General features: G+C 37.8%; 1 protein-coding gene across 6 annotated transcripts; it reads right to left on the bottom strand.

Moving 5' to 3' along the window:
• Positions 1 to 340,095: 340,095 nt before the first annotated feature.
• Positions 340,096 to 568,357, bottom strand: ANGPT1 (angiopoietin 1). 6 transcript variants are annotated; one of them, XM_040979411.1, is made up of 9 exons: positions 567,533 to 568,357; positions 429,132 to 429,287; positions 421,908 to 422,029; positions 408,168 to 408,400; positions 392,641 to 392,768; positions 384,819 to 384,920; positions 373,558 to 373,724; positions 353,703 to 353,833; positions 340,096 to 342,551 (listed from the first exon to the last, which is right to left on the bottom strand). In XM_040979411.1, the coding sequence occupies exons 1-9, from the start codon at positions 567,827 to 567,829 to the stop codon at positions 342,391 to 342,393; spliced, it is 1,497 nt and encodes a 498-aa protein (XP_040835345.1). In that variant the 5' UTR covers positions 567,830 to 568,357; the 3' UTR covers positions 340,096 to 342,390. The 6 variants fall into 6 exon arrangements, with proteins under 6 accessions (XP_040835345.1, XP_040835347.1, XP_040835348.1 ...); XM_040979413.1 differs by having other exon boundaries at positions 392,641 to 392,757; positions 408,145 to 408,400; positions 567,533 to 568,187; XM_040979414.1 differs by having other exon boundaries at positions 392,641 to 392,753; positions 567,533 to 568,187.
• Between the last annotated feature and the right edge of the window lie 8,359 nt (positions 568,358 to 576,716).

Genomic DNA, 576,716 nt, shown 5'->3' with positions numbered 1-576,716 from the left:
GCCAGATAAAGATGAAAACTCCGAAGTGTCAGGGAGGCCATGTGTTGCTGAGCAGAGAAACAGTGTCAGGAGATTCTGGGAGAGCTGTTTGCAACATCCGTTTGAGACTGAAGCACAGTCTTTCCTGTATGATGCGTTTTGTCAAGGTATTTTTTTGTTTGTTTGTTTTTGTTCTTGGACTTTTCTCTCATGGAGGGGATGCTTTGTTCTGAGTACCATCAGGTTCTTTCCCTTAGAGCAGTGCCAGCAAGGACTGTCCCTGCTGGGTGACATTTTGGGATCCCACAATCCAAGGGCTGTTTTGTGGTTGCCCAATAACTAAAAGACCCTCCTTAGTGATCAATGAGTGAAAGTCTCCTGTCATTAAGAATTGTAGTATGTGCTGTTGACTTTCAGATACCTACCAGACATGTGTATGAATCAACCTGAAGTAGAATTAGAATATTAGTATATTTTGAACCCAAAGTTTTCGAAGATCAGTGTCTATCTGAGTTCACAGAAAATGTGAATTGTGCATTCCGTGGTTGAATTTTAAAAATGAAGCAGAAGAAACACCATTTTTTCAACAACTGCCTGCAGTACACTAGGTCAGTGTACCTACACAGATAGAGGGGAAGGATTGGGGACAGAGAGAGAAAATAACATTCTGTGGTTCGCTCCTGAGCCAGGAGTCTCCTCACGTCTCCAATGTGGGTATCAGGTGCCCGAGGCCTTGGGCCATCCTGTGATACATTCTTAGGGTCATTAGCAATGGGCTTGGTGGGAAGTGGAGCAGTTGGGATTTGAACTTACATCTACATGGGTGTTGTAGGTGTCACAGGCAGTATAGTCTTTTTTAAAACAAAGATTGTTCTTAAGCAACAAAGAGGGAGGAAAGGAAGGTAGGAGGGAAGGAGAGAGACAGAGAGAGAGAGAGAGGGAGAGAAAAAGAGATAGATATAGAGAGAATACTTTTCATTTGCTGATTCATTCCCCAAATGCCCACAGCAGCTGGAATTGCGAACTCCAGCAGCCTATAGACATAGATCATGCACATCTCTCAAATAGGTGACAGGGATCCAAGAGCTTGAGCCAACATTTTTTACCTTCCTAGGTGCCAAGTGCATTAGCAGGAAGCTGGAATAGAAGTGGAAGAAGCAGGATTTGAACCTGGAATTCTGATATGGGTTGTGGGAGGCTGCAGCAGCAGCATAACCCACTGCACAACACTTACCTCATAAACTTTCAATATCATTTGTCCACCAACTTTGTGAAGCAGTCTGCAATATGCACAAAACCTAATTATAATTATCTTTAGGAAGTATCTTTATATATAAGCTTGTGATATTTTATGCAGTTCTGATGTCAACCAAATTTTCTATAACCTTTGTATGCACAGCAAAATACTTTTATTTAGTTTTATTTGGAAATTTATCATGAGTTTTCCCTAATCATGATAAAGCTAACCACTGATTACAATGCAGTATATAATAGTTGAATTAAAAAAAAAATGTGACATTTCTGTCTCAGTTTGGATTTTTGTCTGCCTAGGTGATTTTTTTTCTAGTATATTGTTTTTTATTGAGTATGCATTGTTTTACATTGCCTTCTTTTTGCTTCTTCTTTATATTAACAATTAGATATTTCATTTAAGGTTCTCAACATATTATATTTTTTATATATTTTTATTTCAGAATTGTGAAAAAGAGTAATGGACCATTTACCTTAAAAGGTGAAAAACGTTATGAGTCCAAAAAAAAAAACAAACAAACCCAAACAACTCACTGATCTTTGTATAAGAAAGTAATAGTTCAAGAGTGAGGGCGGGGAATCAATCTATTATGTCTATCGCATGTCTGTCACTTGTTTCAAAAACTCTAGAAGCCATTGTGTCCGTTGGAAGCAGTTTTCTCACATGAGAAACAGTTATTTCACAAAATTATGACGACCATTTATGCTCACAGCGGAGGTGCTTGGATCTAGGCTCTCATGCACGGAGCGGAGTTGTTCAATATTGGGCACAATCATTTTAGCCATCACCAATTTTATCATTCATTTCCCATCTAAAAGCATCTGTTTTGCTTTTTTCTCTTCTGTTAATTATTAGACATTCCAAAGTACTTTCATCTTTGAGTAAGAAATGTATAACTTGAAGTTTAAAGTGCAGAAGGAATCATATAAACTACTTTTGAAACACATATGTGGTGGAAGACGTTCATCATGATGACAGGACATTATCTTAATACAGAGTTGCAGATTGAAATTTGCAGGTTTATGTGGATGATAAATGAAAATTTGTGTCCTTTATTTTGGAATGCTGTTAAATGTGTAGATTAATTGGTGGAGAAAAGACAAGTATGCAAAGTATGATGGTGAGAAGACTTTGATTAATCGCGGAATTGATCTAAGTACCCTTTGTTGAAGTAGAAGACGTCCTATCGTTGTCCCCAGACCCTTCTTGGGTTCATGTTGAACATGGAGCTTTGCTGAAAGCGGCCATCAAGTTTACAAATGGCCAGTGGCTCCAGTAAAGGTTTCAAGGCAGAGGAGGTCAGGCAGAGCTGGCTGAGCAGGGGAGCGTGGAGGAGACCTGCACAGAGGGGGGACTAGCACAGCGGCCAGAGACAGAGAGAAAGCAGAGAGGAAGTCTGAATCTCCAAGGAGGATTACCAGCTACTCTAACAGCCAAGATCCGCATTTGTTTGGCTTAGGTTCTGTTAAAAGTTTCAGAAAGTTTAATTAGCATATTTGACAGATTCCAGACAAAAATTTTAAATCCTAGGATTTTGTTGGCACATTAAAACAGGCATAAGTGACCATTATATTCATTAGTGGGAAAAAAGGTTAAAATTATTTTAAGATATTGACAGGTAAAGCATTTTACCTTCAAAATACAATACCACACACAGAGAAAATGACAAGGTGTACATATATTTTCAATGACTTTGTACATCTGAAAATATTAAACTGATAAAGTATGCAATTGCAAATAGGAGATGTAGCATAGCCCAGGAATGCAAATTGCCTCATTCTGTGAAAGGCCACTGGTGTTCACTGACATATTTTACTGACAGTGAAACAAATCAGTAGCATTTATCTCAATGAAAAGTTCAAGTGAATTAAATTTTTTAAGATTTGATCCTACCAGAGAAACGAAAGTTAGACTTAAAGAAAGCTTCAGTTGGCGCTTTTGCATTCACAGGAAAGGAAGGTACAATTGCACCTTCTACTAAAACAGGGGAAGCCAGGCAGGCATGTGGCACAGTCAGATATCCGAGATTGCTCGGGATGTCCATATTTACTCTCACCTTAAAACAACTGCTGTTTACGCTCAAACACTTGGGTACCACTTAATGTAATATATATATATATAAACATATAATATACATATTATATATGTGTGTATCTATATAGCTTATGTAAAGCACAGAAAGACAAGAGAGAGGTATCCTATTAGAAGTTCACTCCCCAACTACCTGAAGTTGGGTCAGGCTCAAGTCTGGAGCTTAAAACTCAATCCAGGTCTCCGGTGAGGGTAGCAGGGACTCAAGTACCTGAGCCATCACCCAGTGATGAGCATTTTCAAGGGCAGTATTAGCAAGAATTCCAAATCAGAAGAGCCTGGACTCAAAGCCAAGCCCTCTGACATGGGATATAGATGACATAAACAGCTGCTGCTACTTTTTATTTTAAAGATGTATTTATTTTTATTTGAGAGGCAGACAGATCAGATTTATGGCAGCTGGATGGGAAGTAGAGCATCGAAGATGTGAACAGGGGCACATATGGGATTCTGGCATTTGCAAGGTGAGAATTTAGCCATTGAGTCATTAAGCTGGGCCCCATAAACAATTCTTAACCATGGCACTGAAGGCCTGTTTCTATACCTTTTACTTTGTAACCTGTTTTATCACATGAACCACGAAAAGATTCCTGTGGAATTTGTAAAAGACTTTGCCTGCATTTAATGTCTATAGCACTCATAGCACTGAATTTTAGTGGTCCTTTGTGGGGCATATCCAGCCTGAGGGCTCCGTGTTCATGGACAATTTTGATCCCCAGCACTCTGAGCTCAGGCTCCATGTGTTACGTTTTCCATGCCCTTAAGCCCATAGGCATGACTGTGGATGTTCATGTACCATATGCCAAGAAAGCTGTAGTTCCCAGCTGATGGGAGAACATGTGGCAAACATTTGATTTTACTTGTCAGCGCTTTATGAACTCCAAAAGAGATTGGTCCTTAATTGGGTTCATGTTTTTTTTTTTATGACAAAATTGTGTTACAAGATGTGTTATACAAATTCCTCCATCAATAGTTATTTTTCTTCAATGAAGAAAAAAAAATCATCTCATTTTGAATTAAGGGACTTAAAAAAATAAGCCTTTCCTGAAAACTAATTGAGCACACAGAGAAATGAGAAAACAGGCTGAGAGGCTCTTAGGAACTGAGCTGTCCCTCATGGTAGGGGTAAGTTCTGTGACTTACAGAAACACAGTGCTTATCATTGCACAGTAGGTATCATTGCACAGTAGGTATTCTTGGGGAGTAGACTGAGGCTCAGTTTTATTGACCAAGACCACACACCCAACAGCTCATGGTGGAATCTGGAATTAATTTGGGTTCAGACAAAACCAAAGCACGTGCTGTGTTCCCTCACCTAAGCAGGAGGCAAAGGCAAAAGAGGCCAAGCCATGTCAAGTGGCCGAAGCAGAGATTCCTGTTAGCTGTAGAATGGACTTTCTCCAGGAGGCTGAAGACCAGGTGGTATTTACAATTATTCAGATAATCACAATCATTGTTGAAAAAGGCATTGGTTCTCTGCTCCCTACCGGCCACACAACCATGGAATCGGAGAGGAATCCAGACAGAGAGTAGTGGAGATTGAGACATTTATACTTGAGACTTTGTTCCACAAGATGCAACCAGAAGCTGTCAAATATCTTCATAGATGAGGTGGATTTCTCTCGACTGTCAGTTGTTCTGGGCTCCCTGTTCAGCCTGACTCAGAACACACATTAAAATTGTCATCCCAAGGACTTGCAAATTTGGTGCAAATTTATTTACTCTCTTGCCTGTTTCAGTTTTCTATTGAGTAAGGGTTAGTTGAATCCTTAATATATCTGTAATATGATGTAATAATTGATACTGTATAACCAGGCAAGAACTGATCTCCCCCTATGGTAGACACAGCTGCCTATTCCTTCACTTTCCTTCCTGGTCACTCAGGAATCTTTGCCACCCGGCCAGTTCAGCTACGTGTGGCCTGTGACAACTTTGTCCTGATGAAATGATAAAAAGTGACCTGACGGCTTCCTTGCTGATGTGTCACTTCCCTTGACACCCTGTCACCTTCAGCTTTGTCATAATTTGCCATCACCTCTCCAATCTTTCTCTCATGATGAATGCCTTGCTCTGTCTCCATCATCCTGAAGCTGCCTGAAACCATGGACTGTTTGTCTCTGCTGGATCTTCATTCACAGTGAGTAATTAAAGCATATCCCTGTGTTCCTCCAGTACTCCACATACACCTAACTATAATACTTACCATGTTTTTCTGAGATTTTTTCCCCACCAAGCAGGTGAAAATCAGGATAGAATGCCTTTATAAAATTATATTAGTAGTGACTATTTTGAAATGCTCAAAATGCAACTAAGACAATATGTGTTAAAAATATCCTTTTGAAGTAAATGTGGGAAATTAGTAAAAGTATACCAGAAATTAAAAACATAAAAGAATAAGGAAATTGAGCAAAGTAAATAAAAAGAACATAGGGTTACAAAAAAAAAAAACCCAGAAAGTATGCTAAATATGGTAGAAAGGCAAGCGCAAAGGAGATACCAAATACGCACGATTTATGTTTGTTAATAATAGAATGGCAAAAATAGAACAAAACATATTGAAACATATGAAACTACAGTTTGCGGCAGTGCCAGGGACAGACACCGTGTGATATTGTTCCCCTCTGAAAATAACTTAGAATGTGGGGTAAAATACAGCAAATCTTTTAAAAAAAGTATAGAGTTATAGGTATATATTTTTAAGTAGGAAAGGAGAGAGAGACAACGGTGGGGGGGGTGGGAAGAGTCAACTGCACAGGTGGCAAGGTCCAACTGCTAATGTAACACCACTGTCTTTCATTAACAGGATGTTTGAGTCAAGTATCAGAGGTCAGGATTGATCCAAGGTCCTTTGCTATGGAAGTGGTCATCTTAACTGCTAGACTAAACTCCCACCCCATAAGTATCTCTTTAGTGTTGAACTAACGAGCAAATGCATCCATACAGGCCCAAAGCAATGTGAAAGTCAGAATTCTGCGAAGTATGGAATACCCTGAAAATATCCTAAATGACTTCAGATTTCTTTTTATAATTTAAAAATTTCATTTTGACATAGTTTAGAACTACATAAAGTAAAATAACACAAACAACACCCATGTATCTTTCCACACTATTTTTGAGTTGACAATATTTTTTCAGGTTTTTATTCACTTGTTTTCATTCTATTTGTTTAAGCTAGAGAAAGAGTGTGACAGTGCTTGTGTGTGTGTGTGTGTGTGTGTGTGTGTGTGTGTGTGTGTGTGTGTGTGGAGAGAGCGAGCAAGCAAGTGCACTTCACCTACTAGGTTATTCTTCAAATGCTTATAACAATCAGTGCTGAGTAAAACCAAAACCAGAAGCCAGGGACTTATTCCACTTCTCTCACACGTGTGACAGGGACCAAAGCACTGCCTTTCGGTATTTGCATCAGTGGGAAGCAGGTGTTAGGAGTTGGGGCAGGGAAACGAATGTAGATACTCTGATATGTGACGGCAGCATTGCAATGGCAACTTAACTCCTACTTGACACTTCCCAGATACGATCCTTACAGCAAAGCATCCGGCCCTAGATTGTGTATTCCCTCAGCTGCACGTCCGTTGGTGCCTTTCAGGCTAGAACAGTACCTGAAACCTTGGCTTCATGACATTGATGGTTTGTCACACTAGGATAATCGTTTTGTAGAAAGTTCCTCAATTTCATTCTACTATCTCTGATTATTTCTAGGTTATGTATTTTTTTATTTGAGTATCATTTAACCCTGTTGGTTGGCACATGATGTTTATTTATCCAGTTATTGGTTTTGCTAAATTATATTACTTTATTAATGTTATGCCTATAGTTTCCTACAGTGCAAAATCACTCCCAAATACTCCTCCATTTCCAATATCCATTTTGTAAGGAGATGCTTAGAGACAATGTCCATCCAGATCCTTAGTTCATTTCTTAACTGGATTGGTTGTTATTCTGTTACTGAGATTTCTAAATTTCTTAAATACTCTCAATATTGCTCTCATTAGGTGAGTAATTTGTAAATATTTTCTCTCATTCTGTTGCTTTTATCCTCTGTTGGTTGTTTCATTTGCTATGCAGAGCATCTTAACTTGGTATAATCCCTTCTTCATATTGTGGGGGTAATCTGAAAAGTTTTTGCCTGTATCAATTTCTTGAAGTGTTTTCCCTAAGTTTTCTTCTAACAGTTTCATCACTATAGGTCTTGCATTCAGTTTGAGTTGAAGGTTTCTAATTTTAGTTTTTCTCTATCTATCTATCTATCTATCTATCTATCTATCTATCTATCTAATATTTATTGCAAAGATGAGGGGATTACAGATCCGTGTGGCCTCCAATTGGGATTATGGGAGGAGAGTTGAAGGTGGGTGCGATAGATGTTTTCTGTTTTCCTTCCTGTGACTAGAGAGGGGAAAATGTCACACTCCTTGCTGACACACTGTCAGTGCCTGGGAAGGAGATGGCCATTTCAGGCCCTGATGGGGGAGGTGAGAAGAAGACTTTTTTATATATGTCAAACAAGTCCTTAGTAACCCCCATTTGAGCTTATCCCCAGCCCCCCATCCCATAGCCATGCATGCCCCCTGCAGGGTGCTCCTTGCAGCAGCAATGGCAATGGGTCCTGTGGCTGGTGAGTGCTTATGGTGGCATGGTGAACAGTTTAGATAAAATCTGATGTTTCTTTGGTGAACTTTTGGATGATCTGTCCCATGTTGAAAGTGGAGTACTTAAGTCCCTTAATATTATCTATCCCTTTAAATATTAAAATGTTTATTTTATAAGGCTGAATGCTTTAACATTTGGTGTGTATAACCTTACACTAGTCATATTTTCTATTTCAATTGATTCCTGTATTATTACATAGTTACTAACACCATTTTTGTTTTTTTCCCATTTTTTTTTGCTACTCCTGCTTTCAATTCTTTCAATCTGTGCATCTATGCTAGGTAAATAAATTTCCTATAAGCTATGTAACCTTGCATGTTTTTTATCCTTTCAACAATCTGTATCTTTTAAAATCATTTATTTGTTTGAAAGGCAGAGACATGGAGAGAGGGGGAGAAATGAGGAGAGAGCTTGGAGGGGTAGGGAAAGAGAGAAACCTTTCATGTTCTGATTCAATCACCATGGTTACAATGATTGGAGCTGGGGATGTGCTAAGTTTTAATACAAGGATACAGGAGTTTAATCTGGCTCCCAGGTGGGTGGTAGTTGACCAAGAACTTTGGCTTTCTTCTGGGCCCAGTCTATTAGCAGGGAGATGGACTGTAAATGGAGCAGCTGGGTCTTAAACTGGTTTTCATATGGCGTTCCCATGTCACAGGTAGCAGCTTTGTCCACTGTGCTACCACACAGGCTCTCTCAGTCTGCATTTTTTAATTTTTTAAGGGTTCTTGGGTCATTTATACTCAAGGTTGTAAATGAAAAGTAAAGACTTAGTTGTAATTTTTTTCTTTAACACTTTCCTTCCTATCTATCTATCTATCTATCTATCTATCTATCTATCTATCTATTCATTGGCATAGTTTAATAGGCACTGGTGTATCCCGCCCCCTTATGTTTCTCCCCTCCAGTCTTAGAGTAGGCGTCTCTTGTGTTCCCTCAGATGTCCATCATACTGCCATTGAGGTGTGTTCCAACAAAGTAGGAGATTATCTGCCATTTCTCTGTGAGTCCATCCTTGTACTACATGCATGGGGACATACTTCTCTCTGTTTCTACCTATGAGCATGCTTATTTCTGCTGTGTTTCCATTGTACAGCCCCTTAGCTTCAGTCTTCCATGGGTTGAAAGAACAAAGAAAAAAATATTTAATCTTCATCTCCATCTTGTTATTGAGCTTGTAACAAAAGTATCAATATAACACTTGGGTTGTGCAAAACAGTGGTCTTTTTCACTGTATTTTGTACTTCCCCATGTTTCATTGATGGTACTTGTCTTTCTTTGTTTCTGTATGTAGGCTATACTGAAGTATCTCTTATAAAGCTAAGCTGGAAGTGATAAATTCCTTTAGTTTTTGTTTGTCTTGCGATGTCTTTATTTTTCCTTCATTGTAAAACATAACTTCACTAAGTGTTCTTCTCTCTGGAAGCTATATCATTTAATTTCCTTCTTGCATGTAAGGTTTCTGATTTTAAAAAATCTGTGAATTTAATGAGGGTTTGCTTAAAACAAACCACACACTGTTCTCTTGCAAATTTTAGCAAAATACAATTGGACTGTGTTGTGTCATGGTAATGATCGTTTCTGGTCATATTTACTGGAGTGCTACAGACTTTCTATACTTTGATTTCCACATCTTTCTTCAGATTGTAGAAGCTTCTAATTTCTATCATTTCATGAAAAAAATTCTTTTGGCTTAGTTCTTCTCACTTGCCAATACTGGAATGTCATACTGCCTTGCTTTTTCCTAATGGTTCAATCTCTATATTGTTTTCTGAATAGTTATTAAATTAATTTTTTATCCAGTGGACTATAATGTGAGGAAGCAGATGGGCTAATAGGAAGATAGGAAAGGGGAAGTTCCTTCAGAGTGGACAAGATGCTTGTTGCTCCCTAGAAGTTGCCTTCAGCAAGACAAAATGCCAGTCCTACACCTAAGAGTTTCTATCTAGTTTTCTCCTGAGAATACAAATACCTAGGTGTTCTTTTTTTTTTTTTTCATCCTGAGCAGGCTAGACAGGATTATAGTTCTGACCTTCTGGTGGCTTTGCCCCTGTCCACTGGTTGATATTTAGCTGTTATTCAGTTTCCCACCTAAATTGTACTTAAAAGTGCTTTTCTTGGAATCCCCCTCTGTTGTCATGGTAGGAGGTTTCTTACATAAACAAATCCTGCCTTGTTCACTGCGCTCTTTGTGTGGCAATTCTTCCATATGAATCAGGAACTGATGTGGGCTTCATCATCATTTCCCTGTAAAGATATCATTCTTTGTTTTGCTGCTTTGATTTTCCCAGATTCAGCCAAGCTTTTCCTGGATTTTCCTCAATTCAGACAATGGGAGCATCTTCAAGTTTTCTTTTGTGTTGTTTTTGCATGTACTTTTATCTGTGTACAAAGTTCCCTGTGATAAATCTTTTTTTTTAATTGTTATTAACATTGTATTATGTGATATAGTTTTATAGGCACTGGGATTCCCCCCACCCCTCCCCGAACCCTCCCCCCATGGTGGATTCCTCCCCCTTGCTGCATAACCACAGTTCAAGTCCCTGTGATAAATCTTGTTCCTGAACACTAATCCTTCATTCAACCATTTATCTAGGGAAGAGTCCATCTAGGGATCAGTAGTATTCCGAAATCATGGTGATTTGGATGAGAGCTATGCCTGGTGTTATTGGGGAATCACTTCTCCCTTTCATTGAATAGATTGGGAAATGATCATAGCTGTTTGTACACACACACACACATTCACAAAAGCATACATTAATACTTATCTAACTGGTTGTGTTTAAATCTGTCAGTTCACCTGTTTTCCTAGTTACCCAACAGGCTCATTAAAGCTATCTCTTTTCAATAACCTCTTCTTTGAACGAGTGAGCAGAATTTCCTTGTCTTTGTCTCCATCTCTGAGGTGGCATCATCTCACTCTGTTGGTCCAAGTTAGCAGTGTGTGTCTCTTAGGAATTGTGCACAGATTTTTGATGAAAGAAAAAAGTAAATACACATTTTTTAGATGAGACACAGAATGGTAGGGGGATTTTCAGGGTTCTACAGAGCTTAATGTGTAGAGATAAAGCCTAGGAGTCTTACAGTGTGAAAAATCTAATAGAAGTCTCCTGCCAAGGCAGGAGGCACAAAGCCCTACGCCTCGTTGTAATGGGAAATGAGAAATTACTGCCATGCTGAAGAGAGAATAACTTTGGCACAAGTTGAAAAGGGGGGAATATTTCCCTTAATTATTTGTCCTGCAAGTTAATCCTCGTGCAGGTTTTCAACCTGATCTGTTCCAAAACTATGCCAAGCATTGCCGCTTTAATCCTGTGAGAGTCTGTAAGTGTATAATTGAATATTTTTTTTTGGATTTCACAAAGAGACAGAAAATGTAAAAAGAGTTAAGAGAGAAGAGGGTAGTGAAAAGGAAGTAGCTAATATATTTCTAATTAGAATTATAGAAAAAAGAAATCAGAGAGACAGGGGAAGAAACAGCATTTAAAGGATAAATGCTACTAATTCTCTAGAATGTTGCAGAGATGTCAATACTCTGAATAAAAACAAGCATTAAGTACAAAATTGAGCAGGATAAGCTGAAAAAAAAAATCCTAATTTAGAATGGTCAAAAGGAACTGTAGAATACTGAGGGCAAAAAGCACATGTTAAAAGCCTGTACAGAAATACTGATAATTATAAATTTTAGAAGTAACACCTTGATGGATGATTGAGTTAATAGTGGTATCCAAAAGATAAGAAAGTATTTTCAAAGTGTTGAAGAAACTAATTATCAATCTTGAACTATTTAGTGAAAGCAGTTTTCAAGAATATTGGTAGAATACTTATTTTCAGACAGAGCATTCATCATCGATAAATATACACTAGAGAATATTCCAAATACACTTAAAGCAGAAAAAAATTACCTTATTTGTTAGCTCTAAGAGGTAAGAAAACTCACATGAAGGAAGATATTAGAAACTGTGTGATAAAAGACACACAAAAAAAGTGTGCGAAAAAATCCCTATGGGTATAATTTTTGAAACACATAGAGGAAAAGGGTAGAATGGTATACATCTGAGAGGTTAAGAGAAAAATGGAATTTATGACATAGAGCTTAACATACTGTATGGATTGTATTTGCTGAATGGAAGGAGGTGGAGTTAAGATGATGGAAAAGAGGCTATCAGGATTGAATGCTAAATTTTCTTTATTTTGGGGGACAGAAGTAAGGATCTTCATTAATATTAGAATTATTCTATGCTTTTCAAAAATATTTGTTTATTTTTATTTGAAAGGCAGATTTTACAGAGAGAAGGAGAGACAGAGAAAAGTCTTCCGTCCACTGGTTGACTCCTCAATTGGCTGTAACATCCAGAACTGAACTGATCTGAAGCAAGGAGCCAAGATCTTTCTGGATCTTCCATGTGTGTTCAGGGGCTCAAGAACTTGGGCCAGCCTCTGCTGTTTTTCCAGTCCATTAGCAGGGAGCTAGATCAGAAGTGAACAGACAGGAGTCAAACTGGCACCCATGTGGGATACCAGCATGGCAGGCAGAGGATTAGCCTGATATGCCACTGTGTTGGCCTCTGGTTCTATACTTTTTAAAATGGTTTATTTATTTGAAAGGCAATGTGGCAGAAACATAAGGAGAGAGAGAGAGTGAGAGAGATCTGCCATTCACTCATTCGGTTACATACTCCCCACGTGCCTGCAACAACTAGGACAATATGAGAAGGTAATCAACAGCCAAAAACTTCATCTAGATGTTCTACATGGGTGTCAAGAACCCAAGTGTCTGACCCATCAGCTGCTGCAGCGCACGGCTCACTCTGGCAGGAAGCTGGATCTGAAGTGGCAGCAGTATTTGATCTCTGGCACTTTAACATGTAATGTGGGCATCCCCCAAGTGGCAGCCACTGTGCCAAAACACTTGCTTCAACTAGCTCTATACTGGATTAGAAATGGAACCACTTAAAGGAGAGCACAATGTGAAAACTACTAGAATAAATTAGTTCAAATGAAGGAAACAAGAAAATCGTAAGCGAAGATAGCAGAGAAATAGGAAAATTTGAGATGAAAAGGAAATGTGATGTGGTAAAGTTATATAAATTATAAGTAATGCAAATAATAAAATGGAATACACTTAGTTAAAATACAATAAATTTAAGATCATATTTACGATGTTTAAAGGCAGTTGGACAGAATAACAGGGTATTAAAATTTTTAAGGAAAATATTATATATTAACAAAAAGTATAAGTAATTTAATTAATATCTGGCAGACTAGAATGTATGGTAAAAATAATTTTCTAGTTGAATTTAGTAAAGGTTAAATACTATTCTTAGGTGTAACCCCAAAAGGAGAAAAATATCTGATTTGAGTGGAGAACAATTCTAAAACAAATTCATGGCCTCAAAATTAAAAATGAAAAAACTGGCTTGACAACAAAGAGAAATTGAAAAGTGTGTCATCATCTAAGGTGAATTTGTCATATTTATTTCAGGATCTAGGATAAAAAAACAATAAAAGGAAAATAGCCAACAACATGGCACAATAAAACATGCAACATAGTAGATTTGGGTAGTTTAAGAGAATAGACCTAATGACCAATACACTAACTGTTATACTGAACAATTGGAGGACACACCTAGTGTACCTCTAGGCAAAAGATCTGAATGCTAGCCAATAGGGATGCTGCTATTAGTTCCTGGGGAGAAAGGGTCAAAATCCAAACATTCTTAAGATCCCAGTTCAAACCCTAGTTGAAAGGTTATTTCTTGGTCTTCATTTTTTTTTTTTAATCTTTCTTTTCCTCCTAGCCTTTCAATCTTTATAGGAAATGAAGCTGGCTCTACCTGAATGAAGCACCTGCTGGGAGGGACAATTTCTGTTTTCATCAATGTGCGTAATAATAGGATTTCCATTCTTTATGGGCAACCTTTCCATTCTTTAAGAGCAACCAAGTTGAAAAAAGTTTGTTTGCAAACAGTGAAAATTTTCCATCCAATTTTTAACAAACAGTTATTAGCAGGAGGGTCTATGGTTTTATTTGGGGGCAGAGCAAATGTTGCTATTTAAACTGTGTGTGTGTGTGTGTGTATAATCTCCACTAACATGCAGTTATTTTTTTGAATGCAGGCACTTTTTATATCTGTAATATTTTGCCCTTTCCTGTTCTCTCACCAGGACCTGTGAGAGTGTTACATGAACATTTTCTGTAGATATTCTAGTACAAAATTGTAACTTTACCATTTGATACATATTCATTTCTCATTCATGAAGATCAACCAGGGTGGTGTGAGTGTCCTCTTACTCAGAGCAATGATGAATGATAACAATGCAGCAAGTTTTCATTTTGCATATTAAGTCTCAAGAAAAACAGTTTCTGTCAGACCCAGACAACTTCTGTTCTACTGTCAAGAATTGTTTTGCCTACTAGACTATAGTTGCACCACTGTGGTTCATTGCTGGAAAATGATGCTCAGAAAAGCTCCTGAGAACCAAAGAAATGGGATACAACCAAGAATTACAAATGCTAGCTTCCTATTCTCTGTAGCAATTCCGAATCCTATCATTCCTTTTTTTTTTTTCCTGAAAGGGTTCTTGTTTTCTAAAGCTGATAAAATTCAGCTCTGCTTCCTGGTCTCATTCTCCAGTTAACATGGGAAAGGATTCCAAGCTCTTGTATATTTACAGGGGGTACAAGGGCTGAGGTTTTCCTCTCAGATTTGAATGTACACTGCTCTCTCCAGTGAGGTGTCTTTGGCACTGGAGCAGGTGCCTGAAAGCTTGTTCACAGCATGAATTCCTTTTGATACACTGACTAGTGAGGTAACCAAATTCTCACTCTCAGGTTGCCAGGTTGTGGTGCCTGTTGGCCGATAACAGCACTTCGCAGTTGCTCAGTGCTTCTGTGTGCGTGTCAAGTTCTGGGTCCATTTAGCTGTTTTGTTTGACTCTATCGGAGGACTAGATGTTAAAAGCACTCTACACTGGCTTCTTTAGAAATCACATCAAGGCTGATGTACAGAGGAGTTTCAAAACTTGAATTGTGTAGAGATCGCCTAGGGCTCTTGTTAGACACAGATTGTGATTCAGCGCGTTGGGGAAAGTCTGTTGCTGACTTTTAAACAGACTCCCACAGGATGCTGGTGCTTTTTGTCTCAGAGCCACATTATAAGTACCGGGCACCTGGAGCTTTATTTACACGCAGTATTCGATAGCGCCATGGATTATGCATGAACCCTTTCATTACAGATAAAGAAGCAGGGGCTAAGAAATTACCTGCTAACACGATGAAGGTTTGAGTCTTCTGATTAAGCATTTGGCTGAGCTTCATAGTCCTCTTATAAATAAGCTCCTTACTTAACTCTTGAGTTATTGTCATTTAAAAATTTTTTTTAAATGTTTGGCTTTCATGTTGTAGCAAATTCTTCTGTTATGAATGTGAAGCTTTTCTTACATATTCTTTTCAAAATGGAGCCATTCATGTAAACCACGGTAGGAATCTGTCCATCTGTTTTTGGTTTAGGCTTAAGAGTACAGGGTTCAGAAGTGTACCAGGTAAGTACGTGCATTTAGCTTGGTAACTAGGACACTGGTTGACACCCTTGTTCTACGTAGGAGTCCCTCCATTTGATACTCTCCTCTGGCTCCTGACTCCAGATCTCTGCAAATGAGAATGTGGGAAGCAGCCAGAATCAGGTGCCTACTATCCATAGATGCCCTAGACTGAGTGCCTGGCTCCAGCTTCAGGTCCGTCCTTCACAGGTGTTTGAGGGTTGAACAGGAACATGAAGAACATCCCTCCAACCCCATGTATTTTTCTTTGTCTCTCACATAAAGAAGTAAAAAAGAAAAACAAAGAAAAAGACTGTTGTAAGGTTAACAGATGATTCTCATATGAAATGGCGGTAGAGATTTACTGTTGCTAAGTAGTGATATCAACATGCCTACCTACCTAAAAACTTAGTCATAGTTTCTGGATTGGTGCAAATATACATTTAAAAAATTTCATGGTTTATGGTTAGAACATTGCTTAGATTTATCTTTGCCAAAAACAAAACAAAACAAACAAAACAACCAAAACCCCAAAATATACACCCCCCCCAAAAAAAAAAACAAAACCAAAAATGAAAAAAATCTAGCAGGCTGCAATTCACAATACAATCAAGAGTATCAACATTTGTGTATGGAAAGTTACCTTAAACATTAAGTGCCTGTCCACTAGATTCATCAACAGAGGCACTGAGTTGAGATTTCTTTCTTCATGTTATATTTATGGGGAAACTTACTTCTTGCCCCGAGTAAAAGTACATTCAACACTTGGGATGGGTTTTCTGAAAGTTTTTTTTTTCCTTATAAATAGTTAATAGCCATTAATCTACATGACATTGGAATGTAATAGCAGGTATACTCTATTGTTACATATTGTTATAATGGTTAGCTGGTTGATTATCAATAAGCGTGAAGTAGGTATTTATAAGACAGAATGTTCAATTTCTGGTCCTTTATAAAGAGCCTCTATTTTAGCAATATATTTAAATTTTTATATGCTCTCAGAATTGACACGAAGAGAAGGAGGCAAAGTTCTTGCAGGTAATTTGTTTTGTCTAAATTTAGATCTCATGGTGATAATGACTCATAACAAACAGATATTAACAAAAATAAGTAAAGAAGTATTTAAAAATGCGGTGATGGGTTGGATGTTTGGTTCAATGGTTAAGACACTACTTGGAATATGTGCACCCCTTATTGAAGTATTTGGGTCCAAGTCCTATTTCCTATTCTTTCTTACTGCTAAAGTGCATGTTAGAAGGATCAAGATACAGATAGAATCCCAGACTCCTGGCTTTGTCATGGCCCAACCCCAGCTGTTGTAGCCTAATTTCATTTTCTGCATGTGGCATGTAAATATCCTCTTTCCCCACCATTATTTATTGAAATAACTCTTCTGTAAACATTGTGTTCTTTGCTACTTTGGCAAACATTAATTTTGTGGCCAATGCATGGATTTGTTTTTGAGCTATCCTGTTCTATTTTCCTAACGTATCGACTTTCTTACCTTGTTAGATTAATCTTGATGCTTGGTGGAATTCTTCATATTCACTTGCTTAGATTAGACTTATCTCCTTACTGCTTGCTGGAGTTCTTAATCTTTTTTCATTTGCATATCTTCTTTATTGGATAAAGTTCTTCAATTTTATTCACATTCCTTCATTTCTTTGGTATTTTATTTTCATATAATCCCAGACAAAACAGAAGTGAAGCAAATTATAAAATTACAGTGTTTGAACATTGGTAATTTTGGACTACTGGTCCTCTTTTTGAAAACATATATCTGAGAGAAGAGAGATAGAGATAGACAACCCTTGTACTTCCTAATTTGCCACCCAAGTGCTCATGATGCGTGCCACCAGGCTAGGGCTGAGGCCAGGAGCTGCTACCTGGGTGAGTTGAGTCGTTGGTTGAGTCATTACTGTTTCCTCCCAGGATCTGTATCAGCAAGAGCCCAGAGTCAGAAGTGAAAGGCAGCAGTTGAACCGGTGCAATCTGACCTGGGATGCAGGCATCTTACCTCATGTCATAACAGCTCGGCCTAATGCTTCTTCTGTTGATTGTATCCTGTCCTTCCTTCTTCTTTCCTTTCTCTCTCCCTTTCTCTCACAATATCTCTCATAATATTTTATGAAATCTTAAAGAACAGGCTTTCATCATTTCCTATCCAGAAGCCTGAAACTCCTATCTTTGCTCATATGTTCTGGATCTCAAAACACAATATCTTAAACAAACAACTTTTCTATTTAGGCTGGCAAGAATTAAAATGATCTCAACTGCTAACAGAAGGTTTAAACTTTTTTATTTTCCCTCCATCCAGTTTTTATTTTACATGTTAGCATGTGACACTTGTTATACCTATCTTGCAAATAACCATTTCTCTGTTAGTTTACCTTAAGTGGCAAACAACATTTAAGCTTATGACCCTGGTAAACATAAGCTTAAAAGAGGAGCCTGGGAAGGGGGTGGCATGCTGGCATTTCAGTCCAGTCCTCTGCCTGTGGCCCCACCATCCCATATGGTTGCTGATTTGTGTTCTGGCTGCTCCACTTCCAATCCAGCTCTTAGCGATAAGCCTGGGAAAGCAGCAGAGGAAGGATCAAGCACCTTGGACCCTGAGCCTATAGGGAGACCCTTAAGAAGCTCCTGGCTCTTTATTTCAGATTAACTGAGCTCTAGCCCATGTCATCATTTATGGAATGAACCAGCAGATGGAAGATCTCGTTCTCTCTTTGATTCTCCTTCAGTTTCTATAAACTCTGCTTTTTAAACCATACTTTTTAAAAGCGAGAGTGGGAGAATTTAACTTTGGAAAAGTGGAGGATCTGCTGAAACTTGGGAATCTCTTTAGTATTGACATTTTGATAACTTAGGTTTGAAAAGTTAGTTACTTATGCCAAATTATCCTTGTAAAAAATTAGAACTGTGGCAAGTTTCTTCAAAACTCACCAATTTTACGTACTTTCAGTATGCCCTTCATTTTGTAGATGAGACAACTAACCCAGAAAGATTACATCACTTCATTATCACAAATAGAATAAAGTTTACTTGACACTTAAGTAAATAAACCCCTTTAAATGACCCTAAGAGTAAATTAACTTCGAAAGCATTCCTAAGGGTAAATGTAATTAAAGTGAGTATTTGCTGGGACAACTTGTGTCAGTTCTTTTGTCGCATCACGGAATATATGCCACCATGATCTTTATATGATGTAAAAAATTGCACTTCTCAGTTCTCCTGTATCTACAGTAATACCACTTATATGTGTGTCAGCTGTTGCCTGCAGTCAAGCAGTAAGAATAGGTTTGTGAAAAACTGCTTTGATACGATGATGAAGGAAAACATGACTTTGCCACAGATGTCTGAGTACACTGAATCTAGTGACTTGGTTACAACTAGATTACTGTGCAAACACTGGTTCTTTGGAATTTCTTTCATTTATCCAATAAAGGCTCAATCACTTATTTGCTGTGTTTATGGCACATGAAAGTTCTAATGCAGTGAATAAAACATGAAAACAAAATATTTTTCTTCCTTTGGAAAAATTGCATTCTACATTGAGAAAGAATCATGTAGCATACTTGCTGGTATTGAGTGCTAGGAAAAATAACCCAAGTCAGGGGAGTAATTGGAAGAGGGCTGAAGTTTTAAATACAGCATTTGGGGAAGTCCTTATTGGGGGGAAAAACATCTGAGAAGTGGCTCACAGGAATACAAAATGTGTCAAGTGGTTACAGGGGGAAGCACGTTATATTGTTTTTATTTTCAACTCTTTAAAGTCAAATTTGTGGCATTATAACCTAATATAAAATGCAACTATTATAATAACAAAGTGATAAGTTTTGACCAAATGTATATTTCATGTTATTATCATCATAACTAAACTGGACACATGTCCAGAATCTCCAAGCTTTATGTCCCACACCAATCAATCTCCATCCTTCACTGTCAGTTCCAGATAACTATTAATCTGCTTCCTATACATGTTAGTTGGAATATTTTCTTTCTAGAATTGTATACCAATTAAATTATACAGGTTTTAGTCATTTGTGCTTTTGTACTTTTGTTTCTCAGCAGCTCATTCTTTTTATACTGCTATGTTTTCCATTGTGTATCATATTTTATATTTTATTCACTTATAAGGGATAGTTGGGTGGCTTTGAATTGTTCACAATTATGTATAAAGTTACTATCCTCACTATAAGGTGAAATCTTCTGTTTATGTATATTTTCCTTTCACATAGAAATATGTGTTGTTCACTTTATAAACTCTCAAACTGTTCCCAAAGTGATAGCATCATTTACACCGTCTTTGTGTAGTAGTTCTATATTTTGCAAGAGTTGATACTTTAAGAATTTTAGCCACTCTTGTTACCCTTTGTGGTGATGGCATCCCATATGGGTGATGGTTCTATTCTACCTTACCTCCAGCTCCCTGCTACCTGGGAAAGCAGTGGAGGATGGGGAATGAATCAGTAGATGGAAGATCTCTTTCCCTTTTCCTCTCTTCTGTCTGTAATTGATTTTCATATAAAATAAATAAATCTTTAAAACATACGGTATTCTTTTTAAAAATAATTATTTTAAAACTTATTTGAAGGGCAGAGTTCCATGGAGAGAAGAAGAGACAGAAAAGGGGGAGAAAGAGAAGTGAGGGCGGAATATAGAGAAAGCTTCTATTCAGTGGCTCAGTCACTAAATGACTGCAGGGTCAGACTGAGTTCAGCCAGGAACCTGGAACCTCTTCCAGGTTTTCTTCGTGTGGTGTGGGGACCCAAGTGCCCAGGACAGCTCTTGCTGGTTCTCTGTTGCACTAAGTAGGTGTGCGATTTGAAACGGTGCAGACAGGTCTTGAACTGGAATCAGTTTAATCTGCTAAGCCACAATGTCAGCCCCCAATTTTAGTCATTCTAGTAGATGTGTATTGGCATCTTAATGTAGTTTTAATTTGCATTTTCTTGATCACTCATAAAGCTGATCAATTTTGAATCTTCTTTATGAAGTAAAAGTGCATATTTTATTCAAATATTTTTTGTTAAAATTTTGTTATAATTTTAATATCATTATGTCATAGGAAACCTTTATGAAATGTGTAAAGCAATTCCTTTGACAGATTTTTAATGTATTTTCTTCAGTCTGTGACTTGGTTTTTCTTTTATTTATCCTGTGAAAAAGTTCCCAAGTTTCAGGAAGGCATAAGATAAGTTGAATAAAGCAAGAAATGCAAAATATATATGTGAAATAAGCCAATTTTGTATGCCAGTGATAACTGGTGTCAACACAAGGCTATTTCTAATTTTATAATAACTCTTGCTCTTACCATCTAGCACTCAATTGCATTTTAAAGACAGATTTTTTTTTTTATTGGAAAGGCAGATATACAGAGAAGGAGAAACAGTGAGGAAGATCTTCCATGCTTTTTTGCTACCCAGTGGCTGCAAAGGCCAGACCTGAGCCAATCCGAAGCTGGGAATCAGGAGCTTTCTTTACTAGGTTGTAAATATTGTAATTTTCTTCTGTGTGCCTCGGAATAGTACTGGCTTTCTAGAAATGTAAATAAGTGTATTTATTTAATTGGAGTTGAGATCCAAAATTTACATTTTGTATCTCTTTATTGGTTTTAAAATCATTTTCTCTTGACTACATTAATTGCAATTCTCCAGAAAAACTGAAACAATAGACAGGAAGTAAATGAGATTGTCTTTCCGTTTAATGGGTCCCAAGATCTGTGGTCAGCAGTCTGGAGAGCCAATGAACACCGCTTGGCCATTACAGAGCAAAAGCCTGTAAGTTTCAACATGTAGAACCTAAGCTTGAGGTTGAATTCAAACGCAGGGAAAGCTGATGTCCCCTCTTAAAAGACGGCTGTCAGGAGAGATCTCTTTGTTTGCAGAAGGGCCAGCCTTTTTATATTAAAGACTTCCACTTGGAAGGAGGCTACCTATTTTAGACAGAACAACTGCTTTATTCGATCTACTGATTAAGATGTTACTATCAAACAAAAACACCCCCATAGACTCATAGAAAATAAAATTTGATCAGCCATATTGGTACCTCTTTCTAAGTTGACAGATAAAATAGAAGGTAGAAGGAAGCCAATTAAAAGTCCTTCTCAATTTGTACTGGAGTATGGCAAACCTCATTAGGCAGGTTTCTATCTGAGAAGAGATGCAGTTATTTAAAAGTACGATCCTTGGTACCTGATACATAGACGTATCTTGACCACTTGGTGTGAATATCTGCTTGTATTATACACATTCTCTGATCTTGTTATTTCTTTAGGGTGTATTTTAGAACTATACCTGAAAAGTATGCTTTTTTAAATAGCTGGAAGTATTCAGATGTCTGTTCATATACATGTGAAACTCAGAGGAATGTATTTTTCATGAAGTCACTGCGTTCCTACTCTCCCTAGTTTTTCAAGACTTAAGAAGAGACAATAGTTTCCATAAGCTATCCCAGGCTGAGTTATAAAACCTTATTTTATATCAATGTTCTAAAGAACAAAAACATTATTCTAATTGAGAAAAACGTTAGCTGAGGATACATAAAGTAAAAACCCATCTTCTTGAACAAAAATCTGTGTGGACCTGCGATTGTGTCAGAAGCATTCTTTACCATGCTTTACTTTCTAGGGACACAAGATACTAATCTAGGTTCAAACAGAAGGAAGGAGAGGAGAAGAGAGCGGTGGAGAGCAGAAGCAAGGTGAGTAGGGGCGAGGAAGAGGAGGGGAGGGGAGGGCTCAGGCCCATGTCAGACCTACCACTAAACTTACCATCCTTACCAATGGCATTGATTTGGCACTGGGAGAGAAGTGTATGGAATATTCAGGAGCTAGTAACTTTGTAGGACATTTGCAAACAATCTTGCCAATTTTCCTGTTGACAGAATAGCATGTATTTTGGAATATCTTCATCTGGCCAAATAAGGAATGGTTAGGTATAACCAAGGACTGGAAGTCTGGGCAGGATATGGGTTTGTCCTATAAAAATTCCAGTTTCTTGGCACTGGCTTCAGTGCTGGGGAGGAATCCATTTAGTGCATCATGTCACAATTTTCTTTTAACTTGACAGAGCGTCTATTGTACTAGGAAAATAAAACCCAAGGGGGATTTATTTGGATTTACGTTTTGGGGTGGGAACTGGGCTAAATTGTATTCCCAGCTCATGTTCTACATATCACATTCTTAAGTCAAATGAAAAACACCCATCCCTTCAAGGTTAACGTACAACTGGGTTTACTGCACTCGGTGAGATTGGATTTTAGAACAAGGAACATGTCCCTGGGGGTCAATTATGCTTGAATATTGATTCACTTCAAGTTGAAGGAGAAATTTCTGTGGTGTGAGAATGTTCAATGAGACCATCAGCACTTTTATCAGAAATGAAGTTCTTTTTTATTTTAACTTTTGTTTGTTTAGTAGGATGGGTTCCTTAGGAAATTTCTCCTTGGAGAGTGTATGAGAGTTGAACGATTTTACTATCTCAATAAAATACTTTCAGCAAGAAGATTTTTATTAGTCAAGCCAGGTAAATTCTAATGATATTTATCTGGCCCTCAGTGGCATCAGAGTTTCACATTAATTCAATATACTTTAAGCTCTGGCAACTTTCTAAATAAAAGGAATTTATTCTGTAGTGATTTTTCTTTGTTAAGGAGCTCTTTCACTTAGCATACATTTTATTGATGTGATTTTTAATTTATAACATACTAAATATTTTCTCTCATTCATAATTGCTTTCAATGTGTTATGCTAATAAATGATCTCCCTAGGGGTTTAAAATTTGGGATGGTTTCTTTTTTTTGAAAGGCTTCATGTCACTAAGTTCCACATTATTAACATAGGTTGTAATTCATTTTTGTAGGTTCAGTTAACATAATATTAAAACAATGCATTCATGTGATTATAACATATCATTTTATCATCATGAGAACATAGTTAGTATTGCCATTCTAATATCTACACTTTCTTACTGTATTATGGGTAGGCATAGGAAATATAGTAAACATTTTTCCATTTAAAGTATATATACTGGGTAGCTGCTAATGGTACTTCAGGAATTTTCACAGCATGATTTCTTTCTGGGAATTATGAATTTGCTGTTGAGATTTAGACAAATTACTAAGAATTCCGGGAATCTGGATTCTAAAAGTAGTTGTACCAGATCAGAGGTTGAGTTGTTTGGGTAGTGAAAGGGCAGCGTTGGGACAAACAGCCATTCGTCATGCTGCCATGGAAGCACTTGTTTCTCTCATAAGATGGTTACTTTCCCACAATGTGGTCTTATTCTCCCACCCGTCAGCAAACAGGCGCTGTAGAGGCCTATTTGGCACAAAATTTCTAATTCTTGGTAACATGGGGTCATAATCATCTCTCGATTGCCAGAAAGAATGGCCATGTTTATCTGGAGCTCATTTCACTTTCTTCTCCCCTTCCCTGCCGTTTGAACCTAGTGGATGATGCTGCCTTGTTAGCTTTATCAGTTGCCCACCTTGTCTTCAGCCATTCTCAAGTTGAATGTATGGTCATCATAACATTTATCAAGGTGGGACACATTGAAGAATAGAGGAAGTTAAAGCAATCATTATTCTGGGAGGCAGGTATAACCCAGAACAATCCAAGCCAAACTAAAATCGAAGCTCATCCCGGCAGTAACGATGTAGCTGTGACTTCTTCCAGGGGATCTCCAGTGAGTTTGACAGGGTTAGATTTGTCTGAATGTGAAGTGAGTCAGTGCTATGCACGGCCCATATGAATCACAGACTGCCAGGACCAACACCAGAGATACGTCAGTGATGTCTGATCACTCCTTTGTGCTGGTTTTACATGCACTGCGGTGTGCTCAATTTGATGTTGCAAATCTTTTTGTTGTTGCAAGGTTTACTTTTATTTGAAAAGCAGAGTTACGCAGGGAGAAGCAGACACAGAAAAAAAGGCCTTCCATCTGCTGGTTCGCTCCCCAGATGGTCACAACAGCTTGTGCTGACCTGATCTGAAGCCAGGAGTTTCTTCTGGGTCTCCCACGTGGGTTCAGGGGCCCATGGACTTGAGCAATTGTCTGAACTTTTCCAGGCCGTGAGCAGGGACCTGAATTGGAAGTGGAGCAGCTGCGACTAAAACTGGCACCCATATAGGTTGAAGGAGCCGCTGGTGGAGGCTTAGCCTACTATACCACAAGGCCAGACCCCCCCACCCTGCCCCCAACTCATTCGTCATACATGGAAAATCCAACAGAAATGCTCTCCATGAGCATGGACACACATTCTGGTGAATCAGCCTGATTGTATAGCCACCTATGAAAGTAGGGATCCCAAACTTAAAAATACTGCCATAGACTAGACAATGGATTTTTATTTTTTTCTTTCAAGAGTGTTACAATGTGCTTGACAAGATACAATTTGTAGAATGTACTTAAAGAGACATAAAATGAGGTCATATATAGAGCATGTGTGAGCTGAACTGGGAAGTGGCTACATTAAGCTGACTCTGAATGTGTAGCATCTGCTGTGGCCTGTCAGGGGAACACGCGAGAACTCATTCAAACAGAGGTTGTCAATTCCCTGATTCTAAGAAATTCACGCCACCAAAACGTTTGTCTATGGGAACCACAACTGGGTAACAGTCTATAGTGAGAGTTATTGTGAGATGTAAATGTATAAAAATAATTATGTATTGAAAAACCAAAGAGAGAAAGAGAGAGAAAGAGAGAGAGAGAATATCTGCTGAGTTCTGAGTTAAATCTCCGAATAGCTGCAGTGGCTGGGCCTGGAATTCCATCAGGTGTCGTGCATGGGTGAAGAGATCCGACGCTGAGCTAGCTCCTGCTGCCTCTCCGAGCATGTTAGCAAGTGTCTGGATCCGTAGTGGAGCAGCCAGGGCTTGAACTGGAGCTCTGATTAAGAAGGGCTGTATTGCATATGAAAGCCTAACCTGCCGCAATGTAATGGTGACCCCCAAGTGAGAGAGATTTTACAAGGAACAAAAAACAAATAGAAAGTAATGCACAAGTGTACTTTAAAATGTGGAGAAATGGGGGCCCTGCGCGGTGGCGCAAGTGGTTAAGGTCCTCGCCTTGCACGCCCGGGATCCCATATGGGCGCCGGTTCTATCCCGGCAGCCCCGCTTCCCTTCCAGCTCCCTGCCTGTGGCCCGGGAAGGCAGTCGAGGATGGCCCAAAACTTTGGAACCCTGCACCCACGTGGGAGACCCGGCTTCAGATCAGCGTAGTATCGGCCGTTTCTCTCACTTGGGGAGTGAATCAGACGGAAGATCTTCCTCTCTGTCTCTCCTCTCTGTATATCCGCCTTTCCAATAAAAAATAAATTTAAAAAAATGTGGAGAAATGGAATTAAATGTGCAAAAAGATAAAAATTAGTTTTTTCAGGATGTGCATTTTAAAAAACGATTTATATTTATTTGTATTGGAAAGGCAGATACACAGAGAGGAGGAGAGGCAGAGAGGTAGATCTTCCATCTGATGATTCACTCCCCAAGTGAGCGCAATGGCTGGAGCTGAGCCAATCTGAAACCAGGAGCCAGGAGCTTCTTCCAGGTCTCCCATGCGGGTTCAGGGTCCCAAAGCTTTGGGCTGTCCTTGACTTTATTCCCAGGCCACAAGCAGGGAGTTGGATGGGAAGCAGGCCCGCCGGGATTGGAACCAGCACCCATATGGGATCCCGGCACGTTCAAGGCAAGGACTTTAACTGCTATGCTATCGCGCCTGACCCTAGGACGTGCATTTTACATGAGCTTTTTGAAGAACTTTCATAGTGTACAGCAGGCAGAGGCACAATGACTTCATATCTTGATTTTCCTCAATGTGATTCTGAAAGAATTATGTTATTTTAAGTAATACTCATTTTTGTTTTATAGATGAGGAAACAAACTCTGAGAGACAAAGTAATTCCCCTGGACAGCATGATGTCACTCCAGGTGGCCAGGTGTGTGGGTGCTGTGGTTATTCCCACTAACAATAGACCACCACGGTGGAAGCGAGCTCAAGATGGGAGCACAGAGCAGGAGGAAGAAAGAGCTTGCCTGTGGCAGGACAGTGCTTCTCTCAGATGGCACATGGAGCTCCCTAAGAAGAAAAAGAGTAGAATGCGTTCACAGAATGGCAGCTTGGTCGTGATGAAGGAAAAACAAACAACTGCCACGGAAGAATTGGCAGAAATGTTGGTGAGAGCGTGGTCTTTTGGCTGGGCTTGAGACTTGGGTAAATGCTTTGATTTTAGCTCCTCCTCGCAGCGTTTCTTACACGTTCAAACCTCTTCTCCCGCAGGGCGGCCTGTTGGTAGGATGCCCGAGTCTTACATCAGAGCTTCAACATCGGACTTGGCCTTCCGTTCCAGACAGGACTCGGCTAACACACACCCCGAGGGGCAGCAGTGATGGCTCAACTCATTGGGTCCCTGCCACCCAGGTGGCAGAGCTGCCTTGGGCTCCCTGCTCCCAGCCCTGGCTGATGTAGGCATTTAGCGAGTGACCCAGCAGATGGGAGCTCACACACCTATGTAGTAAAAAATTAAGAAACCCACATGAATCAAAACACCTCATGGGGTCGTGATACTCTGGCGTAGCAGAGGTGATGGCGGCGAGGTACTCTGCAGTATCTGCAGCTGAGGTTTTTGAGGGCGAGTCTTGGATAGGAGTGGCAGGGAACTCTCAGCAGCTGGGGAAACAGGTGCTCTCCTCCCAGGGCAGGGATGTGCCTGAGCCTTCTACAATCCGCTCCAATGCTGCTTCTCAGCTTGAGTGCACATTGCAATCAGCTGTGGACCTTTGCAACTCCCTACCCTGCCCGGCCGACCAATGAAATCACAGCACGGGGGTGGGGCCCACAGGTCAGGCTTTAAAAACCCCCCAAGTGCTTTCCGTGAGCCGCAAGCCGTCGTCCGTCCTGCTTACGGAAGAGGAGACTGGATTTCTTACGGTATGATTTTATATTGCCCTTTGTGAAGTGCTAACGGTTTCATGCTGCCTGTATTTGTTGCTCTATGCACTCTCTTTTCCTGTTTGTTGCATATGTAGAAAGATGACTTTTTTAAATTCCACTTTTTCTTTTACGCTTGTTGAGCCTTTTGTTTTCTGTTTTGCTTTGATATCTCAGACCTCAGGAAAATGTCAGTTAAAAGTGTTATGCCAACCTCCAGTGTCGGGATAAACGTAAATGTTGAATGATGGACTTCTGACTCTTTCTGAAGGACTGTGCATTGACATAGAAGAGGGAAAATCAGGCAGAAGGTGTGGGGGTGATGTGAAATCCCATGGCCTGTGAAACTATCATCAAATTTTGAAACAATGATATGACAGGCAGTAGCCATTTCTGAATTTTTAAATTTATGTTTTATTGGGAAGGCATATTTACAGAGAGAAGGAGAGATGGAGAGAAAGAGCTTCCATCCGTGGATTCATTCCCCCGGTGGCTGCAAAGGCCAGAGCTGAGTTGATCCTAAGCCAGAATCTCCTTCCAGTTCTCCCATGTGGGTGCAGGTCCCAAGGCCTTTGATCATCATCTACTGCTTTCCCAGGCCACAGCAGGGAGCTGGATGGGAAGTGGAGCGGATGGGGCACACGTTGGTGCCCGTATGAAATCCCGGTGGCTGCAAGGCAAGGATTTGGCCACTAGGCCACAGCGAGGGACCCTGCCGTTTCTGAATTTAAAGGGACTGCTTTCAATGATTTGCCTGTGAATATGGTACTTGTTGAAATATTTGTTGTTGATGAGGTAAATGAAATTCTCATCTGTTTATTTTTATAAAAAGTGGTCAGTATTAATTGGTATGGAGTTTTGCACAAATATATTGTCCTCTGCAATTTTACGTGCTTTTAAATCTGCTAATGCAGGTGAATAACATTTACTATGGGCTGTTTCTTCCATCGAGTGAACCCGACATATTTAACTCGTTTGTTCAATTGTGTGTCTAAGTGGGTTTCGACTCACAGCATCTTTTCATTAAGTAATCATGGTACTAAGGTCATAGTGTTGTAAAATAATGCTCCCTGTGTTTTTTCTTTCCTTTTGTGACCTCTCTGTTCCTTCGCTATTTGTTTGGTGTAATTCATCGGCAACATATTCTGAGATGCTTTGAATTACTTGTAGTGTTTCAGCCACTAATGATTTCTTTTATTATTATTATTATTATTAATTGCATTGCACTATGTGACACAGTGGTATAGACACTCACTAATGATTTCTTGAGTGCCTTAAATACTACTTATAATTCCTATTTCTTCCAGAGGGACTTAAACCAAGTACATATTTGCAGGGAGCTATTTTATTCAGGACATTAAACATTGGCATAATATTAATAATACATGTTCGTACTATTGCATGTTTTGTTCTGAGCTTTAGAAAGTCTTTTCCAGGAAAATGCATTAGTCTGGAATAATCATGTTCTCATGCTTAATCTGAAAGAGGTGTTTGAATTTAAGTAGTGTTCCTTTACAAACAAGCTCAAGTGATTCTAATGAATGATGTATTAGGCATATTCGAGAGAGCTGTGGTTAGGAATAATTGGGACAGGATAGAAACCCCTCGTTTTGTTTATGAAAAAGATGACTTTGCGGTGCAGACTGGCCAAGGTTGTTTTGCTGTTAGTAATCAATGAAAAATTTAAAACTATGAGCAGAAGGAAGTTCAAAATTTATTAACAACTGGAATACCGGTTAACTTTATGCATTCATTTATCGAGCAAATATTTACTAAACACATCAGACGTGCTGGTGTGGTCTTAGGCAATATCTTATTACTGGACTAATGTGCAGGCTTTCCTTATAAACTTAAGAAGTACTTTATAGAAATCCTAAGGAAAATAACAGAATGTTTGGAAGGGCCGAGATCAGCGTTGAACTGTTGATAGAAAGTAAAACATTGGGTTTCCTGTCTTCTCTTCAAGCTAAGTCCTTGTGACAGGAACGTATTTAGGTATAATTCTCTCCTGGTGCTATTGTGGATGTCAGATTGATGTCACCCAGTGAGGGCATCTTTGTTTCATGCCATTTAAATTGCTAGTAGCGTGTGAGTGGCATGCATATTTCTTTAACCATGTTATTTTTTTATTTGATCACTGTCATTTTCAATATATCCTGAGACATTTGGTTCCACAGCTATGCCCGCTCCTATAAGACAAAACATGCCTTCTAATTTTGGAGAATTGATAGCCTACCGTGTATTGCCAAAATCTGAATCAACACAACTGAATGAGAACTATACTGCCTTTTCCAATTTTGACAAGTTGTATATTTTTCTAGGAGACATTATCTTATATTCTTTCTTTGATAGAATATGTTTATTTCCATTATCATAAGTACAATATGTGTATATGTTTTGAAGACCACTTCAGGTTCTGTGCTCATTTTAACTTACTACTGATTTCGTAGGATTTTGAAAGATTTCAAGCATATTATTTTTCAATGTAATTTTCATTGCGGTACAACTGGATAATCTTGTATGGCACCTTCAGATAGTAAGACATCCAACCAATAATTTGTTTTGTGGGGGGAGGGAGCTTTGTGAAATTTATCAAAACTCCAAGGCAGTTTATTCATGGTCACTACCATAAGTATTTTTTGAGTGTTTGTTATTTATGTGTACTTAGTACTTGTTTCTGGCTGATCTGAGCAAAAATCATTTGTTGTAGAGATGAATGTTAGTGCCTTCCAATCCTTTTGTGTGTTTTTCAGGAAGGAGGTTTGCCTAACCCCGATCTTGCTGGGTTAAAAATGGGGTGTTGAAAAGGCTGTGCTCCTTTCTGAGGTTCTGTGTTTGAGAACCGGTCACCTTGCTCGCTCTGGTTTCCGGTCAGGTCCGTTCCCTGTGCTTGTGGGAATGAGCCACATCTCTTGATGGCCTGTCAGTGGAGGACCGTTCTCAGCTCCCACGCGTGGCAGGTTTGCTTTCTGGGTCTTTTGCCTGAAATGGGCGGTTCTTTTTCTTTTTTTTTCTGTCTTCTCTGTTCTGTTTCTGTATGAAACAGCATATCTCTCTGACATAGCTGGGTAAAGCTCTGTGGTTTCTTTCTTATGATTTTAAAATAAGTTTAATGAATTGTAAAGATTTTTAGAACAGCATTTTGAGGTATAATTCCCATGCCATGCACTTCACCTGTCTCATGTCTACAATTTAATGACTTTTAGTATATTCTGAATATCTGAGTTTTGCACCTATCTCCACAATTGATTTGCATGTTCCCATCACCCATAAAACCTTCACATTCTTTAATCATCACGCTCTAATTTGCTCTTCTCGCTCTTCAGCTGTCGGCAACCACTAATCAACTTCGCTTTCATAGATTTGCCTATCTAAATATTTTTAGTTAATTATTCATATAAAGTAGAAAGCTTGATATAGATAGCAATATTTAGGAGCTTCCAGATCCTTCCCTCCCTATCTCTCACATCCTCCCTGCAGTCACTATCTATCCTCCTGATCAACCCCCACCCCCTTTTTTTAAAACGTACTTTCATTTCTCAATCACAGGTTTAATTCTTCCTCAGCTAAAGATAGCAACATGTGGGGAGCAGAAAATACTAACAAAGAACAAAACCGAACCAAAACACTTATTGATGTGGATTGACAAAGGCTGTACATGATAAGCAAATTCCAGAGTGTCACTCTTAACACAAATTATTTTTTGTACTCTGTGTATTAGTCATAGCAGATTAGTCAAAACACCTTTGCCTTTTTGGGACTGGCTTATGGCTGAGCAGTATTCCATGGTACACATACTTTTTTTTTTTAATTTTTAAAGATTATTTACGGTGATTCATATTCTCATTGTAAACACACATAAATACATGTTCCTAATGGTTATCTTTTAACCGAAATTTTATATTTTTTAAGCATAAAATAATTTGCCTCTTCCATGAACATTTCAAAGATGCAAATGATTATTAATGTAAATTATCAGGAAAATATTGCTCAAACACTTTTGAATACCATTTATTGGAACAACAATAACGGTTATCATTAGAGTGCCCGGAATTTACTCATCCTCTATGCTTGCACATTGCATCTGAACGTCTGGGGGAAAAAATCTTGTGATTTACTGTCTTTAAATTCAATCAGAAACTAGCTCCTGATAAACATGTTTTTTTTAAAAAAGATTTATTTATTTTTATTGGAAAAGTCCGACATATAGAGAGGAGGAAAGACAGAGAAGTATCTTCCATTCAATGATTGACTGCCCAAGTGACCACAATGGCTGGTTCTGCGCAGATCCGAAGTCAAGAGCCAGGAGCTCTTCTGGGTTTCCCATGCGGGTGCAGGATCTCGGGGCTTTGGGCTGTCCTCGACTGCTTTCCCAGGCCACAAACAGGGGGCTGGATGGGAAGTGGTGCTGCTGGGATTAGAACCATATAGATTCCGGCGTGATGAACATCTTTTTATGTTTATCAGCCAGGTTCACCTAAGTAACTATTGGACACTAGTTGCAAGTGAGGAGTTTCTCACAATGGAGGGGCATGCTAACATCTCTTCATATGGTTTTCCCAAGAGATTCCTACTGGTGCTGCACTTCAAGAGACAAAAGCAGGAGGAGAACTGACAGTGATTAAAAACAATGCCAGATTAAGCCTCTGCAGGTGCACACAGTGGAAGGCGAGTTTTAGATGCAGTAAAATAAACACAAAAGCATAAAAAAAAAGGAAAAAAGACCCTTGTGCTTACAGAGATATCAGGCTATTGTTCAACTTTGGAAGATAGACAATAAGGTTTCTTTTAAAAGCATCACCAAACATCTGCTTTTAATAAACTTTGTATATAAATGTTCTGAAAAATCACATAAATTGAAAACCTACAATGGAAATTTATTCAGTTTGCCATAAATCATTTTAAATATATATGGGCTTGTATAGGAAGAGACTTAGACTGAGTTGGAATGAGAATGAACCATATGCAATAGCTGCAGGTTAAGAGTGGTCAAATATTAGGAATTCCAACAGAATCCAACTAAGTAGGCCAACCGCCCATATGCGTGCCAGTTCAAATCCTGGATACTCCACTTCCTGTCGAGTTTCCTGCTTAAGATCTGGGAAGGCAACAGAAAGTTGATTTGTGTGTGTGTGTGTGCGCGCACGGAATCTTCTCTGATGTAATTTCATGTATTTGTGCGTTTGGGGTGTTTTTTTTTTTTGTTTTGTTTAGGTTTTTAAAATATATATATATATATGTATTTTTTTATTATATTTTGACAATCTTTACCTAGTCAACCGGGGCAAAAAGGTTCAAGGGCTACAGGGAAGTGGGCAACACCATTGTTTCCACATTGTTTCCCTCCTGTATCCGAGGTAAAGGGGGACATTGAGGGAGAAGCCCCACCTGGTTTCCCACCCACCCCAAGGCCCGGATGTGGGGCATGCTCTGAGATACTCGCTCAAGTGGTTTTGATAGTTCACCCTTCATGAATCACTACCAGTCTCGCCATTCCAAGCATGATGAGGTCGTCGAAGGATCCACTGATTGACACAGTCCCTCATAGTCTCCTTTTGCCCAGTATTTCGCTGCTGACAAATAGCTGAGGTTGTTGACTGACTTGCGGCGGGGGCTTTGGCTCGAGTCCCCAGTGGGTTCCGTCTGGCAGGGGCGCCCCCCTCCCACAAGTGCTGGGGTGCTTTTCAAGAAGTCTTTACCAACACCTATGTCTTGCAGAATGTCTCCAATATTTTCCTCTAGTGATTTGATGGTGTCAGCTTGTAGCTCTAGATCATTGATTCACTTAGGTTTTCTTGTGTAAAGATAGAAGTGTTTTGTTTAATACTTCTATACATGTAGATCCAATTTTCCAGACACCGATTATTGAAGAGACTATCCTTTTCCCCTGGATTGATTTTGGTTTGCTTGTCAAAATTTAGTTGACAGTAGATGTGTGGTTTCATTGATCTGTTTTGTGCCGGTTCTAGGCTATTCTGATTACAACTGCCCTTCATTATGTCTTTGATATTGTAAGACCTTCAGATTTGTTTTTGTTGCTAAAGATTGCTTTAGCTATTTGTGTTCTTGCATTTCCATGTGAATTACTATCTACTAGATTTGCAAATATCAGATTTCTTGATTGGATCACATACTGATAAGGAAAAGATGGAGATATTTCTGCTAAGATCTGGCACCCGATAAGGATGCCCACTGTGGTACCGGAAGTACTTGCCAGAGCTATTGGGCCAAAAACCCAAAGGGAATCCAATTGGAAAGGAGGAAGTTGATCTCTCTCTCTGCTTGCAATAACATGATCCTCTAAGGAAACCAAATGTCTACTAAAGAGACTACTGATTTTCATAATAGCTTGATAAATATTTTGATCCTATTAATTCTGCCCATTACAATTCTCCTGGGAGTATGAATATTATGTTTGCTGCAAATGCTTTCCAGTTTAATTGTATGTATATGTGGATGCGTACATACACACACACACACACACACACACATCCGATAGAATAAACTCTTACTGTCATTTTATGCTACCTACACCAAAGAAAAGTTGGTAGTTGTTAATTCAAGTAGTTGGTCAATACTATTCTTTCTTTTGTTTAGTATCAGAATGGCCAAAATGGCTTAAGATCTGATTTGCCATGGGAGGAAATGCTGTACAAATAAGGTAGTTCTGGGGCAAGATAAAACATTTTGAAAATCACCTGCTCCCATTTCTACTTTATTTTTGAGTAGGAGGAGATAGTAATTAAAGGGTAAAAGGGTAGTTTTTTAAAAAAAATTATTGCTGGAGTCCAGCTCCAGCTGAGTTCGGAACTCGCGAAGGGTGCATGGATGAGGCGCAAAGAAAGAAAGAGACGGACCACTACAACTTCATCATAATGGATCATGCACAAAAGCTGTCTGCTTTATTTATACAAAATCAGTCAAACTCTGGCTCAGACTTTTTACATCATGGTCAAGTGGGTGTTTCTACAGATAACTCTGCCATTTGTTTCACCTAAGGCTAGGATGTTATCCACCTGGTGCCTGGCTAGGAAAAAGTTCTCAATAGATGGTGCATATCAATCACTAACACATTTCTACCACAATTACTCTACAGCTTGGTCTTGAGACAGTCAAGGAAGGAAGGGCTTCACAGGAGGGACCTAAAAGATCCAAGAAAGAGGGAAAGAATAGATTCCCACTACACCTGAAGACAGAATACCCTTGATTAGCATAGGATCAAAAGGGGAGTTAGCACCCTTAATTAGCATATTGCCACAGGATGCAGCCGTAACAACAATAACAGCTTTTTGGCTAAAAAATGGCAACAGCAACATCAGCTTCTAAGCTCCCATTGATATTTAACAGTAACTCCGCAGAGGCAAACAATGCCTAAATGGATTACAGAAATCTCAATGGGGTTGTTTGGTGTCCATGCAAACGGAGGCAGAGCTGCATTCAGGTGTTGTAGAGACATCCTCCGGGCCTTGCCACACAGCAGGAAGTTCCTTGCGGCCTTGCCTGCAATAGAACGATACTCTTCACACCTTCCTGTCTTCCACACCCATCACATGGACCCCAGCAAATTATTTTTATTGGAAAGTCAGATATACAGAGAGGAGGAGAAATAGAAAGATCTTCCATCTGCTGTTTCATTCCCCAAGTGGCCACAAAGACCAGAGCTGAGTCAATCCAAAGCCAGGAGCTTCTTCCAGGTCTCCTATGCGGGTACAGAGTCCCAAGGCTTTGAGCCACCTAATGCTTTCCAAGGCCACAAGCAGGGAGCTGGATGGGAAGTGGAGCCACCATGATATGAACCGGTGCCCATATGGGATCCTATCACAGGCAAGGCAATGACTTTAATCCCTAGGCTACTGTGTTGGGCCCAAATGGTAGTATTTAAAATAAAATACAGGCTACTTAAAAATTTTCTGAAAGATAACGTTAAGCATCTGAACTTACTTTGATGCAGAAACAGTTCATTTTAAAATTTGTCCATAATTTTAAGGAACTAGTTTTCTATGTATTACAAACATTTTTGAATCCAAGGATCAGCTCATATTTTTAGTTGCATTTTTCTACCAACTTTTTGAAGTTCCCTTTTGCATGTTTCAGATTCTATTTTTGTTTCTATAAACCTATCCAACTCATCTAAACCAGGAGTTATAATCTTGTCTGTAACTCTGCTTATCCTCACAATCTATCACTTGGGTGCACACTCAGGTATAAATGGTCATGTGTTGTCTGCTTGAATTAAAGGCACAGATGTGTACCAGGGCATTTGGAAAAGTCTGTGAAAAATAGTTAAAAGACTAGCTCATTTCTGGATCCCCCAAATTTTCAAATTCCACAAACTTTTTGAAGACCATTTGTGTAATTGATGCATTTTTAGTTTTTTTTTCTTTATAGCTTTGCAAAAAGTACATTTGGACATCCTCATTTGGAGCATATTTTCCTCTCAGTATCTTTTGTTCATTTTACTGCTATGTTGCATATACTTCTGTTAATAAAATACAACTTATTCTTTCTAGTAATGACAACTGATTGCTATTATAGAGACTGAGGACAATGAAGTCATAGAAGCTAAGGAAATAACAGGTGTGTACACATTGCCTACTGCCTCCCAGTGTGTTCTTTAGCATAAATGTGATTGGAAGTAGAATGTCTGATACTTTGCCCAGGCATGCGAATGTGAGTTGTAGGTATATAAGAGTCTTCTTAACCTCAGAGCCAAGTATCTTTTTAAAAAAGTGAGTTAATGGGGCCAACCTGTTGTGTTGTGGATAAGGCACTGGTTTCAATCCTGGATGCTTCATTTCTGTTCCAACACCATGCTAATGCGTTTGGGAAAGCAGTGAAAGATGACCTGAATATTTGGCCTCTGCACCAAGGTAGAAGATCCACATGGGGTTCCAGTCTCTTGGCTTCATCCTGGCCAGGCCAAGCCAGTCCCTGCCTGTTGTGGTCATCTGGGGAGTGAATCAGTGGATGGAAGTTCATTCATCCATTCATTGTCTCCCTTCTTCTCTGTCCCTCCATCCTTCCCATTTTCTTCTCACTCTTACTTTAAAATATGCTATTTTTGCAACATTGGGAATTAAGACAAACATCTTTTGGTTAATATGGTATATTGCTTACATTTTTGATGTACAGTGAAATATTCAACATTTATGCAGTATAAACTCGTAGTTAATTAACTTTGTTTCATCATATTTTCTTTGCTTAGGTTTCTTTTTAGGCTCTTATCTAGTATATAATACAATAATGTTTACTATAGTTATCCTACTGTGTTATGGAATGCTAGACCTCATATCTTGTGTTTAAGTATATTTTGGTATCCATGGTCCATATCCTCTCTCCTCACTATCCTCTACCTTTCCCAGCTTCCAGCAATCACTGGTCTATGATGAAATACACTGTGTGAATACAACCTCCACACATCAGAGAGGAATTTGATGTTTGCCATGTTGTGCTTGCCTTATTTCATTTAGGTTAATGACGCCTTGTTTAATCCATGTTTCTGGAAATGTGAAAATTCCTGTTATGGTATGGTGCTCCATTTTGTATATGTATATATTGCTTATATTTTCAGATACCTCAGTTCATTTCATATCTGGGGCCGTTTTACCTTTCATTATAGTGAGGAATGATACAGTGGATGACATGGGAGTGGAGCTGTCTCATTGATGTAATTATTTCCCTAGGACATCTATCTCTGCAGAAGGAGGATAGTTTGGTCCGATGGCACATTTTTGAAATCTTAAGATATTTCATACTCTTCTCCATAATGTTTTATTAAGTTACATTCCCACTAAGGGTGTAGAAAAGTTCACTTTTATTCAAAACCTTGCAGGCAGTTATTTTAAAAAAATCTTCCCATAATAGCTATTCCAACTTGAGGAAGATGATGTGGCAGTGTGGTGCTGATTTATCTTTCTCTGGACTGTGATTAATGTCACTGAGCATTTTTTTCATGTATTTGGGCATTTCTTTGAGAAATGCCTGTTCAGATTGTATGCCTATTAACTATTTCAGTTGTTTTGAGAATTTCCAATCTGTTTAAATATTCAGTGTAATAGATTAATACATTTGTGCATTATTCTGTTTCTTTGATTGTTCCTTTTGCTGTGAAAAAAATTGTTAATTTTTTAACTTTAATAATATTTGATTTCAAAATAGGCTGCAATGATATATGTATGACCAGGAAAAGGCAGTACTGTTTTCTGAAGCGATATTTAGACATTAGTAACTTAAATGTAATAAAGACTTGTTCTCAGAAGCACCATGAAAATTGAATCTTTTTTTCTGTAAAATAAGTGTTATCAGATGCAGTGATTACGTAACTTTAAAAAGCTGACTTGTGATTCCAAAAAGAGCCTATTTTATGTTGATTCCAAATAGGGCTGTAGGTCAACCTCTCATCTGGCTATATAATCTATTTTTTAAATTCACTGTTTTCATGTGGTTGATGGCTCGGAGTCTTTTATATATACCCAGTAACTGTGATGAGGACTAGCATAACAGGGAGGGGTGTGCAAAGGGAAAACTTTTCCTTTATGCAGTCCAAATTGCTGTTTTTTTCTGTGCTTTGGGGATACTGTGCTTATGACAATGTCTTGAAGTATTTTCTCCTGTATTGTCTTTTAGAAGTTTAGATTTTGGTGTGTGTGTGTTTTTGGTAGGATAAGAGGCAGGGAGCAGTTTAGACTGGTACATGAATATCTAGTTTGCCCAGTACCATTTATTAAAGAGACTGTCTTTTCACCAGTGTGTATTTTTGGCACATTTGTTGAGATCTTTGTAGACACATCTATTTCTGGAATCTGTTCTGTTTCAGTGGTTTACAAGTCAGCTTTTATGGCAGTATCATCTTTGTTATAGAAGCTCTGTTTTTATTTTTTATATTTTCATGGTTCAGTTTTGATTGTGTGTGTCCAGAGGTTTATACTTTCTTGTAGGCTTTCACTTCGTGGGCACACAGTTGTTCTCTTACTCTCTGATCCTTTGTTTTTCTGTGTTATCAGCTGGGTTTGTTAATTTCAGACTATTTCCCTTCTCCACTCGTCTCTCAGTGACGATTAATTTTTTTTACAGCTTGTGGTGGCAAGCATGGTGCTGCAGAGGATTAAAATGCCACACGGGATGCCTGATGCTTGTGTCCCCTCTTCTCCTGCCTGGGATCAAGTCCTGCCTCCACTGCTAGTGTAGCTTCTAGCTAACGTGCCTCGGAGAGAGCAGGTGATGATCCACGAACTTGGGTTTCTGCCGCCCATGTGGGGACCTGGCTGGAGTTCCTGGATTCTGCTTTAGGCTTGGCCCACTCATTGCTGTCAGGACAGCCATGACTGTCCTGGAGAATGAACCACTGGTAGAAATCTCTCTTGTTCTGTCTGTCCCTGATTTTCTGGAAAAAACAAACAAACAAACAAAAAACCTAGCTGTTCATCTCATTGATCTCTTGTATATCTCTGCTTGTTAAATTTATTTTTGCAAATATTTTCACCTACTTGAAAGAGAAAGGCAGAGATTTCCCATTTATCGTTTTAGTTCCAAAATGCCCGCAACCTTCAGGGCTGTATTGGGCCACATTCAGAAGCCTGGAACTCCATCCGGGTCTCCAATGCAAACTCAGCAGGGACCTAAGCATTTTCTGTCACCTGCTGCTTTCCAGGATGTATTAGTAGGAATCCGATGGTAGGTGGAGTGCTTGGGACTCAGAGCCGCACTCCTGGTGAGCAAATAACAAGTGCCTCAAGCGGCTGCCTGAGAACATGACAATGCAGCCCTGAACTATGTTTATATTCTGATTTTTAGTTCATTCTTTTTACTAAATTTGGGTTATTCTTGTTAAAAACATCAGTAGGTTTATCTTATAACATATTTTTGGAATGTAAGAACTTTAAAGATTTTGCCGTGCCCCGTTTTATTTTTATTTTAAATTCAAGGAATTTCCTAATTCTTATTGATTTTTCTCAGTGACTTATTCCCTCAGAAATGTTACTCAACGTTCATGTTGAGCACCTCCTAGTTTCTTTTGCTACTAATTTTAAGAAAGCATTTTCATTATATATATGTATATAGGTATATGTATATATATATTTGCTAAGATTTCCCTATGGTCTAATAGATGGTCTATTCTAAAGAATTTACACATATTGATCAAATGACTATATATGTTTGTGGCTGTTGGAACAAGTATTCCGTGAATGTCTGTTTGCCTCTTCAGTCTAGAGTGATGCTTTCTTGTATTTTCTTAGGGTGATGGTTTGGATTTTCACATTGATAAAGGTAGAATATTGAAGTTTTATACTGTGATTGTTTCAGAGTCCATCTCTCCTTTAATATCCAGAAATACTTATGAAATTGGTATTCTAATATTTGATATCTGTGTTTTCATTCATGATTTTTTTTATTAGTGACTTTTCTTGTCTCATTTTAGGGTTTTATATCTTAAAATTTGTTTATCTAATATAGGTGTGACCATTCCTGTTTTGTTTTTTTACTTGGATGGAATATACGTATTCTTCATCCAGTGACTCACAGTTCTCAGTTTGTCTTTTTCTTGACTAGTGAAATTTTTGTAGGTAGCATATTGTTGAGTCTTGTTACTTGTTTTTTTGAAGATCTATGTTTTTTTTTTTTTCAATTGGAAAGGCAAATTTACAGCGAGAAGGAGAGACAGAGAGAGATCTGTCTGTTGGTTCACTCCCTAAGTGGCCACAATGGCTGGAGCTGAGCTGATCTGGAGCCAGGACCTTCTTCTGGTCTCCCACATGTGTAAGGCTTTGGTCCATCGACGATTGCTTTCCTAGACCACAAGCAGGGAAGAGGATGGGAAGTGGAGTAGCCGGGGCATGAACTTGGGATCCCAGTATGTGCAAGGTGAGATGTCAGCCACTGGAATTTTTTTCTATGTCTTTCAGCAGCCCTGGGACTTGTATTATCCTCTGCTGCTTTTCCAGGTTATATGCAGAGAGCTGGATTCAAAGTGGAGCAGCCGAGACACAAACTAGTGCCCATAGGGATGATGCCAGTGCCACAGGCTGAGGATCAGGAAATTTCCTCTCCATATCAAAATGCATGAGGTTGAAGGAGGAATGAAATGAACAGCCCTGTGGCAACCAGTGGCACTGAATTCGATTTTTCCTGAAGTGCACAACTCACCAAGAAGGGTCAAGGCTGAGTTAACGTGGGCTGATAGCTCCTGAGGTCGGCTTTTCATTAAGGGAGTGTAAGCAGACATGGCAGAAGCTGATTGGGATGTAAGTTGAATCCACTGGGATCATGGGTCCCTTCTTGGTATACAGGCAGGTCCAGAGCCTCCATCTGTAGGCACTGGCTTGGTGAGGACTATTAAGATCCAGTGTTACTTTTACCAGCTTGGCACTAAATTCCAAGATGAATGCCAAAATGTGAATCTTCTACCAGGTTTTAATGTCTCTTCTATAGCAAACGCAGTTCTAGAGGTTCTATCTGTGCATGCTGACCTGAGGACAAAGCCTTTATCTGCTACTTTATTGTCAACAATCCAGGCTTAGGTGAGGAAAGCTTTTAAGGGCAAACATTTAATGGTGGACAAGGGTTTCGAACTGAAACAGTCCTAAAATTCATTTTATTTAAGCATTTAGTAAGAAGCACTATTCTGAAGAAATGTTACCAATAAGAAATATTAAAAAAAAATTGATTGTAATGTCAGTGTCCGTTGAAAACAGGTTTTACAAGAAGAAAAACATGTCACTTCACTTCTTCCTAATGAGGCAGAATTTGGAATTCATATGAAAATTATATATGTTTATGTGCCCATTTGTATCTTTTTAAACTATTGGGTAGCTGATGATGATATATGGGAAGAATAAGAATTATTTCCACGGCTGAAGGTTACCACTTAATATTCAGATTGTTCCCATTTAATCCTTTATTTTTCACACTAGCCTTTTTTTAAATTGTACCTCCTTACAGGAGTCATTTATTGGTTCACATAATTTTTAGTGGACTCCTTAGGGTTTTCTGTATTAAATGTATTAGGTTTAAGCACAAACATAGGCCAGTGCCTCCTAGATCAAATAAACCCCTAACAATATGAGGCACACATCTAGACACTGGGTTCTAAACCAAAATATTTCTCACATCCTTCTAAAAGAAATGAGCAGCTGAACAGAGATTATAGACTTAAATGAAGATTTTGTTTTGTTTTCATTCATTATGAGGCTTTTGAAGACCACTTCACATTTAAGTCTGATTCTCAGATGTTCACATCTACCCGTGACTTTCCTGATCTTCATCCCAGTTTTCTTGATTGCACTTGTTGATAGACTTCAGCTAGCTTTTTTTTTTTTCTTGTGATCTATCATCGACATTTATGTAGGAAGACAAGCAAGGCCAGAAGATTCCAAAGAAAGCAAGACACCCTATAGAGAAGTGCCAATGTCAACATTACTGCCTATTCTCCGTAACAGCACACAGGACATGTCTGAAATGACTTACAGTATTGCCTGGGAACACAGTGTCTTGTGTCAGTGCCATGTGATTGTCACTTGAGTGAGGGGAGGGAAATGGTAAAGCAGAATGACTTCAGAAACTTTACGTCAGAAGTATGAAATTGCAGATGACAATTGAAAGAAGTGTTGATGGTGGGAGATGTGGAGGTTGTCATATGGAATTGAAGAATGTGATTGTGTGTATTAAAGATTCTTTTTTCAGATAAATCAGTTTTTCTAATATGTGGACTTGAGGAAATTGTGGTTCATAGGCCATGGAGTATCCATAATAGGCAATGTTTCAATCTCCATTTTTGTATGTTGTTCAGAAATTCCACATGGAGTATTTTGCTGATACATAAGAAAACTCTAAATGACTCATTAAACTTAATATAATAAAACAACTGAGATGTTTCAAGTTATGGGATGAAATGCAATTCTTGATAGAATGTAGCATTGGAAATGTGTGCTTTTGCTATTTGTAAGAAAATTTATGGTGACATTGCCATTGATGTGGAGATACTGATAAATTCATTGCTAAGCATGATATCTCACATTTTTCTTCTGTTAACCTACAGAAGAAATGTCTATCAGATTTCCATGGCATGAAAAGCTGACTTTTTCTTGAGTATTTTATTCTTGAGCATTTTTAAAGTTTTGGACATTATGTATTTATTAAGTACGTTGCTATCTTCATTGGACATTAGGAATCTCAAAGCTAAATCTGAAATTCATCTTATTAAACAAATAATTTTCCATTGCATTCAGTTTTAGGTACAAAATTCACCAAATAGGCCTGATTTTGTTTTCCTTTGAATTAATCCCCAAGTTTATTTTTAGCCATGATATGCTATTAGTATTTCTCTGTGCAACAGAAAATAATTTTGAAAGCATGGAAGATAAAATTACTTGAACAGATGTTCTATTTTTCTTATCATAAATTAAAGTATTATAAATAATGATAAGCCATGAATTACTAACTATGCCAAAACTACATACCAGAAAGTCACATACCATTATTTTCTCAGTATGGACTCCAAAGTATAAAGGACGATATATAACATTAACATTTTTCTGTTTATAGTCCACTAATGGAATGCAAGACAATGGTTCAGTTATTAAATGCATAGTACTGTCAGAGCTGCAAAAGTTCATTAAGAATGCAACTAAAAGGTATGCTTATTTGGGTGCAAGTTTTTGAAGTTTTACATAGATTTTTTAAAAAAATAATGTGATCCTCCCCGAAACTTTTGAGAACCCTTCATGGATATGATATTGGATGCGATTAGACCATCCAAGTCTGAGTTTTAAGTTGAGGGAAAAAAAATGGTAGCGTGTTGGAAAATGTTTTACACATGCTTGTGAAATGTTGGCCTTTGTGGTCTATTTTGCATTATAGATTTTTTCGCTTGTTCTTTTCTGATAGTTCTTGAGAACATTTAAAGAAACAAATCTGCTTTGCATTGACTGGCAGGTCAAAGGTCATATTTTGGAAGTAAATTTCAGTAGCATATAAATAATAATAGTAGAAATCTGATTTGCAATAAGGCCATTAAACCATCATTTTCACTTCTTTTATCCAATTTGTTTTCATTGGGATGCACAAAGTGAGGATGCAGTAAAAAAAAAAAAAATGACCATTGAAACTCAGCGGCCTTAACCTGTAAAGATACTTGTCATTTATGGTCATTGCAGGCTCAGTGGGGGCTTTCCCAGTTGTTTCCTCCATCCTTGAGTTGACCTTGTGGAGAAATTTCTTTTGGGGGTAGGGGGAGTAGAAACCTGTTGATTTGTGTACTCATTCTGAAGACTGCTTCTGAGGAGTGGTACGCATCCCCTTGTTCTCTTAATTTTCCAAAGCAAGTCTTGTGGCAACACCTGAGATTAAAAGATGAATAACTTAAAAGATAAAAAGATGAATAACTTTCTCAGATGACCAGGGAGTATTTTGGTTAGCCTCTTGTATATGACATTATTGCAAATAGTATTTTATGTGGTTGTTTTGGCGTGATTTTGAGTGCTTAGGCTTTCACTAATATCAAGAGATGGCATTTCTCTCTGTCTTCTAGAATACCTAGACTTTTAGTTGAGAAATATGACACAAAAACATGTTAGTGTGAAACACTTTCTTGCTCTCTAAACTTCCTTAGAAAGAAACATAAGGCTATATTATGCACATACATTACATACATGTACACAGAAAGTATATATAAATACATTAATACACCATTGAAAATCAGCAAAGGGTTATATATGCTCAACTTGTAACACTATTTTAAGGATTAAATGAAATTGTTAGAAGCATCTGCCAACGCAGGTGCATGATAGGTTCTCAAGCATTATTTGTTCCTGATAATAATTCTTTTCTATCTTCATAGCTCCCCCACAAGAAGGATTCTACAAATTATTTACGGGGAGTTTGGGCATTTTGTGTAGCCATTAGGATGCTACTTGTGATAAGATCACATCTCATGTTGCAGTGTGTGGGGTTGAGTCCTGCTTTAATGTCGGTTTTCTGCTAATGCGCACCTTTCAAGCAGCAGATAGAATCCCTGACTCCCATGTGGGAGATCTGGGTTGAGTCTCCAGCTCCAGTCTTGGGCTAGGCCAAGCTCCAACTGTGAGCTAGCATGTGGGAAGTGAACCAGCAGCAGGCAGGGCTAGATCTGTCTCTATTCTTCTGTATCTCTGACTTTTGAATAAAAGAAACACTTTTTAAGTGTTGTGATGAAATAGAATTAAAAGATAAATTAACTTTTGGTGTATAGTAGTTTATAATAATACCTTTGCGATAAACTTTGATCCATCATATGAGTGGACTTCAAAAACTTTCGCATCAAAATAAACATTGAGTTCCATTTTCAATGAACTTTTTAAAGTAACCTCACTCTTAAAAATTCAATTTGAAGAAATGGCATACTGAAAACAGCTTATGGAAAGCACTTTATATTTTGGTAAAATTATGGTGTGTTTGTGAGCACACACACATAACTGAATTCTATGTGACATCATTTAGTCTGCTAAGAGGGAAGCACAGGTCTGCCAAATTATTTGAAGAGTTTTCTTTCCAAAAATCATCTCCTAATCTACTCTGACTTTCCAGTATTTCTTGCTTAGTGGTGCATACATAAATTGTTTCTACTGAATCAAACAATAGCTATAAATTTAGCCTCTCATTAATTGTAAATCATCCAATGAAATATTCTGATAATGAAAAGTTATAGTTAATATTAATAATTTCACACAAACTTCTCTGAATTAGAATTTCACTAGCACATATAGTTGCTAAATGACAAAATGTTTCATAGCACTCTTTGGTTCATTAAAATCAAAGTATTTTAACAATAATCTGAACATTTAAACCACTGTGTGACAAAGATTGCTCTGCTCTGGTAACCAGAAATCCATTGTATACCAGTTTTATCAAATCATAAAGAATTATATTAAGATATGGCTGCTATTTCAACTCAGTTCTGGAAATTATGAACAAAATATTTTAGGAAGAGAAATTCGTATCCTGTGGCATCACACAGAAAGTAAATTTAACTTTTTTCCAAAGCCATTTAGTTCATCACCTTAGTTCATGATCTTACTACTCTAAATTTTCTTGGTCCTCTCCTCTGACATATTTATCTTAGGGTAGAAGTTAAACTACTACTTTGAAGTTGACAATTCTTGATGGCATGAACCCCCCAAAACAGCAGCTAAGATGTAAATCAGAATTGAGAAAAAAGTTCTCAGGAGGCAGGAGGATTCTATGGGAGCTTTTTCTTTATCTTTAGGTGACTTGGAGTAGGTTTATGTGCTCGAGTAGATTTGTCACTAGAAATGGGCATTACCACTGCACTATGTGAATTAATGTTGATAAAAGATGACATAGTTCCCTGTTGCAGATCTGAAGTTCCAGACATATTTGATTATTTTTGGCTAATTTTGAATCATGTAGCCATATTTTCCTACTTTGACTAATCTGTGCACATTTAGTGATTGGCAGGTAGTCTTGATACAGCAATTAGGATGCACATTCTTTAAAAGTAAAATATGTTAATCCAGTGCTGATAGTAACCCTCATCTGATTTTATTTTAAAGTGGCTTTTCAATATTTTACCAAAATTTTAAGCTTCTTGGCAATGAATATACAATAAACATATGATACAGGATATACCTGTACAGTCAGCAAAGCAAATATGCAACCAACAGAATGAGGGAAAACCTTTGCACACTGCACAACAGAGAGAGGGCTAATATCCAGGATATACAAAGAGCTCCAGAAGCACAACACTAGCAAAACAAACTATGTAAAAAATGGGTGAAGGAAATGAGCAGGCATTTTTTCAACGGAGCAAATGCAAATGGCTAACAGATCCAAAAAATTCTCAGGCTCCATAGTGATGAGAAAAATACAAATAAAAACCATATTAATAGTCCATTTAACTCCAGGGAGAACTGCTTGCATATAGAAATCTTCTAATAACACCTGCTGGCAAGGATGTGGGGAAAAGGTGTCCTATTTTCCTGTTGGTGGGAGTATAGGCTAATACAGCCACTATGGAAGTCAGTAAGGAGAGTTCTCAGACAACTGAAAATTCGTCTATATGATCCAGCAATCCTGCTCATGGGAATATATCCAAAAGAGGTGACACCCATATATGATAAAGCAACTTACATCCCAAATTGGTAGCAGCATAATCCGCCATAGCAAAGGTGTGGGACCAACCTAGATGCCCATAAAAAGAGGACTGAATAAAGAAAGGGTGGTACAATTACTTCATGGAGTACTACTCAGCTACTAAAAAGAGTGAACTTCTACTATTTGCAACCGAGTGGTCCTAACTGGAGAACATTATGCTCTGTGAAGTTAGCTAATCCCCAAAGGACAAATATGTGCTCTCTGATGTAAGGCGGGTTTCATTGAAAATATAAGATGAAAAGATATATAGGTAAATGAGTATACACTTGTAATCTCATTTTTTAAAAAATGGCATAACGGAGCCCAGAGTACTGGGGACAAGGAAGAACTGTGGTAAGCATCTCTATTCCAAAATAAAAGCAATCCCAAATAAAACTGTTACATATACATTGAGATGGTAGACTCTCTAGCATTGCTTTTGTCTCCAGTATCATGACACACATAAAGGGCAATAAGTTGGGGTAGAGAGTATGGCTGCATGACTGTATTATTGTGAAATACAGGGGAGAATGGGGAGAGGAGGAAGGGTGGGGGGGAATACCTACAAAGCTGTAATGAAAAATAATAAGGAATCTGCCTATAATGTGAACTGTCTAATTTCTCTCCACTGGAGGTGTAAACCAACTACAAATTTCAGGAACTTTAGAAGAGACGAATAGTTCTCAGGGGTTATGACTGGGCTGGGTCTGAGAAATTCTGGCAAAATAGCAGTGCCGTTGATAAGTCTGGCATACGTGCTTACCACACTCACACTTGTCTTGTGTAAGGAAGGGCTTTGACCTCTTTCTGCCCTGGTTCCCATGGTGACTTGGCACTTTATTCTTTGGTATTAGAGTGGCATAGCAGGCTATCATGTTAAATTAGAGCCAGGGATCCAGTCACGGATGCTTTTCCTTCCTGATTTATAAGAGTGCATGATCGAGAGAAAAGAATTTGTAAGTAGCAATTAGAGGAGCAGAGGTAAAGACGTGCACTGAGATTTTTTTCAGTGAAATGCAGTTAATGGTGCATGTTGATGGGAAGGATTTTCCATTCTTTGGCTAGCTGGTATCCACTGATTTAATCAAATGAGACCAAAGTGTGCCTTTTACTTTCTGTACAGCCTGACAAAGCTAATTTAGGATGGAGCTTTTAGATGAGTGTCGGTAACTGCTGCCAGGTTTTATGTCTTTATAAAGGAAATACAATTGCAGATGTCTTCTGAGGCTGATGGATAGGCAATGAGAAAGTGAAATAAGAGCTCAATCTCCAAGAAACAAGAAAAAGTTGTGTTTGTTAAATGGACCAGAAAGATATCTGCTATCCTCTTGTGATTTTTGTGTCTAACTTGGTGCCTATGCAAACCTGTGTTGCGGCACATGAAACCAGATACATATTACTAATGTAACATGCTTCGTTTGAGACATAACATTTTCACTGAACTGCACATCCCATAATGTTCACTCCAGAGCCAACCTGAAAAATTTGATTGATTAGAATTATCCACATTTATAAGTCACTGATGCTGGAACTGGAAAGGAGAGGGATATTCCCAGGCCAGGGGCCATAGTCCATATAATGAATAATTGAGGCATTTAGATTCCAATCCTTGTGTTCATGAGTAGGTAATTGCTTTTCTCCATTGTAAGAAAGTCTATGAATATTGAAGATGAGTACTGTAAGGGAGGTGGTAAAGATGATTAATTATGCCATACGTTCCTTGTTTTCCTCCTCCTAATCTTCAAACTAAAAATGATACCCAACAAGGACCTTGCCACCCACTGTGGAGACGTATAGGACTAAATAATCGTGATTCAGTGTGGAGCATTTTCTATAACAGAGGATAAAGTCTATGTAAGAGGTTTGGAAGTGAAATCAGTAACTTCAGCATTGAGATCGGGTCAGTGAATATTTCTCATAAGAATGGAAGAAGAGAAAATACCCGGTATAAGGAATAAATGGTGAGCAAAGACATGAAAAAGTAAGGTAATTTCAGTTGCTTAGCTCCAGTCAAATCTCCAAGGAAGATTTAATTAGTATAATGACATTAGCCATTGTGTATTACAAAGTTAATTTACCATATTGACCTGATACTGTGTAAGTGAAGAGTAATGAACAAACTACACTGGTAGGAACGAAGGTTCAACAGTTTTTCCTTGTAAAAACTCTCAGACACATAGTGACAGTAATATGCTAGGCAAAGGGCAAATTGAAAACAAAAATTTAAATATTGGGTACATATTGCAAGTAATTGCCACATTTTGGAGAAAGCATTAACAAGTAAAAGATGATTATTAATCAATGTTTGTGTGTTGCTTCCTGATGTCTATATACTTGTTGCACAAGTCAAAGTATTAATGAGCCAAGATAATCTTTAAGATTTATTTATTTTTATTAGAAAGGTAAATATAGAGAGGGAAGGATAGACAGATCTTCCATCCACTGGTTTACTCCCCAGTGACTGCAATGGCTAGAGATGAGCTTACCTGAAGCCAGGAGCTTTTTCTGGGTCTCCCACATAGTTGGAGGATCTCGAGGCTGTGGGCCATCCTCAACTACTTTCCTAGGCCACAGGCAGGGAGCTGGATTGGGAAGTGAAGCAGCGGGGACACAAACCAGAGCCCATATGGAATCCCTGTGTGTTTGCGCAAGGCCGAGACTTTAGACTCCAGGCTACTGTGCTTTTCCCCCAAGATAATAATCTTGCAGAACTTGTGTATACAAATTTAGTTTTTTAGCAAAAAATTGATACTGCAAATACTAACTCGATGCCTATAATATGGTTGTTCCTAGAGCAGTGGGTTAGATTGTCCAAAATTGCTGTATACACAGTTGAGAGAAATGATTGTTATTTGTTTATAATCACTCTTGATAATAGTATGGATTCATGTTTGCATATCAATATATCTGTAATATTGCTGATGAATTTCCTAGAATGTTGGCCCAATTCCAGGGGTGTACTGTGGTTTCAGAACCACAGAGTAGTACCATTCCATTGGCATAATGGCAGGCTCATTTAAATCAAGTCTAAGACAATCAGGACATGGCATTCTCTGGTTGAGAATCAATTTGTATTAGAAAGGGGCAATGCTTGATTAATTTAATGGTATGTAATGGGGAATTTAGGATTTTTTTGGAGGGGGGTAAAATATTCTAAAAGATGATCTATTTTTTGAATGATAGAGAAGGTTAATGGAAAATTTCAAACAGGGTGAAGTTGCCACCATAGATGTAGAATAGGATGTAGTGCTTAATCAAACTCTAAAATATGTCTAAGAATTTTAGTTAACGTATATTGTTACTTTTAGGCCAACTGTACTGTAGCTTCCTATTGTTTTAAGTGGAAAGCAGCCTAATGATATAGATAAAGGTGTATAGTATGAGGATTATAGTTGATAGCATGGTGTTACATTTTGCAAGTTTTCGAAGTCAGATATTTAGGTGTTACAACAATAGGCATGGTTACTTGACTGCAATGATTATTTTTCTGTGTGCATGGCAAAATACAGAGCACTTGTTAATAAACAGGTATTAAGGTGTTGAATGGCACAGGGTGCTGAAGTGGGTCATGGAGACAATGGCAGTTTCTTCCTGGTCTTGGCTAAATCAGCTTCAGATGAATTCGAGTATGAAAAGAGATTCAGTGGGTGGACTAAAGAATAACAAAATTCAGATAGAGGTTCAGTAAAGGCAAGAGTTTTCTTTATTTTGTTTCAACCTCGGCACTTGGAAATGTATAAAAGACACCATATACACTTAACACATACTGGAGAGAATGAGTATGCAAACATTAATTCCATTGTTTCTCAATTAGCTATGAGAAGAGAACAAAGTTTTGGTACCATCCTGAAAAGAGTAAAGTTAAAAAAAATTGGAGAAGCTTTAGTTTGGCATGATTCTAAATAGAAGAAATTCAGTAAAATGCAAAAGAACTGAAAATGTTAGGAAATGAGACCATTAGAGAATTTCTGAGAAGGTATAAGATGCAAAGAGAAAATATTAGAAGCCCTTGGATTACAAAAGTCAGTCTATTTAGGGGATCGACACTCTTGTAACCTTTCACTTTGGTGCCGCCATCCTATATCTACACTTGTTTGAGTTGCGACTGCTCCTCTAATCCAGTTCCCTGTTAATGGCATGGGAAGACATCTCAGAAGATGGCCCCAAGTCCTTGGTTCCTTGCATTCTACCTTGTTTTTTGTTGTTTTATTTTTTTTGCAAAAAATACTGTAGAGAGTTAGCATATTTAAAGATTCAATTATGAAAACAGGTGCTTGATTCCAAAAAGATTGGCTTGGGGCAGGCATCTTACACAGCACTTAAGATACTGACTGGGATGTGGACATCTCATATTGGAATGCCTGGTTGGAATCCTAGCTCATCTGCTTCTGATCTAGCTGCCTACTAATATTCTTTCTTGGAGGAAGCATGTGATGGCTCAGATATCTGGATCTCTGCCAGCTGAGAGAGAGAACTGGATTGAATTGTGGTCTCCTGCTTCAGCCTGGCCTATCCCTTGCTATAGCAGGCATTTGAAGAGCGAAAAGGGTGCAAAAAGGGTAATTCATTCATTCATCTTCCCTCTCTCTGCCTGCCCCTCTCTCGTGTGTGTGTGTGTGTGTGTGTGTGTGTCTTTCAAATAAAATGAAAATAATGATCTTAAAAATTCAAAACCATTTTTCTGTGGTAAGTTAGAAGGTTTCAAAATGTGTTTGATGGATATAGAAGTCAAAAGTAGTCAAAAGTGACATCGCAGTAATTTCCTGGGTCCTCATAAAACATTGCCGAAGTGCGTTCCAAGGTTCATTGTGTAAGAGAATAGCAGTGGATTGTTTTGCGTCTTTACTCTGTTCTTTCTGCCACATTTTCTAATGGCAGATAAATTTTGAAGAATCATACAAGAACACCAAGAGTTTCTTATTGTTCCTTGACCCCAGTAATTAAGTACTCTGCAAATGTCTGGAGTTGCTTTTCTTTGGATGATCATAATTAAGACAATTTAGCATGTAGAATTTCTAAAATTTAGAAGTTTTCTGTATTTCAAGGTCCAATAAGTGTGACCATTACACATGAATATCAATGAGCAGATGAGGTCTCCAACCAAAACATAAGAAAATGACCTTGGAGAACAAAGCAAACTAATTTTGTTCAATGTTTCAATGCATTTTTCAGGAGTGAGGTGACTTTTTCCTGTATCTAAGGGAGGAGAGCAGCTAGGATGCCACTGCTTACCAGAGAATCCACGAGGGTGAAGGTATTTAGAGAAGACAGGGTCTATTATCAAATTGATGTTGGGGAGCTCATTTATGACTTAAGTAATACACTAAACTTACAGCTAAGTGCATGTTTAAGTGAATGATTGTAACTTCCTTTTCCAAACATTTTACAAGGTTTGTGGTTATCAAATGCTTTAGGGTTCGCAGATACATTCCTTTGTGATTAAACCAAAAGGTTAGTTAAGCAGTTAGATATTAAAGAGGGAAGCTTTGATCAGGCTAATGAGAAACAGTTTGCAAAGACTTCAGCTTGAATATGCAGTTGCTCTTTCTTGATAATATCCATGCCACAGGCTCCTTTACTTTCCACAATCCTTGTTAGCTTCTACCAGGAGAGGCAGAGAAAGGATATTGAAGGTTGGGGAGGCAGGTGAGTTGGGGGCATTTTTCCTCCCACTCCATTGGCACAGATTAGTTGTGTTTTGCTGTGGAAGTCATGTATTCTGGCCAGCAGCCACCTTGTACAACTCTGCATGTGCGTAGAATCCCCGTCTCCTGCTCTTTCCTATGCCCCTTGAGCCATAGGCTGCTGTGAGCTGTTCATAGGAATCTGTTATTCATCTCTTCTCAATCTATACTTGACTGGCAAATGTCTTTCACTAGATCCCTTGTAATTTCAAAACAGGAGTCTTCCACTTAGCACAGCAATTGCCAAATTGATCTTCATGAGGTACAGTTTTCTTAGAGAGGGTGTAGGGGTTGGAGTGGAGAAGTATTTTCGTCTCCACCTGGTTCATTCCATTGCGAGAGCCTGGGTTAGGCCAGGACAATGCCAGGGGCTGGAATCCAATCAGGCCTCTTGTGTGGGTACAGAAACCTAAGTTCTTCATATATCACCTGCTGCTTCCTCAGATACATGTTAGTTGGAAGGTGAGTCTGAAATGGAGACAGGACTTGAACCCAGCCACTTTGACATGATATGAAATGATGGTATTCCAAGTGGCAGCTTATGAGCTGTGCCAGAATGTGTCCCTTCGTGTGAAAAAAAAAAAAAAGCTTTCAAGGTTAGGTCAGGTCCCCCAAATTAAAGTTTAATACTACTAATTTCCAGTTACTCTATTTTGGAATTAAGGATTATGCATTTATGATGTGAATATTAATGATCTAAAAGGATAATTCAAAAAATTTATGAAGAGATAGTTTACTTTTTTTCCCAAACATTTGAAATTCTGGCAGTTTTAAAATGTCTTTTCATAAATGTTTTGAATACCTCTCTTATGTTTCCCAGGTGACTCCTTTGTCTCTAGGTTAGAGAAGTGACACATGATGTTTTCTGACAATATTATGTCTTTAGAGAATGCGGGGAGGCCCATGGAACGATGCATTATGTGTCCTTGTTTGTGAGGCTGCATCTCGGAGTTAGAGGGTGTGTCTTTGTCTCAGTAAAGGATAGGAATGTGATGCTGTGTGTAGTGGGTGGCAGAGTGACTGTCCCTTCCTTTGTTCAGTTAGGAATGCGGGATTGAGTATGCACAGATACAAAACCTCATACTCTCCATGCTCCAGATGCTCAATCTGGCTGATCTTAAACAGCAGTCCTGAAGAACTTAGTGGATGATAACGTATGGGGAGCAGCAAGGCTGCCTGAAATGCCCGTTGTTAGTGTTTGTGAATCTTGCACACTTGGCATGTGCTAAGGAAGATTACTGTCAAAACAACACACTAACTGGCCTGAGTAAGAGACGCCATTTCTATCTGACGTGAAGCAGATGTTAGATGTTTCTGTATTTGAGTTTTAGCCACCTGAGTAGTGTTGTAGTCTTGAGCAGGTTTTCCCAGTGACCCTGCACAGAGATGGGAGAAATATAAGAGGAAATGAATGAATCCCGTTAAGACTCCTGGCTCCACGCAAAGGCAGTCTTTAGGGTAATGGTATAATGTACATGAGAAATTTACAATCCTATGACAATTTATTCTGGATAAAAAAGGAATGAGTACTGTTTTGGAAGATAGTTTGGTAGTCTTTTTTTTTTTTAACATGTTGTCTTAACTATTTAGCACATCAGTTACACTCCTGCTGTTTATCCAAAGAAATTGAAAAATTTTGTATATGCAAAACCCTGCATTTTGTTTACAGCAGATGTATTCATAAATACCCAAATGTGGAAGCATCCAAGGCAGTCTTCAGTGAGTCAGTGGATGAACTGTAGTGCCTGTAGATAATTGACAGTTATGAAATGAGCTTTCAGGCCACGAAAATAAACGGAGAGAATGAACTGCATATTGATGTGAAAGGCCATTGTGAAAGGATAGGTACTATGCAACTCCATCTATGAGACATTTGGGGGAGGATGAGTCGGAAGATCAGTTATTGCAAAGGTTTAGCAAGGATGAATAATCAGATTCACAGACTCTTATGGAAGGAAGCAATTCTGTAAGATATTACAGTCAGTGATGAATGTAATTATGGCTTCATCTGTTTCCACTGAACATGCAAGTCCAAGGGCGAATCTCGTCATAGATGACAGATCTCAGGTGACAGCAACAAACTGAAGTAGCTTCAACTCTAAAAGATCTGTTATCTTGCTGTGTATTGCTGAGCAAGAAGAAACCTGGTGCAGGTGTAATTCGACTGTCCTTCTGCTCAATTTTCTTGTGAATCTAAAGCTTCTCTAGCTATTCATATAGGAAGGAAAATAGATAAAACTATTTTTATCTGGAATAGTTGAGAAAATGTGTCTCTTCGATCCTCTGTTCGCACAAAGAATGTCTCAGCAGCCTCTGTCTAAGCCATACACCCACCCGCATCAAGTTATGTCATGCTCACAGAGCAGGGGTGTGAAGTGTAGCAGAGAAAATGCCTAGAGAAATTTACTGCATCTAATTTGTTGGTACAAATATTCTGAGCTTATGGCCCTAAAGCTTACTGATGGTCAGAAGTTTAATAAACATCCTTAATCTATTTGTAAGTTTCTCTCCTATCAGTACTGTTACACTTTAGAAATTATTTCTGGTCACAATCCTGAAACTGTTATTGGAGTCCTCAGATACTTTCTGTTTCTAAGTATAAGGAACTCATCATATGCAGGAGCGTTTTCTAGGTGAGCAGAGAATAAGATTTATATTAATGCTCAAATGAAATATTCCAGACTGTGACTGCACATCTTTGGAATCTGAAGCTTTGGAGCTATGTCTTAATATTTCAGTAGCTGCCAATTGGCCAAGAAAGAAAATAGCTGAAGGTTATAATTCCATATTGTTCATAACACTTGTATATATTCTCCTGAGTAATCAATAATTCTTTGGGCGATAGTGGATAAAACCATCACATCCTTGCAGAGGAGAAAGCGAGCTTTCTGATTTCACAGATGGAATAATTGTGATCCAAAAAGGAGAGATCGGACAGTTGATGGGCCTCAAAGGAACAACCAGAGGCTTTGCTTCATGGTCAAGTTGAGCAGATTCAGCTACTAGATATTCACACTGCTTTTACAGCCTCTAAGTGCTAGCTTGTTTGTCATGATGTATCACCTGGGAAATGGATGTAATTTATAAAGAAACATGTTTGGGGCAAAAGTGTTATAACATTTCTCATGCTGTACATTCATTCACCTCTGCTGGCAATTCATCATATCCCTTTATCTAATTAGAGCTTAGAGAAAAAAAAAATCTGTGTTACTTTCCGATTTACATGATGTATCACTGCATCAAGGAGTGGTGGTCATGAATTCTTCCCCTTTTAGGCTGTGAGTTTGAGTCCCTGACACATGAGAACCACTATGCCGTCAGTTCAGCTCTCTTTGTATCTGCTATTTATGCACAGGTCTCTAGTTTAAAGAAGTAAATAATCAAGCATCCTCTGTCTCAAAAAGGAGATGACTACAAAATCCATTTCTGATTTTAGTGTTTTTGTGTATATTTTTCTAAATTTCATTATATTAGTTTCAGATTTAAAAATGCAAAACACATACTTATATAATACATATATACATGTGCACAATAACATAAAAATGCATCTAGCTGGTTTGACCCTCGGGGAATTTTATTCCAGTGTTCTATAGGCTACATATAGAAAGGTCAGCATCCTAGCTGGAGAGAAACGTTTGAGTCATTTCTTCATGTAGAGAAATACTACGAGCTGACCCAGAGAAAGAATTGGATAGATTCTTAATGTATCTCCCAACATAGTCTAATGGATTTATCCCCCTCACCACATTTTGGAAAAATTGTTGAGCTGAACCCTCAGCTGAAATGTTTCTGGCTGTAGCATCCCAAGGATTAAACTGTGTACCACTGTACTCCCTAACGCATGGTGTAGCTCTCTGCAACTTCAGTCGTCTGGGGTCAACCACCGGCCAAAAATATCGGATGACACATTCCAGAAATAATGTTTATAAGTTTTAATTTAGTTATCTTAGAAGTATTTATCGGAACCTTGTTAGATAAAAGAGAGAGAGATAGGGAGACCAATCTTCCATTGGCTGGTTCATTCTCCAACTGGCTGAAATGGCCAGCGCTAGACTAGACCAGAGCCAGGAGCCTCTTTTGAGTCTCAAAGGTGAGGTTGCCTGAGGACCTGGGCCATCCTCTACTGCTCTTTATTTAATAAGAAAGAACAACGTTATGTCAGAGTTGCTCATATCTGTGGTAAAAAGTTTCTATCCATGAAATTGTGGAAGATATAAAAGAAATTCAATCATGAAGTTGTGGAAGAATAGAGAGGAAAAAAGGACAGAAAAGATAGGTTTGCTATCAAACCACAGACAGAAAAGCTTATCGTCATAGAGTATGCTAAGTGCTTAATCAAGATGAAAAAGGCATTAACTATGTGTATATATGTTTAAGAGAACATAATATATTTTTAAAGTTCATAGAATATGGAATTCTATTTTTTTCTTAATGGAAAGTACATATTATGGGAAAACTGCATGAAATTCATACATTTTCACCAGCATCAACTTACATTTTAATTCTGTTTATCCACAGACTTTTTGAAATGCCCTCATATAGAAGGTGTGGTCCTGTCTTCAGCCTGAAGCTTTCACTGGGGGTCTCCTAATTTATTCTCCCCTTGATAAGAGGGTCTATTTTATGGGGAACTAGAAGCCAGAGCTAGAGTCTGTGCGTAGTAGAATAGAGTAGGGGTGGAGCAACTTTGGAGTTTAGATGTTCCTGATCTGAATCTCAACTTTGGCCATTGGTTTTTTGCATAATCCAAAGCAGCTTTAAATTTTCATCTATGAATGGTTTTCAGTGATGAATACATGTAGACAAAATTTAGCATAGTCTGCTGAACTATAAACAACTTTTACATATAGTATGTTGATAATACTACAGCTTTTAAAATATGATTTGCCTATTTGCATGACAGAGCACAAGGAAAAGAGAGGATGACCAAGACAGTGAAGGAGAAATTTTCTATCAGCTGGTTTATTCCTCAGATGACCACAATGGCCAAGTCTGGGCCTGACTAAAGCTAGGAGCCAGGAGTTCCAAAGTGGTCTTCCCCTGGGTTGTTGGTGCCCAGGTATTTGGACCCTTTTTTTTTGTTTTTGTTTTTGTTTTACTGCTCAGGGAATTACCAAGTTTTTGGTGAAATTTTTGAAAGTGTAGTTTGTGATCTAAAGTCCAATGACAATGACCCCGGGTAAATTTCTACTACGTATTCGCAGCAGAACAATTAAAAATGCCCTAGAGCAAAATAAACAGACGTGAAAGAATAGCGGAGAGATTATAAATCAGGAAAAATCATCTTGAGCATGCCAAATGTTCTTATTAGTGAAAAAGCTAGATTCTTGGGCTTTTTAGGGCAAGTCTTAAGTGCTGGAGTAGGTCAAGCCACAGATTATGGCACTGGCATCTCACATGGGTGTGGGTTGAAGTCTTGGCTGCTCTGCCTCTAGTACAGCTCTGTGCTAATTTTGCCTGACAAGGCAGCAGAAGATGACCCAAATGTTTGGGTCCCTGTACTCATGAAGGAAATTCAGCAAAACATCCTGGCTCCTGGCTTTTTACTGACTAGGTTGGGCTATTGCTGCTATTTTTGGAGTGAACTAACAAATGAAAGATTCTCTTTTAAATCTTATGCATTTTTTGTCCCAAGGAATCTTTAGTCAAGGACATCAACAGATGTGGCAATCTGGGAAAAATGGAACCAAAGACCATGAGGAAGTAGCTAACACCACAAATATCTCTCACTGAATTTCCCTACCCATTATTTGCAAAGTGCATTGCTGGTGAGTCCACTGCCAGCCATCATCTTACCAAAACTTACTAAATGTTGATAATAAACTACATGTTTTACATGGAATATTTCTTTATTCTTCCCTATAGTTTTATGTGTAGATTTTGCATAATCTCCAGAGAAGCAGAAGAATAATTTTCAGAGAAATTAACATGTTTATCTTTGTCATCATGTTAACCTCTTGTTTAAAACACGAAGAACATCAGTTCTTTGGGAAAATGTGGATTTGAGAGATCTGTGCTAGGGGCTTTCAAAAGATTCATGGAAAAATTGTTATAAAATCTGACTTACAAAAATATTTTTGCATTAAAATAAACATACTTTAAAAATCTGTTATGCATTGTGGCCAGGGCGTGATAGCCTAGTGGCTAAAGTCCTTGCCTTGTACACGCCAGGATTCCATAACAGCACCAGTGCATATTCTGGTGGCCCCACTTCCCATCCAACTCCCTGCTTTTGTGGTCTAGGCAAGCAGTTGGGAATGGCTCAAAGACTTGGGACCCTGCACCTGTGTGGGAGACCCAGAAGAATCTCCTGATTTTAGATCTGTTCAGCTCTGGCTGTTGTGGCCACTAGCGGATGGATCTTCCTCTGCGTCTCTCCTCTCGTATGTCTGACTTTCCAATAAATAAATAAATCTTTAAGATAAAATGATTTTTTATTTTTATTGAAAAGTCAGATATACAGAGAGGAGGAAAGACAGAGAGGAAGATCTTCCAACTGATGATTCACTCCCCAAGTGAGCGCAATGGCTGATGTTATGCCAATCCAAAGCCAGGAGCCAGGAACTTCTTCCGGGTCTCCCACATGGGTGCAGGGTCCCAAAGCTTTTGGGCCATCCTCGACTGCTTTCCCAGGTCACAAGCAGGGAGCTGGATGGGAAGTGGAGCTGCCGGGATTAGAACTGGCACCTATATGGGATCCCGGTGCGTTCAAGGTGAGGACTTTAGCCACTAGGCCACGGTGCCGAGCCCAAAATAAAAAATCTTTTTAAAAAATCTTTTAAGTACAAACTTTTTAATAACACCTTTTTATGTGTGCCTATCTTGAAACAAAAAGTGGATTGCCATTAATGGTGCTGAAGTCTTTTGAAAGTTATTGTATGAGGCAGATCTCCATGAAAACTCCAGTGTTCTGTCAATTGTGTGGCTGTTATGAGAATTCTGGAGAAGCTGAGCACCATCTGAATGATTACCCTTTCCACATTAGGGCCCAGTGAGGTTTTAAAGTGATCAAGTCTCTTCCTTGTACTCCCTGTAAGATTTAAATTTAAACGTGTGCTTTGGGTTTGGTATAAGTTTGAAACTTTTCCTATATTTTGAGAAATAATTTCTTATACCCAATTTCCTCTCATTTTCTTAGCACAAATCATTCTCTTAAAGCTCACTGCTTTTTGTAAACTATTCCTACCACTTAATACACAGTTTTGAAAATGGACAATTTGTGCCAGCATTGTACAGCAACTGGGTAAGCTGCTATGCTGTCAGCATCCTGTCTGGAACTGTTGATCCAAGTCCTGGCTGCTCTGCTTCAGATCCAGCTCCCTGCTGCTGTGCCTAGGAAAGTAGCAGGAGCAAGGCAAGTGATTGTCTTTCATCCCCGCGGGAGACCTGAATGGAGTTTCTAATTCTTGGTTTTAGCGTGACCCTGCATGTGGAAAGAACCAACAGGTTGAAAATCGCTTCTTGTCTCTGTCTCTCCCGTGTCTGGGTGACTCTGCTTTGCCAACAAATGAGAAAGAACAGAAGGAAGGAGGGAAGGAAAGGAAGACAGAATCTGGTCTGTTGTGGAACAAGACAGGTTATAGATAAACAAGTGTGTATAGACTTCTTCATTATAAAGGAAGTTACCAGTGGTTAAGTGCTTACCATGGGTCAGTTGTTTCACACATTCTTTAGTCTTTACAAACATCCTTTGATCTTTTGGATCATCACCTCCATTTTCAGTAGTTGCATCCAGGAACAGGACTCTAACCATGTCTGTATGACTCCAAACCTCTCCCACAAAGCCAGGCAGACATCGCTGAAGGGCTAGCACGCCTTTCCCCCGCGTCCTTCCTGTGGCAGCGCGCTCGATGGCTGCCAGTCAGCTCTGCTAGACTCACAACAATCTCAGCTGCTGCAGCTCCATGAACTCAATGCTTCCTTTTCATATCTAACGACTTTATCTTCTCAGTTATCTTATGTTTTCGACATCCTCTCTGTCCTTCAAACAAAATAAAAATAAATACACTAGTGGACTGTTGACCAACGTTTATATTTTGGGAAGAAACAAGTATATGTGTGTATATAGATACATACACATACATATACATATATGCACACAGACAGATATACACCTATACACATATATACACACATACATATAAAACAAGTATAAACATATATTCTCACAGATGAACTGTATAACGGAGAGCAGCATACTGGGAAATGAAACTATGTCACAGTGGGTGTCTACTCCTGAATAAAAGGAGGACTCCCAATGAAACTGACAGTTTGACACTAGATTTTCAACCTTTGTCTATACAATGTCATGATTCACTTAAATGGCAGAATGTTAAACTTGTAACTCTCAGTAAAGGACTAAACTACTATAATATGAGGGAAACTTGGAGAGGAGGAGTCTCTATAGCTACAAAATTGTCTCATGGAAAATAATAGCAAAGAATTAAAAAAAAAAACCTTTGTGACTTTGAATAGTTTGAGTAGTATCAGGGCTTAGTTTAAATGTGTAAAATTTGCCTTACATTTACGTCTAGAATTCTGGATTGATAGTGGTATTTTACTTGATATTCAGTTCCTCTGCCAAAATGAAACTATAGTCTCCTTGATTTACAATCAATCTGTACAAATCACTGAGCCATGCAAAATTTCTACCTTTCATTAAGTAAACTGATGACATAAAATGAGAGAGCAAAGATGGGATGGTATATACTTCATTTGATCTCTTGGCCGATGAAGGCAGAGAACCAATGTTATATGATTCATATTTACATTTTCCTTTCAACCTAACATTTTGAAGTCCAGAGAGTTTTCACTCAAAATCAAATTTTCCACATGGATAGCTGTGGGAATGGTCTGTTCAGACCATTCTGTAACAGGCTGTCAGAACTGGAAGCCTGGGACAGGCATGGCTTCTCTGAGCTGCATGCGGTTGGTAAGATTTATCTTTGGACCTGACCCAGAAGGAACTCAATTTATTCTCATTAGGACATCAGTATTGGATCACTGTGGTGCCGACTTCATTTGTTTCATGTTGAATGCATTCTCCTTTTGACACAGAAATGCAGGTACAGATTTTTTTTTTTTTTTTTTGTCGTGATACAGTTCCATAGGCTCAGGAATCTCTCCTTCCACTCTCCCCACTGCCCCTCCTTTGCATTATTACAATATTATAGCCCTTCAAAACCAGAAGTCCATCCTTCTGCTGTTAAGCATATCATGGTAACGTAGGTAGAGACATTGGTGCTTATGTACGTCTGGAGGGACTGTATGATGGGGACTAACATACCAGGAAGTGGACATTCACTGTAGTATGCATCTCTTCTGAATCAAAGAGGAACTTGCAGTGAAACTCTTATCCTGACAGTAAGATGCTGAACTTTCTGCCGCTGTGTGTTAGTGCAGATTTAAAGCTCTTGCCAAACAGCTCAAGTTTGTATAACAAGTTCTATTTCCTATCTTTTGGAAATGAATACCTGTGTAAGATGGGTACTGCAGAATGCTAAGGAGTATCTTAGAATCTGATAGAGCAGTTTTAACTGTTCTCCTGGAACTTAACTCTAACTAAGGAGGGAGATAATATATTGATAAATATCGTGACTGGTCTGTGAGTGCCAATCAGAAAAAAACAGGAAGGAGCTGAAGGAACTATTATGGCAGGGGAAGAAATTGAAATTTTATAGCCTGTGGTCACAGAAAGCTTCTCTGAGGTGGCATTGAGTAGGGTCATGCTGGGAAAGGATTAAATCATGTTAAGGATGGAAGGATGTTCAAAGGTCCTGGGGTGAAAAGCTTTCTGATTGACAGTGGCATGGAAGGCTCAGAGATCAGTATAGTCAAAGTAGAGTAAGTCAGGGGAAGATCAAGATTAGGAAGAGTGGTGACAGCTGGGGACAGGAGGCAAATACTGCAGAGCTTTATGCATCATAGCAAGGAGTACCTGTTACTCTCAGGATTTGCCAACTTGAGCATCGTTGATATTTCAAACTTGTGCGATGTTTACTAGTATCTCTGGCCTATAGGAATTAAATTACAGGTATACTCCCCTAGTGTAATGAACAAAAATATGTCCAGACATTGCCACACATAAACGCCTGGGAAAAATTTTCCCAAATGGTGGGCTACTGTTTTAAGTGATAGGAGAAGCTACTAGGAAGTTTTGACTTAAAATTTAGTAATATCCCTCTGGCTACTGCTTTAAATATAAAGAGGAGGAAGTAAATGAGGTTGTATAATATTCAGTGTATCCTGAATTTCAAAACTAGGTATTGCCAGAGAGAATTTTATTGTTAACTATAAACATTCCTTCTCAATTTATACTTAATGTCTGCTTTGTTCAATGGCTGAAACAATTTCAAGTACTCATAGGGAATAGAATGTTTCTAATACCCATTACAAAAGAGGAAGCTAAAAATTTTCCTAATTTGTTAGAAAAGATGATTCTTTCCGTAACTATTTTATTAATAAGTGGATGTCAGAGGCTGTGAATTTCATATATAAACTTTTAAAATTTCTCTGTTTTCAAACGATAAGTTATAGGAAAAATAAGGCAGTTGGCAATCATTCTGTATGTCTTTGTGATTTAAAATATTTGTATTTTGTGTTTTCATACTTACATTTTGTTTATTAGAAGTATATGTATTTGGATGCATTTATAAGATATGTAATCTACAAAGGATTATTATTAGTTTCTTCAGAGTTTAAGCAAAGACTTCAGTAGGAAAAAGGACATTCAATAGGAAGAAAAAAGGGCTGGCATCATAGGCCTGTGTTGCTGGCATCTCATATTGGAGCTCTGATTTGAGTCCTGGCTGTGCCACTTCCAATGTAGCTCTCTGCAGATGCGGGCTGGAGCATAGCTCAAACCCCACAACAGCTTGTCATGTGTACCTACAGCAGGCGATGAGTCAGCCAGTGGCACGAGAACAAAGCTTCTCCAGACCATCCTGCTTTTGGTGGTGCCAACTGTGTTGTTCTCCCACAGAAAGTGGTGGTAACACTTTCAAAACTGGCATCTCTGTTGAGACTGTTGATGTTCTACATACACCAAAAGGACAATAAAAGTTTGTCTTTGTATTTTTTTTTTTTTTTGGTTTGTCATTTGAAAGTATTTGAGAGGCACAAATGCAAACAGAGAAACCTCTTATCGGCTAGGTTACTCTCCAAATGCACGTAACAGTCAGAAGTAGAATGGATTCAGTTTCAGAGCTAAGGATTCATTCAGGTCTCCTATATGGCTGGCAAAGAATTAATTGAGTCATGACTTCTGACTTCCATGGCACACATTGGTAGGAAGCTAGAATTGGAAGAGAAACTGGGACTTGAACCTGGATTCTTCCGCATCAAATGTGGGGACCCACAGATGAAATGGCCACTCTAAAGAAAAGGGTTCATAAATACTGTGATCGTTTAGAATGGATTGAACAAAGCAGAAGAAAAAAAGCATTTTTTTTTCCTGTGCTTCAGAATTGATACAAGGGTGAGGTCTCCAGTGGGACCCATGCCAGACTAAGCAATGTTTGGACTTCTCTAGGGGCTTGACTGGGGTGGGGGTGGGGGAAGAGGTGGGATTTAAAAGCTGTTAGTGGGCAAAGATCAAATATGGTATCAGATTTCCTTCTACTGTGAGGGTATCTTAATTCTATTATTTATACTGATGAAGAATCAAAATGAACCTAAATGCCAAGGTAAGCAAATTTTTAGCTCCATGCAATGTCATATTAACAGTCCAGAAATAATATTATCTGGGAATGCTGTTATGCAAAGTGGCTGGAGTTTGCTCTTTTTTTGTCAGAAAATGTGCACACACACACACATGCATCCTCATATAGCTACATGCAGTTTGTATGTACAATGGTGTTCACTGTGATTTTGCTTATTTGTATTTCCCTTCAATGTGAATTATGTGTGTATTATTTTTAAATGTGATTTTGAAAAAAATCATTTCTTGAACCTTTGGTTTTGTGTTGTATCTAGCAATAGGGTTACCTAAAGCGTTGGAAGTTGGGAACGCTGTTGCATGGTACTTTGATTCTTGCCTGTACGTGTTGTCATTTTCCCCTACCTTAAAGGTGATCTAGATGGCCCAAAGTGTTACACTGAACACAGCGCTTTGTTGCATGAGCTGTTAAACTCTGATTTGCCATGGTTTAAAACATCTTGAATTACTTTTGCATTCATTTTATAATTTTTGCAGGCCCCCAAATTTCAGAGGTAGAGACAGAAAATGATTCAGATTTACTACGGTAAATTACCTTCCCTGCAATTTTTTTAAGGACCTTGTATAGAAGCTAACATGATTTTTAATATACTTACGAATTCTCAGAATTTAATAGAATATTTGGTCTATCACCAGCATTCCTTCATTAGCAAGAAGATATGGTAGAAGATTTGTACCTTTTAAAACACAAATGAAGGATAATTAATAAGGCATTCAAAAACTACTTTGCGTGTTTGAAGGCAACCTTACTTTCTGTTGAAAACATAATTGCTCTTATATAAATGATGATTTTAAAGGTTTTTGTACTTTTGTAAAATTTGAAAACAATGTATTGCTTTTTAAACATTTTTATTTGAAAGGCAAATTTACAGAGAGAAACAGAAGGTAGAGTGATCTTTAGCTGCTGGTTCACTCCTCAAATAGCTGCAATGGTTGGAGCTGAGCTGATTGGAAGCCAGGAGCTTCTTCCAGGTCTCCCATGTGGGTGCAGAGGCTTGGGTCATCCTTCAGTGCATTCCAAATTTGCAGGGCTGTTTGGAATTGGAGCTACCAGGACACAAATGCACTGGTGCCCACACGGGATGACAGTGCTGCAGGTGAAAGTGAGGCTCCAATGCCACTATACCAGCCTCAGAGTTTGCAGATGATTTAGTTTAGTCCGAATGGCAGAGGTAAGAAGCTGTGCCGTGTGGCAGTGACAGAACAGCCTTTGTGGGCAGTGCTTCTGGGCAGAAGCTATCTCACATAACCTAGGAAACAGATTTTTGCGTTTGGGAGCTTTCATTGGTTTTTTTTTTTTTAATGTTCCTCTTATCAAAATGAAATTTTCGGTTCATTCTGAAAAATGGCCAGTAGGTTCATTTTCCTTTGCTACTTGGCACGGTGGTTTATATTCGGCTTGAACCCTTTCTCATTGCATCTTCTCTTCTGTGAATGCCTGTGCTGGTTACTGTGAGGCATCTCTGCTTTGTTATAGAGCTTGTAGTAGCCGTAACCTTCACCCTCTGATATTCTGCTTCCTTTGCAAGTTAGTCAATCGACTCAACTGAGCCAACAACTGTTTTCTGAAAGTGGCCAGTTCTGACTGCCAAGTCCTTACACTCCTCTTGAGCTCTGTGGTCTGCTGGGTAACTTCTGGATTCAACAGTTGCACTTATTCAGCTCGTGAATACCCAGCTTTGCTTCCCCCAGGATATTGTCGGACATAGCTACAACTCGGGCTGATGTTGACAGGCAGCTCCTGTCTCTGGTGGGCAGCAGTCAGTTGATTTTAGTACTAATTTCCCAGTTACTCTCATCAAGGACAGTATATTTTAATGGTTGTTATAGGAGGCAATTTGAAACTAAGAAGTCCATGTTGTGATTTTCCTTTTGAATATTATAATGAGCGATATAATAAGTAATGACTGGTGTGTAATACTTCAGAGCTTTTTAAGTATTTAAAAAGGGATGTATTTTAAATTTGTAGCATGAACTGATTTCACTCTATTTTTAAATTGATAACTTATAGAATGCATAGTTGCCATTTGAGCATGTTAGCCAATAAATCCGTCTTTTCTCATTGCCAGTTACAATTTGTAGAATATAATATCTAGAGAAGTGACTGGCATACAGATCAGGCACAGAAAGAACTTTCCTTTTTGATCTATCAAGTACTCACAGATAAGAATTTCACCATGTTGTTTATCTTTTCTTTGCCTTTTTTTTAAAAGAATCCTCATTCTGGAGGTGAGTGTTCTGGCACTGCAGTTTAGCTGCTACTTGGGATGCTCACATTGCAGTATGAACTGCCTAGTCCTTATCCTGGCTACTCTGCTCCCAGTGCACAGTGCTGCTGATGAATCCTGGCAGGTAACAGGTGATGTTTCAGGTGCTTGGGAAGCTGCCATCCACATGGGATGCCCAAATGGGGAACTAGGTTCCTGGCTTCAGCTTGACCTGGCCCTAACTACTGCATGCCTTGGAGGACTGCTTGTTTATGTGTCTCTCTTTTGTCACCTCTGCCATTCAAATAAATGTTAAATTCATTATGCTAATAATTCTTGGAGCTTAGTCTGTATGCCAACCTTAAATTAGAGGGCAAGGTCTCTGCTGGAGTTTTTACCTGCCTGTAGGATTTGACATTTACCACAAAGTTCCTAGAGAAGTGCCTATAGTTGACTGAGGGACACAGGTTGCTTTCCATTTATTTTTGTCAGCTTCCCTCATGACTAGGGGATGGTGACATTGACCCAAATCTTTTAGTGTCCCGGTAAAGCAAAGCCAATCTAGTGATTAATGAAAGTATGGAGATACAAGCTGATGACAAGCTGTAGTGTTTGCTAGTGGAAGATACCGTGGGGTTGGTCAGCCAGTAGACTGGCTCTCTAGTCTTCCCCAAGTCATCTGAGACTCATTGTCCCCTGAATCAGAGCTTTCCAGTCCTCCTCCTCCTCCTTCTATATATACATATATATGTTAAAAATCACGTCCACATCATCTGTTGCTTGTATCTAAAAACTGTCATTTACTATTAATCTTCTTTCACCAAGGGAACAAAATCAGAAGTTTAATTAGGATCTATTTGTCTTCAATAGTCAGAAGGCTTTCAATGTGTCATGCTGCCAAGGTGATTTTTTTTTTGCCAGCCACGCTGCCTCTGGGCTTGGCTTTCCAATGAGCTAGAAAGTCTCTCTGAGCTCATTACAAGCTGTATCCCCTTCAGCAGAGCACCAGATGGGAGCAGGAGTAGATTTTCTCACCCCAGTTCAACTCAAGCTTTGTTGATTGTGCTGGAATAATCTTCAGTTCATTCAGCTTAGTAAGAACCTGCAAAAACTGGCTGTGAAAATAAGGGTTTGTATCACAGAAATGGCTTGTTTACTTACCACATATTTTAGTTTTCAGGTCATTGTTATTCCATCAAGAATGAAACAAAACTTGAAAATAAAACCTGGTCATCTTCTGTCACAAATGGCAAGGCAATGTGAAGTGTTACAGAGCTGGAGCTGAGGTGACTATGGCTTATTCTCTCCAGCTTAAGCTGTTCTATAGAACATGTTCTCAAGATTTATGTTTGTTTTGAAGTCAATCAGCCCAATGTAAACCTTATGTGCTTTTGATTAATTAGTTCCACACTGGTCAACTCTGATATGCAGTTATGATTTAATGCTGACACAGAACTGGGGTGATGTGACTCAAAGCAGGAGGTCATGGCTGGGAGGTCTGTTACATGACATTCTATTCTCTCCACTCTCCATTTTACCATGACAAAACTCCAAGTCCCATTGTCCACTGTTACCCCGAAGAAAACGTGTTTTAAACACATTGTGGTTTTATGACTTACCATATCTGGTCTTTTTAGCTGACCAAAACAGCATGTGGTTTCTTCTTTATTTGTTCCCCTCTAGGTGTATTTTGTGACATTTTGATGTGGTTATATCTCCTTAGCCTTGTTCTTTTCTCCCCAGTTTTACTTCTTGGTTTTGGAACAGTTGCTGGTGGGCAGAAGGGGTGGTGGCAGCCCCTGTTGATGTGCAGCAGGGAGACTTGTTGACGAGGTCACTGGCACCCTCACTGCTCATGCCTATGGCATGTCTGGAAGATCTCCTGCCTCTGCAGTTGTCCAAAAGTGTTTGCGATGAGACAACAGGCAACTGCTGCTGCTCCTCTCCAACTTCCTTTCCTTCCCTCCTCTCTGTCCTGCTATCTCTCCACAGTCTGCTCCTCCCCATGCTGCGTCTTTGTGGAACCCGCAAAGATCTTGGATCCCTTGGCAGGACACTTATGAATCCCGGGGCTCTGTTTCATGTAAGAGCAGTTGACAAAAGTTCTAGAAAGATAAGCTCAGGTTCTTCTTCCCTATGACTATTTTCTGCTTTTGTGTTTGCTACATGTTCTCAAGTGAATGTGTTCTCACAGGGCAACGTAGGAATCTGGGCAAAGACTTCCTATTACTATTAGCTTTCCACTCGACTTATCAAATATACTCCTTGTGCCCCTAAGGGTTTTTTTGGCCCCTAAGGGTTTTTTTGGCCAACCAGTCTTTACTGCTAAATCTTTTTTCATAATCTGTGGTTGGGAGGGTCGTCTCTTCACCTCAGGACAGCGTCTGTTCTGCTTCCTCTGGTTCATAAGTGGTGATCAAGCTGCAACCAAAGGAATGAATTTACCATAACAGAAGTTCCAGACCTTGTGTCCTCTGTGTGTTCATGCATTAGTAATCAAACATGTACAAATATTGGGTACATTTTAGTTTGATATTTAATAAATTTTATGACATGGGAAATGTGCACAAATAAAAACGTAAAAAATTAGAGACCGCCATCTCCAAAGGAAGCCATGGTTACCTGCCTTTCTGTTGCATTCCCCATCTGCCTCTGCCTGTAACTTCTTGGTCAGAGAGTCACTTTTATCTTATACAACTTTTGCTTGTATTGTTTTTCTGTTAACTATCTGTGTATCAGTACAGAGAGTATATACAGCATTGTTGTGAAGATTAAACCCGTCAGACTTCTAGGAACATTTCCAGTACACCTGAAACCGAATGCAAGGTGGTTATAGAGTGAGGCACTGGAGGCACCTTCTATACAGTATCTATGCAGACCCCTTTCACATTGAGAACTTGTTACACCAAATGCACGGGTAAGCTGACATTTATGATATATTATACATACTGAATTATTTGCAGATGTCTTAAGATGTGAAAAATCATAGCATTTATAATAAATATTACTTAATACTAGGTATGTGTAACTGCTAAATGTAATGCATGACACAGAATGTTTGTCTGCCAACATCCCTTTCAGTAAGAATACTTCAGTCAATCTCTTCTTACTGGGTACCCGTAATTTTTGAATTTACACTTATCTGCGGAAACACATGATTTCTTGCCTTCAGCTGAAGCAACACACTGCCCTGGAGTTGACTTATTTTACAAAACAGTCATTTTAAAATTAGAGTATCTGATCCAAGCTATTAGCACATGTTTTTATTGAAAGCAACTTCTCAGCTTCTCCCAGCCAAGGTCTTGGGTGTTATCATTACCTCCGTGCTTTCTTACTCTTTCCTCCGGTGGCTGTTCTCTGCCCTAGCGTGGTTGAGTCACAGGGAAGTAGGAGGGGTAAGGTGATACTAATGTTGTTTCCTAGCTGGTTGAAATATGTTCAGGGCTTAACAGTTTCAAAGCTCCTACTTCCCTTGTGTTTCCATGAATAGGCTCTTATGTATCTGTGAAAGAAGGAACCTCTTACTTCTTCCCTTACCTGGGGTAATCACTGTGTGTCCATTTGTACTAATCCTGTGGGTACCCAAGAAGCTGTATGCATTTAGCAACTTGGAGCCAAGTTTCTTTGCTCCTTAAGGAACATCTGAGGTGATCCTTAGGTAACTATCTTCTAATGGCACAGGAGGAGCAGTCATGAGTTTTATTTGCTTCAAAAAGCACTGGGAATGTCCTCAACCATAGTGACACGATTTCTATGATGGCAACCCAAGCATTTGAGTTAGGTGAGCTTACGTCTCATGGTATTCTCTGTAAAGGACACGCTGTAGGCCAGTGCTTCGCATTCCTATGCCTTTATCTCCTCTAGTCATCCTAGTTCAGTGCGCCTTCACTTTATGGGTCACCCACTAAGCTCTCAGTGGAGTGTGGGATCTGTTTCCACAATATCCACCTCAGGGAATATTTCTTTCTGGAGTCTGTCGAGCTCTCTAAAAAGTTACGTTAATGGTGATGGGAGAACCTTGGCCTAGGTGTTGCCTGTTATTTTTTACGTGCAGCATTTTCATCAGACTTTTCACCTTTGTAAAGTTCTATTTTTTCATCTTTGTAATTTATTAAATTGAAACATAACACATATTTCCAACTGGGTCACTGATCCTTCTGATCCTTTCTTATACAGTGAGTTGATGTCTTTCATTTGCTTGTAGCTTTCTGATACAAGTCTCCATCCGTCTATTTTCCCGTTTCCTTTTGTCTGTAATATGTGAAACTTTTTGCATTATAGCTAAAAGAAACCACCTGCAACATTGGCTTATGTAACTCTCCATGAATGAGAACTTTTTCATGGAAGTGAAAAACAGGAATGCAGCCTGGCCTGAGGGTGGATTGAAGCCAGGAGCTGGAAGGTAGTAAGGAACCTAGGGAATAGTCTCTCTCCAGTTCCCACTTACACAAACATGTCTATAAATATTTTCTTTGTCCTTCTTTTTCTGCAGAGCTCTGGTTTTCTCCTTTCTTGGCAGACAGGTTTTCTTTGTTATCAGTGTCCTACTGGGATGAAAATATTCACCGATGGCATTCAAGTCCCTGTGTTAATGCTGATTGAAAAGAGAATTTGTTTCTAGAAAACAGAGCCTGATTGGTCCATCTTTGGATGTTTTATTTCTTGAGAAATTAAGAGGAACTTCCATAAAATAATATAAATGCACAGTGCTGTGGGGAACCTGACCTTGCAGAAGTGGGCAGAGAGACACAATTCACTGAAACTGACTGTTTAAATTTTTGTGCTTGATTATTTTTGCTAAACTGCTAAGTATTGTATAGTTATTGGCTACCTTTTCAGTATCAGATTCTAATTCTGTATGGTATAATCGTATACCTGGTGGCTGAAATCACTAATTTATGGGATGTAGAGTTCTATAGGCCAGAGTATAAACACGAAGAATAGCAAGGTCGTGTTCCTTCTAGAGGCTTGAGCGGGGCAGGGGAGGGAAAGACTCCATCTCTTTGACATTTCCAAGTTTTAGAACTTCATGGCTCCTTTCCATGTTTAAAGTCGTAAATAGGTGTTTGAATTCCTTTAAGTACGCATCACTCTGACACTCGCTGTCTTGCCTCCCTCTTTCTCCCATGAGGATTCTTGTGAACACCTGAGTCTTTGGATGTTGTCCATTTCACAATTGTTATTCACATCCTCAATGTCTTTCTTGGCATGTAAAACAGTAGATTCAGAGTCTACAGAATGATATGTTACTCTGCTCACCAGAGCTTGCATTTGTTAACACGTTCTCCCTGACTTCTCTTACCATTTTGTAAGTGACCCAGTTCTGAAGTTTCTTTCTCCTTGATTTTTTTTTCCCATGGCTACTTACCTGAAGCTTATGGAAAGATAGAAATGGCATTCTAGAAGGTTCTTGTTGACACTTTGTTGAAGCTAGAAGAACTTATTAAATGTGGATTAGATGCACATGTAAGTAAACGATTACATAAGACATAGATCTTAAAAACATAATTTACCTGCAAATTGGTGATACTTCCAAAGTGGGAGAAAAACAAGTCAGATACAAGTAGGAGGAGAAAAAGGACCATACTTATTATCAAAGGATGGAGATCCACTTAGGTTGTAGGAAAACAAGGAGAAGTAGTGACAGAAAAATGATACTGTAGTGCCAGGCAATTTTTGTCAACCCTCCTAAGGCTTTCCCAAAGGAACTAACAAATGTATTAATACTTCAGCTGTGAATAAAATTTAAAATGAAGCAAATATTAATGTATACTTACATGATTACAAAGCCTAGATGTGGTCACTTACTGGCAATTTAGTATGTAAAAGATAATGTGCTAAGCGTCAAAGATAGCACTACTCTCAATTTAGGTATATCTTTATTCCTAATTTAAAACTAGGAGGCTGAGAACTAACTAGATTATACAAGTTTGCTTAAATTTTAGCACTAGTACATAGAGGAGGCTATATTGAAACTAATGTGACTCAATTTTATTTTGGAGCCTTCCTTTTGTATCTTATATTTCAATATTTCCAACCCCCATTTCATCCTTCCTAGAACTAATGAAGACATAAATGGCAAGATGAGATTGAGAAACTTAATCAAGGCTACCAGTTTTACAATTAAGACTTAAGTTGCCTAGTTCCTCTGATCTCAGGTCAAAGATGACAGGTCCTGGGCATAAGCTGAATAAAGAAAAATAAAGGAGAATTCAAAGGTAAAAAAAAATTTAAGAAACCGGAGAAATTTATAGATTTCATTCAACTTTTATTTCAAATTTAAAAGTATTTATAAGGAGTAGTGCTGTGTGTTCTCTGTTTACCAGTATGAGTATTTGCATACTTTCAGTAGTCAAATTTCTGATTACCTATGATACATTATTATGCATTGTCACTCATTGAGAGAGTTGCTCATTCCCAGGATCTCACAAACCAGAAATGAAAATAGTAAAGATATTTCTATTAATTCAAGTATACAAAGGAACATAGTTGTGAAAAAAGAGTTTTAAGATATCTCCCAAAGTTCTCATCCCAGGGCATGCAAAGTTTATAAAACCCCTGGCTACTGTGAACATGAAAGAAATCCATATTATGATTAAATTATGTTGGATGGCACAGTTGGGTTCCAGATAGGCCCCAGGGAATCATGTCAGCCCTTTAACACTGAGTCTCCACACAGGAGAGTTACACATTTGAAGCACAGGAAGGTGGCCTGAAGTTGGGAACAGCCCAAAGGCTAGGAATGTGAGCTGTGTGTTAGAGCAGCGAAGAAGGTGTTTGAATGAAATCCAGCAAAACAGGAACCTTGAAATTTAAAACCAAAAGGAACTGAAATTCTGCCATAATTAAGATTTAAGTTGGAAGTAGATGTTTCCACAGAGTTCCCCAAAAAAGGTCAGCATAAATTTCACTTCTATTGAGCCATATTAGGCTCTGGCAGAGTACTAAGTCATGCCACACTGGATGTTTGACCTGCAGAACAGTAGGTTAATGAGTGGATTCTGTTCTGAGTCACTGTGTTTGTGTTATTTGTTACATAGCAGAGTTAAACTAACCCACTGGTTCCACTCTTATTTATTTCAGTTTGTGATTCAAGTCTTATTTGATGTGGTGACAAACTCACAGTCAATTCAGAGCATTCCTGGTTTCCCAGGGTTGCTTCCAGGATACACATAATATATAACAATCCTGCAAGAGATTAAAGGATGCTGTTTTGAGTTTCTCTCTATGCATAATGGCAACCATTGAGTCATTTTCTTAGCTCTGTTTGTGCTCCACTTAAGCTCATTTGCTCTTGCATCTCACCAGATCTGTGAAAATTTCTGCCTAGCATTCTGAGACCTTTGGGTTACCACATGCAAAGAATTGCTTTAGGGTTGTTGAAGGAGGAGTTGGATATCCATGAGAAAGACAAAATCTGAATCAACTTTTAAAAATATTAAGGCACTAGACTAGCAAAATACACATCTCAAAGAAACTTAATTGATCTGGATGAGAACCTTCTGTCAGCAGAGTGGCAATGAACCTGACCCCTTCATGATTGGGGATCAGGCTTCAGGGAGAAGGCAGATGGCAACCTGGTGGTGGTTGGAAAGTGAATGATGCCAACATCTCATAGAATACTAGGATTTAATACCAAGCAAAGCTGCTCAACTTGAGCTCCCTACCAATACATGACCTGGAAGATAGTGAGGAAGACCCAGTAAATGGATACTTGTTATCAATATGGGGAGCATGAGAAAACATCCAGATCCCAGCTTTTGCACAGTCCATTATGTGCCATTGTGGAGTTTTGGAGATTGAACAGGTCAGTGGAAATCTCTCTACCTCCCTCTCCCTCTCAAAAACTTAACAGGTGCTTCAGTTACACTGACCCAAGCATGCCTCTCCCTGGGGTGTCAAACTATATCTTTAACCCTGTATCTCCTGTTACCCCTGAAGATAAGCTTCTTTGAGCTTGCACATATATTTGATGTTTTCCCTTGGTACTTGCATACCAGAAGATACCGGACGCAAGAAAACCTTATTAGTACTGATCATGTGGTCTTTTCCAAGTGTCAAAAGCACTGTATTACCTTTAAACCAGGAAGATTCCCTCTCTCTAGGTTACAGAGGACCTTGTTGCTGAGGCAGAATGGCCGACAATGGGTTGGTTATGGATTTTTGTTGTATATTGCTGTTGCCCTGCATAACATGTCTACTATGAAGAGTAAATAGGATTATGAAATTCTTCATAGTTGACATGGAAACACTTGGAATCAGACATGGAAACACTTGGAATCAGTCTATATCAGGGCAGTACAGTCCTGATGTACTTTTAGGTGACATTCATTAAGAAAATTAAGAAAGACAAGCGAATGTTTATGATTAAACTAGCAAGAAAAAAAACAGTTGAATGGTGGGACAAACTTCCTTATGAGGTTTCTTCTCACAGAAAAATGATTAAATTTTTTATGCGAAAGGGTAGATAAAGAGGTTATTAATAGCTTTTCAAATTTTGATATATATATTGAAGCCTGTATGGAAATCAAAGGTGTCTCAGGATAGTGCAAGGAAAAGACTAGCTGGGAAATAAAGAAAAATTAGTTGATAAACTAAAGCACACTCTCAAAAATAGTTGGAAAGTTAGAATGAGGTGACTTTTTTAGTTCAGTCATGCTGGTTCTTAGCCATATAAGAATGTCAAATCCTTGAATCGCTGAACAGAGTTCCAAAAATAAGACTAAACCACTCCCATGTATTTTGATGGTGTTGTTGGAAACTCTTATTGGTTTTAGCTGGGCATTTTGACCTGATCTGATTGCTCTGTGGGAGCCCTTTCATGCTGTTTGGCTGTAGCTGGGACCTTGTCTTGTCTCTTCTGGGAGGAATCACCGAAGTTATAGTTATTCTACATTCAGAGTAAGGAGTCCAGGAAACTTCCATTCATGGATCTGAGGATTTGAGTAAATTTCCCCCCTTGTTTTGGTTTGAGAGTTTGGTTAACAGCTCAAAGGTCCAGGATATGATCATTTTGGTGAATTCTTAAGATTTGAATGAAATGTTATAACTATTCTTTTGTCAGTTTCTACACTTGGCGAAGAGATTTTAAATTGTATGAGACTAGAATGAGGGGCCTGACATACTATTGCTGAGTACAAAACATGGATCTTCCTACACTCTCAAAACTTTCTAAGGTCATGTAAAGTGAGTATTTGCAGGTATCTCTAACTTTACTCAAGGTTGGCCTGAGTCTTTGGTAATAACACTGTATTGGCCTCTGTAAAAACCTGTAGTGCTGACAACTGCTTCAACAGAGTTGATGTAAGAGATTACCTCACTAAAACATTGACTATCTATTTTGACTTTCTAATCTTAAGTCTCATAATCAAGACCAAAAATGCTCTGCTGAAAATACGAATGCTGTATCTAGCCAAAGAATAAGACTGCTTCTCTAAGATACAATCAACTCCGTTGTTGGGTAATTACTATTAGGAAAAATAGTAATTGGGTAGTAGTTGGGTAATTCTATTAGGAAAAATACATATTTTCTTGAATTGCTAGCTCTGGTACAGCTTTGTCATTAAGACTTTACAAGAAAATCTGGTTCCAAGATGGGATAGTTTCCAGCTTTGGTGATAGCCAGGGAGCTACTACAGCTATCAGCCTTAATTAATGATACAAAATTCTGATAGCAGCTAGCTGGTCCTTCCCCCCTGAAGTGAAATATGAGCTGTGTTCTTATGAGGCACTGTTACTGATTGAGCTGCTAGGTCTGTCAGTTTGTCATTTAATACCAGGGTATATTCATTGAGACCATCCCTTATGGAAACAGATTGGCATTACATAGACACTGATGACAGGCAATGAGCTAGATATAAACTGGATGCTGTTTTCCTAAGAATGGGAGCTAATTTTCTCACTGATGGCATGGGAATTGTGTTTTTTCTTCTCCAGTTTGATATGATTTTCCTCTTCACGGAGTCACTTTTGCTGTTACATGGTGACTTCTGAACTCTTCAAAGTTCATACTTTAGGGAAAAGAATCATGTGGTTCATCCCCCGTGGTAAGGAAGGAGCCTTCATTTGTGGAGTGCAGTGTGTCCTGTAACTTAGGTTTGAGGGCTTTGTTTTTCCTTTATTTGATTCTGGTTGTCTGGTGATCTAGTGAGATAAATAGACTTTGTTTCTAATCACACAAACCCAGTCTTTTTAAAGATTTATATATATATTTATTTTATTGGAAAGTCAGATATACAAAGAGGGGAGAGACAGAGAGGAAGATCTTCTGTTTGATTCACTCCCGAAGTGGCTGCAACTACCGGAACTGAGCCAATCCGAAGCCAGGATCCTGGAGCTTCTTCCAGGTCTCTCAAGAGGGTGCAGGATCCCAAACAAGCTCAGTCTTAATTGTTAACTCTTTCTTCCTGAAGTCCAAGTACTATCTTTCAATGATCTGGCTAGAGTGGCAGATAAGGTGGTGTGAGAAGGGACATATCTTTCCTAATGATATGTTTTCCAACCAATGCCTGAAGTTTTCAAGAGGAAACATGATAGCTAAAACTGACCTTTTGTTGTCAGCATGTGATGTTCAACATTAACTGAAATTTATTGTCACTAATCATGAGAACATGTCATGTGTCAATCTGGTTATATGCTTATGGAGTTTTTCTTTTTTTAATATTGAAAATATTGAAAAAAATTGCCAATTATTGACTGATATTAAGTCATTATAATAGTCTGATCATTCCTTATGGCACTGAGTGTCAGCAACCATGTGCCAGCATGCTAGGCTTAAAGTGTGACAATGAATACTTCACGGTATAATTTCAATGAACAGTTGTTTTTTTTACTTCGATTTGCAGTACAAATGTACTGCAAATAATTGGTTGGATATTGTGATGGGCTGACTTGCATAAAGTTAAATCTAGATGCATGTATTTGCATAGGGTGATAATTATTTACAATAAGTAGCATACATTTAAAGCTCTATTTTGCTACATTGGAATTCAGTAGTTATCATTTAAAAGACACTGTATCTGTTTCTGACAGGACAGTGAAGGGAAGTGAGGGATTGCTGAGCTCTTTCCTATATGTAGGTGTGAATTTTCAGTTATCTGCTTTAGGCTTTATTCCAATTATGCTCCTAATAGTGAGGCCATTACTGACCACCTTTTAAAATTATGAGCTTCATAGTTTTTGCTTGGCTTTATATTTTAAAATCACTTATCACCATTTGAACAATTATGTTTTAAGGAAAATAGTCCCTCTCAAGTATAATTTCTAAAATGCTAAAAGTTTACATTTGTTTGTTTTTATTGAGAACGATGTCTATAATTAAGCATTTAATCAGTATATTATGAATCAATATTTGTTCAATGAGAAGTATTTTTGATGAACAGTTGGTGACTCATTTTAACTGAGAATTTAGCAAATATTTTCTACAGAGACTTTCCTGAAATTTGAGTTGCAAATTGTATAATTTAATCACTCATCACAGAACTAAATTTTGTCAGCAATTTACTTAATTATTTTTCCTAGTACTTTACATTTTTAAAACTAACGTGAAAGTTATCTCAAAGGTGCTTATGGAAGGTTTTTCTATTCTGGCCATATTTTCAGAGAAAGAATTATTCGAGAAGGTCATGCATATTCCTTTTGTAGTCAGAAAAACAACATTCTTGAAAATGTTTTGGAATTTTTCATATCTGAACAATGATGAACAACCAATGTAGTATAGGTTGTCAGTAATTGAGAGTTTTGCAATCTTTCTCATTTGTTTCATGGTTCTTTGTTATGTATCTATCATGGCCAATGAGCAAAACTGCCAAATTCGGAAAGCATCCTCACCCCTAAAAGATTATCCTGTATGTATCCTAAAAGATTATCATAAGAAAAGTAATCTAGTTGAATGACAAAGGAAATAGCACATATAAATTTTCGTTAGTTTCTTAATGCAGAATTTCGTTTGTATTAACTTATTTTTGGTATGCTCTGATTTTTATCTGTGCCTGTTTCTGAAAATAATACTGAAAATCCCAATTTTAGTACTTTCCTTTTTACTATTGATCTTATTGAAGTAGGAGGACAGTTAAGGTAACCTACATAATTATGAGTTCTTGGAGTAGAACACTAAAGATGCCTTAGCAGTTATGATATCAATGTGGAGTTAATCATCTTTTTTTAAAGATTCATTTATCTATCTGAAAAGCATAGTAATGAATGCATGGAGGAGATCAATTGACCAATCTTTCTGTTTATCGTACTAAAAATTACTTTGCATCTGCCTGTTTGCACCCAAAATGAGTAAAGTCAGGGACGGTGTCAGGAATCAGGAACCCCAGCTAGGTCTCCCACATAGATGGCAGGAACCCAAGTACGTGGGCCATCATTCACTGCATTCTGAGGCATGTTAATAGGAATACGGATTAGAAGTGCCATTGGTCAAATTTATTCCAAGGTATTTAAAAATTTTTTTTGCAGCTAGTTTGAATGAGACTGATTTTACAAATTATTTTCCAGCCTTGAAATTGATATGTACAAAGGTTATTTTTGTGTGTTGGTTTTATATTATTTTACCAAATTCTTATGAGTTCTAATAGTCTCCTAATAGTTTTAGTAGAGTCTTTTGTTTCCTCAATATATGAAATGATAGCATCTGCAAAGGGATAACTTGATTTCTCAGTTCCAATTCATTTCCCTTTAATTCCTTTAACTTGTTTGGTGGCTCTGGCTAAAACTTTCAGGATTACATTTAATAGTAGTGGTAAGAGTGGTTATTCTTGACTGGTTCCAGAACTTACTGGAATTTTTCCAACTTTTCCCCCATTCAATATAATGTTGACTGTGAGCTTGTCATATATTGCCTTGATGGTGTTGAGGAATGTTCTTTTTATACCAAATTTAAGGTTTTTGTCATGAAAGTATATTATATTGAGTCCAATCCTTTCTCTGCCATCGAATAGGAGAACTGTACAGTTTTCAGTCTTCAATTTGTTAATGTGATATGTCCCATTTATTGACTCACATGTTGAACCATTCATTTGTGCATAGCAAAAATAAATCCAACCTGTGCGGGGTGAATGCTCTTTCTGATAATATTGTTAGATTCTATGACCTATCAAAAAATTTTTTTTGCATCTCTGTTTATCAGGCATGATGTTCTATAGTTCTCTTCCTTTGCTGTATCTTTTCTGGTTTGGGCAATAAGGTAATTCTGATCTCATCAATGGAGTTTGGGAGGATTTCTCCCCTTTCAGTTGTTTTGAACAGTATAATAAGCATTGGAATTAATTTTTCTTGAAAAGCTTAGTAGAATTCAGTAGTGAAGCCACCTGGTCCTGGATTTTTGGCCTGTTTTTGGAGTAGTCTTTATTACTGATTTAATTTTTACTATTTGTTGTATTCAGGTTTTCTATATTGTTATTACTCAATTTTGCTAGGCTGTATATGCCTAGAAAGCTATCCATTACTTCTAGGTTTTCTGAATTGTTGGCTATAGCTGTTGGCAATATGATTCTTTGCATATCTGTGGTGCCATTGTTACATCCTTTTCATCTTATTTTATTAAATTGGATCTTCACCCGCCACCTTAGTCCATTGGATCAATGATGTTTCAAAATTATTTATCATTTCAACAGATCAATTCACTGATCTTTGGTTTCCTTTTAATTCAATTTTGTTTCTTTAATTTTGGGTTTGGTCTGTTTTTCTAGATCCATCAGATTCGTTGAAGATTATTTTCTTGATGGCTTTCTAATTTCTTGATGTGGGAGCTGAATACTATGAACCTTTCTCTTAATACTGCTCCTGCTGTATCACATATACTTGGTATTTCGTGTGATTATCTTAATTTGTTTGCAAGAATTCACTTCAATTTCTTCTGTGATCCCCTGTCTATACAATAGCATGCTGATTCTGCGTTTGGATATTTTCTAGAGTTTGAGTTGTTGATTTCCAGCTATATTTTACTGTAGTCAGAATAGAGAGACGGTATTATTTCATTTTTTTTTAAAAGGAGGCATTCTTTATAGCCTAGAATGTTGCATTCTATGGTTTTTTTTTACACTTGATGAAAAGAATTCGTATTCTGCAACTGAAGGTTGAAATACTCTGTAAATACCAATTAAGTCTATTTGGTCCACACAGTAAATTAGCTCTGTTGTTTTGTTGCTGATTTTCTATCTATTTGACCTGTACATTGATGAAAGTGGGGTATTGGATTTCTTCATTATTGATGTTCTCTAATCCTTTTATCCCTTTGGATTCATTAACAGTTATTGTAAATAGCCAGGTGTCCTGATATTGCATTCATATGCACTTACTATAAAGACATTCTCTTGTTAAATTCATAGCTTGTTATGTACTACTTTTCTTCATCTCATTAAACAGTTATTGTGTTAATTGTCATATATTAGAATGCCACTCCTGTTCATTTTTCCTTTTTGTTTATATGGAATATCTTTTTCCATCTTTCTAATTTTTTTTTATCTTCTTAGATTTTTATGTTCCATGATACAGTTTTATAGGTATAGGGATTCCTCCCTTCTCCTCGTTTCCTTTCCATTTTCCCCTCCAACCATCCCCTCCCCATTTTATTACAGTAATATAAGCCTTTAGGAACAATTACAAGTTTTATATTCTGCTACTTAAGTGTGTCTTGGCATTATAGCTATAGGCAAAGGTAGAAAATCTAGTATACTGTTAAGCTATATATATATATACACACACACACATATATATATATAAATACACATATATATATGGTTTAATTGGGAGTACTTTAATTTGGGTGTAGATATTTGTATCCTTTCATTAAAGTCTGTTTGCATCTTTGTTGATGAGATGTGTTTCATGTAAGCAGCAAATTGATAGGTCCTGTTTTTTAATGCATTCAGTCAGTTTATCTTTCAATTGCAGAATTAAGACCATTTACATTCAAGGTTACTATTAAAATGTAACAACTGGATCCTACCATTTTCCCATAAATATTTGATTTGGATTTTCTTTGTAATTTTACTAAAAGATTTTCTAACTTCATGCTTTCATTATGATATTCATCATTTTCTATTTCTAAATATACCACATCCTTAGTCGTCATTTACAATGCTGGACTGGTGGGGGCAAATCCCTTCAAACATTCTTCCATGTTTGTATATTGGTAGAATTAATATCTTCAAAAATATCCATACTGCCCATAAGAAATTTACGGATTCAATGTGTGATCAAAATACTTAGAATATTCTCTGATTTAGAAAACTTGCTGCTAAAAATTGTATGGAAACACAAAGTGACCTGAATAACTAAAATAATTTTAAGTAACAAAAAGAAATGTGGATGCATCACAATACCAGAATTCTAAGATGTGCCACAGGGCAATTGTAATTAAAACAATCTGGTATTGGCACAAAACTAGACTTGCAGATTGATGGAACAGGACAAGAATCTCAGAAATTAGCCCACATGTGTACAGAAAACTGTGTGGACTGAAATCAATGCAGAGAAAGGACAATCTCTTTAACAAATGGTGCTTGGTAAAATCAGACCTACTTGTGCAGAAGTGTGCAACAGACTCCTACCTTACACCTTATACAAAAATCAACTTCCGCACTGCAGAAGAAACTGTCAACAGAGTTAAGAGGCAAACATAGAGTAGAAGAAAACATTTGCAAATTATGCAACTTCTAGAAGATCAATATCCAAAATGCATAAGGAAAATATGCACATTATAGATTGTTCTGCCTAAGTTATAAAAATTATATTCTACTTCGTGAATAGAGAGCTTTAGTAACCCAAGGCTTTGTATCTAATTTATGGCCAGTATAGCTTCTAGTCCTGCAGTACTGGGCACTTCTTCCCAGGATGGCCTGTAGGCAGCACTAGCAAGTGTTTTACAGCTCCCGTGGGACCCAAGAAAAAGAAAAGAATAAGTTAGAATTTATGAGATACAAAAGACAACAAGAATGGATAATGGGGAGGATTATTAATGTGGGACCTAGAGATTCCTTGCTGACTTGTGTAAAAATTAAATGAACCCTAAATATGAAGAATAATTTTTAAGTTTTCATTAATATAAAAGGAACATATTTCATGTGTTTCATTGGGACAGTTCTAAGAATGTAATGATTCTTCATTCCCTTCTATTCTCCCTTAATTCCTCTCCTTTTATTTTCCTCTTATTTTTGCAAATACATAATTTCAATCCAGTGCATACCAGGATTTAATGTATCATGAACTATATAGTCAGCAAATAAAGAGAAAGACCAGTTCCACAGGACACAGGACTAAGAAAATTACTATACTTTTGGTATGCAATATTAATTATTAAATTTAAGATAAAACATAGGATATTTGTCCTGTTTGAAACTGTCTTATTTCACTAATTTATATCCATTTTGTTGCCAAAGATTTTCATTCTTAATTGCCAAATAGCATTTCTTAGTGTGTATATAACACATTTTCTTTTGTTATCAGTGGATAGAGATTTGAGTTGTAGGGAATATACAGCTGCGTATTCGTGATTCAAGTTTAACTACATGTGTTCCATATAAAAAATTCCATGTTGCACATGATTTATTTGTTGTGGCATGGCTGCTGTACATCAATTAATTGCTTTACTTTTATTTGGTGCCCGCTCCAAAAGGACAAACAAAAAGCAAAAGAAAATGTGATTTCACTATGTGTTAGAGGCACAATGCATCAGAACACAGAGTACTTTAAAGATAACTATGAGGATATTGGAGGTAATTTTGAGAATGTGTACTTTTCTTAGGTGCTTTATTTTAGAAAGTAACTTCTATCAGGATGATTTTGTTGTGCTTTGGTATAAATATGTTTCAAGATTTGGCTTGGTTCTTGAATAATCTTTTATTGACTCTTTAAATTCTGCATAGAACTTTAACATACTGATCTGGGAGATTTTATGGAAACATATTGGGGAACCCCATTTTTTCTGGCTTGTTTAGATTTATGTTGCTTGAACCTTAAAAAAGCTCAAAACACATCCGTGGAAATGCTTTGAAAGCCTTGGAAGAAATGTGCCATCAAAATGCAAGCATGTTTTTCTTTTAAAAGGAAAAAAAAAAATCTTGGTGGAAACTGGTATTCATAGGATTTGGAGTTAACGTTCCAGTTTTTCAGCTGATTGAAACCATTGGCTATTTTATTTACTAGTGTTTTTGGACTCCGTACCATCTGCTGCTCATTCTTGGGGCATGCAGAATTCCTGGGATTGTGTGTCCCCCAGAAGATTATTTTGTTATGCTCCAGTTTTTTGGTGTGTGCTGCGGGTTTGACATTTGGGGATGGGTAGTAATGGAGCTCTTTTTGTCTAATTCTGTGTTTTGATAGATAGTTCTAACATAACCAGAACTACAAATTCCTGATTTCCAGAAGAAATAGCAAAGCATATCGTGAATTGTTTTACTTAAATTATTCTGATCTTATTTTAATTTTTGCTATTGTAATTAAGTTATTTTTCTTTATTGTCCTTTAGTCCTCAAATTAAAAGAACATAACTTGATATTGGGATGTGTTAAGAAGTATCTGACTCTGCTATTTGATATAATAGAGCTCTCCCTGATTTGCTTAATGTAAGAGGCTGCACCGGGTCCTTCTACCCTCTTGAAGACACAGGCTGCACTCTCCTGGTCCCGAGGACTCGGGCGTGTGACCCTAGTTGGAAACACGATCCTTGGGAAAGATTAAGTTAAAATGAGTCATTATCATGGGTCCTAAACCAATATGACTAGTATCTTTATACAAAAGGAGACATGAGTAACAATGAAAAAAAGAAAAGGGAAGTAAGCTAATGTTCTAAGAATTGCACCTGTGAAATACATAAAATTTGTTATCTTTTATTAATAATAAAAACATTTAAAATGACACAGAACACCATGAGAAAATTGCAGATACCAAAGTCCAAGGGTCTAGCTGCAACTAGGAGAGAGTCCTTCCTTTTGGCTATGGAAGGAAGCAAGCCCATAGCCAAATAAAATTTTGCTCGTAACTTTGTTTGACTTCATTTCTAGAACTGAGACAATAGGTAGACTTGCTATTGAGTAAAGAACGTGTATGCTTTTAAAAATTCATAAAATTTCCTTTTTCTTTTAAATATTTATTTATTTTTATTGGAATGTCAGACTTATAGGGAGAAGGAGATACAGAGAGAAAGATCTTCCCAAGTGGCTGAAGCTGAGCAGATACAAAGCCAGGAGCATCTTCTGGGTCTCTCACATGGGCACCGGGTGCCAAGGCTTTGGGCAGTCCTTGAGCTTTCTCAGACCACAAGCAGGGAGCTGAACAGCATCTATATGGGATCCTGGCATAAGCAAGTTGAGGATTTATAGATCTATTTATAGATAGATTTATACTATCATATTATCTATACTGCCAGTTCCTTTATCTAGTATCAGTATGCTGGAGCCACTTCAAAGAAAACCATTTTCCTGTTAAGCTGTTATCCCTCAATTTTCCTTTCTGCAGTAATGCCCGGCAACTTCCAAGATGCTTTCTATCAGTGAATATTCTAGATAATTTCTAACTTGGAATCTGTATGTGATTGGCTTCTCTGAATTATGATGTTTTCAAGTTCACCAAAGGAGTAGTTAGTATTATAGTTTCATTCTTTTTTACAGCTGCATAGTATTTCATTGTATGCAATGCTTCCTGTGCTTACTTAGCAATGAATAGTTGGTACTTGTTGCATACTCTGAGTACTTGCTGCTTTGAATATTTGAATACAAAGATTTTGTGTGGACACAATGCTATTTTGTCATGAAATTGCAGAATCCTAAGAACTCTAGGCAGAACTTTTGGACAAACTGACAAACTGCTTTTAAAAGAAGCTACAGATTTTTATTTTTATTTGTACCAGCAATAAAAGTTTTCTGGCTTTTTTTTTCCTTTTTTAAAAAATTCTAACAACCTGAAAGAAAGTGTACTTAACTTTGGTATTAATCTACATTTTCCTAATGACTAATGCTATTGATCATCTTTGGATAAATATGTAATTCATTTGCTCATATGTAACTCAGGTCATTTGCCTTTTTAGTGTTGCATGTAAGGGTGTTTTTGAAGCTGAATGCCTTTTTAAAATTTTAATTTTTTTCATGATACAGTTCCATAGGTCAGGGATTTCAAGGAGAAATCCCGGCATGCCTTTTATATATTCTTACTTATTTGATCTGTATTTTCCAGTACAATGGAGAATACAACTGGTAACAGCAAATGTCATTTTCTGATTATTAACATTAAGGAGAAAGATCTGTCTTCTACCCTTAACTAAGATGTTAACTATGATAGTTTGTTTTTTTAATATTTATTTATTTATTATTGGAAAGGTGGATATAAAGAGAGGAGGAGAGACAGAGAGGAAGATCTTCCGGCCAATGGTTCATTCCCCAAGTGAGCGCAATGGCTGGAGCTGAGCCAATCTGAAGCCAGGAGCCAGGAGCCTCTTCTGGGTCTCCCACTTAAGTGCAGGGTCCTAAGGCTTTGGGCTGTCGTTGATTGCTTTCCCAGGCCACAGGCAGGGAGCTGGATGGGAAGCAGGACCGCTGGGATTAGAACCGGCGCCCATATGGGATCCCAGCACGTGCAAGGCGAGGACTTTAACCACTAAGCTATTGCGCTAGGCCCAACTATGATATTTTCATAGATACCATTTCTCAGGTTGAAAAGTTCCTTTCTATTCCTAGTTTTTTGAGTACTTTTAAAACAACGGGTGCCACTTTTTTTTTTCTGCCAATGTCTTTCTATGTCCATTGAGATGGTCATGTGATATTGTTTCTTATTCTAGTTAATAATATTTTACATTGGTGAACTTTTATATATTGAGTGAACCCTGTGTCTGTGAAATAACTTCTAGTTGGTGTTGGTGTCAATTTCATATACTGCTGAAACATTTTTAGATCCACATTCATAAAGGATATTGATCTATACTGTTTTACTTTTCTCGCTCTGGGAATCATAGTAACATAAGCCACAGAGAATGTCTTGGAAAGTATTCTTTTAGTTTTTGGCAGAGGTTGAGAAACATTGATGTTGATTGTTTGTTGCTCTGGAGGGCATGTTTAGGCTCCTCAGGTATTTTTCAACTTGAAACTTTGCTGCTCCCTGATACAGGCAGTGCCTCTTTCTTACTTGTGACCTGCTCCCTTCACACAAAGCTGCTGCCTCTAGGGATAAGTCTCCTCTTTTTACTGGTGGCTTGCTGTTGGCGCCTGGGAAGACTAGAGTCAAGCTCCATGATGCTTTGTTTTCTATATGTGTGTGTGCAGCCCTCTGTCGATTTAGCTAGCTAGCTACTCACACACCCCAGGCTGAAAGTGGGAGCCAGGAATGCCATAATTGCATTAGGGTCTTTGAACATGGTTGTCAAGAACCCAAGAGCTTTAACAATCCCTGCAAGCTTTCAGGTGCTTTGGCAAGAATCTGAATTTAAGACTGATGCAGTCAGGATTAAACCAACAGTCCAAAATGAAATGTGGGCACTCCAAGCAGTGTGCTAACCCTCTGTGCCGCATTGCTCTCTCCTTAAAGCTCTTCGCAAGTCCTAGGATCTGTGTTTCTCCCCAAAGGGGAAGGGAAAGAAACTACTACAATACTTGGTGGTGCAATGAAAATATCCTCTCACTCCTCATGTAGTTGTCCTTAATGTGATTGTCAGACTGAGTGTCACAAGCTTCCTTAGCAGTTGTTTGAAAGACATCTAGCTCATAACTTTGAAACAGTTCTACAATATGCAGACTCAAATCTGCCACATCACAGATCAATTTCAGTATTACAGATTTAATATAAATATTTCACATTTTTAGTGATAAGAGTTAAAAATTAAGAAAACAAGCATAAATTTTTAAAAAAAATTCAGAGGATTCTATGGGAAGGATTGTTACATATTTATCATAAAGAAATCATTTAAAAATGGGATCAGAACAATAGAATGCAGAGCTATGGAACTGGGTCACACATGTGTAACAACACAGAGTAAGGAAGAAGCAGCAGCAATTGACACTAAATTGAAATGTGTAAGTGCTTTTGAATACAGATGACCTAAATGGATAATGCAATAATTCTGGTATCATCGCATATAAACACGCAAATCCAGGTGGATTAGAGAATAATTTGTGAAAGAACAAAACCTTTAAAATGTGTAGGTCACATTTATAACTATAACTTGGAAATATCTCTAATCATGAAACTAACAGCCCATTCCATAGATGATATTGTTCAATATTTTAAATGATGTGACAAAATTACCATTGCAATTTTGGAGGTGAATGAGTTACAAGTGAAACAAAGACTGTAGAAATTAACTCTGAAGAGAAAACCCAAATGATTAACACACAAACACACACACACACTTAAACAAATAAAACTTTGAACCATTGACATAAGGAAATAAAAATAAGAGTAAGAATCTGCTGTATGCCACTTAGACTGGGGCTGGTAAGTATTTAAAAGTCAGACCATTCTGTTTTGTGCTTTGAACATTAGAGATCATTTTTTTTTTTCACAGTTTGCTGACATCTGTTTCAAGAATGCTAACTTTATTTCTTGTCTGAAGGTTGTGGGAATAGATTGATCCATACTTCCTCCTTGTTTCTGTCATTTGATGGCCATCTTTAATGTTTCTAGAGATCTGTTACATTATCCTATTTTGAAAAAAGTAATGACTATTGAAATGAGGGTGCATAACTATAACTCAGAAATTTTGCTCCTAGAAGTCTGGCTGAGAGCGGCTATCACAAATGGATGACAGAGTGTATAAAATGCTTACCTGGGCCCGCCATGATAGCTTAGTGGTTAATTTCTCACCTTTCTGTTTTTCTTTTTCTTTTCTTTTATTGCAAAGTCAGATATACAGAGAGGAGAGACAGAGAGGAAGATCTTCCATTCGACGATTCACTCCCCAAGTGACCACAATGGCCTGTGCTGCGCATATCCAAAGCCAGGAGCCATGAACCTCTTCCAGGTCTCCCACACAGGTGCAGGATCCCAAAGCTTTGGGTCATCCTCGACTGCTTTTCCAGGTCACAAGCAGGGAGCTGGATGGGAAGTGGGGCTGCTGGGATTAGAACTGGTGGCCATATGGGATCCTGGCATGTGCAAGGCAAGGACTTTAGCTGCTAGACCACCACACCTGGCCCAAATGCTCAACTTTCATACATTGGGACTCCATATGGGTGCCAGTTCGTGTCCCAGTTGGTCCACTTCTCACCCAGCTCCCTGCTTGTGGCCTGGGAGAGCAGTCGAGAATGGACTAAAGCCTGGGGATCCTGCACTCACCTGGTAGACCTGGAAGAAGCTCGAGGCTCCTGACTTCAGATTGGCTCAACTTTGGCTGTGGCAGCCACTTGGGGAAGTGAGCCCACAGGTGAAAGATCTTTTTCTCTGTATCTCCTCTCTGTATATCTGCCTTTCTAATAAAAACAAAGAAATCTTTAAGATGCTCCCGTGGACAGTGTTTGAAACAAAGAAAACAGTAAACTAGATAAACACAGAAGTAAACATGAAAGAATGGCTGCTTCATGTTTCAAAATGTGTGTTTTAAAGAATAAATCAACAACACATACGTAGTTCACAATGATTCCTACACTCTAACAGGTATTTAAAGTTGCTTTATAGACACTGCTTTCATATTAAATATTTGACATGCTTGTACAAATATGGGACAAAGAGTACAGCCACTTCTGTGGTTTTCCAGAGGAGAGAAAGGGAGGATGGTGGAATTTCAGTTATCAATGGGACTACAACTATATTTGATGCTTGATTTTTTTTTTTGAGGGAAAAGAAACAATATATAGTATGTTTGTTTATTAAATCTGATTTGAACTCCTGACTTTTCATTATGTTAGTCTAATTTTCCAGATGTTTGAAATAGTTCATAAGAAAAAGATATTTTCAGTAATCCCAACAGAATCGTGTGCTGACATTTATAAAATGTAACAATGAATGATAAAAAAATCTGAATCAAACAGAAATCCACTGATTAGATGCATACACAGTATGAGACATTTGGGTCCAAAGAAGAATTGGTTTAAACCTTTAGGTTTTATTTGATAAGAATTTAATGTGTTAATTCTAGTAAGTCTTACAATGTATCATAAAGCTGCACCATGTAAAGTAAACATCTGACACAAAACTATAGTAGTAGAAGTTGAAAGTCACATTACTCAATTTTATAGGATCTGGATTCTTTTTAGAGCACAAAGGGCAGGAAGTGAGTAGAATTTCCAGTTGTCATATCTGGCACTAAAGGGGGTTCAACCTAAAGAAGACAGGGTTAACTAAAGACCTGGTAACCATCAGGCTTATTGCTGTCCTACGTGAATAGAATTTGGATTGCTTACTGTTGCCTGTACAATGGAGCAAGAACCAAGGATTGGAAGTTGCAAGATACTTAAGCATGTCATGTTATACTTCATTACAAAAACCGTTCCAATAGGATTAGTAATACAGCATGGCCAGCTTCAGAAAAAGGATTCCTTACTGCTGGAATAGCTTAAGTAAAATCCCTGACCAGTTGGCTATAGGTTACTGATTGTGGACTAGACTACAGCAGTGGTTCCAGAAATGCAGGTTTTATTTTTCAAATTAGTAGAGAACCAACAGCTTACAGCTTTGGTAAAAAAGACTGTTATGTAATAAAGTCATGAAAAACCCTTAAACACTACCTATTTCCACCATTTCTTAATTAAATAATGGTGGCTACCAATATTTTGAAGCACATTATTCCAGAACAATTTTTCAATTGGTGGGGGGAATGTAAAATTTATTTATTTGAAAAGTCAGATTTACAGAGAGAAAGAGACATAGAAAGATCTCCCATCTACTGGTTCACTGCCCAAGTGCCTGCAGTGGGCAGAGCTGAGCTGTTCTGAAACCAGGAACATGCTTCAGTTCTCCCACGTGGATGCAGGTTCCCAAGGCTTTGAGCCATCCTCCACTGCTTTCCCAGACCACAGGAAGAGAGCTGGATTAAAAGTTGTGCCAGACAGAAACTAGCACCCATATGGAATCTTGGCGCTTGTGAAGCAAAGCATTAGCCAGTTGAACCATCACGCCAGGCCTGTAAATATTTTCAAGAAAAGTATTTTGCCATATTACATTGGTATTTAATATGTTTAAATATTTTAACTAAAGTAAATAATTAACAAAGCTTAATTTTTTATGTGATACGTGGCCATTTTTTGGGTCAAATATACTAATTTTAGTCTCAAGTGTTTACTTATCACAGGTTGCCTCTTATGATAATCATATTTAACTTTTAAAGAATCTTTTAAATATAAAAAGAACAGATTTTATGCATTTCAGTGGTACAGTTCCAAGAAGAAAACCCAGTGCCCCCTAATCTCCAAACCCCTTAGTCCTTCCTCTTATTATATCACATTTTGTTAAGATATAATTGTAATCCACCCTGTATTTACAGACTTAATTGGTTACAAAACATAGCTTTGAACAAGTGAGAGGTAGAGATTTCCTGTTGCATTGGAGTATAAATGAGGACTGAACATGACAATTATATCCCAATGTGACCATTTTATTCCTATACATACTTTGAATTCTGGCTTAACTGCCATGTATTAGAGAAAATTTGTGATGTTTGGGTTTTGGAGGCAGACTCGTTTCACTAAGCATAATGGTTTGCAGTCTCATTCCTGCTGTTGCAAAAGACAGGTTTTGATCTTCTATATTATTCTGTAGTGTCGTTCTACTGCATTCTCTTATCCAGTCATGAGGTGATGGGCAGTTAGTTGAGTTGATATTACGGGCATTGTGAATTGAGCTGCAATAATCATGGGTTTACAACTTGTTCCTTCACAAACTGGTTTCATGTCATTGAGTCAATTCTCCAGGGTGGAATGACTGGGTCATATGGTAACTCTGTTTTTGGATGTCAGAGGAAGTTTCCTCCATAATGGTTGTATGAGTTTACATTCTCACCAACTCTACAGCAGTGTCTGTTACTCCATATCCTCATCTGCACTGTTTTTCTAATTTTTGCCTAATGGATATTCTAACTGGGGTGAAAAAGAAACCTCATTGTGCTTTTCATTTGCATTTCCATGGTAGCTAGCGTTCCTGAACTTTTTTTTTCATTGTGTCTTTCCCGTTTGTATTTTGTCCTTTGAAAATTGCCTGCTCATGCATGTAGTTTGCTGGTTTTTTACATTGCTTTGTTATTGTTGCATCTGAGCACTTTATAGACCTTGAATATTAGTCCTTTATCAGTTGCAATTTGCAAATATTTCTCCCATTCTTTTGGACACCTCAAAATCTATGAGCTATAGTTTCCGCTGCTGTTTGTACCTGAAATGAGTCTCCTGTAGGCAACAAATAGATGGGTTTTGTTTTTAAATACATTCTACTAATCTATGTTTGATCAATGAGTTTAAGCCATTTACATTCAGGGTTAATATGAATGGGTGGTAATTTGGCCCTGTCATTTTAGCAATGGGTTTTTCATTGATTTAGTCTTCTGTTGTTATTTCACTGGGCTGTTCTTCGCATTTGCCTTTGGTTTTGCTGGGCACTAGTCCTTTTCTCTGTCAAGAGAACATCTTTTTATTTTAAAGATTCATTTAGTTTTATTACAAAGTCAGATATACAGAGAGGAGGAGAGACAGAGAGGAAGAGCTTCCATCCGATGATTCACCCGCTCAAGTGACCACAGTGGCCGGAGCTGTGCTGATCCAAAGCCAGGAGCCCAGAGCCTCTTCCAGGTCTCCCACACGGGTTGCAGGGTCCCAAGGCTTTGGGCCGTCCTCGACTGCTTTCCCAGGTCACAAGCAGGGAGCTGGATGGGAAGTGGCACACCAATATGGGATCCCGGTGAAGGCAAGGACTTTAGTTGCTAGACCACCACACCGAGCCCAAGAGAACATTTTTAAGTGTCATCTATAAGGCAACTTTTCTTTAGTGTAGAAGAAGTTTATTTCATTTTCAAAGACAAAGGAAAGTTTTGCTGGGCACATTATCCTGGGCTGACAATTTTTTCCTTTTAGAATCTGGAATAAGTCGCTCCATTCTCTTCTGGCCTTTAGAGTTTCCTGTGAGAGGTCTCCTTTTTAACACCACTTTTGCTATAATCGATACATTTTGAGAGGTTGTACAATTAGCCTCATTTGTTTCCAGAAATATTTTGACTCCCATTCTGATCTATCACACGCTGTTCATTCTGAACCATGTTGTCTAGTTTCCAAGGTTTGTTTATCTACATTTTTATTTTGTTGATTTCTAGCTGCGTTCCATATGACCAGAAAAGAAATTATGATTTCAATTTATTGAATTTACTGAAATTTGTTTTATTGACTACCATATGGCTTATCCTAGGGAAAATTCCAGAAACTGTTGAAAGGAAAGTGTTCTTTAATTGTGAAGTAAAATGTTTTGTAAATCAGTTGTATCAATTTATTTCATAGTGCAAATTATTTCAGTTGTTTCTTTGCTAATGTGATCATGTTTTGATTTCCTGAGCAGTTGACCTGCCCTTTGGCAAAAGCACTGTGTTGAAGTCTCCCATTATTGGAAGGCAGCTATGCCCACCACTATACCACCAACGCTGTTAGAAGTCTCCCATTATTGGAATCTACCCTTGCCTTTGGATCTGGTGACATTTGTTTTGAATAGCCAAATGCCCCACCGTTGGACTCATATATGCTTACTATAGTTACATCTTTCTGTTGAATTGATCCCCTAATCATTACATCTCTCATCTCTTTTAAGGCTTGTTTTGTTAAAGTCTTTTCTGATATTAGAATGCCTTCCCATGCTCATTTTTCCATCAGTCTGTATTTTGTGATTGGAGATTTTAGGTCATTTACATTCAAGGTTATTATGGATAAGTGCTACCATCAGTAGTACTATTTTTTCATAAACACTATTTTTTTGGATTTCCTTTGTATGTTGACTAGGACATTTTCTGTCTTCACATCTTTTATTTATGATGGTTATCATTTCTGCTTCTCTGTGTAGCACATCTTTATGCATCATTTTTTAGATAAGAGGTGCTGCATTCTTCCATTTTTTGTTTGGGGAACTCTTCATTTCACTTTCATGTACAAATTAGAGTTTTGCTGCATGCAATGTTTTGGGTTTACAGTTTCTTTCAGATCTGGATTGTGTCTCTTGATTCTCTCCTAGCTTGTAGTGATTCTAATGAGCTACCCACTGTTAGTCCAATTGGAAACCCTCTGAAGATGATCTGCTCTTTATCTTGTGAATATTTTTGAATCTTTAAAATTTTCAACAGTAAAAATAATGTGTCAGGCCAAAAATTTCTCTGATTAAACATATTAGTTATGTGTGCTTCCTGTACTTGCATTTCCCTTTCTTACTCTACAGTGGGAAGTTTTTTTTGCTATTATCTCACTGAATTAGCCCTTATTATCCATTGTCTTTCTCTGCCTTCAGGATCTCATATCTATTTTACCCATAAATAAAAAAAATACATTAATTCATTTTTAGAAAAAAATTTTCAGGCATTTCATCAAATTCTTCTTCCAATTGTGCTCTTTTGGTGGCGTCATATTGTTTTCCTTCTAGATTCTTGATTTTCTACATTTATTGTTAGGCATGTGTGCCTTTCTGCTCTGATGGCTTTTACCTTCAAACTATGCTTCTAAGACTTGAGGAATGACTGGTTCTTCAGTGGATATTAAGGAATGCATTGTGAGTGGAGGCAGAAAGCTCTGTGCTTAATGGTGGGTGGGAGTCTAGGGTGTCACTTAGCTAGGGCTTGGTAGTTCTCCATTGTCAGCAGGAGTGAATGTACTAATCAGAACTTTATATGCTCTCTTCCAAGGTGACCAACTCGGGGGTTCTCACACAGGGCTACATCTGCCACCCATGCCAGCACATGAAACACACAAATGATCTGTACAGTGCTCAGTGAACACAGAACCTTGCAGTGAACCAGGCTATGTGGGATCTCTGACACTCTGATGTCAGACACAGTGACTGCCCAGCTGTATGCATCATCCTATCCGCAATCATAGAATTCCCAGCAATACCAAAAAAAGACTCACTTAGTCATGGGATGCTGGGTATTCACTCTATCTATTCTGTGAGTATTTGCTATCAAAACAGAACACAGGTATTTCCAAAGCTGGTGGCCTATGAGTGCTACATCTTGAAAGTTTGATTCCTGGTACCTTTAATGGAATGGATATTGCGTATGTGGTGCCTCACAATCCTAAAACCCTGCTCATCTCAATATCAGAGGGGAACTAGGATTTTTTTCCCTTTGATAAAATCCCTGGTTGCATTCATGGAAATCTACCACAAACTATTTTGGCATTAAGACGGTGCTATCTCCACGCTAGTTGCTGAGTGCTGTTTCTCCATGATGTATGTGGGTTCTGTACTTCTATCCCCACTGTCATTCCAGGCTGGGCCTGAAGTTACTGTGGGCCTCAAGTGTCCACCTGATATAATATTGTAAGTGACAATGAGTAAAGCAACCTGGTCTCACCTCTTTCCCAAAAGCCAGCATCTACTCTAGTCAAAGGTGCAGGGGTTGCTGATGGTGTCTCAGTTTGACACTATGTGGTTACATTGACCAAACTGCGTGGTGTCTGCCCCCTGTAGAGTTTCTACTGCAAATGTCTCTTCAACTCTTCTCTGGGGTTGCACTTCCTGCATTTTCCTTCCACTAGCTTCTGGTCAGAATTAGCATGTTTTTTCTCTATCCAACAATTTTGGAATCCCAGTGAACACATTTTACATGAGAATGCCTGGTATATGTTTTAGTTACTTTGCTTCTTATGCATCTTTCTGCTAATATGATACGTACATTTTGGGAGGCAGCAGGTGATGGTTCAAGCACTTGGGCCATGTCGCACATGTGAAAGACCTTGCTTGAGTTCTGGGCTTTCAGGTTCAGCCTGGACCGACCCTGACTCAGGTGTGTCTTTGTGAAATAAATCAGTGCATGGGAAGTTGTTGTCTTTCTTTCATGAAAATAAAATAGAAAAAGAGTTAATATAAGCTTATAGGATTCAAATATCAGTTATTTTTTATTTTGGAGTCAGAAAAATATATTGTATGGCCTAAGGGTGAACACAAATTCCCAATGTCATTTGGCTTAATTTAAATACTTCAGGTGGGCTGAGAAAAGCCAAAAATCACAGCTGGAACAGCCTGAACCTTCCTCCTTTGTCTTCATGTTTAGACCACAGCAGATCAGAATCTGGCCAGCTCTGCTAGAAGAGAGGAGCGAGACTAATAGTTTCAAATAGTTGCTTATAAGGAGGACCTCCTGACTTAGAAATGAAACCACATCAATTACATGTACACACTGTAGGAGGTAATAGCTGCTAGGTCAGAAATCAATCCATTAAGAGAATCAGCTTTCTCACACTGGGTTAATTCAGGGACTTGGACTCGCTCTAGTGCAGCATTCCTGTCTTACAGATTTGCGGTTACGCCAGAGTGCCTTATTGTCAGGGGCAGTCCTGTGGGTTGTAAGATGTTTTGCAGCATTACTGGCCTCTACAGCTAATAGATACCACTGCTATCTCTCCCTTCCTCCAACTGTGACCCTAAAAGTGTCTCTGGACTAACAATTCATGTTATAGAGTGAAATTATCCCAGTTAAGAGCCATTTGTTTGGAGAATGTTTAGTCCCTTCTAACCTGGAGATGTTGGGATCGACTTTCTTAAAGTGCACTGAACTGCATTTAGAAAAAATCACTCACATCTTTACATACACAAAATGCTCAGGAATGGATGTGGGTGGGCAGCATTTCCGGCTCTGTCCTATGCAGTCATTGATCTTTCTTGTTTGGGACATGGATAAAAATATCTGGGAACAAGTTTCAGCTGTACTTGAGTGCAGGGAGACTGGTGAACCTTGGCATCCCAGGGCTGCCCTCTTGGTATTAATCAGTCTTCATGAAGGCTTTGAATCTTTTATCCTGCTATTTCTTCATCTTCAACTATTACCTGAAGGAATTTGGGAAATATTTTTAAAGTTTTGTAGTCTGGTCATTTTATCTCCATCACCCACTAAAAGCCATCAACAAAGTTAATTATTTTGGGAAAATCCCTGCTTATATAGTCCCTTTTTCTCAAAAACAAACATATGAGTTCTTTTATTTTAGGTTTGGCTCTCTGCCTGGATTGAAAGTAACAACTGATTTCTATTTTCCTTTGAGAAAAGGATTAGTGACCCCTTTGTTTTTCAGTGCTATTGTACAAAAAAAAAAAAAACAAAAAAACCCAAAACAAAAAACCTACAACCACACACAGACCAGATATAAATAACCACTTTTCTCATACCACTGGAAAATTATTCTTCATATAGAAAGATAAGAACTGCATCTGCAAGACACAATTGGGACCAGTAAAAACAACAAAGAAATGAAGTACTACACGAATTAAATAAATATTTTAAAGGATTTATTTAATTTTGCAAAGACAAAGAATATTAAATAATTTATAGCAAAGTTCAATTTGCATGAAGGTACTTACAATACTTGATGCTGGAGTAAGCAGAAGAGCTTTGTTCTGTTGCTAGGAATGCAAGTGCTGGACTCATAATCCAAAAATTCACGTGTTAATGATAGCGTGAGCCCTGGGAACTAATTAGGTAGCATCATGAAGCCGGGACTCCTGTGAGGAGTATTTCTAAACTTGCTTTAGACTAGATTTAAAATTACAAAACACAAATTATGAGGTAGTATTACATCACACTTCTCTTTACTGCTTGCTTTTATTAATATCTCACTGAGTATCTTTGTCATAATGAATAGCACTTTAACTCCCTTTAATTTCTTAACCCATATTCTGTTTCTATTACCAACTAGCACCTGCTAATTCAATTTCTGGGTCTATATTGATGTTTTAAACTTTACTTTCCATGTATTTCTAGTGTTTTTGAAGACTTATTTTTATTGGAAGGTCAGATTTAGAGATAGAAGGAGAGACGAGAAGAAAATATTTCATCCACAAGTTCACTCCCCAAATGGCCGCAACGGCCAGAGCTGAGCCAATTCAGAGCCAGGAACTTTTTCCAGGTCTCCCAGTTGGGTGTAGCATCCCAATGGCCTTGGGCCAATGCCTTGGGCAATCCTCTGTGCATTCCCAGGCCATATGCAGGGAGCTGGATGGGAAGTGGAGCAGTCGGGATACAACTGGTACCCATATGGGATCCTAGTGCGTGCAGGTAAACTTTAGCCATGAGGTTACTGTTCTGGCCCTTGTTTCTAGTATATTTATATATGTCCCCACACTGTTTGTTATGGCATTTATATCATATGATATATATCTTATTCAAGAAGTAAGTACTTATATTAGTGTTTTGGAGTATTTCTCCTGTGTTTTCTTCTAGCAATATCATAGTTTGCATGATTGTCTTTAGTTGATTTTTATATACAGTAAGAGTTACAGATCTGAAGCCAGGAGCTTTTTCTGGTTCTCTCATGTGAATTCAGGGTCCCAAGACTTTGGACCATCCTCTACTGCTTTCCCAGGCCACTAGCAAAGAATTGGAAGGGAATTGGAGAATCCAGGATACAAACCAGTGCCCATCTGGGATCTCTGCCTATGCAAGGCAAGGACTTTAGCCACTAGTCTACTGTACCAAGCTTGCCAACTTTTTCTATAAATCTGTTTTTATCAAAATGAAGAAAACCTTTTGTACATTCCATAGGTTCAGTTCCAGGAGGATAGTCACACTTCCCTTATTTCCCGTCATGCTCCCCGATACCCTTACTATTCTTCTCTCTTCTCCCCAACTTCTCCTTAATTTTTGCAAAGATACACATTTAATTCAGTCTGTAATCACTGTCCTTAATTTATCAACCAATAGTACTCAACATTGCTTTTCAGTCTTTTGGCTAAGATTAAAGTGTATTAATGTATGATAGGTAAAAAGCAGGAAGATCGCTATTGCACTGGAGTATAAACAAGAACTAAACATGACAATCATGTCCCAACATGACCATTTCATTCTTATAGGTGTTTTTGTATTCCATTTTAACTGTTATAAGCAGGGAATATTTTCTTGTCTTTTTTGAGATAAGTGTATTTTACTAAGAATATTAAGTTCTAGTTGCTTTTGTTGCAAAAGACAGGATTTCATTCTTTTTATGACTGTACAGTATACCTTAGTATAGATATAGCATATTATCTCGAGATCAGCAGTTGATGGACATTTCTATGTTCTCTTAAAATCTTAGCTATTGTTAATTGAGCTGCAATAAGCATGAAACACGAATGGTCTTTCATATGCTGATTCCATTTCATTTGGCTAAATTCTCAGGAGTGGGATCCCTGTGACATATAGTGCAAATCTATCTTCACTTATCTCAGAAATCTTCATACTGTCCTCCATAGTGGTTGCGCTAGTCTTCATTCCTACCAGTAGTGGATTAGGACACATTTCTTAGCTGATTGACTTCCCAAATGGCCACAATGCCCAGAGCTGCACCAATTCAAAGTTGGGAGCCATGAGCCGCCTCTGGGTATCTGGTGTAGGTTCAGAACTCCAAGAATCCAGACCATCCTCTGCAGCTCACCCACCCCCGCACATCCCACATGATGCCTCAAGGAGAGAGCTGTATTGGAAATGGAGCAGCTGGAATATTAACCAGGATACATATGGGCTGCTCATACATTCTCCACAGGGTGGAAGATTAACTTCCTGCATCACTTGATCAGAAAAAAAAAAAAGCTAGAGGTATCACAATACCAGAATTCATGATATACGAACAGACTGGTATTGCTACAAAATTACATGTAGATCAATGGGACAGAACCAAAACCTGGAAATTAACCAACACCAATGTTCTGGGGGACAGTTATTTATTGATGATTCACATATCATCAATGATGTTAGATGAGGAATGGCTTGAGTTTCTAAGTGTTCAGTAGGGTGATGATAGCAAGAGAAAAAAATGACAGGTGTGGGGAAAGCATGATAGGAAGTAGTGAAAATTACGATACAGATGCCTGCAAAAGTAAAATGAGATGTAAGATCCTCTTTTTGGGGGACACTGGACAGGTTCAAATGATTTATGGTGAAATGGCAGAAACTGCAGCTATGGAAGCGCAATCATTAGCATCTGATGGAGTGCTAATAAAGATTTCTTCAAAGTGTAAATACCTAATACACTAGTTGACCACTTTGGCACCAGAAGGAACTTAATAGATTGAAAGAAAAGATTTCCAGGTATGTCAAATTTGTGTTTGATCTAGCTCTTGCATATATTATGTATTCAAAATGCATATTCAAGTCTCACATTTATAGGAAATTTCTCAAATTTATTTCTGCAACATATTGCCCAAGTTGGAAGAACAGTGCAGGTTAAGGTAGAAAAAAAAGTATGAAATAATTTTCATAGAGATTTATAGAAGAGGGTGATGGCATAGGACAAGCACCAAGGATTTGTATTCTTTAATGGTTACACTTTCATACTCTTGTATGGCCCGTTCTCTTTTACTCACGCTACACAGGGAGATTGCTTCTTTTGTTCGCCACTCCATCACTAGAACTCTGAACAGTACTTACAAAGAGCAGGTCTACAGTAAATGTCTGGATAGTCTTGAAGTATTTAATTCAGGATTACACAGTTCAAGCTAGCAAACATCTTATTTATTCCAAGATCATAAAATTCTTTTCATCTACATATTCACTTGAACCATAAATCTACAAGTTAAATGTTTCCCTATTGCATTATATTTTAAGCCAGGATTGACATTTATATGATATAAAAGCAGAAGTTTTATTGTACTTTGTTAGAACAGGATTGGTCTTATCACAGTGTAGCCATTGTGATAGATTTGTAGCCACTTCTGCTCCTCTATAGGATTCTGCCCTAACATGGATGCCCTACCTTGAAGAATGGCCCAGGTGTCTCCCAAGACTAGAACTGTTTTAAGTATTGGTTATTCTTGATGTTTTGCATATTAACTGGCACAGGGCTTTGCTCATTTTCCCTTTCTGGAGTCCAACAGTACTTAAAAGATGTTTATTGTAAGTTTGCAAGCTCAACATGTACTGTCATAGATGAGTTTCTTGGAGCTTTGATCACATGACTGAGGAACTATTACAAGTCAGCTTCTGACTTGGATAACACCCTAGCTTTTCTAGTCCTGGACCACCTCCGGATCTTTAAGAGCCTCCAGCACTGGAAGTGGGTTGATTTCTTTTGTGATTCTCATATATGGAACTTTTTGAGGTTTCATAAAACCCCAGTTATGTTTTCAGGTATCTGAAATATCATTTTAATCAAGTACACTTGAAAAGAGATGCAAGTTTTGCATGTCTCATCTTTGTTCCGAATAATGTTTCCAAGTAGATTATAGATATCATTGCTTTTTCAAAATTTATCCTTCCAGTCCATCTTGTCTCAAGTTGCAGGAAAAGGCAGCATGTGGAAAGAATACTGAATTTGGGGTCAGAAAAACTAGATGATAATCTCTGCTTAGACACTAAGCGTATGATTTTCAACAATATAATTAACTTCAATAAGCCTGTATTTCCTCATTTGTATAATGGAGATAATTTCTATTTTATACAATTATGAGAATTAAATAAATTAAACAAGATAGTGAATGTTGAATTACTCATCATACTGTCTGGTATATTAGTGGCCATTTGGTCAGTATTAATTTTTCTCCCTTTTTATGACTTATGAATGAAGATGACTAAGTATATGGTTTCCCAAAATGCGCCCTGAATGCTCATTGACCTTCATCTACTTCTAAGTCGATGTCTAACCCTTCACTAGGTTTATTGAGATTTAATTTAAAAAAAATAGTCTGGAGTGTAACTCCTACCTGTATAAATTAAGCTTCCTTCAAAGATATGGAAAGTTAGGTCTGATTGTAGATAAGAATGTGAACAATGCTGTGTAACTTTAGTTAGTCAACATCTGGAACTGATCTCCAGAACTTTGATTAACAGAACCAGCATGATGAATGCCAGATGTTCAAACATGGCTGTGTTTCCTAGACTCATTGGGTCGTGAGAGTGACTACAGAGAAAGAGGGGTAAGCTTTTAAAAGAACTAGGTGTCAAAATGGCTGTGCGGATATTGGAGAACTGCTGTAGTTGTGGGGGAGGGTCAGGGAGAGCTCTGTAAATGAGTATTGCATTTTAAATTTGATGCAGCGCTCTTCATGTTTGTTAGAAGGTCCAATCTTTGATGGTCTTAATTCTGGAAACATATTTGTGAGCATCTAACATATATAATGCTGTAGAGTTGGAAAGTCCAACAATGAACAGCCTCTGCCCCATGGCACTCAGCAGTGAGAGAGCCAGATGAGTGGACCACAACTATTAGCAACTGCAGCTCATTTAGCAAAGTCTGCCCACCTACAGTAACAGAGGCTTCCACGAAATATGGGCAGGGATTTCACCAGAAATGGAAATGGTGCTCAGAAGCCCTCTTCATGATCTGAGACACTGTGGTGACGCAACACAACTTACACAGTGTTTCTGTGTAAGCTCCATACATTGGGAGGCAGTTTATTATGCCATAGACTATGCAAAGCATCGATTTTTGAAATTGTACAACTAAGCTATTTTGACAGTCCAGTCCGATGTCAAGCAGTAAATGCCAGATTTTAATCATGTAAGCTCTCTGTCATTTGGTAAAAATCCAGAACGATAAAGATTTTGGCCTTTCCCACAAATTGTTCTTTTTTTGTGGAGTAGCAACCTTGTTCTTGTTAACATGCATGCTTTATGTTGGTCTTACCAGGAAAAGAAAATCAAATGTTCAGGATTCGAAATTACTTTTAAAGCTTTAGATGGTACGTGTGTGACTGTTTTGTGAGTTACTTTAGTTTCTACAAAATTTATTCTTCCTACCTCTAACCTAGTATGAGTGAAAATAAAATTCTGTTGTCTAAAAAAAAACCCACATTTTCTTTTGAGAGAAATTTGAAAAGAAAATGTATTGTTAAAAGTTGCTTTCATTGGCCAAAGAGGGGGCATACAAAACAGCATGGCTAATTAATTCTTACACAAAGATTTCCAGTTGAAATATGCTTCAACTCTGTTCTTTATCAAGTCACAGACCGTGCTTTTTCCCATTGGTATACAATACCTCAATACTTTTTTTGTTATACCTCTGTTGCCCATCAATTTTAAGCTTTCTGCAAATTACAAATATGTCCTCAGAAATTAAAATAAACCTGGTCTCACATCCACTGAAACCAATCTTAAAAACATCAGCTGTTTCCTCTTCCTGGAGACTCTGGATTTCTCAATCCTTCTTTTCCACTGATTATCTGTATAGCTTCTAAGGTGTGATTTAAATATCAGGTCTGCTGAACTCACCGATGCTTTTTGTTTTGGTACAATGCACTTGTTACTAAGATGTGTGTCATGCAGTGGAATGGCCAATTGCTCAGCATATGTCTCATTGTATAAAACAATCCTACCATCTTGGGATTTACTATATATTCACCACTATATCTGTAGTTTATTGTTTTTACTCACTGAACACTTGCTGAAAGCGGGACATTGAAGTATCTTCATTACTGTAGTGTTTTATGTGTTGCTGGTGTCTCACCACCAGGGCTGTTGGTTGATGTAACTGACCTTAGAGTCTACCACATGCTATTCTGTCTGCACGCTGTTGTCATAAATGATAGATCTCGGCTCAGACTTTGCCTTGGGGATCTTCTCTCACTGACTGATTTTCTGTGACTTGACTTTGTTTTTCATGATTTATATATTGATTGATTTTTTTTTTTACTCAACAGTTTTGCTGACTTCCAGACTGTTGGCCTTTTTAGGTGTTGGATAGATGAGCAGAAGTTTACTAACTTAATTTGAATTATATTTGAATAATGTACATATTTGGTGAATACCTTTCTAAATGTATTGATTTTTCGGGCACATGAATTAGTTTATCTGTCTTCTTGTGTCTAACATACTTCTTTGTAAATATTAGGAATCATAGCAGTTTGTGAAAATAATAAATAAATCATATCTTAATCAAAAAGAACTTTCATAATATAAAATGTGTTTATGGCTCAGGAAAAAAAAATCCAAGGAAAATGAATTGCTTATCTAAGAAGGTATCAGTTACCAAAATGTAAGTAGACAGCTTTCATTTTTCAAGTACTAACAGCTGATGTGCAAGGTGCCCTGACCTCTGCGAATAGGACAGAGCTCATCTACTGCAGTGGCTTTATTTGTCCAAGGACAGTGGCCCTCCCTCAACATTTTAGAAGTGTTACTATCAGTTCCAATGCATCCACATGAGAGCATGATTGCTGTAACTCATCTACAAGGAGTAACAGCAAATCACGGTAGGACTGGGAATAACATCTGCTGCGTTAATTTCAAACCAGGAGAGAAGGGTTGCTTTCCTAAGGATTTCAGGGCCACTGAGTCTTATTAATCTTTAAGTCAAGCAACTTTTAGTGTCCCAAGTGTTTTCCTCTCCAGGATGAGCTGATGTTTCCAGTTCCACGCCCTCATCACCCTCCAAACCTCTTCCAAAGGAGGTGAACATACCCTTGCCCCCATACTCCTTTATTCTTTTGTTCTTTTTTTTTAAAAGATTTATTTTATTTTTATTGCAAAGTCAGATATAGAGAGAGGAGGAGAGACAGAGGAAGATCCTCCGTCCGATGATTCACGCACTATGTGACTGCAACGGCCAGTACTGTGCTGATCCGAAGCCAGGAGCCAGGAGCTCTTCTGGGTCTCCCACATGGGTACAGGGTCCCAAGGCTTTGGGCTGTCCTTGACTGCTTTCCGAGGCCACAGGCAAGGAGCTGGATGGGAAGCGGCTGCCAGGATTGGAACCGGTACCCACATGGGATCCCAGCATGTTCATGATGAAAACTTGGGCTGCTTGGCCACCACGCAGGGCCCGTTTTCTTTTTTTAAAAGAATTTTTCTTGCATCCACTTGGATCTTATATGGGTGCCGGTTCATATCCTGGCTGCTCTACGTCCCATCCAACTCGTTGCTTATGGCCTGAAAAGCAGCAGAGGGTGGTCCAAAGCCTTGGACCTTACAACCCATGTGGAAGACCCGGAATAAGTTCCTGGATTGTGGCTCCAGGCTCTGGATCAGCTCAGCTCCAGCTGTCGTGGTCATTTGGGGAATGAACAAGCAGATGGAAGATATTTCTTTCTGCTTCTCCTTTTCTCTAAATCTGCCTTTCCAATAAAAAAAAAAATCCCCTTCAGTTACTTCCTTTTAGCTAATCCAATTAAGAGTTCCAAATTGCAGAATATAAAATGGGTAGAGGAAAATACTCTTTTCTCTCTATGGAACTAAATAAAACATTAGGAATATCTAAATAATAGTGTGAGTTCATGAGTATGAGAAATGTTTTATTTCTGGAAATCTAGACATATTGAGGAGGAGTTGACTTTGATCTCTTCCTTCACAGTAAGGAAGGACTTAGGATGGTGGCAAGCAGTAGGGAACTCTAGATGGCTCTAACAGAATAGGCTAAGGCACAGTGGAGAGAAACTGAGATCTGGTTGGTGGAAAGAACCTGGAGGTCAGTGCTGGAACCACCTGATGGATATTTTTGAATGGCAAATGAACATTTGGCTTTAGTTAAGAAAAAGTGGGGTTGTGATATACTTGTGGAAACAAAGGGTTCAGAGACATGCTTGGAATCTAATGTGATAGAAGTTAGTAAGACTCGATTTAGAGTTCAAGCACCAGGGGAGAAGAGGAAGGTACAAAGGTTCCAGCAACTGAAGGGGCAAGTGCTGGTTATACAGGGTATGGAAATGTGAGTGGGGGTTGCGGTGTCCCCGACTCCAAGTGCTGGTTACACAGGGGATGGAGATGTGAGTGGGGGTCGCAGTGTCCCCGACTCCAAGTGCTGGTTACACAGGGGATGGAGATGTGAGTGGGGGTCGCAGTGTCCCCGACTCCAAGGGTTCAGATACCTCTTCTGATCCACGTAGATTCTGTTACATCAAAGCCAGTCATACATTTCTTGCAGGACTAAAGTGTGATTTACTTAGTCATTTTGCCTATTGAGTGGCCTTCCACAGACTCATCTTCTGTCAGCTGCAATGCGTTTGTCTTATGAGCAATAACTTTATTTGAGGAATCTCACCCTAGCATTTGTCCTTGTGATTACAATGGTTCTTCACAGGCAGCAGATATTAAAATGAACCACAATTTATATATAATCTTCCTATGCCTAATCCCATTTATCTTAATTTGCTTGTATTTCAAGTGTGAGGCGCTGTGCTTTGTTTAGCTGCATCTAAAACATGTGTGAAACTAAATAAGCCACTTGAAGATGCAGAAGCAGACCCATGAATGTGAACCCTCACAGGCACACATGTGCTACTGTAGTTTTAATGGACATGGGCAAGCATTGGCAATGTGCGTTGTCAGAACCTGGGTTCTGTCATCAACTGGGAAGAAATCCCATTGCAGTCCATGATCAGCTGCAGGATAAGGTGAAATTGGCTTAGCTTTTCTGATCTTATTTTTCTTATCTATATGATGGTGTTATGTGCTTCCTTTTAAATAACATCATCAAAAATAAAAGTTTCAATAACAGCAATACGCGGCATTTCTTATTTAGTAAGTGCCAGATAGTGACTAAGTTTCACATGCATCGTCTCTTGATCACCACATATCCCTGGGGTAGACACTGGGTAGCATTTCCATTGTGTACAGGAGAACATTGAAGTCCTTTAGAATGTAGATTTGCCTAGATTTCAAGTCAAGTAAATTACTCAAATACCAATTCAGATCTATGCTGGCTGATACTGTGGTAATGCATTTGATTCTATGGCACACCATGTTTATAAATGCAGAATGCTTAACGTGCTTCGAAGTGGAACATAAATACCAAATATAAAATGTTGCTATCACTTTTAAATTGTCAGAAATCATTAGTTCAAGGATGTGCAGTATTTGTACATAAATCCTGTAAAATATACAATGTTTATGAACCTAAGAGTTAATGTTGAGCAGGGCAGAATCAGAACAAAAGCAAGTCTTAATTAAAATATTAAAATGCAAAACGAATGTTGGAATGGATTGGAGGATCAAAAAGTAAACCTAATGCTAAAAACAATCAAAGTAGATGGGTAGAATCAGAAAAAGACCATGATGTTTCTGGTTTTGTCAGTTTTCTTCGGTGAACAGGAAAGGCAGTGAGTATCAGGGGCTTGTCTGTAGTCATGTGAGCCAACCAGGCACACAACAAATCACTCCACCACCAGGATGGCCTCAGGAGAACCACCTGTGCAGGCAGACTTAGAGGTGGTGTGAGCTATGGGTAAGGTATTGAGCACCAGGAGTCTGAGAAGACGGGATAGAAGACCTAAGGAGCCGATGATATTCTTGTTTAACACAGCAACACCAGACTTCTAAGAAAAAAAAAAAAGAGAATAAACTTCATGTATTTTATAACACAGGCATTGGAGCAGAGTAATTGGCTTTATACTTGGTAAAGATAACACATAACAAGTAAAAAGCAAAAAAGACAAAACAACAGTAAAACCTTCCTCAGAGCAGATGTAAAGGCTGCAAACCAATTAAATTGCTGGATGTTAGTCTCACTTTATACATTTTGTATTCTGTGTATTGTCAAAGGTGAAGGAAAAAATTTTGATATTTGTTTTGGGGGGGGGCTGTCAGGTTGGGGAGGGGGGCATGGCTTATTTCACTAAGAAAAATGGTTTCCAGTTAGAATTGTTTAATAGTAAAGGAAAACCCCAAGATTTCCTTTTTATGGCTGAGTACTATTCTATAGTGTATATTCACATTTTTTATATTGAGTCATCAGCTGGTGAACATCTGGGTTGAAAGCATATCATAGCTGTTGTGAATTGAGCTTCTATAAACATGACAATATAGATAACTCTCTTATATGCTGATTTCATTTTGTTTGGATAAATTCCCAGGAATGGAATGACTGGGTCATATGTTCAGGTACCTGAGGAATCTCTATAATGTCTTTCATAATGATTACCTTAGTTCTCATTCCCACCAACACTGGATTAAGGTGCATTTTCCCCACATCTTTGCCAGGATTTATTCTTATTTGATTTATACATGATTGCAGTTCTAACTTGGGTGAGTTGAAACCACATTGTGGTTTTTATTTGCATTTCCCTGATGGCTGGTGAACCATTTTTTTTCATTTCAGTTGGACTTTGAATTTCATCCTTTCAAAAGTGTCTGCTTACTTCCTTTTCTTGTTTCTTACGTAGATTTCTTGTTTTGTTGTTTTCTTGAACTCATTACAGAGCTTGTATATTATTTCTTTATTAGCCTCATAGTTTGTGAATTTTTTCTTCCATTCTTTTGGCTGCATCTTCACATTGTTGGCTTGCTTTTTAGTGCAGAAGCTTCTTAGCTTGATGTAATCCTGTCTATTTTTGAGTTAATTGCCTGAGCTTCTGGGGTCTTTTTAAGGATGTCTTTGCCTCTGCCTATGTCTTGCAGAATGTTCTGATGTTTTCCTCTAATAGTTCATGTCATATCATAGATTTAGTTCCTTGATCCATGCAGAACTGATTTTGTGCAAGTAGAAAGGTAGGGGTCTTATTTCATGTTTCTGAACATGTATAATTAATTTGATTCTTGCTGAAGTGCTTCATACAGTAAGAGTCTGTGGCTAGAGCGAACCATAGGCTGAAGTGTCAGAATTTTGGCAAGCTGGGAACAGTCTTCTATAGGAAAGGGAGAGAGCTGATTTCCTCCAAGGCAAGTTTAAATCATTGGCCAGATTCTTCTGAGGGTTTGAATCAGATATTAATCATTAATGAGCATACTATGAGAGGTTGGTATCTAAGTGTGGAGGAGATGTTCTAGCATTTTCTTAATGTCTCAGGGAAATTGCTGATCTGAATAATAGTCATTACCAGACACTTTGTATTCGTCAGAGTTCAACATGTCTTACTCCATGACTTTTATTCTGTTTAAATGTCTGCAGGAATACCACTTTGTGAATGAAGCTGGACTTCAAAGTTCTATTCAGTTCACTTACGTCATCTGCTGGTATTTCTCGAATGTGTAGAACTCACAGCTTCTTTAGCAAGCATGTTACAGGTTTAGTAGGACTTGTCTCCCCAAAACTCGTGATGTTTTAAACTATCATGTCTCATGGCTGGTGAGTTATGGATAGAGATTACTCTGATTATGACACCTGTGAGTCGATCTGTTGGGGGGTGTTTAGATCATGTGGGCATATCCTCAGAGCATGGCAAAAATAATTATATATGCATTTAATTACTGCTTAGTCTTCTGCCCTCTGTGTGGGTCACGGTGTCATGGCTCTTCTGTAGCTGACATGACCAACTCCTACTTGACCCTAGATTATTGGGGTGTCCAATCCTGAACTGTAATATCCAAATTATCACTGAAATAAGATTTTTGTTTCCACAAAAGTTCCTGTATGTATTTTAGATAAGGTACAAAACAGAGCAAATGCAGAACAATATATTTCTAAGCCAAGAATTATACTTTTCAGACTTGCTTTTGCTTGACCAAAGGAAACTCTCTTATAGAAAGAACTTTATTAAGCACAGCTAGAAATCCCTAAAAGTGTAATAAAATCTATATTTAAAAGTCCATAAAAATGTACTAAGCTATTGGGATGTGATTTTTTTTAAATGATGGAAATTAAGTTATATAGAAGATTACAGATCTGTCTGTACATAAGTTTGATTGGCAAGGAAAAACAATTGTCATGTTTTGTTTCACTGAACTAATGGTTTCAGTGATTTAGCTGAACGAAGCAGCACTTTCCACACTGCGTTACTCTAGAACTTTTGCATGTCGGCTGCAGATGCAGGTGGCATGCATTAAGCCATGCTGGCATAAATAAAAGGGGAAGATGGTTGCTTGCTCATGGACTTTGATTAAGTGTTCTGGTCAGCATTGTTCATATGTAGAACTTTCAAAGAATTTCAGAACTGCATTGCAAAGATTTTCACATGTTGAATTTCAACATAAAAAAACAATGGCATCTTTTAAAAGTAATTTCAAACAGCTTTCGCAGGCACAAGCATGTTTGTGGCATATCATGTGATATTTCAGCATGTGTCCACACTGGGGAATGTCCAGTCTGGGTAGACACATTTCACCAAACGTTGAACACCTCTGATGGTGAAAATAACTCAAATCCTATCTATTTTTTAACAGCGTACTCTACAGTACAGTAACATTCTCTTAACAATGCCTCAGAGGGAATGTCATAAAGCTTGGTCTCTTCTACCTCCTTACATGTTAGTAACAAGTTGTCTTGGATTTCTTCTGAAGCTACCTAACTGAACAATTTGAGCTGGAGAAAAATATCAAATTCTTCCATCTCAAAAGTAAATTGTACAAGTTTTGAGTGAAAACAAGACCATAACGGAAGCCCTCCTGCATGCTTGTACTGCTGAGAACAGACCTGGGGCCTGTTCAGTCACCTAGTGTTCATACAGCAGGGGGGACTCCGGCCTGGATTCTTTGTGGCTCCAGTCTGTTTTTCTCTTCTTCTCACTCTAGGACAATGTTTCCTTTCCCCTTACCTCTCAGGGTCTGTGAGGCAGCATTGGGCTCCCCGATTCTATTTCTGGCTCTTCATCTTTTGGCTTATTTGTTTCAATCCTTGTATTTTATTTCTGCTTCTGTATCAATAAGGCTGGACTCACTAGTAAACACGGAAGAAGTAATAGCTGCTAGGGCATCATTAGCACCATGTCCCACCCTATTCGGAGGACTTTGCCAATTTTACTCCTAGTAAGACAATCCCATGGAGATGGTATTAATGTCTAATATTAAAACTTTGGAAACCTGGGTTTAGAGACTTAGAATCTTGGTAGTCCTGTAATCAGCATGCCTCAGACTTCGGGCCTTTTGCCTTGTGGTTTTCTTTCTCTGCAATGCTGCAAGTCAGCTTCCTGGTCTGGTTCAGCATGGGTTGCCCTCGCAGGCATGGAGCACTGATCTTCCAGTGATGATAAGTATGTTCGCTTTGATTCAGGCTGCTGCTGCTTTGATTTGACTCTGCTTTTTTCCATCAGATTGTCCATTCCTGTCTGCCTTCAGACAGAGCCACAGACAGCCTCTTTGCACCCTGCTGCACTTCCTATCAGCGTGACGAATCAGTCACTGCCTGTCCACCAAATGCTGGAGGCTATTGAGTTTGATCTTCAGTGGCTGAGTTGTTTGGAACTGGTTTCAAATTTGCCATTGGAATTTTCTCATTTGCTTCAAACACATTTCAGCTTCTTTACTAAGCTGTTCTTCCTGAGGAAGTGATGAGTCAGAGCGTAGTTGCAAGAAACAAAAAGCCAGCTATTTGAAGAAGAAAAGGCAGCTGCTATAGGAATTAACCTCAGAACAGCCCTGAGAACCAGCTCAATCAGCAAGGCTGCTCCCTCTGTTACAATTGGGGCCACAGCAGCTTCTCCTGTTAACTGCTTCCGGGATTGCCTAGGTAGTGACTGGGCACTGGAGCACAACCCGAGAAAGAACCAAGAATCCTGCCTGTGATGGACCCTGGAAGAGTGTATCTAAGTATGTCATTGGCCTCTGCTTCATTTCCATTGTCTGGTCCTTGCATGCCTGGATCTCAGGACAGAGCTGGCTTGGCATCTAGAACCCTACATACAGAGGAATTTCAAATATAGTATTTTGCAATATCTGCTGGTAAGAAAAGCACCTTATAAAAAAGATTTGTTTTTAGTAGAAAAGCAGGTTTATAGGGATGAGAGAGAGAGGATAGAGCATCCATCTGCAGCTTAACTTCCTAAATAGCCCTAATGCTGGGATCTAGGAGCTTCTTCTGGGTCTGCCACACAGGTGCAGGGTCCCAAAGCTTTGGGCCATCTTCTGCTACTTTCCCTGGCCACAAGCAGGGTGCTGCAAGTAGAGCATCTGGGACATGAACTAGCGCACATATGGGATCCTGCAAGGGATTAACTAATTGAGCTATTGTTCTAGGCCCTATGAAAAGTACCTCTTAAAAATAATTTTCCATGATAATTTTTTAGGTATAGGGGTCGTCACTCTCACTCCCCATTTCCCTGTGTATTATTGCAATAATGTAGTCCCTAAGTAACAGTTTACCAGTTTAACTTGCTGCTGTATAAAAGCATGACATGATATATATTAAAGTAAGAAAATCTAGTATCATATTGTAAATGTACATTTAATTGTTTTCTTGGGAGTCCTGTATTTTTTAAGAGTAGTGATACATTTAGAAAGCAGATGTAATAAGCCATTAGAAAGCAAATGCTCCTTATTCAATAGAAAGGCATTTGGTAAATATTGAATTGTTTACTTTTGCATTGGAGCAGGATGGAAATTTTTGACAAATCATTACAAAAATGTAAACAACAACAATAAAAAATGGGAGAGGAAGTAAAGCAAAAGAAGAGTTGATATGAGGAGAAATGACACCTATGGGCTGAGGGAGCTCTTATCAGTTGAGAACAGTTCCCTGGAAAAGTGGGGTGACTGTAAGCTTTAGAAGCCGCATTTATAGGAACTCAGGGTAAGTATATACCCTGCAGCAAGATTGCAGTGTGGGAACCCAAACTATTGCAATAGGGAAGAGGAACCCACAGGTGGCATGATTCCCAACAGTCATGGTAGTTGTTTCCTTAGCTTCACAGATCAGGTCATCAGCAGTAGCCATGGAAGGGGTAAGTTTGTTTGGTCATTGTGTACTAAAAACTCATAAAAATCCCAACTGACTAGAAGAATGGAACAGAACTCAAAGAGCAGCCAATCCGTAAGCTGACTACATAATTATGATAACAATATAAGAAGATAAGGAAGGACACTGATTTGGGTATCTCAGGCGTGCAGTATTGGAAGCAGAAGCTGAAAGGGTAGAGGCTGTGATGCATTCATGTACAGACTGGAGCTATGAGTGAGGCAGACACAGTGAGTCAAGAGCATCCATAGTGGAGAACAAAAGAACAGCACAGTGTGGAGGCTACCTCTCTGACAATGGAGAATGGCAGACAGAACATTCCCGAAAAGCTGAGCTGAATCACATTGGCAAAGCTCCTGACCAAAGAACTGCACAGCTCTGATGCTGAAGTAATTTTTGTCTTTTTAGGTGGGCTGGGGAACATTTCAAACCAAATGCTCAGAAAACCAAAGGTTCTGTTGGTTCAGTTCCCTCATTGAGGGGTGGGGGATGTAAAATGGGCAGTTTGTATTTGCATGAGCTTATTTTGTCGAACACTTTAAAAAAGCATTTGATGTTTCTGGAAAATACATGTGGAGCCATGATATTTCCAGGAGAATGATAAAGACAGTGCTTGGAAAAGAGATACTCAATAAAAAACAAAGTTATTGACAACTGGTACCAGCATTGTGGCACAATATGCAACACTGTCACCTGGGATGCTAGCATCCCTTTTGGGTGCCAGTATGTGACCGGGATGCTCAACTTCTAATCCTGCTTCCTACAAATGGCCTGGGAAAGTAACTGAGGACTGCCCAAGTGTCTGGGCCCCTGCACCCAAGTGACCGAACAGGAAGAAGCTGTTGGGTCCTCACTCCAGCCTATGCCAGCTCCAGCCACTGCAGTCTTTTGACTTGTGAATCCGAAGATGAAAGAGCACTCTTTCTCTTAAGCTTCCAAGTAAATGCATTTTTTAAAGTTACTGGAATATGTGACATAACAGTTTACTTAGTAATTTTTTCCCCAGAAGTGTGATGTAACTATGGTGGTAAGGAAACAGTTGGTGTCTGGGTTGCACAACACAGCATTATTCAGTAAATATCCTGAGAGAATTAGATGTACAAAGAGTTCCAAGAGAAGTCAATGAGTTCTGAGGTGAAGAAGGCACAAAGAGGCTGCTCATGGCTTGGCTTGTTGAAGAAAGCTCAGCTCATTGTTTGAATACAAAAACGTTGAAATTCGAACCTCCCTCAATAGGTGGGTGAAGAGGTTTAGTAGCTCAGGATTAGTGAAAGGAGTTTTTTCTTCCTAAGTTGTGGGGTTTCTGTTTTTCCTTTTTAAAGATTTATTTCTTTTTATTGGAAAGGCAGATTAGGTTTATGGAGAGAAGAGACAGAAAGATCTTCCACCTGCTGGTTCACTTCTCAGATAGTCACAATGACTGGAGATGAGCCAGGAATCAGGAGCTTTTTCTGGGTGTCCCTCACTGGAACAGAGTCCCAAAATTGTGGACCATTCTTCACTGCTTAGCCAGGCTATAAGCAGGGAGCTGGAAGGGAAGCGAGCAGCTGGGACATGAACTGGTGCTACTTGGGATCCTGATGCTTGCAAGATGTGGATTTAGCTATTGAGTCGTCATGCTATGGGCCCAGGCTGTGGGATTTCTGAAGCAATGATAAGTAGAGAGGATCAGAATCCAGTTATCATGTATTATGTTCATTTATAATAGGTAAATACATAATAAATATATATAATTTTAAAGAAAAATGGCAAACTGTCACATCTTCCTCAGCATTTAAACAATTGTGATTAAGAAAAATGTTGTGTGTTTGCATGTATATAGGGTTCATGTGTATAAAACATACCCATAGACCCATTTTTCCTTTCTGTTTTTTGCTCAGCACAATCTTAAGCATCCATATTGTTTTTTTTTTAAAGATTTATTTTTATTATTTTTTTTTTATTGGAAAGGCGGATATACAGAGAGGAGAGACAGAGAGGAAGATCTTCCGTCCGATGATTCACTCCCCAAGTGAGCACAACGGCCGATACTATGCCGATCCGAAGCCAGGAGCCTCTTCTGGGTCTCCCACGTGGGTGCAGGGTCCCAAAGCTTTGGGCCGTCCTCGACTGCTTTCCCAGGCCACAGGCAGGGAGCTGGAAGGGAAGCGGGGCTGCCGGGATTAGAACTGGTGCCCATATGGGATCCCGGGCGTGCAAGGCGAGGACCTTTAACCACTTGCGCCACCGTGCCGGGCCCGGCATGCATATTGTTTTGCATTTCTTCTTTTCTTAAAAGATTTTTATTTTTATTGGGAAGGCGGATATACAGAGAGGAGAGACAGAGAGGAAGATCTTCCTTCCGTTGATTCACTCCTCAAGTGAGCGCAATGGCCGATGCTATGCCTATCCGAAGCCAGGAGCCTCTTCTGGGTCTCCCATGCGGGTGCAGGGTTCCAAAGCTTTGGGCTGTCCTTGACTGCCCTCCCGGGCCACAGGCAGGGAGCTGGATGGGAAGTGGGGCTGCCGGGATTAGAACCGGCACCCATATGGGATCCTAGGTGTGCAAGGCGCCATCGCACCAGGCCCCAGTTATTCTTTACACTTAAACCTTGGTTAGTTAACTTCCTAAATATGTGATTAAAACACATTTTGATGACAAAACAACTGCAAAATATGCAATAAAAATCTATAGCATTACCGTCTGTTTTATGTGGTGCTGAACTTTGGATGTGTATATTCCGGAAGGCCCAATTCCAAGGTTAGAGAAAATGTGACCTAAGTTGATCAGGAATGGCTCAGGGCTCTCTGGCTATAAGCTGTCTGGGTCTTTCTTCTTCCTTTTGAAAGTACTATGTAAAAGCAACCACAGGTCTTTCCTCTGACTCGGCTTCTGGAAAATACCTGGGACATAATGTTGTGAGCTGTGATGCTATAAATGCCAGTGATAAACTTGGAGCCATTTTAAGTTTTCAAGGGAGAAGTTATATATTTTGCTCTGAGTATTGTCAAAATGAAATACAGCCACTACAAGAAAAGGTATTAATCAGATCAGTTAAAGGTCAGAACTTCAATGAAATTCTCTCAAAATCAAAACAGTGTGCCCTTAACGTGATAATGTATACTTATACACAGAGTTCTCTGCTCAGTGCCATCAACCACTTTGCAAAGTCTTGCCAATAATTTTATTGCCATAAAAAAAATCAGTTGATTAGTGGGTTATTTAAACCTGTAATCTTAGCCTTTAGTGGATTTCTTTAAATCTGATTTTAAGAGTTCCTTAATATTTACTTTAACGCATGTTTACTTAGAAACTTAAGATGAGAAAATAACTTCAAAAGTGTGCTGCTGAAATGAAAAGGAGATGGCTCTGTGGCTTTTTAAGGTGGTCTTATTTCCCTCCAGGCCAATTTGTCATTGAGAAAGCATTTGTCTAGAACCATTCATCTGTGTTTTGAGAATCGAGGATCAACCCAAGCTGTGTTTGCACAGTAAACTGTTGTTTTCTAAGGCAAGATGATGATGATAATAGGTGAGAAGAAAGTTTTTCAGTTTAAGCTTAAATTATGTCAATTTATTTTTCTAAGACTTGAAAGATATGGAAACAAAGATCAGGGAAGAGCTGAAGGATATTTAGAAATCTATTTTGGGGAAGAGGGTGTGCTCCCCCGCTTTGGTAATGGTCCACACCTACAAAAGCATCTCAAAATTGTAGTGAAAAAGTGGAAGTAAATTGGTTTGGGGCAACATGCTTTAAAACCTATATATGTTTTTATCTTAGACATTTACCATAAACTTTTTGAAGAGCCATCATACTGCTATGGATGGATAACCTGTATGTTTATGAATATCCCCTCTTAAGATCTGTTTTGAATGTTTTTTTTTATTTCTTAAGGCCCTGAAGCCCTGCTATCCTGCAATTTTTGAAGGCTTATTTTTTTTTCCTAATTAATTTTTTCCTACTAGATGCAGAGAAAGATTTTCCTTCCATTGGTTCACTCCCCAAATGCTTCTCCAGTTGAGGCTGAGGTCAGTGGCCTAAAATCAAGTCCTGGCCACCTATGTGGTTGGCACTGACAAAGTTACCAGTTGCTTCCCACCTGAGAGCACACTGTCAGACAGCTGACTCAGGGCAGGGACTGGGGGGAGCCTAGACTGCGATGTAAGGGCTCCGGATAGAGGCGTCCCAAGCAGCATGTTAACCACAGTGCCAGGCACCTGCCCCTGCATGCTCCTTTTTAAATGTCTCCAAACTGCCCCCGTCCTCGATCCAAACAGATATGGAGTAGTGTGAGCCAATATATTCCCAAATTTACACTTTGCTTTCACCAGTGTAGCAGATAAGATTATATTAGAATCTCTAGAAAGATATATACTGTTTTCTACTTAATATCACTTATTCATTAAAGAGTACTTGATAATCTGTCCATATGCATTTGAAATTGCACTATAATTACTTTATAATCTACTGCTACTATTGTACTGTGGGAAGTCTCTACCTGAATGGCAGCATTAAAGGCTAATATTAAGGATTTTTTTTACACATTTGTCAAATGGATCATTATTTTAAAATGACCTTTAAAATGAAGGAAAAACAAACAAAGCTTATTATCTACTATTCATTTATTTATAAAAATATTTTCTCTATTCAAGAAGTACATATTAATTAGGGAAGTAAGAATATAAACAGAATGAGAGATTCAATAAATTGCTGCAAATTTTCTGGCTGGTAAGTTAGAGTTCATGTTTGATTTGTTCCATGCACATACAAGCTTATGATGTACTCATTAAGCAGTCACCATCTAGAAATTCTTGACAAATTAAAAAGAATTTGTTGAGTCTCAAAACTGATTTAATTGAAAAGAAATGTTCTTGATATAAAGTAGATTTCATAGGTACACTTGTAGGGAAACAACCATGATGCCATGTTTCTCTCCCTCCTTCCTTAAATCCCCTGCTTTCCTCCCATTAGTCCCCACCACAATCAGTCTTAATGCACCACAAACCAGAATAATCAACAAGGAAAACATGTCAAGGCCACAATTCCATAGGAATATACATGGGGACTAAAAAAATGAATCAAATCATAAGACATCTGCTTTGATTCTCTACATTGTTTTGTACTTTGTGTTAACTATTACATATCAGGGAAAAAGTGATTTAGTCTTTCCGGGATTGGCTTATTTCAGTAAGCAGAATGGTTTCCACTTTCATCCATTTTGTTGCAAAAGAAAGCACTTCATTTCTCAGTAAGTAGTTTCTGCGTGTATTATACTCCATTTCCTTATCTAGTCCTCAGCTGATGTATCCCCGAGTTGATTTTGTATCTTATGTGAATCGAGCTTCTATAAACATGGGGTACAGATAACTCTTTCATAGATTGACTTAAGTCTTTTTTTAAAGGAAAAGTATTTTTATTGTAAAGTCAGATATACAGAGAGGAGAAGACACAGAGAGGAAGATCTTCCATCCATTAATTCACTCCCCAAGTGACTACAATGGCTAAAGTCAAATCATTCCGATGCCAGGAGCCAGGAGCCTCTTCTGGGTCACCCACGCGGGTGCAGGATCCCAAGGCTTTGGGCCATGCTTGACTGCTTTCCCAGGCCACAGACAGGGAGATGAATAGGAAGCAGGGCTGCTCGGATTAGAACCGGTGCCCATATGACATTGTGGTGTAGGCAAGGCAAGGACTTTAGCCATTAGGCTACTGTGCCCAAGCCTGACTTATTTCCTTTTGATATATTTTCAGGAGTAGGATGATTGGGTCATAGCTAGATCTATTTCAAGGTTTCTGAGAAATTCCATACTGTCTTTCACAGTGGTGGTACTAGTTTATATTTCCTAACAAAAATATATTAGGATACCATTTTATCCACATCTTCACTTCACTAACTTTTTTTTGTGTGTGTGTGTTATGGTACAGGAGAAACCTCATAGTGGTTTTCTTTGCGTTTACATAATGGCTAGTGATGCCGAATAATTTTTTCACAAATCTGTTGGTTAATTGTATTTCATTCTTTTAAAAATGCCTGTTTTTGCTCATTTAACTGGATTTTCGTTTTATTGAGTTTCTTGATCTTTATAGATCTTGCATATTAATCACTTATCAGTGGCATAGTTTGTAAATATTTTTTCACATTCTATAAGTTGCCTCTTTGTTGTCCTTACCTTGATGTAATCCCGTCTACTTTTCCTAGCATTGCTTGAGTTTCTGAGGTATTTTCCAAAAATGCATATGCCAATGTCTTGCAGAGTTTCACTGATGCTCTCCTAATCTGATGATACCTGGTTGCAGGTTTAGCTCTATGAGCCATGATGAGTTGAAGCTTGTCAGACACATGGTGTATTTGCATGCATCGAGTTCATGTTCTCAATATCATTTCTTGCATAAATTGTCCTTTTTTCAGGGATTATTTTCACTTGTTTGCCAAAGATTATTTGCTATAGTTGTGTGGATTAATTTCCGGGGTTTCTTTGCCATCTCTCTGGCTTACACATCTTTTTTTTTTTTTTTTGATGATATCTGCCCTGTAACATATCTTGATGTCTGGTACTGTGATGTGTACTTTGTTTTTGTTGTTCAGGGTTGTTTTAGCTTGGGGGGCCAGCGCCATGGCTCAACAGGCTAATCTTACATCTTCAAGCACCAGCATTCTATATGGATGCAGGTTTGTGTCCCAGCTGCTCCACTTCCAATGAAAATTCCTGCTTATGACCTGGGAAAGCATTGCAGAAATACACTTGGGCTGTGTAACCATGTGTGGGGGGCGACTTGAAAGAAACTCCTGGCTTTTGGATCTGCTCAGCTTTTGCCAGTGTGGCCATTGGGGGTGAGCCAGGAGATGATGATTTTTTCCTCTCTCTCCTTCTCTCTGTAAGTCTTACTTTCAAATAACAATAAATAACTCTTTCAAAATATTGTTGTAGCTTTTCAGGGTCTTTTGTGTTTCCAAATAATTTTAGCATTCTTTTCTAGCTCTGAGCAAAGGATGCCTTTAGCATTTAGATAGGGATTGCATTGAATCTGTACGTTGCTTTGGGTAATACAAGCATTTTGACAATACTAATTCTTCCAATTTATTAGCATGGAAGATTTTTCCATCTTTTGGTGTCATCTTCTATTTCATTCATTAGCAGCATTGGTTAAATGTATTCCAAGGTATATGACTGTTGTGGTCTTGCTAATGATAGTGAATGTGTAATTTGATTCTCAGCTGTAGCATTTTTTTGTATATGCAAAGGCTATTAATTATGTGTTGATTTATATAATTCAACTTCACAAAATGCTCATGTGTTTCAACAGTCTCTTAGTGCAGTCTGTTTCCTTGTACCTCTATTCTCCTCTGTGCTGTATTCTTTGTGCTCCCTCTCATCTATCTCTTACTCTTTGTTTCTCCCCTTTCTCCCTCAGATTTTTCCATTTATACAGGCTGTACTCTCTCCCACTGTACTCTCTCTATTCTCTTCTCTCTATAAGCTCCGCTTGCCTTTTTCTCTCCTAGTGTTGCATTGTTCCTTCTCTTTCCATCTCATCTCTCCACTATCTTGATTCTCTTTTCATTCTCCCTCCACTGTCTGCTTTTTCTGTTTCTTCTCTCCTGTCCTCTCTTATCCTCTCTCCCTCTACTCTCTACATTCTGCCCATTTATTCTCTCCTCTTCGTTCGCTCTCTCCCTCTTTCCACTCTGTCTCTACTCTCTCCTCTCTCTCTTTACCCCTGCACCATTCTTGTCTTCCTCTCCCCCATTCCTTTCCCCTATACTCTTTCACTTCCTCTAATAGTGTACCCTCTCCACTCCATTTTCTCATTTTACATTCTTCCTCTTGTCTTTCTCTCAATTCCCTCTGCTCTCAGTCAATTTTGTCTCATTTTGACTTGTTTCTTCATTCTCCTCTGCCTTTTGTCACTACTCTGTATACACTCCTCCCCTCCCCTCCCCATCTTCACTCTGTGCTCACCCTTCCTATATTCTCTTTCTATAGTGTCTCTCCCCATCTCTTCTCTCCTCTCCTCTGCTTTTCTCTTTTGTCTATTCTCATTTCTACTTTCTACCTGTATTGGCTTCTGTCTACTCTCTTCACTTCCTTTTCTCTCCCTTTTCTCTCTCGCCTCCTTTCTTCCCTGGTCTGTTGTCAGTGCTGTCTTCTCTTTCTACTCTCACTCACTGTCATCTCTCTGCTTTATTTTCTCGCCTCCTCCCTTTGTCTTTATTCCTTCTCTCCCTACCCTACTTTCTCTCTTGCTTCACCCTCTCATCTCTTCCCTCCGGTCTTTCTCCTCTCTTTAATCTGTCATCTTTCTTCCTGCACTCTTCTCCCCTTTTCTCTTTGTTCCTTCCTCTCTCCTGTTTTGTCTGTCTACTCTATCTTCTCTTAATCTCTTCCTTTGTTCTTTCTTTACCCCTTCTCGCTTTTCCATCATACTCTCTCCTCTTTCTCCCTGCACTCTCTCTTCTATTACTACCAAATGAATGCAACTGGAAATTATGCTTAGTGAAATAAGCCAGTCCTCCAAAGGTGAATATTGTTTTACCTGATCTGTAGTAATTAATGTGGACTACAAAAATGTAATCTATGAGTAAAATTGACATTTCAGATTTGATTATTGCCTGCAGTCTTTATACTCTTGAGGAACAGTGTTTTTTTTTTCTTTCCTACTTGCTCTTCAATTCTTTACCTAATAGATTGTTAAGTCTGTGGTTGTAAAATGAACTGAAATTATACCACTATAAAAAGTTTAAAAAGAAATGGTAGGGTGAGAAATTCAGACAGAAGGAACAACAGGGTATGAAGTGTTACTATCTCCTAAATTTGTGTTGGGATACATAAAAAGGATTTACCTTTTAGGAGCAAAGTGATTTAAATATATTTTTAAAAGACACAAATTATTTTAATAGTAAATATGGGAAAGAAGTTATTTGAAGTTGATATATTTGATATCTGCAAACATAATATGGCTAATGTTCTAGAATATTCTAGAACCTTGAATTTGGGCATTTCGCTGGCAGGGAAGACATAGGTTAAGGGGCCTATTTTTTTTTTCTAGTTAGAGCAGGTATTTATTTACTTACTTTTCCATGATAGATATTTTAGGTATAAGGGTTATTTTCTCTGCTTTCCCTAACCATCATTGCACAAATTACCATAGTAGCATAGTCCCTTAGTAAAGTTATAAGATTCTTTCTGCTATTTAAATATATCTTAATTTGGTAGGTATAGGTAAAAGTAGAAAATCTAGTTATGTTGTGCAGATATATTCTTGTATTAGAAAATGGAAGTCCTAGTTGTACTAGGAGTTTATATGTGTACTACAATGTAACTTTACTTCCCAAATGCTAGTCTCCATTTACAGGTCATCTGTGAGGATATATGTATATACTTGACTACCTGTAACTATTTTGTAATTTGTCTAAAAGCTTTCTTATATCAGAGAAAACATATGATATTTATCCTTTGGGGACTGGCTGATTTCACTAAGCATAATGGTCTGTAGTTGGGACTATTTTGTTGCTAACAGTAAAATCGCATTTTTATGGCTGACTAGTATTCCAGAAAGTAGACGTACTACAGTTACTTTATCCACCCCTTTTTGGATGGGCATCAGGCTTATTTCCATATCTTCACTGTTGTGAATTGTGCTGCTATAAATAAAGGGTTACAAGTTGCTCTCCTACCTATAGCTTTCATTTCTTTAGAATATATTCCCTGGAATGGGTGGCTGGGTCATTTTCTCCTCAGAACTACAAAAAAAGATGCAAAAATTCATCAGGAAATCCAAGAGACCATTAATAGCCAAAGAAATAAAAACATTAAAATAGAGCTAAGGGAATCATAATATGTGATTTTAAGACATACTATATGGGAATAGTATTCAAAATAGTCTGAGACTGGTACAAAATTAGAGAAGATCAATGGAACAGAACAGAACCCACAGAAGTGTGCCCGCACATGCACAGCCAACTAATCTTCAACAAAAGAACTGAAAATAACCCAGAAGGAAAAAGATCAGTCCCTTCAACAAATGTTGTTGGAATAATAGATATTAACTCGCAGAAGATAGGAACAGAACCCCACCTTTCTCCTTATACAAAAATCAACTGTAAATGGATCAAGGACTTAATTCTGCTCCAAGAGATCATCAAATCATTAGAGGAAAACATAGAGAACACTCTATAATACAAAGCATAGGCAAAGACAGCTTAGAAACAACATCAAGAACACAGGTAGTTAAGGCCAAACTTTTTTAAAAAGTGGGATTACATCAAACTAAGAAACTTCTGAGCAGCAAAAGAAACGGCCAAAAAAAAAAAAAAATGAATAGGAAAAAAATCCCTGCACAGTACACAACTAATATAAAATATGTACAAAAAGCTTCAGAAATTCAAAAATAGTGAGGCAAACAACCCTGTTAAGAAATGGTTGGAGGATATTTTTAGACATTAAAAAAACCACTCAAATGGCTAAGCTCCCTAGTTATTAGGGAAATGCAAATAAAAACCACACTGAAGTTCCACTAACTCCAGTGAGAATTGTTTACATGCATAAATCAACAAACACCACCTGCCTATGAGGATTACAGCTTCCTGTTAGTGCCTTTCTCCAAGGCAGCAGAGGAGACTCAGTGGAGTCCCTGCTACCCATCTGGGAGCTCTGGAAACTCATTGTTTCTGTCTTATGCCTGGTCCAGTCCTTGCCTGTCTGGATATTTGTGGAATGAGCCAGTAGATAATCATCCTATTGTTATTTGACTAATGCAGATAGGGTAATAATTAGAAAATATTAAAATTCAAATTTGCATATACATATCCTTATCTATGTATATTTGCATGTAAAACTGCTTATTTTTAATTCACTCCATAAATCTCATGTTCTCTTCTAATAAGGCTTACTTACTGAAATAGGCATTTAATAGGAAACAAGATGCAAAATTTGTCTCCTTGAAATTGCATTCTAAACAGAAGAAACATTTATTGTAATGGTGCCTATAAAGTGCTATGTGCCATGTACTTCTTTCATCTTTATGTACACAAAATGGGTAAAATTATCTAATCACATGATTTAATGGCCCTATCAGTTTTTATTATTCATTCCCATCCTATCTTACAAATTTTGATGTTGAATCATAAAATGGTAAGGAATGTACTTAGGACCAACAAAACAAAGAGAACATTTTGCAGCTCTAGATGGTTAACACTCCTGTAGTAGAGTTGATTAGCTATAGGAAAAAATAATTGAAAAGGATGTAGAACTTGTCAGAGGTGCTATTCTAAGTGGCTGAATAATGACCTATGTGATGTGATGGTATTTACGGGACACTTTAGTTCCTATTATCACTGTCCAGTATTTTTATCCTAAAGTCCTGTTATTCGAGTATGCTTAATTCCTTTCTGCAGAGGCAAAGAAACAGTTGAGATTATAGTTGCATAAAGGCAAATGGAAGTTAGGTCAGTTAGTTATGGGACATAGTATGGGTTGTGCAGACTATGTAATCACAATTTTTTGTTAGAGATGAGAGACTATTAGGATATTTGGTAGATTTTCCCTATGTCACACCACAGAGCCAAACAGGATCAGTCTACACATTTTTTGACCTGTGAACAGAGTGCCATTTACTGAGAAGCGGGAAGATGGGAAGTAATGATAATTGAGAAATGTGTTTTTCATTTCAGTGTTAGATGATTTGGCATCTAGGTGGAACTGTTGAGTGGTCAGCTGCATACGTGTGTAGATGGATGTTGGTAGCTACATGATTAGGAAGCAATGGGTCGTGCATGCATGACTTTAAAACTAAGGGCACCGACGAACTCACAAATAAGTAGTGCTGGAAGGACTGAGAATTGAGTTGTTGGACATTCTGACCTTAAGAAGAAGGGGTAGTGAGCTTACCAATAAAGGGTCTTATGAAAAAAAAAACAGTAAAGTAGGTGAGGACTTTATTCTCAACTGTTCAGGCGGAGAGGAAAGCATTTTTCTAAAGGGCATGACCAAGCTATTAAAAGATGTGTCTATTATGGACATGGCAAGAAGGTAGTTGTGAGTCAAGAAGAGAAGGGACCCTGCCAGTGATCTAGCACCCCTGCGACCTTGATCTTAGATTACAGGCCTCCAGAAAGCTAAGATGAACTTGTGTTGTTTGAGCCCACCTAGGTTGTGTGTGTGTTTGTGTGTGTGTGAAGACTAATGGGAGGAGGTGCTAGAGATTGTGGAAGTTATGTTAAATTAGTAACAGAAACTATAGTGAATTGATAAGGAAAATGTAATATTAAAATACATTTGGCAGGCAGTACTGAGGGCTTAGATGCTTTTCAGACATTGAAGGTTGGGTTGCTTAAGCATGTTTTCAGTTTATTCTCATCATGTTTAGCTTGTTCAGAGCTGAGACTTCAGGATTGGATAATTAGGTTTGAGACTTTGTAAGACAAGGTGGAGGGAAACATGAAATGGGGATTACAAGGTTTATAGCTATGCAGTGAGCATGTTATATAACTATCACATCAATACTGTAATGTTTTTAATTATGAAACATAGATGATTCATGCAACCATTCTGCAATGTGGTGGGTTTGTAATGCGTCAATTTGTCTAGGCCAAACTATTGTCCAGAATTACAGTTCATAATTTTGGGTGTGTTTTCAGTTTGGGTGGGCCATTAGAGATGTTTATGTAGGATATTTGGGAAGTACAAGTTCAGCAGAAGCCATTGTGTAGCTCAGACACAGTGGTGCTTTCTGAATTCTTGGTATGGGATCCTCTTTCACACTGAAGGTGCGCATACAGTTCCACAGTGAAGGATAACACCTTCCTGGATAGGACACCCACATCATCAAATCCATACAGACTATTCTCTTCCCAAACCTACTTGCTCCTTCTTTCAAGTTCTAGCTAGTCATTACTTTCACCTATGCTAAATACACCTTCTATTCTCAAATTTCTGCTTAACCGACTTTGAGCTTCAGTGTCAAAAGGTAGCAGTCTTACAGACTCAAGCACTCTGATTTTGTAATTGTGTAATACTCATTCATGCTTTTAAAAAACACCATTGTTACATATAGTGGCCTTCTCCGATAAGATTATATCCAATGCTAGATATGTAGGACATATTTCACAACATTAATAACTGAACAATTGAGCAGGTGTTTATTCTCTCTGGATTCATTCATAAGCTTGAAAATCCTGATGTAAGTCCAGTGGCATATCCCTTAGTATCTAAAATGGCCATAAAAATAGCTTAGTAGAGCCCAGCATGGTAGTTCAGCAGTTAAAGTCCTTGTCTTGCATGAGCTGGGATCCCATATGGGCAGTTCTAATCCCAGCAGCCCCGCTTCCCATCCAGTTCTTTGCTTGTTGCCTGGGGAAGCAGTCAAGGACAGCCCAACAACTGTGGATCCTGAACCCATGTGGGAGACCCAGTGGAAACTCTTGGCTTCAGAACAGGCACAGCTCCAGTTGTTACAACTGTTTGGGGACTAAATCAAAGGATGGATTATCTTCCTCTCTGTCTCTCCTCCTTTGTCTGACTTTCCAATAAAAATAACTAAAAAAAAAAAATAACAGCTTTGTAAAAGAACAGGTTTGTAGTTGGGTACAGAAAGTTTCTGCATGATAGGCAACGAGACCAAAAGATAGAAATGTGTAGGTTCTGGAATAATACATGGGTAAGATGCAATGAACGCAAACCTGGAACGTTAAGATGTCTTTTCATATGGCTAGCATTACATTGTAGTTACAGCAGCACACATGTTATACATGAATTCTGATGTCGGCCCCGCTAATGGCCTAGGGGAGAAGGGATGATGATGCAACTCCTTGGGTCCCTGCACCCACATGTGAGACCTAGGTGAAGCTGTTGCTGTAGTCATTTTGGGAGTGGACCAGCAGATGTGAGATTTCTGTCTTTCCTTTTTTTCTCTATAACTTTATGCTTCAAATACAAAAAATAGATCTTTAAAAATAGCAAAAGTATTTCTGGGTAAAGGAATTTAAAGTTGATTTTCTTAATATTTTGAAAAAAGTTTTTTTGTAAATGTTTTAAAATATCTTATTTTCCAGAAACTTTTGAAAACTCTTAAGAACATAGATTTCAATTTTTGCACAACAAAACATTTTCTATAATTATTTCTACTTGAGAGAGGAAGAGAGATCCTCCATTCACTGGATCGCTTCTTAAATGGCTCAGCTCTAGCCATGTTAGCTAGTCAGAAACCTGAAGCTGCTTCTGTCTCCCAAATGGATGCAAGGTTCCAAGCATTTGGGTCATCCTGCACTGCTTTCCCAGGTTATCAGCAGATCTATCCTGACATGTCATGGTACCAGCTCCTACAACAAAATCTTTTCATTCCATTTTCAACAAGCTTTTTAAAAAAATGTGTGAAATCCTTACTTTCTAAGTTTTATAGACTCATCATAATTTAAACATTTCCAGGTTCTATGAACTAAGTGTCATGACTTTTGTTTTGCAGGAAAGCAAATGGAATCACAGGGTTTTTAGGAACTTGCTCAGGATCACAGCAGTGAGTACGAGCAAAGGAAGACAACAGCATATCTCAATCACAAGATACCTTTGAGGAAGGCAGTAGGGATTCATCCCGCAATGTACTGGATACACCACACTAGAGAAGACAGAAAATCAGCACCCAGAGCAGAGGCAGGTAAAAGAGAATCACGCTTGACCTCTTCATTGTGCTGCGTGGCTGGAATAAACAATGTCCCATAAACAGACTGAGGATTGAAATATACTAAGGAACAAGAGGATTGAAATATACTAAGGAACAAGAAGCAAGCTTTACCTCTGGATGTCCTGAATGAGCATTTTTAAAAAACCTGGAGCTCCCTGTCATTGTGCAATGGAGTGTCTAATCTGATTTCTCAGCAATCAGAAATTGAGGGGGACATGATATACCGCTCTAACTTGTGGGCTGTCTCAGTATAAAAGGAAACAGCTATGTCTGCAATTCATCTGCCTCTAAGGAATAAGAAAATGATTAGGGGGTATCATGGGGAAGGCGGATAGGTTGGGGGGGGAGGTTTCATAAAATGCTTTAAAGCTTTCAAGCTTTAAATTCATAGGTGGCTGATAAAAAAAAATGTACATTTGAAGTTACAATGAGATCTAATTTAGCAATGGTAATGGGGCCACCAATAAGTGCCATGGAGTGCTGCTGACATTCCTGCTAGCAGAGGAAATGGATGTGAACTTTCTGCATAGCAGTAAGTACCTAGACTCTTAAGAATCCTAATGTTTTCTGAACAATAATTCTACCATAAATATCTGCTCTGAAAGAAACTCAAAAAATTTTCAGTAATATCATACAAAGTTGAAGACATCAATGAAACACTAAGTATGAGGATACTTACAAAGATATATAACATGGCAATACTATTGGAAGACTGTAAAGTACAAATGGCAGGGCATAAAGCCATGTATAATAATATTCTATAAAATAAAATGTATATTTTTAAAGTACTCATTTCTATAAAAGGCTTAGAAGAACAACATTGGAGGAAAGAAGAGTTGAAATGTAGCTGGTAGGAAAATTGATGACTTTTCCCTGCTTTGTTTTTACTTTTAGGAGTTTATATGTCTGCTTCAAATTAAAAATCAAGGAAATTATATTCAATAACAACAGTGTAAATGTAATTTTTAAAAACGGGGACTATAATGAAGAATATAATGAAATTCACCCAGCTCAACATTATTAAGGCCAAAGGAAAGTCATGAAACTTCAAAAATGTAGTTTAATGTTCTCATGTGTTATCTGTCATAGGAGATCCTAACAGAGCTAAAATGAGTTAAGTGTTCTGGATGTTGCAGAGCTGGGTCTATTTTGAATCAGTTGACTGAAAAACTTTGTTTTGATTACTTTCATGGGCAAGTAGGAATTTAACTCGAGTGTTTAGTTGTGCTATATCCATCTAGCTTATTCCACTTTAAAAAGCCATACTATTGTATTGAGAAAGGGTGGGGTGGGAAGTGAGGAGAAATTACTGACAAATCTGTTTTAGATTAGAGGCATTTCTCAACTAAGGCTCCAAGGTGGAATTATTCATTGGCATGAGTTATTCATTTCCAAACTGTTCATGATGCAGAAGCAATGGGCTATGCATGTGAGCACATGTTTGCCTGGTTGTCTGAGGTTTTCTTGTGAGTCTCTGTGCTCACTAGACCTTGGATCACAGTTAGGAGATAGTGGGTCACAAATTAGAAACCCTTCTTCCTAACAGTTTCTTCCTTTTAAAATTTCTCTTGAAAAAGTGGTTGTTATTAATGTATAATTTGGGAAATACTCATAGGTACAGTAAATATATTTTTTTAGTTTGGCCTAAAACCTGCTTTTTATTGTAAACATAAGAGTAGGAGGTACTTTTTTTTCCACTGATGGGTTCACAAGAAAAGCACACATTGCCTTTCTTTGCTGTTGAAATAAAGAATATCATGACAATTATCTTCGTTAGGCATTTTGGACCTTTGTGCATTTTTGAGAGTAGACACATATATCAGATCAGGTCTTGGTATTTTCACTTTTTTCTATATTTCCAGTGGGATAATTAATTATAATTATAAAAATTTGGCCATTCTGTTTCTGCTGACATGATCAACTAACTTTAGGACTTGATTGCTGCTTTCTGCATTGTGCAATATTTGCTAACAGGCTAACATCATGTTTTGGCTGCCTGAGATCGTCTTATGTTATAGATTTTTGTTATTGGTTCCAGATATGTTTATGTTTTTTTTTTTTCTTGTTCTCAGTTTCTGGAGGTTCACTCTGTGTAGCATTGCTCCTTTTCTTGCAGAGAATGATTCAGGAATTCCCAAGAGTTAGGTGAAATTAACACAAAACATAGAGCCAAAAAGGAAAAGAAAAAGCTTGAATGAAGTCTTTGTATGAAAAAATTACCACAAGCAAATTACAGGAAGATATTGCTCAGGTATAAAAACTGCAAATTCATAAACCTATGTGTACATGTTCTTTCTATTCTCGGGAAATAGCTAAAATAAGGAAATATTCAATGATGCATACTTAAAAGCATGTTGCATAGACTTCTGACATTAAAACTAGTTTAGATTTAATTGGCAAAAGTGGCCAGTTCAGAAGCTATAGCACTTTTCTTGGCTAATCAATATGATGGACAGGCAGACACAGCTGAATTAATCTTGAAGATATTCCAGACAAGCTCAGTTTTATAGTAAAGACTTTAAAAATGCTGGTTGTTGTAACTGGTGTATTAATATAGATGAAGCATGGGGTATAATCTTAATAGTTCTATTTTTATATACTATCACTCCTCTATATTTTACAAAGCTGGAAACATTATTTTCCTGTTCACAGAAACTTTTGCAGATCCAAAATGTTCATGCTTACACTTAAGATATGTAGTAATTTTTATAAGACACAGTGTCAATGCATGATTTAAAAATAATTAGTGTAACATGCTAATTAGCACCTTGATCCAGAATAACATGTTGAGGCTAGTAGAGAAGAGCTTGGGACATTTTTTGGGGAAAAAATACTTATTGTTTCCTTTTCTGGGACCTGCACTTGTAATTAGATTTTGCCACGTGAGACTGAAGATGGGAGGAGGAACCCCTTTGGTTACTGCTGAGAGGTTCTTTCTTAAGATGGCCTCCCTTTGGACCTGTGTTTAAGACATGTGTCCGGCCCCTAACCCTGGTGGCATGGCTGGTTTCTTTCTCTCCTCAACCTTGGTGCTTGACAATAGCAGTCTCCCAAGTTTGCTCACATCTGCAGAGGAAACCTGCATTCTCTAGTTCTTGCTAGTAGAAGCATGATTACATAGCAAACACCACCTTTCAATTACCCCTGTACAATCCCCTTTAACTTTCTCAGTCAGTGCCATTACAGACTCTCCAAGCTGAGCTTTGAATTGCATTAAAGCAAGGAGAATAGCACCTCTTCTTTGAGAAATGAAGGTGGGGCTCAAATGCAACATTTTCCATGGAAACCTTCCCTTTGCTTTTCTAAGATTATCAACAGATATGACATTTTTTTTTAAAATTTTGCATCTTGATTGTCCTTACCTTTGTCATGTAGTTTTTGATTTTTTGTCAAAAGATTCAGAATAGTTATCAAAAACATATTGAATATTTAAAGCTAAGGAATTAGAGAAAATAGCAAGAGTAGAAAGATCCCACTTGCCTCTCTCTGCCCTTTTATGAAGACTCTGTAGGGAAGATAAGAGCCTCTGCCATGAGAGGTGCCCTTTCTGGACTCAAAGTGTAGAAACATCCTAATCTCTAGGGATACCAACAGGAATCTGATAAAACAGGCATTACTAGATGGCCCCAGTTTAACAACAGATATTGCTTTTGCCCTGTGATAAAAAAAAAATTGAAAATTGTGCAGATTTAACTATGGGGACCACTGAAGTGATCTAGTAGGCTAATCTTCTGCCTGTGATACCAGCATCCCACACTGGGGCCAGTTCCAGTGGAAGATGATCCCAGGGCTTGGGACCCTGCATTGGATCTGTGGGAGATCCAGAGGAAGTGCCTTCTTCCTAGCTTTGGAATGGCCCTGCTCTGACTGTTGTGGCCATTTGGGATGGACTTATGTATTTGAGCCAACACTTATAATCTCCTGTAGTACCTATCAGTGACAAGTTGGAAATAAACTTGAAACCAGACAACCCAATATGGGATGAAAGTGTCCCAATCCTTTCCATTTTTATAATCTGATTTGTTATAGGAAAGGTTTTTACCTTCTTTGTTACTTCAGTTACGAATGTAAGATGGTTAGAGGAAAAGTTGTACTCGCTCCTATACTGTTACCTAGAGCAAATATTGTCAAATTATTATATTGATGTGAACCTTAGAGCAATCACAGACTACATTTGCCAAGAAAAATACAGGACACTTACTGAGTTTTAGATGATCAGTGAATCATTTTCAACATTATGCAGTAATCTGGTGAACATGCATATACACTCCAAAAATGACTTAATGGGACATTCATGTTTTATTTGCCAGACTTGGCAATCCTATCTTAGTTGAAGCCCTATAATACAAGTGAAATACATATTGACATATGCATAGAATACCCTGCAGATAATGAATTGTTTCTTATGTAAGTTGGGATCATTTGTTTAATTTATATTACAGGTAGATAGTTGTTGGTATTGTGCATGGTTTGGCTTTTTAAAAATTAGCCATCTTTATGGTTATTAATTTGTCTTAATGAGCATCTTGGCTGTTACTAAAATTGCTTGTATTTAATCTTTCACTGAAATACTTGTCATTTATTAAGTATTCAAAAGAAGTCAAAATGCATTATAAATGCACCATATTGAAACCATCTAATTCCACTGTTTGAGTATTAGGGTGATATTTTTGACTGTAAAATAGGGATTGAGCAACACAGTTACAAAAATTCAAGATCAAGTAATCTATATAAGTTGATTCATGTAATATTTTAGTTTTACATCAAATAAATCATCTTGTGCACAGTCTTTGGGAGAAGCAGCACTCTTAGCTTGATGTGGCTTTCAATAGTAAGGTTATTGATCCACATTTTGAGAAAGGTATGTCAGGGAATAGATCCCACCACAGTTGGAAATTTTAGCAGAAAATACTACAGTAAAAGAAGGGTTCATGGAAATTCTTAGGTGGTACGTTAAATATGTTTCTCATTGTGGATGGCTCAAGATATTATTTTCTTTCATAGGCAGAGCATTCCACTGCCATGGTTCTCTATTTGTAAATTTAAAAAGATAGGGCCTCACAGAAGATGATTTTGTTTGTGAGAAAAACATGAAAGTGCATGGGAAATAAACACAATGAAAGAAGTAATGTGAACAAACAGAACTGGATACCTTATGCCATTATGAATATACTATGAGCTAATGGAGCAGTGGCATTGGGCAAAATCAGTGTAGACTTGGTATACAATATTGGAAACATGTTTGTGACCACCCTTGCGATTATTTCCAGATAATATATTGACATGCAGCTGCACAGTCTATGGGAAGAAGGTGCTAAAGTAATATGCCAGGATCTAAGGTAGGCATCTGCATACTGAGGCATAATGTGATAAGTCATACTGACACTCATGTTTGCTATAGCCACTGTGGCAAATTAGAAGTTCTCTCTAGTTTGTATTATTTTTAGGCCAGAAATAGAACCAGTTCACTTTGCTAGGCAGAAGTTTTTGAAGTTACAATTTTGATTTCTGTCATACACACGTTTTTTTGCTGAAAAAACTCTGCTAGTATTAAATTTGTTTAAAGCTATTTAACACTTTGATCACAAGCAGTATCTCAAGAAGACTTCTAGGAACTCCAAGTGACAAAGCAAATGTTCCTTCAAGGATCATTTTACTTGTGTAGGAATGGAAGGCCATGGGTGAGTTCTTGGACTGGGATTCTGTTGAGTCCATTTTGAGCTTGCTTTATTTTACCGATTCTTTGGACTCGGTTCCGAAAAACTGTTCCTAATACAGAAAATGGACTTGACAGGTAGGCAATCTCCAACTGGGAAGCTTAAACTGAAGGGCAGAGCATAATGGCTTCCCCTTGACCCAAGGAGTGTGGAAGTCGCCAACCTAGAACTGCAGGATAGTTCATATATAATTACTATGGACTCAGTGCTTGTGATTTCCTAGTGAGAATAGAAAGTCTCACGATCGGTGAGAGAAAGAACAGCTAAATGGGAAAGAGAAAATTTTTCACAAAATGCATGCCTTCATAGCTACAAAAGTGACAGGGATCAAGAGGATGACCTTTTGTCTTAAACAAGAGCCATGGAACCCCAACCAAAGAAACTCTGCTCTGAAAAGCATGCACTTTATTGTAAATAGCCAAGCACTGGGGAAATGGATAATCCACTTTTACTGTAACTATCTAGTTAGCCTCCTCCTCTTTGTGCTATTTTCGTAATGGCTAAAAGCCCCGGGGATTTCCCTCCTATGCCAAAAAACAATAAATTATTAGAGAAATGATTTGAAATGTTCACCACAGAACTATTTAGGTTTAAAAGGTCTTTTCCTCTGAATATGCTAAACTGATATCTGGGTCATTTTCAAAGATGCATTTGGAATCATTTTCCCCAATTGATGTTACTTTTTCTCAGTGGAAGTGCTTCTTGTCAAAATGTTCTAACTTGTGTCTACACTATCTTCTAATTTTTGCTACGTTATCACACCGTAAAGTTTCTTTGGGGCCACTCTCTAGTGTTTCATTGAATCCTGAAAACAAATGGTGAACCTATCTCTGGTTCTAGCCTTATCTCACACTCAAAAGTCTCTTTTATAAAATATGCTTTTCCAGCATTAAAACTATAAATGCCCTTCCTGAGGGCTTCTTATAAAGAACATTTGTATCAGTAAATGATTTTAATATTGACATTAATTTAATTATTATTAAATTTAATTATTGAATATTTAATAATCTAATGATTTTTAATATCTCTGCTTGGGAGACAAGGAGGTCTAAACCATGAACAACTGCTAAAATTGAGAAAGAGTTGACTTAAATGTTTAGATTCAAGGATTTTTTTCCTGTTCATATTTGAATGATGCTTTTGCTTACTTGTTTCTTGTAACAGGTGAATGATGGCTTTTAGTCTGAGATCAATGTTTGAGAGACAAATTGTCTAGATGGATCTTCCTTGGGACACAGCAGGTATTCCTTGAAAAAATTGGATTAGGGAAGAGATGACTCATCAGGAGGTAAAATATATTTGGAAACTGGATAAATTAAAACATCACTAATACAGAAAGGAAAAAGCAATTTAAAACACCATGAAGATAAATATCATGACACGGGATGGATTAATGTGTCACTGAAGCAATGAAAGAGAAAAATCACAAACCTTCTTGAAAATGATGCTACTGTATAACCTATGAATCAGTGAGGAATTTAGTGAGAACAAAAGTATTGATGAAATGAAACTAAACAAAAATATCAAAATTGATGAGATAGTTTCTGGTGATCTTTGTTGGTGAGATGTTTCCTGTAGGCAACAAATAGACAGGATTTTGCTTCTTCTATTGTTTTTTGTTTTGTGGCTTTTCATTTGAGATGCATAGTAACTGTATAATGGACACTGTCTTATCCAGATCGGAGGATAGACTGCAATATACACTTCTACTTCCAGATCAAAGATGGACTCTCAATGAAACTGTTAACTATATCTTGACAATAGGATGCTGTATTCTCTACCATTGTCCATGCATGCAATGAGGGACTTAGGATTGTTTATGAACTACACAATTGTAATAATATAAGGGAACGCAGTGGTGGGGGAGAATTGGGAGGGAATAAAGGATATCTCAGGGCCTATGGAAATGTAGCATAAAATAACAACAAAAAGAAAAATCACTCATACAAACTTGTTACTAATACTTGAGAAAAAAATACTTGTTATCTTAGTGTGAAATAATGTTTAAATCTGCAGAAATATAATTTGGTTTACATGTTCTTTAATGGTGAGCTTCTGGACTTTGTACTATACCTGTGTAATGGGGGAAAAAATATGAAACCTGCAATACCTACTTCTGCTTGCACTTTTAATTTCTATGTGGTCTGTGTCTGATTTTTTTCTAACTCCAGATGGCACTACCAAAATTGTAAAGACTCTATTCAATTGACTTCAATAAAAAATCATATTTAATAAAAAGATTTAACAATGTGGGAAAATCCTCAGTGAATAGTTTAGAGAGCCATATCTCCTGAGTTGTCAGAATTTATTTAATAAGGGAGAAATATGTGATTAATATTTTAAGTTAACTAGTAAAATTTGTTCACGTTAGAGTTTATGAGCAAGAAAAATAACCATGTCTGATTGTTTAATGTGTTTTCTTCTTGAGTGAGTCAAACTCCACTACTAAAACTCAAAGTTGTCTTCCAGGACCAGAAGTTTTAACATTCTATAATCAAGAACAAAAAGATGAAGTCAAGGAGAACCTGTACCAGCAAGCAAGCAAGGAGTGAGTGAGTGGTGATTGGGGCCACTGTGGTTCAATGGGTTCTCACCCCCAGGAGTACCAGCTCTGAGTTCTGGTTACCCTGCTACCAATCCAGTTTCTTTAATGTACTAAACAGCAAGTGCTGTCCTAAGTACTCAGGTTCCTGCCACCCGTGTGGAGACCTGAATCAAGTTCCAGGATTCTGACATCAGCTTGACCTAACTGTTTGGGTCATTTGGGAAGTGAACCAGGAAATGAGAAGATGGATCTCTCTCACACAAACATTCCCATTCTCTCTCCTCCTCCTTTCTGCATTTCAAATAAACTTCATGAAAGCGTGAAACAACATTGGCTTCTGTATATCTTATGAGAGCTATTTAGAAGTTAGAAACTTAGACATATTGAAAAGCCATACTATTTAGGGAGTATGTGATTTGGGGAATCAGGATCCATGATTTGTAAGCTGTATGATGGTGGTTTGATAGTGCTTAAATACTTGCTTCTTAGTAATCATGGAAAATAAGGGGTTGAAAATTCTGATGTATGTAACTAAAATTATGAGAAATAAGGCAGCAATCCATCCCATAAGGTAACAATGTTAAGGAAAGCTTAGAGTAAACATGTGCTTTGTTGAGGCAAAAATAACTTTTTTGCACTGAAGTAATTGATTTTTTCTAAAATTATAAATGGAACTTTAGTCAAAACTGGTAATCGCAAATTATTTTGGCTTGTAGCGACTACTGGAAGAAATTTTATGTGATTCAAGTGGCTAAGACTTGGAGATTATTATAAATTTCTCTAAGATTAAACATTAATTCAAATAGATTATATACTAGAATTTGATCTACTCTGCTTAAAAAGATCTGTTTTCTTATAGTGCTAATGTTAATAAAGAATCAGGTTCCCAATCACTTCTAATTTCTTGTTATATCCAATGATTTTCTGTGCTTTTATTCATTGTGCCAAGGTTTATTTTTACTTTGAACTCTGTTGAAAGGGAATTTGAGTTCACAGCCTCAGGTATGATTCTGATCCTCATGTATCAACTCAGGAGAAAGCCTCCAGGTTATTGCGTTGTCCATCCACTGGAGAAAGAGGTAGCACAACATGGCAGACCACTCTGATGCTCTTACCACTACCTACAGATACCAATTCAAATAAATTTTCATACAGCCACTGAACTGCACAAACTATGAATGTAAGGTAATAGATGACAGTGTCTGGTTTTAGTAGGAGAAAAAAAAAAACACACACATTGAAGAAGGTAAGAAGTATACAGCAGGCTTGTACTGTTTTCCCCCTAGAAGCTCCTAATAGTACATTGCAGAGAGAACTACCTAAATCCCTGCTAAGCCGAAGGAGGAGCTGTTACTGGGTTTCAAGTCCAAGGTCTAGATGTATCAGTCCCACTGCATGGCCTCTGATTCCAGACCTGAAGATTGAGACTTAGGACTCAGTCCTGGATAAGGATCCAATCTTTTTCTTCCTCTTTCCCACAATTTTCTAGGAGGAAATAGAGATAAAATCCAGCTGATGGGAGTAATGTGGGAAAAAAAAAAACATAGGACTGTGCTTTAAATCCCGGATCAATCCTCCACCACTGCCACCAGTATGACCCAGCACCAATCTAAGTTAAAAAGGCTTTACTTGCAGGCCAAATTTCATAGTCAGTGCCTCTGGAATTGCCTCAAAATGCAGGAGAAAATTGACATTTTGTTGGGACAGAGTAATTTCAGTGTTTATCACAACCATCATCACATGAGTATGACAAAGCCTGATGACTCAAATTAGAGTATACCCAGCTTGGTGCTAGTTTAGGTAGCTGAAAGACTACCTTTACTGTACCTGCCCTAGTCTTGGACAGACAGCAAGGGACCACATAAATGGTCTCGGGCGTCATCCCTGACTAGATAAAATCAAACCCTAGTCAGATACTCATAGTACTAGCACCCAGGCCAATTTCTGTGTGTGGAGCAGCTGGATCTGCTCCAGTGTCAAGTGTTGTCCTGTGTGACGTTAATAGGACTGTACATTATGATGGTCTCCCAGCATCATTTGTGACAGGCTTCAGCTGGTACTTTCTCTAATTGAAGTTATACAGCTTTGATGTGGAAAACTGAATAGGATACACATAGAAAAATATCCTGTATTCATAGACTGGGACATTTAATGTCATTATTATGTTTATACTAGCCAAAAGAATACAGATTAAATAGAACCCAAGAAATAATCAATTACAATTATGTTTTACAAAAGCATAGCAAACGCTACTTATGTTTGTAAGGAACCACCAAAGATTCTGAGGAGCCAAAGCAATTCTGAATAAAAAGACTAAAGAACTATTATTCTGCATGCCTTTGAGTTATATTAGAAAGCTACAGTAATCAAAACACAACAGTGTTGGCAAAAAGGAGACCCAGCAGCAGAGTCTAGCTGTAAACCCATGGATCTCAGCTAACTGATTTTTGACTAATCATATACTCTGGATAAAGGATATACATATGCTTTACTAAATATTGGGAAAATTGAATATTCACATAAGGAAAAACAGACTATCTCCCACCATGTACAAAACTAAAATCAAAAAGTGTTACCCAAATGCAAGACTTAAAAATTATGGAATTACAAGAAGAAAACATAAGAAAGATACACTACTAATTGCAATAAAAAAGGACTTTTGGAATCAGGTCCCTAAAACACTGGAAATCTAAAATGACAAATGCAATTTCATTAAACTGAATGGCTTTTACAATAAAGAGAACAGAGCAAAGAGCCTACAGAATAGGAGAAACAAATTTTCAAGTTTTATATCACAAGGGATTATTAATGGGATACATATGGAACGTAAACATCTTAATAGCAAAGCAATAGGTCAACTAAACAATGGGAAATAAAACCAAGTGACATTTCTCTAAGTTTTATACCAAGTTCAATAGGTATATGTTAACAACATCTCTAAAACCTCAGGGGAATGTAAATCAAAATTGCAACAAAGTAATACTTCTCTGTAGTCGGAATGCCAATTATCAGAAAGACAAGAGGTGCTGATGTGCTATAGAGAGGGGACTCTAACACACCGTGGGAATGTAAACAAGTACAGCCATGGTGAAAAATAGTATAGAGATCACCCAAAAATCTAGAACAACAACTATCTTACAATCTGGCAATCCTGCTTGAGCACAGGGAAGGAGAATAAAAGTTTGTTGAACAGACATCTACATTCCCACATTTATTTTAGTGCTACACACAATAGTAAAGAAATAGAAAAATATTGACTCTCTAAAAGCTAATGTATGAACAAGGAAAACTTAGAATCAGACAGGAAACGGTCAGCGTGGATTCACTTATACCTTACTAGGTGGGACACAAAGATAAGTTACTCCTCACTAGGGTATTAAAGATTTCTCTGTACAGCCCTCCTAAAACTGTTCTGCATCTCAACTGTTGACATATGTCTTGTTAGAGTTATAAACCAGTCTAGACCACCCGAAAAAAAACCATGTTCAGCAAAATTATGCTTCAACGCTATAAAATGCTAAATACTATAATGAAAATAGACACGAGACAGCTGAATAGTGATCTATAGCCATTTTAAGGTGTATAGAACCTGGTTGTATATAAACTAAAATTGAAATGTCAATGAAGAAGTCACAGGATGTGGTTCAGAACTTGCATTTTTTTTTAACATGTTATTGGTTACTCAATACTATGTCAATTAACCCCATTAACGTTATAAATTGTTGCTGATGTTATGTTGGGGCTTTTAATTGATCGGGATGATACTCTGCCGGCTCTACCTTCAGACCAGAGATGGTCTCCCCAACAAGCCATTGAACTTATCTGGACAATGAGATGCTGGACTCTATGCTTGGTATATGCTTGCAATGAAAGAATCTCAACTGAACTTGAACTGTGGTAATGCAACAAGGTGGAGGAATGCACCATGGGGGGAGGGTTTAGGGAGGGGTGGGGAGAATCCCAGTACCTATAAAACTGTTACATAATGCAATGTAATTAATTTTAAAAAGCTAATGTCTGGATAAGAATAATGTGGCAGAAAAGTATGAGTAAATGCTATTTAGTCACAAAAGAAAAATCCTGCCATTTGTGATAAATGTGTGAAATTGGAATAAACCGGATATAGAGGCACAAATATCTATAATCTCATTAATGCTGTGGCTTAATCTTGATATCATAGAAAAAGTATAATGGTGCTTTTAGAAGGCTGGAGAGGGAAGGAAGGAGACAGCATCCATTACGTGGCCTTTTCCCCTATGCTATATTTACATAGTAGATAATTTGTGGTTTGTATTGTAGTTTGTATGATGATAATTTACTTTTTTCTTGTTATCACCACACAGAGGTGATAAATGTTTGATACTTGTTTTCCTAATGTGTCTAATGTAACCACATATAGAAACACATACTTAATACAAATGCAAAGATATTATGGATTGTTAAAAATTCTTAAATAGGTAAAACTGATCAAAAATATTTCCTCACAAATTAAGGACACCAAAAATATTGACCATATTCCAAGTAGCGTGGATACTTAAGCACTTTGTACCCTTTCTTTGTTTTTCTCCTTATACATGCAAAACAATGTAAAATGAAGGTAGGTATTTGTCACAGAAGTTAATATTACCATTAACATGTCCACAACCCAAGCCAGATATCTGCGCTTGTGTTCCAGACCTACTTCTGATTCTTGCTTCCTGATAACACGTTCTTCAACTGGCAGTAGATTTTGATTTAGTTGGGTCCTTGACATCCAGAAATAAATTTTGGGGACATGGTTTCAGCCCTGATCCCTGGGCTTCAGCCCTGTTTGGGCCAGATATTTGGAGAGTGGACAGCCAAGGGAAGAGAACTCTATATTTGCTCTTTAGATAAATAAAGCACAGTGAAACAGCATGATACACTCAATCCCTACATGCTCGAGGGATCTAATAGTTCATGTTGAATGATGTCATCAAGATTCTCAGTACAAATGTTTAACTTGTGCATGTGGCCATTCCTGCTACTTTGCACTGTTAGATACACATGTTCAAATTCCTTATTTAAATCTCAGTTGGCAAAATCCATTCTAAAGTTAACACAGTTATTTGCTGCCTATGAAAGATATATCCCATCAGCAGAAACACACAAAGTGAAGGATTGGAAACACTTACTCCATGCAAATGGGAAGACAAAACAAGCTAGGGTAGCCATCCTAATACCAGAGAGAAATAGATAATATCTATAATACTATTATAGATAATCAGTAATACTATTATATACTATATCAATAACACTATAATACTATTATAGATAATCAATAAGATGGGTACTGCTAAAAGGACAAAGGTATTTTCTAATAACCAGTAGGAAGATGTGACCATAGAAATGTATATGAGCACAGTAAGAGGGCACCTATTCTTTCAAAATAATCATTGAACTAAAGGGAGACGTAGGCTCCAAAATAATTATAAAGTGGGACTTTAATCAATGGACAGATAAATTAAACAAAAAATAACAAAGCAGCAATAGCCAACAGAGTCTCATTGCTGTCTATAGGACATTTCATCCTGCTAGCAACATAAAGAACTCGAGGACAGACCCGGTGTTGTACTACAGCAGGAAAAGCTGCTGCCTGCGATACTGGCATCGTATGTCCCAGCTGTTTCACTTCTGATCCAGCCCCATGCTAATGGCCTAGGAAAATCAGCAGAGGATAACACACGTAGTTGTACTCCTGATACCCTTGTGGAATATCTGGAAAAACATTCTGATTCCTGATTATAGCCCTAGCCCTGGTGATCATTGAGGGAAGAGAACCAGTAGATGGAAGTTATCTGCCTCAGACTATCAAATAGTTACAAAGAAACTCCAGAAAAATTCAGAACTCATCGAGTCTGAACAAAACACTACTTCATGAACAGCAGGCATAGCAAAAAATCAGGAGATGAACGCTTCTAGAAACAAAGATGACATTAACCATATCAAAATATATGACCGAGAGGCAAGCAGTGTTCAGAGGAAACTATATAGCAAATAGTATCTAACAAAAGAAATTAAGATGCAAATAAATGAACTATGCATCTAAAGGATCCTAAAAAGAACAAATCATATTCAAAATTAATAGGAACAAATAATTGAGAATAAACAAAATTAAAAATTGCAACCATAATACAACAGATCAATGGAATGAAGAGTTGTTAAAATTTCAGAATGAAAATGGTGATGTTACAACAGATACAGCAGAAATAAAGCGAATCATCTGGAATTACTAAAAATATGTGCTAACCAATTGGAAGATCTGGGGAAAATGGGTAGATTTCTAGTCATATGCAATTTACCAAAATTAAGTCATGATGTTATAGAAAACAAATAGACCAAAAGCAAAGACAGAGATTTAATCTGTAATAAAGATACTCTCACTGAAGAAAATTCCACAATGTAATGGCTTCACTGCTATACTCTATCAGACTTTTCAGGAAGAATCATTTTCATTTCTTCCCAAACAAATAAGTTGAAATTCTGGGGGCATCCCCCTAAACTCTTTCTTATGAGGCCAGCATCATAATTCCCCAAACCAGAAAAAGATAAATGAAGACAACGATGGATTAATATTCTCAGTGAATGTAGATACCAAAATTCTCGACAAAATACTACAAAATAGCACATCAGAGAGAATTCATCTATGCCAGGTAAGATTTATTTCTGCTGTATAGAGTTGGTTTAAATAAATCACTAATGCAATGCATCAGAATAACAAATTGAAGAATTATTTCATTAAATATATGCAGATAAAGAATTTGATAAGTCATTCTTTCATGATAAATTGGATATAGAAAGAACATACCTTAACACAATCAACATAATATATGACAAACCTATAGCCAGCATCGTAGTTAATGGGGAAAAGTCATAAAAATTTCCACTATGATATAGAACTGGACCAGGATACCCATTTTGCCACTGCTATTGAATAGAGCATTTTTTGGAAGCATTAGACCTATTAGCCAGCAAAAATAAAGTGAGTACAAATGGGAAGGAAAGAATTACTCCTATTTGCATATCACAGTCCTACATGTAGGGGAACTTAAAGTCTCCACTAGCAGATGGCTAGAATTCAAAAGAGTTTGGCAAATTGGAAAGCTTCAAATTAACCCAAAAATCTTATGCATATTATATACACATGCACTCATACAATGCCATAGTTGAGAACTTGTAAGGTAAGTAGCATTTACAATAGCCTCAAATAGCTTCAATACCTTGGGATAAATTTAATCAAACATGAGAAATCACTACAATGAAATTTGAGACAGAAGATGATACAAGACATGGAAAAAAGCCTATTCATGTTTATTCATTGGAAGAATATCATCAAAATATACATGCTACCTAAAACTATTTACAATTCAATGTGTTCTCAGTAAAAATTTCAATAACATTCTTGGATCTTGAAAAAGTGACCTTACAATTCATATGGAAATGTGAGACCCTGACCAGTGAAAACATTTGTAGACAGTAAAAACAAAGCCAGAAGAATAACAATATCAAATTTCAAGACATAGTACGAGAACTTTATAATCAGAACAATCTGATACTGGCACAAAAGTAGACATTTGGAGACATGGAACAAATTTAGAATAGCCAGGAGTTGATCCATGCAAGTATATTGACTCATGAATGAACTTCAATCATTGGAAAAAGGAAAATCTCAACAAATGGCGGTAGGAAAATTGGATCTATGTATACAAAATTATTACATAAGACCCCTATTTTACACCCTATAAAATAAAAATCAACTCACAGTATCAGGGCTATCTACCTAAGTCCTGAATCCATTAGTTTACTAAAGAAATATACATTGTCCTGGCAAATACTTGATGGAGAAGTCCCTGGATATCCTTTTCAAAGAAAAGTCAGAGGCCTGAGAGCTTCATTAACAAGTTTCAGGAAACATTTTTAGAATCGTCATAATTTAAGACTCCTTTAAAGAGAAAGGAGTGTTTTCCAACTAATATGCTTTATGAGATCAGAATTAATCGGTAAAAATTTTATAAGCATACAGCATAATATAAATTCATATCCCTTTTTAACATAGATGTCAAAAAAGCAAATAAAGGAGCAAAATTAAGTCAGAGCACATCACAAGAGCAACATTCAGCATCACTAAGTTGGAGTGAGATTTCTTCCTAAGACTAAAGGAGGGCTCAACATACTCAATTTTATAAACTTGAGCTATGGTATTACCAAAATACCATGAAAATTAAAAAAAGAATAAAAAAATAATAAAAGCAGAATGCAAGTGAGCATCCCAACTGACTTGGAAACGGCATTCAAGGGAAGCTGACATCTTTTCATGATAAAACCTCTCATCATATTAGATATAAAAGGAGTGTACCATGATAAAGCCTATTTAGAACAAGTCCATGGGTAATATCATGATCTATGGTGAAAAGCTGAAAGCACAAGGCAAAGAGGCATATTCACAATTATCCTATTTGACACAGTAGTGACTATCCCAGGTATAGAAAATTAGCAAGAGAAAGAAGGAAAAGAGGCAGTTGCCATGCATTCGCATGTGACATGATACATCCTATATCAAATCATAAAGAGCTCACAAAAATAGAATAAGTGAATTAAGTACAATTTTGGGGCATGGAATATATATATTTATATTCATATATACAGAATTTCTTAACAGAAATATTTAAATATGTGAAATATATGTACATATATTCAGAATTTCTTTTTTTAAAAGAAATATTTAAAAATATGAAACAACAACAGAGTAAGAAATACAGACACAAGGAAGGGTGTGGAAGATCTGAGCCAGGTACAAACCAGGAGAGGATCCTAGTTTCTTACCTAGATGGCAGAGATCCAAGAACTTGGGCCATTATCTACTGCCTTGCCAGAAATGTTAGACACTATCTAATTTTTTAAAAAATGTGCTATGATAATAAAAACAGCATGCTTAGGATATGGAAACACACATAGCCCACTACAATACAGAGCCAACAGATAAATTAATGTAGTCATAGTCAGTTGGTTTTTATCAATAATATCAAGCACAAAGGTTAAAAGGCCAGGTTCTACAATATATTTTGTGGAAATCTGGTTATCAATCTTCGGAAGAATGAAGCCAGATTTTCATCTTACATATATGTAGACCAATAAGAAATGGGTGAAATTGAACATAGGACTGCCAGTTATAAAAGTACAAGAAGCAAACGTGGAAAAGAACTAAATACTTTATTTAGGTCAACTTTTTGAAAGTGAACAAAAGTCAAAATAGGTGGGATTTCATCAAAGTAAAATGCTTCTGTAATAAAGTGTAGAAGCAGATTTACACAATCTATATCATTTTGAACTATCTGATAAACAGGTAGTGTGCTACACAAAGAAGCTCAAATAATCCCACAACTACAAAAAATATAATTAAATTTGCCAAAGGACCTGTTTATCAAAAGACATAAATGGCCATCAGTCACATGATGATTGTTAAAATGATCATCCCCAAATGCTAATGAAACCTGAGAGCAATCATTATTTCACTTTTAGATCAGTTATTCTCAAAAAGACAAATAATGCGAAATATGTAGGCAAGAGAAGCCTCATTTACTGTTGATGGGAATTTAAATTATTACAACTATGGAAAACAGTGCTGTAAAAATCTAGGCTTCAATGATCCAAGCATCACACTACTGAGTATAATCCTGCCTGTTGAAAATATATCTGCACTCTCGTGTTGATGATAGTACCAATTAAACTAGCTGAGGTATGGAACCACCATGAGTGTTTATAATGGGTGACTAAAGAAACAAAGGTATGTTTTTACAACAAAATATTATGCAGATTTTAAAAGAACATTCTGTCATTTTTGAGAACTTGGGTGAGCCTAGAAGGTCATCGTTAAGTAAAATAAGGTGGTCGTAAAAAAACAGCCGTACCACATGTTGTCACATAGATTTAGATCGCAAAGCTTTGCACTTTCAGGAAGAGTGAAACAGTAGGTACAATAGAGGCTGCAGTGTTGAGATTGTGGCACACTGGTGAAAGAATACTAAATTTCAATTGAACAGGAGGAATAAGTTTGATAGTTCTCATGGTGACCATACACTTGATAATTACTAAAATGTTCTCAATATGTGTAGTAGTGCATTGTTAAATAAATTGATTTGACCATTGTACCATATAAACTTATATCAAAACTGCTTAAGTGCCAAAATATATACAAGTTCTACCATGAAAATTTTTGTACCTGGAAAAAGGCAGAATGTAATAATCAGGTTAAATGCAGGAGAATATCAGTGAGTTTAAAAGTTGTCTTTCTAACTGTTGTTTTTTACTATTCATTTTTAAATATGGTTTATATGTGCCTGTGTAAGCATATTATTTTGCCCATTAAAAATTTCTGTAAATGCAATACTTATTCATAAGTTTAAGCATAAATCTCCTGTGGAAATGACTTGTAATATTGGAATGTCTTTTCAGTGAATTTTTGGAACGTTATTGACAATCTCCAAATATAACTGTGGTTAGAAGAAAAACACTGCGTGGGTGCTGTATGTTCTCTGAGGCACCAGCATTTTTGCACCCAAGCAGTCTTTTAATTACCATGCCTTATATCCCTTCCAATGATGGCCTTTATATATTTAGGCTCTGTTCAGACGTATCAGAAGACACCATGTATGGACTGATTCCAGGAAGGAAATGTCCTGATACAGTACATTACCTGGGCCTTCATTGCTTTCTTTAATCTCTAAACAAAACCTTATACTTAATACCTCATAAGATCAACAAGAGAATTACTTGAAAGTATACTTTTTGAAAATTTGAAAATTTTATTTAATAGAGGGCTTAAAACCAATTGCTTGCAGATTGCAGTATTTTCTACACTTAAAATCATAAGTTGATGACAGTAGTATCACCTTATGTTCTGTTACTTATGAAAAGCCATTGAGCTCAAAGGTAGAGTATGTAGGGAATGAAATGACAAGACTATCAAGTGGCTACCCAGTAATCTGAACAGCCTCTCTCATTGAGAGCTGTTTTGCATCCCTTCATGGGATGAATAACTGCTGTGTCCACCCAGGTCTTGGTCTGTTTCAAATCTTTCAGTTGTGTTTCTGCCTCTGACCCATGTGATTTGCTCCTGTTTGCTACATCTGGGTCTCTCGATGACAGCAGCTGATGCTGCTCCTTGCCTGCAATTGTGGAAAGCTCAGCCTATAAGAGACAGATACTTTCTGAGATCCGGAGATTCTATCAACTGCTATCTCTCCCCTTCGGTGTTTTCATCCACTCTTGCTCAAATAAGTGCGATAGAGAGCTTCAGGGAGGACAGTTCTCTTCTGCTCCTTCTTCCAAGTAGGAAGAATGACTGAAATACTTTTGAATAAGTTTTGGCAGGAAATACATTGCTTCAGCTAAGGGCTACTTGGAGACATTTCCCTCATAATGGAAATGCCTTTTGAATCCCATTTCCTTCATAGCTGTGGCTATCTGTCATGTAAACACAATTAAACAAAAATAGACACACAACCAGCAACCCAAACAGTGGTGTCCCTGTGCCCTTTGATCTGCAAGGGTGCATGGATCAGTTTTGATTTTAACAAAATGTGAACTACATGGGGGCCTCAAAGCCACGTTTTCCTTATTTTAGGCCATTTCAAGCTATTTTAAAGTGATCACTTCCAAATCATTGAGACAGAAAAAGTTAATGTCTTTGTTTCTTAACAGGTCTCAAACTGTAACATGGGAGAACACTGCTATTTTCTTGAGCTAAATAGATCAACAGAAAAACAAGAAAACCAGAATTGGTTGCTATGCTCCATAAGGTCATTCTATTTTGTAGTATTCAAAATTTTAGGGTAGGCTACTATTAAAGTCTCTAGCACTGTAAATGAGATACACAACAAATGAAGAACCCGAGAAAGCTAGGAAAGAAAGGTAGGGAGTCTGTCAGCCTAAACTTGAAAGGATCAGCTATAAAGAGAATGAAGTAAAATCAGGTAGGGTAATTTGATTTATAGAAAACCATTGGAAGCACAATATTTTTGAAAATATTAGTGTTATTACCCAATAATGTATACTTGTATTACTGTGATTTTTAATATAATCTTGAGAAGTGATCTAATCTTGAGACTAAAGATGATCACATCAAGTATTTTCTTTTTAAACCAGAGTCTAAAGCAAAATAATAAAATTTGTTCAAGGACTGCCTTAGGGTTAGCATACAATACTGTATATAGGCATAGTCCCTCAGCAGATACCACACAATTTTTCTTCAAGATTAAAGGATGCAGGCCCAACATAGTAGCCTAGTGGCTAAAGTCCTCGTCTTGCACTTGCCAGGATCCCATATGTATGCTGGTTCTAGGCCTGGCAGCCACACTTCACATCCAACTCCAGGCTTGTGGCCTGGGAAAGCAGTCAAGGATGGCCGAAAATGCTCTAGGATCTTACACCTGTGTGGGAGACCTGGAAGAGGCTCTAGGCTCCTGGCTTCAGATCAGCACAGCTCTGGCTTTTGTTGCCATTTGGGGAGTGAATCATCAGATGGAAAATCTTCCTCTCCGTTTCTCCTCCTCTCTGTATATCTGACTTTGCAACAAAAATAAATAAATCTTAAAAAAAAAGATTGAGAAATGCTTGGGAGTAGGAGGATAGTTCCCTTACATTTCTTGATTTCCCTTTTCCCTTTCTCCTGAATATTTGAATTAGACAGTGTTGGTAATTGAACTCTTCTGTTCATCCTTCAGGTTGTGGTTTAGAAATTATGGTTCTGGGAAGATGTGGTTTCTGTAAATATTTACAATTTGGGGTTAGATCCAACATCACTCAAACTTAGCTTCCTTTCTCATCTCACTAATTGTCTCTGCTTCACGAGGTTAAAACAACAAGAGCTTATTTCTCCTGCAAATACACTCAAGTTTTGAAAGTATGTTATCATTCAGTTATATCCGACTTCAGTTAAAAAAAAGCTCTGTTTGAAAGCAACAGACTTCATTGAACATATGGCTTCTAATCCCCCCTTGCATTAAGACACTATCCTCAAAATGCAAACCCATCATTGACAATACAATTTTTTATAAACAAAACATGGAGCAGGTGTTTAGCCAAACTGCAATATCACACCTGATTGCTTGGGATTGACTTCTGGTTCTAGCTCCTGAGTTCACCTTCCTGCTAATGCAGTCTTGGGGGACAGCTCTCATGGCTCACGTGGTTATGTGCCCTCACCAAGGTGGCACACTGGCATTGAGTTTCTAGCTTCCATCTTTGGTGTCTCATGCCACTGCAGGCATTTGGAGAGTGAAACAGCAGAAGAGACCTCTGTGTGTGTGTGTGTGTGTGTGTGTGTGTGTGTGTGTGTGTGTGCACCCATGTATGAACATCTGCATTCTCTTCTAGGGTATTTCATGGAAGTTGAAATTAAAAGAATGGGTGGCTGCATCCCACTTAGTTAAGTCATCACTATTTCCCAAATTGTGCTTGTAGAAACACAGAATCAGGAGCCAAAGGTGAGTAGCAAATCCACACTCCCTGGTAAGTTAGATAGGTCTTGTAATAGATATCCGAACTTCTTAAGTCTATTCTTTCATGAAGTTATTTGCGAGCTTCAGGTAATTTTCTTTACAAAGGAACTTTAGTAATCATTCTGAGCTATGAAATGTAGTCAAGTTAGATCTAACTGCCATGTCTGTAATGACAGCCATTCTTATGGGCGAATAAATGCACTGTGGGATATAATCTCAATTTATGATATTCTGTGTAAGGAAAAGAAGGCATACACCATTAAAATGACAAAATCTGTTATTAAAGTATACTAATTGTGAGGAAATATTTGAAACAAAATCTTAAAACATTCTAGTTGATGTGTCATGAAAATAACTCAGCTGGAGGGTCTCCTAGAAAGTGACGAAGGATCCCTCAAGGGCTGGTGCTGTAGCTGTTATGTTCAGTCAACATCTGTAATGCCACATTCCATATTGGAGCAGTAGTTCAAGTCCTAGCTGTAACCGCTCCCATTCCAGCTCTGTGCCAGTGCTCCTGGTAAGGCGGCAGAAGGTGACGGAGTGGTTTGGGTAAATGCCACTCACATGGGAAACTTGCGTTAGGCACTTGGGGGAGTGAACAAGCAGATGGAACATATTTGTCTCTCCGTTTTTCTGTCACTCTGCCTATCAAATAAAGAACACATTACAATTTAGAAAGATAGTACTCTCCAAAAATGAGGGCACCAAAAGTGTAAGTGTTATTAGCTGTATGGTAAATCTCACTCTGGGCCCAATTTAGTGAGCATTCACGATACAATAGACATGGAAGAAGGTATTGTGTTAAGCTCATATCCGGTCGGTTTTTATTTCATATTGTAAACCTAACTCATGAATTAGAAAGGAAAAAAAAACACAGTAAAGTTAAGAAACTTGCCTAGGCCAGCATTATGGCTTAGTGGGAAAAGCCACTTCCTGTGATATCTAAATCACATCTGGGCACCAGTTCATGTCCTAACTACTCCACTTGCAACAAGTTCCCATGAATGGTCTGGGAAAAGCAGTAGAAGATCGTCTGGTGGTCCAGTGTTTTGGCCTCTGTCACCCATGTGGGAGACCAAGATGAAGCTCCTGGCTTCAGAGGACCTCAACCTTGACCATTTTGCAAGCACTGGCAAGTGAACCAGAACATGGAAAATCAAGCAATCAATCAATTGATCAATCAATTTCTCTCTCTCCTTCTCCATAATTCTTTAAGTAAAATAAATCTTAAAAGTAACTGATGTAACACAGCTAACAACTACAAAGCAATGATGTGAATGTATTGATGTTTGATTTTAAGTCCTTTGGTTTTTTAACCACATTTAAAATTTGATAATCACATCACTGATAATATTATTGAATGCCCTATCAATTACACTTAAAAACAAGGAGGTATAAACATTTTGTCTTTCGTGTATCCTTTCCAATTATTGTACATTTAAATTAAAAATTGATAATGTTTAATACTTTAATTGCTAGTTCTTGTATGACCGAGTTGTACCCACATTCTAGGCATAACTCTGTGTTTACTAGTAGATCTGGGTAACAGATTCACACTAGAATTTTCAGTTTTAAGGTAGAGTGTATACAGACACCGTAGCTTTAGGCTTAGATTTGTAGATATTTGACATCTGGCATTGAGTCTGGGGACACAGCACTGTACTTTTTCTGTTCTATGATCCTGTGCACCTGTCTACGTTGTTCAGTGGGACTCACACTTGGGTGCTTTGAGCTTACTGGAATCTCAGGCCCAGAGAATCCATTGGTAGGGTAATTCTAGAGTTTGGTGCTCCAGCCTCTGTCAACTCCAATGGAAGCAACACAAATTTTGGTCTTGTGTGCACTTGATTCTTGGTCTCAAGGAAGGCTACATCGAACCTAACACAGTAAGCAGCACTCAGAGAGTGGCCAAGCTTTCAGATTTTCTGTTGTAGAGTGAAAATCACTCTCAGAGATCTAACTATTCCTACTGTCTTTGGGTCTTCCTTCCTTCACTCACCATTAGTACAATTGTTAGATCTCTGGATCTGAATAGTAGCTGAGAGTCACAAATTCTAGCCAATTCCTAGACCCAGTATGGAATTTGCAACTCCACTGCCTGACTTGCACACTGACTAGGAACCTAAGTGCCAGGTAGAATCACAATATCAGGATGGCTTCCCCCACCTGTGCCACACACAACAGCTCATCACACAACACCTCCTTTAAAATATGCCTGGAGACCTGCAGAATAGGAATATCAGTTAGCACTGAGCTACAGAACAGCCCAGATTCTTACTATGGCTATCATCAACAATAGCAAATAAAGATGTATATATAGAATAGTATATATACACACACATATACATATAAACACTTGAATGAAAATAGGAAATCAGTCTATGATATGTTCGGTATATTCAACAAAGATAGACATATTGGTAAATAACCCAAAGGAAATGGAAAAAAGCAATTATCTATTCAATGAAATACTAGTGAAAATATTCACAAATTGGAGAAAATTGCCAATATCTAAATATAGTAAGTATATAGAATTGATGAAGCATGATGAGGAAAGATTCTAGTCATGACATATTATACTCAAATTTTCTAAACTAAACAGAGTATCCTAAATGTGTAAGAGAATTCCTATCAGATTGACCCTAACTTTCTCAACAAAAATTCAACAGGCCAAGAGAGAAGGGAGACAATTTCTAAAACGAAAAAAAAAGCCAACCCAAATTAAGCATAAGTAATGAGGTGATCTTGACATTTTTTTCATAGATTCCTTTTATTTTTTCAAATTTTGTTTGAACCTCCTTTGTTCCTTACAAGGAGATTTTTTTTCCTTAATATTTTTTTAAGATTTTGATTTGTTATTTCTGCATTTTAGCCTAGTCAGCTGGTGACAAAGGGTTAAAATTATTGCTTGTTTTGAAAGTTTTTTGGGGCCTGGTATGGTAGCCTAGTGGCTCAAGTCCTCGCCTTTTATGCCCCAGGATCCCATATGGATGCCAGTTCATATCCTGGCTGCTCCACTTCTCTTCCAGCTCCAGGCTTGTGGCCTGGCAAAGCAGTCGAGGACAGCCCAAAGCCTGGGAAACCTGTACCTGCATGGGAAACCTGGAAGAAGTTCCTGGTTCCTGGCTTCAGATCAGCTGAGCTCTGGCCACTGCAGCCACTTGGGGAGTGAACCAGCAGATGAAACATATTTCTGTCTTTCCTTCTCTCTGTAAATCTGACTTTCCAATAAAAATAAATAAATCTTAAGACAACGTTTTCATTTTAATCTAATGGATAAATAAAAATTTAGATAAGTAATCTGGGTTACCAATAACGACATCATTTAAATGGACTAAACTTTCCAATTTAAAGATACATACTGGATTCACGTATACGAAAGCATGACTTAATTATTTGCTGTCTATAAGCAGCACACTTGATTAGTAAAATCCAGACTGCAAGCAGAGGTATAAAAAATACATTCCATGTTAATGAAAATCAAAAGTGAGCAAAGACGACTATACTTGTGTCAGACAAAACAGACTTTAAGAAAAAGAAGTGTTAAAGAGAGATCGGGAAGGACACCATAGATTATTAAAGAATCAATTCAACATGAATCTCCACCCATAAAGGACAAGATCTGCAACAAATCATGTTTGAAAAATTGGATTTCGACAACACAGAAGTCAGAAACATGATCCCTAGTCTATAACTACTGTAAAATATTATCCAAAATGGATCAAGAAACCATGCTTATTCCTGAACCCATAAAAATAAAAGAAGAAAACAGTGCAGGTGCTGGTAGACATTTGCCTAGGTGATGACTTCTTGGTTCAAGACCCTCGAAGCAGCACAGAAAACAAAAGTCAAAATAGACAGATGTGTCGATCGACCTAAGAAGCTTTTTTTTTTTTTAAAGATTTATTTTATTTTTATTGGAAAGGCGGATATACAGAGAGGAGAGACAGAGAGGAAAATCTTCCCTCCGATGATTCACTCCCCAAGTGAGCCCAACAGACAATGCTATGCCAATCTGAAGCCAGGAGCCTCTTCCGGGTCTCCCACGTGGGTGCAGGGTCCCAAAGCTTTGGGCCGTCCTCGACTGCTTTCCCAGGCCACAGGCAGGGAGCTGGAAGGGAAGCGGGGCTGCTGGGATTAGAACCGGTGCCCATATGGGATCCCAGGCGTGCAAGGCGAGGACCTTAACCACTTGCACCACCGCGCCGGGCCCCTAAGAAGCTTTTTACACAGCAAAGGAAGCAGTAAAATTGAGGAGACAATGGACATAATGGAAGAATATTTGATGTTGCATAAATATTTGATAAAGGATTAATATCTAAACTATTTAAGAATTTCAGAAATTTAACAACAAACTAACAATACAGTTAGAAAGTGAACAAAATATTTATGCATTTTTCAAAGGGTGAGAGGAGCATGAAAAAATGTTTAGGATCACATAAAAAAAAATGTATAGCCATCAAGGAATTGAAAATAAAAATCACACTGAGATATCATCTCACTCCAGTTAGAATGAGTACTATCCAAAAATCACAATGCATCTGCTATGTTACCCAAGTAACCTGCTCCTAGGAATCAATATATATATATATTTCAGAGAAATGAGAGAGAAATGAGAGGATGCCATGTCATTTAGCACTCTGAATATTGTTTCACTGAACTATACTGCATGCATGGCAAAAATGATCCCTTCCTCACATTGTCTTAAATCACTAGTGCTGCGACAGTATCTGTTTCCCTGAAAAAAAAAATAGCATGTGTTGTTTGTGTCTGTGCATGATATTTGCACATGAATTGCCTGTAGCAATCAAAAAGTGTTAATTTTTAAAGAACAATAATTTAGAGATATGAATTTAGTTTTATGCAAAAATTCTGAAATCCATGCTGCCCTCTCAAATGTGCTTTCTCCTAATCATTTGAACAGTTTTTGTACACACTTATACATGACATTTGCATTTCAATACATAGGTAAATGTTACTGAGATTAAATTTAGGTTGTTTCTCAGATACTAACCCTCAGGACTGTAACAGCATTAATTTTTTTCAGAGGATGTCTTAGTTTATTTATTACTTTCAGCGCTTTGGCTATGAAATACTTCAATTTCTCTTTGTTTCTGTGTAGGGCTTTCAAATTGTATCATCGTTTGATTCATAGTTTGACTTAAACATCTCACAGATCGACCATCACAGTATATGCTTTTTGCATACTATTAGATTCATTTCTGGTTTCCTTTCAACACACGCTTTTAAATATAGCGCTTTTGATAGCTATGCTACTAAAATAGAGATATTTGCCACGCAGTTTGCCATAGATTTTTTTCCAACATCTGGGTTTTAATCAGCATTTTAATTTTATTTTTCTAGTTTCTTCCAAAGGTAAATTTACATCTTTGGGAAGCACTGTAGGAAAGGAGACAACTTAAAATAAATGTGTACTCCTCATTTGTACTTGAAATGTAAATATAATACAGAAATTTACACCCTTAGAATTGGTGATCATATTCAGATATGAATGGAATTACACTTTTGCAGAATAAGAACTCTTCTTCTTTTCATCCAAAGCTTTGCAATAAACTTTCCTCAGAGGTAGAGCATAAGATGGTATCGCTCAAAGAGAATTAGAGTTATATTATATTTTTATATGTCTGCTCTTTATTTCATTGTGTTATTCCATGGAACCTCTGCTATTGTTTGGTTCAATAGGGAGTGAAATGTGTCCCAGCACTCAGTACTATGCTGCCCAAAACAGCATATCACTTCACAAATCTAGTAGGCAAGAAATAAACAAGAAACATGGGGAAAAAAAGATAACATAATAAAAAATCTCCACAATTATCTAATAGATGACACAAATCGAGATATATGAACTGCTTAATATGTACTTTTGAAAATCTTAAGAAAATTCAATAAACATCATGAAAATACAAGTTATTAAAAATACTATCATTTTAGTGAAATTGAATAAATATTTTAAAATTAAAGGAAAAAACAACAGTGAAATAGCATGTAAATATTCAAATCACAGCAGTTACAGAAGACAGATGTAAATGGGTTAGAAAGTTCGAATAAAGGATAGGAGAAAACTATTAAAATCTGCAGGAATATATACATTTTTAGGTATAAAGAGGTCAAAGTTCCCTAATTTGGTTCAATCTACACAAGACTACATGAAACCACTTCACTAAATTTCAAAGAATTATACAACCTGAAAACTTGGAGTAAAAAAAAAAAAGCATTTACCAAAGAATCTGAGTAATTCTAGTGTGAGATTTTTGTTTTAACAGAAGTAATGTAAACGTGGGTAATATATTCATGCTGCTGAAGGAAAAAAAATTCTGCAAACCAAAGCTGGAAAAGCTGTCATCCAGGAAGGAAAGCTTTTCTTAGACAAATGCAGGGGTGTTTCTTAGCATGAGACCTTGATGACAAGAAATGATAAAGTGAATCCTTCAAGCCAAAAGCAAAGGTTGTGAATTAGTTGCACAAAGCATGTCAAAGTATAAAACTCACCAGTAACAGCAAGTGCATGATACAACCTCTTACCTGATTATTGCAATGCTAGTATGTCAAGGTTCAAGCGTCAAGCCATGAAAAGCAGCTAGAACAATTTGTCTAGGAACATGCAGTAAGGAAAGCTGTAAACTGTGACATCTAAAACATTAAATTGGAGGAGTAAAGGGTATTTATTCTATATAGAATTAACCTGTTATCATTCTGTTGTAACCGAAAGATACTTTATGATATTTTGTCATAACTACAAGTTAAACTCCACTCAACAGAAAATGAGTCAAAGCTTACAAACACAAACCACAGATATAAACATAGTCAATGAAAGTAAGACAGAGTGCTAGAAGCAGCCAGCAGACCATGTCCAATACAGTATAAATCACCTACCTATCAATAACTACCTTGATTGTAAATGTATCACAATCTATATTCAAGAGACAGGATTATTAGACACAATATGATAATATTCTACTTTAGACTCATTTTACATGAGAACACATGCAGAATGAAAGTGAAGGACCAGCCAAAGATATCACACACACAAAAAAAATGAAAGCAAAATGAAGTAGAATATCTACGAATTAAAGAACAAAACTAAGCCTTAGGTCAAATTCTATAAAATGAAATAAGCATATTAAAAACAAAGATGCTACCAACACTGTTGCATATCAGATTAAGCCACCATCATCAATGCCAGAATCCCACATGGACCCTGGTCAAATTACTGATGACTCCATTTCTGATACACCTCCCTGATAATGCACCTGTAGAAAGACCATAAGATGGCCCAACATGCCACGTACTTCTGCCACTATCTGGAAAACACAGGTGAAGTTTTTGGCCACTTTGATCCGTTGAGTAGACCAGCAAATAGACGCACTGTTCTGTCTTTCTCTTACCCTCTCTATAATTGACTTTCAAATAAGTAAATCTTAAAAAAGATAGATGTAAGTTCATCAACATCTATTAACATAAATATGTCTGTTAAAGCACATAAATATCTAAACCAAACATTAGTAGATTTACAAAGAAAGAGTGTCATTTTATAAGAACAGCATATTTTGTTAGAAAAAATTTTTTACTTGAAAGTCAGAATTAGAGAAGTGGAGAGAAAGAGAGAGAGGCACAGATGATCTTCCTTCCAATGGCCACTTCAGCTGCCCATATGGCCACTACAGCCACAGTTGGGCTGGTCCAAAGCTGGAAGCCAGGAGCTTTTTCTGTTTCCCACATGTGTGCATTGGCTCAAGGATTTGGGGATCTTCCACTGCTTTCTCAGGTATTTAGCAGGGAGATAGATCTGAATGGATCATTTGGGACATGAACCAGCACCTATACGGGATACTGGCACCACACTCTGAGGATTAGCCTAATAGGTCTAGAGCCAGCCCCTCAATACATTACTTTTAATTGACAGATCATCCACACAGAAAATAAATTACATTGTTATTGACTTCCAATATATTCTAGACAAATGGTGCACATTACACATACATAATGTTTTGGCTATTATCAGCAGGATAAAACTGTCTTCTAAATTCATGCAGGGACCAGCATTGTGGCACAGCAGTTAACAGCATCACTTGGGATGCCCACATCTCACATTGAATTTATTATTTGATTCCTGCGTGCTATGGTTCTAATCCAGCTACGTTATTCATGCATCCTAAGAGGCAGCAGTAGATGGCTCAAGGACTTTACTAGCCAAGTAAGAAACTTTGATGAAATTCTAGGACCCTGGATTTAGCCTTGCCCAATAATAGTTTCTGTTTAGATTTGTACAGACAGCTTGTAGGTGGAAGATCTGTTTTTCTATAATTCTTTTTTCCAAGTAGATTAAAATTGATATGCACAAAAATGAAAAGATGTTAGGACACAAATCACAAAAATGCAGACAATTAAACTCATATCAAATATCCTTGGATTAAACTGATATGGGAACAAAAAGTCATGGTAGAATTTTTTCTGCAATGGTAGAATTTTTAGAAAATAAAAATTCATGTGTAAACTGAGCAACATGCTCTTAGTCCAACTGGACCAAGAGCATGCCTGTTACAAGTTCTATGTGCTATCTGTACTTGGATGTATTTATCTTTATCCAAATAATGGATAATTTCTGCTGTTCTTTCACTGAATATGTTTTCTAACCCATTCTCTTTCCACACCTTTGGGAACTCCTAAGATTGGCATATTTGGTTATCACAGTATCCTATAAATCCATACACTGCACTGGATGCTTGATCATTGTATGTTGCCTTTGTGTATACTTTTGATCAACAGTGGATTTTCTATTCTACCCTGTATATTCAATTGTTCATTTAGTTGATAAAAGGCTTGGTTTGTTATTAAATAGTGTATTGAAAGCATCTCATTATGAAAATTAAAGAAAACAATGGAAGGAGGAGAGAAGGTGGGAGCAACAGAAGTGAGGGAAGGAAATAGATGGGATAGGAAATATCATTATGCTTTTAAAAATGGTACATACGGGATACATGCAATGTGTCCCCTTTATATAAGTGAAAATGAGGGCAAATTGAAACCAAATCTTGAAACACAAATGGACTACGGCATATCAAATAACAATATTTGCAGCAAAAATAGAGACCTTCATTTTATACTTCATATAAAAATCAAACCAAAATGGACTATGAACTACATGTGGAACTTGAATCTATAAAACTACTAAAAGAACAAATAGGATAAGATCTTGTGACATTCATTTAGGCATTGATTCTTTTGGATATGAACCCCTAAACAAATATAATAATAGAAGATGGATTAAGTGAAAGAAAAAACCTGGGCTGCAACAGTTGAGTAAAGAGACAACTTAAAAGTAGGAGAATATATTTGTCAATTATATTTGGTAAAGAAATAATGTCCAAAACAGGAAAGGAATTCCCATTAATTCAAGAGTAAGCAATCAACGTGTGGATTTTGTAGCACTACAGGTTAAATCTCTACTTGGTACAACTGCACACTATTTCAAATTAAATGGTTTGACTCCACTTCTGACTGAGATTCCTGCTAATGTGGCTTGGAGACATCCAATGATGGCAAAGGACTTTGGTCCCTTCCACCGATGAGGCAAACATTGTGGAATTCCTGGGCTCCTACTTTCAGCCTGGTTCAGCTTTAACTGTTTGTGGGAGTTAGAACAGTGAATCGGTGGGTGGAAGATCTCTATTCCGGTCTCTCTTCCCTTCACTGTGTCACTCTTCCTTTCAATTTCATGAAAATAACAAATAAATCTTAAAAGGTGATCAACTTGAGGGAGGTTTTCATGGGATGACATTCAAATGTGCCTAATGTATGTGAAAAATTATATAAACATACAACATAATATTATTCATCAATAAATCCAAGAAATTGTTGAACCCACTAGGATAATAAGACACTGGATTTTATGCTTGGTAAATACTTCCAATGAAAGAACCTCAACTGAATTTGAACTGTGGAAATGCAGCAAGGTGGAGAAATCCACCGTGGGGAGAGGGCTCAGAGAGGAGTGGGGGGAATCCCAGTGCCTATTACACTGTGTCACATAATGCAATGCAATTAATTAAAAAACAAAAAAGATGGAGAACACTGTCATTTGGGGCAATTTTCAATAATCCTGGTGGTTATTATTTTTAAAAAACAAATTGCATAAGCAGAACATAATGTCACTTATGTGTATTGTTAATAATTTTAAAAAGCTGAACTCACAGAAACCTTTGGAAAAATGCTTGTTGCCAAAGGTTAGAGGTAGGAAAAGTGGGGAGATATTGATGAATGGATAGAAAATGTTAACACGAAGGAGTAAGCTAAGAAAGTCCACAAATATGCTACATCTCAATACCCATTATATATTTATTAAATTAAAAATTCCTACTAGTATATTCTTTGTCACAAATGAAAATGCATGATAGGTAAAATATATTAAATGGTTTGAGCTGTTACAAGATGTTTATATCACATAATGTTAAATCCATAAATTTGTGCAATTTTTACTTACCAATTCGAGAAAATACATTTGTTAATGTATACACCTTCCAAGAGCTTGGTGAGTACTAATGAAGTATGGTGGTAGCACAAAAGAAGTTAAAGAAAGCATACACTTATTGCAGTGCCCAAAGTTAATCATGTCCTCAAGAAAATATAACAAATTTCATTTGTAGAAATTGATAATCCTTTAATAATTACATTATTCCACATGCACAAAAAGCAATAGATATCATTTCTACAAGGGTATTGCCTCCAAGGAAATGACACATAGGGACCAAATTTGCAATCAGGAATTGGGCAGAATTTTGTTCCAATCTTAGTCCTATATTATCACTGTTATGTTTCTCCATTTTATGGGCCTGTAATTAGCAATCATGATAATTAGCAAACTATCTGTATGATAGTTTGTAACAAAATGATAATACTTGCTATGTGATAGTATAAAATGTGTCCAAAATTATAGTGCATAAGCATTTTATCATTAATAATGGTAACTAATGATGTAGACACAAGCAACCTATTGTCAAATAGCCAATGATGTGCAGGTGGCTGGCCTAGAGGAAAACATACCTGTATTCCACATCGGAGGATCTGGATGTGATCCAAGCTCTGAATCCCAAGTCCAGTTTTCCAGTAATGTAGACTCTAGAAGACAGAAGAGATGGCCACTGCTGAGAAACATGTGCCACGTTACTGGCTTCCTGAAGTTTCCCCATTCTAGTCCTGGGGGTTACAGAAACTTGGGGAATGAATGACTTGCAGGGGGCATGCCAGCTCTTTCAAACAAATCTGCATTAAAATTCTTCAAATGATATAAATATTTAGTATTATCAGATGATAATGATATAGGACAAATTCCTTCAAGAAAATCCACAAGAAAGGCAAAATGCAAGTAACTAGAGAGCTTTGAGAAGAAATTTGAAGCATTCAGAAGGCATCATTTTGAAGAGTGGTTGAGTGGAATCAGCATCATTTGGGACCTTGATCAAAATAACATATTAGACTCGCCCAAAAAATCAGAAATTCTGTGATTGGGGGTCTATTCATGTTTGTTTTAATAAAGTCTGTAGGTGTTTAGAAGCATACTAACATTTGAGGGACAATGTTATGGAGGATGTTTGTATCAATACTGTTTTAGTCTATTTGCATTGCCATATCAGAATGTCTGAGACCTGTCTCATAACCTATGAAGAACAGGAATGTATTCTTTCATGTTCTGGAGACTTGGGAAACACAAGATTACATCACCGATGCTGCACTTGTATGTTTCCAAATGCGGAAGGGCAAACCAACTCAACGCTGCACAAAGTCTCTCTATGTAGTACCTTAACCCCACTGTGAGGAGAGGTCCTCATGGCCTTGTCTAAAGTGCTAGAAGCTTACATTAAGGCATTCTAAAGCTGTCTGTATCTTGTAAAAATAGAAAAAATATGGAAGATTGTGAGAACCACAAAAGATGTAAAATTGGGAAAAATGATTTTACAGAAAAAGACAAGTAAAGAATTGCACATTGTTTCTGAAGGTCACCTGCCTTGTGCAGCTTTCTATTTTTTAACAATTCAAAATTTTTATTAATACAAAGAGAACAGGCTTCATGCATTCCAGATGTACAGTTGTAGGAGACAATCACACTTCCTTTGTTCCCCTGAAAATATCTTTTCCTCTTTCCCTCTCTTTAACAGTATTTGCACAGCTATTATTTTAACTCACTTTATATTCATGGGCTTAATTTGACAGTAATCATTATTCAACAAGTAAAGAATGCAAGATCACATTTCCAGTGGAATACAGATAGGCTAAACATGGCAATCCAATCCCATAGTGATCTTTTTGTTCCTAAGTTTTTCTATGTGTTCTGTATAAGCTGCCCCATCTTAGAGAAATCATATTTGCCTTTTTGAGAACGTTTGTCTTTATTTACTTGAAAGGCAGGGAGAGAGGTAGAGGGAGAGAGAAAGGAGAGGGGTTTGTCATCTATTGGCTTTCCCCTTTCCTCAAGACCCCAAACAGTAGAGGCTGACTAAGCTGAGGCTAGGATCCAGCCGTTGCAGGTGGGTGGCAGGGACAAAACCCACCCAATTCATTTGCTGCTTCAGTGGGTGCACATGAACAGAACGTTGGAGGCGACACCCTTCCTGACAATCTAACATGAGAATCTAGGCTTCCCAAAGGTGATTTAAACTGCGTAACGAAATGACAGTTCTGGTCTGTTGTGCTTTCACAAACATGGGTTTGTACATTCCGTTTAGTATATTTAAAAACACACAAAAATTAGATATTCATTAGAAAAACACATGAAGAAAAAAGGGAAAATGATATTATACTTGGTTCTTGAAGAAAACCTCAACACACTCTTTATAAACAAGAAATAAATTATAAGATGAACAAGGAAAAATCAAATAAAAAATCAAACAGTATTAAATAAAAGCATAACATCCAAGAGAATGGGAATGAGCTAAAATAAATAAATGAATAAAAAAGAAAGTAAATGAAAAAGTATTTAAGAGAAAGAGGTTAAAGAAAGTAAAAACAACAAGGTTTGATATAGGTATAGCAGGACTCACTGATAAAATGAGAAACAAATGTATGAGACAGAGATCATGTTTAAACTGACAAGCCAAGAGAATTTTATAGAAATAAAATGTAATGCATAAAATGATCACATATTTCAAAACTATTAAACTATGAAATGAAAAATAGTCTTGGGATTTTTTTTGAGGGCTTATTTTTATTGGAAAGGTAGATTTATATAGGAAGGGAGAGAGAGCAATCTTCCATCTGCTGATTCACTCTCCAAATGGCTGCAACTGCTGGAGCTGAGTCAAACCAAAGCCAGGCACCAAGAGCTTCTTCCAGGTCTCCCATGGAGTGGCGGGTCCCAGCAGCTTGGGCCGTTCTCCACAGCATTCCCAGGCCACAAGCAGGTTATTTGATGGGAAGTGGAGCAGCAGAGACATAATCCAGTGCCTATACAGGATCCCAGCAGTTGCAGTTGGCAACTAATTGAGTCATCATGTTCTACCCTACGGCTTCTATGCAAAACGTTCATTATTAGTAGGCTTAAGTTATTCTATTACTAGACTTATTTTAAACAACTTCTATATGTTTTTATAGGCCAGTATTTTTCAGCATCTCAAGGAAATAGCATGTGACTGGGAATGTTTATTTTGCCAAGCTTTCAACTTTCAAAACTACAGAAAAAAGTTTAAACGTGTAAATAATCATGAAACATTTTTCACAAGTATCCTTCTTGAGGAATGCAAGTATGATTCAAACAGGTGTTAAATTGAGGAAACCTCAGCAAAATCCATGTTTGTGGATTGGAATAATTCATATAATTAAAATGGCCATACTATACAAACAAAAACACCTAATAATTCAGTTCAATTGCAATCAAAACATTGACCTTCTTCTCTGATCTGGAAAAAAAATGTTAAATTCACATGGAAGCACAAGACACCTGAATAGCTAAAGCAATCTTAAACAACAGAAACTAAGCCAATATGCAAACACCAGGTTTTAAGATACATTTCGGGGAAGTTACAGTTAAAACAACTGGTACTGGCACATGATCAGTGAGACATGGAGATCAATGGAATGGAGGAGAAACATCAGAAAACTATGCATCTACCTTCAGCTACTTAAAAAAAAAAGCTAAAATCCATCTCTGGAGAAATAATTTTCTCGCAAAGGATGCTGAGGAAATCAAATCAATGTCTGCAGAAGTATGAAACAAGACCCCAATTTATACCATCCACAAAAATCACTTCTAAGTGAAACAAGGAGCTAAATATTGCCTGGTAGTACTAAATTATTAGAGGAAAGCATTAGGGAAATGCTGCAAGACACAGGTATAAGCAAAGATTTTTTAGAAGAGGCACAGACAATAAATGCAAAATAGACAAACTGGGATTACATCAAGCCAAGCAGCTTCTAGATTTCAAGTGAAACATTTAGCAAAGTGGAAAGGGAACTGACAGAATGGGAGACAATATTTAAAAACTATGGAACTAATAAAGGATTAATATAGCAATCTATAAAGACCTCAAAAAACTCGACAATAAAGCCAACAGACAAGGAGGTCATTCAAATTTTGAACAGGCAATGCTACTCCAGTTTGCTGCTCTTGTGCCTATGAAAGCAGGTGTAGATGTCCCAAGGACTTAGTCCTCTGCACCCATGTGAGGGAATCACAAGAAACCTCGGGCTCCTGCTTTTGGATAGGCGTGGCTCTAGCCATTGGGACCATGTGGGGAGCAGTGTGGTTATTTCAATGAATCATTTCTCTCCTAGCTCACATTTCTTTGATGAGATTTATGACTAAACTACTTTTCTTTTAAAGATTTATTTTATTTTTAGTGGAAAGTCAGATATACAGAGAGAAGGGAGACAAAGTGGAAGATCTTCCGTCCAGTGATTCATTCCCCAAGTTACCACAACGGTTGGTGCTATGCCGATCCCAAGCCAGGATCCAGGAACTTCTTCTGGGTCTCCCACATGGGTGCAGGGTCAGAGGGCTTTAACCCATTCTTGACTGCTTTCCCAGGCCACAAGAAGAGAGCTGGATGGGAAGTGGAGCTGCTGGGATTAGAACCAGCACCCATATGGGATCCTGGCATGTTCAAGGTGAGGACTTCAGCCACTAGGCCACACCACAGGGCCCTAAGCTACTTTTTACTTGTGTGAATTTTAACTTTCTCACTAGTCACTTTATGAAAGGAACATAAACATAATATTCACTAAGTGGTCATTTTAAAATGCATTTAAGCTTCCTGTGATTCTGACATTTGGGTATAATCTGAATAAAGACAACACTGACTGATAAAGCCAAGTTACTGTTGTAACACTTTGTAATCAAAGATTTAAGTATCCTTAAATTGCACACCAAGAATGCAAACTAAAGATGTAAATGTTTTCATTACTGAACAGGATATAAACAGCAAGCAGTTTCAACACAGGCCGGTGCACCCCAGGTAAGTGCTAACAGCAGGCCAGCATCGAGCGGGTTTAGTCACAGAAAGTCAAGTGCAATCTGTATGAAGGAGGTTAACATTTTGGAATTGAATTATTATTTACAATCTTGACTCTTGAGAAGTGGGGCCATTTTATATTTTTATTTGCTACATGTTGATATCTTAATGAAATGTTAAGCCTGTTTTTGCACAGCTAAATGATACCACTGTAAAAATTTAAAACAGAAACAAAGGAAGAGAGTGGGTGGGGAATGTAGGCAGGCGGGACAGTACAGGGAGTGCAGGGTATGCTCCTAAATATGTATTGTGAAATATGTAAAACTTGTTCATTTTATAAAAATAAGCACATTTTCAAAAAAAATCAAACGCATGTTTTTCAGAAAGGTCATTCTGAGAGCCACTGTTGTGGTGTGATAGGATAAGCCACCACTTCACATGTTGGCATCCATTTGGGTGTTGGTTTTTATTCCTGCTTTTTCCACTTCCCATCTGGCTCCTTAATGACCAGGGAAAGCAATGGATGACAGCTCAAGTGCTTGGGTCCCTGCCCCTCCAACAGAAGACCTGGAATAAACTCCTGCCTTTGGCTTGATGCAGCCCTGGCCCTTACAGCCACTTGTGGAGTGAACCAGGACCGAAAGATCTCTCATTTGTAATTATAACTTTCAAATAAACAAAATGAATGTTCGGCCTAGAAAGAGCTAATCTCAGAAATTCTGAACGTATTCCAGTTTACATCCTGTGATACTTCAAACTTCCCATTTACACGTATTTTCATAAGGAAATATTATACAGATATTTACACATACATATATAGACACAAACATGTATAACAGGGTAGATATATCAAAGGGTATGGTTTTGCACATTGGCCACTTTAATTGAACTAATATTGAAGATCATTTTTTTAATGTTGTGTTTTCTTTTTAATATTGTTTACATTATGGAGAGGGATGCATGCCCATATGGGCCTGTGATCAGGGTCAGGAGGATTAGGTATGAAGGGTCAGGAATGGATAGTCAAGTATGGAAGATGGTTGGATAAGTATTTCAGGAAGAGGGGCGTATGCCTTGTTATGAAACCACATCAACACCTGGGAATGGAGGAATCATCATTTGATGACACCCCAGAGACTCGACGTGGGGACAAGCATTCCAGGGGTGTTACTTGAATGGTCTTGATAATTCTGCTAAGCTATTGCTCTTGTAGTTCCAGGGCTGGGGAAACCTTTCCAAGGTTTATTGGTTGACAGTCTCCCTTAGTGCACCCACAGACTCAGGAACATGCTGCAGAGCTTGGCTAGGAGAGTTGCCCAACCTGTTCTGTGTTTTGTCCTTTGACAGGACTGTCAATACCCTTTGCTGGCCTGGATAAGTTGCCTGTTATGTACCCTGTGTGTATCCGGGCATGCTGTCCACCTCACAGGCATCAGCAATTGATGTTACCCAGGCATGATACATGTACTGTAAGGCTCAAACATACATCCTGTGATTTTCCCTGTGGCCAGAATCTGAGTCCAGCAGACCAGTCGGGGAGTATCCCAAGAAACCTTGCCTGGGGTAACCTCAGACTTGACTTTTGCGTGCTCCAGCCAGTGCAGGGTTAGGTGTGGTCTGTTATCTGCACCAGCAAATGTACATACCAGTGGATGCAACTGCCTGGTCCTTTGTTTCATCCAACCTTATATCTTAAATGAACCGGCAGGTGCTGCAGCACAGCAAAGCACAGGCAGTCAACTACAAACTCAATCCTAATCTATATCAGTGGGTGCTATGCCTAGTTGGGGTGACCCATTATCCTCTACACAAAGTCCACCTCTAGCCCAGGTTTTTGCATATGGCCAGCCCCTGCTGCAGCCTAGCCCACTTCCCATGCAGCTCTTGGGCACTTTGGCTTAGTTCAGCTTGTCCCATTCCTAGACCTAGCCCACATTTTGCTGACAGGTGCCACTGCCTTTTCCAACCTGACCTGCTCCTAGTCATTATGCTCACTAGTAAAAGGTTCAGCCTAGCAAGGGAGTGTCCATAGTTCCTCTGCTAGGCTTGCTCCCAGTCCCAGATCTTGTGCCTGCCAGAGAATACTATGGTCCAGCCTGACACTACTTGTATCCAGTCCTGGCACCTGCCAGTGGGTGTTGTGGCCTAGGCCAGCTGGCCTATACTCATTCTGACTCTCATTTCAATGGGTGTGGCAGCCTAGCCAGGCCTGTCCCACCCCCCTTTATAGCTCTCACACTCACCCATGGAAGCAGTGGCCTAGCAAGGGCATCCCAAAGTTTCCCCTACTAGGCCTGCTCCAAGACCTGGATCTTACATGTACCTGTGGGTATTGTAGCCCAGTCTAAGATGCCCTACTATCAGTCTTGGCATTTATAAGCAGGTGCTGCAGTCTGGCTCACCCCAGCCAGGTCCCAATCTGGCTCTTACCACTGGGTACAACAGTTTATTTTAGCCTGGGCAACTCCCAGGCCTGGCCTGCACCCCATCTTGACCTCTTACTCATGCCAGTGTGTGCTATGGACTACTGTGCCTAATCTACCCACAGACCCAGCCCACATATTTGCCAATGATTCTGCAACCCAGCCTGATCTTGTCTTTGTCCAGTCTTGTTTCTTGTGCTCACCAGCAGGAATTATGACCTGGCAGGGGACTGCTCTAAGTTCCCCTACCAGACCCACTCCAAGCAATGGATCTTACATGTGCTGGTGGGTGCTGCTGCCCAGCCTGACATGATCTGACCCCAGTTCAGTGGGTATTGTGGCCTGAACCAACTGGCCTGCACCAGTTCCAGATCTCACCTACGGGTGCAGACTAGGCCAACCTATCCCACCCCAGACCTGGTTGTCATGTGATCCAGTGGGTGCCACAGCCTTGTCTGGCTTATCCCACACTGATTTTGGCTCTCTTGAACAATAATGGGTGCTGTAGCATAGCCCAGTCTGGCCAGCACACCAAACCCATCCCACATGCATGCCAAAGGTGCTATAGCTTTGTACAATCTGATCTGCTCCCAGCTCTGGTTCTCATATTGGGAGATACAGCCCATTAGAGGAGTCCTTGGAATTCCCCACCAAGCCTGTTCCAAACCTGGGTCTTGTGTGTGCTGACGAATGCTTCAGCTCAGCATCCACTGGCAGGTGTTGCAGTCTAGCCTAGCTGGGCAGAACCCACACCCTGTCCTGGCTCTCCTGTGTACCAGTAGGTGCTGTGACAGGGCCCAGCCCAACATGGCCTCAGACCAGGCCCACACAAATACTGATAAGTGCTGTAGCATTGCCTGGCTGGGTCTTCCCCAACCCTAGGTCTTGTGTTCCTCAATAGGAGGCTCCACCTGGCAGATGAGTTCCCCAAGTTCCCCAACCAGGCCTGCTCCCAGCCCAAAAGCTCATGGGTGTACACAGGAGTAGTGTTTCAGCTTGGCATGGTCTTCCTTCAGTCCCAGCCTTCGTATTTGCTGGCAGATGCTGCAGTCTGGTCCTGCCTGATCTCTTCCCAGGTCCAGCTCCCAGGAATGCCAGGTGGGTCCCTTTCAGGCAAGTTCTGTGATACATCCTGGCTTGAACTATCACCACCCTCAGCTTGCAAACAGACCAGCAGCACTGCAGTCCTGAAAAGACAAGCCTACAAGTCCACTACAGAATCTGCTCCCAGAGCTGGTTCTGTAACATTCTGGTGGGTGTTATGACCCAGTCTTAGGTGGTCCACTCCCTGGTCCAACACCTGGAGGTGGTCCACTCCCTGGTCCAACACCTGCAGGCTTAGCCTAACTAGGCATGCCCCCTTGTCCAGGTTTTTTTTTGTGCCCCAGCTCGCAGTGGGTGATGCTATTTAGCTCAGCCCAGGTTTTGCATGTGGGTGTGTGCCTTGGCCTGGTCCAGACTTGCGCTCCAGTTCCTCCTTTCTAAGCCACTCCATCTCAACTTTCTTGCCTACCTGTAAAAGCAGGGGGGCTGGGTCCATGAAAGCCACCGGAAGTCATTCTTGCTCTGTCAAACATGTCCTTGGCCCCTGGCTCTCTAATTCCTGGACCCCTTCCCTGGGCAATCTGCAGCCCCTCACCCCTACAGGCCACTGTGGTATGTCTGGGTCCCATGTTTCCCACCTTCATTATATAGCTTAAATACATAAATAAATAAATAAGAGAAAGCAACTGTGCTGGCTCACTGGCATAGTTAATATAAATTTGGCATTAATCAGCCCAGAATGCCTGCTACTGGTGGCTTTTCTCCCAGTAGCATAACATTTGCCTGAGTATAAGACAACCCGGGTAGTTGCCTATATCTGGAGAGTATTGAAGATTTCACGGATTGTAGTTAGCACTCTACAGTTCAGAAAACCAAGAAATATATAGTGTAATGTTTTCCAACAATAGCCAATAGTCTTCAGGTACAGAAAAAATAGCATGTGAATCAATTTTTTTACTGTTGTTCTGGGTTTACTGTTTTATATTGTCTACTTAAGAAACTTGTGAAAGAACTTCAAATCTTTTGATTATATTCAAAATGAATAGAATCTGTAATGTTTTTCAATAGTATAAACGAAAAGCAAGAGGATCTTAATTCTGACAATAACGGCAAACCCAGTTATGCAGAGAACTTCAACTTTACAATAGAATACAGCTCTACTTCATGTCAAGGGTAGGCCGTAAGAAACTTCATCATGCCCTGTGATGCTTAACACTGTTCCCGTGATTACATCTGTTTAGTTTTCAAGAATTGAAATACTGTTTAACCTAATTGGTCAACATACAGAGACACGTAATCCGTCTTTACATGACTAGTATGTTAAAGTATCTTTCTGACTGAGGGATTTTACTGAACCAGTCAACTTCATGTTGTCCTTTAGAAAGTTTATTTGGAAAGAAGGATACTTGGACCACTCAACTGATTGCACTGTGGGATAATGAGCTGTGGGTTTCCTGTGGGTTTAGGAGTTTAAATAGCTACTTTTTATCTGACCCTTAAAACATGGACTCGTGCCTTTCTCCAATAACATTCAGATATATTTATCTTCAAAGAATAACATGCCCTCAAAGCAATTTTTTTTCAGTTTAACCATACATAGTTTTTGGAAGACATTCAACTATAAGGGAAGCATATTTAACTATAAAAGAGATTGTAATATGGCAAGAGATGGCAAGAATTATTAATTCATAGATTCCAATTCCATGTTGGTTCTGACATTCTGCTGAGCCTAGTAAAGTATACTGTTATGATAATGTGGTTGGGATCACACTTCTGGATTTAGACCCTAGTTTCTATGCCTATTAGCTGGGTCTTGGAAAGAAACGTAGCAATTGTGGAATTCAGTTTTGTCATCTGCAAATTAGGAGTAGTAATTAAGATCTGTGTATGATGTTGCTCGGCTTTCTTATACTGCAGGGATGAATATATGTAAGCAAGTCAACATAAAGCAGTATACAGTAGAATAAATACAAGCAAAACATATACTACTGGAAAATGCCATTGTAGACAATCACCAGTTTGTATTCTATTCAGAAAGTAGGCAAATGCTTCAAATGAACTCTGACATTTCTGGATGTAAAAGTCTAATAAGAATATCGCTCTCATTTCAATGGAGGGAATCTATTCAACCATGAATGGGGTCACAGTAGAGAGTGGAGTTAGGAGGGTAACCTGCCAAGACTTCAGATACAAAGAGCCAGCAAGGTGAATCAGAGGATGGTAGGCTAGAAAGTTGGTGCCTTCCTATGGTCGTTTTAGCAAGACAACTTGTGCATTATATTCACTAGAGGGAAATGTGGAATCTTTCAGGATATTAATTCATTTGATATTTTTCAAAATTTTTATTTGAAAAATAAGGAGCTGGTTCAGAGGAGAGCAACTGGGACAGGAAATGGCGCACTTGGGATGCGGCACGGCAGGCACAGGATTAGCCCACTATGACCATGTGTTGCTTTTTACTTTTTGAAAGCACCTATGTTTGGCATGTAAATAAATTTGTAATACTTAGAATGATTCAGTTTTCCTCATAAAGGACTAATTTTATGCTTATTATCCAGCATGATTATTCCATGTTACTCTCTGAATACTGTTTACTTTTGAGTTATTAAACTTATTTGTGAAATGCTAAATCATTTATTCAAAATTTAAAATATATAATTTCAAAAACTAAAATAGAAAGAGGGAGGGGAGTGGGGTGAAATAGCATCATGTTCTTAGAAATCACACTGAATGTTAAAAAATTGAGAACTAAAACTGAATAAAATGCCAAAACTAGCTTATTTCTAAAATGAATTTTTACATCTTGTGAAATAATTCATGCTCTCATCGCATACATTCTGTAGGCTTATAATTATGTGAAATCAGTTTTTAGAAAGGTAACATTCTTTTCTCTGATCTTTCAGACACTGCAGATCATCCTATCTGGTTTGGGATCCAAAGTGGCTAATTAGGATATAACCACAATAACTTGGGATATCGACAAGGACGAAAAAAGATTGTTTCACAGTCCTGACTAGTAGAATTCTCAACCAAAAAAAAAAAAAAAAAAGAAGAAGAAAGAATTAAAAAGTGAAGAATCAGTAAAACGAGAAGATGAGACACTGCTGCAGGCAAGCACATCGCTTTGCTTTCCTCTACTCAGACTCACAAACGCCATACTGGGCAGCAACGAGCCGTGCAGCAATGCTGTGTGCCTCTGTGCTGTTCCTACCAGCGTTACAGTCAAAGTCAGGGCAATGTGTGGGGCACAAGACAGATCTCCTACATCCTCCCACCACTCCCTGCTGAGTTTTGGGGCAGGAGCCTCAGAGCTACACACATGTACTCTGTGTGGACTAGAGGAATTTACCTCAGCTTCTGGAGCCACCACCAGAAAAAGCTCATCGAAAACATTCACTCCCACCCTGGAAGATCTGGGTAACGACTGTGCTGTACTTCAGAACACCAGAATTACAGTGATTTCTTTGAAATTTCTTGGTGCCACTGGGATTACACCCAATGGACTAGGGAAGGTCCTACACGCATTCCACCAAACTACACTTAAACCCTACAGAGCGAAATCTTCCGCATGTCTTGAAGTTGCCCTGTGACATCCAAACAGGATCCAGTTCACACCCCCTAGTCGCAGGACTAGGGCATCTGGTATGTTCCAGGCATAGCACGAGTAGCGATGTCCCAGCAGGACCTTAAGAAGGGTTTGTTTCACAAAGCCCCAGAGCCACAACTGGTTACCATAAGTTTCTGCAACACTGAGGTTTGCCAGTACAACCGGGCAGTCACCGTCGACTTCCACAGCCCCAAGAAAGAAGACCTGGCTGTCATACTCAGAGGGAGAGTGACACCAATCACACTCAAGGTTACCCTATGCACTGCATCGGACGACATCCCTGTGTCACAAACTGACACTGATGAAGGCAAAATCATTTGCCCAGAGATTACGCCGGAAACACGGCCAGAGGCACACAACAACAAGAGATGCCCTGTATTTCAGTCACTCTATGAACTCCTTTGCAATAAAATCTGCTCCACAAGAAGAGATGAATGTACCAGGTAGACTAACATCAGCATATGGAGACAGGAAGCATGAAGCAGCAAGGAAGCAAGGCAGCTCTTACAGAACATACAATCCTTCAGAATTAGATTCTGAACTCAAAGAAGTTTATTAAACGTCAGATATAGAATTAAAAATGATTGATCTGAGAAAAGCCAATGAAATGCATAAGAAAACAGGCAGATTAAAGAAGTGAGAAAATGCAAATATCACTGAGGAGAAAGAACTAAGAAGAACCAACCAGAAAGATATGCAGAATGATCAGTTTGGGTCAGCACATGGGCAGAGGCCCCGAGTCCTGGAGAGGACCCATTTATCTCTGAATTTGGAAATCATCAAGAGGCAAGTGAACTTACTGGAGGTTCACAGCCCCAGAGAAAAAATGTGTTTAATACATTACTAATAGCCTTTAATTACTATTATATTATCATCCATTACAGAAAATACACATTTAAATAAAAGTTCTTACAAGTATAATCTAAGGCCCAGGCCATTGTAGCCTAGTGGCTAAAGTCCTCATCTTAAATATGCTGAGATCCCATATGGGTGCTGGTTCTAATCCCAGCAGCCCTGCTTCCCACCCAAGCTCCCTGCTTGTGGCATGGAAAAGCAGTCGAGGATGGCCCAAAGCCTTGGGATCCTGCACCCGTGTGGGAGACCTGATGAAGCTCCAGGCTCCTGGCTTTGGATCAGCACAGCTCTGGCCATTGTGGCCACTTGGGGAATAAATCATCAGATGGAAGATCTTCCTTTCTGCCTCTCCTCCTCTCTGTATATCTGACTTTACAATAAAAATAAATCTTTTGAAAAATATAATCTAAATCTAAAGCATTACATAAGTGATGGTTACTGCTAAGGAACCTGTGTATTTAGTATTCCACCCAGAAGTTGAGATTTAAAATACTTCTGTGTTGTGATGTGGAAATCAGCATTTGGGACACTTTATTTAATTCTTAATCAAACCCATAGAAATATATGCTTGAATAACAGTATTACATGGTAATGTGTGATATTTAAAAAGGGAATCTTTCTTACAGGAAACGTTTTGTAGAAGTATAGAGTTGGTGGGTTTTTTGTCATTCTAAAATTCAGATCATTATTTTTTATTATAAGTCTGCAGTCCATTAATTGTATACCTCAGTGTCCTTTTCACATTCAAAAGCACTAAAAACACAGAAATTCATGTTGTTGACACCTTTACTTCTGTTCTGTTTATTGCACAATATATAACCTTACCTAAGACTTTGCTGTGTAATGTAATTGCTTCTGATTGAAAAGATCAAAAACCAAAAAAACTTGCACTTTGTACTTTTGAGAACAAAAATAGATGGAAATCTAGCCACTACCAAAAAAAAAAAGAAAAAAATGAAAAATAAAATGAAAACAAGCCATTACATCTGACAACACTGAAATACAAGCTGTCAAAAGCTACTATGAATAACTAGATGTTAATGAACTGAAAAACTTGAGGAAATCGATAAATTCCTGTATTTGTATAACCTATTCAGAATAAAGCAAGTTGTATTTAACCTAAAAAAGATCCATAAAAAGCAATGAGATTAAAGCAGTAATCAGAAATTCTATATCAGGTAAAATTTTGGGGTGTGATGCTTTCTTATTGAATTCTACAAAATATTCTAAGTGGAGGTAACTCTACTACCCACCAGGTAATTCCAAAATATAGAAAAGGATGAAATTATAACAAGCTCATCTTTATGAAATCAGCATTACTTTGATACCAAAGCCAAAGATTTGGAAACAAAAAGAAAATTACGGAACTGTATTCACAATGAACATAGCTGTAGATTGTCACCAAGATATTAGCAAATATAATCAAATATGATACATATAATCAAGTGGGATTTATGTGAAAATGCAAGAGTGGTTTAAAATTTGCAAATCAGGGTGCTATTCAGCTGTCTCGTGTCTACTTTCATTTTTTATATTTAGCAGCTTATAGAATTGAAGCATGATTTAACTGAACTTGGCAAATTTTAGGATAGTCCAAAAAGGCTTATAACTCTAATAAGGCATATGTTGACACTGAGGAGCAGAACAGTTTCAGGTAGGGTGTGCAGAGGAATCTTCAATACCTTAGTGAGGAGTAACCAATCTTTGTGTCCTACCTAGTTAGGTATATGTGAGGCCAAGCTGACCATTTCTTGTCTGTTCTAAGCTTTCCTTATTAGTCTCTGTCTATCTAATTTAATTTTTTGTGGGGGGGGTGCTCCGGAATGACCTTGATGGTCATTGCAAAAGAGGGTGGGGATCCGAAGTTTGAACTAAGAAGGGACCAGAGAAAGCTCCTCCCCTGGGACCTGAAGGAGATTTACTGTTCTTCAGTTTCTGAGGACCACTCAGGGCTTCCGGCAGTTATTCCAATGACATTGGACCCTGAGAGGAAGGATCTGGGCTTCTTCCATCCTGTGTGGGAGATCCACATGGTAGTAGATGATCTCAGAGTTCTTGGCCTACGAGGGCACTCCAATTCCCTGTGGTCTCCTTGGCTGTTGTGGTATAGCCCTTGGTGCCCATACTGATAGTCCTACATGAGGATCCAGGAGTCTCCAGGGTTGGGATATGAGCCTCCTCTTGTCCTCCTGTTCCACTCTGGGGCCCCCTCCCCACTCTGTGCATATGACCTCCTGTTAAGAGGCTGTAGGATCACTCTTGATTCCCACTGTTTGTCTTTATAGTTTTGCTAATGTCTAATGCTGATTTGAGTCTGCTTTCTATAAGTTGCCTGTTATATTCTTGATAGGTTATACTTAACATCTTCCTCACACATTCCAAGAAGGTAGAGGATTTCTCTGCTCTCCTGACCTGTTGCAGGATAACATAGGGTATTAAAAGCATACTAGGTTTTACAGTCCTTTGATGTAGATCACATTGATTGTTGGTTCATTGGTTATATCATAATATCTTATTGTGTGTAGTACAGGTTGTTTGAGGTTGAAATAATATTACAATTTATATGTACTATTTTTTGAATTGGACTGGATATCCACTATACTACTGCAACAATGTGGAGGAATCCAACAAGGGGGCATGGGGAGGGGCTGGGGGAATCCCAGAGCCTATGAAACCATGTCTTAAAAAGAAATAAAAAATTAAAAAAAAATTAAAAATTTGCAAATCAGTAAATATCATAAATCACTTTCATAGGAAGAACAAAGACTATTTATCTCAATAGATATAGAGAAAGCATGACAAAATACAATCTACTTTTTAAATACCTCCCTCCACAAACAAATTAACTGTAGTAGAAGCATTTGTCAAAATTATAAAGGTTATGTATCATAAAACAACAGGCCAAATAATACCAAATGGGGGAAAGCTAAACGCATTTCCCCTCACATTGGGGACACAGCAAATGTGTCCACTTCCTCCACTGTTACTCAATGTATGATTGGAACTTTTAGCAAGAGCAATTAGAGAGGAAACGAAATAGGATCAAAATTGAAATAGAGGAAGTTAAAAATTATCAATGTTTGCAGATGACATGATGCTCTATATGGAGAAGCCTAACACTCTATCCCAAATCTCTTAGAATTGATAAGCTAATTCAGTAAAGTTGCAGGTTACAAACTAAGCATACAGAAAACTGTAGCTTTTGTATTCTAATGATGACCTCACAAAAAGAAAATGAATAAAGATATCCCATTCTTAACAGGCACAAAAGAATCAAATATTTAGGAATAAATATAAGAATCAAAAGATCTCTACACTGAAAATAAACATGCATTGATAAAGCAAATCAGGCACACAAAAATTAAATACTTCTTGCTTATTGATTAGACCATTGAGATGATTCATATACTACCTAAAGCAATGTACAGATTAAGTGCAATCCCTATCAAAACTCCAATGACATGCTTTACAGAATTATAAAGAAATCTTAAAATGCATATTTAATCACAACAGACCTGAAAGAGTAAAAGTAATCCTGAATCAGAAAAAGCAAGCTCAAAGCATCTCAATGCCTGACTTAAAACATACTACAAAAGCCACAGTAATTAAACAGCATGGTACTGGTATTAAAACTGACAGACAAGTGGAACAGACTAGAGCATCCAGAAAATAATCCACATGCTCAAACCATTCAGTGGAGTAAGTGTAATCTCTTCAACAAACAGTGCTGTCAATACTGTATTTATATACACACATACGTGTCTATACATAAATAGGTGTATATAGATATATACATATACACAGATATGAATTTAGATCCATACCTCTCACCACAAATAAAAATCAACCTAAGACAGATCAAAGACCTAAATTTAAGACCAGAGACTATGAAGTTCCTGGAAGAAAACACTCTGACATTGGTATAATTTCTTGAATGAGAAGTAGGCAACTGCATCTATACAATCCCTGAGGCATAGGCAACAAAAGCAAAGCTGAAACATACGGGACTCTAATCAAAATCAAAAGCTTTTTCTGAGCAAAGCAAATGATCAGTGGAGTGAGTAGACATCCAACGGAATGTAAAAAATACATCTTTGTAAACAACTTATCTGATTAAGGATTGATATTCCAAATAGATCAGCCACTTAACAACTTTAGCAACCAAAAGAAATCTAGCTCAGAAATGTGAAAAGGGATTTCAACAGACAATTCTCAAATAAAAAAATACAAATGAACAACAAAATACACGAAAAAAAATGTTCAACACCACTGGCCATAGGGAAAAGAAATCAAAACCACAATGATACATCACCTCATTCCGGTCAGAATGATTAAAATTCAAAAAAAACGAGTAACAAATGTTGGTGGGACTGTGGAAAAAGGGTAAACTTATACACTGTTGCAAACAAACCACTAACTGGTGGAAAATCATATGGAGATTTATTTAAATATATAGACTTGATAGCTTTTCTGTATGATGCAACAATCTCACTGCTGGGTACACAGCCAGAAGTAGCGAGCGCCTTGAATCATTGAGACGCCTGCACCTACGTGTGGATAGCAGTACTGCTCACAATAGCCAAAATTTGGAATCAACCAAGGTGTCCATCATCAGATGGATGGCTAAATGTTTTTTTTTTTTTTAATATTTGGGACAGAATATTATTCCACTCTAAAATATGGCTGAAATATTACTACTTGCAGCAAAAGGAACTCAACTGGAAGACATCATGTGGTACACATAGAGGATGTCAGCAAAACCAGAGGACACTAAGCTCATTGCGTCAGGATTCTGGAATTTAGGAGTCATTTTAAGCAAGGGTGCACTCATGTTCCTCATTTCTAGCTTTTTAAGATAATAATGCACATGTAATCATGTTACATTCCCGTGCATAAATTAGCTGAGTAGTATTCCACAAAGTAGATGTACCACGGTTTCTTTACCCATTCCTCTTTAGAGTGGCATATGGATTGTTTCCATGTCTTCGGTATTGTGGATAGTACTGCTATAAATATTGGGCTGCGGGTCACTTTCTCATATGCAGATTTCAGTTTCTTAGGATTTATTCTTGGAAGTGGGACAGCTGGGCTACATAGTAACTAATATTTCAGTTGTCTTAGGACTTTCCATACTGACTCACACAGTGGTTGAACTAGCTTACATTGCCATAAACAGTCGATTAGAGTACCTTTCTTCCTATATCCACACAATCAGAGGTTGTTAAAATAGCTTGAATGTAGGCCAATATCTCTGGAGTTAGGTGCCAAGTTCAATGTGATCTTATTTGCATTTCCCTAATAGCAAGGCAGCCTGAGCATTTTTTTCTTTTGTCTATTAATGATTTAAATTGGTTTTTTTGAAAGCCAAGCGTTCATTTCCTTCACTCATTTTCTCTTCCATTTCCTCTCCCTCCCTTTTCCTTTCCCTCCCCAATCCCCACCTCCCCCTGCCGCTTCTCTCTCTCTCTCTCTCTTTAAAGAATAAGGTTTTAGAAGTATTTGAATGGCCATCAGGAGAGAGCACTAAACTACATCCGGTTCATTGCTCAAATACGTCCAATGGCAGCGGTTGGCCAGGTCAAAACCAGAAGATGGAAAATTCTATTCAGGCTTCTCATATGGGTAACAGGAACACAGTGACTTGGGCCATCATGTGGTGCTTCCTAAGATGCACATTACAAGGAGACTGGGCTAGGGCATTGGAGGCAAGGTTGAACTTCGGCCCTATGATATAGGCTACAAGTGGCCCACTGGTAACTTACATATTAGACCAAATATTCAACCCGCTATTCACTTTTCACAGAATTAAGAGAAATTAGAAGTTCCACAGTATGCTCAATAGAAAACAATATCTTTAAATATATTTAAGCTTTATAAAAATGATAAAAATTTCATTTGGTGGTGTTGTGGAGAGCAATGAGCGTTATTTGCAAACTTACCAATATTGCACAAAAGCACTTACAGTTTTTAAATTACACTTCCAAATGTTTGAAAAGTTAAGCAATGATTTTGTTTTAAAATGATTTCTATCAAAGCAGTAACTTTTGAAAGTGTCAATTAGGCATTGTAAAAGGTTTCTAAATATTTTCCTTTTTAAAAGGAACTCAATTCAAATTTGTTTCAAGTTGATATTTTCCATAACTTCATGGACGTATTTCAAAAAGACAGCAAAAATCGTTTCTGCTAGTATACTCATACCTTGCTATAATCAATCATGTTTGTGCTCTTTTTAAATTTGCTAGATATAGGTTGATTACTTTAAAATACTCAGGCATTTTATTTGCATAATTCATGACAACTGAAATTCTGAGAGCCTTGCTTACTCTTGACACAGTGACGTAGACTTTGTCATTAGTTCAGAAGATGCTATTCACACTCAGCTAATCTTATAATTTATACCCACTGATCACAATGGAAAGAAAATGATAACCCATTTTGAGGCATATTCTATCCTAAATATGGTGACAAAAATTATTAAACCAAAATATTAGAGGAGTGATGCTCTCTCTCTATATCCCTCTCTCTCTCTCTCCCCAGGAACATCTTCCCTACCTTCTATGCTTATTTCTTATAGTAATTTTGCTGTACTTATACTATTTATGAAATTAAATATTTAAATTTTGTTAGGTTAAAATTAAAATTATTCTGAATCAGCCTGTCCATTTATTTATTCATTTTCCCTGATGAGGAATAGAGCATATTACATCCTATTATAGCATCTTTACCAAAAATATATCAAAAGACTACAGAGTCATTTCAGGAGACAGAGAAAGACTTTGCAAATGCTCCCAGTTTATAATTATTAGATCATATTCTTTTTTATCCAACCATTCTTGTCTATAACTTTTATTTTTCAGTCAAACTTAGCATACCTGGGTTTCTTTCTTTGTTTAGGTCTTCTTTACTAAACGCTTCCATTTCATGCAAAATTTACATTACAAATGTCTGTGTGATTTTCTTCTGTTTCGTCAATTTCTTCTCAGATCTAGTATAACTTTGTATCATCATACTCCCAAAATATGAGGAGCAGAATCAATTGTTGTGAGATTGTGTTGTGAATATTATAACTTTAATTTTTCAAGAATCATTACTATAGAATTTTGGGTTCAGCTATCCGTATACTTTAGTAACCTAAATACTCATTTATCACTAGCATTTTAGGTATATATGAAGATTTTCATGGTAATTTGATTTAAATGGTTGAAAAAATACTTAAACCTGTTTGGTACACCTAAGGCTGAGTTGGGCTCTGCTATTTTAAATTCCTATTTTTGATTTCTTTTGAACCATGGATGCCTGCATATCTATGGATTTAAACACCCTTTTCCTCAGGAGCTTTTTATGTCAGAAATCTGAAAGACTGTCTGCCACCACACTGATGCACGGGAACAAGGCATGCTCGCCACCCTCATATTATAACTATCGCCTCAACAATGAACTTCATATCCCCCTCTTCCCACGACGGACATGTATCTCACCCAGGACCAGGAAGGAAGAGGTGTCCTGGTGGGAGTTAAACTGTGTGTAGTGCCATGAAAATCTCGAAGTCTTACGGAGGTTACACTGCACATTGTTGGTATATTCGATTAGGACTCTACCTTTAGCTCATAAAAGCTCCCTATCTCACTATTGATGGTGCTTGGGTCTCATTCCTGGGCCTCTTCACCCTCCGTCTCCCTCTTCACATCTGGTCCTTCATGACTGGTATGTCTCCATGTGGGTGGCCCACACTCAAGTGTGAATTTATGTTCAGTCTCTTATTTAAAAACAAACCCTTCCCTCTACTCATACCTCTGCGTTGAATTCTTACTGCTGTGGGGACAAAAAAAAATGGAATAGAGAAGTAGATATGTAAGTCTAGAATAAACCAGTGACAAATTCGTGAACACACGTGGACATGCAGTGCTGAAAGCTGGAGACACTACTGCAGCTTGATTCGATTACAAATACAGAATATGATGGAGAAAGTCTGACCTGTGAGCAGCTTTCTCCAAGTATTCATGCTTATTTGTTTCTTACATTTCAGTTTTAATTCTTTCTGAAGACAAAGGAGCACAAAATAATACTTTAACGTCCTGACCGTGGATTCAGGAAAGTCAGTCATTTCTTGGTGTGAGAAGGGGATTCGATCTGCTAAAATCTGTGGATGTTTGACTCCCTTGCATAGAACGGAATCATGTTTGCAGAAGCCTACCTATGCCTTCTGCTTACTTTATAATCTCTCTAAATTATAGTGTCTGATGCAATTTCAAGTATGTAAACTTTTGTTATATAGTTACACTTGGGAACTAAGGACAAGAAAAATGTGTACGTTCAATAATAGACACAATTTTGTTTTTAAATACTTGACCTCAAGTTGGTTGGATCTATGGTGTCGAAGCCACAGCCTGAGATAGAAAATAGTGTAATTTCTCTACCACTTAGCTTGCTCATGCAAATTAGCCTGAAACTAGTCGATTTCCTTGGTCTCGGAGATTTTTCTAATGTTAAAATGCTATAGTAATCATTGGAATTTCTGCTGTCATGGTACTCTACTTTGCCAGACTGAATTATTTTCTGTACAGATTATGCAAAAAGATGGTTCATCTGTTTGCTGCTCACGAAAGTATAACCTGTGATTGGCTAAGCTTTACTGACAGGAAAATCATAGTTCACAGAAGAAACTATTTATCTGAGACCCACACCACAAACCTAACATTGCAAGGAATCTTTTGTGGTTATTCATGTAAATGTCCTGTGGTAAGTGGATTATTTCATTTTTTCTTTCAGTTCAACTGTCAAGTTTCTAAGACCCATAGGTTCTCCAAGGTACTCTCTGCCCAAGGTTTTGCCCAACATAAGTCTATTGAGTATCTATTATAAAGCAGGCCACAGGAGGAAATAATTCGTATGGACTCCAGTAACTGCCTATCACTTAGTGGAGCCCAAACAGTAATACCAACGTAATGTGATACAAGAGTTGATAGAGGTTTCATATCACATATTGACAAACATTCAAAAAAGGGTACACTTGATTTGGAGTTGAGGCCTCACAGAAAACCTGAAATTCAACCTAAGTGCTGACAGGCAAGAATGGAGAGAGGGAAAAAGATTCTTAACTGGGAATAGCACAGGGAAAGAATAAAAGTATTAAATAAGTTACCAGAGTAGGGTACATAACGAAGTTGACAAAACTCTTGGATGTAACTTTAGATGTTCTGCTGCTTGAAACCCGTTCTCTTGGCCTTGTCCTTGGATCTTTTTCTTGAGTCTCTTTATCCTTCTTTTAACAAAATGCGTGCTAAGCAATTTTAGAAGAATCTTCCACCCTACACGTTCTATCAAATTCTTCACTTTCCCTGGTACAATGTTATCACCCTGTCTGCCTTCATTAGGACTCCCGTAGGTCAGTTCGGTGAGATTATTCCTATCCCAGATATCTGTCCTTTAACGATGTCTCATTTCCTATCACCCTTCACAAAAATAAAAATCAAGCAAGAATAGTTTTAAAAATTTTTTTCTTGACTATACAAGTCCAGTTGCCCTTGCTGTATTTGAAAGGGAACCCAGCGCCACATTGAACTTATTTTCCACCTTTCTCATTTCAGCAGGTGGTATAAAAATGTGTGTTTCCAGCTACTGTCTTGTTTCCATTTTCATTGATAAGTTGTAATCACTAATTGGGCCACAAAAAGAGGCATTGCATGACAGGTAAAGTTTCATGTTTACTTAGAAATTGGTTCTGAATTTTGGGTTTTATGCACTCTCCACGTGTGTAAAGTAGTCTTTATGTGAGTGTCAAGATTTTAGGGAAATAAAGTTAGACATCTAGTCCCAATGAAATAACGTATTCTTGACTTGTTTGCAAATGTTATTTAAAAATGCTCTATCAACTATTGTATTTGGGTTCATTAAAATGTTTCAAACCATGTTAGTCATGGAGTAAGAAAATTCAAATATTTTTCCAGGTGTGAAAATAATTGCGGTGATTAATGGGGCATTCAGAGTACATGTTTACAGTCTCCACACTCACCAATAGGTAAATTGTGCTTGAATGAACTTAGCTTGGAATAAAAGATATTCAAATTTTGCTCTGATATCTCTTTGGAGAAATTTAAATATGAATCATATTATATAGAATTTAACTACTTCCTAAATTAAATAATTCTTAGGCAATACTGGCTGAGGTACTTAGGGTAGACATTTGGGTTTAATTTTTGACTATTTTTGAGGGAATAAACTGTAAAGATGTGTATGTGTCAGCAGAAAAGGCAAAGAGATAAAGAAGCTTAAATGTGGCATGTGTGGCACTTTATTAACAATTGGTGAATATAGGTGGAAGCATTATTTAAACTCTAAAAATAGTTTTTCCTGAATTTTAAAAGTAATTTTTTCTTTAAAAATTTGAAAATCTATACGTGAAGATAGTTTTTTTTTTTTATTTAAAAGTGGGCCCAGTGCAGTTGCCTAGTAGCTAAATCCTTGCATGTGCCAGGATCCCAGATGGGCTCAAGTTCTTGTCCCAGCTGCTCCACTTCCCATCCACCTCCACACTTGTGGCCTCGGAAAGCAATTGAGGAGGTCAGCCCAACGCTTTGGACCCTGCACCTGTGTGGGCGATCTACAAGAAGTACCTAGCTCTTAGCTCCTGGCTTGTGGTTTTGGATCAGCTCAGCTGTGGCCATTGCAGCCACTTGTGGAGCAAGTCAGAGGATGGAAGATCTTTCTTCCCGTCTCGCCTCTTTGTAAATCTGACTTTCCAATAAAAATAAATAAGTCTTTAAAAAGTAATTTAAGGGTCCAGTGCAATAGCCTAGCAGCTAGTCTTTGCCTTGCATTCACCAGGATCTTAGATGGGTGCCAGTTTGTATCCCAGTGGCCCTACTTCCCATCCAGCTCTCTACTTGTGGCCTGGGAAAATAGTCGAGGATGACCCAAAGTCTTGGGACCATGCACCCTCATGGGAAACCAAAAAGAGGCTCTGGACTACTTTCTTCAGATCAGTTCAGCTCCACTGTTGCTGTTACTTGGGGAGTGAATCAGCAGACAGAAGATCTTCCTGTCTCTCCTCCTCTCTGTATATCTGACTTACCAATCAAAATGAGATAAATCTTTTAAAAAGATAATTTATAAAGTAATTTATTTAAAAAGCAGACAATCCTATTTACTGGTTTTCTCTCTAAATGTCCACAATGACCACGGCTGGATCAAGGTTCAAGCTGGTATTTAGGAACTCAATTCAGGCCTCCAGCTTGGTGGCGGGAACCCAGTGACCTGTTCCAGCATCATTCTCTGTCAGTATCCGCTTTAGCAGGTAGCTGGCATCCGGGATGCTGAGCCCAGGACGCCTTCCAACGGGGCAGCTTAGCTGACGCCTAAACTTTCAAGGTAGAGGTTGACGCCTTGGGGAGGAGAGTGATTTACTGATTTAATTGACCCTACTAGCAATTAATTGCACATTTGCAAGCTTTGAAATTACAAGTGATGGAAATAAGATGGATACAGAAAAAAAAATGAACATAATAAAAATCAATAAGAAAGATACAGACCAGATTGCAGCGTTGGAAGTTTGGAGAGTGATTTGTGTCTGGAAAAAAAAAAACAGCTTAAAGGGGCAGGACTGCGTGTGGGAAACTATTTGAAGATTGATATTATGTAATTAGAGTGAATGCAGGCAGTCTGGGAAAGGAAGCCAACAATACAGCTGCTAGAGTGAGCCAAGACGAGATTTAAGTGGTTTAAAGCAGATGGTTCGTTGAAGGGGACTTCCCAAAACTCAGCTTTAAAACCTGATTTGGTTTAGGTGGAATTGCTTGAATGTTAAAAAAAATATATTCTTTGGATATTATTCTGAACTCATTCACATCTATGACTTGGCACAGTTTCAGCATTTATTGGTTAGTATTTAATACAATCTTTTGGGAAGGAGACATTTTGAGGATTCTTTTACCTTCCTATCAATAAGGATGCTATTCTGAATAATTGGCCTACATTGAATATTTACAATCATGCAACTACAGGAGCAGGAGCTTTGGCTGCAGTATCAGGTTGAATCCTCTCAAAAAATTGGATGCAAAGATATTAATTTTGATATTCCAATTTACCAATGAAGGAATTAGACTAGAGAAAATTCATTACATGCTTGCAGTCAGCCAGCTTGCAATCTGCACATCCAGAGCTCCAAGCAAAGCTATATGTGTCCAAAGCCTGCACGTGGAATCGTAGGATTAATTAGGAAACATCACAGTCCTACAGAATGTTGTTGCCTCTTCATGAAACAAAAGTCATAATCGCAATGACTTACTTATTTCATTTTCAGAATCACGTAAACCATCTTAATGCAATATACTTTCAGGTTGATCTTCCCTACTATTTTGAAACATTTTTCAAATAATGAGCTTCTTTTACCTGCTTAGCAAAGACCTACTTCTTAATATGGAAGAGCTTATTTGAATCATGAATAAAAAAACCTAGATGGGGCTACAGATACATATTTTTGAGTTAGAAAACCAATATTTTGAGTAGAATTCTTAAAGGATATTATCCAAGAATTCAGAACTATATTATGAGGTTAAAATGTTCACCCGGGAAGATGAGGGCACTAAGTCTGCGGCTTCAGCAAACTCACATGTTTTCAGCAATGCTTTTTAAGGGAAACCTCAGGAAATTGCATGTCACATGTTTAGTTAGCCCTTATGAACAGTGACCGAAATGGTGAACGAGCAATGCATGGGTGACAGACCAGGAGAAAACGGATAGACAAGAAGGCAGAGTGGGGATGCTTTAGACACCTTTCCTGACACAGGCAGGTGGTTGCTCGTTTTATTTGACAATAAAAATGATAAGTAAATATTTTGGCTAAACTTTGTTTTTGTGCAAGTGAAATATACCAGAAAATAAATTCACCAGATAAGAAATGAACCTAAAATTGTGTAGCCATATTAGAAAACAGCCTGATGGTTCTCCCTAAACTCAAAGCACAGAACTGTCTTACAAGTCAGCAACTGCAGATACACAGCAAAGGACAAGGAAAAGTATGTACTCACACATTTTTACATAATGGGCCATGGCATCATTAGTTGCATTAGTCAATAAGCAAAGTGGGTAAACACCATGAGATATCAGCCAATGAAATAAAGGAATGTCAACAGATAGATGTACGCTGAAAATCTGATAGTAGCTCAAGCCATCACAAACACAATACATTTCATAATAGCATTTCCACAAGATGTCTGAGTGGGTAATCTATGGGGGCATCTTACAGTTTCCCAGGGCTACAGCATGAAGGATCAAAGTGAAAGTTAAAGTATGGGGGGCTTTTTTGGCAGTAATCAAAGTGTTCTAAAATTGATTGTGGTGATGTTAAAAAGCTCAGTTATTTTTAAAAAATAGATGAACAGTAGTAGGTAATAAAGTTGTTGCAAAAGAAAAATTGATTTAGCTAAATATAAGCATTTTTGTTTTAAACAGGGATAATTTTCCATGATTCCTACTTTCCTGTTACTGGTGACTCTTCAAGTTTGTAAAAACCAAAGTTTCAGATTCATTAGTTTTGAATAAACTTGTTCTCCCAGGAGTAGACAACAGGGCAAAGACATTCTTTTCTTAGAATACTTCAGCTATGATTGGGAAACATTACAGACCAATACAGAAGAGACGAAATCAGGCAAACAGAAATTGAAGCTTGACATTATCTGGTCAACTTTGGCAAGTCAACTAACCTCTTTGAACCGCTTTACTGATTTGTACAGTGGATCAAATGCTTACCACCACGTTTTGCATCTCAAAGATGGGTTTGTTCATCCAAACAAAGCTATGCTGGAAGCTATTCTAGCTTTTAGACCGCCTAGAGAGGCTAAAAGAAGTCAGCCCAAGTTGTTTTGAGAGCAGGCAAGGAAGCCATTTAATCCTGATTACAAAGGCTTAAATACTTCTTAGCAGAACCGTGTCAGCTGTTTGTTGAGCAGGGTGCTTTGAGACAGCTGAGCCAGTGTGGTGATCAGGCTGGTAGCTGGAGAGTGAGAAGCTAGAGACAGACTTAGAGATTAATCAGACAGGTATTCAAGGCATTCCATTTGGTCATTTGGAATAGTGCAGTCCTCAAGCTGTGGTCCCCAGGTCATTCTAAGCATCACAAGAAACTCCTCTTAGTCCTGTAGGGTGCGAGCCCCACACCAGATCTAATGAAGCAGAGGCGCTGGGGTGACAGCCAGGAATGCATGCTTTTACAAGCTCCCAGGTGACTGTGATGAAAGCATGCCTAAGAACCACTGAACTAGAGCCCTGGGTGCTAGGGGCACGAGGTGTGTCTGCACCAGGTCAATATCCATGTATTTTACAGAAGCAATTTCATAACTGTTAATTCTGCAAACTATCACTTACTCCATTTGTTGAAAAAAACACTGAAAAGATGAAAGAAAATGCAACTTTGTAATCTAGATCATACTATTAATATTTTGGTAACACTGGCATTTATTTTGCTTTTCACTTTTCTAAATTATTACTGTTTTGTGAATATTCTTGCATAGAATATGAATTCTGTCAATTATCTGTGCAAACTCATGGAATGTCTTTAATTATATGGATATATCATGACTTGGTTTACTATCTTGATGGATATACATTTTTTTACCTTTACATATACTAAAAATTGCTAAACATTTACACAGGGAGCACATTTTCTCTGCATCTCTTTTCTGTAACATATTTCTAGAAGTAGAATCATCATGTTGAAGATCTCTTCTGCTCATTTCTCTTTCTCCTGGTGACGCATTCCTGTCTTCTGGCTACAGGACAGGCAAGCCTCACAGACTGGTTCAATTACAATACACACTGCCACACACATGCATTCAGGGACAGTGGTGTAAACCAGCCCATGGAATTTAATTTATTATCTACATATTTTAGAGAAGCTGTGCCCTGCTCATGTGGAGTGTGTGAACAAACCAGTCTGAATTAGAAAATAATAAAAATCAGCTATGAGACGATGAGGGAGAGAGAGCACTCTACGTTTCAATGTTTTCTAGCTTTGCTTTTCAGAAATGAAAATCACTTAAAAATGTGGTTCAAGTTAGATTTAGTAGTCTGGATAACAGAACTGACGTGTATGTAAGTTTGGTAACACTGAACAGTGTATAGTACTGAAGCTTCTGAGTTGGAACCATATCGTAATTCTGTTTAGCTTTTCCTTACAGTTTTGAGTAAGATCTCATTTTCCCCATGTATTGAGAATCTCTTCTTTATGCAGTGCATTCCTAGACATGGCATTTTTGGATGTTTTTGTTACAAATGAACTTTTTCCCTTGCATTAGATTTCTGTGACTAATACAGCCCATTATTTCAAAAGCAGTGATTTAAACCAATATAAATGCATTACCTTTTTCTGCTGGAGGTCAGAATTCCAAGCGTGGTCTCACTAAAACCAAGATGTCAGCAGGGCCACCGTAATTCTGGAGGTTCCAGGAGAGAACACATTTCTTGTTTTTCACAGACTGACCTCACTTGAGTCTTCCTCACTACAGCATCTCTGGTTCTGATTTATCTGCCTGTTTCTTCTTCCTTTAAGTACTGTTTTCTTACATCTGGTTCACCTGCAGTCGTCTTGTATGACGAGCTTAGCAGCAACCCTATTCCACCTGTGCAGCCTTTGTTCCCTTGAAATGTAACAGCATATTGATAGGCTTCAGGGAGGAAGGCATGAGTGCTTTTGAAGACCGTTTCTCTGCTTACCATACTCCTCTATATACAAATCAAGTGGCTACCGAACACATTTTTATGTACAAGCTTTTCTGGTTTCACAGGAAAATACTCAAAACACTTGTGATGCTCCATTCGCTCTTGACAGTCATTGTTAAATATACTGCTGCCAAATTGTAGAATATACTACTGCCAAATAGTAGAAATTTTAGTTGGGATGATCAATTACTGACATTCTGCTGAACTCAAAGATAAACACACGCTTTTCAGGGCAGACTGGCAGTCATGAAATCTGAATGTCTTAGCGTGAGGACAGTTTGTTTAGCCACCCCTAGACAAACGAGACGCTGTAGCAGGAGGAGGTCTGGTCTGCGCTGTCACACCCCTCTGCTCCCACAGGATGATTCCATCACCACCTTAGGGACCCAGATGCAGTTAGCAGTTGGTGGAGAAGAAAAGGTAAGATGTTGCAAGTTTTACTTTTACAAAAGACCTAGCACTGGAAATGAGGCACAACACACCTGCTGCATTTCATTGGGCACAACTGAGCCTCATGACACCATCCTAGTGCTAGCTAGACGTGATTGAAATTGGATCTAGCTGTGAGGAAAGGCAGCCGTGAAAATAGAATTAGAGCAATGTTCCTGACAGTATCAGTCACGCATGTCTCTCCCTGCTAGTTTCTTCCTGAACGTTCACCATGACCTCAGAGTGGTAAACACAGCCTGCGCAAACCTCAGTCCATTGCAGAACCAATATGATGTTCATTAAGTTTAGGATATGTGTGATGATTTAGCTGTGTCAAGTCTCTGCATTTTCTCTTCTGAAACTTCTTTTTCAGCACCTTTTGTGTTCGTTGTTAGTACCTGCCTTAGTTACCCGCTTTCTCTTGTGGCAACCTTTTGCCTGTTGGTACAAATCCCAAAGTCCATACCGCGTCGTGAGCATCAGTCATTAAGTCGTTCAAAGTATTGCATTTCTATTTTGATAAGATGGCTAAAATTGACCATTTCTCAAAACTTCATGTCATACACCTTAAATACAAGAGAAAAGAAAGAAAAACGTGTTAATATATTTCTTTTAATTTCCAAAGCTCTGGAATTTATTAAAAGATAAGGTTTAGGTTTATTATCATGAGGTCATCAATTCGTTTTCATTAAAATTCTATACTTTAACCCACTTAAATTTTCTTTAAAAATACAGTTCTGGAACTTCAGGAATACAATTTCAGTCTACTTCTATTCTACATGTTATTCTGTGATAGGGATCAAAGAGGGTCACTTTTAAAATTTAGTGAAGGATCAAAATTCCATGAATATGCTAAATAAATAAACCAGAATTTATAATATCACAGTATATTGTTAGCATCATCAAAAAAGGGATTAGAAGACCACCTTTGTAGTAGACTCATATTGAATGAATTTCCTAGTTTTGAATTCATAGCATGTGTCTTAGCAAGCCCCAAGTCCAGATGTTGTTTCAGGTCTTTCCTGGTTAATCTCATCCTGGTTGTGAACTCTGAGGCCAGGAGATTATATATGAATCACTGGACATCAAGCAGAATAAAATAAACTATGAGGTAACTTGATGCAGAAAGTCTCTTGCTTTTCTCTGGACCACATTTGATAAATTCGGGAAATTCTCATTTAAGTAATTCATATGCGCTAGATGCAAATCAATCAGGATTCTTTTCTGATATCACTTTTGTGGGAAAAAATGTTCATTCTCTTTTCATGGAAGAAAAATTCAAAATTCATCTTCAGGATGCATTGACGTTCTCATTATCGATGTTATAAAACATTTATCAGGATTTAGTTATAAAGAATGTAAATACATTCTTATTGAGATACCAATGCTGACCTCAACACAATGACACTTGTCAGCTTGGAAAGTTAAGAGTGTAAAACTCCCAGGGCTTTCACGGTGATTTAACTTTCTTGACCCTTTTCATCAGTTTTTATTTTTGAGGATTTGTAGTTCAAAGAAAGGTCCTCAGTTCAGTGTGTTCCTTAGTAGTCCACGCGAAAATCGAAGTGAGCTGCTCTTAACTACTGACCTAGCCTTCGTGGATTTCCCTTTTCATATCCTAAGGAAACTCCAGAATATTTGGCAAATGTTTCCTAAATTTAGACCTTGCTTTTCTCCTAGTTTCTGTTATATGAGCTACACTTGCATCCGTTTCAACTCTTTGTTTTCCAATTTTTTTTTAACGATTTTTATCTATTTTTATTGGAAACTTAGATATACATAGAGGAGGAGAGTCATAGAGGAAGATCTACCCGATGATTCACGCCCCAAATGAGCACAATGGCTGGAGCTGCACCGATCCGAAGCCAGGAGCCAGGAACCTCCTCCAGGTCTCCCACACGGGTGCAGGGTCCCAAGTTTTTTGGCCATCTTCGACTGCTTTTCCCAGGCCATAAGCAGGGAGCTGGATAGGAAGTGGAGCTGCCAGGATTAGAACCGGTGCCCATAGGAGATCACAGCACGTTCAGGGCGAGGACTTTAGCTGCTAGGTCACGGCGCTGGGCCCTGTTTTCCAATTTTTAAAATTACTATAAGAATACATGCAATGTGAGGGTCAATTTCCAAAATATATATAATATATATAATACATGTATGATTTCAATTTTAGTCCTGGTATCTGTTAAATAGAAAAACAGTTGATGTTCCTTTTTCAAGAGCATTTTTAAAATAGTCAAAGCATTCATCACACCAGTGTATTATTTTAATATCACCAGCAGCGTAAGAAGTTCTTCATTCATTTCTTTACATGTTAATACACACTTACATATCTGTATTAGGTCATGGCATATTTTCATAGTTTTTTTTTTAAACTGTGTAAACTTAGTTTACTTGTCTTTGAAAAAGTGGAAGAGATTAAGCTTTATAATCTTCATGGTAGCATGTAGCACTGCTCTTCAGACCAGAACAGATGCCATGAAATGAAGATATTCTGTAGCATCAGTCATGATTATACAGAATTAGAAGGGATGTGGTTCATTTGCGCAATATATTTCCCTTGAGTCTGACGCTGGTTAATTTAAAGCTTATAGCTACTAGATCTTATCACTTTCCATGACATAGAATTGGCCAGGGGCCCAGTCCAAATGCACTTAATTGGATGAATGATTATTAATCGTAAAGACTGTATAAGCCAAGGGATTTAAGGAATGAAGCTGTTACGTTCAGCAAAACCAGGAATTTGGTAAATTTACTAGCTCCCCTGCTCTTGGCAATGACTGACTCACCTGTGGTAATCTTGTGCAGAATTTTGATGTAAAAAAATGTAATAATTAGCACGGTAACCAGCAACATGGCATAAGACACCAGGCAAAGCTGATGTAACATAAACTGGGAGCCACCAGATGTCGTACATACATTGCTCATTATTTGACTTCTCTAAGTACTAGTAACAAGCTTGGAGCAAAAAAACTTGCAGCTGGCAGGTTAAGAGGATTCTTTCCCGGGTTGTGTTGAGTTTACTGATAAAACTTACTTGTGAGGTTACACTGCTACCTAATTCACTGGAAGAATTTTTTGCAATTTTTATTTTGAATTTTGGATTTTATGGTACAATTCCATAGACTCTGGGATTCCACCGCACCCCGCCTCCTGCAAATTCCCAACCCCTGACACATTTTAAAGTAACATGACCCACAATAGTTATTTTTAGGATGATTAAACTTTGTGAATGCTTAAACAACAATTTTATTTTTCCCTTCAAGTTCATTTGATTTTTTTTCATTCAGTCATTGAATGGATGTTGAGCGGCATATTAAATCACTACTTGCTATGTTCTGGTATACAGAAATAACTAGGATTTTCTTTGTTCTCAAGGTTTATAGACCTAACAGCGAACTAACTATAGAAATAAGCTTTCACAATTCCATCAGTGACGCCTTGTGAGGGACTACAGTGTTGTAGCAACATGGGGAAACCCTGCCGAGGGGGGTGGGAATCCCAGTATCTATGAAATTGTACCATAAAATTCAAAATTGCATAATAAAACTATAATAAAAATGTATAATAGAAAAAAATAAGAAGAAATAAAAGAAATAACATGCTATCAAAACTACAACACTCTTGTGAGGTCCCAGGGCAGCATTTCTGGTAGCAGATCTTAGGTGGAATTTTATATGTAAGATGCTTATTAGGGACAGACACCTGTGAAACCATGGGAGCTGAAGTAGGATGGGAAGAGAGAAAAAAAAAATTAAAATCTGCTACTGACACTTAAAAGGCTATAGCTCTCTCTCTCTCTCGCTCTCTCTGAATACTGGCAATCCCATGAGTCTAGCATGATGCCCTGGATGGAAGCAATAGTTTTTTCTGCTATGATTTAAGAAGCAAGGCCCGCATACCCTAGCATTAATCTCTACAGGAAGATATTAGACACTCTTTCTCATCACCTTACCGTCACATCGATACCCCTGCTCTGAGTTCGACAACACGATGGAGATGATGGCTCACTGTTTCATTTTACCTAATTTTTTTGCCTTGTTTTTTCACTCTCAACCTGAGGGGGACTGTATAATGCAAGTGCAGTGGGAATAAATAAGTCCATAGGCAGAAACAGAGAGAGAAGTAAATCCCCGGACTTGCAATACAAGAATGGACTCACAGTGAAACAACAGATAAATCCCTACATTGTTGCAAGACATCTCAATGGCAGCATGATGGATTTCCGAGGGCAGTCAAAAGGCACCTGGTCAAAGATTGGAGAAGAACAAAGGGGGGGGGAGGGCGGAGGGAGAGGGGAAACCCCAATGCCTATTAAACTGTGTCATAAAATTAAATACAAAGAAGAAGCAGCAAGATCTAAACATTGAGTGAGGATAGAATACATTGATTTGATTAACAACAGATATCAAAAAATATATTATTCCTTGTCCTGTGTAATACATTCAGCCTAATCAATGAAATGGATCAACCTAATGACCCCTTGGCCAGAATGCACGCTACTCACCTGGGCCTGCCAGGTAGTACTATGTAACCACACCTGTTCCCAAGCACAACAGAGTCCTGGTAATGTAGAGGGGCATGTCCTATTCCCCCAGGGTTCAAGATGAACACAGAAACAACTCTTTTCACCTTTCCGCCCTGTGCCTATTTTATCCCTGAATCTGTCTGTGATTTTCTCCCTTTTATATCAACATACATGTTTGGTTGATAGTGGCTGGTAGAGAAGGGTTGCTTGCAAATGGAGCACGGGAGAAAGAAGAGAGCTAGGTGATCTCATAGAGTACTTGCTACCTCCTTGTGAATAGTCTTGGGTATTACAGGATTTTCACCTTTTACTTATCAGTGAACGAAATGTTACATGGAGTTCAAGTAAGAAGAAGAAGTGCATACAGAGTTTCCTGAATAAACCAGGTGGTAGTTGATATCAATGCCTTCTTCTTTCATCTGAAAGGGGCTCTAGGAAAAGAACCTAATAGTTTTAGTACGTTTACTGGAATGTGAGAGGAATTATGAGGTTGAAACCGAATCCTAGATTCAAGGAGAAACTGTAATTACAGACTATTTTTGTATAGATATTTTGGACAAGCTAATAATAAAATACATGGTATTCGAAATAATTAGATTTAATTAATTAAATAGATTTAACTTTGGGTGTTATTGGGCCACGTGTTGCATAATACATAGGTTGAGAGTAACTCTAAATTGGGATTTCTTGAAATTTTCTTCCAATTTCACAGTTCTGCTTGAACAAATTCCTTATTCTTTCTATGCCTCATTTCTTCGTTGGTAAGATTATACCTGCTACTTAGCTGTCATCAGGAAGATTAAGTAAATCAAAACCTCCATATCCATGGGTTCTGCTTTCACAGTCTCAACCAGGCATCGATTTTTTTTTTTTTCAAAAAAGCAGAAAAACCTTTTCCTTTATTTTCCACATAATTTTGTCATCATTTTCTCTAAATTATACAACATAACAACTACTTGTATCATACTGTGTTAGGTGTATAAGTCATCTAGAGACAATCTAATATCTAGAGGAGGACATGCATAGGAGGTGATCATATGTAAAAGCTATATTATTTTATTTTATTTTTCTTATATTTTTGACAATCTTTACATAGTTAATTAGAGTAAAAAGGTTCAAGGGCTACAGGAAAGTGGGTAAGACTACTATTTTTTTCCATATTGTTTCCTTCATGTTTAAAGGGGGATTTTAAGGGAGAAGCCCCACCCAATTTCCCAGTCTCCCCAGGCCCCGGATGTAGGGTATGCTCTGAGGGTCTTGATCAAGTGGTTTTGATAGTTCAACAGTTATGAATCACTGCCAATCTTGCCACTCCAAGCACAACGAGGTCTTTGAAGAATCCACTGATTGACATAGTCCATCATAGAGTCTCTGTTTGCCCCGTATTTCACTGCCAACATATAGCTGAGATGGTTGGTTGACCTGTTCTGTCTTCTCTCTTTTCTTGGTTAGGGTTCTGAGTCCAGCATTTTGATTGGGGAGATCTCCAAAGAAACTTTGTCTGAGGTGTTCTCAGACCAGATTCTTGTATGTACTAGCAAGTAGAGGGACCGGCACAGTCCATCGCCCTAATCAGCTGGTGGTTGCAATTGCTGGGTTGGTTCTGTTTTCAGCCCCGAATTCCACTGGAACCAATGGGTGTTGCAGTCCAGCCTGGTTCTGCCCAGCACATACTCCACTCTCTCATAAACCAGTGGGAGCTACAGCCTAGTTGGAGTGACCCACAATAACCCCCACCAGGACCGCCCCCTACCCTGGTTTGCCAGTATGTGTAGCAGTAGTCCAGTCTGTCCCACACTCCATTCCACCCCAGCCACTGTCCTAGTTTTATGCCCTCCCATGGAAGTGGTAACCCAAAATGGAGGACCCCACTACTTCCCCCCCAGGCCTCTCCCACTCCCAAATTATGCACTCTCCAGGTAGTTCTTTGGTTTGACTTGACAGAACTAGCCAGTGCCAGCTTCTGCCAGCTGATGCCTTGGCTAAGCCCCAACAACCATCACCCACTCTAATTTTGTTTGCACCAGTAGGAATAATGAGCCCAGCCTGGTTTTTCCCTGATCTGGTCCACATGAGGCACACAGGTGTTGTAGCCCTGCTTAGTCTGGTCTATCCCCATCCCAGCCCACGCTCTCCAGCAGGAGTAGCTTTGCAGCAAAGGAGCCACCCCTTATTCCCCTGCTGGCTCTGTCCTCTCCCTTCCTGGTTCTCACACTTGCTGGTTGGGTGCTGTGGTCCCTTCCGGTACAGGCAACCTCACCTTGGCATTCCATATTGTGCACTAGTTTTTGTTGCGACCGAACCCGGCTCACTCCACACTGTTCTGGTGCCTGGATTTGCCAGTGGATGACATGGACAGATTCAGCCTGGCCTTCTCCTGACCCCTGTCAATTGTATGCCAGTGGGTAACTTTCCATGGTCTGTTCTGGGCTGTTTCTTATCATGTTTCTTGTGCTTACCTGCCGGGACTATGTTCTGCCAGAGGAGTTGCCCAGGCTCCTCCATCAGAACCTCTCCCAATGCCAGTTTTTGCGCATACCAGTGGGTTTATGCGCCAGCCCTACTCAGTCCAGCTCCTGTCATAGCAGAAACAGTGGCTTTTCCTGACTGGCCTTCAACCCAAACTGGTCCTCGCTGTTGGATGTTTCAGCCCAGCCATGGTTTGTCCATACCCACATATGGCTCACACATGGCTCAGTAGTTGTTCAGACCTTGCCTAGTCCATCCCACATCTACCCTGGTCCTCCAGGACACCAGAGGGTGTTGGGGTCTGGCCCGGTTCAGTGCATCCAATCCCAGTCCACACTTTTGCCAAGGGAGACTACAACTGTTTCCTGTTGAGAACGCAGCCCCCATTCCAGGTTACATGCCCCTTGGTGGGAAAAGTCATATTATTTTATAATAAAGGACTTCAGAATTCACAGATTTTGGTACCAGTTGCCAGTTCTGAAACTGATTTTTCCCACAGATACTGGGGATAGCTATATACATAAACACTTAAAATAGTCCTTGGCATATAGTTTGAATTATTTAAATATTTGCTATTGTATGTCATAATTAACATTAACATTTTCTTGACCATTTATATTTAATTAGATGGAAAACTGTAATAGGATGCATTATTTATGTGGATGTTTACCTTGAGTGACAATACTAATGTTTTACATACAATAGTTAATAAAGTAATTAAATGCTGTGAACTGAACATTTGTTTTAAAAAAAGGCCCCCATAGGAGTTACAGCAGAAAGGTGAATGTAATGAGGTCTTGAGAAATTCGCAGTCAAATTATCCTAGATCAAGTACATCAAGTAAATTGTAACATAATTAAATATAATAAATGTGATTTGATAGGACAAATTATGGAAAATAACAAAGCCCCTTGAAGGAATTGATATTTGGGTTGAATTTTTTTTTCCTTTCAGAATGGTACCTATAATTTCATTGAAGATAAGGTTTGAAAGATGCATTATCATCACTTGCTAGAATCTAACTTTAATTTTCAAGGTGCATTAGAATTTTTAAATTCTAAATCTACGAAATTTATAATCTACGAAAAGGTACACATTTGTATTAAATTACATAGGCAAAAGCATTGCAGTACTTGCAAATAGCAAGCAGACTTTTGCAAGTGGATTGCTTGCTGAACGAAGGAGCAGCAAAGGTAAACAGGACCCTGAAAATAGAAGTCCAAGCATGTCATGCTAAGATTTAGGACTTATTCCTGCAGGAACTGAATAACCCTGCAGGTTTCTGTGAATAAATATTTGTGGATACTAATGATGTCTATTCTGGATTAACAACTCCATCAAGTTCCCTTTGGGACTCTTGGATCTTTACATATACTTGTCTTTTTTTTTTTTTATGAGAAACTAAAACTGAAAACCTTTGCTCTTTTAGTCACTCCAGCTAAAGATTCTGGAACGCCATTGCAAACAACCGAGAGTTTGTGGATTTTGAAATATGCTTTTCTAGGTTTAATTTTGAAATCCTATTTTTCCTGTGGAGAAATTAGATTTTTCTTTTCACAGAGTAAAATGTCAGGAACATAATCGTGGGAAGCTTTCAGTTGGACAGCAACAACACTGTTCAACATGTTCTGTAATTTTGTAGGGGCAGCGCTAGGGTTGAACTTGGCTATAACATGTTCTCTCTTTAAATTTAGGAGGATGAGAACTGTCAAAACACATAAAGTGGTCAGTGTGAGAATCTGACTTAGCTAAATTTTGCCTTTTCCTTTCATACATTCCTTTATTTACCTTTAGCACTGGTTTCAATATTTACTGATTTATTAGGCATTTTGCGTTCTTAAGTTTCAAGTCTTACGCTAAGTTCATAGTAAAAATCCAATAACAGTTGATATGTAGATGAAAAATTCTAATATTATGATACTAATTAACATAAAATCTGTGACAAATAATGAATTTCACGGTCATATGTGTAAGTAGTAAGTATACTAAATATTTATGCTTTTATGATCTTTGAGATAATATCCGATGGCCTTTCCCAACCTGCCAGAGCTTTCAATGCTAATGACCACCCAGCTATTTTATGACCCATGGTACCAGATTCCAGGAATGGATCCTTTATCCAAAATTGACCCCTATCTAGTAATGTGTCTTAGGATTGTGAAAGAAGAGAAAATACTGTTTTTTTTTTTTTTAAGGCCTTTCACTTTTTCCCAAGGAAGAATAATACCAGATGTTTAGAATACAAGTTTTTTTTTTTTTTTAATGGATCTGGGTTCAAAACTGGGTTATGATTCTTGGGTGAATATGCATGTCACCTTTGGAAATTTTGCTTTCTCAACTATAACATGAGAGATGGAATGTGAGATTTATCCACAGGGTTGCTGAAAGGATTAACAAGGAAACAAATTTGGTACCTCAATATAGTAAATCGCTTTTGGTACAAATGGGATATTGGATATTCATCTCCCTACTATTTATTACCCCTGTAATCTGGAAGTTTCTTCCTTGGTAGAGACAATATGAATCATAATACTAAAGTAGAGCAGATGTCGTTAACAGCCCACTGCATACTTTATGATTGCTTCTTACATTGGACTAATGGGGCAAATCTTTCCAGAGTAAGGAGCCATCTTTCCTATGGTTCTACGGTTGAGATAATCCTAGTCTCTCCATCATCTACTACAAAGATTGTCAAAAAATCTTTCTTTTTAAATAGATTAGCTAAGTGATGGACACACAACATGTAATATCAGTAAGAACAATTCTCCCCTAGTTTTTAACCTTTAACATAAGTGAAATCATTGTTTTCATGGAGCTTGACTGGCTACAAGGATAGCAGTTAAGGGTTCATCAGCCATCTGGCCTACACATTAAAAAAGAGCTGTGTGAAAAATGAAATAGTGAGAGGGGAAAGATAGAAACAGAGAGAGGGAGGGAAGATGGAGGGAAGACAGAGGAAAGGGGAAGGGAAGGAGAGTGGGGGAGAGAGAGAGAGAGAGAGAGAGAGAGAGAGAGAGAGAGAGCTTTTATGTTGTCCTTGAATACAGATTCTACTAGCCACTCTAATTCCTAGATTTCTTAATTTTTTTGTTTCTCCTTTGAGATGGGTTATTGAAATTTGAAATTAAAAGAATTCTGAATGTATACATTTAGAAGTTTCTTTGACTAGCAAAATTTAAAAAAAAGCATGAACCAACCTTTTTGCACATTTATAATTTTCTAAAGATAACTGTTGGAAAGGACACATGAAAATATTTAATGTTTTTTTCAATTTTAAGTAGCTAGTGTAAACAGCTATGCTGAAATTTATAAAGTGGGATGAGAACTGCTTGCATTAAGGGCAGCATGTTAATATTGGAGCGGGTGGCTGTTTTTATGCTCAGACACACCTCAGGGGCACAAGAGGCCACTTGGCTTAAGAATCCCCAAAAAGTCAACACCAGCACCAAAAACAAAACCAGAAACATAGTGGGAATATTCAAAGGTGTTAATCAGGGCAAGTGCCGGAGGAAGCTGCTGGGTTACAAGCCCCTGACAGCTGCTCTAGGATCTCTGAAGTATCTGCAGTGTGGTTCTCTACACTTCACCACTTTTTGGTGACAGGCGGCTTAGTATAATGACGGAGAACACACAAAAGGCAGTAAAAAATTTATAAAAGGAGTTAGCAAAAATGACATGTGGCAACCTCCAAGAATGCAAAAAATTATTTCCCTTCAGGCATAAAGAAGACATAACAACAATAAGAAACTGAGTCTTCTAACAGACTCACCATCACCTACAAGCCTCACAGAATGTTATCCTATGTGTGTTATCCCTTCAACAGATCATTGGTGAGTTCCCATTGTAAGTTATTGTTCTAAATGCTGGAGAAACAGTATTGTAAAACAAAGAAACAAAAACAAAAGAAAGAAAAAAACCAGAAAGAAGCCCCAGTTAACACAGGTCCTACATTCCAGGGGAAGGCAATATGAAGATCAAGTAAATACAGGAGTAGGCTGCTTGGTGTTTCGTGTCATGAGGGAACCACACTGCATGGAAGAGGGAAAAAGGAATACTTTGGAAGGTGGGTTGTATCTTAACATGGGAAAGACCTCACCAGCAATGTAGGTTAGGAATCAAGCCAGTTTAGGATATAAGGGGAAGGGGATTCATAGAAGTGAGAGTAGGTGTGAAATTGGCCCTGTTGTGACTTACGTGCTGTGAAAATATCCAGGAAGTCAACGTGGTTGGTAGTGAATAAAAAGAGCAAGAATAATAGGAGAAGAAATTAGAAAAGTAAAAGGGAACTGATTCAAGGGATGACCTTCTGTTTTACAATGGGAGGACATTTAAGGGGTGTGAGCAAAACAGTGACATGGTCGGAACTCAATTTTGAAAGGCCTTTACTGGTTGTCCTGCTAAAAAAAGGACATGTGATTTCTGCATGAGAAGGATCATCCTTGATTTACTGTGCCTGGCTAATTTTGCTTAACGTTCAAGTTTATCCATATTTCAGTGACACAATTCTCTTCTTGTTGTGAGAGCTGAATTGTATTCCATTGTGTAAGCACACCATCCTTGTGCATTTTTTCAATGATCACTTAGACTGATTCCATGAATTGGTAATTGTGAATAGTGCTTCCATGAATATAACCATGCACGCTATCTCTCTGACATAGTAATTTCAAGTTTATCGGGTATGCTCATATTAGTGGGATTGTTGGATTATGTGACGGTACTATTTTTAGTTTTTGGTAATCTCATACAGTTTTTCATAATTGACATACAATTTCTGTCCCTGCCAACAGAATATCAGTGCTCCCCTCTCCAAATCCTCTCTGCTACCTTTCATGCCTCCTATGTCTCTTTCTCTCTGTTTCTCTCTCTCTCTCTGTGTCTCACACACACACATAACACCCACAAACATATACATGCACATGCACAGTTAAACAAATTTAAGCCCAGCTAAATGTAACATGGTTCTTCTATTTTCACAGCCCATCCGAGCAATACCCAGGCAGGACCCGCACTTCGGAAGAGAACTCCCCCTTCTAAACACATCATTTATCAAATCTATGAAACAGCAATTTCCCACAAATAAAATTACCTACCTGACAGGAATTTGGCAGTCCATTATTCGCACAATTCTACACAAACATCTTTTTTACATATTTAAGCATTTTGAAGATGTGATGTAATTTAAAACCAAGGTACACAGCTAATCTTGCGGTGTTTGGGGTATGTTAATATTCAAGAGTGAAATGTGTCTAATAAATTAATCTCTATTTGAAAACAGTCTTTGAAAGAATGAAGGAAAAGAAAATGCATGGTGCCACTCCCTGTTCCCAATCATTTGTGCAGATCCTTATGTCAGTATCCATCATGGAATTTCAAGTATTTAAACTTTGACTCTTTTATTCTGTAGACACAGATTTTGTTATAGTCCATGTATACCCATACCACCTAGAGAGCTAACTCAAGGCTCTTAATACAAGGTATTTTGGACTTGTATCCTGAAACAATGAAGGGCTGTTTCTCATTTTTGCAATCCTAGTTTCCATTGTGCTTTCAAAACTACATGCGAACATTTACAAGGCATTCCTTATAAATTGTTCTAGCATTTCAGTTGATTTATATGGAAAACCACACTGAGGAATCTATGCAATTTAATAATACACATACATAATGTCTCAAGCATTTTGTTTTGGTTTCACCTACACCTTTAGTTCGTTAAAATTTGAGATTTTTTTTCTTGTTCTCACATTATATAAATGTTGAAGATCTATATTGAATTTTTAACCAAGGTACCCTATCTTTTTTTTCTTTTAGACATTACTCAGTGAAAATGTGTTCAAATTAGTGTCCTAAGAACACTGACAGGACAAGACTAACTGGAGGCAGAAGTGAAGGACTATCTGGCTCCTCCACCACGTCCTGACCCTTATGTAGTTTTACATCCCTTGACTTTGAAAAAAAAAGAAGAAAACAGTTGAAGATCATCTAATCTGACTTATTTCTTAATGCAGGGATCTCCTGTATATCAGTCCTGACAAGTTTATAAAAATTCATCTTTAAGTTCTAGGCTCTGAACCAAGATTGAAAACTGAGTGCCCAGGAGTAGGAAGGAATGTGTTCCTGTTTTGTAGTCTGGAAGCCTCTTTAATGGTGGCATCTCCCGGTATCACTGTGAGCTACATGACTTTTAACTTCATAAGAACTATGTTTTCAGAATATACTCATTTTTCAATTATATTTTTCTTTTAGGCACTTGGAAAACTTTCCCTTTTGGAATTTATTTGACATTAAAAGCATAAGAGTTATAACTCTATATGAAGGTAGGATATTTTTTGAATTATAAATATGCACCTTTACCCAATGAATGGGATGTATGAGATGAAAGCCATCATTTCTTCTTTTCTTAATAGTTACTAAGACTGCATTGGTCTTAGTAAAAAGATTCAGGCACTTTTTCCATGCTTGGAAAGCAAGTGATGTTTTTAGAGCATGGCTTCTACCCTAGAGAGCTTATGGTCTTGAGCATAGAGGGTAATTAGAGTGCAAATATTGCTTAGATTAAGAAAGATGAAGAGAGTTTTGTTAGACATGTGGCCTTCCTGGTTTATGAATGTTTAATCTTCAAACTAAAGGAGAATATTTCAAATTGAAGAAAGTAGGGGATAGAAGGATAATCCAGAGACAGAGTTATCATACTAAGTTAAATTAATTAGAAAGCAGTCAAGCCTATAGCTGTTGTGTGATGACAAGATACCCATCAATGAGATGGGAGGGGTAGATATGGGGTAGATTGTCAAGAGTTATAAATGTAGTGGTAGATTTAACATTTAAGCGCTAACGGAAGTATTAGAAGGTTTTTAGCAATAGCAGTAACAGGCTGCATTGGACAGCCACTGAGTCAGTGGAGTGCTTGAGACAGCAAAGGCCAGCACAGTTGGGTCAACTTCTACTATTTCAGAAATTTCATGCATTTGTTATAAAGCCGTTGGTAGCTTGAAACTATTGTCGGAGTATTTATGTATTCTAAATTGACAAACCTCGTAGATGAACATTTTTGTTTATTTGTTTGGGATTTGCATTGTTGTTAGAGAGCTGATTCATTACACACCACTGTATAGTCATAAGCAAGGATGGTAACAAATAGAGGAATGCTGGCCTGGATGGGGGTTGGGGTTACATAATAGAGATGAAAGACATTCCATTTTAAAATATTTTAGGTATGATCTGCTCCCATGAAAGTAAACATGGAGATATAGGAAAGGCAACAAACAAATAAAATGCATCTCTATATCAGTAGATGCTCAACTTGATATCCATTTTCTATATCTAGTATCTATTGTTGCTGCTCTCCAAGTCCTTTTAAAGACAATGTGAGTGCCAAACGTGAAAGGCAGGTCGGGCGTTAAGTTAAACACCCTCATGTGATTTTGAGAGATGACTTTTCTCCAGGGAAATAGTCAAGCAGATGTGAGTCTGAGAGATTTTTATTGGAAATTTTATGGGATTTACCAAAAATATATCCATATGGTATGTCCTTGTTTTCTGCAAGAGTATGTATGAAGAGCTAAGAAATGCATAACAGAATATATTTTATTTTGGCCAATGCACTTGCTAGTTAGACAGTATTTGTGCATACGGCTCCGGAGTAGAGTGTAGATTAGATTTTTTTTTTTTTTTTGCTTCCTTCTTGTGTCAGATTTCATGGTGGAATCCCTTCACAATAGTTACCCTGTCTGTAACTGGAAAGCCATATCCTGTCATTTACACACTCCAAAGACGATTCTGCTTAGATAGAGGAATGTGTCAGGAACGAGGCTTTCTGACAGCAGGGTGGACGTCTCTCACATTTGAAGCATTCTCACCGGAGCTGTTTGCAATCACCCTCCTATTTTCTCTTCTTCCTAAAACCTGTTTGAAGATAAAGCAGAGTGTAACCTGTGCCCTGTCAGCTTCCTGGAGTGTTAACTCCACCCCCCCATCAGTCACAGAGTTCACCATTTAACAAGTTCCTGGTGATCAGGAATGAGTTCCAGATCACTTTCCACACCCACTGACTGGTTACCTATGGCCCCACGCGTTGTGGCTACGCGTGAAATTTTTGGAAGGTGATAACTAATTTCAGTATTGAGGCACTTTGAAAGCAAGTGCGATGTGATTCCTTGTCAACAAAATTTTCTGGGCTTTCTGAAAAATCAGAGGATGAGAAATAAATTATATGACTGTTGAGGATGAGGATTTGATAGTGTTAAAAGATAGATCAGAGCATCCATAATATTTAAGGTTTGTTGTAATACTTGTAGTCATTTTTTTTTCTTCTTTTTAAAATGTGAGGATAAATGCATCCTGTTCAATGCTGATTTTATTTGGATTCAGATTTGTAAAGCTGCATTTCCTCATAGATTTGGGGGATTTAAGGTCAGATGAACATTGTAGTTAGTGATGCATAAAATCTGAGATTATAAACTAAGGAATGCTACTGCAAAAATTAAATGAAAATAAAAAGGAAAACATGGCATTGAGGGAGAGGTGGAAGGAAGAAAGTACATTTATGTTCTTACAATTTTATCTATGAAATACATGAATGATGTTCTATTTATACCAATAAAATTACTTTTAAAAGACCAGCTCCTTTGTCTTATGTGCCTTGCATTCTATGAATAAATGATATTAGCTGCCACAAAGCAAGACATTTGACAATTTCCTATTGAGATTACTTCCAATATGAAAAACTTATTTTAAAATAGTTTTAAAGTTTCAGAGATGGTACAGAGAATTTTCTTGTTTCTTAAAGTAAAACTTTCATATTTCAATTGATAAAATGATCCACATTGAAATGTTAACACTACTATAATGCTAGACTTCATAATACTTCCTCAACTTTTTCTAAGTTATTTTTGTTGTTCCAGTGTCCAACCTTGATATTACATTACAGTTATTTGTCATGGCTCAAACTCCTCCAATCTGATAACTACTTTTTAGATTTTGGCTTGGATTTCATGATGTTGAAATATTTTTTAAGAGTGTTAGTAATATATATATATATGTGTGTGTGTGTTTTGTAGAATGCCCCTCTATTTTAGGTTTGTGAGATGTTTCCTATAATTATAATGAAAAATGGATTTGGAGAAAGAATGCACAGAAGTTATGTGTTATCAGGCTAGGAAAGGTTTCATGTTGCCAGTATTTTTATCACAAGTGATAATGGCCTGATCACTCAATTTAGGTGGTCCCTGTCAGAGTTTGCTTTTGCAAGGCAACTGTATTTCCCTTTCTGTCCTCTTTGCTCTGGAATTAAAGCATTAAATATGGCTACTCTCAAGGGGAGTTAGATTTCACTTCATCTCCTGAAGCAGAGCATCAGAGAATTGGTGTGTTACAAAACATGTTCATCTGCAAAATATGACCCAGTAATTAATAAATGTGCAATGGAGTTTCTTTGAAGCTGTGCAGACATTTGGTTTCTCTTTCATTTAACATTCTTGGAACTTTTGTTTGTAACATTATTTCTTAACATTATTTTTCAGTGTTACAAAAGAGGTTTCCACTGCTTTGATTCACTTAACGTTTATTATTACTTGGATTTCTTCTGTAAAGCAGAGCTGTCCTCCTTGCCCAAGTTGTTCACAAAATTGTTTGTTAAGCTTTCAGAAACTTAACTGTAGTTCACATTGAAAATTGGAATGGAAGGGAGGGGACAGAGCAGGCAGGGGAATAAGGGGTGGTTCACTTGCTAGACAGCTACTCTCACTGGAGAGCATGAGCTGGGATGGGGATAGACCAGACTAGGCAGGGCTATAATGCCTGTATGCCTCATATGGACCAGATCAGGGAAAAACCAGGCTGGGCTCATTATTCCTACTGGTGCAAACAAAATTAGAGTGGGTGATGGTTGTTGGGGCTTAGCCACAGCATCAGTTTTCAGAAGCTGGCACTGGGGCTAGTTCTGTCAAGTTAAACCACAGAACCACCTGAAGAGTGCATAATCCGGGAGTGGGAGAGGCCTGGGAGGGAAATAGTGGGCTCCTCCATCTTGGGTTACCACCCCCACGGGAGGGCATTAAAACTAGGACAGGGGCTGGGGTGGCTTCAGAGACACCCAACAACATCCGTGAGGGCTGGATAGTTGAGCTGGTTAGATGGAACAAGGTTTTAATACACATTGACATGTATGAGAGCAGAAGGGGATGTGGGACAGACTGGACTAGTCTGCCACACATACTGGCAAACCAAGGTAGGGGGCAGGCCTGGTGGGGGTTCTTGTGGGTCGCTCCAACTAGGCTGCAGCCCACATTGGTTTGTGTGAGACTTTGCATGAGCTGGCCAGAACCAGGCTGGGAGCCTGGTAGCGTGGCCTAGTGGCTGGGGTCCTAGCCTTGAACGCGCCAGCATCCCATGTGGGCACCTGTTCTAGTCTTGACAGCTCCACTTCCCATCCAGCTCCCTGTTTGTGGCCTGGGAAAGCAGTTGAGCACGGCCCAGGGCTTTGGGACCCTGCACCCCTGTGGGATGCCTGGAAGAGGTTCCTGGCTCCTGGCATTGGCCGGCATAGCATCGGCTGTTGCGCTTGCTTGGGGAGTGAATCATTGGACGGAGGATCTTTTTCTCTGTCTCTCCTCCTCTCTTTATATCTGGCTTTCTAATAAATAAATAAATTAAAAAAAAAAAAAAGAACCAGGCTGGACTGCAACACCCATTGGTTCCAGTGGAATTCGGGGCTGAAAACAGAACCAACCCAGCAATTGCAACCACCAGCTGATCAGGGCGATGGACTGAGCCAGGCCCCTCTACTTGCTAGCACATACAAGAATCTGGTCTGAGAACACCTCAGACAAAGTTTCTTTGGAGATCTCCCCAATCAAAATGCTGGACTCAGAACCCTAACCAAGAAAAGAGAGAAGACAGAACAGGTCAACCAACCATCTCAGCTATATGTTGGCAGTGAAATACGGGGCAAACAGAGACTCTATGATGGACTATGTCAATCAGTGGATTCTTCAACGACCTCGTCGTGCTTGGAGTGGTGAGATTGGCAGCAATTCATAACTGTTGAACTATCAAAACCACTTGATCAAGACCCTCGGAGCATGCCCCACATCTGGGACCTGGGTTGGGTGGGAGACTGGGTGGGACTTCTCTCTTAAAATCCCCTTTTACATCAGATATATTAAGGAAACAATACGGAACTAATTGTCTTGCCCGTCTTCCTGTAGCGCTTGAACCTTTTTACCCTAAGTATGTCAAGATTGTAAAAAAAAAATTTAAAAAAAGAAAATTGGAATTATTATTAAATATAATTTATTGCAATTAATTTGTCTATTAGAAAACAATAATAATGCATAAGATCTCACAATTGTTTTCTCTTTCTTGAAATCCTAAGAAATACTTCTGTGCCTTTGATTTCCAGCTCCAATATATTCTAATATGACATATCACATCTACTTTTGTTCAACTTAATATTTTATTTATTATAAGTAAGATTTTATTATGTTCAAAGTCTTAATGCTGCTACAAAATTACAGTTAACAAAAGGTTAAATAAAAGTTAAATAATAACTGAATGAAAGATATTTGCCTTTATTCCTATAAAGTAAATTTTAAATGGTAATAAACTCATTAAAGCTATGATATTACATAATAACTATCATGGCCCAAGCATATCAGTTTTGCAGCAAATACGGTGTTTTGTCAAATTTCTAAGTCTTTGTCAAAGAAAGGTGATCAATATAATATTTCACAGTAATTTTCTATAAATGATATCTAGATTTTATAGTTGTTTTGAATCAAGTTGTACCGAATCAAGATTAACAATTTTGAGGAAGGACTGCTAGTATTCTGTAATATCAAATCCCTCACCATCCTTCATATGTACAGTACTCTACTTTGGTCAACATGTAGAGTATACTTCTATTATTTCACAGGGACGAAAAACACTTTCTAGAGTCAGGAAAAACTCACTTCTACATAAAAAGAAAAAATACCATCATGAAGACATATGTGTTTGTGGATGCTGGATTTGCTTACCCACTCACTATTTCTAGCACACTCTTTTATCATCTTAGATTTAAGGGTGAGCCAAGTTTCAAATGCACATGCACTGTAAATTCTTGGGGTCATCGAGAGTACTCAAAATGACAAACCTGAATTTAAAATAAGCACCTAGTGTTCTTTCAAAGTAATGTTTAGAAAACAATCTTTTTCACGATCTAATACAATGTCATTATCAGATCACCAGGCTTTAGTGGCTTTTGTAGTATTGTGTCTTAAGACCTAGGAGTCAGGGTTCTTTATTTTCAGTGGAATTTGTCCTCATTGAAGGATGACAATCCCTACCTTGGTGTAAGAGTTAAGTCTCTGTCGAGAGGTAGGAATTCTGACAGAATTCATTTTCGACCTAAATACTTCCCGCAAACCGTCTCTATACCCAGGTGCATGTGGAGGGTCAAGTTTGTGGAGAAGGGAGTTTCCCTGTCAGAAGATTTGGGAATGTGTACCCTCAACTCTCACAACATATATTAGGATGTAGTATAACATGGTCTACTAAATTTCATTTTATCTGCTCTAATGACTGTGTTGGTAATGATTGTATTTTACAGCATTGTCATAAAGAGAAGTACCTGCATTGTGAAAATTTTAGGTAAGATTGGGAAAATATGAGAAAACTACATTTTGGACACCATCATTGGAAAGAACTAGAAAGCACTGTAGAGAAACTTCACAATTCAGGAAGCAAATTTTTCTGTTGACCTTGTACAGGGGCTTCTTCTCACTGCCTTTCCCCAGTCAAAATGAAACCTTCCTCACGTTGCTATTGGTGAGTTATTTCATCATGCCCTATGTTTACACCTTTCTTACAATATTTGCCATCTAACTTCTAGCAATCCCAAGATTATTAAAAATACAATAAGCTAGTTTAATTAACGATCCTTGTCATTTTATTATTATTGAGCATTCTTACACAAAATAAAAATGGATAAGAACTATATGACTTAAGATTCCTTACAGCTCCAGACATACTTGCTTGGATTATTGATGTTTTAGATTCAATGGTTTCCCCAGTCTCTACTTGTTGAATTAATTTTCTTTCCATTCGAAATCAGAAATATCTTTTGAACTGTATTTAAAAAAAAATCAAGTGACAAACAAATCAAAGCAAATTGAAGCAGAAAATTCTGTCATCACTAAGGAGAACAACAGCAAGTAGAGAATTACCGCCAAAAATCCACTTACTCAACCTCTTTTTTTTTTTATTACATATGTTGGTTAGGGAGTTCTGGCTTCTAAAAAGCCTGCTTATCTAATGAAGTAGCTCTATATAAATTGAGACTTAACATTACCCAGAAATTTGGCTAAGTCTCTTCACTGACACACATATTATTACTCTAGATGAAGTTTCAAGGAAGCAGATGTTTGTCTGTTTCTGATCATGCAGCCTCAACTTTACATAGACACATTTAGATGACAGAAGTTTAAATTATAAATTTTATTTAACATGTGAATGCCACAGTGATAAGAAACTCATAAATAACAGCATGCAACAGATTTCAGAATGAAGATTGCAAGTCCTTAACAATATATTCAGTAATAACATCTCTTTACACGGTCAGTTATATATGGGAGGACTATCTTGATAATGAGAACTACCACTGCATTTAGAAATGAATTTATCTTGTGGCTGTAAAATAAATGTTAAATAACCCATATAATACTCTATCACAAAATCCTGTTGTAACTTTATTTAGTTGACATTTTAACAGTCTTTTAAAAGGATGCATTATAGAACATCAAATGTCTTTGACAGTGGAAAAATAAAAAAATACTACATAGATTAAATGTTCATATCTGATGTCGCATACATTTCCACTCAAATTTAATATTGACATAGGACATTTAGTTCTAGTTCTTTTACTCTAACCACATAGGTTAAAAAACTTTAGAAAGTCGTTCTTTAAAGACAGCTAAATCACTGTGAAAAATGAAATTGTAATAAAGCCTTAAAGAGAGATTTTGGTCTGCAACTGCTTCTTGGTAAGCATAATGTATTATAGCAATGTATTTTTGAAATACATGATTAAATAGATGACAGTCGGTTAAGAAACAAAACATAAACTAGTAAAAATGTCTACATTAACGTCACACCTTTAAGAATGCACCGTGTATAGTCATCCATGTAAAGATGCCTGCCTAAATGTTTCATGCATTTTCCAAGGCTTCTGTCATCATTTACCACCACGGTACCGGCATCCAAAATCACTCATGCAGTCTCTCATGCAGATTTCTGTTTCCTTGATACTAGTTTGTTTCATTTTATTGTACCTTGTGTCTCTACTCTCGCTCATTGCCATCTGCTTTTCAACACATCATTTTTCTTTCACATCTCCAATAGTTTATGTTTTTGTTCTGTAAAGTTATTCCAAGTTACTATTTCATATGAAAAGATATTAACTTTTGGAAATTTACTACAACACTATTTTTCACATTTCTGCTTACTTAATGTCTATGGTTTGAATATGAGTAGCTTTTTTAAGTCAGAAAGGACTTTAAATTTTTTAAAAATCATAAATTAATAGTGCTAACAGCATGGAACTTAACCCAACTGTGCTGTTGAGGAGATGGGACTTGGCGGGGGATCCTTATCACATCAGGGGCATGTTCTCAGCAGGTACTTCTCATGGGATGCTTGATTATACAAGCTGAGTGCAGACTAACCACTCTTTCCACAACCTGATTTGCCGTGGATCCTTGCTGAGCATATGTTTTACCACTGTTACCAAATGAATGGGCTATCCAATCTTGAATTTGAACCTCTAAAAATGTAAGTAAATAAACTTTTGTCCTTATTAACATATTTGCCCTAAGTATTTGTTAGTAAGTAAAAGCTAAAAGCTAATTAATATACCAATTTCATTTATATTTGAACTCCAATTCAACTCCCATCTCCTGTTTGATGCTCTCCAACCATACTGATCTCTCTTCATAACCTTTAACACTATTATGTATGTCACATGAATTGAGTGTGGTGATGCTTTTCAGTTAGTCTATACTTTTTAATGCAATGTAATTTAGATCTCTTGATGCCATTTAATTGTATAGGTTTTCTGGGTTCTTTGAGACAGACACTACATACTTTAGCCATGGAAATACTGTACATAAATTATGCATAGACTTTAGATATCCTAATGTTTGAATCTTGATGCTACCATTTATAGGGACACAAGTTGTGTTATTCGTGTCAGAGAATACAATCCCACAGCTCTACAAAAAGCAAAAGGGTGTGAATTTGCAGGGTACTTATATTGAATATAATTTTTCTTTCTGATAAAATATGCTTTATTGTCTCTTATGTCTTTCAAATGTTTTTATATTAGGAACAAAGACTTCCTAGAATGCCTGGGGAATATTTCAGGAAGTGTTTATTACAGAAAGGTGTTTCTACTATGTGTAAATGACTTACCTAATTTATTTCAATTTTTGTACTTTTAAAGATTAAAAAAGAAAATTTCATTCTTGATTACAAATATTTAGTGAAGTAAAATGTTTACTTCAACCACTGCTTTTTTGATATTATCTATGATCATTCACCCTCTGTATTCTTATTCCACTACCCAAGTGAGGAAATATTTTATAGGCACTTGTTTTTCTTTTTACCAAAATATGTTAAATAATGGTACTGAGACTGAGGTATGGAAAGGAGGAAATAAGAATGGAAAAAGCAAATAAGGAAGAAAGGATGGGAGTAAAGAAACAGTAACAAACTGATTTCTTCATTTAATAGTAAGTTCTTGATGCAATGCTTCAATAAGTAGCTAGATTAAAAGTGAAGTCCTATATCAGTGATTTACAATTATTAAAGTAGAGAAAAAATAAGTCAAATTAAAATAACATAAAATGATTAAAATTTGGACAGTCTCTTTCTTAATTGGGATGATTTTTTTTCCCAAAAGTAACAAAGAAAAGATGCCTACAAATTCACATAGCAGTATTTTCACTTTAGAAATGCTATTGGGATAAAAAATATTTGTGAAAACAAGTCAAGTTGGATAGAAGAGTAAACACTTTTAAAATCTTGAAATTTGATATGAAAATGGTGAAGAATTAAGACACTCAAGATAATGTAGAAACTCTCAGAAAAGTATGTAATTTTACATGTGTTACATACAGTTCTCACTATTTCTATGTGAAAGAGATCAAGGAATACCAGGTTAAAATAAATCAATCCAGAATTATAGTATCCTAAAAACTGGCATGCCATGCTGCAGAGGAAATACTTCTTGGGGTTGCCACATCTGTTTCAAACCTGGATAATTAGATGTTCAAATTATGCAAGTGGCATTAAATTGATGGACTTGATAATCCTCCAAAGACAACAACTGCAATAAACTTTTGTGAAAGTGATGGTTAGTACTGTATATACTTAAAATAGTTTTTTTTTTTTTGAACAGTTTCTATTAGGGATTCCTCTTGCAGTCATTCTTAATGGATAATCAAGGTGATGAAGTGAAACGTGGAACACATGGAGTTTTGTTGAAACCTCAGAAATGGCTGATTTTAGTAGGGGCGACCCTATGTTCCAAGAGGGCAGGTACAGGTGTTGATATATAAGCGACACAAATTACACCTAGGGACTCCAGTGCTTCAATGGAAAAATGCGTTTGCTGTAGTTAGCTGAAAAATGGTGATGGTTATGTTCAGTGTGGATCTAGGATTTCTGCAAAAAAGCTTGGATGTATATTACACTTATACAAGTTAAACACACGCTACATTGAGTATATTAAATGTATGCTACCTCCGATTTTTCCCAGGGAAGAATTCATTCTGATTAGCATAGCATTATGTGTGTTTGAAAGCATCATGAGGTCTGAACTGCCTGGATGCATATCCAGAGGAATTTATAGGAATCTCAGAAGTTCAGCTTTAATTGATATAAGATTCTATATGTCAGATAAACCAATAAGTATTGTTCACTATATCGAGTCCAAGGAAGATGTATAGGACCATGAACTTTGTTTCTTCTATTCATGATACTTGATTGATTTTGAGAAATAAAACTTTTGGTGGGTCTCTGGACGGGGCATCTCATGTCTGGATCCCAGAGGACAGCCACCATGTGCATGTGGTGAGCTGTCCCCGGGTGGCCAGTGCGCCATTTGGTGCCAGCCTCCGCATGCTGGCCACCCGGCCGGGGAGCTCTAGGGTTTTGGTTCTTTGAATCGCTGCTTATGCAGCTCCAGGTTGAACCCATTGTGCTTCTAGGACGTGAAGCATTCATAAAGATTCCCAATGACATAACTCTTCCTTTATAAAACTTGTAATCACTGAACAATGCTGACCACCAAATACGAGTCCATGCAAAAGCTATTGCTTGGGTCTTGTCCTGAAGAATTATATCATGTTACCTGACATGACGATGGATCAGGAGAAGGGTCACATTAAGCAAGCCATTACATTAACTAGCACTCAAGAGCCATAACAAGGGGTAAATTCTGTGAGGGATGTGTGGGCCACATCCTGTGAAAATTCTAGCCTCACTGGTTATCTCAAGAGTTTGGCTGGTGATGGACTAAGCTAAGTGTGACCGAGGAACCTGCCATCAATCACAGGTAAAGGAACCCCCAATAGTCTGAACTGGTCAGGGCAGCAGCACCCGAATGTGCATCCTGATTAGGGTGTGGGGTGGGCTGGGCTGCAACGTTCACCAGCTCATACAAGGCCAAATGGAAGGCCAGACTGCACTGGGCACTGGCCTAAACCCAATGGCATGTATGAGAACTGGGCATGGGAGTGGATTAAGTGGAGAAACTTGGAAAACTCCCTTGGCGAGTCATAACTCCTGCTGGTGAACATGTGGTCCAGACCTGGGGGTCAGACAAGCTGGGAAAAGTAGCTCCAACAGCTGGCAAATGTGTCAATTGGTAATGGAACAGGGTAGATCAGGCAGGACTGAGCAAACCTTAGCCCAAAACTAAAGCAAAACTAAAGACCAGGATGGAGCACAGGTCATGCTGAGCTAGGCTCTTGCACCTACTGGTCTGCATGAGCCAAGAATGCTACGCCACAGTGTCTAAGACAGAGGTCAGGACAGGTGAGGGGCTGTGCCAAGCTGAGTCAGAGCAACCACTGGCATGCATGTGATCTATGGCTGGGAATAGGCCAGGTTGGGGAGCTCCTTTGGCAAAAGTATGGACTAGGATTGGATGCACTGACCCGGGCCAGACCCCAACACCCTCTGGTGTCCTGGAGGACCAGGGTAGATGTGGGATGGACTAGGCAAGGTCTCAACAACTACTGAGCCATGTGTGAGCCATATGTGGGTATGGACAAACCATGGCTGGGCTGAAACATCCAACAGTGAGGACCAGTTTGGGTTGAAGGCCAGTCAGGAAAAGCCACTGTTTCTGCTATGACAGGAGGTGGACTGAGTAGGGCTGGCTCATGAACCCACTGGTATACGCAAAATCTGGCATTGGGAGAGGTTCTGATGGAGGAGCCTGGGCAACTCCTCTGGCAGAACATAGTCCCAGCAGGTAAGCACAAGAAACATGATAGAAAACAGCCCAGAACAGGCCATGGAAAGTTACCCACTGGCATACAATTGGCAGGGGTCAGGGTAAGGCCAGGCTGAATCTGTTCAGGTCATCCACTGGCAAATCCAGGCACCAGAACAGTGTGGAGTGAGTCGGGTTCGGTCGCAACAAAAACTAGTGCACAATATGGAATGCCAAGGTGAGGTTGCCTGTACCGGAAGGGACCACAGCACCCAACCAGCAAGTGTGAGAACCAGGAAGGGAGAGGACAGAGCCGGCAGGGGAATAAGGGGTGGCTCCTTTGCTGGAAAGCTACTCCTGCTGGAGAGCGTGGGCTGGGATGGGGATAGACCAGACTAAGCAGGGCTACAACACCTGTGTGCCTCATGTGGACCAGATCAGGGAAAAACCAGGCTGGGCTCATTATTCCTACTGGTGCAAACAAAATTAGAGTGGGTGATGGTTGTTGGGGCTTAGCCATAGCATCAGCTGTCAGAAACTGGCACTGGGGCCTAGTTCTGTCAAGTCAAACCACAGACTATCTGGAGAGTGCATAATCCGGGAGTGGGAGAGGCCTGGGAGAGAAATAGTGGGCTCCTCCATCTTGGGTTACCACTTCCACGGGAGGGCATAAAACTAGGGCAGGGGCTGGGGTGGAATGGGGTGTGGGGCAGACTGGACTACTGCTACACATACTGGCAAACCAGGGTAGGGGGCGGGCTTGGTGGGGGCTATTGTGGGCCGCTCCAACTAGGCTGCAGCTCCCACTTGTTTATGCAAGAGTCGAGTATGTGCTGGGCAGAACCAGGCTGGACTGCAACACCCATTGGTTCCAGTGGAATTCAGGGCTGAAAACAGAACCAACCCAGCAATTGCAACCACCAGCTGATTAGGGCGATGGACTGAGCCAGGCCCCTCTACTTGCTAGCATATACAAGAATCTGGTCTTGAGAACACCTCAGACAAAGTTTCTTTGGAGATCTCCCCAATCAAAATGCTGGACTCAGAACCCTAACCAAGAAAAGAGAGAAGACAGAACAGGTCAACCAACCATCTCAGCTATATGTTGGCAGTGAAATACGGGGCAAACAGAGACTCTATGATGGACTATGTCAATCAGTGGATTCTTCAAAGACCTTATAGTGCTTGGAGTGGCAAGATTGGCAGTGATTCATAACTGTTGAACTATCAAAACCACTTGATCAAGACCCTCAGAGCATACCCTACATCCCGGGCTTGGGGAGCCTAGGAAATTGGGTGGGCCTTCTCCCTTAAAATCTCCCTTTAAACACGAAGGAAACAATATGGAAAAAAATAATAGTCTTACCCACTTTCCTGTAGCGCTTGAACCTTTTTACTCTAATTAACTATGTAAAGATTGTCAAAATAAAAAAAAAAGAGAGAGAGAGAGAAAGACAACTTTGAGGTGTAGACCAATATTGAGTATGCTAGTTGGAAAACTCTTATTATTGTGTCATATGTTTGCAAAACATATAGAGAAATGAATATAGTGAATCTGTCATCTTTTAGACCAGGAAAAGTTACTTTAAAAATGTTTTGTTCTAAGGTATGATAAGTAGAGACAGTTTTCGCTTTGCAAAGCATAATATTAAATGATACTTGTACACACTAATCTACTTGGATCATATTTATGATTATACTCTATGAAGCAAGGAAAGAATTCTAAAATGCAGGAGTTTTCATTCAGAGTATCATACAAAATGAAATCTATCCATAGTTAATCTAGGACAAAGTGGACACAGATGAGTAGTAATAGAAATTATCATTTGAACTCGGATTGACTAGAGAGTAATTGTGGGCTTTGTTAATTATTCAAATATGACAATAGCTCTAGAGCAGAACTCTCCCAATCAAATTTATCATCAGTGTGATCTAAGATTTCCAAGCCAGGTAAGTCAAGAACAAATGGAAATGAAGAAGTGGCTTACACCAATGACAGCAGGAGTTTGTCTAAACACACAGCATGATGTTGAGATGGTTTCCTCGCCAGAGTTAGCCCATTCATTTTCCCAGGCCTTGGTATGCACTGTAGTCTGGCTTCAAATGCAAGATTTGACCTTCCCCTTGTTGCTTTGACAGCCTGATACTCTAAGGAGTGATGACGAGTTTAGACTTAGAGGTAGCTAAGCCTAAACACAGGCTTGTTCACTTTCCCCAAGTCCGGTAGTATGTGTGATTTACTGGTGACAACTCTCATGGAAAACAGTTATTTTTCTAATAGTTTGTGCTTGGTATAAAATAGATACTCCATAGTAATACCAAAAATAAGATTCAAGATACTTTCATACAACTGCTTTAAAATAATAGTCATTTATACTCTGTGAAACTCCACAGAACAAATATGACAAAAAACACACAACTTCATAAGCAGCCAATTTTGTTTCAAGTCAACTATAATTATTTAATACTGTTCCTTAAATCACTCTGATCTGAAGTTGATCTTACTGTACTTTCTATCTTTTCTACTTTCTGAGTTAAGAGTGATATTTTTTTTTCATTTATTGAAGCACTTAAGATATCCTGTGGGCATTTACTTTTACCAATTAAAAAATCTCCATTGCTTCAAACATTTGTTTTATGATTTGTTCTTGGCTACTTAAAAGAACAGGATATTAGAATTATCATGGGAAGACACGTGAAAATCTTTTGCTTTGTGTCCGAATTAAGCAATAAGTCACACAATTTGTTTTCTATGTGAGTTACAGCATTAACATCTTGATTCATGAGCTGTACTTAATACTGATGATAAATTTTAGTTCCCTGTTCTGTTAGCTATTATCTTTGCTATTTCTCATTTATCACTTTTTAATCTGCTTTGTGAACAGTCATATCTGTCACTATAACTTCAAGAACCTATTAAATAAAAATGTTTTCTAAGAAAACACACCATCTCCCGTATTCTGAAGCCACCTTCAGGTTTGAACATGCCTTGTTGCAATAGGAAAGGGGATCATACATAAGAAAGTTCCACACACCTTAAAGAACAACTTTAGACTTTGCCCTTTTCAGTTCTTACAAAAATATGATGATTTCACAAGATGGAAGTTTTCAAAACTCATTTTGCCTTAAGTCTCCTTCCCAAAACTTGTCCCTAATTCTTGAAATACAAAGGGAGAGGAAAGATTGAATAGCTGAACCCTTTCCTGTGTCCTAAGTAGATTCATGACTACTGTTGAATAAGCATATATTATTGGGACCACTTTTGCTAAATGACCATTTATGGTGTAATAATGAAGCTAGTTATTTGGTACCTGTTTACTGTGGTGATTTAACAAGTATTTCAAGAGTAGTGTAAAGAAACAAATGTCTATCTATTTAGGCTATTGGAGACTTAGGTGCTTTCAAGTCAGGGACTTAAAAAGAATCAAGTCCTAGGCAAAATTATTATTAGAGAGGTTAGATTTCATGGGCTTCTCTACTTGCATACTTTAAATGTAATTTTTAAAATTGCTCTGGTTTTGGACATACACGCCATTAACTCTGAGACAACAAAGAACTTGAATTTTCCCCAGATTAGCGCTTATATCCTGATCACTGACATTAGATAAATGCCGAGCCGCCAAGTCACAGTGGCTCCACTGCATTGTAGGGAGCCGTGTCTGTACAATATATACCGTCTCTTATGCAAAGCAGAAGATTGCCTCTATTAACACAAGCGTGCATGTGCAAAGTCCTTGTTGTGTTGAGAGCTGGTTATTTGCTATAGAAAATCACCAGGCCCCATTCCCACTAAATGTATTCTGCTGCCTTAAATTGCAGGTTTAATTATGAAAATTGCCCCCTTTGAAGGGATGAAGCTCTTTGAAGGTTTCTTTCCCGGTTGTAAAATTTTACGGCTTTTGTCTATAAATTGTGTTCTACAGGATGAATTTGCTGATGGGTTCTATAGCCTAAGGTCCAGTTAATCTCAGCATTGTAACGCTACCCATTTTCTGTTAGATTGTCATATTCCATGGACTATGGATTGAGGGTGATATAAACACCCTCTTAGTTAGGTCTCATTTCTGGACTGTTTCCTCATTTGGATATCTGCTCCTGTTTAAGAAGTGAGCAGGAAGGACATAAGCAACAGGTTTCTGTCTGCTAGCATGAGATGTCTTCTAAGGCAGGCATACTCTGCAGATAGAAGCAATATTATTGAGCATTAACAAATACTGTCTTTCTCATCCACACATAATGCTTGGGTGCTAGAAAAGACATTGGGAAGTTTCAGGCTTCTATTTGTTTTTGTCACATCTCAGGGAGAAAATGGTTGGCAAAACTAATATTAAGTATCCACTACTTTCCACAGTGTGGATTTAACATGGATTTGAAATGGAGATGCAGTGACCACCAGCCAAAAGTTGTGAAATGTTGTTTCAGAATCTTGGTTCTGTTTCTTTGTTTGAAGGACTTTATATGTGTTTTTATTCTTCCCTTCTTTGCTCTGCTCATGTTTTTCTACACAGTATTCTGATTTAATCCTGAAAGTGTTAGTACTAACCTGGCTAAGAATTTTGTTTGAAACCAAATAGGTGTCAGTCTCACCACCACGTGAAGCATGGATACTTGCTTGTGGTTTGAACCTCAGCTGCAGACGGTTGCTATTAGCTACTCCAAACTTGCCCCAGCATTTCCATGAAGAGCGCTTTCCTTATTGCTACACACCAAGCCATTCAATCTGCTGTGGTATGGCCCAGGAGCCCAAATCTCTGCCCTGTTGTGGAGGTAGGTCACATTGTGGTTTTAAAATATTATTTTTTATTTATTTTCTGTGTGAATTGATGCAATCTCCTTCAGTAGGAAAATTTAGAAGTAGCAATGAGAAAGCAAGCAAAATGCTTGTGACCCATGACTCAGCAATTTGACTTTCTGGAAACTTTTAGAATAAAATTAAGAATAATGTGAAGGAAGGGTGAAGGGAGGAATGTATGGCTGTTTTCTTAGAACCGTATCTATGAAATATGTGAAATCTATTTTTATATTCATAAAAATTATGAAAATAAAATGTTAAAAAGATTGATGAGCACAAGAACAGGCATTTGAGTTGGGTCACTGCTGGGAAACCTGAATCTCCTACTGGGAATGGTTACATTTCAGTGCCAATTCTGCTTTATGGTCCAGCTGCTTGCAAATGTGCGCTCTGAAAGGCTGCAGGTGACGGTTCAAGTACTTGGGTCCCTGTCCATGCTGCCCACATGGGAGACCTGAACTGAATTCCAGGATCCGGGTTTGGGCCTAGCTGAGCACCACCCAACGGCATTAGCATATTTAATTTTAAACCACTTTTTGTAAAAACTGAAATAAACTACAACAAGGACTATTAATCTATAACTAGTGCACATGTCTCTGGTATATATTTTAAAGAGAAGAAACGAGAGGACTGTCCGTTTTAAAAATCCTATATGGTTGCAAAATAGTCTACCCGTTGTACTCACTGCTTCAGCATTATTCCTTCCTGTGTGCAATAAGATGACTACAGATTGCACCTGAAATGAACATCCATTCTTTTCCAAATATTACTGAATTTCTTCACAAAAACTACCATTCTCACTGTTCCACTGCAGAGTTTGAAATAAACAAGGCTATATTCAGCCTTTGGCACACTGATTAAGACATCACTTGTGAGAATCAGTTTGAATTGTCACTGCTGTGTTTCCAATTCATCTCCCTGCTAATGCGCCTAGGAAATTCAGCAGAAGGTGACCCAAGTACTTGGTCCTTTCCAGCCATGTAGGATATATCAATTGAGTTTTAGACTCTAGGCTGGGCCTGGCCCTGCCCTGGACACCTGGCTGTTGTGATCATTTGGGGTATAACTTTGAGGATGGAAAAGTTTATCTTTCCCTCTCTTCCTGTCATGCTGATTACAAATCCAAATTTTAGTGTTCTAAACAAGAAATAAATACTGCCATTTCATATACCAAAAATACTTCAGCAAATCAAAAAATATGCTGCTATGAAATGCTTTCTGTAACATTAGAAGTTAAAAGATTAAAGAAATATTAACAAGACAAGAAAGACCAATATGTTTTAGAAACTTGGTTAAAGCAAGATTGACTTGCAGCTTTCTAATTGAGGAAATTGATTAATTTTGGGGCCAGCACATAGAATGGAGAAAAGAAATGACAGAGAAAGAAAACAATGAATTTTGTTTTCAGTACTTGTTATGGGGAAGAAAGTAGCCATGTCATCAATAAATATCTGTCTCAGGACTGTAACTGTTGAAGTGTGAATTCTTTTGAAGTTTAGTTAGAATTGTTTTGTAAAATATTATTATGAAATGTCCGTGATTGTGGCCTCTTGCTAATTCCCCTGGAGAGCAGGTGCTTTTGTATATCACATCCAAAGATTGCAACAGAATATCCCATCTACTGGTTGGCATTAGGGCTTAAGAATATAGACATGGGCAAGGCATTGCCCTCATCCCACCTGCAGCTGTCAGTGTAAAGGTGAGATGGACACAGAGACAAATTGTTGTAATTAAGTGTGGTTGGTGTGAAAATTGCCCTCTGTCGCTCTTCTGTGAACTCAAGAGAAGACATAATTATGGTCTGGCTCTTGGAACTCTATTTAAATTTCAAAAGAGACGCGATGATTGATTTGGATATTGAAGATGAGTTGGCATTAAAATTACGAGTTCTTATAAACTCTAAGTACTTACAAATTATAAGGGGTGACATGTGGCAAAGAAGTCCAATCATTTACAATTTTTCTTAGACCAATTCAAAGGACAAATCTGATTCAAATGTATGACAGGAAAGTTATTTTCAATTTTAGACATGTAGCATTCTTCCTGTATGCTATTTAACAAGCACTCATAGAATGGCATGGCCATGAGCAATGACAGAGCTCTTTACATCAAGGCAGTGAGATCTCAGTAGGCAGAGGATTCTGTTTGCGAAGCATGAGCTCTAAAATGAGGGCCAGTCAATGTTGGAGAGGCAGACGCTCGATACTGTCATCAGTCTTTTCTCTGCTACTTCTGCTCAAGTGCACCTTGGAAGGCTCCAGCTGATGGGATCCTCCCACTCACATGGGAGACCCAGATTGTGTTTTGGGCTCCTTTCTGCATTGCTGCAGATGAAAAGCCCTGCTCTCTTGTTGTCTGTCTGGCATTCTTTTTCTGACTATCCACTTTTTTATATATAGACATATACACACAAATACACACGCAAACATTAAATAGTTAAACAGGTTCATCACAATCTTAGATGAATATATCTTAAACTCACTTGATCATTCTCCTTCAAAAAGGTCTAAAAAGATCTTTCCCCTAATACCATCCCCCTATACCAAAGAAAATGTAATATCACAGATATATACAACCACAATTTTTTTTAATTCCTCCACAACAAATGTTGGGCCCATTAGAGACAATATTGTCACCGCTGAGTATCACTTCGATGAATCAGGGATACATGGTAACACAATTTTTAGTCCCTCAATGTCATGGAGTTCAGTAAAATTTTATGCAGGGATCTACATTTTGTTTCATTGTATGCCTTAAGAATATAAATTTCAGGAACTTTATTGCTTAATATCATGTCCTCTGGGATGACTCTGAACAATCATTCAAAGCCTACTTTGGGTTTGGATTCTTTATGAATATAATTGACTTCTGAGATGTACTTTTCCAATGAAGAGATAGTCCTTTTTGTTCTCATGATATACTAAAAGAAATAGAAAAGAAACAAAAATTCTTCAGAAAGTCCCTTTTTCTTTTGGCCATAAATTTCCTCTGGGTAACCTCAAGTACACAAAATCACAGTAACAAGCAATTAAAGCAATTTCAAAGAACACACACACACACACACACACACACACACACACACACACACTACAAAAGAACCATAATTTTATTTGGCAAACATAAGGTATGGCCAAAATTAGCATGTAAAATGTAATGCTTCAAAAACAGCTTCACCACAACTATGCACGATGGAAGGTTCCTTGTGAAAAAGAATGTATGTTGATTGGGGGCGAGATAGGGTTTCGACGGGATGATGAAAGCGATATCTTCCAGGTTTGGGAAAGTGGAAAGCATCTGGATAGGCGATGGGGTTTCAAAGAATGGTTAAGGTTTACCTTTGGAAGAGTTAAGGGTATTGATGAGCAAACAGCTTCAGGTTTTAGCATGCATTAAGCCCGTATCAGCTGATGGAACCTATGAATTCCCAAGCATGGACTTGCATTTTTTTTTCCTTTTAAAATTTTATTTATATTTCATTGGAAGGGCAGATTTACTGAGAGGAGAGACAGAGAGAAAGATCTGTCCATCCACTGGTCCATTCTCAAAGTATCCACAGAGTTGATCCCAAGCCAGGAGAGAGGAGCCTCCGCTGAGTCTCCCATGCGGGTGCAGGATCCCAAGGCTTTGTGCTGCCCTCCAATGCCTTCTCAGGCCACAGCCAGGGAGCTGAATGGGAAGCAGGGCTGCCGGGATTAGAACCGGCACCCATATGGGATCCCGGGCGTGCAAGGCGAGGACCTTAACCACTGTGCCATTGTGTTGGGCCCGAGTATATTTGATCTTATTCACCTTTAAATTTTATCTTATGATTGCAGAGGAAATAAGAGCTTTTTTTTTCCCCCAAGGTTTTTGGGGAAGAGATCTTGGGGAGAATGTTAATTGGTCCAAATTGATATCCAGACCCATTTCTCAGTGAATTATGGTGAGCGGAGGTGTGGATAGACGTAAGCCAAATGCTCTGAGGTAGAACCAGCAGCACATAAACAACTTGGAATGGCAGCAGGTGGTTTTTAAAGGAAAGACAGAACAGACAAAATTCCTGTGCCGTCTTCATATTTTCTTCCCATTAACCCGCCCCCCCCCACGACCATTCTCCTTCCTTCAATAACTATATGCCTACTAGCTATTAATTATTTCAAATAGAGGCAGGAATAAAACACAGATACAACCTGTCTTCTGTGAAGGTCAGTGTTTATTGTAGCAAAGAAGAAAAGCATTGAATAACCTATCAATTATTTAGTTTGGTAGTTAACTTTAATTGTGATGAACGTTTCAATTTACAAGTGTAGATGCTAAACCTAGAATAAGTAGAGGAAGTAACCTGAGCTGGAGAATTGGAAAGGGACTTTTGAAAAAAACAATTGAGAAATGTATTGAAATCTGAAGTTAAAATCATAATTAATTATAAAAAAGAAGGAATAATATGCATACCAGGAGGAAGGAAGAATGTGAACTTGTGTTACTGAAGCAAGCAGAAACATGAAGCAGCAGACGAACTGAGAGGCTAAAGTGGCTAAATTATACTGAGGGTAGGAGAGAAATGAGAGGATAGAGTGTGGGGGATGTTAAGGGCCAGATTATTCCAATGACTTGAAAAGTCAGAGCATGTAGCTTAATTGAGGAAGTGCCCTACTTTTATTGAGTTGTGTAACACAGAGGAATTAAATCAATGGGAGGAATTTCTAGCCATTTTACATGTGAAACGGGAAAATGTTAGGGTGTCATGGTATTTGGGGACACTTGGATCTCAGCGTTTCAAAAGTCAGTGCAGCAGGCAGCTGGCCTTGTCTAAGCTGCAGCAGAAGACAGAGCCCTGCACAGGGCCGCTGCCATCTGTCCTGAATGGAAAGCATATATAATTCAGCTCTTGGGGGTGAGTGGCCAGTGAATGCATAGTAAATCTCCCTTGAAACATAAACTGTGCTCTGCTTTTCTATTTGGAAAACACTGCAATGCCCAGAGTGCCTTCACATGCCCCTTTATCTTCAATGCACACGAAGCAAACCACTGGCTACCTCTATACAAGATTGATTCCTTTGGAAATCAATTCTCATATCCATCATGAATAGGCTTCCAACTTCTGCAATACTCTGGCGAAGGATTTGTAGTTACTAATGATAAATTCATGTGATTCTATAGAAGATTATAATAATAACTTATTCCAGCAGGTTATAAAATAGGTAGATAATGACTATATCCTACAGTGCCAAGCATATTATAGACCAATAAATATGAGTAAATGAATAAAGAATAATTTTTCTGATTAACATTTATTTTTTCCAAAGTAGTTAAATCTAGTAGCATTCTAAGCTGTGGTTAACATCCACCTGATGACTTGCTCATAATGGCCTTTCAACAGTATTTGCTGTTAGAAGGAATTAAATTAAGAAAAATAAATCAAGATTGTTTTAAAAATGCTTGGAACCATGTTACTTTTGACGTATAATTTGATTAAGAGATCAAAGGAACAGGAGAAGTATTCAAGTAATTTTTTGTTTAAATTGCTGTCTTTGTAGAGTTATTCATGACCTTTGTCCCTGTTTCTGAGACTTTCTATCCAAAAGCAGCCTGCTGCTCAACTCGGGGGGGGGTTCAGGAAGCATGGAGTGAGCAGGGTCTCTCGTCCAAGATGTAAACATCTCCTCTGGTAAGTACTGTAATATTCTATGGTGTGGATCTTGTCAGTTTAGGCATTTTTATTTACAAACTGTTCAAAGCTTTCCAGCTTCTCAATGGGAGAGTATTAAACACACACACACACACACACACACACACACACACACACACACACACACACACAGAGTTTTCTCATTTGCCAAAAATATCTCTTGTGTTTAGTTCCTCTGCCTAAACCTAACTCTTGCAATTTTATGTTATCCTTTAACCTTCAATGTGCTCTTGAGTAAACAACATGTTCAGGCCTCCAGCAGTAGCTGGTTAGAACCGCTCTGTAGTCAGTAGGAGAGAAGATCCCAGTGATACAAAAATATGCAAGGCATCTGGACTCATAGCTGCTGTACTGTTCTAGAAGGGGAATCTCCAGGATGACTTGACATAGCTCCATCTGCAAACATCCCACCGGATGTTTTCTTAAGCATTCTGGACAAAGTTCAACTGCCCTTTGGGAGACAACACACATTTCTCTCTCGTTTATAATCTTCTGGAATGAAACCAACCAAAAAAAAAAAAAAAAAGACACAAAGATCTCACTGGATGAAAAAAAAAAGCCCAAATACAATAATACCTTACTTGTTCTTTGTTCTATAGAAACACACAGTGGTTTTTAAGCATCTCAGCAATCCAATATTACTATTTCTTGTAGACAGCAGGAAATTTTTGTCTCATTTCATGGCTATTGTAGAAGAAACAGAAGAATCTTTATCCCTCAGAGATTAAAAGCCTTCCTGGAAGAAGCATAACTTCTTGGAGAATGTGTTAATAACTTCAGAACATGCTTAAGAAGCAATGTAATACATGGCTAATTTTAGCTCTGTGCAAGAACATGGGCCTGACAAGTGACCTACTTAGATGTTTATATTCGCCAATGCAGGTCGCTTTGGAGAGTTTACTTTAAAAGATGAAGGACCTAATGATTCTGAAAACTGGCATTGTTTTGTAACATGATGTTTCTGTGTGCTTTAACTCCATTTGCACATTTATCTCCCATCCCTTTAAGCTCCTGAAACCTATCTTGTACTGCAGACATCAGCATAACAATTTCTGGCTATTTCCCCTTCTCAACAATATCATGACAACCTGAGTGGTCTCAAATATTTCTCTTCTATTTCAAGCCGCATTTGCTTTTTCTCATGTGGTCAGTAACCTCTTCCCACAGATACGCATATCCTAAAAGTTTGGCTTGGTCCGGAACTTTATGTAGATGGAATTTATAGCATGTTTGTTTTTCTGTGACTTGGTTTGCTCATTGGTTAGAAGGTTTATTCACATTGGTGTGCACAGGGGGCTTCTCCATTTTCACTACTGTATAATACCTTATTGTAATGCACTGCTATTTTCTATCACTTTCCCTCTTGATGCTCTTTGGGTTTGGCAGCAGAGTTGTAAATAAAAGAATGCTCTCATTGTCAACATTCACGCTCCATATTCTGCAGTGTAAATAAGTGTGAGTGTTATTTACGGGATATGCCTTTGTCATGCTCACAGTACTTGGTGAGGGCCAATCGTTTTCCAAGCCAGTTGCCTCTGTTCTCCCACAGATAGGGAATGAGAATACATTTTAAAGTAGAATTCATTAACACTTGGTCTAGACGTCACAATTTTAGCAAGTCAACTTAATGTGAAATTTATTTCATTGCTGTCAGAGTTCAACAATTTTTCACATCTTTATTGACAATCATATATCCTTTTCTGTGAAATGTTTACATTTTTTGTTTTCCTTTTGAATTTTTTCTTTCATAATTATAGAAATATTTTCCTGTTTGCATATAGAAAGTGTTTTAAAAATTCTTCTCTAAGTGTATAATTAAAAATGATTTCCCAACATGTTTTCCTGGCTATTTTAAAGCTGTGTCTTGCAGCTTTAAATTCCTAATCCGTTTAGAATTGTTTCTGTGTATATTGTCTAAGTAGAGACTCATTTGCACTTCTCCCCACAGAGATAATTCACATTCAATACAATTACAGTCCTTTAACTATCCATTCCTCTGCAGTACAGTTTCACATTGCATATTTCCCATGCATTTTATGCTATTTCTAAACTCCCTATTTAACTAAAATTATTGTCCAAAGCTTGTCTAATATAACACTGTTCACTTACTTCAAGCGTTTTGTTTTTAATAAAAGTTCTACTTTGCTCTTAAAATATGTCAGGTTAGGTAATGTAGTCTCATTTATCATATTTGATTCACAATTATGCTTATTAAACAAAACTATTTTAGTATATCTTATTTGTGATGATTCCATCATGTTGTATAAGTCTGAATCTATAGTTTGTGTTCACTATAATACTCATAATTTAATTTTCCGTAGATTCCGTGATTTTTATTTTGAACTCATATACTCTTTACAATTTTATCTGTGTAATTCCCATGAAATACAACTATGAGCTATAAATGGCAGCCTGCCACAAAGAATTTGTATTTGGTTTGGTGGCTCCACATGGTTAGTGCGAATTCCCACAGCAAAACCACAGAAGGACAGGATTGTAGCTATCCTTTCTCAAACAAAACTTGATTTCCACAGATTTTTTTCATAGTTTATTTTATTCACTCATTGCTGGTATCATTTTATTTGGGTTGTCGCTTTATACCTATATTTCATTTTGCTGCTTTACAAGTTGTTGATTCTAACTTTCTAGTTTGCATTACTGTCAGAAGTATAAGCACAAGTGGGACTATTTAGTCTTTAAATTAGTGCTTATTTTCATTTTATTCAAGAGGCAAGGAAACAGAGAACAAAAGAGAAGGAATCAGAGGGAGGGAGAGAGAGACAGAAAGAGAGGCAATGATGGAGGCCCAGACATTTCCGTCTATGGTTTACTCCTCCAAAGCCTGCAAAAGCCAGAGCTGGGCTGGAATGAAGTCAAGCCCTCAGACTGGTCCTCCTAACTAGGAAGCATGGACTCAAGCACTCGCACCACGATCCTTACTTCTCTAGGTGTGCACTTACAGGAAAATAAATCAGAACTTGAACCTTGTCATTCTCATGTCTTAAATTCCAAACCAAGCGTCCATCTGTGGGCTGTTTGTTTTTGCCTTTTCATATTAAGAGCAATATTGAGACAAAGAATTTTATATTTTCAAGCTTCTTCTCAAAAGCTAGCTCATTGCCCTACATGTATTATCTCTTACCTCCACCTAAGGATGCCAAGAGCTGACAGAATTGGAGCCTACATCATAGAAAATAGGTTGTGTGGCCCTGGGCTGGGCTAGAGTTCTGCTGTTTTGTAACTTAATTAGTAAACCCCATCAGTCTTTACAACTTTCCTTTAGTGCAGTATCTTATGATGCTTGTTCTACATAATAATCTCATTTCCCATTGGTTCTGAGGCAAATAAAAGTTGGGAAAATACCTTGTTAGTTCTGTGTTAGCAAATTACCTCTGGGGTTCCCATTAAAGAAAAAAAATAGACATTTTCATATTTGCCATGGCCTGCTCTGGCTCCCACATATTCTCTGAATTCATCTTTTGCTGGTCTCTCATCATTCCATCCCTCTCCCACCGTATTGCACTCTGTCTTTCAGGCACGTACCCGCTCTGTCCTGATGCAGGGTCTTTGCCCTCACTCTTTCCACTGCCAAATCAGCTCAAGGCCATCTTCATCCCTTCTGTGCCTTCTTCACTTCCTCAACACACTGTCTTTTCTCAGCATTTCATTTATCAACCTTAATATTGTTTGAAATAAAATCAGAAAGAGAGAGTATTTAATTCTGCCTAATGATGTATTGCCGCACTTTCCACCACCTGCCTACCAGGGTGTGGCCGTGCTGAAGCCAGGAGCCTGGAACCCCATCAGGTCTCCTACGTGGGGTACAGGGACCCGAGCTCCTACGGCTATTATCTGCTTTCAGGGGTGTCTGTTAACAGAAATCAGAGCAGCTGGGTCTTGAACCAAGTTCTCTGATAAGAGATGTAGAAATCCCAAGCAGTATCCTAGACACCGTACTTCCCACCACCAAATACTTATTCTGACTCTGACTCTGTTTAAACTAGCACCTTTCAATGGCTTCATATTTTCCTCTGTATTTAATAAATTATCGTGCTATGTTTTCTAGAATGTTATTATCTGGTTAGCAGAACATAAGGGACAGAAGGGGAAATATTGGTTTATCTTATTACTGTATTCTTGCATCTAGAACAAATTCAAACAAAACAGAAGTACTCCATAAACGCTTGCTGATAAAATGCATGGTAACAGTATCCTTGATGACTTGACAAAACTTCTCCGTTTTCAACAAAGTGACTTAGTAGCTAAGAAAGGGGATTTGTGTAAGTGGCATGACTCTATATATGTAGTTAATGAAGAGAATACATGCTTTTCTTAGTGATGCCTAATCTGTAATAGCATTGTGAAACTTTAATTCACAATTGTATCATGATAAAACATCATTTGACTATATTCTTAGACCCTGAGTTTAATGAAGGTACCAGTATAGGGAACTGGTGCCAGTATGATGCATGCACAAACATACTCCTCAGTATATATGAAAGATACTAAATGACAGAGCAAGCTGCCCTTCAGATTGCTGATGTATTGTTACTGGCTAATATCAGATGTCTATGATTTTATTCTTTAAGATGAGATCTTTGCTGCACAGCTCTTTGTTTTTCTAATTAAAAGAGTAGGGTCTGTTATGCCCATCCTACAAGCTATCCATTCAGACGTAAGCATGCCGAATTTTCAGATATAAATTTAAGACAAGGTATTCTGTACAGCATAAAAAGGATGTTTTAAATAAATACATGCCTTTATTATAATTTGAGACTCCATTTATTTTGCTGCATCTCCTTTGTTAATTTGCTTTTCAAAAAGTTATTCTGAAATTTCTCTACTGAAGCATAGTCCATTCATGTAGCTGCTCCTGTACTTTAAATATAATTAGACTTGTCTTCCTTCCATTTGATGGTTTCTTCACATATGTAATAAGCTATTTCTTTTGTTTTCTTAATTTCCTGTTTTCCATTCATATACTTTTTTGTTATTGTGGCTTTGGGTTTTGAAAGTTTAATTTATTGACGTCAGTTTCATCTTTTGCATTTTGTTTTCTTCATTTGAGAAATTCTTTTGCATATTTGAATTTCATATATTTTTCCAATGTTGCATCTAGTTTCCCTGGTAATTTTTCTCTCTGGCTTTTCAGTGCTTATAATGGAACAACAATTTCTGAAGAAGCCTAGTCTGTTCTGTTAGACATATTCTTTTTTCATTGTATAGTTAAACTTAAGGTAAAACTTTTTAAGTATCAATTAATCTACCCTGTATCACTAAATGAAAATAAAGGCCCATGGCAATTGTGTTGCAGCTGAAGACTGTAAAATGATATTCAGCTTGTGGCTTAAAAAATGTTGGCTGCCATTGACCTCAGTGAAAAATGAAGACCTTACACTTTACAACAACAGAAGGACTTTTCTTGAATTTGCAGAAATGCAAGCATTTTATTCTTGTTCTTACTTCAATACCAACGTTCAATCATAAAACTTGCAGTTTCAGCACACATGTGAGCTTTATCAGTGGGTACAGTGTACTTACGGCAATGGTGTATACACAGTGTCACTTACACTTTTCAAGCTTCTGTGATGGATTGAGCTGTTCCTCAGATTTCCGATGTGCCATTGCTGGCTAATTTCAAATACCTTTGGCTGTATTCCTTTGGATGTGATCTTTGCCAGGCATCTCCTTTTTCCAATAAGCTCTAATAGGCTCATCTTATAAGTTGACATTCTGTGCACAAGGATGCTCAAATCTCAGGCTAAAGATTTGATAGAAACTCAAGCGGAGGTTTCCTAAATGGCATAAACTGACTTGTTGCAAGTTATATTGCTGTTTTGAAGTTGGGACCAGGAATTACAGGACGTAGGCATCCAAAGGGTGCCTTAACTGATGTGTCAAATGCTAATCTCTGTTTACTGGATAAATTTAAGGTTTGGAAAGTTAATGTGTCTTTTTGATATTGCAACTTGGGATAAAAAATAAAAGAAATCTTATATATTACAGCTGTTGAAAGTGAGTTTGGGTCACCAATAAAGCCATCACGGAGGGTGTGAGGCAAATCTTAGGTGGAAAACCACACATTCCTTGGTAAGTGTTGGTTTGAAATCCATTGGCTAGAATGAAGGGTGGAAAGGAAGAAGTGTCAAGTTTAGCTGATGATGTTTTCCGAAACTTTTCTTTCTTAAACAAGTCATTCCTACATGTGGTTAGTGAGGAGTCTGTGGCTTTTCCAGAATTCTGCATGTGGGGCAGACTTCCAGCTGGTTGAGCAAATGATAGCTCACTCTACACCTGCTCAGTCTAATGGGCCTTTTCAATACTTTCTTCACTCCATTGTGCTCTGGAGTTAGGAATTAGTTCTTGAAAGATTTGACTGTCGATGTGTGTGGTCATTTGAAATATTCCTGGACTCAATAATCAGGTAGAAATCTAAGCTCCAAATTCAGAGTGCCAGCTTGAGGTATTCTTTGAAAATTTGTTTTAAAAGATGCTCATTTAACAAAGAATTCTATAAATATCCAGAATAAGTGAAGGCATTGTTATAGTAATCATCAATTCTTTTGTCTTTTTGCCCACTTTTATGCAAATTTTAGATCATGCCCTTTGTTAATATTTAATCCCTGAGCGATGTAATTGAGTGTCATTATTTAAGGGGTACCTAAAAAAGAAAAGCCAAATGTATGTTTGTGAATGAACCATTAACAAGAGAGTATTCACTTTCTCTCCAGAATCTAGTGTCATACAGAAGTGCATGCTGATGGTCTTCAAATTCCTGCTGCTAAAAAAACAGCATATATATGCAACACAATGTCTGTTTAAAAGGTTGAATTTAATGTCCTCAAATATCTTTATTGCCTCCTCTCATTTGCATCTCTGAAGCTTAATCTTCAATGCTCCTGAAGACATAAGTTTGTACTTTCAGTCTTGAGGTTTAACTTACAATAGATGTGCTCAATATAAACTGATATTTTCTTAAAATATTAGCTGTCAGGGTGAATGCTGGACTTTGCAACTGTGCCTCAGTATGCATGCATCTGTATTTCAGTGAGCTATAAATTCATAGTGTGTGAAATTATTAATATTTTTTTATTAATTTATTTTGCAGGCAGAGAGACATAGAGACAAGAGTTTCCACCTGTTGATTCAATCCTCAATGCTTGCAACAACTGAGCTTGGGTCAGGCCCAATACTGGAGCCCAAAACTCAATTTGGGCCTCATATGTGGGTGACAGGGATCTAAGTAGATGAGCCTGCACATGTGAGGCACTCTGAGAGAGCATGCAAATACCCTAACTCGCATCTTCACTGTAACACTAAAAAGATGCTGCACTTTGTGGTCATGCTAATATATGTTAAACACATAATGTTGGGTTTTCCAGAATATTTTGGAAAATTCTGCAATAGGTGAATTCAGATGTTATTCTTTATTAAAATGCTGTAACATGACAACACACTTCACAGCTCTAGACAGATTTTAAGCAATAAATATTTATCAATCCCTCTTATGTGCTAGGATTGCCACCAATCTTTTGCTCAAAGAAACATTAACAAATCAGAATTGGTTTTCTAAAGCAACAGGAAGATAAAGATTAAACAAATAAGTATGTAAATATTTAGTTAATAAATTGTAGTGGACTGATGACACCGTGAGGATGAACAAGAGATAATGATTTAATTGTAGGATAGACTTAGCATTGTTCTTCTGTAAACAGAGACATCCAAGCTGACAGAAGAATTAAGACCAAGCCCGATGAAGAGTGGACATCCTAGCAGAGTTTAAAGAAAATGTAAAATCTCAAGACAGAACAGAGTTTGCTGAGTCTGAGAAGAGAAACCATAAATGTGGTTGGAGCAGTGGGAATTAGAGTCACAAGATGGAGGGAAGCTGTGCAGGGGGAAGCCATGCAGAACCCAGAGCCCTCGTGACCTATGAGTCTTAATCTCAGCATAGAGTTTTAATAGAGGGACTGCAGTTTAAAGTAAGAGCATCTACATTAAAGTTAGCACTCCCCAAATGTTTTTGAAAATGAAGATTTATTGGATGAGGAATTTCTCAGGAATAATTATATTTGGTCATTCCTGTAAAAAAAAAATCCCTGCCTTACACCAGGATTCTGTATTAGTTAACTGCTCAAACTGTGACAGTAACAGGGTAAGAGATTTTATAAGGTCAAATGTATTTATTAGTTTCAGAAACATTCCAACACAAAGATGCCAACAGAGATAAATTTTGGGCTCAAATGTTGTCAAGACCTAATTTTTCTTCATCCATCAGACCTTCCTGTTACTGTTTTGTTTTCATTCTGAGGCTCAACAATACAACTTAAGAAGTTTCAGGAATTTCCACTGTGGTAGCAAGGTGGCTGAATCATCTCCCCACAAGCTCTCAAACTGGATGTCAAAGGGAAGGGAAAGCCTCTCTTGCAACATTCCCAAGAAAATTCCATGCTACCTCTCACGTAGGTGCTGCTCATCCCAGACTCAGCCATCTGGTCTAAGCAATGCTGATCACTTTTGGCCTACAGTCTGCTCTGTTGGATTCCCAGATATAAATCTAGGGTGAATAGTACAAAAGGAACAAAGCTGGGGCAGTGGAGAGTAACCCTATGTTTTTTTTTTTTAATTTTTCTATTTCAAATTAGGTAAAAATGTTTTGGGTGAATATGTTGCATTTCCTGTTGAAATATAAAAGGAAAAATACAAATATGCACTGTAGTTTCTATATTAGTACCACATTATGGTTTGAATAATACAGAAACAAAATGTTTTTTGGTCATATCTTGGTGGTTATAGAAAGCAGAATAATGATAAAACAATGAAATAGGATAGTTCTATTACTACGGAGAGTAATTCACTCTTCAACTACGACTACTAGTTGCACATTATTCTAGCAAAACCAGTCAATTACTAAATAGATGAACTCCTGTGTTTCATTTAAATTATTGCTTGCAACCCTGATATGTGATTCCAAATACACGTACCTTTCATTATGTCTGACATTTCACTACATTTGTTGAGTTTTCTACTCAAGTACTTTGAAGAAATATAAACCTTGAAGATTATGGAGGATGATGTTATGGTTAGGCCCTTAGGCCCACCAAGCAGAATGTTCTCTAGTATTTTGAAGATGGTAATAAATGTTGAAATTTATAAGAGAAATTGAATTAAACTCTAGAACAAGTAATACAAATTGTAGAAATCTTTTGTTTAGGTAAAACAAAATTCTCTTCTATGAGATGGCAATATGGTCTGCATAATCAAAATAAATTTAGTTAAACTGTGGAGCCTGGAAAAACATCACAGGTCAAAGAAATGCTATGACTCCTATGTCAACAAAAAACAGTTATTTTAGTCCCATAGATAGTACTTAACATTTATGGTCATTTAGACATTGTTCCCCATTTTATGACTGTTGTCTCAACTAGTCAGGGTCAGAGCAGGGTAGTAATTGTTAGGGAGGACTTTGTAGATGAATTAAGACTTAAGGGATCTTTTTAAAATGGGAGTAAGGAGTGCAAGGTAGAGAATCCACAAACAAGAACTCAAATATAGAGGAAAAAACAATGTGGCAAACGGAATCTTCTTGACCTCATCTTAAAGCTCAATTCTATTTGCCTTGATTTACATAAAACATTCTGCAGAAAATTTTTAAGGATTTCCAGATTCATGGACAACGAAAACCAGACTGCACTTTCTGACTACATTGCACCATTTATTCCTACAAACAGAATAGGAATTACGTGTTTAGATGTGAACAGAAATGCTAGTATGTTTTTTTATATTTGATCATTAATTTACTGTATTTGCTTTAAAGGAGGTACATAGGTACAAAAGTTTGGATTCATGTGAGTTAAAGCACAAATACCATATAAATGTACTTTAAAAAAAGACATTTATTTGAAAAGCAGAGTTACAGACAGAGGGTGGGTGGGGAGACAGAGAGAAATCTCCCACCTGCTTGTTCACACCTCAAATGATCTCAACTGTCAACTGTCCTGGGTAGGCTAGCCAAAATCACAAGCCAGAACCTTCTTTTGGGTCTTCCAGGTAAGTGCAGGCACCCAAACAGTTGGGTGTCCTCTGCTGCTTTCCCAGTTACATTAGCAGAGCTGGACCAGAAGTGGACATGAAGTGAGACATGAATCAGTAGTGCCCATGCTGGGCATTTTACCCTGTTATCCACAATGCCAACCACTGTTGAAATATATATTTTTTTCAAATATATTTTTAACTGAGCAATTGGAGTGGTTGCTGCGGTTCAGTTGGTTAAGGTGCCACTGAATGCTCACATTCCATTAGTAGAGTGCCACCCTGAGTCTCAGGTAATCCACACTTAGGATTCTAGCTTGCTGCTAATGTGCGTAGGAAGCAGCATGGGATGGCCCAATCACTTGAGTTCAGGACAAACATGGAGGAGATTCAGATGAGGCTCCTGGCTCTAGTCTGTCTTAGCACTGGCTCCTCTGAGTTAATGAAGAGCTGTGTCTGTTTCTCTTTTTCCCTCACCATCACTCTGCCTTTCAATTAATAGACATTTATTTTTTTAGGATTTATTTATTTTTATTGGAAAGTCAGATGTACAGAGAGGAGGAGAGATAGAGAAGATCTTCCATCTGATGGTTCACTCCCCAAATGACTGCAATGGCCAGAGCTGAGCCAATCGGAAGCCAGGAGCCAGGAGCTCTTAAGAGTCTCCCATGTGGGTAAAGGGTCCCAATTCTCTGGGCCACCCTCGACTGCTTTCCCAGGGCACAAGCAGGGAGCTGGATGAGAAGCAGGGCTGCCGGGATTAGAACTGGCAACCATATGGGATCCTGGCGTGTGCAAGGCAAGGACTTTAACCTCTATGCTATTGTGCCCGGGCCCAATAGATGATTCTTTTTAAAATCCTTGATAGTCATTAAGCGTTGACATATTTGCAAATGAATTATATCCATTAGCTGCTCAGTGGCTTTATTTGAGTTGAGACAGTACTGTAAAACTTCACCTTTTTCTTTCTTAAATACCCATCTCTTTAATATTTTCAAGAATGGCAATTAGCAAACAATTAAATATCATGTTTGTTTTAATGATCAAAGAAAGATGATGAGCAAAAAGCAATCACATGGTTCTAGGAAGTAAAGGTAGCATCTTTGGAAATCTGATTATAATTATCTTTATTAGTAATGAATGGCTTTCTACTGGTTTTCTGAATTATATAAAATTTCATGCATAATATCCTGTTGATAAAATAAAATGGTTTAAAAATATTGTGGATATATACTAATAAGCCACACATATAAATGAATAATTGTTTATTCCTGAATTTTTCCTGGGCAATTAGTATTTTTTTTTAAGATTTATTTATTTATGGGCCCGGCAGGGTGGCGCAAGTGGTTAAGGTCCACGCCCTGCACACCTGGGATCCCATATGGACACCGGTTCTAATCCCGGCAGCCCGGCTTCCCATCCAGCTCCCTGCCTGTGGCCTGGGAAAGCAGTCAAGGACGGCCCAAAGCTCTGGGACCCTGCACCCGTGTGGGAGACCCAGAAGAGGCTCCTGGCTTCAGATCGGCATAACATCGGCCATTGCGCTCACTTGGGGAGTGAATCATCAGATGGAAGATCTTCCTCTGTCTCTCCTCTCTGTATATCCGCTTTTCCACTAAAAATAAAAATAAATCTTTAAAAAAAAGATTTATTTATTTTTATTGCCAAGTCAGATATACAGAGAAGAGGAGAGACAGAAAGGAATATCTTCCATCCGATGATTCACTCCCCAAGTGACCGTAATAGCTGGTGCTGTGTCCAGCCGAAGCCAGGAGCCAAGAACTTCCTCCAGGTCACCCACGCGAGTGCAGGGTCCCAAGGCTTTGGGCCGTCCTTGACTGCTTTCCCAGACCAGAAACAGGGAGCTGGATGGGAAGTGGAGCTGCCAGGATTAGAATCAGTGCCCATATGGGATCCCGGGCGTGCAAGGCGAGGACCTTAACCACTGTGCCACCATGCCGGGCTGCTGACTTTAGCTGCTAGGCCATGGCGCTGGGCCTGGCAATTAGTATTAAAACACAAGTCTTTGATGTTCCAAATGATAGATCTTTACTTTCTTCCTATGTAAAATGAGAAAGTTAACATATAAGCTAGAGTATTTGTTTAAATTATCTGGAGATATTCCATTTTATAAGAATATTATCACATAATCAGAAAATAATGTTTCTCCAATGTTTTATACTATAAATTACAAGAAGTAATCAAACTGATATTTATGCTAAATTCCTATCATCTTAGCTTAGGGCTAGTAAAACTACCAAGTAACTAACTTCTAGCCTTTTATTTTGAAAATTTATTTACTCTTATTGGAAAGGCAAGTTTACAGATAGAAAAAGACAGAGAGAAAGATCTTCTATCTGTTGTTTACCCCCAATGTGGTGGCAACACTCAGAGCTAAGCTGATCCAAAACCAGGAGCCATGAGACTCCCCTGGGTCTCCCACGTGGGTGCAGGGTCCCAAGGCTTAAGATCATTTTCTACTGCTTTTCCAGGCCACAAGCAGGGAACCAGATGGGAAGTGGAGAAGCTAAGAAATGAACTGGTGCCTGATGGGATCTTGGAGTTTCCAAGCTGAGGATCCAGCAATTGAGCAAATGGTTTTCTGGGTCCTTCTAGTCTTATTAAACAATCTTTTTCTATCCACACAACATGGAAATGGACTTGCCTATTCATGATCCAGGCCCCAGACTTATCAAACTACTTGCTGCCAAAGCAAAAAATAACCAAGCAATGATAGAATAACGCCCTTCCTTTCACAGTTCTCCAGTATTCAAAGGCACTGAATCATGTGGCCTCTTCTCCGAAACATAAAAAATATGAGGGTAAAAATCATTTGTATTGCAAAGTGCTAATGTGTTTTCTCCCCAGCATTTAGTCTTCCCTTTCTCTCTGTTTTATAAGCCATGATTATTTCCTGTTTGCTAAAGATAACACACTTAAAAAAACTCAGATTCTGGCATCAACCTATTTTGAATTATACGTCTGGCATTGAAAATATGTGAATCTCTACTTCAGGTTATTGCATTGTTTGCAATTACATTTTCTAAGTGAGTTTTGCATTTCCAAACATAGGCTACATAAAGAATGCTTTATCAAGCATAGATTTATAAAATAAAATTTTATGTAAAACATCAGAGTTCTTCCAATTGGAAGTAACAAACAGTCAGGTAATGCCATAGAAACAGAGAAGAAAATAAGTGTAAAAGAATAGAAATCCCAGAAGGGAGCCCACATCTGTACAGCCAACGAATCTTTTACTAGAGAACTGAAAATAATCCAGAGAAAAAGCCTGTTCTTTTCAACAAATGTGGTTGGGACAATGGGATATCTGCTTGCAGAGTAAGAAATGCAAATTCCATCTGTCACTGTGTATGAAAATGAACTCTAAATCAATCAAGAATGTAAATTTGTACCCAGAAACCATCAAGCTATTGGAAGAAAAAGACAGGAAGCACTCTCCAAGATATAGGCATTGGTAAAGACTTAGAAAATTGACAAGTAACAGGCAGTCAGAGCCCAACATGGTAACCTAGCAGCTAAAGTCCTTACCTTGCACATGTCAGGATTCCGTATGCCTGCTGTCTAATCCCAGCAGTCCTGTTTCCCAACCAGCTCCCTCTTGTGGCCTGGGAAAGTAGTGGAGGATGGGCCAAAATCTTGGGACCCTACACCCACATGGAAGACTCAGAAGAGCTCCAGGCTCCTGGCTCCTGGATTCGGATTAGCTCAGCTTCGGCCTTTGTGGCTACTTGGGGAACAAATCCTTGGATGGAAGATCTTTCTCGCTGTCTTTCCTCCTCTCTGTATATCTGACTTTCCAATAAAAGTAAATAAATCTTAAAAAAAAAAAAACAGGTGTTCAAAGGAGGTGGATGGGAGAATTCCTCTAAATACAAGATGTATCATGGATAATAAGAATAATAATAAAACAAACTAAAATAATAATAATAATTGCTTTAAATTGGAAGGTAACCAAAACTACCATTTATAGCTAGACCAAGGTACATAAATATAACATCATCCAAATTCCAGCTTACTCCATGCATTTTTCCATATGTTTTTGGTTTGCGTTGGTTTACCATCCACAAAGAAAAATATTTCTTTTCTTGCAGCTACCAACACTTTAAATTAGAATGTATAATGTCAGCATTCTGTGCAATGGCTTCTACTCAATGATGTCAATGATGCCTTGAAATCAAGCCACATCGTCTTTTACACGGACATCTACTTCTCGAACATAGTCTGCAGATGTTGTTATTCTAACTGACCACATTTGGTGACATGCATCTCTTGGAGCTAAGGTGGAGTTAATTCTCTAGAATTAAATGGAACAAAAAATACAAAGAATGAGTTTTTTCAAGTTGGAGTACTACTCTGAGACTCTAAAAAGAGCAGATATGAAAGCTATGTACATGGGGTAAGGATATAACATATATATTGCATATTTTTATATCCTCATTCCAAGCACATGTATGCATATTATATATATATATATATATATATATAATGAGTAGCAAGTAGAAAATACATATGTTTATATGTTCAAGATCAGGACATCATAATATGATCTTAGAAATATTTTATATTACACAATAAATATTAGTCATTACTGATCATTTAAAACCCATAATATTTAAGATTATTTGAAGAATTGCCAATGAAATGAATTAGTTTTCTCTAAACATTTGACTTATTTTCCTGAAAACAACAATCCCTTTTCCTTTAGAAATGGAGGCGGGGGGAGATAAAAAAAAACATACTTTCATAATAATTCTCAATACATAGTCAAACTCTATTATTACACACCCAGTGCTTACATGCCCATAAATGCACGTCAAAAGTCATAAATATTCGTCTGCTTAAAACAGATACAAAAGGATGTATCAAAGACAATTATTAGAAAAGATAATAATTGCATTCTATACTTTAAGCCTCTTACAGGTGTATTTTGTTGCTTTTGAGATTAAAAACAAAGTTTACAATTGTGTGCATGTATTGTATTTGAAGAAGTTGATTATAAGTATAGTTGTTATCAGGGTAGGTTTGGGAGGCAGCACATTACTCCAGATTAAAAACAAAACAAACACAAAACCTTTGCACCTAATGGAGTTATTTGGGTCCTAAATAGGATCTGTTAGCCCAGAGACTTGGATACTCATGCTGTTTCATTGTTTGCTGTGTGACATTAGCTAAGGACTTCACCTGTCGGGGCTTAAGTTCCTCATGTTGAAAATGTTTGATTTTATTTTCTAAATCCACTTCAATGTGCCAAGATTCTATAATTTATCTGGAAGAGGGAAGTGGAAAGCACCAGAATGAGGTAAGTACTTAAGAGACTCTGTACCAACTGTGCTCAAAAAAGCACTGAGGGAGAGTCCTATGGCTGGGAGTAGAATGATGTTGGTGACAAGAGTAGACAGACTCTCTCTAGGGCACATGTCCCAACATGAGAAGACAGCTGGACAGAGAGAGCTAAAGAAGACTGGCAATCTTCATACCACCCCAGAAACTCCTTCTCAATGAACTTGATTGTTTTGCACAATTACTAATCCTTTATAACACTGTGATTATAGGAAAGGAGTTTCCTGGCTTCAGTTACTAGACGAGCAGTAGACTTGGAGCTAGTAAACTAGTCAAGCTTTTCATCGAGGATTTGGATTTGGCATGCGAATAGACGAGTAATTTTGCTTCCTAGAGGGCTGAACTTATAACCCTTGGTACATGTTACGATTTCTACCACATGGTCAAGTAAAGGGCAAGAAATAAAACAGGAAGGGAGGATACTAAAACATTTTAAAATGTGGATACTGGCTGTTGAGAAATGCCAACAGGTGAGAAACAGAGCATGCTAGTGGGCGTGAGGTTCTTTCTGGTCCTCTCTGAGACTAGATGCATTCTTGTCCTAGGAAACTTTCCAGTTTCATTTTGAATGATTATTAATGATGCCTTTCTCTTAAGCTTTGTTAAATTAATTTTAATTTTCAAAATACTTTTAAAGAGTTACAGGGACGGAGGAGGAGGGAGGAAGAGGCAGACAGACAGAGAGAGAGAGAGAGAGAAAGAGATTGAAAGAAAGAGAGAGAAGAGATCAACCTTTCATCAATGGTTCACACCCCAAACAGCTGCAATCGTCAGGAACAGCCAGGCCCTCAATGAGATGCTGGTGTCACAAGCAGCAACTAATGTGCTGTGCCACAGTGCACGTCTCCATCTGAATTAGTCCTAACTCTTTTGAACTCACGGGGCTAAAACAAAGTATTTTATTGATGCTGAGTTTTCACAGTAATTTTCCGGAACTCTTGGGTATATTGATGAGTTATTAGATATGATGTGTTAAACATACATGATTTTCTTTAATGTTGTCCTCACCCCTAATTATATAAAGTTGATGATCTTTTCCCCTTCATACAGAAGAACAAAGTAGGTTTAGAAAAAAATTATTAACTTTCTCTGAGCTTCACAGCTATTAGGTGGTGTGGCTGCATTGTAACATGTTTATATTAATTGTATTCTAACTTTGATCAGTTCAGTTTCTGGTGCTAACTTATCAATGTTTTATAAGATCAAGAAAATGGGATGTGGGAAATGTGATGTGAAAAAGTAAGTAAAAGGCAATTTATTTAGTATTTTCTGAGTTTCCACAAGATGTGGTCAAGTTAGCTGTGAGTCACATATACAAATACATTGGAGCAATTTTTTTATTTTATGGGAGTCTGGTAATAAACTGGGGTCAGATGGTGTCAGATTCTGGGTTTCTAAATATTGCTGTATTCATGGAATTGTTAAGAAAAGGAAATTGTGCCAGAGCTCTTCATTTAGCAGTGAAGTCTGTGCATCATTGGGCTGATGTTGTTCAGACTCAGAGGCAAGAAGCTATTGCTACAACGGATTCTCCTTCAGCGAGCTTTCCCCAGTGTATGGCATAGTATGATTCTTCTCAAGTCTAGCCATGTTGCCTTCCCAAGTACTAATAACCCAAGACACTCGTTGGCCACACACACATTCCTGTCAACTTCTCGGATAGCTTGTGCAGAGTGAGTTGAAATGTGAATTTACTTTTAAACAAAATGAAATACTTGAAATATCCGACTACTTCCTATCAGTCTAAAAAGATATGAATTTGTAAAACAGCTGCAACTCATTTCAGTGAGGACTGCTTTTACTGAAAGAGGTGGGAAAAAAATTTACTACAACAAGGGACAATAATGTCCTCAATGGAAAGAAATGAACATATCCACAGATTTTTAGGTTAGTTAACATACAAATGCCTTTGACCATGAAATGAGGAACATCCTTTTTATTATAATCCATGTTCTTTCCAGAAAATGAGTTGCTTAAGCCTATTAGTAAAATTATAGCAGCAAATGGGAAAGAGGATTTGATGTGTATTACAAAACTTAAAACAGTAGTAACTATCAAATGGTCGGACAAACATTGTAAAATACCACAGTTGCTTTATGAAGAATGGCGAAACTATGCCTTTGAGCTCCCTCCTCATTGACAACCCTGGCAATGTTTCCCCATGAATGAACTAATTTGTGCCTTTTCAACTGACCAATATTATATAACAATATTAAAGACATGTAACATATTTTACACGCACCCATGATCCTTCGCAGCAACCTTGACAACACACAGTCTTGTGAGTCAGTGAGTGAGGGAGAGCCCCTGCAACCACAGGTGGGACATCTCTGGTCCCATTTCTGGGTTGAGTCAGGAATGCCATGTGCAACATGTGATTTTTAAGTTCAGAATTGAGAATTCCCACCCTGCCCAGGGAGGATCCAGTTTCTTAGGTGCCGATTTGTTCTTGAAATTGTTTAGTATTTTGAGGAAAAAGGTACAGAAGGTGAGAGAAGAGATTTTAAAGCTAGCCACCAGATGTGCATTTGAGTTCTCCTCTTTTGTCTTGCACTTCAGCTTAATAGTCACATGGAAATAATGTTAAGTTCAGTATTACAAGATTTTTTCCTTTTTTAAGTTCTTGTTATTATTTTGCTTGCTACAATTTTGTAGTAGCAATCCCTGCTTTTTCTTCTTTCTTCATCCTCATTTTACCCTCCCACCAATTACCCCCATATTATCAAAGTAATATATCTTTCAGTAACAGCAGCAAGTTAAACATTGTTATTTAAATACATTATGGCATTATAGGTATAGGCAAAGGTAGAAAAATCTAGTATTGTACTACCAAGGCATACTTAGATTGTTATGAGAATTAAACATATCATTAATTTGAAAACTTTTAGGTCTGTTACTCTGATTTGAAAATGATTTTCCCTTATAAAACTTATGCTGAAATTCAAACCCCAGTAAAAGGTACAATCAGATGGAACATTTAAGAGGTGCTTAGGATTCTGCTGTAATGGATTAGTAGATTAACTGGTTAATGGATTAGTGAATTAGTGGGTTATCTTGAGAGTTGTAAAAGCCAATTTGGTAGGTCTCTTACATGCTCCCTGCCTTGCTGTGTAAGGCCCTACACTTCCTTGGAAGTCTGCCAGCAAAAAATGAATTGTGACTTGCAACCCATCTACATTAACAGAGAACTAGCAGCCAACACAAATCTCTTGTCTTTGTAAGTTATATTGTGTTATCAACATCAGAAAACAGACTATGGCAACTGTAGTACATACTCTGTAATTGTTAAATATAAAAATAAAACTGACTTATTCCAGGAATATTTATTATGTGTCTGTAAAGAGTAGAGCCCCAGAGGCTGCTCAAGGCAGACCCTTATGGAGATCCATTTAATTTAGTGAGAAAAGTAAATGATTAAAGATTATTTTGCTATTGACAATTTTCACAAAGAAAACTAATTGAATCATGAAAGAGAAGATTGGGAATGGCTATTGATCTCAGAAATTTTCTTTAATATTTGAGATAAGGCCTGAAGGATGAAAAAAAGCTTGTCATGCGAGGCACAGAGAAACAAGGAAAGAGTGAGGTGAGAAGATGAGTGTGCTTGGTGCTTTACTGGGAGACAAGGATGGAGCATGGAGAGTCAGGCAGTAGGAGACACTCTAATGTCCCTGATATAGTATACTAAGTAGCTTAGGTTTTAGTCTTCATTTCAACGAGAACTTGTTGCTAGGATGATTTTTGATGATAAGTGCATAATTTTTGCTTAAGGAAATATATCCAAACAACAGTCAAGGGAATAACTTGACCTGAGCTGAGCTAGACATAGCTCTTCAACAATAACTTCAGGAGAGTTTTAATTCATGTGCATTTTGTATTTTAGCTCCATTAACTGGCAAGATTTCACCAGAGTAGGATGAATATTGATATTAGGCTAATCTGGGTTAATATCTGTTTTCTAGCAGAACTCTTATGACTCTGGCAGAAAGGGATTCTATTTGGAACCTGTGGCCTCTCATACTTAGGTGACTTGCCCATCCCTTGAACAAGAGTGTGGAGACAGGCTTAGAGCAGGACTCAGGAAATGGCAGAGGTGGACACTTAGAGAGAGTAAAGTTAAAATGCTACAAATACTACAAATACTACAAGAGGTAAAAAATTCTGTGCACACAGTAAAAAAAAATTAATTCAGACACCTGCAAGCTTTTACAAAGTAGGTGACATATTCATGGTTATATTTATTAGGTACAATGTTTTGTTTTCAAATCCATAGCTGTCCCTTCAAATTTTTTCTGTTTATTCTATAATTTTAAAAAGATGATGTCATGAGCTGAAATTCTTTACGATGACAGAAAATGTCATCTTCTCAACAGGAAATTAATTCTAATTTAAAGCATTTCTCCTCACTTCAACTTTCTTTTTGCAAATAAAATGATCTTCATTTCAGGGAATTTATATGACACCATGCTTTATGAGGTTGTATTTGGCATATTTGGGATATGGCTCAAATATCTCATGAGTCTATGTTGGATTCATTGAAATCTAAATCCTCACCTTCCTTTACATTATTTCCAATCAGCTCTATGGAGATGGCAAATTCTTATTTGATATGAAGACTCTGTATTATCATCTTTTGCTCAACCAACACTTGCTGGGGACATTTCTATATTATTTTAATAGCTTGGTAAACTTTCTGATTCTCTTCAATGTCATCAGACTTAAGATATGGGGAAAATTCAGTCCTTTTGTTTAGGCAGTATGGTACTGCATCTAGTTGCACTGCCAAACATGCCTAGATATGAAAATTGTTGCAAGGCTTTTGACTACTAAGCCTAGAGGCTAAAAATGTACTCCCTAATTGTACTAACTCTCTTTTGGAAAGAAGACAATATGGAAACGACTGTATGAGATCTTCCTTTGGAGAACCATCAGACTTGGTCCCTTCTAATGACATATCAAGTTCCTCTTTCTCCTCAGCATTGATGTTCTTTTCTTGAAAGAATCTTGGAGTAGAAACACTGCCTTAAATACTTCTTTCTCAATAGTGTAATTCACATGTTGGATTTTGGTGGTCAAGGGTCAGTCTTTAGGTTCTTGAAAATGCTTCATCATATGCTATATAATTTTCTTAACATCTTAAAAGTTTATTGTTATTAGTAATAAGATTTAAACATTAGTTTCCTGTTTTGAATGATTTTTCTTTTCCTAAGCAGTGTGCTCAGTCCACACTAGATTTATCTGAGTATCTGCTTTTGTCCGTTGAACTGCTGCCTTTCAGCCTCATTGTCAGTCTTCTTCATACTGTGATAGATTTATCCTGACAGGGCTAGTTTTTCTGAACTGTGTTTTTCAGGTAACAGCTTCCTAAGAAGGAACTTCCAAGATCTTTTTCTAATCAACAATTATAAAGCAAACTTTTGAATACTTAATTCAGAGGGCAAGATGATAGTTAGGATGTTCCAGTGATCAGCTTCCCTTAACGATGCAAATTTGAGCAGGTGCTATGTATGCTGCACCCAGAGTTTTCCATGCACCTACTTTGCCTGAGGGAGCTAGAACCCAGATGATGCAATACCACGACTCCTGAAGCCCAAGCCTCTGAGACATCTGGAGACATCACCACAGTGGATTATAGCTTAAGAAGCTACATATATCTCACACCTTATTGAATCTCAAACAACATAACATATTCAACTAACACTAAAGTAAAATATTCATATTAATGGAAAAACTTCTAGAGCAGATATATGAAAACAAATTTAGAGGCACACAGAACATGAAAAAAAAAGAAAAAAAGCCAATCGAGTAACATCATTTCCAATGTGAAGCACAATAACTCTCTAATAAAATTTCCTGATAAATATTTCAAAGTAATTTAATGGGACACAAGAAAACAGATAGTTAAACAATGTTAAGGAGACAATCCATGATATAAATGAGAAAGCTAAGAGATAAAGGCAATAAGAAAGAGTAAATCAGAAATCTTGTAGCCAAAGAACTAAATAAACACAATTAAAAATATAGTTTAGAGTCTCCAAAGCAGGAGAGGCCAGCATTGTAGCACAGCTGTTGGTCACAATGCAGGCATCTCATATGGATGCTTCAATGCCTGCTATTCATGTGGGAGACCAGGATGGGTTTTTTTTTTTTTTTGGCTCCTGTAATTGCCATGTCCCAGTCCTGGCTTTTGCAACCATTTGGGGAGCAAAGCAACAGACTAAAGATCTATCATTGTCTTCCCCACTCCAGCACTCTTCCTTTCAGAGGGAAAGTGAATGAATATTTTTAAAGAAAATAGAAGTGAATAGGCAGAAGAATTTATGAACTTGAAGACATGTGATTTGAAATAACTCATTCAGCCAACAAGGGGAAAAAAGGAAAAGAATGAAAAAGAACCTTTGAAAATTTGGGACACCATTCAGTGACATTATATGTGCTTTAGGAGTATAGAAGGGAGAAGACACAGAAAACCTATTCAAGGAAATACTTTCTAAAAACAGGAGAAAGATACAGACATCTAAACCCAGGAGCCCATTACATTAATCAGAAATTTTCCCTAGACGCACGTAATCATTAAATTGTAAAAATACAAAACAAAGAGAGATTTCTAAAAATAGCAAAAGAAAACGGTCAAGTCAACTTATAAGGGAGTTTCCTCTTATATTAATGATAGAGGACTTGGTTAAAACCTCAAAGGCCAGGAAAAGATGGAATGAGATATTCAAAGTCCTAAAGGGGGGAAAAGAAACTAAGTGGAGGGAGAGGTTAGCCAAGAATACTATACCCAGGAAAGCTATCTTTCAGAAACTAAGGAGAAATAAAGACTTGCAATGACAAACAGAAACCAAAAGAATCCATTATTATCAGATCATTATCCCAGTAAGAGATACCTAAGGGAGGCTTCTATCAGAACCAAAAGGACGAGCAATAAAATCATGCAAGTGCCTGAAAGCATAGACCTCAAGTCATACACCCACAGGAAATAAGAAAGAGAAAACTAATGGTTTGAATTTTATATAGATTTTTTTTAGATTTTACTTACTTAGATAATTCAATAAGTGTTTTTTCACCTCTGGAGTACAAAAGTGGGCCTGGCACGTTGGCCTAGCAGCTAAAGCCCTCACCTTTGAATGCACTATTTTACTTATGTAATCACATGGTTGAAAACTTAGTTTAAATATGCACACATCACCCATAAAATCTTGTGTTACCAAGGAAAGTATTCCTAGACACAACTTTGATCCAAAATACCTAATTACAATTCATCTTTAGATATCATTTTAATCATTCATAATTAGCATTTCACACATGTTTTTTAGCTTTGCTCTTTTTCGTCCAAGACATTAATGTAGTCAACAGGCTTAGATCAATAACATTCTAACTTAGGGTTAAAATTATGTATGCTAAGACAAATGATTTCCATCTTTATTTCATTTACATAGTTTATGAACTCTTTCCTTATCACCAATGTCGACACGCTGAGACAAATTTTGATGGTAAAGTACATGAAAAAGTTAATAAAGTATGGAGTATTATAATTTTTCTGCTAAGGTGTTGACAAATTGGTAAGTTATACTGCAAGTGCTTTACACAAAAATGTAATTTATTGGATAGAATAACATGCACATTTAGAACATATAAATCAAATTTAGAGTTTTTCAAGCATAGGTCTGAAAATAAGCATTGTCTAAGAGCACTGACATGGTCATAGGCTCTATTTACAAAAACCATTCAGTGTTCATTGCTTGAAAATAAAGCTCTCTTAGTAAGATTTATTTTAGTTATTTGAACGGAAAAGCTACCGAGAGAGGAGATATAGAAAAACCATATTCCATCTGCTGATTTATCTCCTAGATGGTGATAATATTCAGGTATGGGCTAAGTCCAAGTCAAGCACCTGAGATTCCATCTGGCTCTTGCATGTGGACTGCAGGATCCCAAGTACCCAACACTAGCATGGAGTACAAACCTACATTTCTAAGCTCACTATTCCACATTATCCACAATCCAAGCTTACTTTTGAAACATAAGCCCTCTTATTTCCTTCCTTTTTCAAGATTTATTTATTTTTCTTTGAAAGGCAGGTTAACAGAGATAAGAAGACAGTGAAAGAGAGGTCTTCCATTTGCTGGTTTACTACCCAGGTGGCCTCAGTGGCCAGAGCTGAGCAGATCTAAAGCCAGGAACCAGGAGCCTCTTCCAGTTCTACATGGGTGCAGGGTCCCACAGCCTTCTGTCATACTCTGTTGCTTTCCCATGTCAAAAGCAAGAAACTGGTTTGGATTTGGAGCAGCTGGGACAAGTCCCGGTGTCCATTTGGGATACTGACACTGCAGGCAGAGGATTAGCTTGCTAGGCCACCATAATGGAACTATCCTTATTTCCTTCTTAGGCATTTTATTCCCTTTATTCTAAATTTTTTTTAGGATTTATTGTTTTATTTTTTATGTGAAAGTCAGATGTAGAGACAAAAGGAGAGAGAGAGAGAGAGACAGAGAAATGTCTGGTAATAACAGGTTGTGAGGAAAGGAGGTTGGACTGATGGTTGGACAAAGCTAAAGCCAGGAGCCAGGAACTCCCTCCTGGACTCCCACAGGTGGCAGAGGAGGTGACTACTTGGATCATCTTCCTCCAGGACCATTACCAGGAAGCAGGATCAGAAGCGGAAATGACAGTACTTGAAGCAGTGCTCTGATGTGGGATGGTAGGCACAGGTGGTAGTTTACCAGTTTGCATCACAATTCTGGTCCCATCATATCTGGTTGTACTTATAATCATATAAGTCATATAATCTCTTCAACATTTTGCTGTTGGTTCAAAGGCCTACATTCTAGGACAAATCTGAGTGATGAACGTTATAATCACCAGCAATATGTAGTACTTACAGTGTACCTAGTTGGTAACTATTAGTTCACATGGGTATGACAGTTGCAAAAAGCTCATATTTTAATATTGATTTTGTGTACCAGCTTCAGACCTTTTAGTAACTTGCTCAAGGTCACACAGCTGGGCTCTGTGCTGAATTCACCATTCTCAGCATTACTGAGAGAAAATCCGCTGGTAAAAAGTGAAGAAACGGGCTGAGTGAGTGACTCAGAAAACCAGAGGGGCAGGAGCTGGTGTGGCCACGGCTCTGGAGACAAAAGCAAAGAACTTGGGACAAAGAGCCTTTCTTGTCACTTCTGAGTATCCTGCCTTTAGTGCACTGAGGGTTCTGGGAAGGCAGAGGCTCAAACACCTTGAGAGTGTTCCGTCTGGACAGCACTGGATGCCAACGTGCTTAGCACATTTACTGAACTCTATCAAGTGCATCAGCAGTGTTGGCAAAGTTCTCATGCATAGAGTGCAGCTTGCAGGAAAGGGCTAGCTATTCAATGCCAGCAGGGTCATTTTTATAGGAATGGCAAGAAACAGCTGGGTGACACTACAGTAAGTTATAAATTCCCCAGTGCATGGGATTGTGTAAGAGAGAAAAAATATGCATTGTTGCTATTAATGAGTTTTTATGGCTTTGTGAAGCCTTTAGCTATTTGGGATACACACATGTTCTTATCTATTACCCTACAACTACCTTTCAAGATATTTTATATATTTCAGAAACTAGAATTAAAAATATAAAGATACTCTTCAAGACCTGGATTCTTCTAACTACAGAGGTGAGATTCAAATTCAGCTATTTCAGACTCTAAACTTCATATTCTTTCAACTGTGTGGTACTGTCTTCCTGTAACCATCCACTAACAAAAACAAACCAAACAACTGTTCTGTCTTTAGTTTGGCACATACACATGAAAGATTCCTTTCTCAGTACTTGGCATTTCTCATGACCTAGGATTTAGTATCCACTGATATTTTCATAAAATGAATTCCCTAGTGGAAACCTTTGTCTTCACCCTCATTAGATAAGCCTCAGTAAGCTGCTACAATCCGATGGTTTTCTGTGCAGTTATCTTCAGAGAATGTGGATTCAGATGCAGCTATCACTTCCAATGTGTGAACCCATGCATGCATATACCACAGCTGTTCAACCCTCAGTTCATGTGGTATACAGATGAGGAGGCCCACGGTTTCCCACAGAACCCCATGCACTTTATAGGTTCATTTAAAAAAAAAGGTTTACAACAAAATGTGGTTCCCAAGACAATGAAGTCTGCATAAATCTGGACATTAGCCTAGTTGAGAAATCCTCTGAACTTTTTTTCCCCTTTATAAAAATATAAAGGAAATAAAAAAGAAATTGAATTTCGAAAGTAGGAGACAGGACACTGTAATCATTAATGGCAATCCAGCCCAATCAGCAGATAATGCAGTAAATTCAGTTTATCTTGATTCGAATGAAATTACAAATCTGCTAGTTCGCATATAAAATCTAGACTTGCATTAGCTTTCATATTATTGAATTTATGATTCAGAAGAAAGTGCAACTCAATGCATACCCCGAGAGCAGGGGATGCCGTGCTTCATGGCCCAAGTTAACAGTTTCACTGTGAACCTGAGTTCAAATGTTTGCTACCCTAGGTTTGTCAGGACAGTGCATTACATTTATCTGAACACTTTAGCCAAGGATGTGAATGTTCCACGAGACGGGCTCCTCTGATTGGTACCTGCTGTAGCTTTTTTCTCAGCTGATCTGAATTGATTCCATCAAGTCCATGAAGTAATAACGCCTTCGCTCGCTCCTTTCTCCTGCAGCTCTTTCAGGAAGTGAAGCTCCCTTAGTAGACATGAGAATTTAGGTCCCTGTGCTACAATCAGAGTTTTTATTGGGATGTATAAATTTAACAGATTTATATAGAGATATGTTATATTTTTAAAAAGTATATTTTTAAACTGGAGTGGTGGGGAGAGAAAACTATGCATAGAAATCTCCAGAGATCTCTCCCTAATAATTGTGCTAAAGTTTCCAAAATCACTGCCTGAAGGAGAATCAAGAAAATATTTTGCCAAAAATATTTCTCCTATTATATAATCCTATTAAATAAATCTGTTCTTTCCCAAAATCTTTAATCTATTGTTCATGATTTCATTTCAGTTTGGCTCGAAGTGTGAAACAGAACAATTCCAAAAAAAGGTACACTTTGAGGTTTGTACTATCTAAAAAGGTTCTTGGAAAAAAAAATGAGGTTTTTCTTCCTCTTTTAGCAATGATGAATAAACTTCTGTTCTTTCACAATGTGTGTGATTAAATGATAGAACTTGGAAGGAAGTTTATAATGGAATCACAACGCAAAGTCATAAGGGTTATTATACTCAACCTATGGTTTTCACTGAAAATGTTGCTTGCTTCTTTGAAATGTATCACTACTTTACGGCCTATATGTGGGCAGTCAAATGAATGCTGAAGTTGAGCAAAGTTTTAAAGCATCATAAGAGGCAAGTTTATTGAAACCTCTTTTCTAGTCAGCATTAGCATCTTTCAAAATGAATGCGTGTCTTATTCCTCTACCTAGCAAAGTGTCTTTCCACTCTTCCAACCACTGCCATTTCCCCATCTACATACAGCTAAACTTAAGTTTTCTAAATCTGGTTCAAATTCCACTTCCTGAACAAATACCCCCTCTCCTTTAAAGACAGTCCTCTTCTTTAAATATTCATATAATTTCATCTACATCTCTCCTGAAGCAGATTTGCATCTCTATTACGATCATTTAAATCCATGTTGTATTTTCCCTACTTGATTCTAAAAGCTCTTAAAAATAGGTTCATCATCTAAATCATCTTACATTCTTCACAACATCTAATTCATTTGCATTTCTTACAAATGCACGATGAACCTTGTACAAAGAACAAGAATATTAATAAAAAGTTAGTATTTATTGAGGGATCACTATGTCCAAATTTGAATTGTATCATTCGATCCTTCAAAAATCACATGATGTATGTACTATTACAGTTTCTATAAGATGCAAAAATTCAAGAGAATGAATAACAGGTGAATATTCAAACCCAGGTTGCTTGAATTTAATGTTTGTATTCAGAGGAGTTTGGGTGGTGGAGGGAGGCAGCATTGTGGCATAGAAGTTAATCCTCTACCTGAGGTGTCAGCATCCCACATGGGTGCATGCTCAGATTCTGGTTGATCTACTTCTAATCCAGCTCCCTGCTTAAGACGTTGGCACTCTATCCCCACATGGGAGACCCCGACGAAGCCGCATGCTCTGGCTACAGAATGGCTCAGTTCTTGTCAATGTGGTCATTTGAGGAGTGAAAACGAATACAAGATCTCTCTCTATCTCTGTTCTCTCTGTGTAAATCTGACTTTCAAATAAAAATAAATATTAAAGAAAAAAATAGTGTTCTTATAAAAAGGGATGTGTAGCTGGAGCGGGGAAGGGTTCAGTGTAGGGGGAATACTATAGCAGAAAAATGAGTTTACAAGTGATTGATGGAGTGATAAACACAAGTTAAGGTGAGGATTTCAAGTTTTACTTCAACAGTGTTCAAGTAATCTAAACCATACCTTTTGTCACTTTCTAAAACACAAGCCATTGTAAAAACAGAAGCCTGTACTTCCCCTCTTTTTTTTTTTTCTGATCAGTTTTATCCTTATCTGCAAAAGCTAGGACTTAAACCCAGAGATAATAAATCCAAAGCCCTTTGTTATCAGCTAATATGCCAAGATTTCCTAATTCCTGCAAGGTGCATCCTAAATTTTGGTTGGGACCTTTAGAACTCATTTCCACTATCGTCCTTTCTTGCCTTCTTGATTAAATGATCAAGTGTTTCCACCTTGCCCGCCCCTACCCCCTCCTCCATGAACATCATAACACCTTTGAAACCTGTCTGATATGATATTAAGTTTCTCATTTCCTGCCGCAGTCTTTGTTTCAAGGTGAAAATAAAATCATCTTTTTCATTCTTGCCTCTTAGTTCAAATTTTAATTTATTGTGAAATTTTTCTTTTGCCTCTCTGTGCTCTCTTTAAGTATAGGAGATATTAACTGACTGACCTCTTACAGATGTTGAAGAGCTGGCGTCTACGTGTCATGTACATTTTAAAATGAAAACAATAACTGTGAGACTGCACAGGTCAAGTAGGCTAACCTTACTGTCATATGAATGGATACAAAATAAACCCATGGGAGCAGATGAGAGTCAGCAAAAGAAGCTGCCAGCTGGAACTTCAGAAGGAAGATGTTAGGCAAACTCAGGAGCCATTGAGGACAATGAAACCTTGTCTACTTTTGGCAATATATAAAGAATACATGTAATACTGCAACTGTCTTCTTTTGGTAGTCCCTACGCCTTTAGGTTCCGTGCAGCTGATCTAGCACATGATGGTGAGCTTGTCCAGTGAGCTTGGTTGCATGGTAGCTTTGTTTAGCTCACAGCTTGGAACTATTTTTGGCATTTGCTAACCATCAATGTGCAAACATCTTTTCTATATCACAGAAATTCTGTACTTGGTCTGTAGAAATGGCCCAATTGCTCCTTACCCAGACTGTGCCAGAAAAAAGCCGGGAGTCCAGATGTCAATCTGGGTCTCCATGTTGATGGCAGGGACTAAGCCATTTGAGCCATCATTTGCTGCCACCCAGGGTTTGCATTAGCCGGAATCTGGAACTGGGAGACGGAGAGTATGATTCAAACCAAGGAACTTCAATAGGAGACACAATTGTCCCAAGTAATATCTTAATCATCATATCAAATGTCTGTCCCTACTATTCCTTCAACTGCTCTTAAGGTTGCTTTAGTTAAATTGTAAAATAAAAGAAAATAATTTTAAAAAACACAAAAATTAGCTATGTTATAAAAGACAATGTAACTGTAGGTTGTCTTTATTTAATTATTATCTGTTATTATTATTATTAGCCTGACAAATGTAATCTTATCACTAGAATTGCTTTGTCACTTTTGTACTTTTGGAATTTTAATTTGGTTATTTCACTAAAATGTTCCCTAGGAGATTTCACCTAATAATGTACTCAAGTTGAATATGTTGTGCACTTTGTGTGCACTTTGCTTTGATGCGTGCACACATTTCGGACATGAGAAACTCATCATTAGTCTGCTTACACTCTGATCACTCTCTCCCAAGCTTTTGTTGTTCTCTCTACTGGAGCCCTTTGTCCATGATCCTGCTTGCTAAGAGTCTTCCCAGCTCAAGTTGTTCACAAATCCAGTTTGTTTGCCTATAATGAACTTCTCCTTCTTTATATGGATTATGTATGTAAACTAGCATATTCCCTCACCTTAGTGAGGGCATGCATTTTGATCTGTCTCTTTTGACTTTTAAATACCTGGTGCTTAGCATAGCATCTGATATGAAGTCGTATCCAATATTGAAGAAATATGGGATTTAAGAAAATGAGAAGAGTTTGTAATATTCTAGTTCATCTGTACTTCTCTATTAAAACAGGAATCATTTCTCTCATATTCAAAGAGTTAGACTTTCAAAATCCCCATGTCCTGAGACTGAATACTTTGCCTAGGCTCCGGACACCTGTGTCCCACACTGGAGTTCTGTGTTGGAGTTCTGGCTAATTCCAGTGTGTGATCAGTGCAGACCCTGACAGCTGGTGGTAATGGCGAAATCAATATTGTTTCTGCCATATATGCAGGTGACACAGATTACAAATTGGGTGCTGATTATGGCCCAGCCAAGCATCATCTATTGCAGGAAACTCATGAGTGAACTAGTAAATGAATGATCACTCTCCATTGTTTATATCTGTACCTCTCCAGCAGATAGAAAGATAAACATCTATACTTAAGAATTTCTAGGTTTTTTTTTTTTTTGCCTGTATTCACAATGTATTTTAATATACTCGTGTGATTTTAGGCTATTTATATAACAATCATTTCTCTTTAAAATTTGTGAGATGATTAATAGAAAACTCGTATAATTTACATATGAAAGACCTCAGATTCCTACGTTTAAGTGTATAATATACTGCTACACGCAACTGCCTATTGCTTCATAAATTTGTTCTGATGACATATTTGTACACTGTGGATTATCGTATTTAAGAATCTTTTGTCAAAAAGGAAAGCAAATCTTTGGAAGCTTCATCCCATAAAATTGTTGAAATTATGTTATTTGGTTATTTTAAGAAGTCATAACCTCATCTTTGCTTGTCAATTCCTGGCCTACTCATTTGTGGAAATATGTACAAATTCTGAAGTTCCGGCCACAAAGGTGACAATAGATACTTCTTGAGTCTGGCTGCATGTCCCCAGATACTGTTCATCACTCACAGTCCATTCTCAGAGGTCTGTATGATTTCTTTATCAAGTATGATCTTAGAAATACATTTCAGGGCCTGGAAAGTCACCTTCCAAGTTTTAAAAGCAGTAGAGAAGCAAAACTAACTGAAGAATCCAGCCATCCATATTCTAGGAAGTAAACAGGAAAATCATTCAAGCCAGCAAACTGAAGTGACTCAGTGTCTGGCATGGCTAAGATCTCCTCCAGGGGCCTCTCTTACTGTCTGCTTCAAGAGCACGGGCGCTGACCTCCGTCCCCCCCGATGGACACACGCTGGATCTCCCAGAGTGGTGATTCAGCTGTGTTGTGAGCTTCAAATGAAGTGGGGAGCATTATTCTCCTCAGGTCCACAGCGGGCTCCCGGCCAGCAGCAGCTGTCAGCTCGGCAGGGTTGCAGCGGCTGCTCAATGCAGGCTGACTTTGAGCCCTTGGCAGGATTGAATGAGAGCCTTGTGCTTATGGGAAAACACTCAAGCTGTCCATTCCCTCTGTGCTGCTGTTGCTTTATAGCCCAAACTTCACTTAATAGACATCAGAATTAAAAAAAAGTCTGTTCCATTCCCAGCAGCAATAGAACAGCTTCGCTCAGGGTCTTTGGCCTTGGGAACCCAACCACCCGGACCGTGGTAGGTGTTCTCTCATGGAGGGATCTGACTTCATAGCAGCACAGCGTCATTCTCAGCTGTGTTCTTGCTCTGGTTTTCAATTTTCCTCACCTTCTCCATGTATGGTCTGATCTTAGCCTGTTCCCAAAAGATTTCATGCCATGCTGATAATAAGCATTCTTTTTTACTGACTTATTTTTTCTTCTAGAAAAATCTTGTACTGGGCCCGGCATGATAGCCTAGTGGCTAAAGTCCTGGCCTTGAACGTGCCAGGATCCCATATGGACACTGGTTCTAATCCTGTCACCCTACATCCCATTCCCTTCCAGCTCCCTGCTTGTGGACTGGGAAAGCAGTCACAGGCGGTACAAAGCCTTAAGACCCTGCACCCGCGTGGGAGATTCAGTGGAAGCTTTGGCACCTGGCATCAGCTTGGCACAGCTCCAACTGGGGTCACTTGGAGAGTGAATCATAGGTCGGAAGATCTTCCTCTCTGTCTCTCCTCCTCTCTGTATATCTGCCTTTCCAACAAAAATAAATCTTTTAAAAAATCTTGTACTAATTTTCATGTTCTTTTTTAGGATTTTATCTTATTGATTTGAAAGGCAGAGTCACAGAGAAGGGGGAGAGGGAGAGAGATCTTTTTCATTTGGGTTTACTCTGCAAGTGGCTGCAGGGGGTGGGCCAAGGCAACATCAAGAGTCAAGAATTCCATTGTGGTTTCCCGTGTAGAAGGTCGTGGGCCAAGTACATTGACTATCATCTGTTTTCCAAATTGCTTTATCAGAAGGCTGGATTGGAAATGAAGCAGCAGAGTCTAGAATGAGGTCTCATCTGGAATGGCAGCATTTCAGAGGAAAACTTAGATGATTTCACCAAAATGACAGCCCTTTGTCATCCATGTTATCAATCATTTAATTGAACATACTTAAGATGCCTACACTTCGACTTTTTAAAAAAAATATTTATTGGGCCCGGCGCGGTGGCGCAAGTGGTTAAAGGTCCTCGCCTTGCACCCCCGGGATCCCATATGGGCGCCGGTTCTAATCCCGGCAGCCCCGCTTCCCTTCCAGCTCCCTGCTTGTGGCCTGGGAAAGCAGTCGAGGATGGCCCAAAGCTTTGGGAACCTGCACCCGTGTGGGAGACCCGGAAGAGGCTCCTGGCTTCAGATCGGCATAGTATCGGCCCGTTGCGCTCACTTGGGGAGTGAATCATCGGACGGAAGATCTTCCTCTCTGTCTCTCCTCTCTGTATATCCGCCTTTCCAATGAAAAAATAATAAAAATAAATCTTTAAAAAAAAAAAATATTTATTAAAAATGTCTTTATTTTATTTGAAAGAGTTAAAAAGAGAGAGAGAGAGAGAGATCATCTATTTGCTGCTGGTTCACTCCCCAGATGGCTACAATGGCCAGGGCTAGACTAGTTCAAAGCTGTGAGCCAGGAGCTTCTTCCAGGTCTCCCACATGGGTGCAGGGGCCCAAAGACCTGAGCCATTTGTTTGCTGCTTGCTCAGGCCACTGGTATGGTGTTGGATTGGAAGTGGAGCAGTGGGGACTTGAACTGGCATCAAATGCTATGTCAGCCCAGCAGGGGAAGGATTAACCTGTTTTGTCACTTTAATTTTCCAGCAGTACTAAATATCCCAATTTACAGGTAGGGTAAACCAGCTAATGTAGCAGTCTAAGCACATGCCAAGAGGCTTGCCTGAGATTGTTGCATTGTGTGGGCCTTTGGCTAGTCCCTTCTGATTTTTTCCCCTTCTGAAGTCAAATTCCATATTTGTATCCCTTAGAGCATCTGGATATGTGTGAAGAACACCTTCAATAGGAAGAATGAGAACGCTTAGGCAAAGCTCAATGAAAATGACAAATTCGTGTCTCTCTTCATTCAATATTCACATATCTATATATCCTTTAATCTTTCAGTTTCACCATGACACCTTTATTTTTGACAGATCAGGTATTTAACACCTTCCTCAGACCTGCTATGTTTTGGGAGTTGTCCTAGACAGAAGCAATGCTATAATGAATCCCTTTGTTATTCTGCAATGTTTTGGGCTAGCAGAGAATCTTCCACCTTCTTAGAGTGTGTGAGGAAGATGTTTAGTATAATCTATCGAGATTGTAACAGGTAACTTATAATAACAGACTTGAAACGGCATTAGACATTAGCAAAAACTATACAGACATACAGTGGGATCTAAGAGTGACCCTGACAGCCTCTTAACAGGAGGTCATATGCACAGAGCAGGAAGGGACCCCAGAGTGGAGCAGGAGGACAAAAGGAGGTCTGTATCCTAGTCCCAGAGACCCCTGGGAACCTCCCAAATGCTTTCACCACAGAAGCAGTGGATACCTCATCACGGACTGTCAGTATGGGCACCAAGGACCAGATCCCAACTGCCAATGTGTTCACAGGGAATTGGAGTGCCCTTGTAGGCCAAGAACTTTCAGGTCAACCATTCCCTATCAGATCTCCCACATGGGATGGAAGCATCCCAGAACCCTCCCCACAGGGACTAATGACATTAGAACAACATCTGGAATCCCCAGGTGGTCCTCACAGACAGAATAGTAAACTTCCTTCTGGACTCAGGAGAGGAGCTTTCCCTGGTCCTTGCTTAGTCCCAACTTTGGCTCCACATCCTCTCTTGTGCTGACCATCAGGGTTGCTCTGGAGCCCCCAGAATTAGATCAGATAGACAGAGAAACTAATATGCAAAGCTTAGAACAGACAGGAAAAAAGTCAGCTTGAATTCTCATATACTTCACTAAGTAGGACACAAAGATCAGTTATCCCTCACTAACTAAGTTATTGGAGATTTCTCTGAGTGCCACTCCTAAAGCTGCTCTACTCCTCAATTGCTGATATATGGCTTGTTAGAGTTATAAACCTGTTTGGATTATCATAAAATTCATGAGATTCAGTAAAATCTTGCTTGAATACTATAAACTGCTAAATATATATGTGTGTGTGTGTGTGTGTATATATATATATATATATACATACATATATATGTATGTATAAAGACTCGAGACAGCTGACTAGTACCCTACAACCATTTTAAGGTTTACAGCAGTTAGTTATGTATAAACTAAAATTGAGATGTCAATGAAGTAATTACAGGATTTGGTTAAGAGCTTACACTTTCTAACACATTGGTCATTCAGTAGCATGTTAGTTAACTTCATGATGTTGTAAATTTCCATTCTTCTTCCTGTTGCTGATTTTGTATTGCAGTTTTTCATTTAATGGGATGTATAATAACTTTATTGGAGACTATCATATGTAGATGTGAGGATATTCTGCCATCTCAAGTTTCAGATCAAAGATGGACTCCCAATTAAACTATTCAATTTTTTCTTGACAATAGGATGCTGGACTCTCTGCATGGTCCATGCCTGCAATGATGGAATTATGGCTGTTTATGAACTATACTACTGTAATAATATAGAGAAAATCAATATGGTGGGGAGGACTTGGCGAGAGGTTAACGGAAATCTGGGAGCTTATGGAACTCTGTCATAAAATAAAATATTTTAAAAAATGATGAATCCTAACATTTCCCAACCAGGTACATTTCAATGAAGACAACCAGCTGTGACAAATTTGCAGAAGAAGAATCAGGAACGCAATGGTTTGTTCTCATAAGTACTAACAACCATGTACCTGAAGTAGAAATCTATCGATTGCTCAGGAGAGGTTTAAACCAAGATTGGAAGAATAAAGCTAGCTCTAAAAAAGAAGAAACTTAGAGTAAAAAAGCATGTTAGGCTCAGGGAAAGGTTGCAAGAGCCTATTGCATCTTGAGGATGAATAGAAGTCCAGTGTAGCCATAATGTAAGAAACAAAACTAGGCTGTTTTGGGAGAGTAACTGTGAGAATTCCGGTGATTGATTGCTAAATACATGTGTTAATTCCAAAAGAATTGCCAATGCAGCAGATGATATCAACTTGCTTTAAACTTGAACCTGGAGTGATGGACCTGTGACTTTTGCTGAAAGGCCAAAACATTTGCAAAATAATTGGGGAAAACAGTGTGGAGGGGCAAGGATTTGGGGAGCCTGGAAGGAGAGATCTCTGAGACTATGGAATTGTATCACGAATAGTAAAATAAGAAAAAGTCATGAAAATTCTACCTTCATTTTCATGGTTCTCTTCATGGATTCCTATTGGGTTTGGACTTCATACAATATTTTACATCTGTTAGTATTTTGCTTTTTTTCACTGTTAATGTGCTTTCATCACCCTCCCTTGTTACATCTTAAATGTGCTTGTTTGATTCCTAAATCCCCTCTTCTACTTAGTTTCTGTTAGAGGATTACCTTTAAAGCTGTATGCTTCTAAAATTTTGGTAATAGTTTTAGTAATTTAAATGACTACTTTCTACAATATTTTCCTAGAAACATTTCAGACATTTATTTAAATGGATGAGTTTAATTCACTTTCTTAGCATCTTTGGCTATACTGAGCCAGAGGTGACATAATACCACTGTAACTTGCAGTATTTTGTTTCAGATCCCGGGGTTAATTCTGATTGAGCACTTGGAAGAGTTGCATGTGACACAGATGACAGAATACCACATTTCCTATACGTTAGTATGAAAAGAAAAGATCAACTAACTAAGCTATTTCCAGCTGTTTATTGTGTAGCCAGGCTCTTGAATAATTTTTATACTTCCAGCAAGAGACAAAGGTGGAGAAGAACATTTAAGTAGAGCTAACATTAAACAAACTATGACATTTCTTTCTGAAAATAATCACCTATAACTAGCAAAGCAGTGTTTCCACATATCATGTTCTCTATTGATTTCTTTTACATGCCTGCACTTATTTGAACTGTGTAGACTTGTGGGAGGTTGCTAATAAAGATACTCCTAAGAACTTAAAACCATATATGGCTTGTCAAGTGGTTACTGATAAAAAACAGGGTAGATCATATAGAAGCTAGTATTTCAAAATCATAGCATGCTGTTATTAAAATATGTGAAAACATTCCCTCCCTCTGATACCTATATAATTTCAGACAAATCGACATCCATTATTCTCAGTGATTGCACAGTATGGCAACAATTTTGTCTAATCTCTTTATTCTGTGTTTTTTAAATGTGTAAACCTCTCTTTTTTTCGTTGACTTTCTTATCCACTACTCCCTGTTTCTGAGCTTCTATTTCAATATCTCAATGATGATTCACCTTTACTAATTACTTCTTTTCTTTTTTTTGGAAATACATGGATTATTTCAATATCTTCGTGTAGCCCACAAGGAAAATTATGTCACATGAGAGCTTTCTACTTTATACATTTTAGTTTCTATTAAATTTAGCTATTAGTAAACTAACTAAGGCTACAACTTATTGCAGTTATATAGCCCCCAACTAAGTGCAACCTGTTTCATTTAGCACAAAAACAAAGATGGTGATCTTGAAGAGACAGTTATTCGAGTCTCAAAAGGAAAAAAAGAGTCACAGTGAGATTTCCATGTATAAGTCACAGATCTCTTATATTTGATAATATTTCACAAGGCAATAAGAAAATAAACAAATATTTTTCTATATTTTATGTATTAATTATATCGTACCATATCCAAATATCTCATAAAGGAAAGTTTTATTAATGGAAAAATTCAAGATAATAAAACCAAAATATTAATAAAAATCATATAAAACTTGTTGCCAAGAAATGCAGTTCATCTCAGAATGCCAAGATGTTTCACGCAATCAAGAATCTTTTTTCTAGGGCCTGGCTCAACAGTTGAGTGACTAAATCCTCACCTTGCACCTATCAGGATCCCATGCAGGTGCTGATTTAATTCCCAGTTGTTCCACTTCCTGTCCAGCTTCCTGCTTGTGGCCTGGGAAAGCAAAGGAGTATGGCCCAAAACCTTGGAACCCTGGACCCACGAAGGGCTCCTAGCTTCAGATCTGCTCAGCTCCAGTCATTACAACCTCTTTGGGGAGTGAAACAGCAGATGGAAGATCTTTCTGTCTTTCCTTTTCGCTGTACATCTTACTTTCCAAGAAAAATAGATACATCTTAAAAAATATTTTTCTAAAGTATTGTACCAAAAAACTCCAAAAAATATTCCAAGGAATTCTCTAATTGAGGGTAGAAATTGAAGCCTCAGAGAGAGGTAAGGGGTCTTGGTCAATGCCACACTGGAAGTTACTGGTTTTCCCATTCTATAATCACAAGCTAAGGCTCTTGAATCCTGGTCGTTTGTCCTTTTTTAAGATCTCAAACCATTTCTTATTGCAGTGTTCTTTTTATGATACCCAAAGCAGAAAATCCCATAGGATTCTACAGGTTATCAAGGGCAATGAGTCATAAAATGGCCTTATTTATTTATTTATTTATTTATTTTCTGCAGAAGGAGCCTGAAACAAGATTCTAAGCAAAGTCTGTGACACTGTTCCCTGCACTCTTTCTAGAGGGAGATTTGCAGAGATCCCTGATTGTAGTATGTACAGTGGGCAGAAGCATGACCATCCAGTTGGCTTAAGCAAAATCATTGTTTTTTCATAATTAGTGGGTCCACGAGAAGAAGGCATCTAACACATTCTTCCCAGGCTTTTTCATGGTACATTGCTCAGAGAGGAGGAAACTAAGAATGAGGAAAACAAACAGACTCTCTTTGTGCACTGGCTCTTATCCTGCCGGATCAGCCTTCTGGATACAGAGGTAATTTCCTAGTATTTGCAGTCTTATGCAGACTTCTGCATAGGGAAGTTGGGAAATACTTATTGTTGACTATGTCCCTGGGAGATTATTCTTGGAAGGAACAACCTCTGCAAACTTTTCCATGTTGATTGAAAATCTCTTAGAGCCAGGATTTCACAAACTAGATGTGATTGCCTTCTTCCAACCCAGAAATTACTGGCAATGGAAAAAAAAAACCCTGAAGATTTGAAGTCCAGTCATATTAATATGGTTTCTCCCTAGTCAAGGTAATTTATATCCAAAACACCAAGTTAGGAAAATATGGAGAAACTAAAAACTTTAGGATATTCTGTACTATTCTCCAGGATTTTGTGAAACACTGCATATTTAAAAATAATAACACTTATTCCTTGCTCATACCACTGGGATTTCTGAGTTCTGCCTGTATGCAGAGCCATGGCTCTTGTTCTAGAAGGGATCAAAACCAACCCAAAAGAGGGTATGATCCTTCAATTCTTCAACTTCAGTAGCTCCAACTATTCACAATTCCTCCCTCCCAATCAATCATACAACAGTGATAATAACAAACATCTGGTTTATATATTCTTTTTATATAAATAGTCTGTTTACATTTTCAGTCTTTTATACATTTTATCATTTTATGCGTTTTATCACTTAAATCTCTCCCAACAGGAATGCCTACTTTCACCGCTTTTATCCAATGACATACTGGAAGTCCCAAAGAGAGAAGTGAGGCAAGAGAAAGAAATAAGGAATCAAATTGAGAAAGAAGGAAGTTAGACTGTCAGCATTAGCAGATTGCGATAATCTCACACATGGAAAAACTATAGACTGCACCAAGAGGCTTAGAACTAAGAAAATTAATTCAGGAAAATTCCAGGATATAGATTCAGTATCCAAAAATCAGTAGCATTGTTATATATCAGCAATGAATCATAAACCAACACATTAATCAAGAAAGCAATTTCATTTCCAAAAACTACAAAAAAAATCACTTCTATGGTAACTTAACCAAAGATGATAAAAATTTATAAAAGGAAAACTGTCAATCATTGATAAAGAAATCAAAGATGACAAAGAAACTGGGAACACCTCCAATTCATGAATTAGGCGAATCAATATTATTAAAATGTAATTACATGTCTTTGCTATTATAGATTGTACTGCTAAACAAAGAATTATAGATTCCTTTCTCATATGCAGATTTCATTTCCTCTTGCTATATTGCCAGGTGTGGGGTAGCTAGATGATATAGTAGATCAATTTTCAGTTCTCTTAACATTCTCTGTAATGACTTCTGCAGTGGTTGTCTTAGTCTATACTCCCACCCATAGTGAAATAGGGTATCTTTCTCCCCAACTCCACACCAGCAGGTATTGCTAGTAGAGTTCTAAATGCAGACCAATGTCGCTGGAGTTTGGTGGAACTTCAACATAATTATCATTTGCATTTCCCTGACAGCTAAAGAGCCTGAGCATCTTTTCATGTCTATTAGCCATTTGAATGTGTATTTTTGAAAAAAAAAAAATCTGTTCATTTCCTTCACCCATTTCCTCACAGGGCTGTTTGTTTTGCTGTCCTTAAGTTTCTGAAGCTCTTTGTATATCATGGATATTAATCCCCTATCGGTTGTGTAGAGTGCAAGGGTTTTTCTTTCATTTTGTTGGCTGCTTTTTCACTTTCTTGATCATTTCCTTTGCTGTACAGAAACTTTTAATTTAATGTTTATTTGTTTAGTTGATTAATTCATTAAATTAATAAATTTATTAAATTAACAATTTGGTGTTAATTTACTTAATAAATTATTACATTAATAATTTAATTTAATTTAATTTGTTTATTTCTGATTTGACTGCCTGTGCTTTTCATGACTTTTCTAAGAAGTCATTCCAAATTCCTATATCTAGGAGAATGCTTCCTATGCTTTCCTCTAATATTTTGATGTGCAGATTGAGGTCCCTGATCCATTTCAAGCTGATTTTTGTATAAGGTGACAGATGGGCATCTTCTTATTTTTGCAGTCTGCTATCCAATGTTCCCAACAGCATTTGTTGAAGAGACCAAACTTTTCTCTTGGATCATTTTCAGTCCTCTTGTCAATGATGAGTTGGCTGAGCATGGTTGGATTCTCTTCTGGGGATTCTATTTTGTCCCATTCATCTTCTCTCTGTACGGGACTGGACTCCACGGTATACTACTCAGCCATTAAAAAAGAATGAAATTCTATCATGCTTGGTTCCATCAATGGACCCAACTAGAGACCATTATGCTCAGTGAAACTATTCAATCCTAAAAGGACAGATATCATGCAGTCACTGATATAACACAACCATCACACAAAACACAAAATCAATAGCCCCCCCAACTTCAGTGTTTACCTCAACTTTCACAAATATTCTCTTCACCTCAGAAAAGTTACAGGAATTCACTCATTTTTTTTTCCTCTATTCTCCTTTCTATAGATTCCCTAGACCTAAAATTTCTCAATATTTCTATTATTTCTCCCCTCCTGTCCTATTATCTGTTTATATTTCATCGATTCAGAGCACATTCTCCACAGTATAGTGCATCCGTGAGTTTACTTTTTACCTCCTAGAAGTGTGACAAAGTTCTGTGCAATGTGGAAAAGCTTATAAAAATAGTTGGGTTCAATCACAGAGGCCAAAGATTATCTTGCTTTTCCCTTCATCTCTCAGGTATTCCCAAAGGCTAATGGATGCTCTTGTAAGATGAAGGTAAAGATTTTATGTTCTCAAAGATAAATGGAAAAGGATGTTAATAATATTTACATTTTTTTCTCAATTGTATTTAGTAAAGTTCTCATTGAGACCTCCCATTCTTCCAGAATTCCAAACAGCATGAGACCCTCCTAGGATGAGCTCTAAAGATACAAGCAGGAAGCTTAGATGCTTCTTCAGTGTACTCTCTGTGATATAGTGAAAAACACAGATTTTGCAGCATCTTGGCATGATGAGAGATAGTGCTGAAATGCTCCATAATGAAAGTGCTGTGGTAAAGTCCTTGGTGTATAAAATTAGTTACCTCAAGACAGATATTATAGGCTGCTAAAATCTTTTTTTTTTTTTTTTTTTGGTCCTCAGCTTCTGGCTGGTTCCAGCAGAAGTCAAGTAGCTACACATGAAAGCTTGTGCTTCCAGTGTATTAGTAAGAGAGCTAATAAAGCAGAAAGGGGAAGGACTTGCATTCTAGTCCTTGAAGCATAAGTGAGAGTGTGTGTGGGAGATTTCTGGCACTATTGTGGAGAAGTCTGAAAGGGTCTACATTCGTTATGCATGAAAGGCAGGTTGAAAAATTAGGGGGGTAAGAAAATTGGGAAAATTACCGAGATTTCTACTTATTATCTAACTTTCCCTCTCCTATTGCCAAAGAAAGTCATATACAATATGTTAAGTTTCAGTGGAAAGACGATAGCTTATTTCATTTTCTCTACGCTATTAATTTAGACTCATTCCTCACAAATGGAAATAGTTTCTTTTTTAATCTTCAAGCATCAAATCATACATTGATCAAATGATTCTGAAGGCCCATCTGGTGTCTGTGTAACAAAGAGATTCTAGCAAATGCTTGGAAAGTTACTGAAACAGGTGATGATGAAACAGAAATCTTGTTCCTTCTACTTAGAAATCCTTACTCGCAACTCTTTACACACTTGAATTTCTAAATATTCTATTTCTTCTCCAAACTCTAATATACGTACTTAAATATGACCCCCCATGAGAGATTGTCATTTCAATCTCAACTATTCTTAGCACTTATTTTTACTCATATTTGTATACTTACTAATTTTAAATGAATGCTAGAGTCTATAGTTAACTCTTTAGAGAGTGAAGGCTTTGTCACACATGGTAGGAGCAGTGAGGGGTCGAGAAGAACAGAAAGGGTGTGCTGGAAAGACACATCTGAACATCAACCCAGTACTTGCTTCTTGGTACTTGCATCATACAGGTCCCAAATCCTCCTCAGTCTCCCATCTATGACTTTCTTTTTCTTTAAGATTTATTTTTATTGCAAAGTTAGATATACAGAGAGGAGGAGAGACAGAGAGCATGATCTTCCATCCAATGATTCACTCCCCAAGTGACTGCAACAGCCAGAGCTGAGCTGATCCGAAGCCAGGAGCCAGGAGCCTCTTCCACGTCTCCCATGTGGGTAAAGGGCCCCAAAACTTTTGGCTGTCTTTGACTGCTTTTCCAAGCCACAAGCAGGGAGCTGGATGGGAAATGGGGCCGCTGATATTGGAACCAGTGCTCATATGGGATCCTGATGTGTTCAAGGCAAGGACTTTAGCAGCTAGGCCACTGTGTCGGGTCCATCCATGAGTTTGTATAAGCACAGCTAATAATTTTCACTTTACCATCAGTGCATAATTAACTTTTCAATTTTTCCTGTTCCCTTTCCAGCATCCCTTGTCAAACTCCACTTCATTATAACTACATTAGGAAACATTTTCTCCTATCTTTGCACTGATTGAAAAAGAATAGGTTATGGAGAGGTATCAAGAGAGATACCAGAAGCCAGCAAAGAGCTATAAGAAAATAAGAAAATGTTAAAGTATACGTAGGCATGATAATCCATAGAGAGCCCAGGAGTTTCAAAACATGCCCAAGGGATGTAGCATGTTGGGAACTGATTCTTTGTCTCTGACTTCAAGATGCATGAGCTCCTTGCTGTATTCAGCAGGATCAAGGTCAACCTAAACCCTAGTCTTTATGACACAGCACTCAGGGACTATCATGAGCTCTTGAATTTTTTTTTTCCCCAAAGGTGAAACTTGTATTTCAGTGATTTCTAACACTGTGCCTTTTTTTATTTGCCCCAACATCCCTCTTAATAAGATACTTCTCCATCAATAACAGAAGCTGATTATGGCAGAATGGATGCTGGGGGGGGGATAGAACAAACAGGTCATTTAAGAATAGAAGTGGTCTGCCCTTACAACTCTGATTTCTCCAGAATGGTGTCTTGCCTGATATCGGTGATTTATTCTTGAATATTCCTTCCCTAGCACATGCTAGAACTATACTGCCCAGGCACTTATCACTGTTTTCCTTCACTTGTGTCTTTCCCTGCTGTTTGTTCATTTCTACAATCAGCTCTTAGTTCTCATTTCTATAACCCAGTACCTGGTCCTTACTAAATGTGATGCCTACTATCTGCTATCACGAGTTGTTAGTCCATCTGTGTAGATCTTCTTTTGTACCTCCCTATAGAAACTTCCAGAGGACACACTTGTGGTCTGTCTGGTCTCTGGATTTCCTTGCTTCTAACCCATTACCACTTGTTGGGGTTTTCCCGCTGCATCTGTCCACAATTACCTCCTCTTCTTTATTGCTAACTTAAATGTACTTTTAATAGTTTCATCATGATTGAATGAGCTTTTAAAAAGGAAATGTGTCTTCCTTAGACACACTTTTATATGAATTTTTGTTTCATAGTCCCTGAATGGCTGATGTGTTTAGGAAAACACAATAGAGGCCAGATGTATGGACCCAGCGTGTTTGCCAAATTGCATTCAGTACAGAGTTTGGCTTTTTTTTCTTTTAGGCAGATGAGTATTTGTAGCAAAAGATGGGCATACTTCCCTTTTGAAGGTTTTTATTTTGCTTCTGTGACTTGTGGAAAGTCAGAATCATAAACTAAATATGTGGAATATATACTAAAAATATCACTGGCATGATATGTGGATGTATATTCAAGCTTATAAAATGCCATTAATAAAACATTAAACTTTTTCAAGATTAGTCATAAACCATTTCTGTTTCTAATGCTTTTTCCTCTAAGCTATTAGAAATAACATTCTGGTAAGAATCAATTGCCATAGCTTGGCATGTTGTAGTGCTACTGGGTGTGACCTCTGACATAGACCCATCTTGTAGAAATCATCAAAGGAAAAACATTCTATTGGGAGTTTCTTTTGGCAAATTTCATTTTTTTTCTTGATTACTGTGGCCAGAGAGTTTATCTAGAATCAAAATTGACACTTGGTTTTGTTTTCCTTATCCAAGGTTGGATGTAGGCTGAGCACATACTCTAGGAATTTGACTGTTGGTTATTATGAATTTTATTTCTTATTCTTGCAATATTTTTGTTGTGATGGAAAAATTCACGAAAGGAACAAATAACAACTCAGAGAAAACGTCCAGTTAATAAAACCATTCGTTCATGCGTTTCACTTTTTGAAACACATCACACAAAACTTTGAAGAAGTTTTAAAAATATTACGTGTGGGATATGTTTTTCCTGCTAATAGGGGGCATATATACATATATACCTTATATTTATTTAAACTGTATATGAAATTAATGTCTAATATATATTTATAAAGCTGATAGGGTGACACAAATACATTCTTTCAACTATGAGTATCTCAAAAAGGTTCAGCATAAGGTCATATTCGAAAAGCGAACCCCCTCTGCATTTTGGAGAAAATGCCAATATGGAATTTCCATTTTTAAGACTCCCCCCAATAAAATATAGGTTATATGACTCCCGAGTTTCCAGTTAGAAGTTTTGCTTTCAAAACAGAATAAAACAGCGTTATTATAGCCCATGATGTGTATTTAGGGGAAATGGGGGTAACACATAATTTTAACTTATTTCTGGTCTAAATTAATATGATTACATGTTACTTCATGCCAGAAGAGTAAAACAATTCTCCTGTAAAAGTTGATTCCTCTCCAAAATGAACTTAGTGTATACTGTTAGCTACTTTTACCAATATTTGCATTAAATGTATCATCAACCATGAATTTTAAGGAAAGAATAAAACCACATTTATCACTTATCCTATGTTCAGTTTAGAATGTGGATGTGGATTTACAATTGGTTTGATTCTCTTTATCCAGGGTGGATATAGGATAACAACATACTCTAGGGAGTTAGTTATCAATTTATATTATTTTTATTTGTTGACCTTTTAGCTTTTGTTTTGTTTTGTTTTGCTTATGTTTTGTTTTGCTTATGATGAAAAATTCTGCATTGGTTATCTGCTTACAAAGCACACCTAGAGCATTCTAATGACTATATGCTTCTGTGATGCTGTTCATACAATCAGCCCACACTCAGACCTGCATGCTATGCTTTCTGCTCTCAGCCACTTTGAAATGTGATTTGATTTTTTTATTAACCTAAGTATTCATGCCATCCATAAATACTTAATAATCTTTAGGCCAGTAGACCTACACAATTGAACTTAATGGACACTGTCTTGAAGGGGATGAATTGGAACATGTACAGAAAACACTGTCTCAAAGTACTGGTGAAATATTTGACTCGGAAGGCATGTCCACGTGTCCTCCCATTATGAGGCTGCTGATAATATTCATCAAAACATGTATTTAGTGAAAAATAATGGCATGGTTTCATTTAACCAGGTAAATGAGATAATTGAGTTAAGAAAAGAACTGTTGCTTACATAACTTGGCTAGTTTTTCCCAAAAAATTATATGCAACCAAACTGGGTAAATGCCAGAGCCCATGGAATTGTATCATAAAATATTTTTTTTTCTTAAAAAAAGGGGGAAAAGTAATAGATTCTAAAGATCTAACAGAGCTGTCTCTGAATAATCTTCAGTTTGATTTTCCATAAAATATGATAAAGTGATAAGATCTTCTGTTTCACGAGTATTTATACAATAAAAATCAATAACTGATAACAATACAATGACATGAATATTTGACTAATATAAGGGAAATCACTATCAAGTAAATTTTATGCAGCACACATATAAATAGAATGTACCCATGAATACCGACATTTAAAAAGAATATGAGGCAATATGTAAATATTTAGAACCATAAAGTAATGAAATATATAAAACTGTGTATATGTAAATAGGAAGAAAGGCAGAAAAGAAAACAGATGAAAAAACATTGTGTCAAAAAATGTCCTTGAAGAAACTGTGAGTATCAGTGTGTTAGGAGAAGTTGCCTATGGTAGAATGAAGAGTTTTATTTTCCCCTGAATAACTGAAAAGGTATTCAACAGGAGGCCTACCTCTAGAACTGCTGTACGAAAGGATTTAAACATCTGCTGCCCACTGAAACAACCATAATTTGCCTGAATTGCAAAAAGTCAACTACTAAAAATATCTGAAAATGTTCTAGGGACATGGGGTTAACAAATACACCATTCTCCAAGAAAAACCAAACAAATCTCAATAAGGATAATGTTAATATTTTCCTATTCTGCTTCCTTTATCTCTGGTTCAATGTGATGGTAGTTGTGCTCTTAAATAGCCAAGAACTCAAGGTTCCTAACTATGTACTCTGGTCCTCCAGAGGAGAGCTACAGTTTTGCAAGTGGAATAGGATGCTAGCATCTTGCATCCCCTTCAGGTTTGTGTGCCAGATGCCATAGTGTGAATGAAGGAGATCAAGAAGTTAGAAACAGGCTTCCTGCATCCAGACTCTCAACAACAGAGTCAAAGCTCCATTGCTGTTGTAGGAATCAGCAATACTAGGACACCAATCTACCTTACCCACGATCATTTGCATGGCAGAAATTTGACTGGGGGGGGGGGGCGGTTTAATCAGGAAAACCAGATCCTCCTACTCCTACTGAATGGCCTGTACATACAGTAGGATCTTCACTCCAGCTCTGGTATAGTTAAATCCTTGATCTTAGCCAAAAAGCAAAGAAGCGATCACAGGGAAATCCTAAGTGCTAGAAAACCCATACAAAGGAAACTTCCTTGTTCTCCCCGAAGGACTGATTTTATTAGGACAATGGGGAAAATGATGATTAGTGACAACATCCAAAGTATGGATAGTTTCTTGGTGTGAAATACAGAAAGGTTGGAAATTCCAGGAAAGCAACAGAGTAGTCACATGGTTTGTCAGAAAGAAAAATGGGAAAATACACAGCTAAAAAGAACACTCCTGTGGTTCAGAATAAAACGCACAAGTGTAACAAAAATATTAATCTATAATTCCAGGACACTCAAGAAATTCCCAATGAGGTAAGTGGAAAGAAATACATATCCCAAATACATCATAGAGAAAATGATGAAGGTGACATAAAAGGAAAACTTAAAGGTTATTACAGAAAAAAATAATTCATCAGAGAAAACTGCTATTATCTACTGACTTCTCACTAAAAATACAGGAGACAGAGACAGTGGACTGACATGTTAAAAATTCTTAAAGAGAAAAAAAAGTTACAAAAATTTTAAACAGCAAATTGATTTTAAAAAGTGACGACGTAATAAAGATGAACCAAGATAAAACATAGAAAGATTATTTGTAACAAACCTAAACCTGCCATGTAAGAAACACTAAAAGAAATTTTAAAAGTTTAAAGTAATTGACACCAGGCAGTAATTCATCACACGATAAAAATAAAACAAAGTACATAAAGATATAGGTCTGCAATTACAAGACATGAATGATATAAAATGTTTATCTCCATTTCGTCTTTTAATTGATAAGATAAACAAAAAGCTACTGTTCACAAGAATAGGACAAAAAGGTGCATAGAGACAATTGATGATAGATAGAAAATAATGCCTGAAATTTTCTTGAATCCACAGAAATAGGCAAGAATAGACCTAAAAATTTAACAAGTTATTTGCATACACAGTATCTTTTCATTTCTAGTTTTAGATTTTAAGAACATGAAGACACTATACACATAAAAATCTACTTTTGACTTCCAACATAGATGTGTGTGACAATAATAGTGTGAAAGAGAGAAAACAGGCATTGAGATTCACAATTTTATATATAACTTGAATAAAGTTAGTTTAAATAGTTTAAATCTGAAGTACAATCTGATATGGTATACTTCGTGAACACTGAAGCTAATACTGAAAAAACCCTCAAAAACTAGGGATTTTTTTTATGACTTTTCATTTAGGAGGAAGCATAATCACTGTGTAGTACAGACTATCACATATAGATGTGAAGATATACTGAAGTGTGTATCTCTGCTCCCAAATCAAAGATGGCCTCCCAATGAAACAGTTAAATGTATCTTGACAATAGGATGCTGGACTCTGTGCCATTGTTCATGCCTACGATGTCAGGATACACTTAAACAGCACAATGATAGGCTGACGACTGTGAAGGACTATTCTATTGTGATGACATGGGAGAAAATGGCGGAGGGTGAGGCTTAGGGAAGGGGGAAGGGAAAATCCCAGGTCTATGGAACTCTATAATGGAATAATAAAATACATTAATTAATTTTTAAAAACCAGGGGACAATCATTAGGGAAATTAAACAGAAGACAACTACTGTGAGCTGATTTCAACAGAGCCTTCTTTGTGGTGACATCAAAAGCAGAAATACGAAAAGAAAGAGAAGCATAAAACAGATTCCATCAAAATGAAAAACTGTTCTTTTCTGAAGGATAGCACAAAGTATGTGAAAAACAGCTAGATAATACAAGAATTCATTGGATTGAAAAATGGTTTGCATTTAAACTCTATAAAGAACTCAAAAATCAATCAATAAATATAGCACATATCTAATTGTTAAAAATAGGCAAAAGAATTAAATAGAAAACTCTCCAAAGGTGATATAAAATTAGCTAATGGACACATAAAAAGTTGTGTAGTGTTATTCTCTAGTTTATCAAATGGTTAAGTACAGTTGTCATATCACTCAGAAATTTTACTCCTAGGAAAATACCTTGGAGAAATAAGAATATAGGAGTACGTGCTCACAAAATGTGCTCACGGGCATCTGTCTCTGCATTCCCCGTGACAGTCCCCCAAACATAAATAACTCAAACTTGTATCCTCTAATGGGTGAACAATTAGATGAAGAAATGTGATACACATTTAGAAACACATGCAAAATATATATACATTTTTGTCATGTACATGATATGCCAATCAGCAAGTTCAATGAGATAGTAAATTAAAGGCTCCCTAAGGATGAGAAATTTAAGGGAAAATGAGAGGTGACCAAGAACAGGTATGGTGGCTCTTTACAGGATAGTAAAATATTCTGAAGTTTATTATGGCAGCTGTTGAACAACTCTGTGAATATGCTAGCAGCTACAGGATTGTACATTAAAATGGTGAACTATGTGGTATGAGTATTGTATACTAATAGTATAGCTATATTTAAATAAAGTAATCAAATGCATTGAGTAAATTCACAATTCTGTTTTTTCAAAAGCACACAAATGTACAAATCTACAACACACCTTTCTCTGTGTGGTGATATGAAATATGACAGTGAATCAGAAGAATCAAGAGTTTAGTCATGGGTAAATTGAATATAATTATATAGTAAAGTATGAAGATATTTTAAAAATTAGGACATGAAAAGATACAGATTTTGAAAATTTTGGAGAAATGCTCTCCTAGAAAAAATGCAGCTTGACATAATCCTTGGCAGAGGGGCATGACCGACTGAGTGATAACTCCCCAAGGGTAAATGAATTTTGTTTTTAGAAAGGGTTTTGTTTCTCAAGTAGCTGTTATTTTGTCATGCCTTTTTTGATGTATGTTTGAAAAATGAAAACAAATTAAAATCCATAGTGGAAATTATTACTTTATGGATAAATCCTTTAATTTCCAAGAGAAGTTACATGAGCTTTTAAATTGTTAAATTTTTTTTAAAAGTAGTGCCATATATTATGTTGGCAACTTTTGTAAGTCAAAGTAATGGTTTTCCTTTGTTCTTGGCCAGATGGTGTTAAGGGCTATCATTTCTTATTCAGATCTTTAAAACTCATTGTATTAGCCTGATAAGTTGGGAATTCTTTGGAATATTTACAAAAATCTTAAGATCTCTGCTCTGTTAGGCTGGAACATAGAATATACCAAATATCTTCTCAACTCAATATAAAAATTCTACAAATATATATATCACTATACATATATAAAACAAATGCTATATTTTATAAATATATATTATTTTGTTTTATACCTTTCTCAAATCAATGATTAAGAATGTTATACCACTGTCATTTTAATGATGTATCCTTACTTTATAATCTATTGTCTGTGAGTGAAATGATCAATTTTTCTATTCAATTGTTAATAGCTGCTATGTGTTTTCCCTCTAAACTAAGCCCTCTTTGGTTTTTACTTGTTACGCTTCTTAATAGATGAGAAATTAAGCTTTTGTAGTAGCATAAATCTAAATTAAGTTACCTCAAATGTTAAACAAACAAAACAAAGAAAGGAGGACAGAACAGAGAGGAAAGGATGGGAGAATGTACCATCATTACATTCCTAGCATTGTATCTAAAAACTGCATTCAATCTGTTAAAATACTAACTAAATTTTTAAAAATTAATTTTATGATATAGTTCCATAGCCTCTGAGATTCCTCTTCCCCCTGTCCAAATGCCCTCTTCCAACTGATTTCCATTGTATTATTACAATAGTTTAGTCCTTCAAAAACAGTCATCTGTCCATCACCTGCTATTTAAGTATGTCCTGACATTTAAGTATGGACAATGGCATAGAGTCCAGCATCTTATTGCTCAGATACATTTAACTGTTTCAAAGAATTAACAAAAGCTTATTTTTGTATAGGAAAAAAAAAATTCCTCAAAAAAAGACAGAATTTTCACAAGCAGATTTGTGTGATTCTGATTACAATTTTAGTTCCTACAGGTAATAAATGCCTTGATCGTGACCTTATGCTCAGATAAGACCTTCAGAATCCTTTACAATGGAGTGGAATGCCTGAATGAAGCCAACATTATTGTAGCAACATCTGGTCCTTAGAGACCTCAGATTTGATTCAAATACTTTGATTTCTAGAAAGCTCAGCTGATTAGAAGGGAAAGAAACATGGTCTCCAGTTGGAGGACCTGCAGCTTAAATGACTAAAGCTTTGCTTTTAGGAATTGATTAATAGTACATGTTACAAATTCGTAGGCTTGACTCCATTCACCCCTGTGCAACCTCAAATGGTTCTTAGGCAAAATGCCAAACATGTCTCTGAGAACAGACATATGCACGACACGACAGCCGCCTATGTTTTCTGATATAAAGAGAGCTCTTTCTGACTTTGAGCTTGACAATGATGTATTCTTTGGCCAGAACAGTACAGATACTGCGGCTGAAGGTGAAAGGCAGAAGCAGTGAACAGTCCATCATTGGATATAATCACAGGAGGACAAAACAGATCAGGAAATAATTATTTTAATAAATAAGGCATATTATAGGCTAAAACATCATCCACGAGATTCCTGTATAAGCATTTCAAATTTTAAAATGGATTGAGATAAAAGTACAGGTGGCTTACAAATGTTGAACATACAAGTACAATTCAAATACCTCCTATTCTTAAAAATGTTATGTAAGAAAGATGATATTATTTAAAATGACGTTCTACAAGCATGCTCAAATAAATGCTGTGGAAAAGCCTAAACTGAGTTTCAGTTTCCTTATCTATAAGAATCACAATAAAAATACTTGCCAGCTTGAACTGTGACCTTCGAGATTCTTTCCCAATTAGTTTTTCTGATGCTAGGTAAGATAAACTTATTGTAAGTTCAATGTGTCACATTCACCAAAAATATATGAATTTTAATAGGTAATGAAGAGTTTTCAAAATTTAATGGGATGAATCTCTTTGGGTTAAATGTCATGAGGTCTGACAGTTTTGTGGTGGACATAAGTGTGGGTATGAGGGAAGCCTTCCTATAACCCTTAAATCATACAAGCCTTTTTCAAACCAAACCCAAATAAAGAGTTTTCAAAGCTCAGCCTCACATAAGAATCTGGGGAGCTTTAAATAATTCCGAAACCCAGGCCACACTACGGACCAAATAAATCAATATCTCTTGAGATGGGGCCTGCACATTTGTATTTTTCTAAGCTCCCTGTGAGGTTTCATGGGCAGCCACCAATGAGCACCACTGCCTTATGGTGCCTTATTAGATCACAGAGAGAAAAACCAAGATCCTCTTAAGCTGAATGAATCAGCATAGGTCAAGAAGCCAATGAGAAGCCTGAATTCAGGTGTTCCAACTGTCTTTTCACTACCCTTCTGCCTTTCTACTTTTAATAGTAGGGAGAACTAACACTATTCTAAATTGACCTGTGAGTTCAGTTCCAGAGTTTCCATTTTGCAGTTATACAGATGGCATAGAAATGATGTGTGCAGCCTCTCCTAGTGCAATTGTTCATATTACTTCCTTTTGGACAGGTGTTGCTTTCCTGGCTTGCCAAACGAGAGTCAATGCCAAGTCTATCATCTTGTTGATGAGAAAAGTGAGCAACAGAGAAATTAAGCAGTGAATCAATACTCATTTCATTCAGCACAGAGCAAATTCCAGAACTGCAATTGCGTAAAACATCTCATTCAGGTTTCAACTACTCTTTCAACCCTCCAACTATGATGACAGAAACGACCTGCACAATTCCCTGGTTCTCCTTGGCAAGAAGCTAATCTACATGTGTATGAATGGAGAAGCTGAAAGATTAGGCAAAATTTGCTCTTGTGGTAGCCATTGCCTATCATTTGGAGGCCAGAGAATAGCTCAGAGTGATGTCTAAACTCTCATAATTACTTATGCTCTGGTGATGCGAGCAGCAACTCTTCCTACTGTTTCTATTGCTGGGTCTTTACCACCGACAACAGTGAGAGACCATGCATGTTTCTTCATGAGTTCCAATTCAACCTCATAGGTTCCAAATTTTCCATGTTTTCATCACACATCTCTTTTCCTTTCACAATTTCCTGCCTGTTAGACACTAAGTTCCAGAGCCAGACACAGAAACAATAAACAACAGCCCCAGACAGACCATAGGTCCTACTCTGGCAATTATATTAGGCCAAACCCCTATCATCGATCACATGCACGCGTGCACACACACACACACACACACACACACACACACACACACACACACACACAGACTTTAGTCAATGAAAAAAATAGAATGGAAGGGTAATATACATTTCCCATGAATAGCTTGAAGCCTATCACGTAATTCCTAGGGATTCTGCTTTTCTGATTAGAAAGTGGTTAATACAGCAGATGGAGGGTGAAGATTCTATAAACAGGATTGATTGGTTCCTCCTTGATTACAAACAATAACCCACACTTCAGTACCATGTGGCATTGTCATCAAACCCTGCTAGCATAGTGACGACAGTATCCCTCTGTTTCTCTGTTGCCTCTATTCATATTATAGATCACAATGGCTTGCTTTAAATGCAGACTTACCTTGCATGCCTGACCTTATAGATATTTGACTGTATTTTCCAATATGCTCAAATTCAACCAGCAATATTCAATGTTTCCTATAGTGCTTTTTTTCTTTAAAAAACTATTTATTTAAAAGGCAGAGTGACAGAGAGACAGGTAAGATCCACTCCACAAATGCCCACCACAGCAAGGACTGAGTTTAACTAAAGCCAGGAACCAAGAACTCCATTTGGGTGGCGGAAATATTAATATTTGAGGCACTGTCTATTGCCTCACAGGTGTGTTAGAGAGAAGTGGTAATAGCCAGAATCATAACCAGCTCTCACAGATGGGACGCTGCTATCCCAAGCTGTGGCTTACCATGTGGGTCACAATGCTGGCAAATCCCATTTACGTTTTTTGACACCCATCTTACCACTTTGCTGATTTTCCCATGTCTATGATTTCTGTGACTTTCCATCTTATCAGCTATGTACTGCTACTTTGTTATTCCACTGGTGCTCATTTTGTTAAGATTTTAGCCTTATCTTTAGAATGTAAGGGTTTTAGGTCTGTTCTAATCTTTGTGAAGTTGTCAACTGACTTAGGAATGTAGTGAAGGTGTATTAAAGAGCTCTCTGGATTAACTCATCTCTATTGATGGCTTATTGTTCATAGAGTAGTCATTTAAAATTGCAGGGTGACAATGTGCTTTTGTGCATATTTGTTAAGCAGAGCAATAATACAAACCTAGAACAGCTTCTACCTTTAAAACATCTTCATTCCACCTGATACCAGCTGAGTTATAAAAAATGAGATCTACAGCAGCAATTTACACAGACTCTGAAATACCTAATGCCACAGTGCTTTGAGAAATGCTTTATGCTCTATTGTCCAAAAAGAAAAAAAAATAGTTTCCTCTGTGTCAGCTTTCTATTTTTAAACATTAACAAACAGATTTCTCAAAACACAATGGTTGGGGGCTGGTATGGTAGCTCAACAGGTTAATACTCCACCTCCAAGCATGGCATCTTACATGGGTGCTGGTTCAAGCCCCAGCTGCTCAACCTCTGATCTAGCTCCCTGCAGATGGCCTGGGAAAACAGGCCAGGATGGCACAGGTCCTTGGGTCCCTGTACCCTTGTGGAAAGCCTGGAGGAAGCTCCTGGCTTCAATTAGCTCAGCCCCAGTGGTTGCAGTCATTTTAGGAGTGAACTATTGGAAGATCTTTCTCTCTGCACCTTTGCTTCTCTTTGGAAGACTGCTTCCAAATAAAAATAAATACTAAAAAAAATGCTATGGTAATGTATTAGATACTTTAATTATCTCATTTAGCTTTGCTCTTAAAGTCTGAGGTTATATATCATTTTACAAGCTGCAACTGAAAAATGACTGGTTCTTTTTAATTATGACTTACATTCACAGATAATTTTAATTGTTCAATATATTTTAATGTAAAATTATTTATTGCAATTCTAATATATTATAAAACAGAGGAATGTTAAATCCTACACTCAGGTCCGGTGCAGTGGCCTAGCGGCCTAAAGTCCTTGCCATGAAAGCGCCAGGATCCCATATAGTTGCTGGTTCTAATCCTATCGCCCTGCTTCCCATTCAGCTTCCTGCTTGTGGCCTGGGAAAGCAGTCAAGGACCCACATGGGAGACCTGGAAGAAGCCCCTAGCTTCTTGCTTTGGATCGGCACAGTACCGGCTGTTGTGCTCACTTGGGGAGTGAATCATCAGACAGAAGATCTTTCTGTCTCTCCTCCTCTCTGTATATCTGACATTGTAATAAAAATAAATAAAATTTTTAAAAAAAATCCTACATTCAATACTTGAAAAATAGAACCTAAGTTTTGAATTCAGAGTAAATATGCACATCATTTAAATGTGAAGGATCTTTCTATTGTTATTTCCTTGGCAGATAGTCCTGAGCCTTTAGTAACATGTCTGTTGGTCATTTTGTAGTCCGTCCTTTGAAAGATGGCTGCTCATATACTTTGCCCATTTCTTAACTTGATTTTTTTCTTTTGTTATAGTTATTTCTCGATCCCCATCCTTTTAGAATAAAACCTTCACTATTTATTTTGATAGAGTCATAGTGAAAGAAGGTGAGAAACTGAAATTTTTCAGCAACTGATTTACTCTCCTGATGACCACAATGGTCACAAATCTTGGAGCAAGGAGCTTCTTCCAGGCTTCCCACACGAGGAGCAGGAGTATAAAACCTGAGTCATCTTCTGCTTTTTTTTTCCAGGTCATAGGCAAGGAACTAGATCCGAAATGGACAAGCCAGGACATGAGCCAACTCCCATATGTGATGCCACGATCATAGGCCGTGTTTTCACTCAAGGTGCAGCAATGCCAGCTCCTCTTGAGATGCTACTATATTTTGAATGTTAGTTGTTTATTGGATGCATAGTTAGCTAATGCTTTCTCTCATTATAATGGTTGATTCATTTTGTTAATTGTTTCATTTGTTGTGTAAAAGATTCTTAGCTTGCTGTAATCCTATGGCTAGTTTTGCTTTTACAGCCTCCATTTCTAGAGTCTTACCCAATAACTCTTTGCCTAGGTTGTTGCCTTACAGCATTTGCCCTGTGTATTTGGGCAGTAATTAGGATGATAATACCTGTTAGGGTTAAATCCTTGATCTATTGTGTGTTCATTTTTACAGAGGGTGTAATGTAGAGTTCTTTCAGTCTTCCGCATGTGGAAATCCAACTCTATCAATACTGTTAATAAAAGCATATAGTTCCTTTAAATGCTGCCTGACACTTCTCTCTTGAAGATGTAGGAATATTCTCTTTGTTTTTCTTTTCTTTTTGGACTATACAGTATGGTGGAGAATGAGCCCAGTGTATCACCCAAGATAGGCATGATGGAGTACCTCTTGGTAAGGTTGAGTTGGGGGAGGGTTGTAGCCATCTGGTGTGTTTACAATCCCAGTTTCTCTATGTGCCAGGGCGAACCAGCTATTTCTAGGCCTATAGTGGACTCTCCATTCTAGTGTACCTCTTTTGTCCAGGCATGTTCAGAACAGTAACGTATTGTGCAGTATGTCTCCCTACCCTGGAGTCATGTACCCAGTGTGCAAGCAGCTCCGAGTCTCCAAAGTCAAAATGAGGTGAGTGCATTGGGATTCACCTGCAACCTGGTCCTTTCAGCTTCCTGGCCTATGCCTAGAACTTCCATGTCTCAGGTTGCATGGGGTCCACTCTCTGATCTTCAAGCTGTCCTGTTTCTAGCCCAGGTGGTTTCCACAGCAGGGTTGTCCACTGTATCTGAGATAGAACAGAGTTCAGCAGCAACTCCACCACAGCAAAACTGATTCTAACCCGCTGATGGGGAGAGATTAGGGTGGCAATGTAGCCTTTCTCATGGACCCTAAAAAGTCCCCAGGCCAGGTTACAAGCCTATGGGGATCCTGGGATTCACTCTCAGTAAAAAATTTCCGATGGGAGAGCTATAGCAACCTCTTCTTACCTTACTCTGGCAAGATGATGATTTTCTGCTGGGAGCGAGCTGTGTAGGTACAAGAATGCACCTACATGTAGAATGGACAGAGCTGGAATGCTTGTCCTCTTCCCTTGCCACATGGAGTCTGCTGTATATTTGCTAGTTCATACTGAAAATTTCTCTGAAATCACTTCCCTAGGAACATGGACTTTGTTTTTCTGCTGTATTTCTGTGGCTGAAGTCACTGTGGCATCTCAGGATTCAGCCTTCTTGGATTCCTCTATAATTTTATTTTTGTTTTGTGTCTTTGAATAAAAGTGTTCAGCATCATTTTATTTAGTATTTGGGGATAGTTTGGAGAGTATTGGATTTAGTTCCTCTTTAAATATTTTGTAGACACTTGATACAAAATCAAAAGGTTCTGAAAGGCTTTGATATGAGACTTTTAGTTACTGTTTCAATCTTGGTTATTTCTATAACCTTATATTTTAATTCTTGTAGGGTTAAGGCATCCTGGAATTTATTTCTTCCTATTTGTTTGTATACATTGTTTACAATAGCTTGCTGTGATCCTTTGTATTTCTGTGGCATTGGTGCTAATCTTTAAATGTTTCATCTTTATTAATTTAACTTTCTATGAACTTTTTAAAGTTCGTGTATATTGCTCATTTAATGTGTATTGACAGATGCCAATAAAGATGTTGGCCATTCATGTCAGAGTATCTGGGCTTGTTTCTGGTTCTAGTTTCTGATTCTAGCTTTCTACTAACACAAATTTTGGGACACTCAAGTAACTGCACCCCTCTCATCCACATGCAGGAACCTGACTGAGTTTACGTTCTGTCTTTGGCCCTGGACAAACCCAATTATTGGAGACATTTAGGGAATGAACCATGGATGCGAACTCAATCTCTTGCTTCTACAGTAAAATAAAACTGTACATCTGATACCAATTATGCTGTTATCTATCAGTAATGTTTCTTCTTTTTGTCATTTTGAAAAATCATGCTTATAATTACATTTTATACTTATATTTTATTAATTTAAATCGAACATATTCCATGCGTTTCATAGGCGCATGTCTAAGAAGTTAACTATATTTCCTTCCATTTTCTGCTCTCTCTCAATTCTCTTCCTTGCCTTTCCTCTTTTATGAATATTTGCTAAGACATAATCTGCTCTATAACCAGAGGCTTAGTGGTCTTCCTATTATTTGTTGAATATTATAGTTAGTGGTGAATAGAACTACTTTTTAATTTGCAGTTTCCTAATTACCTTGAGATAATTTGAGCTTTGGCATGCTGAAAGATATATTTTTGTTGTTGTCAAGCTTACATTTTATCAGGTTTATCTTTTATTTTGATAGCAAAAATTACTTTCAGAAGAGTAAATCCAGCATAATATTTAAATGAGGGAAATTAAACTCTAGAAAACAGGGAAAAAGAATTATAAATCACTCTGCATCCAAAATCAGTAGTAGACTGGAAGAAGTATGTTTTTCCCCAAGTGGGGATTAAGTGGCTGTGGATATCAAATGGAGAGTGAGGCGGTGCTGACAGCTCTGGCTGAGATTCTGAACATGCTAGATGTTATAATTGACAAGGCAACAGGCCAAACATTATCCAACAAAGATGATAAAGCAGATTACAGCAAAAAAAAAATCAGTTGACATTTTAATAACTTTGTGTAGCTCAAAAAATCATCCATTAGCACAAAGACAATTATAAGAATACCCTTATTATTAGAAAATGGGAAAAGGACTACCAAATTATTCAGAAATTATACATTGATCTCTCGATCTGTTTTAATGTCATTTGAAAGAGAAATCACTATGCTTTTTTTTTTTTACCTTTTCTGTAATTCTATAGAACTATACTTAGTTGCATGAAGATTGGCTCAATGTTCTCAGTCTTGGCTCATCAGAATTCTTGAGTGATAGAATGTTTCAGATGGCACTAAATTGTAGAAGCTAAGAAAAATTTTGGAGTTAAAGACTGGGGGTTTGGAGCTAAAATTCTCTACTGAGAGGAGACTTCGTTTGTAATCATATTCACACTGTAAATAACTTGGAGCAATCAGAAGTGGTTTTTGTGGGCAAATTATTTTTGACTCTCTAAAATTCAGATGAGAAAAATCCTTTTCTTATCAATACAAATGCCCTTCCGTAAAGAAGGCTTGAGAAGATGAACATTTTGAAAAGAATAATGTGGCTGTTATGTGGGGATATTAGGAGGAATGTAAACCCACAGGTTTGTTAACATTTTTAGTTTCTTCTAGAAGCACACTCTTCTGAGTTTCCACTTATATCTTGAAATTCAAAACACAGGAGAAGGGAGTACTTCAATGGCAAAAGAGAGACGGAAGTCTCTAAAGACATTGATATCCTATTCTCTCTCATTCTGTTAAGTCTTTCTTACATCTCAGGAAGGACCCTTTGGCACACAAAACTGCACAGAAAGCTTCCAAGCATTTGAACTATCTTGTCATTTTTCTCTTGACCTACAAGGAAACATCCAGAGAGACGCATATTATTTCCTGCTTACACCTAACTAGGGGTAACGAGCACCTGTGACCAACACTCAAGGCCCCACATCCACCAAGTGCAGACCCAGATAAAATACAAGCAATTGTCAACATTCTTCCCAAAGCAGGAAGTACGCCCTGCTTTAGGCTTGGTCCATGTGGCAGTGCTCTGCGAAAAGCTATCAACTCAGACACAATGTAAGAAAAAACAGTCCTTCTGAATCTCTATCCTTCTCCAAGAAATCTTTTTGGAATGCTTCTATTGTAGATTTTCTGTTGTAGTTTAGATATTACTTCCTGTAATCCAGACCTAGTGGTTGTGAAATTAAATAACCACAGAGCATTTACAAATCCCATGAAAAAGTCATCCAGTCTGGGAAATTGTTCCCTGCTTTGAAATGTAGCTCTGAAGCATTCAGCAGGGCATCCTTGCACAAAGTGTGCTGTCATGGTTGGGTGTTGCAGGGTAGACAGATGCTTCACTGCACCTGCATGCCCAGATGGTAACCACAATTGGTGTTTGTTTTCAGGAATTGGGAACCATATGATTCCATTTGACTAAGCCACAGTCCTAGTTGTTGGAGATCACTGAGATCAAATGTACTGGCTCTGGAACAGGTCTGGCAAGTCTCTGGGAAGAACATGTCTTTTCTGTCCTAGCTGAGTTTCCAAGATATTTTGTTAGTTCACATAAGGTCACTCAACCATAACTCTTCATGGTAGTTTCTTTTAATTACCAAAGCCTAGCTTTTATCTGGGTATGCTCAACTCTGGGTTCTTGGGCATAATTTTGAAATGATACACAGAAGGAATTATGGCTACTGTGCTAAACAAAACCTTATGATATCTATCTTGCTTTGTGACAGGTTTCCAATGGCCAAGAAATGACAACATAGGTGAGAGATGGAAGAAAAGCATTATCCAGGAGTAAATAAGTTCCTTAATGAGTCATTAGAAAAACAGAGTTCAGTAAGTAGGAATGATTCTACAACTAGCTAAAGCAAGCAACTATGAATATTTAATTATCATACATTTTTGACAACCTCATCATGGATAATTGGTTTCTCAATATTTGCATTTTTACACCACATTGTTTTTTGTGTTGTGTTTTAAATCAACCCGTTCCTCATTATGTTGATGTGTTTCTTGTGACCTTACTGAATTACAAGCTTTTTGAGGGAAAGTACATGTTCTCTTAGAAATCTACAAGAATATTCTGCAAATAATAAAATTTCACTGAGTTTTTTTTAATATCTTGCATGGTGTGACTTCATTGATGTCAGCTAGCCCATCATACTCCAGGACACATTAAAATATTTTCTACCCTCCACACCAATCATGACATTTGATTTCTCCAGATATAGCTTCATTTCTTTACACTTGGAAATCTCTTACTACTCAATTATGTATGGTTAAAATTTCAATACTTTTGGGCAGAGTAAGCCTAACACCCTTTCTTGGGGGGAGTATGTGCCTCTTCACTTAAGGTATTTGTTTTCTGCAGCTTCTTGAATCATAGTATTCTTATTATTTTCTGAAGATGGGTACAGAGAATACTTTGGATATTTTATTATCCCTACAAGGAGCTAGAAATAATTACTAGTTGGTATTATAACACCAAGCCAAATACTTTGTTCTAGTTCCTTGTAAACTTTTTAACTTATAAATCTGTTGCAAGAAAGTATCTGTGGCTTTGAACCCAAATTTGAATTGTTCTTAATTTTTTTTGAAGTCTAGAATAATTTTTCTGAGACCCAGCACTGCTCCTTTGCATAGTTGGCTTAAGTAGTGAATATCTGGGCCTTTCTTGTTTAAAAAGGTTTTGCCACTGGAACTACTATGATGTTCTTTTTTTGGAATTTGGGGTGGGAGGGAACACTAATTTTTATAAGATCCAAGAATACAAAAGGAGTTATGGTCTATATTTCCCTATTACACATAGGTCTTCAGTTCTGGAAAAAAAAAAGATTGGAAAATTTCACAATTTTCAAAAAATGTATGCTTCAACTGCTGTAATCCACAAGAGAGATGTCGGAACTGCAGTAGAGGAGGTCTGTTTTTAATTGAGCAAGCCCTGTCCTTCTTACCAGCCCTGTCCTTTGAATCTAAAGTCTTCTCAAGTTTGGGGAAATTCATTCTTTGGCTCATTTCATGATAGAGACATTGAATGCTCCCCATTCCTTTCTGGCTCTTTCAAGAATAATTAGCACCCTCATCAATTTCTGTTCCCTTGCTCATCTGACAAACAAGTGGTGTGTGAGTCAAGTGTTCACATTCTCTTCTCGGCAGAAAGTGGGGTAGGGGGTAGCTTGTTTCTATCAGTTTTACAGGTTTTATAGCAGTGACCCTCCCAAGAGCCTCATAAGTGAATTTGTGGTAACATGAGCAGTTTGGGACAGCTAGGAGTGTTGGATTACATCCTTGGATTTGCCCTTCATTTCACTGATTAACAGGTGTGGTGCAGGAAGCCTTTTGTTTCACTCTCTTTAACAGCTTACTTCTGCTGAGTCCCAGGGCTGGGAACCAATGCCATCAGGCTTCCACAAGAGTAACCAAGCCTCTATTCATTGGATTATTTGTGAAGGAACGAATCTAGAAAAATCTAGTGAAGAGCTTCATATCTCATACAATTTCCAGATGATTTTTTTTACAATATTAAAAACAGAATAAAAATTCAAACTGCAACTTAACTGAAAATCTTGTTCTTATTAGAATCATAAACCTGCATCATAAAATGAACCGTTTTTCTGATTTTTCCCCCTTTTTTTCCTTGAGCCTGCACATGAATAATACTTACATGTTGTTCCTATTGAAAATGATCAGAAAGGAGAGTGGGGGGTTAAATATAATCATTTATGGCACTGTCTTCATGGAGGGATCATGAAAAGAAATGGTTTATGAAGGGGCAAGGCAACCAGTGAAAAGTTTTCTCAAATTGCGTTGTGAGTCTTCATTTATTAAGCATTGTGAAACACCTGTTGTATACTGTGCATTACAATTGGCTGTGTATGAATATCACATTGCCCCTGCCTTTCTGGGCATGGAAGGCAGCCTGATGACACACGAAATAAAGCATGAGACAAAGAGCCATCCGGGTCAGAGAATGCAAAATAAAGGAAGCGGCATCCTGGAGCAGAAGCTGCCAAAGGACATTTTTGGCTTCTGAGAAACACAAAGGAAAGGCCTTGACAACAAGAGGCATGGAAGAAAAGACAACGTGCACTGGAAGCGCAAGCCTGGGACAGCTGCACATGCTAGGAAAAGTAGGACATGCTTGGAAGTGAGTATGGAAGCGGTTATTGACAGGTTGAGAAAATAGTGTCCACAGCAGCAAGGAGGCTGGGATTTCTTAGGGAAGCAGTACAGAGAAAGCTTATGTGCATCTCTTTAATTAAAATTTAAATTAGATGTGATGGCTAATACCAATTAAAACTCACATACTGCAGAGCCATTCTGAAAGACAATCAAGCATTCATGACAATGTGACTAATCAAGGAGGGTGTATTCCAAATTCCACTGTCTTTAATTGTTGATCCTAAGGATGGTACTAAAATAAATCAAATTAATAAATTTGTTACTAGTAACTTCTAAAATATTTTAAGAGTTAGACTAGCCATCTACAGTTCCAAATGGTTTTTCTTCAAGTAATTACTAACCGAGATCAGCACCAAAGGTTTGATCATGTACACACATCTCTAAGACAGAAACCCTATGGAGCAGGTTATTGATATATTTCATTTCTTTTTTTTAATTTATTTTTGTTGGAAAGTCAGATATACAGAAAGGCGAAGAGACAGAGAGAAAGGTCTTCCATCTGATGATTCATGCCCCAAGTGACCACAACGACCGGTACTGCGCAGATCTGAAGACGGGAACCAGGAGCTCTCCCAGGTCTCCCATGTGGGTGCAGAGTCCCAAGGTTTTGGGCCACCCTGACTGCTTTCCCAGGCCACAAGCAGGGAGCTCGATGGGAAGTGGGGCTGCTGGGACTAGAACCAGTGACCGTAGGGGATCCTCGCTTTCAAGGCAAGGACTTTAGCCACTAGGCCACTGCGCCGGGCCCTGTATTTCATTTCTTATCATGATACTTAAAGCTCTGGAAAAGCAAGGGCTTCTTATTGCAAAGCTTACAGGATTCTTTGGAACCAAGGATGACTTTATAATCTCTGCAGAGGGATGTTGCCAACAATGTAACTGCTTGAAACCAAAGCTGTCATTATGAAACCTGGACTTAAAGGCAGAATTTATGATTAGTACAACGCTCATGATATGCTCGGCGATGTGAATTAGCTTTTGATATAGTTTGATAGTCACTGGAGATATTTTAAAGGCAAAACTTGGCTTTAGTTGTAGTGAATGGTTTCTTCTTTGTCTAACACAGAATAAAACATTTACTAATATATCAGTCAAGGTTTCAGAGATTCAAGAATGTAAAATGATTAGGGACTCAGGGGAGTCATTGGAAATTGTCTACTTCAAATTACTTCAATATTATTTTTATTTTTAATTTGAATACTAAAGCTATCTGATGATGGCAGTTTTGTTTTATACTTAGTTAAGAACATGATTCCCCATTTATGCTGAATTTAAAACTTACAGAGAGATTCCAAAGTGTAAGAAAAACATTGTAATTAATACTAAGCTTTTGAAAATAACCTGGGAGATAAATTAAGAAATTCCATTCTTCTAAAATGAAACATAAATTAACAATATTTTCAGCATGTAATCTCCATCATGTATTTTGGCTTTGCTCTTAGCGATGTTTTCAAAACACAGAAATTAAACTACAACATACTGAATTGAGAACACGGCCTAGTTTGGAATCACTGGGGACACTTTTCTATGTTACAAATTTGGTGGGCTTTTTTCTGATGTTAATTTATCTAGTCAAAAATATTTTATTTAATACTTCTTATATAGAACTAAAGGCTGAAAAAGAAATGCAAAGGATATTATGAATCTGCCACTATTCTCTTATTTTCCTAAGATATTTCTTCCAAATTTTTAGACTGGTCCATGTTTTTTTTCCTACTTTAATATAATGTAAGAAAGTTTTAGTCATAATGTTAAGAAAGGTTTACCTTAACGCATAAGCAGATTACTGTAGGCTTATTATTGATGGACTGAAGAAATCAATGCAATGCCCTCCGTACCTCTATTTCATTTTTCAAATGTATATCTGAGATGCAGAAAGATAGAGACAAGGAGCTCCCATTTGTAGGTTCACTCCCTAAAATCCCACAAGGGCCACAGTTGGCCAGGTAAAATCTGGAAGGCAGCATCTCAATCGAAGTCCCCTCACCTGGGTAACAGGGACCCAACTATGTGACATGTGGCCTCCAGGGGCACTTGAACAGGAAGCTGGAATCAGGAGCAGAGCCAGGACTCAAACTCTCATATTGCAGTTATGCCATGTGTTTGCTCCAACCAGCATGTAACTGCTCTGCCAATTGTCTGTCCCTTCTAGCCTTAAATTTTAAGTGTTTCAAGTGTGTTGCTTTAGTCAATTATTTCCTTTCTCCGAAGGACAAGGCCATTCTAAAACCAGTTCTAGCACACAACAAAATAGTTTGCATCACATTTTAGAATGCTTTAAAAAGAAAGAACTACAGAGAATGAAAGGACTTGCCGCAAACCGATGTCCAACTTGGTTCCCGGAGTCAGAACAAAGGCAGCGAAGACTGCCAAGAAGAGACACACATGGCCCAGCGCGAAGGCACTTAGCTTTCAAGAGTCTCGACGTTTTGTTGATAACAGATGTGTGACTATGTGAGTGTGCATGTGTGAATCTCATCATCCTAGACTCTTTGACAATTCAACTTAACTAGGGAGAGGAAAAAAAAAATCTAAATTAAATGGACCAAAAAAAGGAAGCCAGTGTTATAATTCCTCCAAATGATGAACAAGGGACTGTTGCTTCCTCTGTGGTAAATATGCACATGTTGCAAATCTAAACAAAGAACGGAGGACACAAAGGAACCAAGAGAAAAAGTTAAAATAAACCCTACAGTAGCTGCCTGTGTGAACTGAACTGATGTGGTATCCCTAGACCAACACTAACAAAGCAGTAGCACGTCCTAGGTTGAAAATACCCAATACTACACTTGTAACATCTGTGAATGGTTTGCAAAGCAATGTTCCCATAGCTGGGGGAGTATAGCTGTGTGCTAGAGACAGGGAGTTGTGGGCTATTATAATGGGTTAAGCCAAGTTGCTGCCAGGTCCAACACCTAAGGCAGAAGGACTAGGACAAAAGTAAAGAGTACACTTTCCTGGAATTTAAAATTTGAGATTCTGAATCTAGACTGCCTGCTTCTCCTTACATTTTACAATGCAGAAGCTTAAGATTAACAGAAAACAACAACAATAACAGCAACAAACCTAAAGCAAGGAGATAAATCCCTACAAGAATGGGAGATACACTCGGAAACTGGAGGTGTTCCTCCAGCTCCAGTCCAGTAAGGATGGTTGAGGGAAATATCCACCAGAAATATGTAGATTACATTCAATATTTTATTTTAGGAGATTTGCTATGACTTCTTACAGAGACACTTGAAATTTCTGTTGGATATAGGTTTTAATTGCATATCTTCTCACTGATGTAATGGATTAAGATTATGGATTTGATTCTGAGAATCTAATTTTCTGTTCTGTGTGGGGCACCCTGATCATTCCCTGGATAACATGAAAGACAACTTGGAAAGCACAGTCTGGCTGAGCAACTGTTAAGGAGACATGAGTAGAGTTCCCAAACATGCATAGTTACCAAACTGTACTATACCTTCCTAGTGGTTCTGACCTTGTATCATGCATAGAATCAGTACAGGCTAGAGAAGAAAAGGAAAAAAATGAAAAAGAAAGGGTTCAAGGAAGAGAATTGTGAGCTGAGCTTTGCAGTCAGGAGGATTGGCCTGGATAGGAGAGGTCAAAGGCTTTGCGGGTACAGGAAATGGCACAGCGTGGAGATAGGATGAAAATTGCACATTTAAGGCCTGGTAAGATAACCAGGCTCTCAAAGATAAACATATGTTTAAAAGTGGTGAGACCTAAAGTGATGCAAAGGAAGGAGAAGATGAAAATCCCAGATGAGGAGGTTGGATTTCAAGCTCTAGCAGCTTGACTTGCCTGTGTTTACCAGGAAAGCCCGGTAGATTGCAGCTGCTAACCTACCTGATTTAGTACAGCAGTGGAGTCCAGGAGAGGTGACACAGCAGTCTTCCCACAGCAGTGATAACAAAGTGCTCTTCACCCAGTGGAAATGGTCGAAACCCTGGCAGCCAACATCTTTTGCAGCCGGTCCTCATAACACAGTTCTGCCAGCGCCTGGATGCATGCCTCTCGGCATCTCGGCTCTAACACTCAGCCAAATCAAAGCCTCCTGATTAAGACCTGGCAATATGGGGCTTAACTCTGTTAAACAAAAGATAAAAACTTAGCTCTTAATGCAGAATGCTGCCTGTGGCAAAAGGCAATAAATGAACTCCATGGGTTCTTTCTCTCCCCTCAATCAGCATACCTGCATTTCTCCATTCCATTTTCTTTTCTAACTAAAAAAAAAAAAAATCTTCTTTCAGCCCCCACTTTCCATCAGCAGCCATTGCTGTAATGTGCGATTTTTCCCCATCAGCAGATCTGCCTCACCTGGGAAGTTGTTAGAAATACACATTCTGGGATCCTACTCCAGACTTCTTTGGTTAAGAGATTCTGCCGGTGGAGCACAGCAGGCTGTTTTTAAAAACATCCAGGTGATTCTTGGGCATGCTAATGCCAAGAGCTGCTGATCCGCAGAGACAGGCATAGCTTCTGAGAATGCCACCCAAGACTCTCCGTAAGGCTTGGGGAACCTCTTTCCTGCTAAGGACCACTCAGATATTTATAACATCTTTTGCAGACTGTACAAAATTATCATTTCAGAAATTAGCCTGCTACAGATTTATTGACTTTTAATCCATCTCTGCTGTTACCTTGGCAGGAGAGTTGCCTTGGCAGGGCCAGACAGAATGATTTTGTGGCCAAATGCTGTACAACTTCACGTACCATTCCACCTCACACTGAGTACATGTGTATTACAGATACATGCACAATTTTTCGTCCTCATGATTTACTGATTTATTTGAAACTGAGAGAGGAAAGGGGGAAGAGGGAAAGGGAAAGGGAAAGAGGAAGAGGAAGAGGAAGAGAAAGAGAATCTATGACAGGAAGCAAGAGGGAGAGTACTCAAGAGAACTTTCGTCAGTTGGTTCACTCCCCAGAAAGCTGCAAATGCTGGGCCAGCTTGAAACCAGGATACAAGCTTTATTAGTTCTCCCAGGTGAATGCAAGAAGCAATGCACTTAGATTGTGTTCTGGTGCTTTTCCCTGGCAATTATCAGGGAGGCGAATCAGAATTGGTGCAGCTAGAACATAAACTGACACCCACATGGAATGCTGTCATTTTTTAACCACTGCACCACAATGTTGGTCCCACATACACAATTTTTCTAAGCTTTCTCACTATATCGGGCTCTCTGATGCATTTGTGCTTTTTGTGTTATGTTTTCTGCTTTGCTCTAGAGTGTATTTGGCAAGCCTCAGTCTCTACTATTCTTTCCAAGTCGATCATCAACATTACCCTGATGAAATCCTCCTCTATCCTGACTGGCAGCTCACTTCTCCTGAAGCCCTTTGTGCATCCTACTGTTACAACAATTAACACAATGAACTGAATTCAGTTTCAATCTAGGCTTAAGGTTAGAATTCTTATATTCAATCCTGAACACATAGGAGCTTCTAACATAATGTACACTTACTTGAAATTCAGTAACACTTGTTTACCCAAAGATATTGAAAAATGATTTAAGAAATTTATAATTATATATTCCAGTAAGTGAATTAGTTTTCAATCAAAGATAAAAATGGTACATCCTTCTGGCTTAAACTTGTTAATACCTACTTGCTGCAGTTTTGAAAGTAATCAATACTTAGGAATGTGTATGTAGGAACTAGAAGTGTACTCCTTGCCTTACTAGTAATGGCCGACTCAATAGCAGAGACAGGCCACCCACAATACACCCAAGCAGCAGTTAGCTACCAGCAATGATTTGGTTAACATTTGATTAAACATAGGAATTTAAAGCATGAAAAGGTCTGGAACTTGACACAACCCTTTGACACTGCAATGTCTGTCATTAATGATAATCCAGCATTAGATGCTCAGCTTTGAAAATGGAATTAGATGACTCTAGTTTCCACCCCTCACCCTAGTGTACTGTAAACTGAGCCCCGCTGTGTTTGGAGATTTCCTGATTTACTGCTCTGCCTTTTAACTGTTTTCAGGCAAATGGGGGCTGGGAGGAGGGTTAAAGGAGTACAGAGATCAAATGAGTACAAACAAGGCAACTCAACTATCATCAGGGGAAGCGACTTTCTGCTTGGCAAAGTCAGTAGGTCAAGAGACCTTCATTCCCCTGTGAATTTCATCTTCCTATTTTTTTTCCCCACATTAGGTGTAAGAATTTCCTTGTTGGGGCATCATGCAAGAAATATTCAGTATCCCTTTTCACTCCTTTTTGAAAACATCAACTATAATGTTTAAAGTTCCCTGGAGTCCATCCAAGGTCTCAGTTTCTTTTCCTTTTCAGCCATGAAGTATTGGCATGTCTATAGGCTCCAATCTCACATATGGTGCAGTGAGCCTAGTATGGTACAATGTATGCCAAAATACCTGTTGAATGAAAAACGGCCCAGTCTGCCTCCTGATTCTACAGCTGCTGCGGTTTGCACATAAAGACAAGTTTCAGACAGCAATAAAGTTGCAGGCAATTGACCTAGACCTCTTCCTGTTAACAGTTGACTTGTTATTCTTAGGTTCACTTTTTTTTCTGACTCTTGAGTTCCTGGCTACACTTCTCAATCCCTGACCTATATTCTTTTCGGCTAAATGCAGTTGAGAGTCACTCTGTGGTCTTAGTTCCTTGACTCCTAAGACACTAGTGTACCAAAAAAAATAAATAAATAAAATACGCTGGTACCCTGGGTCACATCTGCAGAATCCCTCAGAGAAGACCACAGGGTAACTTTGCCATCCCCCAAGAGGAAGGAAACTGGGGCCTCAGTTCACATCTAACTAGATGAGAAGAACTCAAGTCAATTGCATTTGCTTTGGAGACTTCTTAGATGCACAAACAGAATAACAAAATTGAATCATTCCCATTCTTTTCAACAAATATCATTATATTACATCAATGCCATATGAACACTTTTTCAAGCTATAGTGAATCCCATGACATTTTTTTGTTTGTTTGTTTCAAGAAGAGATATGGCATTGCTATTAGCACTATATCCACTATAGCAGCAATACTTTGAAATCTAGAAGCTATTTCAGATTGCAGACCACTAAGTTGGGGAATTATTTTTTTATTGCAAAGTTAGATATACATAGAGAAGAAGAGACAGAAAGGAAGATTTTCCGTCTGATGATTCACTCCCCAAGTAACTTCAACGGCTGGAGCTGCGCCAATCTGAAGCCAGAAGCCAGGAACCTCCCTCAGGTCCCCCACATGGGTGCAGGTTTCAAGGCTTTGGGCTGTCCTGCACTGCTTTCCCAGGCTACAAGCAAGGAGCTGGATGGGAAGCAGGGCAGATGGGATTAGAATCGGCGCCCATATGGGATCCCGACGTGTGCAAGGTGAGGATTTTGACTGCTAGGCCACTGCGCCTAGCCAGAATTTTTTAAAAAAATTTAAACTATGAATTTATCTATCTATCTATCTACCTATTTATAATCTTATGTAGTTGATTAGGGTACAAAAGGTCAAGGGCTACAGGAAAGTGGGCAAGACCATTGTTACCACATTACTATCATCATTTTTTTTTCTTGTCAGGAGAAAAACAAAGAGAGAAGCTCTACCCAGCCTCCCACCCACCCCAGGTCCCTGATGTGAGGCACGCTCCGAGGGTCCTGCTCAAGCAGTTTTGATAGCTCAACTGTTCTGAATTGTTGCCAATCTTGCTGTTCCAAGCACGATGAAATCTATTCAGAATCCACTGGCTAACATATTCTGTTCATGGTTGGGGTTCTGAGATCAGCAGTTCAGTTGGAAATATCTCCAAAGAAACTTCGTCTGAGGTGATCCCAGACCTGATTCTTATGTGTGCTTGCCAATGCAGGGTACAGCACAATCAGTCGCCCCAATTAGCTTATGCATATGCTGGTCTTTGCAATTGCTGGGTCAGTTCTGTTTCCAGGCAATACACTCAGCACTGCCCATAAATCAAACATTGTTTCTTGTGGGGCCTTCAAATGTTTAGAAAAGCTGCACATTCTCCTTTAGTTTCACTTTCATAAAATTTTAAATTTGGTTGATTTGTTTATGTTTTATTTGAGAGAGACAAAGACCATGACAGATGCATAAGAGAAAGTCACTCAAACCAGTAACTTATTCCCTTAAGTAGCAGCAACAGACAGGACTAAAATAGGCAGAAGCTAAGAGTCTGGAACTCAGTTTGTGTCCCCCAAATGCCTGGCAGAGACTCAATTACATAAACCATCACCTTCTCTCTCCCAGGATGCAGGACTAGGAAGTTATAATTGGAAGCAGAACAGGGCTTTGCACATACTGATGTCGGAAGTGAACAATCCAAGTCATGCCTTAACCAGTGCATCAGACACCTGCCCAGTTTATAAACATTTTAAAGTACCTGTGCATCTGATTCATAAGTCCTAATTCACTCAGGGTTTAAAACAATCCCAAAAAGAGAAAAGTGGATCAGAGACTTAAGTGACTTATTCAAGATCACAACGATAACGAATGGACAGCAGAGATGGGATTCGTATCCAATAGTCCACTTATAATCTATGATCATAACCACTTTATTCCTTGTCTGATTTCCATGTATTCGTTAAGTTTTTCCAGAGACACGAAACATATTTGTGTGTGTGTCTGTAATCTTCAGAGAGCTATAGTATACAGAACACACACACACACTGTTGTCTCTCTGAATGTTAGAGCATCTAAACCTGTATATTTGCCTATATCCATATCTATACTTATGTGTGTAGAAGCAAATTTATTGTGGGGTTTGGTTCATGTGATTAAGACCAAGGAATTCCATTACTTGCCATCTGCAAGATGTAGGATCAAGTAAGATGGCAGGTATGTTTAAAGGTTTTAATTTTGCTTGGACAGCAGTTAGAAAGAGAGCTGCACAAAGAAATGTCATCTGTACCCTAGCTGAGTCCTCAACCTGCCACAACGGCCACCCAACCAGAACTGGATTAATATGAAGCCACGAGCTAGGAAATTCTTCCAGTTTACTCCAACATGGGTTCAAGGTCCTGTTTTCCACTGCTTTCCCAGGCCAAGGAGATAAATCAGAAATGGAACAGCCAGGACATGAACCAGCACCCACATGAGATGCCTGCACTGCAGGTGGAGGCTTCGCCTAGCATGCCGCCATGTCATTCCTGAAAGCCATTAGTTTAATTCAATCCAGTTCCAAAGGCCTGAGAACCACGAGAGCAGATGCTGTCATTCACCAGCATAAGTCCCTGGAGTTCAGTGTACCAGGAACCAAGAAACATTATGGCCAGAAAATTAGATATCCCATTCCAAAGAGATAGTGAGAGAATTTACCTTTACTCTGCCTTGTAATTATTGTTTTCCTGTTGCTTTTGGTCAAATACATCAAGATGAAACCATTTTTTAACAACTTTTTTTTTCCTACTAAAGGCAGAGTTACATAGAGATAAGGGGACACAGGGAGAGAGATATTTCTCTTGCTGGTTTTCTCCCCCAAGTGGCTGCAGCTCGCGGACGTAGGCTGGCTGAAACAGGGAGGCATATGTGCCACTTACCATTTACTTATGTATTCTGGGTGTTAATCCATTGTCGGAAATTGTCGCCTTCCTGCATCCTGCGGCGACACTAAAATGACGAGGAATCTTGAGGGCCTGGATCCGCCACCGCAACCGGCACACACACTGAACGAACACACAAACACACACGAACGAACAGCCGAATATGAAAGGAGAGGGGAACGAAAAAGGGCAGGCGAACGAAAAGGGGTTTATTGCCGGAAGCAGGCTGCTTATATACAGTTCTCCACCAATCACTTTTCCCCATGGGTCCACTGGGCGCTACCTGATAGGCCAGTAGCAATGACATAATCGCTAGCCTATCCCTGTGACTTCCTGTTTATCTGCTGACGGGACAAATCCCGCCTCCTGGCCCTGGCAGAGCTGCCACCTTGCGGCGGCCCCTCATGCACGTAGGCTCGGCCGCTCCCCACAAGATATATCAGATTTCAAATATTTTCTCCGTGTCGTGGAAGTGGATTTTTCTGCTTTCTTGATTATTTTATTTGACACATACATGTGTGTTTTGGAGGGTTTTTGCTTTTTAAGATTTATTTTTATTGCAAAGTCAGATACATAGAGAAGAGGAAAGACCGAGAGGAAGATCTTCCCTCCAATGATTCACTCCCCAAGTGATTGCAACGGCTGGAGCTGCATCAATCCGAAGCCAGGAGCCGGAGCCTCCCCCAGGTCTCCCACATGGGTGCAGGGTTCCAAGGCTTTGGGCTGACCTGGACTACTGCTTTCCCAGGCCACAAACAGGGAGCTGGATGGGAAGTGGGACAGCCGGGATTAGAACCGGCACCCATATGCGATTCCATGCATTCAAGGCAAGGGCTTTAACTGCTTGACCAAGGTGTGTGGGTTCTGTTTGTTTGTTTTCACATTACAAGGATTTGCAGCTAACTTCATTATTTCAGAATAGAATTCCTTAGGACTGCCAAAGCTTTAGCTAGAACCAATATCAGTTACAGGATTCTGGGCTTCAGTGTAGTAGTGAGGCAGAATTTTTTTTTAAAAAGTTCTAACACTAGGTTTTAATGTTCGAATTTCTCACTGTCCTTTTCAGTTGACAAATACGCGCTTCACAGCATGCTTGCTGCAGCATGACAGGTGATTGGCCTATCTGGCACAAGAGAAGCCAGACGCATGCTGGGAAATGCCGTGGCGTTTGCCTAGAAATGGCAGTACAGATAGATTTATTCCCTGTTATAAATCAAAGCAAGTACCTCTTTGTCATTTATGTTTTTCTCATAAAAGAGTCAAACTTTCTCCATATTAAAAAAAGAGGCTTTCAAAAGTGAAGGGGTCCCTGTGTTGATTACTTTATTCTGGAGAAACAGGTATTTCTTTGCAGTGTTTGTTATTTAAACTTTATTACCTCTACCTACATGAAAACTAGAGTGGGAGCAACAGAGGGCAGCAGAATGAGGAAGAGAGGGTCTTCAATCTCTACTGATGCACCCTCCAGATGCCTGTAACAGCCAGAATTATGCCAGGCTAAAGCCAGGAGCCCAGAACCCGTGTAATGCCCCCCAGGACACATTAGCGGAAGTTTTACCCAAAAAGATGTAATTAGGATTTGAAATAAAATTCTTCCACAGTAAAGGAAATTTAAAAGAATATGCCGCTTCCAAACTTGCCCTACAAATGATACTTAAGGATGTTCTTTTGATGGAGAAAAGGAATAGCACCCACCAAAACCAAAGGCAAATGTGAACATCCCAGTTAAATAACAACAGAAGACTAAATCAATGAATAACCCATTCCTAATATGACAGGACCAAATTACCACCTGTTCATATTAACCCTGAATGTAAATGGCTTAAACACATGAATCAAACGTCATAGATTAGTAAACTGCATTAAAAAACAAAACCCATCTATTTGTTGCCTACAGGAAACACATCTTACTTTTGTTATCAGACTTATCTTGATGCTCTTGCAGAAAATCTGCTAGCAATAAAGATAAGGAATAATTGGACACCCAATCCTTTTACCTTGGTAGGTTTGGAATCAGGAATTATGAATTTTTTGAATGAATTGGCCTTCTGAAAAATGATTTTGCTATTCTATCCATCTTGCATTTCCATATAAATGTTAAGGCCAATTTCTGAATGAAAAGCAATATGGATTCTCACAGAGGTTATGTTAAACAAGCAACTCTGTTCAGGAATCCTCACCGTCCCAGCAGTTAGAATGTTCATGTACGTCGAATTTCTTTCTGTTTTTGTCTTCAACTCCTTTTATAGCTTTCAGTGTGTATGTCATGCATTCCGTTTCTACAATGTATTGTTTTGAATACTATAAATGCTTTCTTAATTTAATTTTCAGACACCACTCTGATGTACAGAAATGCATTTGAATTTTATATATATCCTAAATACTCCAAAGTGACTACACTGATTTCTTTAAGATCTGTATTGTATTGGACGCCCTAAGATCATGTCATCTGCAAATACACACCATTTAATTTTTTTTATTTGCTTTTCTTTCTAGGTTGTCTGAAGTTCGTTCTGAGGGTAAATGATGGGTAGAACTGCTAAAAAGTGGTAAAATCTTGCTTCTAATCTCAAGGAAGATGTAATCTTATATGTCACACCATTAAGTATGAGATGCCTTCAAAAAATTCACAGGAAAAAAAAATGATGTGTAGATTTCAAGATGCTTTTCATCAAAATAATTCAGTTTTCCATCATCTTTGAAGTACTCTTCTATAGCCTTACCTATGGGTTTTCAGTCAGTTCCCTTGCATTTTTAACTTCGTGAGGGATTGCACTGGGAAAGGCCTCTTGGAAGCTCAGCCCTGGCTTCCGGAATCCCCTTCCTGCTGGTTTTCCTTGTAACTTTTTGCCACAAGAAATCATAGCGGTAAGTTAGCCTGCAGACTGAATTCTTTGAGCCATCCTCGTGGATTGTGGATCTCCAGGGTGGTCGGAAGGAGTTCCTCCGTGATCAGCTTCTACTTCTGGCCGAACACTCTGTTGTATGGATTGTTGTGTTGACAACGCCTCACCTCTCTGGAGTAAGCTGTCTGTGATACTGAACAAGGGGAAAAATATCTCAGAGGTAGTAGCTAATATGCCTCATATTTACATTGCCAAGATTTATTTGCTTTTTTTGCAAAAATATTTTTCATTAAAAATCTCCAGAGGAGAAGGTCTTATGGTTCAGTGGACTGAGGGGACTGCTATACTCTTAGCCCGTACCAGAGCACAGAATCTCAGCTACTTTGTTTCTAATACAGCCTCCTGCTAATGCACTAGGGAAGGCAGCAGAATGTAACTGAAATGTTTGAGCTCCCACCAGGTACCTGGCAGCTTCAAATCAGTAAGTGATTGTCTTTTTAATGAAGAAACTTAGAGAGACTTTGGTGGTTATATTTGTTATATTTGTATGTGCATATTTATAGTTTTCATCAACTTATGATTCTTTCATTGGGCACCTGAGCTCCTTACAGGTGGAATTATGGAATTTGAGATAGCTTGCCTCTTACAATATGTATAATAAATAAAATTAAAACTGTCAACTTACTGTTATAAAATACGTTCTTGTTAGCTTAATTTTCAATGTCCTGTGTAATCAGGTTCCATGTAGCATTACCATGACCTTAACTCAAGGCCAATGTTCCTTGAGTACACCTTATGTGGTTCTTTTTCCAAATTCTTCACCTTACTTGATATCATAACATATAGCCTGGTTCTTTATTGTTTCAATATAAATGAAAACCTTTTTTTGTCTCCTTTGCCAATTTCTACATTCAAACTCCTGTCTGTGTATCCTGTAAAATGTGCTAAAAATTAAAGACACAAATCATGAATTTTCTAACCTTAAATACTGATAACAGTATTCTCCCCTGGAGTTAGCACAATACAAAATATGAGGAAGGTCCTCTAGAGCTAGTCCTTCTTCTGTGGACAAATGGTCACACTAGGAAGAAGCATTGGAACAAGGCTGTTTGTCGTTGGAAGACTGTGTGCATATGCATCTCATCTGCTGGCTCCAGCAGCAGTGTTGCTCAGTATTGTCATTGTCATCACCAAGGGGAATCTGGGACCCTCAAGTTTAAAATTCCTACTCCAGATCATAAATATACGTAGTAGCTGTTGCTGAACTTATGAATTTGAAGCTTTTACTCATTTTAAAACTAAACCTCTTTTTTCACAGAGATAAAAAGTGCATTCTCCTTCTAAAGGCGTGCTGATTCAATCATTAAAAAGGAATAATGGCAAATTTAAATGAAGAGAAAATATTCAGGCAACTCTTTCTGAAATTTTTGCTTAGATGTCTAAAATTTAAGCTTAATACTTAGGCCATGAATGTTGGTTATATAACAGAAAGGAACAAACTTGGTCTATTCTTTACAAAAGTGCTCTGTGCTACCCTAACCCTGTGGCCAGCTTATTACAGTAGCAATGTTGTTTTGAAAAATAATTCATTCTGTTGGAGATGAAAGATAAGTAACTGCCAGTACGTGGAGCAAAAAAGGGAAACTTTTGTTGTGTGTTGGAACAAAGCTAAAGCTGGTTAAAAGAGGACTATGGGAAAGGATTTGTGAAGGAATGAACTTGTGGGTGATGGTATATGTTTTTGTATAAATGCTTCGTGGTTCCCTGTTTTTGTTTTGCTTTTTTGTTTTTTGTCATTGAAGCCCCACGTTAGTAATTTGCTGAAGACTACCATTAACTTCAAAATGTCCTGTTGAGTGATGCTCAGTAGATCTGGCTTGCAGAAACCCCTGGTGTTATGTCTGATTCCTTCAGATAATAGCATAAGCATCAATAAAGAGGACTTAGTTGTATGTGTTGGTCAAGAGAATGGAAAAACAATTTCCAACTGAGGTTATCATCTGAGAATCACATGTCATAACAAAGCAGCTGAGTCTGCATCTTACTCCAATTCCAACCCAAGATCCTGGTAATGTGAACCTTCGGAGGCAGTTGGTGATGACTCAGGTTCTTGGGTCCCTCCCACTCATGTGGGTGACTTGGATAGACTGATTTCATAGCTCCCAATTTCACTTTAACCAGACTGAGTTGTTGCATGAATTTAAGTAATAATTTCTGTCTCTCTGTGTATTACTCTGCCTTTCAAATAAAGAAGAAAAAACATGACAAGGTATTGCAATATAATAGAAAGGTAGAACAAAATTACTATACCAGGTCCTGTAGCTTAAGGCTTGTACCTTGATCATCACTTTGGTCACCTGTCTGAAAAATAAGAAATGAGAAAATTTGTAGCAAAATGCCCAGCTGATCATTTGTACGCAGAAAAAATTTATATCTATGCTTTCCTTTCCTTTCTCTATAAGCAGTTCCCCTGCTTGATTATACCAAACTGGACAAAAACTTAGTTTGCAGCAGTGCCATGTGTTAAAAAACATGAATTTTCTTAGTATTAACTTACCTTAGTCACATCATTTTAATAGTGATGAGAATGGTGGAGGAGGCTGTGATAATTTTACATTTGCATACACAAAAATCCCTGCTGATATTTCTATGCTTTCCATTTTTCATTCTTGTGTACACCTTTTCACTTGGACCTTTTAAAATAGGTGATCTTATTATTGTCTTACAAATGAAGAAACTAAAGTAATGAGAGGATTGGTGACATAGAAAAAGTAAAAACACTAATTGTTTTATGTAATTTTTCTATGAAAAATGCTCACGTTATACCACTCTGAAGACTCTGATAGAGAAGGGTTGCTTCAAAATATGTATCATAGAAATAATCATTGTTGACAATGAGTTTGAAACAGTACTTGTAATAATAGAACTGAGTAAATATCTGATAACATGTTCTATATTCCTTTTATTATTGTTCTTATAGAACTTCTTATGAAAGCTGATTATATTTCATAGTGAAGCCATACAAATTCATTTATGATTTTTTCATATAGAAAACATTTTTGTATAACAACACAGAGTTTGGAATGTTATACAAGTCTTGTGTTTTATTGACAATTTCCTCACTTTTAGTTCATTTTTAATGGGTTGAAGAGTCCAACAAATGGATTGAGAGTCACCTTTTGTGAATAGATTTTTATTCATTTTCTTTTAACTTCCATTCACTCAAAACATTTTGATATATTTAAATCCAGTTGTTAAAATACCCTTAGGACTTTCATTCTTTTCTTTTGGTTATGGCTCATATTTATGTGGCTAGTTTCCAATGAAAACAAGAGGTATATATTGGCAAATATTTATTTATAGTAAGCAATTCACTTTAATAGATATGAAAAAACTTCTATAAGAAAATGCCAAAAAAAAAAGAGAGAGAGAGAGAGACCCAAGAAATTCAAGAGCCCCTCCAAAAAACAAAACAAAACAAAACAAAACAAAACAAAACAAAAAGATAGTAAGTAATAGTAACTAACATACACCTGTATTTGCGGAAAGTGAAACAAATTAATGTGAATATTTGTATTCTATAGTTTTCTAAAACAATCATTGAATTATTTGATCACATATTTTCTTCATTGTATATTTTATTTAATATAAAATTGAAGTTCATATGCATAGCTATAAACAAGGGAAACATTAACGTGGCCTTATTAGAAGAGGTTTTTCATATCCTTTCTAGACATAAAGATTAAATTCCATTCTAGGTTCACTTTAGACAAAGCTAAAATCTTAAAATTTTGAGCCTAATTATTGCTAAAAGGTTGAAAGCTCTACTAAAGTAAAAAAAAAAATGTTGCCCCTCAAAGCATGGCCCAGACCACTTGGTAAAGATAAACATGATGGAATCAACACGGTAATATGATATTTCCTGATGGAATACCAAGCTGACCCCTCATGGGACACAAATCCCACGATCAACTGGCAGGGTTGTAAGGGTCTTTTGTACACTCTAGATTGATCTGATAATCTATACCATGTTTTGACATATTTTGTGTATTACAACTTAAATGCTTTTGTTTCCATGGCAACTGATGACTTTGTAAACTCACTTTTCCACCACTGGGGAAAGAAACACATTGGCAGAATGTGTAGGGTTTCATTTTTTGATAAGATATAAAAAGCAAAAGACTCAATGACTGGCTGTGATGATGTGACAAGAGATTATTTAATTACTCCTGACATGCTTCTATGTAGCCAAGAAGTAATCTTAACTTTCATAAAAGACTACATTGATTTAAAAACAAACCCAAACAGAAAAATTGTTATTACTTCAGTGAAATAATCGTTTTACTATAACAATATGCCTGTGAACCATATGTTCTGTTTCATTATCAGTGTGAATAAACATAGCAATCTTGACTCTCCAAAAGGATTTTGATTTTGGATCATTGTGCTTTAATGACATGCAATTAATTGGGTTATTCAGTTTAAATCTCAAGTTTCTTTCATTTATTCCTACATGAGAGAATCCAGTTGGGGATGGTTGTATTTTGGTTAACATGTTTTAGCTAATTGGCTAGTGATTTCTTTCTTGTTTTTTATAAACCTCAATATATTTTAACTTTCAAATTTCTTCCCTACCTCCTTCCAGCATTATCCAAATTAAAGAAAAAAGAAAAAAAGAAAAATAGGTTTCTGTGACATTTTAAAAATAATTTCACAGAACTTCCACATATGGAGTCTCTGTTAAATTCAGTTATGCTAACATGAAGAAGCTTTAAATCAATAATTTCCACTAACAAATATATTTTTTCAGCTTATTACAATATTTTTATTTTTTCCTTAAGACAGAGAAACTAAGTCAGACCTGAAATAATACCTAAGATTATAAACATTCTTCTCTCCTTGAAGTTGTTCCTTTTACTGAAATAAGTCAGGAATGGGTACACTGGTCAGAGTACACTGTAGCCTATAATTCTATGGAAGCCTATTAATTCTTCTGTGTGGCCTCTGTGGAAAAGATAACTCACTTTTAGAAATAATAGTAAAAAATGAGAAGTGTGATATGTCATGATAACTATCTGAAATTCAAATTTTATTGCACATAGGAAAAATGTTATTGAAAGACATTTACATATTGTTGATGGCTACTGATTGTAACAGCAGAACAAGGTAGCTGGGATGGAGAACATTTGGTCCATGAATGTAAAAATATTTACTCTCTTTCTTTCGAGAAAGAGTTCAATACTCCAGATAGTTACATCAATTAATCTCAGTTGAAACGTACACACACACACACACACACACACACACACACACACACACACACACACACACACTCATACATGTGCTGCATGCTCTGATAGTATTCTCATTGTACAGGTTTTGATTTGGGCAAATTCACAGCACATACTTGAGCAATCCTATTTCTTAATTTGATAGCAAAATAATCTTCAGTCTTTACATCTGAAATCCTAACAGTTAAAAAATTCTAAAGGCAATGGATTGTGCAAATAAATATCCCATAGATAAGATACAAATGAATCCTAGGGTCACAAATTGATTGTTCTGATATATGAAACACGCATAGTCTCTTTTTTCATTCTCCACAATTGGATTAAAATGTTGATGTAGTCATTGCGAAGAAATTTATGTCTGCATGGTTGATACTGTGACTGAAATTATTGTGTTCAGTTATTATAGAAAAACGAGGGAATTTTGAATTAATTTAATGTGTAGCATCTGAAGTGAAAATTCAATTATATGTTAGTTAACAGCTTGATGACTGACATCACATCTCCACGACATGATCAAACATCCTACATTTTACACATTAATATACATTTTCCAAAGAATGAACTCAACTAAAAATCATTTCCAACCCTTGCAGAATCCTTGGGATGGATTAAGGAGACACACAGAAAGTGCTGGCCTCTTTGACTCTTCTTAGCTAGAGCAATGTTTCTTTGATGATTTTTAAATTTTTCATGTATTCAAAAAGTAAAGAGACGCACAGCAGGGAAAAAGTGAGAAATAAGCAGATAAGAGATCTTCTGGCTTCTGTTTTAGTCTCCAAATACCTTCAAATGGTCAGAGTGAAGTCAGAAATCAAGATTTCAACATGGATGGCAGGGACCTAACTACAGAAGCTATCACCTGGTGTTTCTAAGGAGTACAAAAAGCGAGAAGCGGGAATCGGTAGCAGAGCCAGGATTTGATGCAGGTGTTCCCATGTGGAAAATGGCTGACACGAGTGATGGCTTGACTCTCGCTAACATGCCTGCTGTCTTGCTTGTGTTTTCTGGTATTGCAAGTCCTAGGTGAAGGTTCTGATTTATAAATATAAATATATATGCCTGTAACATCACCTTGTTTTCAAGAGACAGAAATGGTCTTGTCACTCCTTGGCCTGCGTTGTGCCCTGAAAACAAGGTGATGTCACAGGCATACAAGCTGGGTCCTACCTTGAACTTCAGATATACTATGCAGGTATTACAAGTAATGGCCTAACTTGCTGTACCACAATCCTGTTGCATTTAAAGCATGGTATATTAGAAGTGATTTTTAAGGGCCTGGCGTGATGGCCTAGTGGCTAAAGTCCTTGCCTTGAGTGCATTGGAATCCCACATGGGTGCCGGTTCTAATCCTGGCAGCTCCACTTCCCATCCTTGTAGCCTGGAAAAGCAGACAAGGACGGCCCAAAGCCTAGGGACCCTGCACCTGTGTGGGAAACCTGGAGAAAGTTCCTGGCTCCTAGCTTCAGATTGGGCCAGCACCCACTGTTGTGGTCACTTGGGGAATGAATCCTCAGATGGAAGATCTTCTTGTCTTTCCTCCTCCTCTCTGTATATCTGATTTTGCAATAAAAATAAATAAATCTTTAAAAAAAAAGAAGTGATTTTAAAAGAAAAACATAAGCTTTTACACAGAATGCAACTATAATTTAAAATGTATGCTTTTCAAAATATTTAAAATTGAATTTATATTTTGATAGCATAATCATTTATTTGAAAGTTATGACACTTTGGAGAGAAAAAATATGTAGGTCAATTCTCAAATTCATAAATGGTCAACTCAGGTATGTACAGAGGTTAACCATATACTCAAACTGTCATGAATAAAACACAGAAAAAGAATCCTTTTGGTCACATAAATCATTTAAGGAATACTGATAGCAGTTATTCTCATGAGTTTATGTGAGATGGGGTGAGCCAAAAAAGCTGTGAGGCAGGTGTTCACTCCCCAGCTTTCTGGAACACTCTGGGCTGGAGACACTAAAACTGGGACCTGGGACACTACTGCAGTTACCCGACACACATCTTAAGGACTTGATTTAAGCCATCACCAGATGCCTCCCCTGGGTCTGCATTGGCAGGAAGCTGGAATCCAGATCAGGAGTCACAACTCTGAGTGCAGGCACTCCAGTATGGGATGTGAGCACCCCCAGCAGTCTTAACTTTCTAGGCCAGATCACCAATCCACTTTGTTCATCAGCAGGAAAAGTAGTCAGGCCCTCATTGCTTGTCGCTGGAGAGCCAGTTCTTCAGAGATGAAGGCTGGTGAGAAGAAAATGTCTGTTTTGAGAAGCCAACATTCCTGGAGTGAGAGAAATCCCTGAATCCAAACTGAGGTCACTCTATCCCATAAGCCAGAAAAAGGGGTTCCTAAAGGTGAGGGATAGCTGGAGGAAGCTAGGTAAAACACCACATCAAGCAGGTTGATATCTAAACAGAGTTTCAAGATTTTTCCTGATGATGATTCATCCTGGAAAGCAAGGACATCAGCCAGGTTCCTGACATGGAGCTCAGCTGTTTACAGTGGATGTTCACATTCTTTGTCCTCAGCTGGGTGTGAAGTCTGCCATTCCAGGTCATCTCCTTGCAATAGGTTCCCATATGCTGTTGATCCCAAGGCTAGTCAGGGTAATTTATGATATCAGGAATTGTTTTTTGTTGTTGTTGATAACTGTATGAAAAGGGAAGGGCACATGCTTTCATTACAGTTACACGAGGACACTGGATTCCATGTGCAGTGAGTCATAAATCAATCAACTGGAGCTGAACTTCTGTAATCCAGTTACTCTCCTTCTAGAAACCTCAGACTTCTGAAGTAAGTTGCAGCCTGTAAGCTGTCTCTGAAAAATCAGTCTTGCTTTGCTTGTAAAGAAGATGCCCTGGACCGCAAGGCAAGCTCTGGTGTCTGTCCTCAGTCGAAAAGCCATGCAGAAAGGAACATTTTTTTTTTTCTGTAAGGTGCTGACAATCAACAGCATTTTCCAGGGAAAAGTCAGAACATGGCAGCAGAAATAGCAGGCAAGGAACAGCACAAGAAGAAAAAAGGGTTAGTCAAGGAAAGAAAATGGTAGAAGTTATTCCTTACGGAGGTCTTATGTTAGATGCGGCAACAGGAAGGAACATGGCTGACAGGGATTCCGAGGAAGAATCCCAGATGGCAGGGGATGCACACTGGTGCCTGATTTGCCACTAAGGCATAAGGCATCGCCACGCATTAGCTCAATGTGGGGGATGGAAGAACCTCCTTCCTCTGCTTTCTGCTTCCATCTCAGTAGCCCCAGTCTTCCTGCTGCTCTCCGACTCATCTTTCTGTTTGTCAGGTGTGTGCAAGGTGTGGTGACTTCTCTATGCTTTCTTTTTTTAAGTGTTAATGAGAAAAAGGAAATCAACAGAGCTGTTGGATTTTATAAAGAACTGCTTCATTGTGATGTTTTTTTTTTTTTTCTCTTCTGTTTTCCTCTGGAACTATTCTGGCTTGCCCTAACGTGTGTGTTCAAGTTCACTGCCAATAGTGGTTTTAGAGGAGGTTTTATCCCTCCTGTGGTGGAGTCCTGAGGTTGGTGAACAATTCCAATGTCTGAAGAATAAACCGGTCCAGTTTTGAGGGCTATCGTTAAGCTGTCCACTTGTTCAAGTATACTTGAGGGAAGTTTTCAACAGAGGATCTCCCACCCACTTTCCCTATTCCGTGTAATGCCCACAACATGGAAAATTAAGCAGGCAGGGAACAGTTATTCCAGATTAGGATCAGAAGTTCATTTATTCTTTGGTTCTTCTTTCTATATCTCTACTGACCATTTTCACTAATATTTTAGCAAGCACTGAGTTTGGATCTAAGGCAAGATGCAGAGGAGAGCCTGTTTAGGCAAGCCAGAGGTAGACTGGGCAATGAAAATTTTCTGCCTCTCATAGTACTGATGTTAGTTTTTGGCAATATCAAGGAGGAACTCCAGGATAAATCCCATAAAGTAAAATAAGTACTTTTGCCCAGAATATCAAGTGAACATCCCTTGCCAGTGTGGGCAAAAGACACCTAGAAAAGGACATCCTCTTTCCTTGTCTCAGAAAGGGCCTGAATAAAACTGTTGCCTCTGTCTTACAAATAAATTGACTTAGGACCTACTCACTCATTGAAAAAATGGGCTGCTCAACCCTGCGTGTGAGATGTGACATTCTCATTTCACAGAATATCATGAATCAGTTTCAGACCCTTTTGTGTTCAGGCCTCATCTCCCTTTTGACAAAACTCCCTGTTGATCAATTCGTGTGTCTAGATGTCTACCTTGGGAAAGTCCCGTAGTATGTTAGATGGTGCCTCTTAATTCCAAGCATAGTGTTTGTCTGGTACTCTAGTCGTTTTTTTTTTTTACATGAAAATTCTTGTTGATCTTCTCTTTCTGAATATGCTCTGTGGTCACATGTGATGATTATGTTTTCCTCCCTTGGAAGGATTTTCTCACTATCATAAGAGAGCATGTTGAAAAGTAGACCTTCATTGCATAGCATCATGCCAACATGGCAGTCACTGCAAGATACTGCTGCTAGACGCCTATCATTCATGGGATTTGGGACGTTGATTAACTGTATCCTATTCATATAGCTGTTGAAAACATTAGACAACGATAGGACAAGCCAAAACATGGTTTCTCTCTCATGTCTGAATATTATAATGATGGCTGTGCTATATTTTCATAAGTGTGTGCCAGAAGGTTTTGAAATTTTGGATAATTACTCGATAAGAAGGATTCTGATATGAGGATGCACTGCATGTTACAAATCTGTCATGGAAAATCACCATTATACAAGGGCATTGAAAGAAGTAATTCTTCAGTAAATGTAGCTAGCCAGTTCAGGATTTGATTTGAACATACTTCTGTTCTCAAGAAGTAGTATTTCATTTGAAAGATGATATTGATGAACATGTGAAATAGAGGGCAACATTATTAGTTGTGCTCAAAGAAAGAAAGAAAAGAAAGAGCTGCTTACTGTCAAAAACGTTAAGCACAGAGAAGGCCAATAGACTATGGCTTCATGTCTCTCATTTAATAGCAGGTAAAAAGGCAGAGTTGTAGAAAGCCTTTGTAAAGCTCAAGGGCTCACTGATTTCTGGGAGGACAGGATGTGGTTAAACAGTTTCTGTTCTATTTTACTTGTGCTGTTTGTGGTGCTCTGGGGTGTTTTTCAAGCCCTCTTGAAGATTTTGTTGAATACTTCTAGGTTTCACTGGTAGCTACATCTATTCTAGCAGACTTAACGGAAGATTGCATTTCTCCATCTCCTCATATTTGTGGTTGACTAGTCATATGGCTGATTATGGCCAACGGAATATGAGTGGAAGCAACACATTTTATTTTGGGAGTCACAAACATAAAGATTTGGTGTAATTATGTGGTGCCTGTCTTTTCCTGTCTCAATGACCAAGAGTTTGAAGACTTTGGAAAGTAAAGTGGCAAAATGGATGGATCTCCTTTGTGTTGAGTCCTTGGATCACTTGCAGAAGTGACTTCACAACCTTTTCACATTCCATCACTCCCACTTATCTGCCTTTGATTTATCACATGAGCAACATGGTACTCTTATTGATTATTGTGAGTGTGTTATGGATGACAGCCCAGTCTCACTAATATATGTTTTCCCCTTTCAAACCTTGTATCTGTCTCATAACACCATCAAAGAACTTAGATGTAGGACTGTCTACCATATTGAATACATAAAATAGATTTTGTTAAAACAAAGAATCAATGCCAGAAATATTGACAGTCATCATTAACTGTCATCTCCAACTTAAATCTAAGATTACTGAAGAAACAAGAGAATAATTTAGTAATAATTTATTTTCTGTTTGTTAGCAATTTATTTTGAAATTTACTGTATTTTCTATTTTACTTGACCAGCAATTTTTTTGGGGGGGGTATGACAGGACTTCAAAAAGTCTATGAAGTGTTTGTGGTTCATTAATGAAGCCATTGCCTACGATGCCAGCATTACCTATGAGCGGCAGTATGAGTCCTGGCTCCCGCACCTCTGATGTAGCTCCCTACTAACACATCTGGGAAGGCAGCAGATGATGGCTTAGGTGCTTGGAACCCTGAACCCATGTGGGAGTCCTAGATGGGAAAGAATGGCTCAACCTGGCCTATCCTAGCCATTCCAGCCATTTGGGGAGTGAACAAGCAGATGGAAATTTCTTTCCTTTTTCTGTCTCTTTGTCTGACACATTGCCTTTGAAAGAAACACACACACACATACATATATATGTATATATATATATATACATACACGTACATACACGTATATTATTTGATGCTGTTTGTGCAAATATGCACTAACATTTGGTTGTATTTTCCATGAGGTTTTAGAGGCTTCCTCCTATGCACAGTGTGAATTTTCCACATATGCAGACAATATGTGATGCTCAAGTTGGGAGAATTAGCATATTTATCACATCAGATGCTTATTATTTCTTTGTTCATGGAACATTCAAAATTGCAAGCTATTTTGAAACATGATAAATCATCATTAACTGCAGGAAATATACTATGCTATAAAATATTATAATTTACTGTTCCCTGTTGTAATCTTGTAACCTTAACTTCTTTCTATCCCCCAACCTCCTTCCCAGCCTCTGGGAACAACCATTCTGTCAAGTTATGACACTAAAAGAAGCAAAAATAGAGTTCAGACTGCTTTTGTGCTTTATCTTGCCTTAGATAACATTTATTATTGTTCTATAAAGTTGAAAGTTAATAATAAAATAACTCACAAATAATATGGAATAAAAACTATCCATTAGCCTGTCACCAAAAGGCAAATGTGGATTATTATTCAATAAGTATTTTTCTTATCTTTTAAATAAGTAGTAACGCTAATAATCACTGGCACTTATAACACCATACCAAGTGCCAGGCATTCAGCAGTGAGAAACGGGGCTCTCTGAGAATTTCCTAGTAAACTTGCCAGCTCCATGATTTTGCTAAATGGTCATTACATTAGATTTCTCATCTTTACATTAAAAACTTTGCTATGATTTTATGAAGATTAAATAAATGAAAAGTGTGTATGGGACAGGCGATGCAGTACAGTAAGTTAAGTCACCTCTTGGGATACTCAAGTTCCTTACTGCAGTGCTGGACTGAATCCCAGGCACTAATCCAATCAGACTTCCTGTTAGTGTAAGGGCGATGATCATTCAAGTGCTGGGGTCGCTGCCAACCACATAGGAGACGTGAATGGAGTTCTGCATGCTGGTTTAAGTCTGGTCCCAATCCAGCCATCACAAACATTTGGGAAGTGAACCAGGGGATGGAAAATCTCTCTTTCTCTCTCTTGTTCTCTCTCACTCTGCTTTTCAAGCAGGGTAAAACAAAAAACAAAGTAAGCATTTCTAAAAATATGTGCAAAATGCTAATGCTTAGAAGAATCCCTTTATTAATAAGCCCTTAACTATGTTCGCAATTTTACTTTCTGTTTCTTCACTATTCATGTTCACAGCAAGCCTATTGATCAAGTTTCCTTGCAGATAATGTAAGAAAATGTTAAAAGAGGCTATTGTGAATTAAATATCCTTTTATTAAAGAGTTTGTGTCTTTCTGTAATTGTTCCTCAGGATAGATTTTCAGAAACAAGCCAATAACAATTTAAAAATTTCTTTGTTACTTGTCCTAACTTGCTAAGATTGTTTTACCAAGTGTATAAGTTGTATGTAGTATTACATCAGAAAAAGTCTGTGAGTTTTCATGATTTAAAAAGAAATTTAATTAATTTAATCTCATAGGGTAAAAAAACTCACTTTAATTTTTAGTGTTTCAGTATGCCTTCTTCATCCAACAAAACTTTATTTTAACATTGGTACACTTAGGTTCTTATAGCTACTATATGATTTTGAAACACACTGTAATTGAACTCAGATTCTAAAGCTATGGGTCTGAGTGGTTTCATTCTCTGCAATCTTCTTTCCTCACAATGCATACTTGTACATGGATGTCATCCATGACTGAGATTTGTCATTAATAGTTTGCTGATGCCTATCTCTCATATCACTAAGACTCCAACTCAATTCTTTCTTCTTCGTATCCTTGCGCATATATGCACATACCCTGAAAAAATGCCATCCATTTGTCCTTAAGCATCTAGGACTCAAAGGCAATGCCCAACTCATCTGCTCTGCCTCTACACTTGCTCTTTCTAATTTATTCTCTGAGAAATGACTTGGTGATTGGTGAAATGGTCTACCAGATTGCCCAACGTAAATGAAGCTGTTCTCGCTTGACTTTTCTCTATCCTCTACTCTCCTAGAATATAGGTTCGGGGCTCCTGAATATCTCTCAAATCCATCACTTCTCTGCACTCCTACTGAAGCATGTGCCAACCCTCATGTCAACTGATAAACTATGGGCTCCTTACCTGTTGTCCCTGCTTCTTATCTATCTCCCGCTGAACTCATCCTTAGTATTGCTTCAAGAGGATAGAACATATCCACCCTACCACACTATTGTCTATTTGCAAATTCCTAAAGAGTTCTCTGCTTCAATGATGATACCTAGCTTTCAAGACTTGAAAGGCAGGTGTACATTCTGAGGCTTCACTGTTTCTTCTGCTTCCCCCCCTCTCTCACAGAAGCTGAGCCTGGTCGGTTGTTTGAGGTCTGAGGGTATATTAGAATGACCTTCGCAAATTGAAATGATAGTCTGTATTACACAGTTCTTCTAGATGACTATATGTGCACGCATGTTTAATTATATATCTAATGAATTTGCATTTTGCATTTTGCCTTATATCAGAAAAAATATGATGTTTGTCTTTTTGGGATTGGCTTATTTTACTGAGCATAATGGTCTCAAGTTGGGACCATTTTGTTGCAAATGGTAGAATTTCATTCTTTTTAAGGGCTGAGTAGTAGTATTCCATGGAATAGATGTAGCACTGTTTCTTTATCCAGTTCTTTCTCAACAAGCATCTCGATTGTTTTGATATCTTCACTACCATGGATTATACTGCTGTAAGTGTAGGATTACAGATCACTTTCTCATATGACGATACAATGCAGTATTTATCTCTTCTTCCAAATCAAACATGAACTCCCAATGAAACATTTAAATATATCTTGACAACAGGATGCTGGACTCTGCTATTGTCCATACATATAATATCGGGATACATTTAAATATCAGAATGATGGATTTATGACTTTTTTAAGGGCTATACTATTGTGCTAAAATAGGAGAAATCACTGGGACGAGAGGATTTGGAGAGAAGCAGAGGAATCCCAGAGCCCACAGAACTGTATTATTAAATAAATAAACAGACAAATAAAGAAATAAATAAATACCTTGGGAAATGTTAACAAAACCCAATTCCAGGGTCTTGTGGCTGTATTGGGCTGAAGAGAAACCTGTGCATTGGTATTTTAAAGGCCCATGAAGAAGAGAATTAAGAAAGTTTTAGATGGAGCTTACTTCTGCACAGCAAATGAAACTATTGTAATCTCTAAAGTCTGCTTTTCTATCTTGCTTCCCTGTGAACAAGCCTTTACTCAGTTCAGTCTTAAAACCTTTATTCATCTGTAAATATTTACTAGGAATTAGTTGAGGTACTGAGAGGGGAGAGATACTTGGAATGGCTTGGAGTAGCATCTTCTTATAACACATGTCGGTTCCTCTCTACATGTTCTTTGTTATGAACAACTGACATTTTATCAATTTTAAATGAATTGCTATGGCAACTGAATTTCAAGCCACCCACATGACACCAGATTGTTGCCCAGTAAGATTTTTTCTGGGAGGTTATTCTGAAGCCCCAGATTCACATATTAGGACATCAGTGAAATATCTTTTGTCCCTTAAAGTAGACAGATGCTCCTTAGTGCACATGACCCCTTGCATTGTGGCTGCTGTTAAAAGCCTCTTGGCACCACACGATAGAGTAAATCCCCAGTTTCATGCTTCTGGGCCACTCAGCTCTACAGACGGTTACTGCTGAAACATCTGAATCACCATTCATCTCTACAGTCCAACACAGCATCTGGTGATATAATAGATATTCGATTAACGTTTATCCATGATGCCTTTGATAACCAACCCAGCTGCTGCCAGTTGACTACTACAAGCTCTACAAATCCCCAGAGAGTGTCAGCAGGTAAGGAATCGAGTCATTGGGAAATAACGTTGACCTTCTAAATCTTGGCTTACCTACCAGGTTCACCTTAGGGTCATGTTGAATGTCTATTATTAATCTTTATTTTCAAATCTTTGCAGTTTTTATGGAAAAATTCCTTCCATGTGTTAGAGTTTAAGTGAAATATTTTCAACCTTTCAAACACTGTGTTTGCTTCTGCAGCATGCTGTGTGTACCTATTCCATTCTGTCTGCAGTCTAGGAGTTTGGGCTATAGACTTATAATAAGTTCAGGATGTGCCAGTTTCTTTACATATAAATAAATCAAATTAATGAAAAGCCATTATTTACTGTGTTTTTAATAAGGCTTAGAGTCTTTAAGCTGAGAGAGGCAGAAAAGCTCAAATTATTTCTGTTTCTCATAGGAAAAATGAGATCTTTAATCTTAATTAGCTTGCAGGAATGTGTTTCTTTATTCTACAGTTTCAACTTTTTTGAAAATGACTAAATTTGTTGATTGGTAATCCTTACACTTCTCCCGGTATTCTCTGATAAAACTTCATTAGGAACCATCCTCCTTTAGTTAGTGAAAATATTTCTAATAGGAATAAAAAATAACGGTAATAATGATGTGTTAATTGCTTACCATGTGCTAGATAATGAGTTAGGTGTGTGTGTGAGGGATTAGTTTACCTAATACATCCTGCTAAAAGCCAAAGCACCAAAGCCAGTTTTTTATGCTGTCATTAAATGGATGACATGAACATGATGCTGGAATCCCTTAAAAGCTGGTTCTACATGGCTGGACATAAAGTCATCATGGTATTTGGCTAGAACCTACCTATGGGAGCTTCTATCCTTAAAGGGGTGCCCCAAAAGGGTTCTCATGGACTATCCTGAAACTGTAAGTCACCTAGTACTGGAAGGTGCATTTCTGGCACAAATACCTAAAACACAAAATATTTTCATTTGTTTTGTGCTGATTATGCACAAAGCATGGATAAAATTATACAGAAGATGTTTTTTAAGGCATGATATTAATCATTGTATCTGGCAAACTTGACCTCTGTATCTTTTGCATTCTTGGAAGGGTTATCTTTCAACTAATCAGTGCAGAGAGAGGGTTTCTATTATCAGCTGATAAATTAACTAGGATGCACAAGATAAAGACTAAATTTCTCTAAGTAGACAAACTGCTCTAAAATTGAAATTTCCTTTCAAGACTTTATGTTCCCCTTTGAAGGCAAGTGTTCAACTCTAGCCCTTAGTTGGTAAATCCCCCATTAATGTGCGGTGATGCCTATGTTATAGTTTTATTTTATGAATATTCAAGAAAAATGATTGGGGACCCACTTTTTCAAGAAAGTTTCTTTCTTTCTGAGTGTAAATAAGTCTGGAACCCAAGTGAACAATTTTTAAATCAAGATATTTTCTTGGTTTAGAATGTAGAATTCCATACACTCTGCAACACCAGAAGAATTGTGATTGGTGATTTTCTGATGACTGAGAGAAATAAACACTGTATATGGATTCATAACATAGGACCTATTTCAATGAAAAGTGAAGTCATTCTCCCAGTGGAAATCATTTTATAACACTCTGTATACAAAGAGATAAAATTGCCCTTCATTTATCAAAAAAATTTCCCCACAGACAGCTTAGTTTATGTAACTAGTGTAATAATTATTCTTCTGTTTAGAATTCACACTATCATGGAAAACGAACCACATTCCCCAAGGATAACTAATTGCTTGATAAAGATGTTAGTGAAGGATTCCTTTCCCTCCTGTCTCTCTCTCTTTTCCCCATCCTCCCTCCCTTCTTCCTTCTTTGTCTTTTGGGTCCATTTTCTGAAATTTCCATTGAGCATATACAGTGTTTATTTATTGGTCTGTTTGAGATCATCCTGTCACAGTCAGGCTGACTGTCATATAACCAAGCCTACGATTTAAAAGAAAATCCTTAATGCAGTCCATGCCTACAACAATAAGAACAACAACCAGGAGTAATTGTATTCTGGCAATACAATATCAGCAGATCCTTTATCTATATTATTAAACCATTTCAAATAATTCCAAGTCTCTGGTACTCCCTCTCTCTAAAATTAAATACACATGAAAAACACCTGGTTTTGAATGTTCAAATGAAATGCAAACCAGATGGATTCTATTGAAAAAGTGGTTCTTGACTCTTGAGCTGAAATGGGAAGTTGATTTTTTTCCTAACATCTACAAATACACACTGAGAAGGCAGCTTGTGTTGGTCACACTCACAGATGTTAGAACTATTGGGATTTTGGCTGGTGCCAAGAAGTTGGCTGGTAGTGTATTTGGATTCTTGTTTTGAGAGAATAAAACAGAGCTTCTGTTGAGCAGAATTTTAAAGTACCCAAACTTACTTTGTCCATTTCAGAGATCATCCGTGCTTTAGCATGAATGAATGGCTAACGTAATAAGAAAACATAGGATAGAGCTTTGTCTTAATGCTTATTCAAATCAATGATGTGTTAATTAAAATGCTATAAATGCTAATATTAACTCTATTTTTAGTGTTTTCTTTCTGGAAAGTCTCGAATCTATAATAATAAACAGCCAAATATAGTCCTTACTCTCAAACAGCTTCCTATTGTGAAAATACTCTGCTCATTGTTTAAAAACAAATACACATTAAAAAGTGGAATCAAACACTCAAAAAAAGGAGAGAGAAAACTAATGTGCATTGTTCAGGAACTCTGTTTTGGTACTTGCTTAGGCTTAACAACTCTTCAGGGTAATCATTGTCCTCTTTTTATCCGTAGGAAAACTAAGATGCTCAGAGGTTAAGAAACCAACAGTCATCTAGTAAATGAGATGACAAAATAATCGCTTGTATTGATCTCATTCCAATGTTGAACATCTCCTGTGAACTTGGTGCCATCCCAGCTTTATCCAATTTTGATTAACAAGTTATATTGGCTAATGGTGATTGAATCAATGATGTAAGTATCAAAGGCAATAATATTCTATGGGAAACAAAATACTACACTGACGATATAGAAATTTGCACTCTGAATATCATCATTGGTCATTCAGGTTTGAATTTTTTTCTTTGTTTCTTACCAAAATTTGAAGAAATTGAAGCAATCTACTGAAAAGGTTTTAACACTAAAATTCACAGAAATGGTAGTATTTCTATTTACTGTCTATTGGAGTCTTTATTTGGAAAGATTAAAGTTGTGTTCATAAGGAAAACTGAATGTACATCATTTAAAAAATTAAAAGAAAAAAGAGGAGGAGGAAAGTGGACAAAAATGAAAGAGGGTTAAATGGGAAGGGTTATTATGTTTTTTCTTTTTAAAAATGTATTTATTTTATGATACAATTGCATAGGCTCCAGTATCCTCCCTCCAATCCATTTTCCCACTGACTTCCCCTATATTATTCCAATAGTGTAGTTCTTTGTAAACAGTCACAAGTCCAACATTATGCTATTTAAATATGACATGACACTATAGATTTGACAGTGACAGAAAATCAAGCATTCTATAGCAAGACATATTTAGCATTTTCATTGGGAATTCATCTTTGATTTTGAAGTAGACATGCATACTGCAATATATCTTCACTCATTGATATGATAGTATTAATTACACAGTTCCTCGAGATGACTATTATTTCTTTGTGTTATATATCCCTAAAGGTTTCAAAAGAAAGAAATGTCCAGGAGATGTTAATAAAATAAAATTATTAAATAGCACCTAAAATTTGATATATTCATATTAAGAAATGTATATAAAATAATGATATAGGGGAGGGGATGTCCCCTTATAGTCACAGAGAAAATTCTGAATGATAGATGAATAACATGGAAAAGTATAATTGAGCTGTGCGTAGGAGTCTGGGAAGGATTGAAAAAAAAAGATCTGCATTTCCTTTTTGTGTTCTGTTTCTCTTTCTCATGCACCTTCCTTCCTGGTTTGCTTTCTTCTTCATCTTCTTCATTCTTCTCCTTTCCACTTTCTTCATACAAAATCTCAAGAACTCTGTCAAGTATATTTGTTTTTAGAGAAGCATAAAATATCAAAATATTGTCATCACCTGTGCTTTAGAATTTTTATTCTCATATTTCTTATACTATCAAAATTATATGAGATTATTATTGATCATTTCCCAAAGGTTTTAAGCATTCCTTTTTATTGTCACTCTTTAAACATATTACTTACTCATTTTTTCCTTCTTGACACTCACAAATGTAGACAGGAGAGAATGAAGAAAAATTGTTATGAAACACATGGTGTCTTCAAAGTATCCTTCCATGTCACAGTTCCTTATTATATCCTCAATTTAACAGTTCAAATGAAGGGCAAAATTATTGATTTCTGCCAAATCTTAATAAAGAAAAAAACACACTAGGAACAATTTATTGTGGTGTTTAGGTTTGTGATTTTCCTTTCAGTAATTCTTCTTATGTACATATCTGCAAAGAACCACAAAATCAAGATAGTTCAAACTGCTTTTTAAAAGTGTAATAGAGATGTAACATGCAGATGTGAAGATACAATGCAGTATACATCTGTACTTCCAAATCAAAGATGGTCTTCCCATGAAACAATTAAATATATCTTGAAAAATGCTGCACTCTCTGTCCTTGTCTGTACCTGCAATGTGACAATACACGTAAATAGCAGAATGATGGACTTATGACAGATTGTAAAGGACTATATTTTTGTAATTACATGGGGGAAATTGTTGGCGGAGGGAGGGGATTTGGGTGGGGAGGAGCCTATGGAATTGTATCATAAAATAAAACCAGCTGTGGCACATGGCCAGCCCTGTTGCATTTTTTTTCCTAGATTTTTCACAAGTTGCATGATGCCACTGTATATCCCTGGAAGATCACACAGAAATATGTCTCATCTGTATTTTGTTTCCATCCATTCCCATGTAAGATGTCAGTTTGAAATTACATTTCTTTGACTTTACAACTGGCAATCTCTTGGGTCTATTCCCCATCTTCTTTTATCCCATTATGATTGATCCTGTGATAATCCAGACTAGAAAGCTTTGAATCAGGGTATTGTACTTTGGGGTATCCTTGACTTAAGGAACGAGAATGTATCTTTAGGTGATCCATGGTTTGAAAGTACAGAGTGCTTGTTTCTTTTCAGAAGTGTGGTTTTAGTTTCTTTGTTCTTTTTCACAAGTGTAAATTTAGTAAGATATGATAACACTTTACAAATTAGTTTACCATTATTGGGGAGTAGTAAACAAGTCTGAATAGTTAACAATGTGAGAGGGGGGCCAGAAAAAGAAAATGAAAGTTATTCTCTCAATTTTGTGATAATGATATCCAGTGGTTTAAGCTTCAGAGATGAGGACAAAATTAAGTGATTTCAGACTCAAGTCAGTTTGAAGTAATGTTTATAGACAAAATAGAGTCAGACATTTTGAGTGAGTTGTGTACTAAGACGAAGTTCCCATACATTCTGCAAATTAAAACTAAGAAATACTTACAAGAAAGGATCAATTTTTAAACTAATCTGTAATCAAAATTAATATGATGGTATTGATGCTACAAAGTGTAGTACATCAGTACTTTTCTTCTAAACTTATACCAGGAAAACTGTGAAATTATGTCCAAGATTGAATAAATAGAGCTTAGAAATATTTTACGCTTTAATTTGCTTTTTGAAGATGTATTTACTGATTTTGAAAAAGTAATAGAAACAGAGGGAGAGTCAGAGAGAGACAGAGATCTGTCAGCTGATTTACTCCACACTTCCCAGGGTTGTGCCAACACTGGGCCAGACTGAAGCCAGGAGCCAGGGGTTTAATCAGGTTTTCCCACATGGCCACACCTCGTGTCCCACAATGGGCGCGCACGCGCGCGCGCACACACACACACACACACACACACACACACACACACACAAATCAGAGCAGCTTTGGCTGCTTTTTTTTTTTTTTTTTTCAAGCCATTGTGGGAACCTGAACCATAAGTGGAATAGCCGGGATGTCTCGTATGGTTTTACATGATAGGAATTAGTCTTGTGAGTTCTCTTCTTCAGATAAGACACTGACGCTTGACAATGCTTATTAACAAATGTAAGATGGCATAGCTAACAATGGAAGAAATCTCGGACAGTGTTGGGGTCTAAGCTCACCGGCTCTACTCTGTATAATTTCTTGATCTTCTCATCTTTCACACACTAGGAATTTCACAGCAGTTATCCACAAATAGCAGTTTTGCATTAAAGAAAAAGACTAGTCCAAAATTGAGTCTTAATGTGTCTAGTATAGGAAGATTTTCTTAATAGCAAGAAACTGCATAGAAGCAATCCAGTAGAAATTGTCAGCCTGGTACAGGCCAGCCATTAACAGCAGAATTTCAGAGTTGCTTAGCCTAGTTCTGCTTCTAATTAGTAGCTCATTGTGAAGAATCCTAAACCCAGAGAGGCATTCAAGATTAAATGAAAAAAAAAAAGCTATTTTATTCAGTGGAAACCTTTAAAATTTGTCCTCAATAATTGTTGCATACCTAACAATTTTCTCCTGGTGTTTATTACAGGATGTTGCCAAAGTTTGCCTATTTGGTATATGGCCAGAATTTTGCAATTTCCCTCTGACCTGAAAACATTCTTGTCAGATTTTCTTGTGAGTCATCAACTTTTCCAGACATCGCACGGTTTAGCCAATTAAAATGAAGTTAATTGATATTTTTTGTCCTTTGCCAAATTAAATCATTCCATATGGAGGAGGTTGCAGATTGCTGGAGATTCCCCTGCGAAAGGTCAGGAGTTTGGCGGTGAAGGCCAAGAAAATAAAGTGATTCCCTTTCTGAAATTAAGAAATGTCATTTTAAAGAATTCTTGATTCCAAGCTTTGGAAAAATACCCTCTTGCATTTTCTAGGGTTTTCCATAAGCCTAGCCACAGAAAAAAATGGTGGTTGTAAAAAGATCATTCAGAGACGTTGTTACTCCTTGTAAATGTTTAGTCATGTTATGTTATTCATTATTTAACCTTTTTTTAAAAAAACTCCACCCCTAAAGCACCCCTTTGGAAGTCGAGCTGTTCTGTGTTGAACTTAGGTAAATTTATTTCAAGATACTCACATGCTGAAATAGCTTTTGACCCCCCAGCTACACACTTTTGCAGATGCCTGCAGTTCTCTGTGTGGCTCAGGAACCAGAGATGCTCACCGTGTTCCTTCTTCTCAAGCCCTACTCGATGTTGCTGACTATCATTTTAAACAACTTTCTTATGGAAGCTTTCATTTATCACTTCAACCATGGTGCTGGAATGTGAAGTGAGTTTATGCATTTTTTTCTTTGTACTTAAAGTAGACTTATAGAATATAAATCATTTCCTTGAGGAAAGTGGGACCCACACAGGTCAGACATTTGCACAAGATAATACAGCTCCAATCAAGAGAGTTTCATCTCTTTGCATGGGAAAAGCCATCTTTGAGGCTCACATGATGGCTCAATTGGCTAATCCTTCACCTGCAAATGTTGCCAAGGGTGCTGGTTTGTGTCCCAGCTGCCCCACTTCCCATCCAGCTCCTTGCTTGTGGCCTGGGAAAAAACTGAAGGATACCCCAAAGCCTTGCAATGCTATACCTACATAGGAAACCCAGAGGAGGATCCTGGGTTCATATTCAGTTGTAGTCATTGTGGCCATTTGGAGAGTGAACCAGAGGACAGGAGGTCTTTCTGTCTCTCCTTTTCTCTATAAGTCGATCTTTCCAACAACAACAACAAAACAATGTTTAGGAAATGAAAATGAAGGCCTGGCATGGTAGACTAGCAGCTAAAGTCCTCACCTTGCACACACTAGGATTCTGTATGTGCACCAGTTCTAATCCTGATGGTCTCGCTTCCCATCCAGCTCCCTACTTGCAGCCTGGGAAAGCAGTTGAGGATGGTATAAACCCTTGGGACCTGCACCTACGTTGAGATGTGGAAGAGATTCCTGGCTCCTGGCTTTGGACCAGCGCAGCTCTGGCAGTTGCAGCCACTTCGGAAGTGAATCAGCAGACAGAAGATCTTCCTCTCTCTCTCCTCCTCTCTGTATATCTTTCCAATAAAATAAAATAGATCTTAAAAAAATTGAAAAAGAAAAAAAAAAGCTGTCTTTGAAAGTTCTAGTCATTTTGAACATTATCCTTACTCCAGTCAAAAAGAGTTAAATTATGCTACTTATTGACAGCTACAATTGACTAGAAGTTTTGGTAATTTAGAGACACATTCACTTATAATGTGTAACAGGATGTTTAGATAAGTGTATATGTTGTAGAATGCCTAATCAAACTAATTACATATAGTAGCTCACAAATGTATCATTTTGTCCTTGTGGTTAGAACATTCAAATTCTATTTCTATCTGTATTCTATTGTATACAATGCAGATGTTCCTCAAATTACAATGGGTTTCCGTTCTGGAAAAGCCAATGTAAATGGAAAATATTTAAGTCAAAAAATCTGGAAAACAGCATAATTCATCAACATGGCTCACGATTCCATTCTGGCAATTGCATGTCTGACTTGGAGCTGTGGCTCCTGTCACAGCCCAGCTTCTCAAGAGTATTCTTCCACAGCACAGCACTAGTCCAGCAGAAGAACAAAAAGCAAAACTGCACACGCAATTTCTATTGAAGGATTACGTGTTTCACACCATTGAGTGATCCAAAAATTATGTTAAACCACCCCAACAGGAGGAGTCAGTACCAGAATAATGGCCTTCGTTAGAGTTACCATGGTGTAAGTAGACCTCTGGAAATTATTCTTCTTGGGATGTTTCAAGTAAATTCAATAATCATGCTTGTTCTGGATGCCCGTGAAAAGAGGGCCTGCCTGCAATTGGAAATGTGCCTCTGGTGTCTGAAAATGGGGTCAGTTGGTGCAAGAACCCTGAACCAAGAAGTGCCAATTTCCCACCAGATGCCATGTATTCCAATAGAGTTTTTATTCTGATCACCACTGAGGTGCTTTTGATGCTTTTGATTTGTTTTTAAAGACAAGTATGCTGTTTTATTCCTCTATTATGCACCTATTTAAGGAATTTATAATGGAGCATTATATACCTGGAAACTTCAGCTTTGTAAGATTCACTTGAATAATTTTATTCATTATTCCCTAGCACTTTCCTCCCTTGATGTCCTCCAATGAAAAGTTCTCCATGGTAGAAGCTCTACTTGGTAGAAATTTCTGGAATAATACTTGGAATAATCTTTGGCATACTGTCATGAGCTGTAATGGCGTCAGTGGTAAGAAAGGGAGCCAGTTATAGCTTTCATCATGAAACAGAAACATTGAGATGATTTTAAAAGTTGAACTTGATCACGTTGCTCTATCCTTAAAACCTTCTGGGGCTTCCCATAACTACTTGGAGCAAAGCTTACATGTCTAAGTACCCCATGAAGATGTGCAGCACTTGAGTGCTGCCAAACTCTGCTACATCCTTGTTTGCTCACAGCATTTGACTCCTTCCAAAGGACGCTTCCTTCAGGTCCAGCGCAGTGGTGGTGCCTGCTTCTGAAGCTTCGTTTGCTGCTTCCTCACCAATGGGTCTTTGTCGCCACACATTTCTTGTTTTATTTCTTCTTCTAAATCCCAGTCCTTTAAAATTCTTTTTCATATCTAGTAACATTTGTTCTACAATAATCACTTAGTTACCTGCTCCTTTACTCCCAAGTACTCTTCCACTGTCTATTCGCGATAGTGTATTTGATTATTTTGAAGCCATGTCATTAAATGAATTTATGTCCTGACTCATATTTCTTCTCTACAAGCATGCAAGTTCAGTAGAGCTGAGAATAACCCAATCCTATTTTCATTTAGGATAGAAGTACCTGATATCTGGAAACTACTCTCTTCATTGTTTAATAAGCAGGTGTTATAGAAGGTGACTTCCAAATTCCTTCCTATCCTTAACTCCTCTCTCAGTGAGACTTTGATGTCTATGTGCTTCATGCTTAAGGCTACAAACAGAAATTGTAAGAAATCCTGTCAATGGAACATTAGCCTTCTAAATCAACACTATCCCTTGGACCTTTTCTTTTCTGGCAGCAGTACATCTCCTGATTTCAGTTGGCTTCACCTCTTCCACCTATACCCAGACTCATCCTGACCCGGATTTGTTGTTATTCTGCCTTGTTTATGATAGGATTTCCTAAAATGATTTTAGCTATGCTCTGACTCAAAGAAAATGTTAATATAATTACTTCTTTCCTCCAGGCTACATATCAGAATTCCCCCAAACTGACTTTTGTACACGTAACTAAATACATAATCGTAGTCAAGGTCTTCTTGTAACATGAGTGGAACTGCTGATCGCCTTTTGCGATGTGCATTTACCTGACAATTGTTCCCTGACCATTCTTCCTCGCTAGACTGGTCATCCATCAGTCTTAGCACGCTAGTTAGTAAAATGTGCTGGTCAGAGACATAACTCGATCCCTGGGTAGGGATGACCCCTTACCTTTCACTGGGGATACCTTTAATGTTTGTGGTATCCTTCCAAAAATATTGGAACAGCTTTTCCTTCATTGTTTGCGAGTTTCATTCTTCTCTTTGAGACTCAGTCCTAGTTCCCAGCCAGTGTGTCCAAGGAGATAGATTAAGAGTCTTGTTACAAGTAGAATCTAGGAAACATTTCATTTTAATGACAATGGGGAGGGGGTTGTGGTGAACCAGGTCTATCGAAATTCTTAAAACCCAACAATGCTGCTTTCTCAGAGTTTACCATAGGACAGAATCTTGGAGAAGATATTCATATTGTAGAAAAAAATATTTAGTTGAGTTCACTTATTAACACACAATTCAATTTTATGTCTAAATGACTAGCATGATATTGAAGGTCTGACACAATAATATCCCAACTGAATGTTCATTCCTTGCAATAAAATGCTTACTTTATTTTTATGCATGGTGCCACTGCAACGTTTTCCACTCAGTGGGTGTGCTATAAACATTGACTGGTGGAATTTGGGATTTCAAGTATCATAACTTAGGGCTTATTGGCGTCATGTAATTGTGTTTGTGAACTACAAATGCAGCTAAAATTGGAGTTCTGCTCTGAAGCATTTCCAACTGACCTTCTGGTCTAAGTTACGCAGCAAACCCTTAAGATAAAAATTATTCTTTCTTTTATAGCTTTCAAGTCTATTATTTTAAGCCAAGAAAGAGTGGCTAATAATGGAGAGATCTTAAATTTCAGGCATGTTTATAGAGACTAAGTCTAATAATACAATTAAGTGGAAGCAAAACAATATTATTTGTTTTGGTCAAAGGCATTAAATATCCAAGAGAAGCACGAATATCATGCCTCGGTAATGGTCTTGTGGTTTGACTTCTGCTCTCTTAAAAGAAGGAAACGGTGTTGAGAGTAGTACAATGGCGCTTTTGGGGTAAGAGTTTCGCTTTTAAAGAAACTAGGTAACCCGAGCATTCAGATTCAGCTTTCAGATTCTAGGAACAAATTATTTTTAAAAACTAGGTTGAAAAACACAGCAACACAAATCACATGCTTAAAATATGGATTCAACTCAGATATCCACAAATTGATGATTAGATACATTGTGGAATACTACTTAGCCATAAAAAGAATGAAATCCTGTCTTTTGCAATGCAGTGGGTGCAGCTAGAAATAAGTCAGTCCCCCAAAAGGCAAATATCACGTTTTCTGTGATTCATGGTAATTAGTATAGAGTTCAAAATAGTAATGTGATATATATGAATGAAATTAACATTTTGAGATTTGATTATTGCTTACAGCTTTTGTGTATACTATAGCAAAACAGTGATTTTTCTGCTCTCTACTTGTTGAATTCTTTATTTTGTGGCAGGTTTGCAATAAAAAAGAAAATTGAAAGTGTATCATTGTGAAAATTAAAATAATGCTGCATTTATATGTTTTGGCATTCTTGCTATATTTTGATCCATTGCATGTTTTCTTTTTTGTTTTTTCCTCTTGAATGAGGACTCTTTGGTTTTATTTCAGTATGCCTCCTGTGGTCTTTAAGTGCCATTGATTTTCAGTACATTTATTTCTCCAAAACTGGGATTAACCTCTTTTGAAGATGTCCTATTTCCCATTTGTTACAGAAATAAATCATCTGGATGTCAGAGGTATTTTGTTGGTCACTTACCATACATGTTTCAAGAAGAAAGTATAAAGAGCTATACAGTTTTTATGATGGAAAATTGCATCTCACGTCCATAGTGACAACAGTAATTCTGACTGTAGCCTGTTGGCTTAGGTTTAATTTCATTGACCTCTGTTTACATAACTTTTTTTTTTTCTGGTCTGAAATTTCTGGTCCCCAAAAGTGCCACATGCTTTTTTGTTTGAGTTATTCTATAGAATGCATATAATAATCTCTGAATGATGAAAACCTATGCTATCAAAAACAACGGTATAAATATTTGTATGTGAACATATGTTCCACCAGTAGCATAGAAACTGTGATATGTCAAACTTAATTGAACCATATAGTAAGAAATTCTCCCACTTCGTTTTTTTTGTGGTAATGTCAACATTGCAGTGCTCGATTAATCTACGTGATTCATTTACCCACTATAGGGATGTTACTTTTTATTTGAATTTTGCTTTCTAATTATCATTAATTACAAAAATTGAATCAATAAATAGTGTATACTGGGACGTTCTTGATATTTGTATTCTGTGTATTTGTTCCTTTTATGGCCCTGTGTGGACAACACTTAAAAAGAACAATTCTTGTTTTGATTTTCCCAGTCGTTGTTTTTTTGCAACACTTATCTGTACAATGTGGTCACTTGGCCAAATGTTCACTTTCATGAAACTCACTTAGCTCTCACAGCAGGCCATATTCACTCTCTCAGAAGATCAGCTCACCCCTTCCCCAGGCAACCTACCACTCCAGAGAAAGTCGCGGTTCTTACTCATTTTTTCTAGTTTTGCCTGTTTTATTAATTCATATGAAAGTAATAATCCAGTATGTGTTATTTCATGTCTGTTATCAATAGTTTGGTCCTTTTTGTTACTGATTAACATTCTGTTATTTGGAGTGATAATATATATGTTTTTCAAATCTATTGATCATTTGATGGCCATTGGGGGAGCTTACTTATTGTGTTTGCCTACTATACACACAATTTAATATTCTTAGATAAGTCTTGCTGGTTTAAGTATGTTGGTCTTCCTTGTGGGACACAAGATTGGTCAATGTTTAACTTCCTGAGAATGTGCTAATTCGTACAAGAGATTGCCAGCCAAGAGACTGACACCAAGGATCCAGTTTGTGTCAAGCACTTAATGTCAGCTTTTTCATGTGAGTGCAATACCTTCTTGTGGTGTAACTTGACATTTAAGTGAGGGCAAATGTTATATAGTACTTTTCCTTATTCTTATTGCCATTTCTACATATTAATTTACCGATTGTCATTTAAGGTTTTTTCTCAATTTGTAAAAAAGGTATTTTTTGTTGTTCTCAAATTGTTCAGTTTTAGTAATTATGTACTTGGACTATAACATTTCCCATTTTGCTTTTTGAACATAAGTTGCTAATTCTTGTTTAGTCCAGTTGTTCTATTTATTTATGAGTGTTCTGAATTTTCAAAATAGGTCTATCTCACATAATTAAAGATTAAATTAACAAATCAATTTAGTCATATTTTTCTATGAAAGTACTGCCAATTTTGTGGGAAAAATATAGAAATATTTTTAATTAAATAACTTTCTTATTTTGTTATCACTTGGTATTTATGATGTCTATTTTTGTAAGTGCTTTACAATGTATAACACTTGATAGAACAGTCTTTGAACTAATTATATGCATGTAAATATCTATGTGCATATATAAATACCCATCCAGGTGCACATTTAACAATATATTATTAAAAACATGATCAAAATCTGAAGACTACTATTTAGATACTTAAAAATAGAAAGCAGGGGTTTAATTCTGTATATTAGAATCATCAAGAGGCTTTACATTAAGTAAAATGTTAAAATGTTTATTTGTATACTATAGAGAGAAAGGCAGAGAGTTCTTGCATCTATTGATTCAGTCCCCTGATGGCCGGGTCTGGGCTATATCAAAGTCAGACACAGAAACTTCATGCATGTTCCATGTGTTCCATGTGAATATGAAGGAAGCAGGTACTTGGGCTAGCTTTCCAGTCCTCTGCTGCCTTAGTAAGAAGCTGGATTGGAAACAGCATGGCCAGAACTCAAACTGGCACCCCATAGGAGATGCTGATGTCACAAGCGCCAACTTAATCTACTGCTACACAATGAAGGTTCTAAACATAAGATTTGAAAGATATTTGTAAATAAGATGATTTTCTACTTATATATTATTGAGTAGAAAGATTTGACTGGTAGTTTACACCCCACAAGCGTTTAGATGCTTTTAAAGGTTGTTGGTGGAGAAAAATTTAGAAGAGAGGGCTTATTGACACGTCCTTAGGTCGCTGGACATTTATCTCTTGAGGTCATTCTTAAGAACCTGTCCCAGAAAGGTGGTAGAATAAATAAAGCTAAGAATAGAAAAGTAATAGCAGATCTTGTTTTCCATATATGGCTTGGTTCGTCTGGATTTGACTCAAATAAGCTAAGTCTACTTGTTTATACATGACAGATGTAATCATAACACATCTCCCAGCAAGGAAAAAACTAATGTGCGTTTTTGAAAACTGTATGTGGCAGAATGATTTTTAAGATACTAATGGATTAATACTAATCCATTAATACTAATCCACTAATACTGTGTTTTTCCTTCCCCATTCAAGTGGTAGCCAAGCTAATTTCTTCCCTGCCTTGAGTGGAGATGGAATGTTTTAGAGAAAATACAAGCAGAGATTTTTTTTTTCTTTACTGGATATTATATCCAAGAATCCAAGATTATAGTATACATGTTGGATTTCCTGGAAAGCAATCCAATAGACAATTGAAACACACCTGTTGTGCAGACAAGACACTTAAAAAAACTTATGAATCCTGGGACTTGGAAGCTCAAGATATTCCTACTTGTTTCTCTTTTATTGATATCAAAAACATTTAATTTTGAAACAGTTGCCTTTTATTATATCTGAAGGATCTCCTTGCTAAAGAAGCTACTCTGGACAGCCTTGCACTTGTTATGTTGCTGTCGGCATTGCACTTGTTAGGTAGCACGTATGTCTGAAAGGAAACTCAAAGAGTGAGCAGGGGGACACTTACAAGTTTGCCTTCCTTGCCCTGTATAAATCCTAAGACTGTGAACGTGAGGGGTTTCACTAATGTCTCTGATCTCTTAAATGAGACAATGTCACATGATTGGGTGAAAATGATTCAGATAATCTGTCCACACAATGGTCAAGAGATGAGTTTGGACTTCAGCTGAACTCCAGCAAGAAAATTAATGTTCAGTTCTACAACTCGAAGAACTCAATTCTGCCAACAATAGCTTGGAAGAAGATCCTGAGCTCCAGATGAGAATGCAGCTGTTGACACGATCTTAGCTTTTTGTAAGACAATGAGCAGAAAGCTTAGTACATTAATATAAAAGGACATGACAGTTAGAAACAAATATTTTGATAAAATATTTCTTGGAGCAAGTAAGATTTTTATGTTGGAAAATGAAACAAGCCACAAATTTTCCCATTTAAATGACAATGTTGAAAATCAGCTTGAGTGTATATTAAGTCATTTATAAGAGTGTGAAAGACTACGATATAATTCTATGCACCTACATATGTTTTGTGTCTGTAGCATCAGACTAGAATGAGTTTGAAGCAGTAAATATCAGAGTAATGGAAATGGGGCACTGGAAGTCATGTAAAAATGGGAAACTAGAGGAATGGTGGGGAAGTGAAGCACTAGCTTGCATCTAATTCAATGAAACCAATACATACTGAATTCATTTAAATTAAAAAAAAATCTATTAACCCTTAAATAGCATGAGGTTGTAGTTGTTGTGGCCGTTTGACTTACTGCTCAAAAGCACATCACACCAGAACAATTTCCTTTAGGGAACGCACCTGTGTCCATGGCCATCTTCAAAACTGCATCATGAGGAACGATTATCTTCCTCTTCTATTCTAGCATGGGACAAATGCACATCCTATTTCAGTTATTTGTAGTATATAAGGGTACTTCAAAAACAGTTTGGAAAATGTAAGTTTATTTTGATATACAGCAATAAGATTCATGCCTGTCAGGATTCTTCAAACGTTTATAAAGCATTTTTTAAAAGATTTGTTTATTTTTGTTGGAAAGTGAGCTATTCAGAGAGGAGGAGAGACAAAGAGAAAGATCTTCCATCCACTGATTCACTTCCCATGTGACTGCCATGGCTGGAACTGAGCCAATCTGAAGCCAGGAGTTTCCTCTGGGTCTCCCACTTGGGTACAGGGTTCCAAGGCCTTGGTGGTCCTCTATTGCCTTCCACAAGCAGGGAACTGGATAGGAAGGGGGGCTGCCAGGAGATGAACAGTTATCCCCAGGGATCCCGGCACATACAAGACAAAGACTTTAGTTACCAGGTTGCCACACTGGGCCTGAAGCATTTGTTTTATGAAAGAATTCTAAAATAGAGGTCAAGATATTTTTGCATACAGATGTCTTTATTTCCAGTTTTCTATAAACTATATAAAGCACTTCTATATTTAAGTCTAGACTGGCATAATTGACAAAACTTAATAAAGGCAGGAATAGTAACAGCGTTAAAATATGATCCTCAAATGATATTTACATGAATATTTTGAGAGATTGATGGCACCACCCATCCTCATCAGATATGCTCCAAAGTTATTTGTTTTAGACAGATGTATAGAATACTACAGAAATTACTCCATTTCCCCATTAGTCAGGAATTCACCTTGAAATGTATAATCATCTCTTGGTTTGGATAACTCAGAAGTAGAGCTAGAGACAAGGTTTAGGGACAAATCCTTTACTTCAGAAGTGATTCTAGGAAATGTTGTTACAACATTGGAAATAAGACATACAGGGCTGGCACTGTGGCTAAGCGGGTGAAACTACCATCAGCAATCCCAGCAATGCCAATATCTCATATGGGTACTGGTGTAAGTCACAGCTGATGCATTTCTAATCCAGCAGCTGCTAAATGGCCTCGGAAAGCACAGAGGATGGTCCAAATATTTGGACCCCTGGCACCCATGTGGAAACTGGGAGGAAGTTCCTAGCCCTTGGCTTTGGGCCGAGCCTAGCTTTGGTCATTGCAGCTCTTTGGAAAGTGAAACAGCAGATGGAAGAGTCCTTTATGCCCCCGTGTGTTTGTGTGTGTGTGTGTGTTCTCTCTTCAACTCTGTCACTTACCTAAAGATCAATTAAAAACTTGAATTAAAATAATAGAAACAAGACAATAGATTGTGTGCTTTCAAGAGAATTGCCGTAATAAGCAACTACGTTCATTTCTGCTGGGTTACTGGAGACATGCTTTAGAATACATCCTAGAGTTACCTAAGCCAAGGAGAAAAGAGGTGAGGCATTTAGGTAAAGAGGTCTATTAACTGTTGATTTGGGATCATCCTGTGAAGACTGTTTCTTCAAACATTAACTCTCCAGGAGCTCTACCTTGTCCTCCATAGAAGCTGAACATGTTCTGGTCAAGAAACAAAGAGCTGCTGATAGAGAATGGCAGCTTTTTCCGGTAAATAATCTTCCCCTTGTAGAGATAAATGGGAGAAGAACAACAATGTCTGCTTACAGCCTACTCAATCTTGAGCAGATAGCCCAAAGATGGTCAGCAAAGTGCACTAACTCCTTAGATGGACCAGTTATCCTATTGGAGTGGCTCATCACCCTCCACCTGTAACCCCACAAAAAGAGGAATGTTCCAACCAATTGCTCAAAAGAGACTATTCTGGAAGCTTCGCTTTCTTTTTTAGCACTGGATCCTTTCATGTCTTTCCCTCCCTATGCTACTGCCAGGAAGTGTTATCCTCCTGGTCTGGGGCCTCCCCTCCTGGTTTCTGCTGCTCTCTGAGCACTTACGCTCACTCTTTCTCACTGCTTCAGACACAAGCATCTCAGATAGCACATGTTTTTGCTACACTATGATCCAATGATTTTTTTTTGTTGTGTTTTTTTGTTGTTGTTCTTTATCCTCACAATGAAAAAAAGTCTCTATTTTCTGAGGAAATGTAACCCACATGCTTCTCATTAGCACATAAATATTCTGATATTCTTACTTCATGAGCTCTTTGATGTTTGGGAAAATATGTGTCTTTATAGTGTTTTGTTGGAAACAGGATGAATTTTTTTCTGGAAATATGAACTAGGCAGAAAAACTAAATAATCTGACAAATCACTTGGAGTAACTGCTGTGTTTATTCATGTGTTGTGAGTCCAACCAGTCAACCAACCTTGATTGATCATTTAAGATTCTCAAGGAAGTGTGGAGACCCCAAACGCACAAGAGAAAGATACAAAACAGATCAAGCTATCTAGAAGCTAATATTCTGGGGCATAAAAGCATTGTGCAAAACATGGGATACTTCAGGATTTGAGACTATCCTAGATACACAAAAACTGATTAAATATGATTCTTAATGTTAAGAACTCATCATTCAGAGAGAGCAAGTGTGCTCACAGGTGAGGAGAAAAAAAATCAGACTGTGAAATTCTTGTGTAAATGGACTGGGATCCTATATGGAACAGTAAGCATGAGCATCTTCTATGCTATTATGCTTCCCTTCACTATGCCTTATAAATACTGCGCTTGCAAATTAAAGTCCTCTAGCCACCCTGCACTGAGTAAGTCTGTTGGTGCCATTTTTCAAACAGTATGTTCACTTTGTGTCTTCACATCATATCTTGATAATTATCACAATATTTCAAATGGCTTCATTATTATTGTATCAGTTAAATTGATCTCTGATCAATTTTATCTGATGTTGTTATTCTGATTATTCAGCAAGTCTTAAGTGATGCCCATTTAAGATAGCCAACTTAAGCCTAAATCTTTTCTGCATGTTTTACCAATCCACTGCTATCCCTCTTCCTGCCCACACTCTTGTTCTCTGAGACATAATAGTATTAAAACTAGGTTAATAATACTTCAATGGCCTTTAAACGATAAAATTAAAGGAACAATCACACTTCTCTCAATTTAAACCAAACTTTATATATGGAGGCCTTGTGGCACAGTATGCCCAGCCTCTGCCCATGTTTCAGGCATCCCCTATGGGGACTGGTTCAAATATTGACTGCTCCGTTTCTGATCCAGCTCACTGTCAGTGTGCCAAGGAAAGCTCAAGTGCTTGAGCCACTGCACGCACATGGAAGACCCAGAGGAAGCCCCTAGCTCCCGGCTTCAGAATAGCTCTGTTTGGGATATTGTGGTTATTTAGGGAGTGAACTAGTGGAAAATCTCTCTCCTTCTTTCCTTCTCTTTTTATTGCCCTGCCTTTCAAATAAGAATAATAATAACAATAAATCACAAATGAGTAAATTTACCGAGGAAGACAAGACATGTTGAAGCTAAGACAGCTCATTAGCTAGGTTTCTTGTATTCAGCACTTAATCACGTTATGAGTGCAAGAAAAATTTTTGAGGGAAATTAAAGGTTTAATTCACATTTTATAATTTAAGAAAAGGAACTGTTGCTATACACAGAAGTGTATGATGAAGCAGTAAGTTTCAAGTGAGAAGCTGCGGACTAGTTTACCAGATCTAGCTAAGAAAACTAACAAGGGTTGCAACACTAAGCAACATACTATCAATGTAGATGAAATTATAAGGTAGATGAGATTATTTCAAAATACGATGCCATTTAGAATTTTCATAGCCATAAATGAAAAGTGTTTCTGGCTTCAAGGCTTCAAATCTCCAAAGGGCAGCTTGGCCCTTGCTGCTGGCTAATGCAGCAGGTGGCTTGAAGTTGAAGCCTCTGCTCCTCTATTATTGCATTCTGAAACTCCTAGACCCTTCAATTAGGTTAATTCTGGTGTTGCTTAGAGTGTATGAAAATGAAACTACAGATCCTCAATGACAGTGCATCCTCAGGATTAACTCAAATATTTTAAGTCCACTGCTGAGATCTCCTTGTTTCAGAAGTCAAGATTGTTTTAAAAATCATTCTGCTCATTGAGAAACCACTTGATTACTCAAAAATTCTGATGATATTTGTGATGAGACCAGTGTTTTATATATATAAATATACATATATGCATTTTATATATCTATATCCATATCTATCTATGCACACAGATCTATAGTCCATGGATTAAGATATGATTTTGGCTTTCAAGCGCAATAATATAAGAAAAAAGTCATCAAACCATAGATAATGATTCCTCTAATATCAGAGCAAGGTAAATAGAAAAACTTCTTGGAAGGGTTCTCCATCCTCATGTTAGAAAGCATATTTGTGATTCATTGGAGGAAGTTAAAGTGTTAGCATTCATAAGAGTTTGGAACAAATTGATTCTGACCATTAAGGATGCTTTTAAGGGAGTCTGTGGAGCAAGTTGTTTCAGATGAGGTGGACATCAGAGAAGTAAAGTTAAAAGCAGAGCCTGAAGTTATGATGGAATTGCCAACACCTCAGGATAAAAGCTCCCATGAGTGAGGAGTTACTGACCACAGATGATCAAAGCAAATGCTTTCTTGAGCTAGAGGCCACTCGAGGGGAAGACACTGTCAATACTGTTGCAATAACCCTCACAGTGTTTAGACTCTTGCATAAAGTTAATCGCTTAAACAGTGGCATTCCAATTTTGAGAGAAGTTTCTATTGTGAGGTAGCTGCCATCAACCAGCATTGCAGGCATGCTACAATGACATCTTATGTGAAAGGAAGAGTCAATTAATGCAGCAGCTCCACTGCTTATTCACTTAAATTGCCAGTGGTAGCAGGCATCAACAGTGAGGCAAGACGTTTCACCTTGCTAAAGGCTCAGATGACTGCTAGCGTTTTATAGCAATAAATTGGTTTTCAAACCAAGTATGTTCAGTGCTTTCTAGACATAGAACTATTGGACACTGTGTAGACTCCAATGTAGTATGTGCATACAGTAAGCAACTCAGACAAAAAGCGCTTTATTCTATTGAGATATTGACTTCATTGCAATGATCTGGCACAAAGCCACCAGAGTTCCATGGTAGGACTCTTTTTGAGTTTAGATGGACTTCAAAAAGGAGGTAGTTTTCCTGGGAAAACTACCATTTTACAGACACTAATGTGCTAGACTGAGTTAGAATCAGATGTTGTAAAGTGATCTAAGTTTAATGAAGCCAAGTTCTCAAGTGAAGAAGTGATATTCATTTCATAATTTCCACACATAAAAATCACTAGAAAAAATGGATAGGCTTGTTCAAATTAATGATTTCCAATGCAAGTTAAAATTCAATAGTTTCTTTTGAATTAACAACTCCTATGAAGTCATTAGTTCCATTAAGTTTATGCATTTTTTTATTTATTACATTGCATTATGTGACACAGTTTTATAGGCACTGGGATTCCCCCTACCCTTCCCCAAATCATCCCCCCATGGTGGATTCCTCCACCTTGTTGCATTGCCACAGTTCAGATTCAGTTGAGATTCTTTCATTGCAAGCATTTACCAAGTATATAGTCCAGTATCTTATTGTCCCGATAAGTTCAATGGTTTCTTGGGGAGACCGTCTCTGGTCTGAAGGTAAGGCCGACAGAGTATCATCCCAATCAATTAAAAGCCCCGACATAACATCAGTAACAATTTATAATGTTATGGAATTAGTTGAGATGGTATTGAATAACCAACATGTTAAAAAAAAAAAAAAAAGAAAAGAATGCAAGTTCTGAACCATATCCTGTGACTTCTTCATTGACATTTCAATTATTAATTTATATACAACCGGGTTCTATACACCTTAAAATGGCTATAAATTACTATTCAGCTATCTCGTGTCTGTTTTAATTTTAGTATTTAGCAGTTTATAGTGTTGAAACATGATTTTGCTGAACCTGGCTGTTTTTCAGGTAGTCTAACTCTATAACTCTAACAAGACATGTGTCAACAGTTTAGGTGAACAGTTTTAGGAGAGTGTGCAGAGAAATCTTCAATACTCTAGTGAGGAGTAACTAATCTTTATGTCCCACCTAGTGAGGTAAAAGTGCATCCATGCTGACCATTTCCTGTCTGATTCTAAGCTTTCCTTGTTCTCTATCTATTCTAGATTGTTTGTTTGTTTGTTTGCTTGTTTTGAGGGGTTTCTGGAGCGATCCTGATGGTCATTGCCAGAGTGGGTGGGGACCCAAAGTCAGAACCAGGTGAGGACCAGAGAAAGCTCCCCTCCCTAGTCCTGAAGGAAGTTTACTGTTCTGTTTCTGCGGACCACTCAGGGCTCCTGGTTGTCGTTCCACTGACCTTGGATCCTGCAAGGCAGGATTTGGACTTCTTCCATTCCATGTGATAGATCCAGATGGGGGTGGGTGACCTCAGATTTCTCGGCCTCCACAGGCACTCCAATTCCCCGTGGTTTCCTTGGCAGTTGGGGTGTAGTCTTTGGTGCTCATACTGATAGTCCTTGGTGTGGATCTGGGAGTCTTCAGGGTTGGGATAAAAGCCTCTTCCTGTCCACCTGCTCCACTCTGGGGTCCACATCCCCCCTCCCCCCACCGCTCCATGTATATGACCTCCTGTTAAGAGGTTGTCAGGACCGTTCCTGATAAGTTTATGCATTATTTTACATAGATATTGCACACTTGCCTTCATCCTTTAAAGAATTTATTTGATGAATTTGAAAGGTAGGATGATGGATAAAGGCAGACAGAGAGAAAAATATCTTCCGTCACCTAGTTCATCCCCAAATAAATGAAATGGCCAGACTGAAGATTGGAACTTGACACTCCCGTATGGCACTCCTATATGGGGTGTCAGTATTGCAGGCAATGGCTTGACCCATTGTGCCACAATGCTTGTCCTCCAATACTTCTCCTAAATTGCAATTTGAATGAGTATCTTATGCTCTCAGAAGTTCTTTTCCTTTCCATTTCTTCCATAAATTCAAAATGATTCCTATCCTTACTGGATTACATTTCCCTATAGTCCCCTAGCAGAGATGTTTCTTAGAATCAAACTAACTTCTTATCTTCCTCTGTAATATTTTTGTGTTTCTTCTTTTGCCTCATCTCCTTTAATGACTCCTGTTCCTTAGTCTGAAAATACATGAAGGCATTGCTGATCCTAAAAGCCATCGTATGGCCTTGTCCTTGGTCCTCCAGTTTCCTCTGTATTTCATCAGATTCTCAACCTTCTTGAAAATAGAATATAAACTGTGTCTTCTCAAATTGTAACATCCATTAGAGTCACTGAGGACCTTATTAAAATGAATTCATTCAGTGAGGTGGAGCCAATGTTTCTGTATTTCTCACATTCCTAGTCTATTTTACTGTCCTAGAAGGCATTGCAAATACCACAGGTCTCCACTCAAATTTTCTGTGTATACTTACCTCTCTATTTTATTCCTGACTCTCTTGCCATCTGTATTTCAACACTAACATTTCTAATATTCTTCTTCCAAATCAGGTGAAGCGAGCAGCTAGTAACTTATTCCAAATCTCCCATGTGATTGGAATGGGCCAAAACACTTGGGTCATCTTTGCTCCTTTCCTAAGTCTTTAGAGGTAACTGACTTGAAAGTGGAGCATGTGAGACATGAACAAATGTTTACACGGATGTCTGTGTTACAAGCATTGGCTTTATCCACTATGCCACAATGCTGGCCCCATCACATTAAATTTATATTGCAAGACAGCTTCTTATTTTTCTTTACATTCATTATGACTACGCACAACATAATCCTCAGCATACATAGAGAGTACCTTTTCCTCAGTGCTAGAACTGGAGTTCTAACATAACTTAGATTAACTTCTCTGCTTCTCTAATTTTAACTGACAAAGTTTTAGTACTTTTGTGAAATCATTATGGTTCCTTATAGCATTTTTAGGAAGCAGATTCATATATTTGTTCCCCATTTATTAGCAAGGCAGAACAAAAGAGAAAGAATGAGAGAGACGAGAGAGATTCTTTCTGTCAGTTCAGTCCCCAAATGCTTGCAATACCGAGGGCTAGGCCAGGCTAAAGTTTGGAACCCATCACAGTTTCCCACATGGATGGGAGGGAATCATATACTTGAAAATCATATACATATCTGAAAGATCATATTCTTCTCACCAAAGCAAAACAAAATAATCTTTAAAATTTTGATGAGAGTTTTAATTTTAAAAATATTTTACTAGAGGAGAATGGGCTAAGTTTATTATTTGAAAACAAGGGATGGACCCAGTGTGATGGCCTAGTGGTTAAAGTCCTTGCCTTGAATGTGTGCCATGGGATCCTATATGGGCACCAGTTCTAATCCCGGTGGCCCCACTTCCCATCCAGCTCCCTGCTTATGGCCTGTGAAGATAGTAGAGGATGGCCCAAGGCCTTGGGACCCTGCACCTGCATGGAAGACCTTGGGGAGACTCCTGGCTCCAGGCTCCTGGGTTTGGATTGGCTCAGCTCTGGCCACTGCAGCTGCTTGGGGAGTATACCATCAGACGGGAGATCTTTCTCTCTATCTCTCCTTCTCTCTGTATATCCACATTTGCAATAAAAATAAATAAATCTTTAAAAAACCACAAAGGACAAGCTAGATGTAAATCTGAAAGTGGGATTTTACGTGACTAGAAGAAATTGTTTTTTCAGAGCAATTCAATAAATAACAAGATTCTACAAAGTACCATAGGAAATTAAAGCAGGTGTCACTTACAAAACATAAGACAAAACTCAAGGGAAGTGTATTAGAAGGTTAAGAGCATGTGAGTATAGAGAGTACGAGATAATGGTGGTGAAAGAACTGATAGTTGGATGAATCCTAGGAGATTGTCTTCTCTGAGATGATGGAATACAACTTACACAAGGCAGGACCTGGAGGTTGAGTAGGTGGGGAACATAGTATTCTGCCTCCACATTATTTTGTTGCTTAACAAACACTCCACAAACGTAATGGCTTAAAGCCACCACCCATTACTGTTTCTCATGATTGCACACATCAGCTGCTTTCTGAGCAAGACCAGCAGATCCCAGGTGAGATGATTCATCTGTCTGGGTCAGCCTGTTAGTGTAGCATGGGGTCAGCTGGTAAACATGGCTTTACTCCAGGTTGCCTGTAGTTGACCCTCAGGGTTCCCTGGGTTTTGTGTCACAACAAAAGTACAGTGTAGCTGAAGGGCTCTTGAGACCCTGCTCAGGATCCCAAGCTATCTCTGCTATGTCCACGTGGATACAGTTCTCAGCCTACTGTTCAAAGAATAAGGCCAAAGCATGTACCTCTTTACAAGATGAGCTGCCCAATCATGTTGTAAAGAAATTGAGTAACATAATGGGGAAGATAAGAGAATGCTTTTGGCAAAGAGTCTATTCTGGGACTTTTTTCATAATGCTTTCTTTTATTATTTTTTAAATGTTTGCTTATTGACTTTTTCTTTAAAAGCAGACAGAGAGTTGTTCCACCACTGGTTCACTCCCAGATTACTGAGCCAAGCTAAAGCCAGGAACCTCAATTTCATCCAATTCTCCCACCTGGGTGACAAGAACCATCATCTCCTTCTTCCTGGTACGCAGGTTAGGTAAATGCTTAGTGGGAAGTAGTTCCAGAACTTGAACTAAACACTCGGGTACAGAACCTTAATCACTGAATCAGTTATTTACTCGTCTTTCTTCCATATGACTAGAGTTATTGCTGGGAATAACAAGATAGTGGTAGTGAGAAAACTAAGGGTTTTTGGGAAAGATGAGCAGGGGGGCTGGATCACAAATCTGAAGAGCTAGGACTCTAATAACCAAGACCTATATAGGATGCAGGCATCACAAGTGGTGGTTCTTCCTGATACTCCACATTGCAGGTGCCAAGCTATTGCAGGGTTGAATATTGGAGCAGACTTATAAACAAAGGTAAGGAAATTCCCTAGACAATGAATCTGTAAGACTGTGGATGGTCTAACAGGCATGCAGAACAAAGAGCACCCCTTTTACCACTTTATCGTCAGATGTTCAATACACATCTTTGTTCAATGTTGAGAGGTGCCAGGATGTATAGTCAGTGGTCATGGCATTTAATAATTGGTACAACACAGCAATCATGCATCAGGACTCAGGCCTTGGAGTGGTTGCTTGGCTCTACCTTTCTAATGGAGTAAAGCTTTCTTATTCCCTCCCAGACTGAGCATTTTTCAGAGTGACACTTTTTCAACTAAATGTGGTTTTTTCCCCCTACTGATTACATGTTTTCATGGCTCTTGCAGTTAAGCCATCAGCAAGATATTTAAAATGAGATGAGCTTGCACAAATTTGTTTCTAATTTTATTAAAATTAAATAATGTGATGTTATTAAGAAATGTGCATAGAAACCACATTCATTTTATTGCAATAAAATTTTAACGACAAAATTCTAATACCTAATTAACTTAGCCCTTTAATTAAATGCAAAGGATATACATGTTATATTGCCACAAACATGTGGGCATTACACAATGCACATACTGGAATCCTAAAAAACATTTCATGTCATTTTATTATAAATAATTGAAACAATATTTCATTTTCAAACCCAGATAAAAGAGTAAATGCCATGGTTTTCTCATTATTTCATTTGGTTTTATAATATGGGTTAAGAAATAATATTCCTTGTCCAAAAATTGCTTTTTAAAAAAGATTATGGAACACAAACAACAAAGCACTCATTTTCTTTTGCTTGAAACAATCAAGAAGGTTTTTAGAGGGAGAGGGTTAACATGGAATCTGCGTAGTACCTAGCAGTTACCACAGTAAGGCAAAAAGGATTGAATACAAACACATAAATATAAAAACAGCTTGACAGTAAACTTTAAAAGACATTTCTTCAAAAAATGTGAATAGCTTTATTCTCCCAAATGGAGGAAAGCCGCTAAGGCATAACAGCTACAGTTACTAAGCCTAAAATGTTGATTTTGTCACCTTGAAGAAAACTTTCCTTTTCTAAGCAAGGACATTCAATATCAATTTTAATTTTCTCATTTAACAGTAACTCATATTTTGATTAAAAACTGTTTACCATTGTAATGTTAACTGCTTAGAGGGAGAAAACAGTTCTTAATATTGCAGAAATATCAAATTGCCACAAAAATGTGCCCCAGAATTTACTTAAAATAGATTATCCCATAGGAATACATTCATAAAGGAATTTACAGCAGTTAGCAGTAAAATTTGCTTAGATGACTATAGTTTTTTTTTGTATGTTTTTCTTAGCTGTAAGAATGAACATTTTGCCAATTTTTCTCCAATATTAATTTTTAAACTCTTAGAAATTACTTAAGAGAGCCTGAACGAGAAAAATATGAGAAGTAACATATTTCACCAATAATACGGATTTGCTGAACACCCATGTTCATATGTATCAAATAAGGACCACTTTGCATACACCAGATTAAATAGCTAACCGGTGTCTCAAGAATATAAACATTGCTATGTACAATTTTATTTTTATATATTTCAAATGTATTTTTTATAGAAACTGGAACATGGTGAATCTGGTAAACATGTTTCAGTCAACTGGCAAAAATTAAATAGCATGAAAAATGAAAGACTGAAATGGACTGAAAACATTTTTAAAATTATGAAGTTACACATATGTATACACATGCAGGAAGATACTGTAAAATGAACTGCTCCAGTTTACTTGAATTTACTTCAACTTAATACATTCCAAAAACTGCTTTCTTACGTAATATCAAAGGAAATAGTAAATGCATGTATATTGTCCTAAGAGTTTTAAGAGTGTTGTAGTATTTTTCACATTCTTTAAAAGTCACACAGGCTATAAATACATTTAAAGATCATTCCATTTTAAACATATATGAAAACTGTAGCCTGGGGAAGTAAATAGTTCATCTATTCTGTTCATATTTGATTATGACTTTTTTTCTGAAAACTGTGTCCAAAAAAAATCCCAGTCTGGAGTGTGTTTCTGTAAGACATCATTATTTTCTCCATACAATTCATTATGGCTTTTAAACAGGGAGTTTGCACTTGGAAATGGGTTAATTTAAATCAACAATTAAGTGTAACATTGGAATTGGGCTTTTGAAATCTGTCGCCATTTAACAAACTCAGAAGACAATGCAAGGGTTTTTTTTTTTCTTTTTTATCAAAATTGTGCAACAGTATGAACTTGTTAGTAAGTTTGCATAGCTATAACACTATTTCACTTGTATAATACATCTTTACCAAAGAATTACGTCATGCCTGTTCCTATTCTTCAGGTATATTCTTTCTTTTCATTCACTTCTTTCTCTCTCTCTTTTCTTTTCTTTTTTGTTTTATATGAAATAAACCATATTTGCCATCTGGTTACCATTGTTCCATGTTAGGATCCATAGTAGTTTGAAGCACAGTGAGCTGAACAGTCTCTTCCCTTTTCAGGCATGACAGCGGATGGCATCCTCGGGAGTCAAACCACACGCACATGGTGACCCCCCACACAGACTTCAGTGAACTCAAAAGGCTCCAAATCCACAGTCAAGAACCATGCTGACGTCACATAACTGCCATTTGCCATAAAGGAGACAAGATCATTTGCTTTAGGAGTTTCCAAAACAGCGTCTCATCTGGTAGTGCTCCAGAGTGCTTTGTTGCTCTCCTAATGGATTCCACCATTGTACCTTCAAAAGTCCAAAGGTCGAATCATCATGGTTGTGGAACGTAAAGAGTAACTGGGCCCTTTGAAGTAGTGCCACTTTATCCCATTCAATTTTCCATGGTTTTGTCCAGCAGTGTAGAACATTCCGTTAAGGTTGGAGGGGCCACACGCATCAAACCACCAGCCTGAAAATTGTGTAAGTAATGACAGAAGAAAAATAAATGATGATAAGTAAGTCAAACATTTGGAAATCAGTGCCCATTCACCAGTGGGAACTTGTTCATAATGCAGTTATTCACAAATAGTAGGTACTCAATAAACATCTTCACAATAGTGCAACTCTTTCAGGTTCGCTGTATGTGGACAGTCTAAGGGAAGGATGCTCCCATGAGCACCAGCCTTTGTTGTAATGTGCTTGGAACTCATTTCCATAGTAGTGCTGAGAGACCTCTTGATTTAAATCAGAGCCGGATTTAAAATAGGGCAAGTGCAATGCAGATATCATTAAGAGACATTCCACTAGAAGCCAGTTGTTGGTAGAGAAATCCCTAAGTAACACAGAGCCTGGGAGACAACCTTCCACAAAGGAACCAAGTTTGGGGTTCCTGTGTTTGGTCTGGCACACAGCTCAGCTGTGTGGGCATTTGGAGAGTAAACTAACAGACAGAAAAATTTTTCCTCTTACTTTTTCACTCTCTCTGCCTTTCAAAGAAATAATACATAAATCAAAGCCATATTCTAGATAGCAATATTTTGTCTATGGTTCTTCAGTTTCTTTCTAAGCATAATAAAATAAAAACAACTTCATGAACAATATGGAAATCCTGTGCTTGTATAGCATTCTGCAATGATAATTGAATAACTCGGCTTTATTTTTTTAATGAATTAACTTCTTAGATTTCTAGATACAGTGCTTTTCTCCCTCTTCTGAAGTAAAACCTCTAAAATCTTTAGGGAGAGATTTATGCCAAAGACATTCTGGCATATTTCTATTTGGATACAGCTGACCTCGCTTTGATTACAAAGTTATACTTAAGGGACTAATAGCTAGAGAAAGAGAAAGCTGTATAGCTGATGTTTAACTGAAACATGAGCATCATCTTGCAGAAACTTTCAAAAACGTTAAATGTAGAAAATTTAGTTCTCATTTTTCAATTTTGGAAGCTTAATTCGCTTGGGTTGTGTTTATAAAGTCACACTAGAGGCATCACAAGCCGCATTAATCAGCAACTCATACTGGGTTGCAGTAAAAAATTCCTTGATGAATTTTAAGGCCATGTATTCAGTGCTGTTTTAACCACTGTATGAAAACAACACAAATGTTAATGCAGTCCAAATACAGAATACAAAAACTTCTTGTTTAGCAAAGAATTGGGAATTGTAAAATTCTACCTTCTTATTTCTCAATTATTCAATTTAGATTTTTTAAAAAAAAAATTCAGTATACCTAGCAAATAGATGCTGTGTAGTTTACAAGAGGCATATTAGGGAAATTGTCTAGAAGAGTCCTTTAAAGTACTAAAACTAAATTTTAAAAGAAAATTCAACTGGATGTTCTTCTATGACTACCAGTTGACATTTTAAAATGTTTTAAATATCCCTGATACTTCTGAAATAAATACAACAACTCTATTGTTGAAGATAACCATGTGTCAGATGATCTTTTAAGCTGTGTTAGGGTATTCATGGTAGAAATGTGTTTTTGCTTAGTTGATTTCTAGAAAGGCAAAAGTTTTGGAAGAATGAGGAAAGGCAGACAACAAAAAGCCTGGTAATAAAGGGTGCAGGTTGAAGAAATTCCCCCTGGGAGATCTTGGATGAGTTTCCGAAGAAGAAGATAGGAATGAGTAGGAACCTGTGAGAGTGTCCAATATATTGATCTCATGAATCTTTTTCTGATGAGTAAAGTGGAGCAATGGTTTTGCTAAGGAGAATGGCATTCTGGAGACAATCAGGGCAAGGTTGGTTGGGTCACAGCGAACATGAGGGAGAGTTAACATCTCAAGCTGCAGGAATGTGAAGACTGAATTAACTAATCTGTTCATTATCCAAGCAGTAAAGGAAAGCCATGGTTTGTACGAGCCTACCCTCTCATACTTAGCTCTACATGTAACAATTTTCTTAAAATTAGTGAATAGAGGCTTATTGACTAGTTGATTAGTTCTCCTTACAAGGACTCTATTGTTTGAGGTTCTTTAATTTCTTATATAGCTATATTTAATAGACACACCCCACAATGTGACCTTTGAGATTATAGTACTCATTTTTCCTTTATTCGTACATTCTAATATTGTAATATGTTGCTGCAGAATCCTCAGTGAGACAGAAGTTAGTGAAACTAGCTTAAACACACAAAAGAAAATAAACAACTATATATGGTGACCTCCTCCCTAAAAAAAAAAAAAAAACTCACAAGGAAAAAAATCAGGTATCTATGAAGATGTTTGTACAGTCATGGAAGTTGATATTACATGATAACTGAAGAGAGAGAGAGAGTCACCCCACGAAGATGGGAAATACTACTAAGTAGAGCATAGGTAAAACCTAACAGGAATAAAAGGAGATCGGTGAGTTTAGGAACAACCAAAATACCAGAGTAGCTGATGGACAAAGAGAACAAGGGAACACCTGTAGGAAACGAATGCGGGCCAAGGGCAGTATTGGTAGAAAAACAATGTTTGTAGAAATATTTAAAATTTATCCACACTATTTGTCCATCACCAAGTGAATAAGTAAAATGTTCTTTGAGAGTGGAAACCAACATTTAGCCAGAGGAACCAGATCTGCCAGGTTAAATGTTTAGTCAAACCTCAAGCAGAACTCTCAATTCATACAGTCTGCCAAAGCTACCCTGACTGTATGTGACAGCACGATGAGGGGAGAAAACTGAGCCTCGATCAAGTCAACACATGTGCACCACGAGACAGGAATGGAGTCAGGAATGAGGGCAGGAAAATCCTGGACTTCAAAGTGTGCACAGTTTTGTGTAAAGGAGAGAGAATGCTATGAAGCAATGGGGACTACACAAAGAAGTGAAGAAAATCCTATGGCATCAGAGAGAGAATATTCCATGGGCCCTGAGAACCACCAAGTCCACCCTGTTATCCACTGAGCTGAAACCGCAGGAAAGAAGTGGAGTCTCTCAGCAGGAAGAGTCTCAACGTACAGCAGGTGCCTGGGATTTCAGCAGAATCCACCAGCCACGTGGCTGGCGGGAGTGGCAGGAGTGAGCGGTTGGAGAATACAGGGCCAGATGAACAGAGAACACAGAGGGTCTGGTTGTACTTTAAGGCATCTTGTGGGCAATGAACTACCAAGAGAGCAGAACAAAGAAGACCTAGGCTTTTATATTGACTTCAGGAAGCAGGCAAGATACCCCAGGCAATCATAGCAATAATGTTTTTGTTTTATTTATCAAATAGTTAGTTGAACCTGCTGAATAGTTAGACTATGAGAAAGTGAAGATGCTTATATATATAAACGCTCATTTTATTGCCGACAGTCACACACTGTTGCAAATACCACAACAGGTATCAATGTAAGGAGAGTTTAAAGGTCACATTCGTAATATGTAGCTTACAATGTCTGACTAATTTTTACTGCATCGTTTAAGTATTAAATAAGATGATGCACTGAGCAATAGCTGCTGGCAGATCCTCAGGAACTGTTTGGAGTTAGTTATCTAGGAAATGATGATGTAAACTTAGGGTAAAGAGAAAAGAATCTAGATCTTGTTGGGGAACCATGAAGCTTTAGAATGAAGACAAGGAGATTAGTGCCGATGTATTTTCTTATCCTCTCAGTGGGGTTTGTTATAGAACTATGAAAATAACTTAGGTTCAAGTAAGTACAATAGTACAATGTTTACATTATGAAAACGCATTTAAATATCCTATTTGAATTGTGCTTCAATACTCTATTCACTTTCTTGAGGCATCAAGTAACTTGAAATGTTCAATTACTTTTTTATGCTAAAGACAGTGGATCGTGCACACCGTGATTTGTCAGATAATAACAAAGATGATGAAAAAAGATGGCAGAAACTAAAGCAAAAGTTAATCATCTCTATGACAGTTTCATTTCCATCTTCAAGGCAGCAGAAATAATACAATTGGTTTTCTCTTGCACATGTTTTAAAAAGAACTATACGATGAACAAAAAAATTCATGTTTTTAAATATTTTAAATAACCTGTCCCTATATTACCTTTCTTTGAAAAAAGAAAAAAACTTGTCACAGTCATATCTGTTAGCACAAATTCTGGAATGCTTTGATTTAAAGCTTTTTGATGTTACGTAGGTGTTGTTCAGAACACTCCTGGACACCCACATGTATTGCTTGATACTTGTAAATAATCATATGTGTTCAGTAGTACTGTAGACCTAGAGAAACGTACTTGAGATTAAAACATTTTGTGTGAATCTGTCATGGACTACGCCTGCATATGCAGCTCCTTTTGGACAATATTATCAAATAGCTGAATTATACATACTTTGCAATCCTGGGGAAATATTAACTTTGTACTTTGTTCTGTATTTGCCTGGGAGTGATAAATAAGAAATATGCAAAAGAAGCTAACCTAGAAAAAGCACTTTAAGCTTAAAAGAACTCAGCAAAGCAAGCAAAGGAGGAAGAAAGCAGCTTCCTTCCGTTGTTGGGACAACTGATAAAATGTCTCAAATGTTTTGAGGTTGGCAACTGCTGAGATATACTTTGCCAAGCATTTTTCTTTATAACCTGTAACCTCATGTATATTTTACTAAGATATCTGAGATGCATGTTTCTAATTCATTTACACTTAACTCATTAAAATTTGGTTTCATAATAACTATCCCAGACTTCCAAGCCTTTTGAAATATATGAGTCTTTTTTATCTTTGAAGCAGAAAATTCACATTTTATCATTAGTAAATGAAACTTTGCCCAGAACATAAGAATCTGACTCTAAACTTCAGAAAGGAAGTTCAAATTCATCTAAAAGTCAGGAAATCTAACTCCTAAATTCTTTGAATCCTAAATCAAGAATTTCTCAACTTGTCTTTCTTAAGGTAAATAACACAGCAAAAATCAAGATATGTAGAAGTGTTGTTTCAGAAACAAAGGTTTTGCTCTCACTGACAATGTAGCTGAATTAAATTATTAGTGTTGTGGCTATCAGAGGGATTGTAATGAAGAAATTGCTTGATGAGTTTATGTGTGCAAAGCTGGGTCTACCTATAGATAGCCTCGAGGAACAAATGCATAGGTCTTGTGTGCAAGGCAAAGAACCTTCCAGAGGCCTGAATTTTTTCAGTCATTTTGTACTATATCCCCGATAGACCAAGCATTTGCTTCTTTCTTCACCCCCTCTATCTCCTCTTTTCTTCTTGCTTTAAAGATAAAAGGGCTTGGCCAATAACATAGATTTTGTCTTGGACATGTAAGATATCTGTCTCCTCCCCCCCTCTGGACATCATCTCCCTTTTAACCATGTTCAAGTGTGAAAGTAAGCTATGGATAGTAAATAGAGTTCTATCATTCTCTTTAGATGTCATTTCTTTTACTGTAGACAGTAGGCATAGCAGATAAGTCTTTGGCCTCTGGAACTTGAAGACTGGTATTAAATTGTACTTCTGATACTGTGCGACTTTTGGCAAGTGAACTGTCCTGTGTTTCAGTTCTGGCCAAATGAATGACTGGTGTCCCCTTTTCAGAGTGGTTTTTGAAGCTTCATGTATTTATATCAATTCTTGATTTTTAGAACAATGAAAATATTTTGTTAGGTATTAAGAGCTCAATAAATGTTTGCTATTTTATTAGATACAACTAAAATAGTTGTTTATTTCTTCTTCCATGCTAATTATTAACTTTGTAACATTGCATTATACATATATTAGTTCTAATGCCTCTTTTTCTAAACTTGAAAAATGTTTTTCCCATATTATTTGTTTTTTTTCTCATAAACAACATATTGTTTGAAAAAAAAAGCATCCTAAGCCTTGTACTCGAGAACTCAATTTCTTTAAAAATCAGAAAACTAGCACTCATATATTTGCAAGTGTATCTGAGTTTTAAGTTTTTTGCTGTTTAGTTGTTCTAACAAGTAGGCCCCAGTTTTTGATGTTTATTCTTTTGTTTCATGTTTGTACATACAAATACATATATGTATTTAAAGATGTTAAAAATAAATTCATGGGGCTGGTGTAGGGGTACCCGTGCTGCAACATCTATATCGCATATAGAAACTGGCTCAAGTGAATGCTCACTTCTCATCCAGCTCCCTGACAGTATGTGTGAAAAAGCTAGCAAACAAGAAGATGCCCCAAGTGTCAAGGGAGACATTGATGAACTTTCTGGGTCTTGTTGGTTTTGGGCTCAGTCCTAGTCTTTAGGGCTTTTAGGGAGTAAACCAGCAGATGGGAGATATCTTGCTTTTGCTTCCTCTATTTCATTCCAGATCTTCCTTACAGACAAACAAATACTTTATTAAAATCTAAATTTCTGTAACAGTGACAGTCATATTCACATCGAGTCATTTTAATGTGTTCTTACCAAGATGATCTGTGATATTATGATGGCCTGTCAGAGTTACTGATAACATATTAATTCACCTAACCAATATTTACCGAGCCACTAACCATGTGTATTACATTATACCAAGCATTAGAGATGCAGTGATGAACACTATAATGTCCTTGCATTCAAGAAATACACTTCACGTGGGAGAGGGCTACATCAGATTACTAAATATAGAAATTGGGCTGAGATAGAAGCAACGCAATGTCAAGTACTTTGGTTAACCTTCGGTTATCCACAAAGAAGTTTTCTCAACATGTTTACTTTCAAAACTCATGAGGTGACAGTTACGCAGCAGCATTTAGTATTTTCTTCCTGAGCTAAAAATATTAAGACAATATTAAAATGATAATGGATTGCAAATATCTTGTCACTAAAATTTTGTTTGCCATCTGAAGAAACTAAATTTCCTGCCCTCCTTCCTTCCCTCCTTTCCTTCCTTCCTTCCCTTTCTTCCTGTCTTCCTTTTTCCTTTTCCCTGTCTTTGTCGCTCACCTTTTTCTTCAAGATTACATAGCAGGCAAAGCAACCAATTGTTAATTCTCTGTTGATAGCATCTGGTAAGTTGTAGGGTAAACTAAAAAATTTATGTATATAGCTTTAACCCTTATATAGGACTGGACCGAGAAATATCCTTTGTTAGCTTTAGAAGGTCCTGTCCATCTGCTGACACAGTTTATGCGTGGGAAAATACTGCAGAATTTCTATTGCAACAGATTTCTTTCTGTAGAAGGTTAGTTCACAGGTTTTTCTGTTGTAAGATTTATATATTTATTTATTATTTTATTGGAAAGTCAAATTTACACAGAGAAAGAGAAACAGAGAAAAATCTTCCATCCACTGATTCACTTCCCTAAGTGGTCACAACATCTGCAGCTAAGCTTACCTGAAACCAGGAGATTCCTCAAGGTCTCCCGCATTGGTGCAGGGTCCCAAGACTTTGGGTCATCCCCTACTGCTTGCCCAGGCCACAGTCAGGGAGTTGGATGAGAAATGGAGCAGCCAGGATATGAACTGGATACGTATGGGATCCCAGCATGGGCAAGACAAGGACTTTAGCTACTAAGCTATAGTGCTGGGCCCAGGTCACAGTTTTGCATAACTTTTGCAAAATCTCCTTGAATAAAAAGTAAAGTAAATCAAGGAATGCAAAACAATGCCATGTTTATTGGTGTTTGTTGTTAGCCACCTTTGTGATTGCAGATTACAACAGTCTTAGGTCAAACTACTTTGAATAAGTCTTGAGCACTCAAATAGTAGAAATTTAATATTTGCAACATAATAATCATGGAATAAATCACTTTAAAAGTGTTTATCTCTAAAGAATCCTAACCTATTATCAAAAATCATGTTTTAATTGAACATAAGTTCACTTTGAGTGTGACCACCATTTTTCAATTTCCTTATTATGGAACCTTAGGAGTTTTACATATCTGTCATGCACTCTAGGTATCTGAATTTTTATTTCTTAGGGTAAATAGAACATGGAACTGTTAAGTTTTTACTGAAACTAATCTCTTTCTTTGGATTCAGGAGGACACAATGGGAACTCTGCAGAGGTATCAAGAAATATTTCCTCCAGTCACCTCTCAAATATCTTCTTCCTCTACAGGCACATATGCATACCTGTCATCACAGCTTTGCAAAGGAAAAAAAAACTAAGAAAGCAACTTACAAACTAGGGCCATTGGCAATCACATAGCACAGATATTTCTGGCTTACAAATCTTTGGTGACAAGCTATCTCTCCTCAATGGTTAATTAAAAGGTCACTTACACAAAAATATGTGTGGTAATATTGACACTGAAGTATATGTTCTAGGCCAACTGGAGATGTGTTATGAAACATAAAACTCAGTATCTAATTTGGATGGGAGAATTTCTGAATTTCTTGGAAGGTAGAAATTAATGTGCTTTTAGAAAGTGGTATCTAGTATTATCATAACAACTAGTACTATCAGCACAAATATGCAGTGCTTTCTCTGGGAGTTACTTTTTACTCAATAATGATGAGCAATCAGAATGATCACCAATGCATTGAAAAATAATACGCCTGATTCCTTTAACTACCAGTCACATTGAAAACATGCAGCAAGAGTGCTCCAAAATTGGAACAAAATTTGAGAGGCTATTTTTATTAGACCCACAATTATAGGAAAGTGTAGTTAAACTCTTTCAAATGAATAGCTTAGTAGTCTTTATAACAATGCCCATAACTATAAATCTACCAGAAGTCATTGCAGGCTTTTACTCTTGTTCTTGACTGACTGTTGCACCTGAGCTACTTTCCCATCTTCTCAGTAATTCTGGCACATATTTTGTGTTGCACACAGATTCATTATCCATTGTTTACTTTCTTTGTTGTCCTCTCCATAGAAGCTTATTCTATTTCACCCATCTCACTTAACAAAAGACTACTTTAATAAATTAAAAAAAAACAATGAATTAATGGAATAAAGTTTAAAAACTGATATGTTAGGGAATAAGGGAGAAAAATCAAAACGTCCTACCTTGTTCTAGTTGAAATACTTTCTGCTTTTAATTAAGGCTATCTCCTGAGGTTCATTCTTGAACACATAAGGAAAACAAGGAAGCTAGACTCTCCCACTCAAATCCCTCTGTGTACTGGGAGCTAATTATCTAGGGCAGTTAGCAGGCAATAGATCTTACTGTACCTTCTTTAATTTCTTTTAGAAAAAAAAAAAGAAAATATATAAACAAGATGAAAGAAAGCTTTGATTGATAGTGATGAAGAACAAGACTTATTATTCCGAAGAGTGCAATCCCAGTGATGAAGAGACATTAAACAGGCAACAAGCTTAGATCCAAATTTTAAAAAAAAAAGGAAAGATGGAAAAATCATTAGACAAAGAAAATGTTTCTAAGCAGAAATTTTTCAGTGAATCAATGGTGGTGTTGGGGAGAGCTAAGACCCAAGCTCCAAGCGGTCCTCCAGTTACTTGGACTGTCACTGGCACTCACCCTTATGTTCTCCAGCTCTTAGCTATCTAAATCCCACAGTTCAACTTTGCAGAGTGAATGGCTTTACAAGACCTGGATTTCTTCAAATGGATATTTGATAGGGGAATGACGCTTATTATAAAAACACATTTACTTAGACTAGCTCAACCCAAGCAATAAGTGGAAATTAGCTCTCCCAAATATATGTGTTTATTGGGGAGAAAGAAGCAGGTCCAAGAATGATTATGGATGAAAGAACATGACAAAGTTCAATTATCTGAATCAGAAATAAAGTCATAAATCTGAGCAAGGAACGTTCTTCAACAACTAAGAGGTACATTCTCTTCCACTTCTTTCCATATTTTCGCTATTATGACAGGAATGTGAACATATTGGAATGCTTTTGTAAAAACACACTTGAAAGATGTTATTGCTTGTCTTTCATGTACTGTATTTATTTGGTATGAAAAATTATCTGAAAAAACAGACATGGAAAAAATGAAGTGTATCTCAATATTAAAATGAACAGGAAACTAGAACATCAACATTCTTTTGTGTTTGTATAAAGTTGCTGACACTTTCATTTATGGACTCAGGGAGGTAGCAAATAAAGAATTTTCTTTCACCAAAAAAGTTTAAGATCTAAGATGTGAATATCATTTTTTTTCCAAAATAGTGTAGCTTTGTAAAAACTGTTAGAGGAAAGAGAGTATCATAAAATTACAGGTAGGAGAATTTTGCAGTTTTGACAAGGTTGAACATGGTATGTTCAAAGCTTAAGGAGAAAGCCCTAAAGCAGACAGAATCACAAGCTGACGTGGATACAAACAGGGCAGGTGTCAAATACAGAACATAAGCATACGTGTCGTAGGTGGGACTCAACGGACTTGTTTTAGCTGAAATGCAGAGGCAGGAGATAGGGCGGGATATGGAAAGACTTTTGCATATCCTTCTCTCCCCCTTCTAGCACGCATTGGTGATTGATGAGAAAAAAAGTGTCAACCTAATCATCACTTTCATTGGCTTTAAGAACCAAAAATGATTTCCGACGTTACAAGGTGTCTCTTCATTCATTCATGCCACTGAGTTTCCGTGTGTCAACATCTGCTGCATTATACCTTAGTGATAAAACAGTGACTATCAACTGGCTATCATTTTCCTTAATTAAAAAACAAAAATTAGAGTTTCTCTCCCTGTTACTTCACAGAGCTGATCTGGAATCAAGCATGATACAATAGCATGTGTGGTACCATATCATAAAATGAATCAGTAATAGCAGGAATATGCTTTACTGCAGGAAGAAAAACATTAGATTTGAACAAAAAGAACAAATCTTTTTGTACTGACAGAAAACCACTTTTGTTGTACAGTGACATGGAAAGAATGTCACAGAAGTTAAAGCCAGGGCTATTTTCTTACTCGATTTAAAATTAAAATGATCAATGGACTCTTCTTCATACTTGCAATGTATTTTGTGATAATCCATTGTAGTATGTGCTGAATTTGCAAATGGTTGCTTATTCTCATTGGATATGCTGATGATTTACATGGTAGAGCATTTGGGATTTCACAAGGCTGAAGAATGCATCCAAACCAAGCTTAGCACAGTCCCCTGTAAATGCTGGAGGGAGCGGCTGATCTCTAAACATGCTAGCAATATCTTCCACAAGAAGAAAGAGGAAATTAATGAGCAGAACAAACTGATCTGTAAGGACTTGCTCTGAAGTTTCCTGACCAGGAGATAATATTCCTTTCTCACAGGTAAGAAACCTCAAGCCTCAAAACAATGAAACACAATTTAGAGAATGGACTATAGGACTTACCTCCTGTAAGCATGAGGGCGCACTTGCACATACAGTTGTCGTTATCAGCATCTTTCGTGCTGAAATCAGCACCATGTAAGATCAGGCTGCTCTGCTTTCCTGCTGTTCCTGTGTGGCCCTTCAAATATAACCTGAAAAAACACAATACAATACAATACAATACAATACAATACAATACAAGCCACTTGAATGAATAACAGAACCTAGAAAGCTGAATTGTTGAATGTTCGCTGTTTTCATCTTTTTTGCTCTTTAAACCCAGCTTTTCCAATAAACCCACTACTGGAACCAAAAGCATACGAAAGTAAAGAACAGAGAGGGTGGAACAAGAGGTGGTGACAGTCAGAAAGAAATATTTAATCACAAAGAGAAGAATTTTCTGCGGTGTGTGAAGTGTTATAGTTTTCACGGTGCATACACACTCATAATTCTCTAACAATGCAAGTACCTCAAGGAAAACACAAGCTATTTTTATTATAGCAGGGATCAGTATCTAATCAAAATGGCTTTTAATTATAGGTACATCATGCAACCACACTATTAACACTATTAAACACTATTAACAGCAATATAGATAATAAATCTTGACCAATGAGAACTTGCTCTATGCTTGACACTGCTATTTGAGATTTGGTACTGTTTCGTTCCATTCTTATGATCAGTATGTGTTCAAGGAGTTACTATCTCCATTTGTATAAGAAGGTGTAGTGAAACTAAGTAAGCAGGAATTTAGCTGTGCTGCCCTCTAAAACTTGAGCTCTTAATCTCTATGCATTTCCTAGAGAGAACATGTGCTATGTGCCATCCACTGCTCTGTGCATTTCATTAAACTGCAAACGAAATCAGACAAAACATCCATGCAGCTGAAAGATTTACATGATAGTGACATTCTTTAAATTCAGAATCCCAATTTTTTAATCTTATGTATGGTATTCTATAAATGACCTGCCTTACTCTTTTGGAATGTTTTTATTTAAAACTAATGTGAACTTAAACCCATAGCCTTTCAGCAATTATGGATTGATCAATACGTTGAACTATTGATTGATAGATAACTAGATAGATCCATGGGTTGAGGACAGATAAATATATGACTTCTATGTACACCTAGGTATATGCTAATATATGTCTTCTTATTAATATGTGGTGTTTGATGATATTTTATAGTTGTTGCATTAGTATTTTATATTTTGCAATTGTTGCATATTTGTGCAAAATATTTTAAAGTATTTAGACATTTCAAGCTACAGCAAAAAGATACAACTAAGCCTTTATCAAGATTTGTTAGCTTTGATTATTTACAGAAAATGGAAATAGCTTTACTAAAAATAACTTTTTCTTAAGCTACAGAATCAAATACAAGCTTATAATATTTTAAAACCTGAAAAGCAGGCCAAACATCACCGGAGATGCAAAATTAGAGATGTTTTTCTAAGTGTCAGTGTATACTTGAGGCTGCATCCAGCCTGCTTGTGGAAGAGTCTCTCTGGGGAAAACTGGAGGACAGACAGGTCACCAATGTGAGTTCTGGGAAATGGTGTCCTGTTGGACTCACCACCCTCCAGGACTGGCCTGGAGTTCAATGTGCTCACTTTCTGGAAGTCTTTAGCCTCTCAGAGACAGAGATGCACACTAAAATCCACTAGAGACATGTTGTCAGGTCTCCATTTATAGTCAAGTTAGATGCATTTTGTGGGCCAAGTCTGATGGTCTACTCAGAATTTCCAGAAAGCCAAATCATAAACAACAAAGTTGCTAGTTTATTGAACACAGAATCAGAGTCAGGGGAATAGGATGAAGCGTTCCAAAATTAAGTAGCTGCAACTCTACTAGTCTAAAAATCTCTTTTCCCCCTGGGGCTGGGAGAGTTGCAGCGCAGTGTGTCCATGATAGCGATGGTTAGTCTAGTTCGGTTGTTTGGCTTTTTTCAAATGCGTGATGGCTTCCCTTCTTTCCTCAGTAACAGTTGCACAAGCGAAGTCAAGTGCAGGTTCCAGAAGCGGGATTGCTAGGTCACATGGCAATGACTTGAAAGTGTTTTGAAGTACATTTTACACTATTTTTCAAAGTTAGCTGCACAGATTCGCATTCCCAAACAGCATATAAAGCTTCCCTGAGATCAGGGTGTCAAGCAGATGTCTGTATTTTCACAACCATTTCAGCTCTGTTTATAATAACTGAAAAATGGAACCAACAGAAGTATGCCTCAAGGATGAATGGTAAAAGAAAATATGCACAGTGAAATGTTATCCAGTCATTCAACTAAGAAAATGCTTCCACTCACAAAAATGTGGATCGAATTGCAGGATATTATGTTAAGCGAAAGAAGTCAAGCACAGAAAGACTAAGGTGCCCATGGATTTTAAGAGGTCAATCTTAAATCTCAGAAACAGAAACCTTGATAGTTATTAGAGGTTATAGCAATGATAAGGAGGGAAAGGAAATGGGAAAGAAAAGATGCCGGTCAAAGTGTTTGAAGTCTCATAACTCAAGAGGAAGATGGTAACCTGTGACATGATGTGGTGACTTCATTGAATAGTAATGTGTTGTGCTTTCAAAAATTACTGTGAAAATAGAATTTTACTATTCTGAGCACAAAGAAATGACAAATTGGTGAGATGCTGGATTTGTTAGTTAGCTTGACTGATATTTCTATAATGTATTCATGGATTACGACATCATATAAATATAAGCATTTGCCAATTCAGAAAAATAGACAAAAAATAAGAATAATGAAAAAAGTAAAAAAGGAAGAATCAATCCACAACTCATTGAGTATACATACTCTTAAAATTACATAATTTTACTGCATTTTCCAGTCCAAATATGAAAAAAGTCTTCATTTTAAGTGTCCGTATATATATATGTAAATATATGCACACATTTAAAAACATACATGTAAGAGATAAATACATTAAAATATGCATAAAACCCTTGCCTACAGCCCCAACTCATCTCTCCTCAGATGCAATGGATGCAGGCAAATTGTGTTCCTTAACATGAGGGTATTTTTTTTTGAGGTTGGCATTGTGGCATAGTGAACAGATGTTGACAGGGATGCCAGCATACCATATTGGTGCCAGCTGGAACGCCAGTTGCTCCAACTTCTCATCCAGGCAGGTTCTAATGGGTATGACGAAGCAACAGAAGATGACCCAATTCCCTGGGCTCCTGAACCAATGTGAGAGGCCCAGAAGAAATGGTAACTCCTGGTTTTGGTCTTGTTCTACCCTGGCTATTATGCTTATTTGGGCAGTAAAACAATAGGCTCTGTTTCTCCCCTTCTGCTTGTAATGCTGTCTTTCAAACAAATAAAGCAAATAAATTATCCTCATAAATAAGTACAAATTGAAAGAGTTTTACAAATCATTTTATGTATAAATATATAGTCTGTTTTTAAGCCACTATATATGGTTCACCAACTTCATTTGGAAGATATTTTATGAACATATTATCAGTTGTAATGGAATTGAAGATTGCTTCCCATATCTCTAAAATGTGCACGCAGATGTTATCTTAGGATTAGAAAGTTTCCAGTGACTTTTCCTAACCACCACTGGCATGTACCTCACCACTACTATATGTTATTTTATTCCATGAACAAAGAGACATTTTTAAGGACTCATTTGATTAATAGTCAGAGGTCAGATTTGTAGCTATGGCAAGTTTTCTCTGATTTAATGCAGAGGTCTTGCAACTGGTCTCGCTGCTTCTTCCCCTTTTTAAAATCCTTGCTCCATATGGTTCATTCAAAACATGCATCTCATCATCTCTCTACTTTGGTTAAAATCCCTCAGATGTCCCCCGAGACACTTAAAGAATAAAATCAATTCCTTATTGTGGTTTACAAGGCCTTTGAAGTCTACTCCTTGTGCACTGTAAACTTTCTCAAATGCTGCCTATCCCCACCATCCCCTTTCTTTTTCTTTCCTTTACACACAGAGTGTTCTCCACCCTACCCAATCATCTGCTCCTCCAAGCAATGACTTGTCTTATTTTCATGCATCTCTTAGAAGACCATTCTCTGTTTTGAACAACTGATAAGCTGCTATTCATCCTTTAAGATTCATTTCAAATATAATCTCAGGGAGCATTAAATTAATATCCTCATGACGGTATCTATTTGCTTCATTTAACTATCTTTTTCTTATCTGATTTACATAATCAATCATGGGTTTTTTCACATATAAATTGCATCTTACCCATCTTTAAATTCCTACAATTCTAAGAGAAGAATTAATAGGATTTGAGATACTGAAGTGCCTTAATTTACACTGAATAAATTAACGAGGAGTGTGACTCATTTTTAACCTTCAAACAAAAGTAAACTAGAATATCAGTAACCAAAGCAATCAAAAAATGCCTGCCTCATGTTTACTGAGGTTTCACCTGTTTTGTGTTTCATTTAATAAGGAATTCAAGAAAATCAATCAAGTACTACTTTCCTATTCAACCAAAATTTAAAATGCATGCTTACATGTGCATATTCCATACATGTGTACACAGGCCCTCACATGCTGAGCTGTATCGTTCTTGCTTCTTTTCATTCCTGGGTTTGCTACTTGTTATCTCAGACATGACAGGATACAGAAATATGCCGATGAATTATGTACACAAAATAAAGTGAGAAAGGCTACATATAATATTTATGAGTTGTTACATTTTATTGAGGGATTTGTATCTCATGCATAACCAAGACATATATGAGAGAAAAATTAAAATGCAATCATCCTTTAGATAAATTATCCAACTGAAATTATTTTTAAAAGAAAAATGACAACAAGCTGTAGAAGCACCTCCTTAGGTCCTTCCCGGAGAAGAAATCACTAAAACTCGAAGCCGAAGCAGAGATCCAAGCTGTGCCGTGTCATCCTACACACATGCTGACTAGGCAGCTCTAAGTGCTGAAGAGATGAAGGTTTGGAAGAACAATGGATTTTTCCACTACAGCGTGAATGAAGAATACAGGTAATGTATGTAGAGTATCATTCACCCTCCCTCATCTGTGTCCTCAGCACGTCACAGAAGCATGGCTTAAATTCCGTTATGAAGGAGATAACTCCTTGGACAGTCATTCCATTGCACTGGGAGACACGTGGGATTTCTCAAAAGTAACTTGTTTTCAACACTACTTTGTGAAATTTACAAATGAGGACAGATGTGCTGTGGTGGCATCCCACAGGATTCTGGGAGAATCTGTTTAGGGAGGAACCACATCTGTCCATCGGCAAGGGCTTCTCTCTCCTTAGCACCTGTTCAGCTAGCACAGGATCACAGCTACTGACCCTAAGCCAATAACAGTAGCAGGGTTTTGGTAACAGGCAAATTAAGGACTGGTCTCATTGATGTCAAGTGATTCTAAATAAGTTTAGGAAATGCATTAGAATTGTAGTTCGAATAGAACAGTAAAACTGGGCTTTCCAATAGTACTTCTGACTAATTTTGAAAGTTGTCTTACAGAACAAGCTATTCATGGGTTTCTCTAAGCAGCTCATTGGTGTTCAAAAGGATCCTCACCTAACTAAAGAAAACTCAATATACTGAAGAATAAAATTAGCTTTGTGTGTAATTGTGGTGAAAGAGAACAAGAAATGTGATTCGTCAGAAAACGCTTAACCCAAAGCAGCGCCATAGGACTCTGAACACTCGGCTCTTATGCTCAGCCAGGATAGATGTGGCTAGCATGCAACACGTTGTGTTAAGCGATTAAAAGCAAAACCTCTCTCTAGAGAAACAAAATAAACAAAAACTACAGAGAATGTAATTACATGTCACTAAACAAGCAGCCAGATGATGTTTATCCTTTGCAATATATATTTTTTAAGATTTATTTTTATTGGAAAGGCAGAAATACAGAGAGGAGAGACAGAGAGGAAGATCTTCCATCTGATGGTTCACTCCCCAAGTGACCGCAATGGCTGGAGCTGAGCCAATCCGAAGTCAAGAGCTCTTCTGGGTCTCCCCATGCAGGTGCAGGGTCCCAAGGCCTTGGGCCATCCTCGACTGCTTTCCCAGGCCACAAGCAGGGAGCTGGATGGGAAGCGGGGCTGCCGGGATTAGAACTGGCAACCATATGGGATCCTGGTGCGTGCAAGGTGAGGACCTTAACCAGGATGCTACTGTGCCGGGCCCGCAATATATTTATTTTTAATAATTGTTTGAGATGACAATCAAAAGGATTCAAAACAGGTAACTTCACAAAACACATACACATTTATGAATAATTTTGAGCCAATGACTATAAAATAGGCCAGTATTTTAATATTATTAATTGTATTTTATGGGAGAAGCAAATGGATGCATATTGAGACCAGTCACTAGCTGCAGATCATCCCTGAGGGAAAATACATTTATCCCTCTTTGCTTTGGTAGATTTCAGTATCTAGACGGATGACAACCTCGTATTTCCTAATGAAAATAAAACAATAATGAGTTCAAGTACAGAAGACCAAGTTTCAACATATCTGCAGGTAGTACTTGCATGTTGCTCTAGCTTTCCCTTCCTTACCTAGGTTCCCAATCTCAGGAATCCAGCTTCTCTAAGCCTTGTCTACCTACTTTCCTTACAGCTTTCCAGCTCCCTGTGCTCAGGGGGTTAAGAACCTCTTTCAGTATCTGAGGCAGTGGGAGTTGTATGTATGACAAATTGAAGTGTAGCCTCCACTCTTCTCAACAGTAGACAGACTCTCCGCGAGTTGAACTCTAAGGGTTTAGGTATTCACAACTGGCTAGATTCTTATTTCAGCTCTGAGCTCTCTCCCTACTTACCATCTGGATCTAGTTTGTCTTTCTCTCAATTACTTGAAGAAAATTCGAAATGACCTCGATGGCTTGCTTTCAGAGCCTAGTAGCAATGACTCAATCTGACAGAGCTTCCCCCACAAGATTATGAGTCTTCTGTGCTGCTCGAAGGCGCTCTTTGATTTAAGCACCTACTCCCACCCCACCGAATGGGCTACGCATCATCACCAGCGAGGGACCCATCTGTTAACACTGAGTTCACAAGTTGCAGCTGGCATCTTTGACCAAAAATAAATGTACTATTTTTCTTGTCAATCATTCCACAGAGCAAACAATGTTAGCTTTCCACAGATTCTTGAAAGAGACCCCCCCACACACACAAAAAAAAAAGAGGTGTGAAGGGAGGTTCCGAAGAAAGGTGTACAGGTGATTAATATTGTAGGGGAAGGGAGAAGTTCAATGATTCTAAAGTGCTCAGAAAGTTTGGTGGAGGAGATTACATATGGAGCTGTAGATTCAAGGGCTGTGACATTCAAACTAGAACTAAATTTTCAGGTTACTTCATGTTAAGAAAGAATAAGAAGGAAAAGTGATTCCATTGGCCATTGGAATGTGTTGGAAGCTTCAAGAGATACAAAGCAGATAAAGCACTTAGAGGTACTGCACATCTAAGATAGTATATGTTCTTTTTCGTAGCCACTAGCATTTGAAGCTGTACGTTTATATTTTTCACAAAACAAATGCATGTAAATATAACAATGAAATCTCGGTTACAGTGAAAAGTACTAAGAGTGGAAATCCTGACATAAAGTGAAAATTGTTCGTTCTTCTGAGCCCAAGAGGGGGTTTGAATTTTTAATTAGAATTTGTGAAAATAGTTTTCTATATCCAAAAAATATTTGCCAGTGTTTTTTCAAGTTAACATCTTGTGGTAACATTTTGGCCTCTTTCACCCACGATTGAACAAGACAATTCTCTACTCATAATTAACCACTACATTATTGAAGTCATCTCTTTCTATCTTCACCAATCTGAAATTAATCATCCTTCAAGGCCAGTGCAACTGTTACACAGGAAACCTTCTCTCTGATTTCATCTCTACACAGATGAGCTGTTTCTCTTACAACACGTCTCATTCTGCATATAGAATAACACTATGTGTACATGCTTTATCTCCATCATTAGCCTGTAAACTAATAAAAAAAATTCATGTCCTAACCATCTTTCTAAACTCCAAATACTATATACATATAAAGAATTTAATAAATATTTATTGAGTCAAAAATTAACTAAGTTCAAATTGTTTAGAATTCAGGCTTATTCAATTCAAGGATAGCTTACAATTATGTTTACCAATTCAAGGCCATGGATTTTTTTTCTTTTTTGAAATTTGTCTGTTAATGACCTGAGATTGTTCTGATCGTATTGGAATACAGGTTCAATGAGTATGGAATTTGTGGCTGCTGAGAGTTTTGAAGAAATAGCTCACAGAATAACCAGTTAAGATAAATAATAATTCAAATGAGAGAAGAAAACATTAACTTTCACGCAGGAAACTATTTCCATACAAGCACCCATTCTGGTAGGTTCCTTTCGAAGCCTGTGTATTTATTTTTTGACTTGGTCAAAAGTTTTGTGCTCACTTTCAGATGGTAGAATGTTTGTTTTATAATACTAAATGTTAGGATTATGATTTCTGTGCAAGAGGCTCTATTAAGTTTGTGTCATTATGTGCAAGACCTTTACACATCTTAGGGTATAGTCTATCACTCAATTTCCTATAAACGAATAGATTTTTTTGCAATAGCATACAAATGAATCTGTGAAAAATGTCAGAAAAATACATGTAGCAAAGTGCCCAAGACTCCATTGTATATCCATGATCGCAGTCCAAATATAAATCTATTAGTAGAAGAAAATAGTCAAAAGAAGTTTTGACAAAAAGGAGAGTATGAATAACAATATTAAATTAATTTAAAATGTACAGTTTTACTAATCAAGAATTAAGGATATGATAGCGGAAAATATACCTAAAAGGTAAAGATCAAGCAGATGTAAATGATTTGTTACAAAAGAAGTACAAGTGAAAGAACTGACAATAAAGTCATTATTCAGAATTCTTGCCTTTTCTCTTCCTCTTCTCTACATTCACAAAATAGATAAATTAGCTTCTAAAGGACAAGATCGTATGAGACAGGTACCTTAATATCAGTAGACTCTAACAAGATTTGGAGTTCAATGTTTTGGGTTTCAGTCAGTTCTTAATTTTTATGATCTTCAGTTGCATTCTCTGTAAGCAGCCTCTACAAAACCAATATTCTTCTAATATTTTTGTGAAATTAAGTAATTCCATTTTCCCACAAATTCTTAGGTGCCCCTTGTATAAATATAAGTAAAGATGCTGAGAATGATGAAATAATAAGAGACACAGATAATAAAGACAGAGAGATAGGCAAGAAGCAAGAAAATTCAGGATAAAATGAACCAAACACCATACTCTTAGGGACATATTCTCCCATACAAAGTAAGCAGAATACGAGGTACAAACAACAAGAAATCAGAGTTACATTGATTCTGTCTGCCAAGTTTAAGGTAAGCATTCTTCTGAATGCAGTGAAAAACTCATTTTAACAAAATTCCACATCATACTCATATTTATGCATGAAAGGAGAGCATTCAAAATGTATATCATCAAAATTTAAGTGGGTTAAAAGTCAGTATACAATTTGGTATTTATCATGAAAATTAATATCCAAAACAGGTTGATCCCATTACAAATGTTTTATTATGAGTATGTTTTGTTTTATCATGCTTGGGATTGGTTTAGATATTAGATCTCATTATAAAATTGTATACTGGTTTTAATTCATTTAAATTGTTTACAGTATGCATTTTTGATTCTCTCCTTTCATGTATAAACATCAATATAATGCGGCATTTTTATAATTTGATTTTATCAACTGTGCAGCTCTTCTCAAGCTCTTGATACAAGGAAGGTTAGTAGTGACTTCTGCTTTAAAGTCCCAGTAAAATTCAGTTCTCAGTGTTCTCTCTGCCAGTCATGAAGCTGGCATGTGTTCAAAATACATGATAAACTCTCGATTCAGCAAAACAGTGACCTCATACACTATCATTGCTGGGTGTCATGGGCTAGTGACGAGAGAGTGCATCTACGGTGTATCTTAAAATGTATACATTTTTCTCATGAATTCTGCAATAATGATACCAAGTTTCCAAAGTTTAGAAGTGCCTATGATAGTAACTGTCTGTTTTTTAGTTTCATAAATTACTCTTCCAGTATTCCTCTCCTCTGCTAGGAACACATCAAACAATTGAGTGCCAACATGAATTATGTGACACTAAGACCCCTGTAAAGATACAGTCCCGTAAACATGCTTCAGTTCCCATGGGGTCCTGTGTGGCCCACATTGCCAGCTCTGAGAGGGTGGGTCATGGTGTAATCTCTCCTGATGCCTAGAAGGCTAAGCCAAAGGTCCCCTCAGAGGGTTGACGGGTTTTGCTTTTTCCACCAAAAAAAAAAAAATTAAATCGGGACCTTGTAAACTTATTGAAACTGGTAGTTTTTGGCATAAAAGGCTTAAGGAAAGTAGGTTTGTTCTTTTATTTATTTCTGTTTTAAGAACAGCAAGAAAGTTGTTTTCTAGCATCCCCTGGGGGAAGACAGGATGGAAAAGGAGAGCAGCATGCTACAAACCACGGAGAGGCCTTGTCTGAGGCCTCCTGCAAAGAGGAAATACTTTCTCTTGTTGTGCTTGGACAATGTGTTGCTATATGGCCTGCAAATAAGACTCCGCTGTGTGCATAAGCAGATTCTTCTATTGACCAAAATCATCAGTGTGCTTATTTCTCTCCACAATTAGCATGAAATACAGTCCAAACTCCTGATCATGGATTATGGCCCTGGGTTATCTGTAGCACAATGAACTTTTACATACCAGATATCTGCTGTTCTCTTATTTAGAGGCGCCCATCTCTGTTTTTGTCTGCGTTGCTTTCTCTGACTGGAATCTCAACTCATTCTTTCCTTTGGCCAGTGCTTTCCGTACTTGCCTGGAAAACCTTCAATTTCATTTCACAACAACCAGGGTATTCCTTTATGAAGCCTTCTTGGCACCCCTTTATCTCCTCCACTGCAACCTATCAACACTCAACCTAGATAGAATTGACCATACTTCTTCAGTGACTAATAGGAGCCCAATCTTGTTTCTTACACAGAGATTAGGAGTGTGAAGTAGAATCATGCATAACTGTAAGAAAAATGCTGTATTTCCTCATTATTCTAGAATCAAGGTTCATAGCTCCATTATATTATTGTAAAGATCTATGGGACCCGGTGCACTGGGATAACTGGATAATCCCTTGCCTGCAGTGCCAGGATCCCATATGGGCACTGATTTGAGTCTCAGGTACTCTGTTTGCAATCCAGCTTCCTGCTTATTGCCTGGTAAAGAAATGGAGGATGTTGCAAGGTCTTGGGTCCCTGAACCTATGTGAGAGACCCAAAAGAGCTCCTGGTTTCAGCGGGCATACCTCTAACAGTTGTCGCTATTTGGGGAGTGAACATGGGAGATCTCTCTAGATCTCCTCTCTTCCTGTAACTCTGACTTTCAAATAAAATAAATCATCTATCTATCTATCTATCTATAGATATGTTTCCTTGATCAAAAAAAAACCAGAAAAAAGCTGGACACAGACTAAAACAGTCCAGTATAGTCCATGTTTGCCTCCTTCTTGTAAACCATTAACCCCATAAGAATACCATGAATGGTATCTGATTTTGTTACTAAAAGTTCATTTCTGAATTAGCCTTTGCTGGGCTTACTCGGTATAGACTTGAGCTACTGGAGTCCTATATCAATATAAGAATCTCAGATGTGGATTTAGAAAAACTGTCGATGCTTACAATATCAGGATACACTTAAATGGCAGAACGATGGACTTATGAATGATTGTGAAGGACTATACTATTATAATGATAAATGGGGATGGGTGGGTGGGTGGAGATCTGAGGCGGGGAGAAGGGAGATCCTGGAGCCTGTGGAACTGTATCATGGAATAATAAAATTAATGTTAAAAAGATGGGAAAAAGAGACATACATTTTAAATAAACGTTCTTATTGAATGTATCTACTATCAAATTAGGAAGCAACTGGTATAGGTTCAGGGAAACAATAACAACATAAACATTTGCTAGCTTGCTGGAGAAATGAATGGATATTAACCCAAATTTCAAGAGAATTATAATACCTTTTATGAAAATGTTTTTACTAAAGCTATGTATTTGAAAGCAAGCTATAGTCCATTAAAGTAAAAATCAACAAGCTAAATGTTGTGTCTATTTTATTATTTTTTTTTTACTTGCTAGAAATTATATAATAGGAAAATTCTTGCATATTGTTTGCTGGACAAGACAAAAGAAACAGGGGCATCTACACATGAATAAATCGGCAAAGTGAGCCTTATGCAAGCAGCAACCTGAGAAGATCAATTGCATTCAAAGCAGGGGGAACCCCAGAGTGGAGCAGGTGGACAGGAGGAGGCTGGAATCCCAACCCTGGAGACTCCCGGATCCTCACCAAGGACTATATCCCAACTGCCAAGGAGATCACAGGGAATTGGAGTATCTTTGTAGGCTGAGAACTCCAAGGTCAACCATTCCCTATCGGATCTCCAACACGGGAGGGAAGAAGCCCAAATCCTTCCTCACAGGATCTAATGACATCGGAACAACAGCCAGGAGCCCTGAACCATTTGCAGAAACAGAACAGGAAACTTACTTCAGGACTTGGGAGAGGAGCTTACTCTGGTCCTAACTTTGGTCCAAAGCTGCAACTTTGGTTCCACATCCTCTCTTGCAATGACCATCAGGGTCACTCTGGAGCAACCCCCCCTCCAAAAAAATAGATCAGATAGACAGAGACCAATAAGGAAAGCTTGGAACAGACAGGAAATAGTTAGCTTGGACTGCCATATACCTTATTAGGTAGGACACAAAGTTACTCCTCACCAAGGAATTGAAGATTTCTCTGCACACCCGTCCTAAAACTTTTCTGCTCCTCAATCGTTAACATATACCTTATTAGAGTTATAAGCCTGTTTGGACTATCCTAAAATTTGTGTAGTTCTGTAAAAACCACACTTGAATACTATAACCCCCTAAATATAAAAATGAAACAGACACGAGACAGCTGAATAGTACCCTATAACCATTTTAAGGTGTATAGCAGCTGGTTGTGTATAAACTAAAATCAAGATATCAGTGAAGTAGTCACAGAATGTGGTTAAGAACTTGCATATTCTAACATATTGGTCACTCAAAATACCATGTGAATTAACTTCACGATGTTGTAAATTGTTGTTGAAGTTGTGTAGTGGCTTTTCATTGAGGGGATGATCCTTTGTCTACTTTCAGACCAGGGATGGATTCCCAATGAAACTGTTCAATATGTCTGGACAGTGAGATGCTGGACTCTCTGCATGGTCCATGCCCGCAATGAAGGAATCATGACTGGTTATGATCTGTACTAATGTAACAATATGGAGGAATTCAATATGGGGGGAGGAGTTGGGGAGGGGTCAGGGGAATCTCAGAACCTATGAAACTGTGTCATAAAATGAAATAATAAAAAAAAGAAGATATATTGCATAGTGTTTTATTAAAAACCTTTCATGAAAATTGCCAAAAATAAACATCTAAGGGCATGTAGGTTAACTATTTATTAAGTAGTGTGCCTTTTCCAGAAACATGGCAAGTGTTTTGAAGAGGCCCTTGGCCTCATAGAGGTGAATGTATAATTCCAGCCCTTGGAGTGTGAGGGTTGTGATAAAGATAAGTACACAGCACAGCTCACAGAAGGGGGTTCCTTACCCATAGACTTAGCAAAGACTTCAAAGAGAAAATCAGATCAGGAAAAGACAGTAAACTCTTAAAGGATAGGTGTGGAGTTCTATAATGTTTTGTTTCATTCAAAGTCTTGTATGGTGTTGTAGACATAGCTCATGACTAAAACAAGAAATTGTGAGGCAGGAAAGTCACGTGAGGAGAAGACATTTCAAAGGGCCTGCTCTCTGAACGTCCAACAGTATCAGTCCTGTCTTCCACTAGCTGCTAGATGTCTGGTCCTTTGCTCTTAACTCTATGTTTGTTCATTCCCCACTGGAGCTCTATGCTTAGGCAACACCTGTCTACTTCTAACTTGCCCAACATATCATGCTATGTCATACGTCTAAACTCTTGCACAAGCTGTTCCCTCTTCCACTCCAATTCTGAATTTTAATGACTATTTTCACATCAATTCAGACCACTGCATGCAAGGTTTCTCAACCTCCTCAAATATGTCAGGGTTCCTTTTCATTTGCATTTTTAAGAATTATTATTTAATTTTAATTTTATGTGTTTGAAAGGCAGAGAAGTAGAAGACACACACACACACACACACACACACACACACACACACCGTCTTCCTTTTGTTTGTTTACTCCCTAAATCCTTGAGACAGAGCTGGATCATGTGAAACAAGCAGCTTGGATCTCAGACGGGTCTCCCATGTTGGTAGCAGAAACCCAAGAGCCTGAGCTGGCATCCACTTCCTCCCAGCATATCCATTAAAAAAAAACTGCAATCAGACACGGAGCTCGCACTTGAATCCAAACACTTCAAGATGGGAAGTGGGCATCCCAAGTAGCCTCTTAACCATTTTGTTAAATAGTCGCCCCAGTGCTTATCGTTCTTGTTAGGAAACCGTGTTCATGGCTCTGTGATTACCTGTCTGCTGATCTGTTACCTGCCAGCTCCTCTATCCTAATGCACACATGTAGCACATACATGAATATACATATCTATGACTTTACTGAAACCTACAAAATCATTTTATCTAAAATCACATGTAATTCAGTGAACCTAAAGTCTCTTCTTTGGTGGATATCACCAGGGAACCCACAGCAATGATCATACCACCTTCCCTTGCACTTTTTCCTGCAGGCAGTGCCAGCTGGGCAAAGCCAAGTGGGCCAACTGGTATGTTTACAGCAAAGCAATTCTCTGAGTTTAGCATTCCTAATCCTGTACCAGGAAGCCTCTGGGAATCCTTAGGACTAACAACATTTTTGTCAGGTTACAAAATATCCAAACTCTGGTAACTGGCATTAGCCTGCTTTCATGCCCAGAGATTTTCAAAACACTTAGCAGACCTGGAGAGGGTACACAGTGACTTTGTAAGACTGTGCCTCTCCCATTTCTGTGGAAAAGCAGAATGTGTTTTCCCGCAAGAATATTTAACGTCAGTTAAAAAAATAGAGTAAAATAAGTGCTGTTAATATAAAAAAAGTCTATGTTTTAGAAAGAAGACACAAAATAAATCATGGTCTAAATAAAAATAACACACCTCTCAAATTGGAGAAAAATTATCTGAAAATAGAAGTCAAAGCTTGATTTTGAAATTCACGGATAGTGACTGCCAGGAGATTCTGTCTATTGTTACACTGTCACCAGCAGAGATGGCTGTAGAAAGCAACTTTTCTCTTATTATTTCAACACATCTGCTACTGGCTTCATCCAGGACTCTGTAACCAAGGATCAGAAAAACGAGCAACATTGCACTAAGAAAAGTGAAATAGCTTTTCCAATATGTGCAAAAATGCAGGGCTCAGACTGACATAAAAGGCTCAAAAGAATTATTTTCAACCCACATGAATTTGTTTTGTCCTTGTAATATACACACGGCATGGGAATTTTATGACTCAAAAATATTGGAAAAAATGGGTTCTCAGAATTTTACTCCTGAGGATCAGACATTTGGAAATGTTACGGAACTTGTCCAAGATCATTCACAAAAGTAAATGCAGATACAAGTCTACAGTTGATGCCTTTTCATTCCAACACACTCCTTTACATACTGCATACTACTTCACAGCAAAGGGCATGGACAAAAATTAAACTACTTGCAGAGTAAAAAAAGTTGCCTTGAATATTTTTTAAGTTTAGTGCAAGTATTTTATTCATCTACTCATGTGGAATTTTTTCCAAAGTAAGGTTTTTAAATGCATCAGTCAATTCTCCCATAATGGCATCTATAAAATGTGTAGAATACATTTTATAATCAGATTGCAATTATAACACATGTATTATAAATAAATATTTTCATTCAACTTAACTGATACAATTTTCTATTAAATAAGGAAAGGCCCATTATCTGTGATAAATTATATAATTAAACCAACAGAGTTAAAGGTAATTTTAGGAAACCAACCGCTTCCTAGATCTGAAGAAGAAAATCACATGGAAAATCAACTTCTAATAAAATTAGAAATAGCACTCACTAAGATTTTGTCATTCTAAGATTAAGGAAAAAGTTTTTATTTGGTTTTCTTTTTTTTTTTTTTGTATACCTAAAAATGGTACAGGAGGCTTCAAAAAGTTTATGAAACTAGGATTAAAAGGTAACTTTAACTTTTGCTGAAAGCAACTTGGAAATTATGCATAGTTTTTTTTTTTATGAAGAGAAACCATCCATGAGATTTTTTAACACCTTTCACACAACTAAATTTATTTCCAAATGGTAAATCCTAATTTTTATGAGTTAGTGACATGGGGCAGAGGCTAATCCTCCACTCTGTGGTGCCATCCCATATGGGCATTAGTTCACGTCACAGCTGATGTATTTCTGTTCCAGCTCTCTGGTTACGGCCAGGGCTCTCCTGCACCCATGTGGGAGATGTGGAAGAAACTGCTGCCTCTAAGCTTCAGATCAGCTCAGCTCTAGTCACTGTGGCCACTGGAAGTGAGCCAATGAATTAAACAATCTTGGTGTTAAAGCTGAATTGATCTCTATACCAGTATTCTTGAATTCTTATGTGATGGGCTGCAACCTAATTTCTGTGCATAAATTAAAAGCCCAATGTTGTAATTTGCCTTTGTAACAAATAGTTAAGTCACAGTCAATCACAGCACTGAACATCAATCGTGGGTAGCCACTGTTGGTTTCATCTTCAAATAGGGCAAGCCCCAACCTGGAATGAATCTGACTTTCTCTGTACTCTGTTGCTGTTTTCTATATATCACCTCACCTTTCTCAATCCTAAATGCTTTCAACACCAGAATGTGTCTGTGATGAATATATATTTTTTATTCTCTAAGGAAATTTTGAATTATATATACATTTTTTCAGACAGAAAGTAATCTATAGAACTCAAGAGAATATAAATATAAAAAAACAATAATGTGAGAGTGTAGTGATATGACAAACATATCATGTGAAAGAATGCACAATCAATGTGAAATTATTAAATATCTCCTCTAGGGAAGTAGTATTATCCAGATACTTGTCATCTAACACCTACACTATTACAGAGATTTCCTGGCTTTATTTGTAGATCTTCCACACTATTGTTGGGATGATTTTTCCAACAGACTCGATACCCCTTTATGTATTTCAATAATGTTCAAGGATATTGAAGCCAAAGTCTACCATTAAGATCCTTCACAAGCCGACCAATAACTACTTATCCAGTGGATGCAACTTCCAGCTAACTTACCCAGGACCTTCCTTGTTGTAATGCTGACTACATTCCATTAATACTTACACCCCCTGCAAAAACTCCATGACTACTGATAATATTATTTACACACCTTAAGCCATCACAGAAATATCTCTTAATTGCTAAGATCCCTACTTACATCTATGTCACACATGTGAGCATCTAGGATGGAGTGCCTTTTCCTGGCCTTGGATTGGGCCACACATGGTTCTTTCAGCTGTTTGGGGAGTGAACCAGTCGATGAAACTTCTATCTCATTCTCAGTCTTTCTCTCTCTATGTAACTCTGCCTTTCAAATCAATAATATATATATAATTTGTAATTTATATTTTTCTAAATTCAACTGTCAGTAATAAAATTTTATAAGCCCACCTATCCGTTTACTGCAGTTACTTTTAGTCAGCATGTGTTAGGAGTACTTAAAAAGTTTTATTTTTTACTTTTAAATTAATATTTTTATTTATTTGAGCAACAAAGACAGATACACTGACAGAGACACAAAGAACTCACTGATTTATTCCCCCAATAACCTGCAACAACTGAGATAGGGTAATGCTACTGGGGGGTAAAAGCCACCAGAACTTAGCTTTTCTTTTTCAACCTTTGTTACACTTTCAATGAAAGAGTGAATAGCATAATTTTACAGAAAGCTTACTTTAGTAATCTTCCACCAGCAGACCTTATGTTTTGATGAGTACTGACTTCCCAATTGAAGGATGAGTGCCTCATCCTAACGCAAAGACTTGTTGGTGAGGATGCAAAATTTCACAGGTATTGGGCATGTTCAGTGGTCCATGGGCTTTTGTGAACAGGAGGTAAGCTTCCTTCCTCCAGAAGATATTAGGATGGCATTCACACCATATGCCCTAAGACCTAATGAAGAATCCAATCATCCTTCTAGTCTTGCTCAATAATCTCCATCCCACTACCATTACCGGGGCTTTACACAGGTACACACATACAACCATGCACTTGTACACACCACGCACACACACAGACACACACACACACACACACCCATGAGAAAAAGAGACATTCTGGAATGGAACCAAAGCAAATTCTTCAGAAACCTAGAAAAAGACTAAAGGAATTATTTGCTCATCCTATTGTCAGGATGTCTGACATTAACCAAGTTTCATATAGTTTCAAGTTTCAATTCAAAACATTTACATAAGAGTACCCCCTGATGTTTTACAGCGGTTTTTCCTTGTTATAAAATTCTCAAAATATTGACCTCCTTGGAAACATTTCTTCTTACACTCCATTGCATTTTATAAATGTCTCTTCTTTGGTTTCTTGAGTTGCCATTAAATATATCATGAACCCCCCACCCCACCCCACTCCACCCATGAAAGTTCAACTTTTCAGATTTAGTTTTTGTCTTCAATTGTGGTGACATCATCACTATTTGTCAACAGAATGATTATTATATCTCAAAGGAGCCAATCCCATACATAAGCCATTAAAATACAATGACTTGTGCCATGAAAAAGACGCAGATAGAAACCATGAGGGAATTTTATGTCGTGAGAAGACAAATAAGCAACAGAAACAACTGAACAAAGAGATAACTACACCGTTGGAAGAAAAACCCAAAGCTTTGGTTGCTATTATCATAATCTATGTCAGGCGCTATGCCACTGTGTTTAACAATCCATAATAGCGACAATATCGAGAGCTAAAAAGAATTATGGCTCAAAATTTACTGATTATGAAACTGAGCTACACAGAGTTAAGGATTTGCCATTTACCAGGTATTGTATTAGTAGTTAGTGATACAAAAGTCATTCAAATACATTTCCTAGTCTCAAAGAATGTTGGTCACTTTCTCAGTGACCTGATGGGAAAGTAAGACTAGAGACCTCAACACTGACTGTCAGATAAGCGGTCAGTGCTTAACAGAATTCCTGGAACAGGGAAGTATAGAGTGTTTGTGGAATGAGCACCATGTTATTTACTTAGTCATATTTCTGTCATTTGTTTTCTAATACACAAGCTACTTAATGAGGAAAACAAGAATCGAACACAATTTGGATTGAGTATATATATTTTTACATCTTTAGTCATGCATTTGAATTTTTGGCCTTCATGTTCATTACCAAAAGTTGTCTCTAAATGCCTCTCCATCTTCTCTTTCAATTAGATCACTTACAAATATATAATTTTACTATCGTCACTTTTAAGACATTTGAAAATCTATTTAAATGGGCAAGTGAGACAAAAGTGAAATTTTGCTTCTAGAAGAGAAAAATTACTATTTTGAACCAATATCATCTTTGTTACTACATTCCATAAATTCCCTGTACTTTCACCATGATAATAGTACCACAAAAACAATGAAATTATACTTGATTCAACATTTTATTCTCTAGAATTTGGGCCAACATGAAAGGGGATCAGACTGCTGTTGATCTCTTTGTCATAGGCTAGACAAAGTGATTTTCATTTTGAAGAATGATTTTTTGTTGTTGTTATTTAATGTTTTCACACCTTTCCCCTAAAACTGTCAAATAGTTAGACCAAAGGTTATTGAGCAGGGCATTTAAACATGACTTACCTGTAGTTTTGCTTCTCATTTCCTATGTGGAACCTGTCGTATTGTGAATACGCCCGGTTTCCTTCCCAATCCATTAACTCAATCCTTAGTGTGTACTGCCTCTGACTTGTTATGGCAAAAATAAACTCATTCCCCAGCCAATATTCACCAGAAGGATTTCCAAAACCCTGGGAAGAAAGAGAGAGATGCAGTTGTTTCTTTAGAGAGAAACTCTTTTCGATTTCAGCATTTAATTTTGTTCCAAATAATAATAACATTTCATGCATTTTTGCCAACTGTTGACTTACTTCAACAATTCTTATGCTATTTTGTCTCCATCACGACTCAGTTTTAACTTTTATCAAAATAACAATTTATTATCCAAATCTGTGTTAATGTGGCAGATGTGGTTTAAATAAATTTTGATAGTTTCAACCAAGAAGCATTTCTCAATTCAACGTTCACTTTTCAGAAGGTTTTCTACTAGTTAATGTAATATTGTGAATGTTATTGTAACTTTCCTCCATGTACACTGTCAGAGTACTGTGCAGCAAATCATGTAGCAGTATTGTTAGGGTTCACAATTCCAATTATGTTCCTGTAACAACTTTACACTTGACCTTTAACTTTGGCAGCTTCACCATTGATACCTTGAAAAAATATTAAAAGCAAGCTTTTAAATCCACACCACCATCACCTAGAATGCCCTACTCTCACATTGGGCTGTTAGAGCAGAAAAGGGACTTAGAAAAGCCAGTTAGTGACCCTGCACTGCCTGCTTTGCATCTCAGTCTCATGATTCTCTTGGGCAATTCTAGTCACAATTGTTAAATGTTCAAGCCGTCTACTTGTGAGATGGTGGGAAGAAAGAAGTCTCCAGAAAAAAAAAAGGTTAAACCTGAATGTTGGAGATACTAATGATAGGAAAATTAAAAACAAGACAAAACTATTAATGGCTGGCATTTTAGATTTTGGGTATGCACGGTGACTTCAGAAACCACTCCTTGGTAATACCTGGAGTTTAATTTGATTTTTTTAAGGATTTATTTTATTTAATTGAAAGGAATAGTTTTAGAATGAAAGAGAGAACTCTTCCATCCATTGGTTTACCCTCCCAGATGATTGCAATGACCAGGACTATGCCATGCCAAAATCAGGAGCCAGGAGCTTTTTTTGAGTCCCACGTGGTTGCAGGGAGACAAATACTAGCGTCATCCTCAGCTGTTTCAGTGAAATTAACAAACAATTTCATTGCAATGATCAGGTTGTGAACTCCCTGATAGTAGCTGTACTGTAGCAGTGAGGCCTCAAAAACTAGTGGAGAACTGGTATACCCTGAGCTTTCAGTAAGTGTTCATTAGGTTCAAAGAAAAAAGCAGAGAGAGAGAAGGGGAGTGTGAAGTAGGGAGAGACAAAGATATGGGTAAGGCAGGCAACGCTCCATCAGGTGGCTGTATTATTAAGGGAGGTAACCTAAAAGCCCCTAGGGTTGTGCTTCAAGGAAATGTTTCTTAAGAAGTTTAATAATCTCATAATAACAGAGCTTTGCTTATAAAACAAATATTTTGGCTCTAAACTAAGTCAAAGCATTTGAGAGTCCTGCATAGTCAATCATGTCAGTATAAACTGCCGAATTTGTCTTGTGTGCACTAAGATCTAGAATACCATGTGCAGTTATCATAGAGTACACTCTGATGACTCACAAAGATGGTCAATTGAGGTACTTTATAATGTCGGTCTTATCTAAATTAAGAAACATGAGAGACAGACTGAAATAATTACAAACATCCTTATTTTATCAATTCACATCACAGAATTTTGAAAACCATTGCTTCATTTCAAACCATATATATGTGTCAGTTTTCTAGAATTATAAATATGGCATGTTCTTCGCTGCTTTCTTCTTTATTGCATCACCATTCTGTTCTTTATTTTTTCTTTGAAATGTTGAGATGCACAGGCTATACAAAATATGCATTAAGTATGCGTACGCACCATTGCTGCTACCTAATGAATTATTTAAGAAAGATACCTAGTGTTTCAAAACAAAACCATTTATGCCCTTACTGTATCTGTGATATGCTATGAGGATTAGTTAACAAAGGGGAAAGAAAGATTTTTACACATTTTAACTTGAATGCCTAGGCTTACTCAACAAGGTGAACAACTGAAAAGTCGCTCCCATAGAAGGTGGTTACCAGGGAATACAGAGCGATGGAGAATATTTGATTAATAGATACAAAGTTATAATTAGATAAGAGAAAGAATGTCTGGTGTTCTATTGTACAGAGTGAGTACAGATAATGTGCTGTGTATTTTTCTTGAAGAAGATGGAGAAGGAGGAGGAGGAGGGAAGACAGAAGAAGGATGAAGAGAAGAGGAAGAAGAGGAGGAGGAGGTCAACACCATCACATAGAGGCTAAGGGTCCGCTTGTGATGCCAGTATCCCATATGAGCACTGGTTCATGTCCCAGTTGCTGAACTTCCACTCCACCTCTCATTGTGACCTGGGGAAGCAGCAGAGGATGGCTCAAGTCCTTGGCCCCTCCACCAGGGTGAGAGACCCAAAAGAAGGTCTTGATTCCTGAATTCAGATCAGCTCAGCTGTAGACATTGAGGCCATCTGGAAAGTGAACCAGCAGATGGAAGATTCCTCTTTCTCACTCTCTTTCTGTAACTCTGCATTTTGGATGAAAATAATTAAGTAAATAAACTAACTTAAACAGCAAGAATAAGGCATTTTAAATATTTTCATCATAAATATAACATCAGTGCTTGAAGCGGCACTGGTATTGTGTACAGTGGTTTGCAACACCAGCACACCATATATGAGAACCAGTTCTAGACCTAGCATTTCTTTTATTTATTTATTTATCTTTTAATTAGGGTAAAAAGGTTCAAGGGCTACAGGAAAGTGGGTAAGACTATTATTTTTTCCATATTGTTTCCTTCATGTTTAAAGGGGGGTATTAAGGGAGAAGGCCCACCCAATTTCCCACCCTTCCCAGGTCCCGGATGTAGGGTATGCTCTGAGGCTCTTGCTCAAGTGGTTGATATTTCAACAGTTATGAATCGCTGCCAATCTTGCCACTCCAAGCACTATGAGGTCTTTGAAGAATGCACTGATTAACATAGTCCATCATAGAGTCTCCGTTTACCCCGTATTTTGCTGCCAACATATAGCTGAGATTAGACCTAGCATTTCTTAGCAGAAACCTGGACAGGCAGTAAGTAGATGGTGGCTAACATATCTGGGCCCCTGATGCCAATGTGGGAAATTCAGAGAGATTCTGTCCTGCCCAGAGCCTGTTGTAGACAATGGGACTGAACAAGCAGGTCAAAGAATTTTCTCGGGCCTGGCGGCATGGCCTAGTGGCTGAGGGCCTCGCCTTGAATGCACCAGGATCCCATATGGTCGCTGGTTCTAATCCCGGCAGCTCCACTTCCTCTCTGTCTCTCCTCCTCTCTGTATATCTGACTTTGTAATAAAAATAAAATAAATCTTAAAAAAAAAAAAGAATTCTCTCTTTGACTCTCCCTGTTTTTCTATTGCTCTGCATTCTAAATAGACACACAAATATATTTTCTAAAATGGGTAAAAAGAAATATTTGTATGTTTAAAGCTCAAATAAAATATATTCATATTTATATGCACACTTTTACTGTAGCACAAGCTTAACTTAGTTCCTCGATTCACTGAAGATCCCTTGTGCAGAGTGGATTGGGTATAGATGCTGTTGGAGGCTCCTCCTGCCACTCAGAACCAAAATGTAGAACTCATTGAAATTGGTCCTCTAGTGGCTCCTTCTTTCCATGTTTAAGATGCTCAAGCCACACTTTGCAAAGGTTCCACAGTAGCAGAAAACAATACAATTGTGGATGTGTATTTGTGGCAGCTGGTGCTACACACCAGGGAGAAGATCACTGCGTACAGAGCTGAAAAATCAGAGTTAGCTCTTTCTCCATCACATCAGCTCTTGGGAAGATAAACACCAGCGGGTTTTCCCCTGAATCTCTCGGTAGTTTGGACATGTCAAAACTCCCTGTAACCACTTGACGATTCCCTTTTCTATGTGACCATGGACCAGGGAGTCAGCAATTGAACCGAATGCGAATAAAGAGGCTGGGAATGATGAAGTGTTAAGATTTAGGTCACATATTTTCATGCTGTTGAAAGCATTGTGTGGATAAAACTCCCAAGCTTCCCCAGGGAAAAGTGTGATGTGAGGCAAACCCCAGGAATGGATCAGCAGCATAGAGTCATTCTTAGAAACGCCTCCATCCCCAGCTCAGCCTGCAGGCCAGCAATCATGTGAGTGAAAATAAATACTTTTTCCTTATACGTTGCTTTTAATTGTTTCGGGGGGTGGGGAGGAAGAAGCAATTGGAAAGAAAGCAGCAAAATCATCCTCTAGAAACCAAAGTTCTGTTTTGTACACTTTCCCAAAGTGCTCTCCTAGAATGCTTTATGATACACGGGATATGCTTGATTACAATGAATCAACATGGTCGTTAGCTAGTTCATGGGGGAAACCTTCTAATAGCCAAGTGCAGTGCTGCAGAAATGTTTCATCATAAAGATGAAAAATATGTGAAGCAAGAGGAACTGGGTTCCCATGTTAACAAATTGTATTGTATCAGCATGATCACAGAGCTTATGCATAGGAACAAAGGCTTGGCTTGGGTCAAACAACGTTTACTGCTTATCTCTGTTCCAAAGCGAAGCCTTGCTCTGACATACACATACATACTTGTTGTGGAACCCCCTGCTTCCTTTCTGAGGCTTGATGACCTTCTATGTTAGATGAACATTAACTATACTATTTCCAATCCCAAGATATGAGAATAAAATATGTAAGGACCTCAAAAAGTTTTTAGAAAATGAAGTGAAAAGATAAGTTCACTTTCTTAAAAATAGTTTCTGAAATCTATGAATGTGAAGGGTCTTCAAACCTTTTAACAATTTAATGCTAAGCAGCCAGCTTCCTCCTCTGTGTGACAAAGGAAACAAAAAAATTCTAGAGGCTTGTCATAACCCAAATCTAATGAAACAATTTGATAAAAGGCTTTCGGTTTGCGGAAATTCTGTGTTGTAATGACAAGTTGAGTTTAGGTATGTAAAAATAGGTATTGCTGTTTTACTCTAAGAAGCTAATTAAGTTAAATAATAAAAGGAACTGCTTGCTAAATTAAGGTACAAGTAACAGCAAATTACCTTCTTATTCCTACCTTAGCTTTCTGTTGCTAAAGTGTACCTGTCTCATCGGTTGCTCCAGGTTCTATTTCTTTTAGTCCCTCTCTTTCTCCCCATAGTTCACAGGTTTTAGGATATACGCAGGAGGGAATTTTAAAGGTCTTATAATTATGATGATTAATGAACAGATATATGACAGTTTCTCTCAGCAGATAATTGTGGAGCTTTAAAAGAAGACTACCCCAGAATATGTGGGGTGGTCTTAGAGATCTGTATATTAAAAAGGTTTAACAAACGAGACTTAAAAAACCAAAGCTAGAAACCAAGTATGATGTGGACTAGCCATTCCAAGCACAAGCCAGACAGAATGTACTAATCAGATGACATTGGGGAGCACCTAGGAACAGGACGAGCATCTTAAAACCCCAACTTCATAGCAAGGCACACCTCAAACATCTGATGAAACTTTCTTTACTTGAAAAGAAGCATCATATCCATATACAAAAATCGGAAATGTTGAATATACATAAAAAAAAAACAGGTTTGCACATAACAACCTACTACAGGTCTACATTTTATCATAGAATAATCCGATTTGAAAAATAGCAACAAGTTAATTAAAAGTGCAAAAACATAATGTCTTCATTTTTATGAACGAAATTCAAGGATGCATGCCATATACTTTGATGGAAACCCCTGGGTTCACTTATTTCAATCACAGCAACATGATAGATTTTGATTCCACAATGAAGATACATTGTTAACCAGTTTGATATTTTCCTCAATGCTTAAAGGAAAAAAAGAGAAATACACCCGAATTTAATACAAACACAGACGAAGACTAACATTCAATAACTTTTACCAAAACCTGAAGAGATGTTCAGTTTCACTTTGCACTTCTCCAAATTAATCAAATAATTGTCTCTGATACTTTATTTGTTTTGTCTGTCAATGCTCACGGAAAGTGTTGACTTTGCATGGACGAGGCAAAATTGAAACCAGACACAGTACACAAATCCTATGGGTTTTATCTTTTTTTCACACAGATAATTTAAAGAAAACACATTTAAATTGAGCATCTCCTTCAAAAGCTGAGAGAGATCACAGGAAGATCTATTTCAAAATGTTCACTTTTTACATAGCCTCCTCCTTTCTGTGTGCTTAACATTTTTCCAGACTCCAAGAGTTCCCTGAAAGTAAGGTATTCAGACTGAAATGTTTGTTGTGGATAGGAAGCTCTGTTTATAGGGGGTAATTATTTTCTAAACAAAGTCAGTTTGTCTCCGGGGCATTAGTCACTGCCTACTATAAAGTTAGTCCAGTTAGAGTGCTATTTAGAACTTCGGGCTTCATTGATCATTATATGGAAAAGTAATGCTGATAATGTTGTTTCCCCAAGGCCACTAAATACTATCCATGTGGCTTGAAGGAGTTAATGTAATTCCCTAAGTGCCTCATTAAACCTCCATCCAGACTTCCTTCAGAGAAAATATCTTTACAAATCCGTAAACCAGATTTTGCTAAAAATCTCATAAGTGAAGCTCTCTGAAAACAAAGCTTAGGAAAAAAAAAGTTTTTTTGTAGGCTCAAAGCCAATGTTAAGAATCAAAGAAGTTGCAAATCTTCAATGGTATAAATATTTTTAAACAGTAATGACCATATATATTATGTATTTGTAATTATATCTGTTGATACCTTTAACATATTGTTCTGGAAACCTTATGAGGCAAGAGGCAGTCTATAGATGTAGACCAATATGACGAATAGGGGGAAGGAAGGGCTGAAAGAATGAAGTGCTATTTCTATACCAGGGAAGAAGAGTGGCCCTCCATGGTATATAACAATATAAAGGTAAAAACTGAAAGGATGGTGTTCATTCCAAGTTCTTTCCTCAAAGGACATCTACTCTAAACTAATGAGATGCGCGGCCAGGTCATCAGAGGCAGGAAATAGGAAGGGGTGTGGCTGACAGGCATTGGCATTGAAAGTCTACATCTGTTATTTGTGGAATCAAGGAGAGAGAGAGCTTAGAAGAAAAAACATGAAATATTTTCTTCTACCTTGTGTTTTGCTCAATGTTAAACAAGCAGTAACATTTGATGACATCATAATTTTAAAGATTTCTTTTGGCCAGAATGCTTCAGAAATTCAGTTTCTTTAACTCCTGGCCTTGCAGTTGATAAATTTTCCAAGTTTTAATAAAGCATAACTTTTTTCATTTAAAAAAGGTTGGAGGGGAAAATTATTAACAAATGAGATCAGTCTTGACAAGTAAAGAAAAAAAAAATACTTAAAATGCACTTGTTAACTACCCCGATACAGAATTGGTCCTGTACCCCCAAGTCAGTCTCTTACTAAATGTGCTGCACTTGCCAGGGGAGCACATCCTTGCAGTTAGTAATTCGTCTATTTGGAAAATCTTCACAATGATAACTTTATATTCATTTTGATGATGTGATTAATTTTAATTAATAGCCTACTTCAGATTTGTCTGAATCTGTATTTGAAATCTAACTCTCAGATAACCCCCATATCTCATTTCTATTTATCATTTCATTATAGGATTATTGGTTTATCTATTTATTCATTTGGAAGGCAGAGTTACAAACAAAAACTGAATGAAAGAAACAAAGAGAGATCTTCTTTCACTCCATAAATTTTTGCAGTGGCCAGTGCCATGCAGGTACAGCGACCCAAGATCTCACGCTCTCCACTGCTGTCCCAGGTGCATTAGCAGGGAGCAGGATCAGAAGTGGAGCAGCTGGTACTTGAATCAGGGCCAATATTGCTTGCAGGCATCCCAGGCAGTTGTTTAACTTACTGTACCACAAGAATGATCCCATCACATCTCATTTTAGTAATGGAAATTATTATGAATTAAGGTGGCTTACAAACATTCTTTTAGCACACTTAAGTAAATTTTCTTAGTCTTTGATGTTGAATCTTGGATAATAATCACTACCATTTATTGACACTACAGTGTGCCAAAGTGCTTTATGGATATTATGTCTAATCTGCATGAGGTCCCTGCAAGGCAAGCAAGTTACTCTAATCATCGTCTCTTTTTAGTGATTACAAAGCTAGCGAGTGCGTTGATTTGAGAAAACATGAATCCCCTGTACTTGGCAGAGTGACATAATTCATATCCCTCTTTCAGATTCTAGACATTCTCCCTTCCCAAATGTTTTTAGAATGACACTGGTAGAAAGAGGCCTTAAAATCTATCCTAGCATTCTAATTCTCTACAATAAGCCTGAAGATGATAATTAACCTTCTACTGAGCTGTTCCCACTGAAAAGGGCTCAAAACTTACTAGGCAGATCATTTCGTGTTAGACAAAAATCAGTCATCACAGACTTTTTATTCACACCTTGATTCTGCATTTCTGGAATGTTCCTCCAATCATTACAGAAGGTCCCACGGAAGTATTAAAATGCAGATTCTATCTCAGTCAGTTTGGGATGGAATGTAACATTGTCTGTTTCTGCAAGTTCCCAAAAGCTGCACTGGAACATGCTTTGAATAACAGACTCAAGGGCTGCATCTATCCATCCAGTTAACTGAAACAGCCATCAGACAGTCCATGCCTAATTCTCTTTTCCTCCAGATTAATCAGTCTTCAAATTTACCTGCTGCCAACATGAATTCCTCTTTCCTGCTTTTCTATTTGTGATCCCTATAAGTTCTCTTGTTTGAAAACCTCAAGGGAACCTGGTGTGATGGTTCAATGGCTAAATTCTCACCCTGCAAGCACCAGGCTCCTGCATGGATGCTGGTTCATGTCCTGGCTTCACTACTTCTCATCCAGCTTCTTACAAATGGCCTGGGAAAGCAGTGGGGGGTAATCCAAAGACATGGGACCACTAAGCCTATAACAGGTTTCAAAAGAAATTCCTGGCTCCTAGCTTCAAATTGGCTCAGCTCTGGCTGTTGTGGCCACTTGGAGAGTGAATCAGCTGATGGAACATCTTGATTTCTGTCTCTGTATGTACATTTGCCTTCCTAATAAAAATAAATAAATGTTAAAAAAGAAAACCTCAAGAATTGAAAGATTAGCTTTCTAAAAAAGAAATATTTTTAATCTAACATTACTATGAAACTGTAAAAAAATCAACTGTCTCTTCACTTAATTTATTTGAAAGGCAGTCAGCTAGAGAGCTTTTCTCATCTATTAATTCATTTCAAAAATGCTTGCAACAGCCAAGGTTTGATCAGGCTGAAGCCAGGAGGAAGAAACTCAATCCTGGGATCTCGCATGGGTGGTAGGAATCCAAATACTTGAGTCATCACCTACTGCCTCATTAGAAGCAACTGGAGTCAAGAGCTGAGCTGGAATTCTAAACCAGATACCACCACATGGGTGTGGGCAACCCAAGCTCTGTCTCAGCCACTGTGTCTAAATGCCTAAATATCGGTGTCTATCAAAAGCTTACATCTTTTAAAATATTTTTAATTTTTCTTTTTTTAAAGTTTTTAATATTCACTCAATTAATTTATGATGCAGTTCTAAAGGCTCTGGGACTTCATCTCTTCACCCAATAAATTCCCCTGTTTTATTATAATAGCATAGTCCTTCAGAAAATAGCTGTAAGCCCATTGTTTTTCTATTTAAGCGTATCCTGACATTGTAGTTATGGAGGAAGGCAGAGTCCAGTATCTGATTGTCAAGATATATTTAACAGTTGCTTTGGGAGTCCATCTTTGATGTGGAAGTAGAAATGCATACTGTATGGTATCTTCGCATCTCAATATGATAGTCTCTTTTATACAGTTCCTCTAGATGACTATATGTACATGCATATTTAGCTATGTATCTATTGATCTGATATTTTGCATGAAAGTTGCATTGTATCAGAGAGAACATAGGATATGAAAACCACATTGAGTTTCCACCTAACTCCAGTGAGATTGGCCTACATTCAAAACTCTACTAACAATACCTGCTGGCATGGGTACAGGAAGAAAGGTTCCCTGCTTCACTGTAGGTGGGAGTGTAGGAGAATACAACCACTATGGAAGTCAATATGGAGAATGCTAAGAGAACTGAAATTTGATTTGCCATAAGACAGAGCTATCCCACTTCTGGGACTATATTCAAAGGAAATGAAATCTGCATATGAGAAAGGGATTGGTAATCTAATATTTACAGCAGCACAAACTACAGTAGCAGAGACATGGAAATAACCTTAGTCCTGTCAAAAGAGGAGTGGATAAAGAAACTAAAGTGCATCTGCTCCATGGAATACTACTCAGCCATTAAAAAAAGAAGAAATTGTACCATTTGCAACCTAACTGTCCAAACTACAGCCCATTATACTCAGTGAAATAAGTCAATCCCCAAAAGACAAATATCAAAAGCTTACCTCTTAAAATAACTAGATCATGGCTGTCATCAGGGATATCTAAATTTCTTTAAATTAAAAAGTAGTTTAACTGCAACAACAATGAAGAGGACAACGGTTCCGGGAAGATGAGGATACCTTTTGCTGTGTTGGAGGCCTCAGTGAAGCATGGCTTATAATTCACAGCCTTATATACTGCTTTCACCTTAGTCTGGTTTGTTCAATATCACCCGGTAGGAAAAGTAAATACCTGACCATTTTAGAAACTAACAAATTGGAAAATGTCTGAAAGCTAGTAATTCTGTGTTTGGAAGTGCCGATTGCACTTGAGAATTGCAATCATAATCAGAGTAGCTCAGCTCATAGCCCGCAACAAGAGGTAGTTTTCTCGACAATCTGGGTCTTGCAGAGCTCGATATGCCTGGATATTATAGTCAGCCTGAGTTCTAGCTTTCCTTCATTGAACTAGGAACTAATCCAGATGATAAATAGCAATCAACCAAATAATTACTGAAACACGCTTTGCATTCTAGTGCACATATGGAAGTGATTTACAGATCATTTCTAAGCGTTTTTTGTCTAATGAAAGTAATATTATTATTATATCACTTTATGTTTCAAGTAACTAAACACATATAAACTGCAAAGGTTTATCACACAGTGAGGTTGACCTTTGCAAAACAAACAAACAAATAACAACAACAGCAAAAACCCCTCAAAGCATGCTATAAATTCTTCCATCTCACCATTTTATATTCTTTCCAGCCTCTTTGGAAATCCAGGCTTCCATCTTCACGATGTTGTATGACAGTCCAACCTCCCCCATTAAGATCCATATTGCAAAATACCTGAGAGAAAAAGTAGAAATGAAAGTGAAGGCTTTGCCCATTTCAAAGAAACATGTATCTGAGGCTTCAAAATAGGAATAGAATCATAGGCCTACAGATAAGAAGAAAAATTGTGATGATAGAAAATGATAATTGAAATCTGTTATTGATTACTTCTGTCCATGATTCACATTTGAATGTTTCTGATTAAATCCCATCAATGATACATAAGTTACTTAAAAACATTTAAATCAGTGAGTTTCAAATTAATATTTTTCATATCATATTGTAAGACATTCACAAAAATCTTTGTCCTAAAGGGAGACAATCTCATGTGCATATTTACATTTTAGGGACATTAGTTAAAATAGAAGATTCTAAATTTTGATAACTTGGATTGAAACAACAAAATTAGAAAATATTTAAGACAAATAACTTTTTTAAAAATCACATATATGTAATTATTTGATATTTTATTGCATATTTACTTCTACATCCTTACACGTGATAGTTCTTGGTTGTTCAGTGCCACATTAGAGACAAAATTTGATCCTCAGCATATGGAGAACACATTACTTGCTTGAATTCAAGTCACGAACAATAAGTAGAGAGTATGACATACTGTAATCTTTCTAACTGCGACAAGCATTTCTTTCCCTTGTGGAAAAGCTGTCCAAATCATTCAAAGACAGGCTTATTTCAATTATTCTAACTGCAATATTATTCATTTAGAAATTGACTCATTTCCCCCCAGAGTTCACCTAAGGAGAAAAACATATTTGTAATGGGATTATCTTTGGAGTGCAATCGCTATAATTGATGGAGCATGAATGTGGCAGCCTGATTATTCAAGGATTGGGCTATGGGGAATCAAACATTAAAGCATTGTGAAAGCTGGCTGAAGGTGTGGATATGATGCAACGGCAGCAGTCACAGAGCTAACCTCCAATTAGAGGGAAAGCATCAAGCATTTTCCCCAAGGCATCGTGTTTGGAGCAGAAATGGCTAAAGGGTATGAAAGCAATGGTTAGATTAGTCATTCAGAGGACAAATTGTCCATGTACTTGCTCTAAGTGAAAGGAACTAAGATATTCATGTCTATTTGTGAGCATGTAAAATTGTTCTCCTGAGGTCCCTGCTTCTAATTTGACAACAGCCACCCACCCAACACATCTTTATTATCCTTATGAACTGTCTCACCTCCAAGATTATAAATTTCTCTTCTCCTCCCTTTCCCAAGGTCCCCCTTCTGTTACTCCTTTAACCCTTCTGTTTCTTCTCTTTGTCCTCTCTTCAACACAATCTCTGTTCATCTTTCATCATTCTTAATTCTACTTTATTAATTTACTTATTTTTCACTCAACAAACTTTCTAGTTTATTCAGTGTTTCTCGGGGGAGATATGATAATTAATAAAATACCTATCTTGACATCAAATGATTCAACACTTCAGGAGTGACTGCTCCTATAGGATTAAGCAGAGACACTGAAGACCATAATTTTAAATTTCAGTTTTCTGAACTATGACAGGCAGTGATCTAAAGGAGAAATTGAAGCAAGAGCTTAAATGTGAGAGAAGAAAATGGTCATGGTTTCACCCTCCTAAAGCTTTTTGGTAGCATTCACATTCGAAATGGGGAGTTTTTCCAACAGAGTTGCTCTACTAGGTCTATATCAAGAAAAGAAAATACAGGTATAAAAGCCTTAAGCAACACAGAAAGAATGGTTGGGGTGAGCATTTGGCCTGGGAGTTCATTAAGATGCTGGTGAGGTGACCTATCTGTCGTTATCAGAGTGCTTGGCTTCCCAGCTCAGCTCTAGCTCTTTGACCCAGGCTCCTTGGTAACGGTGACCTTCAGAGGCAACAGTGGAGCCTTGAGCAGCCGAGGTCCTGCCAGCCTTGCTGAGATCTGCATGCAATTATTGGTGCCTGATTTCTCCAAGCCCCAATCAACATTTGGGATTTGAATCAGTATATGGGAATGCTTTCTCTCCCTCTTCTTCTCTCCTTCCCTCTGTCTCTCATTAAACAGGAATGTTTTCCAGAAGAAAGAATGATAATTAATGTGGTGTGCTTGTTAAATACCAGTAATTTAAACACTAACGTGCATTTTATATCTTTATCGCATAACAATCCTATGAAGAATGAAGAGTTAGTATTTCCATTCCAAAGATTAAAAATTATGAAGATTAAGATATTTCCATAGTTTACCAATGGCCACATTAAAGAACAAATGCCAAACCCAGTTTTTATTTAGATTTGAACTAGACTCAGGATTTGACTCCTGTAGCGGAATTACTGGGAAGAATCTGCTTGACAGTTGTAACCAATGACATGAAGATGGAAATACTATTAAAATAAATTTTGTTAAAAAAGTCATTAAGGAATGAAGGAAGGCAGGTTCACTAATGGGCTTTGGTGAAGAACTGAGAAGCAAAATGCAGCACTTTAGATGGGCAACTTATTTTGTTACTGTTATTGATGTTATTGCTGTCTCCAGTGCTTAGAGTAAGACTTAGCCATTAGTACTGAATAAAGATTTGTTGGTTAAGTGTAAATACAATAAAGTTAAAGTAAGAAAATTGAAATAATAGAAAGTCAGTCAAATTGGAGATGTGTAATCAATAAAACCCGGCAAACTGGAGATGTATAATGAGTTGAGGTGATCAGCCTCATGTTTCAGAAGAGAATGGTGGACAAAGATTAAGAAAAATAAACATGTACATTTGTGATAAAGGAGCCATTAATGATGATGGCCAGTGAGTTATAGGATTCCTGTGAGAATAACGCAGGTGGTAATGCTTAAGGCAGTCCTGCTGGTGGTTCAGAAGTGGGCAATGTGAAACTGTTGATGGCTAAACCAAAGCATGTCCAAGGGGAAACACTTGGGGAAAATAATGTTATCAGTTATTCAATTGTATTTTATTCTGGCCTGTTTGGTTAATTGTTTCTCCTCATTTTTTAAGCAGATTTTGTCTTCCTTGACATTGATTGCTAAAAAGTTTCCTGAATTATGCTCACCAGGTTATAACGTCTAATTATGTGTCCAGGGAAAACAGCCCTGCATTGTTAATAAGGACTACGTAAAGGGAAAAGCACGCTGCAGAGATCTTCATTCCTGTTACCTATGTTTTTATTCTCTTTTGAAATCACACCAGATTTTTAAAGAAAATTTTGTTTTAGAAAACTAAGCATTGGTACATTGGAAATGTTAAGAAATGACAAGATAGCATCTTAGGTAAAGATACAAAGGGAACCAGGGCTGTACGAGGAGACAGATGACTGTGTCGGAAGCAGAGGGCAGAGAAGTCAAGGAGCGAAGGCTGCCTGTCACAGTTCTTACACCAGCACTGTCATGTGTGATAAGGGCCCAACAGAGCTAAATGACACACGGATCCTATGCTACCATGAGTCAGTGCATATAAAGATTTTAGAGTAGAGTTTGGGCTACAACAAGAATTGGCATTACTCTTGCCCCTTGGATACAGTATTTTTATTATATATTAGATTACATTATGTAAATTAATATGTATGGCTACTGATATTACTAAGTATTATATACCTATATGAATTTCATCCAATTTATTTCCTTCATAACTCATTGTGAATAATATGGAATATACAGAGACAAAACACGCTGAGGTTCAATAACTTTTCCTTTTCTTTTTTGTTACAAACTTTAGGTCAATGACACTGGCACTACAGTTCCTTAACCATGACGTTTCCTATCACTATCAAATTTAGCAGTTTCATTCACTCTAGAACGCTCCTCCCAACCCCCTCCCCCAAACCTTGCTATTTTTCCTCAGAAGGAAAGTAAAAATCATATGCTTAACAGATGGAGAAAGTATTAAAGGACCTGATCAGTTCATTTGCCAATTCCACATGTTCTGCTACCTGGTAGTGTCCTGCCTATGGAGATGATCTTGTTACAGTTACTATTCCTATTGCACTTACTAATCATCTGACTTGGACTTAACTCTAACCGAGGAGGAAATAACTGGCTCCTGTCCCAGGCAAGGTCAGTGCTTTCAAGCTTTAAACACCTTTTAATATTATACAGAGGATTAAACCCAAGCCGGAAGGAGACATTTGATTCACATAATTTCTAGCTTTTATTCTCCATACAGATCAGAGTGATTACACTTGTGGATGTAAATTATTTTTCTATAACCTTAAAAGAAACACTGATTTCATTTGCTGTAGTCCTTTTCCATGAATGAAGAAAATTATGAGCCCCAAAGCAAATTAATATGTTACAATAAGTAAGTTAAGGCTTGATAATTGTTCTTTTTGAGGAAATTAAGCTTGTCATAGGGTTTGTGGTTTTAAAATTATGGAATAAATGGGAAAATCCTGTTTCCTACTTCTATTAACTGAAGAGAATCCAGAGAGTAAAGTAACCATGAGCCTTTAATAATATGAAAGCAAAAAGAAGATATACAAAGGACTTAATTCTCATTTTCTGTCTGCTTGAATAATTAACCCTGGAAAGCCATCTTTAGTTTTGACATAACATTGGAAAAGATATTTTCCTAGGTTTTTCAGCCATCCCTTTTGAAGCATGGAACAATGCCAGGCCAACAACTGTGTGTCTGTTAGATTTGTAATTCTCTTATTCTTCCCTAAAGATGAAAATATCTCTTATGTTCCAGATGTCTTAAAAATCCCCAGTTTTATTTTATGTGTGTAGAAAGTATTGATAAAAATGATTTGAACAGGACCTGTCAAACAAAATACTCAATTTCTGAACTAGTATATTAATCAGCTTCTAAATCACTTGGAAGTTATTTTATAGTATTGTTCTTATCAAATAAAATGCTATGTGATTACAGCAATGGATTTAAGACCAAATTTTAACCTCAAAAACGATGTATGTCAATCGAAAGTGCAGATCCACAGCAGAACAATGTGTCTACTTCTGAAATAGTCCATGGTCATGGAAGAGAAGGAAAGAACGAAAAATGAGCAGCAGCTCTAGAAGGCAGCCAGATCTTCTTTATGTTCAGGCCTCTGCCCCTTCCCAACATACTGCTAATATGTCCAGTAAACATCAAGGTAATGATGGTGTGTGATGTTTCCCTTTTTGCTGCAAAAAAAGCCATTTTGAGGTGATTTTTTCCAATGCTTAAACTGGCTTTACATATTGACATTCTTACCACTGCTAACCCACTCAGGCTGTTATTTTGTTCCTAGGTCTAAATCTTGGAAATCTTATCCAGGAGATTTTTGACATTGTGGGAATTTAGAATTTTAGATTTCAGTTATTGCAGAACAATGTTGATGTTCCATGATATGAAAAAGTTCTCCTATTGTGGGATATAATTTTAAATCATGCCCTCCTGGTTAATCAACACAGTAGCCACCCAGTACAGTGGAGAACTGTATCCATTAGACTTCGGTCGTATAGGAATGTGAGACACGAATCAACTCAAGGATCTCCAGTGAGCAAACAGCGATTATGCTGTGACACACGCCATGGTTCCACAAATTGAGTCTGTCCTAATGTTATCTCAACAGGTTTCAAACTCGAATTGTGTTGTGCTTACGTAAGAATCAAATTTCAAGAAGCAGTCACAGCTTTACTTGTGTGTGTGTCACTGGGAACCACGTGGCAGAACTGGAGGCGGAGGGAAAAAATATGTGAACGCTCTCAATCTGAAAACTTTGGCATTGATTTTATATTTGATCTTGGAGTCATAAGAAATCTAAAGGGAAGGTCACATCATATTTTTTTAAAGATCTATTTTTTATTGGAAAGTCACATTGTATTTTAATTAACTTTTTATAGTCAACTTACAATCAGTGTAACTGACAAGGACAAGTTCTTTAGGAACTTGGGTAGAGTGTAATTAAACTGAGATTGTTCGTTATTGTTAAGCTGCCACTTAGCTGGGGTGGCTTCTTATCTATTTTATATGATATGTGTGTGGTATGTGCGTGTTTGTGTTTAAGTGTGTTGAATTCAAGTTCAAGTATGATTATAGGATATGGAACAGACTCCCAAGCAGTATGTCAGTCTTGTCTCCTCACTTCCAGACTGTTCTATATTTATAGTTTTGTTTGTTTTATTTCGTTTCTTAAGTCATGGAGCACTTGATTCCATGAGATCTTGTTCAGAAGCCCAAAATGGACAAGCGAAAGCAAACTGTTCCGGTAGGTGGCCAAGGCCAGCATGTTATAGAACCTGACAGCTGCCTTCCCTCCAGCTTTGTTCACTTTGTTCCGAGTCTTCCTCTATGAGAAAAAAAAAATAATGTCTTCTTTTGAGAAGAGTATGATTCCCCAGCAAAGAAGGAAAAAAAAACAGGACAGTGAACAAACTTAAAACAGTCACTGAAAACACTAGTCCTTGGGAAACCAGGAGACAGAGGGCACTGGCTGAAGAAGAATCGGATTTGACTAAACCCTGAGTGGGATCCAGATTCCCTGTATGGCAATAAAGTGGCATCTGACAAACTGGTCTGCAAAAATCATTTCCGTTGCTCGACAAAGATTGACAATCAGGAATTAGGAAGACTAAGTAACGTGGAGTTGTGTGTCACACAAAATAGAAGTATATACATTTCTGTCATTGACAGACTATCCATTCATTCTAACACATGTTTGTTGAAGACTTACTAAGTGCTAGAAACTATCCTATGCCAAGAAAAATCAGAGTTAAAATTTCAAGGAGAAAACAGAAACCACCACCACCCCCACCCCCGCCTTCCTTGCAGTCGGACATTCTTTCATGGTCCTCTGGATGGGGCCATAGTGGAAAAGGCCAGGGAAGGCCTTCTGTCAGCATTTGCAAGGAATCCTGAGGAAATGGGAGCAGACGGGTCATTTAGGTAGGATAAAGAGAGAAAAAAGCTTTACAGGCTGTCTGCTGAGTATCTCGTGTTCTGAGTTAACACTTTTGCTTGTTAAGGAGCAATGTTATTGCTTCTAGCACATTCCTTGTGGCTGTTCTACCCATATGTACCCTGTTTCAAATGGATGTTGGCGTTGCTATGCTTTTACGTTAGTTTGAACTAACTATGAAATTGTCTCTTTACTACACTGAGAATTCATGTGTAACTGACTTGTAACAGGCACATGTATGGCACTCACTGAATTGTATTGAAAGCACAGATGGTTGACTTAATGATTAAAATAGGAAAGAAGAGTATTTAAAAGACATATGAAAGGGAAAATAGGATTTTCTTCCATCATTTTATCTTGGGACTTGCTCACCATACGTGCAAATCCAATGCGCCAACTCTAAGTATGCATGTAAAGCAAATCCTTCCAAAATTGCAAATTGCTATGGGATATTTTCTAACACCTGCACAGTGGCAGTATTTCTGCAAATAAGAATTGGTTCCCTACTCCCTGTCCCCAGGTTCTTAGGTGGTAAATGATATGCACTCCCTGAGTTGTTTGGAATTCAGAGGATTTCTGCCACAGACCATCCAGGTGGATGTGGCCCTAATGTAATTAGTAAAATCATATAATCAGTAAATCGCAAAAACCTAAGAGTAATGAGATATCCCAGGAATGACAGAGAATAGAAAACCTTGTTTGAAAAAAGGAGGGGGTGGTTAGGGGTTGGGAAATGTCAGTAAATACGGATTTACTGGAAATACAGTGTTTGTGGGATAAAAGACCTCAGGTACATATATATCTCCAGTTTAACAAGCCCACAAATCAATCGGATTCTCCAGCAATCCAACGAGGATCTGTTTCACATCTTGTAAACAAACACTTGTACTTTTACCTTTTTGGGTTCTGGCATATTATTAATATAAATAGTGTAGATTCCACTTTTATTAAAACCAGCTTGGTACACATCTGCACAGTCTCTAAATGGTTTCTCTTCCTCTTTTTTTCCTCCCTTTAGTAAAACTGCAAAAGAAAAAAGGGAAAGCATTGTAGTTTGTGAATAAGAACATCAGTACAATTAGTACCCAAATGAACTCCAAGCATATCTAAAGATTTCTTCATTTTCCCCATATGAAAGTCACTATTGCAATACATGCAAAAATCAGTTACAATGACCATTACAAAAGTACAATTACAAAATGAATTATAATTACAATTAGATTTTTAGATGATTTAGAAGATTTAAAAACTAAGGCACAGTTGCCAAGCAATTTCTAACTGAAAGCTTCTATTTTATGTCTTGCTGATTCTTTTTCCAGATATATGTTTTCCAACATGCCAAGCCAAAAGACAAATGATCTGGCTTGCAGTAGCTCCGATTGGTAGCAATTATAACACTGTTTGCCATAAGATTTGTAAGACATGCTTAACTACATTTCATAGGAACGTTTAGAACAGGACATGTATTTTAAAGAAGAAAAAAATTAAGATAAATTCAAACAGAAAAATAGATAATATATTTGCATATATATTATGTAAATATCATAACTAGTGTACAAGATCAAAAATAAATAGCATTGTTTTCCTGTGAGTTTAGATTGAACAGCTACCTTTTTCATGAAATAATAAAAATAAATAAAGAAATTAATTAATTAATTAATAAAAATCCAAATCGGTAACTCTCATAATAATTAGACTTGAAAAGCAAAAAGTATTTGTAACCCAACTAACTACCAAGAAAGGAAGCGTTAGTGAACTTTTGTGTTAATTTAGTGCTCTTAAACTAAATTACCAGGCAGATGATACATGAAAAAAAAAAAACAAAAAAATGAATAAAACTTTGAAATTAAAATTAGTTAAGTGGAAGCATCATTTTAGTTCTGGGAATACAATGAAGACTGAAACTTCATTATGTCTGATCACCACTTAGCCATTGAGCTCTTAATAATTAAATAAAAACAAATTGACTTACATCTAATACTTTCAAATTAAAGATATATGCAGACACTTATTAAAACCTTTAAGACATTTTTTGATTAATAGATAGTATCTTGGTAAGTGATTTTATTTATCCCTTTTTGCAATCTTACTCTAAAAACTTCCTATTATTTAATGCATATCTGGCGTCGATTACTTTGAGCCGCACCAATCTTTCATAAGAAGATCTAAGGTAAAGTACTGATCAATGCTTTCAACTCATGTTAGGTTTTCCACACTGCAAACGGCTGGCTTTCCTTAAACTTCAGTTGCATAATATTCCCTAATCCATGTGCAATACATTTCTGTCTCAATCTAAATGTTTCAAATTTTCAAACATATTGAACTATATTTCAAGAAAGTGAAATATCCGTGCCTGTTATGTAGACACAATGGAAAAGCAGGAAAACATTTAATAACGTGACGGTTCTACATACAGTTGAGATATAAACTCATGGTTTTACCTAGGATATTAATAATTACATCTAAACAGCACACACACAAAGATGCAAAAAAAACCCCAAAGAAAAATGATGATTCCCTTTAAAGGATGAAAAACAGGAAAATGTGGTCAATGGGAACCCATTGGTGAGTCCGTTTTACTTTTTTTGGGTGTGATAAATGGAGAAACTCATTTATCTAAGGAGAAAATGCTTCTGTTATGAAATACACCACCTCCTGCCCTCCATGACTCAGCTATGTGAGCAGGGTGGGGTTCCCCCTGGTCTTTCTGCTCTGGCCCTCTCCTCCTTGCAGGAAAATGCAGTGTTGAATGGGCTACTGAGCAGGAAGAAGGTAACTGCTTACACACAATTTCAGTAACAGAAGAAGGAATAATTTGAATTGTATTATATGGAAAAAAAACTACAAATGCTTTGTATAAACCACGAATGTAAATTCTACCCCTGAGAAAAGTGGTTTGAGGGAACTACAATAAAAGCTCCAATGAGTAATATGATTACTTTATGTGTTGCAACAGCATATATGATATACATTATCATATTTAATTGGATGTTTTTGAAAAACTGAGAAGTAGACACAGATTAGCAGAAGAAGCAGTCATCTTTTCATGAACACGCACACAAAGATTAGATTGCTTGGTTTTAATCACTTAGGGTTAGCAAATATTAGACTTGAAAGTTTTATTGAGGCTGCATTTTATAGTGTTATGCGTCTTCAAGTCAGTTTGAAAGCTTACACCACAGCCGACCTTTGATATTTTCATTACATACAACTAAGCCTCAAGAAGGTGAGCTACAGAATCTGAAATTTCTGCAAGGCCTGTATAAATGGCACCCCTTCCCTTTTTTCTTCTCAGACATGATCTCACAGTAAGGTATGAAGGAATGGAATTTGCAGTGGTGTTTCCGATCACTGTCCTTGGACAGACAAATCCTCACCCCTGGACTGTCATTCAATCAGTTACTCATGCAAACATCAAATAATTTATAAAAGGCTTTCCATCACATTTGCTGCAAAGTTCAATTAAATCTTTTCATTATTCACCTGTCACTTTTCACAAGACTAACCCCTCTTGAATTTTCTCTCACTCTTCCTATGTGATCTTTAGGGTTTATTCTAGAGTGATTTAATATGCTTTCTCCACTTCCTTCCTCTATGTTACAGGAGGTATCTCTGCTTATCCTCACACTGACTTGCTTTGGTTTGCCTTTCCTAGTTCATACTTAGTATCATATTTTTTGGTTTCTCTTCCTCCCCTCGCTTCCCATGGGGGTATCCACCAAGATTCCATTCTCATTTCACTCCTGTGTCTCTATTCTTTATAACTCAGGTGATTTTTCTTGTTTTTGTTTTTAGCAAACTACTTATCATGGTTTCACACTTCTGTTTAGAGGATTTCTAAGAAAAATATGCATTCCATCACTACATGTCAATTCAACAAACGTTTATTTAATAGTCTCTATAAAAAATCTGATAGACAATGGAGTTATAGATGTTAATAAAACCCAAACTCACTCCTAATGTCATGAATCATAATTGGAAAGGCTAATGATTATCTTATGATAGCAGCGTTCATGAAAGAGTCTAAGTAAATTCAAACTTGCCAAAAGAAAAAGATAATTTTTGAAACTTGTAATTGGATAACGCATATTAGAACTTTAGGTACTGTATGATCAGGTTTCAAACAATGTGACAAGGAATTGATTTCTTTTTCTTGACTCTCTTGTTCTTGGTCTACTACCTGGTCACAGGATGCTTGGCAACAGCTTCTATAGCTATAATGTTACCAGTATAAATATAGCACTAAAAGGAGACAATTGTTATCAAAGTTCATGCAAGGAGAATATTTCTCATCTGCCAGGCAAGAAAGACTCCCTGGAAGAGATAACACTAAAAAAAAAAACCACAAAAAACAAACAAAAAACAAAAAAAAAGCATGTAGAAAGCTCCATCTGAGCTAAATTTTCAAAGCCTGGTATGTCAGTTCAAAGAATTCACTCACAGCAGTATCAGCAAATAAATCTAGAAAGTCTTCGGAAGAAAACATTATTCATTCTTTTCATTTAGCCTTATCTGTACAACCCTATCTTTGTCATTTAAGGGGAAAGAATAGAGGCACAAGCAGGTGCATGTCTGTCTATCACCAGGCAATATTCAGTTAATAAGCAACCTGAGACCACAGTGCCAGCAGCTGTTGATCGTATCCTTCTCTTTCCTTCATTTAACCAACCAACTGCACTCCAGATTGTGTATCGGGCCACCAAACTGGCTGCAGGGAAGTGACTTGAAGCTGAGGTACAGGGTCACTTCAATTCATATGAACCCTCAAGAGAAAACTTCCTGGAATGTGGAATTGGTAATTCAGAGTTTCAGCAATCCCAGCAGAGAACACAGATGGCAATTAGCCTTGCTACCAGAGACACTGTGAATAGCTTAAACCCTTGCTCCTATCCATTCCTCGATCAGTAGCTGGAAGGGATCTATCATTCAAGCATTCTTTGTTAAACTTTACAAGTGGCTAAGGTTCACAGTTTTCCAGTATTTGACAAACATTAGAATACATGTGGATCATGTTATTTTATTCAAGGCTAACCCATGCAGGAATTTTTTTTGCAGTGAGGGGAGCACCATCATTAGAGAAAACACAGCTTTAGTTACCATCCCTAAATCTGATTTCAATTCAACAGGTGACTGAATATGATGTGAATATAATGCAGCACGCAAAGAGACAAAATTGCACATCTGACAAGCTGGAAGCAAACAGCTCATTCGATTTTGCACTCTTCAGTCAGGCAGATGTGTATTTCAAAGAAGGCAATTCTGAAGATGCTCTCTAGAATCCTGATTTATTCCCAGGGTCGTTTATAGGCCCCAGGTTCTGGGAATATTTCGATGATACAGCGCTACATTTTTCTTTTCTCTAGTTCCATTTCAAATAAAATTACCTAAAATTTTAAAATTTTAATGCAGAAAGTTAAAATTCATGCATATGAATCTTCAAAATATTCATAGAAAATTCATGTTACAAAAATCCATGTTTCAACTTTTTACATATCTATATGTACATATATTATGATATGTAAACATATATATTTCCTTTTGAAGTACTCAATGTGAAGCCCTCAGTTAAGCAGTTAAAAGCTTCCTTGTTTGAAAAATGATCATTTCTTTTCCCACAGTGCCCTTAACCCAGGTATAACAGAATACTTGGGCATCATTTATTTTGTTTACTATGATTATAACTAATTTTATTTTGGAAAAAACCTTTGTGTGTATATTTTGTACTTAGTTTGAAAATTCTTAGATGTCCATCAGGCTTTGGGTGCAGTTATAAGAATTATGATCACAAAATCAGCTAATATTAAATGAACACTTAGAGTATGCTAAACTCTGAATTTTGTGTGCCAGAAATGTTTTACATACTTTGCTTCATTTAATTGCCATAAATATCTTATGGGTTTACTAGCATTTTTCATATGAGGCAACAGAGGCTCAGTGAAGCTTTGTAACTTCACCAGAGTTGATAACTAGAATTCTCTGGCAATCAAATTAAAGATCTTAAAACTCATGAGGCGCTTCAGTGAGCTGTTGGACACAGAGCACCCAGCTGTACTTATGTCGGCTGGTAAGTTCACACTTGTATCTGCGTGGTTCAGGACAGGCCTGAATGCTGGTTCGGTCCAGGTTGCTCTCACGAAAACAAAATGTGTAAGAAAAGAGACAGTAGGAAGAAATGACAAGGATGAGGGAAAACGATGACCTGGGTTTAGAACAGAATAACAGGTAAAATAAATGTTTATGCTATAAGGCCCTCAGTAGATATTTGAGGCAGCCCACAACTTCCGAAGTCAGTAGATTAGGAAGTTAGAAGTTTCCGAGTGGCCATTTTGGAATCCACAATACCTGCGTTCAATGAATCGCCCTGACTCAGGATATAACTCTCAGATTCCTGATCACTTCGTCTCCTAACCAATTGATTTTTTGCAGGACGGTGCAAATTTAGAGGTGGAGGGCTAGTGCAGGGAGTGATGGAAAAAACACGTGTTAAGCGTCACTGTGTTCCTTACCCACAATCAGACGTAAAGGCAACAGGACACTAATCATCAAAAGCTTATGTAGGAGAAAATGATATTTTAAAATGGGCAAAATAGGAAATTATAATTGGATAAGGTATATAATGTGGAAAGGATATGACTTAATTGATGTCCCATTTAATTTGGGAATTAAATGAGGAAGAAATATTACATACTTTGCCAAAAGGCTTAGGGCATTTTAACTGAATTAATCAATACTGCTGCTGATGGATTAGATTATGAAGAAAAGGTTTTATGTTTTCCAATCTCCTCTGTAAGAGCAGACCAAAGTGATACAGAAAATATGTCAGGACAATATTTTTAATTTTCTAAGAATTTTATTCCATAAAGGGATATATTTATCTGAAGAATCGATTGTCCATGATGCTTACCTACATACACAGAAATTTTTAATAATGTTGAGAAGCCGCACAAGACAGCTGCATTGTTAAATCTACGTGACATGCAATACATCCAATGCCGTATGTGCTTCTCCAACTTTATGGTGCTTTCTTAAATGTGAAAGATAATTGAACTCTCAGGTAGTTCTATATATATCTACTATACTTGGATTACAATATTTACGTATGTTTTCTAATGCTCCTCGAATATGGAATGGCTCTTAGGTACAACTTAATATATATTCAAAGCCTATTTCTTATGAAAATAACAAGAATGAAAAAAAATTGACTAAAAGTTGAAAATCATATTACACAAAGCTTTGTTTAAACAAGTAATTACTCATTTTCGTGAAATTCATTTCACTGTTTTCCTTTGGGGAACCCTGCTGCTACATGACCCTCGCCATTTGTTCAGAAGGTCATTTCAATAAGAAAGATATTTCAGGTGTTTCATGTCTGTTAATTTCCCGTGTAATGTTTTCAGCCTGGGCTGAAGTATATTGATTTTGCATGAAAAATTTCTCATGCATGTGGGAATGCTTAAAGGGCCTATTTTGTATTTGGTTATAAGAGAACAAATAATTGACTTAGACAGAAGCCATTAAAAATCAAATCAAATCTTTGATAGTGCTGCAAACATTGAAAGTTGAGGTTCTTTTTTGTTTATTTTTCACAGATAATCTTGAAAACTGACACAGAAAATTCACTTTGAAATTTTAAGAAGGTAAGGGCTGGCCAGCAGCCCAGGTGTGTTCCTGATTTCTACTCTAGTGTAACACGTACTATGTGGTGACCAGCTGGGGTTACACACACACCGTGTGCTTATCTTTGTACATGGAGCTTCCACAGGCATCAGCAGTGATACAAAACCAAAAGAAGAGACAGAATGATTGGCGTGAATCAAAAAGAGCGTGGGTTTATCCAAAACACCATCAAACTCTAATTTGCTCAGTACTTTTGTGTTACCTAGCTTGGCAGCAGAGCTGGGACCAGAACTCGGTGTTCTCTCTTCTTAATAACCACCCACTCCTGTCTAGATGGCAGATGTCACTGCTGCTTCATGACACCTAGGAGGAATCCTTTTTGATTGAATCCTAGCTCTAGGGAGACATGCTGGAAGGTAAATCATAACTGAAAGCTGTGTGTATGTGGGGCCTTAAACCACTAGCAATGCCTTCCCTTGGCATCAAATTAACTCAATTCACTATTGTAAACAGAACTGCTGATTATGGCAAAAAAAAAAAGTTGCACTCAAAAGTAACTTTGAGTACAAAGACATGTGGAAAGTATATGACTTACTTGATGTCCCATGTAATTATGTGACTTCTTCATGTGTATAAAAAGGTTTGGGTCACACTGATGGATCTCCTTATTGGAGATGCTTCCACTCAATCCATGAACACCCAAATTAGCATAGGATTTCAGTGTTAGAAAATAAGGGATGAAATTAGTATTCTTTAGTTTAAAATACATTATGAACTGTCAGAGCAAACTATATGTATTTCTTGTACTGCTAGTTATAAATAATTGGCTTTCAGAAAAATCTGAAACTAAGGATAATTATTTCCTCTTGCCTACGAAGTTTGTAAATCTATCAGCCTTCTTCTCCCATATTAAACTATTGGGTATTTCATTAGGGTTCCATTGTACAGATAACGGAATGTGTACGTAGCGAAAATGAGAAAGTTTTTTCTCTACATCTTTTCCTAGAGGAATTACAAGTAGCATCTGGTTCAAAGCACTGTAGCTTATCTATCCCTAATGTCCCCCTTTTATTTTGTTCCTGAATTCAGAAAATACCTATGGAATTTGGCAAGAGCATCGCTAAGTCCAGGAAGGAACTTAGTTAAAATTCTATTTAAATTCTATGCTTCTTGGCTGTAGTCAAGGAGGCTGTCAATGAAAGTGCAATCGAAAGGGGAGGTAGTCATGTTGCAGCATCAAAGGAGCCCCCTTCAGTGGTGCTTCCCCTGATAACTTCCAGGCCCGGTTGGAAACAAGAAATACCTCTTCTCAGAGAGTTAATCTGGTTTCTGAAGCTGAAATTCAAATTCCAAAAGAGAATCAACCACACAATTTGAAATCTCCTCCAAAAGATGTGGTTTAGAAGAGTTCATGGGAGAGGTCAAGGACTGTATTATTTTTTATTTTGTTATCATTAGTTTGGCTATCTATTATTCACACCATTTTTTTTTTCTCTTACAGAAATTATGACTTTTTTCAGAAAGCAGATAACATGCTCCGATATAACAAAGGAGAAGTACACCATTTCCAAAAATAAACAGTCACTTTCCCCTTTTAAGCCATTGGGTTTTATGAAAGGAAGTGTTAGACAGTGTGGTTCGTTTTAAGGAAATTGTGACTGTTTGACATACAATTTTCTGTCAAGATAAAGCGTTCTCCTCATTAACCGGGACAAGCTCTCACTGTCGTGTTCAGCACACAACTTCCTGTATTTTTCTTTCTCTTTCTACCTAATGCTATGTTGTGCATTACAAGTGGTTGAGTATTCCCCACAGCCCATGGAAACAGTATTTTCTGTCCTTTATCAATGTTTATGCGAGTGACATTCACAAAGTTTTAATTTCCTCCCATCACTTGCAGTGCTTTTAAGGGTCATTTTTAACTCAAGGGACTTGCAGTTCAAACTATCTCCTCTTTTGACTAAATGATTTACTTCACAAACTCAATAGACGAGTCCAGGGAGGTAAATTCCTTTCAGATGGTAGAGTTATTCTGTGAGCAGAGCCAAATGACTCTACAGCACTGGGAAGGAAGCGAATGCCTCATTTCCCCGCCTTAAGAAGGCCAGAGGACCAAAACCGATGATCAAATGTTCCCCACTACACAAACCAGCCCCTGGGAAAAACCTGTTAGCCCAAATCACATCCATAACTTCAGCCTGTGTCGCATCAGTCATTATGTCTCTCAGATGATGGGAAGGCATTTTTTAAAAAAAACAAGCTGCAGAGAAGACTTCCATTAAGTGTGACTTTCTTAATAAAGGGAATAGGTAGGTGTATAAACATGTTTGGTGTTTATTTTCAAGTTTTCCTTAATTTCCCTACCTTCTGTATCCCTACCAAAAGGTTCTCAACTCCATCACAGCAGAACCTTGAATTTCAGTAGGTCATGATTGACGTTTTCACGTTTTATTTTCACCCTCTGCCTGTGCAATTACACCAGGCTTACCGAAACTGCCTGCAGATTGCATTCCAGTTTCAAACTTTGCTTCTCCTTCCACTTGTTATTTTACCTTATGTTTACTTGTCACTGAAAATAACATATTGTCTATTTTTCTCTTCTGTCACACTTCTCAATGTCTTTACCCCTAATTTCATCTTTCTTTTAAAAAAAAAAAAGATTTAACCCTTAAAGCATTTCAAACTTCCTTTCTTTGATTTTACACTCTTATTATTTTATGATATGGGCTGATAATGTCCGTTTATAAAGTCTACAAAATTGTACACACACTTGTGCCTCTGTCTCTGCGTTATAGGGCACAGTGTAGTGGCTCAATCGGCTAATCCTCCACCTCCAAGTTCCAAGATCCCATGTGGACACTGGTTTGTGTCTGGGATGCTCCACCTCCCATCCAGCTCCCTGTTTGTGGCCTGGGAATCAGAAGAGGATGGCCCAAAGCTTTGGGATCCTATATGCATGTGAGAGACTTGGAGGTGGCTCCTAGCTCTTGGCTTCAGATCAGCTCAGCTCCAGCTATTGTGGCCACTTAGGGAGTGAACCAATGAATGGAAGACTATTTTCTCTGTCTCTCCTTCTCTCTGTGTATCTGCCTTTACAATAAATGTTAAAAAAAAAAAAAGAATATGCATTATGCATGGTGTTGGGATAATGAGACATTAAAAATGTGGCTTACATTAGAGATGGCAATGGATATGTGGCCCAAATGTAAGAGTTCTTCTTTTACTTGCATATCCAATGATTCTACCACCTGTCTCCTCTGAGGACACATCAGTCACCGGGGTCATTCAGGCTCCTCTCATGAATCCTAGGTTCCTATTTCTCTGCTAGTCAGGCTGCCCCGCCTCAGCTGAGTTTAAAGGGTAAACTCGTTCTTTTTTTTCTTTGAGCCACATCTTCCTCCCAGGTTGCTGACTGAGGAACGGGCACTGAAATTAAGTCATTTGTTTATCCCTGACATTTAGAAATTCTATTTGCTTCTATTTCTGTAAAGTAACTGTCCTGCAAATTTTACCAGACTATCTTTTTCTTTTGCTTCTGTTTGTTCATTTCTGTTTGTATCATATCCAGCCCACGAGTACTTTGAAAATATGAGGAAAGACATCACTTCTATTTTCCCTTTCAAACTAGGATTATGGAAATGCTCTCAGTTCAAGGTTTTGCTTGTTCACTCGTTGGAGGTGTGATTTGGAAATTGTGTGTATGTGTGTATCACCCTTTTAGCTTCTTTATCTTTTATATGAGGTTAATAATAGCACCTGTCTTGCAGTGCTGTCATAAAAATCAAATCATTTTTATATACAACATGCTCTGAATATTAACTTGTGCTGAGAATTTGCTCTCATGATTATGACAAAGACAAGTACTAATCCTTCCTTTCACTTTACTCAACCTTTCAGTGCATTTTTCCTGTACTGTGACTGGGGAAATTTTTCTCAAATGCAAAAATAGATTCCATCACTAAATATTTACAATGGTGCATTATTGCATCAGGTGGAAAACAGAATGTAGTCTCCCTCTTATCCCTTGGTTTTCCTAATTTTGTATTCTCTATTACTCTGCCTCAAGTTTGAGTTGTAGACTGAATTTACATATACCATCCTTAACCCATGCTCCCATGACTCCAGGCAAAAAGATTTTACACTTTCAAGAGAGTCCTCTCCTCTCTTCATTTTGGAAACTTAGCCGTGATACCCCCATTAGAAGTAAACTGGCTGTTTTAATCCTTGGTTAATACATTTCAGCTGTATAATCTTATGTCAATTTTAAACTTCACTGTAGATGATATAATATGGTGCTAAACCCAGTATCGTCTTCATTCTGTTGTTGGGAGGACTGAGTTAATACACATAAAGCTTACTCAATGTCAAAATAAGAATTTGACAAAATCCTCAAGAAGACTACAGATTCTGGACTCTGCACAGATATGCTGACTCTGCTGCATTTGTGATTTTTCTGCCTGCTTTATTGGTGGTGCCCAAGGTTCTGGAATTTACCAGGAATTACCAAGAAATCCTGGAATATAATTGGTCCCTTGAAGCCATAGACTCAAACAGATTTTTCTTCTTCCTGGTGATCTGAACAATATCTCCGGCACATTAGAGGAACTTAGCAAACATTTGTTAAATGAAAATGGATAAACACTCTTATCTTCCAGAAGAGATTCTGAAATAGAACAGTTGTTCAGAACTATTTTTTGAATGACCAGATAAATTTATGAATCACATTTTGGTATAGCAGGAATGTACTCCAAGTTGATTTGAAAAGTGAGACCATCAGTCTGTGTAATTTTAGAATGAAGTCTACATACTCTTTCTTTTTTTTTTTTTTTTGCACTTTTTCAGTAAATTCTGAAATGCACAATGTAAGATTCATCTTTGTATAATTTTGTGCTGTTGCTTTCATCACTGCTTAAATAGATGACTAGACAAGATCTCTCAATCTGATTACTTGAATATCCTTCCCTGTAGAAGACCACACCTGGCTCCATGTCATTATCAATATAAACTATTTCACTCCAGCAATAACTGTGAATTCCCAGAAACATGAAGCAATCAACTAAGCTTTGACACTGTAACAGGATTAAGGACAATATTTCTTTAGTGGGTAATGTTTCTAAGAATAAATGTGATCATATTTTTGTATACAAAGCTCAGACAAAAATAAATGTGCTATCCAGAAGCCTTAAATATAGATGCAGTTCAATTTGAAACCAGTATTTGCCTAGGATAACACCATTGTCTATTTTAAACAAGAAAAATGTGGTGAAATTGCTTGTGTCAATTAGTTGTACTCAGTTTAAATGAATTTCATGGTTTCCTATCTCAATAATGGATTAAATAAATGTTTGGGAAAATTGTACACTCAAGCCAACATTGCCTATGAACTTTTATCATATAGTTTTAACTCAGGATAAGCTTTTTAAAAGTTAAGAAAAAAACCCTACAATTCTTTTATTGAATCACTACAGAATATATGATGCATTTTAAATAAACTCATTTAATTCTTTTAAACATTTTAGTTTGCTTTTTCTATTTTGTTTATCAACAAATTATAATTGTATATATGGGAGTAAAATGCAGTGCTTCACTACATGTATGCATTGCACATCCTTTAACTCAAATGCCATTTCTTTGAGGTGAATACATTTAAGATCCACTTTTTTTGTAGGTTTGTGCTACACAAATGAAAAATAAAGTATTCATGTTGAACTATATACTCATTGGGTGCATATATTATGATCCCATCTTAGAGATCAAAGAGTTGAAGCCCCAAAAAATGCTTAGATGACTGACAATAGACAATAGCCAAAAACTCAACAGCAATGTACATATACTTTCTATAATGAAATTTTGCTTATAGGTAGCACTTTACAATTGAGTGTTCAATAGAGAATTTTGTCCCTTGAAGAAGAAGGAATTAAATTTGATAAAGAATTTTTATCCTTCACACTGTGCTGTTAACTTTACATCAAGCAATATAATTCATTTCTTTTTATAACTAAGCACATATAACTAGACTTGGTAAAAGAATACTTCATAACAGTCAAATTGATTGCTAGTATTAGGGGACACTCATTAAAATTTTCCTCTTAGGAGTGGCAGAAAAATACTCATGCTCTTTCTACAAATGATTGGATCAATTTGAAACTAAGATATTTTTACATTTTAAAAATATACATTTTAGAAAATTTGATCTGTTTAATATGGTATATTGATTTTAGAAAATCTGTATAATATTGATCCCAAAGTAAAATATTCACATTAATTTTTGAAAAGTAATAAGTGTATTCAATAACTTAATTTTATATTAGAATATGAAAAGTTTTATCTTTGTAATTTCCAATTGAGATAAAGTAAAAGTTCATTAACCGGTATTTATTCCAATATTATGCTAGTAGTCGTTTTATATTTTAAATATATAATAAAATGAGAATGTGGTCCCAATACAAATTGAAAGCTATGCAGAAAATTGAAATTTTGATGGACATCTTAAGAAGAGCCACTTTCCAATTTTTTTGGATCTGAGTCCTAAAATAAGAAAATTTTTAATTATAATACTTAACACAGAGTTAAAAAGAAAGAAAAAGATTCACTAGAAGTAGATAACATAATGGTTAAGAACATATAGAAATCAATGGAAGATTGAGCAATGTCTTTATATCAGGATCACAAATCCTACAGATAAATTACAGATTATTTTCAGATTGCACTTTTAAAAAGAAGACATATCCAGAGAGTTGAAGTATTAGGCAATTTCACTCTATTTTACTGTTTTAGGCTGTGTGACATTATAAAATAGGCATGGTTCCTTTTTTTTTTTTTTGCACCCTGAGTAAATGCTAAGGGCTATCAGTAAATATCATGGTCACCATCATCATTTCCTTAATTGAATGAATACTTGGTTGCCTGATGCTGCACTTAAATTTCAAACCTTGCCAGCAATTTTAAAGTCACACCCTGTCTCTAAAAGCTTTGAGACACATTTATTAGAGAAATACTCAAAGTTAAACTATGAAAAGTAGGCAGACATATGAGCTCTGTGAGAATCACCAGGGCTTGACATCTCTAAAATCATGAGGGAAAAAAAAATCCTTGCTACTCAACTTCATGTGCTTTAAGTCTCAGGATGATAAGAAAAAAATGTGTTTTCAATCTTTCCCCAAATGTATTCAGTTCGATATGAAAATAGATACGTCTCAAATTAATACTTAATTTCTAAATACTCTTGAGGTCTATTAAAATTCTCTGGCAAAATCTTACTGGGCTTTTCTTCCAGTGGATTCTAGCTCCAAGTTTTGGCCGCCTCTGACTGATGAGCAGGTTTTTTCCTTCCCAGTCACATTACTGAGCACACCCAAATGGAGCTCTGTGAACTGTTTAAAAATATTACTTTACAAAGTAGATTAAAGCCTTGTTTAGACTATCAAAAGGACATATAACTCAAGGTAATGGAGTGCAATTGAGAAATGTGAAATGTCTTCAAAATGGGATCACTTTATATGAAGTTACATTCTATATTTACGTATGTGAAAGTATAAGATCTAGCTAATTTTTCACATCACTCAGCCCACCGTTAAGAGAGGCATAGGCAACTGGAACCATTATATGAATGCTCACATAAAATGCAGCTTCATTTAAATCATGACTTTCTGAAGTAAGTACTGTTGTCTTTCTCTCATCAGCAGAATTCCACCTTTACACCAAAGGGCTGACTCAAGCATAGAAGTATTCGGCTGAAAACTCTGAAGAACTGTGCTAAGGCTTGGACAAGGTTCTGCTTCAAGTGGACAGGTGCACCCAGAGACCCTCATCCAACAACTGTCATGTAGATAGAAGCAATGATAAAGACCTGCAGATATTTCTAATCACTACATGATCCCAGACACTGTAGTGTTATCAAAACTTTGTAAATCTCAGGACTGGTGCAGTGGCATAGCAAGTTAACGCTCTGCCTGCAGTCACCTGCATCCCATATACTTCACTTCCCACTCAAGTCTCTGCGTCTATTCCGAAAAAGCAGCAGAGCATGGCCCAAGTCCTTCAGCAGCTCTACCCTTTGGGGATTCCTGGAAGAAGCTCCTGGTTCCCAGTTTTTTCACCAGCCCAGTTCTGGCTGTTGCCACCTTTTCTGGAGTAACCAAGGCGGGGAAGACCTTTCTCTCTCTCTCTCTCTCTCTCTCTCTCTCTCTCTCTCTTTCTCTCTGACTCTAACTTCCAATCAAAAGAAGTGTTTTAAAAACAAAACTCTGTAAACCTCATTATCACAAGAACACTTCAGATTAATGTGCCCAAATAATTTGATTGAATGTCTGTAAGAATAAGCCTGTGATCTTAACAAAAGACATTAAGCAGCACTAATGCTTTCTCAATGATAAAGTTAGTAGAGTCTCTATCTCCTTTATAAGAAAGAAACATGCATCCTTCAACAAAAGAAATAACTGGTATTAGTTTTAAACCAGAAATTCCTCTAAAATGTCCCCCGGCGCTCACATATAGCCTTTAGCACTGGCTTATTTCTGTTTTATGTGGTTGCCCATCAAATACCATAATACATAATAATGTATCCCTAATAATAGAATTGATTTTTTTTTCACATTAAAAGAACCAACAAGGGACTAAACAATTAGAAATATATCACTTTTTAAAATTATCCATGCGTACTGACATAATTATTAATAAATCTCATGAATGCTTATCCTATTGTTTTACACAGTAACCAGTACAGTGGAACAAGTTGTATTAAATATTACATCATTCATATGAAACAAAGTACTTACAAAACCAAAATGAGGAAGAAATTCTTACCACCTTCTTTGGTGCAAAGGTTGACAAGGTTGTGGACTGTGTCCATCAGCTCCAGCTGTTGCTTCTGAAGGACGCTATTGTTGGTGGTGGCCCTGTTCAGCTGCTTCTCCAGCTCCTGGATTATGTATGTCTGACGAGCAACCAGGCCTTGCAGGTTCTCCTTCTCTTCCTTTAAAGTGTCCAACTCTTCCTTGTGTTTCCCTTCCATTTCTAAGATTTTATGCTCCAATAAACTTTAACAGAAAAAAAAAAGAAGTCTTAGTTTTGAAAATGTTCTATCTGTAATATAACCAGTTTAGGGTTGGAAATTTTAATTAGGCATTATGAAAGTATTTTTTATAATTTCCTTCTATAGGAGAAAGACAGGGGATAATAGATTAAAGAGAGAGAAAGGAGAAACCGGAAATCAAATTACAGTCTCCCATATGTAGAACAAGAACCCAGTCAAAAAGTCACTGCCACTTCTCAGGAGCTGAATTCAAAGCAAGCTAAAATGAGGAGCTAAAGCTGGGAGTTGATTCCAGCTACTCTGACGCGTGATGTTGGTTGTTCATCAACATCTTATCCAGTAGGCTCTAAATGCTCACACTGAGAACACTTTAAATCATACATTTGGAAATATTAGTTTTAATATAAAAGATATATATATGCATGTAGTATCAAATGAAGAATAAATTAGGTCAGATATTGTTAGAGTAAATTTTGACTCCTGAATATAATTTATCTTTGTTTGATTCATAAACATTTCATTTGGTCATTCTTATGCTCAGAGTAGCTTATTTAGACCTGAGCAATCCTACTTTGAAGAAATTATAGAATAAGTTTCATTGAGTAAATGGCTCCAATATGGAATGCAAGAAATAGCTAAGGAAAAAAATGAGCAAAACAGAAATTATTACTCATTCGGAATTCTCAAAAGATTAGTGGTGATGAAATTTCAATGGAGTTCTTTGGGATCAGGGTGAAGCTTCAGCATTCCAAGTTGCCTAACCATTGTGCACAAGGCTCAGCAAAGGAAGGCTTCATTCTGCTGGAATTAGGCTCTTATAAAATGATGGGATACTCTCCTTTGACAGAGACCATCTGCAATCAAGAACTTCCTTCCCTCAGAACTCTGGAAAGCACATTTCCATTGCACATTAGAAATGATACAGAATGCAGAAGCACTCTTGAATCTAAGCAATTGCGAGGAAATAAAAAGCATTTACATTTTATAGAGTGTCTAATACACTACCATTCCTCTGGGGAATGGTTTACTTAGCTTTCTCATTTTTGTTTTCAGAGAGTTCAGGCAAACCTTAGTTTACAAGGTGCTATTCAAATGCAACACACCAGAACGAATGGGCACTTAATTTACCTTAGAGAAATGTAGCTCTGAATCATCCCTATAAGTTTTCTCCAAAAAATGGGACACTAGGGAGTGTTTTAAAGTTAATGCTTAAATTATAAAATTGAGTGCGTTTGAAGAGCCAAAATTTTGAACTCTGTGTGTGAGACAAAATGAAATATCTGAATGCCTTACACAGATAAGGAGGTATGGAAAGATCTGCTTTATGAGTTTCCATAGCTTTGCCAACACACTTCTCTTCCAAGAGAATATGTCCCAGTATGTGGCAGGAAAGACAAGTGTGAAGCCAAGAATGAAAAAAACAGCACCTAGATAACCAACTCAAAAAGACCCCACTAATGTGCAACACCTTCCACACTGGTCAGTCAATTATTTTCTGAATCAATAAGTAGCATTCTGGTTTGGGAAAAATCCTAAAGTTATATCTTATAGTTCTTTCCAGTAATTATGCAAATTACAAAATGACACCATTGCTAGCCTAAGAATTTATTTTTGTAGGGAGAAACTTTATCTCAAATAAAAACCAGGAGCTATAAGAAACTTCCTTTTCAAACATAAATCATGTTTTCCAGATGTTTTTACTTTCTACCTTTGATGTACTGCTCTTATAAGAAGATGCATATTTAAGACATGGCTACTATCTGAAATGGTAATAAAAGAGAGCAGGTTTGCTTCTTATTTTTCAGTATAATTTGGAAAGGAAAGAGCATAAAAATATTGGCCAAAGAAGACTGAAGGCCAAAGGAAATCATCTGAACACTGACTCCTGGACATAAAGTCCTGCCTGCCCTGAGTGATAGGGATACACATTAGCATACTGAAAAGAATACCGATTTTTAGAATGTGTTAACGAGTGTTTAATGTATCTTTACTGCCAAATATCAAAGGGCACTCACACAGTCTATCTTGTTAGAATAGATGTTCAGGTAAAGTGAGGACAGGATTGCCCCAGAAGTTACAGACACCTCCAAAGGGCTTGAAAACCCAGCTAGTATGAATGATAACTACAAGCAAATTGAGAACATGTCACACAGCATTCACAAGGTTTCCTAAATGGCAGTTCTTATCAAAAATTATCACTTCTAGTCATTTTCCCATCTCATTTCTTCACCTTAACAAACATTGTGCTCCAATGATTTCCTATAGAGTATATTTATTAGGGACAGCCTCTACAATAGTAATAACCTTTAAAGACTTCTTGACCTTTCCATTTCCTTTGACAGCTCTCATCATTATGTTTCAGATTCTCTTGAAATCTGGCTTCCAAAAGACTGTTGTCCTGTCTTCATTCTCATACATAGGTTATTATCTACTCTGGAAGCTAGCCCTTCTTCTTCATCACTTCCAAAATAGTTTGGAAAACAAAATTTATTTGCCAGGAAAATCTATATAGTATCTCCACTTGTCATCACATTCTTCCACACGTATTATTACACTTGTGAAGTGTTTAAAAACGTTATCTCCTTTGTTTCTTAAAATAACATAATGACATAGATTGAGTAGATACTATAAGCCCTAGTGCATGGGCAATACACTAAAAATCTTGCCCCAAATCACGCAGATATTAAATGTCAGAAGCAGGATAAAAAGTCATTTCTTCTAGCAAGTGGGACTAGAAATATAACTGTGGTATCCTATTGCTGTGAAAAATCACCTCTCTCACATTTGGAATAATGCAAATTCTACTTATTCGTATAGATTTATGTTATACTAACAATGAAGGAAAGACTTTTACATATGTGTATTTTTATCCCCATGTACTTATTTTGTGAATGGATCCTTTACATTTATTTACATCTATACATCATTTTCACTTAGAAACAAAGTTAGTGTGCCAAACTAGTTTTCTTTTTATTTTAATATACATTGAGATTTTCTTGAGTACTGCTGTGCCTTAACGCCTCTAACTAAAATACCAAAGAAATTCTATTTTATCCCTGGATGCTTTTGTGGGTTGTCTTACGCTTTTTCACCAACAGGTCTGTAGGGAGTTGCCATGTCAGAGGGACCTGAAGACATTTATATGCAGACATTGATCTAAATGACATTAGCGCTCCAATGTTCTAGAATCACAAAGAAAAAAAGGACCCAGCTTTGGATTAAATTAGTAATACAAAACCTTGGTGCTGATTACAAACTCCAATACACTCTTTTCTAGAAAGCATTTCTTATATTTTGATCAAACAAAATAAGAATTTCATTGTCATGGTTTTGTGAAGCGTCCATTAAATAAAAAGCTTTTATGGTGATGCATTTTGTAGGATTAATATGCTAAGGAACAACAATGAATGAAACTGTGTACCTAAACCTACAGAAGTTGAGCTAAAAATTCAAAGACTTTTTCACAAGATTCTCAGGATTTCCTGTGTCTCATCTTCCTGGAAATACTTTGAGAAGAGACATGCATAGGATTTTGGCACTTAACTTCTTGTTTGAGGCAGAGGTGCACTTTAGTGAATAATAAAATAAACAAAATAATCTAGGTCTTGAACTTCAGTAAAAAGTTCTAAGTGAGTATATACAAAATCCTGTTTGATTTCCTTTTCTGTGTTATACAGCCTGTCTCCTTCAACAAAACTTATTGGAAAGATTTCAAATCATTGACTGTATCTTAAAATTTTCACAGTAAAAACTCTTCCTTTCAAATTGTTTCCCACAATAGAGTTCCTAAATAGCAGCCAATGAATTCATAGTGGTGACAGTGCCTAAGCTCTCTGTCTGTAAATGTAGCCCTTTAAACAAAGAAGATGTTGAAAATATAGAGACACTCTTATTTTTATCTGTCTGAAGCAATTTATATGTTTTCATTTTTTGCATTATTTTAACATATATGGTGTCAACATGTGTTTCAAATATGGATTTGTAAAGGGCACCCCTACAACCCTTTAAACAGAGGAGTATTTTGTTTCAATTTATACTGTACATATCTGATTTGAAAACAGTAAATTTTCTTTCAAAATTTGAAATCATAGTCACTTTGTCTTTTAATACTGTTCCTGAAGATTCGATACTACGTGTATACACATAAAGTCTGAGTTAAGTAAGAATAGACTGGACATGTGTGGAGGCAAGAAATCCCAAAGAGAAGTGATTGATACACAAATGGGCTAACAACAGAATATAAATGATTAATCAAATGAAAAATGAAACAACCTGTGGGGCAGGTGTTTAAACTGGGTAGACTCCAACTGGCTGCACCCCAAGACCACCAAGGCCGATTAACACAACTGCATTTTACATTGAGGTACTAGAGTTTGAATCTTGCTCAAGCCCCTCACTCCAGCTTCCTGCTAACGTGAGTGCTGGGAAGCAGGGGTAATGGCTCAAATCCATTTTAATTCATTTTTAAGGATTAACTTATTATTTTGAGAGACATCTTCTGGTGCACACATTAAGTGGCAGCATCGGCTAGAGATAAGCCTGCCTAACTTCAGGCTCTTCATTCAGGTCTCCCACATGGGTGGCTGAGGTCCAATCATTTGACCATCTCCCTTCGCTTTTCCTAAGACATTACAGGAAGTTGGATTGGAACCGGAGCAGCCGGGATTCAAAACACAACCCAAATAGGATGCTGGCATTGCAGGTAATGGCTTTACCACAATGACAGCCCATCAAGTAATTGAATTCTTGCCACCCACATAGGAGATCTGGATTAAATACCTGGCTCTTGGTGTCAGCCCTAGTCAAACAGGATATTTGATAAGTATTTTGAATGTGAACCATCAAACTGAAGATCTCTTTGCCTCTCTGTGTCTCTGTCTCACTAATAAGATGATTAAAATAGAAAAAAAGGATGATACAGAACTAAATCTTCTTGCTAGTGGAACTGACTAAATTAACTATTAAAGTCTTAGGAAAGTCAAAAAGCCTGTGCATAACAAGCAGAATGCAAAATTCAGAGACAACTTGTTAATATGTTAGGATATCAAATATCATATTTAATACAATATATACCCATTAATATAAATTATGACTATGAAACATTTTAAAAATATGATGCATCTATAAGGATAGATTGATTCTGATTCCTGTATATAAATCATTAATGACATTTTTATGGTATTACTATCACATAAAGAGCAGGAAAAATCTAGCATTAAATAATATTTAAGATCTGTACATATATGAACTTGGGCTTACATAAAATTATGTATTAGTAGGCAACTATGTAAATGCACAAATATTGGAACTATGTGTGCATATTTACATGTCAGTATATTTGTAGAAAACTTCTGGAAAATAAATATATTTATAACTTAATGACCATATCAAGCTTGTCTTATTTTTTAAATAAATTATTAGGGAATGATTTTTTCATAAAAAATTATTAAGTGAATGACATGAGTCTAGAATTGCCTGCATAGCTGTTGTCCAGCAATTCAATAGTTTGAATTAGTGAACCTCGGAATGTGCACTGATAACCTTGTACCATACAATGAGTTTCTGAGAATGTGGAATAGTACTCCTTCTCCACATTATTTACTTTAAGAGCAATTAATGGACCTAAAATATTTAACATAAACTGTGCGGTGTGTGTTTTTCAGTAAAAGTATTTTTGTTAGCTGTGTGTGTATGTGTGTGTATGTGAAAATAAATGTCATTGGTTGGACTGACAGCTTGCCAGTTCCTTATTCAATCACCATTTAAAAAGTACTTGATATCATACATATTATATATAGGTTATTGTGCCTTGAAGTAGGAAGAAAACAATAAATAAAAACGTAGTATCTGTGTCACAAGGGTCACATGCTAATAGTGTAGTTACAAACAGATAGACATGCATACATACCACTATCTTATCATGTGATGCATAAATCAAATAATGGAGGATTACAGCTATAATAATATCAAATAAATTGCCATGAGAAAAATTATAGAACGGAGCCAGAGAATGAATCTTGGAAGAGGAAGCATAATAAGCATTCAGTTCCCAAAAAAATGAATAGGAGTTTGCAAGTTGAACAAGGAATGTAAGAGATACAACAGACATAGCAAACGTGTACAGTACAGCACAGCTTCCCTGTGACTCTGCAGCTAACAGAGCACTATGACTCAGGCACTGCTCTGTATGATTGCCACTCAGTAACAGTCGGCAGACTTGCTCCATCCAGTGCTTACTGTCATCATCTCTGTGTCACAAACAAAGAAACGGAAGCATTGAGGCTGTAACTTGCTCACAGTTACACAAATAGAATGTGAGAGCTTGTTCTAGTGACAACAAAGCAAAGGGAAATAGAAACAGTCTGGCATCAAAACTCCAGCTCTGAGCAACTAGGTCCTGTGAAAAATTCACAGAGGTAAGAGCTCAACACTAGGATCAAAATGATAAAGGATTGTGTTCTGTGCTGAATAACTTGAACTTCCTCCAGTACAGAACACAAGAATGTTGGGGTGACTTGAATGAGGAAATCTATTTGATTTACGTCTTAGGAAGAAAATAGATCTGATGGCATCAACAATTATTAGTACTTTATGGGAGACCAAGGAAAAGGGAATAACTCAGAAGCCTTTTGGATTTATAATTTGATCAGAATCCTATTTAAATTTCAAGGTTATTAAAATTTAAAAGAAAGGAAAATGTATATGCAATATATTCAGTATTTTAAAATTAAGATAAAAAGACAACATTTTATTCAATCAGAATCTGTGAATATTATGCTTACCAGGGATGGTACAGTTTTTTTTTTCCCTCCCTGATATTCAATAGTAATATAATTCAATTTAGATTACTGCTAGAAGTCCATGAAGTTTTACTGGAGTATTTTGTGAAGAATTTACTAAAAGAAGAATAAGTTTAATTAGAAAGTAACTTTATTTCTTTAGGCTCAGTAAATATTAAAGCAACACTGCTTGATTATACTGTCATAATAACTCACTTGTAAGGCATGATTTGATATCTTGAAATTTAATAAGCTTCAGTCACATCAAATCAACTTAAATACTTCCCAGAGCTCCATCTCAAAGATAGATGAGGTTTGTTACATAGGTCGAGTAAAATCTAAATGCAAAAGAGTTTAAGTCTCCTATTGCAATATTAGAAGAACTAAATAGTTTAAAACGATGGACTTGATTTATCAGTTTAACTTAACTACTTCAAGCCCCAAATTTTGAAACATACCCAATGAATGCAATGGAACACATGAGACCTTTTGGGTTGTATGAAATTGTTATCCGAAACAATGAAAGGATTAGCATGTGGCATCAAATATAAAGTCATCACGGGACAGGTAAATGCAAGCTGACTTCTTGCCTAACCTTAGCTATTATTGCATTTGACGTTTGAAAATGCTATAGTAATCTTGGATCTAGCTAGGAAGCAGGCAAGTGCTAGATTTTCTAAAAAATTATACTTTACTAATCGTTGCAAGCCCTAAGAGTTTCAGGAAGACATCTAGCCTAGAACATAAAGCACAGCACTCAAAACATTCCGTTACAAGACCTACTAGTCACATTGTAGATGACACAAGATTTAAACTAGGTTTCTCTTGCAGGACTAGAAGCGTCCCTCCATCTCCCATTCCTCTCACCTGGCTGCAACCACTGCCAATAGAAAACAGCTCCTAGAAGCCATAGACAACAACGCCCCTCAAATATCCCACCTTGGACCCATTTCTTCTTCCTCACAGCTCATGAAATTCGCTCCAGTCCAGCCATCCACCAATCAGATGAAACCTGGCATTCCACCTGAGAATCCTACCCCCAATCTTCCAGCTGCTTTCCCCATCCTCGCCCACTCACCAATCATCCTTAGGCATTCACCTGCAAGCATCAATCCCCTGGGGTCCGCCTTCATCCCTCCCAATCCCCATCCCCCACACCTTGCAGACATAAAGCCCCCCAGGTGCGGCTTTTTCTCCTCTCTCTCTTCTCCTTCCAGCCTCCCTTCCCCTTTTCCTCTTCACCTCTCCAACGGCTCTCTCTCTCTCTCTCTCTCTCTCTCTCTCTCTCTCTCTCTCTCTCTCTCTCTCTCTCTCTCTCTCTCTCTCTCTCTTTCTCTTTCTCTTCTTCCGACCTTCTTCTCCTTCCCTCTTTTCCCTTCCCCCCCTTTTTTCTCCACCACCTCCACCCCTTTCCTGCCCCGCTGGAATAAACCGCCTCAGATTAAAAAAAAAAAAAAAAGGAAGAAGAACTAAATAATGGCCTATATAATGATAGACCAAAAGCAAGTGGTGTATTCCTTTTTTTCACATTTCTGTATGTGTTAATACGGTAACTTGATCAAGTATACTTGAGGCTGTATCACATTGGAAATGTTTTATACAAAAACACAGAAAACCATTGTTTGTTTTCTGTTCTCCCATATTTGTTGATTGTTCATGGGCAAGTTATGTGCCTTTGGTAAACTTCAGGTTTTGGGGTGAAAAGCAGGAAATAACAATATATACTTTGCCTAATTGGCTGGATGACTAATGCTAGTGAATGTAAGGCTCTTGGCACAGCTGTTCACCACGAGAGTAGGTAGCAGGTGGGTATCTATGACGGCTCCTCACAATTCACTCTGCTCTGAATAATCTTACTAAAGATTTCCCTCATCATCACTCTGCATATTCAGCATAATTACCAAGAAACCTCACACATCATGACTTTGTGTACAGGGGGTGCCAAATTCACTTTCTGGATATCCTCATGAGGCAGAGTGAATTTTTTTTTTTGCAATATTCTTTTTTGTGTGTTGTGCTCCACCTTTGTGAAATGTTGGGATGAGATCAGAGCTGACAGGTGCCTAACAACATGGCTAGCTGACCAAAACTTTAAACTAGCAGATCTGGTCTCAGATTACGCTCTTCTGAAGGAAACTACCTTGGACATCCTTCCCTGCTACAGCGTCTGCGGATCAGGTGGATGCTCGGGACACGTACGGGAGAAAGCTGATCAGTGGTGACAGCTGTGTGGTACTCAGGACAAAGGTGAACATCAGTGCTTCTCCTTTAGCTGAATGTTTGCCTGCATAATTTTGACCGCACAGGTGAGTTAGTGATCTGACAACTTGGTGCTGTTTCCTTGAAAACACACCACACACACACACACACACACACACACACACACACACACACACACACACACACACACACACACACACACACACACACACACACACACACACACACACACACACACACACACACACACACACACACACACACACACGATGTTAGATTAAGGTAGCATTCAACGAAAAGAAAAAAATCCTAGAGAAAGCAACAAGCAAGCCTGAAAGCTTCTTACAGTCAACTTCAGGAGACTGCTAGAAAAATCATCAGAACAGCAAATGTTAATCCTATTCCCATTGTGTGTTTTTGGCTATTTAAACAAGAGAGTAATGTCTCCAATGTAGCCAAAATACCATTTGCAGCCTCAAAAGTGAGGCACTTACTTTGCCAGGATGTAAATCAGCAGGATCTCTCAGCATGCCGTGGAGCATAATCCTGCCCATAAAATATTCCTCCGTGTTCAGCCAAAGTACTGGTAGACACCCCTGACGGCCAGCTCATCATCTTGGCTGTGGATGCCCCATGTGATTCAAAGCTGGTAACTCACACCCCCAGACAAACGTTCATACTCCCTGGGGAGGAAGCAAGGCTTAATTTAGGTAATCCCTCCCAACCCCAGCGAGTATACCAGCTGATATAAACCAGGCCTCACTGACTAGAGGCACGTTGTTCATACATTTCAGAGATGCCTCAATGGAGAAATAGTTTGTTATTGCATTTGGAGGATTAAAAATCAAATAGAGAATATGTAAGGCTGATCAATAAATTTTGAAAAACATTAACTTTGGCCTTCTCTCCATTAACAGGTGAAACTCTTTGGCTGCTCTTGAAAGTGCTTGGTAGATCTTCCCACATTTCACTGAGTATATAAGCAGACAATAACAATAAACAGAGAAGAAAGTATGCTAAGTAGAACGGATGCATGGCTCTGATTGGTATAAAGTAGCTTATGCCTGATTTTAGAATTGATGATCCACCAAACCTCCATGTATATTCTGGATCCTTCATCAATCAGGATCTTAGAAGCTTAACTGCAGTGATAACACAACCAGGAGATACAGCAGAAAAATCTGCCCTCAGGAGCCACTCCGGAGGTAATGTTAGACAGAGGGCTTACAGTCAAAACGAAAGTGCTGCGGATAGGATATAAGGAATATTTTTGTTTTTATCAGCATGGGAAATAAATAAACCTGAAATCTCTAGATTCATTATGAAATATCTATATCACTTTAAAAGCAATTTGGTATTAACTGAAAATATTATCTTATGTAATAACTAGGGTGATTTTTATATATAAGAAAAGCTTGATTTTCCAAGGAAATTAGATTTTAATTAAAGATAGTAAATTCATGTCTTCAACAAAAAGCACCTACGTGTTTGTGCGAAGCACTCTGAACTTGATCTGGAGTGGTGTTTTGTGTTGTGAGGACTAATGGTCTGACTGTTTTACTCATAGAAAAAAGAGAACTACTTATAAAAAGTTTGTCCTTTAAAATATTGCCCATTATATAGGGAACTTTATGCTAGCATGACCATATGCTTTATCACAAGTCATGATGGAAAGCCAAAGTTAATGACAATAATATTCAGTTAAGGTAGTAAGAATTTGTTAAAAACAACAAGAAAGGATGAAATGAGCATGAGAAATAGGAAGGGAGGGAGAGAGAGAGAAGAAGGAAGGAGTGAGAGTTACACAGCAACTTAGGAGCGAGAGTCATTGTGGTAATTAAGAATGAGACACCTGAAGCCCCTCCACCTCCAATTTGTGCATGGTATCCTCACAGTCACGGTGGGATGTGCTGTAGACCAGGAGCTACTGCATATGTCAGTAGGACAGAAGTTAAGAATATAAATTTATTCTGGTAAAGTTTTGAACATTTATGAGGTGGTAACAAACACACCAAAAGGGTGAAATAAAACCATGCTATGGAATACACAAAAAATTAAGCACCGTACATAAGAACAATATGGGCAGGATATGTTATTGCTTCAAAAATATATTTCAGTTTTTAGATTTTTTTTTATTGGAAAGTCAGAGCTAGAGAGAGGAGAGACAGAAAGATCTTGTCTGCTGATTTACTCCTCAACAGGCCACAACAGCCATAGCTGAGCTGATCCGAAAGCATGAGCCACAAGCCAGGAGTTTTTTCTGTATCTCTCACGTGAGCACAGAGGCCCAAAGAGCTGGACCATCCTCCACTGCTTTCCCAGGCCATTCGCAGGGAGCTTGTTGGGAACTGGAGCAGCAGGGACACACATCATCACCCATATGGGATCCCAGTGGTTGCAAGGCAAAGAGTAAGCCATCAGGCTATCATGCCTGGCCCAAAAATCGACTTCTTTTTAAAGAAAGATGGTTGCAAAGCAGTGTGTATGGTATAAAACAACTTCTTGATTTGTAATATGCAGCAAATATTCAATCATCAGTAGAATAATGACTTTTAAAAACTATTTTTTTTATCTGAAAAACAAAGTTACAAAAAGGAGAGACAGAGAGAGGGAGAAAAAGAGTGAGAAGGGGAGAGAGTCTTCCCTTTGCTGGCCCAGTTCCCAAATGGCCACAACAGCTGTTGACTCCAGCCCCAGGACGACAGTTTGACATTTTTTTGGGGGGGGGGTACTTTTTCCTTTCTCTAAACTAAACATGTAATATTTTTTTAATTATAAAAACAAATCAGAAAATAAGGTGAATTGCCATTGTTTTACATACTCATGATGCCTGAACAAAGCTTTTACAATAACACCTTGAAATGCATGACTGTAACATTTATTTTTAGTGGCTCTAATGCCTAGGATGGCTAAGGTAAAGCAAACCCAGTACATATCCAGTTCCTGTGAAATCACCGTAGATGCAATGTGCTTTTTCAACAGGATTTTCAATTCTGGAGCATTTCACGACACAGCCAATTCAAGGTCAAGTCCTGTCAAGTTTATTTATAATTACACAATTTACCCCATGACACAGTACAAAGATAAATAAGTGTAGGATTTAGAAATAGAGGTCACAGGGCCTGAGGGACCTGTTATGGATACCGAGTCCAGGGCCAGGTCTGTTTTCACATGAGGATTTAATTGTTGTTTGTATTTATTGTGAGGGAGGGAACTTTTGTTTAGGTTACCCATAGTGTGAAGAAATTGTGGAGTAGAGATGAGGATTAGCAGTAAAGAAACCTGGATATTATCCCCAGTTCTTCCATCACCTAGTTGTGTGACCTTGGGAGAGTACACTTACTTCCGCTAATCCTGGTCCCTCAGCGACAAAGGAGGAAGGAAGAAAGGAAGGAAGGAAGGGAGGGTCTTCGCAGGTGCTCTTTTGGCTTAGACAATGGCAGAAACCTGGGCATAGTGGATTGTGGCATAGTGGATTGTGGCATTGTCATTGTGGCATAGTGGATTCCACCAGCATCACATGTGGAGTCACAGCTGCTCCACTTCTAATCAAGGTTCCTGTTAATGTGCCTTGAGAGCTCTCTTTCTTTGTCTCTCTTTGAGATGAAATAAATAAATCCCAAAGAAATGTGGTAGAAATTTAATTCACCCAATACAGTAACATTTAACTAGTTAATTCTAATACAATGGTCTTTAATACAGCATAATGTACAAGAACTGAAATTTCTTTAAGTTAGACAAATATCCAGTGGAAACTATAATTAAATTCAAGATATTTGTTCTAATAAGTCAGTATTCTGAATTTTAAAACGTGCAAATATTTCAAACTTAAATCCAAAACCATCAACTTTAATTACTTAAAAGAAAATAGACTTCTGCTATCCTGCTCTCAAAATCCCTAAATGTCATTTCACTTGCCTGGGAGGAGTCACGGTTTGTAAAACCCAGCATTGTGATAATATCTATTAGGCTAACCCAAGACACTTACTATGCACTGAATAAGTGGTGTTAACAGGAGGAGTAATAAAAGGTCTCTTGATTAACTTTGAGTAATTTTCTTAAAATCTGTACATACATCTTTATTTTCTCCAATGCAAGCAAGATTTCTGAATTCAAATACCTTCTCACATATAAAGCGCTAATGAGAAGAAGCACTACTTTTTCCCTTATATTCAAAGAATTAAAGTATTTTAATTCTTTGAAAACATAAATCAATGTTTTGTGTAATAAATTTAATCATAAAAGTAATTTTCAAAATACAGTGGATTTTAAACATCTGGGTATTAGAGAAATCAACATTAAAATATAGAAAGTGTGAATATCAAGAGCGTAAAGAACGGTATTAATCCTGTAGAAATCATTACTGTACAAGCCTAAAGTTCAGCTTTCTTAGCATATCAAGATTAATTTGACTTTGAACGTGTTTTTATTGGTAAGATGCATCAAGCTTGGCCTAAAGTTGATATAGATCAAGCACATACATAAACCCTTTTGAAATAGAAAAATCCTCACCTGTTTTTCTCATGAATCTTTAGAATTTCATTTGTCTGTTGAAGAAGTTGTTTCTCTAGCTTATATGTTGATAATGAATTCTCCAGCAGTTGTATTTCAAGCCGAGATGTTTGATTTAGAACCTTAAGATAAAAAATAAAATGATTGAAAGTTCAGTGAATAACCTAACAATCTAAAATCATGATTTTTCTTATTTTTTTCTTCTTAATATGTCTCTAAGAGTGCTTAATGTGTCTTAAATCTTGTATTAGTGGTAGCTGAATGATAATATTAAAGTAGTAAATCCTTTTCATATTTCAGTCTTTGTTTTCTGAAATTCCAGAATTTTCTACGGTACTAATTATGTACATATTTTATCTGCAACACTTGCAAGTACAAATTGGATATTAGTGCAAAGTCTTAGCTAGTATAGTTAATTTAAAACAACAAAACAAAGTAAAATACCTCTTATTTGACCCATCTTCCCAAAAGCTAACTAGAAATATACAAACAATTCTTGACATACATGAAATAGATTCATGATAACACAAAAGACTTATTTGTGTTCTTATTTGAAAAACAGATTCACAGAGAGATGCAGAGACAAAGAGAAAGATCTTCTATCCACGGGTTCACTCCACAGGTGGCCACAATAGCCAGAGCTGCGTCGATCTGAAGCCAGAAGCCAGGAGCCTCCTCCAGATCTCCCACGGGGTGCTGAGTTCCAAGACTTTGGGCCATCCTTGACTGATTTCCCAGGCCACAATCAGGGAGCAGGATGGGAAGTAAAGTAGGTGGACACAAACCAGTACCCATATGGAATCCTAGCACTTGCAAAGTGAGGATTAGCCAACTGAGCCATGTGCCAGGCCCTCAATAACACTTTATCATGGATAACCATATGTAGTGGACCTCACTATGACATTAGCTTGTGAGCTATGCATAAAACCTCTGTTCTCCAAGCAAAGATGTCATGCTTCATCCCCGAAGACGCCCTCAAAGGACATCAATGTCCTTTGTTCATCTTTTTTGCTTTTTTTTTCTTTCAGAAAGGAAAGAATGATATGATCAAGGTGACCAGAGGCTGAAAGGAAGGGAGCTGTATTTGTAGGATTCAGAGAAGAAATTCTGTTGGGATGAAAGCAATTTCTTTTGTTGTAAGGTTAAAAGGGTTGTCAAACACCCACTAATCAATATTTAATGTGATTTAAAAAAAATAGAGATGAGGATTTGGAAAAGCAGTTAAAATTATCTTATCCCATAACAAAATACTTGGATCCCAAACAAAGTTCTGGACCCCAAATGGAGCTTTCTCACTCCCAAATAAATAAACAACTAAACAACAACAACAAAAAGTAATGCCAAAAAATAATTTAAAAATAAAAATAGGGTCTGATATTCAATGTGTGTGATTTCATCTAACTTGATCTCACTTGCCTTGTCCAAGTCCTTCAAGGTGTAAAATCAGGATGCCACCTGCATAGACTCAGAGCAGAGGGCCATGTCAGGAGGAGTTGGGGTTCAGAATGTTTGAATTGTCATGGATCATTAACACAGTTGTCATTAATATGGACTGAACATTGATCTAAAATTTAATATTACTGATCACATAAAACAGTTTAAGAGAGCGTCAATGGTTTCAAAAACTATATCCCTACTCCACATCATTTCCTTTCAGCAAAAATGTGATTCGAAGTTAGAAGCAACTCACAGGGGAAATTGTAGGGAATGCAAAGATTGGGAATAGACAAGTAAAATTTGAGATACTAAATACATTTTCATGCTGCTGAGATCATTGTTTGCTGGGTAGAAATTTATAAAACAATGACATGAAATGAAGCACTTATAAGTGTTCGTGACCCTCGGAAAAGCATTTGGCACAGCAGAGACATTCATTGTGTGTGAATGAAAGGTGCACTGTATCTCACTGACTCAAGCACGCCATTCATAGTTCAATTAAATCTGCTTTCTCCCTTGTTTACCATACTCCGATCATAATCTCTGGCATCTTCAGATACCAGCATTGTTATGTTTCCAGTATAGTATATTTTGTGACTATTGTTCCCCACGTGAACCAAGAGCAGAGTAGCACAATCCAAAATTCAAAATGTCTGTACATAAGTCAAGTCTGAAAACCACTAACGCTTGCGGTCTCTTCTGTCTCTACTTAGTCTGTACCCACACAGCAACCAGAAAAGCAAAAGTCAGATGACACCACGCTCTCTGTTAAACAGCCAATGGAGGGATAGGTGTTCAGGACAGTAAGAAGTCACTTGAGATGCCCACATCCCACGTCAGAGCCCTGGGTTCCAGTCCTGCCCATTCCACTTCTAATTCAGCTTCCTGCCCACGCACATCCTGGGAGGTAACAGGTAACGGCTCAGTCTGTGGCTACCTGCCACCCATGTGGGAAAGCTGCCTTGAATGCTGGGCACCTGGTGTCAACCTGACTATGCTCTGGCTGTTCCAGACCTTCAGGGAATAAACCAGTGGATGGAAGATAGGTCTATGTCTATCCATCATCTCTTTCATCCCCCCTCCCCGCAACACACACACCTCTGTCAAATAAAATGAAACCCAGTGGCTTTTCTCTGCTTTAGAATACGTTCCAGAGCCTTCAGACCAACCGACAAGGCTCTGTGCAGTCATGAGCTGCTTCTTGCATCTCACTTCCATCTACTCCTTTTTTGTTCTATTTGCTCTTGTCACACAGCCTTCTTTCTGAAATCTCCAAAGACCAAATTCATTTCCCTTTCAGAGTCTCACAATTGCGCTTAATCTTTCCACTGCTGGGAATGCTCATCTCTTCTTACATGCATGGATGGTTTCTGTTCAACCCCAAGTCATGCTCAGAGGGGCCCTTTCTTGCCACCCTCCGTAAGTAACTTTCCTCTCACCCTCCATTAGGTAACTGCTTTATTTTCCTCACGGAATTGCCACTGTCAGCAATCATCCTGTAGGTTTACTCAATTTTGTTATGTATCTGCCCCACAAGAAGGTCAGATGCACAGAGGTAGGGGCCTGGACCTCAGGACTGCTGCGGAGTGCAGCCTAGTGGGATGTTCAGAGCTGGTGCACTGGATGACGTGCTAACACAACAGTGACTGAACTTCAGTTATAACAGCCTTAATATAAAACAGCATCTAAACCTGGAAGAAGGGTGGGGAGCAATTTCGCAAGTCCATGGTAACCATGGGTTGTCTCAGATCATGTTTACACACAAATGCCAATCCCTTCTCCTCTTTCCCCACCATCATGACCCTATTGCTGCTTTATTTCAACTCTTTCCACTGATGTATTAAAATAGGCCTAAAGTTCAAAAGTGGGCAACCCTGAGAATTGTATAGCGAAGTATGATAAATTGACCACTTTCTTGCCCTGTGTCTATGAAACTCGCAGCTTAGCAATAATCCAAGTGTTCCATTAAAATGACAAAAGACATTTCCTTCTTAGCCTAAACACATCCCAAAAGCATATCTCTGGGGGAAGCAAAAAGAAAAGAAAGAAAATGAGAGAAAAGTATATAGAACAATCCCCCGAGGGATAAGTTCAAAGCCTAAATTTTCCAGACTATTGAAGAGTAAGGAAGATTCAAGGCTCAATTTGAGGATTTATTGGCTATAAAATTTTATTTCTTTCCTTTAGAAATAAACAAAAAAAATTCAAAATGGAAATTATTAGTTTTCCAGAGAGAGTGAGCTAGCACAGCTCAGAAGCCTCTCCTACAACTTTTAAAAGTGCCACTCGCCCTCTTTAAATTAATATTAACTCTGAAAAAAAGGGTGGATTTGAGCTAGAATCAAAAACCCACCAAAAGAAGCTTCTTTTTAACAAGTCAGCCCTGTCTAAAAGCTTCTCTTTGTTTTCACTTTTTTCAGTTACATTTTCACAAACAAACAAACAAACGTAATATAAAGTATAACGCCCTGGTAATGTACAATTACAGATGAAGACTCATACAAGAAAAAGGGACGAGAGCGTTACAAGAGAATCAGCCTTTGGCAAAAATCAATGAAGTAATTTCTTCAATGAGCAAAGTGACGCAGCCTTTTCTACAAGTTATTTGTTAATTTCCAATGGGAAAATGAGCTATTGGGGGTAGAATGAGATAGAAGTTGGTACCCTGCCAAGTAAAACTTGGCATGACAGCGTGCCAATCTAGTTTTTTATCCTGATAAGGTACAAAATGAAGTGATCATATATTTTACAGTGTGTTCATGACACAATATTCAATTCAACAAAATTAGCCCTTATGAGTAACTTCCAATTAAAAAAAAGATGAAAAATAAATGAAAGTTCATGATAAGCATATATTTAGAAAAGTTCAGAACATAAAGCAATCATAAGACAATTACCCAATTTTCACATACAAAAAAAATGTCAACCTTAAGGAAAAAACATGTGGAAAACCATTCCAAGTGAAAGAGATTATAAAATCTTAAAAAAACAAAGTACCTATAAAATATTGAGTGGTTAACTGTAAAAGCACAAATAGGGAACTTAGTTAAAGTCAGAGAATTTATGCTGATCCTAGTCATGATTTTGTTAACTATAATGATTTATCAGTACTATGTAGTTATTATGCGTAATTTTTAATTATAGATGATACACATCAACAGCCCCATTTTCTCTAAATGTACTGAAACCATAATAGTGTGGAGTTATATGCATAATGTAGCCTCCTTTGGTGATGGAGTTGAGTAGAATCAGTAAGGATACTGCAGCTTAGCTACTGCACACTGAAGCAACTTGCCCAACACAGCTACCATGCAGTAGAACCAAAATGGAACTCATGTAATCTCTTTGCAGAGTCTCAGTTCTTTCCCACAGACTCATATAGCTGTAAACAGGCAGCTTCCCCTGGCTAAGAAAGTTATGTGCCAAAGGAGTCCCTAGGCTCCCAGGAACAGGCCTAAGTATCGCTGTCACAATGACTCATTGCCTGAAAGTGGCCAGTGGGAACTGTGCTCTCTGTGCCAACACAGTGCAGGATTTCAGAGAACAGCAGATGGGGCAACTGGGCCCTTACCCTCCCCCAGTAGAAGATTGGAGAGGTGTATTTTTATGGCTGTGAGGAAAGACTCCATCACTAATTAATTGACAGAAATTTAAGAAAGAATTGATTTAGGACTGTTTGGCCACATTAATTTACTAAAGATAAGGAAGGATTTCATGTAGTAATATGTCCTATCTAGTACCTATGGAAATATCTTATATCAAGGAACTACTTAAAATGCCTTAAAATGATGGAATTATGATTTTATTTCTATGGTTCCTCTGTTGATTACTGGAAACTGGAGGAAAGGTAGGAAGGATGATGTAACTGGGATACAGAAGAAATGCAAAATCCACTCAGCTGGCTAGCAGCAGCACCTTCGTCATTCATGGGGGCTTTCAGTGGCTGCTTCGCCGTCCACATTGCCTTGCTCTTTACATGACTTCTGTCTTACTTTTTGCATATACTATCTTGCAACCACAGAAGAAAGAAGGGAACATAGAGATATATGCCATAAAGAGATGATATAGAAACTAAACTTTCAGACCAGACTTTCAAAATTGTGCTCCAGCCTTTCCTGGCTCTTCCACTGGGACAAGTGGGTTTCTTACCCTGTTTTAGTTTCCTCCCATTTAAACAAGCGTGGGAACACTACCTACTTCATCAGATTTGTATTTTTATGATTACTAAATAGCTGGCATGTGCAGAGGTTCTCAGGACCCAAATTAATACCATTAGAGGTAGATTTTAATGCAATTTGTATGTCTGTTTGCTTAGTGTGATAATAAAGCATCTTGCAATTTTTAGATAAAATATATACTATTCCCTCTCTTGATATTCTATATTTAATTGATAATAATATGCAAAAAAGTATTTCCCAAAGAGTATATGACATGTTGCTCCAATGATATCAACATTGAAGCTTCCAATCAAATAGTTAAATGTGAGTGTTGTTAATCAAGGGAAAGAAAAGGAAACAAATGGGAACTGCTGGGCTTCAAGTCTTGTAATCTATCCATTAATTATATGAATGAGAGAAATTACCCAATCCTTTTGACTCGTGTATTCTGCCCATATTATTATCATCGATTTTTACATAAATTGCTAAATAATAAAATGAGATACTAACACAAATGAAATAGAAGCAAGCACTAACTTGTTTTTGAATATCTATATTTCAGCTGTGATTCCAGATGTCAACCACTTTCTTTTTTTTTAAAAGATTTATTTTTTTATTTTTATTGGAAAGGCAGAAATACAGAGAGGAGAGACAGAGAGGAAGATCTTCTGTCTGATGATTCACTTCCCAAGTGAGCGCAACGGCCAATGCTATGCCGATCCGAAGCCAGGAGCCTCTTCCGGGTCTCCCATGTGCGTGCAGGGTCCCAAAGCTTTAGGCTGTCCTCTGCTGCTTTCCCGGGCCGCAGGCAGGGAGCTGGAAGGGAAGCGGGGCTGCCAGGATAGAACCAGTGCCCATATGGGATCCCGGGTGTGCAAGGCGAGAACCTTAACCACTGTGCCATCGCACCGGGCCCTGTCAACCACTTTCATAAAGAAGTATCTTGTGAGTTTCAAAAGGATACGCAGAAGAATTATGCTTCTGACTCAGAGATCAAGAGATGAATTTCTGATCATTCAAATGATATTTATATTGAACTATCATGATGGATTTGTGAAAGTGATAATTAAATACTCTCTAATTTCTCCACAGTTGTATTCCAGTAAATACGTTATTGGTCATCTCTAATGGGAGACACAGACACACATATGCACACACATTTCTGAGCAGTTCCTTTGGGGTTTTCCTTTTTACCCACTGACAGCACAAAGCCCTGCACGTGCCATTTTGGCTAGAACATCACCAGAGACAGAAACAAAGCAGGTCAAAAATGCATATCAAAGTCATCAATTTAACCCAAATGGTTATTTTATTTGACACATATCATATCACAGTTGGTAGTGGCAATGTTTATTTGAACTTAAACACTGATTAAGTCCTTTACCAGCTCTGTTTTTGCAAACACATTCAGAGCTAAATACACTAACCCTCATTTAATCAAAGGAAACATGCATAGCATGTCAGGCAGTCACTGTTGTTATTACTAATAAACAAAAATGTGTATGTTTCCCCAATCTCAGTGCTGAAATGTGCTCTGTGTTTATGGAGTGATTTCAAGGAAAAGAAAAAAAAAAAGAAGAAGAAGAAGCCTTCTCATTTGAGTTTGTGGACTCGGCCCCTGGGCCCCTACCTGGGTCTCCACATCTGTGAGTTTCCTGGTCTGCTCTGCCGTCTGGGATAAGAGGCTTGTTCCTATCTCAAGCATGGTGGCCGTGTGGTTCTGAACCGCGTTCTGTTGTATCTGAGCCATCTCCGACTTCATGTTTTCCACAATGTAATTCTCGAGCTGTAAGAGATAAAGGACAAACCATACTACATTATAAGCAAAGCCTCCCAGTTGGGGCACAGGATATTTACAATGACAAAACAAGACACAGCTGGCAAATCAGCCATCTGGCAAGGACCCTTTGTGTCTCTGGGAGCTGGGGAAATGAGAGCAGAACACACAGGAATCCAGTTGTTAACAAATTCCTAATAGACTGATCTGAGTACATGCAAGCCATCATCACGATCATAATGAAAATGTGCACTTGGGTGATGTGTTCCTGTGGCTGACACCAACTCAATTAAGCCACAGAGCCAAGATATGAGTTAAGTAAGATCATTCTCATTTTATTCTGTTGCTGAGTAAACAGAGAGGAGTAGTCATGAATTCAAGTCATGCAGCAACAATACAGGAGATGCAGGGCCGTCATTTAAGTCTGAATTGTGTCCTCTGGTCTTCCCATTATACCACATGGACCACTCATCTCAGAAAAACACAACCTCCTAATAAATAAAACTGTCATGCTGCACTGGGAAAAAGGGACACGGGGTTGGAAAAGGGCAGATCCCCAAAACGAAAGCCTTTAAAGGAATATTAAAACATAAGCAATGACATAAGAAATAAGCTATAGTGCCTGGGTGCTAGTTATAACTTTTCTCCATATTATTTTGCAAGCTCACAAATTGGCACTGAAACTGCAGTTCATAAAATAGCCTTTGGCCTTCTCACCTTGGGGAGCATTTAATCTTGTGGTGGCATCTTAAAAAAAACGCTGGCTTATAAAACAAATAGTCTCATTGCAGGCAAGAAGGAGTATTAAGTGAGTTAGCCATCAAAGAGCTAGGTAGGCACCTGGGAGGAAAAAAATCTGAGCATGTCCACTGCTTGAGAAATGCAGCAGTAGGCTGCACACCCCCATCAGAACACTTACACCGCCGCTGCATTTTATTATCCAATTACAAATACGGGGAGATTGCATCTGAAGAAGTCAGACCCAAGGCCACACGCAAAAACAGCCAAACTTGGACTTGAGTGCTGCAGTCCTTAACTCTCATACCAACACTTTCAACCACTTGGCGGTTCTGCCAAATCTGCTTAGCAAGCCGGGTTCCAAATCATTAACAGCGATGTGATTTTTACTGATTTAGTGACCCGTACTACAGTCACTATTTTATAATCCACAGTAACATTATTAGTATGCAATAAATATCATCTAAATGTAAATTCCCTTTTGTGCAGTTTTGGCAGTGTGCTTTCTAACATCATGCCTTGCTTATTTCAGTGTATCAAGCATGAATGTGCCCCTAGCTAACATAAATGAAAGGTCAGAAACAAACGCAGGCTGTTAAGAAATAACTGAGTCTGTTCTTAGTATGTTGAATTCCCTTCATCCTTTATTCCCAGATTAGAGGGGGGAGAGGTTAAGGTATGAAAGTTTATTAGAAAACAAGTAGAAGACTTAATCAAAATCTTAAAGTTGTCTAAAAATATAAGCTCTCTATGCCAAATCATGGCTTTGTTCTTATTGAACTAACGTATTTAGGACTCATTTAAGAGAACAGGTAGAAATCTGTCATTTGAGATTCTAATCACACATTTCCTTTGGAAATTGTCCTTTTTTTTTTTTTTTCGTTTAGGAACAAATGTTTTGGGTGGAGTGTTCCTATCCCAGTTTCAGGAATGGATATAGAAGTTTTTTTTTAGTCTTATCTGATTTCTTTATTTCATTCAATTAATTAATTTTATTTGAAAGGGAGAGATAGAAGTAGAACACCACACACACACACACACACACACACACACACACACACACACACACACACACACACTCTCAGAGGCCAGAACTGAACCAGGTTGAAGCCAGCAGCTTGAAATATATCCTTATCTCTCACATGGCTGGCTGAGACACACATACTTAAAATGTTACTTGATTTTCATTAGAGTAGCAAGAAATTAGCATCATTAGTGGAGACAGGACAATCTTATTGAGACATTGATAGAGGATGCAAATAGAGGATGCAGGCATCTCCTGGTACATCTCAACTACTGTAGCAAATGTCCATCTTGAGGCGTGGATTCATGTTTTCACTTGGTGAGCCAAATTTTCTGCTTTCAGTAAGTATGAATTCAAGAAGGGAAGAATATTGTAAATAACATGTTTGAGCCTCTGGTCTAGAATTTTTGTCAAACAAGTTTCTTTCCTCTGTGAATATTAAGTTAGTAACAGATTTAGCTGAGACTTTTGGTATCCAATTTTGCCACCTTAAAAACCATTCTAATGTCATGAATGTAGGAAAAAAATGATGACAGGTTGACAGATACACAAATGAGCACACTTGAGCACCTGGATCCAGCCATCATTTTAACCAGTCATCCTAAGACATTCAACTGTAAATTGTATCGCCTAATAATCACCCGTGGGTAGTCAACATTTTTAATTTTCAGATTTCACTTTAATACATACACAAAGACACACAAATAATTTTGACTACTATATTACCTAGGATGGTTAGCAAAAGAAGCTTTCAACACGCAAACATTATCAGAATATTCCTTGCTTGTCTGAGGAAATTTGGGCTGTATATGAAGATGCATTATCCTTAAAAATGGCAAGGAAAACTCTGTGACGACAACACCTTGCATTTGCAGGTGACATTTATCACTCACCTGCAATGTAGCTTTCCTTTTGTAAGAAAAAAATATGCAACAGTTTTAACCTCAAACTGACATAGAATTAAGGCTGCTTTATAGGTGAGGCCACTGAAGCCAAGAAATCCCCAAGCAAGCAAGAACTCAAGTCTGTACTGGAACATCCAGATTCTTAATCTCTAAATTGTTTCATCTGCATTCCTCTTTGAATTTCTTATACATTTCTTAAACCTAGAGTGTTCATCAGATGTACATGGGGAGAGTTTAAGAATGCAGATGGAAGTGCAACATGCCAGAAATTTTCAAGGCTATATCCTGGGTAGCTATGTTTTAAAATTCTTCTGAATGTAGTTATGTTTCAGGCAAAACACCAGGACTTCTCAGAGTCGGTGGTCCATAGAACTACTGCATGTCATAGAATGGTTTGTGAAGTCAATCATAGGATTGGGACCTTCATCCAGAGCAAATTATTTGTCACTAAACACACTGTTTAGTTTACCTGATACACACACACGTGTGCACACCACACTCTAGCCTGTCAGATTCACTGCTTACAAAACAATTTCAAATAACATTGTCGTGTTGGATGCATACTGCTCTCCTGGGAAAGCATTCATTAAACAGTGAGATCTTTATTGTCTTCTTGACTATATGATAATTTTTTATGCTGCTAGTTAGTGGAAGTTTGTTCCGAGAGTTTGACTTGCTCTAGTGTAAGAATAATTACACGCCTTGATATTCTTCATCTATGAATATGAAACACCCTTTGTTTCATCAAAGCTCAACTGCTCTTTAATCTGATGTATATATCAGATGTTGAACACTCTTACTATTGCAATTTTTAACACATACATTACCACTAGCAAAGCAAAAATAACTATTCCATGGGTGATTCATCACACCACCAAGAGTCTCCCCCCTACTGCTGATCTCCTGGTAGAAATAAAATAGATCTCTAACTGACATTAAAATTTTCATTTGGGCTGCTATCATGAGTAGCATGCCTCTAACTCTAGTAAATTATTTTTTAATCAAGTTCTCTAGGAGTAACTGCCTTTTAATGCAAAAGGTAATGGCACACTTAAGTAGCAACAACCAGATGTAGTTGATTTAAAGGCTGAGGAGGGAGGCAGGAGTCAAATATACAATGTGTGATTAATAAGGAAGTCTGCTTTCATCTTATCTCTAAACATTCCTTTGTAGATATATAACTGTGAAATCCATCTTGATGAGCCATATCAGCCAGGTTCAGGAAAGAGTTTTAAAAATTTTTGTTGACTTCATATATTCCCTAAGGGATTTAAAATATGTCTACTGGAAATGATAGCTACCTCAATGTTCTGTGTTTTCTAACCATTTAAGATATGACAGTAGGAGCTGATACATTATGAACTAAGAATCTTTCAACTCAGCCACAAAATTTCTTGACTGTATTGCCCCTCTCAGTGTCTGACTCCAGAGTTGTATAATGCATTGGAAGTGGATAGAGGATGCAAATTAAAACAAGGAAACAAACACTAAGTGATGCTTTTTAAATTAGGAAACACTGATGCAATTGTAAATCGATTTAGTGTTTACAGTTTTCAAATATAGTGTCTGCCTTGATTGTTACGCTAACTTATAAGTGAAATATTCATTCATTTTATAATTCTAGAAATGGAGGGCTTAGGTGACTGTTCAAGATCAAAGAAATGCCAGAGATCAAAGAAAAATTTCAACTTTATCTTTTGATGACCTACTAGCTTTGACGTTTTTACGCATTGCTTTTGTTTGGCATTGGTTAACTGTCTAATACACTGATTTTAATTGTTTTAGCTATGAAGTATTTACTCGCTTGTTCTTTTAAATATATATCTAAGTATGTACTACATATATATAATAGTTAGAAGGTGGTTACCTTCACTTGGCTTCATTATATTGGTGGCTACATTAATTTTAGGTGAGATGAGGGCATCTAGGGCCAGGTATGTGGAAAGTTTATTCTGCCAACATTTTTAACAGAAGGGAGTCATTAAAAATCCTCTCATGAGTTTTTCTTCTTAGAAGCATGAATTTGATTTATTCTGCTCATTTTATTTTTTTCATGAACCATTGTAAAATATAACAAAGGGACTAACAAAACACCAAATCTCCACTGGGACTAGGTTTACACCAGGTTTTACACATATGTACTTCATTGAATCTTTATAACAATCCAGTCATGTAAACATTACGTTCCTTATTTTGCTGAAAGCAGAAGCTCAAAGAAGTTAAGTCAACAGTCATCTAAGATCATGCAAAAGTTAGTAGCAAAGAGTGTCTTGCTTTGAAAGGTGCTAGATTGTCCAGCAAGTTGAGCTTATTTCTAAATGGAAAACCACCCATATGAAGCAAATACAGCGCCATTCCATGTCCGCAGCACTAATGTTACAAATTCTGATGATACGTATTATTCAAACATGGCATATGGAATATGAAAACTACAGCAAGCATAAGAAAAAAGTTTGTTCAAAAATAGAGTTTCACACTTTAAAGTGTTTGACACTTTAGAGTTCATGAGACTCAAACTTTGCGTAAAACTCTGAATGCTTTGCATGTGAAGTTCTCCTTCTATCATTTTACCTCAAGAAATGACTTGAAGGGATATTTTAAACCAGATCACATCTTATAGCAAAAATAATATATTTTCTCCATGTAATTCTTAAGAAAATAACCCTAAAGAAACTGACAAAGGTATTGTGTACTTAAAATATGTTGTAGATTAAGTGGACCCGCATCGAATGTTGGTACATATGGTATTACTCAGTTGTGGCAAACAACCATGAAATAAAATAAAAGGGTAAACGTGGGAAAGTAATAAAAAAGGTAAAGCAATGCAAAAAAATGTCTTATATGATGATGGTTTTATCTAATACCATTGTTTCATAAATCAGTACTGAGAAATGCAACTATATCTAGGTTTATGGTCTTATAAAAAAGATGAATGTGGCCAAATATACTTTCAGGAGTTTCTATTATTAGATCACCCAATTTATTAAATTTTTTTAGGAAATACAGAGGTACAGTTGCCTTTTTAGATAGATCAAGCCAAGAGTTGAAACTGTTTCTGTTCCAGTGTATATGATGGAGATCCCATTTCTCATTCCGGTATCTGAAACCATCAGTTTAAGAGGGCTGAAAGGCATTGAACATTATGGGCTCCAGGAATCACCTTCTAGTCTAATGACTGAGAGGTTAGTGACAGCGAGTAAAACCATTCAGTGAGGACTCATGCCAGATTGTGGAACACTCAGTTTCTTTCAGTAGGCAAAGCTAACAATGGATGCCAGTATCATTTCACCTTCCTTTCCCATTTCCTAGATTCTTGGTATTTTAGTTATTACAACTTTTGATTTGGAGCTGCCTGTTCACAGTAGCAATGCATGCTCCATTATCTTCAGAGTTCTTGCCTAGCTTTACCTTGTAGTCTCTTGACTTTTTTCTTGTGTATGATCTCTTGTTATGGGTTCAGTAAGACTTGTCCCCTGTCAACTTATGCAGTTCTTTAAGCTCTACTGTCTTCCTGTTAATGCAAATAGGATGAGGACTTACCTGTTAACAGCACCTGAGAGGGACAGTTGATGGGAAGTCTTTGGGTCATTGGGATGGTATCTTGGAGATGGTACCCATAAGAGGTTTGATTATTTGAGTTAAAAATTCAACCCAGGTTCTTTCTCTCCTTCCTGTTCACCATATGTTCACGTCTCTGTCTGCACTATTACCAGCTTCCATCAGATCTTGGCCTACCAGGATGCCAATCCTCTATCTCCAACTGGGATCTGAAATAAACTTTTTCTTTCCCAAAGAAATTATTCTCAGGTATTGTTACTTAAATATAAAAATCAAACTGCTACAGCTCACATTGACAAAAAAAAATAGGAAACAAACAAAAAAAGGACTAGACTCTAAACATAGTCCAGTTTTTGTTACATCTTGCATTAGCTCCGTTTCAACACACTCGTGATAAATAGATATTGGGCACAAAACTCGGTGCCAGATAATGGAAGTGCAAACTTGAGTCTCAAAACAAAAAAACACACATGGGCAGATCATTGTGTGGAACTGAACTGGCAAACATTGTAAAGGGACTTACTTTTCACTGACTACAAATCTTATAAATATTCTTATCATTGTACATAGTATGATACTCCCAGCTACTGATACAAGTAGTATGAGCAGATGTTTATCATATCATCCTCAAAAGAGTCATAGCTACACCCTCACTGAAGCATACAAAAAGCTATCAAGGGAACTTTTGAAAATCCCATAGGAACAAATTCTCATGCAATTGTTTTTATTGGTCATGATTCCTTTAAGACCACATATTTGTGGCTGCTGAAAGTTGCCAAAGTCATATGCAGTGCCCCCAATTTGGCCTAGGACCCAGGAAAGTCATTCTCTTTTTATATAAACAAATGAGATGTTTCCTGTGCCAAAACACATTTTACTAGCCTGGCATCTCTCTTTGACATCAGCTTCTCACACCAGGAAAATGTCAGAGTCACGAAACCTTAAAAACATTTTTGTCTGCTTAATTTTATCCTTTATTTATTTTTTTTAAAGGCAGATAGGAGGTATATTCTTCTAAAAGTGAGGGTACCTGGACTTTAATCAAGGTGCAGCCATTGACTTACTCATCAAACTTGAATAAGCCACGTAAGGCATTTGTACTTAAGATCTCCAACTATGAAAACAATATGTCTGGATTAATTATTCATCATATTCCGTGAAATTTCCAAATTCCTTGATTTAAAATTTCTTTAATAAACTACACAAGTCTATATAAAAATTCAATTTCTATTTATCATAAAAATTGAAATATGTCTGTATGTATCTATATCAGTTAAAAACTGTCATGCATATCCTAAATGGCAGCAAAGAAAAATGCTGGAAAGTTCTGGATCAAATCTGTATATCAGGCACATGTGCTGCAAGAGAAGAACTAAAATTTCTAGATCTCTTAATCCTTAGGCGCCCTCCTGTCCAAAATATATTCCTAATGCTTCTCCTTCGCAACCTAGCATATGATTCTTATCTCAGTGAATGGCAACAACTCTATCCATCAATTTATCCAAGCCAGAAGAAATTATCTTGATTATCTGTTTTCTTCATTTTCTGCAGTTGGTAAGTATCAGCTTGTGCTGCTTCTCTATTTTTGAAGGTTACCTCAACTTGTCCCCTTCCCCTCTCCTTATCTCACATGTTCCCTTAGCACAGTACTTTATCCTTACTGCTACTGTCTCGTAGCAGACTCTTACCATATTGCTTTCTGGTTTGTTAATTGCCCCACAACCAGTCTCCTGACTCCAGATTTGCTTCCTCAATTCATCTTCCACAGCAAAAGCAGAGAAATCCATCTAAAACACACACTTGGCCTTGTCATGTATCTGTCTAAGCTGTTCTGGTGGCCATCTGCAAATGTGTCCTTTAGTTAGCACAGAATACCTTGGACAGTCTGAACTATTACGTATCCCTTCACGTATATTATGCTCTACACACATCAAATCACCAAAGTGTTGTAGTTCACCAAATATTATTTTTTTTTCTTCTCAAGTCTATCAGGTATGCATTTTCCATCTCCTTCTCCCCTTTCTAGCGTAGAACCCTCTTTTCCAAAACTCAGTCCAAGCTTTCTTCATCTGTTATGTCTAAACAGAAGGTTCTTCCATAATACATTTTTTCTGTATTTCTAACCCACCCATGCCTATGTTGGCCCATCAGCCAAGTACAGCATTAATTCCTTACGGACAAGCCCCTTGTTGTTCATGTGGCCTCACTAACTTACACACAATGGGCTTTAACATCATATACATCAATTCATGAACAAATTTATATATGAAAGTATTGGCACTATGAGATTAGCCTAATTACATTCGTGTTTGTAAGAAATATCATATTGCCTGTAATCCATGATTTTTCTAATGGTAGTAGAACCAACACAAATGATGCAGAAGTGAAGACAAATATCCTGACTGACTGGACCATATCGTCATTTGTCTTACTGTGTCTTTCCATTTTTTTTTCCTTCTCATGTCATCTATACTATGAGTCATTATTTAAATTAGTCAATAGCCGAGAAACACAATGAAAGCTAACCGTATGTTAATCACTGTGCCATAAATAAAAGCAAAAGAATGAATAGAACTCATTCCTCTTCATAGAACTGCTTAAAATGTAAACACCTTGCAAGTACTAAAATGAATGTACACACATCCTGCTGTATGCCTGATGGTCTGGAACAAAGAAGGAAGCCATCGCTAAGCAGGAGAGAATAAAGAAGGCATTTCAGAGGTAGACTCAAATGAATGTGGGAGAGCATACACTTTTTATGTCTCACTAAATGTAAAAAATATTTATATATAAGTGATCTGAAATTGTGAGAGGTAGAGGGATAAAAAAAAGGATGCCAGAAAGGCTAAAATAGACAAGACGACTCTCCTGCTTGCCTCCTGAAATGTGCTTCTCAGGAAACCAAGAGATAAGGCCAGCAGAAGCAAAGGTGCGCCACCGAAGCCACACACGGGGACGGGGCATGGGTACGGACTCATATTTTTAGTATAAAATTCATGTGGAAGGACCAGGTGCATAGTTTCTATGTACTTTCCTAAATTTTCAAAGATATTAAACATAAAGTCAATCATTTAACAACATATATGAACATACATGTAGTAGGTATGTGTATATGCATATACATGCATAGATGCATACACTTTTTCTATTATACATTTGCATATAGTTCCATATTCTCAAAGTATCAACTTTTAGGTTCATAGTTTGCAGTTCATTTAAAGATTCATTGGAAATAACTGATGCAGTTTACTTAAAGATCCATTTAAAATAGCTAATACATCACTTTTCTGTGATTACAGTACATTTAATTTAAATTTAATCACTATAGAGAATGCCTGTTAAATTGCCATGAATAGCTTCATGATTCTGCCCAGCAAGCTAGGAACATATACTTTTCAAATTCTGACTTTGTGCTTTGGTGGCAGAAAAACGGACGAACCATGAAGCGACTTGGCACGCGCTGTTCTTTCAAGAGATTGTTTTCAAGTAAACAGCATGCTATTTCAAACACAAAATCGCAAACTAGTCTTCCTTTCACTTAATGCTTTTTAGTTTCTAGCTTATCTGAAAAGCAACTTAACCCCCTATGTGCAACGCAAATTGCATTCTGGTTCACTTAACATAAGGACCCCTTGACATTTGAACTGCAGACCACCCGAGCAGACGGTACTTGGGAACGGGTGGTTGATGGAATAAGAGTCTCCACAGCACAAGTCTAAGAAACATCTTCTGCAAACAACATTTTTTTTTCCTTCCTTGACAAATGACAGTGATGCAAACAAACAGATTATGATGGCGCTTTTTAAAGCAAACCGCCTGTACCAAATCAAACACTGCAGAACACAAGTGAAACTTCAAATACTCAGCAGATGCCATTACACTCAGGATGAGAAGTTCAAAACCTTTAATAATGAAGAGATTTATAGATTTTTGTCAGAACTATCATTGCAAAGTAGAAGATTGTCATTATTTTACCCTGGTATTTCATAGGCAATTGCAAGGTCCTAGCACCTATGATCAAATCCCATTCCAATAAAACCACTTTGCTCAGCATTCTGAGATTTTAAGCTCTAATGACCTTTTTATTTATGCTACTTCTTTTATTGAGGTTGTTTCTAATCTTCCTTTTCCTCTGTAATACCACGTAAATTTATGGTCTGTGAATTAATTTTCTTTCCTTCTCTTATAGAGGCAAAATTAATATAAAAGCACACATTTATGTGTGTGTGTGTGTGTATGTGTTTGCTTTCTTCAATAATATAGGATTATTCAATAGTATATACGATACATTTATACAGGAATGAAACTGTCAGTGTCATTCCAAAGCATTATATGTGAGGTCAAACTAACTTTGAATAATATTTTGTGAATAGTTCTTACTTAAATTATCATGCTCCAAACAGTGAAAGAATTATTAGGGTGGAACTAGCCATTCAAAGCATAACAAAGGGGTAATGATTAGTGACATTTTATCAATGAAATAAAATCTCTTTTTTTCCGCATTGATCACAGGACAACAGATACAAGGCATTTTTCCCCTTTCTTTCTCAGATTGTGTTGGCGCCTGTATGATGCTCATTGCATTTCACCTGCTTTGGATGGGAGCCCAAATTACCAGTACAATGAATTAGTCTCCCTGAGAATTAATCACAGACCAGAAAAGAATGAAACTAAGCTTGCCTAACCAAAATCAACTACTCTGATTTCTTCAAGACATTGCCAGAGTCACACTCTAAAAAAATTTAACTTTTTACAAAAGTTAGTTTTTAAAAGTCATTAATATAATTTGGGAAGATTAGATGACCTCCTAGTATTCCTGCTGATTTAGTTCCCAACCACAACAAGTTTCACTAAGCAAAAAAAAGATTGTTTTAATTTGTTGGCAAGTCTACATATTTAATTGTTAGAAATATGTTTAAAGTCATATGCTAATAATAGATACAATTAAATGAGTATATATATTTAGTGAATGTCAGATTTTGTCATAATCGCTATTTTTCTTTTCAGCAAAAAAAAAAAAAATTCACATAAAGAACCTCGAAGGGTCCCCTGCCCCCAACCAGAATTATCCTCAATTCTGAAGTTAATGTGAGCTTTTTCTACATAGTGTACTCACATACTCAAAATAATATATTGCCTACTATATTTTCAAGGCTTATATGGCTTATTTCATTCTTATTTTTTAATCAGCATATGACTTTGTGGCACACATATTAGCAATGCAGTTATATTTCAAATCATAAGACAGAGCTAGGTTTATAAGCCCTACATGCTATTAAAATATTCTTTATCCCAAGGCCTGAATACCCTGCATAACTATGCATTTTATCAGACTCATATTATCCCAAGTTCTAGCTCAGATTCAAGAAAGAACAAATTGCTTCCCAGACTCTCAGAAAACCCCCAGGGTTTCTTCTCTAAGGAGCTAAAGGGGAGCTATGTGATAAATCTTCCCCTGTTTTACAGACTGACGCAAGAATTCCAATGGATATGTACATATGTGTGTGTTTATTTATTTATTCATCTATTTATTAATTTTTTAATTTTGGCAAATAGTTATTTCCCAGAGAAAACATTTAGGAGGTTGAAAAAGAAGTGAAACAAGTTACTAGAACTAAAAATTGATTCTATAGTTCTCTAACATAAATTACTACATTAAGGGTTGAAAATAACCATGGCCACAGTAATAAAGACAGCCCCATTAACATCTTAGGCAGCCTTCCATTGGATAGACTCTGCAGTCTAGATTTTAAGGCTGAGAATAACTAAAAAGTACCAGCTTTCCGTGGCTTAAATAAACAACTTTTGTGTTTGACATAATGAATAGTATAGAGTATGATATATTTAGCATGTTTTCAATTATGGTAAGGATATTCCTACACACATTTGTATGCACTGGCAAAAGAACAGTCTCTGAATTGTGAGTATTGCGTTTTCTGGATGATGGTAACACAGGTGAATTATATGTTCTTTCTGAATAGGCTTAGCAATTACCACTTGAAAAAAAAGAATTTAATTTTACATTCAACGAAAAATACAGAAAAAAGAAAATTCTCTGGATGTGTTTGCTGGAAAGCATAAGCATCTGGTTGAGCTTCCTGGTGGCCAGGTAAGAGCCACCCATGGCTGCCATTCGTAGATGCGCCAGACTGGCTGAGCCAGTTTTCCACTCTCAAGTCTCTGTCTTCACAAAAAGTAAAATCCACCTAAACAACCAAAAGAGCTGAAAGAGCAGTTAATCCCTGCTGGTGACCTGCAAATCTGATGCCCAAGTCACCTTCTTTCCATTTTAGTAGTCCCAGTGCCTTGGGTAGTGGCGCAGGCCCTGTACTGCCCAAATCTGTTGAAAGTGTTTTATTTGGCTAGCCCATTATTTTAAAGGACATTTCAAGCTTTTAACCACAGATCTCCAATGATGCACGTTCCTGTCTCTCCAGGAATGGTGAAGGTCAGCTTCCGGGTCCTGAGAGCGTTTAAATTTCCACCAGTGGAGCGGAAACAAGGGAAGCCGCCATTCTATGATGATCTTTTGGTGCTAAAGCAGTTAGTAAAGCAGTTTGTATCTACTTCATCTTTCTTTTAAAATTACAGTCAAACTCTCTTTCATCACTGTCTTGCTTAGACATACTGAAAAAATGATTGGGTCAAGAGTATTGAGCCCTTGGAAGCCTCACTAAACCAAGCATAAATGTGTAATATAATTATTTTACCTGATGAGCTGACTTAAGTTTTCTTCAGTTCCACAGTGATAACCTATTTATGGCCACATTAATTATCCTTGCTGAAAACTGTTACCATTTTCTGTCATTTACCCCAAAAGAACAGAGATGCCATCTTCATAGGCCATTGGAATTATTATCTGCTAATTTTCTGTTCCTTACACCATCACAACTTCAAAGAAACACAAGCATCAATTAAACACTTATTCTCATGTTCATATGTGTACCCAAAAGTTATTTTCATAGAATGGATTCTCATAAAATCAAATGAGCTTACCAATGCAATGCAATCAATAATCTTCAATGTTTATTATAGTGGAAAGTCATGAAATTCAAGCATAACATTTTACAACATGCATGTCTATGGCCTTTTTGAAGATCCCGCATATACATTGTCTGTGTGTATCTGTATATATAAAAGATGTGTGATGAAATTTAATAATGCCAGGCTTGTCTTTCCTTGAAATGCCATGTTATCAAATGATGTGTAGCTACACATTATAAACTGTTATATACTCTAACTATCTAGTATATAACATAAGTATATAGTATATATACTTACACAGGTATATAGAGATATGTAACAGTAGATTTAAAGTGGATACACAGACATATATACTTACATAAATGTGTATATATGTAGATGTAGGTAACACATTTGACCATGCACTTTATGACATAAGTACAGTTCAGGAGCACCTGCTGAGTAAGTTGAATATTTTTTGTGATGACCCTATAATCTTTGATTTCTTAACCCATACAAATAATAATAATGCCCAATAGGATCCAAGATATTTTTTTGTTTAAATTTTTTATTTGTATTGCCTTTCCTTATACTTTTTGAAATTTCTAATCCTCCTGAATCTCCATAATTCCTTGTTTTCTGATTTCTTTCTTGTCACAACAATATTGTTTAGGGTAGATCTGCTATGGACCAGTTCTCGTAAGCTTTGCTTCAAATGGGAATGTCCTGATTGTCTCTCTTTAAAAAAATATTTATTTTTTATTGGAAAATCAAATATACAGAGAGGAGGAGAGACAGAGAAGAAGATCTTCCACCCGATGAGTCACTCCCCAAGTGACCACAATGACCGGAGCTATGCCTATCTGAAGCCAGAAGCCAGGAGCCTCTTTCGGGTCTCCCATGTGGGTGCAGGGTCCCAAGGCTTTGGTCCGTTCTTGATTGCTTTCCCAGGCCACAAGCAGGGAGCTGGATGGGAAACAGAGCTGCTGGGATTAGAAAAGGGAACCGGATGGGATCTTGGCACATGCAAAGCAAGGACTTTGGCCACTAGGCTATCATGCCGGGCCTCTGATTGTCCCTCTTCCTGGAGGACATTTTCACTAAGTTGAGGGGACACAGACACTTTGAATACTGGACGCATGCTGTCCCTATTCCTGTCAGATCTTCTGCTGGGAAATCTGTTGTCATTTGTGCTACTTCCAATAATGTCATTTCTCATCCCTATGAAGATTATTCTGCTTTGCCTTTTGTTTTCAGGATTTTCACTGTGATATGCCTTGCCGTGGATTCCATTGCACTTACAACATTCAGGGTTGGTCAGTTTCTTGAATCTGCTTGTTTTGTGCTAAATTGGTGACATTTATAGCTGTTGTTTCTTTCTTTCTTTCTTTCATTTGTCTCACCTTCTTTCTCCCCTCTTCCTGCAACTTGATGACGTTGTTGGATTTTGTTGTTGTTCCTGAGAACTCCCTGATCATTTTCCCCCAACCTCTTTATAACTTCAGTTTCCTTTTTTTATTACTTCTTTTTAAAATTATTATTAATATTTTAGGATACAGTTCCATAGGCCCTGGGAACTCCCTTTCCCTCTTCCCAAGTTCCCTCCACTCCCGCCTTCAGAGTTCTTCTGTATTATTACTATAGTATAGTTTTCCATAAACAATCATATGTCCATCATTGTGAGCATGGACTATGGCAGATTCCAGCATCCTATTGTCAAGATAGAGTTAGCAGTTTCATTGGGAATCCATCTTTGATCTGGAAGTAGAGATGCATACTGCATTGTGTCCTCACATAAAGGGATGAATATGTTTTAAGTGTTAACAGGCCTATTGCCATTCAGACATAAATATGCAAAACATGCAGCTCTTGTCTGGTCAATGAATAGAAAGCAGAACAATGTATAAATGGAGAATCATGTTACAGTGTGGCAGTGGTTACAGTAGAAGTATCCTGTGCAAGATTGTGTAAGACATATGGCAAACTTATGAAATCCATGAAACTTTGGTACAGTAAGCTCATAGAGAAGATTTAGAGTCTGGCATGCCTTCTCAGTTAACTTGACAATGACTACATACAGTTATTTCTTGAATAAATCTAGATTTCACTGACCTCATTTCTTTCCTCATGCCTATTTCCATCCTAGGCTGACTGCTCTTAGTATAGCCCCTTTATCATCATCATTTATTAAATATTTAGATTATACCATTATCATGAAAACATAATTTAGACATGAGACTGGTTTTTCCACCTAGTGCTGATGAATTTTGCAAATCATCATTCTGGAATTATGTATTTCCAGAAATTAAAGAAAATAGAAAGAAGCTGATTGAAGGAAGAACCAAGGGAGGGAAGGAAGTATGGATAATTTAGGGCTATACCCCATGAAACATGAAATCTGTTCTTTATGATAGTAAAAATTTAAAATTTAAAAGTAACAGAAAGCCAATTTCAAGTATCTCACCTTATAACACTATCTCAGGATACCTATGTAGCATAGAGTGACATAAACTCTACATGTAAGTGGTACTATTTCATTGCATTGTAATGTAATATCAGAAAGCCTTTTATGACATATATTTATAAACATACAGAGAGATACATATGTATACATTCATTGATGTTTCTAGATTTTATGGCCACTAGAGATGAAGAACATTTTGTACAGCATGTGACAGTTCAGGGGGATTTTCTCCCTGGGAAATTTTGACCCTGGAGTTATCTGTAGTTGTGATTTTGAATAGGATTTACCTTATAAAGAACAAATTAAGAGATTGTAGTGAATAGAATTACCTGATGGCCTTCTTATAAATAGAATAAAAATTGTGCATCTACGAAGTCCAGAGGGTAGGAACTGGAGGAAGATTGAAGGGAGGAAAAAAGATAAGGTGTTTTTCTTTAACCTGTGAATGTCACAGTAACAATGCTATCTGAATGCTTGACTTCAAATCAGAAAAATATTATAAAACTATTCACATGATAAGGGTACTTATCACCAGGTTTAGGATCACAGTGACCCTGAAAGTAATATCTCAAACGTTTAAGACGGTTTTGTTTTCCTTTTTCTGATAAATTGATAAGTAGTGTAATAAATTGAAGCTAAAGTATCTCAAGTCGCTAATGACAACTATAGGGACCAAGTTGGGATAGGGCAAAGATGACATTAAAATAGTTTAAGAAGAACATTTATTTGTGTGGTTTGCTGCTGGAAACTTGGTCCATATGCCAACTGAAGGCCTCAGACAATGTTCCTTTCCGTGAGAAGCAGTGCCTCGGGTAACACAGACCGATGTGAGAAATTTCATAAACCTCAGGGGATCTGTTTGATTTTATTTAATTACACAACTAAAAAGTCCATTTGAATGCTTTCTGGCTATATAAAATATTCCAAATTAAGTCCTTTGAGAGTTCTGAGTTTCCTGTGATTCTTACTATTAATGCATCTTCAGCCACCAGGCGCAAAGCAATGAGCCATGTCCTCGCCTGGGGTGCATCGAATGTATAGCACAGAAAGGTCATGAGTCAGGGTATTGGGATTTTATCTCTAAATGGAATTCTAAACAGGAAGTGACTTTCTAACAAAAAGACATTGAAATTCTCCAATTTCCAAAACATTAAAAAGATGCTGTCACTAGAACAAAAAAAAAAAAAGGTTGAATTCCCTCAGGAGAAATCTTAAATAAAATCAAATCCTATTAGAATAGTGTCTTCTCCTTTATTTTGATTGTGATCCCAGTAAAAGGTATGGGTTGACCTAAAACAAGGAACAAATAAAATGCACACACACAGAAACACAAGTGTGTGTACATACATAAAAGAAACAAATATTTCATGATCATGTTTCAATGGCATTCACAGAGTAAGATCAAGATCTCAGTTCTCTGAAATTCTCATATTTCCTATACTATTTATAATATTTGTATCAGAAGACTTGACCCTACTCATTTCTAAATTTCCTAATCTACTGCAGATCCTAACAGTTAGCTTTTAAATACACAGGATTATGACAAATTAGAACAAGAAACTATTTTTGGAGAATAAAAGAGAGCCACTGTCAGAATCTAAAATTTCATATTTAGAACTTATTTCATTGTTCTTGACACAGTTCCATAGGCTCAGGGATTTTTCTCTCCCACACTCTCCATTACTCTTCTCTCCTGCACTGCCTTCCCCTACGTTATTACAATAGTGTAGTGCTTCAGCAACAGTCAAAAGCCCATCATTCTGCTATTTACCTGCATCCTGACATTGTAAGTACAGACAATGGTGAAAAGTGCAGCATCCTACTGTCAAGATATTTTTAACAATTTTGTTGGAAGTCCATCTTTTATTAGGGAGTAGAGACGCACACTACAACATACCCTCACTCATTGAAATGTGATTTATAAGTGAGATTATATTTACTTTTTTATCTACCAAAGTCTGTTGTCATTTTAAGTTACCAATTGCAGCACTTATTTTTGTATTTTTAGATAGAAACATTTCAGTTGGATAGACATAAGAAGATGATTACATTTGAAAATAGAATGGTCACACATTTGTACAAACTTTCTACCACATTCTATGAAACTGGTCTACATGACCAATAAAATATGGTAGAAGAGATGATATGTTGCTTCTGATACTAAATTGTAAAAGACATTATGACTTTCATTTGGCCTTTTGTTTCTCTGTCTCTCTTTCTTTCTGTGTCCCTTATCTTATGGATCACTCACATGAAGAAGCTGTATTGTAAGATCTGTTACAGAGAGACCCACATGGAAGAACTGAAAGTTCCTGCTAATACTGAATCAATGAACTTGGAATGGAACTTATACTCAATCAGGTCTTCAGAGACTATAGCCTCTGAAATATCAGTCATCAAACTCTTAGGTGACCCCAGATCCTTACTATAATGTGAGATGACAGCCATTTGCTAATTTAAGTTGCAAAACTGTAAGAAGTTTGTAGGCAGCAATCGATAATTAACACAGTTATGGCTTGATCCTCCTAGGATACTACTTCATTAGAAAGTTTGCCTTCATGTTCTATATTGCATCTTTAATAGTAGGAATAGGAGCCACAAGGTAACATAATTATTAGATTGAAAATTTTTAAAAAGCTAAATCAGGAATGGTATGAACATGATACTTTGATATTTACATTTTCAAGTCAAAATACACAATATTCCAAGACGCCAATAAAATAATTTTCCAGTTAATTTATTCCTATTTTGTCAAAATCTCTTTTATTCTTATTCTCGATGACTAGCTATTTTAAAAACTACATTCTACCTGAAGCCAAATCAGAAAAAAAAAAATGAGCATTGAAACTTTCACCTATGATCTCAAGTACTTTGTGGCTTATTATGGTGACAAGTTGGCCTAAATTTAAAATAGATAAAACTGGGTACTATCCTTTTTCTTGAGTCCACTCTTTCCTGGTAGATGTCTTCCAAGTCATTCAGCCCTTGTGCCAAAGCATTCACTGAGGTCTGCCTTTAACCACACGGTTTCTCATCGTGTTACTTCACACAAAGGCAGGAATAGATGAGTTATTGCCCTTTGATCAATTTGTATTTTCTAAAAGATGTTGTTTACTTAATGAAATTATGACATGTTGGAACTCAGTCTCATGGCGTCCTGAAATAACAATTATATCATCACATCAGATGTGTCCATTTAGTTCTTAATCAGCACTTAGAATATAAGGCAAAGACTGAAATTCCTAATTTGATTTTTAAATCTATCATTTAAATTCTCAGATGTCTGAAGTTTTCCCACACCTATAAAACAGAAACAGAGAACAGCACGGTGCTGAGGTCTGGAGGTGATCAAGGCTACTGTTTGCTGAGATGTCCTTTCCCTAAGGATCATGACCCAGACAAAGAAGGTCACAGACATTTAATGGCACACTGAACTAGAATGAAAGTCTCTATTCTTCATCTGTTCTGTTTCCTCATGATTGGAAGCTCATCAGGACTACAGATACTTCCCCATGGGATTGTACGACATCATGAGCTGTTACATATGTACTAAGGAGCGCTCAGTAGAAGTGAGCCTGACTGTGGACTCTTCCAGATATTTGCATAGTTTAGGGGGAAGGATCAGTATCTTTACCACTTTACTCTCATCGTTAATATGGGCATAACACTAATATAATAATTAGATAAATCATCACTTGCAATTACAATGTGATTTGGTTTATTGTTACGCTAAAACTTCTGACATGTTTTTACAAATGGCGATTACATCCAGGAGTTCATTTAAAATATACAAAAAAAAAAGAAAGTGATAATCCCAATGCTTTCAAAAACTAAAGAGACAAAGCCTTTATGAATTTGCTGTGATAAGGTGCTAAAAATGACCTCTTGGACAAAATGTAAATCCTTTTCCATTTTCCAACTGTTTTTCTTAGCTTTTCAATTCCCTATTGTCCTAAGTGGGAATTGAATTCAGAATTAGTTGAAGTTAAGTACAAAATAGCTTTGTCTATTTGAAATGAATTTTAAAATGTTTTTTGGAAAATAATCTACAGAGTTTCAAACAGTATCATCTTGCCAATATGTTTGGAAGTCACAACATCATATGGGAGATTCAGGGACTGATTCTAAAAGCACGCTGGGATAGGAAAACTACACAATTTGTCACCATGGAAATAAAATAGTAAATATAACAGACTGATTATAATCATATCTGTCAATTTGGAAGATGAAACGAGAGATAAAGGTTTAAATAGTGCAATTATATGGTTTAGGAGAGTTAGAAGTATTTATCCTCCAAAAAGACATTATTTGACAGCTGAACTTGAAAAAACAAAACACCTACTAAGATGGAAGATGCTCTCTTGAATATATTTTTAGTGCATAAGCCGTGTTTGATGGACTCAAATAATTTCTCTCCTTTCCTCCCTCAGACTTTCCCTCTCTCTCTCTCTCCTTCTCTCTCCCTCTTTCTTTCCCTCTCTTTTTCTGTGTGTGTGTGTGCGTGTGTATTACTGTTTCTTTTTTCCCTAAGGAGCAATTTAGGCTTTTGGGAAAAATATGACTTACCATATCTTCTAACGAAGTAAATGAACTTAATTAATAATAATAAATAATTTACTATTTGATTTCTTTTCATACCTTCCCAATATTCTCTTGATAGAAATAACCAAGAAGTAACCTGGAAAGATGCCATCATTCCTACCCCTCAATTTTTGAAATTTTTTTTTCCCCAAAGTCAGCTGTTTGGTTCTCCTAACAAGGAATTTCTGAACTTAGCGCCACTTTAGTTGGCTGCCCTATGAATGTTGACCTTAATTCCCTTTTAAAAGAGTTAAGGGTTAGGATTAATGCCTCTTTTTGCATAAGCTGCCCTGCAATAAAACATTCCAATTACTCCTAAATGGGCTTGCCAATCTTTTCTTTTTTCTCTTTGGATAGACTAAGACCAAGTTATTTCCATTCTAATAGTAATTAAATATAGTTGTGGTAAGTAAATATTAGATCAGAAGAGCCAACTGCAATAGACTATAATACAGTATTATAGACACATTTATCAGGTAGATTTATCAAGTAGTTATTAAAAGATTAGAAGACATAACATTACATTTAATAGTATTTATATAAAGGCAGCTATCATTAGGAAATATGCTTTAAATGGAAACAAACCAACCTGCTTACATGCACTGTGAATTCTGGCCAGAGGTCACCACAGAGTCCTGTGGGATTTGGCCGGTCCAAGGCCTCTCAACCACAGGTATGAGGGGAACTGAAACCAATTCCATTTTAAGCTTGCTGCACTACCCTGCTTAGGGGCATTTTCTAGTGTTCTCGAAAGTATTGCACAGGTGAGGGATGGAACCTTCTGGACTGGATCACAGTCTTCCTTTCAGCTAATGATTTGGAAGCAGTCCGGATTTTAAAAGCATTTTATTAGACCAAAGTCGAGTACATGGGAGTAGCTCAAAGAATTGACTTAGTTTCCCATCCTGACCTAATCTGATCCTCAGTCCCTAAGAGAGATGAGTAACATTAGAAGTTGGGGTGTAGTAGAATGGAATTGCTTCAGATTCATTTATTTGAAAGGCATGTGGGCACACACACACCTGGGCCATCTTTTGCAGCTTTCACAGGAACAGTAGCCACAAGCTGGATCAGAAACAGGACAGCCAGGAATCGAATTCACACTTCTATAGGGAATGCCAGCACCACAGGTGGCAGCTTAACCTTATGAACTAGAATTTGGGACCCTTAAATGTTATTTAATTGGAGAAATAAAGAATGCTTGAACTCTCTTTGGTCCATCTTGAAACCAGTTCCCTTCAGAAACCTTAGAGAAATATAAAACAAAGGGTCAATACTAACTAATTAATTAAATAAATAGAAAAAATAAGCTCTATGCTATTATTAGATGTTTCTTTTTCTTTCTTTCTTTCTTTCTTTTTGTTTGTTTGTTTTGCCTGTCAGTCACAGAAAACAGAACACATTTGTGGACTTAGCACACAAGATTCAAAGAGAAGATGTAGAAAAAGAATTTCAGCAATCTGCTGAATGGACCCAAGACACTATATAGCAGGTCTGCTATTGACGGTAACAGAAGGAAAGAAGGAGCCACATTCCTAGGGGACCAGAGGAGATAAAGTTTACAGTGGGAAGTCTACAGAAAGAAGTGTTATTGCATGGGGATAGTATAGCCATGCAGAAATGACAGCACTAGCAACTGTCACAACCTGTAAATGACACACACTCTATTTTCTCAGAAAAAGGTTAAGAGCAAACTACAGTACTGAGAAACTTATTGTAGTAAGAGGAGAACAGTGATATTTCCTAAAGGAGAGAGAGCATCTGGTCCACACTGACATTGAGTCTCTCCTGAAATGCTAATGGGAACAAATGCCCACCCAAATCCCGTGAGAATGCCTCCACAAAGCACCCTGTGACCAGGAAAAAGGAAGGATCACCTAAAAGTGAATAAAACCAGCTTCAGCTCAAGTGTTACTAGGGAGTTAATCAGAGGGAAAAATCAGAGTTCTTGTTGATATGTGTCACCCAGAAGGTTGGTGAAATGTCCAGTTAAGTCTGTGAAACAAAGGTACATTGCTCCACACTACCCATTCGATCAAGGTGCTAGACTCAATTTGCCAGGGCAGAGCACCAACCGACCTCTGCAGAGTAGGCAGCTGGCTCTGGGGATGATGAAGCCCCTGCACATGAGAATGGAGCCCCTGTTTCTCTGCTCCCCTGCTTCCTTGCAACTAGAGGGAGTTTGCTAAGACTGAGAATTCTGTAACTGTGCAGTAGGGTGTGGGGTATGGCTGGGTTCTTCGGTCATTACTGGATCTGGCTCCACTTTGAGTTCCCTGAGTGCTGGGATGATGTCCTGGAGGGCTCCATACTTACAGGGAGGAGTGTATAGCTCATTTGTGTGTTTTATGGGTGTGGTGCATATGCACCATTGAATCACATGCACAGACAATGGCTGAAGCTGTGAACAGCCAGTGGGTGCAATCATACCCTTCCTGCGATGATCTATGTCATGTAACTCTGGACACTTGCCCTCCATCCCAGACTTTGAGCACTCGTTAGAGCTCCCTGCACCCACCCAGCATGTATCACTAGATATCAATTAGAAGAACAGACACTTCACTAAGCCTTAAAGTAGTTTTTCATAGTGAAAACAAAGTATTTCCACAAATGCCTAAAATTAAATGTCAAAATACAAGAAACATAAACCAAAAAAAGAAAATGTGACTCCATAAAAAGAACACAACACTTCAATTTTACAATGTGAATATAAAGAGACTGATAAGATTTTGATAATAAATTCAAAAGAATCATCGCAAGATTATTCAAAAACACAGAGAAGCTAATATACAAATTAAATAAATCCATATATGTCATGGATTCCTGATTCTGCCAGGGGCTAGAGATATTGAAGAAAAATCAAAGTGAAATATTACAACAAAAAAATCAATGTGTCAAAAAAATACAATGTGAATTCTTAACAGAAGTCTCAATGAGCCAAAATAAAGAATATTTGAGATATAACAATATTTTCAGAGTATCTCAGAACAATGAAAGAAAATCAGAAAAACTGAAAATAGTATTCATGATTTAGGGGTTCCTGAAAATATAGAAATATGGAATGGTTTGGAATATCAGAAAAGACATTATCAGAAAACATTTTCACTATGGCTTATTGCAGTCTAACTTTCAAAAGTATAACATGAGGATTATAAAATATGTGCAGAAATACCAAATTATCATCAAAGGATCTTCGATTAGACTTAGAATTTTTCTCTCATCAGAAACCTGATATGTCTTAAGAGAATGCGGGACATTGTCTAAGTCCTAATTGAAAAAAAAAATGCTGTCAACCCAGAATATTATGCCCAGCAAAGCTCTCATGTATAAATGATAAAGAGATAATAAATTTGCAAAACAAAGAGAAATTGAAAGAATATATCATTAATCACTAGGCTTTAGAAATGAGACTTAACAGTGTACTACACACAGAAAAGCCAAGCCTAACATCATGAAAATATGAAGGCAACAATATTCCAGCAAGTTCACAGAAAATTGTAAACAAACCATAGGAATATACATGGAAAAATGACAGGTTCTAGTCATTATTTATTAATAACTTTGAATATAAATGGATTATATTCTTCAATTAAAATTACAGATGGACTGAATGGATTAAAACATAATTTATCTATTTGTTGACCACAAGAAATGCAGTTGACCAACAAAGATATCCACAGACTAAAAGTGTAAAAATTGAAAAATGTATTAAATATAATGGAAATTACACATGAGAAGAATTAGTCATTCTAATATTAGACAAAGCAGGGTTTCACACACACACACACACACACACATACACAACTGTTAAAAAAGACAGCGAAGGGCCTTCAGTAATTATTAAAGGATAAAATCAATAAGAAGATGTCACTATACTCAATGCAAATGCACTCAATGCTGACACTTGGTTATATTTAAAACAAATAATAATGAATATAAAGGAAGGTATATGTTCCAGTATCATCAAAAATACCCCTCTTTGGACAATTGGACAAAAGCAGAATTGTCAGAGTAATGATAGCTTAATCTATCTATGAATCAAACGGATCTAATATCTATGCAACATTTCATCGCACAGATTTGCAGTATTCTTTCTATTGGTGTCTGGGGCTTTCTATGCCCCAAGCATATGGGCCATATGTTTGGCCATTAAACAAGCCTCAGCAATGAGAGAGAGGGACACGTCATGCAACTTTTCTAACCACTGTGGAGTGATGGAGTGAAGCCGGAAAATAACGACAAACCCTAGAACATTTATAAACACATGGAGGCTGAGCCTACGCCCCTGAATGTGCAGTCATGTAAGAAAGTGAAAGGGAAATTAAAGATCCCCATGAACTAATGAAGATGACATCACAACATATCAAAACTTATTGGATATAGCAAAAGCAGTATTAAGAGCAAAGTTTTTAGCAATTAGTGCCTATATCAGTAAATTGGAAAGGAATCAAATAAATGATCTAACAAGACATCTCATGGATTTAGAAAACAACAACAAACTAAACCACAAATTAGCAGGAGGAAATAAAAATTATAGATTAATCCAAACTTCAATGATTAAAAAGACAGATAAATACAATGCAGAGCTATTTTATTTAAAACTTGATAAACAATTGACTCAGCAATGAAAAGGAAAAAAAGAACAAAATTAGTAAATTCAATGAAAACTAAAAGCAACAAGAGTTACCACAAAAGTAAAAATGAATCATCAAGAACTACTGAAAATAGCTATATGCCAATTGGGTCAGCATGACATGCAAAGCATAAATAGACCATCAACCAAGCCAGAGCTTGAATCAATCATAATACGCTAATAAGAAAACCCAGGATCAGATGGCTCCATTGCTGAATTCTTCCAAACTATTCAAAGCCTTGGAGGGGAGGGAATTCTAGACTCCTATGAGGCCAGAGTAACATTAATTCCAAAACCAGAAAAAGACACAACAAAGAAAGAAATCTATAGTTCAACATCCCTGGTGAGCAAAGATGCAAAGCTCCTCAACCAAATTTTAACTAATCTAACCTTGCAGCACATCAAGAAAATCATCCACTCAGCCCCAGTGATATTTATCTCCGGTTTTCAGGGGTGACTCAACAAACCCAAATCAACAAAGGCAATACAAGGCATTAACAATGGGAAGACTGACATAACTGTCTCACTGCATACAAACAAAGCATTTGCTAAAGTATAGAATCCTTGATATTGAAGGAACATGCTTTAACCTGATTAAGGCAATATGTGATACACCGCCAGCTGTATGTTGAACAGAGAGAAGATGAAAACATCTCCACTAAGATCCAAAGTAAGACAGGGACGCTCACTGTCACCATTATTAGTCAAAATAACTTTTGGAAGTTTAAGCCATCCTTTCATCAAGAAAAAAGAAGTAAAAGGGATAAAAATATGATAGAAGTCAAGTTACCTTTGTTAGCAGGTGCCATGACCCTTTATATGGGGAAATCAAAGTCTCTACTTGTAACAGTTGGGGAAAGTGGCAAAATAGTGACATTAATACATGCAGACCTCTATGAGCCCCTTTGTTGATAGCAGCTTAATTCACAATGACTAGGATATATACATATCAACCCAGGATAAAAAGCTTGTGATTATAAATACACACACATTGGAATACTCCCGGGCCATAAGAAGAAAAAAAAAATCCTCCCTTGCAACACAATGGAAGCAGTTAGAGACCACTAGCCTATTGAAACAACCAACTCCAAAAGGACAAATATGTTTTCTCTGTTTTGTGGTAACTAATATACTGAGCACAATAATATAACCTGTGAATGAAGTTGACATTTTGAGATTTTATTATTGTTTATAACCCTTGTGTATATTACTGAGAAATATTAGTTTTCCACTTACTACTAGTTGAACTATCTGTTCAGTAGTAGGCTAAGCTTGTGATTACACAACAAATTGAAAATATATCATTGTAATAATTGAAAGTGAGAAAGGAAGGAGGAGGAAGGGCAGGAGGGATGATGGGTTGGGGAATATTATATTCTTAAAACTGTATATTTTTGAAGGGGCTATACCAATGTAATAATATAGAGGAAACGAGTGGGCAGAGGGAAATTGGGAATGGGAGAAATCCCTGAACTTACAAAATTGTATCATAAAATAAATAACTTCTGAAAATTAAAAATCAGTTTAAAAATACACTGTATTTATGAAATACATGAAGTTTGTTGACCTTACATGAATTTTAAAAACTAAAACCAATGGAGTATAATATTGACAAACATACTACTGCAGAATGATGTTAGATACTCACGCTTTACAGAGGAAGAAATAGCAAGGAACAGAGATGATTGCTCCAGCAATAAGACCCGGACCGTAACTGATATAGCCGAATTGTAAGAAGAACCATGACACAGTGAGATGTTAGCCTTGCAAGCGTAGAAGAGAGCTCTTGGGAATGAGAGCCATGTCTATGTGCATGGCTTTGTGACAGACTGTTATCCTCCCTTACAAAATGTATGCTCAGTTACTGTTGACTTATATGTACCAATCGCATTGTGAATTCTTGAGGTTGAACCAAGAGAGAATAGAATCCATGAACTCTTACCTTCTTCACTCAAATGCTATCTCTGTCCCGGCAGACTCGTACCTTAACTTATCCAGACATTGGCTTTCTCAACAGCAACTTCCATAACTTTCAAATTCTACAATCTATTACATCTTTTCCTGTAACCTTCCTGTAAGATGGTGTGCAGGGCCTGGAGTGATAGTGTAGTGTTTAAAGTCCTCACCTTGCATGCACCAGGATCCCATATGGGCACCAGTTCTAATCCCAACAACCCCGCTTCCCATCCAGCTCCCTGCTTGTGGCCTGGGAAAGCAGTCGAGGACTGCCCAAAGCTTTGGGAGCCTGTTCCCACATGGGAAGAGCTCCTGGCTCCTGGCTTTGGATTGGCTCAGCTCCAGCCGTTGCGGCCACTTGGGGAGTGAACCACCAGATGGAAGATCTTCCTCTCTATCTCTCCTCCTTTCTGTGTATCTGCCTTTCCAATAAAAATAGATCAATCTTTAAAAAAGAGAGAGAGATGGTGTGCAGTATCACAATACGCCTTCCTCCCATGCCTACAGTCTTTCTATGTTCCTACAATCATGCCAAACATATCAAACAGAATTCAAACTTAGAATTCTTGCCACAAGTTGCAGAGAAAATGTTTGGAATGGTAGGACCCATGTATGAAGTTGAGTGTAATAGTATTTTTTTAAAAAGTGCTTTCAGGGCCCGGCACGGTGGCACAAGTGGTTAAGGTCCTCGCCTTGCACGCCCCAGGATCCCATATGGCCGCCGGTTCTATCCCAGCAGCCCCACTTCCCTTCCAGCTCCCTGCCTGTGGCCCGGAAAGCAGTCGAGGATGGCCCAAAGCTTTGGGACCCTGCACCCGCGTGGGAGACCTGGAAGAGGCTCCTGGCTTCGGATCGGCATAGCATCGGCCATTGAGCTCACTTGGGGAGTAAATCATCGGACGGAAGATCTTCCTCTCTGTCTCTCCTCTCTGTATGTCCGCCTTTCCAATAAAAAAAATAATAATAAAAATAAATCTTTAAAAAAAAAGTGCTTTCAGTGTTTTAATCTATGACTCCGGTGAGCCCATTTTGAGGGCATTACTGTAATTTAGAATGGAGAGGAACATTCTCAAGGAAAGATTGAAATTAAACTCAAACTTGATGAATGTCCAGGGAGAAGTTGTTAATACAAAAAACAGGTCTTTCACAGGCACAGAAGATAAAATATATGCCTCCTTGATGCCGGAGGGAACAGCACAAATGCTGTTACACTCACAGAGCCTATAGAAATTACTGAGACATACAGTGTGGCCATTTTGTATTAATGTAATATAAAAGGAATTGAGTTTTATTCCACTGAAAAAGCTCAGACAATCTGAAGGCAACTGCCTTCAAATCTTAACTTAGGTTTTCACTAAAAACAAATAATAATTTTTTAAAAACCCTGTTATAATAAGCAAAAAACTTTCCCCCAAGTTGTCAACTTGTGATTTGTGGCAAAGTGCATCTGGGAACTATGGGACTTCTCAGTTTTTCTGAGCTTGAGGTTTAGGAAACTTTTCATTTTGAACCAAATATTCCCTGAATGATCCAAAAGATCAAGTGCAATTGTTTTCCTTCAAATGTTTGATGTGCACCACGCCATCTCAAAACACAGCTCATCACTGATTAAACAAATGTAAGCAGGGCCCAGTTTTAGTGGATAATGAAGTGTAAGGATGAAGCTGAAAATGATGCAATATACCCGGTGTCTAGCCTTACATAAATAAATGAAGGACCATTTGTTTCATTTCACTTCAATACACACTTTTGCAAGGGAATGTTCTATTTCTTTTGGCATGCACCAAAAAAAAAAAATTCTAAGTATATATCAACATCTTTTTAATGTTGACATATGGCTTTGTTTGTCCTTTATTCAAAAATAACTATATAATCAACACACTGGACATTTTTGGTGCATTATTTAAAAAATGAGCAGCTTAAATTCCCTGTGCAGATGCCTTATGACATTGACATGGGCATGGCAGGATATGCAAGAACGCCCTCTCTTATTCTGGGCTGGATGAACTTGCACTGTATGCTAGGCAAGACAGCTCACAACCATGGATGCTGACATTTAATCCATCTGTAAATGTTAGCTCGAATCATCCTGATGAAAGCCACCCACTGAGTCAGAGATTCAAAAATTGTTACTTTGTGGAATCATTTTCAAGACATTTTGGTCTTTGTAGAAGCAGCAGGTACGAAGCCAGACTTGATATATTTAATATGTTTAATCTTTGGAGCAGGTCTTGTGCGTGTTTTCATACCTGTTTTCAGAGAGTAGAAGCTCAAAAGTGGGAAAGCCAAATTTACATTAGAACTGATGGAAAATATACTCGAAACTCAAAGACCTCAAATCAAAGTCTAACAGTTCACTTGCACAACCTCGTCAAGTGCAACACAATAAAGATCTGTGGATGGAACAGAGAAAAAGATGATCGAAAGACTAATATTTGTAAACCTCAACTAATATTTTTGTTGCATTTACTTAATCCCTAGAGAGTACATCCTTCCAAAATCAGCTTTGCTATTGACATATTAAGACATCGGTCCAGCTGCCAAATTGATTTTATTACATTGGTGTACTGCTGCCTAAGATATCCCAAGTGGCCCAGGATTACGACCAAGTAGATAGCTGAAATATTATGCACAGTACTTCTTCAGAACTTCTACTAGTCAATCTTGATCGTGTGTTCCATAAAACAGAACTTTTCTATAGGAAGATTGAAGCTGAATTCATGATGCAATTGAATCAACCTTCACAGGGTTTAGATACACTCAACAGTTTTCAGTTTAAAAATAGCAGAGGGAGTGCAATTACCACTCTTTGGGGAACCTGCATCCCATATCAGGATTGTTAGGTTCAAATCCCAGTTTGGCCCCCAATTTTAGAAGCAGCAGTGGATGCCTGACCCTTCATTTCTGGATTCTGTCTGGTCCAGGTATGGATGGGAGGGCACTGAGGAATGAACAAGCAGGTGAAAGGTCTTTTTCTGTCATTTTCTGTGACTCTCTTTGCCTTTCAAGTAAATAAATAAAATGGTGGGAGTGCTCTTTGATCTTGCTTTTGTTGAATTTTTAATGCTCTTGTTGCTGTTTTAGGAACAGGTTTTAACCTTCAGCTTTCTCTGCAAAAGTAATCCACCTTTTTAGAAAAAGTATCACCTGAAGTGAAGAAAATATAGCTAAATATTTTAGCAAACTAACATCTAGTATTTTTTATATTTATGAAGACAAAATGATGATATAATTAATATCTTAATTTTTCTAAAATAAATATATATACACATACATAGGCAGATACATGTATATATATAGTACAGATAGTTTTAAAAACTCAGAACATGCAAGTTAAATTTATTTAGCTACACAAAAACTTTGAAATCCATAATTTTGTGATACATGTTTTAATAAAAATTTTTAAACACTCATGTTTATACAAGTATGAATATATATGACAGTGTAAAACAAGCATGCTGGTGCTTTGTCTCAAACTATACTATCTATCTGCATTGATATCAATGCAAATGATCTTTTAAAATTTTTATAAAAATCTGTATTACAGAAAAACTAAGCATGAGCCTTTGTAATATCCTCATTCAAGACTTTTAGTAATAATAAAAAAAAGACTTTTAATCTAACAACCTGTATATATTATTGCTGAATTTCCAAGATTTTATGGATGATTCTTTTTATTTAATTACAACAATAATGTTAAAATGTTGAGGGCATTGGCATGTAGGAAGATGGGGGAGGCAGTCCTCTGTGCTGAGGGAAGCAATATTTTATAACTGAAGTTGTGTAGCATTGTTACTGCCTCATGATGACAAAACGCAGATATAGAGTTTTGTAGTTGGTTTTGTTATTATTTTTAAATGACCCCTTCTGAAAACTGACATGTACACATGCCCCTGAAGTGCCCCCCTAAGTGTCCTCTAGGTGAATCTGCCCTGAAAACTATCTACAAATTAGTGAACTCGTAAATTTAGAAACTGCTTAGACCAGTGTCTGGCATAGAGTCAACATTATGCATTTATGTCAATAAGTAATATTTTTGAAAATGTTAAGATAGGAGGTTACCAATTACATACATGAGCTAACTGAATCTAAACCAGGATTTTAAGAATCTTTTAATGGATTCTTAAATCAAAAGTGATGTCCCTGAGGTTCAAGCTCACGTCTGTTGACCCTAAATCTGCACCTACTCCGTCTTCCTCACAAACAACAGGTGTTTCATCTTACCCACCACCAGATTGCTTTCATTAGCTTCGAGTAATTCAACTAATTACATATTTTGCATATTTAGTTACCAACAATATTTCTCTACATATATTTAACCCGAAAGTTCATGCTGTTTCAAAGCAGGTGCATTTAGGAATCATAAGAAGAATATCAAGAAAAAAGTGAGCTTTAGTCCACTTTAAGCTACTGAAAGTATGCAAATTAAGTTACTATTATTATTTTCAGAATAAAACCACGTTGAATTGAAAAAAAAGTGTGACTTTCCAAGAAGCCACTAACCAGATGTTGGAGCATTTAGATATAATAGCAATAATAAATGATGAAAAAACTCTTTCCACATAAAAATTGAAGAAAATGCATACACATCTTGTAAGTTAATATTGTTTGAAAAAAAAATCATCTAATATGCTGGATCATCAGCTCTCAGAGCTTTTGGATATCTTGATTTGAAAATGTAGCTTAAAAGGAAGAAATAATAGCTAAGAAAATTACTAAGAAAACGGTAGTGCAGTAATTGAGCAGACTAGAGACAATGTCCTAATATCTAAAGTTAATTGTGTACATGTGTCAGGCATTTGGAATCTGACTGGGGTGATACATTGTTCAGTCTGCTTTTCCCCACATAGCCAGCATCCAGAGGATACAGGCTATGTTCATCAGCGCTTCTGTTTGTCATCCTTGGCTGTGTTGAACGTGCCTTATGTCCAGGAGGTGTATCAGTGAGCAGACATACACACACACTTACCAACTGTGAAATCCTCATATCGTTTTGACTGTTTCTCTTGCTTTAGTCACTCACTTTATTTTCTTGACTTCTGCTTTTTAAGTAATTGGTAGATATTTATGTGAAATGTACATAACCCTCTCTGAGCTTTCTCTTTATTTGTTAAAGATACTGTTTTCTAACTGATTTTTTTCAGGTGCCAAGATGGTGATTGTTTCCCCCTATTTTTAAAGAAAGGAATACATGTCCCTGAAAATATACATGTGACAGTTCTGAGAGGGAAGGTGTGTCCTACTCCATCTCATCTGATCTGTGATTTACACTGATGTTAGCCAGAGTCGCAAGGTGCATTGAGCACCCCTTGGCCACCACTGTATGCAGCAGGATTCAACACTAATGAGTGTTGTTTGTGGAAGGTAGTGTGTGTGAGTGTGTGTGTGTCTAACATTTTTGTTGTTAGTAAAACAGAAATCCAGGTTATCTGTTGAGGAGTGTAAACTCTATTGATTCTACTTCCACACAGATTTTGCTAAAATCTCGGGAAGGCCTGAAGTTTAGATAAGCAGAAACTGTAGAAAAGTTGAAATTTTCCTGTTCCTGGTTTTCCTAGTGTTTTAATTTCATCTCCTAGTGGGCAGCTTTTTGTTTTATGTCATTGGGAAAACAGCCATTGGCACTCTCTCTGGTTTTATTGGAAGGTTCTTCAAATGGCTGTGGTAAATTTCAATGAACTTTTTTATCATGCTCATTTCACTTAATTTGGTAGTTGGGAAGTTCCACGCCAAACAGAACTGCTACATGCAAAATGCTAAAAGGGGAAAAGCTAGAATCCAAAGCAGCAGGACTTAAAAGCAGCACTGTGTGTGCCGGGAACTTGCCCTGTTGGATAGTGACAGGCAGCTGTGACATTACCTGTCAATGTTTGTTTCTCCAGAGGTTCCCAGGAACCACTTCACGCTTACTGTAGTACTGCCTCATAGCTGGGAGCCTGAGTAACTGGATATCTTTGAAAGGGAAGCCTGGGTGCCCTCGTCAAGGCGCCATACTGGGTCTTGGCAGAATTGTGATGGCAGCCCCAAAGAGGAGTTAACACAAAGACTGCTAAGTTCTTGCTTTGTGAAACCCCATCTCTTTTTGTTACTTGCTGCTGGCAAACTGAGAGCATCCTGAGAATGGGTCAAACATCTTTCAAAGGAATCCCCGCTAGCAAGACTGACTTGCACTTCCAAAAGCAAACTGGAACATTCTTCCAGGTCAGACTAGGCCGTTATGACAACTGTGCACTGAGACAGCAGGCATGACAGGAATGGAGATTGTGACATTTTCCAAAAACAATAAGCCCATAAAAAGTACTCATTCTGGGACCTAGCTAGGATCTATTGATAGAATAAATGCTGATTTCCACCCCCCCTTGTTTCTGGTCTTCCCCTACGAATGAATGATTTTAAAAATGTAAGACATAAAGGATAGATGTTTAGATATCTTATTACGATGGCCAGGGCTATTGTGTCAGTAAGTATACTCTAATTACTGACTCTTAATTTCTTTCTACCTATTTGCCCAAACAGTAGGTCATTTATTCCAGACTGAACAAGGAACTTAATTTTCAAACATTAATCATGCTGAAGCTTGTGTGAACTCCATACTCTACTACAAGTTTTCTATGAGTTAAGCACTGTGGCAAGTTCCAAGTTTCTGTATATTTGCTTCATAACATAAAATGATTACAGATGTATGCATACAATAATTTTGGGCTAAAAGAGTTGGCTCTTTGAATAAAAGCATGCACCTATTTATAGTGTTTGTCATTTTCTGTGATGAAAATTCTCCCACTCTGACGTATTTCATGAAGCGATGGCACTAAATATAGAACTGGGAAATGAACTACATAGCAGGTTCTGATGAGTCTATTCCCTCAGCTAGCAATATATTTTGAGCTATAGGTATCTTAAAAATCCTCCATCCCAAGTAGCTATTTTTTTTTTATTAGAAAATGAGCCTCTTAAATGTGAATAACTTGTATGAAGTCAAACAGGAAGGGCCAAGTTGGGAATAAATATTCAAAATTATTTCTAACTGGAGGCTATTTCTTCTATATTAACGTACAGCTTATAACTCTGTAGCTAAGCAACCATTTAATTCATTTGAACACTATTGAAAGGAAAGTAGCAGTTGGTTTTTATGTTTATAAAGCTAAAGAAGATAGAAGATATTTGTGCTGACTCTGGTTCCTACTGAAAGCTATCTTCACTTCTCCCCATCCATTGCACCCTGCCCTGACAAGTTCTATCCATAACATTTGGAAAATATGGGGTTCAAATTCTTGTCCTATAGGCACTAATTACTGGTCGGGAAAATAAGCTCCATACCCTTTGCTGTCTGACAACAATATGCCACCATGATTTTTGATGTGGATCAGGTCAGTGTGGGCAGCTCACATTTTCATGACCACAGAGAGGTGGTTCCTTCAGACTTGATCTTGATCTGTGGTTCTCAAAATATACTTTGCAGGCTAAAGATTCCTTGAGTCAATTTTAGGGGAGGGACATGCAACATCAAAACTATTTTTATAGTGATTTCAAGATGTTGTTTCCCTTTTTTCATGTCGTTGCAGTTTCCTTTGATGGTACATAAACAGGGGTATGTAAAACTACTGTGACCTCACAGAAAATTTTAAAATACTGCCACACTCACTATCAATTACAGCAGGTCAAAATAAAGTTAAACCACCTTAAGAATGCAGTCAGGGGAAGACAAAAAGGCTTTATTAAATTTTGATTCTGAAACGTATAATTTAAAATTATTCTGTATGAGAGCATCAAAACGTAAGTAAAGCACATGCAACGTATTACATATAATAGTTATTTCAAGGAGAAAAATCACCCATGATTTTTTTTTTTTATAGTTTTCACACTGATTTCTTCCTCACCTCAGGGGACACTCCAATTTTATGAATGAAGGACTGACAGATAAGCTATTAGGTTATACAGGCCTGATACTGGCGCGTCAGTGTCTCCATATTTGTTAAAACTGATAAAATGGACCTGGCATGATAGCTCGATCGGCTGATCCTCCGCCTTGCAAGCACTGAGATCGCATATGGGCACTGGATAATGTCTTCGGTGTTCTACTCCCCATCCAGCTCCTTGCTTGTGACCTCAGAAAGCAGTGGAAGATGACCCAAAACCTTTGGGTCCTGCATCCACATGGGAGACTGGAGTTCAAATCTTAGTCAAGAAGAATCAAACAGAAATACAGGGCCCGGCACGGTGGCGCAAGTGGTTAAAGGTCCTCGCCTTGCACGCCCGGGATCCCATATGGGCGCCGGTTCTAATCCCGGCAGCCCTGCTTCCCTTCCAGCTCCCTGCCTGTGGCCTGGGAAAGCAGTCGAGGACAGCCCAAAACTTTGGGACCCTGCACCCGCGTGGGAGACCCGGAAGAGGCTCCTGGCTTCGGATTGGCATAGTATCGGCCCGTTGTGCTCACTTGGGGAGTGAATCATCAGACGGAAGATCTTCCTCTCTGTCTCTCCTCTCTGTATATCCGCCTTTCCAATAAAAAAAAATAATAATAAAAATAAATCTTAAAAAAAAAAAGAAATACATCAGAGGGGTGGGCGTATAGTTGAGACTGAAGGAGTTGGAGAGATCACAGCCCAAACAGAAGTCTAATCTTACAGAATGAGTGAACCCAGCTGTGTTAGAGAACAGTTGTAACTGAGCTGATTGTTACTCAGGTCTCCGTGTTTAACCCAGCAATAACCGTAGTAGAGTTGAGTTACACTTCAAGGCCTTTGGTTGCGGAGTTTGAGGGTACTCGATGTCCCTTTGCTGTCCGATTACTCAGAAGCTCATCAGAGTTAAGTACTAACTAATTCACAACACCACCTCTAAAACTGAGACAGCTTGACAGTTTTTGGACTGAAGACATACCCAAGAGAGACAATGATAATATTAAAACTTTGAGCAAACAAGTTAGAGTAACAGAGAAATTCCAAAACTGTACATATAAGACGTTAAACAACTACAGATTTTTGGAAAGTAAAGCAGAATTCTAAGAGGCATTTCCCGGCAAGTATACTGTTCGATGTTCAAGGTTCAGTAGGGAAGCTTTGCAGATGGTTAAAGATTTCTCTGTGTGTGTGTACATGTGTGATGTGATTTCCCCCCACCCCCAGACTAGTCTTTAACACCTCATCTTTCTATAATCCAAATAAGATTCTCAGCAAGACAGTTTAGCCATCGGTAACTGATAGCGTTCATCCGTACTTAACTCTGAAGAATGAACAAAGACTCTCCCATTGCACATGTGGCAATGTAATTGAGGGTGTCGGTAACCCTTGGAAAAGGACACCCAAAGTGGTTTGTGTTTGAGGAGGTGGACATGGCTTACCACAACTTGTGGGAGTAAAAAGTCAAGGCTTTAAGGGTTTTGTTGTAAGACTTAAATGTCTCCTTAAACTAGTGGTTCATCAACCGTATTCCACATCAGAATCACCTAATCACAAAATTCTGATGTCCTGTTCTATCCCAATAATAATGAAGTGATTTATTTGAGGTGAGGTCCCAGGTTTTAGCATGGGGTGTTGTTTGTTTGAATCCACCCCCAGTAATTCCAATTATGCATTCAATATTAAGAATCTCTAATTAGCCTCTATGATCCTCAGTAACTTTCTGGGTTAAAAATAGGAAAACATATAATTCTCAGGAATCAGTAATTGCATTTTGAAATTCCTTTGTTTCAGGAAGAATACCACATACTCACACATATTTCATACTATCTGAATTAAACTTAAGAAAGGACTTTGCTATACATAAAATTGTGATTCTTTTACTTGATCAGTAAGTATTACCTTCCCATCCCCTTTTCATAGTGGCAAGTCTCAATATGTTATAGTAATTGGTTTTGAAAGTGAAAAATATTAAGAAGATATGTTGCTTTGAAATTTAAAAGTCATTCACAAGCCTCAGTTACCCCTGGAGTGGTTCGCCCAAGAGATAATGTCAGCAGAGTACATGTTTGCTAGAAATCAGTATAGCTTTAATGGCTAAGGACAATGACTGGAGCCAACATGCCTGGAGTTGAGTCACATCCAAATGTTTAATTTCAGGGATAATATTAATGATGTTATTTATGTCTTAGAATTTGAGAGTATCAACATGTAGAAAACATTTGCAGTAATGCCTGCCATATAACAAGTTCTCAGTAATGGTTAATTATTATTCACTAATATAATTTTGGCAGCCAGTGACTGGTTGATATGCAAACACAGAATCACTTTTACTAGTAGAATATATGGAATCTCTTGAAATAAATACCTAGTACTTGTATAGAAACAAATCTATGGTGATATGAAATAACTGCATTTTTAAAATGAAAATTTATCAGTTTGTTTAGACAACAGCAATCAGATGCTAATTGCATGTTTTTCCACTTCTGAAATTTAAGTACCAAAAGTGAATGACCTAAGAGCTCAAGTTTGCTTTGCTATTTAGACGTGTAAAAAATCAGTTATTATTATTATTTTTTATTTGAAAGGTGTAGGAGAGAAGGAGACAGAGAAGGAGGGACAGAGAGAGAGAGATCTCTCATCCACTGGTTTTCTCTCCAAGTAGCCAGAGCTGAGCTGAGCTGAATCTAGGAACCAGAAACTTCTACCAAGTCTCCCACATGGGCACAAGGACCCAGCAACTTGTGCCATCCTCCACTGCTTTACTGAGCCCATACTCTGGAAACACAGGTTACTTTTAAGATTCATTTTGTCCTGTGTGAGCAACTATTGAATATTTTTGTGATAGCTGAAAAAATAAAAATCTATCTTATTAGTAACATACCAGGATCCCAAATCCTTCTTTAATTGCCAGCATCTCATGTTTGAGAATCTGTCATATATTTCCTGTTTTTTTTCTGCTTGATGGTATGAGTGACTTAAACCAATTTAATGATATGTATTATTTCACAGAACTTTTGCTCAAACTGACCAATGGAAGATTTTCTAATAAGTTAATGTGTATTATAATTCAACTCAAGCAACATCAGGTTCACAAAGATTATAATTATGAAGAATTAAGAGTGACCTCAAAAACTTTGGCAATAATTTCTGAAAGAAATATTACACAAGATGCCTTGCTCAATGAACAATGTGTTTGAAAGTCGTTGCATTTTTGGTAAAGTAAAATTTATTGTAAGCCCTTCTCCCCAAAGTATTCTAGCTCAATGACATTTGAACAGACACAAGTACTTGTTTGACGATTTCTATGCATTGCTCTTCTAGATTTGATATGACATCATCTCTTTAACGGGCCTCTTCTGTTGCAGAATGTTCAGGGCATTGCCTGCAATTAATCCAGAGACCGAGGCAGTCATCCTCTGTATCCTGACTGTGACTGGCAGTGCAGCCAACCAGTTGACCAAGTAGGAAGCACTGCCTTGGCTCTGCTTTTCCTGCCACCAAGAATTCTTTCTCTATCATCTAGACCAAATTAACTCTAGCAGATACTTCAATTTCTTTGGAGTGATGCCAGGTTGGGTGTTTTCAAAGTTAATTATTACAGACTTGGGTTCAGAGGAAGCTGCGACTCTCTGCTGAATTTGCAGATATATGCAAAAAGACCTAATTCATATCAGGGATATATCCCTTTTCATAACTTAGAGAGTCCTTGGGGATCCAGACAGGACTAGTGTATTCCATGTTTCAAGTTATTTCACAGTTGTGTTAATACGAATTTTTTGGTTAAAACTGGGGACGTGAAAATAGAGAATCACCGAGTTCAGAAAACAAAATTTAATCATGACATTGCTGCTATCATTTGAAATCCCTTATTTTTCTGAGATATACAATGGCCAAACAGGCATCTGCCTCCTGCGTTTGCTCTGATTAAGGCACAGACTGTATCTGAATCTTTAACATTGATCCTTGGTTTTCTTTGGGTTATATCTAGATCTGCCATGCATAACATGTTAGTATTCATTTTCCAAAGTCAGATTAATCTGGGAATAGAAGAGAAGGATTATTGTACAGAGTTCAGGAAGGACTAAATTTGATACATAAAGCAGTTCTAGCTCATTATAATTGAAATGGCAAAGCCTTAACAGAAGGGCAGATTAAAGAGGATCCTTATCCTCTGTTAGTTCCATTGCAAATGCTCCACTGGGGATGCTTCACATCTTCAAATTTAAGAGTTGGCTTAATTTCTCTGGACATCTTTTGTCTATTTTAGCTGACAGGCCAAACAGAGGATAACATGTAATGAAAACAATTGCATACTGCCAAAGTAAACCTCTGTGCAAAAGAGTGGGCTTCTAGAGCCTTAGGAACATTTAAAATAGAATTAGGAATATATTTATATGCATATATATGTTTAAAATAAATGCATAAAGTAAATGCATACTTTGGTGATAGAAAATGGTTGTGGCTACTTCCTCCAGTCTAAAAATAATGTTGACCAAAGCAATGTGGTGAGGGTGTCCAACATCCATCCATACATTCCTACATGCCAGAAATATTAAAGCTTAGGTTTTTTTATGTCACATTGCAGAAAAATCTTAGACAGTCCCCAACCCCCAAGAAAAGAAAAGAGAGAAAGAAAAATAAAAATGAAACATCCAACTCTGCATCTCATGGTTCCTACTTCCTTTCTAAAATGTGGGGTCAATTACACATTTCAGAGGCTTTAAATTTAAAATCAATAAGTGCATTCCCTTTAAGTTTACCAGGCCAACTACAGCATAAAGTAAATTACTCATAGTAGATTTTAACACTTCCAAAATAATTAACTTATTTCAAAATTTCAAGAGCTCCTTATAATTACATGACCATAAATCTTACATCCACTATCAACCGACTTTTCTAATGTGTATTTGAATGTTGGAAAGGGGCCTGTGAAGTACACACTAGAGAAAAATGAAAGAGCCCACCGGAAGCTAACACCACTTGTTAAAAACTAGTTTATGTGCTTGTTTTTGAGCAAAAAGTAGCACATAGTTCATGATGACTAAGAGAGTTGGACCAGCTCAGCTGTGGTTACTGTCTTTAAACAATGACGACCATTTTGTGACCCTCAGGAAGACAAACACCATGTCAAAATTTGGATTTCAATACTCTGAAGCTTGTCCTGTGCTAAACACTGAGGTGAGAGTAACAAAACATTTATGTTCCTGAAGCTCGTGGCGTGACTGACATGGTCTCATTGTCCAAAGATAGTCATGATGTAGAATTAAATGATCAGAAAATATGTCATTTGAAGAAAATCCGGAGCCAACCTCTAGTATGGGAACTGAATTATACCTAATAGGAGTAAGACATCCTTAGTTATGGCCACATATTAGAATGACTAAAGGAAATGTTGATGTAGTATATATTTCACTCTAGAGAAAAGAGAAAATAAACTAGAAGATAAGATTAGGGGTATTTTTGCTATAAAAAGTTGAATGGTGGGGCCCGGCAGAGCAGCTTAGCTGCTAACGTCCTAGCTTTGCATGCACTGGGGTCCCACATTGGCACCGGTTCTAATCCGGCTGCCCCGCTTCCCATCCAGCTCCCTGCTTGTGGCCTGGAAAAGCAGTTGAGGATGGCCCAAAGCCTTGGGACCCTGCAGCCAATTGAGAGACCCGGAAAGAAGTTCCTGGCATCAGATCAGCTCAGCTCCAGCCAATGCAGCCGCTTGGGGAGTGAATCATAGGACGGAAGAAATTCCTCTCTGTGTCCCCTCCTCTCTGTACATGTGACTTTCCAATAAAAACAAAAGAAATCTTTAAAAAAGTTGAGGAGCTAGGGAGATATGTCTAACTTAATTGGGCATTTCACAAGTTATTTATTTACTATAACATAGCGTTCTTTGAATATTTGCAATTTCTATATAGCTGAAATATTTTACTACACAAACTTCTAACAAAACATTTTCAAAAGTTGATAGAGAATAAATGGAAAATTGAATTCTTTCTGTTCATTTATTTACTGGAGATTTAAGTAACAGTTTTTGCTTGACATCTTTCAAATACTTTATAAATAACTAATCATGCACTTCTTAGAGCAATGCTGTGAGCAGGCACTGTATCTTACCCGTTTTACAGAGGGAGAAAGTGAGTCCTGATCTCCAGTAACTTTTCCAAGAGTCCAGATTCAGTAACAAGTCTGAGTCGATTTTAATTCTACAAGTAGGCTTCCAGAGTCTGGGCTCTGTTGCCTTTGCAACTTAACCCTTTCACAATGAAAATAGAGCAAAACAAAAGTCCTTTCGATCAAGACATCCAAGGTATAACACTTGCTCTTGTTAACAGTATTCAGTTGTAGCATTTTCAACATAGCATCACCTAGCAGTGCTATTTCAGGGGAAAATTTTTAATTACAAAATTAAATACTAAGGGATGACTTTGTGTCACAGCAACTCAGGCTGTCACTTGGGGTGCTCACATTCTAGGACGGAGTGGTAGTTTAAATAGCAGCAACTCCACTTTCACTCCAGCTCCTTGTTAATCTGTGTTGAAAGTGACAGGTTATGGTTCAAGTACTTGAGTCCCTGTGCCCATGTGGCAGACAAAGATGGAGCTGCTGGCTTCAGGCTTCATGCTGGGCCAGTCCTGACTGTTGTTGGTGTTTAAGGAACGAGCCAGCTAACAGAAGACTGCCTTCCTCTGCCACAGTGCTTTTTAAATCAGCATATTTTTCAAAAAGGAAGGATTAGCCACAAATAAAGAATTACTTTTAATTCACAAATGTGAATAATGCACATATTTCTGTCTGTGATTATGGCCACACAGCACTATGTATCTTCACAGCATAACCTCCTTCGTTATGTGGGCTGGGTGCTGCTAATATGAGGGAGCCTGTATCTCACCGTGATTTGTGATTTTCAATGCACTATATCTGGCCCTGGTCATCTAAAAGCCTGACTTAGCCTCTTTATCTCCCATTTTAATTTGTTTTGGCTAGTAATGAAGAGGAGATTCATTTTACCCATCAATCATTGGGACACTAAACTTTTTTTTTAAGATTTATTTCTTTTTATTAGAAAGTCAGATATACAGAGAGGAGGGGAGATAGAAAGGAAGATCTTCCATCAGATGATTCACTCCCCAAGTGACCACAATGACCAAGCTGAGCTGATCCTAAGCCAGGAGCCAGGAACTTCTTTCCAGGTCTCCCACACGGGTGCAGGGTCCCAAAGCTTTGGCCCGTTCTTGATTGCTTTTCCAGGCCACAAGCAGGGAGCTGGATGGAAAACAGAGCTGCTGGGATTGGAGTCGGCACCCATATGGGATCCCGGGCACAATGAAGGTGAGGACCTTAGAGTTAGGCTACCATGCCAGTCCCAACACTAAACTTTCTTAGTGATAGTAGTGCTGTTCTTAACACTCGACTATTCTTTGTTATTGGTGTTCAGGAAATTTAAAAAATTTACTCATTTTTCATTTATTTGAGATAAAGAGATATATAGCCAGAGATAGAGAGACAAAGAGAGAGGATTCTCATCCATTGATTCTCATCTATTCAAATTCTTGTTATAGCAGGAATTGGGTTAGGCCTAAGTCAGGAGTCTGGAACTCACTCCAGGTCTCTCATGAGCAACAGAGACCAAACATCTTGAGCCATCAGCTGTTGCCTACCATGGTGTATATGAACTGGGAGTTGGAGTAAGGAGCAGACTCAGGACTCCAAGCTAAACCCTTCAAAATGGGATGCGGACACCCCAAACGGCATCTTAAATGCTGTGCAAAAGCTTGCCCTTAGGGTACATCTTTTTTGAGGCTGGAGAGAATTCAACCTGACCCAAGTCTATAAGAATCCACTCTTACATTTAATTTAATCAACTAAGATTAAACACGAGAAAAATCTTTAAAAAAATTAAATGCAAAGATGTGGGAACTTCCGTTTTTGGAAGTACTCATCATTTTACATGAAGAGACACTTCAGTCTCTTACACAGATTGGAAGATTTTATTACAGTGAACAGGGCAGAACCAGAACTACAGCACTCTCAATCCCACTCCCTATGCTTTTTAACAGTGCATTTCGGAGAAAACTGCTCTGGCTAATTCTTGCTGGAGTATACTTGGAAGACACCGTGCTGTCTTTCAAAGGCCAGAGGCCAGAAGCCAGGAAAGATTAATGATCATTTCTGCAGAGAGCCAGACCCAGTCCCTGGCCCAGACAGAAGGCCAGGAGGTTCTGCACAGTGATCTATTGAAACAGACCTGATGGTGGCCTCAGATTTAACGTTATCAGGGTTTATCCTGGAAGAGTTAATTTCCAGAGTCAGGCTGAGGAGGGGCTTAGAGAAGGAGGCTGGGTTGAAGAGATAGCATGACTAAGTGCCTGCTTTTCCTCACTTGTGAAAATGTAGGCTATCTGTAGGTAAGATGATAGGAGTCGTTTTGAATTAGCAGATTAGCACTAATACCTTTTAAGTCACTTAGCCTAAAGTACAGGTTAAACTTACATGATTATTATTCCCCCAACTATTCTAATCTTCAGCATGAATTTGCTAAGCTTTCCTTTGTGTAGTTATGCCCGTATTGCCTTTCATTAATTTTTACATTCTTTGGACAGAACAGTGTGTTACGGAAATGTGAACATCAATAATCTGTTCTTTTAAGATGACTTTTTAAAGCAGATCCTGTAGATTTCATGTCCCTTTAAAAAGCCCAAATACAATCACGTTTGCCGTGGTGGACCAACTATTAATTGCAAATGGGAGTTCTCTTTTGGCAGATTAGGGAATACATAGATAATATTAATAACAAACACTGAAGTAATAAATGTATTCAGGTAATAGAGCAAAGAATAACTCAAATGTCTCAGCTGTTCAGATAGCACGACTTGCTTTCTGGGAGAGAATTCCTAGAAAGGTCCTTGTTGAATCCAGGTGCTGTCTTCATCTTATTCATTCAGTTACCAGACGTGGGCGCTCACTCCTGGAGCTCTCCCTGCTTGGTGTCTGTGGGAGTTCACAGGTACACACCACACCATATCCCTGGGGGAAATCATGATTATAATTTCTGCTAACCAAAATCTCAGCCTGGCCTGTTGACTGACTGTACAGGCAAGGCTGATGGGTAGCACTCCCTTCTCTCTTCTCTGTTATAGGATGAACTGTGCACGGGGCCTAAGACCTCCCACATCCGCCAAGCAGGCAGAGGCCCAGGGTGATTTCCCACCATCATATGTTTACTGAATGCCTCCAGATGCTTGCCAGAAATGTAGAAGTGTTACTTCTAGGATTTTGTCTATTTCTGTGTTTTCTGATTCTATAGTTCCAAATATTTATGAAGAATTTCCATTGAGGACACAAAGCCATGTATAATGCATTAGCTTGCTAAGTTTAGCTTTTGCTGATGAATATTTTTTCTTGAATTTAAAAAATGGAAGATGACATAATTCACTTTTATGGTCTGCATTAGTATATAGATATCGGAACAAAAAATAGAAATGCAGGTACCTCCCTCATTTCTCACTATGCCCTGATAATAGGATATTTTAAAACAGCTGCAAAAAGTATGTTGCTACTACCATGTTAGCAAGTTTTAAAATATGGATAATTAGAGGCCGATGTAGTGGCACAGCAAGCTGTTCCTCTGTCTGCATCATCACTAGCATTTCATGTGGGTGCTGGTTTAGGTCCCAGGTGTTCCATTTCTGATCCAGCTTCCTACTTAAGGCCTCAAGAGCAGCAGAGGATGGCGCACATCCTTGGGCTCCCGTACCCATGTGGGAGACCCAAAAGGACAGCTAAGCTCTGACTGTTATGGCCACTTGGGGAGTAAACCAAAGGATGGAAGATCTCTCTATGTTTGTTGTTTTTCTTCTTTGTAAAACAAAATAAAACAAACAAACAAAATGGCATTCAAATAAAAATAAATAAATCTTTAGGGAATATGGCAGATTGTTTATGTCAGTTTTCTTTGGAACATACTATATAGATTTAACTTTTATCTTGTAAGGATGTACCATCAACATACAAATAGAACCCATTTTTTTTCTGAGTAGCAGAAAAATGATACGAGTTGCCAAGGACATGTTTTTTTTTTTTATTCACGGTGTGCCCAGCGCTAGAAACGTAGAATGAAAGAATGAATTTTATAGAGATCATTTTCTCTCCTCACTCCACAGTGAGTATTCTCACTTTCAAATATTAGATCAAGAAACATAAATGTTGGTAGTGGCGTTCCAAGCAGTAGTGATGGGAGTACAGTACAGAACACGTCTGCATGCTACAGGGGGAATTTTGCTTCTGCAGTTACTGCTTGCAAGAGAAACTGATCTCCCCAGGCTTGAGGTGGCAGTAGAGTGACCATATAATTACTTGGTGACTATGTCATTAGCAGCTGTGTCTGTGGTCTACTTCGGTAGACTTTAGACACTGCAGGAGTAAGGGAGATTGAAGGAACAGGGATTGACTAAACATTATGCTGGGAAACTCAGCACAGGCATCTGTCCATCATTGGCCTGGCTCATATTTATTCCACTCAGCCAGAGTACATTTCATTTATCTCCCCGTCTTTTATCCTGTATAGGTTTTCTGGCAAACACCAATAAGCATTTCTATTCAGACTCTGAGCTATATAACTAAAAAGTGACAATAGGTCAATTCTATTATATTTAGGAATTCAAATGTAAGCCAACACAGCCTTTTCAGTATTTATACAAATGTTGGCTAAAAGATCAGTGCCTGTGGTTTTATTTCCTAGTAAATATTTTATAAGATTGTACTTTATAAAATCAAGTAGAAGCTGGCAGAAGCAGTTGTCTGACAATTCATTCTTTTTATCCCATCCAGAGGACATCCACTGAAGGAAATAAACCGATACTGAAAACAGGAAGAATGAAGGGATGTTGGGCAGGGAGCTATCCATTTACCATTCGGAAATGAGAATGACTGCACCATGCCGTGCTAATGAATGGCTTCATTAAGTCATGCTGATCACCTAATTTTGACTTCTTCAATATTAATTACCTATCAAAGGAATCTGTGACTGTTTTTTGTTTTTTAATTGAGCTCTGGAGTACTACCAACTGCCATTCCTGGAATATATAAGCATGTATTCATCCAAGTGTTTTATCTCTTCTGGAAATTCTCTGGAGGGCAATGGCCCAGGTACACCTCAAAGGTAAACTTCAAAGGAGATGTTACCTAGAAAGCTTCAGGCCAAGTAAAATGAAGCCAGATGTTTCTGACCAATATCAATGCTTCCTACTCATAAAGTGAGATGAGACATTTTCCTCTTCCCTTCCTTCTTTATACGTCACAAGCGTGTGTGATAATTTTCACAGGGGCTGAAGAAATGGTGCCTCTCAAGCATTACTTCCTAGACAGCTCACACCTCATGGAGACTGCATCAGAGTCAGCAGCACTGCCTTCTTCCAACCCAAGTCAGGTCTACAGAGATTAAGGAAGGAAGTCAGAGCAGGAAGACGGGAGGATCCCAGAACATTGAAAACTTTTCAATTATTGCCTACAATTTCTCATCCCCAAAAATCTTTCTTTGGATGTTGAGGCTTTATGAGGGCACATCACAAAATTATGAGAAATTATGAGAAAGTTTATGTTGGTACAATCTTTGAAATACATGTATATGAAGCTTCTTCTAAATATTCATGGAAAATGTATATTATGATAAACTGCATTGATTAATTTTGGTGCAACATAAACATCTTTTAATTACATTTCCATGAACAATTTGAAGATCTCTCCTACTATGAGTTCTTAATGGCCACATGAAAGCCCAGCTAACAAAATCATATTTTTCCACTGAATATGTTTCATTTCAGGAAAAGAGTCTAGCCTAGTGTTGAAACCATCTGCATCTTACAACAGAGTGCCTAGGACTGGTTCTCATATCCATCTCTTAATTAAGTTTCCTAGTAATGTAGACCTTGGCTAGGCAGGAGTGATGGCCCAAGTCATTCTGCTGCTGACGCCCACCTGTGAGATACGGAGGGCATTTCCAGGACCTAACTATGGCCTGGCCTGATCTTCGCTACCGACGTCATTTGTGGAGTGAATCAGCAGATGGAAATGTCTCTTCTCCATCTTCCTCTCAGATGACAACAGTAAATCCAACATTAACCCCACAAGCCCACTAAAATGTCCTGAAGAACCAATGTTTCCATGCGTGGAACAGCTTTGGTACCTATGATTCAATTGCTATGGCTGAAATGAAACTAAATAAAATTATTGCCAGGTTATCAGGGTTTGTTTGAATCTTTACCTTCATAATTAATGCATATGAATCCTATTCAGCTGGCCTGCTCTAGGATCTTCACAAGCCTTTGAGAATACTGTGGGAATAAAGGAAGCAGTGTGTCTGAAAAAATCTGCATGTATTTAAACTATGCAGCTACCAGAATAACTGAAGAAGCAGAAATAGCTTTCACAAACTTTTTTTAAAGCCAGGACATTGAATCCATTTAAGACCATGTTTCATAATTGATAACTGATTGTACTGTATGGAAAACATACAAAGCATCATTGAACACATATATTGGGACAAATTTAACAAACCCAGTTTCATTTTCTTATTAACTGCATGAAATTAAATTATAAATGGAAAATTCTTGCTTTATTCAAGTAAGTAAATTTAGATTGCCCATTCATTGTGTTACAAATTGCCCTTCAACACATTTTAAAAAGTTTTTGATTGTGGGTAAGGGGTATATGATACTGTGTGTTCTACTTCTGTGTAATATAAATTTAGAATTTTTTTAAAAAGATGCTTTTAAGCTCCACGATTTCAAGAGAATCAGGAGGATTTCACTCAGATTTGAAACAACAATCTATGAGCTTCAGAATTCTTCATGAATCTTAAATACCCTGCCATTTGTGAAGCCATTCTATGAATCAAATGGTTGAACATTTCGTGTTATGTCCTGTCCTTACAAACATAAAACATTGTCCATGCATCATACAATTCATATTTTCTATCAAACTTGATCTAAATTACAATCAGACACAATGTTACTATTTTTTTCATCCCCCCCCAAAAAAATGAATCCCCAGAGAAAGTTAAATATACATTCATGAATCATAATAAAACCTGACACTTCTGATTCTGTTTTCAAGTCTGCTTCTATAGTACAAGAATGGGAAAAGAGGTGACGCCAGGAGATGACCATTAAGGAGGAGGAAAACTGGTTATTTCAAGCAGGAGAAAGGGTCTGAGATGACAGTGAATATTTTCAGTTTTCCATTTTAGCTCTTCTGGGAAGGACTTGAGAAAGATTCTTTTGGAGTTATTTTGGTAGCTATAGTACTTAACCAAATTAGAAAGTAACAAGACCACATAGAATATAAAAAATTAGGATATGAACTTAAAAATCAGTAAACAAATTAGCATCTATACTTTCTAAGCCTCCATGAGGATTCTACAGTATCAAGTACATTTTAGCTTGAATCAAATCAATTTAAAATGCTTGAAAATTACGTGCTAATATAGTAAAGATGCAGATTCACTGGCATACCTAGGGGTTGACATTTGTAAAGGAGAAGAACTTCATGAGTTCAGTTTCCTTTCTACCTCCTATGTCAGCAGTTTCTCTTCCTGTCCCCATACTGTTATTTTCTCTGTCCCCAAAGAAGCCTATTCCAAAGTCAGGGAGGGGAAGTTAAGGACTAGGATGGATTTCAATGGGGACTAGAGGATAAAGTGAATGAACTGGCAGGCAAACTTTAAAATACAAATGACATTTTCCTGGCTGTGATAGTTTTGCAGTAAGCTAACCCTTTGTCTGAAGCACTGGCATCCCATACAGGCACCAGTTACAGTCTGGCTGCACCACTTCTGATCCAGCTCCCTGGTTATAACTTGTGAATGCAGTGGAAAATGGCCCAAGTCCTTGGTACCTACAACCATGTATGTGTCCCAGAGGAAGCTCCTGGCTCCTGGCTTCTGATAGGCTCAGCTTTGGCTGTCATGGCCATCCACAGAATGGTTTAGCTCATGGAAGATCTCTCTTTCTCTGTCTATCTCTCCTCCTCTCTGTAAATCTTCCTTTGAAGTTAAAAAAAATCTTTTTTTTAAAGATTTATTTATTTTTATTGGAAAGTCAGATAAAAAAAGTCAGAAAAGACTTCGAGGAAAGATCTTCTGGCCTGATGATTCATTGCCCAAGTGGCCGCAACAGCTTGAGCTGTGCCGATCCAAAGCCAGGAGCCAGGAGCTCTTCCGAGTCTCCCACAAGGGTGCAGGGTCCCAAGGCTTTGGGCCGTCTTTGACTGCTTTCCCAGACCTCAAGCAGGGAGCTGGATGGGAGGCAAGGTTGCCAGGATTAGAGCTGGCACCCATATGGGATCACAGTGCATGCAAGGTGAGGACTTTAGCTGCTAGGCTATTACACCGGTCCACAGCAATTATTTTAACATAAAATTTTAATCAGTCACCACTCATCATGCTACAAACCATTGGTTTTTGAGCTGTGTTCCAGTGACTCCTGAAATCTCTTCTGCAGCTTGCTGACAGTCATTTGAATCCATGGATTTCACTTCTTGACAATCAAAATCCAGATAAAATGTCCAAGACAATCTTTATTTTATTCCCTGGGATTATTCAGTTTTACTATTGTTTTGCCATTCGGTATGAGTAATCCACTAATTTTAACTGATCATCTGTCACTGAAGTAAGTGTGGAATTGGTATATCCTTTCACCTTTTTTTTTATATCAATTCTGTCTTGAGCAACTTAATATTCAGAATCAACTTCAATCTTCCCCTTTATATTTTGGCACAAATAAGGCACTTACAGAACTAATAAAATGCCAGCTTATTCGAAGAACTTTTGCAAGAATCCTCACTGTTTTTGGAGCAGTCAATTCCTTTTTGTAGCTACATACACTGTTGGGTAGTTTGGAGAGATGAGATAATGCAAAAAATATCTGAGATGACCTGCTTTGAAATCCTCAAAAGGATAACACATAACTGAGGCCAATGAGTGGGCTGAATAACAGTCATTAGTCATAGGGTAAGAGGGTTGGACCTCTACTGGGTTCAGCAGTTCTTTCATGTGGAATTATTCTATGTGCACTCAGTATGGCGAAATTCACTGTACAATTCACACTTGTTTTTTCAATAGTCTGCAGCAAGCATACAATTTTAACTGAGCATAAAATCTGTTGTGTTTTTAGAGGCCTCTCCTTCACTTTATGGATTTGATTTCTCTCAAAAACAATTTTTAAATAGTAATGAAAAGATTCAATCAGGCATTATATGAGTAATTATCTGAGATGATAAAGAAAAAATTGTTTCAGGGGCTGAACGATGAGACAACACAAACCCTTCTCATGTGAAAATCCAGTACCCCCAAGTGATATTGCTTGTTATTAAAGACAAGTTAGTATTTTAGTTTGTTATGTTGTGTTTTCAAATTTATTTGAAAGGCAGAGAAATAGGGGAAAAGTTTACGAGAAAAAAGTTCCCATCTCCCTTTGGTTCATTCCAGAAATGCCCCCCAATAGCTGGGTCTGACCCAGGCTGGAGCCTGGGGTGCAGAACTCAAAGGTTCCCACATGTGTGGCTGGAACCCAAGGACCAGAGCCATCCCAACTGCCTCCAGGGTACCCAGCAGGAACCTCAAGTTTGAAGTGTAACTGTGTCTCAAACCCAGGCATTCAAACACATTTTGGGGCCTTCCAACTGCTGTCCTAATCCCTGAGCCAAATTCCCAACCCAGAAAATCAGTGTTTGAGTGAAGCAGAGTAGATCTAAGCCTTAGGAATAAGAAAATATCACTTCAGATGGAACAGACCATAATTCTATTATTCAGTTTTATGTAACTGATATATATTGAAACCTGTTAATATATTACAAGTTATTAGGGAGAACAGGAGGGTAGACAGAGGGTCAAAGAGCAGTTCTTACAGTGCGTGAAGCAGATGGTTCTTAGAACTTCACAGATATTATTCCATCTTCATTGAAATTCAACAGGAGACGTGCTACCCTCAGTTTATAGAGAATCACACTAAATCTACGGCATATCTAAGAATCAACCAGGGAGCAAGTAGTGCAAACAGAAACTCAACAAGGGACATTTTCCTCTTTTAGTAATGATCTTAACTCCATTTTAAACTATTGCTACAATTATGAAACATAAGAATAAAGAAAAATCAATTTTGCCTAAAATGCCTTCTGAAGTAATTTTTGATTGTAAGTAAAGCTAATCCAACCTCAGATTCAAGAATTTAGTAATTTTCCTTCAAGAAAATATTTGGAGATATTTACAAAATCATTCAGCAATGAACATTTCTGTTTTACTCACAAGGTTGAAAACTGAAAATAATACCTTACCTGTTGGACTGCCAATGGATGCTGATGACAGTTGAACTTGATTGCAGTGAATTAAACACTGGAAATTTTTCAGCCTTTAATTATTCCTGAAGATGTTTTATTTCGTTTGAGAGAGCCAGCGACAGACAACAGCTGCAGGTCTACTCTGCAAATGCTGCAGCAGCCAGGGTGGAGGGTGGGCTGAAGCCATGGTCGGGGATGTAACCCAGGTTTCTTATTCATGTGGTTGGGACCAACTGTTTAAGCTATGACCACTGCCTCAGAATCCACATTAGTCAGAAGCTGGAATCATGAGTTGGGAATCAGAGCTCAGAGTCAAGCTCAGGGACTCGAATTTGGGACTTGGCCTTCCATACAAGCGCCTTCACCACTGCGACAGTGCTTTTCTCAGAAACGTTGGTTCTACCTTTGGCTCACTAGTTCAGAATGTCAGAGACCTGATGTCATTGACCGATTTTTTTTCTTCTCAACTTTGATGGTCACAAAAAGCTCCTGATGCTCCAAACATCACATCTCATATAATTACATTCAAATACAGGAAGAGGAGGCGAGTGTCCTGGAACAGTGGGTTAAGCTGCTGGTTGGCACACTCACATCCCACAAGAGAAAGCCTAGTTAAAATCCCAATTACTTGTACATTCAGGCCACTTTTTTTTGTCTGTGTTCCTGGGAGAAAGCAGATGCTTGTCCAAATGTTTGGGTTCTGGTCACCCATGTGGGGGACACAGATAGATTCCTGGTCCCTGGTTTTGGCCTGAACTAACCCTGGATATTATAGGCATTTGGTTGTAAACCAGAAGATGGAAGATATCTCTTCTCTCCTAATCTCTCCTACTCTCCTTCTATATGTCTCAGCCTTTCAAGCACATAGAAAGAAAGGGGAAAAAAAAAAGAAACAAAGAAAATAGCAATTCCTCCAAGCCTGACTACTTAAGGTTATGGGGGAAGCCTGTCCTGTCGGTCTGATTTGGTCCTCATGCCCCAAGCTTAGCAGCAAGGAAAACTGAGAACTGAATATTGTCATTTTCATCCTCTGCTATGGGAAGGAGGACTTGCCAGCAAGGAAGTAGGCAAGGTTTTTATATTGGCGGCTGACTGCATACAAGGAAACTTTATACGTAATGGTGGAAGATCTATATAAAGAATCTCAGACTTTTAAAAAATAATGATAAAGGTAAGGGATACTTCACCTAGGAAAAAGATCAACTTATGAGAAATTGGATGCACACAAAATATATACATTAAATAAGTTCATTTGTTATCTCTTTGTGACAGATTCCTACATAGCTTTTCTGATACACATTATCTATCATTTTAATCACTGCACATCATATTTAGAATAAGAAAGCATAGCTACCATTTCAGAAAACAGTCAAATCAAAGAGAAAAATTATTTTTATCCAAAATATTTATATCTTTTGACTCTTCTTGGAAGCAGAGTGTTGAACAGTCAAAAAGTGAACAAGACATTTTAATCAAAAATTTGTTTTCCATTACTGTCATAAAGAAATAAAAGGGAGAAAAACCAAGCAAAATGGTCACTGGAGGATTTGAAACTTGGAAAAATAAGCATGTTTTGTTAAGAGATGATGATACGAATAAAAATGGGGAGGGGGTGGTAATTCAATATATTGGATGCATTACTCCATGGGTTTCTCCTGCTCTGAGAATGCTGTCTATTCTTGCCAAAATCAGCTTTATTCTGGCCACAAATATTAAAATTGTTTAAAGGGATAAGGAAAACACTCTATTTTACAGAAGATAATTCACAGTTTTAAGAGCATAATGATATCTGCCAATATTTTGGTGTCTGGCTAAAGACAATGGGTGACACTTTCTTTGGGTCATTGAACAGTTTAAATCATATGTTGCACAAAAAGAATTCTCTTGTTCCCACATTATCAGAGTGAAAGTTAAAAATCAAACTCCTATTTTATTGCCTAACATGACTCTTGGCTCATTTCCTGCCAAGGAGATAAACGATGTTAAATTTAGGGTTTCTGCCTTCAGGTGTTCACATATTAACATTTTTGTCACACCAGTTGAATCATACTATCAACACTGTGTTCCAAGCTTTTGCAAACCTAGTGTTCTTGGGGATAGCTCTCTATTTTGTTACATGTGGATCTTTCCAAATTAGTGTAACTACTACCCATTCTATTTATACATAATTGTATAAAGGACCTTGGAATGCGCCCAACATTTTGCATTTACTAAAAAATAATGCTACAGCAAACATGCAATCCAATTTTATGAACCTGGAAATATTTCTGTATAATTATTCCAAGACTCTCTAGTATGAAAGAGGGGGGCATTTAATGATAAGCAGTGTGTCCCAAGAAGACTGCAGCATTCATTGCTATGTTTCAAAGGTACCTGTACCATTTTCCTTACAATTTAAGGAAATGTATTACGTTTTTATTTTTTAAGTCTCCAAACTAAAATTATTCTATGGCTTGATCATAAATAGGTTAGCCAGCCATTGAGTTTGTGCTGAGTTTAGAAATTAAAGGTTTTTTTATTTCTTTTTCACTGAAAAGGCACTAATACATAGTAGGTTAAGCCCAGTCCTCGTTTCAACCTGGGCCAACCCTGGCTGATGCAGGTTTTTGGAGAGTGAACTGTCAGATACAGGATATCTCCTCTCGCTAACATCGTCACTATGTTTTTTAATTAAAAGAAAAACTCATGCTGAATATTATAGATAGAGTGAGATGATCACCTATTTTCTCCATACCAATTACCTTAAGCAAAATTATTAATAAATAAGAAGTCCTAAGTCCTTAAAAAACTGCATAAGCCATATGTGTAGGTTTTGATGACATATTCCCATCAATGGTGTTTGAGAGTTCCTGTGTTTTTACAACCTTGAAAAATCCTTGAGTTTTAATCCTTTGTAAGATTATCATACAATATTGTTGGACATTTCTATCGCTAGTTAGCATTAAACATCATATGTGTTGAAGTCTAACCATTTCTCCATTATATTCTCTGTCCATTTTATTCGGTTATTCTATGCATTTCTAATGAGTCTTAAAAAGTCTTACATTTATCTCTGACCTTTTGCTAACCATATGCTTATAAATTTGAAGTACACATAAGGTGTAGATGAGATGTCAGAAAAACATGTGGAGACACTTGGTCTGAGTCAGAAATCTTGACGTATATACGAGCAATCTGAACACTTCAGTGAGATTTTCCATTTATTAGATATGGCTATCAATAACCAAACTCAGGTATTTTTAAAATCTCAGAATCAAATGTCATCAGTATGAACAGGTTGTGGAAGTTTTAGGTCTCTTAAAAAAACATAGAATAATGGGGTTATTTTAAAAAATTACTTTACGAAATAAAATTCAAACCCTGTTACAATAAAACATCTCTTGCTTCATTTTTCATCATTTATAATATGGATGAGAAGTGAAGAACAGCTGATTGTTAAGTAATGAAATTGCATGGCTAAACTTCATGTAAAGCATTTACCATTTATGCTTGAAAGCAAATCCTTAATCCTAAATCATCGTTACAATGATGACTTCTGATCCTACACTTACACAAAGGAATTTCCTCTACCATTACATTTACAGCAAACAGTTTTATACAAAGTCCACCGCGTTTCGGAAACCCTGCTTTGGGATAGTTGATGTCTGAAGAAAGCCTGCAGTGTGCTGGTCTTTTGAGAAAGTGAGGATCTTTGATGTGCTGCTGACTCAGATTGATGTGTTCCTTCCTCTTTGGTGTTCATTCTTAGCTGCTGGACAATTGAAACAGAGGAGATGTGGCCAGAGGGACATTTCTCCTCCACAATGGTGCTTCCACAGATTTGACCTAGGCCATGCCTAGGGACCCCAGTAGGCGGATTTTATTGAAATGAATGAGATTGTTCCATGTATAATTCATGATACAAGAATTTAGCAGTATTCCAAATAGCCAGGGCATGTCCAAATACAACTCAAAGTGGATCATTGTTATACACCTCTTGCTGCCTTTTATAAACTGAATGTACCGAAAACCAAAACACATGGTTAGTAAAATATCCACTGACCTGGTGCTGCAGGTAAATATTGAAGATTAATGATGAGATTTTGAATTTTCACTCACACTTTTGTGGTTCTTTACTGGCATGGTTTCTTGCACAGTTTAAAAGCCTGTCTTAACAAAAAGGATGGATATATTGTACTTGAACATCCTGAGATATACCAGCCTACCTGGATCTCATTCAAGTACTTTGCACCCTGATTCCCTTGTGTAGAAAATGATGATTAGCCCTGAGGAAAGAAAATGCAACCTAAAAATCTTGTAAAGCGTGCATCTGAGGAAGTTCAAATGAGCCAACACTCAGTTGTTTGGGGTTGATCCTTGGGTTTGTTTTTCTTTCCCCTCCCTTCTGCTCCCTGCCTGTGGTCATTCTCTTGTTCCTTGGCACCTCTGAGAAAGGGGTGTGTGTGCAGGGTCAGGCAGGCAGAAGGAAAAGATCATCAGTCAACTTTGTATCTCACTAGTTGTTCACAGACAAGCTGGGTTAAAACAGATGACCACGATGAGGACTGGGGATTATCTTCAACTTTCAAAGACCATTGTTAACTCCACCTTAATAAAAGCTAGGCAGCAGGGCCACAAGCTCACTCTTACTTATTCATGCACACAGTGAAAGTGAATTTGCTCAACACTGCCACAAAGTCCTAAACTCAGCTCTGAAAGTGATAGCAGCGTACAGCGATGTCATTTAAAAAAAAAAAAAGGCATTTCACACACACTTAATGAAGCCAAAGTATAGGCACTTTAGGTTTCATCCAATTTTAACAACACTGGTTTTGTAGTAACAATGCAATATGTACTCTTAGGGGTGTTTTCTTATTTATTAACTTCTAAATGTTTGCTTTTTATCCCTGTTTCTAATTTGTGTATATTGACTATTAGAAATAAATGGTTTTTTTTTTTTTTTTTTTGCAAAGGCCAATACATGTGCAAGAAGATTTTTAGGTAGTTGTCAGAGAGCAGAACCTATGATTTGTCGAGGAAAACTTTACAAATTGGAAAACACTGCTTTCTAGGCTCAGCTTCTCTTCATTTCCCCAGGATGTCTTTTAGAAAGAAAAATGTGTTCCTCCACGTGATATTCAAAAGAGTCTTCAGGCTCAAACAGAAAAACAAAGGAGGAGATAGGGTTGGGAGGTGAGGGCTGTGCTCTTTATGAACTGCTACTGTTCCCAGTCAAATCAGCCAGCTCCCTGGAAAGCACAGCTTCAGCCATGAAAGATGTTTAAATAGTGATAATGGATTGCAAATAAAGGGACTTCTTATCTTGGGAATTTTAAAGGAGAGGACAGAATGCTGCCTGTATTGAGTTTAAGGCTTACCCCCAGCACTGAACTTTCATTCTTTATAAGTTAGTCTGTTTATGTGTTTCAGGAATACATAACAGAGATTTGGAGGCCTGGATAATCAAGTATGAAAATAAAACTATCTGAAAACTGTGTAAAAACCAGTCACCTGCAGTAGGATTGCTTTGGTTTTCCCACAGTGTCAGCACTAAGTCAAGGGAGGATGTGCACATGTCACATAGACGTGTCAGGCAACAGCAAAATAAATCTTATGCTATTGTGCACCTAGTTAGTCATTTCTTCATCCAGCTAGTCTGTCACTGTTGCTCTTCAAATTTGGAAAGAAAAATTATAATTACAGATGAAGATAATCAGATAATTTTATTAGTCATACAATTTCTTTTGCCAATTATTCCAAAGGCACTTGACACATGGAAAGTCAAATGGCTTCCAAGGTGGCAAGAAGCAAAGGTGTAGTTTATTTTAAATAGCACCAGGCCTTCATTCTGTTACTAAACTAGTGCTCTTCATGTTAAGTCTATCATCTCTAATGGATAGAATGTTCTTAACTTTCCATCTTCCCCTCCCCACATACACACAAAAAGGCACTCTTGCACAGAGTTAGTTATTTCCATTTCCTTGTCAGGTTGTGTTAATGGCAGCTTGTCTCTTGTGCTGGGATGTGGCCTCTCATCAAGCATCCCCCCCAGTTCACTGATGGAAGTCAGCTGCTTGATTTGGGGTACCTCCCACTAGGGCCCTTCATCTCCAGTCCTGTTTGCTCAGCCTGAGCACACAATTCCTTCTCCTCCTAAATTCCTTTGTTCTCTTAGGCCTCTACTTTTATTCTCTGAATCAAAAAGTCTTGAAACCCCTAACCAGGTCAAGGAGATCATATTATTTCTTCTACCAATGTCAACCAGGATAATTGTTCATATCGGCAATACTTTCTTTTGAAAACTTTTCTAAGGCCCACTAACTTCATCACTGATTATTTCCCGCTGAACTGTTAAAATGCCCATTTAAAACTGTTATGTTTATTTTCACCTCCTTTCCAAATAGATTTCAAAAATAGCAAGAACATCCGGACTGTATTTCAGGGTCTTCTGCACTTTGTATATTATTTGGCGTATAATATCTGTAAGTGTTAAATGTATACATGTTGAATAGGCTTATCCATCCACCCATTTATCTATCCGTCTATCCATCCTTCCTGGATTTATTGAGACAGATGGTATGGTAATGAAGAGGTTATGACAGATCCTCTGGGAAATACTTAGAGCCAAGTGGGCCTCTTGATGCCCTTCAAATCACACCCCACTGGCAGCTGCTTACACACTTGTTAAGGCCAGCTCTGACAAAGGTTAGAGGGGTGAAACACAGCAAGGACAGAGCTCACAAATCATTGGCTGCTGACATTTGGTACAACCCTGAAAGCATTTTAAAACTGTTACCTTCAACTTCAAGGCTATAGCACTCACCCTGCAAAGAAGTCTTTGCCACCTAAACTGGTGGCTTCCTTTGCCACTACTTATTCGTGGCAATATTCTTCTAGGATTACTCTTCTAGGAATTGAAGTGGAAGTTGCCGGGTCAAGGCCCTAAAGCTGTGAGATTCTTTTTCTCCCAAGCTCTGCTTTCTTCTGCTCAGGGCAGCAGGTCAGAAGATTCCCCCTTTACTTCTATAGTCCACAAATGACTTATGGTCATCAAAAATCTCAGTGTTTTCTGAAGTCTTCCTGCCTTATTCTGCATCTAGGCCATTATTATTCTTTTCACCAAAACTGTCCTGACTTAAAACAAGGTACTTGCTCAAGGTTTAGAAAATGCTAGAAAAATAAGATTGTGAAAATAAAAATTAATTCAGTTAAAGTCCTTTCACACTATCTTTACTTGACAAGATAGCTGCTAGATTATGCCTGAGAGCTATGGTTTGACACAACGAGCAAATGAACAATGTTATAATTTCTCCTGCTAGCACAAGTATGTGAATACTTAAACATTATATACCAAAGTGAAGTCCTAATTTTTAAATGAAACCTTTAGTAATTTGTGATTGCATTTCTCAAAACTTCTGCCCAGTTATCTTTATACCTTATGCAATATTAAGTTTTTCAACCACATGAAATGTTGTAAAGATGTTTCCATCAGTTCTCAATTTGAGCCTCTACAACAATTCTTACGCTAAAGATATGAGAGAAACAAAATTGTTTTGATCGATTTGAACAAATAACATAATATTAAATGGATAAATTTGGGTCAAGACCTCAAGATCTACTTTATTTTTTCAAAGATAACCTTAAAAAACGCTCTATCTGTACTGTAATAAATGCAGTTTTTTTTTTTTAAGGGAGAGGCATTTGCCTAGTGACAGTGAAGATGCTGGTTAAGATCACCCCATCCCATATTAGATATCACAGATGATAAAGACATCAATGGCATGCCATATCTAAAGCTATCACTGCCAACATGATTAGAAATATTGTCAACAAGAATTATATGGGTTTAATCCTTGCAACAGAAAAGAGGTCAGCTCCCTTTTAGTTCTATGGGCTACGAGAGATTGGAGGACATGGATCCCCGAACAAAACCAGGGATACATGAGGAAGAAAACAAAAATAGATTCAGTACAGTCTTCATAGAAGAACTATTGAGAAATGTGACTGATTCATGCACTGACATCTTCATTGGGCATATTCCATATGCATGACCAGAAAGTACTAGAATCAAAGTGGTAAGTAAGATGCAAACATCCCATGCTTTTACAGAACTTGTGAAAGTCACACTTGAAAAAGATCTCACAAGAAATTTGGTACTTGTATGTTGCTAAGAAACATGGAATCATGACCTCATCATCTTCAGAATCTAAAAAGATGTCCCTGGAATTTGCCTGCTTTGTTCACTGCCTCCAGCAGTAAAAGAACTGCTCCCATCGCTTAGCAAAAATGGATGGTCGATAGTGGGTTCTCATAAGCATTTGTTCAATAATTGGACAAATGGATACTAAAATATTAAGTTCTTATGCATCAGACACGGTTCTGTTAGAATGAAATAGCTGGCATATCAGCAAGAAGAAACAGGTGATAATAAAATAAACAGATGTAACCACTAAGTAGAAAAACATAAAAATATAGGTATTTTTTTCATTTTTACATAGTCGAAGAAGCAAGTTTTATTTTGTCTTAGGTCCAACAGTAGCAGAAATACAACTGTTCTATTTACAAATAGGTGATTCTGTCTATGATGACATTGTAAGTTATATTTTCCATGTAAAAATTGAGGCTCAAGTCCTGACCACTGATAAAACTTAATTTACATGCAGGGTTAAGTCTCTTTCTCTGCCCACTGGAACAGCTCCAGGGTGGAAGGAAAAGATCTTCCTTTACCCTCCCTCTCTCCTGTCCTCTAATTCTTTGTTGCTAGTCTTCTCCCAACTCAGGTAGAACCAAAAACCAATAATGCCGAGAAATGGGGATGTGAGAAACAATGTGAGGATCACATTGCAGTGAGTGATGTAATTGTTGCATCATAAAATTTAACCAAATACTCAGCAACCAACAGCAAATGGTTTACATTAAAATTAACATAAATGTGAATATTAAAATAGGGTGGTGAATTATGTAAAAGTTTTTAAAATTCATGATAAAATTTGAAATGTTAAAGCAAGGATTGAATCAGGAATTGTGTTTTGGTGAGCCATATTGGAATCTGAGGCAAAAGGAGAATAATCAGAAACACCAAGAGAGAATCGTGAATCAGGTAGGTGAAAGGTGCACACATTTTAGATATTTTATAGGCAGAATGGTGGAGATTAGTGATTGGCTTAACACGGAGAAAGGCGCACAGTTGCTTCATTTAGTAGGAAAGGCTACACAGGGAGCGAAGCAGTGTAGATACAAGATTAATGGTTAGAAGGAAATTGCAGTACGGCAGACTCCTCGTCTGATCACACATCCAAAGAGCTCTTGATTTATGGCAACAGGGTTTATGATAATATCTGGATCAACATTAATTAATTGCTGCTCCAAGAGCTCTTGATTACACCCTGAAGGGTGAATGCTCAATAAAGGGAAATCTTCAAGATCTGGTGGGATCAGAATGCATGGGCCCCAAAACAAGGGAATCCAATGCAGCAGCTTCTGGAAACTCACTTAGATTCAAAGACTAAAATGTAGTGTAGCTAGAAAAATCAATGAAATGTATGTCCTCATAATTATTTTCTTTCTCATTGTTTTATTCGATTTTTCATCAAAGAAAAGCAATAGACAAGTTGAGATTTTAGTTTGGACCTAGACTGTGAGCTAACACTTGTGCTACAGAGTAAAGGCAGGTAAATACCAACTACCCACACAAATAGTATGGGCTTTGTTTTCTCATTTCAGGAGTTTAAGGATTTTGCCAAGGCTGTCCTGGGAATAGTAAATGAAATAAATGGCTATGGTATATTTTGCTTTGAACATTTCTGGAACTTTCTCTTTATGACTACAGAAAAATGTCAATATGTCAACAAGAAAATGTCTAATATAACCATTATACAGGGACACACCCTTCAGGATGTTTTACTTATAACATGTAGTAGTAAATTACAAAGTAAATTCACTTGGTATAACAACATGATAGATAACAAGGTAGATGTATGGAAACAGCATGTAGAACTCTGGTTTAGAGGACTCAGTATTAATGCCAGTCAGCCTGAAAACCACTCGGTGATAGAAGCCTTGCTCATTGATACCACTCTGAGTAAATAAGAATGTATACATAAATTAAGTCAGCATCAGGGTATATGGAGGAAAAAGTGATTTTTAAATGCAATTAAGGTCAACATTTTCACACAGTACTAATCAAGGTCAGAAATAACATGATATAAAATAAACTAAAAGTATATCTTTTCAAAAATTAAAGAAAGAGTTGAGTGGAAGTGAGGGAAGGAGTATAGGATGAGAAGTATCATTATGCTCTTAAAAGCTTACATACGAAATACATGAAATTTGTTCTCCATATGCAGATAAACAAAAATGAAATTTGTATGAATCATATTAATCCATCCTATACACAAATTAATGGACCTTACTAATTAATATGGTGGTAAAATATTTTTTGGAGAGAGACATTGTGCTTGGATTGTTTTGCATCTGCATTTAAAAGCCATCTACCAAGAAGACCACTTAGCCTACTTCAATATTTTGTTTGCTAGGTTTTATATCAAAATCTACCTTGTCTTTGGAAGATTTTCAATCTATGAATAAATATGATTCAATCAACATTTTTTTTACAAGTTCAAAAACAATCTCTTCCAGAAATAGATAAATAGTATATACTAGGTGAGGGTTGGGACATAGAGGCACTTTAAGAGTGGAAAATGCTCCACTAATAAATGGATGTATCTAAAATGAAATGTTATCACAGTATCTTTGAACTTTAAATTTTAATCCAATCACTTAAGAATTACCAAAGAATGCTATAATTTAGAAAAGTGTTCAGCTCAAGAATCAATATTTTTCTAAAAGCTGAATGTGACTGAAACTCTATTTTATAAACAAAAATTATAAGTGGATTTCACATTTCTGTGTGTTCCAATCAGTGAAGATGTAATATATAGATACTAAGTCTAACATTCACAGAGGAGGTGATGCAATCATTGTTTTCTGTACATTATTTATATCTATTTCATTTAACATCTTCATTCTGAGTGTTTCAGGCACTGTTGTGATAGGAATGTGACAAAGTTAGACACGGCATAAGGTGCTTCCCTTATTCAAGGCAGCTTACTCTGTGTTTCATCACTTATTTTCCATGAAGTATCCTACTGTCCTGTAGGACGTGGATATAACTGAAGGTAAGAGATATAAAACAAGGGTATAAATATAACAAGGGCACACATAATATATGTCTTTATTATTAGCATTCAAACTAAAGTTTTGCTTAATAGTTTTAAGCATTCAGGTTACTTCCTGTTTTCTGCCTTGTCATCCCAAGAATAACTCTTATCTAAATTTCAAGAACATGGGAAATGACAAATAAATAAGCTAAATAAACAACTAAAACTCCCCACAAACATATAATCTTTAAAAGAAGTTTCTTAATAAATGTGACACAACCTTTCTACTGTCATTCCGCTCATCAGAATGTAACTATAAGACCTCTAGTGTATGCAAGGAAAACTAAATGACATAATTTTATTTTCTTTTGCCTCATCTTCTCATAAGGCAGCTATAAATCTCTAGTTCCCACCTGGCCTGGGCAGAGGTGCATGAACAAATCTTCAAGACCAGAAGAAAACAGAAGGTGTGATATTCAGCTTCCATGAGCTGCCTGCCACTCTGAATTTTACCAAATTGGTTACAATGTTAGTATTATGAATTGCTTTGATCACACTAACCTGGTAACAATGGAATGTGAGCCTAAATACATTTCTTGGTAGAACAAAGTCAGAGTGGTGGTTAAACTAGGTGGTTGTCAAATCCAGTTTTTACTGCCCTAAATAAGGGGTATGGGCTGCATCACTGGAAACCAGCACAACTTAAAGATATCTTGTGTAAAAGGAACGGTGCTAAAATTAGCTATCTGTTGGTGATTCTGTTCACCACGATTATACGGTCAAGCACAGATGGATGTGTCACAGAGAAGAGGTAATGTCTGAGTGCAAGGATGTTCTTACAGAACAAAACTGAGCAAGACTAAATTTTGAATGGAGTCAAAGAATCTGATAGCTTCCTACATTATCTAGGCTTTGTTTTTAGAGCTCAGACTGCTCTCAGTAGCATTCTCCCCTAAGTGAAAGCCACTGATAATTTTATAAAAACGAACCTGAAGTCCCTCAAAGGCCATGCTATGGTTTCCCACCGCAGAGCTTTGTGTAGTGTATGAGCTTTTGAAGGTGTCCCCCATTGCCAGAACAGGCTTACCTGACCCATTAAAAACCTGACTCAAATGGGTATCAAGTATCTGCGTGTCCTGTTACCTGGTAATTTAAGTCTGAAAATGCTCGTGCTTTTCTTTAACCCAAAAGGTAAACTCTTTCTCAATGAAAGCAATAGAATATGTCACTGATAAGGTGAAGGTGATCCAGTTAAACGTCACAATCCAGCTCTTTCTGAACAGTGAAAAGAAATTCTTCCACTTGCAGGTCATATGTTATCAATCATCTCGCCTTTTTAGCGCTTTGAATTCTCTGCATGTTTTGAAGGCAGCCCTAGCCAACACATGATGCTAGGTAGAGAGGGTGGGCCACCCCTTACAGTATAGGTATGAAGGTTATTGAACAACGGTTTGAGCTTATATACCAGACAGAAAAATAAGTACATAAAGCATAGTGATTTAGGAGAAAAAATGATTATTAAGAAATCCAGGATTGCTGACACAGGATTCCAGTAACCGAAGTCATTTGGGAAACAAGCTTAATGAAAGAATATATTGAAATGAAGGCATAAGAAAACTAAAATGAAATGAAACAAGAGTTTTTCAAAGGGGTTTTGAGATATGTAAATGAGGGCTATGTGTGAGAAGCAGGAAGCAGTATGCTTGGCACATAAAGTAAGAGTGGGAAAAATGAAAAAAAAAAATCAACAGCTGAACAATTGCCATTAACGTCAGATGGAACGGAGAGAAAGGCCCGAAGGAGGCATCTACGATTGGAATCATGTACTGCAACACCAGGGATATCCAGGTATTTATGTAGAACTCTGAGAAGCGAGAAGAAGGAGGAATAGATAGATTGTAGGTTTAAGGTGGTGAAACCTATAATCATTGGATTCCTAAGGATGCAAACATGTTGATGCACATTTACAAGAAATTATACATTATTTATTACTAGCTTGAGATAAGTTAGCACAAAATGCCAAACATACTTCTCCCATGGCACTAGGCACAGCGGTCAGCTAAAGCTCCCAGTCACGCACGTGAATACAACATGGCACCTGATACTCCACCGGGTTGCCGATATTTTTTAGAGACAAGTATTCAATACCTTACACGAGATGTTTGGCACTTTATTATAAAATAAGCTTCATGTTTGATTTTGCTCAACTGTAGGGTAATGTAGGTGTCTAACTAGTTTTCTTCAATCAAACCCTTGCTAGACCAATCTTCCTCATCCTATTGTTTTCACTTCTGGCAAGATACTGTCCATCTCAATTTAAATTTTTCATTTTCATCAAATTCAATGTAACTATCTTACGAGCAGCTGAAGGGGGCTGCTATCACCAACAACGCAATTGATCTCATTTACACTGGCTACAAATTCATATGTGTGACTTCAGTCTGGTCAGGAAATGTTTGAAGGATATATTATTTTCTTCAGCAAAAAGCAGGAGATGAGGCAGAAATGTTCTGTGTTTGTAAATTTGTTGATCAATTCTTTTCAACTTGAGCTTCTTCATACAAGTTGCTTACACAGTATCAGCATTTTTAAAAAACTTTTAAGTTGCTGGAGGGGTAGAAACAGGACAAATAAGCAAGAACTTTGATGATTTGCTCCCCAGATGTTCACAATGCTTACAGGGGAGGGCAAAACCTGGACATTTGAACTGAGTCTGGTCTCGCCAATTGCAAGTCAAGGACCCAATTTGCTTGAGCCCTCACCATTGCCTCTCAGGGTGTGCACTAGTTGGAGGCAGGAGTCAGGAGCTGGAGCGAGCCATCAAATCCAGACGCTCTAAAATGGGACTTGCTACCTGCTAGGCCAAACACTGTCTCTGCGTCAGCACTTATGTCTTGTAATTCTACAATGTGGAATAAATTTCTTGAGGGGGAAGAGGATTTCCCTTGTAATCTTGTAGAAATGATAAGCACATCAAGTAAGACAAATAGAATTTTTCCATCTCTAGAAATTTGCATTTTGATGCTCAGCTTCTGGTAACATAATAACCTCAGATGTTCCACTAGAAACTAGAAGTTTACAGCTTCTTTGAAAGAGACTAAAAATCATTATTCATCTTTTTCCCTTTTTCTGGGAGATGTGCGAGAAGCAGGTGTTTCTCTTTCATGTAAGAAGAAAGACTTAGACTTCTTTTTACTGAAAGTCAGAGAACATAAGACAAAATATGTGAAAGACTGTTAAATAGCAATCAGATGGAAAACAGTGATTTTCCTTCCACAGTATTATCCCTTTCCGTGACAATTTTATTTAGCTGATCCTTATATAAGCTGCTTAAGCCAAAATCAATACAGCTGCTTTTCTTTAGAAAAAGTCAACAAAATCTGATGAAAGAACCATCAGGGGGAAAAAAAGAGAGAACATGAGTGTCTCTGTGATATCTTGTTTGTGATGGTAGCAAGTTACTGAGTAATTACATGACATTCAATTTGCATTTGCTATTAGCCTGGGACAAACCATCGGATTTGATGAGACATTGAACTAATCCGAGTTGGCAAGACGACGCTTGTCTCATTATCTGTAGAAGATCCTAAGTGCACTATATGCTGATAGGTGCCAAAACAACTTGAAAAATTCAGTGAGCATTAGTGAAGAGCAGACATTTAAGAGTTACAATGCCCATGTGCCATACCTGAGTGCCGGGACCTGGGTCCCATCTCTGACTCTTAACAATTCCCTCAAAATGAAAGGAAATACAATCTGCAGCTACAATTCCTAGGTATATTCAGTACTTTGTACAAAAGTCAAGTACATAACTTTTAGGTCTTCCATGTAGAGAATCAAATAAGTATCCTGAAGACAAAAATTTGCAAGTTTGTCAGTGATGTATTTTCCAGATCTAAAAACCAGTCATGAATACTTTTCTCCTGACATTGACGGATATGGAGAGAGACAGCAGATGCAGTGAAGATACACTGAGCCCCACATTCTGATGGGTTCAAGCCAGGGCTCAAGGGGCAAGTGCTGAGCTTCCACATGAAGTGCTAGCACCCCAAATGGGTGCTGGTTTGTGTCCTGGGTGCTCTACTTCCAGCTCCCTGCTTATGACCTGGCAAAGCAGTGGAGGATGGTTCAAGTCCTTCAGACCCTGCAACCCCGTGGGAGACCCAGAGGAAACTCCTGGTCCTCACTTCAAATCAGTTCAGTGTTGGCCTTTGTGGCCATTTGGGGAGTGAATCAAGGACCTCTCTACATATTCCGCCTTCTCTCTGAAAAATCTGCTTTTAAAGCAAAATAAATAAAATCTTAAAAAAAAAAAAGGAAAAGATGAAACACAGTAACAGTTGAGCAAACCAAGGGGACAGAACACTGCGATCTCGTGCCCTCCTCCCTTGAAGCATGCCATGAAAGAATTCTGGTCTACCTCTGAACCAGGTCCTCACACACTCATTCCACTGGCGCCTACCACACACCCTGAGAACCAATGGATCACATCCTTTCTTCCAGTCACATCCCTGCATGGATATCCACTCTTCATCCACCTCAGCACAAAAATCTATGTCTTCACTTGTTGTTTTTGGCTCATTTCTAAAGGTTCTTGTGTCAAATATAATTTAGTAAATGTGCTTTTCCTGCTATTCTGTTTTGATTCGTTTTATTTTAGGCCCAGCCAGGGACACCAAGAGATTTGAGAAAACCTTTTCTCCCCTGCAGGGACAGAGACCCTGAGAGAATATGCGAAGTACCCAGTGGGACACACTGAAAGGCTGCTGAAGCTTTGCGGTGTTGCAAGACTTCTCGGTTGAAAACATCAGCTAGCTGCATCTGATGGAGTTTTAGGATAATGCTGTCTAGTTTCCATTGTAAATTTGGCACACAAAGTACACGAGCCAGGATTTTAACTCCTGTTCTAGTAACTCAGATGCCAAAGGCCGATAGCCATGAGATTATCACAAAGTCAATCTCATGATTGGTGTTGCACATTAGTATTTGCCCATAGCTCATAGTAGTTTAATTGACGAGAATTATCCATCTGACTTGCCATCTGAAATGATTTGTATCCATAATTATTTACAGGTATAAAAAGGCCTTGCTACTGTTATTACTAACACAAAACAAAACCTCTACAATGCCAAAGGAAACATCCAGGCTTTGATCATTTTCTGCATAAAATGTAACCTGTGTTTTTAATCCTTTACTGAAGTCACCGTAAACTGCACATGACACAACCCATGGATTCTCAGGAGCGAAAAGGGGATTTAATACTGTTATTATGCATATCCAAGCAAACATTAGAGGTTCATTTTCAGTCATTGGCATCACTTCCATTTACTTGATATTTCATTCACAAGGTTGAAATGCTGAGTTGGTAAAGTTGTATAGACTCTCAGTCAGGTGGAGAACAACCTCAGGCTTTACATGCTCGCCTAAGGATAGTATTTCCTTTGCAACCCTCGAGGAATCGGGAATAAGCCCGAGCTTTTGTTGTCGACTGCCACTGAGGTCATTATCCCCATATGGCCCTTGGAGAACATTTGATTTAGAAGTGTCTTTTCATGACAAAGGAATACACAAATAGCTCAATTAAAAGTAAAATCTTTTCCTAATGCAGTTTACCTCTAAAACCATGTCCATCGGAGAATAAAGATATTACTAAAATTGCACATGTTAACTTTCAAAAGAAATTATCATATGTAGAAATTATATTTATTCATCAATTTCCTAACATTTATATTGGTTTTGGCTGATCAATATACAACTTGGGATTTGTGTAGAAACATCTTGAATGTTTGACTTTTTAAAATCCTACCAGAATAATTCCGTTCTAAATGAAATAATACATTCTAGCATTCTAGTATTATCAACCCCATAAAGAAATAGCAAGGCAATGTTTTATTTGGCAGAAAGAATGTTACACATTACGTGATGTTTTTAAAAATCATGTTCTAATATATCTCCAATTTTAGAAAGACATCAAAAGATGAAGAGGGCATCTTTGTGTAGTTATAGCTATTACTCATTATAAGTAAAAAAAAATTGATCTCTGTCATCAAGTAACAATGGAAGTCGTATTTGTCACAGTTTGCACTGTAATCTGCTGAAAAACAAACAAACAAAAAAAAACACACATTTTTCTCCAAACCTAATAAAAATGTGCAGTGGCCACTACAGGGATATGAAGTATGACCCATGATAATAACCAAAACAAAGCAGAAGTACAGGGAAGAGGAAAAAAAACAACAAAGTGTTCTAAATATGTTGAGGAATAAGAAATTCAAGCTCAGTGTCTGATTTCTCTGTGAAAAACCTCCTTCCCATCACGAGGACACAAAGGAGGAGTCTTGCTGGTAAGGTTAGCATCTGTCAGTATCAGGCCTGGTACAAAAGCAAAGCTGCCCTTTGAATTGTGTGCTTAATAAGACCTTGCAGTGAATGGAGTATATCTGGGCTTGGGGTTTCACAAGAACAGCGACACATGCTTTGTTTTATATATGAAGGAGATCAGTTTTAGGAAAGCCAGTGAGAAATGATAAGTTTGTCTTCTATAATGGATTTTCTAAACATTGTTCATAAGCATATTTCTTCTGTTTTGTCATATATGATTTTTCTCTGGGATGTTATTTGAACTGGCTCCCATTCATTGCATTTCATTTGTGAAGTGCTGCTATAGAATTTTAATGAGTTCCATGTTAAGCACCTATTACAATTCATTCTTTCAAATCATTCCACAGGGAGCAAGCCCAGACATATTCCCCTGAAGTTTACTAATACTGTCCTGTGCAAGTCAAAATAATGTATTTCTGATTTAAGAAAATTTCCAAGAAACACGTTATACTAAATTTGGTTTGAGGTGACTCCACCCTTGAGACCCTGATGATCTACAGCTTGACTTAGTGTGTCAGCTAACTCACAGCCTGTTCTAGAAGTGTGCTCTCTTAACAAATGGTTGGGCCTCCGTCACTTACAGCAGCTGAGCGTCAGTCAGTTGCAGGTGGTCAAGGATTCAAACAAAACCAAACATGGCACTGTAACCAATTAAACTGTGCCTGCACTTCCCCTCCATTTCCGGATAAGTGCTACCCACACATACTACAATACTAGAATTCATCAACTTTTTTTTATGATTCTGACAGCTGTCCAATTCTTTGCTCAATTAAACTGTTAAATTTAGCTTTGTTAAAGCTTTACCTTTTAATATAAGATGGTTATTTTTATCTCCTAAAACCCCACATTCCAAATGCTTAGCTTCTCAGGTCAATTGCAATAAATGTTACATTTTATAATCATTTTGATATGCCATTTACATTTGTCAACAATCTGCAAAAGAGCCCTTACTTAGACTTATTTGAATGCCTTCGAGAAAGAGAGAGGGGAAGAGAGAAAAGCAGACACACACACACACACACACACACACACACACACACACACACACACAACTTTTATCTTCTGGTTCACTCCCCCAAATGACTAAAACAGCCAGAGGTAGACCTGGCCAAGCCAGGAGCTCCGGAAGAGCTTGCCACATGAGTGATAGGGACTCAAACACTTGGGGCATTTTCTGCTGGATTGGAAATGGAACAACTAGGGCTTTAAATGTTACCCATATGAGATGCTGATGCTGACACAGCAGGCAGCAGCTTGTCCCACTGTGCCATAAATGTCAGACCCCAAAAGGGTCTTATTACTTTCTAAAGAAATGGATCATAGAATTTGACCATTTATACAAGAACATGCAATTGTAATTCAATCTGACCCTGTTCATAAAATTCAGACAATCTATTCATACCACATCATATTTGCCCCCAATCCCACTCAAAAAATAACTTTAGCTTAAAGAAAGAAAAAAGCTTATTTGAAAAGCAGCACATCGAAGAGAAGGGTCCAGGGACTAAGACATCCTGCATCTGCTAGGCATTCCGCCCTCCGATCCCAAGTAACTGCAGTGGCTGGGAGTGGACCAAGGCAACACTAGGAACTTCATCCTGATCTCCCACTTCAGTGACAGGAGCCTGCAGCTCAGCCTGCTGTGCCCAAGTGCCAGCGCCTTCATTCTGGCTTTTTCAAAAGTTGCCTTTTCTTTTTTTTTTTATTAATAAAATTTATTTTGACATTCTTTACATACTTAGTTAGAGTGAGAAGGTTCAAGGGCTACAGGAAAGTGGATAATACTAGTATGTTTTCCATATTGTTACCTTCATGTTTAAAGGGGGGTATTAAGGGAGAAGGCCCACCCAATTTCCCACCCTCCCCAAGTCCCGGGTGTAGGGCATGCTCTGAGGTTCTTGCTCAAGTGGTTTTGATATTGCAACAGTTATGAATTGCTGTCAATCTTGGCACTCCAAGCACTATGAGGTCTTTGAAAAATCCACTGATTGACATAGTCCATCATAGCTGAGATGGTTGGTTGACCCGTTCTGTCTTCTCTCTTTTCTTCGTTAGGGTTCTGAGTCCAGCATTTAGATTAGGAAGATCTCCAAAGAAACTTCTTGTATGTGCTAACAAGTACAGGGCCTGGCACAAGTGACAGGAACCTGCAGCTCAGCCTGCTGTGCCCAAGTGCCAGCGCCTTCATTCTGGCTTTTTCAAAAGTTGCCTTTTCACTAAAGAGTCTGTCCCTAGGAGCCAGGAAACCCACTACAGCTAGATTCAGATCATAGTTGATACCAGTTTCCTTGATGTTCAGCCCTTTTTTTTTTTTTTTTGAAATGCTGAAAAAAGAGAAGCTCTGTTGTGGCATGTTCTCTGGCTTGGATTGGTCCAGCTTTGTGTTACCACACAAGATGGAATTCAAGGAAGAGACCTAGAGACCTGGATAGAAATCAGCAGAAAGGCAAGAGTTAGCCTAAAACCAAAGCACACTTTGAAGAATGAGGGCAGGCAAGCTTGAGTAAGGGAGAGCCGTACCTAACAGGATTCCAGCTCTCCTCCTGTAAGCTCCAGGGGCAGACGATGTGGTTCTGGGGCCGAGGCTTAAGGATTCAATGCAGATGGAGCTTGAGACAAACGTTCAGCGACACTGGTTTCCCTGCCAGAGGTGGCATGGGATCAGTTGTAGAAGAGGAAAAAAGTGATGGCCATGGTAGTTTCAGTGTAACAATTTTACAGTTGTCAAAAGGTTATTGCAAGGACACAGCTGACAGCTATGTTAGATCTTTGTAGATATAGCTGGTTCTTAAGTGACGAAACCACTGCCACTGTGGTGTGCATGGACAGCGTGAGGTCTGGACACTGTGCACAGGTGAGCAGCACAGGCCAGCTGTAACACAGTTGGTGCCAATTCTCACCTTTGTTCCTGGCTTCCTCCCTTCTTATGTCGCCCCACCCATTGTTTCACTCCCCAAAGGTTGGCAAAGGTTTGGGCTAGACCTGGCTGAGACTGAGAGCTAGAAGCACAATCCAGTTCTCCATGCAGGTGGCAGGAATCCAGCTATGTGGAACATCAGCGCTGCCTCCCAGGAGCTTCATGAGCAAGCAGAAGTCAGCAGCTGGAGACAGGAATCCAACCTAGTTGTCTTCACTACTTGGCCTACTGCTCACCCCTCTCATCTTAAATTTTTTACTTAACAAAAAATTATCTGCATGCCCAAATCAATAGTGAAGTGTAACTTGGAAATCTTTACAAGTATGATTTTATTCCAGTACATCAATTAAAATGAAAACTGGAAGACATGCAAGCAGGTCCAAATGCCACTGGGAAAATTTCAATTACAAATGGTTTCTCAGAGGGGTTTGTAGCTACCTGGTGGTTTCAGGTTGTAGATACAGAAGAATTGAGCAATGTGTTTCTTGTAAATTTTCCCATTTCACAAAAGGAATTCACAGTATTTGCACCAAAGGCTTAAGGAAGATTAAAGCAGTGGTGTGTTGGAGCCTGCTTGTCCTTCTGAGAGCAATGCATACCACTTTTCAATTGCATGTTCAATAACATCACAGGGTATTGTGAAATTGCCAAGGTCCAGTGTTTATGCCATGGAAATGACAGACTACAAGTCAAGCCTACCCTTCCTTGCCCCTGTTCAGATACAGTTATCAAACATTTTCCATTGCAATAAGGACTCCTGGACATAATAAAAGATAATGGAGGCTGAAGCATGCCCCCTTGACTCCAGGTGCAGGGAGTATCACCAGTTGATGCCTCACACCTGTGACTTGCCTGTAGCTGGATGGGCTGCTTGCCTGCTGTCGTGCCCTCCCACAGTGTGGCAGAAGCCTGTGGAATCTGCAGAAAGGCGATTCCATCTCCAGGGCTCCTCTGGGATTAGCTAAGGATTCTGCCACAAAGAAATCACAGTTCACCTGTGCCTGTTGCTGTTGAAAATAGATTGCAAGGTATGCACTGCTCCCTCTCCTAGTCCAGGGCACTTGACCTGGGTATAGCCTTCCCTGGCATATCCTTCAAGCAGAATAAATGTTAGGTGTAACATCTTCACAGCCATTCTCACATTGCACTCAGTTCCCAGGCTAACAGTAAGAAGGAAAGAGTTCCAGGCACCTGTCCTCTTTTTAAACAGAAAATATTCTTGCTATGGACAACCATACTCCAAGGATGATTCTGTAACCTTAATTAGCTCTTCAAAATGCTTAGTCAGTGTGAACCAAGTTTTTTAATTTTTGTTGTTGTTGCTCTTGTTTGTTTGCTTAGTTTTTTGTTTCTGGTTGTGCAGATAACTTGCAACTCCAAGAGATAATGTTTAAACTTGACTCAGACGGGGACTGTGGGGGAGTTTGGGGAGGAGAAAGAGTTAAAGGAGTTAGGCAAATTTAGGTTAGCAGTTCTTAAACACAGCTAATTTCTGACTTGAAAAGCAAGTGGTATTTGGTGCAGCAGGAAAGAGGGTGATGCAGATGTCTGGCTTCTCATCCCAGCCCAGCGTTCTGCTGGTACAGACCCTGAAAGGCAACAGGGAAAGGTTCAGAACTTGGGTTCCTGCCAACCACGTGGGAGATCTGCACGGAATTCTGTTGACGTACTTGACCAGGCCCAGCACAGTGTTATTCTGTTGATGCACTTGACCAGGCCCAGCACAGTGTTATTCTGTTGATGCACTTGACCAGGCCCAGCACAGTGTTGCAGGCCTTTGAGGGGGAAGAAGGCAGTTAAAGCTCTCTGGGTGTCTCCATCTTCATGTCCATCTGAGTCTCTGCTTTTCAAATCAATTAGCTGATATGTACCGATGAATCTTTCATTGTTAAATGAATGTGAAATTGATAATTCTACAGTTCTGAGAAGGGTGACCAATATTAATTCTCGTTTTGCTTTGTTTTTAGTAATTTGATCAGCTGATAAAATCTTCCTTGGTCAATTTTCTAAATATTTGAGTGTGATGGTCATGTCAGTCCCCTTTCAAGATGGCGGAGAACTTGAGCACAATGTATCTATCCCTCAGCATTTAATAGAAACCGCACTGAAACACATTAGGCAGTCATTCACAGTCATCCAGTAAACCAATATTCCGGGTATGGGCTTGTCTAACCCAGCAGAGGCAGTAGTTACTAAGGGATGACATATTTGATCTGGAATCATAATATTTCTTAGAACCTTGTGAGAAATTCTGCAAAAGCAGCCATGATAACTTGCATATTAGTTGTGTACTAAAGTCTCTCTAAGACATTCAGAAGTCAATCTTGCTGCCCTTTCTGGATATGGTAGAGATCTCATGAAAATGTAATTTGGTAAGGGAATAATATAGCATTTTCTCTCAAAATTCATTGACTATGATTATTCAGACATCTCCAATTAAGACACTAAATAAGGAACTACGGATAATGAACAATGTAAAGTGGTTCCTTGCACAGAACTCTAGTTTTATAGAAGAGATGCAAGTGGACAGCAGTAAGCTCCAAGTAGAGATAAACGCGTGGGTATCTTCCCATGGGTTGTGCTTGGCTTGGCAGATCTGGTCACTGGCTCCTCTGCAGCCCTCCTCCCCATTATCCTTCCCACAGGACTCGAGTGGGGGTCCCCAGTCATAGGAACCCACGCCTGAGGCATACCCAGTCTCAAGTTGGGTCTATTTGAGGCATCTCAGGATTGCCTTCACCAAGATGTCTTACCCTTAGCATCACGGAGAATGGGGATGGCTGGAGGGAGCTGCTTTTCCACAGTAAGAATAATAAAGTCAAGGCAACAATATATGGTATGGCTTCCAACTGCCTTCATCAGACACCAAGAGTTGATTCCTATCATTGATCCCCAAAACAATCTGGGTATCTTTTCAAACAAGCTTGAGTTATTTCCAGTGCTTTATTAAAAATATTCCATAATGCAGGCAGCTGCAGCTACTCCTGGTTTTGTAGGACTTGAGGCTAACAAAACCAAAATTTAAAATAAGTAGCAAACTCTAAATGGGATTCTTTATTTTGAAGGAGAAAGGAAAGTACAAGGTACTGAAGGCATAGAGAATCACATCTTAGTTTATCAGACAGGCAAGCACAGAACCTTGTCATAGCTGCAAACCATCTTGTCACATTTACAGCTCTCATGGTTGTGGCAGCAAGTGATGGCTCAGATAGTTGGGCTTGTACCACCCACATGAGCATCCCAGTCTGACTTCCTGACTCCTGGCTTCAGCTTAGATCAGCCTTGGTTGTGGCAGGCATTAGGTGAGAGAACTCACAGATTCCAGAGCTCTCTGTCTTTCTGCATCTTTTTTTTTAATTGTTATTTTCCACGACCTGGTTTTGTAAGTGTAGGATTTCCCCTGCACTTCCTCTTCCACCCTCCCCATTCTTCCCTCCCACCCCAAACTGCTTTTTCCTATATTACTATATTACTATATGATTACTATAATAGTATAGTCCTTCAGCAACAGTCACAAGTCCAACATCCTGCTATTTAACTGTATCACAGCATTAGAGGTATAGGCAATGGTAAAAAGAAAATCTAATCTCATATTGTCAAGATATATTTAACAGTTTCATTGGGATTCATCCTTTTATTCAGGAGTTGTGACGCATATTGCTATGTATTGTCACATTCTGATATGCTAGCCTCCAATACAATTCATCTGTTAGAATATGAGTACATACACGTTCACCTATATATGTATTTGCTTTTGGGTTTTTTTTAAATCCATTTGTTTTGTGTTTGGTGTTTATCTGTTTGTTTCATATTTTGCAAAAATGTTGTATCAGAGGAAGTCCTCTCTGTCTTCCAAATAAAAATAAAAATGAATACAAATAAAATTTGAGAATAGAATACTGAAGTGATACAGAGAATGGTAACCCTCTCAGGATGATAACTATCTCAGAGCAGAGTATTAGTAACCCATCCTTTTAAAGAATTATTCGTGCTTAGTTATAGCATTGAGAAATAGCAGTATATTCAAGACAGTTATTCTATTTGTGAAAACCAATGGGTGATAAGATGGAGTCTCTTTAAATGTAATCCTGCATTTGTGACTTTTCTCCACATCTCTGCTGTCCTTCTTCCTTCTGTTCACTTCCGTGGCTTTTGAGCTTGTAAGAGAGAGGCTACTTCAAAGTCCTGCTCCTAGGAATTTATGTGCAGCATATGCTTTCCATTCTCAGGAGACTCCGCCAAATCCCAGTATTTTGTCCTTGTCCTTAAAATAAACACGGCACTCCAGAAAGGAAAGGGATAAAGGAGCGGAGCAATAACACAAGACAGGGCTTTTCCTTTTTACACCAAGATCCTTAAGACAGCAAGAAGCTTAATAGGAATAGCAAACACTACCCTTTTCAATCCAGGATCCATGTCACCACAAGTTCACCAGAGTGCTGCTGCGGGAGAATCAGAGGAAACATCGACGAAAAGAAAAGGCCCCCGCATGTGCTTGAAATACACATTAAAACTCAAATCAATTAACTTCACAGAATGTGCAGAAGAGCCATAACATGGAAAAAGATTGCAGGGTCCAATTCTGTTTCCGATGCACCCTTTTCTTTTTTCCTGTTTCAAATTAAGATAATAGTCCCTTCTCCCTCAGGATATAGTGAGTTTACTGAGTCCTGTTAGCTAGAGTCAGAACCTATCTGCTTTAGGGAATAATTCACTTAGAACTAAAGAGACAGATATAATCCCTTGTTCCTTGAGTTGTGAAGGGCACGTTTGTGCATATCCCGGAAGAACAGGCATTTGGAGACTGTGCAGTGCTTCAAACTAAACTTTGTTTTGAAATTCTACAGAAGGATTTAAGATTGCAGAAGATAACTATATGATTAATGGTTAGACTTCAAAAGGAGGAGCTGATGTTGTAGTGCAGTGAGTTAAGATGCCACTTACAGTTCTGGCATCCCATGTGGAGAAGCCAGTGAGAGTCGCAGTAACTGAGCTTCCAATTAATGTGCATAGAAAATCAATGGGAATGTAGTATTTGGGCCCTTGTCACTCACATGGGACACCAGGATGGAGTTCCTGGTTCTTAACTATAAGCTGACCTAGCCTGACTTCTGTGTCCATATGGAGAGTAAGCTAGTACATGGATGATCTATTTTTGGTCCTCCCATTCCATTTCACTGCTAATATGACTTTTAAAGAGATAAATGAACTTTCAAAAAACAAACAAACAAAAGGAAGACTTCAGGCTAGTGCCATGTCTCTTCAGAACCAGCTCCATACTATGGCCTGGGGAAGCAGCAGAGGATGGCCCAGAGCCTTGGGCCACTGTACCCATGTGGGAGAAGCTTGTGGCTTCAAATTGGCTCAGCTCTGGCCATTGTGGTATTTGGTGAATGAGCCAGTAGATGGAAAATCGTTCCCTCTGTCTCTCTTTCTCTTTGTAAATTTGCCTTTCCAAGAATAAATAAATAAATAAATCCTTTTTAAAGAGGGAAAAATCTCAACAAGATTTTGCCTTGTCAGGTTTGCACATCAACTCCAGGCACACTGGGTAGAGCCAGCTTGGTGAAACAGATGTGGGAATTTCAGAATACCCTCTGTTCTGCCTTAAGCTGGTTTATTGAGGACCAACGGACCCTTCACGGTGCAGACTGTCCTTCAGGAGCTCTTGTCTTTCTAGAACCCAGGATGACACAACTGGGCCCTCTAGGCCCGTGTCCAGTGTTCTCTGCCTTTCTTTTCTGTAACATTTCTGTTTGATGTTCCCTTGGTGCATGTAAGATCTCCTGATAATAATTTCTCTGGCACTTTAGGTTTGAAACTGTTTGAAAGCTGACTTATTTTAAGCTTTTATCTGGAAAGATCCTCTGGTTGGGTAAGATTGTGGGGTGCCATTTCTGTGAACAGGAATCCACATCTTTCAACAGAAAGGAAGGGGAAAGAGAAGTTGTTCGTTTCAGTCTCATTAATGGAGAAAATCCAGCTCCTGTATAGGATGGCGACAGTGAGAAAGAGGTTCTTAGACTAAGCAAGGCATCACAGGCCTTAGGAGAAGCGAGAACACCTGAGAGATTCCACTAAGGGACCAGTATATCCAGGGGAAAAGATTCAACCTTGCAGGTAGAAAAAAACATTTTGAGGGTCGGCTTATCTAGTAGGTGATTTTTTCAAGGCTCAGTTAAAACTGTAATGTATATTTCCTTAAATAGCATCTTTCTCCATTTCTCGCCAACCAGAAAGTACCTGAACTTGCTTTCCAGAAAGCAGGAATATCTTGCGGTAAGCTACAGGAAATGAAATGTGGTATATGAATCTCCTTCTGTTTCTGCTGCCTTCTCCTGACTTCATCTCTGTCCATGACCTCAGCATATGTGGCTTGTGTTCTATGACGGCTCTTTCAAACGTTCACGGAAAATGTGTTTTAGGAAAGAACCATGAGTGGCTTGTAAATTTTTATTGCACTTAAATAGACTTAAATTATTCATTTATTTTTCAGAGTTAGGTGTAGAGTTAGAGTGGAATGGAGAGTGACATAAATAAGAAAGAGAGGCGAGAGAGAGAGAGAGAGAGAGAGAGAGAGCAGTCTACCCCCTAATAGTAAATCATTAATTAAATGCCAGCAATCACCAGGGCAGGTCAGGAGTTACACACTCAACCTTCATCTCTAACATAGCTGAAGGGAATACAAGTACTTGCACCATTACTCACCAGCTGATTCTCAGAGTATACATTAGCTTGAAACTGAAATGAAGCGTGGAGCAGGGACTCAGACCTGGACACTCCCACAGGGGATGCGCACCTTGCAGCTTACCCGTTCCTTTGCACCAAACCCCCGCCCCTTAAACTTATCTTTTCATTTTTCCATGAACCTTTGGAAGTTAACATCTCTTTGTTCTGGGCGCTAGGTACCTTGAGAGATTATAAGATTTTGGAATATCTAGGGCCTGCCATGTTGGAAATAGGATCAACTCCTCAGACACTTAATGTAACTGCAAAGTGCAATCGCCTCTTAACAAATGTTATCAAGCAGAATAAGTAAATAAGCCGAATGATGCAATCAGCCTGTATGAGAAAATCACAGGTCTCTCCATGGTTCCATCTTTAGCCCTCTTTTTTGTTGCTTTACAAACTTTTTTCAGTAATGTCATAGGTTCGTACTCAACTCTCATAGAGTCAGGTTTCTGTTTTGGGGGCTTCTGACTATGGTGGTGGTACTTCTCTCATTCTGTATTTTCAGGTGTTGAAACTTAAAAGAACAATCACAGTCAGATGCCAGCTGCTTTGTAAAGCAGGGGCATCTGTTCTGACTGTGACAGGTAGAAACCACAGCACCAGGAACCAACCTTTGCAGAAATCCCAACTGTACTTGTGAGCTCTTCATTTCCTAACCAAGTTGGCAAGAGTCCCGAGCTCCCCAAGGTATTTCCAACTGCATTCCCTATATCGTTAAATGCTTCTGTATAACCGTTTGGGTTTTGAAAATTTGAATTTATTTCCAAATATATTAGGAAAAAAGCTATCTGCTGTGTTTTTATTCTAAATCCTATGCGTCATACCACGTCACATTGTCTGAGAACAACCAAACAAACATAAAAACGAGCAGGCAAATCCAGTGCTCATGCATAAGATGTTCAAGGCATCAGATAGTCATACCCGTTGAGACAGCAGGCTATACATAACTCACTCTTATTACCAGATGCTTCTGTGTTAAGCATGTCAATGTGTGAGACGATTCTGTGCCCCTTGTAGGTTCATGAGGAGTCCTTCAAAGCAAGAGAGCCACACGTGGGGAGGCCAGAGGGACTGTCAGTGAGTGGATGCTGGACTTCCTACCGAGGTTCTCATCCCCTAACAGGTCAGCTAAGAAATGTGGACAAAAAGCAAGCAAAAACGTCATGCCTAATTATCAAACTCCCTTGAAGCTTAAATTTCCAAAGGCTTTACCGGGAGAATGGATGTCACTAATCTATAATGACACTGAAGGAGAGACTCCCAATGGCTCCCTTCGAGGTGTGTTTGTTAGCCCAGCAGGAAGAGTCAGCAATGAAATGCTTCTTACTGCAGGGTTAATTATTTGTCTTTTTCTCCCCAGAGCCAATGAGAGCTTGGGGAACCTGTGAAAGCCTGCTGCAGAATTCCAGGAAGACAGAAACAATCAACCCTGCTGGATTCCTGGAGAACAGTTAGTTTGAAGATTGCTTTTGTCTTGCTGAGGAAGACATTCCTTGAGCCTGGTCAGGAGGGAGTCAATGTTTTTATAGCAAAAAGGAGTTTTCTATAGAGTGATATTATTTTTTAAATGCAGGCTCTCATAAATCTTTTGTTTCGGGACACTGACAATATGATTTGTTATGATTTGACATAAAAGCAAAAGCAATAAAGAGGTAACCAAAAAGGCCAAAAAAAAAAAAAAAAACCCACACAGCTGGGTCAATAACCGGGTTGCATGTCATTTGTAAGACCAAAAGAGAAATACATTTTTCATATGGGTCATTTTTCACTCAAGGTAACAGCTAGGTAGTAACACATATGCAGCAACTACATGATTAGAATTTTCTAGAATGTATTGAAAGCATGTGTGTTGATTCTGTCTGGTTGCTGATTTTTCTTTAGAATTAAAAATCTAAACACTTTATAAGAACACATGCTTGAAGGCATTTATTTATTTTATTATTAGCTAAATAAGGAGTTATTTATCATGAAAATATTTTAAATTAAAATTAGGTTGCATGAAAAATCAGTGGCGGACAAATGGTTTTCGTAGGTTTTGATAGTATCTTAATTTTTTGTTTGTGTGGTTGTTTCTGTAACGTCCTCAGGCCGAGGTAGATATGCCCTGACTTGGCTGTAGCACCTTGATGCAGGGAACTACCACTTCTGGTTCACATGGCAAATTCCCCACTGTACTTGGAGCTATTTGAGGGCAGAGTTCAGACTTCACCACCCTCCAAACCCCAATTTAAACTTTATGTATAGCAGGGTATATAATTGTCCCCTAAAGAATTAAACAGCCTAAACCTCATGTAATATTTTACCTTAATGATAAAAAAAAAAGACTTGGTAGCTGAGATAAAATGAGGGTTTCTGCAGTGGAAAGCTAGCCCTATGAACCCAGGGTCATCCTGAGTCCTCCACAAAAGGAAAGCAGAAGGAGCCACAGCCACAGAGGTCTAGGAAGAACAGAGTGGTAATAATAGAGATCGTGCAAAAGCAGGAGGCTTGAGAAGCAGGGGTCAGAGATCAAAGAGTGCAAGGAGCCCCTAGAAGCTGAAAAGGGCAAGGAAATAGATTCATTCCCCAGGAAGGCTCCCCAAATAAACCAGCACTCTCTATGTTCCTGAGGATAATCTGCTAAACTGCAGCTTAAACTAATACAAGGGTTTTTTTTTTTTAATGTGTTTACTAAAGTTTATTGCCATTGAATTTTCCTTTGATGAATATCCTGATATTATGTTTCTAGAAAAGGCAGTAACTAGGTACAAGGTGGACTCCTAGGTCAAACTTCCTAGATTCAAAGCTCAGGGTACTGGTAAATGGAGATAACAACACTTACAGGACAGAGTGAAATTTAAAAGACAGTGTATGTTTTACATTAGTACATTTTATTGGGGCAGTGATTTTTTTTAACAGAAAAGATAAGTATAAATATGTATGATGTCTAGGGTGACCTAATGGTATCATCAGTTCATGATGTATAAGTGTGTTGAGATGTTGCAATTTACCTTACAAAATTAAATATTACATGTTAATAAAAATATTATAGAGGCATGAGTGGTAGGTCCAGGGAAGATAACACTTAGGTGTCTCCTATGGGAATGCCTGGGTTTGAAGCCCAGCTCTGCTCTTGATTCTGGCCCCCTGCTATTGCGCCCCTGGGAAACAGCAAGTTATGGCTCAGAGTTCAGTTCCCGCTAACCAGGTGAGAAACTTGGATCCTAGCTTTGGTTAGACCCACTTCTGGTTCTTGGAGGCAATTGGAATATGAACTAGCAGATAGAAAATGTTTCTCATTGTGTCTGCCTTACTGCCCTTAAGCAAAATAAAAGTAAATTAATTTAAAAATAAAATCAAGAGGTTCATTCTGTAGGGGACCCCACCACCAGCAATGCCAGTATCCCATATGAGCACTAATTTGAGTCCTGGCTGATTCATTTTTGACCTAGGTCTCTGCTAGAACATTTAAGAAAACAATGGAAGATAGCTCAAGTCCTTGTGTCCCTGTTCCCACTTAACAGATGAGGATAGGGTTCTGGCTGCTGGCTTCTTTGAGGAGCCCTAGCTGCTGTGGCCTTTGGAGGTGTGAACCAGCAGATGTAAGATCTTTGTCGTTTTGTCCCTCTTTATGTAACTTTGCCTTTCAAATAAATAATTACAATTTAAAAATGAAAAGTACAAAGCAATAAGTAGACTGTAAAAGTCCTTAAAATTGAAAATGTATTATTGCAAATATCAAAGCAAAAAAAAGGGGGGAGGGAAGGAGAGAAAGAGGGAAATATGATTATCTTCTTAGAATTTTATCTATGGAATATGAAATGTGTTTTTTATACTAACAAATATTTTTAAATAGAAATCAACTTCAATTTTTCTAAGGACAATATAGTTAAGATTTAAATATATTCTATTTCAGATAATTCATTTGGGAAATAAATTCTAAAACTGACACAACAGTAACAGTTAGGTCAGACAGCACAATTAACTTTCCTACTAAATTTTCTGAAAGGTAACTTTCAAAGGAAAGCAAGGGATATTTGGTTTTTAGTTTTCAATGGGCCAGTGTTTAACTTTTACATTCTAAGTAAAAGTCTTAGTGTGTTTCAGGTGTCCCATAAATGCTGTTAATAACAATGATTTATTTCAAACGAGATATAGAGAGAGACATAAAGCACATGGTTCATATGAACAAATATTGGAGGGAATCTTGACAGTATTAGAATCCTGCTCTGTCTCATTGTCTGTGTGTTTTATGAGGTCTGCAATACTTACCTGCTTTACTTAGGCATTTATTTCTGTAGGTCTTGATTCCAATATGGAATTTATAGTTTGTATACTCACAAAGAGTTTTATAAAAGCAATAGTGTCTTCATTTATCAAAACATTGATGTTCTAAACATTTATATTTCACATTCAGGTAAAATGCTTTATTTTTTCTGTACATTTTTATTAAAAGACTTTTTAAATATTCAACCTTCTGAAATACTAGTTGAGATTGTTTCCACATTGCTGTGGGTACAGAAGAGAGGCATGGGATTTGGGTTTTGTGCATGTGACATTTGCTAAAAAAAGTCTCAAAAATGTGAAATATATATACATAAATGGTTATATATTTGGAGATGTGGTAGATCAGCCAGAAATAAAATCCAGAACTTTAGTATGGTGTCAAATTGTTCCATCTTATTATACTCAAAGTCCAATAGCTACCAAATGACAAATATCAAGAAAGGAATATTCTATTGCCACTAGGCTAAGGGAGCAAATTTTCCCAGAAAACCACATCTCTTATGAAATAGTCCCATAGCTTTCCAATCTCGTGCAGAGAAATAACCATTTCCAGGAATAATATTCATTTAGGTTATTAATAAAGAGGCATTGGGTAAAGAATATAATATAGAAAGAGTCCCAATCTTTCTCATAGAAAATGATACAAAAAAACATTGGACAACATTTTCTCCTCTGTAAATTTAAAAGAATGGAAATATTACCTTTCAATTCCTTTCAGCTATTATTGTCTGTGACTTGAAGAGGCAGAAACAGGATACCTTCCATGAAAGCCTTGAGTCTAGCACCAGTTTTGCAAACATCCTGCATATGCTTCTCCATAGCATTAATAGCATTATGTAAAAACAAAAGTTTTCATATAAATTTTAAAAACATTTCTAAATCCTTTTGTAAAAAAAAAAGACACATCAAATCTAGTAGTCTGACTTTTGCTACTTTAGTCAAAATACTTGAGATAGATATTTAAAAGGGGAGAAGACATATTTCAGCTAAAAATGTTGTAGGTTACAGTCCAAAAATGGGTAGCTGCTTTAGCTCAACATCTGATAGAAGTTGGCAATAGTGGACACACAGGTAGATAGGGTCACATGACAAGCCAGAGAGCAGAGACAGGAAGTGTGTTTGGCTCACATAAAATGACATTCTCGTTAGGACTTACTTTTGAGGAAGCTATCAATGACCTAAGAACATCCCACCAAGTCCACTGCTAAGATCCCAAAATTAAATCAAGTTTCTTTATCTGTCAGCCATTTACATAAGATGCTGGGATTCTAGTGTTTGCATGATTTGGGAGGCCAAATCCTGTTCAAACTGTAACACACACACACACACACACACACACACACACACACACACACATGCACGCACACACTAACAAAATAGACCAATCTTGATGAGTTGCAACTACATAACTATATGCCTCATCTATGTAACTTCAACATTCTGGGTTGAACAACTAGATATTAAAGGTGAAATTTCATGAATTATTCATCCATTTGTAAACTTATATACTATATTATCTTCCTACTATATTCCAAATACCATAAAAGGTAGTGGGGACACATGAATATGGCATAGTCTTTATTCTTACATATAATAAGTTCAAGTTTAAAAAATATTTCATGTTAGTGCAAATGGAAAAGGCAATTCTGATTGAAGACAAGGGTAACTACTAGAGAAGGGATAACAGAAGCATTTAAGCTTTATCCAAATGAATGTATATAATCTGTAAAAAGGAAGGAAGGAAGGTAAGAAGGGCCTTAGCAAAGATACAGATGTGCAGTGTGCTTGGTTGGTTTTGAGAACGGGGCCAGGCTAATATGTCTTACAGGCTGGGTTGGATCAAAGGAGAAATGAATAATAAGAGGAAACATAGTTGAGCTGAATGATGCTAGAGCCTTCATTACATGGAAACTTGAAATCAGGGACCACTAGGACAATTTTAGGCAGATCATTTGCCATACCTCCTTTGGTGATGAGAAGTGGATGTACAGAGGTTAAGTTCAGAGTAACTGGGGTCAATGAAGCCAGTATCGGCCTCCTCAGAAAGTCCAGGGGAAAGATCTAGAAGACCTGAAGTCAGTCGAGGAGATGAGCTGTTAAAGATCTCTTGAAGAGAGCAGGCCTTTTTTTTTTTTTTAAGAAATATAAAATTTCAAATAACGATTAGCCAAAGAACATGAGCTGGCCTAGCTCTGGCCGTGATTCCATAGCAACAGTTTATAAACAGTGAATTAAAAGCAAATACTGAAAGTTTATGGCTTCTCTTCTTGTTAGACTGATAATATTTGCTTCTAAATGTGTTGTAATAAGTTTAGAAAATACATTACTGGAAAATGTTTTGTTTCATGGATATGCTTAGCATCCAGATTGAATTGTATTTAACCTTTGAGTTGCTTGGTAAATCATTTATAAAGGGTTAATTACTGTTTAAACCATGGTGAGAGTCATTCAAGAATCAACTTTACGTACAAAGTTTAAATTAAAGAGGTATATTTGCTTGCCTTTTAGTCATCCTGTATCTAAATGTGTAAGAGAAAAAGGTGAATATTAAAGTAATATTGGTACAGTGGATGAATTTGGGGGAAAAAAACTGCAAAATGACACAATGGATTCTTTTAGGAGTGATGAAAAGTTCTCAAATTATATTGTGGTGCAGGTTGCACAATTCTGTAAATTTACTAAAAGTCATGGAATTTTCTACTTAAAACGGATAAATTTTATGGAATATAAATCATATCCCAATACATTTGCTAAATACTTTTTGATGCAGATGAATTTGAAATCTGTTAAGTGGTAAAATTTGCAGTTGTTATCCAATATCAGTTTATAGAGATATTACTAGGAATAGATGTTTTAGACCAATGCTTCTCAAAATTAAGTGTGGAGATGAATTTAGAGGATAGGAAAGGCAGATAATATTTCTATATTTCTGGAACCAAGTTGACAGTTCTGCCTTTTCCACCAACACATGCCTATACTGTCTGTTGCCTTGGAAATCATGTCTACCTGGTAACAATCAAGTCATTGGGATGATAGCAAGGCAATAAGAAGGCAATGTCTTTGCTCTCATCAAGTTGACTTTCTAAGAAAGTAGGCAGGTAAAATTAGTAAACAAAGAAAATCTTAAGATAGCTTCTCCTGAAGATTATGGAGTAAGAATAACCCCATCATTCAACATTCTTCCAAAATCTATTCACTCACTGTCTACCATGTATCAAGCAGCACAACACAAATGCAAGTGTGAGCCACAGGCAGTTTCACGTGTTAAATTCATTTCACTCTCGAGACTCTTTGATGAATGCAATACTAGCAGAACAGGAGCATCTGAAAAAACCTAACTACCTTTACCAAGAACATGAAGTTTCAGTATTGGGTTTAAAATCTCAACATTATGCTAGACCATGCTCTTAATGTCCCTCTTATATGTAACAAGAAATTTAGATTGTATTGATCAACGTAGAATATCATTCATGCTCTTTTGCTGTGTAGTAGCATTACAAGTTGAAGTGTCCAGCTTAGCTTTTTTTGGTCTCAAATTATTCTTCCATAGGTTTTATATGGAAAGTAGTTATTTAAGTATGAATTTATTTATTTGCTTTGATACCCATTTTAGAACCCTTCTGAGGATTTATTTATACTTGCCTCTCCTAGGAATTTGAAGTTCATCTTTATTTATCATTTACAGATGGAATTCACATGCTATTCACTTCCTTTTTTCAATTCACTAATGATGCTGTTAAACAAAATAAAATCCAACATTGACCACGAGGACGGTTCCTCAGATGTGTTCATTTTATGTCAATTGTCCATCCCATTCCCAGAATGTCTTAGCTTAAAATGGTCATGCTGGGTCAAAAACAAACCATGCACAAGATTCTATCTTCCTAGATATTTATGGGGAAAGTATTTAAAAGTCACCAACTTATTTGCATGCATAATTTGAAAGAACATACACAATTAGAAGTTCTATGTCTGTGCTATTAAATTTAAATAAGAGATAATTATTGAACAAAATCAACTTGCAATGTAGCTTCATTTGTATCCCAAGTCACCTGGAACTGAGGGTCAGTGTGATGAAACAGATTTCCAGGACAGTCTTTTTACAAAAAGAACAAATTAAGAGCTATCCCAAAACTTGTATCTTTTCTAATTTATTGCTGTTATATATGATTTCAATAAAGAAATATTTTTGAGTTTCCATTTTTCAAAATAATTTTTAGATTTATTTTTTTATTTGAAAGACAGAGTTACAAATAGAGCAGAGATAGAGTGAGAGATAGATCTTCCCTCTGCTGGTTTACTTCCAATGGCCACAAAGGCCAGAGCTGGGTCAGTCCAAAGTCAGCAGCCAGGAGCTTCTTTCAGGTCTTGCACATGGGTGCAGGGTCCCAAGGACTTAAGACATCCTCTTCTGCTTTCAGAGGGCTTTTTCAGGGAGTAGCATCAGAAGTGGAGCAGCCATTGGGAACCAGTACCCATATGGGACACTGGTGCCACATTGCAGAGGCTTAGCATGCTATGCAAGACTCTGAGCCCAGGGGCTGCCATTTAACCAGTATGCCAAGGAAGTACTTTCCTATTAAGTTTTTTTTCCTTTCTTTTTTTATTAACCAATGCTTATATTTTATAAAGTGTCTCAAATTTGGATATGAACCTTCTCATATTCCCAAAACATTTGATTTGAAGAATTAAATCAAGTATGTATCTCCCCAAGAGTTCTATAAGAAACAGGAAGTTTCTCAAAGAAATCTACACCTATGCTGCTATAGAGAGAGCTGGCACTACTTCAAAATAAGTTTTGTGAAAAAAAAATCAGGGTTTTTATAAAAGAGAATAAAACAAAGGATGTAAGGGAAATCCTTAAATATATACGGCTTGTAGTATTTGAACAGCTACGGTTTCAAGACAATGATTATTAAGTCCACAAATCTGGTTTTAATGATCATGCTGAGAAGATGGGTAAAGTACTAAATGTGTAAGTAATTTATGAACTTGGCACAGTAGCTCTGTTTATTTTAACCTCTCTCTTGCTGCTTTTGTTGAGGTTGTTTACTTAACCAAGCTCTATTTAACTTGCTAAAAACATGATCGCAGCTTTTGTCTTTGTGACCACTCGCTATTGACAAGTTAGGGAAGCAGTAAATTATCAGGAAACCCAGATACGGGTAGGTAAGTTAGTGCAGGGACAAAGAGCATGGGCCAGATAGCTGTTTTGCCAAGGAATTGAAAAGCTTTGCAGTTGAATTCGGTCTTTCTGAAAAGCAAAGGATCAGTAGCAGTGAGGGTGACTGCAGTCTTGTGTTTAGCACACAGATCCTGTGTAGTGAGTTGCTAGAATGGTTCGCTCCCGGCCTCCCAGACATGCTTCACCTGAAGGATTAGCACACTGTGGCATCAGGAAAATTGCATGCTGGCAACTACTGTATGGGGTTCAACCTCTAACGAAGCCACTCAAGGGTAGGCACCCAACACTAGCTCCCTGTGATGGTGTCTCTCTAATAAGCTTCACAATGCAGGAAGAGGAACTCAGGAGGCATGAGCCGTTCTGTCAACACTGGTCTACATCCAGTCCTCCTTTAGCTCGGTTCCATTGACTAGTGCTTTTTCCTCTCACTTGCTCCCACCTTTCTCTTCTTCTGTTTTGTCATCATCATCATCATCATCTTTATTTTCTCCATCTTTATTTATCTTTTAGGGGAAGTGATTTCATTTTCAATGTCAGTATATTTCCTCACAATTATGGTTCAGTTATATATAAGTACATTAGGAATACTGAAAGTCAAACACTTCCATTCTGACTTTTAATGACATCAAATGCCTACTAAGCAAGAATCTACTAATTAAGAGAGGTAGAGTGTTTTTTTTTAAATTCTAAGCAAGGAAAGTGAAGAGTGCTTGACTCCAGAATTATTTATGAAAGTAACCATGTGGGACAGTGAATTGGTAAGAAGGATAAAAATTTTTTCTGTTATTCTTTACTGTTCACATAAATCTAAACCTGATTGTGATTTTAGGTTATGGTTATACCAGAAATGATCTGAAATGATCCTTTGAAGTTTATTGACAAAAACCACCCCCCATACAAACCCACTTCATGTGATATGTGGTCCCAAGGAAAAACTAGTCTTATCTAGCTGAGAAATGAACATTCTAAAATACTTCCCCCAAAGTGTATACAAGGACAGAACTAACTAATAAAACAGCTAACCAAATAGAATGGTTATATACTTTATTCTTTAAAAAAAAAAAGTAACACAAGCTTGAGAATCAAAACGGCGGAATAGAATAGAATAGAATAGGGACATATTTAAACAGAGAAACATTAGCCAGTGTGAAGCAGAGAGGGCACATTCCAGGAAATAGGAAAGGACAGAACAACAGCAGAGGTGTACCTGGAGACCGACAGACACAGAAAAGCAGTGGACATAATGGTGTGGTGTTTCAGTGACTGATACTCCACCGTCATTCAATCAGCGGTGATCTGAATTACACCGGCAGCTAGAACTCCACCAGCAACAAGATGGGAAGAGACTTTCACTGGGAGCTTGGGAGGTGAACCCAGACAAAGAACTGCCCATCCTGTGGGTCTGTTTGGTTTGACCAGGAGCAGAGACAGTGTAGCATGTCCCAGACTGGTAGTGCAGGAATAGAGTGGATTTCACAGCCCAGTCCGCCCCCTGGAGCCTCATTGGACATCATTTTGTTTAAGGAGGTAAAGGCTGTGATGGGCCAGGACTGTGCATGGGTTGAGCAGAGAGTAGACTCATTTCTGACTCGGTGAGCTGCAACAACGTGGCATCCTACAGGTTCCACCCAGGATAGGTCTGGGTAGCCCTCAGACCTGACAGCCAGCAGATCAAGAACTCTAGTAGTGACACATCAGGCACCATTTCTTACAATGTGGCAAATAATTCAAGACTGCAGAGGACAACAGTGAGCGTTGTGTGCACTAAGTTGGGAGATAGCTCACTGAGCTCATTGCATTGTACTAGTCCCATAGGAAAATGATACCCACTATGGCATTGTACAGGTCAAAATAGGTCCTTTGGCCAACAGGTTCCGCAAGATCACCACCAACAACAACCTAGCTATATAGGAATCCTGGTGTCTCCCTAATCCTGGGACCTGCCTCAACCAGAAGTGGGAGAAAGTTTGTACAGAACAGTTCAGCCTCAGCACAGTATTACAGCAGGTAAAGAGTGGCAAGCCAGGAGCTGGGGCTATGGTGACCCTAGTAGAAATCTGACGTAAGAACCCAGACCTGAAACTCGCTGCAGGGAGTGGCACAAGTGACTGTAAGCAAAGAGATATGTACCAATGGCAGTAAGTAACTTCATGGTGTTCATTCCTTTTTTGTTCCTGTTGATTTTGTTTTGTGGCTTTTTACTTAAGGGGATGTATAGTAATTATGTAATGGAGACTATCAGATCCAGATGTGAAGATACAATGCAGTATGCATCTCTACTTCCAGAACTAAGATGCACTCCCAATGAAACTGTTTACTACATCTTGACAATAGGATGCTGGACTATTTGCCATTGTCCATGCTCACAGTGCTAGACATATGAGTGTTTATGAAGAACTACACTAGAGTAAAAATATAGGGGAACTCAGTAAGAGGGGAGGGGTTTGGGGAGAGGGTTAGGGAAATCCCAGGGCATATGGAACTGTATCATAAAATGATAAGAATAATAAAAATAAAAATAAGCAAAATTTGAAAAAATAGCACAAAATATAACACACACACACACATACTGTGAAATATATAGAAAACTGCTTAGGTACTAGTTACAATCCAAATAATGAACTTTCTGTCAGCAACCACAGCATCACTTAGGATAAATAAAAGTGACGCAGTAATTACTTGAATTCATAAAAAACCATTTAAAAATTTACCATGGCATTATAATAATAAACTTAATATGGAAATGCTGTTAATTTAGCAGCCATTAATTATAGTCTCCAATACAAGCTAATGAAATTGGGGCTGTAGCATCAGACATATGGGCAAGGTGTTTAACTTCTTCTGACCTGATTGCCTCATCTGTATATGGGGATGATAAATGTACAGAGCTTTTAAGGAAGTTTAAGTACTTTATACAAAAATGTTTTTAATTTCCTTTTTTAAGGAAACAAGGATAGTTTCCTAACCTCCCTAAGGACAAGAACTGCTTGATCTATATGACAGCGTGATATCATTTCATATGTCATTGTCAACAAGATCTACAGAAACAAAGAAGACTTTCTTCTCAATATTAAACCATGGATAATTTTCATAAGTAAATAATCAACATTTGGAATTTACATGTAAAAATAAATACCACCCTAAAGGCATACACCGGCTACTGACTTAGACTTGGGGAAAGAGCTTGCCTTGCTGCTCAAAGGTATCAGAATGTAAGTGTTCACGGCTCCATAGAGTGTTCGTGAACTAAGGAAAGAATTCAGCCAGGCATGCTCACCAGGAGATGCTGATGGGAGCTGTGGTGTGCAGGCCTTGGACCAGACTGAGACAAAGTCGAGGAATGAAGACACACTGAGCAGCAGTCAGAAGAACTGGCCATCACTGGAAGTGGTGGGCGCGGCCAGGGACGGGAGGTGAAGTCCAGGGTCTCTGCCGAGCAGACCGAGGAACAGGCAGAGCAGAGTAGATAGCTGAGGAGAGACCATGGATTCCTTTTTCTTTCTTTTTTTTTTCTGTGTTTGGATTTAGGTGATGGCAGAACTTCTAAGTAAAGATGTTCCATAAACAGAACAAGATCTGTGACTGGGGAGAATATGAAAGGTCAGGGCAAGAGAGGAAGGTCTGGAAAGTGTCTGTACAGAGGTGGGTGGTAAATAAAATCGGGGGATTGTGCATACCGACTCACTAAGGGGACATGGCTTGCAAAGGATAGAAGATTATTTTTTTAAAATGCTTACAATTTTAAATGAATTTAACTTAAAGATATCTTTTAGATTCTCTCTGGGGGCTAATATTACACGAAATAGTACATACTCATCTAGATACAGGGGAAAGTTGAGAGATGTTTTGATTCAGTTCTTTCCACTCACAAAAAGGCAGAAGCCTGGAGGATTGAAGAGTGCTTGTTGACGAGCAAACAGGCTCTTCTGGTTCTTGTATTCAATAAATGAATGCAAAAATGTGATCAGTGGTTCACTGGCACGTGTTTGTATTTACCAATTGTCAATTATTTTATGAATAACTTACACTCAAATTCGCATTCAGTTAACATAGATGTGTGTTAACCTGAAGCCATATGTAATATCACGGCTACAAAGTGAAAAGTGTACCGTAAATATTACACACCTTGGGCAGACATTGTTGAAGCATATTCATATTTAGAAAAAAGTCCTCGCTTCTGTAGGAGTTAGAAGAACTAATAGATAAAGTTGGATTTTTTTTAACTTCAATTTGGAGATGCGTATGACTCTGTTTAAAGTTGTTACCAGCCCATATTATATGTTTAACTTGCTGTGTAAAACATGGACATTCTAAGCTAGAGAACATGGGCTCCTTTTCTAAGTCAACTTTTATACCCTGGGATAAAAACAAAGGTGGGAAAAAGTAAAGCTAATAGAAATCCATCATGACTGTATTGCAGGTTGTCAGTTCTCAGTTGTTTATTTAGAAAATCCTTCAATCACTCTCTTGGCATTTACTCTAACCACACAGTTTATTCAACTGCCAGTAACCAGAGTAAAGGAAGGGCAAGTTCTTTAAGTTACAAGTTTTACATTTAATTATTTTTTGTTGTAGCGTATCAAGTGATTACACAGCCTATAATTGAAGAAGTTCAATGACAGAAAACTGATTAGCGCAGTCTATCTGAAATCATCCCTGGGGCAGTCTTTCAGTGTGCAGTTTTCTTGACACTTCCACACACTTCCATTCTTTCCCTGGGGAACCATGGCAAGCAATGACAATAGTTGCTTTTGCCTATTTAGCTTTTCAATACATCAAGAAAGCTGCCAGGTTCCCTCTGAGTTTCTTTGTACCTTGGTTATTGTTCCAGTGGATTGTCCTACGCCCTTCGCTCTGTTGGATTTCTATCCACACGCTATGCTCCTTGACACTTAGGACTTTCTGTCAGATGATACAGCATTTTAAATCAATACAAAATCAGCTTAGTAACTGGGCAGATTTTCATTTGAATTTGTGCTTCCCTTTCAACAGGCCATTTGATTTTACACAAGTATCTGAACCTCACTGAGCCTCAATTTTTTATCCGTTTCCTTGAAAATAAGAGTAAGAATCTCCTAGCTAAGCTGCAGTGACTAACGGAGATGATGTGTCATCCAGCTCTAATCAAATCCATACACCTAACAGAAGTCAGAGCTTTACAAACACAAAGGCAAGTCCTCGGACAGGTTAACATGGTAGTTAACATGCTACCTTGGGACACCCACACCCCTACCTACTTACCTGGGGTTGAGAACTGGCTCTGCTGCTCATTCCACCTCCCTGTTTACAGTGCCCTGCGAGGCAGCAATTAATGTGTTAATTAACTGGGTCTCTGCCACCAATGGAGAGACCTAGAATGAGTTCCCAGATCTTTGCTTCAGCCTGGGTCAGTCCTAATTTTTGTGGCCATGGAGATCTTTCTCCTCCTCTCCAAACATCTTCCCTCTCCTTATCTTTGTCTCCCTTTCAAATAAGGTTGCTTTTTTTTTTCAATTTTTAGAGCCAGAGCTTAAGCTTCGGTGGCTAATCCTCCACCTCCAAGCACAGCATTCCCTATGAAAGAGAGTCCCATGATCAAATAGTATACATTAGCTGAAAGCCAAATGACAGGAAACGTGTGAGACAGAGAGATACAGAGACAGAGCTTTCATTTTCTGGTCCATTCCACAAATGTCCCCCAACAATCAGGGATGGGTCAGGCCAACACCAAGAGCCATGGACTCCGTCAAGGTCTCACACGTGGATGGCAGGAACTCAAGGCTGTCTGTTTCCTATATGGTTACCCTTACTTGATCCAATCTACTGTTGCTCGTTTTTACCTTGTGCTTTGTGAACTATGGAAATGAAAGTATTTCACAACACCTCTAACTAAATCTCATCATAAAGAAGTACTGATGAAGCTGTGTCTACATATTAATGTGTCCCATTGATCTCAGTAACTCAGTCTATTAAGAATCCACCTGAAGATAGCTGCCATATTCATATGGAAAAGGCAAATGGGAAATCATTCATTCAGTTATGCTTGTATTTCTGGTGACATCTGCACAGTGACCTCATGTCAGAGACCAAAGGTAAACAACACAGAATTAGCAGATCAGTTTTTGTTCCAAAATCCTCAAGATTCATTCATGGAGCATGCTTTATGAACAGCGCTTAAGACATCACTCCAGATACTCACATCCCACATCCGTGTGCCGAGTGTTGAATCCACTTCCAATTCTGCTTCCCTGGAGGCCCAGGTAATGATACAAATACTTGGGTCCCTGCCACTCTCACAAGGGAGATTCAGACTGGGTCTCCAGTCTAGACCAAGTCTGGCTGCTGTGGATATTTGGAGAATACACTGGTTGATGAAAGATATTTCTGGGCCAGTGTTGTGGCACAGCTGATAAAGCCACCGTTTGTGCACCAGCATCCAACATGAATGGCAGTTCTAGTTCTAGTTGCTTTGACTGTGATCCACCTTCCTGCTGTTGTGCCTGGGAAAGCAGTGGAGATTGGACCAAGTGTTGGGCCCCTGCACTCAGGTATGACACCTGGAAGAAGTTCTTGGTTCCTGGTTTGAGACTGTTGCAGCCATCCGGGGAGTAAACCAGCCTGGGTGGAAGATCTCTGTTTCAGTCTCTTTCTCTGTAACTAAGCTTTTCAAGAAAATTAATACAACTTTTAAAAAATACATCTGTGATTGACTTTCAAATAAAAATGAAAATAATAAATATTTTACAGTATTCATCCCCTATGAGGTATATTACAATTATCTACCAGTGTAATCAGTAATTTCTTCTTCGTGTGTGTTTTCTCATTTATATCTGATACACATCTATCAAAATATCCCTGTAACTTAAAAACTTTTTGCCCTTATCTATCTCCCTTGTTGGGCCACCTAGCTTAACAAGACACTCTTCTTTCCAACAAATTGCTTTGGTTTAGCATTTCAGGCAAAATTATGAAGTGAGAGATTGTGATTGAAATCTAGCAGGTTTGGTTTCTAATCTTACTAGCTCTTTATTATCAATCAACATAAAGATATTAACGAAAGGTAACTAAATTAAATTTGAAGGAGATGGTGCTAAGGCATCTTCAATAATTTCTTTGGGCTTAAAATGTTAATTCTCAGGAGTTGAGCATCTATACTGTATTTAATAATGTAGCGGGAATAAACAAAGATATTTCAGAGTATGCCATTCTCATCAAGATGATTAGCATAATTATACATCAATATTGTTGAATACAAATTTACTAAGCAGGTGAACACAAAACGAATTGCAGTGGAAGTCTTCCTTCAGATTTAAGCACAGATTCTTACTGATTATGATTGGCTATGGTTGATGGTAATGACATTAAAAACTATTCAAAGAAAGAATAGCCTTGGCCCTTGCAAAATTTTCTAGACTACTCTTAGACTAGAATATTCTTTGCAAAGAGAGAAGCTGGCTCATTTGTCCCTAGGTTAAATGTGGATGTATCCTGCCTGAATCACTGGCACCACCTACTAAGAGCAAACAAAACTATGAAACCTCAAACTATTAAGTGTTAAGCAAGGAATTTAGCAATGAGACTCTGAAAATACATCCTAGTTTGGTTCAAATACCTTGGGGGAAAGGATAGGGTTTTAGGATTAACTTGAGCATGGAGCAGTATTCTCTCACACACAAAGGCCAGAAACTGTGAGGAAAAGCAAACCACTCTTTAAGGGCACTTTTTCAATCAGGTTAATGGATCGACTTCCTGCTTAGGTCATTTGGGCAAAGTATCGAACAATACCAATGAACACGCAAATAAGCTCAACCTCTAGGAGCATATTTTGTTGTCCATTCGTTCTCAGTGAAGTAAAAGAGCCCTGTAAATGTCTTAGAAGATTTTGTATGTTGAGTAACATTTATAATGCTGTCATCAATAATATCTAGAGGAATCTTTTAAAAATTTGTTAAGCTGATATGCAGTAGAAGGACACTCAATCCCAATAAACTATGTTTTATGTGATTTTTTTCTAGACACTTATGAATTTTTACAGGAACTTCTTTCAGTCTCAGATTAAGGTATCAATCATAGACATTACAATTAAGAGAATGAAAGATGATATAGCCTGACCACGCAGTAAGACAATGGTTTGTAGTTCAGATGATGAGCGTTCATTTATCATGGAGGATAAAATGTGTCTCTATTCCTTTTCCAACATCCTAGAGATTAAATAAAAAATCCAGCCCTCTCTGAATGAGCCATAAAGGGAAAATTCAATACGCTGACAGAAGATTTGCATATCTTTAGGTGAAATTAACATATACTGATGTGTTATTCTTCCCTGCTGGGGCATTTCTGTGCAGACATCTAGGACTGGTCCTTAGGATCAGTGCACTTGACCCTAGAGGAAACTCACAATACATTCATTTGCACTCCCTAACTTTGCTTTTTCCACAACACTGGCTCTGCACAGGTCCCCTGTGGTGAATTACACCACATCTCTTGTCCCATGAGAACCTTGTCTTCCAGAAACAATTTTCTGTCTTTCCTTTTAGATTATGATGCATTGAATTTTCTATTCTGATAGATTCTGATCTCTTCTCATGGCTCGGTGAGTATTCATAATTTAAACTTTAGGCGATATTTGGACATAATAGAGATGGATAAAGTAAAAATGTCAAAAGATGAAACTTGAATTCTTATCCTTATTTTTTTATTCCTTGGAAATGCTCCTGGGTCCCCCGGAATTGCTTCACAAATTATAGTTTTTACTCTAAAAAGTGTATGTGGTCAGCTAAAATTCTGGCCAGCTTTGACGAAGGACTTGGATTTCTTAAATGCATATTGTGGCCTTCCTGAAGTTATTGTTGTTGTTGTTGCTGTTGTTTCCAAGTTCTATTCATACATATAGGCAATCAGTCCACGTATTACTATCTAAGGCAAGATAGTTGTTTGTTGAATATGTAACAAAACCTTACTGTCTTGGAAGGAGGAATAAAATGTAATTTTGTTTTTAAAAATACAAAGATCAAGAAACCAAAAAGATTCTATCAGAAAAGCAGATTTGATATGCTAACATATACTTAATCATACAATGTTGCACATACTCTTAACAAACATTGGTCAATAGACAAAAATTTAAAGCTACAGTTGAGGACTCAAATATGTAATTTTCAAGTTTCCTACAAATATTTTAAGATGTGAAAAATAAATAGGCATAATTATGATCGCATGTTCCATTACATGACATATGCAAAACATTATAGTCGCACAAGAAAAATGCTTGTTAGATTTTATATGATTTTGTGCTTTCTTCGATAAAAGCTGAATTTTCCTTTTGTTGTACTTCTTTACTTCAAGTCGCCACATTTCTAAGAGCTAACTGGCTAGTGGCTATCATATTGGATAACATGGCAGGGAGCTCATGACAAATTCCAAGGGATCAAAGAGTAAGAAAAATAATTCTCACTGGGTAGATAGGAAAATTTAACGAAATCGTTGATATTGGAGTTTCACATAGAAAGATAAATGAGGCTTTATTCAGTAGAACAGGAAACAATTTTGATTGGATTGTAACCCTGTATTAAATCTGAATTTTTGTCTTTCAAGCTATAGCTAGGTTTTTAAAGCAGGGAGTCATGGAACCAGACTGTTACTTTTCATAAAATTCCAACAGCATGGAACATCCTTGTAAAATGAAAAGAGTAAGACTTATTACATCCGATGAGTTTAACAATTGTCTTCTGGCTTACAGGTGCCAAAGTCAACTTTCTCCACTCAGGCGCCTGAAAGGCAATGCTAACTGAACATGATGAGATCTCACCTAAATGTTCCTCTTAGATGTTCTCTGGGAGTTATCCCCATTTTTATCAATGGCCGCTTTTCCCTTCTAGTTCTCATCATTCAGGTGGGAAAATTCTTTGTGCTCTCGGCGCCTCACAGCCAGTTCCTGCTGCCTCGACCTTCTTGGCATATTCAAAAACTGACCATGGAAACTTTTGCCACTTCTGGGGTCTAAGTCATGAACGATGGTGGTACCACAAAAGGCACCTCTGTAGGTCATGCCAACTGCAGTACTACAAGAGGTGCCTACCTGGTTACACTGACTGCAGTACTACAAGAAGCACCTCCCCACGCTTCCTGAACTCATCTTTGCCCTCCAAGTATATTTTCAGCTCAGAAATCAGAGTGGGTAGAGTCAGATTATATCCTGAATTCCTGGAAAGATGCCTTTGCAAAAATCCTTAGCTGGTAGTCCACACTGTTCCCATCAAAGATGCATGCCTTTTGTTATGTGAATGTAGAGTATTTCCACTTACTAAAAAAATACAAAATACATACACGCCTGTGACACTAACATTGGGCTTGCACAGCTGTGTTTCTTTGGCCAGTGGAATGACTGAAAAACATTTTGCCTTAGAGTATTAGAACAAACTGATCTATTTGCTAAGCCATGTCTCCTTTCATTATCAAAATGACTCACTTCCTCATTATCTCCAAGTAATCTGCCAGCTTCTCAAGGAGAAGTCTGGTGGACACTACATGGCAGCACATCAAAGCCAATTTCACCAGTGTAGGAACACTCCAGCATGTTTAATTCCTGATATTAAACACAGAGAGACGGAGACAGAAGAAAGGCATAATATAATTCTTAGTGCTTTTCATATTAAAAACTTTGAACTTAAAATGCTGCTGGGGACAGCATCTACATTTGATATTGGAAGCATAAATTCCAGTCTTGTCTGTATTTCCTATTCCAGGTTCCTGCTAATACACACCCTGAGAGACATAGAGTGACGACAGCTCAAGCTTATGGGTCTTGGTCAGTTAATCTGGAGATCCAGATGGAGCTGTTGGCTGCTGGCTTTGATCTGGCCTACTCCTGGTGCTTGTGGGAATCTGAGAAGTTAAAATGTGGATTAACTGTCTATTTACATATCTCTCACTTTGTCTATCTTTCAAATACAGAGTGATAAAAACAAATTTTAAAAATTCTTAGCCTGGTGTAATTGAAGAAACTGACTACACTGAAATCAGGAATCTACTGTTAGAGGCCTACATTCTTCAAAATTACCAACACTGAGAAGTAGGAAGGTGGAGCCAATATTACAGTATAGCAGATGAAGCTGTTGCTTGCAATGTTGGCATCCCACACAGATGCCAATTTGAGTCCCAGCTGTTCCACTTCTGACCCAGCTCCCTGAGAAAAGTAACAGAAAATGGATGAACTGCAATGATTGGTAGTTAGAGCTGTCTGGAGAGGGAACCAGTGGATTGAAGATTTCTGCCATGCTTTCTCTTTCTCTGTAACTCTGCTTTTTGAGTAAAGACATCTTTTTTTTTTTTTTTTTTTTTTTTTTTAAAGACAGAAGCATGGAGGTGCACAAAAACTTCCAAACTACAGGAGATTATTAAAACCTGACAACCAAATGCAACACATGATTCTGGAAATTCTGGACCTGAGAGTTGGGGGCAGTAAGGAACAGCTCATTGAGAGAACAGATACAAATTTTATGGTGTCTCTGAATTGGGTAACAATATTGTGTTCGTATTAAATATCCTGATTTGGGTAGCTGTAATATATTTGTCCTTTGGGCTCAGAGCGAAGATGATGGCTGACATAAGTGAGTGTTGGCCTATTAATGGGAGAACAGGATTTGCTACTTGAGTAAGTAATCTCTTTCAATTGTTCGCTGACATTTACCTGAAAGCAAATGGAGATGAGAGTTCTAAATAAATGAACTGTATCATGTTAGTCACGACGGTCATCAATATCAAGCTTTAGTTAGAAAATGATACTTACAGGACTTATTTAAGTAAATGTTATTATTGTAATGATTCTTTACCAATTTGCTCAAAGCATCTTGAAAGTAAATTCATTTTTTCTATATTTCTTTAAACTAATCAAATGCTGATCTATCCTAAACAGATTTTATTTCTATGCAATTTTTCTTAAAACTGAAGACATACTGACTGAACAGATTCATTCGTTTCTTCTTCTTAACTAACCTCTTCCTTTTTCCTTTTCCTTAATTTATCCCTTAGTGTAAAAAAAAAAAAAAAAAACTTGAAATGATCATACATACACATTCAGCATATTAGTGTAATTTCAAGGGTTTGCTACCCAGAAAAGTATTAATATCCGACTCTGTCCTTGCTGTACGTGTGTCTAGGATGCAGGGGTTCTGGGGAAGTTAAGTTAGGAACCGAGGCAGGGGAGCAGGTAGGAGTGTGATGGGACCCATTTGAAGAAAATTAAGTGGCTTCATTAGGCCATGCAATGGCAACAGAGCCAGGAAATGGACTCGGCAGCAAAGAATCTTGTATTAACGTGGTGGCACTGTGACTCGCTCAGCCGTTCCTCATCAAGCAGTTCCTGAAAGTCTTCCTTGTTCCAGAACTGGAAATGGCAGTCCATGACACAGAGAAGACCGTGTGACAGCAACTAGTTAGGTACCAAGTGAAGCAAGAGTGCTTGCTACCTTTATCACGCCCCTAATAATGAATCAAAAAACAAAACAAAGCAAAAAGCAAAACTGTTGCTGTTCTTTAGGGAATAAAGAAGAGAAAGATGCCGAAACAAAAATTTGACTTGGGATTCTGGGGCGAAAGAGCAGCTGGGTTAGGAGATTAGCATGCAGCAAAATGCAATCAACCATGAATGGGTCCTATATGTTCCATGATATAAATGAGACATTTTTCTACTGAAGCATCAAACAATGTAGCCAGCTGTGTGTTTTAAATCAAAATCAATTATATCCCAATTCTGCATGACTTCCTTGTAATCAGCAAGTTTTCCTTGTTGCAACATTTGTTGACTTCTTAGCTTGTGGCAAAACACTCTTTTAATTGTTCATATGTGTTAAAGCACATTATTCTCATAGCAGTACATGTCTCTCCTTGCATATTTATTCCAAATGGTGAATATGGAAGAAAATGGATTGAATTTACTGACAAATAATTTGACGATGGTGGGGGAGGGTTTAGCTTATCTCAAATGCTATCATGGGAATAAACTTACAATGTGCAGAAGCACGAAACTATCTGACTGCAAAATTAAGACTTCAGGAGTGAACACAGTGGGGGTGAGAACTGTGGCACAGTGAGTGAAGGCGCTGCTTGGGATGCCTGCGTCCCGTTTCAGAGTTCCAGCTGGAGTCTTTGGTGCTCCTCTTCCAACTCAACTCCCTTCTCAGGTGCCTGCCCAGCAATGATTGACACCTCAGGTGTCTGAGCTTTGGTCACCCTCCTGGGAGACCCAGATGAAGTTCAATGTCCTGGCTTCATTCTGGCCTATCTCTGGCTGCTAGATCATTTCAGCGGCACACCAGTGAGTGAGGATAGCTGTGTCTGTCTCTGTCACTCCATCTTTTAGGTAAATAAATCACAAAATAAACTTTTAAAATAAAAAGATGAAATAGAATCAGAAATTGTTAGAATCTTTACAGTAAAAAAAATTAATAATTAATGTGTTAAATAAAGACAGCAAATTATACTAATGCAGCACTTATATTTGCCTTTTTCTTTTTTTTTTTCCTGCATAGGGAATCCTCTTGGTCCAAGTTTTTAAGTTAAGAAATTTTGGCAAAGCTGTTCTAACTCACTTCAAGCAAATTTAACGCGAAACTAGAAACAACTTTGCGATCTTAAAGGAACTACATGGGATATTAGGCATTGTTTGAAAGGGTTTGATTTTTTTAAAGTGATTTTAAAGCCTGCTGTAGATAAACTATCTGTGTTTTTTTTTTAGCTTCTACATTTTACGATTTCTATAGCTAGTTAAATTGAGCATCTGCTAAAGCTCAAATTCTGCTCTAGCTTCCTGTAGTGGCATTAAGAATTATTTGCTTTTCTATGGTTCATTTATGTCTCTGGTATGTGATAAAGGTAGTAATTTCTTGACACAGTGTACAGATGGGTTTTTCCCCGTTAAAAACTGTATGTGGCAGGGGCGAAATGCTTATAAATCACTGTGTGGTCTCATAAATTGTGCAGTGTTATGGAATATTTTCTTTTTAAGTTTGGAGCAGAAAAACAAGCACAGACTGAATTGCCAAGAGCATTCAAAAAGGAAGCAAAATCAACCAAAACAAACAAAAATAAAGTCTAATAAAGTTATTTTAAGGAAAAATCTTGAAAAATTGCTTGACCCAAAAGAAATATTTCTAAAGATGTTGCCAACAATATAAAAATGGAAATGGTATATATGTACCTCTTTAAGGCAAGGGATTATGTTAATACTGTGAGCTATATTGGTGCCATCAGTAATGGAATTACTTGCATTTATGCAACGCCTATTCCATGCTTGTCACGCTGCTAATTGTTTTCTGTTGATGTACTTGACAGCCACAATTGCCCAGTTACTGCATTATATTACAGATCAGGGAATTTGTCAATGTCTTCTTCATATTTATTGGGATATACTATAAATATACCGTGCAATGGTCCTACCTCTATTTAGGGCTGGAGAAGAAAGTGACGATTGCTCTGCATTTCTTAAATAGGACTTATTCATACTTCTGCGATTTCTTTTTCACTCTTTCCCACCATGTATTTCCTAAGCCGTGCACTGAATTTATGTGAAATACTAGTTTAGGACAGGGATTAAAAATGAGGAGAAAAAGTTATCTCACAAAAATCCCCAAATACATACACAGAGATGCATAGCCACACACAGACACACATTTCTTTTTTTGATAGAAAGCTTCATATCTTCAAAAGAATTCTATGGTCCTGAAAGAGCTGGCTTTAACAGCCACAGGGCTTTGTTTAAAATGATAAAAGAGATTATATGGATGGAAGATTTTGGTCCATTATCAACAATTCTGTGGATGCCTTAGTATTATAGAAGTAGATCTCTGAGTGAGGATGTTTATTCACTTCACATTTCTTCAAAGTGACTGAAAAGGGTGTCACCTTTAAATATGGAATTTGCTGTTTTAGAAATTGGACACTAACTTTGGAGAGGTTCTAATAAGAATATTCCAATGGGAAAATCACATGATCACAGGGGTGATTGAGGATCTCATCACAGGCCCACAGTGATTCCTTGTGGAAAGAAAAAGAGATTTCACTCACCCAAGTATTCTGAACTTCTATGTTCTCACACAGAATGGGTTGCCATTTCCACCTGACTAGCAGAAGGAGTGTAATTTTTATTCTCCACTGCCCCTTTAAAGAATGATGCGCATTTCACTGAGCTGGTCTTTCTTGTTTTTTTTTTCATTTGGTCTTCTTGATTCCCAAATCTTCATTTTGTACTTCATGCTTGTAAAATAGTGTTATGTTCTAGAAAAAGTCATGTTGTAGAAAATACTATGCTCAGGAATTCTGGGATGTCATATTTTATATCATAGGCTACTAAATTTCATTCACAGAGAGATGTACCATTTTTCCATTTACAATCCTGTGATCTGAAAGTTCAAGTTTTGAGAATTTAGGCTAGAAATAAGGAATAAATATAAAAAGATAAAAATTTCATTGAAATACTGTTTATCATTTACAAAGTCGGTTCATCTCTATCCAAATGAGTGAAGTAGAATCCTACATGGAAACAATTGAAATGAAAATGGTTACTAAGTGAGGTAGGATGCACACTCCATAAAGACAGATACATGTCAAAATGAAAAGACAGATCTTAAGACTATTTTTTTTATTTTTAAAGATTTATTTATTTTTATTGGAAAGGCAGATATACAGAGAGGAGATACAGAGAGAAAGATTTTGTGTCCGCTGGTTCACTCCCCAAGTGGCCACAGTAGCCAAAGCTGAGCTAATCCAGGAGCTTCTTTTGGGTCTCCCATAAGGGTGCAGCGTTGGGTCTCCCCAAGGCTTTGGGCCATCCTCAACTGCTTTCCTAGGCCACTGGAAGGGAACTGGAAGGGAAGTGGAGCATCTGAGATATAAAAACAGCCCCATATGAGATTGCAGAGCATGCAAGGCAAAGACTTTAGCCACTAGGCAATTGCTCTGATCCCAGATCTTAAAAACCATTTTTAAAAAGTCACACATCCATGAAGGAAAAAAAAATGAATTTGTTTAAAAATCGCAAAGAATGTAAGTGGCAAGATGGCAGACTATGATTATTTCTTTTGCTTTGCTGTGCTTTCACTTTTTGGTAATGAGCACATGATAGTTTTAGAATAAAAGTCCTTAGCTGAAAATCTGAGAACAGTTGCCTAGCACCCGCCTTCCTCTGTTTTCCTTCTGGTTTTGAGCTTCATCAAGGCTGCATCATGAAGAGAACAGTTTATAAATGAGCCCAGCATGTCATTCAACATATTCACATTCCTCTCTTGCCTTCCTTTTGTTTTTCTGTAAATAGATGTCCTTGAGCACTCTTCAAAACCCAAATATCCCATAGTTGAAGATGTGGTTTTGTGGATAGAGTGGTTACGCTTGTGATGTTATCACTATCTTCTCCTTTCTCTCTTTCCAGTGACTCAACATACACTACTGGACAAGAATGCGGAGTTTATTTATTTGCTACCATGAAATCAATTTCCAAACAAGTCATTAGAAAAGTTTTTACTTGGTTTTCCTACACTTTCAATAGCCTGGTGTTGCTATAGGCTTCTTATTACAATCCTTCACTGCTTATTATTTTAGCCATTAAACTCATCTATTGATGATCCCGCATGTACAGAAACGTACGCCAAGTAGGAAATCACATATTGTTCTTATAAGTTGCATCCCAGATTTTGTTATCCAATGGATGAAGATGTAATACGAACCCTGAGTGTTAGCCTATTATTAACTTGGTCTTAAGGTGAAAATATTCCACCTCTACCTTTTTCCCCTGCCTACCTTGCTTTCTGATTCCTTAAGTCAGCATGGTATTTATAAACACACATGTACATGCACCCAATCCAGTGTTAAAGTGGTTTGTAAAATACATTCGTATGCTCTTATGGGGAAAGGCAATAAATAAATAACAACAGGAGAACAACCAAAGAAACCTAAAGTCAAGATTGTACTTCCTTCCTCAAATGAAGGGGTTTGGAGAAAGCTCCCACCCTCTTCTATCTACCTTTGACTCTTATGTATCTTCCTCTCCAACCACCTTCTCCAAACACTCTTTAGGAAGCCCTCTTCTCATCCTAAAGATAGATCCCAGATGCCTTCCTACCTTATTTTGTGCTTCTTCCCCTCTCACTGAGCCTGTGTGATGAGGAAAGCTAATGGAAGGGCTGTAAGAACAGGCCCTTTTGGGTACCAAATAAGTTCACTGCATAGCAGGTCCTTTCTTTGTTTCCATATAAACAATTCAGAAATATAAATAACTGGTTTCTTTAACTTGTAAGTAATTTTTGAATATTGTAACCATTATTTGATTTGAAGTGTAGTTATATGTCAGTAATTGTCAAAGTTTAGATAGCGCCATCTCACATATTAAGCAATTAAGTCACTTGAAGAGTCTATGTCATTTGCTAAGCGTCTTAATTGAATTATCTGCTTACATTTCCAGCAAATGTCTTCTGTTTTCCCACATCCTATGATTAATCACCGCTGAGTTCCCTCGCAATGTGGAAGGCAAGTGGTTTAACCCTGGCCTTACATCCTAGGAATGAAAGTCAAATAAATACCGGAGTTTTTACTTCATACATCTTGGTGAATCAACTCATGCTTTGAACTGGGCACAATGTTCCAAAAGGAAAGTTTTTTTAACAAGAACATAGACTTTTTTTTTTTATGGCAACTCCTGCCCTTCCGTAATGATTCAAACTGAGTAAAGTTTGCAGTGTTGTTTCTGTGGTTAAATAGTCTATACCCATAGTAAAGCTTTAAATTAAAATATTTTTCCGAGGAGAGGGGGTGGTACTTGGGCAAATTAATATTCAATATTTGCATCTTCAGGAAAAAAATTGAAAAGAGAAGCTCTTCTCTTATTAGCCTCTTCTTTCAACATTTTGCTATATGGCAACAGCCTTAGACCCCAAAAATGCAATTGGAATGGGAATGAAGCTACAAGTGATATATGGTTGTAAGCACAAAATATCAGAAAGTATGTCTTCACTGGTTTTCTCTCTACCATGAAGAATGGATCCCTAGAGACCCTGGTCTATACATCAACATATCAGCTGATGAGAGAGTATCGTTGTTGTATTAATAATTGGATTCACTGAGTCTTTCTTGAAATGCACACATTTTTAAAAAACATCTTATGATGGGTTCAAAAACTATTGTTTGTGTTCTTATGGTTAAACCGACCAAACGATTTGGTCAACGTTAAAACAGAAAGCTGGGTAGCAGTTGAAGTCACACAGAGTTTCTGTGAACTTGGATGTCTTAAGCAAAGCTGGGATGTTTGCATAATCTTTTCTGTAGCAACAACATTCCACATGCATTTTTCTCTTTAAAAAGAAACTCCAGGCACAGTGGTATTCTGGGTTCAAGGCCTGAATCAAAAACATCTCAAGTCAAAAGTCCTGTTCTAAAAATTGAGATGTAGAGAAGGTCAAGATGATTTTGATTTTTCTTTTAAATCATTTGTGGCTAACAAAAAAAAAACTCATTTATCCAAATTTATTTAAATCACTGAATTTCAACTACTAACCATCTAATTTCATTTCTTTTCCCAGAGTCTTCTTAAATGTCTGAGGTTCTTCCAACAAGATAAATCACATGTATAGCACAACAAAGGAAAGGGGGAAATGCAGCGTAAGACCTGCTGACATGTTTCTGAAAGTGTACAAATACAGATGTTAACTGTGGCCTACACACTGGAGGCATTTTTTTTTAACAAAAAAAGACTCCTAGTGAATGTGCTAGTACATCTAGTCTTTAAAACTAGAAATATAAAACCTGAAGAACTAAGTGTAAAAAAAAGGAAACATGAATCTCTGAATTTTACTAATTTTGAAGGTTTTACTTTCCCAGGAATTTGATCAAGATGGTATTTAATAAAGCAATATTTTTATGATGAAAATTACTTTTCCTTCTGCTATGAGCCAATGGGAGCTGTGCCAAGACTTATGACTTTTTTCCTCTACACTATAGAGGCATATCATATGCTCTTTTTAATTTTGTGAATTCGACTATGTGGTGAGACTCATGACTCTAATGGAAAGAGAAATAATAAAAATTCTATACAAAAGTTATCACAATTCTCCTTGTGATAGAATGTTTAGATTGTGCACTAATGGATGGCTTCGGAAGTTTATGCACAAGTCTAAAACTCTTTTTTAAGATGCTACCAATCGCCTTAATGGAGAGCTGAAATTATGGGAATAACACATTCTTAGTCCTTATCCTTATTTGGAAAGAATAATCCCCTAAAGAGTGGTATGCCATCATAGCCATTGGCAACACAGTCATGTTAAAGGATGAAGTGGTCATCAGCTAACCAAGCTGCTGTTTTTAAAAGGAATTAAAAACCCCTGGCATAAATTATGATTGCTGGTTAACTCGGTTTTCCATCTGAGACTTCTTTATGGTCTTACTGAGGTAAAAACTGGTTCTAATTACTGCAAATTAGTGCCATTAAGCAAAAATTCATCACAATGCATAAATCTTTGATCACCCCAACCTGTCCTATGAGAGCTGAATGACAAGGTACAACTGCACCTCTACCTCTAAACCTAAAATGGGACAGCTGAGGTTTTCACATCTCACAGTCACAGGTGACTGAAGCCCCCAACACTCACACACACACACACACACTCACACTCACACACACACACACACACACACACACACACACACACACACACCCAAAAGAGTAAAAACACCAAAGTGAGAATTTTCTTTGGACATTGATTTTGCAGATGGAGATGAAGTCATCCATACACCATTTCAGCTCCCCAATCCTTAAAAGTATGTTTTAACCAGAAATTATGTTGATAGTACTGTGAAACAAAGAATATCCTTGTATATCATTATAGACCTTTAAAATACACTTGATTGCCTTTCCAGAATGTCATTGTAGAAAGGGGAAAATGGCAGGTTCTAAAGCTGACCAAAATAAACAATTTGGAGAACTGAAGTAAAATGTAAATTTGCTCTAACACTCATTTTTGATTTTTTTTTTTGCTCACTGTTTTAGAACTAAACAAAAAAGGCTGTTTGTTGAATAACTGTTAAAAACTCTGTCATAAATTTCATGGACTCTAAGTGATTTTCATCGTACTTGATAGGCCCTATGAAAGCTTGCCAACAGTATCGCCACAACTTCACTACTTGTTTTTGAACGTGCATGTCTCCCTGTTACGCTTCCATTCCAGGGACAGGGACATAGCTGAGCCTTCCACGGTCAGAATGTGGTGAAATGATCCAGGGATTCTCAACGCAGAATGGTTCAACAATTCCCAGATGTGGAAGAATAAAATGTGCTTGTTTCTAAGTCTGCATTTATAGGCATATTCTGTAACATGTACACAAACATACATTCCCCATTCTTTACTGAAGGGGAAGAGAATTTGTGGGGTAGAGATCACATACGTTTGAGATCAGGGGTGGAAAAGATTAAGCAGGAGCCACATGAATAGATCTTGTTTCTGAATGCATAGGAAAGGACTACTGGATGACTATTTGATATAAAACTTAAAATGAGACAGTCTTAATCACTTTAAAATAGATTGAATCAGTGTTGGACAGATTAAAAATTGTATGTAGGGGGTTAATTCCGCCACTGATTCCACCTCCAGTCAGTTTAAATTTTTTGCTACAAAATAACTTTCTAAGGAAATGTTTCTACAACACAGTTGTACAAAGAACATGGTGTACTGGTCAGTTTGTTACCTGATTAGTGTATGTGGGGGTAGAAAGGAAGCCCAGCATTTAATTCAATTACAGTCAGTTTTCATGATCAAACAAGGCAACGCCAGTTATCTCTGATCTAACTACAATTTCCAGTTAAATCCTAACAGACATAACTCTTCACAAGAAGGCATTGGCTGGATAGAGTCCAACACAGAAAATTTGTGTTAATGAGACTATGCAATTTATTTCTTGACATGGTGTCAGACTTTTTTGGTAAATAAAGATCATAAGGATCCTTTTCCAAGTGTATACATTTTCTCTGATGAACTGAGTCTGCAAGGGCATTCAAACCTCAGAGGAACATTGAAATACACCCGGCACACACAGCACTGAAAGATGAAATACATTAGGGAAAGTCACTGTTTCTTAAGTGTAAATACAAAAGCACTGTTTTATATTAAAATAAATTTATTAAGTTTCTCATAACCTAATATTCCAGCTGAGTTAGATCATTTCATGATCTACCTGTTTACCCTTGTCATTTCCTTCTTTCTTCCCCTCCACTTAACAGTATTTCAGTGGGAAAATAACTGAAACACTCTGAAGATTAATTGCACTATGGTTGACATAAATTAAATTTTAGTGAAAGACACCCACTCCATCAAAAACTGTGTGCAGCAGGCCGCTTCACCACATGTACATAGATACCCAAAGCAACTCTCTTTCCCTCTACAATAAAATGCTGTTAGCTTGATTCAATTTTATCACATTCTAATTTTTCCAAGTCAAAACATCTTACAATATAAGTGATAAGAAATGGTGCTGTATTAATTTAACTGACTCTTTTGTACTGAGAATCATGTGGCCTTACAACCATGGGTCATAAAATCAATAAAATACACTTAGAAATCATTATGCAGAGACCATAATTGTGGCATAGCAGCTTAAGCTACTGTCTGCTATGTCAGCACATCACAGAGGGTACCTACTTGACTGCCAGTTGCTCCACTTCCCATCCAGATGCTTGCTAATGTGCCTGGGGAAGCAGTAGAAGACAGCACAAGTACTTGGGTCCCTGAACCATGTGGCACATCTGGATGGAGCTTGTTTGTCTAGCCCTGGAAGTTGCAGCCAGATGGGGAGTGGGCCATCAGATGGAAGATCTGCTTCAGTCTTTCTCATCTCTCTGTAACTCTGCCTTCCAAATAAATAAGTAAATCTGTTTTTCTAATCCTTGTATAACTGTCTTGTTATTTAATCAATGTTACCAAGCCTTTGCTATAAAACTTACTCACTTTTAGCATACATTGAGATATATGATGATGTCACAGTATATTGTAAACAGTGAAAAATTCTGAATGCTAACTATATTTTTTCCTGTTGATGTCTATTTATGAATGAGTGAAATGGTGATTATGGGCTTTGAGTATACACTGGAACATACAAAATGTATTATATTCCATTCTGTTATCAAAACAAACCAGCCAATGGTTTATTGCCATCTACTTGAAAGGCAAAGTGGGAAGAGAGTGAGAGAGAGAGAGAGAGATGCTCCATCTGGTGTTTTACTCCCCAAATACCAGGTGAAGCTGGACCAGGAGCCAGAGCCCAGAATTCAATCTGTGTCTCCCACATGAGAAAAGATAGCACTTGAGCTATCTTCTGCTATCTCCTAGCTGCACAAACAGTTGATTTGGAGCAGGATAGCCAGAACTTGACCCAAGCTGAGCGCTTTCCCTTGGTCTGTAAGCCTTTCGAGGTGAACACATGGTGCAGAATGTCTCACTCCCATCACTTTGGGGAAAATAAACTGTCAGCTCCTAATTGTTTAATTTCAGTTGGTAATAAAATGACATTGACAGTTGCAATGTGAAGAGAGAGAAAACGAAGACAAACTGAAATTGGTTCTTTCGGGACTTCTTGCTGCTATCTCCCAAGTAGCACAGATTGACTCTGGGTAGTCTGAAAACAGCTAAGGTTTCCCCATGGAGGAGGAGATAGCGTGGACTAGATCATTTGAGTTGGCCACACAAAATATGCTGCAGTCATATTGCTAATGTGAAAACTACAGGCTCAATGATGGAGTATTTTAGATCAAGCAAACATTAGAAATTAAGGAGTGGAATGTGCAAGAGCTCTCAGGCAAGCTTGCTGACTTGCATGTCTCATCACACTGCAGCTCCACTGATAAAGGAGTAACAAAAGACTAAGACATACGAAAACAATTCCTTGTTGCTGTTTTATTAGATCTTTAATACAATCTGCAATACAAGTTAAAAACTTTTCAAGGAGATTTCAGCTTTTATAATGTATAAATGAAAAACAAGCACTAAACAACTAGCTAGATACCCTATCATTTGTTCTCCCCCCAGAAAACTATAACTCCAAGGAAGAGGGAGCAAATAATAACCAAAAAGTGCAAAAGTTAAGCTGTTTTCCTCCCAGTCCCTTGCATTCATAACAGAAAGTTTCCAGTTATGTCTCCATGGGAGGCAGGCATCTACAAAAGCCCCCCAAATTTTCCCTCGCATCCTAAAATTTATTCACTTGAGTATCTCCTCCTCTGGAGCCTGGGTTGGATTGAGTGACTAAAGCAAAACTGTGATTCCAGCTGTAAGATTGTGACTTACACCTCACAGGTAGACTCTTTAATGTCTTTGACCATGCATGCAACCATGCAATAAGGTGAATATTGAAGAAGCCCATGTTACAAGGAGCTGTGGTCACAAAGACCTGATCTGGGAGTCAAGGCTTGCCCCAGTCATCCAGAGAATTCTCAACTGCAAATAACATCTTGGTTACAGTCACATGAAAGACTTTGAATACAGGATCCATATAAGCTGTCCCCAAATTCCTTAATCATGGGAATTTTCAGGTAAAAATTGTATGGTACTACAAGATACTAAATTCTAAATAAAGCATCATGGCAGGTTAATGCATTCCCCAAGTCCCCTCTTGAAAGATTTTATTTCAGTTCATCTAGAATCAACAAAATTTTATTAACACCACTAATTGAACAATATGCAGTCTACAAATAAATGGAAGGCAATGATTTTGTTACTCTCTCATTATTTTTTGTTTTTATTGTCAATCTATGACCACAGAGCAACTGCAATAAAATATTTTGAATAAACCGGTAACTAAAGGTTAGATGGAAAATCATGAACCTGTATGTATAGCTGCTAACAGCTTTAGGGTACTCATACATTTGTTAAACAAAATTTCTCTATAATAAAGGAAACATTGTTTTAAAAGCTGCATGAGGATTTCTTCTAGTAAATTTTCTATAATGTAGAATATATTACAAAGGTCAAGAAGCTGCATGTGATCCAACAATCTCACTACCGGGCAGATATCCAAGCGAAATTAAATCAGTCTGTCAAATACACATCTGCACTCCCATGTTTATTGTAGATTATCATGTTATTCTCCTTGGAAGATACCATTCTAAACACTATGCTAATTGGTAGCATTTCAGATTCAATATGGGGCAAGAAAAAAGTGTGGCAGTGCTGCCATCTCCCAGCTCCCCTAACTTCACAAACTGTCTTCAACAAAAATGTGCCAATTGGACATTAATTTTGGTTATATCTTGCTAGAAGATTCTACTTGCAGAACATGTTCCAGGAAAGACTTCCAGTGGAAGGTCATTCTAATGCTGAGAACTCTAAACCCTGGGGACTCTTGGTTTTGTCTCTCAGACAACATTCCTAGTGCTGAGAGCATTTGTGCAAATTGAACAATCATCTCATGGGGCTATTATAACATGGATTGTGAGAGGTGACAGTGAATGGGAAGATTTTCATATGAAAAGAGAAGATGATACAAATGAGCAAATGACATGTAAATTTCTACTGAATATTAAATGCAATTCAGCTAAATGCCCATTTTCTGAATAGTAAAATAAAACCAGGAATATGATAACTTCCTGGGTAGTCCTCATGGTGCCTATTATCTTGATGGGATTGCTAACACATTAATATATTCTCCATCACAAAGTGGAGTTACTAGGTATTACAAAGTATCATTTTTATTTTAAAGGTGCATGCTACAACGATACGACTCAGAATTCTTGGACTGGAAAAAATAAACTTCTGGGTTTTCTGATTAAATTAGGGTTTTACCCACTTGTAAGCCAAAGTCCTGTGATGCTTCTTACAGCTCTCACCTGTGAGATTTAGACTAGCCCTTATACCCCATATACATTAATGAAAAAAAAATCAGAGAATGATTCTTAATTCTAATAAAATCCAAGGGTATCAGTGTCTATGAAAACACTAGATGCCAAAGTTATACTTGAGAGTTACCGCTACTCAGGACTTTACTACCTCATGCTGGATTCTGAGTAAACGCATAAAATGCATCTTACTTGTGTCTTCCTCGACGCTACATCTTAGCCCAGACCTAGAACACAGGCTCATGAGGTGTGCCAATTATCAAAAGTTGCTATTAACATTTAACTAACTGAACAAGTGGCTCTAGCATCTTAAAATTCTGATAAGCTGAAATAATAAGTCTATCACCAAAACATAATTTAATAATGATACATTGAAAATCCTAACTTTAGCTTGAGGTGAAATAAAAAAAAGAAGTATAGATGGAGAATAGGCATAGAAGTTATTGCCGTAAAAATGCTTCGTAAAAAATGCATTTGGAATAATATAGTCCAAAGCTGTCAGCAACGCATGAAGAATGGGTGATGTCTAGGTAGAAACGAAAGGGCTACAATACCATTGAACAATTAGTGCCACAGTTTTCTGCGCTGCAGGAATTTCTCATGTTGTCTGATCCTAATGCTACTTTATACAGCTCTGCCATTTGAGCTATGATTGATCAGACAATGGCAATTAAGAAAGATAAAGGAAAAAAAGCATGACAGAAGAAACAAGTAAAATATCATCTCTAAAATGCAGAAACAACACGGATGATACCGTCAGGACATGGCGATGGATAGAGTCCATCTTTCAAAGAGCTGAAGTGTGAGAGTGCTGTCGCCACGATGCCTGTTTCACCACTACAGAAATCCTACGGAATGAGAGATATTCATTCCATTTTATCTGATAAGGAATATGATGCTTTAAAAAAAAAAAGTTGCTTAAGATTACTTCTATACCAAAAGTTTCAAGGCATTTGAGTATGAGAAGGATTTAATATTCTCATAGGGGAAAAAATAGAGGAAGTAGTACTTGATAGTGAAGGCAAATTCCTGGTATTACAACCGTGATAGAGGCCAGTTCTCCACCCTATATAGTAAGGAGTTCTCCTTTTCCACATGTTATCTGGACAACGAAATTATCAGGGGTGGAAGCCTCAGGAGGAAATGATTTCCATGCTAACAGGGAGGTGGTGTTAGGTATCCAGCTTCCCTTCTAACATTAGAACCCATGAATCTTGTTGTGAGGAATACAGTTTTTTTTAGCATTATACAATGTTTAAATCAAATTGGAATAAATAAAACAAAAATTTTTAAATTCAAAGGCCTTCAAATCTATCATTACATGAAACCAATAGGATCCTTCAATCAAAATGTTTTTCCAGGTTTCTTGTGAAGTTATATTCTCTAATCTACTTCTGTGACTGATTTTATTTCACTTGAATTTTTTAAAGATTTATTTATTTTTATTGGAAAGTCAGATATACAGAGAGGAAGATCTTCCATCAACTGATTCATTCCCCAAGTGGCCACAATGGCCAAAGCTGTGCCAGGAGCCAGATCAGCGGCGCTGGGTCTCCAAAGCAGGTGCAGGGTCCCAAAGCTTTGGGCCGTCCTCAACTGCTTTCCCAGGCCACAAGCAGGGAGCTGGATGGGAAGCGGGGCCGCTGGGATTGGAATCTGCGCCCGTCTGGGATCCTGGTGCATGCAAGGTGAGGTCTTTAACAGCTAGACTACTGCACCAGACCCTTGATTTTATTTCACTTGAATTTTATAGATAAATTTATTCATTTGAAATTTAAAATGACAAAAAGAAGAAGAGACAGAGAGATCTTTCATGTACTGGTTCACTCCTCAGATGAATGCCAGTGCCAAGGCTAGGTGAGGCTGGAACCAGGAACCTGGAATTCCTTCAGAGTTTCTCATGTAGCTGCAAGGGCACAGGACTTGGGCCATCCTCTGCTGCTTTTCCATGCACATTAACAAGGAGCTGGACCAGAAATGGACAACCCAGGATTAGAGCTAGTGTCCACCCATGGGATGTGAGCATTTCAGGTAGCAGCTTAATGTGATGCACCACAACCCCAGTCCCAGATTTGTTATTTTTAAAACAATGTTACTAATTTTACCTACATGCAACATTAGCAGTGAGCTTAACAACTTGCTCTTCAACTCTAAGTTTCCAGAAAACAGTCATGTCAAAAGATCCTACTGGACTTGTAGAGGGGGTTGTCCCTACTAAATGGGGTGAGTCCCTGTCAAATCATTTATGAATATGTATTCATGCCACAACTCAAGTGAAATTTCAGCTACCAATGTATGGCAATGGGTAGTAAGAGTTCTTTACCATGACCTTGTGTGTATTCTGAAATGCGAACTGTTCAGATATTAGATGAAGGCTATTGCATCTGGAGGGATGCTGCAAACTGAGATCAAATGAGTCATGTAAGAAAATTATGCATGCAGTTAGCACAAATGAGTTGCACGTACAAAATCAGTTTCCTTCCCCAGTTCTTGTCATTTGAGATTCAAATCCATCTGATAAGAAAGAGTGCAGTAGCTATTTGTTACATGCAAAATGTGGCAAGAGGGAACCTAGAACCCAAAGCGGGTTCTTGTTAATCAGTTGGATAGATCTATAACACTCCAGATTTTCCTTCTCTCAACCTAAACACAGATGCAGAATAGAACATTACAAATTGGGTACATTTGTTATTTTCTTTCTCTCTTCTTTCATTTTTCATCTTAATATTTTAGTGTTTATTGTAAGTTTATTGTAGTGTTTATTGTAATATTTAAGTGTTTATTGGTAGACATGAATAATTTACCAATACCGGTGCCTCATTACTAGAGACCATATTTCTGGGAAATATCAGTAATTTGATTATTAAAAATGTGTAATTTTCAGTAGCATAACAGTCTATATATTGAACAAGTCCAACTGTTATTTCACATTGCCATTGTCTTAGAACCTCCTCTTTGTGTGTTCCTTAAAATCTCCGGGCTCAATTGCCAGCTGCCAAAGACCAGCTGGTGAGAGGCTTTCACTGGACCCCCAACTACAGAGCCCTGGAGGGATTCCTATCCCAGCCCTTCGACCCTTTAAAGGTCAACCTGCAGAGTGTCGGAGTGGTCCTGTTTAGGATGGTGATGGCGAACTTGCCCTTGAAGAGGGCAGCCGAGATGGAGCTGCAGCGCTCAGTGCCGTGCGGGGTCTACCCAGAGCTGGAGAATCTGCAGGGCTGACTGCTCACTTGGAAACCCAACCAGAGGCCCACAGCAGCACAGCCCAGGCATCACTCTTGGTCTAAGTCCTGCCCAGATAAGGAAGAGGACTCGGAGGTCACCCTTTGCAATCCTTGGGGGTTCCTAAAGACCCAGATGCTGGGGAGTTATCTGTTGGGGCTGGAGATGTTGCCAGCCTCTGAGGAAGTGAGGCTCTCAGCCCACTGCGGTCACAACCTGGGGCAAAACATACAGAGCAAGGAGCACCACCTGCCCTGAGAGAAGAGCTCCAACCCTGACTCGGGATCCAAGCACAGTCTACCTGTACTGCACAGGGTACCTCTGCTCATGGACTGAAGCGAGGTGCAGAGTAAGTCTGGCCTTCCCAGCTATGAACTCCCATCACCTCTGGGCCGCCAGGAGTCCGAGGCTGAGTCACCCAGTATAGATCCTGTGCTTGCCTCTCCTCTCCCAGACCAAGAAGTAGAAGAGAGGTCCAGGCCAGCCCAGGAGCCCGTCCCTGTAGACTTCCAGTCCACCCCCAGTCCGCAGCACCAGCACCAGGAGCAGTGCAGAACAGGTAGAGATGGAGGGTCCAGCAGCTGGAGCCTGAGAAGTCTGGGACACCAACAGCCCAGCCTGTGGAGACCTCCCCTTCCGCCTTCATCACCAGAAGCAGTGAGGACCCGGTGGAGGCAGAGGTTCCTGCAGCAGAACCCGAGGAGCCTGGGAGCTCAGCTGCCCTGTCCGGAGCCGGGGCCAGAAGGGCCTGGGCAGGACTGGCAGGACGATCATCAGTTCCTAAGATGAGCCTGTTGCACAGGGTCAGCCTTAGACATCAACAGTGGCCCGGGCATCTGGAGCCAAAAGATGGTCCCCGGCTAGACAGACTCAGAGCAACCAAAGACCTAGGGTCGGTTAGCAGAGTTCCCTGGGGTTTTTCTTTCACTCATAAATAAAAGTCATAACTTCATTAAAAAAAAAAAGTACCTGAATTGTTTAGTATCAGGAACAAGTAACCATCAGTCACACATTAAAAAAAAATAGTGAAAAGTTTTCCTAAAAAGGGTATAATAGTTTGAGGTAAATTAATAAGGAAAAACAATGTAGAACCTCTTCACTGATACGATTATCTTAAATATAGACTCTTTAAAACACCAAAATAGAGAAAAAGGAATCATTTGCCCTAAGATTTCTTAATCACAGACTTAAAATATCTTGAACACTCATCTGGGGAAAAAAAAAAAAGACATAGTAAACTTTGTTAAACTCAAAACAAAGTACATTCTCACACAATTAAAGAAGAATTCCAAAAATTGTCGCCTCTGAAAACTAGAAGAGCAATAAACACAGGCCACATATGAACCTTCAATTACTCCATGTCTAGAAGATTTTTCTTTTCTTAATGTACTCTTATTCTGAAGTCACATTTCTGGTTTTTCAATTTATCCTTCATAAACTCCAAGCTAACACACAATAGGGTTGTCATGAATTATGAAATGCTAAGATTTGATATCTGACAATGTGGACACCACCACCGCATAACTGCTTCAAAATACCTTTTCATGAGACGCACAGAAGGCTAATGCAATGCAGACTTGCTGACTTGCCTCCATGCTGCCTTTAACCGCTCTCTGTAGGCTTACGTGAGCCGAGACATTTCTGCCACCCATCGGTGAGTAATCTGTGTAATGTTCATTACAGCTGTTACAGAAGGGAGGCATCAAAACCATGTTCCTACTGAGAAAACAAAACACAGACCTGATGTTACTACATGAAAAATGATCGGGCATGTTTTGTTTTACAGTGACTATTTCAGTATAATGATAGGGTTCTGGGACAACTTGCAGCCTTTTCAATGATAAAAGAAATTAATAGCTTTTTTGAAAGAAAAATTACATCCCCAACTCTCTTCGTTTACAAGCCTATAGCCTCAAGGGCTCAAAGCGAAGACATTTATGCAGGCTGTAATGTTATGTTAAATATGCGCTATTGGCAAATGTTCTATATTATTTTATTTGCACTATTAGAGGAGGTAATAACTCCATCAGCTTCAGCTTAATGCATCCTTGGTGATCTGGGAAATTCACTTTTGTATGCTCACAATGGTTTTTGCTTTGCACAAATATAAAATTTCTTGCATATAGCAATCAATGTCACCAATAATATAAGTGTCCCAGGTTTTTATGTCTTGTTTTCCAGATGACTTCGAAATGTTCTTCAGATCTGAGACAGTAGAACATTTTCTTTGCTGCGTATTTTCCTTTTCAAAGAACTCAGCAAAAGGAGTAAGTGGTGCCCAGCTGAACTGTTCTGTTTCTCAAACGGAGAAGAATCACTTTCACTACAATAGATGTGGCTGATATTATTTTCTGAAAGTCTGTAGAGGCCCATTGCAGAGCATAACCTTGAGAGTCTTTTGACCTGTGTATAGGAAGCATGTTAACCTGAATTTGTTCATGTTTGTTTTTGTACCTATTTATTCATTACATTATTATAGTGCATGCTTTTCAAATTTCCTTAGTTTCACCAAAAGTCCTTATTTCGTCTTAGATCCCTTCAGGAGTCTATATTGCTCATCATAATTCCTTAGGCATATCTTTGCTTTTTGATGACCTGTGCATTTTGGAGAAATCTTTGTAAAATATGTTGTGCAATGTCTGTCTTGAGATTTTTTGATGGGCTTATCATATTTGGATTTGTGAAAGAGACCACAAAAGACACAAGGCAACCTGTGCTGCTGTCCTAAAAGTAATATTAGTCTAGTATCACCCGGCTAGTCTCTCTTGGCATTGACTTTGATACTTGGTTCGAGGTAGTGATTTTCAAACATCTCAACTGTGAAGTTACTCTTTCCCCCTCTTTCATTAGCAAACGAGTAAGAACGGAACGGTTATGTCCAATTCACAATTGTGTGGGGAACTGTACTCTGCCTCCTGTAGGGTAGAGAAATTGCATAAATGATTTCAATCTGATTTGTGTAGCAGATTTGTCCATTGGGATTAAAACCTTAAGTATGTCTTTATCTAATATGCAATATATAATACAAGGCACTTAGGTTTATTGGAAAGTTTTCATAATTCCAATTTATTGAACATACACTATATGTCAGCCTTTAATAGTGTGTTTCAGGGGCTGGAGCCATGACATAGTAAGCTAAGCTTTCACATGTGGTGTTGGCGAGCAGCTCATATGGGTGTGATTTCCTGTCCTGACTACTCCACTTTCAATCCAGCTCCCTGCTTTGACCTAGGACAGTAGCAATGATAGCCCAAGATCCACACAGGAGATCCAGAAGAAGCTCCTGGTTTCTGCCTTTGAATCTGCTCAGCTCTGCCATTATGGCCAGTTGGGGAGTGAAGCAATGAATGGGTAATCTCATATTCATTATTTCTCCCTCCCTTCCTTCCTCCCTTCCTCTCTCCTTATTTGCCATTAGTTTCTGGTTTGAGTTCTCCAGGGGTTGCAGCTATGTGAGTGAATAAGATCCCGTGAAACATGGCTGTGAGGATGTAAGAGGACTGTGTATTTCTAAAAGGAGGTGAATTTCCCAGTGAGTAGATTTTATTTCTAGGTATAAATATGCATTTGCTTAGGCACATGGTCCTTGTCACTAGATCATTAGTCATGCTCAGCAAACATGGAATTTCTACACTTTTACAGAACCAGATTTCTACTTAAAACATTTATTTGAAATTTGCAGAATTATCAGAACATGAATATTCTTAATATTAGCCTAGAATTTTGTGTTCAAGTCGTTCAGTGCATTACAAAGCCATGACACACCAGTTCAGTGCTAGAGTGTTTCCTAGTTTCCTAAACAGAATGCACACGCTTACCAATGTGTAATGACCCAACTGAAAATAAAGAGATTCAAATTGTTCAGAAGAAAAAGAAAAGTTTCATGAGACATACAAGGATACGTTGACAAACTTGTGGAAAAACTAAATGAAAGATAAATTTATTCTGGCAGAAAAAAACACACGCATGACGTTTAAAAGAAGCTTCACTGAAATATTTCATGCCTTCCTTTGCAAACCAGAACAACTTTGTAGTTTTATTTATTTATTGCATTTGATGTGTATGTATTAGACATTCGTCAGTGAAACTAGATTATAGGGAGTACAGCAAAAGTCTAAACCATGATTTCTGCTCTCATAATATTAAGCCATCTAGTGAAGAGAAAGCTGAAGAAAAGAAACATAATCTTACAAAGAATGTCACCGACAATTTAAATCCAAATGCCGAGTACATGGTGTCAAAAAACAGTTGTGGGGTAGGAAAATGTGGCACAGTATGTACAAATTGCTTGGATTGTCTGCCTCTGATCAGATCAGAGTATCAGGTTTGAACATTAGCTCTACTTCCTGTGATGGGCTTTCCATCACTGCATCCGGGAGGAAGAGGATGCTGGTCCAGGGACTTGGACCTCTGCCACCAGATGGGAGATGATCTGGACCAGAGTCCATGCTCCTGGCTTCTGCCTGTTTGCACACCAGCTGTTGTGGACATCTAGGAGGTAAACCAGACTCGAGATATCTCTGCATCTTTCTCGCCCTTACTCTGCACCCTCCCCCCCGAAATAAATAAATACATCTTTTCGAAAAATGCATCTCATCCCCTTGAGAAGTAACATATTCTGGAGCACTTAATAGCGATGATGTCATTTATATTAGGACCAGAAGACAAGTTGAATAAACGGATTCAGAAAAAGAGGAGAAGGGTGTTTCAATGTTATTCTTTACCTCTGCAAGGTACTGCGCTAGACTGAGCAAGGAATGTGCAAAGAACATAAAACAGAAGGAGGATTCACAGTAAGAATCAGAGATAAGGGAAACACTCAAGTTTAAACTGACTGGAATAAAAATAACTAGACTTCATTTTTCAATAGGAATCACTGAAACTTCAAGGATCAAACACTCTTAAATGTATATATAACAGAAATAGAATAGTATCATCTATTTCCTGCTGAACAGTAAAAATGTGTGTTAAATAGCTGGACACCATGCCAAAAGGCTTATTAACCTTAGAATTAGTGTGAAGTTTAACTCAGCTCCCTAACACATTCTGTGCTTAACAACCTGTAAATCCGTTGGATACACAAGCGAATGGAACACAGAAAGAGGCTGCTTACCTCTATTTGAATTGATACATTTCAAAGTATCTTAGAATTGTCCTTTCCTGTTCTCCTTTAGGAAGATGGACACAGTCAATCTCAGTTTGTGCAATACCAAGAATTACTCTTAGCAGAAACTGAGGTTAACAGCTCCCCACGACACAAGCACAGCCATCTTTGGCATTTTTCATAGGAAGTGCTTCAGACGCTGTGATGGTCACAGTTCCATAATCTCAGTATTATCTTTAATGGAATCTTTTGAATACTTGTTATTTACTAGTCATTATTATTTTAACCTGAAACCAGATTAGAATTCATCCTGAATTTAGCCTGTTCTTGACTCTCTAGCTGTTTTCCATCCTTTTAACTGTTTCGCATACTTATTTTATTATTTCAGGGAAGTGCCAGGGCACTGTAGGCCACCTTGTGCTCTCATCCCAGTTGCCGGTCACTCATCATAACACCAATACATGAAAATGCCGTGATATCAACTGCATTTTTGTTACTACTGTTATGGTTTACATCCTCTAAGAAAATTGGTAAGAATCTCTCATCTCCTACAGTATCTCCTCTATCAATCATGTTGACTAAGTTGCAAAGAGTTGAAGTAACATATCTAACCATTCGCTTATCCCTCCAATCACAAATCATTGCACCACTCCATATATCCATGTATTAAATATGAGACTTGGACCACCTCCTGCTCTTCTTCTCAGGCCTTACCATGGAGCAGAATCAGAACTGGAGCAGCCAGACACAAACCCTCCATCGGGATCCTGATACTATGATTTCACTTCAGATTTATTTGTCCTGAGAACTGTTATTTTAGACACTTATGAAAGGTTTTATTTGTTTTTTTCTAGTTACAAATAATGTATGCAAAGTGAAAAACTCATATATTTCATCACATAAAATTAGGAGCATGCTGAAATTCCCACTCTACCCTCCTACCTGCTATAGTCATGGGGTCACTGAAGCTGTCATCACCAGAGGATTGTGTATTCACTTTTTCCTTTGCTATTCATTTGAAACTTGCACACAATGTTACAGACTCTGCAGAATTTCTTTCAGAGAATAGAAACGATGTATACAATGAACCATAGTGAGTACCAAGAAAATAATCATCTCTATCGCATCCAATGTTTCTGCTTCAATAGCTGCAATGAACAAGTATATGTATACTTTTGTTGAACTATTTTACGCCAGAATGATTCCAAGAAGTTTGATTACTTAGTCGGAGGACATAAAAATAGATTTGCTGGATCACTTCATCAAAGCATACAAGAAAATATATATGTTTTTTGTATTTATTATTAGGTTGTGACTCAATAAATTTCAAGCAACCTATAACAAGCAACACACCTCATACAGTTAAAGAACACCCTATACCTGTTTCGTGTAAGTTCAGAACGGTGCTCATCAGTTAAGCAGAGGAGAATCTGAGGTGGATTTTATTTCAGGAATTCCGTACCATTGGGAATTGAACAGATGCTTCTAACTCGTTTTACATTTCAGACCTGCGGTCAATCATGTGCAGTAACATCTTTCAGAAACATCTGGGTTTAAGCTTACATCATAAACATGACAAGTTAAGCATCATAAAGCTATAAAATAGTTTCATCTCTAAATTTTCAAAAAAATCTACATTCCCTGCAATTTTCATAACTTTTAAATGCTCAGAAGATTTGAGAACAGTGTAAACATTAAGATGCATCTCATCACAGTGTATCTTTTAGGTGCTTTGGAATTCTTATCTGCTCCAAGTTTTGATGGTCTCAGAGGCTTTTTACAAACACTTATTTAAAGGTAGAAGAATCCTTACTGACAATAATTGTACTCAAAGGAACACAAAGGTATATGCAGTCTCCAAGTTAGTCTTGTTAAATCTCACTAAATGGACATAAAACTGAAATAATTGACTTATAAGAAAAGAAAAAGGCAATGAAAGTATTAGCTTAAGAACCACTATTTGGGTCATTTTTTCCATGTGCGCATTCTTACTGGGATGCAAACTTATGGAAGTCAAAGCTCACATTTAATGTGCTGTTCTGTGGCCAGCCAGGGACAGCCACCACAGTGACCCCACAGGTAGGTAGATCTAAGTATATAGTAAAGGTTTCAGTCACTAATGATGACTAAATGCAGTCCTCCAAGGTTAGTGGCTTATCATAATCTGTCTATGTTCACTGGGCTCACAGATTGGGTCTGGATTTCAGACAAGCTAGGATGATTAATCTCTAATCTAGGCTATGTCCACAGGCCTTATCTCCACACCTAAAAGGTAAATGAATGGATGGAAGCTGGAATCTTTTTTTTTTTTTTTCAAAGATTTATTTTTATTATTTTTTTATTGGAAAGGCGGATATACAGAGAGGAGAGACAGAGAGAAAGATCTTCCGTCCGATGATTCACCCCCCAAGTGAGCGCAATGGGCCGATACTATGCCGATCCGAAGCCAGGAGCCCCCTCCGGGTCTCCCACGCGGGTGCAGGGTCCCAAAGCCTTAGGCCGTCCTCGACTGCTTTCCCAGGCCACAAGCAGGGAGCTGGAAGGGAAGCGGGGCTGCCGGGATTAGAACCGGCGCCCATATGGGATCCCGGGCGTGCAAGGCGAGGACCTTCAACCACCTGCGCCACCGCGCCGGGCCCGAAGCTGGAATCTTTTGAAAACTCATTTACTCACCTGCTTGGAGCCTGGTTTATGATAATGCACACATGGGAACTCTTTTTGGAGCACCTAAACATGGCCTTCCCAAGTGGCTTGACTGCTTCACAACATGGTGACCTCACTAACAAGGCAACTCAGAGTTCCAAGAGGTTTTAAATGATCAAGATGTAAAATGAATTCCCTATTTTCAAATGCTCAGTGATCGTGAAAGGAACAAAGCCATGTTAATCTCACTTTCCATGATGATATCCTATAACCAACCAGAGACGAAATTCTCAAAATTCTTGGTGAATTATTTGAAGCATAAAGACTTTTAAACATGCTTAGATGGTTTATTTAACAATTTTAGCTATGTGTGATCTTTTTGGCCATAATCCTTAAAATTAGATTCAATGAAAGACCTTTCAAAATAGTAGGATAATACTATAGAGAGATAATTTATGGTCAGGACAATTCATTTCCATAGTGACCTTTGCCCTAAAAATTGCATGAGTTTGATTTGTGACTTTAAAGTATGTTAGTTTTAGTCCCACATTAAACATAATGGTGACAAAATAAAGATTTTTCTTTTTCTATCAGATGGAGACTTATCTCCTATATATATTCAATTCTCAGCTCAGAACTCTCTTTTTGAAAGCTGAACATTGGGTTTCCAATTTTATTGTCAGCTTTAACAATTTGCCTGAATCAAGATCTCTTTAATTGATTTCCTTATGTCCTAAAATCATTTTAAATTTATTTTCATTATTGACATAAAGAGAATAGATTTCATAGAATCATCAACTTGACTATCAGTAATGGATACTGACAATTTCACTTTTGCAAATGCTCATTAATTTTATGTTCTTTTCCATAAGCATAAACCTGAAATGATTACTTTTATATCCTGCAGAACTTGGTATATGGTCTTAAAGACAACAAATGATGACCTTTCCCCAAAACTATTACAGTGTCTTAATTCATTATGGCTGTGAATGTTAACACTCTCCTCTATGCACTGTATTTCATTCCTATCTTGTCTTCGGTTGAAAGAAATACAAGCTAGTACTTTGATATAACATTTTTTTGAGGAAAAATGTAGATAAACTAGTTTAAAGTATTTGCCTTATTTATATATTCATATCAGGATAACCTCAACTACAGCAATATATCTAAGCAACTCATTTCTTTGGAAAAAAAGGAAGAAATAGCAATCAATTACTTGCCTCTGACATATTTGTGAGATTATTTTAGACGCTGTGTTGGGACAAAAATGGAACTTGGAAGCCATTTTAACAACTTTTCAAACAGTAGTTTACATCCATGCATGATAAATTATTCTAATTGCTAAAACATGTTATTTATTATGGATATATACTCCAAAACTTACAGGAAAGCATCATCCATTTAAACCTCTCCCTTGTTTCTCACTAATGAATTTTTTTTTCTTCATGAAAGAAGCATGGATACCAAAGAATTTCAGAATTAAAACTCCTTATAATGTTTGGACGCAGGTTCTATATCTTTCTCAAAGTAAACACTCAACAAATTGAAAATCATTTTATTTCATTGACTCTCAGTTTCCTTTTCTATATAATGGATTTAGTATTATCTACTACTTATTTTTCTTTTTTAAAGATTTATTTCTTTTTACTGCAAAATCAGATATACAGAAAGGAGGTGAGACAGAGAAGAAGATCTTCCTTCCGATGATTTACTCCCCAAATGACCGCTTTGGCTGGTGCTGCGCCAATGCAAACTCAGAATCCAGGAACTTCCTCCGGGTCTCCCACATGGGTGCAGGGTCCCAAGGCTTTGGGCCGTCCTTGACTGCTTTTCCACACCACAAGCAGGGAGCCAGATGGGAAACAGGGCAGCTGGGACTAGAACCAGTACCCATATGGGATCCTGGCACCTTCAAGGCAAGAACTTTAGCCACTAGGAGACACATGCTGGCTAAACTACTTATTATAAGTATCAACTACTTATTATAAAGTATATTATTAAGTGTTAATATATATTATTTAAAGAATAGTGATATTTATCAAGGTAAGACTTATTATTTTTTAAAAGATTTATTATTTTTTTTTGCATTTGCAATTAAGAAAAGGAGAGACAAAGAAGAAAATCTTTTGTCTGCTGTTTCGCTACTGAAGTGGCTACAAAGGCCAGATCTGAGCTGATCTAAAGCTAGGAGCTTCTTCTGGGTTTCCCATGTGCTTGTAAGAGTCCCAAGTCTTTGAATCATCTTCTACTGATTTCCTAGGACAAAAGTAGGGAGCTGGATGGGAAAGTGGGGCAGTCAGAACATGAACTGGCACTCATAAGCAAGGTGAGGATTTAGCCACTCCGCTATCACACTGGGCACCAAGGTCGACTCTTTAATATCCTGTTGGTTTCTAAACATGTTTTTAGAGTAATTCTCATACTTATTTGGTGACAGAATAATCAATAGCCAATACCCTCTCTGAGGATAATGTGGTTTATTTCATACTTGAGGCAGTAGCCAATTGATCAGCAGCAAGTATGATTGTTAGCTGAGTGGAAAAAAAAAACTATAGCATAGTCAAGTGTCCTGCAAATACAAGCTATACAACTGACGGTGAGATGTCCCTCAGTAGCTTTCATCCACATGGCTTTGATCTATCATCAGCTGTCGCTTGGGAGAAGATGGAAAGCAGCCGACCCAAGGTGAAAAATATGAAGAGGATGATGAAAGAAAACCTTGAAATTAAGAAAGTTATACTCTTTAACTTAATAGTGTCCTGCAAAATGGGAAAAGGCCACAGCAGTGAACATTAGCAACTAGAATTTGTTTTAGAATAGGTGTCCATACAGAACTGGAGTACCGTGCATTTGTCCATGCATAGGAACACATTCTCCTAAGAGAATCTGTTCAACACATGTGATGTCAGCGTGCCTCATGCTCCTGCTCTTAGCATTCAAGGGAGAGCTTAGCTCAAGCAAGTGGATACGCAGTTGTCTTTATTTTTCTCTGGCTCATCTTACAAAGATGAACGAAAACATGACTACATTCAATTTGGACCCCTTCTCCTCTTTCGGACTCTGTGAAGAAGAAGGGGCAGAGGGAAGTTGGGGTGACCTGGAGCCAGTCTATCTGATGTGGGGGACACTTAGCTCAGGAAGCAGACAGTTTAAAACTCAGCATCTGGGTGCAGAGGCCCCCAGAACCAGCAGAAAGAGAGGAAGGACTGCAACAATGGCTTGCAAATAGCAGTGCTTTTGGACTTGAACCAAAATACCAGCAACATTTTAATTAATAGGGACCATGACAAATAAAATAGGAAGTGAGATAAGAGGTCATTGCCTGAGAAAGCAAGACTTTTCTTCTCATTTTTACAACACTCCACATGACCTACGAAAGAAAGTGCATGCAAATAATATTTCCAGTTCCAGAATGTGCCTTTGCTGTTTGAACTAGGATTGCCTTCAGATGAGTCCAACAGGGAGGTCATTAGATTGAATGGAAGATATTTAAAATAGGCAGCTTCATCCCATGTAATGCCATTGTAAGCCCTTCTTGCTGTTTTGATAAGTTTGGGGATAAATAGTCAGGTTCAATTAAGCTCTATAACTTCAAGAGATGATACTTCTGAGGAAAGAGATGGGAAGGACCACAGCTGTGGGATTCCTCGGTCTGCTTAACAGACCTGTGGGAGGGCTCAGAGAATTGGGCTATTGTGCTTCAATCAGCAGCATAACCTGTGTCCCACAGTCAATTTAACCACGGAGCTTTAGTCTTGGGATGGGAATAAATAGCTGCCTGTGACAGAACTTGAGAAAGGGGCAACTCATTTAGCAGGAAAGAATTTAGGGCTTAGACACAAAGACCACTCCAGAAATTGTTTTAAAAGTAGACTTAAAGTTTGAGGATTGACAAGGGGAGACACAGTATAAGTTGCTATCGCTAATTCCTTGGTTGGCTGACAGCACAGATCATGGAACTGGAAAGCTTGAGATTTAAGCATTGGACCTGCAATGCAGCACCTGTGTAACCTTGAGAAAGTTATTTCCCCCTTTGTGCCTCAGTTTTTTCATTTGTCCTATGGGTCAGTTCTAATGTTCTCTAACTTCTACTAGCTTGTGAAAGTATTCAATAATTAATACATGCAAAATTCTTTCAAAGGATCTGATAGTTAAGTGCTCAACACTTAACTAACATCATACCCATAACTGTTCCTACTAATAACTGAGACTCACTCAACTCTTACCATGCGAAAGAATTATATAAAGCACTACATGTAAATTATGCTCACACATAGCAATCACACTGTGATGCAGGGGGTATTATGTCCTCAGTTTCTCTTATAAGGAAACTGAGACACAGAAAAGTACAAGAACTTGCCCCAGGTGACACAACCAGTACGCAATGGTAGGCAGAAATTCTGGCCCAGATAGAACATGCTTCATCACTGGATTGTTTTATTCTGACCTTCTTATGGAAAACATTTGCTTTTATGTCTATTTTAAAGGGTTTGGCATCTCAACACTAGGAACTACAGTGCTTTCATGACTGTCCATTGGGGCCTTGCAGACAAGCTGGAAAAGGTATATTTGATTAGATAATGGGATACCTGGCTATCTCTCCTTGCTTTTTTTTTCTTAATTTCTGTCTGTTTATTTTTCAAAGATTCAGTCATCAGTTCGGAAATCAAATTGAAAGAGGGGAGCAGGGAGCGAGAGAATCTTCATAGCTACTGGTTTGGTCCCCAGATGGCCACAATGACGAGTCTCCCACGTAGAGGGCAGGGGCCATTTTTCTCTGCTTTTTCCAGATCATCAGCAAGGAGCTGGATCAGAAGTGGAGCTTCCAAGACACAAATGAGTGCCCATATAAGAGGCTGGTGTCTCAGGTCACTGTACCACAGTGCTGGTCCCAGCCCATCCTTTGCTACTGGCAAGTGCCAAGCACTTTGGCTCTCCTGCATGCGTTCTAAAATCATGCCCGTGAATTCAGTGCCAGTCCCATGAAGCCATCCTTCTGACACTCCATAACCCTGTATAATAGTCTCCAATGCCCACCCCAGTCCCAATAAAGAGACAGCTGCTGCACCTGCTGTTCATTCATTCTCCTTCTTACACATTCTCATCCCAGCACTCCCACTATGCAGAGGGCTTGTGGAACTTCATTAAAAACAATAGAGAGAAAGGAGATAAGAGAGGCTGGTGGGGGAGGGAACTTGGGATCTTTTTGTCTTCCCACTTCTGAGGACTGCCTCTTCCCTAGCTTAGCATCGCAACGAGCTCCAAAGTGCAGAATGAGCATATTGGGATTTTACCTAAAGCAAGCCATGGGACACCCAAAAAATTAGAAAATTGATAATAAATCATAAAAGGCCTGACATCAATACAAAGTTTTTGCTCATCAATATATTGATCAGCTGTGTGTTATTCATCTAATGGAGAAAGAAGAAAAATTCCAAAAAGCTATTAGAATTCACAGTGTTGCATACACTTAATTATTCTCTGGGGAGATTGTGAGATAGTGCAACTTAGGGACTTGGGGCAAGTAAAGCTATGGCTTAATCTAGCTAGCTTTCACTAAACTGATCTTCAGAACATGAACAAATGTCATTAAAAACACTGAAATACAAATGTGACAATAATAAAATGGCTATTGTGAGATTCTTACCCCTAGGAAATGACACCTATGGGAAGTAGAAACAAAAATTAGGTTTGTAGATCTACCAAATCTGCAGAAAATTTTTGAAAATATCAAAATCCTAGTTCAAATTTAGAGGGTTTTTGGTGGGTTTTTTTTTTGGTGTTTTTTTTTTTTTTTTTGCTATCCTTAACAAGGAACTCTGAAGTGAATATTTGCAATATTAGGCAATCTTGAAATGCTACGTGTTTCAAGATTAAAAATAGCTAATTATCATACAATTGAGTAATTTAAAATTACACAATGTGCCCCTCATGAGGCCAAAGATGTCTATTAGTAACCAATTTGAGTTATACAAAAACAGATTTTTAAACTTTAGGTTGCACATAAAATTACACGTATGTGTGTGGGGCCAATGATGCGTCAGTCAATGTGTAAGACAGAATAAACTTGCCTCTCTCATCAGCCACTTTATTTTCATTTTTGCATGGTGAAAAACTTCAAAATTCTTTCAAGTTTTAAAAAAATAGGATGCTCTATCATACCACAAAATGCTAACACTTTTTCCCCTCTCTTAGCATGCATTAAACAACATTTTTCACTCTTAATTCCCCTCTGTCTCCCCAGCCTCTGTTAACAATCATAGTACTCTCAGCTTCTATAAGGTAAATTAATGTACAAACTCCACATCTGGGTGAGAACACGAGGGCCTTGTCTTTCTGCGCATGGATTATTTCACCGAATGCAATGACCTCCACTTTCACTCATGTGGTTGCACATGATAAAATTTCATTCTTTCTATGGCTTAATATTATTCCACTTTGTATGGGAACACATTTTTTTTTTTTAGTTTTAAACTTGCATTTTCTGTGGTAGTTTATTCCCTTCAACCAATACGGCAGATTTAGTTATTATTGTAACTTCTTTTTTTCATACAATGAGAATCGACCTCATGTTATTCAGTAAAGATTTAGGAGCATAGTGCTACTCACCTCCCTCGAACCCCTCCCTTCTCACATCATCCGGGCAATTCTCAAATTGTCAATGTTAAATTTTTTTCTTGCCCACTAATAAATCCATTTGGGCAGCTTTCCCAACATAATATTTGATTATTCAAAAGTTTCATTGCATTCCTTTTGAAACTACAATCCTTGAAGTTGCAAGGATTTTCTCTGGGAGAGACGCCTAGCAGAAGGGTTCTGGGCAAAGTCTTGTTCCACATCTCCTGGAACTCCTCCATTTGATTCTAGATGACACAGGAAACTTCTACCTAATCGTTTGAAAATTGTGCTTCCTTGCTAGAACTATTTTACACTCATCAGTGCATGTTTTCCAATGTATTAAACTTTTATTGTTTATATATTTAGGTTACTGAATATTCAATAAATTATTCATGTATTCAACAAATACAAAGCATCTATCATCTCAAAGCTCTGTTTTTGGTTTTTATAAACACTTTGTAAAATCAGAAAGTAATAAAAGGCTGGTGACAATAGTTATAAGGATACAAACATCGTTCTCCTCTGATCCGTGTAATTAGACACAATAGGTGTCATGATCTTCCGGTGTAGAAATCTTGAGCTGCCATAAATGCCTGTATGTTAGTTAGTTACTAGTGAAGAATGTTAAGTTACTAGTGAAGACAACAGCTGTGCTGAAATATTTTACAAAATACTGTAAAAGTTTAGCAGGGAATGTATTTTGCAGCTACACACACACACACACACACACACACACACACACACACACGAGCGCGGATATAAGGTTCAGCACCAGAACTGGGAGCCGGGAACATTTAGGTCCCCACCTAGGTGGTAGGGACCTGATTGCTGGAGTTACTACCACTGCTTCTTAGGGTCTGCATGAACTTGGAAGGAGCTGGAGCCAGGAAGTGAACTCAGGCACTCCAGATTGGGAAGTGGGCATTGTAACTGCTAGATTATTTTAAATTCTGGTTCCCCACATTTAAAAATATTACTGGTTGTCTTGGACGCAAAATCTCCAACACTCTGTAGTGTCTATGGTTAGAATTTAACTCATTCTGTTTTCAGAATCAGAAAACCAAGACTGCCTATGAAATGGAATGTTTTTTAGTCAACGAAGCTACATGCACCATTAAACTTTAAATGCACCATCTTCTAAAATTATCATCAGTCACTGAGTAGGAATTTGTGGTATGTTTGCCTATTGGATGCCAGTGAATTTGGTGGCTTACATGTACGTGTGCATCAATAACAACTCAAGATATTCACATCTCACTTACATTGCCTAATATTTTAGATATTTTAGGCACAACTTGATGCCTATGCTATTCAGATACAGACTCCCCATTTAAATAGTCAGCAATTATGTAGAGAAAATAATCCATGGAGTATCATTCTTTAAAAACCTATTTGGTAACAGAGGGGGTACATCTTTTGTACACATTATAAAAAGATTTAAACACCAAGAGGCCCTCCTTCCCTCAGACCATGGGGACAAATCCAAAGGGGGTTTGGAATTTTCCAACTTCAGTGCAAAAGATAATCTTGTATTGGAACCTAAGTAAGGGATGACTCAGAATGTAATTAGGGCTGAGCATTTAAGCAAATGATACAATATAGCTTGTGGGATTAAAAAAGGAATGGAAAGGAGACCATAGGGCCTAGGAAAAGACCGCTGGTGTATCTACACAGAGATGCAGCCATGGGCAAATGAAAACCAAACCTCCGTAATTAGCAAATTACAGCATAGGGTCTGATAAAGCTTTGCGTCTTCTAACCCAGCAACCCTCTTGTTGCTCCTGGCCTCTCCCCATCTATACAAGTGAGAACACTTCTAATGTTTATATCTAAAACAAATGACAGAGAGGGAAACGTTTCCAAACAGACGGAATTGCACAAGCCCATGCCCTATTTCTATGAAAATAGAACAAATGCCTCTAGTGCAGCGTCAACATTTCTGTGAATGCCACAGCCAGCAGGATGAGACAGGTAGACAAGGCAGAGGACCCTGGAGCACGGACTTGTTTTTCCAGAAGCTGCTGGGCTGTGCTAGCATCCAGGTGCTTTTTCTTTCTGACTATATCTGGCTTACAAATATTTCCCTGTCCATTTGATGGACAGGAGAAAGAAAAGACACAAAAGTCCCCTGCCTGTACTCCACTGAAATGTCACTTCCCAGCAGGTCCAGACATCAAGCCAAGGAATGGCTTAGTCAGGCCCTCTGCCAACTGGCATGGATCTCTAGATTACTGGGCATCCAGGAGAGCAATCTTTTTTCTTCCCCACACAATACATCTAAGAGTTTACCATGCATTGGACTGAATAGAAATGCCCTTTCTTCTTGGAATATAGAGCAAGAGGGCAGTAAGCAATTTTTGAAAAAGGCTGGATATTAAGCTTTTTGGTCATTTGGCCTCTCCTGTAACTCCTAACCTCTGCTTTCGTAGGGAAGCAGTGACAGACAACATAAAGATGAGTGACTCCAATGCATCTTTGTTTACGATTGCATAGATAGTGGATAAAGGCACGGGTGTGGTTGTCTTCAGAAAGAGGCTTGTTTATAAATCCAGGTGATAGGCAGTATTTGACTCAAACATCATAGTTTTCTGACCTTTGATATGTAAGAATGGAAACAGAACATCAGTACAAATTTCTCATATTATACAGTTAAAAGAGTAATGTATGGAATATAGCTGGGACTCCCTTTTTTAAAAAAAAAAAAAGATTTGTTTATTTATTAGAAAGTCAGATATACAGAGAAGGAGAGACAGAGAGGAAGATCTTCCGTCTGATGGTTCACTCCCCAAGTGAGCACAACGGCCGATGCTATGCCAATCCAAAGCCAGGATCCAGGAACTTCTTCCCAGTATCCCACACGGGTGCAGGGTCCCAAGGCTTTTGGGCCATCCTCGACTGTTTTCCCAGGCCACAAGCAGGGAGCTGGATGGGAAGTAGAGCTGCCGGCATTAGAACCGGAGCCCATATGGGATCATGGGCGTGTTCAAGGCGAGGACTTTAGCCGCTATGCCACGCCACCGGGCCCATTTACCCACATATTTAGTAATAGTCCAAATTAGCACAAGGAATTAATTTTTCTTTAGTGATTAAAAATAATTATAGTCGTCCTTAGTATATGTGTGAAATTCATTTCAGGACTGTTGCAGAGTTAACATTTATAGATTATTATGTTCTTCATATAAAATGATGCAACATATCTACATAATCTATGCATATGCCTGGTGTGTTAAATTTTAAATCACCTCTAGATTACTTAGAGTGCCTAATGTAATATAAATACTATGCAAATAGTCTTTATTCTGTTTGGGGAATAATGACAAAAAAAGGTGGCACATGACCAGTACAGATACACTTTTTCCCACAAGCGTTTTCAGTATCAGTTTTGGTGAATCCACAAATGCACAATCAGAGAATAAAGTGGCCAACTGTATTCTCTACTTATTCTGAGACCGTGTTAGAAAAGTCAAATCTGACACCAAAAACAATAAGTTCAAAACCAATCTAAAGTACAGTGTAGTCTTCCCCTCACAGGTTGTAGAGTCTGAAAATACAGATCTTCATTCTGTAAATATTTGCTGAAGTCCTACTGTGTGGCATGCACTCTTCTAGGGACAAGGTTTACTCTATTGGCAAGATAGAAGAGGGCCTTGTTCTAGTGGAGCTTACATTTATAGTAGATAGAAATAGAATAAACAAGGTAACAATTAATAAGCAGCAAATGCCATGAAGAAATGGAACATGTTAAGATATGAGAGGAAGCCAACGAGCAGCATGAGCAAGGTGGGAGATTATGGGACTCAGTGAAGACTTCTGTGCAAAGAGCAGAGTGTAGACATGGAGCCCATGCATGCTAAGATTTGGAGGAAGAAATCCTCAAGCTGAGTTAACACCTTTTTTTTTAAGGATTGTATTTATTTTTTATTGGAAAGTCAGATATACAGAGAAGAGGACAGACAGGAAGATCTTCCATCCATTGATTCATTTCCTAAGTGGCCACAATGACTGGAGCTGAGCCGATCTGAAGCCAGGAGCCAGGAGACTCTTCCAGGTAATCCCATGTGGGTGCAGGGTCCCAAGGTTTTGAGCCATCCTTGACTGCATTCTCAGGCCACTAGCAGGGAGCTGGATGGGAAGCGGGATCACTAGGATTAAAACCGGTGCCCACATGGGATCCCGGTACGTGCAAGGTGAGGACTTTAGCCGCTAGGTACCACGATGGGCCCAAGTTAACACCTTTTACAACAGAAATGAGCTTGTCTGTCAGAAAAATTTACAAGAAGGCCAATGTCAATTGAGTGTCTGGAATGTCATTTGAAGGTGGGAAAGGATGAAATTAAACAAGAGAAAGGTGTGGGGCAGGTTATATGGGGCTTCATTTTTATTCTCATATAATGGGAAACTGTAGAATTTCAAAGAAGAAAATGAAACTTCTTGCTTATTGTAAATCACACTGAATACTTTGATGAGAAAGGCAGGCTCATTGCAAAATGGCATGGTCGGGTATAAGGAAGGACTGCAATGACCCACAGAAGAGCACCCGCATGCCCTAAAACCTGAGATCTACTGTAGAGACGGAGCAGGGGACCACTTGGCAAAAAACAGCTCCGACACCCTAGCCTCTGGAGCAAAAAGAGTTTTTATTCCTTCTTGAATCTTAAAATTCTAAAATGCAACAAGCAAACCACAAAACTGATGATTGAAAAGTTAATACAGATTTTAAAAGGCTCTTTCCAGACTTGAAAAATCAGGGATCCATTTTTCAAATGAATTTGATAGGGACATTGGCACAGCTTGGTTTGAAAGACCACCATCACTATTAATCTTTTCTGACAATTGCCACCTATTTTGCAAAAATCATGTAAGTATATTATCTTCAAATTGAGTGACAAGTTCCTGAAAGCATGGTTTTCAATTGCTTGCTCATTTCACATATGCAGGAAGTCCTCCGTAATGTAAAATAAAGTGTTAAAAGCATCCTTTCTGATTTGCTACTATAGTCATGAGCCACCGAGGCATTGGACAAAAACAAAGCACACTTTTTTAAGATTCCCCAAAATCTGGAATAGAATCTATTTTTAAATCTGAATTGTTTAAGCATGCATCATTGTGAACTTTTGAGATCTGGGAAAAAGAAAGAACTGTTTAAACACTGCTTGAGAACTAGTTACTAGTCAAAACTTTTGTGAGGACAAGATAGGAAGGGATCAAACTAAAGTCCCAAAGATACAAGGGCCACTTGTATTTCTTGTTGCTTACCTATGATCTGGTCAGTTTTAGGTGTTTGCTGTTAAGCTTGCTAATAATTGTGAAAAGAGCTGTATGGTAGACGAGGGTCATTCACACACATACACACACAGGTGCTTTCTACGGTAAAATTCTGATCTTGTGCTTCTTTATTTTGCTTTTCTTCATCCGGCATATCGGAGTAATGCTACCAAGTTACCTCATATTAATATCCTGGAAAATTAATCTCCTTGAATTAAACTCCCATCTCAATAAGAAATCAGTGGCACAGCAATTACAATACATACGGTAACCAGCAAGTCACTTGCTCTTTTGCATACCTAGCTTTTAATTCTGTTCAGTAGAAGCATCAGACACATGGAGGAATGAGATGTGAGAGTGCCAGTCTCCAAAAGTGACTTTCAGCTATGGTCAGTGTTTGTGAAGGATGTTTTTTAAAAATCTACTTTATCAATTTCAGAGATGGGAATGGAGTCTTGTATATTACGTAGCCTCATCTAGCAATGACACAAAATAGCACCACAAGGTTTTCTGACAGTGATGTCATGATCCGCATAATAATCACTGTGAATTAATTTTTGCTGGAAAAGGGATGAATTAATTTCACTTACATACACTGATATCTAGCCTCAGCTTCTACAGTACATAGTCTCTTATTCTACAGCAACTGCTTGAGGTCAACCTAGTATCAGATGCACTATTAAGCATACCAAAGGTTTATCACAAAAACATTTCCATTTCAATGATCAAAATAAACATGAAAATGAAAAAACTTCTAATTAAGGGAAAGCTAGAAGAGCCTAAGCAAGTTCTTGAATGCATTTATTAGATTTCTTGGTCCTCTGGCCAATCACATTAACAAGGACAAAAGATATGCAAATGTATTCCAACAACAGTCAGGTCAACTGCTCTGACTCATCCGAACTTTTGCATATACTGAGCTCCGCACACACTGGCAAGGTTTGATATAAACAAAGAACATTTTTAAAGTTATGCTTGGCTATGATTTGAAAACTATGCCATAATCATTGACCAACAACAATGCAAGCAGAAATCAAATTTATTTCAGAGAAAGAAATTAACATATGAAACATGCATGATTTAAACTCTACAGCATTGTGTGTTTATCCTGTCACCACTGAATAATTGCACAGCAACAAAAATGTGCATTACCATGTTTGAATCACCATTTTGATTGTACGTCTTAAGAAAAACAAAGCGTCACATTTTTGGTAGAAGAGCTCATTCACAACAATTTGGGATTAAATTTCTCTCCCCATTCCCCTTAAGGAATTCAGACTCATTTATAATGATATATTCACATTAAAAATTAGATGGACGCTGTACTGAGAATAATGACAAGCTGGTTAAAAAAACTCAATTATTTACTATGCAAATAAGATTTGCCAAAGGGAAAAAATATATATATATGCTGCCACCATTGATACCCAGAATTTAAGTTGCAATCATCAAAAGGCTGAAGAATTGTTTGTTTTCCATTTCTTATTCTCCTACCTACTGATTTTTCACCTGTGGTCTGTCATAGACTGGTTAGAAATCTTCCAGGTTTGGAAACTCTAAACCACCAATTCCAGTTGACATGCCAAATAAAATAACAGTAATCTTAGTTCAGTCCCTAGTGGACAGAAGTAGAATAGCGATTACTTGGCATGATTCAGCAGGCAGTGCTGAGTGTGACCACACAGGGACAAAACAGCAACCGTCCTTGCCCTATCTTTTATCTTCTTAAGGGGTTTGCTCTGTTAACAGACGAACCTCAAGCAGCCTGGCTGCGTTCCTATCTGTTTGCACCAAGTGAATTTACTAGCAAAAGGTCCGTGGGAGAACTCTTTTGCACAATAACAGTCAGTTGAATTAATTTATTCGCTGCCATTTACCTGTAACCCACTTAATTAGAAGGCAAGCAAAAAATGAATGGCAGATCGTGTGTCCACCATAGGCGTAATTTCAACAACATTTGCAAATGCCTTTTGACAGACAATCAAATAAGCAACTCAATTTAATTTTGACAGATTGAGATTAAATGTATATGCAACAGTAATATTCATCTGGATACTCAGATTCTCATGCCAGTGTCACTAGAGGCCCTGAGAGAGAGAGAGGTACACAGGAACACAGCATAAAACACATATGCTGTCTTCATCCCTAATCTGCAGGTGCGTGTCTTGGTGAAGAGCCACTGCCAACACCGTGAGTGAATAAACACCACCTCTCTGATAAGTTCGCACTAAAATTCACCTTCTTGATTTTTTTTTTCCTCAAGGACAGAACAAGTATATAATGGAAATCAGTCCTGGATTATCTCACCCCTTGCCTGAAATTAGCAGGTTTTTCTTTCATTTACATTAACAACTTCATCAACTAAATGTTTCACTTTTTATTCACTCTCATTACATGCTCATTTTATTGTTGGTTGAAACAAATAAGTATTTTACGTTAACCTGCCATTCTCATTGCACAGAGTTCCTGATATATAAGCGATTTATTTCTAAATTAATATCCTTGGTATTGTCTATCCATCTCCCTACCACCACTCCCCGGGGTTGAGAACTTTATGATTTCTTTATCAAAGTTGTGTTTTGACAGGGAGAAGACGCAAAGTAAACTTCAATGAGGCGGGGAGGTGGGGGGGGGTGGTACGAAAGGAAAGCCAAGAAAATGTGTCCCTGCTGCACAGGGTTGAGAGGAGCCGCGGAGCATTTCCAGGGGCTTTCAAACGCCTGAAAAACTCGGATTACCATGGAAATCAAACCCAGCAAGGCTCTTTGCATGTGCAAACACTGCCCCCCTGGAGCAAAAGGTAAACACGCAAATGCACCCCTCAGGAGTTCTCCGTCCTGCAGCCGCGCAGGAACAGAGGAGCCCCCCGTGCAATTAGAAACCGAAAGTAGTCACTTACTTTTTGCAGCCACTGAGTATAATTTTCCATCACATGCTCCAGATGTTGAAGTTTCTGGGAAGAGAAATCCGGTTCCACGTGTGGAGCATCTCTCTGCAGGGCGTTAGTGTTGTACTGGTCTGTGGTACTCTCCCGACAGTTCCCGTCCTGCTCTGGAAGAATGAAAGTGTAGGCACACTGCCCATGTTGAATCCGGTTATATCTTCTGCCACCGTTTTCTGGACTCCGGCGCTGGTTGCTGCACCCTACGTGAGTCACAATGGCAGCGAGGCAGGCAAAGGAGAGGAAAATTGTCATTGTGCTGCCAGCGTTCTCCGTCCGTGCCTCTCCACAAAAAAACCCGCTCCTTTCTTCTGACCTTTACGCTAGTTCTTTATTTCAGGTAAAACTGCTTGGTTCCTTGACTTTTTCCCCCTCAAAGAAAGCGTTTGTAGCAGAATCTTAGAAAACAAGCCATTTTTTAGATTTGTTCTAAACTTTACTGTTATTAGTTTTTTTTTTTTATTTCACTATAATGATAGTTTCCTTCGGTAAAACTTGAGATATTTATTGCATGGTAGCCGAGATTTATTGTTTCCTCTCTGTGTAACCGGTCAGCGTGGAGCCTGCCTGAGTCAGCTGCGCGTACATATTCTAGACTCTTGCCTCGACCGTATCTGCTGCAGATCTGCTATTTTCTCCCAGACCTCAGTGAGTTTTATTAAGGTTGCACATCCAAGCCAAGCGGGAAGCAGGCAGCCTTTCACAAGATGACTTGACAGGAATGCATGAGTGTGCCCCTACGCTAAGGATTGCTGATGGCTTTGGGCGGCGGGATCGTCTTACAAATTGGCTAGATGCGCATGACCTCGACCATGTATGGGCCTCCCGCCCCTTCCGCAGACAATTGCCTTGAGCCTGGAGCAGATACTCGGAAAAATCAATAAACAGAGCGGTCCACCTTAACACGCTTTCGGTGTGCCTGCTGACCTACTAAAACCCAAGCAGCTAGCAGGGCGTTTTGAAAGTTACTATGTAATTAATGAATCCTCGAAGAAAATGGGTTTAATGCTGAAACGAGACTGTATTTGATAGTGAGGGATACGTTTGTGTGGTTTTAAAATGTATTTACAAAACATTTATTCTTGACTCTGGAAAAACACATTAAAACCCATTTAAAGTCTTAGCAATTGTTTTCATTGTACTTTCTTAGACTTTTTGGAGTTAGGGAAGATAACCAGAGGCAATAAAATCAACAAAAAATTATCATAATTTGCTTCTGTAACCAATATAACACATATATATTAAATATAATTAAGTATTCGGGGGGGTATGACTTCTTATGGAAACGATTTCCCTGATTATAATGCAGACCTTCAAACTCTGTGTACATAAATTGAGCAACTTCCCTATAAAACTAACCTGATTACAATGCAAGACAATGGCCCTAGGATTATTAATCCCTGTGGCACGTGCTAATCATATAGTTCATAAGGACCTCTTTGTGTTGCTGTAGCTATCTCAATACTTGCATGAAGCTCCCTATAAATTCTGCCACAGCTGCCTGCACACACGATTTAAAAAGAAAAATAGATCAGGTGCAGCGAGGGCCAGCAAAGGGCTACCCAAGGAGAAAACTTTGCAGTCATAGAATACACAAAGAAAAATCACCAGGAGGTGCTTTCCACAGGCGGGATATAAATATTTGAACAAACAGACTAATAAAATATAAAGAACAGGCAACAATTACAGAAGTGAGGGCACAGCGCTGAGACCTGGACTGGATGTGTCCAGAACACAGACAGGACAAGCAGAGTTTCCCTGGGACCTGGGAAGGATTTGGGGCCATAGGAACTCGCACACGCACTCTCATGCCGTCAGAGCAGACAGCACAGGTGCCGAGCTCCGCGTGCCGTGCCGGGCTGCAGGCAGGGCAGTAGGTGAAGGTCAGTCGTGGCTGGCCAGCGGCCGGCAGGGAGGAGTTAGAGGTCAGAACAAGTTTCTGAAAGGGTGTGGCTTACTTGGAGAAACAAAATATGCTTAATCAGCTGTGTCCACATCAAACAAGAACTTTCTGATGCTCGGATTTAAAAGCAAGTTGGGCCAGATGTCGCAGTAGGCTGTCTGAACACATTTTGCACCTTGTTCTTTGACTGTCCTGTGTCCCAATAGGGCGATGCCCCTGCTGTGCAATGATCCTAAAGATACTTCTAAGAACTTGTTATTGGCCAGACTATAGTAGACCCTCCAGGTACACTATCTTGTTTAACCATCTCGACAAACACAAGATATAGGCGTATATGCAAACCCATTTTATCAATAGGAAGGCCGACTCCCAGAAAAAAAACATTGGTGAAGTCCCCATAGTCAAAGTGCCAGTAGATGAAGTCAGGCTCACTGACTCACAGCCAACCTGCCTTTGAAAACCTCTGTGCAAGCAAAGTCATTCCAGAGGGAGGAGATCTACAGCCCTCAGGCAGGACAAGCAAGGGCACCTAAAAGCAAAGTGTCTGTGAAGGCCAGTTTATACCTCACAAGTGACTTTATTCTTTCCCACACCAAAACAAAAGAAAAATGTCACACCTGCCCCCTGCCCACTCACGGGGACGAAGGGGATTGGAGGACAGGTTACCGGAGAACACCTTCCAACATGGATTGCCCTAAAATTAGCCCTGGAGAGAAGAAAAGTCCAAAAGCAACACCTACAAGTGCTTAATAAGAACTAAATACAGCAGAAACTTGGCAGAAAGCAAATGGGTAAAGAGTGAAGCGCCCATGAATACGCTCCCGTGTTTCTCAGCAGTTCAAGATCAGTTCCTCTTATGTAGCGCTGTGTGTGTGCGTGCGTGTGCGTGTGTGTGTGTGTGTGTGTGTGTGTGTGTGTGCGTGCACGCACTCTGGATGAGGTGAATCTTTCCAATCTGAACACACAAAAGGTAAGAATGCATAATGTCCTGGGAAACCAGTGCAAGTGGAAAAAAAAAAAAAAACAGGAGGGGAGTCAGAGGAACAAAAAGAAAGGCCATAACACTAGAAATGTTAGTATCCACCTGGGAGAAATGATTAAAGACCAGTTCTGAGCAACTGGAAAAACCCAATGGTGCACAAAAAAGACTTCAGTGCATCGGGAAGTCCCAGCGGAGGAGGCAGTGGGTGCACTGGAGGACCCTGAAATTAAAGCTAATAAGCCTTCAGGGCCCTGGACTTGAGCAAGAGCAACACTGTTGGAGCTGGCTACTCACTCTTCAGGAGAGGGGCCATGATTCAGAAGAGATTAGAATCTAGGGAGTAACAGAAACAGTAGGCCAAGGTTACTAAAGATTCTTCTATCACTTATTTTTTTTTTTTTAAAAAGGGACAAAAGGTTTCTATGGGACTAAATAATTCTAATTCAATTGAATTCTAATGTAGCTTGAATCAGAAAACTTCACATTCTATTTGTATTCTTAAATTTCTAGGATAAGTAGACACAAGCAGTAAGGCTCTGGTCTCTTATCTACAAACAGTCCTAGCAAATGTCCTGCTTGCCTAGAAACTTCCAGTGGAGACAGGAACACTCTGTGCAGGAACTTCATGCTCCTAAATCTTTCTTAAAAACTCCTGTTTGTTACTTCTTCCATAATACTTCCTTAATTTCAGTAAAACCCGGTAAGTGGCTCCTTCTGTTGAATCTTAGTAATTTTTCACTCCTATCTTCAAAATCACACTGAGAAATTTCTAAGAAATTAGAAATGGCTTTCTAATTCTTGTGTCTCTCCCTCTAGCTGTGGGCCTCTAAAGTGATCTCTCTCTCTCTCTCTCTCTTTTTTCTTGGCTGATATCCCAGCATTCAATACACACTTTAAAAAAAATGAAAAAATAATTACTTATCTAATGCAGCTTACCTGACTTACCACATCCATTGCATTTGTGGAATGAATTACAGCATGGGTGTTGTGGCCCTTTGAGTTAAACTGACACCCGCATCCCTTGCTGGAGTGTCTGACTGAGTCCTGCCTCCGCTTCTGATCTGTCTTCCTCCTAATGAGCCAGAGAAACAGCAGGTCATGCCTCAAACATTTCAGTTCCTGCAATGATGTGGGAGAGTCAAATGGAGCTCCCCCTTCCTGGCTGCACTGTATCCAGCCCAACTTTTAGTGGGCATCTGGTGCAGAAAACAGCAAAAGCAAGAGAGAAATGTCTCTCCCTGTTTCTGTCTCTTTATGTTCCTCTGACTTTCAAGTAAATAAAATGAATATGCAAACATCAATACATAACCTCAAAGTCATGCTAAAGGATGAGTTGGACACGCAAATATAATAAATAAGATGAAAAACTGTAAAACTCTTCTTATTGAAGTATAATGGAATCCTCAGCAACTATTCATTATCTTTCCCATCTTACAGACAAGAAAATTGGGGCCATAAGATTAGTTGTTGAAGAGCTAAGACAATATTTTATGCGGCAAAGAATAAATCTTTAATCATTTAACTCTGAGGCCTACATTAACGTCTCACTGGCCAATACTGCTTACAAAAATACTTGTGCCCCAGCACAAAACACAAAAAAATGCTTCTAAGACTTTCAGGGAGTGGACAGCATGGCATCTGTCATTGAGGATAATTCCTATGTGTCTTCACCCATGGCATTCAGTGATTTGCTAAGATCTTCTCACACTGGGCTTATATCAGAACTCACCAGTATGGTTGTCCTTATCTGCTTACCAATGACCAATCTGATTAAGTCATATTTCATGTCCATTTCGGGTGAAAAGTCCTAAGCCTTACTTGTCACTCTTGCTGTAAGGCAAAATTTTATTTATAAAACCAAAAGTTACTTATTTCTCACTATCAGGCAATGAGATACAAGGAAACATACCTCTTGTATTTATGTGATATCCTATAAGTAGATAAAAAAGGTGGGGAACAAAGCAATCACCTCATGTCCTGAACATGATGTGGCTCCTCATACTTTGAGCCCTAGCTCTGCTCTGGCACTTGTAGGCATCAAGACTATCCTAAGGGCTATGGAAGTGGCAGTTCTTTCTAAAAGGAAAGCACTTGGCCTTGGGCCCTGGAAGCAGAGCCAAGACCCTTTTGCTCCACTATGTATGCAGCAAAAGTTATCAACAACAGGTGGAAATACCACCAAGGGCTAAAACAGGAGAAAGATGGAGGGTGTCACCTGGTGATTGACAGTAGCTCCTAAGTCTGTGTGAAATGTCCTTGCTTAATCTCAAGGGAATTGGAAGGGCTTGCACAGAGCTGGAAATACTGCAGTGCATGGGGTGAGAGTCGGAAACATACAGGTAAAAAGGGAAACAAAAATTACTATGTAAATATTTCTCTGCCTTCTGATAAAAGAAGTTATCGATAGGCAGTGCATATCTGGCTTGCTAATTGGTGTTAACTTTAGCTAGGTAAAGTTATAAACAGCTGAAGCAGTATTAATTTGTACTGCCTGAGAAAGGAGATGGGGGATTAAGACATGCAGCCAAGAGCTGAATGGGAAAAAAAAAAAGGGAGCTAATGCAATTTAGAAGTTTTGTGAGAAAAGAATCAAAAGACAGAGGATACTCATGGCTGTGTGGCCCTGGGGTCTTGGGAAGATAAACTGAACAGGGAGGCTGGGAGTGAAATGGTGTTTCCTGTGAGATAACACACCTCCTAGGGTGAATGAGAAGAACCGTTGGTCCTTGCTCCTTACATGGAAACAGCTACCATGTGAATTTCATAGATAATTAATATATGTGCAACTGAACTCATCTGTGTCATGTTGTTTGTTCTCGGTAGTTGAGTCGGCCTGTGTTATTGATGGCTGGATCCCATTCCCCCGCCCCATGGGAGGTCCCTTGTCATTCTGCTGATCTGATTCTCGCTTTGAATGTGGGTGATAGATCTAAAGACGCAGGGCCATCTGCTATTCTCGCAGAGGTTTTCAGGGGCTGGTCCTGCTTGAGCCCCACCATCTTCTTCTCTAGTGAGTCACAGTGAGGAACTCAGTGTCTGAGGACTCCAGTCAAGTGAGGTTGATGCTTAACACGCCCAGCCTTCTATGGACGGTGACAGGCGTTAAAAACCATTCTACAAACATCTCAGAAATACCTTCCCATATGACACTATTTGTTAATGCTACAAATGAGATAACTTCAGCAAGTATACAAATCAGAAAAGAAAACAAACAGCTGGGGACTGTACCAAGCAGAAATACAGATGCCAACATTCCCCTCATACCAGAATAAAGATTGCCATAGAAGACCCAGGCAAGTAAGCTTTTAATGGGGGCAGGGGAGGCATATGAACCACTTCGCATTTACCTATACCTCCTTCTTCCTTTACATAACTTCTTTCTTTCTTTTACTTTCGATTCCTAGGTAACAGAAAAAACATGCCAAAGCATCTCTGTCTCAGCTTGGCCACATTGAAAAGAACATGGATTTTACATGTTTGCAGTGACTCTCAGAAAGAACAAGTGCTTTCCGGGAGTGGCTGGAATGAGCACCTCATGGGCCATGGGTAGAATCAGAGCAAGCTGTGACTGTCTCTACTTATCACTGACAAAAGGGGCTTTTCACAAACAGTGTAAATTCTGGAGAAAAGTTTTAAGGAAACAGGACTCTTAAATTTTTCTGAAATTACTTGTACTTCTATTTCAGTCTTATTTTCAGGCTCTCAATTCCTAGGCTCAGATAACACAATCTCTGTTCCCTACCCTCCTGCGGCATTCACTGAGCTGTTCCACGGTGGTTAAGGTGGGGACAGACTGCTGTGCTTCCACTTCGTTTTGCTTTTTTTTTTTCTTTCTGCTGTCTCTATTACTTATTGGATGACTCTGGACCAGACACTTACTTAAAGTTCACATTTCTGATTTGTAAAGCAAAGATCAGAACAAGAGTGCAGATTTTCTAAAGGTCTTATGAAACTCCCTGAGAATGGATGCCACCTGCCAAGCGTGGAGTTTGGCATGTCTACTGCTCGAAATGTCCATGGCAGGTTTTAAATGTGAGTTCTTTCTTGTATACTCAGAAATGGTCCTTGTCTTTTTTTTTCTTCACCCGGTCATGTGAATTTGATAACTATGTTTATGGAAGTCTAGCCCCTATTGCTTTAAACTCAGAAATGTTCAAAATCAGAAGCCCTTTGCAACATGGAGTGGGATCCATGGTCACATTGACGTTCCTGTAAACAGCTCTGGTTTCTCTGCAGGTGGAGACCGCAGTGTTCACCCTCAGGGCTGAACCTTGCAGCTGGAAGAATCAGCACGTGACAGGTGCTCGGCAGACATCTGTTAGACGATCACTCTAGATTGGGAACAATTTATGAAGGGTATATGGTGCCGGGAGCTGAGGCCGTAGACACAGCTGGCAGTACAGACTGACATGTAAACTAATCGTATTTGGCAGTGAGGGTTTTATTTCCGGTGAACTATGGGAGCAGCGCGGATGCCAATTATGGCTACATCACCATGACTTGATATCAGTGCACTTTCAGCCAACTCAACCAGATAACCTCATTTTCGAAAAGTCCTTTTATGAATAGACTTGGGGTGTATATTATTCCATTCTGTTTCCTGGGAGATAATGTGTTTGCCTCTAATATGATGAAAATGAACTAAAATACTAGCATTAATCTTATAAGAAATATGAAGTTTGGTTTGACTTGTCCACAACAAAAGAAACCTTATTTTATCTGGTTTTTTTTTCCCTCAAAGTTAACTTTGCTCCCCACTGAATTCTAATTAGATTTGGAATTTAGTAATTCAATTAGGAACTTAATTCCAGTGACATATAACACATTTGAAATAATATTACTTTAATTGGATTCCTAGTTCATAAGTTGTCTGGCAAACACTAATATTTTTAACAGTGACCACAAAAATCCATCGAATCTAAAACATGAACACTTAAATTTCTATTATATACATGTGTTAACTTTTTCATCTTAATCTTTGTCTCAGCATTAGTCAAAAGCTCTAAAAGAGGGAGTGTGGCAATTGAGAACGGTCGATGGAAGACAACTACAGATAACTGAACATTCAGCAAGGCTTTTCATAGCAACATCACCGTGTACAGTTAAGTGTGGTTTCTCCATGTGACATCACCGTGTACAGTTAAGTGTGGTTTCTCCATGTGACAATTGAAGATGGATTATTTTGGCTTTAAAGGCATGCATATTAGTTTAAAGCAGACACTATAGTTTGCAAAATGTTTCCCAAATTAGTATTATTTACATCACCTTTAAGGTTTTGGGCTCTCCCTTAAATGTACTAGAATATTCCTTGTTTCCCTAACTCATTTTTAAAGCTGCTACATGACTTATATTTTTCCCTCAACAATATCATCTGGAAAATAAGTCTCTGTGTGTTTTCCTAATGTATATTAGAATAAATACGTAAAAGCATAAGGTGGTGTCGGTCCTGACACCGAAGACAACATTCCTGTCCCATATCTGAGTAGTGTGTGGGTTCAACACCCAGTTTCCTGCCGCTGCAGACCCCTGGCAGGCAGCAGTGACTGCGCATGTACCGTGGTTGCTGACATCTATGTGGGAAAGCTGGACTGGCTTGCTGGGTCCTGCTGCTCCTCAGCCACCGTGCACATCTGAGGAGTGACCCATGGGATGGGCTCCCTCTCCGAATCTCCTGCTTAGAGCTGCCAAGAGTAGCCATTCACGCTCACAAAGTGAATGGAGCAAGAGCTCCACTCAGTTTATCTATTGGAAAGGCCATTATAGCTGCAGTTCCTTGACGATTCATTTGTATCATGTCAAGGGTGTTTGTAATCAAATTATGAATACAAAAAAATGCTGGGCAAACAGCAGTTGCTGCCCTCATATTACAAGAGACCATAGGACAAATTTCTCAAGGTCCTACCCGGGGATGTTACAGGCAGCACTGGCAACAGATTTTCAAATGTTTGTAATACCATGCACTGGCAGCAATAGCCAACTAAAGTCTGAAATAGAAACTAATGATTGACCAAGAATGTCAAGAGCCTTTGTTTCACTTCTGGCAATAGAAAGGATGGTAAGGTTATTTAATGTCTGAAGAGTAAATTTTCGCTTCTTCATAATCTGACATTTGGAAGTGTGTTGGAGAAATAGTAAATTTCTTCTCGGGAGTTTCATTCTCTTTGAGAATTTACATTCTTTCATGACATCCCTCAAGAAGCCTTTAAATCACATTAGCTTAAAATAGGGAAAAGGAGAGTTAATATTTAAAGGAAAAG

This window comes from Ochotona curzoniae, unplaced genomic scaffold (assembly GCF_017591425.1).
Source record: "Ochotona curzoniae isolate NIBS_2020 unplaced genomic scaffold, NIBS_Ocur_1.0 contig_3190, whole genome shotgun sequence".
Lineage (NCBI taxonomy): Eukaryota > Metazoa > Chordata > Mammalia > Lagomorpha > Ochotonidae > Ochotona > Ochotona curzoniae.
Note: the sequence above shows the minus strand (reverse complement) of the source record. Positions and strands in the feature narration are given on the sequence as shown.

Excerpts from the sequence above, each read along its gene's own strand:
- ANGPT1 (XM_040979413.1), bottom strand. The coding sequence starts at position 567,829 with ATGACAATTTTCCTCTCCTTTGCCTGCCTCGCTGCCATTGTGACTCAC. Across the intron at positions 429,288-567,532 it reads ATACTCAGTGGCTGCAAAAA|CTCGAGAATTACATTGTGGA; the intron begins GTAAGTGACTAC and ends TATCTCTTACAG. Across the intron at positions 373,725-384,818 it reads GCTGGAAAGAATATAAAATG|GGTTTTGGAAATCCTTCTGG; the intron begins GTGAGATGGAAG and ends CTTTCTTCCCAG.